We start from the raw sequence: 461,629 nt of genomic DNA, 5'->3' as shown, positions 1-461,629 counted from the left end.
GCTCTTCCTCGCCCACCACAGCTATTTGGACCAGGAGGGCTCTTGTGGCTTAGGAGCCAACGTTGAGTTTGGAAGGAAGGAGGACCATGCTACCTGTGTGCCTGGAGCTGGCTTCCCCAGGCCTGATTCACCTGGAAACAGCCTCTGGGGAAACTTGATCCCCTCCCACCCCCCATCCCTGTGCAGCACAAACTGATGGGTATCTCTGAAAGCAGACGGGATGAGACCCGCAAGTGGCCTTCCCAGGACCTCAGAAGATGAACGCCTTGCTCCTTGGGATTCGCTCCTTCTTCCCCTCCCCGGAGGGCCTGCCAAAAAGAAAGGTCTCAGAGGAGCAGGACAGGGCAGGGGTGGGGCCCCCAGGGAGCAGGGGGAAGTGGGGTCTGCTCTTGGTTGATCCACACCCCGAGCCCCTGGGACCCGACATCTGCCCACCCCCGGCTCCTCTCCCTCTGCAGTGTTTTAGTTGGAAAGTAAGACCCAACTCGTTAAATCAAAGTGGTTTCCCCAGCAACCCTGGGAGAAGCAGGTTTACTTACAACAGGTAAATAATGCATGAGCTCAGGCTGAGAAATACAGCAACCAAGTTCATGTTACTAACAGATTCACTGAACCTGGAGGCTCGGCTCCTGAGCCCAAGTCCCAGGGGATAAGGTTGCAATTCCCCCCACCTCACCCCTCCTCTCCTAAGGAATCCTTTCTGTATTCGGGTTGTGCATGTGTGTGTGTTCTCAGTTTTTTTTTTTTTTTTTTCCTGGCTATTTCTTACTCCCTAAATCAAACTGCCTCTGCCTTCAAGAGCAAAAGGAGTAGGTGTCCATCCTCCGTGTGGCTTCTCCAATCTCTAAAGGCAGGGCGCTGAGAAAGTCTCTTCTTTTGCAAAGTCGGACAAAGCAGACCAGACCTGCACCACGCTCCTTGGTCTGGCAGGAGACGGTTCATTTCCAAAGCCAGTTGGTGTACCTGACGGTCGGCCAGGTCCCCATGCTCCCTGGCACAGATGAACGCCGCCAAGAAGAAATGTACACTGAACCGAATTGTGAAAGAACAACTCTTGATAAAGACATTGCGTTCCTCCCTCCCCGCTGAGAATAACTGATACTGAACCTACATCTCTCTACCCTCCTGGAAAGATGCTGGGCTTTCCCTGCCTGGCATTCTGGAAGTCGTAAGTTTTGTTTTTAATTTTATAAATAGGAAATGAGAGCGCAATAGAGAAAACGCCTTTTCAAATTACACAGAGCCCTCCCAATTTGATATCCCCACACCTCCACTCCAAAAAGAATCCTTTATATATTTAGATGATTGAAAACTCAGTACAAGGAGAAATTTTAAAATGCCAGTCAGAATGAACTGGCAGGCTTAAGTTGGGGACAGGGTTGCTTTGCTGGTGGCTCAGATGGTAAAGAATCTGCCTGTGATATAGGAGACCCAGGTTCAATCCCTGGGTTCGGAAGATGCCCTAGAGAAGGAAATGGCTACCCACTCCAATATTCTTGCCTGGAGAATTGCATGGACAGAGGAGCCTGGCGGCATGCTACAGTCCACACAGTCCGTGGGGTCGCAAAGGGTCTGACAAAACTAAGCAACTATACACACATAGGTTTAATGGGGGGTGGGGGTGCATGAAAATTTAGTCCCTGCCCAAAAAGATTTGCAAGTTTCAGGGTTCTCCTAGGAGGGCAGTTGGCCCTCCAAATCCCAGAAGATGAAGCACTTGCAGATGTGTGTAGCACCTGACTTGTCCCCTGTGTCAGCAGATGTGAGAGAGCAGCCAGATCCCTGTTTGCCTTGGTTCACTGCCTTGTAAACAGTAGGTACCATCTAGATGAATAAGGGAAGACAGAGAAGCTGATGAAAACGTCTAGCTCCCCTGAAAGCAAAAAAATTTACAAACTTGCCTGAACACAAGTAAGGAGATTTAGGCAACTACAGCCACTTGTGTCTGCTCAAACGTAGTTGCAGTATTATAAAGTGGCCTGACTCAGAGATTGTGTGGAGCATCAAGGTGTTAATGAGTAACTCTCGGTGGAAATGCTCCTATTGGAAATCCCCCAGTTTCTCAGGTGGAAAGGAAGTAATTCACACTGACAATAGATACCGCTTCGTGACTGCAAAACGAGGCATGTCTTCAGTGAGTATCATAGCAACCTCGTTGGGTCTATGAAAATTATGTCAGCTTTGCATTCAAAGCTGAAAACCCAACAGCCAAATCTGTTAGAAAAACTACTCTCGAAAGAGGAAATTCTGACATGTGCTGCCACATGGATGAACTCGAGACATTACATGAAGTGAAATAAGTCAGCTACGAAAAGGTAAATACTATAGGATCACACTTATGGGGGTGCTTAGCATAGTCAGGTTCATAGAGACTGAAAGATGGTTACCAGGGGCCTGGGAACAGACAGGAAAGGGGAGTTGGTGTTTAATGGATTTAGAGTTTCAGTTTAACAAGACGAAATGAGTTCTGGAAATGGATGGTGGTGACGGTTGTACCACATTATGAATGTATTGGATATGATTGAACTGTAGGCTTAAAAATGGTTCAGATGGTAAATTTTATGTTATGTGTATTTTACTGCTATTTAAAAAAAATGGAAAAGGAAAAAAAAACCATCCCAGGCACAAATGTAAACAGGATGACGGAAAAACCTTCAGGTTGACTATTGAAGCGGCTTAGACAAAACCACCCAGATAAAGCAATGTCTGACTTGAGAGTGAAATCAAGTGAGGTGTTTGGTCTGGACTGAAAATTTGTTTAGTTGGTCCCAGGTCATGCATCCACCGCTAAACATTATGACAGGCACATAAGAAATGAAAATGTATTCGGGAACAACCAACTGAGGAAGTGGTGGAAGGTATAATTGGAGGGCAGGCACCCTGTCTGTCACAGATCTCGTGGCAGGGATAGAACAATTAGCGGGCAGCCAACAGCTCGCAAGGGCAGGCTGCCCCGGGGATGGTGCAACGTGATAGCACGCTCCAGAGAATGCTCTGGAAAATCACCACCACCGAAGGTATTGGACTGAGCCCTAACGGCACATCAACAAACCTTGTCCAACTGGGCAAACAGTCTGTCTGTGGGAGAAAATGAATAATTACTGTGGAAGTCGTTGACAGAAGTACAAAAGTCTCGGGAGCAACATCCCAAAACCTACTGAGAAAAATAAGACAGTGCGTGCCCCTGGCAGGCCAACCCTAGAGGAACAACAGAACCGCAGAAACTTGTGGAGTAAAACCTGCTACCCCTTTGGAAACCAGAGAGGGATCTGGACACTCGCTGACCGTCTCATGGGCATCAGGCTGTCAGCCGCTTTGGCGTCAATTCAAAAGGCAGTACATCAAAACGATTACGTATCAGTGTGACATTCCTGTCCCAAACACAGATCGTGTTCACCATTCTTGGCTAACAGAGCACGGACTGTGATAATAAGTTACGTAAACCCACTCAGGCTATACGTTAACACGTTGCAATATACATAGTACTTCCAAAGCACGATTGGATCTCTTATCAAAGGCGTGCTTTTACATCTATCCTTCCATCTTTACTACCCCAAGAAAACAGGGAGACCAATTGAAATAACAGTGTTAAAATAATTTATTTTTATTTTTGGTTGCGCTGGGCCTTTGCTGCTGTGTGTGGGCTTTCTCTAGTTGCAGTCAGCAGGGGCTACCCTCTAGTTGCAATATGTGGGTTTCTCATCGCTGTGGCTTCAGGCACCTGGGCTTCAATAGTTGCAACATGCGGGCTCAGGAGTTGCGGCTCACGGGATCCATTGGTCCAAGGCAAGTTGAATCCTCCCGGACCAGGGATCAAAGCCATGTCCCCTGCATTGGCAGGCGGGATTCCTATCCACGGTACCACCAGGGAAGCCTTGAAGGAGCATTTTACAAGAGAAAAAAACTCAAGCCGGGCTGGGCCTTTCCCAGGGCCTGTCTCTGTGGTCTGACCCATCCCTGTAGCTGCACTGGACATTCATTCCTTGTGGACACAAGACACTTTCCTACAGGTCAGGGTGGGTCATCCAAATGGTACCTTTCAACACTTTGAATGCTTCCCTGGGTTACCCCCATAACTGAGGGCCCCAAGTGGATGGGCGACTAGCACACCTCTGCCTCCCTTAGTGCTGGGTAAGCCAAGAGATCTCTCTGGCTCCGGGGGCCACGTCACCAGTGCACGAGCGTCCCTCCAGGACGACCTCGCCCTGGGCTCTGACTCACCTAATCACAGCCCCGTGCCTCTCTGTGAGCCGCAGGGAGTAATTTAGGAGTTTGGGCCCGTGGAGTGCCAACAACCCGGCCAGGGAGGGAAAGCCCCACAGAACTGCTGAGGCCTCCGGTCAGGGCGGCAGTGGCTACAGAGCAGAGGGCGAAAGGCCAGTGTCCCGCGGGCAGAGGGCTGACCGGGAATCGGGCTGTGCTCACAGAGGGCTCTGTCCCATGGCACAGAGACCCCCGCCCACAAGCACATGCCTGGTACAGTTAAGAACCAGGCAGAGACGTCCCTGCAGAGCCACAGATGCAGCCTAAACCTCTGATCGGTTTTAGAGGGGGGTCTGGGGAGTCCTCAGTTCCTATCAGAAGGAACTGCCCACAGCCACAGGGAGGCCAGGCCTCCCTCCACTGGACTAGACGTCACCCCACCCACCTCCAAGCCTGGCTTCTCTCCCAGTTTTTCCAGAATTCTCTTCCGCTCTTAAAATGTCAAAAGCTCCAGTTTAACTGCGCTGACCACCACCCTGCCCTTCAAGCTCCACCTCCACCCCTGAAAGGAAAACCAGACTCCCCACAACCTCAGATGAAACTCCCAGTTCTCAGACCCCCACGGCCACACACTTCCGCATCCAGCTCTCAGAGGAAGTCTGGGGGCTGCGGGAAAGGGGAGCGACCTGAAGACCCAGCGCTCTGGGCTCTACGTGCGCGCGTGCTTGTATGCTAAGTTGCTTCAGTTGGGTCCTCCTCTTTGCAACCCCGTGGACTGTTGCCTGCCAGGCTCCTCTGGCCATGGGATTCCCCCGGCAGGAGTACTGGAGTGGGTTGCCAGTCCCTTCTCCAGGGGATTTTCCCCACCCAGGGATCGAACCCGTGTCTCCTGTAGCTTCTGCACTGCAGGTAGGTTCTTGACTGCTGAGCCACCGGGGAAGACCCTCTGGGTACAACAGGCACTGGATTTCATCTTCCCCTCACCCTACCCACCCCTAACACAGCCTCATCTCCCACCCTCCCTGCACTGGGGGTCTGGAGAGCACCCCCAGGACTCAAGCATGCTTTCCCACACTCCCAGAAGCCCCGTGGGGCAGGTGGTATTATCTGGTCCCTAGAGAAGGATGCTGAGGCCAGTGGAGTTAACTGTACACGGTAGACAGGGCATTGGAGCAGTGAATGGCTGAGCTCCCAGATCCTCAGGATGGCGCTCACAGCAACCTCACAGCTCCCCTGCAACCAACATTCTCCTCTCCCCTGCCGCCCCTACAGCAACGCCCCCGCCCCCGACCCTTGAAGTAGGAACTCTGCCCCTATTCAAGCTTCCCTTACCTCTTGGGAAAGTGGGGCACACATTATTTCCCTCCACACCCTTGACCTACAAGGGGGATGGGGAATGGAAATTACAGCGGCACCAGGGAAGCCGGGCTCTCCTTTGATTCCGCTTGTGAAGGGCACGTCGGGGCACAGGACATCAGAAGAGCTGCCCAGAGCAAGGCCAGGGGCAGCACCCAGGGACAGCAGGCAGGAGAGCTCCTCCCACCAGCAGGTCCCACCGTGGGAGGTGGGGGTGGGGGAGGGGGTAGGAGAGGTTGTACCATGCCCATCGGTTCCACCCTCTGCAGGCATGGGCACCCTCTGCTCTGGGTTCCTTCTGAAGGAAGACTTGATCGGGACTGCTGAGCTTCTGAGACTTCAGCGGTCTAATGGGATGCAAATTGGAATTTGCTCCCATAAAGATGCATTATGCATGGACTTTCTATTAGATTTCACTTGGAAACTCATCATCCATCACCCGGCAGGGCCTGCTGTACCTCGGGCCTGTGTCAGCAGTTTCTCGTCATCTGGTGTCTGAGGCCAAAGTCATCTCCCTCGTGGGGGGAGCCTGGGGGACCCAAAGCTTTGGAAGGTGGCCCCGGGTGGATAGCAAAACAACTTCCTGGCTGGCATCTTCCAAGGGGATCCCAGCCCTCTTGTGAGGGAGCAGGGCCAAGATGAGAAGGCAGGGCCCGACCCGTGGAATATTCCTTGGAAGGACTAATGCTGGCCACCTGATGCGAAGAGCCGACTCACTGGAAAAGACCTGATGCTGGAAAAGATTGAAGGTGGGAGGAGAAGGGGACAACAGAGGATAAGATGGTTGGATGGCATCACTGACTCAATGGACATGAGTTTGGGTGGACTCCAGGAGTTGGTGATGCACAGGGAAGCCTGGTGTGCTAGTTCACGGGGTTGCAAAGAGTCGGACATGACTGAGCAACTGAACTGAACTGAACAGACCCGCAGAAGCAGAGGATGGAGCCACTTGTCTCAAGATGCCACAAAGCCCACTGCACAGCCGATAATTTGAGGGACAGGCCTGAGCTAGGGGGGAGGAAGGAAGGAAGGCTTTGTCTGAGGGCCCAGACTTCTGCCAAGGGGGTCAGGACCACAGTCTTCTACCCACAGGGGCAAATAAAGTCCTGAGTCTTCTAACAGGATTAGTCTGGAAGACTTTTCTTCCTAAGGGTTCACATACCCACACTCACACATACACACAACCCACATCCCTGTACCCTTACACACACTCACAACCTTGCATACACACATCCAACCCACCCACACCCCCACATTCACACATACAATAGACACACACACACACTTACAGTCACACATGCACAACATACATGCACACTCAAACACGGCATCCCTTTTCATACACGCCTGTGTTCTCACACACACACCCATCTGCTCTCCCACTCACACCCACTCAAACACATGCGACACTGCAACACACACACCCATATCATCACACACCCACACTCACACAGCACACACATGCTTATATACATGCACACGCACATGTACACACTCACAGTCACACCCATACAACACACATCCTCATATCCCACCCCCAAGATGCAACACATACACCCACACATGCACACATGCTCATTCACATCCAAGATTACCTCTGAGGCCACAGAAGTCAGAAGGGAGTTTTTCTTCATTCATGAAAGACTGCGGATGCAGCCTCCCAGAGTCACTAGGATACAGACTCTGTGGGTGTCATCAGAACAATGGTAGCCGATTCCAGGCTCTTGGGAACAGAGATTGGGCAAGGGGGAGCCATGTTCCCTCCACCAGTGGAAAGGCAGGTGGGCAATGAGGCACAGGAAACCCAACAGGAAGAATCAGCTGGACGTTGGAGGCATGATACAGTGCCAGGTAGGAAAGAGAGTGCTCAGTCCCTGAAGCGTGTGAAACAATCCACTCATCAACTGCTGTTGACCGAGCATCTACTGAGTTCCCCAGGCTGAGCTGGGGGTCGTGAGACCCAGAGTTTGCATGTTGCAAGGCATCAAGCCAGTTCACAAAAGATTGCCCACAGTTCGGGATGGGAACAAGGGCTTTGAAACCGGAAGTGCTCATCTGGACCATCAAAGAGGCAAAGCCACTGTGGGCTGGAGTGATTCCAGGAGGAGGAGAAGGCAGAAATGGGTGAGGGCTAAGACTTACAGGCAAGACCATGGGAGGCATGAGGAGAGGAGCTAGCCCTGAAGAATTGGGCGATGAGAATCTGGCCCCTGCAGTGCACTGAGGTTAGGAGCCTGTCTTTAAATTTACCTCTGCATACTCCAGGGAAGGCGGAAGGCCTTGGTGTGTCCCTTAACTGTGCTTCCAAGTTCATCTCCTCCAGGAATCCATCCAAGATCTCCCTCCTCAGAGCCCAGCACATTTAAGGCTTTAATTTCTTGTCATCTCAGATTTAGACCAATTCAGCACATAGTAAGTTTTCATGGTAAGCCTCTATTGTTAAGAGTAGAATTCCTGTCTACCAAGGAAAGTCATATAAACCAAGAGCTATACTAGCAGTGTATTAATGCTTAAAAGGATTGATGCTTTTGAACTGTGGTGTTAGAGAAGACTCTTGAGAGTCCCCTGGACAGCAAGGAGATCCAACCAGTCCACCCTAAAGGAAATCAGTCCTGAATATTCACTGGAAGAACTGAAGCTGAAGCTGAAGCTCCAATACTTTGGCCACCGATGAGAAGAACTGACCCATTGGGAAAGACTCTAATGCTGGGAAAGATTGAAGGCAGGAGGAGAAGGGGATGACAGAGGATGAGATGGTTGGATGGCACCACCGACTCGATGGACATGAGTTTGAGTAAGCTCCAGGAGTTGGTGATGGACAGGCAGGCCTGGCGTGCTGCAGTCCATGGGGTCTCAAAGAGTCGGACACGACTGAGCAACTGAACTGAACTGAACACTAGCAGTGCCATTCCCTTACACAGAGTGGTATAGGGCTCAGAAGTGGAGAAGCAAAAATCCAAGAGGACAATCAGAAAGGGTTGCATAGGGACTTCCCAGATGGTCCAGTGGTTAAGGCTTCACCTTCCAGTGCAAGGGGTGTGAGTTTGATCCCTGGTCGGGGAGCTAAGATCCCATATGCATTGTGGCCAAAAAAGCCAAAACATAAAACAGAAACAATACTGTAACAAATTCAATAAAGACTTTAAAAATGGTCCACATTAAAAAAAAAATCTGTAAGAGAAAAGGCTTCACAGAGGCAATGATGTTCAAGGCCAGGCAGAATGTGCCTTGTCACTGTTCATCAGCTTACCTCTGGCCCCCATAGTAAATTGTGTTTATTACATCATATACCTCTTCATCTATAATGCTTGCTTGTCTGCTAAGTGGCTTCAGTTGTGTCTGAGTCTTTGTGACCCCGTGGACTGTAGCCCGCCAGGCTCCTCTGTTCATAGGATCCTCCAGGCAAGAATACTGGAGTGGGTTACTATGCCTTTCCAACCCAGGGATTGAACCCGCGTCTCTTGTGTCTCCTGTACTGGCAAGCAAGTTCTTTACCTCTAGCACCACCTGGGCAGCCCACCATACCTCTTCATCTCCTATAATACCTAGCATAAAACTGGGCATCAGCAAGTTCTTAATAAATTTATTATCTTGGTCATTCATTCAACACCTACTGGCTTCCTTTCATGCTCATTGGTGGAGCTTCTAGGATGCTTCTTTACCCTCCAAAATGCTGACGTTTATACCCAGCCAGCACCCAGACTTGACAGGACAGCAAATCGAGGGAGGGTGGAGTGCTCCCTGGGCGGTCCTATGGTTGCCATCTTTTCTCTGTAGGTCAGAGTGTAGACAGGGAGTACAACTGAGAATCTTAGAACCAGACCTCAAAGATGTCCTGTATCTTCCTTCTACAGCCAGAGGCTAGAGATAGTAAGTGGGTGTGCAAAGTCCCAAAGGCGGTTAGATAAGATCAAAGGAAATCATATCTTAAAAACTGTGCTTTGATCTAACTTGACAGTGGAGAATCCTAACCTACCTCATCTGGTGGCTTCTGGAGGAGGTGAGCCTTATCTCCAGTGATAAGTCAGATAGTCTCTCCTGTCAGTGGGATGGACCGAAAACCCCACTTAACTTCTATGCTCTTCCTCCCCAAGCCCCTACCTCCAGTCTAATCATGAGAAAAACATCAGCCAAGTCTCAGTCAAAGGAGACACGATACCTGACCAATATTCCTCAGATATCCAAGGTCATTCAAGATGAGGAAAGTCTGAGAAAGTGTCACAACCAAGCACAGGCTATGGAGACACCAAACTGAATATAATGTGGAACCCTGGATTAGAACAGAGAAAGGACTTTAAGAAATCTGTATAAAATTTAGACTTTAATTATAGTGATGTATTAATGTTGGTTCCTTAATTTTAACAGATATGCCATACTAATGTGAGAGGGTAGTAGTAGTGGAAACCAAGTCCTGGTGTGTGTGAACCCTCTGTACTATCTTTGCTTTTTTTCTAGAAATCTAAAAATGTTCTAAAAGAAAATTTTAATTAAAAAAAAAAAGTTGGGAGGACTTCCCTGGTGGTCCAGTGGTTAAGATTCCACAACTTTCACTGCAGCGGGGTATGGGTTCAATCCCATGTGCTGCACAGCATGGCAAAACATACAAAAATAAAGCAACTTTTAATTAAAATAGGTTTTTAAAAAAATTTTGCTCTGCAGTTATAAAAACAGGCCACCCATCCTAGTTCTAATGAGCGTGAATCACAGACTCTCAGCCCAGGGCTCGCCCTGTCCCACCGCATGGTCGTTAGACACATTGATGTCTCTTTAAGCCCCTCTTGGTTGTGACAGTCTCTCAGACTTCCCTTGTTTCTGATGACCTTGGTGGTTTTGAGGAAGACTGGTTGGGTATGTTGTAGAACGTCTCTCAATCAGGATTTGTTTGATGTTTGGTTCCTCAGCGTGATTTCAAGTCCTTTAGAACCACAGTGGGTCATCTCTTTCCCCTAGCAGGTTAGGGAGGGAAGCAAGTGTGCTTTTCATCCACTATGAAGCCTGTGTATAGGGCGGGTGAGGAGCCAGCGCAGAAAGGTAAAGCCATACCTTTAGGGCCCAGAGACCACCTGGGCCGTTCTGAAATCAGCCTTGGCATCCTCACTCCAGAAGTGCTGGGCCTGATGTATCTCTCAGCTTCGTCTCCTGTGGGAGCTCCGGCCTCCAAGAGAGTCTTAACTGGGGGACTGGGGACTGCAGAGAACTAGCTCTGTTCGCGTCTCCCCAGAGCCAGTTCCAATAGAGAGGCTTCTTCTCCACAGCCAGTTCCTGTGGTCCATGGGGACCCATGAAACTGAGAATACTGGGGTCTACGAGATGTTGCCTTGACAACCCAGCCTTCCAGGTATGGGAGGGGAGAGGGTGATGCTTGTGTGAGTTCCGAAAAAGGCAGGATGCTAGAGCTGAGCTGACTCTAAGGGTGTTATCGTCTTTACCTCCCCCCAGCCCCACCCAGGTCCCTTCATTCTACAGTCTCTTAGCCTCAGTCCTCTGATCCAGCCACTCCTTCTAGGATGCCGCCCTGGTGAGGGGGGAGGCAGCCACCGGGCACTGAACTGTGTGGGTTTGACGGGAGCTGGCAGGCAGACTCGGCGAGCTAAATCCAGTGGACCATTCGAGATGTCTAGACAGGAAGCCAGGCTGGGAGAAAAGCAAGGCCACTCCCTGAGGCTGGAGGCCTGAGGCAGCCGGGCGGGCAGCTGCCACTGTTTCAGGAGCCCAGGGGATACATCCGCAAGGGCCGGGGTGGGGCGGGGTGGGGGGCAGCTCAGGGCACATCCTTATGGCCGTAAACGGCATGCCTTGCCCCCACACAAGTGCAGCAGGGGCGTGCCAGCTGGAGCAGACATCCCATTAAGGGGCAGTGCTCAGGTGACCATGTAGCCCACCTTGACACTGAGGTTGAGTTGGAGAGAAGGGGACCTGGCATCAGGCTTTCAGGCTCTCATCCCAGAGCCAGTACTGACATCCAAGTAGGGCAAGGAGAGGGGGATGAAGCACCATCCAGGGTCCAGCCCTGGGGCCTCGAGCCAGTTAGCCACCTGTCAGTTTCCCCATTTGTAAAATGGGCTAGTCGGACACCTGCCACCCCTGCTCCGTGGGTCATTAGGACGGGCAGATGAAACGCTATACGGGAGAAGACTTGTGTGAAGTGCCTGGTAGGCATGACGATCACGAACAATGTTTATACTGTAAGCTTCAAGGCTGTTGAGATATTCGGTTGCATTGAACTGGCAGGCTTGAGTTCTTTGGCTGACAGTCGCCGACTCACTTAGATTTTTCAGGCCATTTAGTTCCAACACACCCATCTAGTCCTTGATGAAAGCTGGACATGGTTCTGTGACCTTCTGAGGTCCTAGAACAAGTTGGTATCTGAGTCCAGGGGCCTGCAGTCCAGGGTTCCTGATTCCCACCAGGATCTGGAGCGCCGTGCATGCCACGTGGCCTCCGAGTCCTCTTGTTTTCTGCATTCCACTTCCATCTCCAAGAGCTGGTCCTCGTTCCCTGAATTTGCATTTTAGCGCACACCCACTCTCGACAGCTTATGCTAGAACCAAACACCCCTGCCAGGTTCTGAGATCTTTAAGGAAATACAAAAGGGTGAAAGACACAACAGAAAGAAGATAAGCAAGTGTGCCTTTGGAGCCCGGCCAGTGTGGATCGGCAGGACGCCCTGGAGCTCCCGCCCTCAATCTGTTCACCAACCTGTTTCTCTCCCCAGTCAAGCTGCTCCTGAAAGCTTCTCTGGGAAGACTTCCCAGATCAACCAGGCACTGGCAGCTTCTGTGGCCTGGCCCTGTCTGAACCTAGCACTGCCCTGGGTGTCACTCACCCACCTTCCACCTTGCTCACGGGGCACTTGGTCTTGCCCTCCGCACCCAGCTGCTGGGCCAAGCAGCTCCCACCTCCTTGCCCAGCTTCTGTGCGAGAATGCTTGCCCGCTCTCTGCCTTAATCCCAGCCAGGCGCTTGACATACATCTGACATCGATCCTGAACCATCTCTTGATGTATTCATCCCCTGCTTTTACTGGGTCACGAGCTCGCCCTCTCCTTCTCTCTGCACGCCTGTGTTGTTGGTCTGAGACAGTTATAACTCAGGGGGTCTCATTATCAAGAAGGGAGAGTTGCTCACCTCTGGTCTTGGGTTGATTCAATCAGGAGGCGATTGGACTCCATTGGGTCCCAACTCCATGTCTCTTCAGCCCTGGCTCCAAAGCTGAATTCCTGACATGCTGTCTCTTTTCTTTAGAGTGACAATTCTGTCTTTGATTTAGACTAGACAGATAGATAAGTCCATCTTCTCTTGCCAGACAGTCTCCTTACTCTGACCTTTTACTATCTGATCATAATGTTGTTTGAAAGGAGCCTGCGGACATGCTACCAGTGTCTAAAAGGGAGAGGGAAGGAAAACAGAATACAAACACACAAGTGTGCACACATGCATGTCCATGTATGTTTTGCTGTCAAATATAACTTATCTCTAAATAATGAAGTATCGATTTGTCTCTGTAAGCATACATGATCTCCAAATGATATACACAAATCTGAAAATAACAGCTGCCATTGGAGAAAGATTTCCATGATATATATTTTTCTGCCTTTTGAATTCATAAAGCATTTTATGATGAATTATTTCATATGTACAGAAATATATGAGATTAATGTATGTATTGAGATAGGATTAATAAATAATTCTTCCCTGTGGATCTACCACCCACTGTAAGAAATGGAGCATTACAATAGGGTTAAGACTTCTTGCAGCATGCCCCTGGTCCCACAAAGGTCACTGCTGTCTGCTTGCCCTCAGTATTGCCTGCTTTTATTTTTTTTTCTTTTTAATTCTTATTTATTTAGCTGCACCAGGTCTTAGTTGTGGAACGAGGGATATTTAATTGTAGTGTTCATACCCTTCGTTGAACCCTGTGGCATCTAGTTGCCTGACCAGGGGTTGAACCCAGGCCTGCTGTGTTGGGAGCATGGAATTTCAGCCACTGGACCACCAGGGAAGTTCCAAATTTGCCTGCCTTTAAAATTGTGTTGTGGTGTTGGAGAAGACATTTGAGAGTCCCTTGGACTGCAAGGAATCCAACCAGTCCATCCTAAAGGAAATCAATCCTGAATATTCGTTGGAAGGACTGATGCTGAAGCTGAAACTCCAATACTTTGGCCAACTGATGCAAAGAACTGCCTCATTGGAAAAGACCCTGATGCTGGGAAAGACTGAAGGCAGGAGGAGAAGGGGACGACAGAGGATGAGATGGTTGGATGGCATCATCAACAAAATGGACATGAATTTGAACAGACTCCAGGAGATAGTGAAGGACAGGGAAGCCTAGTATGCTGCAGTCCATGGGGTCGCCAAGAGTCAGACATGACTTAGGGACTAAACAACAACAGCAATATATCCCTAAGTAATATAGTTTTTCACTTCACTTGTTTGGAACTGTACAAAGATGGTGTCAAACTGTATGTATTTTTCTATGATGAATCAATGTCTGTCACCCTGGTAGTAAGATTCACTCATGCTGATGCTTGATTCATGTGTTTTCATTGTGTTAATGCTTCACTGTATGAATATGCCCACTTTATTTACCCATTTTCCTGGTGTAAGACATTGGACTGTTTCCCATTTTTGCTGCTATGAGCTTTCTCTGACTGCCTTTGGTGCCCACATATAAGAGGGACCTAGGGTGTGATCCTGGCAGTGGTGCTGCTGGGCCAGAGTAGCTATACCTTCAGCTCACCGACCATTTGCCAAAGGGTTTCCAAGATAGTTGTGCTAATTCATAATCCCACCTGCACATGAAGGGTATTTGTTTCTCTGCCTTTTCGTCAATGGGATATTAACAGACTCCACATTTATCGGGTGTAAAACGGTGTGATATTATGCTAAGTCACCTCAGTCGTGTCCAACTCTGTGTGACCCCATAGACGGCAGCCCACCAGGCTCCCCCGTCCGTGGGATTCTCCAGGCAAGAACACTGGAGTGGGTTGCCATTTCCTTCTCCAATGCGTGAAAGTGAAGTCGCTCAGTCGTGTCCGACTCTTAGCGACCCCATGGATTGCAGTCTAACAGGCTCCTCTGTCCATGGGATTTTCCAAGCAAGAGTACTGGAGTGGGGTGCCATTGCCTTCTCCTATAATATGAACTTAATTTACATTTCTCTGGTTACTGGTGACATTGAAAGCATCTTCTTATGTTGGTTATCCATTCACGGTTCCTCTTCCATGACTTTCTGAATTTTGAACCATGTGGACATCTTATCTATTCAAAAACATATATACTGAAATGTGCTTATCATATCCCATTTCTCATATGCAAAAAGGTGGGAAAAACATCTTCCTACAAAGCGGGAGACCCGGGTTCAACCCCTGGGTCAGGAAGATCCCCTGGAGAAGGAAATGGCAACCCACTCCAGTATTCTTGTCTGGAAAATCCCATGGATGGAGGAGCCTGGTAGGCTACAGTCCATGGGGTAGCAGAGTCAGACACGACTGAGCAACTTCTTTCTTTCTTTCTTTCTCATATGCAAAGGGCCACTGTCCCTGCAAAGCACACAAATACTCTCTCTGAAAAGTGTCACCATAAATAAAATTGCTGGGCTTCCCTGGTGGCTCAGTGGTAAAGAATCTGCCTGCCAACGCAGGAGATGTGGGTTCGATCCCTGGTCTGGGAAGCTCCCACACGTCACGATGCAACTAAACCTGTGGGCCTCAACTACTGAGCCTGTGCTCCAGAGCTCCGAACTTCAATTGCTGAAGCCCACACACCCTAGAGCCCGTCCTCTGTAACCAGGAAAGCTACCTCAATGAGAAAGCCACGTTTGGCAACTAGAGAGTAGCCTCCACTCTCCCCAACTAGAGAAAAAGCCCACACAGCAATGAAGAACCAGCACAATCAAAAATAAATAATAAATAAAAGGTTGTTTTTTTTAATTGAGGACAATAATACATTGGTGAGTGTTGTGAGCTAAATTTTTAAACTTTTTTTTAATTGTTCCTTTTAACTTCTTTTAAAATATTTGTTCATTTGTCTATTTGGCTGTGTCAGGTCTTTGCAGCCCATAGGATCCTTGTCACAAATGCAGGATCTTTCGTCGCAGCCTATGGACTCTCTATTTGCGAGATGCACGGATTCTCTAGCTGTAGTGAGAGCTCTGAGTTGCTCCGCTGCATGTGGGACCTTAGTTCTCCAGCCAGGAACTAAACCCACGTTCCCTGCACTGCAAGGTAGATTCTTAACCATGGACCACAAGGGAAGTCTATGGGCTAAATTGATGACCTATCAAATTCATATATTTAAGCACCAACTCCCAATACCTCCAAATGTATCCATAAAGTCTTTAAAGATGTATTAGGTTAAAAAGAAGTCTGTACAGTGGGCCTTACAACAAAAAGGAAAACAGGACACAAATAACACAGGGCAAGAACAGCCATGGGAGGACGCAGTGAAAAGGCAGCCATCTGCCAGCCAGGCAGAGATGTCTCAGAAAAACCCAGCAGCTTGCTCTTGAACTTTCAGCCTCCAAATGGTGAGAAAAGAGTACGATTCTGTTGTTTAAACCCCCCAGGCTGTGGTACCTTGTTCTGACAGCCTGAACAGACTAATGCAGCAAGCAGATTGCTGTTTGCACAGCGCTCTCACATACTCATTCATCTACTCATTTATTATCAAATATTAATAGAGCCCAGCCCGGGTGGAAGGTACATTTCATTGTTAAATCCTCCCTGAGTCAGGAATAACGATCCCTGCCTTTAAAACAAGAGGACTGAGTCTCATCGTGTTTGGGTGAGTGCAGAGAGGCAAAGCAAATGGCAAAGGAATGAAGGTGGCTTCTGGGGGCCAGAGAAAACTCAGGCAGACACGATCAGCTTTAAATGCATGACTGTCACGTGGGGGACAGAATCTATTTTTCTTTATGTCCTGAAGGGATAGAAGTATGGTAAATAGGAAGAAACATCAGGAAGACAAATTTCACTTTGAAAGAACAACTTTGCACAGAATTGTCTAAAGATTCCCAGCCCAGGGATCGAACCCGGGTCTCCTGCACTGCAGACAGATTCCTCACCATCCGAGCCACCAGGGAAGCCTAACAACAATTCAGCAAGATGTCTCAAATGTAGTGAGCTGTTCCTAAAGAAGCTGGACAACCACTTTATGAGAGATGGTGTATATGTGTGCATGTGTATGTGTGTGTGTAGAATAAGGGTCAAGCTTCAGGTTTGTGGTTGGAGGACATGACCTTGAAGGGCCCTCCCCATCCAGAGAATCACATATCTCTGAGACCAAGTGGTGGACCAGAAAGAGAAGCTGTCTTCTGGATTCTGATTCTCTAGTCTTCCCACCAAGCCAAGCTGCCTTTAAACAGATTAGCAGCTGGATAAATGTGTTCTGGGCTTCCCTGGTGGTTTGCTGCTACTGCTAAGTCACTTCAGTCATGTCCGACTCTGTGCGACCCCATAGACGGCAGCCCACCAGGCTCCCCCGTCCCTGGGATTCTCCAGGCAAGAACACTGGAGTGGGTTGCCATTTCCTTCTCCAATGCATGAAAGTGAAAAGTGAAAGTGAAGTCGCTCAGTCGTGTCGGACTCTTCGAGACCCCATGGACTGCAGCCTACCAGGCTCCTCCATCCATGGGATTTTCCAGGCAAGAGTACTGGAGTGGGGTGCCATTGCCTTCTCCTTCTCCCTGGTGGCTTAGACAATAAATAATCTGCCTGCAGTGCAAAAGACCCGAGTTCAATCCCTGGGTTGGGAAGATCCCCTGGAGAAGGAAATGGCTACCCACTCCAGTATTCTTGCCTGGAGAATCCCATAAACAAAGGAGCCTAGCGGGCTACAATCCATAGAGTCACAAAGAGTCGGACACGATTAAGGAACTAAGCACTCACAAATACATTCTAATGATGACAGCATTCACTGAGCAACCTGGGGACAGGACATAGCAACAGGGAGTGTCCAATTTTTAAAATGAGAGAATTACTTCTACTCACTTTCCCCTTCTCAGAAGTCTTGATTGCAGCCAGGTAGGTAGCAGAGAGCAGGAGGGAACATGCAATTTTGAGAACCTACTTAAGCACTGGGGTTCTCATACACCTTGATTGCTATTTCATCTTTATATTAGCTCCAGCTGTGATATCATTCTTTATCTCCACTTTACAGATGTGGAAGCTGAGACTCCAAAGAAGCCAGGCAACCGTCCAAGCTTCCAAAGCTAAATCACAGCAATGACCTTGAGCCAATTCCCTGCCTCGCTCTTGGAGCCAGAGCTTGCCTGATTCCAAAATCCATCACGTCTTGTTACCTAATGGGTATCGGAATGTTAAAAATGTGGGTTTTCTTTCTCTAAATCCAGACTACTGTCCTTGAGGACAAACCCAGGATAAACAAGTTGTCTTGAATTAGGACTTACAAGCTGGGGGGTGGGGGTAGGGGGTGGAAACATTTCGTTCCTATTCTCTGATTGGACAATTGACACCTTCTCAGCTTCAGGTAGGGCTTCACTGGTGGCTCAGTGGTAAAGAATCTGCCTGCAATGCAGGAGCTACAGAAGACATAGGTTTGATCCCTGGGTCAGAAAAATCCCCTGGAGAAGGGCATGGCAACCCACTCCAGTATTCTTGCCCAGAGCATCCCATGGACAGAGGAGCCTGGTGGGCTACAGTCCGTGGGGTCGCAAAGAGATGACTAAAGCGACTTAGCACGCACAGCCTCAGGTAAGGGGCCAGCTCCTCCCTCGGTCCCCAAGTTCTCTCCTAACATATTTACTATTTCCTGTGCAGTGAGTAAATATCTTCTCCTCCTCCTCTCTCTCTGAACACTTTTATTTCTGGAGGTAATGAGACCCACCTCTAGAAGAATCTCTCCGCAAAGAAGGGCAGTACCACTGGTCATGGCCCAAAGACCTATGTGGGTCCTGTGTCCAGCTGAATGATCTACTCAGTCTTCATTGATCTGTGATCTGGGCTGAGAGCCCTTTAAGCTGGCGGGAGAAGAGGACTCTGAATGGAGAGTGCTCTTCTTTTTTATTTTATTTTTTTTCTTTACCCAAGGCAAAATGCAGCTTCTGTTTTAATCTGAGCCCCACCTCCTTGGTTTGGACAGATAAACAGAAAGCTGGCCATGGTCCCCTTACCAGACAGTAACAAAGGAAGGGAGGTTGTTTTTGCCTGGGAGCTGGAGGGCTGGAGGAACCCACTCTCCAATTCAATTCAATAGGAAAGGAAGCCGGGAAGTTTCCAGAATAGGAAAGAGCCTTCCCTGCTCTCTACCAGCCTTGCTCTGACTTCTAGGGGCTTCACGTGGCTTCTTCCATGCCCAGAAGTGTCAGAGCTTATTTCCTTCCCAACATAGCCTAGTCCTGGAGCTGAACCTCCTTAAGCTCCAAGGTTTTCACTCTCACCCCAAGCTTTGCTTTAAGAATCCTCCCCTCCACCAGCCTCCCAGCTCCAGTCCGCCTCATTATTCAATCCATCTGATCTTTTTGGAGCTCAGAACAGAGGGCGTTGCTTTGTTAGAGATAATAGACCCAAAGAGGTGGAGAGTCTCCAGAACAAAGAGAATAAACGAATGTTTTGTTTTGTTTTGTTTTTTATCCCTCAGGAAGTTTAACTTCGGTCAGGTGAGCACAAAGGGAAGCCAGGTAAATGGAGTGTTTATGAGCCAGTGAGTGGCACCTCGCACCCCTCCTGGAGGTCAGACTAGGGAGCGCTGCAGAGTGGTGGCCTGGGTTCTACCTTTTAGGGACTCAGTGGAAGAGGCCAGCTCTCAGCTGTCGAAGGGGAGGGCTGGGTCGCTGTCTGCCTTCGAAGGGGAGAAGAGGTGCTCCATTCAAGGGAGCTAAGGTAGAGTCCCGTGCAGTTGGTTAGAGAAGACTGAGAATTTACCTGGTGGTTCAGTGGCTAGGACTTCGCACTCCCGGGGCAGGGGGCCCCGGGTTCCATCCCTGGACAGAGAACTAGATCCCACTGGCCACAATTAAGAGTTTGCCGGCTGCAACTAAAAGACCCCACCATCCCTCAGTTCAGTTCAGTTCAGTTCTTTGTGACCCCATGGTCCGCAGCACGCCAGGCTTCCCTGTCCATCACCAACTCCTGGAGTTTACTCAACCTTATGTCCATCAAGTTGGCGACGCCAACCAACCATCTCATCCTCTGTCGTCCCTTTCTCCTCCTGCCTTCAGTCTTTCCCAGCATCAGGGTCTTTTCCAATGAGTCAGTTCTTCACATCAGGTGGCCAAAGTATTGGAGCTTCAGCTTCAGCCTCAGTCCTTCCAATGAACATCCAGGACTGATCTCCTTTAGGATGGACTGGTTGGATCTCCTTGCAGTCCAAGGGACTCTCAAGGGTCTTCTCCAACACCATCCTTCATACCACAGCTAAGATCGAAGATCCCACATACCACAACCTGGGGTAAGTAAATAAATAAATATTAAAAAAAAAAGGGGGGGGAAGGAGACTTTTCACTTCAAAAAGAGAGAGAGAAACAGAGAGACTGATTCTCTAATACCAGAACCAGGGAGGCAGGAAGATCACTGCCCTTTCAGGGACCACGCAGTGTTTGTCACACATTCTAAGGCCCCATCACACAAAGGCCCCAGAATGGGGAACACGTTGAGAAGAGACAGAGGGCACCTACCTGCTATCTGACCTTGGATGGGTCCCTTGAGTTTGTTAGGCTTCAGTTTCCCCACCCCCGGGAGGAACGGGTTGGATTTGATCCGTGATTCCCAAATTTGGGTCCAGTGCAATTTACTGAAACTTTACTGAAAACTTGTCACCAGATAAGAATATTTTTAAAATATCGCTGGCTCCTCTGACTATCATTTAAAAAAGGAAGCACATTTCAGGACTAAAAAAAGGAGGAGAGACACAATCTTAGAACATAAAAAAAGGAGGGGACACACAATCTTAGAATATGAAGGAGAATCCTTTAAAAGAAATATGGGAAAACTCACTACGTGATTTTATTTTTCTCATTTCGGGGCAGACGGTTGTTAAGCTTCATCACAGAGGGAAATCAATTCAAGAAATGGGAAACTACCTAGCATCCTAGCTCCTAAGATTCCATGATTTGAAGCCCAGTGGGGCAAATCACCCAGCCTCCCTCTGATCCTCGCTTGGCATGTCCCAAAGCCTGAAGCATAGTGAGGCTGGTGGACGGTGGTTGCCGCTCGCTGTGCAGGTGACCCCTGATACCTGGAATGCAAGCTTTATTCTCCCTTCTTATGCCATTATGTTCCTCCTGTCTCCTGAGACGCAAAGGAGGTCCTGTCACCGGGACAGGGGCTGGTGGGTGCTTCGGGGAGAACGCTTGAGATATGCCCCCTTCCTGCATCCGCTGGAGGAAGTAAGTCAATGGGCAGGGGGTTGCCTCTCACTCACCTTGGACACCTTCACAGCACCTGTACATGAAACCTCTCCATTAATAGATATGTGAGTTCGTGTCTGTACACTGAGGCCCAGAGATACTAGAGTCCACAGAGGGAAGAGGGAAGCTGGCACATGTTCAACCCCTGGTCCAGGAACTAGATCCTACAAGCCATGCAGCACAGCCAAAAGATAGATAGATAAATAGTTTTTAAACTAAAATTAAATAAAAATAGTTATGACAGAAATTTTAAAAATAATTTCATTGTAAGCATCATCACTCCCCCTCCAACTTAGAGTTCTCCCAGTCGCTCAGTCATGTCTGACTCTTTTCGACCCTCATGGACTGTAGCCTGCCAGGCTCCTCTGTCCATGGGATTCTCCAGGCAAGAATACTGGAGTGGGTTGCCATGCCCTTCTCCAGGGGGTCGTCCTGACCCAAGGATTAAACCCAGGTTTCCTGCACTGCAGACAGATTCTCTACCATCTGAGCCACAAGGGAAGCCCTGAAAGATAAATAATTTTTAAAAGACTTTAAAATTAAAATTAACTAGAAATGGTTATGACAGTAAATTTTAAAAAATAATAATTTCATCGTAAGCATTGCCATTCCCTCTCCAAGTTAGAGTTCCCCCAAGCAGGAGCCAAACAGTTTCTTTTTCTTTGCCAGAAAGAAGCATCAGAAAGGTCTCATCCAGGAGGTGTCTGCCTGCTCTTATTTCCTTCATCTGCAATGCAAGGGGCCACGGGCAGCTGGGGCTGACCCCATCCTGGGCTCAAGGGCCCATTAGGGCATCCCCTGGGTGCCCTCTCTACAGCCTGGCTCAGGAGCTTGGGGCCAGTAAGAAACCCCACCACAGGGAAGGGTCAGCCTCTGTCACTGCCGGCTTCTCTTCACCATTCACCCCTCCCCCTGCACCCCTCACCTCCATGCACCCCTGTAGGAAGCAGAGCCGTGGAAAAATCAGCATTGATGAATGGGGATTCTGGGTTCTGTGTTTTTACAAGCCGTGGTCTGGAAGTGCCAAGAGGCTGCCTTAGTTTGCTAGCGGATTGATTCCCTAGAGAAGGATAATGCGATTGACAAGAGATTGAAAGGGACCTCTGAAAGAAGAAGGTCAGCAAGTTCTGCCCAGGAGGAGAGAGCAGTGAAGCAGAGGGCAGAAGCCAGAGCAGGAACATTGTGGACACTCCATAAATCTTCAGCGTTACATCATTCATTTGAAACCTGGCTGAGAGGCGCAGAGAGAATGAGAATCCGAGGCCAGAGAGGCATGGCCAAGGAGGCTATTGAGAAAAAGGATCTTGAGAATCAACAGTCTGTTTCACTCGCCTTGATTGCTCACCTTCTGTTTTTCTTAGCCTCAATCACTTCTTCTTTGATGTCAGTCCTTACGGAACCTGGGCACTGCAGGTACTTTTCAGGATGAAGTGTGGAGTGGGGATGTGGGCAGATGAAGCCCATTGATGGTGATGAGAAGAAAGGAGGGAAGGACTTCCTGGTGGTCCAGTTGGCTAAGACCTCTACACTGCCAATGCAAGTGGCAGGGGTTCAATCCCTGGTTGGGGAGAACCAAGATCCCGCATGCCGCGTGGTGTGGCCAAAAAGAAAAAAAGTGGTGAGTGGAGTGGGGCAAAGGACTCAGGAAGTCTCTTTAGACCCAAACTGGGATCAATCTGGGTGAAGCTTTAGCATCCCTGAGTTGGGGTGGCCAGCCTGATCCCCCTCCTACCACCAGGGAATGGTTTTGAAGCTAGAGATTCGCCCCTTGGTGTTCCCGGTAACTCCGGTAAAGCCAGGCTACATTTAATGAGCAACTACTGCAGTGTCCAGCACCACCTGCGGGGCTTTAGATGGATTGTTTTGGCTTTTTTTTTTTTTAACATCTTCACGACCCTATTTATCCATTTTACAATTGAGGCCCAGAAAAGCTACTAACCTTGTCAAGGTGACACATAAAAAAAATATTCGGATTCCAGACCCACCAGTGCTTACCTCGCCCCGGAGGAATACTGGAAACTCACTGAAGCAAAAGGCTAGGAGATCCCTCCCTGGTTATCCTGCATTTTTGATTAAGGCTAAAGAAAGTCTCATTTAGATCCTCCAATGCGCTTTAGAGTTTCAATAAAAGGCCACCTGAAGCAGAAACAGGAAAAGGAGGGCAGGAGGGGGGCCCGACCGCTCCCCAGTCCTAGGACAAAGCACCTTCTCCCCCGTCAGGGGCGACATGACCTACCCCGCCGTCTGGACCAAGTAGGGTGTGCATTCCCTATCCTAGTATGTTCCCAGCAATTCACTACCTGTCATCAATACTCTGCTTTTCTTTTTTTTTTGCTGCCACCAACACACGATAATCTGATCTGTAAGGGGAAAAAAGGGAGTGGAGGATCTGTAGAAACAAACATCATCAAATGTCCTGGCTCTGTTCCCGGTGCTTCAATAAAAATGCAGGAAGGAAGAAATTGCAGAGATGAGCCTTGGCGGCCAGGCTCCCTGAGTCTCCATTAAGTCATTAAGAGAGGACTTTGCAGCATCGGAGCCAATCGCCAAGATGCTGCCGCGGAGGGCAGCCCTCGCATTGGAGGGTCCAGCTTGGTGACACAGAGGGATGAGCCATCTGACTTGGGTACTTGTCTTCCTCTCGGTTCTCTTCCTTCACCCCCGACATTCGACTTTTTACCATAACAAACTTTCTCCCCTGACTGTTTTCATAAGGTTTACTGCACTGAAGACCTGGGCTTGGAATCGTACTACCCACGGCAGCTCTCATTTGGGTGATTAGTGACCCGAATCATACATACTCTTGGGAAGGTGGGCTGTGGGGCCAGGGGACCTGCTTCTGGGATCTTCTACAGAGGTGACAAAACACCAGAGCCAAACAAGAATTTGTGGGGATCATTCCTACGGGCAACCAAGCCAAACAAGCCATCCCTCTAATCAAAATACCACCCCTTGTTCTTCTTCTGAAAACTTTGAAAAGCAGGAAATGGAATTATAAGAGGGTAGGGGTATGGAAAAAGATTAAAATGAAAAATAAACTTGAAACATACCTAGCAGAAAGCACATTTGATTTGAAAGATTCTTTCCATTTCAATTCTCTGTGGGCCTATTCATAACAGAGATATGGTTACTTAAAATACAATTTCTGCGCTGGCTGGTTGAGTCTCTTGAAAAATGCCTTCCATGTTTTCCCAAGCCCTCACTTCAACTTCACCACAAAATTCCTGAACAACATCTCCAACAGCACCAGCTGAACTCAAGCAGAGTAATTCTGAAACCTAGTGACACCCCTAAGAGATGTTGACGCTTGGGCTCACAGATGCCAGATTTCAGTTCTTTCTTTTCCCTGCCACCCGACTTCCTACCCCCGACACATACACACTCCCAAGATCTCAGAAGGCGTAAATGTTTTAGGAAAAAAAAAAAATGACTCTGGTATTGATTGAGTCAAGCAGACTAGTAACAAGTTCTCTTTAAAATACATACTCAAACTGTGACAAATCTGTTTAGTGTGGTTTAAACTTTTTTTAAAAAAATAATTGAATCTTTAAAGCAAGAACAGTTTTAAATTCCCTTTTGTAGACATTGCTAAACCAAGAGCAGCTTCTTTTCCCGAGGTGAAAGGCTGGCAGTGAAGGCTCTGGAGTCAGACTGTCTGGATCTGCAGAATCACTTCCTTAGCTCACCACTTGTGGGTCAGGTTAGCCTTGCCAAGCCTCAGTTTTCTCATCCGTGAAATGGGAGCTAACAGTCATCCCTCTCTCATTGTTGTGAGATTTAAAAGTAATGACCTCACTTAGCAAATGTAAAAAGCATTTAGAAAGGTGTCTGCCTGGCAAGCATTCATTAACTATTAGCTCTTGGGGATGCCAAGCAAAACATTAAAAAAAAAAAAAAAAAGGCTTAGGCAGAGAGATCAACCCTAATGCAGTTATTTGCGTTTCCTATACACTTCTTAGAAAATAAGCTCACGTGCTTAGAAACCTATGACAGTCAAACAAGTAACTTTGGGAATAACAGTGAATTATTAGCCTTTGCCTAGCTTTGGCGAGAAACTCCCCGTAAGACTGAACACTCATCCGGATGGTTTCCTAGTAAGGTCTCAGAATTCCACCCCAGTTCACTCAGCTGACTCCCCCGCCTTGGACTGCTGACTGAAGCCACTCATGGGCTACAGGGCACAGCAGGAGAGGGCCCTGCTTCTGACTAGGGAAGAGCCTCCCCACCCTGCACCCCAGCACCCCGCCCTTGGGCCCTGCTGTTCAGAGGAGAGCTGGTTTCAGGAACCACTCATGATGGGAGGGGTCTGCAGCCCCCCCTGATTCCAGTGTGCTGTTTATAATCATCTGCCATTTCAGAAATCAGCTTTCTTGTTCTCTGTCTCTTCAGATCTGGGGCCATTTTGCAGAGTGGTTGGGGCTGTGGTCACTGTGAAAGAAAGAACGGGTGCATCTGCGAAGGCCTGAGAGTGGCCACTTAAACGCTGTCCCTGTGGACGTGCATTGGTGGGATGTGTCTCCATGATTACTGAAGATAAAGTCATAGCACTCAGTGTACCTTTGCTTTTTCCACACATGCCATCATCATATCATCATTACTTTATTATCTTGCTGATCATAAAAGTAGTACATGGTCAGGAACAAAAGAAGGTGCCACCTCCTCTGGACAGAGGTCAGGGGAGAAGTGCACAGAAATTTTAGCCCCTGAAACACACACCCAGCACTCAGCCTGATCGACTGTAGAGACTACCCTATAGACAAGCTCCGTTCCCAAAGTTCAAATGATAGAAAGGTATGTAAACAAACAACGTAAGCGTCCTATAACTGCATCACAAAGGAAACCGCTAATAATAGTTTAGTTCATAGAAGTTTGCTTTGTTTTAAATAATGACATTCAACTAAGAGGGAAAAAACATAGGCACAGGATGAAATTTTTATAGTAGTCCAAAAGGGTAGTCTGAAGGGCCCCTTCCCCGACTTACACCCTAGACATTCAATTCACCTATTGTGTGTGTGAGAGTTTCCTTCCAGGTAATCTACAATTAGATAAACACACACATATATAGGTATCTGCATATGGGCTTCCCCAGTGGCTCAGAGGTAAAGAATCTGCCTGCAATGCAGGAGACGGTAGTTTGATCCCTGGGTCAGGAAGATTCCCTGGAAGAGGGCATGGCAGCTGACTCCAGTTTTCTTGTCTGGAGAATCCCATGGACAGAGGACCCTGATGGGCTACAGTGCATGGGATTGCAAAGAGTCGGGCACGAATGAAGCAACTTAGCAGGAGCCAGGCAGGCAGGTATCTGCCTGTGTAATGGTGTGTGTGCCCCCGTTCTTTCCTTAAACAGAAAAGATCTGTTATATATACAGTCCAAAGCTTCTTGCTCTTTCCCTTCCATATAGATCTATCATATTCCTTTTAATAAATGCACAATTTTGCATTTATAGACCACGATTTATTTCACCAAGTGCCCTATGGCTGGTGTTTTGTTAGGGATGGATGCCCTATGTATGGTGTTTTGCAACCACAATGTTGTAATGATTATCATATACATTATATAAATGTATCTATATCCATGTGTTATATAGTCTTTTTATATAAACATATCTATGTATTAATATATATTATATACACAGTCTTTCTACACATACAAGGACATCTGTATCTTGAATTCCTAAAAGAAGAATTTTTGGGTCAAAGAGTATGTGAGGTATGTACCTTTTAAATATTGATAAATATTATGACATGGTCCCCAAGGAGGTTATACCCTCAGCACTCTCACCAACAAGCATTTGGGGTGTCCATTTTCCCACACCCTCACTGACACCTTCATCTCTCTGTCTTTTAAAATGCATGCCTATCTCTCCTAACCTAACACTGTCTATTTTTAAATTCTTTTCCTCTCTGACCCTGCTTGTCCGATATCACCAAAAGTTCTTAACAACCCAGGAGAAGTCATCTGCAACTCTGTTAGCATATCCTTGGATGGAATCCACTTCAAAGGTGTATCCCAGTCTAACCCTGCATCTTTGATCTTTGTCCCTGGGCAGGGCAGAAGCCTCAGGAACTGGGTTCTCTACTCCTGGGGAGTCCTCAGAAATGCAAATGTCCACTTTTCGGTCACTGCCACCTCTGTCACCTCTCAGCTCCCCAGCACGGTGGTTTGGACGGGCGGCTTTTACGGGGAGAGGGTTTGTACTTTGGGGTCAGAAAGAGGGGATAGTTCAGGGAGCTCTGAAGGAAAGCAGAGGACAAAAGGCCAGCTGGTTTGCCATGAGCATCCTGGAGGGGGTCTGAAACCTAGACCAGGGACCACGGCTGTTAGGATCGTGGAGGTTTTATAAGCCTTGTTAGCTTCTCCATATGTGTTCTTGTTATTTTCTTCTTGTTTCACGGTTAAATCTGTAACAAAAGGGGCTGCTTATCTTGATGGGGTCAGCAAGGAAAGAGGAGATTAGTGGGAAAAAATATATATCCTTTACTGCAGATCTTGGGCAGAGGATCTGAGGGTGGTGGTGATTGGGTAGTCTCACCACAAAGATACCTGAAAAAAGGCACCCAAAGAGGTGATTCTGGGTTAAAATGGAAGAGCAAGGTTAGCATTTATGGAGCACTTGTTCTGTGCCCAGCACTGAGTTCATCTCTCCGGAGCAAGCCAATTCAGAAGCTTCAGCATCCTGACATGCATGCACTCTCCCATCTTGCCTTCCTTCAGCATCCCCCATGGGCTTGTGAGTTTCACTTTCAAGACTCAGGCATTATTACTTCCCCTGAGCCACCTCCTCCCCAAATACTCAGCAGGTGCCCCTGACTCCCCAACAAGATTGTCAGCTCCTGGAGGCTCATCTCGGGGCATGAGCTCCCCCTCATCTCATTCAGTCTTCGGAACCATGTGCCCAGCACAGTGCCTGACACAAGAGATGTCCCCCTCCCCCACCACCCCACCCCAGTGCTCGGAGGATAAATGTTGCACTCAAGCCAGAGAATCTGAGACCTCCCTTTCCCACTCTCAGTTGGTCGGGAGAGAGTGAAATGTTATTTACAGAAACACCAAGCCAAACAAGACCCTCCCTTCCCCGATATGCTGAAGCTGTGCTGAGAACAGCCAGGGGTCACCAAATGGCAGCCAGATGGTAACTGACTGCCGCTCCCTAACTCCAGGAGCCTAGGGCAAAAGGCTGGCCGGCCCACCTGCTCCCGGGGACCTGTGAACCTCCACCGTGGAGGGAGAAATCCTGATGGTTCCCTCCTCTCGAGGCTGCTCCCCTGCAACCAGTTCAGCCTCTACCGGTACCCCTCCCAAGTCTGAGGAACCCCCAGAGCTGGCTAGAGCTGCTCTCCAGCCCTTCCTGCCCTGCTGGTGGTAGGCTTTGCTAGCCTCCCCCTCCACACTCTTCCATAACAGGGAGGTGTCAGCTCTGCAGGGCCACGCCAGCGGAGCAAGGGTCCTCATCGCTGGCGGGAACAGCTGAGCCCTAAAATAACTAGACTCAGATGGGGCAGGGGAGTCCTGGGGAGGGGAGGGCCTGCCTTCTCAAGGAAGAGGTCTGAGGACACTGCAGGAGGAGAGAAGGGCTTTTCTGCAGTGTTCCCAAACAAAGACACCCGATCCGGCTTTGGGGAGAGCTCCTTTTTGCTGGGTTTCATTCAGCACCGCTCACCTCCTCCCATAGACACAGGAGGCAACAGGTCCCCAGACGGTTATCAGGTCCTCGAGGCCGTGCGGGCCTTTGTCCCCCTCCCCACCCTCCTAGACATCTAGCTGGCAGGGCGAAGGACCTACAGATCCTCCCCAACCCTCCCAGCTCTTTGTTATCTCAGAGGGACGATTATATTTCTGTGCAGAGAGGCAAGGTGCCAGGAGTCCCCAGAGCAGGACAGAGAAGCAGAGTGGCGATCTGACCCCCTCTCTGCCCGGAGAGGCTGGGGCCGCCCTGGGGAGGCGCTCCCTTCACTGGCCTGGGACCCAATCCTCCAGTGGAGGGTCCCCCTTTCAGGAAGAGGAAGGGGAGCAGCAGCACCCAAGGGGAGCTGGGCTGGGAGGAAAGAAGCCCTGGCCTCGCAATGACTCAGGAGCCCCGTCCGAGGTCTGTGGATGGCCTGTTCATTCATTCCTTCCCTGGGTTTCCCACCTTTCCTGTGCTGTCTTTGGCTGTTTCCCTGAGAACTCAGGGAGTGAGAACTACCAAGTTGACCACTTGCTTTCATTTTGGTTTCTTGCTACACCTGCAGAGACATTTCCTCAACCCCAGGTTGATGCCACTCAACAACAAACAGACAAGCATCAGAACATCGAAACAACATTTGAACATTTTCTGTTGAAATCAAGGACACATTCTTTAGCGTCATCTGTGGGATTCAAGGTACCTGTAAAATGCTTCTAAATCAGAAGGCAAAAGGGCTGGATTTAAAAATAAATAAATCAATAAAACCCTGTTGGAACCTCCCCAGTGGTCCAGTGGTTAAGACTGCTTTCCAAAGCAGGGGGTGTGGGTTCAGTTCCTGGTCAGGGAGATAAGACACATGCCTCAGGGTCAAAAAATAAATAAGACTGGAAAACTCCCTGTTTTAGAAGAATCAGAAAGACGAAGTGTGATCTATTCTCTTGCAGTAACAAAGTGTGAAAACACTGGTTGGATGTTAAATGCTGGACTGTCTTGGCTTGTATTCCCTCTCCAACTATATTGTCTTGTCTGGTCACCCAGGTTGGTAATCAAGTTCACCAACAATATAATGAAACACCTCCTGAGAGGAATCCCGAGCTAGGTCAGATACAAGATGGGAACCAGGCCCTAAGACAGTTTGGGAGCTGGTTAGAAGAAAGAGTAAAAAAGACAACCAACAAAGAAATGTGTGCTTAGTCACTCAGTCGTGTCTGACTCTTGTGACCCCACAGATTGTAGCCTGCCAGGCTTCTCTGTCCATGGAATTCTCCAGGCAAGAATACTGGAGTGGGTTTCCTTGTCCTCCTCCAGAGGATCTTCCCCACCCAGGAATCGAACCCAGGTCTCCTGCATTGCAAGCAGACTCATTACCAAGTGAGCCACCAGTTTTGTTACATATCAAATCAGTGGGATATACCAGAAGGTCAGTAGGGATCCCAGGGACTCATAGAGCGGAGATTGGCTGGGAAGGCCCCACCTAGGGGGAGGAGTGTGAGTCTGGCCTTCTTACAGGGCTGGAATGAGCAGGATTTAAAATGAAGGTGGTGGAGGTCTCTGGTGGCACACTGGATAATAATCAGCCTGCCAGTGCAAGGGACATGGGTTTGATCCCTGCTCTGGGAAGGTTCCACATGCCAAGGAGCAGGAAAGCCCACATGCTACAACTGCGAAGCCGGCATGCCTAGAGCCTGTGCTCCGTAACAAGGAAACCACAGCAATGAGAAGACCCCACACTACAAGGAAGAGGAGCCCCCGCTCTCCACAACTAGAGAAAGCATGAGCAAAGCAATGAAGATCCGGGAAAGCCAAAAATAAATAAATAAAAATTGATAAAGAAAGAAAATGAAAGAGGCCTAATATATGGGCAACTTGTTTTGTTGTTGTTGAGTTGACAAGTCGTGTTCAACTCTTTGCTACCTCATGGACTGTAGCACTCCAGGCTTCCCTGTTCTTCGCCATCCCCCAGAGCTTGCTCAAACTCATGTCCATCAAGTCGGTGGTGCCATCCAACCATCTCATCCTCTGTTGCCCCCTTCTCCTCCTGCCCTCAATCTTTCCCAGCATCAGGGTCTTTTCCAATGAGTCAGTTCTTTGCATTAGGTGCCCAAAGTATGGGAGCTTCAGCTTCAGCATCAGTCCTTCCAATGAATAGAACTTAATCAGGAGCAGAAGGGTTGAAGGGTAGAGAGATAAGCTCACAGGGGGGATAACTCCATAAATGATAACTGGGACTTCCCTGTGGTCCAGTGGACTTCCCTGCCGGTTCCATTCTGGGCTGGAGAACTACGATCCCACAGTCTACGTGGTACAGAGCAACACGTGGTGCTGGAAAACTTGAATACCTCTATACAAAAAACACAGCAACAACTGACCATGCCTTGCACAATTTACAGAAACCAACTCAAAATGGTTCATGGACCTAAATGTAAAACCTAAAATGAATAAAAAAATTGATGACTGAAGTTCATTTATTCCACAAATATGTGAGTTCTTGCTTTGTATTTAATGTTTTTTTTTTCATTCATTTGTAAATATTTATTTACTTGTCAGTCAGTCCATAAACATGTACTGAGCTCCTACTATGTGAACAACACTATGATAGTCACTGTTCTTTTACCTGCTGGTCCAATACAAAAACTAACTTGAAGGGAATTTCCTGGCAGTCCAGTGGTAAGGACCTGATGCATTCACTTCTAGGACCTGGGTTCCATCCCTGGTGGGGGAACTCAGGTCCTACAAGCCACACAGCACAGCCATAAAAGAAAAGAAATAACTTGGAGATACTTTCCTTAACCGTTGGGGTGGGAGGGGGTTGTCTTGTTCAGTTTTTGAGCTTCCACAACCTTGTGGGTTTCAGTGAGGTGAGGATGAGGGAATAGGCCCTACCAGTAACTTACACAGCAACTTTATTTATATCAAAAGTAACACTTTGTGTGCACTGAATTCCATTATTTTATTTGATTTTGGTGACAACCTTGTGAGGGGGCCCCAGCCAACTGAGGGAAAACATGTAAACAGGTCTTGATTTCTTTCAAATGCATGACTTATCCAAAATCAAACAGTTCTTAAGTAGTGGGCCAGAAAGAAGGTATCTATCATATCTAGGGTGGCACACTTCTCACCTGCAGGTGGTCCCCTACCTGACACCATGGGAGCGGCAGAAAAATATAAACTCTTTGCTCCTTCCTGGGACAGCCTGATCTCTCAAGTCTGAGCAGGTCCAAGAATTTATATTTTTCAGAACTTTTTGGGAGGACTGATGTCCATTTGGATCAGGGAACCACTAGATTATACCAGCCTGCAGAAGGACCCAGGGAAAAGGCCATTTTAGCTACTTTCCCTTGAGTTCCATGGAGTACTGGAGTGTGTGCTGGGTGGGCTTTGATCAATTTCCAAATCAACACCTCTTAGCTCCTTTCACTCTTTGCTTCTGAAACATTCGCTGCAGACTGAAGACTCCGGAGGCGGAGAATGGTGCTGCAGAACTGACAAGACTCAGCAGCCCTGGACCACAAAACCTAGGCCATATGTTTGGGAAAGTGAGATGGAAGCAAAGTGTCTGAGGAGCCATCAAACTTCTCATGAATAAAAGCAATTTGACTTTGCTCAGTAACTCTGTGGCAGGTCTTTATTTAATCCTCAACTGTATATGGAAAGTGCTATTGTTCCCCTTTTTGTTGTTCAGTGGCTAAGTCGTCTCTGACTCCTTGCAACCCCAAGCACAAGGGGCTTCCTGCTCCTTCGCTATCTTCCAGAGTTTGCTCAAACTCATGTCCACTGAGTCAGTGATGCCATCCTCTGTCGCCACTTTCTCCTCCCGTCTTCAATCTTTCCCAGCATCAGGGTCTTTTCCAACGAGTCAGCTCTTTGCATCAGGTGGCCAAAGTATTGGAGCTTCAGCATCAGTCCTTCCAATGAATGTTTAGGGTTGGTCTCTTGGGCTCCAAAATTACTGCAGATGGTGACTGCAGCCATGAAATCAAAAGATGCTTGCTCCTTGGAAGGAAAGTTATGACCAACCTCAGTTCAGTTGAGTTCAGTTGCTCAGTCATGTCCGACTCTTTGCGACCCCATGAATTGCAGCACACCAGGCCTCCCTGTCCATCATCAACTCCCGGAGTTCACTCAGATTCACATCCATCGAGTCAGTGATGCCATTCAGCCATCTCATCCTTTGTCATCCCCTTCTCTTCCTGCCCCCAACCCCTCCCAGCATCAGAGTCTTTTCCAATGAATCAACTCTTTGCATGAGGTGGCCAAAGTACTGGAGTTCCAGCTTCAGCATCATTCCCTCCAAAGAAATCCCAGGGCTGATCTCCTTCAGAATGAACTGGTTGGATCTCCTTGCAGTCCAAGGGACTCTCAAGAGTCTTCTCCAACACCACAGTTCAAAAGCATCAATTCTTCAGCGCTCAGCTTTCCTCACAGTGCAACCCTCACATCCATACATGACCACTGGAAAAACCATAGCCTTGACTAGACGGACCTTTGTTGGCAAAGTAATGTCTCTGCTTTTCAATGTGCTATCTAGGTTACTTTTCTTCCAAGGAGTAAGCATCTTTTTATTTCATGGCTGCAGTCACCATCTGCGGTGATTTTGGAGCCCAAAAAAATAAAGTCTGACACTGTTTCCACTGTTTGCCAATCTATTTCCCATGAAGTGATGGGACCAGATGCCATGATCTTCGTTTTCTGAATATTGAGCTTTAAGCCAACTTTTTCACTCTCCACTTTCACTTTCATCAAGAGACAGCACATTAAAAAGCAGAGACATTACTTTGCCAACAAAGATCCATCTAGTCAAAGCTATGGTTTTTTCAGTAGTCAAAGCTATGGTTTTTCCAGTAGTCATGTATGGATGTGAGAGTTGGACCATGAAGAAAGCTGAGCACCAAAGAATTGATACTTTTGAACTGTGGTGTTGGAGAAGACTCTTGAGAGTCCCTTGGACTGCAAGGAGATCCAGCCAGTCTATCCTGAAGGAAATCAATCCTGAATACTCACTGGAAGGACTGATGCTGAAGCTGAAGCTCCCATACTTTGGGCACCTGATGTGAAGAACTGAGTCATTGGAAAAGAGCCTGATGCTGGGAAAGATTGAAGGCAGGAGAAGGGGACGACAGAGGATGAGATGGTCGGATGGCATCACTGACTCGATGGACATGAGTTTGAGCAAGCTCGGGGAGTTGATGATGGATAGGGAAGCCTGGCGTGCTACAGTCCATGGGGTCGCAAAGAGTCGGACACGGCTGAGCAACTGAACTGAACTGACCTTTAGGATTGACTGGTTTGATCTCTTTGCTATCCCCTTTCACAGATGTGAAAACTGAGATACAGAACAAGAACATCGTTTCCCCAGGGCACACGGTCAGAGTCCATGTGCAACCTGAGGGCTTCAGGGTCTCATCTCCATCCCTCCAACTGCTCATCCGTCCATGGCCCGAAATTCGTGCGCCCTCCTGGAGGGGTACAGTTGGAGGGGCGGGCACGCGCGTCAAAGGAGGCCAGACAGACTGAGGCAAAGGAGCAGCGGATCGCCGGGCGGCTCAATCCGCTCCCCCCTTCTCGGGGGCCCTCGGTTCAGAACTACAAGGCCCAGCAGGCAGTGGCAGGGGGAGGAGGAGGAGGTGGGACCAGCGCGGGGTGGGAGTGAGAGAGGGAGCCCTCGCGCCTTGCCGGCGCATAGCGCTCGGAGCGCTCCTGCGGGCACTGGCGCGGCGGCCTCGCCTGTGGCGGCGGCGCGGCGCGGGAGCCCGAAGTCTGGTCCAGCCGCAGCGCGCGGAGGAGCCCGGGCTGTGCCCAGAGCTGGGCGGCGACGTCCGGACAGCCCCGAGACTCCGCTTAGCGCATTGCGGCGACCTCGCCTTCCCCGGCCGAGAGCGCGCGCCGCAGCTGGAAGAGCGGCGGAGCCCGTGGACTTTTCTCCGGTCCGAGGGGCGCCCCACCGGGCGCAGGGGACCAGGGCGGCAGTCGGGCACGCCGCGGCGCCGGGGCCCCCGCCGGGCGATGGAGTCCGGGCTGCCAGAAGCCTGAGGGCCGCCGCCCGGTGCTGGAGAGGGGGGGGCCACAGGGTCTGGAGACCCCGGGCGGCGGACGGGAGCCCTCCCCCCGCCCCGCCTCCGGGGCACCAGCTTCTGCTCCATTGTTCCCGCCCGGGCTGGAGGCGCCGAGCCCCGAGCGCCACCGGGAGTCGAGCGCCAGCCGCGGGGGCTCTCGCGGCCCCGCCAGGACCCGAGCGGAGCCCGGGGGCGGCGGGCCGGAGCCAGGGACGCGGACTCCCGCCCGCCCGCACGAGCCACGGCGGACTCTCCAGAGGCGGAACCGCAGCGCCGGGTGAGGTAAGAGCCGCGGCGCCCCCGGATCCGGGGCGGGCTCGGCGTCCCGGGCGGCCCCCCGGCGCCGGAGCCTCCCGGCTGCGCGCTCTCCCCGCCGCAGAGCAGTCGGATCCGGCGCCTCCCTCCGCTCGTTACCCGCCCCTCTCCACCCCCGGCTCCCTGCCCAGCGCCCGGCGCCCCCCTTTTGTCTCCCCTCCCTTCCCTCCGCTCGCGTCGCCTTCTGCGCCCCCTCCCCGCGCCCGTCCCGCCGCCCAACTTTTCCGCCAACTCGCGCTGGGGAGCTGGCGAGGCGGCGGCGGCGGCTCCGCGGTGAGTCCGGGGAGGGACAGGGCCCGGGGCCGAGGCGGCGGCGGTCCTGGGTTTCCTGGGCCTGGGGAGGCAGGCGGGGGTGGGCAGCGAGGTGGGGTGTGTGTGTGTGTTGCATTCCACACCATCTCCTTTTAGTCCACCCAAGGGGAGTCTCCCCGATCCAGCAGGTAGCTTTGGGTGGAACGCAAAGAAAAAGAAAAAATCTGGGGTCTTCCTAAATCCTTTTCCATCTCCGGGAAAGTCTGGGGTCACTGCAGCAGGCGGGTGGGCGGCTGGGGGCCTGAAGGGGGAAGGAAGTGGAGGGGTCGGTTCGCTTCTCTTCCAGTCGGTTTTAAAGGGGGGTGTCGTCACCAAATGGCTGAAGCTGCTTCAGCGAAGAGCGAGAAAGGAATTCCCTTTTTCCAGAGGCGCTGATCTCCGACTTAGTCCCTCTCTGAAAGGGTCGGAAGTTTGGGGAAGGGGAGGGCGCCCAGCGGGTGAGGTTAAGCCCCATTACAGGGTCGGGGGGAGGGGATTGGTCAGTTCCTATCTGGTTCGAGGAGGTGGGGGAAGGGATGAGGGTTTTGTCCGGTGCGGTTCGCTCGGCACCGATGCTTGTTGCTTCGCGGGCCCAGAACCCTCTGCCCCCTTCCCGCTCCCCTTTCCCGCTATGTTTGGGGTGAGGAGAAGAGAGGGGCTGAAACCTTCGTTTGCAGAGGAATTTATTAACGTTGTAGATGGAATCATTTAACCCAGATCCTATGAAAGCAGTCAGATGCCTCTGGTTGGGGAGCCGGGGGCTTGGGGAGCGGTGAAACCTGCATCTCTTGTCTGGACCCAGAGGCTTTGGCCCTGTTCAAAGTTTCCGCCGTGTCTCCCCCCACCTCACCACCACCACTCCCCCCGCCGCGCCCCATTTTCCAGATGTAGCCGCCGCATCTGGTTCCGTTTCACCCCACCCGGGTACACCGCAGCCGCTTGAACGTCCCTGTTCCTCCCTGCCCCCTCCCCCGGATCGAAACGGAGATCCTATAACTTGTCCTCATCACCTCGCTCTTTACGAGTTTTTCTTAAGACCTGGGGACGAGGCGCTGGGACTGGGGGAGAAAAGAAGTTACCCTGGATGCCAGGGTACTTAGGCTGTACTGGCGCTTTCAGGCTCGTGCGAGAAAGAAGCATCGCCGGCGAGAGGGCCGAGGTTTAGGGGGTGACAATATCTCATCGGATAAGTTGGCCTCTTTGGCCATCGGTCTGACCCAGAGCTGGCCCTGACAGAAGTTTCTGGAACCGGAGCATTGCAGTCTCCTCCCTTTTCAGTTAGAGCCGGAGCGGCGGGAGTGTCTGACCCTGTCCGGAGCCCGCCGCCGGGTCTCGGGCCGCCCGGCGGTGGCGTCACGCGTCCCCTTTTCCACCCTCCCTGGAGTGAGCCCGGGGCGCAGCGGCTTGGGCGTGGGAGGGGGGCCCGGGCTGTGGCTCCCTCGGTGTTTTGAAGGAGTTCTTTCTTTGGGCGGCCGCTCCCGGAGGCTAACGTGGGGAGTTTTACCAAGTCCGCGCCGGCCGCAGGTTTGAAAGGGGTTGGCCTGTTGAGGGTTTTTTGGTTCTGCCCTTTGAGGCAGGAAAGCGCTTTCTGGTTCCAAAGTTGCGAGAGGGTGGGGAGAGTTGGTCTCTCACCCTCTCCTCTCCAGCCTCTTTCAAATTGAAAACACTTCTCTGGTTTCCTCCTTTGGGCGGTCGTTCGGAGGCTGTAATGAAATCGCACTTTCTCTAGACATGGTAATTAAGGTGACTGTTTCCTCCGCAGATGGCGCTCTATCCTTTGCACCTCCGGCCCTGCGCTTTTTTTGGAAAACCGTCTAAATTGTACAACCTTAGCCTTGAGACTGTGGGGCAGAAAGTGGCCATTCCCCCCACCCCCACCCCAACTATTGGCCCGGGCTCCCAGTTTCCTCCCTGAGGCTTGTTTAAAAGCTAAGTAGCAGGGCCCCTTGGGACGTGCCTCTGTCTGGTTAATTACCCCCCGCCCCAAGCCTGGGTCATCAGCCTTCCTTCCAGTGACCCAGGGGGAGCCCTTGGTGGTGCTGGAGGGGAGACCCAGAGACCTTAGGGAGGATGGCCTGCCTCCCTAATGACTTGTTTACGTATTCTCCCCACCTCCCCCGCCCCCGCCCCCAGTTAGCTGGGAAGACCTCCAGGGCTGCTGCCGTGGACCGCCCCCCCCCCACCCCCCGAGGAATACAAGGTGTTTGGGGACTGGGAAGCTGCCGGGGGTCTCGGCTCCAGCCGGCGATGGTTGCATACTGCATCGGGTGAGGAGCTCGTTGAAATATCTGTTGCATTTATTCTTAGTCATAGCGGAGTGTCAGCTTTTTAATGAGGGTCATCCGGGTGAAGAGCCACTTGGACAGTGTGCGTGCCGCGCGCTGTCTGCTCTGACGGTGCCCGTACAAATGCGCGTTGGGGAGGCATTTTCACGAATGGGATTTGGGCCAGAGTGGGCACTGTTTTCTTTGGCTCCCAAGTAGACAGCCTTGGGTACTTCTTTTCCTTGGCTCCTGGCCATGGAGGATGTGAGAAAGTTCCGTTAGGCACCCTTAGAATAGCAAGTGAAGCCAAAAGCAGGAGAAGACACAGAGAAGGAGCCTGGAAGGTGCTATGGCCCCACCCCTCCTGGGGCAGAGGATCAGAACATCTCCAGATGTTCTCTCAGGTCTGGTCCAGCTTTGTTCCTGTGGACTCCAGAGGCCAGGAGGATGGAGTTGAGAATAGAGGGGGTAGCCTCCAGCCACCGAGAGCAGGCTGGGCTGCTTTGGCTTTTAGTTGTCTGCTTTTGGTTTGTTTGGGGGTGTTTGGGGAGTGTTTTTTGTTTGTTTTGGCCTGGAAAAAAAAAAAAAGAATCCTAAAATAAGAGATTTGCTCCTGTGAGCTTGGGCCTTTAGCGGCCTCTGAACACTTTCTTCAGGTCTCCATTTTTTAATCTCTCTCATCAAAATGGCCGTGGTTAAGAGCTTCCTAGGAAGGTTTCAGCCTGTTGCTGCAGGAGGAAAAGGAGCTACAGAGTAAGTGATTCAAACATCTTACTCTGAAAAGGCCTCACCTCACTGGAGAGGAGTTTTAATTTCCTCTTGGGAAATAGGTATTGCATTTGGCTTCCCAAGAGCTTTGTAAAAGGTCTGAGTCAACCCCAGGACTTGTTGGGAGTCCAGATGCAGAGCTTCAGAGAAGATTCTGGGGTTTCCAGAGAGGATTAAAAAGCCGACCTGGACTAAGAGAATTGCTTTTCCCCCTAAGGTTACATCTTCCTGAGATAGAAATCCCCTGCTCATCACCATTCCACTTGCAATTACAAGGAGCCACATTTGGGCTCCAAGAAAACAGCCCTCACCTGGGTGAACACCTCCAAGCGTCTGGTGGTCCACAAGCCATCCTTCTTCAGTGGCAAGTCTTCCTAGATTACGGTGGGACAGTTAGAGTTTCTCTTCTTATTACTCATTTCTTACATACCTCACTCCCAGGGACATCTGGGCACTTTTTTTTTTAACAAGGACTCAAAACTTTTAAATGAGCGTTTCTGTTGGACCCACTCATGTTTCGCAAGCCGAGCTGCGTGTGTTCTGTTGGGTGTTTGTGGAGTATTTGCCCTGCCACTCTCCGCCGGGAGTAGGGAATGCTCACTTTGGGGAAAAGCAACCATTTCTGTTAAGAAGTGTTATTCCCAACTAAAGGGATTAAAGTTTTGGCATTACTTCCTCAAGTCTGAGGAATCAAGATGTTTAGAAAATGTCCGGGTTGGTATGCTTTGTAATCGAGTTTGGCTGGCTAACAGGGACGCCTGACGATTTTCTCTGACGTTGTCAACCTCTTCTCTGCAAGCGCAGCTCTGTCAGTTTCTTTCCAATCGGCCCTTCTTTGTTTTGTTCATTTATTCATCCAGTTACCAAATGCAGCAGCATCCGCTCTGTAGGTGTTAGGTGCTAAGGGTGTTAGCAAGGAGTAAACCAATGCAGACCCTCCTCTATAGGAGCTTGCCACCCTATGATGGACGTTTTTGGAAATTCAGAGGATCCTCGAAAGGCCCAAGAAAGACTTGTGGAAGACGTGGCAGTTTGAGGTGGGGCTCAGAGAATGAGAGAGGAATGAGAGAGCGTGGCCTGCCAAGGATAGAGGAAGGGCAAAGAAGAAGCGCTTGGCAGGCCGTGGAAGTTACCCAGAGCTGTCCTGTCCCCTATAGAGTAACACAGGCCGCGTGGAATCTCAGAGTTTTCTAGTGGCCACATTTGAAAAGGGAACAGGTGAAGTGCATTTTCATTAGTTCACCTGGATGTCAATAATATATCTGATTTAGCCCAGTATATGTGAAACATTATCATTTGAACATGTAATCAGTATTTTTAAAAAATCATTGAGAGACTGTACATTCTAGTACGTACTTTTCATTTCCAACACATTCCGACTTGCACTGGCCACATTTTAAGGGTTCCATAGCCATGGGGGCCACACGGAACGGGACCCCAAGGTCTAGAGTATGGGGTTTGGAAAGACTGGAGAGGGAGAAATGGTTTTGCAAAGGCAGGAAGTTCATGTCCTCCGGTTGCCAATTACCAAAGTCCCCTGAGAGTGCTATCAAGGAGTGACTCAAAGCACAATGTTTATAGATAATTCCTTACATTTGATTAGTGTTTTCAAGAGGAGAGAGCAAGTCCTTTCACCCACGCTGCGGGTTTAAGGCTTGTCACCCCCTGTGGTGTAGGCAAGGCAACTATAATATTTCAGCTCCCTCTGATGACAAGTGGGAAAACCGAGATGTCACGTGTCCTCTCCCTGCCCCTCTTCCTTCTTTTTCCCCCTCCTCGCCCCCCCAGTGAGGACCTCTGCACCCAGAGCCAGAGCTGGGCTGCCAGTCCCAGGAGACGAAACTGCTGGAGAGAGGCTGATGGGGCCAGCTGCTGTGTGCACCTGCGGGGCTACAGGTCACATCTGTCAAGCAGTGGAGGAAGGAGACTGTCCCTAAGGGACTTAAAGAATTCCTTAATTAGTAGAATGGGAAGAAGGTGAGGTGAAGGGGGAGGGGACAGTCCCTAGGGTTCCAGACAGCGTGTGGACTAGTGGTCTGTGTCGCTGTGTTTTCCGCAGCAGGATGTGTACCCAACTTACCTTCTGGTTCCAGAAGGGGTTGCCCAGGGAGCTGGGTTTTCTGAACATCTTTTGTTTTACAGACTGGGGACTCAGTGCCCAGAAGGGGAGGAACGGAAGAGACTTTGCAGGGAAGCTGCCAGATTAGTTTGAAATGTGTTGATTGCAGAGCCGAAAAAGAGAGCGGCCAGCAGCCAGACCCCACCTGCCAGGAGGTGGCCAGGCTCTTGGGGGTTGGCAGGGGGGGTAGGCAGAGTGATCAAGTAGTGGTGGGACCTGCCTCCCTGCTACCTTTGAAAACCAGCTTTTTCATCTCAAGATGATACCACCCTTTCTCCTTGGGTACTAAAAATTCGTTCCTGACTCTGGCCATTCTAGGGGACTTATTGAGGTTCTTAGTCAGGTGTACCTTTCTCGGTGACTGCCCTGCATGCATTTGGTGTATCTTTGGGATGTAACGAGATGTGGAAGGTGGTTTCAGCATATTCTCTGGCCAGCATCACTTCTGTCCCTGGCTGGGGATCCGGCCTGTCCTGTGTCCTAGATGGTACCCCCAGGAGCTGCTTCCAAGGGTCTTTCTCTTGAGCCAAGAAGTTGAGAATCAAAGCTTCGCTTGTCGAGGAGCAACTAAGCCCGTGGGCCACTACTGAGCCCGCGTGCTGCAGCTGCTGAAGCCTCTGCACCTAGAGCTGTGTTCTGCAACAAAAGTGGCCACTGTAATGGAAGCTCACATACCGCACCTAGGGAGTGGCCCCCACTTGCTGCAACTAGAGAAAGCCCGAGTGCAGCAACAGAGACCCAGCACAGCCAAATGTAAAGTAAATCAATTAATAAATTGTTGGGGAAAAAAAGAAAGAAAACCCTTTCCCATTGCCAGAATCACCTGGGATCTGTCCTTATCTACATGGTTTCTGTAAGACACGGGGAATTACCCTCTGGAGAAAATAAGCTTTCATCCGGTAGAGCCAGTTTTGATCATGCCATTTTTTTATATATATTTATTTGTATTTATTTATTTGGCTGTGCCAAATAAATAAATTAGTTGCAGCATGCAGTTCTTTTTTTTTTTCTATCTGTGTCGGATCTTAGCTGTGGCTCGTTGTAGCGCACAGGCTTCTTTGCTCTTCAGCATGTGGGATCTTAGTTCCCTGACCAGGGATCAAACCCAGGTCCCTTGCTTTGGAAGTCAGATTCTTAACCACTGCACCACCAGGGAAGTCCCCATGCAAATTCTTAATTGCAGCATATGAGATCTAGTTCCCAGACCTGGGATTGAACCCAGGTCCCCTGCATTGGGAGCATGGGTCTTAGCCACTGGACCACCAGGGAAGTCCCTGATCATCCCCACTGTATTCTGAAAGCCCAGGTGATGGAGACCTCATGCTCTTGCCTCCCCTCTTGCCCACCCTGGGCAAAGCACTTAACCTCTTTGAGTCTCAGTTTCCCCATTGCTTAAAGGGCAATAATAATTCCCACCCTCCCCGAAGTTCATAGTGAAGAAGAGCTGAAGTTTTATAGTTTAAAATCGTACATAGTCCACACTTGGCATGGGTTTTAGGTACAGTAAATACTTACTCGATTCTGTCTCGTCTAGTCCTTTTCCTAAATTCAGAAAAACAGAAATGTTTACTTCTCGTTTGATTTGAAATCATTAAAACATTTCAGGAAAGCCTTGGGAGGGACGCAGGCACCGCCTGCGTCTTCCGCGCTGGCAGGCACTTGAGAACGAGGCCAGGAATCCAGGGGTTTTTCTGCCAGCCGGGACTGACTCACTCACAAGGGGCCCTGTCTGGCTCCGGGGAGGCCAGGCTGAAGCACCACATGAGGACATGTTCCGGGGAAGTGGATTCTCTGAATAACTCGGATGGTTCCCTGGAGTATTTAGGACAAAAGCCACCTGGAGGACTGAGAGGGTCATCCCCTTGCAGCCCAAATGGTGCCCAGAAGGGTTATCACTTAGGAAAGGTTGAGCAGCAAAGACCATTATCCTGAAGACCCTGGAGGACTGTTTTACATGTTGCTGCTCTAGACATGAGAAGGACTTCCTAGGTGGCTCACACAGTAAAGAATCTGCCTGCAATGTGGAAGACCTGGGTTCGATCCCTGGGTTAGGGAGATTCCCCTGGAGGAGGAAATGGCAACCCACTCCACTGTTCTTGCCTGGAGAATCCCATGGACAGAGGAGCCTGGCGGGCTACAGTTCATGGGGTCGCAAAGAGTCGGACGTGACTGAGTGACTAACACTTTCAGACAGGAGAAGGATAAAGGGCCGAAGTCCCTGCCTTTCACTGGGGTTGGCATGAGCCATCTTTGAGTCAGGCCTTGCAAGAAACCTTCTTCTACACGACCTTTCCCCATGTCTGGATCCATTTCTGCTGGACGACTGCTGTCACCTCTCGGTCTCAGGGATAACTGGGCTCCCCATCTCACGGCTCCCCACTTGGAAGCCTTGTTTAAGTAGCTGGTGAGAGTTGTGTTGTCTCCATGAGGGAAAGCTGCTGGAATCCTAGAGGTCCCCATGATGGGTCCAGTTTTGGAGACAAAAAGAAAGCACCCTGGAGATGGCTTATTTCAGCTTCCTTGCCGTGTGGGTTCAGAGAGGGTCAGCATCTCACGTGGCTCTCAGTCTGGGGACTTATTCTATGATTCCTCATCTCTCTTCACCCCTCACAAGGGTTGGTGTGCCCTAGAGGGAATGAAGACTTATCCTGGAAGAGGTCACATTCATACCCCTGGGCCCCCTCTGGGAGACTTTCCTGAGGCTGTTCGCTTTCCCAGCACAATCGATCGTGGGGCTCATCATGCCTTGGGGAGCTTGATGACAATTTTCCCAATATGGGAAACAGTCCACACTCAGTAAATAGTTGTTGGAGTGAATTAAAGCCCTCCTTGGTCTAATTAAGGCTTCTAACCTCCAGTTCAGCGTTGGGGCAGGACAACAATTCCCTTCTTTGTGTCTGAAGGAGTAAGAGATTGCTTTGGGCACCTTCTGGGCAGGGTGGTCGTGTGACAGGTTTCCCTCTTTTTTTTCTCCTTGCAGTGTGGGAGACCCCCCACCCCACCATTCAGACCCTCCTAACTTGGGGTTTTGTTTTTTTTTTTTTCCTTTTCCCCAGAGTCAGCTTGCAAAGGAGGATCGAGCCCACGGCGGAGTCTCCATGGAGGTGTGGAGCCTGGTCACCAACCTCTAACCGCAGAACTGGGATGTGGAGCCGGAAGTGTCTCCTCTTCTGGGCCGTGCTGGTCACAGCCACGCTCTGCACTGCCAAGCCGGCCCCGACCTTGCCGGAGCAAGGTAAGGCGCAGGCAGAGGTCCAGCGCGGGCACACGGCCCTCAGCAGCAGGGTGGGCCAGGCCGGATGTGATGTGCTCAGCCAGGCAGATTCCATCCCAGGGGGCCTGCAGGAGAAACCCCTGAGCTGGCTGGGGCCTGCCAGTAAATGCAGCCAGCTTCATCAGAGGTTGGGTTGTAAAGGCCGACGACATCCATCTGCCAGAGGTGACATGCTCAGGGTGGGTCTGTGCTTTTCTTCTCTTGAAAAAAGAGCTGGTTGGAACCCAAGAGCCAGTTCCCTAAGCTGGATGGTGTCTAAAGTGGGGGCTGGGCGGTGCCGTTGGGTGTGGTGACCTGTGAATTTGGATTTAGAACTTGGATGGTCTACAGAGGATGTGGAGGGATGCGGGAGCTTCATACAGACCTCTGGCTTCTAGAAATCGTTCCCAAGACATGTCTTTTATGAGGGTTGGCCATCATGGCCACATGCCTGCTATTCTGTCTGTCTTGACCATGTCTCACAAGCCCTGTTGGGAGGCTTGGTAAGAGGTTTGCTTCGGATAAACTGCTGGAGGGATTTCAAAGAGATTTTGAAGAGCACTGCGGGACGAGGGTGCTGGTAGAGACCTGTAGTTTACTGGGAACTCAGGGGGATTTTTAGTAACAGGAAAGATTTGCCCCCACTGCTGATGGCATTTTTCCGGACTTGTGAAAATACCTCGTGGAGATTACAGGTACGGCACACCTGGCAGCTTTTGAAGGTCTTTGAGAACTAATATTTGGGCATTTCTGCTGCCAAGAGGTAGTGTGGCTTATGACTCAGCAGCTGATGACAGAAGCAGAGGAGGTTGGCAGGCACTGGGTGAAGGGCTCAGGCATGCGTGTGACATGGTGACTGCGTGTCAAGGGCCACCAGTCTCACTCGCAGGACCTGCGTGAGTGACAGATGAAGAGTGAGCGTGTTTATCCCCTTGTAGGGTGATGGAGAAGGAGGCAGAAGGGTGAAGGGGGCTTTCTAGAAGCTGGAGCAAGCAGGCTGGAGCAAGCAGGTACCTGTTGCATTCAATGACAGAACTGAAGGCAGGGCCTGACCTGGAACATATTGGAGACCCTAAGTGGGGCAGAGGGGGCCATCCTACCCACAGGGAGTTCACCATCAGGTAGAGGGTGACAGGTACAAAGACAGCTAAATTCAAGGTGGACCGTGTTTAGACCACACAGCAGAGTTATAACAAAGTGCAGTGGGAATGCCAGGGAAGCGGGGCAGCAGAGAGCTTCTGAAATGGTCCAGAGGGATGGGCAGGGGCTGGGAAGGAAATTCGGGGTGTTCCAGGTGGAACAGCATGAGGGGGTGCTGGGCAGGATGTATAAAGCGTTCTGAGAATGACTCACCTGATGCATAGGTAGTTGGAGGACATCATGCCTGGAAAAATTGGACTGAGTTAGCGAATGGAAGCCTTAATCCCCTGCAGAGGAAACTGTACTTAAATGGGTAAATACTGGGAGTCTTGAAAAATCTTGAGCAGAAAGTGACATGATCCAGCTTTCAGATTTTCAAGCATTTGGGTTTGGACGAATGGGAGGAAGAAGTCAGACAGACCTAGGTTCCAGTCGTGCTCCACCGCTTAATAGCAGCGTTACGTGCTTTGACAAATGACTCAAACACACTAAGCCTTAGCTTGCTTATCTTTAAAATGGGGAGAATGACACAGGATGCAGTGAGATAATCCACATAAAGCATTTGCTGGTAAAGCATGGATTAGTTATGACTGCTGCCGCCACTGTTGCCAGAGAGATGAGTTACTTTTATTTTTTGGCTGCAGCACGCGGGCGCCTTTCTAGTTGTGGCAGGCTTAGTTGCCGCATGGCTTGTGGGAACTTAGTTCCTCAACCCAGGATTGAACCCATGTCCCCTGCATTCATTGAAAGGCAAATTCTTAACCAGTGAAGCACCAGGGAAGTCCCCAGAGGCGAGTTACTTTAACAGTTGTTTTTGCATGTCTAGCTGGAAAAAGGGAGTGAACTAGGGTTGAGGGTTGTAAAGGAAGGAAAAACAGCAGAGATACTATAGAAATAAAACCTATAGGCTTCAGTAGGTTCAGAGACACAGATAGAGAAAGAGAAGTCATATTAGACTCTTTGCAACCCCATGGACTATAGCCCACCAGGCTCCTCCGTCCCTGGGATTTTCCAGGCAAGGGTAGGGCCACCCTGGAGTGGGTGGCCATTCCCTTCTCCAGGGGATCTTCCCAACCCAGGGATCGAACCCAGGTCTCCTGCGTTGCAGGCAGATGCTTTACGGTCTGAGCCACCAGGGAAGCCTCAGAGACAGACAAGGCGAGTGTAAAGGAGGTGAGTCAGGATGGGAGGTTTGTGAGGAGCAGGTAGAAATTGGGGTCAGCCACAGCAATGGGCAGCCATGAAGAGGGGTGGGTTAGGTTTGAGGATATGAGTTTACGCTCAACCCCAAAGTTGTTTTTTTTTTTTTTTTTCCACTTTCTCTAACAAACCCTTTTGCAGCCTGGGAATGAAGGGTAGAGAAACTGAATAGTAAGCATCTCGAGCCTGGGCTCCGGTAAACAGAAAAGGAATGTCCAAGGGTCCAAGGATAAGGAGTGGAGGGCAGGGGGAAAGAGTCCTTGAAGCTTCTGGCTGTGTCCAGACTGGGAGAGGAAGCTGGGGGCGGGTGGGGGCGGGGGGTTGTGCGCTGGAAGTCTTGGTCAGGACGAAGTCCCTGCTCCCCTGAACAGGAGGGAGGGGGTGGGAGAGGGGGCTGTTAGGAGGCGATGTGGCGGTGATGAAGGAAGGAATAGTGCCATGTTTTAAAAAAATTCAGCTTAACTGAGGTATCACTTACATTCTGTAAAATGCACTGATCGTAAGTGTAGAGCTCGGTGTGTTTGATAAATATAGTATTATCCCACGTAACTACACCCTCAGTTAAAAAGACATGAAACATTTTCATCATCCCCAAACCTTGCCTCGTGCCCCCTTTGCAGTCCACTGGGCTCGGGCAATGGCAGATCTACTTGGTGTCACTGCAGGTTAATTTTGCCTACTTTAGAATTTCTCATAATGAAATTACCTGGTGAATGTGTATCCCTTCACTTGGTGGTGGCCATTTGGGCTGTTCACACTTTGGGCTGTTATTACTAAAACTGCTGTGAGCATTCGTGTATGTTATGTTCATGTACTATGGGCATGAAGTTTCCCCTGGACTGCCCTGGTTTGGATTTTGGCTCCGTTTCTTACCGACTGTTGCCTGTTGACTGTCCCTCTCCGCCACTCTGCAATATTTATTGGTAATGAACATCTACTCCAGAGATCCTTGTGAATATCAGATGTGAATGTCTGCAAAGCTCTCAGAACCCTGGCTGGACATAGTCAATGAACCGTATGTGGGAGCTGTGGGTACCTTTTCCGGGGAAGCATCAGGTGATAAGGGGCTTGCTTCATGGCCACGCTTGGAACACCTTAGGATGCAGAAGTAGGAAATCCACTCGTCTTGATGGGCATCGGGTCCCTGCTTGGTTGAGTCAGCCCCTCCCCATGATTATCCATCCTGAGCTTAGTGATGGCAGACCACAGCCCCCACTGTCTGAAACCCTAAGGGGAAATCTCTCTCTGTGCTTTGTAAACTATAAGGTATCTCATAAATGTAAAGTATTACTGCTGGTTGTTGAATGACAATGCCGCTCTTGTCCTCAGAAAAGACTGGACTGTATAAAAAAGGTTTGCCCAAAAGTTTAAGACAAACTACCTCAAACCCTGCTCCCACTGACTGAGAGCTTTTCCCCTTCAGAGAGGCTTTGCTGTGAGTGAGAGTGGTGAGTGTGTGTGTGTCTTGAGAGCCCCTCCCCCAGTCTGCAAATGCTCCTCGGGGAGTGGGGAGGGCCTGGAGTTTCTGGCTGTCCTTGGAAAGTTGATTTAATAAGGGTTCCAGGAAAACCAGCCTCCCTCCTTCTCCCCCTCTCCTTTCCCTTCTCTTTAAGGTTTGGGATCTTAAAGAGGCTGAGCTGGTTTCAGACCAGGCTTTGTGGGGGAGTGGTAGGGGGAGACCGAAGCGGGCTCATGGGCCAAGGAGTAAGAATGCCCCTTTAAAAAGATAAGCACTGGCTTGAAAGACACTTTGAGCTTGAAGAGGCTTGTTTCTATGTATTTTTCTCTCTTTTAGAATAAGACTTGGAGAAAAGCAAGTGGACGAATCCAAAACCGCTTGCAAGACCACTTGTCACATAGCTGGGGTGGGGGTCCTGCCCTTTTTTCAAAGCAATAACCTGGGCTGAAACCCCCAGACCCCATGGTGGAGGGCACAACATGAGTCTCAAAATACTTGCCTACATGCTCAGAAACCTGCAACTAATAAATGGTTTAGTGGCTGGGGTTTTACAGCTCCTCCCACCTACCCAGATTTGAAGGAGTCTGGTGGCCGGTTGAAGGGGGAGAGGTTACCCTTAATGGAAAAGCCGCACGTTTCCATTTCTGGCTGCAAGCCCCCTGGAAGCCGGGCGCCACAAAGCGAGGCTTTGTCTTTGTGTGCTGCAGAAACCTGGGCCCGTGGGGGAGGCAGCGAGTGGTGCAGGAGACATCACCCCAGCTTCAAGTCCAGTCCCAGGCCCTGGCCGCCCCAGGCAACTCCCCAGGGGTTCCCCCAGCTCTGCTGGGCCCAAAGCGGTATGCATTTCAACCTGGCTACAGGCGGCAGCTCCAGATCAGTACCAGAAGGCATCTCACTGCTGTCCTCCTACAGGCCGTGGCCCCACTGGCTGCAGCTGATCAGCAGGGCCAGAGGACCGGTGTCCGCTGGGCCAGTGTATCCAGTGGCTATCCCATCCCATCCCCCATATCAGATCGTTTTGCAAAAAGAACCTGTTTGCTTCGGATTCACATGGGGTGGGGGGCGTTGAAGGGAAGCTTCTTCTCCCCGGTGCTGGAAGGCGGGTGGCATTCCGTGGAGCAGAGGGCGGCGATGCGGGGCGAGCCACTGGCAAACAAGGCTGGAGGATCTCAGGACCTGGGAATCTGCGGGGCGCCGGGCTACCCCCGCTTTCCCAGACGATCTCTGTCCCCCACCCAGGAGGGGCGGCTCCTGTACCCCGAGAAGGGTGCGTGAGCAAGTGTTCTGGAGCGGAGCTTTGTGGAGGGTGGGGGTCGGGAGAGGCTTTGAGGGAGGCGGGGAGGGCTCACATGTCCGCCTGACCACGCCGGGCAGAGCCACCCCAGGGCCGTGCTCTTGGCTCTGGCTCCTGCATTGCTGCACCATTAGCTTCACTGATTTTCCACTCTGGCTCTGCCGGCCAGCTCCCCCCTGAAGCCAGGGAGGAGGAATTTCTCAGGGAAGAACAAATGGCTGTCCAGAGCCCTGGCCCGGGGTAGGGGGAAGGGAGGGATCCCACACTGAGAAGCAGGCTGGGCTGCTGTCCCCCCTGGCTTCTGTGACCGCCGCCCACCTGGAGTTGAGGGGGGTGGGCAGGGACCAGAGGGAGAGAGAGGACCAGGGATGCCCCTGGGGAGGTGAGTGATGGCTCATGTCTGGGGCGGTGATAGACGGCCTTGGGAGAAGTGGGTTCTGGGGAGTCGTGCTCCGGGAGGGTGAGGTCCAGGGTCAGAGAGCCTGACCGGCAGCTGCGCCCTGTTTTCGCAGGGCCTCGGTCCTCGGGGGCCTCTGGGGGCTCCAGCTCACCCTGTGGACACCACCTTTGCCTCTTGCCTCCTGAAAGCCTGGCAGCGGGACAGCTGTTTCCCTGCTGACCGGGAAAGTCCAGCTGCTTCTGGCACTGCTGATCTCCCGGATTCAGCTGCCCGGGCCTCCCTATTTGTCCTGGAGAAAAGGCACTTCCACGCACTTCCCTTCCTTCTGCCCACCCTCTCCCCGACCTGCGCCCCCCAAGTGATTCAGCTGCAAGCCAACTGCTCAACATGGGCTCTTAAGGCCAGGAGGAAGTCCCACCCTGTTTCTTCTTAGGAGAAACTGCCTGGACTTGGGCTGCTCCTGAACTTGAAGGCTTGCTTTGACTCACAGCTGGTGATGGCCAAGTAAGCAGGGGACGATGGCTCAGTGCCCCCAGGGCAGGCTGGTTGTGGCTCCTTCCCTGAGCCCCCCTGTCCTGTTCTTGGTTCACACTGACCCTCGTTGCCCCCCTTGCCAAACGAGGTGCCCCCTGCCTTCATTTAAAGGCTTTCTCTTTACAAACGGGAAAGCTCAGGATGGGGCTGTATCCACTCAGTTCCACGCACTGAGAACCATCGCCCGGGTGGAGCTGGAAACGCAGTGCTCCTTCCCGAGCCCACGTGTTGTGGCATGGCCAAGCCTCCTGGGACAGGTTGTGTAAAAAAAGGAGGTGAGTGTTGGCGTGAATGTGGTTGTGTTTCCCGGGCCCTAATGTGTAGGCGTGTTGAGCCTCAAGTGGGTGAGAGGGTCAAGGAGTTCGGTGAAGACTGGACATTAGTGGTCATGAGTTTGGGCAGGGAAAGAGATGAAAAACCATCAGTGCTAAAGCTTCACATACTTGATCAACAACGAAAGTTGAACTGAAGCCTTTATCCCTTCCTCTGTGTTCTCCAGGGTTAAAAACTAGCCTCTGGCTAATGGTCTCTTTGCCATTTGTTTACTGATCACATTTTCTTCCTTTCTCCTTCCCTTCCCGCCATCCCTCCTTCCTTCCCACCCAATCACCTTCCTTCCTTCCCTCTCTACCATCCATTCATCCATCTGACCAAACAAGGCTTCCCTCTTTTTTGTTTAATACAGCACGCACATGCAATTATAACCATTGTTTATCCTGGTCCTTTAGCGGAAGTGTTCATCCCTAGCCTTTCCTGCTTTCACTCTGTCGTTTCTACTCCTAGCTTAAGGTGTAACTTAAGGGCCATCTCCCGATTGAAGCCCTCCTCTGTTTCCAAATAAATCACTTTTTTTTCTCTCTCCTTTTTGTGTAGCATTCAATCTAGCACTGACTTTCCCCTGCCTTACATTATTTAATATATGGCTGTTTCCTTCACCAGAGCAAAGTTCTGGGCAATTAGAAAGAATGTTTTTATTGCTCTTTTAAACCAGGGATATTTGGGGGACTTCCTTGGTGGTCCAGTGGTTAGGATTTTGCCTTCCAATGCAGGGGGTGGGTGTTTGATCCCTGGTCGTGGAGCTAAGATCCCGTATGCCACACAGCCAAAACACCAAAACATAAAACAGACTCAATTTTGTAACAGATTCAAAAAAGACTTTAAAAATGGTCCACATCAAAAAAAAAAGGAATATTTCATTATAGAAAATTTAGAAAATATAGGCTTGCACAGAGAAAAACTTATATACCCACCATCCGAAAAGAATCACTGTTAACAACGAATCTATTTCTTTAGTTTTTTTCTACATTTATACAACGTGACTTTTCAAACAGGTAATTTTTACATTATATACTAGTGTGTAACATAAGCAGGTACTTATTGCCTTGCAGAGATGTTTCCATCATGCTCAAGTAACTACACAGAAGTATAGATGTACAAGATTTATTTATTCATGCAGTCCTCACTATTGGGCACTTAAGCTATTTTCAACAGTTTGCACTTAAGTGAACATACTTTCACAAATAAAATTTGTCCATGTATCCAAAGATTTTAGATACATTCTAAAATCTTTTCAATACATTCTAAAAGTTGTGATTTAGTTCAGTTCAGTTCAGTCCCTCAGTCGTGTTCGACTCTTTGTGACCCCATGAATCGCAGCACGCCAGGCCTCCCTATCCATCACCAACTCCCGGAGTTCACTCAGACTTATGTCCATCGAGTCGGTGATGCCATCCAGCCATCTCATCCTCTGGCGTCCCCTTCTCCTCCTGCCCCCAATCCCTCCCAGCATCAGAGTCTTTTCCAATGAGTCAACTCTTCGCAAGAGGTGGCCAAAGTACTGGAGTTTCAGCTTCAGCATCATTCCTTCCAAAGAACACCCAGGACTGATCTTTAGGATGGACTGGTTGGATCTCCTTGCAGTCCAAGGGACTCTCAAGAGTCTTCTCCAACACCACAGTTCAAAAGCACCAATTCTTTGGGACTCAGCTTTCTTCACAGTCCAACTCTCACATCCATACATGACCACTGGAAAAACCATAGCCTTGACTAGATGGACCTTTGTTGGCAAAGTAATGTCTCTGCTTTTCAATATGCTATCTAGGTTGGTCATAACTTTCCTTCCAAGGAGTAAGCGTCTTTTCATTTCATGGCTGCAATTTTGGAGCCCCAAAAAATAAAGTGTGACACTGTTTCCATTGTTTCCCCATCTATTTGCCATGAAGTGATGGGACCGGATGCCATGATCTTCGTTTTCTGAATGTTGAGCTTTAAGCCAACTTTTTCACTCTCCTCTTTCTCTTTCCTCAAGAGGCTTTTTACTTCCTCTTAACTTTCTGCTATAACGGTGGTATCATCTGCATATCTGAGGTTATTGATATTTCTCCTGGCAGTCTTGATTCCAGCTTGTGTTTCTTCCAGTCCAGCGTTTCTCATGATGTACTCTGCATATAAGTTAAATAGGCAGGGTGACAATATACAGCCTTGACGTACTCCTTTTCCTGTTTGGAACCAGTCTGTTGTTCCATGTCCAGTTCTAACTGTTGCTTCCTGACCTGCATACAGGTTTCTCAAGAGGCAGGTCAGGTGGTCTGGTATTCCCATCTCTTTCAGAATTTTCCACAGTTTATTGTGATCCACACAGTCAAAGGCTTTGGCATAGTCAATAAAGCAGAAATAGATGTTTTTCTGGAACTCTCTTGCTTTTCTGATGATCCAGTGGATGTTGGCAATTTGATCTCTGGATTCCTCTGCCTTTTCTAAAACCAGCTTGGACATCTGGAAGTTCATGGTTCACGTATTGCTGAAGCCTGGCTTGGAGAATTTTGAGTATTACTTTACTAGCATATGACATGAGTGCAATTGTGCTGTAGTTTGAGCATTCTTTGGTATTGCCTTTCTTTGGGATTGGACTGAAAACTGACCTTTTCCAAAAAGTTGTGATTACATAGTACCAAACTGCCCCAGAAAGGTGATAACCAGTTAAGATCTTTAAAAATTGTAATTAATACTGTTTATTACATTTTCACATTCTGCATCCTTTACATATTTTTACCTCTACACCAGTCCCTTGCCCATAGGTTTTATTTCCATAATCAGATGAGGAAACTGAGGTTCAGGGAGTAACTTATCTAAAGTCATGGAGTTGATGGGCCTAGAAAAGGGACTAGCAGCCCACTCCAGTATTCTTGCATGGAGGACCCATGGACGGAAGAGCCTGGCGGGGCCACAGTCCACAGTCTCAAAGAGCCAGACACTACTGAGCTGCTAACACACACAGCTGATGAGAGGGGAAAGTGGAATTCAGGCTCAGGTAGGTCTGACTCCAGTAAATTTTTTTCCAGTGTACGACAACTCTATCAAATTGGGTTTCTCCCCAGAATTCAGGCAGACCAGCGTTACAATTTAAATGCTGCTAGGTTGGTCGCTTTTGTCTCACAGGAAGTAGGCGTCACCTCCCTTTCTGGGGTGGGACATACATGTGTGTGATTGGGGTAAGGCTGCTTACCTTGTGCCATTTCTTGTGGGACATTCTTCCGCTCTTGACTGTGAGGCTGTGCATTGCTCATAGGTCTGTGAGCCGCCCCAGTCAAAGTGGTTCCCTAGCCTAGAATAACCAATGGAACAAAAACAGCCTCTCCCAGTGTAGCTGAGACCTCCTACCTGGCGAAGGTCTGGGATTAGAGGTCTCTAAAAGCGTCAGAGTCCACACCTTGAGTTTTCCTTGTTGGTCGCACTTGTTTTGAATATAGTGTGTTGTCTGGACATGAAACCACCTGGAGTGCTTCTAAAACGGTCCAACAGTGTCTGATAGATGAGAATAAACATGGCTAGAAGGCTCAGCAGGCCTGAGCTCTAGTGTCCTTTTGAGGCTACCAGTATTTGTGTGCATGTGTGCTAAGTCGCTTCAGTTGTGTCTTTGCAATCCCATGAGCCCGCCAGGCTCCTCTGTCCATGGGGATTCTCCAGGCCAGAGTACTGGAGTGGGTTGCTATGCCTTCCTCCAGGGGATCTTCCTGACTCAGGGTTCGAACCCATGTCTCTTATGTCTCTTGCATTCGTATGCAGAGTTTTTTACCACCAGTACTATGTGGGAAGCCCCCACAAATATATATATATGTGTGTGTGTGTGTGTGTGTGTGTGTATGTATGTATATATATATTATAATATATTTTTTTTATATTTAAAACATGAAGAAATGCAAAGAAAAATCCACAAGGTGATAGGGTCTTGAAATTTTGTTTTTCTTAGTGTTTATATTTAGCAAAGTAATATTTTAAAAAATATATATATTATAATGCACTTGGACCAGTCACAAAATACTTAAATTGAAAGAATATTCAGCGTATATATTAATTTGTAGTACTCTGTCTGAAGTGTGTCCCAAGAATAGAACACACATTTATTGTAAGTTATTTGGTAAATATTTTCTTCCAGTTCTTTTTTTTTCTTAAGAGTTATATTTTTCATTAGTCCAAACATAGGAAATACACATCCGTGTTAAGTACTTCATTTTTTTTTAACTTTATTTATGTATTTATTTTTGGCTGCAGTGGGTCTTCCTGCTGCCCTTGGGCTTTCTCTAGTTGCAGTGAGCAGGGGCTGCTCTCTAGTTGGGATGCAAGGGCTTTTCATTGCGGTGGCTTGTCTAGACACGTGTCTAGACACGGGTTCTAGAGCTCAAGGGCTTCAATAGTTATGGCGCACGGGCTTAGTTGCTCCTTAGCATGCAGGACCTTCCTGGACCAGAGATCGAACCCATGTCCCCTGCATTGGCAGGCGGATTCTTAACCACTACACCGCCAGGGAAGCCCCTGTTTCAGTTCTGTCAGTAACTGTCTGTATGACGTTTGGGGGAAAAGCCTGCACGTCTTGGTGTCCCCTCTGGATTGGACGCCCAGGACAAAGGGCATCCCTGCCCCAGCCTCGCCGTGGGTCAGGCTCAGCCCCAGCCAGTGTCACTCTGACTCCACGTAGGAAAATACAGTAAGTGACTCATTGAAGAAGAGTCACCCAAAGACAACCTCAAATAAGGACATAAAACCTAGGTTATGAGGACATCTGAAGCCACAGGAGAAGGCTTCTTCCCTAAAGTGAAAGGACAAGCTGACCACTGTTAGGGGGCGGTGACATGTGTGCACATATATATCAGGAAGGCAGAGGTTTTGCTCTGTTTTTTGTTCACTCCAGCACCTTAGTGTCTGATATGTATTAGGCACTCAGTTAATACTTTTTGAATAAATGAATGCATGCATGAATGCACAGGGAAGTAACCATCCATTTTCTTTTTTTAAAAAAGATACTTGCAACTGATAAGAACCTTCTGTAAAGCACAGGGAACTCTACTCAATACTCTGTAATGACCTATATGGGAAAAGAATCTAAAGAAGAGTGTGTGTGTGTGCACGCGCGTTTCTGACCAGATGATAAAGAATCTACCTCCAATGTGGGAAACCCAGGTTCAATCCCTGGGTCAATCCCTCTAGAGAAGGGAATGCCGACCCACTCCAGTATTCTTGCCTGGAGAATTCCATGGACAGAGGAGCCTGGCCAGCTATAGTCCATGGGATCGCAAAGAGTCGGACACAACTGAGCAATTAACGCCGCTACCACTACATGTGTGTATATATATATATATATATCTGATTCACTTTTCTGTACAACAGAAACTAACACAACATTGTAAATCAACTATACTCCATTAGGACTTCCCTAATGGAAGTGGTCCAGTGGCTAAGACTCCAAGCTCCCCCCAATGCAGAGGGCCTAGGTTAGATCTTAGTCAAGGAACTAGATACCACATGCTGCAAGGAAGATCAAAGATCTTGAGTGCAGCAACTAAGACTCGGCACAGTCAGATAAATTAATTAATACTGAAAAGCAAAATCCAGGGGACTTCACTTTCACTTTTCACTTTCAGGCATTGGAGAAGGAAATGGCAACCCACTCCAGTATTCCTGTCTGGAGAATCCCAGGGACAGAGGAGCCTAGTGGGCTGCCATCTATGGGGTCGCACAGAGTCAGACACAACTGAAGGGACTTAGCAGCAGCAGCAGCAGCAGGGGACCCCCCATTTAAAAAAATCCATACTCCTACTTTTTTTAAAAAAGGAACTAGAGGGGAAAATACCAACAATTTCCAATTTTAAAAATAGGGAAGATAGGAATGAAATCCTTTTCAATGAAAAGGTACAGCAAATAGGTGAGAAATAATTACTGCTACCCCATATTGAGCCCTTTATGTCACCTAATGCAGTTTTCTGCGTTCTCATTTCTGCAGGTTCTCAGATTTTCGCTGCAGGGACATCACCCGGTAGACTTGTTAAAAACCCATGTCCACCCCTAGAGCTCTGGAGCCTGCAATGGGACCCCTACCAGGTGGTTCTAACAAGGTCCCCAAAGATGTGGATGCTGCTGGTCTGGGGATCACACTTTGAGAATCTCTGATATCTCTTAATTCTCACTCACTTCAAAAAGTCTACAAGGTAGATGTTTAGGAAACTGACTCAGAGGTCAAATGAACACTCCCCAAGGTTAAACAGCTAAAATAAATGGAGGATCTGGAGTTGACTTGGGTCTGTTTAATATAGGTGCCTATGACTCTAACCTCTGTACTGGGAGGTGAGGAGGGTAAAGAGGGCTGAGTCTGAATGCTGGGGGGTTTCGGAGGAAGGAAGACGAGGAGTAGAGAGTTGTCTGAAGGCCTGTCTGGAGGGAAGGAAACGCCCTCCTGCTTTGCTTAGGGCTTGAAGTCAGTTATCACTGCCGTTGGAATGTCATCAGCTCTCCCATCATCGGACCTTTTGCGTTCAGAAATGTCTGCCCCTTGTATATACAACTTCAGGGTTTACTTTGGGGATTAAGGTTTGTTTCCCTTCAGTTTTAGGAATTAGCTTTTAAAGAGTCAGGTTCCTTGACTAACCTACTGAACGAAATTCTCTCTTCGGCATCCAAAACTTTAGTCCATGTTATTTGCTCTCTCAAGCCTCTCTTAATGCCTGAAAGGTACACTTGGAAGAGGCATTTATTTTATAATGTTAGTCTTTCGCCACTACCCACTGACTACCAGTCCATTTTTTAAATTTATTTGCCTAGCTAGTGAGTATCAAAAAAAAAAAGATAAATTCTTCTAGAATACCTGGGTTCCTAGCTTATTCAGTCATAGTCTCTGGGCTACCCCACACCCTCAGTTCTGAGATTTCTTCTGGAACATCTTAGGCCAGAGGGAAAAGATGAAGAGAGACATGTATTGAAGGTGCTGGTGGCTATAACTCTGTGGCCAAAATGGAATCCCCTCTTCTTTTTCTTTCTTTCTTTTTTTAAATATTGACTCTATTTTCTGTGCTTTATATTACATGTTTATGGTGCTTAGTTACTCAGTGACCAACTCTTTGCCACCCCATGGCAAAGCTATAGCCCGCCCAGCTTCTCTGTCCATGGAGTTCTCCAGGCAAGAATACTGGAGTGGGTTGCCATTTCTTTCTCCAGGGGATCTTCCTGACCGAGGGATCGAACCTGTGCCTCCTGCACTGCAAGCGGATTCTTTACCTGCTGAGCCGTCGTGGGCTGGGGGTGGGGAGGGTGAAGCCCTGTAAGTTACATTCTTGCGTCTTACCTGTTTCATTTTGGTCACATGCTGCTGCTTTTTCTTTTCTTTAATGTTTACTATATTCTCTTTGCTGTTACATCCTTGTGTCTTACTTAGGCAGGTGGGATCTTAGTTCCTTAAGTGGAAGCACAGAGTCTTAACCACTGCACCACTAGGGAAGTCCCCTCCCTCTTTTAAGGAAAAGTAACTTGAACTCTCTTGTCTTCCTTCACTGAAGACGGAGTGCTGTGCTGGTAGGGGCCGAGGGGACACAGTGATTGGTATTCAATTCCCAAGGCTGGGTTGAAACTTAGAACGTTGGTTAGAGCTGCGGGCCAGGCGGGGGGTAATTAGGGCTTGTCCAGTCGGCCTTCCTATCTCAGAGTTGAGGACACGGAGGCCTAGAGAGGGATGACTTGGCCTAGGTCACGCAGTCCTCCCAGCGACTTCCATGCCAGTACTCTTTCTGCAACCATTTGGGGCTCAAGCAGAGTTTGGGACTAAGTGGTTTTGACAGTTTCAAAGGGGGCTCTCATTTCTTAGGACACCCGGAATGTGAACCCTGCCCACAGTAGGTGGTCTCTCCTGAGAGGCTTATTGTTCTAGATCCCCCAGTTCATCTGAGCACAGGAGTCTCCAGTGTGGACACTGACCCCCCAGGCAGCCTTTGGTCCTGGTTCTTCTACCTGCTCCATCTGAGAGCCATTTCATCTCAGGGAGAAAAATCCCTAAACCACGCTCTTTCAGTTTCTGAAAACAGTTTTGTTTGTTGTTGTTCAGTCATGTCCGACTCTTTGTGACCCCATGGACTGCAGCACACCAGGCTTCCCTGTCCATCACTGTCTCCCGGGGCTTGCTCAAACTCCTGTCCATCGAGTCGGTGATGCCGTCCAACTGCTCCCTCATCTCTGCACCCCCATCCCCTCCTGCCCTCAATCTTTCCCAGCATCAGGGTCTTTTCCAGTGAGTTAGCTTTTCGCATGAGGTGGCCAAAGTACTGGAGCTTCTGAAAACAGGATGAAATGCTCGACTTTCGTGGTGAATATGAAGGTGAGAGAGAATGAATATATGGTATGTCCATGGGCCCTCTGGCCCCTCGCTTACCTCCCAATCTGTGGAGAGGCCATTCAGTTCAGTTCAGTCGCTCAGTCATGTCGGACTCTGCGACCCCATGAATTGCAACACGCCAGGCCTCCCTGTCCATCACCAGCTCCCGTCAGATTTTAGATTTCACGAGCCAAATCCCCACCTCCCAATATTTTGGGTTGACAACTTATTTTGCCATGTAAGAACATCTTAAAAAAAAAACAAAACTTAACATTGTCCACGACCAATACTGTTTATTATGGTAAAATATACCTACTGTAAAATTCACCTTTTTTAAGTGTACAGTTCTGTGGCATTAAATACGTTCCCATTGTTGTACAACCATCACCACCGTCCAGCTCCAGAACTTTTCACCTTCCCAGCTGACACTCCACCTGGTAAACCAGTTTGTACACCATTGCCTTTTAAAACACTACTGCTGGTGGTCCAGTGGTTAAAACTCCCAGAATCCGAGTTCCCAATGTAGCAAGCCGTAAGTTGGATTCCTGGTTGGGGAACTAAGATCCCCACACAGTTCTGCCAATAAATAAATAAAAGATGTCTATTACCTTTATTCTCAAATAAGGGGCATTTCTTTAACATGGAAAAAAAAATGTGACTTTATGAAGAGTCCCTTTCCCCACTGCAGCTGCAGTGATCGTCATCCTTCACTGGATCCGATGACCCAGGCCCACCATCGCAGCCACAGGACTGGCCGGTGAAGGAAGGTGGCCAACCCCAAGGGCGCTGATAGCCCTGGCGCATGTGCTCCGAAGCCCCCATCGAGGTCTGGTGGGGAGGGCAAAAGGCAGATGCTGAAACAGCTGTGGCCTCGGCTAACTCATCAGCAAGTTTAGGAAGCCACAGTGTTTTCCTAGCCAGCTGCTGGGGTTTCCTTCCCCAAACCGGAGTCGGGGAGGGGGGGGTGCGGGGGAGGGGAGGCCCTGGGAGGGGGCAGGGCGGGGGAGGCGCCTACATTCTTTTCTTCGAGGAACCTGACCGGACTTCTAAGGTCAGAGCCGGGCCGGAGTGGGAGCTGCCTGGTTACCTCTTCGCCGTCGTCCCTCCCCCACTCTTAATGATCTTTCCATTACAGAACCCAGACCAGGAAGTGCCTGACAGGTCACAGCTGCAGACACATGGCTGGGGAGGCCTGGGCTCCGGGCCAGTGGTGGGAGGGTCTGAGCTCCCCTCGGAGCAGCGGGACCCCTGCACACTCACACACATACACACACACACATACATACACAGACACACACACACACCTCTTCAGCTAATCCAGCTTTCCCTGACCGCTTTGGGGGGAAGGTGTTCTGTGTTGTCACAGTTGGTACTTTGGCCCCGCCCCCTTGTATTTACTAAGGGCAGGAGAAGTTCCCCACTCCATCGTCCTGATCCCTACACAAGTCCCCTTCCTGGGCATGTGGTTCTTTAGGGGACGTTTTCCGTGAATGAGCAAGGCTCTCCAGCTTCTTTTCCTAAGATGGAACCCACCAAACATGGCTCTAGAAGCTTCCAGGGCTGTGGTGAGGCACGGTCTTAATGCTGCCCAAACAATCGATTTAGCAACCAATCTAGCATGTGTTGTGTTAATTGCTCGAGTCAGTGAGTGAGTGAAGTCACTCAGTCATGTCTGACTCTTTGCGACACTGTGGATTGTAGCCCACCAGGCTTCTCCGTCCATGGGATTTTCCAGGCAGGAGTACTGGAGTGGGTTGCCATTGCCTTCTCCAGGGAATCTTCCCGACCCAGGGATCGAACCCCAGGTCTCCCGCCTTGTAGGCAGACCCTTTTCCTGCCTGAGCCATCAGGGAAGATGTTAATTGCTCAGTTGTATCCAACTCTTTGCAACCCCGTGGACTGGAGCCCACTAGGCTCCTCTGTTCTTGGATTTCTCCATGCAGAAATACTTGGGTGGGTTGCCATTCCCTTCTCCAGGGGATTTTCCTGACCCAGGGATTGAACTTGGGTCTGCTGCACTGCCCCATCAAAATGCCAGATTCAAAAGATTTTGCAGGGGATGGTTTAGAGGCAAGAGCATGAACTCTGCAAACCCACAGGCCTGGCTGGGCCAGCCCCCTTCATTTTGTTATCTTCACGGAGGCCGGCTCCTTCCACATACAAGTTTGCTCAGGAAATGTTAATTTACCCTAAACTGTGTCCAAGGGGGGCAGTTGTCACACAGGAGTTTCTGTCTCCACCGCCAGCTGTGTTGTTGGCTTTCTTCCCTGAATCTGCCAAGGCTGATTCCTCTGGTGCCAAGTGTGAGCTAGTGACAAACTTCTAGGAACCGGGAACTGAGAGACCTTGCTTCCCAGTAGCTGCAGACCACAACTTAGGTGAACTTGCCCCAGCCCAGGGCAGCTCTTTCTTCCTGGTAAGGCAGGCGGGAAAGCAGCCAAGGGTACCGGGCATCCTTTGGAGGAAGCGTTTCTGCCCGGAGTGCTTCTGTAAACACTGGGGCAAGAGGAAAAGGGGAGATTTCTCTTAAAAACTACTCCTGGGCACATTCCTTTGTTAATCACGTAATTACAGCCCTCTCCCCAGCCTGGAAGTGTCCTCCTCCTCGTGGTGGGAGGTATGGGGGAAGGGGGGGAAGGTGGGGAACCCAGTCTCTAGGAGGGAAGAAAATGCATCAGCTAGAACGTCAGACTCAACTTTGATGCTGGGCTACCCATCGCTGCATCTTTGGGGAAGGTCTGCACAAAATACAGGGATTCACCTGCCTGCCCTGCAACTTAACCGGGGAGCCGGTTTTGGGGGGTCTTGGAGTGGGTGCCGGGTCCTGGCTGTGGCTTCGGCCAGCACAGGCGGCTCAGCGCTAAATTACAGTGACGAGATGGGACGACACAAAAGCCCCGGGATCTTTTTTTTTTTTTTTTAATAAAAACAAAACACAACTCCCGGCCCCAAGCCCCTGGGCTGCTGAATGGCGAAGGCTTCCTGTCAGGATTAGCCGGGCCGCCTGGGCATGTGTGCACTGCCTTTCTCCTCAGGAAATACCTTTGGTAAGCCCGGGTGGGGTCCCCATGGCAACGCGAGAGGGGACCCGCTGACTGAGACCATTCAGCTCCCATTGTGGCCGGGCCCCTTTGTCGGGAGCTGTATTGCTGCCCCTCTGGCCCACGCAGCAGTTTGCACCGTTTTGTCAGGCTGAATGTGGAGTTTTTACATTTTAATGGGCTCTTCTGGCAGCGGCCCATTTGCATGCAAAATGTTCCTTCTTACTTCTTTCCCTTTTTCTATTTGAAAAAAAAAACACCTACACTCCAAATCCCCCCGGGTTGGGGGCCCGGTGAATGCGGCTGGATCAGGGTGTCAGGCCCCACTAATTGACTGGTGTCCCCGTGTCCCCTCCCGCACACTTCTGTGTGCACCCCGTCTCAGGGACGCTGCATGTCCAGGGGATCACGCATCCAGAGGGCTTCCTCCCTGGACCCCCCACCCTTGCAGGATGACCGTTGTCCCCCAGGATTTTGATGAGAACCCCCTCTGGCCTGGCGTTGCCAGACTAAAGTAAGTTTTCAGTTCCATTTCAAAGCCAAAATAACGTAATAAAAACCTTGACAGAGGGCTCCCGGGGCCCCGCTGGGCTGTTCTGTCTTCCTTTTAAGTTGCTTTCAAAGCCACCCCGAGTTCCTCCCCCACCCACAATTGCCCCCTCATTTATCTCTGGGGAGTTTGTGTCAAGACTGTAAACATTCCTGGACCACCAGTTCCCCACGTTACCAAAGAGCATGGCCCCTCTTCTAATTTTCTCAACCCAGAAACACAGAATCCAAAGGATTTCCTAGGAATGAAGAAGCTCCAATCCTTTGGCTACCTAATGCAAAGAGCCAACTCATTGGAAAACACCCTGATGCTGGGAAAGATTGAGGGCAAGAGGAGAAGGGGGCAACAGAGGATGAGATGGTTGGATGGCATCACTGACTCAGTAGACATGTATTTGATTAAACTCCAGGAGATAGTGAAGGACTGGTGAGCTGCAGTCCATGGGGTCTCAAAGAGTCAGACAGGAATGAGCGACTGAACAACAAAAAGGGAAGACAACCGTGAAGAGCTGTCACACCTGGATTTGTTGGGGGGCTAGCTGTTCAAGCCTACACCCTTCCTCTCCAGAGTGGGCATAGAGATGATGCCACACTGACCTCACAGGATAGATGAGACGAACTGATGGATCGGCCCTCGGCTGAGCATTTTGAATGAGGGCACGATAAAGCTGTGAAAATCTGTAAGTCACATTACAAATGAGTTGAGCGACAGAGCTGCAGAGATTTCCAGAGAATGAGTTTTCATGTCTGGGGAAGTGATGGAGAGAAAGAAACAGTGTTATTTTAGGAGAAAGCAAAATAAAGGGTGGTGAGGGTATTGGCTTGGCAGGGTGAGGGGACAGGAGAGCTGGGGGGGCCAGGACTTGAGAGGCCCCAGGTCCTGGAGGAGGGCATGCAAACCAGGCAACCAGAGGCATGAGGGGATGGGACGCAGAATGCCTGGGCCAGGGCTGGGACAGTCAGGATGTGTGATGGGGGAGGAGGGGGGAGCTGGCCCAGGGGAGGGGTGGCCAGCCTCTTTGCCTGACATTCTTGATCTTTTCAGTGGTTCAGGCAGGGGTCATCTGAGGTCATCAGCTCAGCTATAAGCTGCACTCAAGAGGGACTTGGGGGGACTTCCCTGGTGGTTCAGTAGTTAAGACTCGTGACTGTTTTGTTTTGTGTTTTTTTCGTGACTGTTTTGTGACTTTGGGAGAAGTCTCTCGACCTCCACTGTCTCGTGTTTAACTGAAATGCATGCAAAGAGCACAGAGTGAATAAGCACACTCTGTAAAGCATCAGGTGCCGTGCCAAAGTGGGGCACTACTGTTAGCCCTGGGTCCGCCATGGTCACAGGGCTGCCCCACCCCCACCTCCCAGTTTCCTCGTCGGCCAAATGTGCGCAGTCTCACCTGCTCAACTCTAAAGGGTAGATGAGCATGACCAGGAAAGTGCACTGTAAGTAAAAAAAAAAAAAACACCAAGTTATCAAGTAGTGGTTGTGGAGGTGAAGGAATAAGAAGAGGAGGAGGCTAAAGCAGCCAGCTGCAGAGTCCCATGGGAGGAAGGTAGGAGACACAGGTGTCATTAGGCGGGACCCAGGGGCCGACCAGAAAGGGTTTCTTTCGCCTTCCGCAGGCAAGGATTGCAAAGACGGTACAAATAGAGACCCTTTGCACTGGTCTCTTTCAAAGGTTCTGGATGCATGTGGATTCCAGAGAGTCAGGCCACCTGGGGGCAAATCCCTGCTCAGCCACTTACTGACTAGGTAGGCTGTCTTGGACACATCCTGAACCTCCCATGCCTCCATGTCCCCTCTGTCGAATGAGGGTGACGGTCCTCACTTCAGGGGGTTGTTGTGTACTTGGCATACCATCAGCTTCTGCATTCCCAGGGTAGAGATAACAATGGTATCAACCTCCTCTGGGCTTCCCGGTGGCTCAGTTGGTAAAGAATCCGCCTGCAATGCAGGAGACCCAGCTTCGATCGCTGGGTTGGGAAGCCCTGGAGGAGGGCATGGCAACCCACTCCAGTATTCTCGCCTGGAGAATCCCCATGGACAGAGGAGCCTGGCGGGCTCCAGTCCGTGGGGTCACAGAGTTGGACACGACCAAGCAACTAACACTTCACTTTTCATGGTTGCTCTGAGGATTCAGGGATACTCTGTGGTAAAAGCATTCACAGGATATGGGATGTAGATAATAAGCCTGCTGCCAGTATTGGCCAATATTGGAGTTACTGTTTTCAGAGTTGTTTAAGGATCCCAAGATAATATATGGGGAGGCGTGTGGTCAGTCGTAAAGTGCTATGCAAATATGGTGCTGTTCCTTGCTGGGTTCATGCGAAGTTGTGGGGCTCCGGGATGGATAGCTTCCAGACCAAATTGGTTCTTATGGGACCAAGGCTGGTGAAGTGGTATTTTTAAAATACATTTTCAGGTATGTTTGTCCATGTGGCATGAAAGGCCTGCATTCACAGAGACTGCAGAGGAGTGTGTTCGCTGGGACTTCTTCAGTGGTTCTGTTCTATCCACCCACCTTTAAGTTGAAATCATTTGGAGGGGGCTGTTTTCTGCTGTGTCTTCTTTTATTCCAGGCAGGCCATATGGTCTAGCCTCATCTCCCGTCCCCTTCATCCCGAGGCACAGCCTTGCTCGTAAGCACCCCATCTATTTCTGCTCCCTACAAAGTTTCACTGCCTTCCCCTACCATCATGTTCCCCAGTGCTGCGAACATTGCCATCTGCCTTGACCACCAATACTTAAGTTCTGAAACCTTGGAGCCTGTGCTGGGTCACCTGCCCTGGGCTCTCATATTCTTCTCCCCTTACCTCGTGTTGTATGATAAAGTCCTCCATACCAACCAGGTATTGTGTAAATCTTATCACCCTGGCTAGCCCAAGGCTGGAAGAAGGAACTGGCAACCCACTCCAGTACTCTTGCCTGGAAAATCCCACTCCAGTGTTCTTGCCTGGAGAATCCCAGGGATAGGGGAGCCTGGTGGGCTGCCATCTGTGGGGTCACACAGAGTCGGACACAACTCAGCAGCAGCAGCAGCCCAAGGCTGACCAGCTCTTTTGCTCCTTATTTTAATCCATGACCTCTCTTTGCACAGAAACAAGGGCTCACAGAGACAACCCACTGATAGCCATTCTGGAGAAAGTCCCTGTCTTCTTCGATTTGGGGGAAACTGGGGTCTCATCTTCCAATGAACACGTTTGTATGGATTTGAGCCTCCTCGTGGTCGTTGCCCATCCTACATGGTACCCGGGGCTGGCAGAAGACTCGGAGTTTAGAATCAAGAACTTGGATCTGAACAGATGAACCCAGATCAGAGCTGCCTGCTAGATGACAGTGGCAGATTTCTGGCCAGTCCTGCCATGAGCCAACTGCTATATCCTGTTGGCTCATTGGCAATTACAGAGCCCTGGTGTTTTGGAGGAAAGTAGGGAGGGAGAGGGACTCCGTAGGGCCCCACTAACATTAATCACATTCCTAGACTTGAGAAATACCACCTCTCACCTCTCTGTTTTTCTAGCTGCTTCCTTGAGGATTACTAAAACGTTTGGGTCCCTGATCTGTTTCTAGTTCCCCTTGGAGGGTGGAGAGGTTCCATTAGAGAAGCAGATGAGACTGGTGATTGCTGTCTGAAGCCCCATCCCTCCCACTAAGAGTGTCCTGGGTCCAGCCAGCACGGCCTTCCATGGTCCACCTGCTGTCTGCACTGTCCTAGAAGCTGCCCCACAACCAGAGTCCTCCTCAGCCCCAGATTCAGGAGGCTAAGCAGGAGGCTTCGTTCCCTCCTGTCTTCCGGAGAGATGGCCAGGGCACCTTTGATCCTCTAAGGGTGTGCAAGTCAAGTCCAACCCTAACCCTAACCTTCTTGCTCCCAGTGACGATCATAGTGACTCTGATGTGGGCATGGAAGCAGGATGCACCGTTTTCCTCCGGGGCACCCCAAGCACCCTGCACCCAGAGCCTGTGGGGGTGAAACGCATGCCAAGTGCTTTCAGCCTCAGGCCAGGTCCCCACGGAATACAGATACCCAGTGTCCCCCAGCCTCTGTTGCCCACCTCATCTCTCAGGAAACAGGACACACAAAGCGAGTGTGTGGCTTTGCAGTCTCCCCCACAGCCTCCCCACTCCAATTCATCAAGCGTTGGAATGTCTTTTCAAGTCGCTGCCCAATAAACTGCTTTCTGTTCTTCATCAGTCATGGCCAGCCCAATAAAGGTGTCAGCTCCTTTCTTGCTTCCTGATGCCTAACGACACGAAGAGCCCTGGTGCATGGGTCCTGGTCAGAGAAAGGCCAGCTCAGTGGAGACGGAGCCACAGATGCAAAGGCCTTTCTAACGGGGACATAAATGGGGGACCCTGCAAGACCGCAGGAGAATGGAGAGTAATGACTTGGTTGTTGCAGGCAGCCAGTGAGCATGGATGCCCACATCAGTTGCCTTACAGACGACGCTCCAAGATCAGGGCTGCTAGTCCAGGTGGTGACACAGAGGGGCAGGGCCCAGTAAGCCAGCAGATGGTCAGTTACCTTTCCATTACCTCCTCGAAGAAAGTGGCATTTACCTGCTTTGTAAATGGAGGCTTTGACACACATCCAAGAGCACTATTAGCCACGAAAAAAATCCACCTGAAACCAATAGCCATAGGTTTTGGTTCAAATTGAGAAGAATGTTTTCAGTTCCCCTAAAATTTAGTCTTTGCCAGATGCTAACTTCAAGACCTACTGAGTATTTTTCTGTGTTTCTGACATTGTCAGGCACTGTGGGAAAACTATAATAGACCATTCTATTGGTCTGAGTTGCTTTCTGTTTCTTAGGCAAGACATGGACACTTTTGACAATTAGGAAAAGATACACCCAAATGTCCATCAGCCAACAAACAGATTAATAAAATGTGGTATACTCACACAATGGACTATTATTTGGCCACTAAAAGGAATAAAGTACATGAGACAACATGAAAAGAACCTTGAAAACATGATAAAAGAAAAGAGGACACACCAAAAAAACTATATTGCACAAGTCCATTGATATTAACTATCTAATATAGGCAAATCTATAGAGACAAAGCAGATCAATGGTTGCCTAGGCTGGTGGAGGGGGAGGGGATAGTCAGTGACTGCTAATGGGTATGGGGTTTCTTTTGGGGGTGATACAAGTGTTCTAAAGGTAGATTGCGGTGATAGTTGCATTCTGTGACTGTACTAAGAAGTATTGAATGATACGTTATAAATGGGTGAATTTTATGATACGTGAGTTATATCTCAATAAAGATGTTTGAAAAAGCAACAGTGCAAGATGGCATGGAATTAAATGAAAATTTGTGCTATTCAGATGGTAACTGTTTTTACAGAAAAGGAGGGTGGGCGTCTTGGATGGTGCACTTTGAGTAGGTGGGTAGGAGAGTTCTAGAGAGATGCCTGACAGCCTTGAGCAGAAGTCAGTTTTGTTGTGGCTGCAGAATACGGTTAGTGCAGAAAACAGCCAGACTTGGCGTGGAAGGCAGGGAGAAGACGGTTGCATGGGGAGGACGGAACAGACTGAGAGGAGCCTTGACGGCAAAGCATGGGGTTAGAGTTCACCGTCTACACAGTCTTCGATATTGATCAGGAGAATGAACGGGACGAGCACACCGTGGCATGGAGCATGGGGCTGAGCTTGACCTCCAGGGACTGGGACAAGAAAGCTGGCTCTTGAGGCTTTATCTAGATCGTGCAGAAGAGTTCTGTTTGCACGTCCTGGCCAGGAAGATCGGGGAGTTTCAGATCCAAGTGGAATCAGCCCGAGCTGGCCCCAGCAGAGCCAAGTGTCCCTTTGTTGCTTTCTCTTGGGGCAACGCCCGTGTTCTCCCTGCTACCTTTTTGTTTCTGAGACCTGTCAGAGGCTAAGAATTTGAGTTTACCGGAGTTTACTGTTTGACCAACGGCTGGTACAGATCATGAGCTGCAAAATATTTAATCAGTGAGGTCATTGCAGGAAAATGAGATTTGATCCATAGGAGCGTCTTCTGTTTCCCTAAGGGTCAAGTCTGAATGGCTTTTCTTCTGCCTCCTCTTGGCAAAACCACAAACCATTAAAAATGGAAAGAATAACTTTTATTTTCCAAGACCCACAAAAGCTTATTTTTAATCAGTGTGTGGTCTGCTCACCTTTGCGGTGTGCCTCTTGACCTGATTCACAAAAATAAATGAGTGCGGGCCCAGTGGTTTGTTTCCAAACCCTTTTAAACCAGCACCTCCTTTTTGATGACTCAGTATTTACCTAGGATTTAAGACAGAGCCCTTGGGTCAAGGGGCACCCGGCCTGCAGCCGTGGCCTCTGAGCCTCGTCCGAGGCCTCCCCCCACAAAAAGCTACTGTTAGTCCCTGGTGCCCAGGACACATTTCATCGGTGAAGTTTCTAGCAGAAACCTGTTGGGGACTTCAGAAAGAGTGGGTTAAAATGAGGTGGTGAAGGAGAAGCGGAGTTTGGAAGGGAAGACAATGGAGAGACAGTGCATCATCGTCAGATTATTCAGCAAGCCTTTCTTGGTAGCTCTTGTGGGCCAGGGCCCTCCTGGGTAATGGGGTTTGAAGGTAAATGTGACATGTTCCCACTCTGGCAACCTTATCGAGAAAGGGGCCTTTCCTCCAGGGTGACAAGTGCGAGGGGAGGGCCCCTGACCCAGACTAGGGTCAGAAAGGCCTTTGAGGCAGTTTCCAGCCAGGCTGAGAACCAGAGGGTGGGTGGAGAGCCAGGCAGAGACGCCAGCGCGGCGGGGCCAGGTGCCTTTCAGAGCCTCCCAAATCCGGGACCTGCAGGGGGGCTGCCAGCAAGCCTCTGATGGCGAAACGGGGGTAAGAAAGAAAGAAGGCTGCAGAAGGCAGTAGAAACCAGGCAGGTGGTGGGTGTGAGCTACTTCAGGTGTGTTGTTCTGGTGGAGGCCGGGCAGAGGGCGGAAGATGCCAGGAGCAGACGTGCAAGTGCCGAGAGGGATGGGGAGGTGCGTTTCTCTGTGTTAGTGTGGACGGGGTGTGCTTGGGAGAAGACGGATACGCCCGAGGCTGGCCTTGTCCTGTGTCCGGCCTCAGGCCTTCCTGTTGGCGCGAGTTCAGCGTTGCTGGTCGAGAGGGATGGGTGTGTGGACCCCCGGGCTTGGGGTGGGGTGGGGGAGCAGTGCCGGGGAGTGGGTGTGTGTGCCTGTGTGTCAGGGGAGGGCAGCGGAGAGGAGGTTGGGGGCTCGAGAGGGGGAGCCCTACAGTGGGACGAGGAGAAAGGAGCTTTGTGTGGAGCAGCTTTTGCTGCCAGGGCAAGTGTGGGTTTTGTGGCAGCTGCCGGCCTCCGTTCCTAATATAGTCAAAAGCTCCGAATCCTCTGGCCCAACACCTGTTAGCCTGAGGCTCCCCTGAGCTGACCTCTCCTCGGGCCGTCTCTCCCACATATACGCCCTGTGCATCGGACTCCTTGCGGGGCTCCAAGCACCCCCCAGTACTGATCACTTGAATCTAGAACCCCACCCATGACACGCTGCCCACCACATGGGGGGCTGCTGCATTTTAGTGGAGGCTTGTTCCTGGGGAGAGGGGTGAGGCTGCCCCACCCAAAAGTGAACAGTGTGTTCCCCTGGGAAGCGGCCGCTCTTGGTAAAGAGCTGTGTGTATGGGGAGGGGGTGCTCTTAGACACCCAGGGGTCCTGGGGAGGGCCAGAGCTGCCCCCCCCACCAAAAGATGGATGGAAACCCACTCTGAACCGCTTAATGCTGCTGCAGCTGCTTCCTAACTTCGCCTGTCTTCCTTTGCCCTCTGGAGGAGTAGGGTGGATGGGAAGCATTGGGAGTGCCCAGGGAGCCAGCCGTCCCCCCGACTGACCCGCCACCCCAGCTCCGTACCCCGCCCCCCGGGGATGCTGCAGCTCTGTGCGGCCGGCATAATGCCTTTGTCTTTCCCCATTCCTCCTGCCCCCTTGCTCCCTCTGCCCTCTTCCTGGTCCCTGCGGCGGCTGCAGCCCAGCCCTGGGGAGCCCCTGTGGAAGTGGAGTCCCTCCTGGTCCACCCCGGTGACCTGCTGCAGCTCCGCTGTCGGCTGCGGGACGATGTTCAGAGCATCAACTGGCTGCGGGACGGGGTGCAGCTGGCGGACAGCAACCGCACGCGCATCACCGGGGAGGAGGTGGAGGTTCGGGGCTCCGTGCCCGCCGACTCAGGCCTCTACGCCTGCGTGACCAGCAGCCCCTCCGGCAGTGACACCACCTACTTCTCCGTCAACGTCTCAGGTGGGTAGCCAAGTCCACCCTCCGCCTCTCCCCCGCAACTCCCCGCCTCCCTCTCTGCTGGTCTCAGGGGAAGACCGGCCTCTTCCTCTGCCGTCATCCGCGCCCTCCCCTCTGCTGCAGAAGCTGCCACCCACTAACATCGCTCCGGCCCGCTGCGCGGCTTAGCTCTCAGGGGGTGACTCGGGGTGCTGGCCTCGGGTTGGAGAGCGAAGGACTGCCTGAACCCACCTCGGCGGTGCTCGCTAACACCCCTCGGGGGGGCAGTGAGACACAGTGGTTTCTCCAGCACAGCCTGCCCAGGTCATCGGGGTGCCCCAGGGCTCAGGCAGCTTCCAAACTCTTGTTCCCTGGCCGTTTGGACTTGGTGCTGGGCTTAGTCATCAGCGCCCCCAGATTCGTGGTGAGGTCCCTTTGGGATAGTGGATGACCCAGTTGCACCACTGTAGTCACGGCTTGATGGGAGACACGTGTTCTCTAACTTCCAGACCTGTGTTATGGCAGCCAGGGAACCCTAGAGCTCTGTGACTCAGGGGACTTGCCACTTGTAGGATGTGACTTTTACAAAACCTTAGGATTGAACCGCGTAGAGCTGGAATTCTCTTTACACCACTTATGCATCTCAGGCTGTGAGCCTGGCCTCTCCCCCGCCCGCCAAACATCCTCTAGAACGCCCTCTCCCCAGCAGAGGGACATGCCTCCTTCACTTCCCTCCAGATGCCCCCAAAACACTAGAAAGGACTGGGGAAAGATCTGGCACGAACCCTGATGGGTGACCACACACTCAAAGGAGTGGATACTTGTTGGGGGCAGGTGTTGGCAGCTGCCCACTGTGTCGTGGGTTCCTGTCCACTGTGGTTGAGAAGCGCAGTTCCCCGACCTCAGCGGACACGTGCTAGAAACGTTGCAACTCCAGAGAGTTCAGCCCAGGGCTTCGGAAATGGCTTCTGGCCATAGTGCCTTGATCTGTCTGGGTTTCCAAAGGAGGGTTTGGGTGCCCTGGCTGCTGGTTCTGAGATGCGGCGTGAGCCTCTGAGTGCAGGGTGGACTTAGGTTAAAGAGAACCCCACCTATCCGTGATGGGGCAAAGGCTTCGGGGCAGGGAAGGGCAGTGTGTTGGGGTCGGTGGAGGAGGGGGACAGGCACAGGGCGTGCAGTTCTTACATAAACCGTGTCTGTCCCACGGAGGGACGGACACTGAGGGAGGCGTGGTCTCAGGAGGCTCGGTGGGGAGCGGTCGCTGCGGTCGCCTGTTACTGGACTGGCCCTCGTGTTCCCGGGGTGGCTGTGGACTGGATGCGAGCTGCAGCCTCTTTTCCTGGGGGAGGGACCTCAGCGCCCCCTCCTTCTTGCCCTAGATGCGCTCCCCTCGTCGGAGGACGATGATGACGACGATGACTCCTCTTCGGAGGAGAAGGAAACAGATAACACCAAACCAAACCGTATGCGTGAGACACTGTTTCCTTCCTTTCTGGCCTCCGGGCCCGGGGATTGGGTTGGAACAGAAAAGGGAAAGCTTAGGCAAACGACTCGAGAAGGGAAGGGTAGCAGGGCACATGGGAGTCACGACGGGCCACATGGGGGACCCTGGGGGACCACCCCTCTGGGGTCCGGACCGGTGTGGGCATTGTTCACAGGTGGCGAGCAGGTGGGTGGGGCCTCCCCCGAGCCTGACCAGGCCCTGTCTCTCTCTGCTCTCCCTGGGCAGCCGTGGCTCCGTACTGGACGTCACCAGAAAAGATGGAAAAGAAACTGCACGCAGTGCCAGCTGCCAAGACAGTGAAGTTCAAATGCCCTTCCAGTGGGACCCCGAACCCCACACTGCGCTGGCTGAAAAACGGCAAAGAATTCAAGCCCGACCACAGGATCGGAGGCTACAAGGTATCTGGGTTTTTATGAAAGCTGGAGTAAGGCGGGCAGGAGACGCTGCTTAGAAAATCCTTACTTATATGCCTTTAATTGTTTTAAATAACACTCTAGAAAATTTTCAAATACTAAAAAAGAAAATAAACTTAAATCTTTTTAGTCTTTTTTTCTACGTATTTGATTTTTGCATGGTCAGTCACATTGACTATCTAATTTCTTGCCAGTTGTTAAGGTTATGAGTCTTTTGCCATGTATTTGAAAGATAATTTTTCATGGCTTTATAATATCCCAGTATTAATTGCCCCATAATTTAATGAACTATTTTGTGATACTATTTTCCAGTTTTGCACTGCTGTAAATAATGTTATGGTGAATATCTTTGTAAAGTCTATGTCAGTATTTTAAAATACTCCTCTTTAGGGACAGATTGCTGGAAGTTACTAGAGCAAAGTATAAGCATTTTTAAGCTCTTGATGCATGTTACCCAATTCCTTTTTTTTTCCCCCCTAATAAAGTTAGGTAATTTTATTCATTTGTTCACTTATTCATTTTTTACACCAACATTTTGTGGATACATGTCTTTCCAGAAAATGTATTAGGCAGTAGAGTTCAAAGTCCAATGGGAAGACATAAAATTTTACTGTGACATTTGCTCTAATGGAAGATGATGTAATGAGTAGGGGTGTGATTTTTTTTTTCATTTTATTTTATTGTGGTAACAGTTACTTTCTTAAAGGGGACAATGAATTCGCCCTCCCATAGCAGAGTATGAGAATGATAAACTGGCTATACTTTTGCCAACAAATTTGACAGGTGAGAGTATCAGATTGTTCTCTGTGGGCTATTTTGCTTAGGAACAAACTTAGAATTTTCATGTGTTACTAAGTGGTTTCCATTTCTTGCTGTGGAAATTGTTCAAGTCCTTTGCCCGTTTATAATTCTAGGAAGAATGTATTCATCTAATCCTCCTTTAAACCCTGTGATCATTCTCACCATTCCTGTTTCTCTCCCATCTCACCTAGCTGCTCTTTTCTCATTAATCTTGCATAAGAAAAGTAGAGGAGGGGCTTCCCTGGCTGTCCAGTGCCTAAGACTCCTTGCTTCCAAAGCTGGGGGCCTGGCTGTGTCCCTGATCAGGGAACGCGATCCCACATGCCGCAACCAAGACCCAGAGTAGCCAAATGACATAGATGTTAAAAAAGGGAAGCAGAGGAAATCAGAAAAACAAACTGTTTATAAAGTAACTCAGCCAGCAGTTGCTGTGTGCAGCACCCTGTGCTCTGGGTCTTATGAGGCAGCGTCCTGCCCAACAGGGTCCATCTAACGGGAGTGCGGCACCTGTGAGGACTGTGAAACGAGACATCAAGGGTGGACACGGCTGGACTCTTAGCAGGACGCTGCTCTGGCACAAGAGCAGTGTGGACAGGGGTGCAGGGCTAGGAAAGTTCCCAGTGTATCTGGGAGGGCTCCGAAGGCACATTTGTCCAGATTGCAGATGGCCTTGGCCGTGGCAGGCAGACTTTCCGAGTCCTCACACCCCTCTGCCTGATGCCTTCCTGCAGAATGTGAGTGGGCTGGGATGATGGTCCCCAGCTCCCTGTGCAGCCGGGCTGCGTGCTCTGACTGGAGGGTGCGTGGCTTCTGCCCACCTTTCCCTCCAGACCCGCATTGGGGCCCTTTGGCATGTTTCCCCTCAGGTCCGTTATGCCACCTGGAGCATCATTATGGACTCCGTGGTGCCTTCGGATAAGGGCAACTACACCTGCATCGTGGAGAACGAATACGGCAGCATCAACCATACCTACCAGCTTGATGTTGTGGGTAAGAGGGTGGCGACAGAAGGAGGAGTTTGGTGGAAGGAGCAGGGATGCGGAGAACACAGCCTGGGAGCCAGGTTCACTTAGGGGTGGAGTCAGGATTCTGTGGCGTTTATTAGCTCCGTCACTTTCCTTTTTCAAACCTCCCTTTTCTTATCCATCAGTGGAGTTGGGAGGATCAGTGGTACCACAGGTTCATTGTAAAGGGAAAGGTGCTGTTGAGTCTCTCCTGCAGGAGGTGACTGGCATAGTGGTGGTTAATCTAGCTTAATAGTAGCTACCACTCCACAGATGCGAGTGGTCTGCCGGGTACAGTAAATACACCACAGGCAATTCTTCTAGCACCCTGCAAGGCAGGCGCTGTTGTTCCCGTTGTACAGAGGAACACACTGAGGCTCAGAGAGGTCAGTCCACGCAGACTCCAGGCACTGCACGAGACTCTAGGAAGAACGCCGTGCCTCTTGGTGCTGTGGTGCAGCCTCTGTCTTCCAGAGGCTCTGAATCTCATTCTCTGGCAACCTTAAGGTAAAGAGTTTCACAGCCAGTGTTCTGCCTTGGCTTTAAGAATATGGTATGCAAAGAAGCTTCTGGGGAATTCCCTGGAGGGTCAGTGGTTAGGACTCAGTACTTTCCCTGCCATGGCTCGGTTCAGTCCCTGGTTGGGGAACTAAGATCCTACGAGCCATGCAGTGCAGCGCCAAAAAAAAAAAAAATACAAGCTTGTGATCCAGGAGGTCTGGGGTAGGACCTGAGGGTCAGTGTTTCTAACAGGCTGGTGAAGCTGGCGCTGCAGTACCCAGACCACACTTTGAACAGCAAGAGTCTGAGTGACTGTGGGTTTAGTTGCGGGCAGGTAGGCTGGGCTGAGGTCCGGGAATGTGTCTCTGTGCTGGTCCTTGGGATGCTCTATCAGCATTCCAGCCAGGAGCAGCCATGGCAGGGCCTGACGACCCTCTCCCATCCCGTGCCCTCCCAGAGCGGTCCCCTCACCGGCCCATCCTGCAGGCGGGCTTGCCAGCCAACAAGACGGTGGCCCTGGGCAGCAACGTGGAGTTCATGTGCAAGGTGTACAGTGACCCGCAGCCCCACATCCAGTGGCTGAAGCACATTGAGGTGAACGGGAGTAAGATTGGGCCGGACAACCTGCCTTATGTCCAGATCTTGAAGGTAATCCTGGCTCCGGTCTCCGTGGGCTAGGTTCGGGGAAGGAGGCCTGTATCTCCTGGGGTCCAGGTGGCTGGGGTCCGGCTCAGTCCCCGCAATCGGGCCCCGGTCCTTCTGCTGAGTCCAGCCTCCATCTTATGTGGGGCCCTGGCCACTTTCTGAAGGACCAGTGGCAGGTCGTAGGTGAAGGCTCGTGGGGCGCTGAGGGCTGGGGGTGAGCACTGCTGGCTTCTGAAGAGCTTGGACGGTGACCGTGCCCAGGCTTTCAGGTCAGCTTCTCCGGGAAGGCATTGGCACTCAGCTCTCCCACCGCCCACTACCACAGCCTTCCCAGCAAGCGTCTCCCGGTCTCTGCCCTGCTTCCGGAGTCACGTCCTTTCTGGCACGTGGGCACGGTTTAGCTTAGGTAGGGCTGGAAAAGCCAAGGCCACGGGTCAGTCCTCAGTGGTTTCAGGAGTAATGGCACTTTCTTCTTTTTTTCCTCCCACTCCCAGACTTCGAATGTCCCTGAATGCTCCATTAATCCAGGGAAGCTAATTGCCTAATTCTCCAGTGGATCTTGCAACAGGAAGTAGCCAGAAGCTGGGAACCTGCTTTCCCTCCTGGTCCCAGCCTTAGACCTCCTCCTCCCTGGCTTGGCTGTTCCAAAGATTTCCCAGCCAGCCGCCACGCTCCTCACCTTGGGCCCTGCAACTGCCGTGTAGGAAGTGGGCCCTGGGCCTTGGACCTTGGCTGCTGTCTCCATTGGCAATCTCTGCCCTCTTCCTGGAGGAGGGGGTTTAACACAAATGAAACATTTGCTTGGGGCAATGATTTTTTCATTCAGTTTGTTTTTCAGTCACATGGATTTTTAAAGTCCACTTTTTTGTCCTGCTAACAAGGGAAAGAGGACAAGTGTTACCTCAGCCTCTTGCCTTAGCTCCTGGGCCCACCTTAACACCACACGGGAGCAAATACGGCCACATCTCCGTGTTGGCCCAACTGACGGCGTGTCGTTGGTCTGTTCCAGCATTCGGGGATAAATAGCTCGGATGCGGAGGTCCTGACCCTGTTCAATGTGACAGAGGCCCAGAGCGGGGAGTATGTGTGTAAGGTTTCCAATTATATTGGTGAAGCTAACCAGTCTGCGTGGCTCACAGTCACCAGACCTGTGGCAAAAGGTAACGGGGAGCTGGAGGGGCCCCTGTGCTGGGGTTTGATGGAGGCCCTGAGCTGCCAGGGCAGCTGTGGGGAGGCCAGCGACCCACTCTCCCTGTTAGCCTGCTGTTTCTAGTGCCCGGAGCCATGGAAAAATACCCGGCCTGGGGCTGGATTGGTTCGGCTCTGTGTTGGCGTCACCCCTCTGTGCCTTGTGTGTGTTCTTGGCTGCGTGTCGGGTGCGTCCTGGGTGATCCTGGAGACTGAGGGTCCGAGTGATGGCGAGGAGAGAGGACCAGCATCTGTAGTGATGTGAGTGTGCGTGTGGGGGATGTGGATGTGAGCGGGGTGTGGGGGGGGAAGGTGTGGGGGTGTGTGTGTGGGATGTGGGTGTAAGTGTGAAGGTGAGTGTGGGGAGGGCTGAGTGTGTGTGTGTGTGGGATGTGGGGGGGTATGTGTGTGAGAGGGTGTTTGTGTGGGTGTGAGTATGGGAGGGTGAGAGTATATGTGGGGTGAGTGTGTGTGTGTGGGGTGTGTGTTATGTGTGGGGTGGGGGGGTATTTGTGTGGGTGTGAGTGTGGGGGAGTGGGTGTGGGTGTGTGTGGGGGCTGTGTGAGTATGTGTGGTATGTGAGGGGGTATGTGTGTGAGTGTGTGTGTGTGAGGGCTGAGTGTATGTGTGTGTGGCTGTGGGGGGTGTGTGTGAGGGTGTAGGGGGGGCTGTGAGTGTGTGGGATGGGGGTATGTGTGTGGGTATTTGTGTGGGTGTGTGCGGGGGGGGGTGAGTGTGGGTGTGAGTGTGTGTGTGAGGCTTGCAGCCCCCTCCGTCCCTCCTGTGTGCCCCCTCCGGAAACCAAACAGCCCTCGCGCCGGCCCATTTCTCCATGCGCTCGCACCGCATGCTGGGCTGGGCCGGGGCTGCCGCGCCTGGTGACGGGTGTAACCAGCCATCCGCGTCGTGCCGTCAGGTCTGCCGAGTTCCTCCTCAGGCTCTCACCCTCTTCCTCTAACAGGTCTCTCGCTGCCTGGTGATTTTTGTCTGTCCATTGTTGCAAAGGAGATGCTGGGGAACCTTTCTTCCTCTGGTTATTTTTTTCTTCCCCCTTTCCTCCTCCCTCCCTCTCTGAGAGGTCTCCGGTCCCGGGCTTGTCCATGTGGCTTCCGTTGTCTCTTCTAGACGGCCGGAGTTAACACCACCGACAAAGAGATGGAGGTGCTGCACTTAAGGAATGTCTCCTTTGAGGACGCGGGGGAGTATACATGCTTGGCGGGTAACTCTATCGGACTCTCCCATCACTCTGCATGGCTGACCGTTCTGGAAGGTATACACTGTCCTCCTCCTCTCGATGTCCTGCCCTCACCAGGGGCACGGGGGGAGCATGCATCGCAGGGTTGGGGGAGACACAGAGCCGGGCTCCATACGCAGCAGGCGGCTCCGGCAAGTCATCCAACCTGTCATTTGGCCTCCTGGGTCGAACCTTCTTGGCTCACCCCCAGAGCCTTCCTCCTGGTGCAGGATCTCAGATTGCTCTCACTTGTGGGCCTGCCTCCGTCTCTCCCCCGGGCCAGAGCGATGCATGCGTGGGGTCTGGATCTAACCTGCAGCCGGGCTCTCCTCCAGGGCAGGCTCCTTCCCTCCTCGGGTCCAGTAGTCTTCCTTTATCGCCAGCCCCCCAAAGTCTCCGAGAGGCTCCCCCTGTAACTGAATATAGGTGCTCTGAAGTGAGGGGCTTGCCGCTCGGAAGCATCAGTGCCCTCCACCCTCCCCCTTGCTGATCTCGGTGGGCAAGGTTCCTCCAGACCCAGACAGTGGACTTGAGCTGCTTTGAGCGAGTCCTTTCCCAGGCAGCACAGGGGGCTCAATGGTGCCCATTTATCCTTTGGCTCCCAACACAGCTCCTCTCCAGAGGGGGCCGTGGAGGTCGGGCCAGGAAGGCAGGAGCCTGCAGCCTGGGCAGGGTGGTAGGCTGGTGGCGTTGGGGCTGGAGCCGGGCGTGGTACTACTCATCCTGCGGACTCTGGTCTCTTTCTTTGTCCCTCCCTCTCCTCCTCTGATAACGTGCACCCCCACTGGAGGCACAGAAGCGTTTTCTGTTTTTTTTCTCATCACTGTCTTTGTCCTGTGTTGTGCCTCCCGGTGGATGGTCTCTGTTTCTCCACGCTGGGGAAAGAGAAAAACAGAAACACTTCTCCCTGTTATCAGTTCTGCCGTCCCTTGTCGCACCTCGGAGAGTTTTCTTTGGGCTAGTTTGGGGTCATGCCTGGGGCCTCCTGGGGGAGGTCCTCGGGGTTGCTGGCCCCTGCGGCTGGCGGGGGTCTTTAATAGGGGAGGGGTGGGGGAAGGGATGTCCTGCTGGATGGGACCCTCCCCACCTCCGTGCGAGAGGGAGAGGCTTGAGTTGTCTGGGCTTCAGTGAGGGTGGGAGGCGGGAGAGTCTGAATGGAGAAACGAATAAAACCCTCTCCCTGACTTTGCTCAGTGTGAGGAGTTAGACCTGTGAGTGGAAGTCTTAAGAGATGTTTCCATATTTATCTTTAATAATCCAGACGACATTTGCAAGCGAAGTTCTGTCTCCAGTTTGGCTAGGTGTAGACATTTTCACATCTGACCTGATAGAGATGACATAGGCAAAGCTGAGCAATGAAGTCGGGACATACGCTGGTTTTCTTGTTTCCTCCCTGCATCATTTTCTTTGTGTTATGAGTGCCACCGGATGCCAGGCGCTGTGGCCTGCAGACATGGATGAGGTGCCACCTGGGCCCTCAGGGTACCCCTGGGCCATCAGTAATGAAAGGCCAATGGATGGTTTGCCGTCCCGTGATAGTGTTGACGCAGTGCTCGGGCACTGTGGAGAAGGGCCGTGTGTCCATGGGAACACTGAAAGAGGCATCTAGCCCAAGTGAGTGCTCAGCTGTCTCTTGCAGGGCACCAAGTACCCATCCAGTCCAGCAGTCCCTGAGCCAGGAGGGCTCCTGAGTTCGTGGGCATGGGCATCGGCTAGCAAGATACAGTCCATCCCTCTGGGGATTCAAATCAGGATCAGGGAACCTCACAGATCCCAGGATGTCTGCTGTGTGCTCAGTGTCAGGACCCCAATCCCAGCTAGGACCTAGCTCGGTTCGTCTCTGCCCCAAAGATTCCCAGAGTTTAGGAGATGGATGTTGAGTTTCTTAGGGAGCCGGGACCCTAGTGGACCAGCCCTGCCCTGAGCCCACTAATGTTCTGTTCACGCTGACCCAGCCCTGGAAGAGAGACCGGCGGTGATGACCTCGCCGCTGTACCTGGAGATCATCATCTATTGCACGGGGGCCTTCCTCATCTCCTGCATGGTGGGGTCTGTCATCATCTACAAGATGAAGAGCGGCACAAAGAAGAGTGACTTCCACAGCCAGATGGCCGTGCACAAGCTGGCCAAGAGCATCCCTCTGCGCAGACAGGTAACAGAAAGTAGACGGGGGGTTCGCACACTCTGCCTCGCCCTGTGCATCCTCCCTGCGCCCCAGGGGGGTCTGCGGTACCCGCTGCAGGGTCCCTGCTTCAGACTTTGGTGTCCGGCTTCCGGGTGGCAGCAGGGGAGTGTCCTAAGTGCTTGGGATCAGGCTCCAATTTCTTCTGGCCAATGAATCCTGTGAGCCCATCTTATCTCAACCACGGTGCCCTGCTCAGCCAGCCTGGGGACTGGGAGATGGTCCTCACTGGGCTGAATGCCTAGTTGATATTATGAATCTGAGCTTCCCCTGAGGGCCCATTAGGGGTGCAAACGTGCAGAGGAGAGGAGCTGAGCTGGGTCCCAAGATGCCCTCTCGCTCCTGTGCATCCACCTCCCCCCATCCCAGGAGATGAACAGAGGGTGAAGGTGCGTGAAAGGAGAAAAGGAGGCAGGCTTCGCTCCGAACCGTGCTAATTCTGGAAGGGGCTTCAGGAGTCAGGAACCCCTCATCCACAGCAGGGTTTTCACATAAGGGTGAGGACAGGAAGAGAGTTGCTCTTGCAGTGATAAGTTACAGAATGTCAGGCTGTCATGCTCATGTGAAAGGCGAGTAATCCAAAACCCAGAAAGGAGTTGGTGGCAAACATCAGTGTTAGAACCTCGGTCTTCCGACCTCCTGTGGCCTTTCTGCCTGTGCTGGGGAGGGAGCACCAGATGCCAGGTCCACACCTCTAACTTTAGCAATAAGTACTGAGCGGGGAGGGGAGGGACCTGCCGCTGCTCCCCTGTCCCTGCTGGAAGGGTGACCCCACGCCTCCCTGCAGGTGTCGGCTGACTCCAGCGCGTCCATGAACTCCGGGGTCCTGCTAGTTCGGCCCTCGCGTCTCTCCTCCAGCGGCACCCCTATGCTGGCCGGGGTCTCTGAATATGAGCTTCCCGAAGACCCTCGCTGGGAGCTGCCTCGGGACAGGTAACCCCCACCCCCCACCCAGGCTCATTATTCTAACGGGGGCAGTGGTGTGGGCTCAGACCTTCAGGGGAGCATCCAGAAGTGACTGCCACCATCTGCTCTTAAGTCAAGGGAACTGGAGGCGGAGGGGGAGTGGGGGTTCCTGTTAGGTTTGGACATTACCACCCCAGCTTATCCCACCCTTTGTTTCCCCGAAGACTGGTTTTAGGCAAGCCCCTGGGAGAGGGCTGCTTTGGGCAGGTGGTGTTGGCGGAGGCCATCGGGCTGGACAAGGACAAACCCAACCGTGTGACCAAAGTGGCCGTGAAGATGCTAAAGTGTATGTGGTGCCTGTGTCCCTGCAAAAACGACCCCTTCCCTTTCCAAGCAAACTCTGGGCCTCAGGCTATTACCTGCACCTGCTCCACAGCCTGCTGAGGTTGTCCTGGAGTTGGGAGGCTTTGCACACCCCGCCATCTCACCATGACCTCACTTTGTTCCTTGGCGTCCATCATCAGGTGGTGACCCCAGATCCTTTTTTTTGGCAACACCGGCAGCTCTCATAAGAGGGAAGGGGAGATAAATTTCGATGTGAAAAGGAGAGGGGAGGGACTTCCTGGCAGCCAAGCAGTTAAGTCTCTGCACTTGCTCTGCAGAGGAAATCCCACGTGCCCTGTGGTGCCGCCAAAAAAAAAAGCAAGGAGCGGGGGGCGGGCACGTAAAGAGAGAAGCAAGTCCCAGAGGAAAGGGACCCCTCGGTGTTCACCTCATCCCCCTTCCTTAGTTTTTGTCCTGTCGGCCTTCCTTCCAACGCAAATGCTTCTCCGTCCCCTCTGCTTTGTCCATGCAGCGGATGCAACAGAGAAAGACCTGTCGGACCTGATCTCCGAGATGGAGATGATGAAGATGATTGGAAAACACAAGAACATCATCAACCTGCTGGGGGCCTGTACACAGGATGGTGGGCGCCTTGCCTGCGGGCTTCCACCCATTACGGGGAGGGGCTCAGGCAGGCACTCAGGCTGCTGCCATCTGTCTGTCAGGGAGAAGATGTCTAGCTGGGGCGTCAGGGATCGGGCATTTCTCAGCCACGAGGGAAGTGGGTTGGGGGGAGAGGCCGGTTTCCATAGTCAGAATGTGTTTCTCGGGGTCCGTCCCAATGCCCACGGGGGTTCATCTGAGAGTCCAGGCACCTGGATCCACGCACACCATGTGGCCAGAAAAGGTGACTTGCTCCGGTTGAGGTCAGGGCTCTGGCCCCAGCTTTGCTTGGGAATGTCCTGGACTAGGCTGAGAAGAATGACTGCCCTTGCTTTCTGTGGGGAGTGAGATGAATTTCTGGAGCTCCCCTCAAAGGGGAGGTGAGGCCTGGGGAACAGGCTCGCGATGTGCCTTGGGGTTCCTCCGGGTGAGGCTCAGCACGTGCACCTGCCCAGCGGCCCTGACGGCCTCTCCGTGCCCGTGTCCCCAGGTCCCTTGTATGTCATCGTGGAGTACGCCTCCAAGGGCAATCTCCGAGAGTACCTGCAGGCCCGGAGGCCGCCAGGGCTGGAGTACTGCTACAACCCCAGCCACCACCCCGAGGAGCAGCTCTCCTCCAAGGACCTGGTGTCCTGCGCCTACCAGGTGGCCCGAGGCATGGAGTATCTTGCCTCCAAGAAGGTGTGGCTTCTGACGGCTCCCCTGGGTAGCGTGGGATCCCGGGGGGTGGCGGGGACATCAGAGCCAGGAGAGCTACATGGCCTTGAGGCCTTGGGATTGGGCTGGACCAGTGTGAAGTTAGAATGATGATGCCTCAGCTGTAACTGGTTACAGGGAGGAGATGAGGTCCTGTGTGACAGTTAGGTGCAGCTTTGGGTGCTGGGTAAATGCTGCTTTGTTTGAGCCCAGCCCTGTATGGATGTGCTTGGCCGGGGAAACAGGGCATCCCCATGAGAGCTCATATGCACACTGGACAGAGAGGGGTTCAGCTCACTGCCTGCATGTTGAAAGCCAAGCACCGGGAGGGAAACATATCTGGAGGGTTTGCTGAAGTGATTGGGCGGCCCAGAGCTGGGGGTGTTTGGATGTCTGGCTTTGACCTACAGGAGAGGGACCCTGTAGCAGGAAACTGGATGGTTCAGGGGGCCGATGGGTGGGGAAGGCAAGGGCTGGTGAGGGAAGTGGGCCCACAGGCGGCTGCTGACCCTCCCTTGCGCCCCACCTCCACCCCCACCCCCCCAATTCCTCTTGTCCTCCGGGCCCCACAGTGCATCCACCGGGACCTGGCCGCCAGGAACGTCCTAGTGACGGAGGACAACGTGATGAAGATCGCGGACTTCGGTCTTGCTCGAGACATCCACCACATCGACTACTATAAAAAGACAACCAACGTAAGTGCGGGCGCTGCCCGTCCTCTGCCCCAGGACTCCGAGCCGCTGGGCTACCCCCACCCCGACAGGCTGGGTGGACGGGTGAGCTGGGTCCAGCCCTACGTCCGCCCCTGCCTGCCCCGGGCCACCCCAGTGTCCCCGTGCTGCTTGCAGGGCCGACTGCCCGTCAAATGGATGGCACCGGAGGCCTTGTTTGACCGGATCTACACCCACCAGAGCGACGTGTGAGTCTGAGATAAGCAGTTGCTGGGGAGAGCTTCCAGGGTGGTACAGCTCCCCGTCCTGTCTCGGAAAATGAACTAAACGTTGCCCCTTCACTTTGTTCCCAGAGGTTGACCCTCCATGGTCCCCTGGGGCCGTGGACTTGGGGGGAGAGGTGGTGAGGTCAGTGGGGGGCCCTAGCTCTGCGCCCACAACGCTCATCCACAGGTGGTCTTTTGGGGTGCTCCTCTGGGAAATCTTCACTCTGGGCGGCTCCCCATACCCTGGGGTCCCCGTGGAGGAGCTTTTCAAGCTGCTGAAGGAGGGTCATCGTATGGACAAGCCCAGTAACTGCACCAACGAGCTGTAAGCCTGAGAAGAGATGCCTGGGGTCCTGGGCTGGGCTCTGGGGGCGAACTGGGCTCAGGGCATAGAGGGAGGAGTAGGAGGCGCGCAGCCAGCCGCCCGCGGCCCGTCCGCCCTGAGCCTGTCTGTCCTCTCCCCCCCACCCCGACCTCGCCATCCTGCCCCAGCTACATGATGATGAGAGATTGCTGGCACGCGGTCCCCTCTCAGAGACCCACCTTCAAGCAGCTGGTGGAAGACCTGGACCGCATCGTGGCCTTGACCTCCAACCAGGTGAGTCTGCCCTTCCCAGACCCTGTGTGCCCGCCGGCCCGAATTCTCGCGGGATTCATTCCAAGTTCTCCCGGGATTTATCCCTAGTTCTCGCGGGGTTCATTCCGAGTTCTCGCGGAATGAATCCTGCCGCCGCGGGAAGGAGAGTGCGGGTCCTCCATCTTTTTGTCTCCGCCCTCAGGAGTACCTGGACCTGTCAATGCCCCTGGACCAATACTCCCCCAGCTTCCCCGACACCCGCAGCTCCACCTGCTCCTCCGGGGAGGATTCCGTCTTTTCTCACGAGCCCTTGCCCGAGGAACCCTGCCTGCCCCGACACCCGGCCCAGCTGGCCAACGGCGGACTCAAACGGCGCTGACTGGCCCCCACACCCCGCACCCCTTCCCGGACTCCATCCTCAACGCCTTGCCCCTCCTCCCGCTGGACTCGCTGCCTCCCCTGCGCTCTGCTGGCCGGCCTCCCTGAGGCCCGCACCCCCGAGCTCCCCTCCTCTCCTCCTCCCAGCCTGACAGAGGAGCAGGGAAGCCGGTCCTTGCTGACGGCTACTACGTGGCCTGCCCAACGCTGGACCAAGACCCCCTCCCTGCCGCCTGGAGGGTTGGGCAGTGAGGGCTGAGCCGCCCTCGAGCGAGAGCCGACTGAGCTTTCCTGCATTGGTTTTGCCTACTCTGCGCAGCCCATGGCCCGTGTTCTGTGGCAGATCCTCGGGCCAGAGCGGGAGTTGGGTGTAGGGGTGGTCAGCGCCCGGGCCTCCGCAGGCGACCTCTGTTCCAGACGGATAGTGCCAGTGGTTTATTGATTCCGAAACTAATTTGCTTTGCTGACCAAATACCTGGTACCCGAGGGTGGGGACGCAGAGGCCGGGAGCCGGCGGCGTGGCCCTGGGGCCCAGCCCCGAAGCAGGGGCTCTGTACATAGCTACGAAGAAAACACAAAGTGTATAAATCTGAGTATATATTTACATGTCTTTTTAAAAGGGTCGTTACCAGAGATTTACCCATTGGGTAAGATGCTCCTGGTGGTTGGGAGGCATCAGTTGCTATATATTAAAAACAAAGAAAAAAGAAAAAAAAAGAAAATGTTTTTAAAAAGGTCATATATTTTTTGCTACTTTTGCTGTTTTATTTTTTTAAATTATGTTCTAAACCTATTTTCAGTTTAGGTCCCTCAATAAAAATTGCTGCTGCTTCATTTTTATACGGGCTGTGTGACACGGGAGAGGAGGTCGGCTGTGAAGGAGCGAGGCTGACGGGCTCTGGGGCTGTCTGTCCCAAGATCTCTTCCCCATGGGTCCTGCTCCGAGGCCACTGGACAGCCCTCCTTCCTCTGCCGGGCTTTGGGAAAGGCAGGGAAAGAAGGCAGGCAGCTGTGTGGTGGGCAGGTAGGGGGGCACTGGGCCCAGGGCCAGGCCCCACCGCCCCTCCACCACACGTTTCCTTGTGGGGAACGTGGAGCCTGTGGGGTCTGAGAGTCAGACAGGGAGCTGAGGGCCCAGCTGGGAAGAGCCAGGAGTGGGGCTGAAGTGATGGAGAGGCAGGCCACGGATAATTTGACCCTGGGCGGCAGGCACTTAGACCTAGATAGTGGCTCCTCCTCTGTGTGGGTATGGTTCTGCCTGTGCTGCTTTGTCAGGGAGGACCCGTCACCTAAGACCAGCTTTACACCCAGGGCTCTGGCTTCAGGTTTCTTGTCTCCCAGGCTATTCTGTGTCCATCATGCCTACCCACCCCCCAACACCATTCTGAATTCGAGTGATCAGACCGCATGTGCTGGGGCTAGCACTTGGCCTCCTCCAGTTCTTCCTGTAGGAACTCCACCCCAGCCCTCAGGAAAAGGAAGACATTCCGTGAAGGTGCATTTTGGCTGCTGGGGAGTTTTCTTCCTCTGCCCCCACCAAGTAGGTGCCGGCTCCTTGGAACCTTAGGGCTCAGGCTGTTAGTTCTTCCTCTGCCCCCAAAGCTTGCTCTTCGCTAAATCCCTTCTGAGTATAAAAGCAAGTCCAGTTTCGTTTGGGAAGAATCGGGTTGCTCCTGAAGTTTCCTTTCTGAGCTGTTTCTTGGCCCCTTTTAGTGTTGGCTCATTATAAAGTTCTGTCTTCTGCTGGGTAGCTCTGTGAATATGCAACTGTCAACATATTCTGATTTGTGTTCACGTTTGAGGAAGGCATACATTGGTGAAGAACAGAATCAGGAAATGAATTTTAGCTTTTAAAACCATTTGTGGGACACCTTGTAGTGGTGCCTTTCATTGTAAAATACTGATGATAGTTTGGGCCCACGGTCATGTGAATGCGTGGTCGCTCTTTCACAAAGGGCTTTACGTGCCTTCAGTAGAGGTGGTGGGACACAACTCACTGTTGCTGTAACTACTCTAATCACCCATGAATTTCCCGAGAGACTGAGCTGTCAAATTAAAGATAGTGAAATTGACCTAAGAGAAAATGAAATGGCCATTTTACTTAGATGACCGGATTGGGTCTCTTGAGGAAAGAGATCCAGTTTATCTAATGAAGATGTCATGCTGTCAAGGCACTGAGTCTGTCTGGTTTCCTGAGGGTTAAAAGATGAGGGCCGGAGCATCGATCGATACCACCTTCCCGCCTTTTCTAATTGCCACAGGCCAGGGGTCACCGGTCCCCCGGCACCGCTAATGTACTGTATTGATCTCAGGTAAGTAAGATTGAACCACGGCTGAAGGAAATTTATCTCTGACAGTGAAGTCGCTGTGTTTCTCACAGCCGCCACTGGGGGGAGCCAGCGGGCCAGAACCCTGGGCAAAAGGAAGGTGTTGATCAGCGTTAAAGTTCCGTTAGTCTGACCCTACCTACCGGTGTGCACTGGTGGTGACAAGGAGATCTTTAGGTTTTAACACTATAGAGCATTTATTCGATATCACCGTTGTGACCTGTAATGACTGAAACACAATTAGTCACGGCACAGGTGCAGGTCCGTACGTGCCAAGCCACCAACACCTTTCTGTTGCAGAATTCTAGGGTGTGAGATGGGCCAAGTCTGACATCACCACCGGGGTTGGGCTTTAGAAAATGCCTAAAATTATACTCGGTGAGATTATTAGCAGCTGGTGCAGCCACAGTAGATGCATTTGTGGGGAAGAGCAGAGAGCAGGGCAAGGAGACAGGCTTCCACTCAGCTGTTGGGAGGCAGGTGGGCAGGGACCCAAGCACTGGGGCAAGTTCTAAGTTGCCACTTAACAGTATTTAGGGCCATTTACGCTACACTGCCTCCTAGACGTCTGTCCTGGCACATGGAAATAATGTTTGCTGCTGCTGCTGCTAAGTCGCTTCAGTCGTGTCCAACTCTATGCGACCCCAGAGACGGCAGCCCACCAGGCTCCCCCATCCCTGGGATTCTCCAGGCAAGAACACTGGAGTGAGTTGCCATTGCCTTCTCCAATGTGTGAAAATGAAGTCGCTCAGTCATGTCCGACTCTTCCCGACCCCATGGACTGCAGCCTACGAGGCTCCTCGGCCTAAGGGGTTTTCCAGGCAAGAGCACTAGAGTGGGTTGCCATTGTCTTCTCCAATAACGTTTGCAGCCTGCACCAACTAGAAGTTTAAGTGTCTCTTGTTCCTCCCAGAGGTCGGGGGTCAGTTAAGTGGGGTGTTTCAAGCTGACCATATCCATCTCTCCCCAACTGTTGTTCAGTGACCTATTGATAGCTTGAAGATCAGCCGTGTGGGAGTATTTACATCACTGCTTTGCAATGCTTCAAGTCAGGGCTCCCTCCCAACCATGCCCCAGAGTTGGCTATTAATTTTTTTTTTGAAACCACGCCACACAGCATGTGGGATCTTAGATCCCAACCAGGGATCGAACCCAAGCTCCCTGGAGTGGAAGCACAGAGTTCTAACCGCCAGACCGGGTGTTAATCATTTACCAGAACACCACTAGCTCAGTCTCAGCAGTACTCACCAGTGAAGTGAGCTCTCTGAGGCACTATCAGAAGAAGGGAAAGAGAGGTGTATTGAGGGTCTCAGATGCCTATTTATGACGCAAACATGAGTGAAGTCCAGTTGAGGTCTGAGGTGGCCAAGGGCCCCTTTCCCACTCTGTTCACAGGGAAAGACAGAGTTGTAGAGCAACCCCACAGCACCCACGAGGCACCCAGCTGCAACAGGGTTGCATAAATGAAAAAGCTAATCCCTTTCTCACATGCAAACTCTTGAAATATGAACTAATTAAAATAAACACTCATCATTTTAAAAATGGGAAAATTTACTGTGAATCACCTTCCAAGGCCAATGGCAGAGAGTTCCTCAGCAGGACAGGACATGGTGAGGCTTGTCCCTTGGCGGAGGGGAGGTTTAGGGAAGGTTTTAAAGTGCATTTCCTTGCTGTCAAGTGCCGATAACATTCCTCTTTTAGATTACCCCAGACAGGTTGATTTGAGTTTTCCTTGGTTCCATGGATGCCCATCTAACTGCCTTCAATTCCACAGCAAGTACAGAAATCTAATTTCTGCAGCTGAAACACCTCTTCCTTTCTAAGTACTCCCCAAAGGAAGAAGGCTGGTGGTCAGCGGCATGGTGATCGATTTATTATTAAGGTTTTTCAGTGTGGACAACACTGAAGATAACCAACATAAATATCTGAACATAATATCTGTTCCTGGGTAGTATTGGGATTGTATCAGACTCTTAACAACCTGTGACTAACAGATAGTCTTGTTTGTGAAAGACAAACAGACCAGAAAAACACACACACCCAGCACAAACAAATGGTTCGGTCTTAAGCCCTTAATTATGTTTCCTAGCAAGATGGAGGCTAATGGAAGCCATATGTGCCGGAGGAGTGGCGGCCTCCCAGATCCTTGCAGCCTCTGCAGGCCCGAGGGGGGCTGCCAAGTCTCTGATTGCCAGTCTATTGAACTCCCCATCTTCTTCCCTAAGAAGCTTTTTCTTCTTTAGATCTGGGAAGACCTAACCAAGGACTTTACATCCATCCCATCTCCAAAGGTACTTTGTTTCCAGGGCACTATTCCTACTGGTGTGTGTGTGTGTGCTCAGTCTGAAAAAGTTGTACAGGCAGTGAGAGTGTGAGAGTGCCTGTGCAATGCTCGTGATGACTGGCTTTGAAATTTCCCTAGTTCCTACCCGGCTTACCGAGCTAGAGGAGACAAGAGGTATCTTAAGGCATCAGGCTGATTCCATTGCGCAAAAAAGTTTCCTCTCTTAAAAGGACGTGAAGTTGCTAAAAAACAATATGGCAGATGGGCCTTACACAAAGTCCAGTGGGATGATCTAATGCTACAGAGAACATGGACTTTGCAATTAAATAGTTTTCCAAATGATCCGAACTTGGTCTTGCCACTGACGTCATCTGAACGGTTACAAGGCCTCAAAAGACTGCCCTGAGGACTAAATGATTGATCTTCTATCTCAGGGACGTTCTTTACAGATGCCACTGCTGAGGGCAGCAAGCCAGAGAGAGTAAGCTCCATCCTCCATGAGTCCTTATGCTCCATTCGAACTAGCCTTGCTGTTCTGGGTTGTCTTTTCTGATTTTGCCTGGAGTATTGGGGTACAAAAACATAAGGACTTTAGGGATTGGTCACAATGAGAAAGAAGACATGCAGACAAGGCCTTGGGTTGAACAATCCTGGTGCTCAGTGGCTCCCTCTTTGGTCCTGGAGAGCCAGCAGAGCCACTCCACAGCTCAACTCTCCTGTGACCCCCTACTGTTCACTGCCTCCTGCTTTCTGCTCTCACCCCCAAACAGGAAAAGTGGATAGATAAGTAATTTCTCATTTACATGCACTTCTCCTAAGATTCTTAAATTGCTTTCCTGCTAGTATTTCCTGACATCTGAAGCCTGTGTGAAATACACAACATATGGGAACTATTTCCATCTGGCGCAACAGAAAATAAGAATCTGCCTATATTGTAATTAGCTTCTAGACTTAACATGTTTAGTTCTGAACCACGATTGCATTTGTTGATATATGTATTTGCTTTTAGATCACTGAATTTTTTTAAATATAGTGGTTATAAGGTGACTGAAGTTCAGCCTACAGCTTCCTGTTTGGAGGACACGGAGAGAGGGTGTGGTGTTTTGCAACTATTATAATTCTAGATTCTCACTGCCCCTAAAAGCAACTTGAGGAAAAGTTTCCTTTTATAGAAATTTACATCTTCTTTAGCAGAAGTGATGGATTCTTTAGGTAATGAAATAGACTTTGATGGTGTTGTGGGTGATGACATAACTGACGGCAGCTGTATCCATTCTTCATCCTTAAACATCAGAGCTGAGAGTCGGGTTACTGACGTAGGACACGAGGTGTACTGGAGCTACAGTCACACTGCCGTGACTACCAGATCCTGGAAACAACTTCTGAATGTCTGCCACGGGACTCAACAGGCAAAATCTGGAACCTAAATGCATACAGCCAGATGCCGAACTTTCTCAGATCAAGCAGTACCCCAAAATAAGTCCTTATTAAAGGACCAATGAAATTAACTTCTTGTTATTTTCATGTAATCAAAAGTGTCTCACCTTAGTTTCCTTCAGTTGAGGTGCTAAACCGGCCGTGTTCTCTTTAGATTCAGGGGGAGTGGGTGATCCCAGGGGAATATCTGTCTTTGGAGCCTAGGGAGAGAGAGATTTTATATAAATTAAGCTGTCTGCTCCTCCTGAAACTCAGAAGCACTTCTACTTTAGTACTTTTCTGCACAATTTGCTTTCCTGACTTCCTTTCTGGATGAAATAGGCAGTATATGTCCCTGAAATAGCAACTTAGTATTACCTTTTAACTTTTGAGCACTCTAGATACAAAAGTTGCAGTCTAATCAGATTCTGATATTTAAAATCCTTTGTTATTAACAAGCTACTTATTTGCCATTCTGATCCTGTCCTCACTCCCAAAACAAACAAACAAACACAAAAGTTGCCATTTCTCACTTAGGCATCAGTTTCTGCCAGCATTGATATAACTTAAGTTAAAACTGACATCTTTGGTGTCATTTTTGGTGGCTAGTAATAAATGATTTATTCAAATGAAAGGTGTTACTTAATAGAAGCTCCTGCAATACCTGAAGAGGGAGGGAGGGAGGGAGGGAGGGAGTGGTATTTTAAAAGAGCTAGCTAACCTGTCTTCAACAATTACATTAATTACATTTGAAAAGTAAATCTCTGCTCTTTGGAAGTAATTTCTTCATGTACTTTGGAGGGAAGAGGGCTACATATATCCAAAACTATAGTATATTCAGTTTCATGTCTCAGTTCTCTACTGAATCTACCATGCTGCTTGTTTTCATTTTGTACATATGAAGAACAGAAGTTTAAAAGCATGTATTAAAAACAACAACAACAACAATAAAATGCCTAGGAGCCTGTCTTTTTGTCCTTAATTCCCAGGTAGTTTTTCTTAATAGTACTTCTTTTTTACTTTTTTTTTTGGGGGGGGGGGGGCGGCGCTGTGAGGCATGTGGGATCTTCATTCCCTGACCAGAGATAGAACACAGGCCCCTGCATTGAAGGCTGGAGCCTTAACCACTGGACCACCAAGGAAGTCCAATTTCCAGGTATTTCTTAACTATTCCAGAAAGCAACATCTGGATCAAGAGTTTATAACCCTCTAGATGGAGGACCCTGGTAGGCTGCAGTCCATGGGATCACTAACCGTCAGACATGACTGAGCGACTTCACTTTCCTGCATTGGAGAAGGAAATGGCAACCCACTCCAGTGTTCTTGCCTGGAGAATCCCAGGGACGGGGGAGCCTGGTGGGCTGCCGTCTCTGGGGTCGCACAGAGTCGGACACAACTGACGCAACTTAGCAGTAGCAGAGTCATTCTGAAACTAAAATTTAGCTCTGAGACATTTCGCTACTCTAAGACTTCCTTGCTACTGAGAGCAGTCTAAGAATGACAAACAACTGGTCTCTCTCAAAGAAAGAGTAAGAACCCAGGAGCCTGGTAGAACATGCTCTACGCTCCAGACTTTATCTCCTAAGTCTCCCTAGAATGCTTCTGGACAAAGCCCAAATCCAGATCGGTTTCTGAAAATTTGGAAAAGGAAAGCAAGATGGTGTTTCCTGAAGTACATTTTTCATGTTGGACTTCATGTTTTCCTCAGCTTGCCCGAGGAGTCGATAGCATAACCAAGATTCCAAATGATTGGTCCTCATTCCAGAGTGCTTAGGTCCATCCACTCGGCCGCGAGTGCAGCCTCTTCTCTCGTGGGCCCTCCTTTCTCACACATGCAGCTTCCGAGTCAGATGTGAAGCCACAAAGCAGGGAAGTGAGAGGCCCCTTCTGATGGACCCAGAGCAAGATGCTCTGGTGATTGGGCCAGCTCTTCAGAACACCAGGAGAACAACAGCTACTAGTTAAAGGCGATCACAAATGATTAAGGAAATGGGCTGAAAGGAGACAAAGGAATTTATTTTCTAGATTGGCCATTCACCACTTAAAAATTAATAGGAATCTGGGCAAATGAGACAGACAGGAAAGAACAGGAGCCATTCAGTCTCAAAGGAGAAAGAATGGTGAGGAGGAGAAAAAAAAACCTCTAAGAAGACTAGATACTTAGAAAGAATAAAGCCAGACTCCTAATAAGAAATCAAATAAAACTCCTAAACACAGCAAACAGCTCTAAAGCTAGAGGTTGTTTGAGTGATTTTCATTTTTTAAAGGAATTTTTAAAAGATCTTAAAGCCAGTGGGGCCAAATTCCAAAAGATAAGCCAAAAAAAGAGGCCTACTCTGACTAGAAGAGGAAACGGGTTTGCGGAGCAACCCCAGTCGTGAGGTCTGGGTTCCCACAGAGCCAGGACTCACCTCCCCACTGAGTGGTATCTCAATCGGCTTCGGCTTCACGTCTATTAGGTAGAAGGTCCGGGACAGGAGCAAAAGAGAAGGTGGGACATTCTCCTTCAGGTGGAGGTCCTGCCACTGGAGAACAGAAGAGGGATGAAACATGACAATCACAGACCGTTAGAGTTGGACGTGACACCCCCCCCCCCGCTCCCTGCATCTCCTCCTCTCTGGTCTCACAGCCCCCCAGGCATATGCTGAGTACTAAGAGCAAGGACAGGGGCATGTCTCCTGGCTGCTGCATCCCTGCTTGGGCCCTACAGCCCCTCACAGTCAGAGCTGCTGCTGCTGCTAAGTCACATCAGTCGTGTCCAACTCTGTGCGACCCCAGAGACGGCAGCCCACCAGGCTCCCCCATCCCTGGGATTCTCCAGGCAAGAACACTGGAGTGGATTGCCATTTCCTTCTCCAATGCATGAAAGTGAAAAGTGAAAGTGAAGTCGCTCAGTTGTGTCCGACTCTTAGCGACCCTATGGACTGCAGCCTACCAGGCTCCTCCATCCATGGGATTTTCCAGGCCAGAATACTGGAGTGGGGTGCCATTGCTTTCTCCTCACAGTCAGAGAGGGAGGTTCAATTAACCTCTCACACCAACTGTGGATCAAAGGAGGTAAGTATCTTCAGTATAAAGTAGATAAATGTAAAAGATTACATCAACCTCATTCATAACTAAAGAAATTAACATTAGACATTAGAATGAGATGTAATTTTTCAAGCTCCAAATTGGCCAAATTTTGGATAGGGGTGTGTGTGTGTGTGTTAGTCACTCAGTCATGTGAGTCTTTCTGACCCCATGGACTATCGCCCACCAGCTCTTCTGTCCATGGAATTCTCCAGGCAAGAATAATGGAGTGGGTTGCCATTCTCTCCTCCAGGGGATCTTCCCCACCCAGGATCGAACCTGGGTCTCTTGCACTGGAGGCAGATTCTTTACCTACTGAACCACCAGGGAAGACCATAGATAGATAGATAGATGCACACAAGACAAAATTCAAAAGGTAAATTACCCTATTCTCTAGCTACCCTATTTCCCTCCCTGGAAGCAACCACTGGTACAGTGGTTTGTGTCAGTTCCTGATACAATCTTACAGCAATATCCTATGCGTATACAAATATACATTTAGGGACTTCCCAGCACTAGTGTTTCTACTACAGGGGGCGTGGGTTCGATCCCTGGTCGGGGGAACTGGGATCCCACATCCCTGCGGCATGGCCCAAACAAAACAAAACCTTAGTGGTGGCCACAACACTTGAGCCAATAAAATATTAACAACAAAACCAAATATATATTTATATGTTTATCTTTACACTAGGGTGACACATACACACTTTTGTCCCTTGCTTTCTTTCACTGAAGTATCTTGGAAATTGATTTGTACCAGTAGATGTAGAGCTGCCTTCTTTTTATTTCTTTATTTTTTGGCCACACCATCCAGTGTGCTGGATACAGAATCCTAGTTCCCCAACCAAGGATCAAACCCACGCCCCCTTCAATGGAAGCACAGAGTCTTAACCACTGGACTGCTAGGGAGGTCCCAGAGCTGCCTTCTTTTAAATGTCTGTAAAGGATTCCATTGATGGAAATGCCATAATTTATTTGATTATTGTACTAATTAACTTTAGGCTGTTTTCAGTCTTTTGCTATCATAAGTGGTGCTGCAATGGATAATCTTCTAGGTATGTCATTTTGCACATGTGCAAGAATATAGGATAAATTCCTAGAACTGAAATTTCTAGGTCCAAGTAAATGCATTTTTAAATCTGGAAAGCTGTTGCCAAATCTCCATGCAGGATTTTACCAGCACTCCATGAGTGCCCTTCTGTCCTTACACCCTCCCCAACAGCATGTCACCCACCTCTGACCTTTCCCAAGGTAACAAGTGCATGTGGAATCTGATAGTTTTAACTTTTTTTTTTTTTAAAGTTAAGACATTTTGTAAGTTTATCATTTTTAGCTTTTCCTTTCTATGACGTGTCAGCCATATCCTACCACAGGATTTTGGGAACAGTAATCCATAGCAATCCATGAAGATTGTATGGTTGGCTTAGTTTTCTTGCTCCCTTGAAGGGGGATTGTAAAATAACACATCCATCCAACAAAACAATTTGACAGGATGAAGTGACTAAATACCCTACATGCAGGAAATAAATGATGTTTAAGTACCCCCTGGAACATGCTCCCCTTCCAGTCAGAGCAGGTCCAACATGGAGGAGGAAATCACTCCCTGATGTGGTTCAAAGCCACAACAGTGGTTCCTAGCCCTACATAATTTGTGCACACTTTTTTTTCAGCTGTGCCAGACCTTAGTTGCAGTATGCCAGATCGATAGTTGCATAACTGAGGCATGGCGGCCTTATCTGCGGCCCGCGTGATCTTTAGCTGAGGCAGGCAGGCTCTCTAGTTGCGGCGTGTGGGATCTAGTTCCCTGACCAGGGATTGAACCTGGGCCCCCTGCACTGGGAGTGTGGAGCCGTAACCGCTGGACCACCAAGGAAGGCCTTCCACAGCACCTTTTACAGTAAGGGAATGAGGACTGTAATAGGAGTTATTACTTTGTTTTAAAGCAGTTAAAACAGTTTAAACGCTCCATTAAAATCCACTGTTTGGGAGAGAGTATGTTATCAGAGGGGAAGCTGCTACAAAGCTAACACTTGACCCTGGGTTGGGGTATGAATTGGGAAAGCAGCCCCAAAAGGTGTAGGCCTTCAGGGGGATTCACCCGGATGACAGGCCCTGTGTCAGAGCTTCAGCTCGGGGCCCTCATGATACCCGGAGGAGGAGGCACATTGGAGGGTGGTCCCAAGACTTCTGTTCCTTGTGTACCTATGCCTTCTCCCAGTTACTCAATTAAACGTTAAACTCCGTGCTGCCATGAAGGGATTCTGCAGATGTAATTCCAAGTCTAAAGTCAGCTGACCTTAAAATATGAAGATTACCCAGGTAGGTCTTGCCTAATCACATGAGGCCTTAAATACGGAGCTAGAGGTTGGGTGAGAAGTTCACTATAGATGGAGAGGCCGGAGGGGCTGAGAGTGGCCTGGGGCTGGGAGCCAGTGAGGAAACAGGGCCTGCACTCCCACAGCTGTGAGGAGTTGAATTCAGCCAACAAACTGCATGAGCTTGGACATGGAATCTCCCCCATGGCCTCCAGAAAGGAAAACAGCCTGTACTTCTGACCTGCAGGACCCAGAGCTGATCAGTGGGTGTTACTTTGAGTGGCTAAGTTTGTGGTGGTGTGTTAGCAGCCACAGACAACTATTCAACAGAGTACCATGTTGCAGTCAAAGCCAGCTTCTTCAGCGGCCCATGGCTCTGCCAAAGAAGGCCAATTAGGTAAGATGGTAAGGCAGAAATTTAAAAACAAGGCCTGAAAATGGCGGGGGGGGGGGGGGCTTCCCAGATGGCTCTAGTGATAACGAACCCTGCCTGCCAATGAAGGAGACATAAGAGACATGGGTTCAATCCCTGGGTCAGAAAGGTCCCCTGGAGGAGCGCACGGCAACCCATTCCAGTATGCTTGCCTGGAGAATTCCATGGACACAGGAGCCTGGAGGGCTACAGTCCATAGGGTTGCAAAAAGTCAGACATGACTGAAGCAACTGAGCAGACATGCAAACAGGACGGGAGAGAGTTCCAGGGAACAGGGCCCAGGAAAGCGACCACTTGCCTCTGTGAGCTGCTGTCTCAGCTGCCCCTCAGTGAGACCCAATGACAGCATCCCTCTGGCCCTGCAGGCAGCTTGGAGCTCTGACACACTCAGAGCATTCACCCCTTCCTTGGCAATTACCTGGGGGAAAAGAAAAAAAAAAAAACAAACAGAAGGAATGGCATCAGGTCCTTTGGTTCCAGTTTTGCCTAATCCTTCAATTCCTACAAGTCAGGGGAAAGGCAGAATCAGCTAGCTTTCCCACTCTGTCCCCTGCACTGACTGCCACAAAGGCCAGGCGCTCAGTAAAGCCAGGTGACCTCAGGAGGTGCAGTGGTGGAGGTGAAGGGAATCCTGCCAACAGGTGTGAATAATATCAGAAATTTATAGAACTCCACCGCCTGACCCCGAGGTGTTTCTCCCTCTTGATTGCCTTGCGCCTGGTTGTGACAGCTCCACTCCACTTCCCTTGAGTGGCGACTTTAAGACTCATTAGAAAAGCATTCCATTTGAAACGCTTTCAATGTACCATTTGTTGCACATCCCAGCAATATTCCTCCCCCACCCCCCAACCCCGTAAGAACAGCCCCAACTCCCTGGGCCTCAAAACTCCTTCAATAAATAACACAGTTTCTACTTGGTAAGACCCCAAACTATGGGACTTCTGGGACCAGTATTGTTTATTCCACAGTTTTGAAAGCAACCACTGAAATCTAAATGGGGCCAATGGGATCCTGCCTTCTCAGTTCTGGGAATCCTGCTCCCTCAGGCAGAATGCTTTTAAAGCAGCTAATTCAGATTCAAGAAACATTCTTTCCACTTTGTTAGGACACTAACCAGTAGTTACAGTCCAAATGGTGCCCTTACTCCTGAAGATGTTGGGGTCCTTCCTTCCCTCCTTGGTGGTCCTTGGCCACCCCTTCTTGCCAGGGCGGCTCACCAAGATCCAAGGGAAGGAAGCACAGGGCAAGTGTGGGGGGCGGCAGGGGAGGGGTGGGCGTTGAGCACTGTCCTTGGCAGTGAGATCTGCTGTTCCCCGGGATCTACTAAGCTGCTGTTCCTTCCCCATGGGTCCTAACTGGTTTTGATTAGCCCCAGCTAAGACATCCAAGCTACTCACTGCTTACAAGACCTTCTCAAGAGCCCAACAGGCAACTTCGAAAGTGAGTCATCAAGGTTCAGGTTATCAGCGGTTGCTCAGACCACTCATTCTGCCAGAACCAGCCTCCAGGCAGACCTAACAGAAGGCACTGCACTTTGTCACAGAGCCACCCTAAGACAGTTCCCAAGGCCAGGCTAATTCCCTCCAGCTGTAGTTCAGCTCTTACCTCATCATCTGCTTTTATAGACTTCAGCCTCATCAGTAGCTGGAAGCGAAGCAGATTGTTGGTTCCAAAGGACTGCAGTTCCAGCAGTTTGCAAAGGGCCACCAGCTGAGGTCGGTCGAGGTGCTCCAGGGTCAATTGATCCTCAAAGAGTTTGGAAAATTGAACTATCTCCTTGGTGCTGGGCTTGTGGCCTGTCTGGACCTAGGCAGTGGGACACAGGGACTAATAAAAACCTGCTTCCTGCTTAAAGAATCTTCCCTGTAGACCACGTGAAAGATGCCAACGCATTTATGGATTCTATCTTATGTCTGGAAGTGGGCCCTGAGTTACAAAGAGGAGTTAAAAAAAAATCTGTCAGAAGTCAGCCTAAATCAACTGAACATCAGGAGACGTTCAAAAGTTTGAGTTTCATTGTACTGTTTTTCTAAGTAGTTATTAACATCTTCAAAGCATTGATGGCTTTAAGATAGGTTTTCTACAAACTCCCATAAATTTTTGAAATACTGTATCTCTGTAACTGAGATACTTGCAAATTCAGAGATGAGGAACAATCTGGAAGCTCCGTGATGACACGGAGTTGTCTGGTTTTATATAAAAGACTGACACCTGTTTGACGTAGGAGGAGAACTGGGTTGAGGCGTCCCCCAGCTGGGCCCTGTTCCTCTTTGCCATTTCTGTAATCGTTTCTTGAAGGAATTTCGCTAGTTCCAACTTTGCAGCCATTTTCTTTCTCTGTTTTTCTTCCTTCATGATGGAAGAGGAAAAAGTTAGAATTAATCCTTCATGATTACAACTTGATAAAGATGAGAGAAACATAACTGTGGCGTTGTTGCTTGTCATCTCTACTTCATGAATGAATATTCTTGTTAAACCTAATTGAAGGAGTTTTGTGAAAACCAGAGAAAATTAAAAAGTAGCCTCGATTTACAACTTTTCTCCTTAATCTTACCTTTCTCACTAATGCAATCATCATAAATATTGGATGGGTTCAAAATAGTTCCCTCAGTGGAAGACTTTGTCACTCTTTAGAATAAAATACACACTATCTCTTAACCTGGTGCAAACCATCTAGGTCATTGGTCAAGCTGACCCCTGGTCTGAGTGACCCCAGATTTTCCTTGCCCACAAACCAAACTAGGAAATTAAGCTAATGAAGCTTACAGGTTAAGAAGAAAACAAACACAATTAATTACAAGATAATAAAGTGCTATAACAGATATAAACAAAGCACTACGTAGAAGGGAATTAAATGCATACTCTTAAGACATATGTTAACCACTAATTCTAAATTCTAGTTCACTATCAGAGATATAATGTGGTAGTATTTTCAAAATAACCATGATCAGGGTACATACAGAGGAACAGGAATAAATGTGTTTTATATACATCCATCAGATCAGACCAGATCAGTCGCTCAGTCATGTCCGACTCTTTGCGACCCCATGAATCGCAGCACGCCAGGCCTCCCTGTCCATCACCAACTCCTGGAGTTCACTGAGATGTCCATCGAGTCAGTGATGCTATCCAGCCATCTCATCCTCTGTCATCCCCTTCTCCTCCTTCCCCCAATCCCTCCCAGCATCAGAGTCTTTTGCAATGAGTCAACTCTTCGCATGAGGTGGCCAAAGTACTGGAGTTTCAGCTTTAGCATCATTCCTTCCAAAGAAATCCCCCCCATTAAGTTGCCCAAGAGATTCTAATGACAAGCAAATCATAGCAATCATTGTTTTTCTTTTTTTATTTTTTAGAAATACCTTAGAAGAATCAGCCCCCTAGAATCACACAATGGCAATACAATAATTAAAACTCACGCAACCATCGGTTTCATTCATCTATTTATTGAACATTCACCGTGCGCTAGGTGCTAGGGTAAAATGGGCAACAACAGGTAAGAATTCCTGCCCTCTGGAAACTTCTAGTCTAATGGGAGAGACAAACATTGTCAATAATAAACCAGCAATTCCACTGCTGCTGCTGCTAAGTTGCTTCAGTTGTGCCCAACTCTGTGCGACCCCATAAATGGCGGCCCACCAGGTCCCTCCATCCATGGGATTCCCCAGGCAATAATACTGGAGTGGGTTGCCATTTCCTTCTCCAGGTGGTTCCACAAATTAATGTAAAAGTATATCAGGCAATGAAAGAGAAGTGCATGGTGCTGGGACCTTGTGTAAGCAGAAAGCTAGGTACTCATCTTCATTCTCTTGCTCTCTCCCTCTGTTCATGGAACAAAGCAAAGGAGAAAGTATTTTCTAATACTGTGGCCATGATATGTATGTGCATATGTTTAGGAAACAAGCAATGTTGAGGAAAGAGGAATACTTAGACAAACCACTACCTCATCCCCCACCTCTTTCTGCATTCACTAACAAGTTCCTTGGGGACTTCCCCGGCAGGTCAGTGGTTAAGACACTGCACTTCCACTGCAGAGGGTAAAGGTTCAATCCCTGCTCAGGGAATTAAGATCTATCATGCCACATGGTGCAGCCAAAAACAAAACAAAACAAAAAACCCAATCCCATGGTATTAATCCTAGACCCTGACTACTTTAAATGTAAGTAAACTAATTTAAACCACTGCCAGGCAGTTAAATATTGCAATTTGATTCTACCCTTTAAATCTGTCTTAAACCTATCTTCAAAGTTTTACTCCTGATGAAACTTATAATTCAGGTTTTGTCCTCCCTCTCTCTCTCTCATGCTACTGTAATAACATTCCAGCTGATTCTCATTTGGCTCTGTCCTCTTTAATCCTTCCTGCCAGCAAATTGTTTTCCTAAAATATAGCTCTAATCATGATTGATTAGGTGATTTAGATTGATCTAATATATAGATCACTTTTTTTTTCCTCATCCTCTGCTTTGCATTCACCTTCTATCAATCAACATAGTCAAAGTCTAAATTCCTGAGGGTGGTGGATACTTTCCAACCTGACTCCAGCACAGTATGTGAGTCTCATCTTCTCCCATGGATCCCCTGGTGCTCCCTGCTCCAACTACAGAGGACCAGTTGGTGGTCTCTGATTATGTCATACACTTTTATATTGTTAAAGCATCTTAAACGCTAGTCCTTCTATCCAGAATGCCTTTCAAACAGTGTTGTAAAATTCTACTATTCTGTCATTTCCATGGTCACTGAGGCAGGGAGACATGTCTCAGTCTGATTTAAAAGTTGCCTTCTTTGTTCTCTCATGGGGCGGAGTCCATGCCTTCATCCGTCTGTCTGGCAGAGTGGCCAAGATGGAGAGAATGAAGGCGCTGCCTTGGTTGGCCAGCCCTTCACCTTCATAGTGGCCATCAAAGGAGGAGGAGGACACCCTCCACTCGGGAGCTACTCATAAGCACGCAAGGGTCTGTTTGAGTAAATCATGCCTGCTGGTCATCTAGTCACAGTTAATTTTTGTGTGGCCAAAAAATAAATTGAAAAAAATAATTTAAAAAAATTTATAGGGGAAATAGGAGCAGGGGTCAGGAGGTAGCTGGACATCCTCTCTACTTTCTGCTCAATTTTTCTGTAAACCTAAAAACTGCTCTTAAAAAGATAAAACTCTTAATTCTTTTAAAATCTTTCAAAATCCTCATACCTTTTTGGATTCACTTTCAAAAGTTGATGGCAACATCTCTGGGAAAAGTTTCAGAAACACTGGCAGTAAGAATTCCATGAAGGGGACGATGATGAACACCATGAACGGAACCAGGCGGAAGAAATCAGCACAGGTTCTCAGCAGCTAAAGAATTAAAGGCATATGCAAATATCCATTATTCCTGGCCATGCCAAAAACAAAAGTCTGCCTCAATTCTGAAAGCATTAAAAACCCAAGGCAGCTATTTATAAAATGGAAAGGCCGGATTTTCCTCTGTACCTTAGCTCAGAAGTAATGTTTATGGGATATCTTCAAGGAAATCTATGACAATCAAAACATATTATTGGCATCTCTGAGCTTTCATCTAAGTCAGTACTTTAATAACATGGTATCTGTTACAATTGGTTTTTCAAATGCATATACTTAATACATTAACAGCAGTTTCTACTCCAGATGCACAGATCAAACTTGAAGCCTCTCAACTCCTTGGAGAAATTAGAAAACACAATTATAACCATTCCATGGGCAACTATACACATATTTTAAGAGCCCATCTACAGGTATACAGCAAGTTGGTTGCAGATAAGTCAGAAACTCTGGTTCTCACCGTGAATTACTACTCCTACTCTGGGATTTTTTCAGAGGAATTTAAAAGTTGGTTCATCAACAGTTGGTTTCAATTTTACATTTTCTTTCTCAAATATGACTCTTGCCTACCCTTCTTCTCTCTCGTCTGGTCAGCACCTGTCCATGCAACAGCCTCCAAACCATCCTGGCAGCAACTTTGGTGTCAATCCAAAGCAAATAGAATCCATTGTAATAATATTTCAGTTCATCCATAATTATTTGTCTATAAGATCGCTTTCCTTCCTTAATCTTCATGCCCGCTTCTTTCGTGGGCTGAGGGCTTGGCACCTGAGGCTTCTTTGCTGTTTGCTCCTGCTGATGTTTATTGGGGACCTCCTGCAACCAGCAAGTTGAAGTGTGCAGCTCTTGGAAGATTCTGGCTCGTAAATGAAGTACTTTATTGCCTGACTGACTTGGATGGGAGTACTTTTTGCTTCCATAGTTCTTCATATAGGTTTTGTTTAAATGGGAATCTGGCAAGTGAAGAAATGCAAATGATGGGGAGTAAGAAGAGCTGGTAGGCTGGACAAAATGGCTAGGGAATCTGGAATAAAGACCAACAGCCTCTAAGTCAAGCACATACTATTACAGAATGAAAGAGTAAAGAAATAAATATTTTATCTGGTAAAAATAAAACAATCGTTTTTAATCCTGCATTTTTCAAAGCTGATCATGTTCCTGAATGAATGACATACAACTTTTTAGCCCAAACGAATAACAGTATGTTTTGTGGGTGAATGATACACTCTGTGAGATATATTAATAAGTTAATTCCTAAGGATAACTGTTGTGTTACAAGCTAGAAACTCTGTGACTATTAATTTAAAAAGCAAACACTTTTCCATCGGGGCTATGTGTGACAGTTTTGTCTCTATTGTCATTAAGCAGGTTGTACACTTGTTTTCAGCTACTCTACTGATGATAGAAATATTGTTTGAATGAAACACTTCATGGTCCCTGTGGGGATTAACCAATCACATAATACTGCTTTGTCTATGCAGTGCCCAGGGACTCCTTCAAATAAGAAGGACTTACAGCTGAAATGTTATTCATCTAAGACTCCTAAGGAATGTTGGGAATAAGAATTAGAATTAGGCTCCCCAGCCAGGGATCTCTACATTCCAGTTTTGCAACAATTCACAATCTTCAGCTAAACTGACACATCAGATTGTTTGAAAATAAAAATAAGACCCAGTTAGGTAAAAGAAAGTTTCTGGCAAAGAGATTTCTTTTCGCAAAGAGATGGCTTTTTCCATTCCTTCAGACTATTTTTGCCAAGATAAAGCACTTTTTGAATGGCCAAAAGGGAAAATGTACAACGTATTTGGCACACAGTAAGTTCTCAGTTAATATTCTTTGGAATAAGTAAGTGATAACAGACCGTACTGCGGCAAGTATAAGCCCTAGGATTGGCTTGCTTGCCAGCCATTTTACTCCTTTTTACATCTAAGGGCTGCATGTAACATTCATCAGTTACGGTGGTGTCACTGTAAAGCCATTACATTTTCTATCTTACCTGTTCCACACTTTTACAAATTATTCAGCTTGAGTTCTAAAGCATATAGAAAATCTAGGATAAGTTTAAATACATTAAAATGCCTGCTTCCTAAAAGCCAACACAATTAAAACCAAGAAAGCTTTAATTGTGTACTGAGTCTATCCTTTTACATGTATCTTTTCCATCTAGAAAAATAAGGTTCATATAAATAGTGGAGGGAGGAGGGAATCCCAAGGCTTACCTTGTCCGGGCAATAGCTAAGACTGTTTTATAACTGTAGAAGGCCATATTTATATTTCTTTCAATGAGTCAACATAGGGACCTGGGCAGAAGGAGTAAGTAAACAATTCAGTACCTTAAAAACATACCAGTTATTCAGATACTAGGATTTAAGTGTTATAAACTACTTCAAGGGTAGAAAATTTGCATATTCTATTCAAAGTGTAAAATCTCCCTCAAGTTCATTTCCAATTTCATTCTTCATTTCCACCAATCAGGAGTAATATTTTCTTAGCCCTGCATTTGAGAATGGTACTTTTAGATCCCCACACATAGAAATGATCTCTAATACAATGATGTTCATATTATGTTATGGTCTTCAAAGATATTTTGATTTCCGGTAAATAGTACTTAGTAATTTACTTGAATGGTTGCCAAGTGTCTAAGAAACTGATCGAGACACACTTATTTGTAGCCTAAAATTACAAGTAGACAGTAAATTTTCTTCTGCATTTGTTTTCAATTATCTTTACTCCTTACTTGGCCAAGCTGCTGCCAAACCTTTAAAGACTGAAAATACTCATCAGTGAAAATAGGCAAGATACCTACTAATAATTCAAAAGGGGAGGAAGCCTGGTTTCCTATGCTAACGATTCTCCAAAGAGCCCAAGTGAAAGTCGCTCAGTCGTGTCTCTTTGTCGTGTCTTTATACAGTCAATGGAATTCTCCAGGCCAGAATACTGGAGTGGGTAGCCTTTCCCTTTTCCAGGGGATATTCCCAACCCAGGGAATGAACCCAGGTCTCCCGCCTTGCCGGTGGATTCCTTACCAGCTGAGCCACAAGGGAAACCCAAACTCAGCTTTAAACCTTTAAATAAGCTTTGCCAAAAATTTTGACCATCCTACCAGCGCTTTTCAGCCAAAGGCAGCAAGGGAATTAGTTTCTCACACTGTCAACTGTTTTCCTGCAGCTGGGAAAGGAGTTCCAGTCCCTCCTGGTCAGAAATCTCAACCATAGAGCTGACGTCTTGAACAAGAATTCAAATGATACTCCAGAACATCTGAACCCAGACCAAGGGCATGTCGTCTCCCGTTGGAAGGGGACAGTTACTCTGCTCTGAGCAACCACTTCCCAGGAGGGCGGGGCCGAGGCCGAGGCGGGGCGGGACCGAGGCGGGGCAGGGCCGAGGCGGGGCGGGGCGGAGTCGGGCCCGGGGTGGGGCGGGGCCGAGGCGGGGAGGGGCGGGGCCGTCGGCAAGCCCCGCCTGCGCTTCCGCACAGCGCCTCCGGCTCACCCGGGCCCCAGGCTCCCTGGGTTACCTTTGCCTCTGATTCTCCGCGACACTGGGGCAAAAGGCGCCTTCGGCTTCCCCAGAAGATGGCTTTTGTGCGCCTTGTGCGTTGATGGGCTGTGTTTGCTGTGGTAGGGCCGGGGGGGGGGGTCTTTGTTTTTTTGGAAAGGGGATGATGCGGGCAGTGGGACCACGAGCTTTGGCGGTCCGAGTTTATGGAAGGAAGGCGAGGAGCATCGGGGCGCAGGGGGCGGGAAAGAAATGAGGAAATGAAGCGCAGGAGCGGGGGGTGGAGGCTGAGCTCAAAAGTTGGGGCGCGGGTAGGGGACCGAGGTCAGGGGCTGAGGAGAGAGCGGGGTGGGGCCTGGAAGATGTGGGGAAATCTGGGCACCGATGGGAGGAGCAGGATACGGAGAGGAGCGGGCTCCGGAGGAAAACAGGCGGGCGCGGTCCACCGAGTAACAGCCTGAGGACTTGGCCCGCCCGCCCCTACCTCCTCCGGCCGGCTCCCGGAACGGTTGCCTCAGTCCTCCAGTGCCTTCCCAATGCCCCTCCTCCCCAGGCTCCCCCAGCTAGAAGGGCCAGAAGCCAAGTCTCTATGGCTCCACCTCTTTCCTCTGCCATCACGTCACTGTGAGTGACGACACCACCCGCCAATCAGCTCGCAGATTCTGGGGCGCGAGGGCGTCCTTCGCGGTGGCAGCCCAGGAGGCAGAGAAGTCCGGTTCCCACCGGCGAAACGACTCGTCTACCAGGTTTAGTTTAAGGAGTTGTCTGTGATGGGAGGCTCAGCCCTGCCTGTCCCTCTTCTGTAGGCTGTGGATTCACATCCCTCCCCCACCCCCAAAACCCTTTCTTGAAGACTAGATGGAAGAAGCTCTTACTCTACCAGTAGCATAATATGCCTGATAGTCGCCATGGTAACCATCTGGGAGTCAGCAATTACATCACTTTGATGTATCCCCCTTCACCTTCCAACTCCGCAACTGCGGGCGGGGAAAATAGCAGGGAGAGGGCATGGCAGAAAGGGCCGGAATGGTGAGGAAAACATTCCTCTCCTATCTCTAGGGTCAAAAACTGGAATATTGTGAAATCTGCATATGGAAATATGAATTCCACTAAAGAAAACTGCTTTATTTATGTTATCTCGACAGACATTGTTTATGTTCAATAGTGTAGAAATCTCAGTATTTAAAATGTATATTATAGTAGTCGTGCGGTGACACTGCAGGTTTGGGGGCACTTCAGTTCCCAGGTTGGGGAACTGAGTCATTTTGGGAACGTGAAAGATGTAAAAATGTTTTCGCTCCCCAGTTACCTCTACCCATCCATTTTATCTTACTCTAGAAGGAAAACAATTTTGGTGGGTCACCTTTGACTAACACCAGACAGGAAGGAATCGCTTTCACACGAAGGCTTCTCTTAACATGTGAATGACCACAAACTTTACTCATCTGGGCTGCGCATTTGAAGAATAAAAGCTGACGGGTATAAAATTTCATTCTTTAAAAAAAATGAAGGCAGCTTTTAATCCACAAAGCTTTTTTTTTTTAAACTAATAACCAAATAGATGAACTGTGTTAAATGGGCAAAACTTCTCGGTGTGGCCACTAGAGGGCCCATTGTGCATGTCTGATAGCCAACTTTCCACATAAAGGCTTCCCTTCATGTTCTATGTTTTCTACAATTAAAATCTATAAAGCTTTGGTTTCTGTACCTTTCCTTCCCTGAAAATTCCCAATGGTAAATTCTGAACTCTAAAAGGCTAGGTAGGTATACTTTTCACATTAATTTCATAAATTAATCACTGCATTATCATGCACACGTACTTTTCTGGAAAAGATCATAAAAGATGCAAAAATATTCCTCTCAGTTCCCTGGGAGACATTTTATACCGGGAAATTATTCTTATTCATGCATTGTATTCATTTACAACCAGGCACAGTGAAAATCATTAAGTATTCATAAACCAGATGAGCGATTCCAAACCCAGTATTTGAAAGATGAGCTAGACTTTCTACCATGGCCATATGTCAGCAATCCCATTTTAAAAAGGGAAGGGTTAAAAAATAAAAATAAAAAGGGAAGGGTTAAGAATCTTCCTTATTGAAATCCATTGGTTCAAAGCAGTGTCTGCCTTCTGTTACCAGACCTGGTGGGTGGTTTTTTTTTTTTTTACACTCAGGATAAGTTATTTATCATGTAATGAGTTTCTTAATATAATCTTCAGAAGAGAAAAACAATTTTTTTCCTCCCTAACCTTGGCCCTGAGAATTGTAGGTTGCTTTCTTAATGAGCTATTTGCTCACTTTCTATGAAGAAGAGAAAGCATGTCTGAACCTAATGTTAGATGCTAAAAATAGAAATTATTATTTTTAAGTTATTTCCCTAAATATGGCTCCAGACCAAATATTATTGACAATGTATATCTTATGCAGGAAGAGACTGTGCATTTACTTTACATAAACTCTTGACAGCACAGCTTTAGAAGCAGATTAAAATAAAATCCCTGGGAATAATTTTCCACATTCTCCTCAAGGGGACAATCCAAGTGTCAGGCCAAGGAAACCGCTTATCAACAAAGCAAGAAAGATACAGGAAGCTGGAAAAGAAGATGGAGGTAGAAAGGATCTTAGGAAAGAAAAAAAAAGACCAATTTAACCTCTCTTTCCAGGAGATAGAATCAAACATTGGAAATAAGTTCACGAATCACCTTTGGAGACTTGTGTTCTGAAAAGACATTTAAAACAAAGAAAAATGTGCTTTTATTGATTCCTTTAACTTCTGGTATCACAAGCATAGCAACCACACAAGTAGAGGTGTATAAATAGTTAAGGATAGTAATGGAGATGCTTAATCCTGAATATCATAACTTAGCATTATTAACAGGGTGGTGCTTTTTAAAAACGAATCCATAATTAGTAACCATGAAAATCATTGATATGTAGGACTCTTTAAATTTCCTGTTTAAGTGGTATTTACAGATAAAGATAGCAGGAATTGCCCGTAACAGTACCAAATAGGTCCCGCACTGTAACGTCGGTGGAGAGTCTAACGTCTAGTGGGTGATATGACTTCATGATTCTCGGAACCGAGTATTGGTTTCCTCATCTCGCTGCCTGTGTTTCCTTTGTACATTCACGTCTGCGCTGCCGCGTCCTAAGTCATTATCCCCAGGCCCCAGGAAATATCACCAAACCGTCACACTCCTGCAAGACTCGTTTACCGTGTCACGCACTGAGACCTTTTATTGTTTCACATAAGTTTCCTAGGATGGGGTGGGGGTGTGTGGATATAGGGTAACAGAGAATCTCGACTCCCGCTTCCTCCCTCTCCTTCCTGCGTGCGTGAGCTTGGACGAGGACAAACGCCCCCATCCCTCGAAGCGGAGGTGTGGCCGGCGAGCAGGCGAGGGCCTGGCACGTGATGGGCGGGGAGCCCTCGGGATCGGGGTGCGGGTTGCGCCGCCTTTCCCCCCCGTTACCCACAAGCCTCCGGGCCCGCGGGGCGAGCAGGAAGCGGGTGTGCGGGGGCCTGAGGCCTGCCCGGGAGGCGTCTGAGAAGAACTGCGGTCCGGGCTTGGCCCCCAACGGGCTCCGGTCTGAGGCCGCCGGGTGGGACGCTGAGCTCCTCTTTGACAGCGGTCGGGCGGGAGCCAGTCTGGGAAGCACAGACATCTCTGTCCCCCTTCCCCCCCCCCCCCCCCCCCCCCGCTCATCTTTATCAACCGGGCGCCCGTCTGCAGGGGGATTTCTAAGGTCTGGGGACGGCCTCGCGGTGTCACCCCGAGGAGTCCCGCCGTCGGGTGACTGACAGACGCTGTTATTTCCTCAAGCATCAAAGAATACGCACGAGCACACTTTGGCCTCACCGGCCCAACCTCCACCCCGTCCTCTAGTTTTGTTTTGTTTTTCACTCGGCCTCCGCATCGCACCTTCCTGTCTCTCCGCCCGGATCGCCTGCGGTCTCACTTCTCGTCTAGACTCCGCCAGGCGGCTCGCGTTTCTGGCTCCCCCCACCCCCACCCCCGCTCCTCCTCTCCACAGGCTGACGAGCCTCTTCCTCCTTTCGGCCCTTGGCGCTCCCAGCCCCGGACTGCATTTCCCGGCAGGCGCCGCGGCCAGCGGCCAATCAGCGGCTGAAGATTTGGCGGCGGCGGCGGGGGCGCCCAGAGAGTCGGGGTGGGGGGGGGCTTTGTGCGCGGTGGCGGCGGCGGCGGGAGCGGGCGGCGGCAGCGGGCGGCCAGGACGGAGGCGGAGGCCGAGGGGGACTGTCCACACTGATCGCCCGCGGAGAGGCGCGCGAGGCCGCGTCGAGCCCCGAGGACCCTACTGCCCCGGCCCGGCCGCCAGCCACGGGCTCGTCTGTGGGAGCTGCAGCTGCGCGGCGACCCCCATCCCTCCGTCTCCGCCGCCCACCCTCCCGCCCGCAGCCTTCCTCCTTTCGCTGCGCGGCCGGCCCCGGCCCGGCCCGGCCGTGGCCCCCTCCTCGGTGCCGGCCGGCCATGGCAGAGGCGTCCGGCGCGGGGGAAATCTAGCCCGGGGATTTCATGAGGCCTAGCTTGGTTCCGCCTCCTCCCGCCGCGGACCCGGCGGCTGCCCGCGCCCCAGCCCCACTCCGGGCCTCCGTGTCTCTCCTGTGATCGTACTGACACGGCCGGGGGGTTAGAATGGAACAAACTGAAGGTAAAGTGAATGCGCGCTTGTATGTGTGTGAGAGAGAAAGTGTGAGGGGGGGTGTGTGTGTGTGTGTGTGTTGGAAGGGAGGGCTGAGGAGGGGGCGACCTAGGAATGGGACCCGGATCGGGAGAAAGACCTAAGCAGGGATGGGAGGACCACTGGGTGGCCCGGAAGGGCTCGAGGGGGGCTGGAAGGATGGGGCAGGGTCGGGGTGTGGAGGGGATTGGGAGGTGGAGCTGGGGAGGTAGGGACTGGGATGAGGGATGGAGTGGCGCTGAGCTGGGAATTGGGAGTAGAGGTGGGATGGGGGCGGGGATAAAGATGGAACGGGGGAGGGGGCAGGGAGCGAGGAGAAGAGTTGGGTTCGGAGATGGGAGACCTGGGCGGACTGAGCAATAGGCAGGTTTGGGGGTGGAGTGTGTGAACTAGAGGAGAGTCTGGGGGAAGGAGAAGGAATGTGATGGAGAGACGAGGCCCTAAGGGAGCTATGAGGGAATGAAAGTGGAGGAAAAGGTGGATTAGGAAAAAAGGATAAGAAGTGATTGAGACAGGATGTAATCGGAAGATAGGAAATAGACTCAGGAAACCGGGAGACCCAGGATTGGGCTCGGGAAGGAAATGAACTGAATGTTGACAAGGGGTGAGAACTACGAACCAAGCGTCACAGAGTGGGAGGAAAAGATGGAGCAGGGGGATTGCTGGAGTGTTAGGAAGGGAAAGCCTTTTGTTCCTATATTTGTGTATTCTGTGCGTTTTCTTTCAAGGCTCGAGAATGGAGAAGCTAGTGGTTATGGTGTTGTGAAATGGAGAGGTGTGGGTTTTACTGCTTTGAGGGAGGAGAAGGTGTGTTCCTGTAATGGTAGCAAGACAGGGATAGCCATGGCCATAATTTGATGGTTTTGGTGAGGGAGTGAAGACTATTCAGATTTAAAGGGGGCAGGGGCAGCCATGTTTGCTGCCAGGCACTGCAGTGTAAATAAATTCCTTCTTGTCTCCGACATCAGTAGGATTCTAGAAGGGGCCAGTCCAGATTTTTAACCCCCCTTCTTTCTATTCATGAACTCTTCCCATACATCTTGGGGTCATATAAAATTATTTATATCCACCAAAGGAGGTAGTAATGTTTTCCATCTTGTGTGTTTCGCTGCTTTCTCTCACCTCTCTTTTCCCTCTTCCTGCTGGTTGCGAACACGGCATGCTAATGAGCTTCAGTGTAAAATTTAACCCTTTTAATAAAGTTAAAAGTATTTAATACTGGGTGAAGGAATCATAACTAGTCTCTCTATTTCAAGCATGCTCATGAAAAGTCTTTTAAATATTGGAAATGCATTTGTTTCAGAAGCTTCCGAAGCAGTCAACGTGTTTTCTGCAATTCTTTGAGTAAACAAGGAAATTGCCTGGGTTGTTTTACTTGGGCTTGTGCTCTTGGCAAAACACTGTGGGGGAGAAGAGGGGATTGGAAGGTCTCCTGTGGTAGAATATCTACTTTCTATAGTTCGAGTGTTGGAAAATTAGAAATGTGTGTATTTTTAAAAGATTTTTCTGATAGCTCTTGCTTATAGAGGATGGGTGTGTTAAATGTTTTCTTTTTAAAAATAAACCCTCCTGCATCCCTTCCCCTTGCTTCCATACAGTTGCTCAATACAATCTCCAAATGTCAGTTCAGCACAGTGCAATGATCTGTGAAGCAGGCATGCAGATCTCAGAGCATCGTTTAGGTGCCAGGTTTTTTTGGTGGGAACTTCAGATCACACTCTCCAGGAAAGCAACAGTAACTCTAATGTATTCAAATGTATCTACTTGTGTGATTTGAAAATAGTTACTTACTATTCTAAAGGTTTAAATACTAACAAATTTAGATAAACTAAGTGGAGCCTGGTTTATTTTCATACTGAAAAGGATTAAATGTGTGAGTGACCTTTTGTTTTTGCTATATTATTGTAATTGGGGGAATCCAAACTTTAATCCGTCATATTGATATTGAAATTGTTCTCTAATACCAGTAAAGCCTGTTAAAATTTTAGTATGATTTTATGGACTCAAACCAGTTGTACTACATTTTGATTTAATCTTAGTGCATTATCCTTTTAAGTTGTTAAATAGAGTTTTAAGATATGTTCTTGGTCTTTTGGAAAAATTAAATAGAAAATTATTAGAGTGTTACTCTGGGAGAGCACTTTCAGAAGAGGGGTTAGATTTACAGCTTGGAGTGTTTTTGATTTGATAATATTCAGCCTGAATTTTTAAAGAATCTTATGAGGAAAAGCTACTCTCAAAAAAACTGTTCAATATGCTTTTTTTTTGGAATTTCTTTATATGGTGGTTTCATTTTTATATCTCCTGCTTGATTGACATGTGATTTGTAGTTAATTTGTAAATGAACTAACAGTGCCATACATTTTTAGGAAAATGAGAGACTGTTGTGTATTAAAATAAGAAAAGATTCTTGGAAGCTTGCATTACTTAAAAAAAAGTACTCCTATAAATTCAGCCTTTTGTGAAGATTCAGAATTTTGTAAAGAGAAAGGTGCCCTGCCCAGCTCCCCTGAGTATTCTGATTCCTTGGCTAGGGAGTCATATAATGAGGAAGGCTACTCTGAATAGATGATTCTTAATTAAAATCCAGACTTTGCTCTCATTACCATGTCCATCATTAGCTCACCTGTGGCCTGTGATAGCTTTTTTTTTTTTTACTTTAAGTTAATAGATATGTGATTTCTTAGACTGATCAGATTGAATGAGTTTTGGGTAAAGGAAATTGGTTGCCTTGAGGTTGGTCATGCTTGAATGAATTGTCAAAGTCCTCAGTCAGTTGTCGGATTCTAAGTATCCAGAAACTGGGTATTCAGTTTCTGGAGTTCATCATAACAACACTAGTAATAGCTGCTGATAGTTGTTGTCCTCTAAACATGTTCTGGGCTAAGTGACTTTTGTGAATGATTTCCTTCTATCCTTCCAACAGTTGTGTGGGGTTTCAAATATTAAGAGAGACTGAGAGATTTTTTTAAGGTTAGCACTCCATTCTCCACAATAACCATTTTGAGGTTTCTTGTGTGTCCTCCTAGAAAATTCCTGTACATATGTATATACGTTTGTCTTAAAATACATAAAATTGGATCACACTATTCGCATTTTGCTTTTTTTGTTTTAATAGGCTACCTGGGACATCTTTGCAAACCAGCACACATGGACCTACAGCTTTCTTGTTTTAATTTTTTAAGGGTTATATAGTATTCCATTATTTGGAATAGGACGTTGTTAACAAGTTTTTGCTGTTATAAGTAGTATAGCAGATCCTGAATTAAGTCCCTGACAGCCTCTTTATATAGAAGAGGTATAGTCCAACTACTTTATTTTACAAGAGAAATCACTGAGACCAAAAAGTTAAGTCCAAGGCTTCGGTAACAAACCTGTTTCCTGACTCTTTATCCCAGGGGTCCCCAACCTCAGATATCTAATGCCTGATGACTGAGGTGGAGCTGAAGTAATAATAGTAGAAATAAAGTGTGCAATAAATGTAATGCTCTTGAATCATCCTGAAACCAACCCCTCCACCCTGGTCTCTAGAAAAAATTATCTTTCACAAAACTGGTCCCTGGTGCCAAAAAAGTTGGAGACCGCTACTTTATACCACATCATGTTACTTAATTATTGTGAATGTACTTGTGCTTTCTGTCAAAGCTCAAGGTGAGGGGGAATACTCAAGGTTAGGCATGGTTAGTATAGTGAGCGCAAGGGGCTTAACTTGCAGTGAGGTCAAGGCTTTTCTTTTTTTCCATACTTTGTTCACCATGCCGTACATATATCATATGCACAGAATATTTTTACATGTATAAGTGAGTCTTGCCCAGGTATCTTGAATTTTGTTTTGAGTAATCAAGTAGCTTTGGCAGAATTTTTCCTGTTTTAATTAAATTGTCAATGAAATTTAAAAAAAGAAGAGGTCCAGCTTGGTCCTGGAAAAGAATTTGGAAAGAAGATTCAGACAGTAGTAAGTTTGTTAAATGAGCTAAAAGCACCTAATTGAGGACAAGTTTTTTTAAAAAAATCATAGGCACCATTGATTGTTTTAAATTATTTTTTACTATAAGAAGAAAATTCATAACCATGGATACTTATTCATCGAGTTCTTTTAAAACAAAAAATCTGTTTTAAACACTTAAAAAATTAAAATCATTAGAGCTTTAGAAAGGTTTAGAATTTGATATCCATAAAATCTGTTTTTGATGCAATGCTGTTTTTAGTTTTACTTAAAAAAAAAGTTTGTATTATATGTTGAAAGAGCAGCTGATTTATTCATTTGTTAATAAACAACATGTCCAGCATTTGAGTTTTTAAATGAATGGTGAGTTTTACTTCTGCAGGCTAATCTTTTAATAAATATAAATATAGATAAATTTAAGGAATTGATTATACTATGACTATCTAACACTTTTTTAAATAGAGGGTTTTTGTTTCATTTTTATTGTTGACCTTAATAAGGACTTAATGAGTATTTTTAAACACTTCTGTGTTACATTGTGCTCATACATGACAATAAGGGAAAAGGCATATTTAAAATTTTGTGATTTAGAAAATGTTCAATTTTTACTAAACGGATGTGTGTCGTTACTTCTAAGGCACATCTGCCTGTTGAAAGATTTTGGATTTGAAAAGCTCTTTGATAAATGGTTTTTGGCTTATTTTTAAATTTTATCAATAGATGTGCATCTGTGTTATCACTGAGTGATCTACAATGAAAGCTCTTTATACTAGGTTCCCTTTTTCATCTAGGTTTAGAATTATATTGAGAGGAAGGCGAGTACGAAAATGAAAAAAAATTTACTTTCATATAGTTTCCTTTTAACAATGTTTGAGTATGAATATTACGGTCTGATAATCCTTTGCTGTTACATGACACCTTCTGAGAGTGTCCCAGTCTTTTTCGACCCCAGCGACTGTAGCCTGCCAGACTTCTCTGCCCAAGGGATTCTCCAGGCAAGAATACTGGAGTGGGTTGCCATTTCCTCATCCAGGAGATCTTCTTGACCCAGGGGTCAAACCCACATCTCCACAGTCTCCTGCATTGCAGGTGGATTCTTTACCTCTGAGCCACTGGGGAAGCCTGTTTGATAGAATTCCAGCACAGTAACGTGTGTGCGTGTGTGTGTGTGTGTGTGTGTGTGTGTGTGAAGTTGGAAAGCCCAAGGATTATTTAACTCAATTTAAATAAGTAGGCATTTTAAATTAAAGAAATATGTGGCTTCCTTGGATTTTGTGGGTGAAACAAAATTTAGTTTATCAAATTGATTTGAGATAACGAAGATTAGGAAGTCTCATGTGGAGGCTTGCCTACTGGCATTTTGGCCTTAGGCAAGACGGTATTGTGTCTGGTGAGTCTTACTGTGGAGTCATAAGAAAGCAATACATAAAAAACAAAACCTTAAAAGCCCTCTTTAAAGACTTTAAGTTGTAAAATGTGACATATTTATAAAAAAAGCATAAAACCTAAATGTACAGTATAAACAAACAATTAGAAAGTGGACATCATGGAGTCATGTCCCAGGTAATAAGTCCTTTAAGAAAAGCTGCAAAGACAGCCTCATTGGTTTAAGTGATATTGCTGTAGTTGTAGTTGGTCTTGAGGGATAATGGTGTGCTGAAAACTAAGCGGAAAAATGAATAACCAAGAGGGAGGGGTCAACACTCAGTAAAAACTGAATTACCAGTTTTTGTTGTTATCAAAGTGTTACCTAGACAATTAAAAAAAAAAAGTTTCCCAACATTTGGTGTAGTCATTTAGTGATTTGAAATCTTGGTGCTTTACTAATGAACGTGGAAAAAAATAATGCTGAATCCTACAACAATCATGCTGTGTTACACAAAGTTGTTTCTTCAGAGTTCGTCTCCGTTACACTTTCTGGTCAGATTCAGTGACTACTGGTTTTAGATTTATGTGCAAACTCTTAACAATGGCTTTTGCTTCGAAAATGTCAGATTTGCCTATATCAATAATCTCCTAACTTAAGTATCTTATTTACAAAAACTAGTTTGACTCTCTTGCTTTCACATTAATGTAACCATGAGGAAAAGTACCAACCTGAGAAGCAGTCAGCAGTGGCAGCCTGTGTGACTCTTCATCTGTGGTGCATCCTGAGTTTTACCCTCACTGCATCTTGGCTAGGTGAACCAAATTTCTTTCTTAACTGGAGAAACCTATTTTAATATGCTCCCCTCGATTTCTAGACTATTTTCTTATAGATTGGGAAAGGTTAAATGTTGGCTTTAGGGTTTTTTTTTTTTTTTTTAGGGAATTAAAAAAAAAAAGACATTTATTTATTTGGCTGTGCCAGGTCTTAGTTGCATCATGCAGGATCTAGTTCCCTGACCAGGGATCGAACCTGGCCCCCTGCATTGGGAGTGCAGTCTTAGCCACTGGACCGCCAAGGAAGTCTCTGGAGGATTTTGATAGCAGAAAAAAGTTGAATTTTTTTCCTCTCTGACTACCTGATGAACACAGTCTATTTGAGTAAAATTCTCCAACGTGACTTTGTGAAGGACATTTTTATAAATGACAAAGGACATCTGCATACATAAAGCCTCTTCCTGGCTTTTGAAATTTTGTTATTTTAAGCCCTCTGTGTTTCTCATGATCTCTTCAGGATCCAAATACATCAGAATATGGTATTTCATGTTTGGTTGTGGTAAGAAGCTTCTTGTTATGCTTTACCTAGAATTCCAGTAGAATGTTGTTCTTTTTTATGTTGGGTGAACGTTAAATACATGCCTAGCTAATTTTTCCTCCTGCAAGAAAGAGAAATGTTTATTTTCAATCTTGAAATGAGCATATATGTTTTCCTAGATATGGAAACAAACATGATTTGATACAGTTTTTAAACCTAAATTAGGTAATTTGGTTTTGTGTATTAAGTAAGGTTAATATGCTTTTGGTCATCTCATGTTTTCTATGTTATCACCTGTACATGTAAGCCTTGATCATTAGAATTTATTTTATTGTGTAATGGAATTAAGGTATTGAGGTTAAGGCATTAATTAAAAAATTACACCTTTATGCCTATAGGTCTACACAGGTAGCACCCCAAAGAAATGCTGATAGCCCTATTAGTTTTTAATTTTTAATGGAAAATTGTCCTTTCCAAAGTGGCTGCTAGTTTAAAAACATTTATTATGTTTAAATTATGTAAGTCTTATTTATTATAGAGAAATTGAAAACTGCAGTAAGATATAAAGATTATAATCCCCTGAAATCTTACCAACTGCAAATAGCTGCAGTTAACATTTTGTTCTGTATCCTTCCGGTGTCTTTCCTATGCTTTTTTTTTTTTTTTTTTTGGACAAATTGTAATGGTGCACAATATCATTTTATAACCTGCTTTATTGTGAAATAAATTTTCTTGAGAATGTGATTTTTTTTAACTTGATATATATAATTGTATGTGTGTGGCATATCTGTTTATCATTATTCTGTCGATGGTATTTTAGGCAGTTTGCAGTTTTTAGATAGATATTGTAATTTGATGAATCTTAAATATTAAAAAATTATATGACTGATGATTTCATTACAATAAATGTAGAATTAAGAAAGGTTTTTTAATAACATTTTTGTTGAAAAATAATTCACATACTCTACAAATCAGCCATTTAAAATGTACAGTGTAATGGTTTATAGTATATTCACAAAATTGTTCAGCTGTCACCACAGTCAATTTTAGAACATTTCCAGCAAGGTTCAAACAAATTTAAACTCCCAGCAATATCATAGAGGCTTTGTTTTTTAAAAATTGCATTTATTTGTGGTTTTTAAAAGTGTAGTATAAGTATACAAGGACACAGCAGCTTGTGTGGTATAGTTTTTTCCTTTATAATTCCTAGCATTTATTTTTGAAAAATTTTATTTCCAGCTTTATTAAGATATAACTGATGCATACTTTGTATCTGTGTATGCATTGATTTAAAACTCACCTATGATAACAAGATGCTCATATTCCTATGTTAAGAAAACATGACAAAGTATGTGGTAGATTTTTTGAATTATAAAATCATCTTTCTGTTCAAGATGCCTTTAATGAGACAGTATTGTATATGGTTTTAAAATACCTTTCTTTTCATTCAAATTTTATTTAGAAACATCTTTTTTTAGAAATTGTCTATGGAAAGTATGCTATACCTATATAATCAACTGTAGCAAACTTGTCATCATATAAAAAGTACGGCTTTGTTTTTATTAAGAGACTTGCTTTGCTCTGACTGACCTTCACCCTGAAAGTTGTTCTGTTTGCTTTGAGCCATTTAACAAAACATCCTTTTTAAAAAAAAAAAAAAAAAAACGGGCAGTGGACTATAGGGCAAGAGTCAAGGAGAACTCAGTTCTTATCCCCACCATACCTCTTACCACTGGGGCTCAATGTTTTCTTACCTCTAAAGTAGAGATGAAAAAATGACTACTTTTGGAAATTATAGGGATCCAAACTAGAAGTGCTAGAGAGTACTTAGAACTAGACTGGGCACGTAGCTGATAATAAATGTTTTTTTAATATAAGAAAAATAACATGCAACATGAGTTATTCTTTAGTCAGATGTTTCTTGGGTGAAGATGTGAACTCAGTTGGCCTAAATGCACTTCCATAGATGTTAAAGGTTGAATGGTAATTAGTGCTTGAGCCGATCTTTGCATGGGTTATATGGGTGTTTCTCAGTTGGTAAAGAGAATTCATGCTGGTGCAAGTATAAACATGAAGTTAACTTTCCAGTCGAAATTTACTTCCACTGTTGTTATTACAACAGCTTGATGGCTATAGCTTCACCAGTGCTTCGTGTTCTGATGAAGCAAATAAGTGATAATGTAAAATTTGAATATATGGTATAAAGTCCCTTATGTTTTCTTCATTGTTTATTTTAAAGGTGAAATGTTGAATGCAATTGAACCTAAAATACTAAAGTGATGAACCAAATGAAAAAAACACTGGTCTTTATAGGAAAGATAAACTTAGTAAATTATCATTTTAGATGTTATGGTAAATTGCTTAGTACTTTAAAAACTACATATCATTTCTGTGATACATTGCCTTGCTATGGTAAAAGAAAGTAAAATTTTAACAATCTCAGACCAATTTACTATAATTAAACATTTTGCCAGGGAAAGAGGAAGGAAACTATGTGGATGAACTTGTTAGTTTACTAGACTTCATAGTAAGTAGAACAAGATGACGGATGTAAGTCACATGTCTGTCATAATTTTCACTGTGAGCTAGTCTCCTTGACGTAAGTAAGGGATTGGAAAATAATTTGATGTGAATTTTCTTTCAGTGGTTGCCATATCTGTTGTTACCCAATGTGGTCAAGAACAAAGTGAGGATGGCGAGGTTAAACCAAACAGATAAGGGAAATTGGGTGTTTTGTATTGGTGCAAGGAAGTTCAATAGTAATGTGGTTTAGTCAGGAAAAAATAAGAACTACAAAGCAACCTAAAATGTTGTGTAACTTAATGGAATAGTAACTTAATAGTCAAGTGAAAATTGTATGACAGTATTTAGTGAGAGGGCTCCTGGTTAAATGAAATTATAGAGTGGGGTTTTGGGTTTTTTTTGTTTTTATATTTCATTCACTAATTGTGTTTAATTTCACATACTTCACTCCTTTTTCCAGGATATTTTAATGTCCTTGACCATCATCTTTCTCTTAACGTATGTTTAGTGGAAAATTATTAAGTGAAAATTTTAGAATATATTTGAGGTGATGACACTGGAGTTAAAACAGATTATGGAGTAGTTATGTTTATAACAATTATGTTTTAAAAATAGTGTTGCTGCATGGAACTCTGCTCAGTGTTCTGTGGCAGCTTAGATGGAACGAGAGTTAGGGGGAGAATGGATATATGTATGTGTATGGCTGAGTCCCTTCACAGTTCACCTGAAACTGTCACAGCATTGTTTGTTTATCGGCTATACCTTACTACAAGAGCAAAAGTTTAAAAAAAATAGTGTTGCTCTATTACTAGTGGTATACACTCAGAAAAATTAAAAATGATAAGAAAAAGTGCCACTTCTCTAACACATTTTGATCCCTTATTTAGTGAATTTTGTAGAAAGAAATATGGTGATCATGCTTTACCCTTAAAATCTTATTTTTGTAAATAGGTATTGGTTGTGAATTCAATGTAATTGTTTGCTATTGCAAATAATTAACGCCTTTAAATAATATCAATAGGGTAGGTGAGACAATAAAGTTAATTTTTAAAATCACATGTTCTTGTCAGCATGCATATCCAAACCATACATTTATATGTTGGTGACTGGGAGGAATCATAGTTCGTTTTCCCCTTGTTTGGGGTCATTTCAGGTGACCTGGATCACCTCATTTAACCTTTATTATGGGCTGTAAACAGAAGTCCTAACATGTTGTATGTCTTCAGAATTCATGAAGCCAAGCCAGAGAGGTAGAATCACAACGAAAACCGAAGGCTCACGACTTCAAGGCCAAAGTCAGAGCACATTTTCCCTTGTCCCTGATTTATCTTACCTTATGTGGCATGCAGGTCTGATTGCTCAATTTCCTTGTATGTGATTTCTGTCGAGCTTTACAGTATTGTTCACCAGTTTCTTGAAAAAAATGTATTATCACCTTTATGTTTATAAGCTTTTTTTAGGATGTTTGTGTTTGGGTCAAATTGGAGAAATGATTTACATCCACACTGACCAATAGAGTTTTCTGCAGAGATGGAAATACCCTGTCTCTGGCTGGCCGGTATAGTGGCCACTCGTCACTGTGGATTTTGAGCACTTGAAATGTGGCTAGTGTACTTGAGAACTAAATTTTATTTAATTTTACGTTGTTTAAAATTAATCACATAGCCCAAATTTAGGTATTCTTTAAGGGAAGGAATTAAATAGAAGTGGACATTTTCACCCTTTTTGCCCTTGTGGTTATGGTATATTGTGTTTTTGTGGGGTTGGGATTTTAACATCTCATTTTTTCAAATGCTCATTATTTTAGATAGTAAATCATTTACAGGAAACAACTTAGTTATTTGATTATTTTATACCATACAAATTTTAAATATTTAAAAATTTTAAGTAAAACAATTTATAAAAGTCTTTTTAAAAACTTTTGATTGTTGCAGTTATAAACAGACTGTGTACAACTGATCAATAAAATGGTTTCATTTCAGTATTTTTTTGGCGTCATTATGGTTAAATAATGTTGAAATCTTAAACTTCTTATATTACGTGGAATAAGTGACTATAAACTGTTATTTAAATCTTTTTACTATAGCCTCGGAAGCCTTTGAGACAAAGAGAACTTGAAAGAAAATAAAAGATATGGCTGGTAATCACTTCTTCACATGTCTTCCTCCAGTTTTTCTATATGACTAATTCCTGGTTTGGATTCTACTAATCCTTTTGATAACAATCCAGGAGTTACTGTATCCTGCAGTCACTGTATCCTGTTTTATAGTATTGATAGCTTATCATCATCTGAAATTTTCATGCTTCTTTAAGCTCCATGAGACTAGGATCATATTTCCTTTGATTTCCTAGGACCTAGAACAGGGCCTGGTACATAGTTGATGTTCAGTAATAAACCATGTCACAAACAAAAGGAGAAAAAGACTTTGTGGGGAATTAGATATATTAGTATATCTGGAATAAGAAGCCACTTAGAGTCTGGGTATAGGCAGGGTGAGGGTCAGCTTTTGATTCTCTTGGTGATGTTGGCGTGAGCAATATATGGGATTAGTTTAGAATGATTTTGTATAGAAGCATTTCTCTGGGAACTCTTATTTTAAAAAGAGACTTTTGTCCAGGCATACACATATGTACTAAATAAATCGTCTCCACATAAAACATCATACAATTGACAAAATGGAAAAACAAGTGAGAAAATATTTCCATGGTCGGTTTTTGAGTATTCAGCCTTATTTCCTAACCTCTTAGAGATTAAGGGATTTACTTGAAATCACTTATTTGTTTGCCACTGGTCGGAACAGAGAGCGCTGCCAAACTCTGGTTTTCCAGTGTGGTGTTTTGACTTATCATCTTTGAATGGACATCACTGCGCAGCAGACATGGGCACTTTACCTGATAAAAGCACTGTTTGATAGTGGTTTGAGTTATCTGTGGGTAGTCAGAGATCAAATGTCTCTTCCAGTAAATTGGGTGATTTAAGTTCTGATCTTTAAATGCCAGCATGGTAAGTGTGAAAAGGGTGTTATTTTTACTAATCTGTTCCTGTACATAGGCTTAAATAGTTAATGTTTTGAAATGTGAATGAAAATCTTTTTATTTAGGCAACATATACATTATTCACCTTTACCAAATAAATTTCCAGTGAGAGGTTGTTCATTAGACAAAATGTTGGCTTGGTAGAGTTCTTTTGGATGGCTGCAAGGGGGCTTTATTAACTGTGGCTATTACATGTTTAACAGACATTTAAACAATAGCTCTTACCGTAGTGCTGTCTTTACTACTGCAAGTTTTCTCCATACCCATCACATAATTTTGTGAAAATCAACCACAAATTCCAGTGTGGCCTGAAGATTTTGATTGTCTGATTGAAAGATACAGTATTTTAGTAATGAAAGGATCCATAACATTATCATGTCGTGCATGATGATGGCTTTACTGCCTTTTCGTTTTTTGTGTCACGTCTCTGACTAGAAATCCAGAGCATGGACAGTGGCAGTGATTGTGGTAACAAAATGGGAAGAAATCCTTTCCTTCCCTTCTGCATTGTTAAAGGTGGCAGCAACACCTTCTTAGCAATTAAAATCTAAAGGCTTCTGGCTGTCTAGGGGCAGGTCGTAGGTCACATTAGCATCTTTGTATCCATAGATAGGACTATTCATGTTGTGGTGGGCTAAAACCTTTGCAAGTGACATTTCTGTTTCGTGCTCCCCAAATCTTAGGTTAAGGAATCTAAGGGAATTTTGCTCCTCCCTACCTATTTTGCAGTAGAACTAATAAAGACAAAGGGAGTGTTTAGAAATGCCGTCAGAGAAGACACGGCATTAGTTTCCTGTTGACTCACTAACAAATGTTGTCAAACTTAGCGGCTTAAACACAACAAAATTTAAAGCAGTACACATTTATTATCTTATCGTTCTGGGTGCTGGAAGGCCTCCGTGGGTCTCATGGGGCTAAGATCAAGGTATGAGCAGGACTGCGTTCCTCCTGGAGGTTCTTGAGGAGACTCTCCCGGCCTTTTCCACCTTCTAGAGGTGCCTGCGTTCCCTGGCCCATGTTCCCCTTCCTCATTTTCCGTGCCAGAGCAGAGCGTCTTCAAACCTCTCTCTGACTCTTCTCCATCCCCTTTTCACTTGTAAGGATCCTAGGCACTACCCTGGGCCTATTCACACGGATAATCTCTCCATTGTCAAATCCTTGACTTCATCACAACTGCAGAGTCCTTTTTTTTGCCACGTCAGGTAGCGTGTTCACAGGTTCTGGGGATTAGGATGTGGGCGTTTGGTTGGGGAGTCCTTATTCTCTCCATCACAGCTTCTATGCAAGTTGAAGATGCAGCCTTTGTTAATTGTAGGGATGTTTCCTGAATGGTTGTCTTTCTGAATCGATACAGATGTGACAGAAAAGTGATTCCATGGCTACTGACGGTATAGCGTGTGGTAAAGGGTACAGGTCATGAGGCAAGACTACCTGCTTTGACTCCTGTCTCTGCCCTTATTTCATGTGTGACCTTGGGGAGGCCACCTAACCTGTCTGTCCTTCAGTTTCCTCATCTATAAAATGGAGATACTGCAAAAAACTGCAGGAGTTTCCTGAAGATTAAATGAAAATACTTGTAAAACACTTGGAACATCACAGTGTAAGTGCTCAATAAATTATTTTACTTGAAGCATTTGAAAGTATTTTTGTTGACATTTCAGAGAGATTCTTAATATATTACAGATTAAAATCTGGGTCTATTTTGAGTTGTTGCAGGTTTCTTTGTTTAACCTTTGAATACTCATAAATATACCATATTCAGGAAAACATCTGTGTATTAGTCATTGAAAAATAGTATACAAGCTGAAGAAATAATGAGCATTTTCTTAATTAATAATTAATGAATTTATTTCCTAAAGAGACATGCTAACTTTTTTTTTAAGATTTTTAAATCTTTTATATCATTTATGAATTGTATTTCTTAAAGTGACATGCTAACTTTTTTTTTTTTTTTTTAAGATTTTTAAATCTTTTTTCTTGTTTGGTTGTGGTGGGTCTTCCTTGCTGCACGCGGGCTTTCTTTAGTTGCATCTGGCGGGGGCTACTCTTCTTGTGGTGTGCGGGCTTCTCGTTGCGGTGGGTTCTCTTATTACAGAGCATGGGCTCTAGATGTACGGGCTTCAGTAGTTGCGGAGTGTGGGCTCAGTTGCTCCTCAGCACATGAGATCTTCCCAGACCAGGGATCAAACAGGTATCCCCTGCGTTGCAAGGCAGACTCTTAACCACTGAACCACCAGGGAAGCCCTTTATTTGTTCTTTATAGACTCAACAGAGAAGCAAAAGACAAAACAAAAGAGAACAGACTCTAGTAAGGATGTACATTTTGGTCAACATCCTTTTAGGGCAGTGGTTCTCAACCCAAGGGTGATTTTGCCTTCCAAGGGACATTTGGCAATGTTTAGAGACTTTTTTTAAAAATTATTATTGGCAGGTGGACTACAGGCATCTAGTGGGTAGAGGCCAGAATGCTGATAAATATCTTGAATACACATGACAGCCTTCTCAAATGTCAGCAGTGCCGACGCTGAAAACCCTTGTTTCAGAGTGTGAACTTGATGAGTTGTGTTGCTTTCTCAGTCTGATTCTCAGTCATATGTTTGAATTTTGGACCACTTTTTAAAATACCTGGCTGCACCAGTTCTTAGTTGTGGCCTATGGAATTGTTAGTTGTGGCAGGTAGGATGGAATCTTAAACCACCAGACCACCAGGGAAGTCCCAGATCACTTCCTTCTTGATCAGTGGGTTACGTCAAGTCCAGATGCTAAAGACCAAATTTGATTTGGTAACTCATATTTGGCTCTTGGGAAATGTCAGTAATTTTAGAGATTAGTATAACGTGCACATTTGATGAGGTACACATTGGAATTATCTGCATAATTTCAGATTATGAAGTTGAAGTCCTACTATGGTAAATACTAATGCTGTGATTTGGGGTTGTACTTCTCCCCCCCTCTTTTTTTTTAGTTTGAGGCTGCACTGTGTGGCATGTGGGATGTTAGCTCCCCAACCAGGGATCGAACCCACACACCCTGCACTGGAAGGTAAAGTCTTAAACACCGGATTGCTGGGAAGTCCCTGAGGCTATACTTTTGACTGTAGTTTGATAGCCAAATCCTACTTAATTCTGTCTTCATTACCTGGTTGGAAATGAACATTCAATAAGATAGAGGTTCTAATTTCCTTTTGTCTCTTCTGCCTTTCCTGTGTTCATTTAGCAGTCTTGTTCATTCCCTAACTGTGTTGGGGGAGAGAGTTAACAGCAGTGAGCAAAACATAAAAGTACCCGTACCTCTGGTAGAAGTGAAGTATCAGTTTTGTCTTTCTGGTTGGTTGGTTTTTCCATGACCAAAGAAGGCATGGCTACCCTTTGCTTGGAAATTAAAGATAAATATGAACTTTAGAAATCAGAACACATTTGGCAATTCTCTGAATGCTGAAGTTACTCAAAGACGCCTCTAATACAGGTTGGCATTTTAATAGAAGGTGATTTTGTATTTAGTCCGGGTTTTGTATTAGCCTATAAATGATCAAAAAAAAAGGGTGTACCTGGTGGCTCAGTTAGTAAAGAATCTGCCTGCAATGCAGGAGACCCGGGTTTGATCCCTGGGTAGAGAAGATCCCCTGGAGAAGAAAATGGCAACCCACTCCCGTACTCCCTTGCCTGGAGAATTCCATGAACAGAGGAGTCGGGCAAGCTACAGTCCATGGGATCACAAATAAGGGACTGTGTGATTTAACTTTCATTTTTTCACTTTTATTAGTTTCAGATTCTTCTTATAATTTGTTATCCTCAACAGAGATAATGTTGTGATAGTTTCTCTTAATCCCATTAGTAGTGGTTGCAGTTTTTATACTCTGAACAAAAGACAAAGCTTCATTGCTTAATATAACTGCTCTTTTGGAAAATATGAATGCTAATATGTTAATAGTTTATATATGCCTATAGAATGATTAGATTCATGCTAGCAAGCTTCATATTAAATACAGTTATGTAAATATTCAGTTTCCTGGGAAAAAACATCTCTTGTCAACCAGTGACTCTTTTGTATGCTGTGTTTATACTCTGAATTTCCAGAACTTAATAAAGTATCTTCCACAATAAGTTAATTCTCATGAAAAGATTACTTGATGAAATATAGTAAAAGTACATACTAAATTTTTGAAAAAGCTTAAAAATAGTAGGGGGAAATTTTGTTTTGTTTTATTTCCTCTTAGTCCTGATTACCTACTTTTCTTTTCTTTTTTTTTTTTAATTCTTGCCGCCGCCCCCTCCCTCCCGCTTCGGGCTAGCGGCCGACCTCGCGCCTGCGCACACGCCCCGGTGCCGCGATTACCTACTTTTCATTTGGTTTTATGTTGGTCATATAAATCAAGGTGCAGATACTTGCCTGCTTTATTCATGATGCTTTTAGGAGGGACAAAGCAAAACTGTATAATCAGTTGTAAATTCATGCTGCTAAAAAGGAGCCTGTGGCATTTCAGTAACACTGGTTACCTAACGGCTCTTAGCGCATATTAACATACATTGTTCATCTAAGGCTGTAGCCCGTTGCTGTAGCATTCCCTTGTGTTTGATCTGTTTATTGACAACGTGCTCACCACTTGATGTCAGTTTCAGAGATGGAATAGTCCCGTTCCTCATTGTAAACTTCCAGTCTTGCCATATTCTCTGGCATTGAAGTTGTTTTATTTCCCTGAATTATGTAATGTCCTTTCATCAAATCCTTGTAATTTGGTTTTGCAGCATATCAAGAAGTATATGTATATAATCTAGATCATTTAGAAGGTGTGAAACTAAGATGCCAAGGAAGCTTTTAACTGTTTTAGGTGATGTAGGTTAATGTAACTCCCCTCCCTTCCACAGTTTAGGACTGTTTGTTTTCCTATGCCTGGAAATGTCTGAGGTCCCCTGAATCCTCTCTGTCCCACATCCCCCCACTTCTCACCCTCAGATGCTTTCCTTTGGCTTCCAGGACACTTGTCCCTTTGTGTCCACAGAGACTCTTGTCTTGCTCATCTTTTATCTCTAGTACTTAGGACCAAACGTAAGACAGGCCCTCAGTATGAAATGAATAAGTGCATTTAATGGAGCCTCATCTCCAGCACTTTCCCTTCATGCTTTTTTTTTTCTCTCTCCAGTAGTAATGCACCTGTGGGATTCCAGGAACCACGTCTGAATTTTCATCTCTACAGCTTTAGTGCTTAGTATGGTGACGGGTACATAGTAGGTGCTCAGTAAACAACGTGCTTTATTAGAGGAACCTGTATGGATTGGGGTGGGGACAACCTGGCTGCAACTTTTGGTCTCCCTCCTATTGTAGCAGCAGCAGAATGGGAAGGAAGGAAGAGCTGGAATGAACGTCGGCCCAACATTGTCTCGGCCTACGGAGGGCAATTAGCAGACAGCATCTGGTATCCAGACTGGATGTAATTAAGTATTTTACTCTTATTTCTTACTCCGATGTTTTGAGATTATGTTGACTTGCATACATACCCTTCCTATAGCTCAAGACGGCTCTCTCTGGTGTATTAGTGCTCTAGTGGGGTATAGGTAGGATGTGGGTGAGGGGTGGTCTGGAAAAGCTTCTTGGGGCATTTTAACACAGCCGAACAGAAGCTTAAAAGCTGAGTGATATGAGAGAGGAAATGAGAGCAAGGTGGAAGCCAAGGTCGGAATACAGAAGCAGGATGAGAGAAGGCTGGACAAGTAGGCAGGGGCCAAATCTAGAAAAGGCATTTTGCTTTCTGGAGTTTATTTTAAGGCGTGGAGAGCCATGGGAAGTTAGTGCATTTTTGTGTGTGTAGGGGGGTGTTTTTAAGTACTGTCAATACTAGACAGAGTAGATTGGAGGTGGACAGTTTTGGAAGCAGGAAGAACGGCTTGAAGTTACTACTCGAATTCATATGAGAAATGACAAGGCACAGCCAGTGAACATAGCCAGAACTGAGCAGATCTGGCAGAAGGTTGGAGGGTAGAACCCAGCTCTGCTCTGCACTTCGTTTATCTTCTCCTGGTCTGGAGTTGTCTTCTCACTCATTTGTGTTATCTTTTGACGTACAGTTAAAAAAATATTGTTGATTTTATTCATCAATGTTTTGTACTCTTTATGTATTGTTTAAGAAGTCCTTCCCCACCTTAAGGTCATAATGATCTACTTCCATTTTATGTTTTTGTTTTTCCTTAGAAGTTTTTAATTTTTGACTTTTTATATCTGGTCTTTATTTCACCTGGAAGTGGTATATTACATGGTGCTGCTGCTGCTGCTAAGTCACTTCAGTTGTGTCCGACTCTGTGCGACCCCATAGATGGCAGCCCACCAGGTTCCCCCATCCCTGGGATTCTTCAGGCAGGATCCTGGAGTAGGTTGCCATTGCCTTCTCCAGTGCATGAGAGTGAAAAGTGAAAGTGAAGTCGCTCAGTCGTGTCCGCCCCTCAGCGACCCCATGGACTGCAGCCTTCCAGGCTCCTCCATCCATGGGATTTTCCAGGCAAGAGTACTGGAGTGGGGTGCCATTACGAGGGTGTAATTTTTTTCGTATGTGGATAAACAGTTGTCTGGTACCATTCTTTGAATCTCCTATCCTTTCTTCACTCATCTGCCATGACTCTTCTGTTCCATGCCAAATTCCTGTGTAAGCTTAGGTCTGTGTCTCAGGTCATAGTCTGTTTCATTGTCTGTCTCTTTGCCAGTACCTCACCTTTTAATCACTGTAGGTTACTAAATGTAGAGCTTTATATTTCGAGTACATTGTATATGTGTGTACAAACCAGTAAATCTTTGTATGGATATTGTAGACTTTATTGTTGAGAAATATATGCAAATACTTTCTTTTTATTTATTTATTTATTTTTTGCAAATACTTTCTTGATTTCATTTTAGAGCATTCCTTTTGATATAGCCTCGGTTGTTTCCTCCTCTTACCTAACCCCACAACCACCACTCTGCTTTCTGTCTATGGATTTACCTATTCTGGACATTTTACATAAATGGAACAAGACACTATGTAGCCTTCTGTGACAGCATTCACTTATTTAAATTGAGTCAAATTGACAGATTAGCAGGGCATTCTGTAGGAATATTACTGTGTCTTTTAAGAAAGTAAGACTATAATACTGTATCTTAGTGGGGAGCAAGAAAAGAAAACCTTACCAGTATTTATTTCTGTTTCATTTTTATTGTTTAAGCATCAGATTCAGATTTTATTTCTTCATTTATTAAAGAGAGTGGCCAGTCTTATGCTTTTGCTTAATTGCTTGATGAATAAATGTCCTGTAACAAATCCTGTTCTAGAAGAGCATTTTTGATGCATCTTGAGTTTATGAGATAAGGATGGAGCAAGACTATTTTGATTTGGGTAGATGTTGGTAATTGTATAAAAACGATATGATTCCTTTTCTATCTTGGTGGATAGATGAGTAAAATCACGTGACAATATACAGGAAATATATTCTCTCCTGAATTGTTTATTTTTTAAAGCAAGCAGATTTTCCAGTTTAACCCAGAAATTAGTCACCAGCTTAGAGTTCTTTTTAGAAGGCTACCTCGGAAAGTACCTTTAAGTCGTGTACCCAGATAAGGTTTACTAATAAAGAACATTCATTTAACATACTAAAATACTGTGAGCCTTGGTATCATTTGGAGAATTGATGTTTTATTAGTATAATTGCTGAAATATAGTTCAGAAAAGAAAATATTTTCCCCTTAATCATAACATGAAATTTTAACTTTTTTTGGGGGGGTTGCACCACTTGGCTTGCAGGATCTTAGTTCCCTGACCAAGGACTGAACCCAAATCCCCCACAGTGAAAGCACAGAGTCCTAACCACTGAACCACCAGGGAATTCCCCACACTTTTTTTTTTTTTGCATTAAACTTTCAAAGAGTTAGCCTCAATCAGAATGGTAGTAAACCTCTTTAAATGATTCAGAAGTTTGACCAGCACTCTTTTCAAACCTCATGATTTTGACATCCTCAAATTTTCATTCCAAAGTCATAAGGAAATTAAAAGAACCTGTAGAGTTAATATATTTATGTAGCAGCCTCCAAATTCAAGCCTTTGTATTATCATGGGAATTTAACAAACTGAGAGAAAATGCCCAATTTGTCAGAAATAATTTGCTTTTATACCACTATAGTTACAGATATGGATAGACCGCTGTAACTACCAACTGTGTAACTCTTGGTTGCTTTTAGAAGTACTTTTGTTTGTTTGTGAATAAATGTTAAGTCTTGTAAACTGATACAGTTTTAGTTCCTTCAAAAGATAAGATAACTTAAAAACAAATGGAACACCACTTCAATTTATTAACTTTGTATTTCCTTGACAGTGGCATGCTCCAGTCCATAATGTCGCAAAGAGTTGGGCTTGACTTAGCGACTGAGCAAACAAAAAAATTTCCTTGATTAAAAATTTTCAAGCAGGACACACTTGGTTTGAAAGATTGACATTGAGTTGTATAGTCACTGTACCAAATTCAGTTAGTGCTTTTTGTCTATAGCATAGCCAGATAGCCAGATTAGATGCTATCAATTCTAGCTACTTTTAGTGATTAAAAGGTAAATATTATTACTCATTCCCTTTTTGGTACTAAAGAGGCATGATCAAGTTCTTAGAACCAAATGGCTGATTTTTTTCCCCATAACTTTCACCCCCAGTTTTCTGTATGTGCAGTGAAGTAAAAATGTCAAAAGGCTTGTGAAGGAAGAATATTAATTTTTAACATAATTTGCATCTTGTTCATACTTGGTAGCGGTTTTATGTTTCCTGATTTTTAAAGGTGTGTGTTTGGACTCTTTAAAAATATTTCTGTCTTATTTTCAAAAAGGATGAATGACTCACAGTTTTAAAACAGAAAATTATAACAAAATTATATACCTCTGTTCTTTTTTTAACAGTACACTTTTGTCATTACATTACTAACAAACAATTTTTAAATTATGAAAGCCAAAATGGGTAATACAGAATTTATAGCTTATAGTCAAAGGATCACTCTGATCATGGATGTGATTAAAATATGAAGAGAACATACAAGCAAAAAGAAAGGGAGTCTCCTAGCATTTAGGGGATTTTAGCATTCTTCCTATATAGATTCTGCATGTTTTTTCAAGTTTTTACTTTATAGAGGCCCTGGTTTTACCTTTGCAGACCTATGTACTAAAAATAATGGACCCTTTTTAAAAAAAATAAAATTAACTCCTGTTACCATTTTCTTCTTGGTGTAGATTTGGGGAAAAAATAGTAAAATGACTCCCTTGATGCTGTCATCAAGAAATCTTCATATTCTGTCATTAAATATGAGTCTCAGTTGATATTTTTGGAGGGGTAATGCTTGTATGTATTCAACTGATTTCAAATACAGGATCTGACTTTCAAATGTTAGTGATCATTCAGTTAGAAGTCAGTATATGAATATATTTGATAGCTTTCTCTTGTTACACCTCAATTTGTATATACTTAAATTTAATATCAATTTTTTTTTGCTTTAAAGCACAAATAACCTCTAAATTTTGAACATGATGTATTGTTTTTATAGTGGTTTGCCACAGAAATCATCAAACAGTAAAAATGCCAGGTTTTCAAGAAGCAGCATAGCTGGTTCACATCTGTAGACTGTCTGCGTGCACTGTTACTATAGAAACACATGCAAACTGTGGATTTATCATAAACCTTGAGAAATATTTCTTGTGCAGTTCACATAAAGAAACATCTGGATCCCTTGTTTATCCTGGAGTAAAGGGAGGCCACCCTCTTCTGTGTTGTGGGAATCACGTTATATTCTACTATTTTTCTTTAGCTGTAAAAATTGTAATGATATATCAAGTACACTGTGTATTTTAGTAAGATTGATTATAACAACTGGAATAGGTTTCAAAATAAGGATTCATTTTCATGCTAAGTCAGTTAACTGTGATTTTGACAGTTTGAGCTAGAGAGCTTCCACATTCTGAATTTCATATCTGCAGTATTAATAACACTAGGGTTTTATTTCTGTTTTTTGCATGGTTCCAAAGAGTTTATCAGATTACTTAAAATGTTGACATTTGTGTATTTGCATATATACATAAAACAATTACGTAGAATCTTCAGGTCACTGGGGTGCTAATGTGGTACACACGTAAGCCTGGCAGGAACTCAAGTGAGATCAGGCTTGGAGGCACAGGACTTTGAAAAACTGGATGTCTGAGAGGAGTCGGGTGAAGAGGAAAGGGTCACTTCAGGAGTTTGGCTTAACCCCACTGCTCAGATCTCCACCTCTAGCTCCTTTCCCGTCCTTGGGAGAAGGGGCCCCATTTTCAGACTGTATCCCCACGACATACTAGCCCACTCCCTAACATCTTGATGTGGTGAACGCTCTCCCGAATCCTCTGAAGCAGGTCCTTGTAAATATATTTGTATCAGAGAAAACAAGGCACTTTGGGAACATTACAGCTCATTCTCCTACACATACATCATTCTAGGCAGAAAGTAAAAATTGGTTGACACTGGGGTTTTAAATAGATCCCCTTATAAAGGAGTTTTTGATATCTTTCAGTCTTTCGTTGGGTTAGTAGACTCTCCTTGGAAATGCATTTGACTTCATGTCAGTCTCTCGGGGCTTTAAGCCTCGCAGGGAAGCATAGTCCAGAACTAAGGAGAATCTCAGTAATGGCTTAGAGAATGGTCAGATTTTGCCAAGGATATTCCTGAGGAGACCACAGTTGCCTTTATATTATCTTTATATTATCTTGCATTCTTCATAGAAAGATCCTCAACTACTCTTTGAAGCAGTTCATTTATACGTAATAGCTCCCTTAAGTTCATACAGTTTAGTTTCAGAGATTCACTGAAGCCCCGCCTCTAGCCTTCAGTTTGGGTTCTGGGAGCATATGGATGAATAAAATTACTTCCTGCTCTTAAGAAAATCACACAGACAGTTTCATGATGAATTCTAAGAGGTATTATTTATCTTAGGAAACAGAGAAAAGTTACTCAGACTAGCATGGAACTTAAGTGAATACTTCTAGGAAATGACTTTCTGAGTTCAGGATGGTTAAATAAGCCAAAAAAAAAAAAAAAAAAAGTAAAAGAATTGGGCTTCCTGGGTGGTGCTCATGGTAAAGAACCCACCTGCTGATGCAGGTTAGGTGTAAGAGATGCCTGTTTAATCCCTGGGTCAGGAAGATCCCCTGGAGAGGGGCATGGCAACCCACTCTAGTATTCTTGCCTGGAGAATCCCATTGACAGAGGAGCTGGGTGGGCTACAGTCCATGGGGTCACACACAGAGTGGGACATGACTGAAGTGACTCAGCATGGCAGGCATAGGAGACAATATTAGTAAAGGTACAGTGGTGTGAAATCCCAGCGTGTACAGTGATTCCGAGTAACCTGACGTTACCAGTGTACAGAAGTGACTTAAGTCTGGAGATGGGGATGGGGACCTTGCTTGGAGGGCCTGTGTGCTCTGTGGGCCAAACTACTTTGGCTTTTTCTAGAAATCATTGACAGCTTTTAAACAGAAAAGTGATGTGGTTAGATTTACAAATTAAGTAACCTAGGAATGTATTGAAGGGGTAATTGATCTGAAGACAAAAATGGGTTATTTATATGACACCTTTAGAGCTACTTCCGATTCCAAAAAGCCTGAATAATGATGTCAGTATGAGGAATTTTAACCTATAATGAAATATGAAGTGTTTTTTTCTTGTGGAGAAGAAACTGATGTTAAACATAGGAAAATAAGTACATACAGCACGGTGTGTAATTCTGTAAAGTAGAATCCAGCAGTATGTACAGTCTACAAAAGGAAATTGTTCACATTAGGATAAGAATTTGTTATGGTGACTTAGACTTTACATTTAACATGTCATGAATACTTGAGTAGCTCAGTTGTTCATCTGAAACATCATATGCTTTTTTTTTTTTTTTTTTTAGACTTTGTATCTGAGATTGACTTAAGTAAACTTTTCTGTTATCACTCCTCTCCTGAATAAGCTGGAGAATGAATGGCCTAAAGCTTTAGTTGATAATTTTCAACTGTTTTCCTTTAAAAAATGTCTATGGAGCTTCCCTGATGGCTCAGTGGTAAAGAATCCTCCTGCCACGGGTTTGATCCCTGGTCAGGGAAGATCCCACATGCCTCGGAGCGACTAAGCCTGTGTGCCACAGCTACCAAGCCTGGCTCTAGAGCCTTGGAGCCACAGTTATTCAGCCCACATACCACAACTACTGAAGCCCGTGCACCTAGAGCTTGCATAGCATGACTAGAGAAAAGACCATGCACCAACGAAGACCCAGAACAGCCATAAATAAATAAACAAAATTATAAAAAATGTTTGTGAACAGCTTCATCAAAAATAAGGGAAAAGTATTCATTCATTGATTTCTTTTCATCTTTTTTTTTTTTTTCATTCACTGATTTCTTTCATCTTAAAAACCAGTGTGAAAACATTGGTCAGAGGAAGAATTTGTCCTAAATTGTTGGCCTGTGGTGGTTTCATTTACTTGGAACTACATATTACAATGGACCGAATACTAGTCCATTACGTCTCCCACCAAATTGTTAGCTCTGGGCAGCGGAGCTAACGCTCAGGAAGTGTGCGTTATGATTTCAGTAAATAATTCAGTAAATAATTACTTCAGTAAGTAATTCAGTAAAGTGAATGTTTGTGTTGCTGTTTACTTGACATACTTAGGGACTGTGGGCAATGCGTTTACTTGTCAAGAGCCAGTTTGTGGGGCAGAGGGCCTCTGTGTGGATTCTCCATTTACAGGATGTCTGGCTGAGGAAGTCACTTAATCACACTGGCCTTCATTTTCACTTGTGAAATGGGGGTAGTAATAGTATTTCCTCAAAGACCTGTTTTGGGGAGTGAAATAATCACACAAATGTGAAGTATTTGAGATAGTATTGACGTGTAGTTAAGTCCTCAAATGCTAGTCATTATTACTATTACTTTAGTAATACAAAAAAGGTTAAAACATCTTTATCAGGGCTTTGTTAATGACCAAGGTGTGAGAGTTTTTGATGACTCTTGTGGAGTAGTTTTAAAATGTGTGGGTGAAAAACACCTAACCTCCAATCCTGCCTGTCTTTCGTGGTCTAGAGGCCTCCTTGCCTACATGAGCACTGTTCTCAATGTCTGTTGTAAGTGTGATGACACACAGTGTAACTCTTAGTCACCTTCTGTTTAATGTTGTTTACATTGTTTACTGTTTTATGAGTCCTGACCATAATATCCTATCTTGTCTTATATACTAAAGAAACTGTAAATGCCTTTGGGTCAGAGATCAGGTTTTTCCTAAGTTCTGTGTGCCCAGCATTGTGCTGAATGATAATATTATGGTAACAGCCAACAGATACTGAGCTCTAACTCTGGGCATTGTCCAAAGTACTGCTCATGGATTCTCTTAATTCCTACAGCAACACTTTTGCTGTTGTTTAGTCACTAAATTGTGTCCAACTGTGTGAACCCATGGACTGCAGCCCACCAGGTTCCTCTGTCCATGGAATTCTCTAGGCAAGAATACTGGAGTGGGTTGCTATGCCCTCCTTCGGGGAATCTTACCAACCCAGGGATTGAACTCGCATCTCTGGCTCCTAATTCTCTATATCAGTGTGTCTGCTGTTTGAATGCTGGCCACCAGACTCCAGTATGTATAAAAATCACTATGTAAAGAATTTTATAGTTTCAAAATATCTTTTTTTTTTTTAATTATCAAAATTGCTTTCTTGATTGCATTATTGTGTTATTTGGAGGTGCAATATGAGAAAGTGTGGCTCTATTCATGCTTAGACTTCCTAGAAAATATGATACAGTGAGCCATTTGGCTGAGTTGGTCAGAATACGCTGTCAAGATTTAATGCATGCTGTTCTGCCTTAAGAAGCAGTTGCTTTTTCTTTTTAATATTTCTTCCAGCCCCTTAGCTAAATTTTTTTTTTCCCCAACATTTCACTTTCAAATTTTTCAAATCTTTAGGAAAATTAAAAGACTATTATAGTCGACACCTGGATTAGTTGTTAACATTTTTTGCCTGCTTTGTTTTACTCTAGATATATGTACTGTTTAAATGTTAAACCATTTGAAAGTTGTGGATCCTAGGACACTTTAAATATTTAAGCATAGCTCTTCTAAGAATAAGGACATTCTCTTACATTAACAGATTAGTGTTATCATACCCTTGAAAATTAACAGCACCATTGTTTAATAGCTAGTTATTTTATTTATTTTTGAAATATTATTATATTTATTTCTTTGGCCGTGCTGGGTCCTAGTTGCTGCAGGCAGGACCTGCAGTTGCAGTGTGTGGGATCTAGAACCTGGGCCCCCTGCATGGGGAGAGTGGAGTCTTGGTCATGAGGGAAGCCCCTAGTTTGCGTTTTAAATTTTCATTTTCTCCTAAACACTGTTTTTTACCTCATTGTGTATGCTTGTGTTTACATCCAGGATTTAATCAAAGTTCACGAATTGCACTGGTCTTTTCAAATAAAGAGTTTTGTAACTTTCACTTTTTTAAGAGCCGGGGCCAGTTTTCTGAGAGAAGGTCCCACACTTTGGATTTGTCTGATTGCTTCCTCATTTTGAGGTTTGGTGTAAGCACTGGGAAGGGGACTTGGGGAATGATGATGTGTGCATGAATCACACCACGAGGCCCAGGAGGCCAGCTGGCCCGCCTCTGGTAAAACCGTGTCTACTCCCTCGTGTGAAGTGCTCTGTCCTGTGCGCAATCCTGTTTGCAATTGGTAAGCCACCTGTAGAGTGATGAATATTGAAACCGTCATTTAACTGGTCCCATTTTTGCTCAAAAACCCTTAGTGGGTCTCTCCCCATTTCCTAGAATGTAAGAGTATAAGGATATTTTTTATGAGATATATACTTTGCAGATACCTTTCTCTCTGCCTGTGATTCACTTTTTTTCCCTTTTAACTGTGTCTTTTGAAGAGCAAGAGTTTTTAATTTTGAAGTCCATTTTATCCATCTTTTTCTTTCGTAGGTCATGATATTTGCATCCTGTGGAAGAAATCTTTGCCTAACACAATCGGATATTTTCTCCCATGTTTTTAGTCTAGAAGTTTTATGGTTTGAGTACCAGGTTTATGAACTAACTTTAAGTATTTTTTTGTATAAAGTAAAGTAAGGGTGAGGTTTGCTCTTCCCAAACAGCTATCCAGTCATATTTTTTTTCCAGCCTTGTCTGTTGAAAATACCATCCTTTTTCCTTGAATTAGTTGTTGTTGTTCAGTCACTATGTTGTGCCCAACTCTCTTGCAACCCCATGGACTGTAACCCTCCAGGCCCCTCTGTCCTCGGGATTCTCCAGGCAAGAATACTGGAGTGGATTGCCATTTCCTTCTCCAGGGGATCTTCCTGACCCAGGGATCGAACCCGTGTCTTCTGCATTGGCAGGCGGATTCTTTACCACTGAGCCACCAGGGAAGTCCTTTTCCTCGAATTACTTGACACCTTTGTGGAAGATCAGTTGACCATGTAACTATGGGTGTCAGTGTTTCTGTTTGTTTTTTTGCAATAAGCATAACTCATTTTCTACCAAACCAGGGATTAGTGGGTGAGTAGAGTTACATTATAGGCGAATATCCCCAGAAATCCTGCAGGTCAGTGAAGGTATACTAGTTTTAAGCCCTTTGAAGTCAGGGATGCTTTCATTCATTTATTAACTGAACAGTATTGAATATCTAGCCTTGAATAAGATATCCATAGTCCCTGTGCTTGTAGAGCATGCAGTGGAATGAGGGAGAGAGACCATAAAAAGGCAAACGCATATTTGTATAAGGCATGTTACTGTAAGTGCTGTTATAAAGGACACAAAACAGACTCAGTGAGGAGAGGGTGCTAAGGACTGCAGAAGTCTTCTCTGAGAGATAATGAGTGTTCAGGTAGTTGGAGCAACAGAGGTGAAAATTCCAATGACAGAAATGAAGTGGGCACATTTGAGAAATTGATAAGAAGCCCCTGTGGCCGGAGTGCGATGCTTCTGTGGCGAGTGATGGTAGATGACTTTGGTAGTTTACAAACTGAGGCCTGAGCGCGCAGGCATGATACTGAGCCCGGATTTTACTTGAGTGCCACTGGGAGGGCATTGAAGATTTTGTTGCTTATTTTTGCCTATTTCAGTAAATCATGTCATTACTATCTAGATGAATAACTCAAACATAACCAACGGCTCAGAAACCTCCCTGTGGCCCCCTTCCAGTGTCTACAGCACCATTTTCAAGAAAGCAGCTACTATTCTGACAGCCGTCCCCATAGATTTAGGCCTAACTTCATCCTGTTTCTGACCCCTGTGTAAATGAAATCACACTGTGTACTGTGTAAGTGGAATCGCCGTGTCTGACCACTTTTGTTCAAAATGACGTTTGTGAGAGTCCTCCCTATTGTTCGTCTTTCCTGCTATATTTTGAGGGGCGGTTGCACGGTTGGATTCATTTTTTTAAAGGTGACGGGCCATTCTCTGGGGACGTGGGTTGTGTGGAGATCGGGGAGACGGTTGTGCAAGAGCCTCGGTGAGGAACCAGAGGTGGAATGAGATAGACCAGCGTGAGTCAGATGCCTGGGGAGTAAGGCTCGGGTACTTTATGGATCGGCTGGACAAGAGTAGAAGTGAGGGAAAGGGGTGTGTCATGATTCCCAGGCTTCTGGCTTCTGCAGCTGGTAGGTGGAGGTTTCATTTTCTTCTCAGGGGAAGGACTAGGGGAAGGACACATTTAAGTAAAATAGAAACTGAGAGTTCACTATTAGACATTTTAAGGTGCTTGTGGGATGTGAGTGAAGCTGCCTGACAGGCCCTTGGGTTGTGTGTCTGGAGCATATTGGGTTAAAGTGGGAAGTTTGGGTAGTTCAAAGATTATGAGGCAGCCGCCATGTAGAGCATCCCATGCTTGGTCGCTCAGTCCTGTCCAACTCTTTGCGACCCATGGGCTGTAGCCCCCAGACTCCTCTGTTCAGGAGATTTCCCAGTAAGGATACTGAAGCAGGTTGCCCTTTCCTCCTCCAGGGGATCTTCCCAACCCAGGGATGGAACCCGTGTCTCCTGCACTGCAGGCAGGTTCCCTACCACTGTACCACCTGACATTACTTGGTTCTGTACTGGAGTTAAAAGATACAAATTTCACCATTTTATTCAACTTCTGTTGGTCGTGTGACTAAGGGCAAATCACATGATCTTTCTGAGCCCCATCCCTTCTCATGTGTAAGATGGGGGTAATACTTTGCATCGTAGGATTAAATAAAGTATATTAGGCCACAGTTTATAGATATCTGGCTCAGTGGATGCTCAGAAAAGGTCATTCATGCCCTTGCAATTTGGGTTGGTAAAAAAAAATCAGATTGTGGAAAATCTCGAAAGGCACAGAAGAGACTTGGTGTGTGAAGTTCAGAACATCAACATAGGAACAGACTCGGTGCAGGTTGGCTTTAGAAGCATCCCCTGGCAGCTGTGCAGGAAGAGACTAGAGGTGAGAAATACCTAGAAAATCAGTTGTTGTAGTTCCAGGATCAGGTGCTGACGAGGGCCTGGCCTGACATGGATATAGAAATCAGAGAACAAATCAAGGACTTCCCTGGTGGCTCAGCAGTAGAGAATCTGCCTGCTAATACAGGAGCTATGGATTTGATCCCTGGGCTGGGACGATTGCACATGCCGCAGAGCAGCTAAGCCCATGCACCGCAGCTGCTGAGTCTGTGCTCTAGAGCCCAGGAGCGGTGACTGCTGAAGTCCATGCACCCTAGCGCCCGTGCTCTGCAACAGGAGCAGCCACTGCAATGAGAAGCACACACGTGGCTGCTAGAGAGTAGCCTACACCCTCTGCAGCTAGGAAAAAATGCCTGAGTAGCAGTGAAGACCCAGCACAGCCAAAAATAAATAAATAAAATTGTTTTTTTTAAAAAGGAGAACAAATCAGAGTTCAAAGGAATAGGTACTAGACTTGTCCAATGTTTAGTTTTATGGCTTCACTGAGAAGGAAGAATCAGTCACCCTCATATGAACCTGAGGCTCCTGGCCTGGGAGCTGGAAAAACAGTGGAAGCAGCGAGCAGTGCAGGGTAGTCTGGAAGCAAAGCTGAGTTAGGAAAGGACAGTCTGCTAAGCTTTGAACATACAACTCTCAAGACGATTTTGTGTTGTCTCTGGGTGGTTGGATAGTCTCTGGCATGGGGTCTCGTGAAAGGAACACAGGATTAGAAAGCTAAGAGATTGATTCTTTTTCAGGCTTACTCGCTAATTAGCTTTGTAGTCTTGGGAAATTTGGCAAATATTGAATGTAGTTATCTGAAAAATGAAGCTAACACCTGCCCTGTCAGCTTTACAGGATTGTTTGGCCGATCAAATAAGAAAGTGTGTGAAAACACTGTGTAATTGCAAACTCGTATGCGTGCATGTGTGCTAAGTCACTTTAGTGGTATCCAGCTCTTTGTGATCCTTTGGACTGTAGACCACTAGGCCCCTCTGTCCGTGGGATTCTCCAGGCAAGAATACTTGGGTGGGTTGCCATTTCCTTCTCCAGGGGATCTTCTCAACCCAAGGACTGAACCCATGTCTCTATGTCTCCTGCATTGGCAGGTGGGTTCTTTACCACTAGTGCCACCTGGGAAGCCCTCTAACTTTTATACTGTAATTGTAATATAGTAATGTTATTTCTTTTCTTAGTTCAAACTAAAATAAAATATTTGGTTATAGGGCTAGAGAAGAGAAGGGGGAAAATGCCAGACTTCTTAGAAGTTTGTGTTTGGAACTAAGTCAGAAGTATCAGAAATCTGAATTGTTGTTCAGTCGCTCAGTCATGTCGGACTCTCTCTGACCCCATGGACTGCAGCACACCAGGCTTCTCTATCCTCTGCCGTCTCCCAGAGCTTGCTCAAACTCACACCCATTGAGTTGGTGATGCCATCCAACCATGTCGTCCTCTGTTGTCCCCTTTTCCTCCTGCCTTCAATCCTTCCTAGCATCAGGGTCTTTTCTAATGAGTTGGCTTTTCATATCAGTTGGGCACAGTATTGGAACTTCAGCTTCAGTATCAGTCCTTCCAGTGAATATTCAGGATTGATTTCCTTTAGGATTGACTGGTTTGATCTCCTTGCAGTCCCTGAGTGCATGTGCCTGAAAACCTCTAAAGACTATGGGATGTTATCTGGAAGCTGATCTTGTGTATGACAGTTACAAGAACCAAAAACACAGATTGCATGATGTCAAATGCTGGTGTTTAATTTGCTTTCAAGTTGGAAGTTTGGAGAACTGTTGAATTCTACCTGTATACTTGCCCCATGTGTGTTTACAGAATTTAGAACATACTTTCTTGTGTCTGTGAAGTACATATTTTTGTCAAGGGTCAGATTAGGGTAAGGTTCAATTCTTAAGCTATATATGATTTCTAACCTTTATGAGCATTATCAGTATGATATGCTGGTTAGGAACACGGACTCTGAGACCAGACTGTCTGTTGGGAGTGTTAAATGGTGTCCTGTTTGTAGAGCTCTTAGAGTGGCTCCTGGCATGTACTAAACTCTCTTTTAAGTGTTAGTGGTGGTTATTATGAAATGGTTAGTTGCTGTTTTAGCAGTGACCAAGCAATAAAGAACAGAGTTGACCAAAAGGTTCATGTGGGTTTTTCCATACAATGTAATGGAAAACATCAAATGAACTTTTGGGCCAACCCAATACGTGAACAAAAGAAGCAAATCCTCTCAGAACTTAACATCTGAGGAAAGTGGCAGTGGCATGATGGCAAAAATCTTGGGCTTCAGAGTCAGAGATGCCTACATGCAAATCCTAATTCAGCCTCCTTGGCGTTGGGGTTTAAGCAAGCCCCCGAAGAACGCCTCTGCAGCTCGCTTTCTTTATCTGTGAGCCAGGAGTCACTCCACCTTGAAGAGTTGTTTTGAGGATTAAGTGAGATATGTAAAAAGTGCTTGGCCCAGAGTAGATGCTAAGGAAGTGGGAGTGCTCTCTCACATCCTGTGGCTGCCCCCCTCCCCCTCACCTCACTCCAGTATAGAGCAGTAAAGGCAGTTTGATTTTCTGTAAGCTCTCATATTCATTCGTTTGCAAGTTAAGAACTGGTAACATTCATTCCACTTGCAAACATCAGAATCAACAGCTGTTTTATTGGCTACACCTTGGAAAATATTGTCCGCTTTTATTTCCTTCTTCCCTTCACTGTTTTGGCTTACTTGCTTTATCGTTTTTCTACTAGAACCACGATGGTGAACATTACCAGTAAATCACGGAATTGAACTGGGCTCTAGTCTCCGAATCCACTTCCCTGCATTCTGCCCTCTACAGTTAGCTCATCAGACTTGACACAGTAGTGAAATCCTCTCAGCCTTAGAGCTTTTTAGAAGAGGTGTTTACAGGATTTTCAAAATTATATCTGGGCAGTCCATTAATCTCCTGTCTCAGGATGTGGACCTGTCAAACCTATGACAGAGCAGAGTGGTCTTAAAGCATTTCCTAACAGATGCTCATCCATACTGTAACATTGTCACACGGTGTGGGCAATTCCAGACACCTTCTAGAGAAGGCACAGTAACTGTAAGTAAAGCAGTGACCTGGCCAACAGTGTGCAGCAGGATTAGCTGCAATATGGCCTTAAAATACTCGTGCTCTATATATGGAATCTAGAAAGATGGTACTCATGAACCTACCTGCAGGGCAGCAGTGGAGATGCAGACAGAGAGCAGACTTGTGGGCATGGAGGGTAGGGGTCAAGGCGAGGGTGAGACGAATGGAGATAGTAGCATGGAAATATATCCAGTACCATATATAAAATACACGGCCAGTGGGAATTTGCTGTATGACTCAGGGAGCTCATGTGACACCCGAGAGGGGTGGGATGGGCTGGGAAGTGGGAGGGTGGTTAAATGGGGAGGGGACATATGCATACCTATGGCTGAATCAAGTTAGTGTATGACAGAAACTAACACAATATTGTAAAGCAGTTATCCTTCAACTAAAAATAAATAACAAATACATATAGAACTGGAAAAAAAAAATACTCATGCCCTAGGCCTCACCCCAGATTTACTGAATCAGGGTCATCAGTATATAGATCTTGACATGTGCCTTTTGTAAAAGTAAAGATGATTCTATTATCTGTATCACTGATTAAAAACAACTAGACCAGGTTCGATGCACGATACTGGATGCTTGGGGCTGGTGCACTGGGACGACCCAGAGGGAGGGTATGGGGAGGGAGGAGGGTTCAGGATGGGGAACACGTGTATACCTGTGGCGGATTCATTTCGATATTTGGCAAAACCAATACAATATTGTAAAGTTTAAAAATAAAATTAAAAAAATAAAATAGGAAAAAAAAATAAAAACAACTAGATACTGGCGAGAGCATGGGAACTAGCTGTCCCCTCACACTGTTGGTATGAGTATAAATTGATATGGTACAGCCTATAATAAACTGTTCTATAGAACAGTTGTACAGTATCATCGGAATTTCAGACCTGTCCTAGAGAAATATATATACGCATAAAGATACAGTTTCAAGAAAGTTTTCTGTAAGCCCATTTATAATATCCAAGAGTTGTGAGCAACTGAGTGGTTTTCATGGTTAAATATGGTAGATTCCACAGTTGTTTACAGTGTGACCACAGCCACTTAGAGAGTAAAGGATGTATGAGAATGATCTGTACATGGCTGATGTAGAAAGATAGCTAGGATTTATTTTAAGTTGAATAAGCAAGTCACAGATTAAACTATTTTAAACATTTTGTGTGTAAATATATAGAGAAAGATCTAGAAGAATACCCACTAAAGTATTTACAGTGGTTACACATGACTTATTCGGCCTTTTAAATTTTGTATTTAAAATATTTGCGATAAGATTTTATTATTTTTGTAATAACAGAACCACTGGACAAAACATGAATGATCCAAGGAAAACTCCCATGGAACTTAATTTGTATGCGTCAAGACACTGCTGATTTTGCAATTACCAGTTTTAACTGAGACTTATAATCTCTAACTTGGGAAACAAAGGAATGTCAAAACTATTTTGCATGTTTGCAAAGAGGACAAAATTTTTGTTACTCAAGTTATTATGACAGTCATTGAGTTTCAAACAGATAAGCATTACAATAAAAAGTGTTTGTTCTGTGTCAGAATCACATTGCTGCTTGTTTTAAAAACAGTGTTTGTGCAGATCTGGATATGAAAATGGGCTTCAGAATATTTTATTTTAATCCTTTGCTATTGATTAGCCATCTAGCCTTTGAGGTTATTAACTAACACTTTTTGATCTTTCTTTTAAAACTTTAGGCCCGATGAGAGAAAGGGAAAGTTAAGGATGCTGGAGCAGAACAATGGATTTCTCTTTCTCTTTCATGCAAGGGATCATGGGAAACACAATTCAGCAACCACCTCAACTCATTGACTCCGCCAACATCCGCCAGGAGGATGCCTTTGATAACAACAGTGACATTGTTGAAGATGGTGGCCAGACACCATATGAAGCTACCTTGCAGCAAGGCTTTCAGTACCCACCCACAACAGAAGATCTTCCTCCACTCACGAATGGCTACCCACCGTCCATCAGCATGTACGAAACTCAAACCAAATACCAGTCGTATAACCAGTATCCCAACGGGTCCGCCAACGGCTTTGGTGCAGTTAGAAACTTTAGCCCCAGTGACTATTACCATTCAGAAATTCCAAACACACGACCCCATGAAATTCTGGAAAAGCCTTCTCCTCCACAGCCACCACCACCTCCTCCTTCGGTACCACAGACTGTGATTCCAAAGAAGACTGGCTCACCTGAAATTAAACTAAAAATAACCAAAACTATCCAGAATGGCAGGGAATTGTTTGAGTCTTCCCTTTGTGGAGACCTTTTAAATGAAGTCCAGGCAAGTGAGCACACAAAGTCAAAGCATGAAAGCAGAAAAGAAAAGAGGAAAAAGAGCAACAAGCATGACTCATCTAGATCTGAAGAGCGCAAGTCACACAAAATCCCCAAATTAGAACCAGAAGAACAAAATGTAAGTTGAAACATCTTTTTGAAAATTTTTGTAATATTTTCACATTTACTGGAAGTCCAAGAGATCTTTTTCCAGTTTTATCTCTTCAAATGTAAATATTTCTGATAACTTATTTCTTCTGATCTCTGGCAAGGAGCTTGGGTTATGATGACAGGTGGTAAGTAAATATTTGTTGAGTAAATGAATGGACATCATCAGAGTAAAGAAATATTTTAAAAACATGTGACACTAAAAGTCTTGCCTCCGATGTCTTTGTTTAGCAGTCTCACTTAATCTTGCTTGTAATAAACTGGCTTCTGAAGATGAAGACGAAAGTCAGTGAGAATATGGTTAATGAAATTGGTTTCCCATTGTTCCAGAACTTCAGCTTTTTTTTTGGTCTGGTTGCACCAGGTTTTCCTGGCTGCTCGTGGACTTTCTCTAGTTGTGGCAAGCAGGGGCTAATCTTTGTTGCAGTGGGCAGGCTCCTCATTGCAGTGGCTTCTCTTGTTGCAGAGCACAGGGTCTAAGGCACTGGGGCTTCAGCTCCGTAGTTGCAGCTCCTGGCTCTAGAGTACGGGTTCAGTAGCTGTGGCTCATGGGCTCAGCTGTTCCACAGCATATGGGATCTTCCCCAACCAGGAATGGAACCCATGTCTCCTGCATTGGCAAGCAGATTCTTATCTACTGTGCCACCAAGGAACCTCCTGGACCAACGTTTGCCAGGAGAGCTTAGATTTACACTCATCACTAGTGTGTTTGCTGCAAAATAACCTGAGGTAAACAAAGGAACTCTTTATTAAAATCAGAGTTAGTATTCATCAGTTCAGTTCAGTTCAGTCACTCAGTCGTGTCCATACATACTCATTAAAACTTCAGGTAGCATTTTATAAAAGTCATCCTTTGGTAGTAACTTAAGATGCGTGCTACTAATTTTTTTTTTAACATCTCTGAGGCTTCAGTTTTAATTTCCTTAATAACGAGGTATGTAACAAATCAATTCTAGCTTGAATGAAGAGTTTTTCATTAATATTCTAATGTACAAGTATGACTTGAAGATGTCCCCAGACCTATTTGGGAAGAAATGAATGCTTTTCTATCTGGTATGCAAGTTAATTTGTTATCTTCTATTCAAAGAAATGTTTACATCTTACCAACTCATCTTTTCCTTAGTAGCTGAGTTCCACTTCTTTATGCAGATCAACATGATCTTTCACTGGAGTAAAAGGTCACACTTGTCCTAGGCTCTCACAAGTGTCAGTGTGATAAGTCAATATGTTTTTCTCATTTTCTATTGTTTATCTTATTCAGTTAACAAATATCCACTGAGTACCCAATGTGTGCTAGACACTTTTCTAAGAATTGAAAGTTGGCCAGCAAGTGAAAAGATGCCTACTTCCTAGTAAGAGGAGCCAGAAAATACACACACACACACACACACACACACACGCACACACGTGTGCGTGTGTGCATGTAAACGTGTCTAGGTTCAGATAGTGATAAGTGCTATGAAGAAAATAAAACTTAGTGATGAGATAAAGAGAAATTGTGGACACTAGCAGTTCTGCCATCTTAGTTCTGTAGCTGTAAAATGACACTGAAGCTAAGTGGTTTATGAAATGCCTTTAAATTTCTTAAGTCATTTATTAAATGCACTCCCCCTCCCCACACAGATCTTAGCTCGTGTAGTATCTTACACTGCTTATTAAGTGAATGAATCAGTGAAAGGAGAGGAGTTAACTTTTTCCCCTCCAAATACATGCACTGTAGTATTTCTTTCACGGACCTGCAGTGAAAAGACATGCGAAGCCCTGGTGACCGTTGAGATCACGAAAATGCATAAAACCTGAATTTGGTTCTAGCTGAGGTTCTAAGAACCATCTTGCTGGCCCGACTTTCTTTTGCTGTAAAGAATCCGGCAAATAGGAGAATATCCAATTTTACTTACTAGGCTAGACTTCTTGCCTCATTGATAAAAATATTAAAATGTACAGTTTAAAATATATCTCACAATAGAAATAGGGCTGGAAGCAGTTAGAGGCAAGAGAAGATAGCCTATTCATTTTTCATATCCACTCTGCTTTATTGGAATCCAGGAAATAGTTCAGTGCAATGATATGTCTAGTAGTCACTTTTCAGTGAGACTTTAAAGCCGATTCTGTCTTTGTTGGTTGTCTGCTATGTCTGACCGTTTATATCACTTAAACCTTCAGTTAATGGTTATATCCAGGAATTAGAATGGTTAGATGTGATTTAAGAGTTTTAGTTCATTTTCTTTTTTTTAATCATGTAGAAGAAGGAAATGGCAACCCACTCCAGTGTTCTTGCCTGGAGAATCCCAGGGACAGCAGAGCCTGGTGGGCTGCCGTCTATGGGGTTACACAGAGTCGGACATGACTGAAGTGACTTAGCAGCAGGGGCATAATTTAATATTTCATTATTTAGGATCTTACAGTCTCTTGGGGTAAAGGAATGTCAGTTTGTTTGAAGATATAGACGTGGTAAGTGGCATTGATTGCTTTAAATGTTACCAAGACCATTGCCTTAAAGTTGAGCTTTGGGGGAAAATCTAGGGTTGTTTTTTTTTCCCTTGTTTTTCTCCCCTCACCCACCACATTTTCTTTCAAAGAAATGTAGTGAAGAGCTAAGCTCTTGTTAGTTGAATTTGATTAATTAGACTTTTATGGCACACACGGGGCAGGTCTAAGCTTATGGGAAGGTGCCATAAAAGTGATGCTGCGCTCTGACAGTAGAACATTGAAGCTGGTGTCCCAGGACCCTGCTTGTTGTTAGGGCTATGCCTCTGCTAAGCCGTGCAGACAGGGATGTGCATGCATCAGCCTGTTTTTTTTGTAACCGTGTATGGTTTTGTAGGGGTTTCCTTGAACAACGTTCCTTTTGCTTCCTTGAGGATGGTTGATTTAAGTGTTTTAACTTTTGATACCCTTGTGACTCCTGGCTGTCGCTAGAGGTCCACACCCTTGGTGTCCAGAGGGCTCGGAAGGGAAAGAGAAGCCCACGGAAGTGTCTGCAGACACCACTGGACAGCTCCCCTTCCCCTTCGCCCGAGGGAAGCCCAGTGAGAGCTGGTGCCTGGAATGACTATCCTCAAGCTGGGTTCATTGATAACTACATCTAGGTGTACAGATGTATATTTCTTCCTTAAAAGCTCACTCATATGTTCTTTTTTGAGACAGATAAAGCAAACAAAGTCTCATCTAAAAACAAGATTCCACTCACTCCTATTTTCTTTCCTTTTTTCCTAGTATTCTCTCTCCGAGTATTTCCTCCCAATTCTGAGCTATCTTTCCTTCTAAAGAGCGGCTGTTCTGTGGAGCAACCTAAGTACATCTTTCCAACAATGAAGATGTGTGTCCAAACAGCTCAGCAGCAGGAGACCTGCTATCACTACTGAAATTGTGTATTTTGTAAAGCTGCTTTAGCTGCTTTCTCTCCCACCAAATTAGAAACATGTGGAAATGTTTCTGCACTTCTTCCTACTTGGCAGGTGTAATGCCTCAGGCATGTGAGCGTAGGCTCTGTTTAAACACTGGCTTCCACCAGCCCTCGGTGGGCTTATCCACTAAGGCCAGGCCCAGTAACTCTCAGCTTGCCGTTTTCACATATAAAAAGCCAGACAGCTTCTTTGGCCCCATTAACACTAAGTTAGAGGTTATATCTCGTTCTCCAGCCTCAAATTGTTAGATCTTAAAATCCTTAGAAACTGTTTATATGCATTACGAACTTACAGGTTATTCAGAAAGTAAAAGAAAAAAATGCATGAGCAGTTTACTGGCTGTACATTTTTCTTTCCACCTTCAATGATGACATAAGGTTTTGGTTCCTGTAGAGAATACGATTTTACTTAATGTTTGAAAACTCTTAAGGATTTGGAACTCTGCCGGATTTGATGTGTATTATTCATCCTGATAAATTTCTTTCTTGAATTTTAATAAAAATACTAGATGTGTGTGTGTGTGCGTGTGTGCGTGTGTGCGTGTGTGCGTGTGTGTGTGTGTGTGTGTGTGTGTGTGTGTGTGTGTGTGTGTGTGTGTGTGTGGTTAGAACTGCGTGGCTTGCAGGATCTTCGTTCCCTGACCGGGGATTGAACCCGGGTGTTGGCAGTGAAAGTCCCGAGCCCTAATCACTGCACCACCAGGGAATTCCCCCAGTTTTTTTGAAAGGAATATTTAGGGCAATAGAATTTTATTTTAGCTGCCATTAGCATATTTTTTTCTACCAGATTAAGAAATTTCCTATGATTCTTTACTGGAAAAAAAAGGTCTTTCCACGTGAAATCAGCTAAAAATGTAAAGAGATTGTATACCCATAAAAATCATTCACTTGAAATTAAGATGACTCTAAAGCTATGAAGAGTTCGCTCACTGTCATCTTTTTCTCTGATGCTTTCTCTTCCTAAAGCAGCACTGTTAGTACCAAAAAGGTATCTTCAGTCCCTGTTTGGTTTTAATCTCTTTTAAGCTTATCTATCTTTTGAACAGTCGAAGGAAAGTGGATTTTATACCCAGCAATATTTTATCTGTTGGCAATTTCTGACTCCTTATTTTTCTTGACTCCTAAGCATTTGACTGCCATTGACCATTTCATCTTAAAAACTCCCCTTCTTAATTGATGTTTGTGGTAATATGTTATCTCTCTTTACCTTTCTTTTGAGCTCAAGTCTCAGATCTCCAAACGCCTCCTAGATATTTCTGCTTTGTTCACATGTTAGCACGTTTTGCAATGTATATTCACGTTCTATTATTGCAGCACCTTTATTTGACTTTTTTTTTCTTCTATTTTTATAGTTTGAAAGTTTAGAATAAATCTTCTTAGGCTTCTTTTTCTCCCTTGTCATTTCTTTCCTTTTAAAATGACTGTGTTTATTAAAAAAAAAAAAAAAAACTTAGTTCTTTGAATGATTTTAACTTTGTTTCAAGCCAGCCTGAAGGCAAGGCAGGCTTCCCTGATGGCTCAGTTGATAAAGATTCCACCTGCAGTGCAAGAGACCCTGGGTTGGGAAGATCTCCTGGAGCAGGGAAAGGCTACCCACTCCGGTATTCTGGCCTGGAGAATTCCATGGACTGTATAGACCATGGGGTTGCAAAGAGTCGGACACGACTGAGCGACTTTCATTTAAAGGAAAGGCAAACAACCTGGAACCAACCAGGAAAATCAGGAAGAGATAAGACATTTGAATAATATAAAGATTTTGAAGGAAATCCTGTCTTTAATCCAGAAAGGGAGAAATGTTTATGAGCTTCAGATCAGCTCTTACAATAGTAGGATTCCATCATCTGGCAGAGATGAGTCACTCCTTATCTGTCTGGCCTCAGAGTTAAAGGTCCTTGCGAACGCTCCGACATCCCCAAGACTGAAGGCAGGGGAGGAGGAGGACTTGCTTTCCCAGCTACACACAGGCTTGCCCAGGTGGCCCTGTCCTCCTGCTGTAGCTTGAGAATTCAGAAGCTGAGGTCAAGGCTTGCTCTATATCTTTGGACTGAAATGAAGCTGCTTATGCAAATGTGGACAGTATTTTTAAACTGCCTCGTCACACCAGTGACCGGGGGTGGGAGGGGGGGAATTCTCACTTGAACATAGGTTTCTGTCTCCTGCTCAGTGAGTGAGTCCTATCGGATTAGCCAGTCATAGCACCGCCACGGACGATCAGACAGAGTTCACGTAGTGCCGCCACTGCCTTCTTCCACGCGGGCTACTTCCAGTATTTTCAGTAGCCTCCTCATTAAACATCCCGCCTCCCCTCTCGCTTCTTTCCAAGATATTCTCCACACAACAGCTAACACGATCGTTTTAAAACAGAAATTGGCACGTGTTACTTCTCCCCCTAATCCTCCTCTGAGGCTTTCATTGCACTTGAGATAAAACCCTTGAACATGGCTCACAAGGCCCTGGTGAGGTCGCCTCCTCCCCTCCTGTTTTGTAACCTCTCTCCTCTTTGGGGCAGTTGTGGCTGCCGTAAGGGCTCCTTTGAAGTTCCTACCTTTGTTTAACCTCGGAGACTTCACACATGCTGCTATTCTCTGGAATGTTCTTTCCCCCACTTTTTTTTACTGGACTACAACTCCTCTTCTTTTGGTTCAGATTATACTTTCTCAGAGAGGCTTTTCCTGATAGCTGCATGCCCATACACTGTTAACTTCTCTTCGTACATTGTATGAGTGTATGTTTGTGTTGAATTCCCAAATGGTTCAGCGGGTAAAGAATCTACCTGCAACGCAGAAGACACAGAAGACAAGGGTTCAATCCCTGGGTTGGGAAGATCCCCTGGAGAAGGGAATGGCAACCCACTCCAGTATTCTTGCCTGGAGAATCCCATGGACAGAGGAGCCTGGTGGGCTATAGTCCATGGGGTTGTAAAGAGTGAGACATGATTGAGTGACTAACCGTGCTTCATGTTTGTCTGTCTGTCTGTCCTACCCACCTGTGAGCTCTTTGAGGTCAGGCGTCACATCTGTATGTTTTGCCATTGCACACCAGCTTCTAGAACAGGCCAGGAACTCTGGGCGCTGTCCAGTGAACGACCGACACGTGGGGATTGGCATATGAGTCTCGCTTATCATTTCCTAACAATTTTCACAGTTTCTTTTACTTAATAAAACTTTGTTTTTATAGCAGTATCTTAAATGTCTTGAATGGAGAATAAGTAACTTCTAGAATTAGCCATAGTTTCTAAGTGAAATTAGACCTAAGTGAATGGTCTCTTAGACCTCTCTTTTTTTTAAGTCATCTACATTAAATTCTGTTCTTTGACAAGTAAGAAAAGTTTTTGAACATTTTAAATTACAAAAGCAATTGCTTTTTACAGAAAATGCAATATACAGGTATCTGTCTTTTCTCCTCATTTTCCTAATCTCCTTCCTCAAACATAACTACTCTATAATCAATTTATTGTACAATGTATCAAATATTTTTCAAGGCATGTCCAGGTTATTTTTTAAAATATTTTTTTAATTTTATTTTTTTGGCTGCACTGGGTCTTGGTTGCTCACGGGCTTTCCCCAGTTGCAGTGTGAGGGCTTCTCTTGTTGCAGAGCATGGGCTCTAGGCTCCTGGGCTTAGCTGTTCTGAATCACGTGGAGTGTTCCTGGACCAGGGATCAAGCCCGTGCCTCCTGCGCTTGGCAGGCAGATTCTTAACCACTGGACCACCAGGGAAGTCCTTACAGGCTGTTTTTAAATAACAGGACGATGTTGAGGGGTGTGGGTTACTGACTTGAGATCGTGTTGCAGTCACCATCCCTGTGCCTAGATTTTCTCACTTTGTTTATTTCTATAGGACAAGTTCCTAAAATACAATTGTTAAACTAAAGAGTTTGTTTTGAGTTTTGCTCCCAAATTGCCTCCTCAAAGGTGTGTAGAAATCAACGTTTAAATAACGTATTTGTAGGTTTTTATGAATAGGAAAGTAATGTGATGTTATTGTAGGCAATTTGACAAATATAGAAAAGCACATCCAGAAAATCATGTAGTCTGTCTTCTGGTGGTATCCTTCTACTCTTTTTTTTCCTGTACACATAAAAATTATTTTTCCAGGATTGGAATCACATTATACAAACTGCTTTGCAGTTTATTGTTTACAAATAACATTATATTGTTATTTTTCTGTGTCACTTAAAAATTCGTATTAAAATTCTACTAACTAGTTGTATTACAGTTTATTTAGTTAACTCTGTACTTTTGGACATCCAGACTAATTCTAGTATTTGCTCTTGTAAAATCACCAATGTGATTGTCTTTGTATGTATGTTTGTGTGTATATATGTATGTATCAGTGCTTTTTCAGTATACATTTTTAGAATGGATTTGCTGGGTCAGAGTCTGAAAATTTAAGGCTTTTCATACATATTACCAAATTGTTCTCTAGAAAAATTCCAAGTTACTTCTTACTAGCAATCTCAGAGTGCCCATTTTTCTGTCCTCTGATAGGTTAAAAAAAAATGAGACTCAACAGATTAAGAAATTAAGTTTTTAAATGGATAGCGTAAGAAGTAGGAGCATTGGCTGTGGTGTAGAGTGGACATGGGATGTTAAGACACAGTGTCATATGCTGTGGACGTTATACTCCTCACATTATTCAGTTAACGTATGTGCCTGATTTCCTGTTTCGCTTTCTGTTTATATGTGTGTCACTGTTCTTTGGTTTGCTGCCATTTTATTCTTTTCACCCAGAGACCAAATGAGAGGGTTGACCCTGTATCAGAAAAACCAAGAGAAGACCCAGTGCTGAAAGAGGAGACCCCGGTGAGTGGCTTAGTGAATACTGTCTAACCAAACGTGGTATGAGAAGGTGGGTGCAGAGTGATTAAATCAGGACACTTATAGCACCGATTATTACTTCAGGAATTTTACTGAAATACATCTTGGAGCTGGCTTAAGAGGCAGTTTTGTTTTTTTTTTAGGGAATTACTTTCTTTTAAAATCTATGACCATTTTTTCATACTTGTGAATTTTTGAGATCACTTATCAATAATTTGGCGATAGAAACCATCCATCCTAATTTTAATATTTGGGGTGGGGCTTATTAATTATTTTCCTCCTCTCTTCCCTTTTGCTAGATATGGATAGCAGGCATCAGACAAAAGTATGAGTGAAGATAAATTTTCCATGGTTAGCATGTTTGATGTATTTTGTACATTTTTCTTTTTAAAAGTTTCTTTTCTACTGACAGTTTTTTATGACCTTTTCCTACAGGTTCAGCCGATGCTACCTTCTGTTCCAACAGCAGAGGCGTCCGCTGGTGTGAAGTTCCAGGTCGGCGATCTTGTTTGGTCTAAGGTGGGAACCTATCCTTGGTGGCCTTGCATGGTGTCCAGTGACCCCCAACTTGAGGTGCACACCAAAATTAACACAAGAGGTAAGAAGAGGCATGAATGGGTATTGGGGCAAAAAAGTGACTCTTAAGGGTTATTATGAATATAAAAGTACATACATGATAATATAATCTGACACCACAAAAACACATATGTGTGTGTGCACTCGTGCTTAGTAGTGTCCAAGTCTGTGCGACCCCCGGACTGTAGCCCGCCAGGCTCCTCTGTCCGTGGGATTCTCCAGGCAAGAATACGGCAGTGGGTTGCCATTTCCTCCTCCAGGGGATCTTCCCGACCCAGGGATCAAAGCTATACCTCAATGCCAGTTTTTGATGAACTGTGTAATAACAACGGTTATCTTAACTGGCAGAGGCTCTACAGCTGACATAGTCCTTGTTTTCCCTTGAAACATCCTATGTTTGTTTTATAATTTCTCTCACATTTCTTTTTTAAAAACAAACAAACCTTAATCTGACTGTCCTCTGGTATGAATTCCAAAAGAAAGCAGACCTGTAAGTAATGAAACACCTTATGTGAGCTTAAAGACATTTGGGCCAAGCTTTCTTTGAACATTTTTGTTTCATCTTTGATGCCTGTGGGTACTAATTTTTTACTCAAAGAGGTGCTTTTAACCCTGATAAATTTTGTGAGATGCTTTTTTCCTCCTTAACTCCCATTTTATTTTTGTGGTTTTTTGAGGTTTTGTTTATTTTTAATTAAAAACTTTCTTTTTACTCCATTTTCAAATCTGTAAATTTACTGAAACATCCCTAAATATTCAATGTGATAAATAAGTATACTTTGAATGGCATAGAATCCTACCTTAGGAATGTTAATAAATGTTAAGAAGATGTTTGACCAAAATCTATAGGGTAGATTCCTAGGAATGGACTTGCTTATTAGTAGCCAAAGGAAGGTTGGAGTTTGGAATTTATTTCTGGATATTTGCTTTGTGGAATCACTTGTCAGTCCCTTATTGCCTGTGACAAGTTTGCACCTATTTCTTTTTTTCTCATTTTAAACTTCCTATATTGGTGCCTGTTCACTGTTATGAGGCGGAAAAAGGTCCGACAAGTCAGATTTGTGATGAGATCTGCCATATTTGCAACTGTTGTGCTGCCCAGCAAGGGATCCAGCCAGATGCAGAAGACAATCATCTTGTCATTATAGTGCACTGATTAACGGTTGGGGAGACTGGAAGCATCAGTGGGGCAGAAGTTTAAAAAAAAGGAACATTACCTACTGTCCAGCACAGGGAGCTCTGCTCAGTGTCACGTGGCAGCCTGGGTGGGAGGGGAGTCTGGGGAGGATGGAGGCGTGGGCATGTGCGGCTGCGTCCCTTGCTGTGCACCTGAAACTACCACACAGTGTTAACCCAGGACAAAATTATGAAGTTTTTTAAAAAGTACATTGTTGAATGTCCACTTTTGTGCAAGGCACACTGTTGAACAGTTCTTTTGTAGGACTTCCCTGGCTGTCCAGTGGTTGAGACTCTACACTTCCAGTGCAAGGAGTGCAGGTTTGATCCCTGGTCAGGGAACTAAGAGCCCACATGCTGTGTGGCATGGCCAAAAAAAAACCAACAACACAAAAACAGCTCCTTTGTATGTGTTCTTAAGCAGCCCTTGTGGCATCAACACTGTGAAGCAGGGCCTAATATCATCTTGCTTCAGATCTGTAAATAGAGTCTCAAAGGAATCTTCCTCCATCACCTTCACTCTTAACCGCTAGTGTATAATAAGGGGAGAAAATAACTGAACCCCCTGCTCATGAGTTATAGAGGCTGAGGAAGGCAGTCCTAGTTCCTTCATTTATGTAGTAAGAGTGTTAGACTATTAATCTCTGAAGTGCCTTGCACTTTTAATAATCTGTGAATATCTTGAATGAGAGAAGACAGGGACAAGGATTTCCCAAGAGGGACAAGCCTTCTTAGATAAAACAGTGCGTGTCTGGGCCTCCAGAGCATTCTGAGATCCTGCATTACGTGAGAGCTGTGGTTCCTCAGTTCTCTCCCCTTAGAAAACCAGCCTTTTGGGATTATATAAAGAAATTTTTTTTTTTTCTGGGATACAAAGGAAGGTACAATTTATGCCTCATCTTGTATTTCAAAGGAAGTATTTGCATTCATTTTATGAATTAATCTGGTCTGGTCCTCAGTACTTTAGTGCTGGAAAAACTGAGTTTTGTTTGTACTATTGAGGAAACCAAAATCTGAGAATTTAGGTTTCAAAAATGTACCTTCTGATAATATCTTCAATTTTCTCTTTTCTGCAGTAGTTTTTGAAGTAATAGCCTTCCCAAGATACGTTTTACGTGCCGTAAAGTTCACCCTTTTAGAGCGTGCAATCTGGTGGTGTTTAGCACATTTACAGTTATGCGGCCATCACCATGACCCGATGGGCTTCCCTTGTGGCTCGGCTGGTAAAGAATCTGCCCGCAATGCAGGAGACCCCAGTTCAACTCCTGGGTCGGGAAGATCCACTGGAGAAAGGGATAGGCTACCTACTCCAGTATTCTTGGGCTTCCCTGGTGGCTCAGACAGTAAAGCATCTGCCTGCAATGAGGGAGAAAGGGAGGATCCCCTGGAGGAAGGCATGGCAACCCACTCCAGTATTCTGGCCTGGAGAATTCCGTGGACTATTCCTTGGGGTCGCAAAGAATTGGAAGTGACTGAGTGACTTTCACTTTCACCACAATCTAATCTGAAAACTTTTTTTCATCAACCCAAAAAAGAAGTCCCGTATCTATTAGCAGTCACTCCTCATCCCCCACTTTCACCCCCCAGCCCTGAGCAGCCACTAACTACTTTTCATCTCTGTAGATTTGCCTTTTCTGGACATTTCATATAAATCAAGTCATACGATATGATGCCTTTTAGGTCTGGTTTCTTTCACTTAGCACCACGGTTAGAAGTTCATCTATGTTGTCTCTTTTTATTGCAAGATAATATTTCATTGCATGCCTGTGCAGTGCAGTTTTAAATGAAGTAGTTTTTTGACAGTTTTTCTGAAAACCAGAAACACAATATAAAACTTGATTTTGGTGATTACACTCTACACGTGATACCTGAGAAGCATTTTGTGTTGCTTATTATCTAAACTGCTTTGTAAAATTTACCTTGAATTTTATACAGTAATCTTTGGTTTCCATATTGTTTTTAGTCAGTATTGCTATTAGTCAGATTCTTAGCATTGGAAAACATAGTTAACGGTTTTCACACATAAAGAGATAATTCTTTGAAAAGCACATTGAAAGATGTTTGGATCGGATACCTATTTTAAGTTGTATTTTATCGTTTAGGTCTTTCTCATTTTAAGTTTAAAAGTTAAAACTGAAATGCTTTTTCTGCTTATAACAATACATTTGGTCAGAAGCCAGAGGTGCCCAGTCTCATCCTCCAGATATGGAACTTCATTCTATATGACAAACTCTAGGTTTATCCAATATGATAAAATTAACTATTAGAGAAATGAAAAGCCTCCCCTTTCAAAAAAAAAATATACAGTACAGGATCCCTGGGGACTTCCCAGGCGGCACTAGTCCTAAAGAACCCTGCCTGCCAGTGCAGGAGACATAGAGATGTGGATTTGATTCCTGGGTCGGGAAGATCCCTGGAGGAGGGCATGGCAACCCACTCCACTATTCTTGCCTGGAGAATCCCATGGACAGTGGAGCCTGGCGGGCTGCAGTCCGTAGGGTCACAGAGAGTCAGACATGCCTGAAGCCACTTAGCACACACACACACAGAATCCCTGATTGTGAGCCTAGATATCATGCAGTGTCAAATTATCATAGTTTCTAAAGGCTCACTCTTAGCGTCTCTGTTTTGTAGCATACTTATCCTGGGAACCAGTCTAAGAGTAGCACCACTGGAGAGCTATGGTTCTCAGATGTTTTGGTCCCAGAACCCCTTTTACTCTTGAAATGTGAGGACTCTAAACACTTTAGCTTTATATAGGTTATATCAATTACTGTTTATGTTAATTTAAAAGTTAGAGCTGAGAAAGTTTAAAATATTTACCAATTAGAAGAAAATATACTCTGTTATTTGCAGAAATTTTTCATGTTTTATGAAAAATATTTTCTCAAGCAAAAAAATTGAGAAGAATGGTATTTTTACATTTTTGCCAATTGCTTAACTGAAAACACTAGATTCTTGTATCTGCTTCTACATTCAGCCTATTATGGTTTGTTGCTCTGAAGAAAAGGAAGATAATCTGGCTTCACACAGATGTGTAGTCGGAAAAGGGAAGTGTTTGAATAGCCTTTTCAGATAATTGTGGACCTATTTCTTTGATATTACACCCCTACTCAGCAAGAAGTGGGTCAGTTGCAATATGGAATCTGAAATCCTGTCAATAAACTTTTTGTACTTCATGACATTAAAATCCATTGGTTCTGTCTTATACTTTGAGTGGATCTTTGCCTTTTATGACTTAGAACATCATATATTAGCCATTTAAAACATATTTTGTGCCTATCTTCCAAATGTTGACACATTCCTTTATAGATAGTTTTAAAAAATCACTTTCTTTAAGTCACCACTTATTTCATCAGAAAATTCTTTGATTACTGAGAAGTTGGAAAATTCCTAGGGACAGATACTAGTTTTCCAATATTCTAATTTTTCTTGAAAGATCAAATTTTATTATTGGCAACAAACACCATCAGTTGTTTTTCTTGAAGTGAAAAACTTGTTTGTTCATTTTTGAGAAAATATCTGCCAAACTCTGAAGTTCCAATAACCTAGTTTTCCTCGCAGTCATTCTTTCAAGTAAAAATGGTGTTCTGTGAAGAGGTGGCCGGGTCACCATGCAGTTCAATCACAAAAATTTTTCCCCTCTTGACAGCCATCATATCTGAAGTGCACAGAAGTGATTTACACCCTTCCTGTGTCATCACGCAGAATATGAGAAAGACGTATGTTCAAGGGTCGAGACGTTGTTGTTGTTCAGTTGCTCAGTCGTGTCTGACTGTTTGCGACCCCATGGACTGCAGCACACCAGGCTTCCCTGTCCTTCACTATCTCAAACTCAAAGGGTTGAGATGTAGTAAAATTAATCATTTTTACTGCTTCATCAAGGGCATTAAGTAAAACTGGCCTTTTTTTTTTTTTAAACTGCCAGCGTGTGACTGTGAAGGATACAACACCAGTGTAATTTGGAGTCACTCGCTGCCTTTATTTGTGCTGAGATACCAGCAGTCTGACCCAGCTTGCTCTTGCCGTATCGACTGCACATGTCAACATCTCAAAAAAGACATCTTCTTCATTACAGTGACAAAGGTTTTGACCTCATGGGAGCCTGGGGATCTCTGCAACCTCTCCTCTTCTCCTGGGTCTGTGTGCCACGCTTTTCAGTTCAGTTCAGTCGCTCAGTCGTGTCTGACTCTTTGCGACCCCATGGACTACAGCACGCCAGGCCTCCCTGTCCATCACCAACTCCCAGAGCTTGCTCAAACTCATATCCATCGAGTCAGTGATGCCATCCAACCATCTCATCCTCTGTCATCCCCTTTTCCTCCTGCCTTCAGTCTTTCCCAGCATCAGGGTCTTTTCCAAGGAGTCAGTTCTTCATATCAGGTAGTTAAGTACTGGAGTTTCAGCCACACTTTTATGTCAAGAGAAAAGCAGTTTGATCAGCTCTTAGCTTTTAAAAGTCCAAGAAAATATGCCTTTTTTGAGGGAAAAATTATTTATACCCAGATTTGTTTGTAAAAAGGTTTGAGGCCTGTGAAAATACATCGTGTAACCAAGGTAACAAATCTGATAATGAGCAGAATATTTGTAATATTTTTTTCTTCTTAAAACTCACTGTACTAATTTTAATCGTTTGAGGTGATTTTTATAGTAGCTATTAGTTGTGTCATTGGTAGATGTTGGATTGCATCTTTGGATGATCCAAAAATTACAAGTTTTAATCAGAGTAAACCGGGGAACCCAGCTTAGGTTCACATTTTTGGCAAAATATACGTGGCTGCTTATGCCGTGAAATGACTAACAAGAATTTCTGCTTGCAGGTGCCCGGGAGTATCACGTCCAGTTTTTTAGCAACCAGCCAGAGAGGGCGTGGGTTCATGAGAAGCGGGTCCGAGAGTATAAAGGCCACAAACAGTATGAGGAACTACTGGCTGAAGCGACCAGACAAGCCAGCAATCACTCTGAAAAGCAGAAGGTGACTGATGACATAGAAGCATGGTCAACTGAATACGGATTTTAAAGGACTTAATAATTTAGTAGAGCTTTTCATACTTGAATTCAGGCAATTACAATGATTTATTTTAGTCCTCTAAGTTCAATTTTAATAATTTATTATCACTGTGTCAAATTTTACATATAAACAACATCACAGTCCTCTCAAAAACTTTTTCTGCTTAATACAATTTTGGCTTCTATTTTGAATTCTAATGCATAAAGTCTAATAGATGCTAGTGAAATGTGAATATTGTCAGAGATTTCTATTCTTTTCATTTAATTTCAGCATCCTGCCCTAATTCCCCTTTATGCTTGTTTAGCAAAATTGTTCTATGAAAGTAAAGTTTTAAAAATATTTAGTATTTACACTGAGACAGGCACTTTTTTAAGCATTATATTTATGTGTTAATCCATTTAATCTTCATTACAATGTCAATGAGGTGTAGAGACTATTATTCCTATTTCTACGGATGAAGAGATTGAGGCACAAAAAGCTTGAGTAGTTGGTTCAGCCAAGGTCACATTAGTGATGGAACCAAAGATGACGTGGTGGTGGACACATTAGAATTTGGACCTGTATTCTTGATAATGTGTCTGGTTGAGTTTTTTAACTCAACTAATTTAGTGTGGGCCTCTGGTGATTCAGAAATGTGTTCTGTTTTCACAGTAAGCTAATATTATTTCAGAGGATTTTGATGACTTTTATTAAACATTCTGTAACATGTTACAAATTTAAATGTCATTGTTTGACACATACTATACTATCTGATGGTTCCATTAGCTAATTTCTGGCTCCCTCAGTCTAAGCTCCCTGGCTAATTCCTGCTTGTTTTGGTCATTCACATACCTTTATTCAAAATTTTCTTAACTGTCTTGCCAATCCAGTCGTCTGATCAGGACTGTGGAAACTGTGATTCAGGTTTATTTTTCCCCTCATACGTTCCTGTCTTCTCATGTCTTGTCGACTGTCACGCATTCCTCGGGGCTCTCCTTTCTCTGCACCCGGTTTGCATCCTGGCACAAGCCGGCCGCATAGCTCCAAACACTGGTTCTCTGCCCCTCCCTTAGCTCTGTTGTGGTCTGTGCAGCACCCCTGAGCTTGAGGGTGACGTTTTTAATGTTTGTGTTTCCTAGGCCACTGAAAGCAATCATTTCTGTCACCTTCCTTCTCTCCGCCATCATCATTACTAGCTTTTTATGACTGTGATGTGAAGAGGACAACTCCTTGGAGGGACTCGTCCAGCAGAGTGGGCGACAGGGAAGGGTTTACCATCAGAGAGAGTGGACCTGCGTGTCCTCGGTAGTAGCACGGATCCATCAGAATTACAGGCTCAGAACATTTCCTTTATTTGCCTGAAGACCCTGAAGGTGTGTATGCACACCTGGAAAGACTATAAGACCACATGGGAAATACGCATGGGTTTCAATGTCCCTGTTGGAATAAAGTGTTAGTCGCTCGGTCATGTCTGACTCTTTGCGACTCCATGGACTGTAGCCCACCAGGATCCTAGGTCCATGGGATTCTCCAGGCGAGAATACTGGAGTGGGTTGTCATGCCCGCCTCCAGGGGACCTTCCCGACCTAGGGATCAAACCTGGGTCCCCTGCATTACAGGCAGATTCTTTACCAACTCCGCCACCAGGGAAGCCCAGTTAGAATAAAGCGTGTTCCCTAATGCCTGCATCTTTCTTTCCAGATTCGGAAACCGCGGCCTCAGAGAGAACGTGCCCAGTGGGACATCGGCATTGCCCACGCCGAGAAAGCGCTGACCATGACCCGGGAGGAGAGGATAGAACAGTACACTTTCATCTATATTGATAAACAGCCCGAGGAGACTTTATCCCAAGCAAAAAAGAACGTTGTCTCCAAAGCCGAAGTGAAAAAGCCCCGAAGACCGAGGTCGGTGCTCAATGTGCAGCCAGAACAGACCAACGCCGGGGAGGCAGCCTCCTCGCCCTCAGGTACTGAAATGCGGAGACACAGCCAGCGGCGGCACACGGGCGTGGACGAGGACGAGCCCCCTCCCGTGAAGGTGGCCTGGAAAACCGCGGCAGCGAGGAAATCCCTACCAGCATCCATCACCATGCACAAAGGGAGCCTGGACTTGCAGAAGTGTAACATGTCTCCCGTGGTGAAAATTGAACAAGTGTTTGCTCTGCAGAATGCTACAGGAGATGGGAAGTTTATCGATCAGTTTGTTTATTCGACGAAGGTATCTCCTTTTCTCATGGGTTTTCTGGGGGAACCCAGGTGTCTAGTAAGTAGTCAGTGTTGGCATTTAAAAAAAAAACAACCCAGATAACACAAGGTCATCATCTAAATACCCTTTGTATTCACCACACTTGAAATGTACAGTCAGTTTACTATGTTTAAGATGGGGACAAAAAGGACATAGGCAAAAAGGCTTTGTTTTCCTTCTTTTTCCCCCCCTCTTTTGTAATATCCCCATCTGTACTAGATTAATCTTGAGCTGTGCAGCCAAAATTGAGCTCAGCTCCCTAAAATTATGGGAAAAAACTGGGCACTTTGCCCATTTCTAGTTTGTGTGGTTAGCTTTTTTTTTTTAGTTGCAAAGTATGTTTCTGATTAAATCATCTCTGTCATTTATCTGAATTAACCATTGTAAGCATTGTACCTGCTGATCCATTTGGTGGCACCAGCAATTTTGTTCGGCTCACGTTGGCTTGGGGTGCTCATGCATTTTAGGGAAATACCAGAGCTGTGTGTGTCCTGTCACAATGAACCATGGTGATAGCCTGGGTAGGGGCATGAATTCAGCCTGTTCAGACAGAATGCCTTCTTCAGCCCGCCCTGCGCCTCCAGTCAGGGCACTTACAGTTTAAGGCTTTAAAACTTTTATAACATTTGTCATTTTTAATATACCTCTTCACTACCCTCCCAGCCCGCCCCGTAACCGTGGGCTTGTGTATTCAATTTAGTGACTCCTCATGGTTGTGTGGGGTTCCCTTGTGGCTCAGTAATGAACCGCCTGCCAATGCAGGAGGTGCATGTTTGATCCCTGGGTCGAGAAGACCCCCTGGAGAAGGAAATGGCACCCCACTCCAGTATTCTTGCCTGGAAAATCCCATGGACAGAGGAGCCTGGTGGGCTGCAGTCCATGGGGTTGCAAAAGAGTCGAACATGACTTAGCAACTGAGCTCACATGCATGGATGTGTACAAGTTTTGAAGAATTCTGTGGTTATTTCTTAACAGTGTCACATGCTCATTAAAATAAATAAATATAGGGGCGCCTCATCAGTGATAAATTTTCCCCAGGTGTAAATGTCCTCTGTTAACCTGTTTCTGCCTACAGAGTCAACTAATTTCACTAAGGTGAAGCTCCATGGAAAAACTTAAGTTATAGTCCCCATTTGGTTCTGTGAACAGCTTTGACTAGCAAATAAATCCTTTGCGTGCTTTTTGAATGTGAATTGGCTTCATTCTTGGAGCTGGGTTTTATCTGCTTTGGGATGCACAAGTCAAACTTGGTCACCCCCCTCCAAAGAGTGCTATTTAAATGAAATTTGAGGTAAAACTGACATTTTAAAAATGAAGGCTTTAAAAATACATATACTATATTTATTAATCACTCTTTTATTTCACTGCATTAAAAAATACCTAAAATGAGACAGAACTGAAATTGGACTTCTGTCTGCTCCAAATTGTTTATTGGGTGCACAGTTTGGTCATACTGTGATCTAAGGAGAGTCTTGTCTTTCAAAGACACATTGGCATTTTTATCCATGTAGTAGAGTACTTTACCACATAAAAATGCCTACAGTTCTCTTACTGCGATGTGGGTAAAGGAAGAGACCATTCAGACCAGAAAATGTTTTGGTTTTGACAGAAGAATAGGTAGTACGGGTTTTTTTTTTTTAGTGATATTTGTCATCTGGGCTTAACAAATAGTTTTTTTTTTCCCCCAATAATCTCATCATACATTTTAGAATACAACCTGATGACTTAATAAAATTGTTCTGATAATGGCAAGGATAATAAAGTAACTGCAATCAAAAACCGTATAAAATCCAAGCACATTATGATGGTCTTAAGCCATCTTTATAAGCCAGCAGTGCCATTTGTCTGGTAATCACCTGTTTGTTTTTTTTTAATTTGCCTTATTTAAAGGGAATTGGTAACAAAACAGAAATAAGTGTCAGGGGACAAGACAGACTTATAATTTCTACACCAAACCAGAGGAATGAAAAGGCAACTCAGAATATGTCGTCTCCTGAAGCAACATCTGGTTCTGCAGGTGGGTATGAGTATAGAGTACACAGACCCATTTGAGGTCTTGGTTCTGCTGGATGATCACATGGCAACTGTGTTCCTAGGAAACCTTCATTATCAGAATCAAGTTGTATTTTTAAAAAATCAAATTATAAAGGCAATTATTTCAATAGAGAATGGTTTAGGGACCAAAGAGCTTTATTGATAGTAACAGTGATGGTTATTTTTCCTATAGGAATTTAAATAATAGGATTCTATGATGAAAAGAGCATAGTTATAAAATCTATACATATCTGACTTAGATGCATCATTTGATGATCTGTCTGTGTGAAAATAACAGCTTTAGTTTTTCCGGCAGTATTAATACACACTTCTGTTTCCTCCTTTATCCCCTGTGGAACTCAAATTGGTGGATGCCCACGCTTTTTCCATTTCCCTTAGGTGTGCTAGATATCGGTAGCTGAGGTCTCGGGCCTAACTCTCTTATTAGAATCTTCTCTGATTAACAAATAGCTTGAATTGAAAACCAAGATACATTAGTGTAACTCAAAGGAGAAATGCCTATATTCAGTAAGATTGTGCCTTTGGAGTAGGCAAAGACTGACTTGTAACTTAAATTGAGTGTCTGGTTGGTTTGGTTTATATAACAGTATTACTGCTGCATACAGCTGTCAAGAAAAGAAATAGATATCAACTAACTTGATCATTTGAAATCTTAGAAGAAAGGAGTATGTTTCACTTTGTTCTTTATTTTTTTTTTTTTTTAATTTTTTTGGAGTATAGTTGCTTTAAAACAGTGTTGTGTTATTTTCTACTGTATAGCAGAGTGAACCAGCTATACATATACATATATCCTCTCCCTTTCGGACTTCCTTCCCTGTTCTTTTGAAATTTTTTTGGACTCTAAGAAGTGACCAAATAATTGTCCAAAAGGATTAAAGTCTTGAGACCTGAGGTCGTAATCTTAGATCAATAATAATTCAGGGAAACCTGTAATTGAGGGACACTAAGAGATAAATGTTTTTGTAAGGGAAATTTTGAGTCAAAATTCTTCTTACAAAAGTTAAATAAAAACAAACATTATTCAGGAAAGAACTTGGGCTACTTTTCTTTTAAAAAAAAGTGACAGGCCTGCAGGATGGGACGAGATGGTGGCGTATTCGTAGTGGGGCGGAGTAAATAGGAAGCCTTCATCCGGCAATGAGTTGGGAGAGGAGGCTGCATTCAAGGGGAGAGTGGCCAAGTCCAGAACCGAACTTGCAACTTGTGTCGTTTCAGAGTCCTGTACAAAAAGTGAAATTACAATGTTGAAGCAATGAATAATGGACTTAGAAGATCCTGCATTAATTAGCCATAGTTGAACGCTTTTGTTACCTTCTTAGATGCCGCGAGACGGTTGGCCTCAGTGCTTTTTAGTTAGGTCCAGGTTTTGTCATCTTTCTTTACACTGAACGGGTGGTAATTTGTCTGAATGTCAGCATGATACTTAGACTAGGAGGATCAGTAAACATCCATTTTTCTCCAAACTAGGGAGAAAGTAAATTCTGCATAGAATACTAGATTGATCTTCAATATTAAACTTTGACTTTTAATGGAGCTTGGTGTTTTCTTCCCCTCAGCTACTGAACATTTTATCTTCATGTTGTCCTTTCCATTTAAGTTCTCCTGTGAATTTTCTTCTTTCCTTTTTTTATTTTTTTAAGCTGTGGAAGGTTGTAATTCTTTTTTAAAAAATGATTTTATTTGTTGGCTGTGCTGGGGCTTCATTGCTGCGCAGCTCTTCTCTAGTGGTAGAGAGCAGAGGCTGTTCTCTACTTGTGGTGCACAAGCTTCCTGTTGCGGTGGCTTCTCTTGTTGCAGGGCATGGGCTCGAGGGCACGTGGACTCTAGGGCACATAGACTCTAGGGCACGTAGTTGAGGCTCCCAGGCTCTAGAGCACAGGCTTAGTAGTTGTGGTGCAGGGACTTACTTGCCCTGAAGCATGTGGGATCTTCCCGGATCAGGGATCAAACCCGTGTCTCCTGCACTGGCAGGTGGATTCTTTACCACTGAGCCACCATGGAAAGTCCAGTTATTATTCTTTATATCGAGAAAAAGTTCAGTTTCTTCCCTAGGCAGACATATGTAAGTAGATTGTAAATGACTTTTGTGATCTTACTTTAGAGATGAGCAGTCTAAAGCTTTGACCTTGGTTTAAATTTGGTTGCCAGCTGTAGCTGATAAGCATATTTTGCCTCCTTAAATGACCATTTTGCTCCTTGTGAAAAAACTTCTGTGGTTGAAAAGTCAGAAAAGAGACCTGGTCTCCCTTCAGAAACTGATTGCATCATCATCATCTCAGTTGGTGTTAACTACTCATGGAGAATTCTCAGGCTTTTTCTCAGTAAATTTAGGCGCTACCTAGAATGTGTGGCACTGCTTCTTTTCTGTGGTTTGAGGAATCATATTTGCATTTGTACAAGATCTCTATGCTATTTTCCAAATCCAGAGATGCTCACTTCTTATCCCTTAGAACATAAACAGAATACTTTTTCATTGTTTAGGGTTTTTTTTTTTTTTTTTTTTTTCATTTTTGAGGTTTTGTTGGGTTTTTTTTTTTTGGCTGTGCCACATGTCATGCGTGATCTTAGCTCCCTGACCAGGGATCCAACCCGTGTCCCCTGCAGTGGAAGCACGGAGTCCTAACCATTGGACCACTAGGGAATTCCCATTTTTAGTATTTTTATTTTATCTAAATTTTATTTATTTTTATTTTTGGCTGAGCTGGGTCTTCTTTGCTGCACCTGGGCTTTCTCTGGTTGTCATGAGCGGGGGCTACTCTGCAGTTACAGTGCGTGGACTTCTCATTGCAGCGGCTTCTCTTTTGGCTGCAGGCTCCAGGCACGCAGGCTTCCGTAGTTTTGCAGCTTGCGGGGTCTAGAGCACAGGCTCCGTAGTTGGGGCACATGGGCTTAGTTGCTCAGCAGCATCTGGGATCTTCCCTGGACCAAAGGATCAAACCAGTGTCTGCCTGCATTGCAAGGCAGATCCTTAACCACTGGGCCACCAGGGAAGTCCAATGTTGTTTTTAAACATAGTAGAGTTTATATGTTCCTTGGGTAGCTTTCAGAATAATTTGAAGGAGTCACCACATTGCCTTATCTTTATAAGATAATAGATCAAATATCATTTGCCCTTGATGGAACAATTATATGTTGTCATCCTCAAAATAAGCAAAGATTTTTGTTTGTTTGTTTGTCTTATGCAGTTCTAGTTTCATTTTCCTCTTTCCTGGTAGGTACTTGAGTATTGATAACTAAACCGAAATATGGATCTCTGGAATACTCAGGTGTCTGTGAGGGTGGGATGCCTCTTGTTTTAGTTGATGTTTCCATCAGTGTAAAGAGAAGAGTGAGAGTAAAGGACACATTCATTTTGTGACTTCTGTGCTAGAAATTAATTAAGCACAGCTCAGAAACAATACGTTATTGTCAAACTGCCTGCTCCTGCCCCTGAAAAAGTAATGGGATCCTTCTTTGGGCTTTCGACAAAGGTGATGAGAGCTGTTTCCCCTTAGACAAGACTAATGAAGCCAAGAGGTATACAGGTGATGTGAACCCTGTATTGAGGTAGCTTCTGCAAGGTGGTTATCATCTAGTGAGGACTGTTCAGGTGGGCCAAGTGCTGAGAAGACAGAGAACAGCTGCGCGGAAAGCGTTCTTCCTGCTTTGGGTCACAGAATGAACCATTCTGGGATCCATTCCTGACTTAGTGTTTTCTCACACTGTGGCCTTAAATGTCAGTTTTATCCTTTCCAAAACGGGGTCGCAGAGTTGGATACGACTGAGGGACTGAACTGAAATAATGTGTTTTATTGCAAAGACTCTTACTGTTTAAAAACCTTCTTAGTTTCTTTTTTTCACTATTTAATATTAACAGGCTTGAAAATTTTTTCAGTGAGTTTTCCATGACTATTTTTAAAGGATTCTAGTCCCTTGATAGTCAAATTAATGATTCATTATTCGTCACATTTTTGTGTTTTTCCTCCTTTTTTCTCTTTGGTTGTTAGTAATATAACAATAGTACATCCAGCAGCCAGCCCTGTTAAGCATTTTAAAGGTAGAATTAATTTATTTGTTAATGCAAAATACATAGTACTGAATAAATTTTGAACCATTACTTCCTAGTGTCAACTGAGAATGCAGTCGTTTTCATACATTTCCCGCCATCCCTTCATTCCTTCACTTATTATTGCCTACGAGTGTTGATCGTCTATTTTAGTTTGACTGTATAATTTTTAGAAACTTAATTCCTCTTTATTTGTATAGTTTAGCGTCTTTCATGAATCCTAGTCTCAACTTATCAGCCTTTACAATTTAACCTACAGTTTTCTGTGTACTCCCAAGTGTTTTAATAGTTTTTAATGATTTGTAATTACAAGACCAAAGGTAATGGATGAGAAAAGCAGGGAATTTGGTCAGATCTTAATTATTTAAATGTCAAGGCATCCTCGAGTGAGTTTTTATTTGCTTGTTTAAATTATCTTTTAGGCTCAGTAGAAAAGAAGCAGCAGAGAAGATCAATTAGAACTCGTTCTGAATCGGAGAAATCCACTGAGGTTGTGCCAAAGAAGAAGATCAAAAAGGAGCAGGTTGGCTTTCTACCTGTAGAGAGTTAAAGCCTTGTATTTGTAAATGTTGTGGCTTATGTTGGTACCTTAAAAGAAGGCGAGACCTCCCCAACACTGGATTTCCCTTCTGGACTATCTCATGCTTCTGCCCTGATGAATTCCAGTACCCAGTTCTAAGACAGCATCCCTGTGATTCTGCTTCAAGCATTTTCACAGAAAACAGTCAGGCTTCAGGAGATGGGAAACCAGTGGTCCAAGACTTTTAAAAATTCCTCTCATTTATTTTGAATTTTCTGTTATGAGCAAAATGATTTCATGTTTTCATGATTTTTATTTGGAACCATCTCTCAGTCCCCCCCCCCCTTTTTTTTTTTAATTTTAATTTTTGACCTAAGCTGCTAGTATGTGTTAATTTTATTTTTTAAACAAATCAAATTAACCGTAAGAGTTTTATTTAAGAAACATAATCATAGATGATCTGGTTTTTCTGCTGATATCACAGATTTTTTTGGAATGTTGTTTTCCCAGTAGAATGACACTCACCTGTTATTGGGTTATCAGATACACACTATTTAAAAAGGGAGGGGCATGTTGACTGAAGGGTATTCAGCCAGTGTAATCATTGTAGTAATAGGCATACTAAGTTACATTTTCAAAGAAATTTTTAGAAACCATTACTCCTTTAACTTAAGCTCACAGTCAGAATTTCTCTTCATTGTTTAAAAAGATATTCATTTTTACAGACCAGACGGCTGCTATTAAACAAAAAGAATTGTGAATAGTATTAGTTCCAATAAGCTTTCTATTTTTAAAACCACTCAAATACATTTAGAAGAATGTGGAGTTTTCTATTTAAATGACTTCCTTCAGAATTTTAAACTTCCAAACTTGAGGTGATTTTGTGGGTGCGTCATGGTATCAGCAAGCATGTAAAACAATTTTTTCAGAAATAGTTTAATACAAATTTAAATAGTATACTAATCTGATGTTCTTTTATCATCATTAGCTTTCATACTTAGGAAATTATATTCCAATAAATCTTTCTAAGCTCTTGCAGGTCTACAGTATTCCTTACCAAAATGAAGTTGCGACTTTGCCAGCTGGTTCTCCAGTTCAGTCTGTGACCAGCCAGACTAAAATTAATAAGGAGAATGAGTACCAAAACCGGGACAGATTGTTAATGCACTGTGTTTAGTTAGTAGCAGAACAATACCAGTGATTATTCAGAAGATTTTATATTTGTATCGCCAATTGTATCTTGTAAAAGCTCTTCTGTTGTATGCTTTTTTCTACCTGTTGTAAAAAATAAAAAATAAAAAAATTTTTAAAAAAGCTTAAAATAATCCTTAAATATTTACAAACTGTGTTGCAACATGCATATTTCACCACATCTCAAAGAAAACTAAAATTCAGTTTGTAGCTTAAGCAGGAACTCCTCCAAAGAGCATCCTTCCTTCAATTCCAATGGTTCAGCCCTCCAGTTACCACGCATTTTACATATCCTTTGGCAGAGTAACTTCTGATCTTGCTGTCCTAATGTAGGATCAAGACATTGTTCATAAGACACTCAAGAAAGCGCTTTTGCAATGTCGCAAATTTAAGTTTGTACTAGCAGCAGAAGTATTGAGCTTCCAGCTGTATGGAGCCCATAGCACTCTCTACAGAGAGAGTCCTGGTTCCCAGCAACTGAGATGCCAGTGCAGGTGTGGAGGGTCTTTAAAGTGGTTGTGAGTTGCATTAACCTGAGTATCATAGTGGGACTTCCCTGGTGGCTCAGACGGTAAAGCCTCTGTCTACAATGCGGGAGACCCAGGTTTGAGTCCTGGGTTGGGAAGATCCCCTGGAGAAGGAAATGGCAATCCACTCCAGTACTATTGCCTGGAAAATCCCATGGACAGAGGAGCCTATCATAGTAAGTAAAAGAGGAGTATCATAGTAAGTAAAAAATTACCCTAAACCTCTTTGGGGTGGGTGGAGCTTACAGCAACCCTGGGGCTGCTTGTACAAACAACCCCTCTCCTGCCTCCCAGATGCAGAGGAAAGCATCTGGGTTGTCTTCAGGCACCGAGGAAGCAGTGGGAGAGGGCTGCCCGAGCGCATGTGGCTGAGTGTGGTCCCTTGGCGCCCAGCACAGGCAGCTCGGACTGAAACCCTCCCTGACCCTGAGACAGCTTTACCCAGAAAACGGGACCATGTCCAGATTTCAGATACATTCATTGCTCATCATGACTTAAATTGATGGCCATATTATTCCCCCCACCCCCACTCTGTTAATTTAGCAGAAGGAAAGAAAAATTCCCTACTCATGCTGTATTTTTCTGTCCAAAACAGGTTGAAACAGTTCCTCAGGCTACAGTGAAGACTGGATTACAAAAAGGTGAGTTATTTATAATGTTGCTCTGCATTTTCCTCAATTAAAACCAATTTTAAAGAATTCTTCGTACTTCATGTATTTTTGTGTGTCTCTGTAAATCATTGTTGTCGCTCTTGAGTCAATGATTTGTGTGAAACTGAAGCATTCCCCTGTGTTTGTGTGTGTGTGCGTGTGCGCGCGCCTGCCTGCGTGTGTGTCTCTTAGAGTTGATCTTACTCTGTGCCTCCATGTGAAAAGTCTTGTTCGTTTTGGTAAATTGGAGAACACCACGTAGGCTTAATACCTGTTTCCAGCTTTTCTCCTTAAGATTCTGGGGTTTCACTGGTTTATAAACTAGGGATGTGACGAATCCACTTTTTTGGTATCGACTGAATACCGAATAGTAGCTATGGCAATGGTTGGCAAACCTGGACAATGACAAATCAGACGAGACCACCCGATTGAAAAAAAAAAAACTTGCCACGTTTATTTTTTACAGTGCTGTAAAATCTTTTTTTTTGTAAATTAAAATGATTCATAGCCTACTTATGGCCATTATTTGCTGATCTTATGCAGAATCTATTTGAGATATGCACAAAGTTTAAGAAACCTTAAACTTAAGTCTGTACTTTCTGTGTGCAATTTGACTGCAGTACAAACTCCATAGCATTGATTCGTGCGTTTTTTGGTGAGATCAGACTGTATTTAATGCCTGTAGTTTACTCTGGGCAAATTGCATTATTAAAAAAAAAAAAAAAAACACCAGCCTCTCTGCATTCTCGGGGAGAAGTCTGCAGCGATGGTCTCCGTGGAGATCCTCAGCAGAACTGAACAGCCTCTCGGAGGGAACACTGCTTGGCGGAGCTCCAAGAAAAGACATCGCGATCGCTGCGAGATTAGGAGGCCTGATTGCGTTGTGTTTCCACCATTCCACAGGGTCGGCGGACCGGGGCGTGCAGGGCTCTGTCAGATTCAGTGACAGCTCCGTCTCCGCAGCGATTGAGGAAACTGTGGACTGAGATTCCTGTACAATTTCATCCCAGAAACTCCAGACTTGTAGTCTCCATGCAAGATTTCTTTGTCGGCGGCTCGATAAACAGTTTCTTTGTTTTCGATTTTGATTTTGCCAATCATCACTATTGGCGTTTTCCTGCCTGGTTTCTTCTTCAAGACTCTGAACAATTGCTTTAACATTCAAATGATTTTTTTTTTTTTTTTGGTCTGAGCTGGATGGGTACAGCTTAAATCATGGGTCCAGCCTAAAAAAACCATCGTTTAACTTACACTGATCAATTTCAACATGGACTGTTTTTGGGGTTTTTTTTTTGTTTTTTGTTTTTTTCGGTTTTACGTTTTTAAATAAAGCATCATTAATGCACATCGCAGGGTTTTGCCAAACAGCCCAAACTGTATACATTACAATCATTAAAAGCTCTTATTTTTTTTAACATTAGTGCCGTTATCATGGAGAACAGCGTGGTGGCTGCCTGTGGGCAGTCTGTCCTTTTTCTAGCATTTTCAGAAACTCATCGGAAATGGCGGTACCTGTGTTTCCCTCCGAAAGCCTCTCAGTACAGCACTCCTGTTCCTCTGTTAAAACTCCTTGTTAATCCAGTGATCTTTTAGGCCAAGGAAATATGTTGTGGTGGTGTTCTGGGTCCATACACCAACAATGAAGGAGATAGATGTGTGTACTTGTGGTTTTTTTTTAAATCAGCGTTAACACGGGCAGGCACCCTCACTTTATAGATGTAAGGAAACCCTCAGTTGAAAACCTTGTAGGATGGGATGTGATGACGAGGTTCCGGTTAACCTGAGCAGTCTCACGAGGTCCACATCCTCCACCACAGACCGTGGCCACACACCAAGTACTGCTCCCTGCCCAGCCTTTGCGGATCGTCACGGCCCTCAGGAGACCTGTTCCTCCTGGGTCTCTTCTGGACTGCACACCTCCACCATAGCTTGCTGGGCTGATCTAAGATGTCTGTCTGTTGTATGGAAATTTTGGGGGAAAAAAAAAAATGTCCCAAACACAAAACTGTGGGTTGAAATATTAAGCGTCTCCTTGATTCCTTTGGTATCCACCGTGGCTGATCCACACGTTCCACCGTGGCTGTTTCTGTATAGCCTATTCTGCATTAGCCTGAGAGATTGTTGCTTTGTAACTTTTTGCACTATTGTTTTGGCCGGATTTGTATTACACACAGTTTTAAAAAAAAAAAAATTCCACACTATTCTCTGCCTTTTTTTTTTTTTTTCATCCTTATTCCTTCCCGCACCAATTCCACACAGAGGCCTCTCATCCAGCTGTTCGTGATTTGGCTGCACTTGAACATTGATTGTCTGTTTACAGCCCTCAGCACTGTGTTGCCTAGATGGCATGACGTATGTCGCGGTGCTGCAGCACTTGTAATGGTCACAGTAACTGCCCTTCACCGAGGAAGTCTCAGATGAACAATTGTGAACATCCAGGATTTATCTGGGGTGGGGGGCAATAATCATCTGAAATGCAAAATTCGGGGGAAAATGGCACTATCCGTGTACGAATCGAATACAAATCAAAGATTTGTCACATCCCTAATAAAAAACAAGAAGGAGGTGTCTCTGCAACCGTATTTGTAAGCTGCACAGTGTGTTGGGTTTTATGTCTTCCCTCCCCCTGCCCCGCCAAATTGAACTGCTCTTTGCATTGCTCCAAATCGATCCGCTGTCCTGCAGTTCTCACCGAGATGGTGTTTAGGTCGGAACTTGGGCTCTGTGCCAGAAAATAGCTTTAGTGCAGGAGCTCGGAATTAAATGTTTTCAAAGAGCGGTTGTAAATTACATCACTCACCATCAGGAAGGTCAGAAGCTTATGAAGTTTTGACTCGTGACTTCAGTGTTACAAAGAGAGCTATGCTTTTTTTTTTTCTCACACTACAGATGAGTTTGGGGAAAGAAAATATTCTCCCACAAGAAAAAATTAAAACAACAAATGTTAAGCACTATTTTAGGATTAATTTCGGTGTGTTGTATTAAGGTGCCAGCGAGATTTCAGATTCCTGTAAACCTCTAAAGAAAAGGAGCCGCGCCTCAACCGACGTAGAAATGGCTGGTTCCACGTACAGAGACACGTCTGACTCCGATTCCAGAGGGCTGAGTGACCTGCAGGTAAGTTTATGTCCCAGAGCCTGGGCGCAGTGCCGTCTTGCTTTGCCAAACCAAGTAACCAAGTAATGCTTTGCCTGGCTCTTTTTTTTTGGCGAGAATGGGGAATTGGGGAAAAAAAAAATACGGGTAGTAAAGAAACCATTTTGGTTATTTCGTAACTTAGGCGTCTCTTAACTTTGCTGTTTACATCAGAGGTCTCCAACCTCCGGGATCTAAGACCTGATGACCCGAGGTGGAGCTGATGTAGTAATAAGAGAAATCAAACGCACAACAAATGTAATGCACTTGAATCATCCCGAAACCAACCCCCCTGCCCCACACCCCCAGTCCATGGAAAAGTTGTCTTCCATGAAACCTGTCCCTGGTGTCAAAAAGGTTGGGGACTGTGGTTTTACATAACAGAAGCGTAGTTTTTTGTTTTGTTTTTCATTTTAACAGTTTCTGTCAAAACAGCAGACATCTGGTATCCAGGGGTTTTAGAAAGAAAGAAGAGGTTGTGGGAAGGTTTATTTGACCAAGGCTTACTAGGATTTTCACAGCACCTAATTTTGAGGAGATTTTTGTTTTTCTTAAAAGCCTGTTCCGTTTTCCACGCAGGCAGGCTTTGGAAAGCAAGTCGATAGCCCTTCAGCTACTGCAGAGGCAGATGTTTCTGATGTGCAGTCCGTGGATTCCAGTTTGTCACGAAGAGGCACTGGAATGAGCAGGAAGGACACTGTGTGTCAGGTAGGCAAGGGACCTGTCCTGCAGCCTGAAACAGTTGCCGGGACATCCTGCCAGTAGAACGCTTCCATCCTGTCAGAGAGGGTAGTATATTTCTTTAAAAAAAAAAATTGTATTCCTTTATTTGGCTTCATTGGGTCTTCCTTACAGTATGTGGGATGTAGTTCCCTAGTTAGGGATCGAACCTAGGCCCCCTGCATGGGGAGCAAGGAGTCTTAGCCCCTGGACCACCAGGGAAGTCCCAGAGAGGATAGTATCTTTCTGACTTGGAATATTACTTTAAAGCTACAGACCTCAAAGCCACTTCTGGCTCTTTTCTTCCCTTTCGGAGTTGGAATACTTAACTATTCACATGAAACTGTGGGTCCTCACTGGGATGTTGTTGCTTAGTTGCTAAGTCATGTCTGACTCTTTTGCCACCTTGTAGACTATATAGCCCACCAGGCTCCCCTGTCCATGGGATTCTCCAGGCAAGAATACTGGAGTGGGCCCCTTTCTGAAAAATACTGCTTTGTGCAGTGAAGCAAAGTTGAAGTCTGTGGATTCCAAAGAAGGAATCATCAAAGATCGAGTATAACTTTTAAACTTTATACATATTGGGTGCAGGGAAGAGTTTGCTAGTTCAGTGGTTCTCAAAGTGAGGGCGAAGGGCTAGCTGCACAAGCACCATCAGGATACTTACTGGAAATTCTCAGGCCCAACCCAGACCCACTGAATCAGAAACCGTGGACCAGCAAGCTTGTCTTCACAGGCCCTCTAGTGGTCCCGACGCCTGGTACAGCTTGAGAACTGTTGGTTTTCTGCCTTGTTACAGATCTGTGAAAGCTCTGGTGACTCTCTGATTCCCTGTGAGGGAGAGTGCTGCAAACACTTCCACCTGGAGTGCCTGGGCTTGTCATCACCCCCTGATGGGAAGTTCGTCTGTGTCGAGTGTAAAACTGGTGAGCATCCCTATTCTGGTAGATACGGGCAGCGGGCGGGGTATGCAGGGCCTCTGTCTCCTCTGAGTGTACAGAGGTTACATCAACCTCTGACTGTGATGGTTACATCACAAACTGTAACCATGGGGAGCTGTATTTTTAGTGGAAAGATGGAGGGGCCAGAAATTGGTTTGGGGGTGGGTGTTACCATTTATTTCTTTTACTCCATATGTAGGCTTCCACCAATCAAAATAATTTATAGAGAAAGAAATAGATAAGTTTTTATTTCTTCTGTGTCATAGCCTCGCTTCTAGGTAAAGTCATGGAAAGCAGGATGTTACCAATAATGTAAGTGAAGAGTCACCTGGTTGTGAGATGGCCTGGTAGTGCTTCTAGGAACCTGTTTGTATGTTTTTGTGGGCTTTATCTCAGTTTTGCTGTGAGGAACTATGAGCCAGTTGGATGTCAAGTATTTATGATATGCTGACCTTACCATTGATACTTTATTATTTTCCTACTCTTTCTCCCCTTTATTTGGATTCTCATAGATACTTATTTTATACTTTTTTACTTGTGTGCCTCCAAAAATCTTTTGTATATTCCAAATTCCATTAGAACAGTAACTTTGTTTTTAACCAAACACTTCCTAAATGCCAGCTGCTGTTAATACTCGGCATTTTATCTTCTTATCTTGTTTGATCCTCATTACATTATGAGATCGCTACTATTATTATGTCCATTTTACAGAGTGTGAAACTGAGGTTCAGAGCGTTTGGTTCCCAGCCTTGCCCAGAGTCACAGACGTACAGGGTGAAGCTGGGGTTCCGGCCCAGGAGGCAGAGCTTGACCCCAGAGTCCTTGCTCTTTCCCACTGCCTTCTGCCACCTTGACCCAGTAGACGGGGATCATGTATCATATATCCTGACCACACCCACACACCCTTACTTATATATACAGGCAAAACCTAAGCTACAGAAGGTGTTTTAAAGAAATAACTTATATTTTTCCCTACGTAAGGTATCATTTTATTGATCACATTTAGACTCTGCAGAAGAACTTTTGGACAGTTTGCCAGCTGACAGCCTCAGAGTCAGATCATCTACACATTGTTTTATTTGGCCTTCAGAATGAGTTCTGGACGTGTAAACACACAACAAGCACGTACTCTTGGTTCCCCACCTTCCCTACCATGCCCCTTTTCTGAAACTCTGTCACTGAGTCGTTGATGTGCCTGTAGTTTAAATTAAGCTTTCAAATTTTCAGCCTGTAGTTTAAATTACTGATGGGAAGGACCATGTATCTCAGTATTAAAACACTCTTAGGGCTTCTTTTCTAACTCTAGAATCCAGCAGAAATCTGCCAACAAATGTTAGATGTAATCTAATTTGGTACACATCTGCTAGAAAATTTAAGAAGGAAATTTGCTTTAAAAACAATTTAAGTAAAACAAAGTTAGAGGACTCATACTTCCTGATTTCAGAATTTACTACAAAGCTACAGTAATTAAAACAGTGTAGTACTGGCATAAAGACATAAACCAATGAAATAGATTAGGGAGCCCAGAAATAAACTCACATATATGGTCAAATGATTTTTTAACAAGGGTGCAAACACTGGTCAATAGTGTTTTCAATAAATGGTGCTGGGAAAATTGGATCCACATTCATTGAACTTGAACCCTTACCCTATGCCATATATATATGTGTGTGTGTGTGTATATATATATATATACACATATAAATTCAAAGTGATCAAAGACCAGAACATAAGAGCTAAAAGTATAAAACTCATAGGTGAAAATACCAGAAATAAATAAATAATCCAATTCAAAATTGAGCAGACATTTCTCCAAAGTAATAACACAAATGGCCGGTAAGACATGAGAAAATGTTCATTTTCATTACAAACATCATTAGTAATTCAGGAAATGCAAAAGTAACTTTTTAAAATTGCTTTTGATACATTTTTTTATCACATGAAAATCAGTTGGATACCAATGTGGTACACTGCCAACATATTAGGAATATAAACTCAGATTCTTTAGGAAGTTTTTTAATTTGTTTGTTTATCAAAAGATAAACAAACACATTATATGTAAAAAGTATTACAGGATACATGCCTGATAAGTTCTTATACTTCCACTTTCTATTGTTTAAGACAAATGTGACTTCTGGATAGAAAACATTTTCATTGGCCCTTTTGAATAAAATGTGTAACAGGCAGTTTTACTTGTTACTTTCTTATTCTAAGAAGACCATAGTTTTAGGAAGACCATGTCCTACTGGGGCTTCCCTGGTAGCTTAGTTGGTAAAGAATCCACCTGCAATGCATGAGACCCAATTTGATTCCTGGGTCAAGAAAATCCCCTGGAGAAGGGATAGGCTACTCCAATATTCTTGGGCTTCCGTTGTAGCTCAGCTGGTAAAGAATCTGCCTGCAAAGTGGGAGACCTAGATTTGATTCCTGAGTTGGGAAGATCCCCTGGAGAAGGGAAAGGCTACCCCCTCCAGTATTCTGGCCCGGAGAATTCCATGGACTGTATAGTCCATGGGGTCGCAAAGAGTCGGACATGACTGAGTGACTTTCCCATGCCCTAGTGAGGAGGGAGAGCAGTGGAATCATCCCCATGCTAGAGCCCTAAGCCTGAGTCTTACAGGGATTTATAGCTCAGCTCTGTTAGTGTAATGGCACTGCTCGTTACAACAATTTTCATTTATATTAGACTTACTTTGATCATTATGAAAGCCTATTTCATTTTTACATGGAGCAGTTTATGCATTAGATACAGCCAAACCTTTTTAAACTTTAAAATAATTTTCTTTTAATTTTTTACATTTATAAAAGTTATTTTAAAAACAATAGTATTTCTTTCTTATCTATCCATATGTTAAAATATAATTTGAAATCATATATATGCAATGGGACAACAGCAACCAAAAAAAACCCTGCTGTTCTTTATTTCTGTAATAAAAACAATTTTTAAAAAAATTTGAACATCACTGTTCGTAAGTACTAATTTTGAAGAATTTTTGTAATTCACCCAATTTAACACTGCTGTATTTTATTTCTGCAACAAAGCCAGTTAAAAACGACAACAAATATTTGAACATCACAGTTATAAGTACTGATTTTAAAGGATCTTTATGACTTAGTCAAATTGTAATGGTTAGCTACTTCCAAAACCGCATCTAACTTTCTGTAAAAAATCAAAACAAAAAACTATTCCTTGTACATTTTTTTCCTTCAGAATTTTTATAGCATCATAAGAAAAATGAGCAAAAGACTTGAACACTTCCCAAAAGATGAATCCAAATAAATAGCCACTTAGAATTTCCATATGTCACAAGACACAAAATGAAAACGCCAGTCCTGATTTTCAAAGGCAGATAACGACAGCTTTCGGTTGTTTGCAGTTACAAACAGTACTTCAGCCAACACCCTTCTACATGTACAGGCCTTCTCTAACGCAGACAGCAAGTAGAATGTCTAGGCCACAGAAAGTGGATGTCTCCTTTCAGAATGGACACTGCTCTGCTGCCTTCTGAGCTAGTTCTTTCCAGCTTAACTCCCACCAGCAATGCATGAGTGCCGTTTCACCACACCCTGATCACAGCCAGCACTATCAAACTCTACATTTTTTTCCTATTTGATGAATTTTTCCAATGTTACTTGTGGTTTTAATTAGCATTTATCTGATTACTAGTAAAGTTGAGCATTTTGGCATATGTTTATTGGCTGTCTGTCTTTTTTGCTTTCTGTAAATTGCCTGTTCATACCCTTTGCCCACTTTTATATTAGGCCATTTCAACATTGATTTATAGTTCTTTATATCGGTTCAGTTGCTAAGTCACGTCAGACTCTCGTGACCCCATGGACCGTAGCCCACTAGGCTCCTCTGACCATGGGATTTCCCAGGCAAGAATACTGGAGTGGTGTGCCATTTCCTTCTTCAGGGGATCTTCCTGATGGAAGGGTCGAACCCCATGTCTCCTGCATTGCAGGTGAATTCTTTACTGCCGAGCCACCAGGGAAGCTCATAAGTCTTGTGATCTTTGCTTATATATGTTACATATATTTTCCCCATGATTCTTCTTTATTTTGTATTGATTGATGATTGGCTAATACATGGATGCTAAGTTGCTTCAGTTGTGTCGACTCTTTGTGACCCTATGGACTGAGCCCTCCAGGCTTCTCTGTCCATTAGATTCTCCAGGCAAGAATACTGGTGTGGGTTGCCATTTCCTCCTCCAGGGGATCTTCCTGACCCAGGGATCAAACCCGAGTCTCTTATGTCTCCTGCATTGGCAGGCAGGTTCCTTACCCCTAGTGCCATCTGGGAAGCCCGATTGATTGGTTACAGCATAGCTGATTTATATTAGTTTCAGGTGGAAACCATAATGATTCAATATTTTCATAGAATATACTTCTTTCAAAGTTATAAATTATTAGCTATATTTCCTGTGCTGTACAATATATCCTTGCATCTTACCTATTTTATTGTACATAGTAGTTTGTACCTTTTAATCACCTACGCTTATCTTGCCCCTTTTCACCACTCCTTCCCACGGTAACCATTAGTTTGTTCTGTTTCTGTGAGACTGTGTTGTTATATTCATTCATTTGATTTTTAGATTCTACATATAAGTGATAATATCACATATGAACTCTTTATATAACAAAACATAATCCTTTGTCATCCTTGTTGCATTTATTTTTCTACATCTGTTTGTTTTTCACTTGTTCCCATTTTTTGTGGTTTTTTTTCTTCCCCATTCTAATTGTTTCTATCTCAAAATGTTTGGCAGATTGACCAGTGGAGCCATCTGAGCTTCAAAGTTTCTGTATTGGTTTCTAATTGTAGTTTCAATTTCCTAAATAGTTTATAGAACTATCATATTTTCTATTTATTTTTGTGCCAGTGTTAATAAGTTCTGTTTTTCTAGGAATCTATTCATCCAAATTTTCAAATTTATGCAAAAAGGTAGTGACATCCTCCTATTTGTTTAAACATTTGTAGGATTTGTAGTGATGCATCATTTTGCATTTCTGATATTCTTAATATTGCTGCTTTTTCTGCATTTTTTTATTAGTTACTTGTTGCCAGGGATATCAGTTCTTTTTCAAAGAACCGAGTTTCAGTTTTGTTAGTTCTTCCCAGTACCTATTGACTTCACCCCCTTCTTGCAGAGTGCATTCACTGGTGCAGAATTCTGGCTTGGTAACAGTTTTCTTTCAGCCCTTAGTGATAGCATCCCCTGGCTTCCAGCTTTCTCTTTCCATCAGCTTTCAGTCTTGTATCTCTGAAGGGGATTTTAATATTTTCTCTTTGTCCTTGATTTTCTGCAGTTTTAATAAGACATCTAGCCATAACTTTCTGTTTTTATTAGGATCATGAGTTTTCATTTTATGTCTGATCTACAAATGGAAATTGTGATTATCTGATGACATCTGTCTTCACTGGTTATTTGTTTATTCTCAGTTGGGAAGACCTTGCCACTCTCAGGTGTTGAAAAATTCTGCTCTAGGTTTTCTATGGACTCTATTTTAGTGTAAAGTGAGAAATGGGGATCTGAATTGCTTTTAGTGCTGTATCTTCAAATGGATGATCAATTATTGTAGAAAGTCAATTATTCTAGCAAGTTTTATTGTCATATTTTAACTATTTGTATATTAAAATCTTTTTGTATATTAAAATCTTACACATAGTAGTAGAATCTGTGGAGGGAGGAGTTAGCTCTCTGATATCAGTAGCTGCTTCTGTTTAATCCAGATTTTCTTTAAACTGTGTTCCTCACCAATTTTGCAGGACAGCACCCGTGTTTTTCATGTAAAGTGTCTGGTGCGGATGTGAAGCGTTGCTCTGTCAGCGCTTGTGGGAAATTTTACCATGAAGCCTGTGTCCGCAAATTCCCCACTGCCGTCTTTGAGTCAAAAGGCTTCCGCTGTCCCCAGCACTGCTGTTCCGCCTGCTCTATGGAGAAAGATATCCACAAAGCAAGTAAAGGTAAAACAAAGCTAACGAAGGGGACAGCGTTTGGGGTTGTTTTAAGTGCAGTGGCAAACAGTAAGCACGTTATTATAAAGAACATTGGGCATCCTCCCTTTGTTTATCTGTAGCTATTGCAGCTGGGCCACAGTAGATAGTAAAGTAAGTGGTAAATAGATAGTAAAATAAGATAGTAAAAAACACAGTCGTATCTGACTCTCTGTGACCCCAGGGACTGTAGCCCACCAGGCTCCTCTGTCCATGGAGTTATCCTGGCAAGAATACTAGAGTGGGTTGCCATTTCCTTCTCCAGGGGATCTTCCCAACCCAGGGATCAAACCTGTGTCTCCTGCACTGGCAGAAGGATTCTTGACCACTGAACCACCAGGATAGCCCTAAGATAAGTGGATTCTAGGTTCTAATCCAGACCATGAGAAGAAAATTCCATATGTTCAAAATTACCCCTGGAAATTCCTTCAACAGGTGCCATACTGACAACCACCATTTCTCCAGCACTGGAGCAGACACAGATTTTTTGAGTGACCTCTAGATGGGCACTACATTTAGGGACCATACAGCATAGAAATGGCAGAGCCAAACTAGTGAGATTTTCATTCTACTATAACCAGCATCATCCTGGGTCCCCAAAGATCTCCCTTTGTGTCAGCAGATGCCTTGTGACCCAGGGTCCTCCCTGACCATCTTCCAATAGGTCGCATGGTGAGATGTCTGCGGTGCCCAGTCGCCTACCACTCCGTAGATGCTTGCATTGCCGCCGGCAGCACCCTCGTGTCTTCCTGCGTTCTCATCTGCAGTAATCATTCCACACGGAGCAGTGGCTCTTCGTCTGCTGTAAATGTAGGCTTTTGTTTCGTTTGCGCCAGAGGTGAGTCTCAGTCCTTTCTCTTCGGGTCTTTCTGGGTTCATTGGTATATTTCCCCGTTAAAAACAAGTTCCAGGAATACCCCTAAGAGAGATGAACACTTCAGCAACCGGTCCCTTTTGTTACATTAGATACTCAGACTGTTAGAATATTAATCCTTCCATAAATTAAGCTAAATTCTGCTTAATTTCTTAGTAACTTAGAATTAAAGATGAGTCCTCAGTGTTCCTATTTGGAGCGTCAAAAGATTGCAGTTGACCCTTGAACCACATGGGTTTGAACTACCCGCACCCACTTGTGTGCACTGTTTTCTCAGTGTGTACTCCAAGACTTCGATCCAGTGTTGGTGGAATCCGCAGATGCGGGAGAGAGACGACTGTAAAGTTACAAAAGATTCTGACTGCGATTCTGACTGTTTAAGGGTCAACTCTCTTCACTTTTCCAAACAATTCTTCTGTTTGAAATAGAATCTTCTCATGTCATATTATGTAATCCAGAGTTTTCAACTAATTTAGATTTCACTTGCAAGGCAAGAAGAGCACATTTATTTTTCAATTATTTATGTTGTATTTTATCATGTTTTGGTCTGGCATCGAGGGAGGCCTAATGGGATACAGCCAAGGCAACATATGGGGTGTATTACTTAAGAGCCTGCAGTGCAGGCTTTCTTACTTGCCAGCTGTTGATATTTAAGTCTGCCAAGAGATTGATCAATTAAAAACAATATTGTGTCCCTGAGGGTGTCAGTGAACTTGAGTTCATGATAAATCTACAGTAGAATTTCTTTAGTTGAATATGATACGGAGTATTCAGCTTTACAGAATGTCTCAGCTATATTATAATAAAAACAGTGTTTAGTGTAATATAAAGTGTAAGCATTTTAGAAATCAATTAATATCCCCAAACACAGTTTGTTGGGATTTTTTTGTCATAAATGCTGTTTTCTAAACTTCCCTTAGTGTGAAATTCTTGAAAGGATTCTATGGCATATCAGGCCTATTAGATTATACTTAGCCCATATTGCGGAGAAGGCAATGGCACCCCACTCCAGTACTCTTGCCTGGAAAATCCCATGGACAGAGGAGCCTGGTAGGCTGCAGTCCATGGGGTCGAGAAGAGTCAGACACGACTGAGCAACTTCACTTTCACTTTTCACTTTGATGCATTGGAGAAGGAAATGGCAACCAACTCCAGTGTTCTTGCCTGGAGAATCCCAGGGACAGGGGAGCCTGGTGGGCTGCCGTCTATGGGGTCGCACAGAGTCGGACATGACTGAAGCGACTTAGCAGCAGCAGTAGCCCATATTGAAAAAGAAGTTTGAGATCTTGTTTTCTTTTTTTAAAGAATTTTTTATTGGAGTATTGTTGCCTTACCACGTTGTGTCAGTTTCTGCTGTACAGCAAAGTGAATCAGCTCTATATTTACATATATCCTAACCCTTTGTTTGGATTTCCTTCCCATTTAGGTCACCACAGAGCATTGAGTAGAGTTCCCTGTGCTGTACGGGAGGTTCTCATTAGTTATCTACTTTATACATAGTGGTTGTGTTTTATTTTGTTTAGGAGACAGTTCTTTCAATTTGGTAAAAGTACTATAAAATATTTTTAATAGAATTTAGCTAGTGTGATAGATCTTGAGTTGTTTTACTTTTGTAACTCTCATTTAAAAAAAAAAAAAAGGACCAGAGGAGGTGGACAATAAAGGATTAAGTAACTGGTAGTCCTTGTAGCAGCCAGCTGAGTCAGTGTACACATTGCTTTGAGCTGGCCTGTTTGGCAAGCATGTGGGGTGGCCGCTGTCAGAGAGAAGTGCTGGGTAGAACAGTGAGGGCAGCTGTATTCTGCCCTGAAGGCTGGACGGCACAGGGAGGAGAAGATTGGACGTGTCTCATGCCACATTGCATTAGCCAAAGAAAATGTCAGCATGTGCCTTGTCCCTCTCCCCCTTCCTAAGAAAGGCATGACAGGGTGAAAAAGCTGAATGACTAGCTTTAGAGACTTTCAAATAGATGAGTATCAGTGATAACATAAAGTCTCTGTTGCTTTGTAAATAGTACTTTTACTCACTTTCACTTGGAGTGATGGGGGTGGTGTGTGTGTGTATGTGTAACTGAGCCAACATTTTATTAATAAATATCAAGTTTAAAACTATTGTGTTGGCTTACTCTAGAGTACATTCTGAATCAAGTACCATCAGTAAGTATATCAACCAATATTTGTTTTTGCTCTATTTCATTCAATGATTGGGTGACCTTTAAAGCAGGTGTTTTTTTTATTTAAGTAAGGTAGAAAATAACCCCTTGTCAAGGAACCTAGTTTTAGAGCAAATTCTAACCGTTTTAACTTTCATGCCTTGATTAAAAGCTTGACATAATGGAAACTCCATGTTTTAACAACAGGATCACATTTGGATTTTATCAATTTGGCAGTTATTCTGCAAGATTTGCTGTACTGAAATGCCTTTTTAAGAACAAGATTATTTAATTCCCAAATACTCTAACTGCAGCTTTGCACAGTAAACAGAAACGTTCATTTTCTTTTCCAGCATTTTACAGAAAATGATTCTAAATAGATCAGATGCTAGGATTTGAGAAGGGCTTAAAAGTTCTCCAGAAGTAAATGATATGTGTTCCTTTATCAGTTTTTATAGAGGGTCTCCTTTTTTAAGGGGATCTATTGTAATAAATCCACACTTATTAAAAGGGATACTTCAGTCCTTTATGTTTTGGCGTTAAGAAACTTAGCTTGTGTTGCAGTTGTTTCTCCCTCTGCACAGAGGATTTTTGTCTTAGTTCCTGGTTATTGGTTGTTTAAAATCATTAAGCTAATTCTTAAAGTCTGAAATATCTGGAAATATTTTTGGAAATGCTTCAGTGTTTAGAGGAACAACCCACCTCCCCTGCCCCTCATGGTGTTTGTCATAGGTGCCATTTCAGTGCAGTAGAGATTCTTCTGCATTCCCTTTCATCTGGAGGGTGCTGTAAAATAAAAGTTACTTAGCATTCTAAGTTGTTCTTCCCTATTTAAAAGCCACTGTACCACTTTTCTCTATTAAATGTATAAAATTCATTCAACATTATATAACCTTTATTCAAAGATTCTTCTGTATTACCAATTAGCAATTTCAAGTTCCATTCACATGAGAGATATTTCCTGAATCTGTCTCAGTGTCGAGCAGCACCAAATGAAGATAACATCCACCAAAAATAATAAATGGTCACCCCTTTAGAAACAAAACTCTTCCCTCTTCTCAAAAAGATCTCTGCGAAGCTGCTGTCATGATTTGTACTGTAAAGTCTTAGATTGTTATAAACTGACCGGTAACCACAAACAGAAAGTTTCCCTGGTCCTGCAGGTCCCTCAGCCACAGGATGGACTGAACTCGGGGCAGGAGGAGGAGGGAGTGGGGAGAGGTGTGTGCTTCAGGTGGGTTAGAGCAGATGGTGTTTCCTCCAATAGGACAGCTGTATTAGTGGATTGAAAGGACATTTTTATAAACCCTTAAGTTGGTTATTATCCTAGCAGGACAAAATTTTAAAGATTTGCAGTACCTCAGTGAAGTTCAGCAACTCACAGCATCTTTAAAATCATGTATCATACTGATAAGAGGAAAGCTTCATTGTCTGACTGAGAAAGCTGGAATTTGAGGGTATCTAAAGATCTTAGCAGAGAGGAAGAGAGGCCCAAGTCTGCTGTTCAATGCTGTTTGATGTATTGAAGGTGACCAGCGTCTCTACTGTGTCATGTAGACAGTTCTTATTTCCACTATTAAGTGATACGTCATTTTGTTCTTTGGGTTGTCATCATAGTCCTTCTAAACATTGAGGAACATAGCTCTGTTTTCCAGAGTGGGTTTTCAGAATGACATCAAACACAGTTTAATCCTCAAATTCGAGTCTTTTTTCTGGGTGTGTAGATTTCTGTGTAGAGGTAAGGCACTGAGTAGCCTAAACTCCCTTTACTAACTGTAGAAAGCTTTTTCTGTCAGATCTTTCTTTTTCTTCATATTCTTTTTCCCCCACCTTGAAGCACAGCTACATAGTAGGTGTTGGTTTATTTTTCCTCATGGAATCATGGGTAGTTTCATTGCAGCTCACATCTTTCTGTTTGTCTCGTATAGGGCTGATAGTGCAGGACCATTCAGACCCCATGTTCAGTTCCTATGCCTATAAGTCCCACTACCTACTGAACGAATCAAATCGTGCAGAGTTGATGAAATTACCTATGATTCCTTCTTCGTCAGCTTCCAAAAAGAAATGTGAGAAAGGTAATAATCAAAATAGTTTATCTCTTACTTTTATTTTTGCATTTCCTATTTTTTTTCTCTTTAAATGAAGGGGGAAAATGTATGCCTGTCAAGCACCATCTGTTGCTTTCAGTAAATTCTACCTTGGTGGCTGTGACTGTCTTCATATGGCTGCAAAATTATTAAAAAGGGCTTAAAATAATTCTGCTATTACAAATTTTTACTTACACTTCTTGAATAAATTTTCACACATTCCATGTATCTGTAGTTATTAAAATTGAAAGACTAGGACTCTGCTTAATATAGAAATGTATTCTGAGACCTCTTTCTCTTTTGCCTGAACTACCATTCATTGTAGAATAGAAGAGACAGGATGTAATTTGTTACTAACTTTCAACTAAATAACAAAATAGGTTATTAAACAGAAGGGAACAAAGATAGCTGACACTTAAAATTTTGACTCTGGAATACATTCTGTCATTTTGTTTCTTAAATGTTTGCTATGAAACCTAATTGCCCTTCTCTCAGGAGACATTGGTGGGCAGCTGGGAGAATGCACAAATACTAGAGCTTGAAAGGCAGCCCAGCAGAGCTGAAGAATAACTTATGGATAATTTATACACAGAGAACAAAGAGCTAAATGTATATCTTTATATTCTCCCAGTTAATTTAATCTATGGAAGAAAAATCTTGTGTTTTGCCTTACAGAGCCTACGTGTAATGCAGGGGGGGAAAAGTAGTTTAACAATAATGTATTATTGGGGGAGTTATTATTCTAGAGGGTAAGATAAATAACCTAGAAGGTGAAGGCCTTTTCCGGTATACATTTCCGTTATGATCTGGGGCCAGGCTCAGAATCTTTAAAGAAAATTTAATTCATTTTTTTTCTTTCTTTGTGTTGCCTGCTGCTGATGTATGTTTGCTGTTTGTCAGACATCTGAAGTAGCGACCCATGACTAAAGGAAAGTATAACTAAGCAAGTTGGTTAGAACCCATGGAGAAGGAGGCTGAGAGACTATTGACTTTTTTGTCTGTTTTCCATTGAAGTCACAGTATGGCATCTTACTGGTGATACCACCTGTTTCCAAAAAAAAGATGGACATGGGTCTGACTAATTCCATAGTGCAGTAAAATTAGACTACCCAAGGCATTTTAGGAAATGCCTGATTTCCCTCCTGGCGCCTTTATAAAATTAGACAAATTCAATTGTTGCTTACTTTGTGTTCAGTACTCGGTATTGGCCTTGACATGAATTGAAATTATTTTGAGCCCTCTGTTTGCTTAGCTTGAACCGTTATCTTTCTTCTCTCGCACCCTAAAGCAGTTTTCTTGCATAGCACCAAGGTGGAGTGTTCATATTTTTATTTTTCTATTTCCCTGTGTATTTTTGTCAAAAAATCGTGATGATTTTCACTGATGATTCAGGGTCTGTATTTCCTCTGAAATAAGACTTAAAATTCAGGACTATTCCATAATGTTAAAAATGGCCAGCCTGACTTTTCCACGTCAACCCAAAGAATCACATGTCCTCAAAGCTATTTGCAAAGACCGCTCTCCCTACTGGTCATTTCTTTCTGATGGAAAAATGAATTATTTCATTTTATTTTAAACTTACAGAAGAATTCCCTACCTAGGCTGAGACCACTCAGGCAGCTAATCTCTAGGTTGGAGAATTGAAACAATTAATCCACATTGAGATCTTCAGACAAGGGAAAATCCAAATGATGGAAGTAAAAGCTTTTAAGCAGAGGAAATATAGTAATTTAATTCATCACTGATTGTACATGGATTTTCTTTTTGTTTTTATGTTAATTAGTTAGAAGTTTGAAAGTCTACAGGAAGACAAGATTTTCTGGAAAATTGATAGCAAACACTCAAAAGGTTGGAGCATATAATTTGATAAAGTTGTATAGTGGGCTCTTAACCTTTTGCTTACAAGACTTTAAATCTCAGTACACTCATGGGTTATAGACTTGGTTTTCCAATGAAAAAATGATTTTTTTTTTTTTACAGTAAATGTCTTTATTGTATTTCATCTTCAGTGATTAACATTCTTCTCTGTCACTTGTTGAAATACCTAATCTCCCCTCAAATTTCTTTAATTTTTTGCATTTAAAAATAATATTGTTTCATTTGCTGCACCTGTTTTTGTCTTAATACAGAGATCATTTTGTTTTTAAAAGGAGAGGATTTTGCTAGGCTACTTAAAGAGATCTCCTTGTATGTTATTCTTGATTCTACCTGATGCTTCTTTCATGCTATAAAGCAGTGGTTCTCGATATGATGTCAGAAAATATTACAAACAAAATTTTGAACTATGTTTAATATTTCAGAAAGTCTAACAGAATCAGCCATTTGTGCAAAATACAGTTGCATGAGTTTCTCTGTATTTGGCTATGATTTTTAACAATTTAATATGATAAGACTAGTTTTGTTACTGGGATCTGAAGCTCCAATTGGCTATTAGATATTTCTGTAGTTAATTAAAACATAAAAATTATTGTGGCTTTTTAAATGTTTTTTTTGTTTTGGTGGGCTTTTTGGTTGATAAAATATTTGAAAACATGAGTCCATGGGAAAGAGAAAGGGGATCCTTGGTGATGAAAAAATTGTAAACCACTGCTATATAGCCTGTTTGACTTTCTTTGTCTTTCCTGAAAAGGTAATGATAATGTAATCACAAATTCAAGATCCTTTTGCTTTTTTGTATTCTTACAAGTGAAGAAAAAAGTAGTGGTCAGCCTATTGGCTATTTTCATTCTCGCTAATATTGTTATAAAGGGATTTAGTTAGCTGTGCCACTGGATTAAAATACAAAGCTGACCATTGTTTACTTTCTTAGCTCTCAAGGAGAAAAAAAGAGTACATATTTTTCTGAAAATCTGTTCTCACATCTACTCAAGGCTAAAGATTTTATGCACCTATTTGTCATATGTTAAGAGTCTTAACCCCCAGCTAAACCAGTGCCTTATTAGTCCTCATTTCAGAGGGGTGAAGAGTCATATTTTTCCTACTCACAGTTCCTCACATGCTCTGAGTTTCTGGCCACTGAAGCCCTCCCTAGGAAGGACTGAAGTAGCTAAGTCTGTTTATTGTCTTGTATTTTAATCCATCACTATATAACTCAATCCCTTTGTTAATTTCTCTCAATCTGAATCACATTTAACTGAAAAGATAACTTTCTTGTCTCTCTCTTTCCTCTCTTCTTAGTTATTAAGACTGTTTGTTTGTTTCAAGGTGGACGACTGCTCTGCTGCGAGTCGTGTCCAGCCTCCTTCCACCCGGAGTGCCTGAGCATAGAGACGCCTGAAGGCTGCTGGAACTGCAATGATTGCAAGGCTGGCAAGAAGCTGCATTACAAGCAGATTGTTTGGGCCAAATTGGGAAATTACAGGCAAGTTTTTCCAAGGACAAAGAGGAAGTATTCAATCACTGTTGAGTAGTTCACAGTCTGTACAAGCGTGGCCAGGAAACAGGTACAACACACAGCACAGCCACTTCCTCAGAAAAAGAAAGAAAAACATTTTTAGTCTGGGTTTTTAGAAGACTGGGAAGGTTAGTGGTGGTTAGATTCCCCCACACCGCCCCCCCCTTTTTTTTGGTTGATTGACTTTTGTTTTTAAGTTCTGAAAGTTATTTTATCCTAATGAACTATGGTACTAATAGGATTTGGAATAAAAGGTTTCATATGGATAGTGGGGAAGACTTTTTTCTTTTTGCATTCTAATTAGATTTATGTTCATTCCTGGTTTCTAGTGAAGTTAACAGTTTATATTCTGGCCAAAATAACTCTTTCTGACCCAAAATCTGTTTTATTATAGTTCTAGCTAGAAGCTCTAAACTGTGTGCAAAGAGGGAGCTTTTTAGACTTTAGGGAGAGAGGTATTTCATTAGGAGCCTTTAGTTCTTAAGGGAATGAAGCAAGAAGTATGCATGGGTGCCATTATTTTATTAAATCTTTCTCCTCTTAAGAAGCCTATTTTTGGACCGCCCTTGAGCCGGGGTCGCGGGGCCAGGAAGTCGGACCCCCGAACCTGAGTGGTCGCCATGGCCAAGTACCTGGCCCAGATCATTGTGATGGGCGCGCAGGTGGTGGGCAGGGCCTTTGCCCGGGCCCTGCGGCAGGAGTTTGCAGCCAGCTGAGCAGCAGCGGACGCCCGGGGACGCGCAGGACACCAGTCTGCGGCCGAAAATTTTTCTTTAAAAAAAAAAAAAAAAAAAGAAGCCTATTTTTAACAAATCTTCACGCAAAAGGATAGTGATATGTTTTTAAAATTTTACATTCTACATTTTGAGGTATATGCTTATTATTTTACTAAGAAAATGGATGCTATTCAAAAGAACACAGTGAAGTTCTGCTTTTCAGTTAGAATCCTAAATATGTTTCCATAGAATTTCAAACATGCTGTAATTTTTTTAAACAAGAGTTCTGTCATTTTCTCTGTTTTAAATAAACTGCTTGCTTACCTATTTAACCTTAAAAACTTCATTTTTAGCTGACATGAGGGGCATTGAGAAGCTCCCCTCCAACCAATTTTTTTAACAAATGACAGGAAACTTCCATGTTCTTTTTTTTTAAAATGGACACTTTGACTATATAAATAATTTTCCACTTTACAGCAAAAGATATAAATTTTAAAAGGCAAATATCAAACCAGGTGTACTCGTCTACTCTCAGTAAGAAAAGAAAAATACCTTCCTGAAGGAAAAAGGAGCAGAGAAAGAGCCAGTTTGCAGAAGAAGAGCAAGTGGAAAATAAACATGTGAAAAGTGCCCTGCCTCACTAAAAATGTACATGAAAAAAACAAAGTTTATTTTCAATTAACAGGCTGGCAGAGATTTAAGAATACTAATTCTGCAGCTCAGGTGGGCCTGGAGAGACAAGGGCTCCTGCACAAGAAAGGCATCATGTGACAGAGCTGAACTGTGCACCCCTGGACCCCGCACTTCCCCTTCAAGGAGTGAATCTAAGGAGAGACACTGGACACGCGGGCAAACTTGTCCTGTAGGGATGCTCATTGCAGTGGTGCTTCTAGGTGCAGAAGGAATCCAGATGGCCAGTCAGTAGGCGATGTGTCAATCCATATTGCAGGATGCCTAGAAGACAGAAGAAGGGTAATGCTCACGGTAACATGGGAAATGGCCTCAGTGTACAGTTAACCTCAGGAAGCACGTTAAATAGTACATAGGTTATCTCTCCGTATACGTATACAACTTGTAAAAATTGGAGCTTGCGATATAATACGTTTGTATTATTACCTGGAAAAAACATCTAACGTTAATAGTCTGAGGCATGAGATTATAAGGAGGAAGCGTATTCAGCTTTTCTGTTACACATTTCTGCGTTGTTTTAATTTTTAAAAGAAACTACATTTTTTTGTGTGTGTATAAAACTACATTTAATAATTTTAAAGGTATGTCCTTTTTTAATTGAAGTGTAGTTATAGTGTTGTGCTAATTTCTGCTGTTACAGCAGACTGACTCAGTTACATACATACATACATTCTTTTTTATATTCTTTTATGGTTTATCACAGGGGATTGGATATAGTTTCCTGTGCTCTACAGGAAGACCTTGTTGTTTATCCATTCTCTACGTAACAGTTTGCATCTGTTAACCCCAGGCTCCCAGTCCTCCCCTCTCCCTCCATCCCCTTGGCAACCACAGGTCTGCTTTCTCTCGGAGTCTGTCTGTGTTTTGTAGATAAGTTCCTTTGTGCCATGTTTCAGATTCCACATAGAAGTGATGCCATATGTACTGGTCTTTCTCTGACTTCCTTCACTTAGTATGATAGTCTCTAGATGCGTCCATGCTGCTGCGAGTGGCATTTTTTGTTCTTGTTTATGGCTGAGTCATGCTCCACTGTGAGACGCACCGCATCCTCTTTACTCGCTCATCTGTCGGTGGACAACTAGGTTGTTTTGTAAATGCTGCTGCTGTGAACATAGGGTGCGCACGTCTTCTTGAATCCTGGTTTTGTCCAGGTCTGTGTCCAGCAGTGGGGTCGCTGGCTCATGTTGTAGTTCTGTTTTTAGTTTTCTGAGCACCCTCTGTACTGTTCTCCCTAGTAACCATACCAACTACATTCCCAGCAACAGTGGAGGAGGGTTCCCTTTGCCTCACACCCCGACCAGCATTTGTTATTTGCAGACTTTTTAATGATGGTGATTCTGACTGGCACACAGAACTTTTATAATTAAAAATATATATATTTTCCAGGAGGGGATAGATACAGGTTTGACGAATAATAGATAAGATATTCCCGGATAGAAATATCAGAAATAGTAAAAAGGCTTTGTTGTTGTTTAGTCACTAAGTTGTCTCTGACTCTTGCAACACTATGCACTGTAGCCTGCCAGGCTTCTCTGTCCATGGGATTTCCCAGGCAAGAATACTGGAGTCAGTTGCCATTTTCCTCTCCAGGGGTTCTTCCCAACCCAGGATCGTCTCCTGCATCAAGCCCTCATCTCCTGCATTGACAGGTGGATTCTTTATCACTGAGCCACCAGGGAAGCCCCAAGGCCTTCAGATAAATTTCAGAATGTTTCCTTTTTAAAACTTTCTTTTGTCTTTAAAAAAAATATAATTGACATTATGTTAGTTTCAGGTATACAGTATGATGACTCGACATTTGTGTACATCACAAAACAATCACCACAATAAATCTAGTTAACATCCATCACCATATATAGTTAAAGTTAGGCCCAAAGCAGAGCTTGACAGGCCAGTGACATTTTATCTGCCTGATTTTATGTCCATGGACTAATTCGTAATGTATTTTTTTCAATCAGACCTCTCTGGGCCCCATGAAACTTTCTTTTCAATGACTAGTTATTCTGATGTGAGACTTCCTGGGGGAGACGTGGGCCTGGAACAAGGGTGGCAGAAATCATACCCCCGTCTGTCTGAGCCAGTGTGTGTGGTTACCACACGCACCCCACATGTGGCCTTAACACGAATCAGAAATACAACCACTGCCCAGCCTGCTTTGAGAGGAACCAAATACTGATTACACAGAATAGTGTTGTTTTTAGCAATTTGAACACAGGCTTCTACCCACGTTTTAATTAACCCACAGGTGAACATGGGGTGCTTTTAGGTGAAGCATGTTCATCACTTATCTTCCCAATAATGCCATTCATTGTTCATCAAGTAAATGGTTTTATGAGGCATGTGTAAAATGCGACTGAAAAACATTACGTCTGTGTGCACCTACTGTTGGTATCAACGATCGGATGTACTACGGGGACCCCCCTCAGTTCCCGACCTGCCCAGTTGCAGGAAATCTTCCAGCGCACCTCGCAGGTGGCTCCCCCAATGATCACTGTGGACCAGTCATCACGTGAAGCATGGTTTTTTTCAGGCCTGTCCCAAATCCCACATCTATTATGATCTAAGATGAATTAGATTCTGAAATACACACTGATAAAAGCCTAGTACATTTGGCCGGAAAATATTTTATCCTGGTTGACTAGAGAGTCAGAAAATGCCAGTTTGAATGGGAGCAGGCATTCTCCCAAGAGTTTATTCTGATTAGCATCAGTTTATTCTCAGAGGATTCCCTTGACTGCCAGGAATAAACTTCTGTAGTTTGAAAGACAATCTTGGAATTAAGAATGTCACATTTGGAGAAAAATGTGACTTTTCCAGGACTGAAATCTGGTTTGGAATATTTTACTGGCCAATTCTAATTCTTAAGTTGTATTGTAGGTTCACTGTTAACCTTATTAGTGTGCTTTATTCTTATGTATACTTTTATAAATATCAAATATTAATATTTAAGGAAGAAATCAGATCGGGTGTTTAGGGCCTAGTTTGTTTAGTCTGTGTTCACCATTTCACGCATTAATTCATTCATCAGTATGTTGTTAAATGACTTGTGCTTTGGGCAGGATTAAAGGTAAGCGAGGTGTTCTGTGTCCTTAGATTTGCAATGAAAATTACACAGTACGAAACCTGTGTCTTTCGGCTCCCGCCAGCCGTGTAAAGCATAGCGCAACTCTCCATCCTCCGCTTTCAGATGGTGGCCGGCCGAGATCTGCAACCCCCGGTCTGTGCCGCTGAACATCCAGGGCCTCAAGCATGACCTGGGCGACTTCCCCGTGTTCTTCTTCGGCTCTCACGACTACTACTGGGTCCACCAGGGCAGAGTGTTCCCTTACGTCGAAGGAGACAAAAGCTTTGCCGATGGACAGACCAGTATTAACAAGACCTTCAAAAAAGGTACGTTGGACGCCATTCACCGTGGCTCAGAACTGACGCTCCTGTTGATCTGTCCGCACGCCTCACTCATGGAGGACACGTGCCGGTAGGGAGTTTCACCAGGTGTTATGACCTGGCGTCCATAGTTTCCAGTCACGTTAGAACCACCTCACAATCCAATCACTCAGAAAAACCCGTTCAGTGGAGTAGACTGTGCTGTGTGTGTGAAAGAAGTTTTCTCAGTGATCTTACTACAGACGTGGAGATTTTTCTGGGAACGCAGAGTCTCCTTAATTAAGTGAAGCACCTTTGCCACAGAAGAGTAGTCAGCACTTCCCATGAAGAGCCTTACAGCTGTTTTCTGTAAAATTTTTTGCTGTCTAATTTTGTTAAACTTTTTTTTGCTGTGTATTGAGGTAAATCCCATCTACAAACAAGGTTGTGATGGTTTCAGGTGAATAGCAAAGGGACTCAGCCGTACATATCCACGTGTCCATTCTCCCCCAAATTCCCCTCCCATCCGGGCTGTCACATAACCTTGAGCAGAGTTCCCTGAGCTACACAGGAGGTCCTGGTTGGTTATCCATTTTAAATATAGCTGTGTGTTCGTCTCCATCCCACACTCCAGAACTGTTTCCCCACCCCCTGGCAGCCATAAATTTGTTCTCTAAGTCTTAACAGCTGTTTTTGCAACAAGTTGACGGGAAGTTTAGCTTTCTGGGGCAGAGTGAAGTGAATTTAAATCTGGTACAAGGTAAAAGCTGCTGTCAGGTTCCTGTGGAAACCCCTGACCATTGAAGGGGGGCCTCTTTTCCATGGTGGCAGCTTGCAAAGAGCAGTCAGTGTTCAGCTGCAGATGAATTATATCCCATTTCAGTGTTACTCTATCCTGGTGGTAAATGGTTACTTCCAGGACATAATTTTAAAAAGAAAACCTCAGGTCCCATTTCGTGCATGGGGAAGGCAGGGTAATAACAACTCTCCTAGTGGTTTTTGTTTATTTGGTGTGGGGTGTTTTTATGCTTTGTCCGGTCTTATTGGCAGCGTTGGAAGAAGCTGCAAAACGTTTCCAAGAATTGAAAGCACAAAGAGAAAGTAAAGAAGCACTGGAGATTGAAAAAAGCTCAAGAAAACCCCCTCCATACAAACACATCAAAGTGAGTCTTCACCCATGAAAATGCTGGTATTTGACAGACAAGGTGAAACTGCTCTCTTAGTAGTTAGAAGGCCCCGACTGGCTTGTAAAAACTTTATGCTGATTACAGCTCAGTCTGTGCAGAACAAGCTTCTGCTGGAGCATCCGCTGGGAGCCGAGGCTGCTGCGCCGGGAGGGCGAGGACTTTGACGAGTGAGCCCCTCATACTGAGGAACAACACGTTTGATGGGAATTTCTGTGCTTGCTCCTCAGCCTGTCCTGTAACCAGCAAGAATATAGGGATTTAGCCCCTTTCTTCCAGAGAGCCCAGAGCTGTTTTCAACTTTATGAAATGGTCATCAACTGATAGGAGGGGAAAGACACAGGATAAATGAGGACTCGCGTCAGGTTTTGGTATTTTTGTCAACTTAAGAGAGGCAGCTGTTAATCTCAGCTTACTCAACTGGGGAAATCCTTTCTCAGGGTCACCCCACAGGCAGTAGCGGGGCCAGGCGGGCCTGGGTGTCTCCGATGTCCTGTTCAGATTCCTCCCTCCCACTTGTGATTTTGTTGCCAGGCCAACAAAGTGATAGGAAAGGTACAGATCCAGGTGGCAGACCTGTCGGAGATTCCCCGCTGCAACTGCAAGCCGGCCGACGAGAACCCTTGTGGCTTGGAGTCCGAGTGCCTGAACCGGATGCTGCAGTATGAGTGTCACCCCCAGGTGTGCCCGGCGGGGGAGCGCTGCCAGAACCAGTGCTTCACCAAGAGGCTCTACCCGGACGCAGAGGTCATCAGGACCGAGCGGAGGGGCTGGGGCCTCCGGACCAAGAGGAGCATCAAGAAGGTAGCACGGGGCGGGGCGGCAGTGGGTCAGACCAGGACCCGTGCCTCTCAGAGTGTGTCAGTAAGGATTCAGTACACAGGGATTCATTCCACAATTCTGAAACTTCTCAGGTTGAGAGTTTGGTACTTCTGGAGCAAGTAAGAAATGGTTAGAAGAGCAGATGGTAAAGAATCTGCCTGCAGTGCGATCCACGTTTGACCGCTGGGTTGGGAAGATCCCCTGGAGACCGGAATGGCTACCCACTCCAGTATTCTTGCCTGGAGAATCCCATGGACAGAGGAGCCTGGCGCACTGCAGTCCATGGGGTCCCAAAGAGTCGGACACGACTGAGTGACTTTCACTTTTCCTGTGATCAGTCATAAGAAGGAGAAGGGATATTGGTCATTCTATCTGAAATATTTTTTACTTGTTAAGCAAACTAGATTTAACATAGGTAAAAGGAAAAATAGTGAAGTTAAGAACATACTGGACAGAAACTAGCAAACCCAGGACTTTGCTCCAACATTGTAATTAACCATGAAGCCCCAGTCAAGTCACTTAACCCAGGGGTCTCCAACCTCTGGGATCTAATGCCTGATCTGAGGTGGAACTGATGTAATAATACTAGAAATAAAGTGCACAATGAAATGTAATGCACTTAAATCATCCCGAAATCATCCCCCCTCCCCCATCCATGGAAAAATTGTCTTCCATGAAACCAGTCCCTGGTGCCAAAAAGGATGAGGACTGCTGACTTAACCTCTCTGAGCCTCAATTCCTCTATCTCTAAAATGGATATAATAAACCCTGCCCTACATGTGAAAGAGTTGTGGCTAGTCTCAAATTAGATCATATATACAGAGCAGCTAGAAAAAGTTGAGATCTTTAATACTTATAAATTATCTTCATTCTTATACTTTGAGGTAATTCTTCAAAGCAGTCTCTTTGTTTAACACAGGAAATGTGTGCCCATTGTGGAAAATATTTTAATCCAGATAACTCAATTGAAAATCACCAATAAATCCTACTATTCACACAGTGGCTTTTAACCTTTAGAGACCCTGAGAATCTTCCAGGGTCCTTGTTACAATGAGTGTCAACTGAAATATTGGTGACAGGCCTAAATAATCTGTTTTTTAAAAAGTTTGTCTTCTCCACCTAGTCCCCACCATCACCTTCTGATGTGTACAACTTACAGCCATGTTCTCTGAGAGAAGATGGGCCTAATAGGAATTTAAAATTACTCTTGGCATTTTTCTGCCTTAAAAAAAAAAAAATCACCTTTATAATGAAATGCTGTATAACATAGAACAGAAATTCAAACAATACAAAAAAGATAATAAAGAGTGAAATTCCCCAATTCCTGCCCTCCACACCAGAGAAGACCATTGTTCTTAAGTTGGTGTGTAGCCTGTTAGAACTTTTTCTGTGCAGTTACTACACACAAACGGAGAGAGGTTAATAAAAGGAGACCATGATCGTCCAGGCTGTGTGGCCTAACCGGGGCTGTAGTTGAGCAGGAAAGAAGTGGTTGGACTTCTGACATTTCGAAGGTAGCACCTGCAGGATTCGCCAGCTCAGTGGGTATGTGGATTGGGTTGCTTGGTCAAAGGCCATCTGCATTTAAAGTGTCATCATATAGGGACTTCCCTGGTGGTCCAGTGGTTAAGAATCCACCTTGCAGTACAGGGGACACGGGTTCGATCCCTGGTCTGGGAACTAGGATTCCGCATGCTATGGAGCAGCTAAGCCCCTGTCACCACTGCTGAGCCCACTGCCGCAGCTAGAGTCCATGTGCTGCAACAGAAGCTCCCACATGACGCAACGAGGACTGCCATGCCACGACTACGACCCGACGCAGTCAGATAAATATTTTTTTAAATGTCACCATATAATGCACACATTTTGATACTACTTTAATGCCCTGCATATCACTTGCAGGGTTTTACTTATGGTTTCAGGGGAGTTTGTGGAGCCATCCTGAAGTTTAATATGGTGTTGACACCTTTTAGTAGTAGTTATATTTATTCTAAACCATGTTCTAAGTTACTAAGTTAATGATATAATCAAAAGAGAAGAAAACAGTCAGGATTATTCTGCCCTTTAGCACCTACTAAAGGGAATTGCTAGTAGAAGACAATTGGTCATTTACAAAAGAGCTGAACATACACAGTCACTGAACAGCATAGTCAAAAAGACTGTAGCAATGTGGAGAAGGCTTGGGTACACTCAGAGACAGGAGCCCAATGGGAGACTGAAGTACACCATCAGTCCCCTTCTTTTCACACAAAACAGATTCCTAAAAACGTGTGCCAGACTTAAACAAAGGACCCTGTTATGAAGTGGTTTCTTTCTTAGAAATTAAAAACATGTGTGCGTGCTAAGTCGCTTCAGTCGTATCTGACTCTTTGTGACCCTATGGACTGTAGCCCGCTAGGCTCCTTTGTCCATGGGCTTCTCCAGGTACCAGTACTGGAGTAGGCTGCCATGCCCTCCTCCTCCAGGGGATTTCCCAACCCAGGGATCTAACCCACATCTCCCACGGCTCCTGCATTGCAGGCAGATTCTTTACCACTGAGTCACTGGGGAAGCCCTAAAAAAAATTATATTAAATACTAAATTAAACTGTCCTTTTGCTGTTGCCTTTAAGGATAGATTTCTAGCATTTTAAAATTTATTTATTTCTTTATTTTTGGCCATGCCTCACGGCATGGGAGATCTTAGTTTCCCGACCAGGGATCAAACCTGAGCCTCCTTCATTGGTAACATGGAGTTGTAACCACTGGACCGCCAGAGAAGTTCCAGATTTCTGCCTGCTTAAAAGTTCTTTATTTTGTTACTTTTAACCACAATTGAATTCACAGTTAATGGTTTTAAGTCCAGTAAGCAACTCCTTGAGGCTAAAGATTTGTCACTTTTTAGATGCCTAAAATATTTCTTTTACAAAATAACTAGACAGATGTATTCACAACCATATCGAGTTGACAAGACTTAACATACCTCGTTTGATATCAGCACTTTTTTTCAGTATTCACCAGTTTTCATAGAATAGTAAATAGAAACCATAACACATGGTTTCAGACCTTAAAAAGCCACAGAACCCTTTCTTCAAATGAAGCCTTGACTTGAATCTCAAGCGTGTCAGGCAGGTAAAGTGGAGCTGATTTGGTCTGAACCCCCTGCTCGGTCTTCAGTCCAGAAAACTCGCCATAAAGTAAGGTATCACCAGGTGGCAGTGCAGCCAAGATGCAATGAGACCCACCTGGGAGGGCGGCGAGACCGCGGCCGGGCCAGGTGTTCTCAGCGGCCAAGGCCCAAGTCCGGACCGCGTGGAGGGAAAGCCATTCAGGGCCGACTGCGCACAGTACGTGCCCGTGCAGAGCTGTCCTGTCTTGGCGTCTCAGGCGGAGGGGAAACGCGGCTCCCTGTCGGAACCTGTCCCATCGGTTACAACGGGGGAGAGAAGCCCCCAGAAGCGCGCTTGTGTGTTGACCAGGCCCAGCCGAGAGGAGCTGTAGCTGCTTGAAGCAGACGGGCCCTCGCCCATGTCCCCTGTGGCCAGCCAGCCGGCCGGACGCCCAGGCTGACCCACCATCTCCCTTCTCTCATGCCAAAGTCACAGTCTCGTCTTTTTATCGGTGGGAAAAGTCTTTTTATCGGTGGGAAAAACCTAAGTATCCATACGTAAGGACATTGGCTTATGCTTTTAATGACTCATCAGAATCAGAAAAGACTACAGTGCTTCTCTTTAGATGACTGATGCTCTCGGTTCTGTGATACTGAGCAATGAGCGGTGAGCACGGCTGGTGAGAACTTGGGTTGGGGGCTGGGGGAGGAACACAGGTCTAGTAAAAACAATAGCAAATACATATTAATTTACTCCCTGAAGACATTTCTCTGCCTCGGAAATGTATTTTTAACACCAAGAAATCCTATAGTTAATGTTGTTGCCCTAGATTGAATCAGCCAAGTCTTCGAGGTGAAAGGGTGATTCATGATTATGCATTTATAAACATGAGAGGTTGAATGTACGGTATTTACGCTTATTTTAAAAAGGAGCTTATTAGTACACACCTGTTAGAACAGCAGAATGAAAAACAGTGACTATCCCATGGGCTTCCCTAGTAGCTCACCTGGTAAAGAATCTACCTGCAATGCAGCAGACCCTGGTTCGATCCCTGGGTGGGGAAGATCCCCTGGAGAAGGGAATAGCAACCCACTCCAGTATTCTTTCCTGGAGAATCCCATGGACAGAGGAGCCTGGTGGGCTACAGTCCACGGGGTCACAAAGAGTCAGACACGACTGAGCGCACACATACCACATGCTGACGAGGACGTGGGGAGGCCGGCGCTCTCATACATGGGGAGTGTGTGGTGGGAACTCAAAATGATCCCGCCACTCTGGGAAATAGCTTGGCAGTTTTCTAAAAAATTAAACATATGCTCACCATATGACCCAGCATTTATCCCAGAGAAATGAAAACCTTTGTCTACATATAAACTTTATCAAAATGTTCACAGCATCTTTATTTGGTAATAAAAGCTTTATTTGTTACTCAGCAGTAATGAAACAATAAACTATTGATACCCACAACAGCTTGGCTAGATCTCAAGGAAATTAAGCTTAGTTTTTCTTTGAAAAGCCAATCTCTAAAGGTTACATATTGTGATTCCATTTATAGCACACCCTCAAAATGATAAAACTATAGGGTTGGGAAGGTCCTACTGTTTAGCCCTGGGAACTATATTCAATATCCCATGATAAACCATAATAGAGAAGGATATAAAAAAAGAGTCTGTGTGTATGTATAACTGAATCAGTCTGCAGCACGTCAGAAATTAACACAACTTTGTAAGTCAACTAAACTTCCATAAAATATAATTAAGGAAAAAACGATGGAGTTGGAGAACAAACGAGGGACGGAGGATGGGCAGGGTTGTGAAGGAGCGGTTCTGGGCCTCTGTGTTGACATGACTGTGGTGGTGGCTGCCTAACTGCCCACCTGGTAGAACTCCGGAAACGCACGTGTGTACACATAACAACACACATGCACACAAACAAGTGCTTGTGAAATCCTCAAAATCTTGTCCCAGTGTCAGTTTTCTGGTCTTCCTTTGTATCGTCATTCTGTTTCCAGGAAGGTTTTGGGTTAATTCTCTTGGGTTACACATGTGGTGTTTGGGAATGCTTTCTAACACAATACACTAATTGTTCCTCTGCATGTTGCATGCTCCTCTGCAGGGTGAATTTGTAAATGAATATGTCGGCGAATTAATTGATGAGGAAGAATGCAGATTGCGAATCAAGCGAGCCCACGAGAACAGTGTAACTAATTTTTATATGTTAACTGTTACCAAGGTAAAATTGCTTTTTTTTTTGGTAAGAACAAAGGATTTTTTTGGTTTAGTCTCATAGTCTTAGGTTGAATTCCGTTTCCTTCCTCTAATTTGGTTTCATTTCAAGCAAAACATAATGGTCTGTGGTAGCCAGTATGCGTCCCGCTGTAATATGCTCATTTTACCAGAATACAAATGTGAGGGATTGTCGCAGGTCACGTGACACAGCGCCATGCATGAGAAGGTGACCAGCAACAAGGTTAACATACCCGGGTTTGAGCCTCAGCTCTTAGTCCTGGAAGACCTGGTCCCCAGTTTGGTTATCACCAAGGGAGAGAGTCACCGCTGTGATTCTAAGTCACAAACCACCAGGAGAGTTCTGCTTTAGCAAAAAAATCCTAACTATAAATCATTCTGTATATTTAGACTTTTTTTTTTAATGAGTCAGGAAAAATGAATGCTGTCAAAAGAGACAGTAAAACTTCTGATTTAATACGTGCAACTGTGGGTGTTACTTGAAGCACATTCACTGCAAAACCTACTTTATTGAATTTCTCCAACAGTCCTCTGATTTATAGGTGACGAGAAACTGAGGCCCAGCCATGAGAAATGATGTGTTGAATATCTTGTTACAGCTTAACGAAGTACCTGTGTTTCCTATGTTCCGGGCTCTCTCTAAAACTGAATCAGAATAGCATTAAAAGAACTAGAAATCACTGAAGAGTATTAGTTTAACTGTTATGTCACTGAAAGTTTTACCACTTTCACAAACAGATAATGTATAAACATAAAATGCCATTTATTCATGGCTGCCGACTGTCCCCTTAGCTCCCAGCCCCACTGCCAGTGACCCCTGCAGCCATCCAGACAACACTAGGGGGCTGTGTCCTCCAGAGCCTTTCCGGATTATCAGAGTGTAAATTCAGGGAGCCAAAATGTTGGGCTTCTTATGATACCTTGAACTTTCATATAAGTAAATGTAAGTGACAAAGATTATATCCCAGACTCTAGCTTTTCCATCAGCCAAATCTCCCAAGTCTTTGTGCAGAGAAGTGTCTCGCTTCTGTTCCCTCTCTCTTTGTGGCCTAAGTTCTCGTCCACCTGCGCCCCTGGCCCCCAGCTCTGCTTCTCGCTCAGAGCAGGGGTGGCAGCAAACCACCATCATCCCCGTCTCAATTAACATCCTAACTGAGCACGCTCTGCTCAGAAAACACCTTTCCTTCAGCCCCACACCCAGCTGACATTCTAAGTGGCGTTATCTGCAGTCTGTTCCTAGAAGCAAACTTTAAAAGAACCCAGACTTCACATTGTCTTACTTGCTCTGACTTGGTCTCCATGTAGAGAAGAGGACTCGGTCAGTCGTCCAGGAGCACATCTGTGAAGCTGTAGGTGGTCAGGCCTCGGCTGACGGTGCTTGGCGCTACCCTGGGGCTCCTGCCTGCGCTGGGGGTTTCTCCGACACGCTGATGCTCAGTTTTATGTCAAAGGAGCTCTCTCTTCCTTTCTTTTCTTTCTGAAGGACCGTATCATTGATGCTGGCCCAAAGGGAAATTATTCTCGCTTTATGAACCACAGTTGTAATCCAAACTGTGAAACCCAAAAGTGGACCGTGAATGGAGACGTTCGTGTTGGGCTTTTTGCTCTTTGTGACATTCCTGCAGGTAAAAGGAACTTAACTTGCTTCCTCTCCCAGGACACTCTTCAAGTTTTGACCCTCACATATTTATTCAAATAAAATAAAGAGCTGTGTTTAGAATTATCTGTCATTAAGAAGTAAAACTCTATCCTGCAAAAGGGAGATTAGTAGAAGCAAATTCGTTCTCCAAATGATTGCTGTCTGTTTAATGTAAGCAGATGTTTAAACTTTTGTTTTCTTTTTTAATTTAAAGTAATGAGCCTGCGTTAACATCAGCTGGTTTCTTGGGCTGTTTGTGGGAGCTTTCTTATTTTGTTTTTTAGTTCGAAAGAGCATTCTGTTCCAAATTAGACATAAAAAGCTTTTTGAAGCAGTCACTGCTTTTATTTTTCCTTACCCATCCACCATCATAACAGCAGAACTTAATTTCTCCTTTGTTAGAAAAATGGGTGGGAAGGGAAGTGCCATAACTGAAAGGGATTTAAACTGTTTCTAGCACTCACTGTGGATTGCTGAGGAAGCTTGGACCTCCTAGTTTGAATCCCTGGGTCTTCGGTTTGTATAGTAAACCTGCATTTAGAACTCTTTTTCTGATCATAATGTAAGACATTAGCTACTGAACATGGTATGGTTGTGACAATTCCACGGTCATATTGTTCACTTGGACACTAGGTGTGAAATAGTTTTAGAAAAAGAGGCCTGAACTAGAGCCTGTTTTTCTTGAGCACAGGTTTCAGATTCTCAGTCTCTCTATCATAGTGTTTGACCACTTCAGTGAAAAGGCTATGATGGCCTTTGCAGAATATTTCTTTTGCTTTAATCATTGGTGGATGGGGACGTCTTCTTCTAGCTTTTGTTTGTTTGTTTGTTTTCCTTTTCCCCATCACTGTGTTCAGTGTGGAACAAGGAGGAGGGAAGGGTCTTCATATCAGAATCATGTCTCTCTTATCAGTGTGAGGCTGTGTCTTTGACGGCTTCTCTCTTCCCTGGGACTTGAGTATGAACAGTTCTCTCTCTTGTGGCCTAGGGATGGAGCTGACATTTAATTACAACCTGGACTGTCTGGGCAACGGCAGGACGGAGTGCCACTGCGGGGCAGACAACTGCAGCGGCTTCCTGGGCGTGCGCCCGAAGGTCAGTGGTAGGGAGGGCGCTGCTGGAGAACCGTCTCAGGAAGAGTGGGCCAGATGGTTTCATCTGTCAGGTTCCGAACATGTTTGTATTTCTGATTGAACTGGAAGTTAGTAGACTCCTTTTCAAAAACATTTTAAAAAAATTCACCTTACCCTAAAAGCCACCCAGTTACACACTTTAAACTGGTGGATTTTATGGTTTGTGAATGATATCTCAGTGTCTTTGCAATTTTGAAGAAAAAGCACCTATTCAAAAGTCAGTGAAAATGAAGCACAGTTTTTTAAAATAGAGCAGTGTCCTTCTTTTTTTTTTTAATTTGGCTGCACCAGCTCTTTGTTGCAGCACATGGGCTCTTCTAGTTAAAACATGTTGACTCTAGTCCCTGACCAGGGATCGAACCCAGGCCCCCTGCGGTAGGGGCACAGAGCCTTATCCACTGGACCACCAGGGAAGTCCCAATAAAGCCTTGTTTTTCTTTCATTTCTGTTACGGGACAAGCCCTTCTGGAGTTTTATCTAACCGGACAACAGATGGATTTAAGTGAACCTGAGGTTGTAGGATTTTCCTTTTCCGTAGCGCTTCATGCGCTGTGATCATTAAAACTATGGTCCCTCTTTCCCGCCAGTCGGCATGTGCCTCCACAGCTGAAGAAAAGGCCAAAAATGCTAAGCTAAAGCCGAAGCGACGAAAAATCAAAACGGAGCCCAAGCAGCTGCACGAGGATTTCTGTTTCCAGTGTGGGGATGGCGGGGAGCTGGTCATGTGCGACAGGAAGGACTGCTCCAAAGCCTACCACCTGCTCTGCCTTAACCTGCCGCAGCCGCCCTACGGTGAGCGCCTCCCCCCCGCCCGCCACGTCCAGCCCCCTGTGGGCCATGCGATGGGCAGCGGAGAGGACAAGTGGCTGGAGCAAGCAACTCTCAGTGCACGGGGGGACGCCTGTGGGCGGCAGGGCTGGGGTCTTGTGTTCCCTGAGGTGGGCAGCTGGCTCTTGTGGTGTGGAGCTGGGGGCAGAGCTCACACTCACGCCGCCAGGACCACACAGACCTCTCGTGGGCCAAGGCCTGGAGCTGTGGTCAGCCGGACGCAGCCTCCAGCTGGAGAGGCAGGTGGGAGGTGGGGTGTTTGGCGGGCAATGGACCCGGGCACTCACTGGGCTCTGTCCTTCTTCCCGCCTCTCCAGGAAAGTGGGAGTGCCCCTGGCACCAGTGCGACGAGTGCAGCGCTGCGGCCGTCGCCTTCTGCGAGTTCTGCCCCCGGTCCTTCTGTAAAGATCACGAGAAGGGGGCGCTGGTGCCCTCCGCCCTGGAAGGCCGGCTCTGCTGCTCAGAGCACGACCCTGCGTCCCCTGTGTCCCCCGAGTACTGGAGCAAGATCAAGTGTAAACTGGAATCACAGGATCACGGAGAAGAAGTCAAGGAGTAAATGGGCAGGGAAAATGTCCTTCTTTTTATTTAAAGGAAAAAAAAGGAAAAGAAAAAAGTAGAGGACGCGTCAGTGCAAGAAGAGACCGCTGCGACGTGGGCAGCCTTGGCCAGCGGTACTACCTTGCAAAAGCAGGAGCGGGGAGATGGTCCGCAGGCCGAAGCCGGTGGTGGGCTCTGGTGTTTTCAGTTCTGTCGGTTTGGGAATTCCTGTGTGGAGGGTTAGATTCACTTGGTCTTTTCTTGCCTTTTACTGTGCTTCAGAGCCTTTGCAGCTGGGAAAAAAGAGCTGTCTTCACTTTTTAAAATAAGAACAGACAGAAAAGAAAGTTTTTGTTAATGAGATAAATTTAAAGTCTAGGATGTGTTCCATGGGTGTACAAAACAAAAGTAGTCATCATTCCTTTATTTATTTTCATTTTTTAAGATTCTGAGATGCGTAGTTCAGATAGTCTGATCAGTGTATGTGTGTACATGTGTGTTTTAAGTAGGAATTGCAGAAAGCCCTCTAGAAAAGGGTCTGGCGGTGTCACAGGCCCCTCTCCCGGGCAGAAGGGCGGCTGGCTTCGCTTTCCCTTCCAGGTGTCTCTCATGGTCTTAGAGACGGCTCTGGGAGGACTGAACCTGGCCTCTTGAAAACAAAAGCCCTCAGTGGATATTACCTCTGTGGTCTTAAACTCGGCGGGCTTTCTGATATGACTTTACCTAGAAAGGTATGTAATGTGGTTGCTGGTTTTTCCTTCTGGAGGAAACTAGAAGCGGATGGCCTCACCGAGTCTGAAATGTTCTCCGATGATAATGGGTATTTTGGTGAAGTGCATTTATGTGGGATGTGAATGCAGTGTTTGAATGGACATTCCTATTATCCTGGGGCACTGGTAAAGGCAGCTAAAGGCAGATGAAGGGCACGGACCAAAAGTTGGATCAGAGGAGCTCCCTTGTCTGTCCAGCGTGCTGTGGACCCTGGTCTGGCTTGGAGAGAATGTGGGCGTTTTATTTTCCGTCTCCTGGTCAGACATCAGTTTCCTCAGGGAAACTACACAAATGAATTTGAATTTGTGTGATTTGAGTAGCTCTTTCTGTTTAACTCCACATTTGAGGGTGAAAGGGGTCAGGGCATTCCCCAAGTTACCTGTCAGTTATCCAGTCCTTAGACTCGCCCCACTGGGGAAGGGAAGCACTTGTGCAGGGTAGGTAAGGGCCCCGCAAACACACTTCACTGCAGGAAGCACTTAGGGAGAGCTCCCGAGAAAGCAGTATTGGCAAGAATAGACGCTCGTGAAGCGGACTGTCTGCCCCCACAACTCCCTTGCTTGTAATGCGTAGGAATATGTCTACTCCAGGATCCCCTGTATGGATCCATTAGTCCTGTCAGACCTTGTTGTAACACTGTACTAAGTAGAAGTCTAGGGTTAGCTTGAATGAACGTTAACTTTCTCTGTGAATTTTGACTGCTTACAATTGCCTGTACCTGGCAGCATTTATTTTCCCTCCCGAAGTACCCAGTGACCTTACAAAAAGGCTGGGAAGATGGATGCTCCACGACATTCCTTCAGTTGTGCTGTGTGTCCCCTTTTTTCTTATCAATTTAGAGCTCTTCTCTGGAAAAAAGAAAAAAAAAATCTGTTTTGTGCCTCTTTTTTTTTTTGTATGTATATGTGCAATTATACTGGATTTTTTTTTGTTTAAAAAAAACAAAAACAAAACAACAAAAAAACAAACACTACAATTCCTTTACTTAAGCTCCTAAACTGCCATTTGCGTGATTCCAGCAAATAATTTTGAGGTAACTTATTGAGCCTCCAGTAATTGTATTGATTAGATACGGTCTCAAAAGAAAGAGCAAGATAGAAGATGCTACACGTGTTACCAAATGCGACTGCCGCCAGTCACATGAATCACAGCTCACCAAAACACTACACTTTGCTCTTGAGCAACTATAGAGTTTGATGTCCTTTTAAAAAAATAACTTAAGAAAATCTATGTTTTATCATACTAAAACTTTATTTTATATATGTATATGATAAACGTTTGCTTTTCTAAACTTACTAACATGAAGGAGTTCCTTTAATATTTGAACTGTAACTCGCGTTGAATCAGTATCCAACATGAAATCTTCTTGCTTTGTTTTGGACTTAGTGCTATTTAATATCTGACTTTTATATGGTAAGCCAGGGTATATCCTGTATACTACAAATACCTTAGGTTTAAGTATTTTTATGCAACTTCTGCATTGTGTCACATTTGGTTTGTGTATCTGTAACAGAGCTCTGCTGAGAGTGTTCTGATTTGGGGTGGGGGACAGCGGGGTGGGTAGGTGGGGCGGGTGGGGGTGACTAACAGGATTGTTCTGCCATTTCAGAAATCAGGTTGGAAAGCAAAATCGCTGACCGCAGCTCTGGAGTCCCTGTCCGGGAATGTCCTCTAACAGTCTCAGAAGTGTTTTCAGTCCTGCCAGTGCCAAGGAGCTCTACTCACACCTTGTGGTGTCAGAAGTTTACGTATTTTAAAGGTGCAGGCTGTGGAAGCAGGCCAAAGAGTAAGTCGTGCTTTCTGTTTGCGAAGTATCCATCCATACAGTGTGCATAGTATCCGAGCAGCATGCTTGCCTGTGGCTCGCCATGAAATACTGCGACAGACACGTTGCTTACTCACAGCCGGAAGTTGTTATTTGATTTGCTAACTGTGAAATCGAGCTGTAGTCAGACTGAAAATGGCTGGTTTTTACTTCTTATCCAAAAATGAAATAACATCAAGCAGCATGGGATAACAACGGTCATATTTTTTTTTTGAACCTTATGTTGGTTCAGAGAAAAAGTGAATGTTAAGGTTTTTGAGAATCAGCAGAACGCTTCAGAAACTGGGTCTGTAACAACTAGAGGTGAGATTCCAGACCTTCCAGGCCCTGGTGGGAGTGGGGCGCTGCCTGTCGCTTGTCAGGGGGTGGGGGGGTGGGCTGCATTCCTGGAAGGCGGAAGCAGCTGGAGGAAGTGAATCATTTCTTGACTGTCTAATCAGGGCTACAGTTAGGAGTGACGTGGGTTTTATTTTCATTTCTCTTTTTAACACGTTCCCACCCTATCCTAATTCTCAAAAAAGCTCTTGCCTAAGCTATAAAATAGGCTGACTTTTAGAATCATTAAAACTTGGAGATTTCTGTGTGTTCAAGTCAGGAACACATCTAAAGACTAAAAAAATAAAATAGGGAAGGGGAAAGGCTGCTCCCTGCTGCCATTTCCACAAAGTATTTGGAAGCAGGTCTGGGAAGAATGCTGTGACACCCACAACCTCGAGATAATCACATAAAGGACTCTCAGACAGGGTGGCTATCAGATACCTTTCTTTCCTGATCGTGAAGCAGTTTCCTTACTTCACAGTAGCTTGTTGCATGGTGTGTTCCTGACAGGGTCCAGCCCAGACCTGCAGTTTGGAAGCAGACGGGCCAGCCATGTGGAGCGCAGGCTCTGGACTCCCGGGGATTTGTTGCTTGTCTCTCATTTCATTTTAAAACAGAAAGCTCTTCTTTAGCATTCACCTTAAAGTTAAGATGCTTCCGTATACCATGTCCCATTAGGATGAGAAAATTGGTCACCATGGCGTGCTGACAGTTTGGGAAGCTCACACCAGTTGTTCTTCTGCAGGAGGGACAGCACGAAGGGACAGGGGAAGTTGCTTAATTGGCGAGCAGTGCAAATTAGACTTGAATTACTTAAAAAGCTGGTGTGTCTAGATTCTTCGAGTTGGAGCTGCAGCAGACATGAAGTGATCATTTGGAACAACTTCCTTTAGCCTCAGGCCACCTAGACTTGGGCTTCCCTGGTGGCTCAGCTGGTAAAGAATCCACCTGAAATGCAGGAGACCCTTGTCCAATTCCTGGGTCGGGAAGATCCCCTGGAGAAGGGATAGGCTACCCACTCCAGTATTCTTGGGCTTCCCTGGTGGCTCAGCTGGTTAACAATCCGCCTGCAATCCGGGGGACCTGGGTTCAATCCCTGGGTTGGGAAGATCCCCTGGAGAAGGGATAGGCTACCCACTCCAGTATTCTTGGGCTTCCCTGGTGGCTCAGCTGGTTAACAATCCGCCTGCAATGCGGGGACCTGGGTTCAATCCCTGGGTTGGGAAGATCCCCTGGAGAAGGGAATGGCTACCCACTCCAGTATTCTGGCCTGAAGAATTCCATGGACTATACAGTCCATGGAGTCACAAAGAGTTGGACACAACTGAGTGACTTTCGCTTTCTTTCACCTAGACTTGGTCTCTGGTTATTTGTAAACAGAGAGTGGAACTCACTTCCATTTCCAGATAGGCTCGGAAATAGACTTAGACAGCTTTGCCATGTACTGACATATACGAAAGAGCTGGAAATTTGTATATACTGAAATCTACCAACGTTTATCTGGGGAGGGGGACTGGGAGAAATGGGGTCACAGTAGGGTGAGGGAGGGGAATTATAATGTTTACCACAGGTACGAAGTAGTCACTTTAACATTGAGACCTCTGCCTCATTGAATTCAGGTTTTTTAAGTACTTGAAACTCCTCAGATTCTCCTTGTTTTACAATTATTTTTAAATTTATGAAGTAGAAAGCATTGTTTTGTACACTGTTTTGTCTCTTACCCTCTTGAAGTTGGATTAGAGGCGAAGTTCTGCACACGGGAGCGTCCACACTAGGTCTCTCAGATTCAGTGCACGTAGTCGGGGAAGAGACTCCTGCATGAAATACCAGCAGCATTTACATGAGTATTTCTTACGTATGCTCTTTACTTTGTTACTTTGTCAACCCTATCCCCACACACCTCTTCTTTCCTTTTAATAGATGCCTGTGTAGGGAAAAAAAGAACTTTGCACTTATGTTACACTCCTGAAATGCCAGGTGTGACCTGTGTGTTTCAAACTCATTTCCGTTCTTTCTCCAGTCAGTCCATGGCTTAAGTGACAAGTTCAGGTTCGTGTGGCACATTTGTACGAAGGGGTAGGAGGTAGAGAAATACCTGTCCTTCAGGAGTATCTCAAAGTCATTAACGTGTAAGAGAAAGGGAAAAGAGTAGTTGCCAAAGTCCTTTATTCAGTCCTTCGTCTTCTCGTGTGACATCACTGCATCTGCTAATTGGCAAGAAAGCACCCTCGGGTTCCCCTTCCCCAGCCACCAGACCCCTGATGTGTGCACACCGCTGTCGTATCCATCAGATGACGTAGATGAGGGGTGTATATGGTGTAACTCTTGTCAGTTTAGAAGTGGACTGGATAAAATGTCCTTTTCCTTCATTGTCACTAATATTGCTCTTTATCTCATTCGTGCTGTCACATGCCCTCCATGTTAAACAAGAAAATCCTATCGCCACTGATAACTAAGATGCTAAATGATGATTGCAACTGGCTAATAATAAGGTTCTTTTTATATATAAGGGTGTGTGCATAATTGGAATTGACATGAGAAATCCATTTGTATCCACTTGTGATATTGCACAACAACCACAGATACCTACAGATTCTGTTTTCATTTCCTCGTGATCTTTATCTATGATAATGACCTTTGTAGATTGGTTATTTCTGTACTTTGTTTATCTGTAATAAACTTTGTAGATCCTGTGAAATGTTATTTTGCCTAAATCACTTGAGACTTGAGTCTTTAATAACAAAGCATCAATATTCACTAAAAGTCAATCTCTTTTATTAGAGTTTCTGTGACTTGGCTAGAAGCTCCTGATACTAAGGATTAGTGTTCATTTTCCCTGGGGGGCGTTCCACTAGGGCATTACTGAATAATGACTTGATGTTGCCACATAGACTTCAAGATATATGATATTTGGGGGATTTTGTTGATTGGCCCATGTTTTATTGCATAGTGTGAAATGTTTAAAGCTTGGTTAACCTGTATATAGATAGGTTATTGTTGACTAGTTACAGTGTATTAGGATTGCCTGTAATATTTAAGCTTCTTACTACTGTGTGTGCTGGTAGGAACATATAATTTTTGTACATTCTATTTACTGAGATGTTACCTATTTTATTTTACAAATACTTTGGGATTCAAATTTTTTTTTTTTTTTTGCTTCCGTGAGGATTAATTTGGAAGATTTTTAATGACATTCCACTGATTTCCGATTTTGCTTGAGATTGACTTCAATAAATTGTCCTGTATGTTCCAAAATTAAATATATGGACTTGTTCATTGCCTGTAACTTCTTGCTACAACTCAGTGGCCAACAGGCCACCCTGGGCGGGAGGGGGCCAGAGCGGGGTTGGAAGACCTCGTGCGTCTAACCTGCCGGTGGGCCCCGCAGCCCAAGGTCTAGCCGAGCCGCGGAAAACTTGGACCTGGCAACGCAGCAACACAAAACGCGCACTCTGCGCGCTTCCCGGGAGCGGAGGCTGAGTGAGTACGAAGCGTCGGGGCGGGCGTAGGAAGGCGGGTGGAGAGACACGTGGGGAGCGACCCCTCCCTCCGTCGGACCCGCCCCACCCGTCTTCCCCGTCCCCGCCCCCGACGTGATGCCCCGCCCCTCGGCTCCCCGCCCCCAGCGCCGCCACGTCAGCCTTGAGCGCGCACCGGGCGATGGGCAAGGGGAAGGCGGCGGCCCTCGCGGCCGAGCTGGGCGTGCGGCTCGCGCTGTTCGCGGTCTTCCTGTAAGGACTTGAGCTCTGGCCCCCTCCCCGACCCCGGTCCTGGTCCCTCAGCCCCCGACCCTCCTTTCCGAGACCCGGCCGGGTTCCGCGCGCGCTTGCCAGAAGCCGCCGACGCTCCGCTCCTTTGTGTCCCCTTCAGGGTGACGGAGTTGCTGCCGCCCTTCCAGAGGCTCATCCAGCCTGAGGAGATGTGGCTTTACCGGAATCCGTACGTGGAGGCAGAGTATCTCCCCACCAAGCCGATGTTTGTGCGTGGAGGACCAGCCTGCCTTCTGACCGCGCTTTTCAGGGCGTTGGGCGGTCATCCCGACTCCGCGGCGACATTTATGGGGAGTTCGCTGCTAGACGGGGCTTCGCGTCGCCGTGCTTCTCGGCGGGGTTGAGAGCGGATGTCCCTCCGCTTTGGCTCGGGGACACGTGCTGGGGGGCAGTGCTCAGGGCGGCCAGGGGAGCTCGGGGCCGTGGCCCCTGGACGCCACACCTGCAGGGGGCAGTTCAGGTCTGGTGTGTGACTTCTACTGTCACTCCGCTCCTCTTGTTGTCGGAGGTCTTGTTTTCAAGCCGATTCTGTTCTCTTTCGTGTGCTCACCTCCGCTGTGTCCCATGCAGGTCATCGCCTTCCTCGCCCCGCTGGCTCCAGTCCTACTGGCCAGGTGTCTCAAGGCGGCGGACGCAGCCGACAGCCGGCAGGCCTGCCTGGGTAAGAGTGACCCCCACGCTCGGCCATCGGGTCTTCCCCCGCCCCCCCGCCCCCCCCCCCCCATGGAGCTGGTGGCCTCAGTGTGTGGAGGCCATGTGCTGCGACTCCCTAAGGTGACTCTGCCTCCCCTCTACCCTACTTTTTACCTGTGACCTCTGGGTCACCTCCCAGGTACACCTGTACGCACAGGACTGTATGCACCTGTGGCACCGCAGTGGCCACCAAGGCCCGCGTTCCTTTTATGCTCCAGTCTGGCTGGAGGCTGACCTCTCTGCTGTCCCAGGAGACAGTGTCCCCTGTGGCTGTGCTGAACGAGACAGGGACCTCCGCAGACCCACTGACAGTGAGTTTCTTTGCTTTGCAGCGGCCAGCCTGGCGCTGGCCCTGAATGGCATCTTCACCAACACGATCAAACTGATAGTGGGGAGGTGAGTGCCCGAGCAGCCGCCTGCCGTCTCAGCCCTCTCCGGTCAGGAGAGCGGGTCACGCAGCCCCAGCCCTATCTTCCGGAGCCTCTTCTCTCTTAACGCTTCCTCCCTTCCCTCTGCCTTGGTGCCCGGCTGACTCTCGGGCTCTTTTCTGCCCAGAACAGCACATTTCCCAGTGCCAGAGTCAGTGTCCTCCAGAGCACCCTGAGGAAGCTGCAGCATGACTGGCTCTTTCCCCTAACAATTATGCGCTGCAGCCGCTTTTTTTTTTTTTTTTCTGATTTAAATACTAACCTTGGAAAAATAAGGCTTTTCTCTTAGTGGTGACTATCCAGTCCAGTTTCACTATTTTGCCTGGGATGCTATTTGACTGACAGTTAATAGGTTAATCGATGTCTAATACAACCGAAGAACAATTTCTGGAGTTGTAAACGATTCACGTTCAGACCTGGCCGTATTTCTTCCAGGCCACGCCCAGACTTCTTCTACCGCTGCTTCCCTGATGGGCAAGCCCATGGAGACTTGATGTGCACAGGAGACAAGGCCGTGGTGAATGAGGGCCGTAAGAGCTTCCCCAGTGGCCATGCTTCCTGTATGAATACCATGTGAACTCTACATCCCTGTTCTGGTTTTTTTAATCATTGAATTTAACCCAGGGGAACTAACTTGTGAGGATGGGAACATCTCACGCAGTCTTGTTCTTGTATCTAGAAGTCAGAGAGCCCCCGTTCTTTAATAACAAGCTTGAACCTCAAGTATTAAACATTTAAGGACAGAGGACGTAGTTTCCCTTCATGAAATTTGAACATTTTATTATTACTGTATTATCCTGCCTAAATCCTGCAATCTCGTGCTAGTCGTAAAAATACTAACCAGCCTTTATGGAAGAGTTCGGAGAAGGCAGTGGCACGCCACTCCAGTACTCCTGCCTGGAAAACCCCATGGACGGAGGAGCCTGGTGGGCTGCAGTCCATGGGGTCGCTAAGAGTCGGACCCGACTGAGTGACTTCACTTTCACTTTTCACTTTCATGCATTGGAGAAAGAAATGGCAACCCACTCCAGTGTCCTTGCCTGGAGAACCCCAGGGACGGGTGGGCTGCCGTCTCTGGGGTCGCAGAGTTGGACACAACTGAAGCGACTTAGCAGCATGGAAGAGTTACTACATAGTCAGGTGCTTCCAAAAGCATTTTAGATTCATGTCTCATTTGACAGCAATATTAGCCCAATGAGATGGCTTCTGTTATTTTTATGATTCCCATTTATATACGAGGAAATGGAGGCACTGGGAAATGAAGTCCCATCACTAGGAGTCCAAAAACTCTCTTCCGGGTACATGTCACTCACTTTGGGAGATAATCCTTCATTTTCCCTTGTTTTCTCCTCCCTCGTAACTGACAGTCTCGATCAGTGATCTACACCAGAAGCTACAAAAAGGGCTAAGAATATGTTCCTAACCCTGTCTTCTTCTTTTCCTTTAAAAGACGTTTTCCCCTCTTCTAGTTGCATTTGCCGGTCTGGCCTTCGCATCCTTCTACCTGGCGGGGAAGTTACACTGCTTCACACCAAGAGGCCGAGGGAAATCTTGGAGATTCTGTTCCTTTCTGTCACCCCTACTCTTTGCAGCTGTGATTGCACTGTCCCGCACCTGTGACTACAAGCATCACTGGCAGGGTAAGCATCACAGGCCTCCAGGCCGTGGACCCTCCATGGTTCTCCCGTCATTTGTCCCCCGCACGTGGCATGGGACACACCCCTGGGTGTCTGCTGAGTGAACAGACAAGTGTGCAGAGGATGGTCTGGATCTGAACTGAGTGTGGTTTATTGCTACATGGAAAATGAGAAAGCACACTGTTATCTTTTAAACAGATTACCAAAGAGGGACATCCTAATTTTCCCATTACTTTGAAGCATCGTAAGTTCAGGAAAAAATCAAGAAATTTTTTACAACCAACCTCAAAGTTCAGTTTACTTACTACCTTAAAAATCAACTTCACTGTCAAGGTTTTTGTTCAGTAATGGAAGTAAAATTTAAGAAAACATAAAATTGTAATTAAACCAAAGAAATTTAAGTTGAATGATATAGTAAATCATCCAAATTACAGAGTATCTGCAGAGAAAGCCCAAAATTCAAAAAAAACAAAACAAAAAAAAAACAAAAAAAGCTGACAGTATCAGCTAGAGGCCCTTAAGAGCTGTTCTGAAGAATAAACTAAATTTTTACAAAGAGAGGCAACTCCTAGAGAGTTTATTCCTTCCTCTAGAACCCTTTGAATGGTGATGAGTTTTTTATAGTATTCAATGAATCTGTTATTCTTCCAAACTAAAAAACTCAATGCAGTGAACTCAGAATATGCCTTGTTATACTTACCTAACTAAAGATGTGTTTTGATTTGGTGTTTAAGGGAACGGCTTGATAATGACCATACTGCAGCTATATGATAAAACTAAGAAAATCCCCCAAAACGATAACCCTGGAATGTAGGGGTTTTGCAGAGTAGCCTTGGAGGGTCAAGCTCCCTCCACCAGCAAGCATGACTTGTGAGTGAGGGAAAGCCATCTCCTCTGTCTTCGTCCAGACGTCCTGGCTGGATCCGCCATTGGCCTGACGTTCGCGTACAGCTGCTACAGGCAGTACTACCCTCCGCTGACAGACGCCGAGTGCCACAGGCCGCTGCCCCTCAGCCCCGCTCTTCCTGCCCCGCAGAAGCAGCCCCGCGACCTGCAGCCTTTCTGTGTTTAGACCCTGGAGCCGCCTCCCTGGAGAACAGGCCCATCGGACCTCCTCTCTCCCCACGCCCAGGACAAGAATGTCTGACCTTCACCTCCTGAGGACAGGTGAGGACAGACGCCCACAGGCTGATGCAGTTTTGCCCCGGCGCACGGCTCACAGGGATTTATCAAGAGGGGTCGAAGTCCTTTTTCACTACTGTTTGCCATGCATAGTTCCCCAACAGCTTACGAGTCTGGTCCACCAGATTGGTATCCCAAGATCCAGTGTTTTCACATGTAACTTCAGTACGGCTCTTAGAAGGATTATGTCACAAAGAAGCATTTACCTTAGCATCACTTTATCCTAGACACTAGCATTGATTACCAAAACTTAATTTCCACTTTCCATAGCTCAGAATCTTAAAATCCAGGGCATGAGCAATTAAATTATTTTACTTCTGTTTACTTTCTCTGGTGGGACAATTCCACCCCTGAAATGGGAGAATGTCCAATTCTGGCTAATTTACCACTGTTATGCTTATCCAAGTCCAGCTAAATAGTGCTGTCCCTTCTGAATTCTGTGAACATAAGTGATTTGATAATTTGCTGAATTACTGAGTAAACACAGTAAACAAGAAAATGGTCAGGAGCGTCGATTCAGTACCGACAGCAGATCCCGGTTCCTGCCGCACCTGTGCTGAGCCGAGCTCAGGAGCCGCTCTACCTCCAGTCACGGCTGCAGACCTGTGCGAACACACCCACCCTGCCACGTGGCTGAGGCAGGAGGGCGCTCAGAGACTTATCTGGAGGACAGATCAGCGTCTCCTGTCCTGTCCCCAGTGGGCCATGAGGAACAGTTATGGGACGTGGTCGGAACTGATGCACGGAACCTGAAACCACCCTTCTCTTTATGCTGACCGTACTTTAATATGACCTTGTTTTGTGTATTTCTTTCTATAACATTTTCAGTGCACCTTTTCCTTATGTAAATGCAATATGCAAATAAAATGGTGAATGTGGGCTTTGCACTTAAAGTTCCATTTGAGAACTGAAACATTTCAAAGTTAAACACTGGATTCCCCTTCTAACATAAGTGATTCAACTGTCTCCAGCAGTGGCTGATGTTAATAATACCAAAGAGCTCTCAATATTTACCTTATAATCACCGTACTTTAAAGTCAAGGGGAAAAGAACCCGAATGTCCGTTCTTTGTCCAGTACTTTTTTTAAACTTGTTTTAGTAACACAAAAGGGAGGAGAAAATGGTTATTGTACTGATTCTCTTTGGTCTTTGATGGATGAGCCAGGTAGAAGTAGGCAACTGGTCAAATTGGTTTTATTTCATTATTTACTAAAGTTTTAAATATAATCACATAAAAAACAAACATTTCAAAAAGTGCAAAATATTAGAAAGCTAATCAGTGCTATTAATCTTTCCATGCAAACAATCTCTCTTGCTGAGAATAAGCAATACCAATTCTGCAGCTGGGAATATGTATAAAATGATACTCTACCAGAGTTTAAAAATAGGCTTGGTCAAGAGATTGCACATGATACAACTGAAGTAGTGCAAAAAATATACAACTGAATAAGGAATTTAAGTCAAGCTTAGTACCCTGTGTAAGTGCATCCATGATACCAACACGGGGATACACAGGATATAAAGCTCTTTTCCAGTCACCTGCCCTTCACCACCAGGAAGGAAACACTTCTTAGTATAAACAGTGGTTTATCTAACAATCCGGGGTGATGCTGTTCATCTTTGGTTACAGGGACTCACTCTTGCTTGTCCTCTGGCTTACTCTTACAATTTACTTACTCTGTTAATAGGAAGAGTAAATTTAAATTTGAAGACAACAACTTGATGAAAGCTTCCCCTTTACATTGAATGCTACCTCATTCTCAGTAACCCTTATTTCGGTCTCAGAGTTTATGTAGTAAATAAAGCATCTCATAGAGCTGAAACGTCTTAGTGGCTTGGTCAGCATTAGTCTGTAAGCAGATGGACACAGAGGCCAGGCTCTCACCAGTACCCCAACCTTATGCTGTCACAGCGATGGCGTGTGTGAATGGTAAACGCCGGGGGTCTACATTCACCCATCTCTCTTGCACCTCTGACACTGACTGCGGCAGCTGTTCCTAGCCCCAGAGCCAGGTTTCTCTTTCGGAATGAGAAACATCTCCCCCTGGGCAGACCCACCCCTCCCCCAGCGCTGCCTGTGCTGGGGCCTGTCCAGTTGTTCCCTGCACTGCGGGGACTCAGAGGCAACAGTGTCTGTTTAAAGAGAACAGTCTTCAACACTCCCTTCACACAAGCAGATGTGGCAGATGGCTTTCACGAGTTGTTCCACCATGAACACACCACTAAAAGGTTTTATTCATCACTTCATAAGCAGTCAAAGCTGTGTAACTGCAGGTTTGTCAGCATTTATAACTTTACCCTAAACTTAAGAACTAACAAATAACTAGGTTGGACTTCATCTAGAGTCTCCCAGTTTGAAGTATGATATGATATAAAAAGGCAAGTCTAGGATATGTAATATCTTTATAAAGATGTACCTGATGGAAACTAAACTGTCCACTTTAGACTCTTAGAGCAGCTCAAACAGCTGTAAAAACAATGAACATCCTCTGTGAGTCCTAGCAATAAATCTTGTCAGTCAACTATAGAAAGTAAACAGTATTTATAATTTTAGTCTTTCTTCATATAGTACGTGTAGAAAACAAAAGTTGGCTGGAGGGAATCTGACTGCCCACCAGTCTCCCTCCTCCACTTAGATCTAGCCTTCCAACGCAGAGAACACCCATGACCATAAGCAGACCCAGAATGGCTTCTGAGTCTCAGGAGCCCACTACCAGATTAGAATATTCTCTAAAGATAAACAATAACCTAGAAAAATTTACACCCAACCCAAAACAAACTCAAGGCAGGCTTTATACCATCTCAAGTAATAAGCAATAGAGTGTGGTATGTAAATACCATCAGAGAATTAAAGATACAGACTACCCGCAGCCATGAAGAAAGAATGGCGAATGTTTCTGTGAAGCCAGTGGTAAAAAGTAACAGGGTCTTCCCTTTGCTTTTCCACTTGCTTCCAGAGAGGAAGATTATCTTCCAGAGACCCCAGTGGTGAGTAAGTGGCAGGCAACATGCAGGGAACGACATAGCTGAGAGGAAAACGCGGGAACAAAGAGGCAGGTTTTCTGGGGAAGGATCCCCCAGTGTCCATCTAGGGGAGAAAGTGGAAGAGAGGTCATCACGCTGAAGGTAACCAGAGAGAATGCCAGAATCTGACACACAAGCTTTCTAACTATTAATACATATATACAAGGCTGAGTAATGTAAATCCCAGGTTGGGCTGTCTATACTTAAAGCTGAAACTGTTGTAACTGCAAGGAGCTCAAACCAGTCCATCCTTAAGACCACCAGCCCTGAATATTCACTGGAAAGGCTGATGCTGAAGCTCCAATACTTCGATGCTGGGAAAGACTGAAAGCAAGAGGAGGAGAAGGCGGCAGGGGATGAGTTGGTTAGATGGCATCACTGACTCAATGGACATAGATTTGACCAAACTCCAGGAGACAGCAGAGGACAGAGGAGGCTGTTGTGCTGCAGAACATGGAGTCGCAAAGAGTTGGACACAACTTAGCGACTGAACAACAATAACAATGTAAATCCCAGAATGGACTGTATGTACTTAAAGCTGTAAATGTTGTCATGGTAACTTTTAGACGGTCAGAACCATGAAGATTCTGAGTTTAGATCCTAAAAATGACAAGTGTTATTGGACCAAGTTGCTAGCAAAACACACACTAACCTTTCTCTAAATGGCCTCCAGTGCTTTTTTCCCATGAATTTTAACCAGAGTCCCTCTAAAAATTAGTAATAACCTAGATCTTGGTGACAAGCAACAAAAAGTACATTTCCAAGCAGCTTTTGAGGCTCCACATGTTATATAGGAATAATGCTACATACATGACATTTAAAAACTTACATTAAGCAGCCTTAGGTGGTTCATTTTTACTGTAAAGGCTGATCAAGGAAGATACCCTGGGTTTGGTAGATTTCTTTGAGGACCAGCAGTACTGTATCTTCAGACTCCCTGGAGAAAGAAAAGATGATGTCGTAAAAGGAGACTACCATTTGTACTAGGTGTTTTACATACACAGCCACCTCACAGTTCATTTTTTTTACTGTTTTAAAAAACATCTGGCTCAGAAGTGGTGTATCTGACAGTGGCTTGGAAGGTAACCTAACAAAGAAGTTGTTTGTTAGGTTACCTTCTAACAAGTCTACGTTGCGTTCTGTAATATAAAAAAGCCAGTAGTAAATGACCAAGCCCTCCCTCCACAGAACTCCTTCTTGGGACAACATGGAAGAGTCATCCAATTCATCACCTTAATTTTTTAAATTTTGAGTCACCTTTTTAAAAGAAAAGCCAATACAATCATGTGGATAAAGATCAAAGATACAAAAGGATGTAATAATGAAATCTCCTTCCCACTATTTCTAAACCACGAGTTCCCAACTTCTGACAACTGATGTTATCAACTTATGTATCTTCCAGATATTATTCAGTGTGTGTACAAGCCATTACTTATATCTGGTTCATAAAGAAATATGACTATAAAAATAACATCCATGGATTGTCTTACAGGTATATGGCTCAAACACTTTTCTAGGTCTGGGGTTTGACATTTTTTGAGCCATGGACCTATTTGAGAATCTAATGAAACCTATGCATTTCTCCCCAGAAAAGACATCATACACATATACTATATACCCAAAATCGTAAGTAGAATTTCACTAGATTTGTAGACTTTTTCTGTCCCCTACAAGCTCTGCACGTGGACTGCAGGTTAAGAAATTCCTCCTATCCCAATGAGAGGAGATTAGCTAAACCAGATATTAAAATGGTGTGATCCTGGTGCATAAATAATGAGTGAATAGAAAAGAACAGAAAATTCAGAAGTAAGACTTAAAAACCCACAGAAATTTAATACAATGAAGTTAGAACCTCAAATCTATTAACAGCGTTTTCCAGATGGAGAGCCATTTGGAAAATGATTTGAATCAATTCACATCTTCTTACAAGGATAAATTTGAAGAGAATCAAAGATTTACATGTAAAAATGAAACCCTAAAATATCAGAATAAACTGTGGTAAGGAATTCTCAGGAGAACAAGGAAAATCTAAGCATGATACAAATTCCAGAAGCCAAAAAAGAAAAATCTGACTACATAAAAATTAAAGTTTATACTTAGCAAAAAAACCAATGTACACAATGTTAAAGACAAACTGGGGAAAAGTTATTTACAACTCATATCACAGATTTTATCAATTAAAAAAACAACAATTCAATATGAAAGAGAATAAAGAATATAGATAACTCCCCAAAAGAAAATTAAAATGGTCCTTGAGTATATGTCAAGATGATCAACCTTGTAACAGAGAGGGGAATAATTACAGCATGCATGATACATACACTAAAAGTCACAAAACATATCTGAGAGAAACTAAAGACCACAATACACTGAGAGATACGATGTTTGTGGGTCAGAAAACTCAGCATTATTAAGGTATCAGTTCTCCCCACACCCCCAAACTGATCCACAGATAAAATGCAATCACAATCAAAATCCCTAAAAAGCTTTTTGGTTGAAATTAACAAGTTCATTTTAAACTACATGTGGAAATACAGAGGACCTACAATACCTAAGGTAACTACTAATAGGCACAACAAAGATGAAGGGCTCACAGTACCTAATTTCAAGCCTTACTATGAAGCTACAGTAATCAAGACAGGGTTTTATTGATGTAAAGACTGACAAACAGATCAACAGAACAAAACAGAGCCAAGGCAATTCAACAGTTTCTCCATCTGAATAAACTTTTCAACAAATGTTGCCATAATAACAGTAAAGCCACAGGCAAAACAATGAACCTCAATCCTTTCCTCACACCATATTTAAAAATTAACCAAAATGGATCACAGACCTAAATGTAAAAGCTAAAATGACACAACTTCTAAAACTAAAGAGAAATAAGATTTGATGTTGGATTTGGGCTTCCCTGATAGCTCAGTTGGTAAAGAATCCGCCTTCAATGCAGGAGACCCTGGTTTGATTCCTGGGTTGGGAAGATCCCTTTGAGAAGGGATAGGCTACCCACTCCAGTATTCTTGGGCTTCCCTGGTGGCTCAGATGGTAAAGAATCCACCTGCAATGCCGGAGACCTGGGTTTGATCCCTGGGTTGGGACGATCCCCTGGAGAAGGGAAAGGCTACCCATTCCCATATTCTGGCCTGGAGAATTCCATGGACTGTATAGTCCATGGGGTCGCAAAAAGTCAGACACGACTGAGCGACTTTCACTTTCACTTGGCAAAGATTTCTTACCTGTGTCAGAAAAGCACAAACATCAGTAAATTGGACTTCATCAAAAGACATTTTTGCTTTTCAAAACATACTTGTTGGACAAATGAAAAAACCACATCCTGAGAGAAAAAAAGTATCTGAAAAGGACTTGTAAATAAAGTATAGGAAAATCTTGAAACTTAATAATGAAATAATCCAATTTTTTAAACGGGCAAAAGATTTTAACAGACAATTCACCAAAGATGATGCATGGATGGCAAGGGGGATCAATCAAGGTGGCAGAGGAAGAAGACATGGAACTCACTCCTTGCCAAAAACAGATCAAAAATGCATCTATATATGGAATAATTCTCATTGGAAACTGGCAGAAAAACTCCTGTACAACCAAGGCTGTGAGAGAGATCCACATGTAATTGGGCTGGACAGGAAGAAAAGTGATCAGGTCAGCACCTGTGCCCCTGAGAGGGGACTGGAAGGAAGAGGGAGAACACTGGGGCAGAGACCCATCCCGGGGAGTGAACAGTGAGCCTCAGGTGGGATGCTGCAGGCCTGGGGTCCTAGCTGGGGGAGATGAACCACCCCTGGCTGGCTGGCAGGCAGGCAGGAATAGCAGGAAGGCTGTGGGAAGGAGGGACAGGGCGTTAGGGTTAGTGTGTGTGTGTGTGTGTGTGTGCGTGCGTGCGTGCGTGCGTGCGTGCGTGCGTGCGTGCGTGTGTGTGTGTGTGTGTGTGCTCGCGCGCGCATGCTGGCTTGTGTACCCCCACAGGGAGAGCAGGGCAGAGGGGGCAGTTGGACGAGCGCTCTAGTGGCTGCCAGGTTCCCCGCCTGGGCATATACCTCCGCTCCGCATCCTCCACCAGGCACAGCGTCCAGGGGCAACCCGGGCCTGGGGCAGAGCCTGCTTGGGGGCAGCAGTCACGGTTGGCACTTACTCAAGTGGCGCATCAGAAGGAGCCTAGCACTCTGACAGCAGCCTCTACCCCACAGCTCCCGCAGGATATACCCGGAGACTACACACAGGCCCCAGGGACCCTGCAGGGTGGCCCTATGACGAGTGGTGGAGGCTGGGCACAGTGATGGGCTGTGAGGGGCCAGGGGGACATGCACGTGAGGCTGCGTGTGAGCAGAGCAAGGGAACAAGTGCAGCTCCGGCAGGCAGACAGCTCAGACCTCTGCCTGCAGAGGGTCCACGTGGGTGCCACTCTGGTCAGTACTTCCCGGCTCTGGGGCAAGGCTTCCAACGCAGGGAGAGGGGAAAACACACACCCGCAGGGAACAGAGCCAGCCTGGGCCCGACCCTTGCCTCCAGCAACTTGGATCAGATCCTGTCCCAGCAGGGTGCCAGCCACTGGGCAGGGGCAAAGGTCTGCCTCACACCCAGCTCCAGCCCCACCCCCTGCTGAGGGGATATCTGAGGGAATCCAGCTCTCCCAGTGGAGACACTGGGCACACGCAGTCTGTATAAGGATGCTCCCACATCAGAACACCCCTTTAAGACCACAAGAGGTAACTGTTTCACCTAAATTCACAGTGACAGAGAAAGTTAAGCAAAATAAAAACACAGAGGAACTGCTTTCAATTGGAACAAGAGAAAAAAACCCTAAAAAAACAAATAATGAAACAGAAATAAACAATTTACCAGGTAAAGAATTCAGAACATTGTTAATAAAAATGTTAATTGAATTTAGGGAAAAGAATAGATGAACATAGTGAGAATTTTTAAAAGGAACTAGAAAATATTTAAAAAGACCCAATCTGAAGAGAATTCAATAGCTGCCAAAAAAAAAAAAAAAACACCACACTAAAAAGAATGAATAGCAGACTAAGTGATACAAAAGAACACATATATGATCTGAAAGACAGAAAAATGGAAATCATCCAATCAGAACAGCAAAAAGAAAATCCGATTTTTAAAAATGAAATCAGTATAAGAAATCTCTGAAATAACATTAAATAACCAACATTCACATTACAGGAGAAGACAGAAGAGAGCAGGGCATCGAAAATGCAGCTGAGGTGATTATGGCTGAAAACTCTCCAAACCTGAAGGAAATAAGATATCCAGGAACAGGAAGTACAGAGGACCCCAAACAAGTTGAACTGAAGGAAACCCATACAAAGAGAAAACATAATTAAAATGGCAAAAGGTAGAGAGAGGCTTCTAAAGGCAGCAAGAAAAAAGAAAACAGAATCCCCACCCATAAGACTATCAGCTGATTTCTCTGCAGAAACCATGCAGGCCAGAAGGGAGTGGCATGATCTGCAACCTAGAGTACTCTGCCCAGCAAGATTACCATTTAGAACTGAAAGAGAGAACAAGAACTTCTCAGACAAGCAAACACTGAAAGATTGCATCAATATTAAGGGTTTTCTCTAAGTGGAAAAGAAGTAAGAACCTATAGAGAAGAAATAAATACAGAGTAAGGACTGAGGACCAACAACTGAACTGAGCAGTATGGAGATTAAAAGACAAAAAAATGTGAAAGCAACTGTAACTACAATGAACATGAAACAGGAAGATATAAAATACGACATCAAAATATGGAGGAGGGGAACAGAAATGTAGAATGTTCAGAATGTGTTTGAACCCATATGACAGCCAGTTTAAAACAAGGAAATATAGGTCAACATATATGAACCCCAAGGTAATCACAAATTAAAAAAAAAAAAACACAACAAATACACAAAAACTGAAAAGAAAGGAATACAAGCATACTGCTAAATAAAATCATTAAACCACAAAGGCTTAGTTGCTCAGTCATATTCGACTCTGCTACCCCATGGACTGTAGCCTGCCAGGCTCCTCTGTCCATGGGATTCTCCAGGCAAAAATACTGGAGTGGGTTGCCATTCCCTTCTCCAGGGGATCGTCTGGATCCAGGAATTGAACCCAGGTCTCTCGTACTGCAGGCAGATTCTTTACCATCTGAGTCACCAGAGAAGCTCCCTAAACCACAAAGGAAGAAACAAAAAGAACAGAGAAGAACTACAAAACAACTGGAAAACAAGTAATAAAATGCAATAAGTACATATCTATATCAATAATTACTATGTCAATGGGCTAAATATTCCTATCAGACAAAACAGACTTTACAACAATGGCTATAACAGAAGACAAAGAAGGGCATTCTATAATGATAAGGGATCAATACAAGAACAAGCCATAATGTTTAACATATATGCATCCAAGACAGAGCACCTCAACATGTAAAGCAAATACTAACACACCTAAAGGGAGAAGCTGACAATAACACAGTGACAGAAGGGGACTTTAACAGCCCACTTTTATCAATGGACAGATCATCCAGACAGGAAAGCTATAAGGCAACAATGGCCTTAAATGACACATTATAGACGATCTGAATATATTAGATATCTACAAGGACATTATGTCCGAAAAAAGCAGAATACAGACTTTTTTTTTCCAAGTGCACATGAAATGTTCTCCTGAACAGATCACATGTTAAGAGGATAGAAATTATACCAAGTATTTTTTCCAACCACAATAGTATGAAACTAGAAATCAATTACAGAAAGAAAAACAGGAAAAGAACTCACATGTGGAGATTAAATGATATGCTACTAAAAAAACAACAGATCAATAGAGAAATCAAAAAGGAAACCAGAAAATACCTTGAGACAAATAAAAATGGAAACACGACTCTCCAAAAATCTATGGGATGCAGAAAAAACAATCTAAGAGAGAAGCTTATAGTGATACAGGCCTTCCTGAGAGAGGCCTTCACTTCCTTGAGAAATAAGAAAAGTCTCAAGCAAACCTACCACCTAAAGGAATTAGAAAAAGAAAACAATGCAAAGTTAGCAGAAGCAAGGGAATAATAAAGATCAAAAAGAGAAGGAATAAAACAGATCTTAAAGAAAAAAAAACAACAGGGCTTCCCTGGTGGCTCAGTGGTGAAGAATCACCCGCCAATGCAGGAGACACAAATTCAATCCCTGGTCTACCACGCCCGTACTCTAAGAGCCCTGAAGCTGCAACAGATTCAATCCCTGGTCTACCACACTCGTGCTCTAAGAGCCCTGACACTGCAACGACTGCAGCCCCGTGCCCTGGAGCCCACGCTCTGCGACGAGCAGCCACCACAGTGAGAAGCCCACGCACTGCAACAGAGTAGCCCCCGCTTGCCACAACTAGAGAAGCCAGTGCAGTAATGAAGACCCAGCACAGCCATAAATAAATAAATACAAAATTTTAAAAAACAATAGAAAATATCAGTGAAAACAAGAGTTAGTTTCTTGAAAAGATAATGAGAAACTGATAACCTTTAGCCAGGCTCACCAAGAAGAGAGAACCCAAAATAATCAAAATAAGAAATAAAAGAGGAGAAATTACAACTGATACCACAGAGAGAGAAAAACATAAGAGGATACAATCAATAGTCATATTCCAGCAATCTGGACAACCCAGAAGAAACGGACAAATTTCTAAAAAAACATAAAAATTGGCAAGACTGAAATCAATAAGAAACAGACCATCTGAACAAACCAAACACTAGTAGTGAAATTGTATTTGTTATGTAAAAAACTCACAGAAGGCTTCCCTGGTGGCTCTGTGGTGAAGAATCTGCCTGCCAATGCAGGAGACACAGGTTCGATCCCTGGTCCAGGAGGATCCCACATGCCGCAGGGCAACTGAGCCTCTGCATCACAACTACTGAGCCTGTGCCCTAGAGCCCAGGGTCCTCAACTGCTGAAGCCCTCGCGGCCTAGAGTCCATGCTTCCCAACAAGAGAAGCCACCGCGATGAGAAGCCCACGTGCTGCAAGTAGAGAAAAGCCTGTGCAGCAAGAGACCCAGCACAGCCAAAAATAATAGAAAATAAGTAAAAATTAAAAATTAAAATACGTAAAAATAAGTAAAAGTTACATATTAAAAAAAAAAAAAAAACTCCCAGGAAACAAAAGTCCAGGACCAGCTTCCCAGGGGGATTCTAGCAAACTACAAAGATTTAACACTCAACCTTTTTAAATTATTCCAAAAAATTGAAGAGGAAGAAACTCTCCCAAATTCATTCTTTGAGGCTATCATTATCCTGATACCCAAATCACACCAATACACTACAAAAAAGGAAAACTACAGGCCAATGTCTTGGATGAATATAGATGCAAAACTCAACAAAATATTGCAACAATCCAAAAAAATAAATAAAAAGATCATATACAATGATCAAGTGGGATTTATCCCAGGGACACAGAGATGCTTCAATATTCACAGTTCAATCAGTGTGACACACCACATCAACAAAAGGAAGGACAAAAATCACATGATCATCTTAATAGATACAGAAATAGCATTTAATAAAATTAAATATACATTGACAAAAATTCTCCAAGTTGGTATAAAGAGAACATACCTTAACATAATAAAGACTGCTTATGACAAACCCACAGCTATCATCATACACAACAATGAAAAGCTGAAAGCCTTTCCTCCAAATTCAGGAACAAGACACAGATGTCCACTTTTGCTTCTTTGATGTAACATAAATAATACTGGAAGTCCAAGCCACAACATCAGAGGAAGGGAAGGGAGGAAGGAAGAAAAAGCACCCATGTTGGAAGGGAGGAAGTAAAACTGTCACTATTTACAGATACGTTATACTTTAATACAGAAAACCCTAAAGCCTCCACCAAAAAGCTATTAGAACAAATGAATTCAGTAAACTTGCAGGATACAAGATTAATATACAGAAATCTAATGCTTTTTATACAATATTAACGAACTATCAAAAAGTAAAAAAAAATCCCATTTAAAATTACATCAAAAAGAATAAAATGCCCTAGGAATAAACTTAACCAAGGAAATGAAAGCCTATACTCTGAGAATTATAAAACGCTGAGAAAGGAAACTAAAGATGATATAAAGAAGTGAAAAGATATTTTGTGCTCTTGGATCAGAAGAATTAATATTATTAAAATGGCCATACTACCCAAAGCAACCTACAGACTTAATGTTATCCCCAATGAAATACCCATGACATTTCGCACAGAACTAGCACAAATGAATCTAAAATTTATACAGAATCACAAAAAGCCCTATATTGTCAAAGCTATCCTCCCAGACTTCGGACTATACTACAAAGCTACAGTTATCGAAATATATTAGCACTGGCACAAAACCAGACACACAGAACAATGGAACAGAACAGAGCCCAGAAATAAACCCGCACAGCCACAGTCAACTCACCTACAACAGAGGAGGCAAGAATATACAATGGAGAAAAGACAATTTCTTCGATAAGTGGTGCTGGGAAAACTGGACAGCAACATGTAAAAGAATGACATAAAATCTCTGCACACCATATACAAAAATAAACTCATAATGGATTAAACATCTAAATACAAGTGTGGAAACCACAACCTCCTAAAAGAGAACATGGGCAGAACACTCTTTGATATAAATCATAGCAAAATATTTTGGGTCTATCTTTCAAAACAAAAATAAGCAAATGGAACCTAATTAATCCATAAAAGCTTTTTGCCAGCAAAGGAAACCACAGACAAGATGAAACCAAAAGCTACTGAAAAGGAGAAAATATCTGCAAATAATATGAGCAATAAGGGGTTAATATTCAAAATATATAAACAGCTCATAAAGCTCAATATCAAAAAAGTCCCCAAATAACCCAATCAAAAAATACGCAGAAGACCGAAGAGGCATTTTTCCAAGGAAGACATACAAATGGATAATGGGCACATGAAAAGGTGGTCAATATCACTATTCCTCAGGGAAATTCAAAACCAAAATGAAACATTACCTCACACCTGTCAGAATGGCTGTCATCAAAAAGAACACAAATAATAAATGTTGGCAAGGATGTGGAAAAAATGGAACTCTTATCTGCTGCTGGTGGGAATGTAAACTGGTGCAGTCACTGTAGAACATGGTATAGAGGCTCCTCAAAAAAATAAAAACAGAACTACCATACGATCCAGCAGCTCTACTCCTTGGCATTATATCCAGAAAAAATGGAAACACTAACCTGAAAAGATATATGCACCCCAGTGTTCATAGCCACACTATTCACAATAACTAGGGTATGGAAGCAACCTCAGCATCCATCAACAGACAAATAAAGAAGATGTGGTACATATTTACAATGGAATAATACATAGCCATAAAAAATAACAGAATTCTGCCACTTGCAGCAACATGGATGGACCTAAAGAATATTATGCTTAGTGAAGTAAGTCCTCATTGTATCACAGGTATTTGATAGATATAGAAAAAGCAGGATAGGGCAGTGCTCATTTGAGATTAGAATGATGGCTTATTCATAATTATTAATACAAAATAGCACAATCATGTCATTTGAGGGATAATGGGCACGTGAAAGGGTGCTCAACATCGCTAATCCTCATGGAAATTCAACACCACAGTGAAATATCCCCTCACCCCTTTCAGAATGGTTGTCATTAAAAAAATAATAAATGTTGTTTAAAATAAATACAAATAATAAATATTTGGTCTTAATAAATAATTAAGGCTGAGCATTGAAGGCTTAATAAACAAAGAAGGCTGAATGCCAAAGAATTGATGCTTTCGAACTGTGATGTTGGAAAAGACTCTTGAGTCCCTTGGACTGCAAGGAGATCCAACCAGTCCATCCTAAAGAAATCAATCCCGAATATTCATTGGAAGGACTGATGTTGAAGCTGAAACTCCAATACTTTGGCCACCTGATGGGAAGAACTGACTCATTGGAAAAGACCCTGATGCTGGGAAAGATTGAAGGCAGGAGGGGAAGGAGATGACAGAGGATGAGATGGTTGGATGGCATCACTGACACGATGGACTTGAGTTTGAGTAAGCTCCAACAGTTGGTGATGGACAGGAAGGCCTGGCGTGCTGCAGTCCATGGGGTCGCAAAGAGTCAGACACGAAGGAGTGACTAAAGACAAAAAAAAAAACCCCAAAACAAAAACAAACACTTACCAGTAGCACAGATGGCTTTGTAAAGCAAATAAATATTCATTAAAACTTTCAATGGGCTTCTCCTGTAGCACATAGTCAATGCGCTGGCCTCCATTCAGCATTCCCACATGGATAGGGGGGGCTTCCTCTTTCACTGGTACAGGGTTCTCTTCTGTGTTAACATCTGGATGTGAAGGAACCATGGTCAGAATATAGAAGCTTCCAGCCCTCCAAGGCTGTCCTTATCTCCCTTTACACTCCAGCCTCAGCAGAGGAGGAGCTACTCTGCTCAGAAAGCTCTCTCTCTCTCCTCTCAATGCCCTTAAAGCTTGTTTTCAAGCCACACTGATTTTATCCAATCCCCTTTCTTTCCCATACCTTTGACAGCTAATTCCATTTACCTTTGGTTTATAAACTAAATGCAAGCAGGGTTGGAGAAGGAAATGGCAACCCACTCCAGTATTCTTGCCTGGAGAATCCCATGGACAAAGGAGCTTGGTGGGCTACCGTCCACTGGTCCCACTGGTCGCAAAGAGTCAGACACGACTGAGCGACTTCACTTTCACTTTCTTTGGTTTACAAACTAAATGCAGTTAGATCGCCTTAGGCAGTTGAAAAGAAACTCCTTTTGCAGTTAAAAAGCAAAAGAATGCTGAACTAACTGTGCAATCAAAAGAAGTGTCCCAGCTAGTCCCCAGCCAGGAAAATAAAACTGACCCATGAATACACAAACATTCCCTGGTAAAAGCAAGGTTCTTCACAGTGTAGGCTCTTAGCATCACCACCACAGTGCCCGAGTGGGGAATGGTTTAAAGCCTAGTTACTAGATGCTCAGCTTCTCTTAACACTTTCCCTCACAAATAATGTGTTTCCACAATTTGTGGCTATTTGATGACAGACAGAAACCAGCAGAGCTGAAGGCCCAGTAGGACTCATAGTCTAGTGCTGGTTCTCAACAACAAGGGGAAAGTTAAGAAGACCCTGGGAGAATAAGAACCAGACTTCAGGGAGTCCCTCTTCTCTGGCCCGGTGCAGGTAATCACTGTGTACAGAGTCACTGACCACTATGCTTCTCCGAATTTGACTCAGGTTCTGCTTCTGTTTCTTCCGCAGTTTCCGAAGCTTGTAAGGCAGGGTATGGAGCTCTGGTGAAAGACTTCCAGGCCATCCGCAGCGAACCTAGCAAGTTATTCTTAAGGTCCATGCTCATCCTGGTCAAGCCTTCTCTCAGTTCTGAAACACATGTGAAAAAGAACGCTACATGGTTTACGGAGATAAAAGGGCTCAACATAGCTAAACAAAGTGAACAAGGTCCAGTCAGCCTGCACTGACCAGAAGGTCTACAATTATCAGGTTCTGGACTCAAGACATACCTAAGTGCATCCGCTTCCTGCCTTTATGATGTGGGATCAGCATTGGCTCAAATTCCACTCCTGGGACCACCATTGGTTCAATCCTATAGGCCACAGGATCAAACTACATGCAGAAAACAATAGTTACATATACCTCTGCTGATCATAATGATGGTCTCAGGAATAAGAATAATTATAAGCTCATTTATTTTTAAATGTACTTGTTCTGTCCCCTTTACTTCCAGGTTCATATTATAAATTTTCTCATTAGTACAAAATAGTATAGAAAAAAGTAAATCAACACAATAGACTATCATATGCTCTTCACCAATAAGCCCTAACATTCAGGCAAAATCACAAGAGCTGTCCAATGCTTACAGGGTGATAAATATTGAAGAAACCTTTGCATGTTGGAAATCTGTAGTTGGGGTCAATTCTTTTCAGTCCCCGGACAGTAAGGAACATTCCAATGGGAGATCCAAAAGCAAAGAATATTTCTGGTTTATAGATAAGCCGGGGGTATTTTACAGGCACCTGGATGAAGGAAATAAAAGCATCTCTTACTGATAATAAAAGTTACATCTGTTTCTACAGTACAAATGGCAAACAATAAAATGACCAAAGAAAATGAGTACTGTTTACCTGCCCAATGCCGACGTCCAGACCATCAGTACTACTGTAGAACTCCGACTCTTTGGGGATATTAGACATATTTGCCCCAGCAGGTGATTGAGGGGTTGGTCTATTAACACCCTAAAGAATAAACAATAGTTCTGTGGAGCTGCTAAGTAGTAAAAAATATCCAAAGGATTATACAGTTTTCTACCGGTTTAAAAGGATGCTTGGGAAGGTTTTGAAACGACAGTCAACAATTTTAAGAATCTCTCAGAAAACAAAATACAGCTAATGAAAACCAAAGCTGCCTTAAATTATGAATTGATATCCCTACATGCTCTGAAATGATGAAAGCTGTACAAAGCCATCTGGATAGTAACTGAAATTTTGGGCAACCATCATGAGAGAAAACAGCAGCAGAGCACTGTGGGGCGCTGGGGGCTGCTGAGTTCAGTGCAGTCCTATGCCTTTCTAATCAAAGCAGACACTATGTCTCTATCAGCCTTAAACCAGAACCAAGCAACCTACTGAACAGTTGAAAGATAATCATCTAGGCTATGGAAAGGAATTCAGTGGCCAAAAATACTCAGTGCACAAGTACTGTTACAACGTGGTTATACTTTGAATACATTATGCTAAGTGAAAGAAGCCAGTCACAAAAAGCCACATATCGTGTAACTTCATTTATAAGAAATATCCGGAATAAGAAAATTCAGAGACAGAAAATACATTAGTGGTTCACAGGAGGGACGAATGGGGAGTGACTGCTGTTGAATATGATGTTTCTTTTTACAGTGATGGAAATGTTCTGGAATTCGATAGTGGTGATGGGTATTCAACTCTGAATATACCAAGACCCACTGAATTGTATATTTTAAAAGGGTGAATTTTATGGTATGTGATGTGCAATATATTTCAATAAACTAGTTATAAAGCTACCCAAAAAAGGAAAACAATTGAATGGTAGAAGTCCAGGGGAGATAAGACTTCTGACACTGATAATATTTTTAAAGATATTAATAAAATGTATTTAGTTTCTAAAAAACAGAGCCAAAGGTAAATTTTTACAACTGCTTAGCTCCCTATACATCTCAAAATGCACAAGGGTACAAGGGAGTCAGAACACTGTTTAATCCCGTAAGCTATATTAAGCACATACCATTGAATTTTTTCTGGTCCTAAAGTAGTTTAGTATCTTCTTTCTTGGTCCTAAAGGAATTCCCATTTCCTGAAGGTCTTTGTCTGTACATAAAGTCTAAGCATAAAAAATCAAACACTGTTTTTATTTCTAGGCAAAATAAAATCAATTAAATGTCCTATTCTCTGAGAGGAATAGGCCTAAGCACTCTGTTGTTCTTGGCTTTACATGACTAAGAGTCCCCAGTGGTAAAGCATCATTAATAACTTTATCTCTTAATAAAGGAGTTTAAAAAAGGAATATAAAATATCAATTCTGGAGTTATCAATGCTGTAGTAATACAGATACTATTGTAAAAAAAAAAAAAAAAGCCTACAGAAAGGAGTATCTAACTTCATGACAGAAAAATCCTCCACGGTTTCCACGCTCCTCAGATGTTCCATTCCTGAGAAAGGTTATGTTCCTGTTCATGCACGTGAGCAGTGACACACAGAGCAGAAAACACACCAACAATCCAGATGTCGGCTAAAGGGCTGCTCCCTGATGAAGTCTTCCTTCGCTCCCCCAGATTAGATCAGCTCATCCTGTTGGTATACTCCTAAACCACTGTGTACTTTCCCTACTTAGAACTTAGCACAGCTGTAATTAATTATGTGTTTGGCCATCTGTGTCTCTTCCACTAAGCTATAAGTACCATGAGGTTTGAACGATATCTGCCTTATCAGCACTCTACCTCATACTTGGTACAGCTGCCTGATCATAGTAGGTATTTAGTAAATACCTGTTAAATGAACAAATGTGTCACAAACCTTAAAAAAAAAAAAAAAGGCACACCTGAGGTGGCAAAAAAATAAGCAAATACCCATAAGTAGAGCTCTGGAAAGTGTAACAAAATAAGAGCTGGAAAAGTCAGGGGCCTTTACACCTGCTCTCATGTTTTCAGAGCTGTGCTGGATTTTAGTCTTTGCTCTATTCCTATTATCAACGTGGCTCCTCTGAACTTTGAACTCCCACAAAAAAAAGATCACTTTATATGATGGAAAAAAAAAAAACAACAAATAATGCTAAAGAGCATTACTAATGATAAAGTATGTATGACTAAAATGCTTCTAAAGGGCAGACTCTTAGCCAGCAGTATGATGAAAATAAGCAATAAAAATACTGAAAATGGAAGAGTGTACAGTTTTAAAAGATTATTTTTACCAGAGCTTCCTTATCTATTTTCTCCTTCTCAAAGATACTAAAGAATTCAGACAGTTGAAGTTTCTTCAACTCTTCCTCCAGTGTTGGTGTATCTCCTTGATCCATGAAAATACTTGGCAAATCCTAAAAATTAAATTGTAAAACTTATATTGTCTAAATTCATTTAGATTTTTTTATTACTACTACTTTGCAATAAAGAAAAGCACTATGTAAGATAGCCACACAGTATCTTAACTTTGACTAAATCGAAATGTATACAAAATATAAACTAAAATGTGATTGATCTTTAAGTTTTTGCAGTCGATTAAAACTTTATATGTTTTTAAATAAATGACTCGGTGAATGAATGACTATTAAAGTATTCTTCATCATCATTAACAAAACTTTCCCTGAGCTCTTAGTAGTGTTTAAGGACAGCTTTCAAGCAGAATTTCTATAAACTATATCAATTTGCATTCAATTCATTCTTCATTTCCTCATACGCAAATTCCATTTCAATTCAATGATTCTGTAACTCTAATAACAGATCAGTAGAGAAGGCAATGGCAACCCACTCCAGTACTCTCGCCTGGAAAATCCCATGGATGGAGGAGCCAGGTAGGCTGCAGTCCATGGGGTCGCTAAGAGTCAGACATGACTGAGCGACTTCACTTTCACTTTTCCTTTCATGCACTGGAGAAGGAAATGGCAACCCACTCCAGTGTTCTTGCCTGGAGAATCCCAGGGACGGTGGAGCCTGGTGGGCTGCCGTCTATGGGGTCGCACAGAGTTGGACACGACTGAAGTGACTTAGCAGCAGTGCGTATTTATAATGAAATAAGATAACCATAATTATTTTCTGTTCAGTTCAGTCACTCAGTCGTGTCCGACTCTTTGCGACCCCATGAATCGCAGCACGCCAGGCCTCCCTGTCCATCACCAACTCCTGGAGTTCACTCAGACTCATGGCCATCGAGTCAGTGATGCCATCCAGCCATCTCATCCTCTGTCATCCCCTTCTCCTCCTGCCCCCAATCCCTCTCAGCATCAGAGTTTTTTCCAGTGAGTCAACTCTTCGCATGAGGTGGCCAAAGTACTGGAGTTTCAGCTTTAGCATCATTCCTTCCAAAGAAATCCCGGGGCTGATCTCCTTTAGAATGGACTGGTTGGATCTCTTTGCAGTCCAAGGGACTCTCAAGAGTCTTCTCCAACACCACAGTTCAAAAGCATCAATTCTTCGGCACTCAGCTTTCTTCACAGTCCAACTCTCACATCCATACGTGACCACTGGGAAAACCATAGCCTTGACTAGACAGACCTTTGTTGGCAAAGTAATGTCTCTGCTTTTCAATATGCTATCTAGGTTGGTGATAACTTTTCTTCCAAGGAGTAAGCGTCTTTTAATTTCATGGCTGCAGTCACCATCTGCAGTGATTTTGGAGCCCAAAAAAATAAAGTCTGACACTGTATCCACTGTTTCCCCATCTATTTGCCATGAAGTGATGGGACCAGATGCCATGATCTTCGTTTCCTGAATGTTGAGTTTTAAGCCAACTTTTTCACTCTCCTCTTTCACTTTCATCAAGAGGCTTTTTAGTTCCTCTTCACTTTCTGCCCTAAGGGTGGTGTCATCTGCATATCTGAGGTTATTGATATTTTTCCCCATAATTTTGATTCCAGGTTGTGCTTCTTCCAGCCCAGCGTTTCTCATGATGTACTCTGCATAGAAGTTAAATAAGCAGGGTGACAATATACAGACTTGACATACTCCTTTTCCTATCTGGAACCAGTCTGTTGTTCCATGTCCAGTTCTAACTGTTGCTTCCTGACCTGCATATAGGTTTCTCAAGAGGCAGGTCAGGTGGTCTGGTATTCCCATCTCTTTCAGAATTTTCCACAGTTTATTGTGATCCACACAGTCAAAGGTTTTGGCGTAGTCAATAAAGCAGAAATAGATGTTTTTCTGAAACTCTCTTGTTTTTTCCATGATCCAGCGGATGTTGGCAATTTGATCTCTGGTTCCTCTGCCTTTTCTAAAACCAGCTTGAACATCTGGAAGTTCACGGTTCACATATTGCTGATGCCTGGCTTGGAGAATTTTGAGCATTACTTTACTAGCATGTGAGATGAGTGCAATTGTGCGGTAGTTTGAGCATTCTTTGGCATTGCCTTTCTTTGGGATTGGAATGAAAACTGACCTTTTCCAGTCCTGTGGCCACTGCTGAGTTTTCCAAATTTGCTGGCATATTGAGCGCAGCACTTTCACAGTATCATCTTTCAGGATTTGAAATAGCTCAACTGGAATTCCATCACCTCCACTAGCTTTGTTCGTAGTGATGCTTTCTAAGGCCCACTTGACTTCACATTCCAGGATGTCTGGCTCTAGGTGAGTGATCACACCATAGTGATTATCTGGGTCGTGACGATCTTTTTTGTACAGTTCTTCTGTGTATTCTTGCCATCTCTTCTTAATATCTTCTGCTTCTGTTAGGTCCATACCATTTCTGTCCTTTATCGAGCCCCTCTTTGCATGAAATGTTCCCTTGGTATCTCTAATTTTCTTGAAGAGATCTCTAGTCTTTCCCATTCTGTTGTTTTCCTCTATTTCTTTGCACTGGTCGCTGAGGAAGGCTTTCTTATCTCTTCTTGCTATTCTTTGGAACTCTGCATTCAGATGCTTATATCTTTCCTTTTCTCCTTTGCTTTTCGCTTCTCTTCTTTTCACAGCTATTTGTAAGGCCTCCCCAGACAGCCATTTTGCTTTTTTGCATTTCTTTTCCATGGGGATGGTCTTGATCCCTGTCTCCTGTACAATGTCACGAACCTCAGTCCATAGTTCATCAGGCACTCCATAATTATTTTAGAATGTGGCAAATATTTATAGAAGCATATTACTATTTTGCTTCTATCATCCAAGAATAACAGAGATAATTACAAATCTGTTAAAATTAAAATAAATGTAAATTTAATATTATGGTATGAGACTAAGTGGGAAAAAAAATCTAAAATCTAAAAATCCCTAAGAAATAATACGAGAAAACCTATCTGAACATCTAAATTACCTTTTTACTGTCAGTATCTCCCAAAGAATCTTTCTGATTTGTTAGGATATCAAACAATATAAGCGAACCTGTAAGTAAAACAGAAGAATAGGGGACAATTTTGAAGCATTAGCACTGAACAGCTGCCTTTTACACAAAAAAGGAATAAGCCAATTACCCATGTAGCAAAATCTACTAAGTAGGGAGTCTTTCTTTCCAATCCACCATCACCCTTCCAACCCCTTCCTAATATTTCATCACACACCAGTTCTAGACCTCTGAATCTGACACTGATAAAAGACACTGTACTTCAAAAATACTTAAAAGGTATCCATAAAATATGATAGTCCTCTCCAGTCATAGAGAATTCATTACCTAAACTATGACCAGCAATGGATACACTCCCTTTGAAATCAGGGTTCCTCTGCAGGAAAAGTATATAAATTCGGTTCATTTCAGAAGCGACTGTGTCCACGATAGTCTGACAGTAGGTGGGGCTGTTGTAGAAGAAGACATCCAGAATCGTGTCGTTTGTAAAGTGCCTGAGGCGGTTAATGCTAGGAAGGGTTATTCGCTGCAGATCTCTGAAAAAAGGAAAGATGTTTTAAGCAGAAAACTTAAATTCCATAACCTCCTTTATGCTAAAGAAATAGTAAAGCTGCAATAATAAACACTAATGAGCCATTAAAACATACTCGAAGAAGATACACACCATTCCCTACTCCTGACCCAAGCTGGTTAAACAAAGGGATTGTTCAGCACTTAATAATGTAACTCTAAGAAAATGACACAGAAGTACAAAAAGTTTTTTGTTGAACAGAATTTTATATACACTCTGAGCTAACAGCAGAGATGTTCCTAAGCATATTAATGATCAGAAAACATTACAATCACAGGTAACAACTCAAAGGTGTAAAGTACTACTCACACATCTACACCAGTGGAATGCAAGGGACTGTGCCAGTTGACTGGGAGAAATTCTACCCTCCCAATCTGCTGATTTTCTTGGGCTTTCTTAAAATGAGTCTGTAGCAGGTTCAAAGAAACACTGCGAAAATCATTAACTAGAAAAGAAAATTAACTAATGCATTAACAGTGAAGCAATCAATTCACAGAATTAGGATGCAACAGATCATACGATTATACCACACTCATCTACATTTGCTTAGAGCACCTACTGACCAGAGTCAAAACTAGAGCGATATTTAAGAAAAATTAATACTGCGTATAGGAAAAGACACTCCTTTCATATAGAACTGCTTATACTATACAAAACATTTTCATTAAACACACACACGCTAACTTCAAAACTTCTGTGTCAGATGAACTGTTTTATTTTTTTAAAAGAATCACTTGACGATGTCAGTTGGCCTTGCACTCAAACAATCATTCATTATCCAATATTTTAGGAAAACCACTGATGTTTAGAATTCACATTACATTGATCTTAACCTTCTAGAAAGTTTATGCTTAGAAGCATTAGTCATTAGGATAAGACTCCCAAATTGGGACAATTAGACTATGAATACTACCTTTCAAAATCAAGTTCAGAGATCAGATCAGATCAGCCGCTCAGTCGTGTCCGACTCTTTGCGACCCCATGAAATCAAGTTAATGACCTAAATATTCCAGAGTATCATGAGGTTTATCACAGTCTAAGTTAAAAAAATGTAGGTTTCAGTTGTTCATTTAAACTAGATTATCTTTATGGTCACATATTTATGGTTCCCTTTAAATTTGGAATAGTTACAAACAGGACAATCACATCATAAAACAATTTTATCAGACTTGAAGGCTTATTCACTCAAGAACTTAGTTAAGAGTATAAACCTATTAGCCTAAGGAAGTTACTAGCACTTTAGGTCTAAGCTGGGAGGCTTTACTACCTTGCCACCTGTCTTCAGCTCTCCAAATCTTATTATGCAGCTAAGAGGACAGCCTAAGACAACACTATCTCAGCTCAGAGGAGCACTAACAGTCCCTTTACATGATCTAACCTGACACGCTTTGCGAACCTACCACACTGTACAATGCTTCGAAAGCGGAGATCACAAGCAGGTCCGATTCCATGGACTACAAAAACCAAGTGATCTATTTGTAAAGGTTCCCCTACAAGTGAAATTATAAAGAAAAGTTATTCAGTATAACCAGTCATGTATTCCAAAATCAAACATTCACAACAAGTAGGTAATAGAAATGGGCAGGTTAAAATATGAGCAGATTTTTTTTTAAAGACACATATTTTCCTATATTTCACTACTTAGTAAAAATATTGCAATTTTACTTTGTTTCTAATTTATCTCAAAAGTGTTTCTAATTTATCTTAAAAATATTTGGTTGGTGCAAGAGTAATTGCGGTTTTTGCATTGTTGAACTTTGCCATTTGATATTGGAAAACATTTTAAATAAATGTGATTATGTTATAGATCTAACATCTAAATGTGTTTTAATACACATTTCTCACCTTCTTTCTTTGCTAAGTACTATTACTTGCTGTTTATTTTATTCTTATTTTAGACTATGAAAATGATGTTAGACAAAAAGCAAATTCGAGTGATTTTCTTAAATAAGGTCAAAATGGGTTGTAAAGCAGCGGAGATAACGTGCAACATCAACAGTACATTTAGCCTAGGAACTGCTAATGAATGTACAGTGCAGCAGTGGTTGAAGAAGTTTTGCAAAGGAGATGACAGCCTTGAAGATGAAGAGCATACTGGCCAGCCACTGGAAGTTGATAATGACCAACTGAGAGCCATCATCAAAGCTGACCCTCTTAAAACTAACAAGAAGTTGCAGAAGAACTCAGCATCGACCTTCTACAGCTGTTCAGCATTTGATGCAAATTAGAAAGGTGAAAAGGTTCGCTTAGTGGGTGCCTCATGAGCTGACCGAAAATTGAAAAAATTGTCGTTGAAGTGTCATCTTCTCTTATTCTGTGCAACAATAATGAATTATTTCTTGATCAGATTGTGACATGGGACAAAAAGTAGATTTTATACAACGACCGGCGACAGCCAGCTCAGTGGCTGAACCAAGAAGTTCCAAAGCGTTTCCCAAAGCTAAAGGTGTACCAAAAAAAAGTCAAGGTCACTGTTTGGTGGTTTGCTGCCAGTTTGATCCACTACAGCTTTCTGAATCCCAGCGAAACCATTACATCTGAGAAGTATGCTCAGCAAATCAATGAGATGTACTGAGAACTGCAACGCCTGAAGCCGGCATTGGTCAACAGAAAGGGCCCGATTCTTCTGCACAACAGCACCCAACCCCACGTTGCACAAACAACACTTCAAAAGTTGAACAAATTGGGCTACATAGTTTTACTTCATCTGCCGTATTCACCCGACCTCTTGCCAACTGACTACTACTTCTTCAAGCATCTTGACAACTTTTTGCAGGGAAAACTTTCACAACCAGAATGAGGCAAAAAATGCTTTCCAAAGAGTCTGTCAAATCTGGAAGCATGGATTTTTATGCTACAGGAATAAAACTTATTTATTGTTGGCAAAAATGTGTTGATTGAAATGGTTCCTATTTTGATTAATAAAAACATGTTTGAGCCTAGCTATAATGATTTAAAATTCATGGTCCAAAACTACAATTAGGTTTGCACTAACCCAGTAAGTCAGTGAAAGAATTTTTCAGGATTTTTAAACTTTTTATTTTGAAACAACTGCAATCTTACAGAAAACTTGAAAGAATAGTACAAAAAATCTCTTTTTCACACAGATTCCATACTTTACCATTGTTCACACACATTTATTTTTAGAACCATTTGGGAGTAGGCTGCATACATTATCAAACTACAGACATCACATCTCTTTAAACCGTTAATATTTTGTGTGTTTCCTAAGAATAGTCTCTTGTGTAACAGAGGGCAGTTACCAAATTCAGATAATTTGGCATTGACAGAATACTTAAAAGGAATTTTATAATCCAGTTAAATATATTACAAAACCAACCATAAATGCCCCTAGCTAGAGACCAGTGGATAACCATCAGGGTCCTAATAAAAAATAGTTTCCCCTGGTTGAAAAACTTCAAGGACACAAGTTACCAGGAATAAATAAGCAAGCAGGAAGAATCACATTTCTTAGAATTAGGACTAAAGCAGTTCATTTGTACTTAGTGACTTCCTGATTAGTAGTGCCCAAATTTTATCCATCCCACCATATATACTTAGCAACTTCAAAAGAGATTTTTATACCTATTAAGATTCTCACTAGATCAAGTAATACTAATCTTAACTTAGAATAAGCCCATTGGATTAAAGACCATTTTTTAAGCCTCAAGGTAATCAATATCATAGAAAAAGTCCACAGTTTAAGTCATAAACAAGTACATCAGAAGATAAGAAAAAAATGAATGATTAACATTACCACAGTGAATGTCAACAGAGATGTTCTCAACCCCCCTCTTCACTGTTCGAGGTCGACCTTGCTCAGCAGGTGCTGAACCCCATTCATCGGACCCTGCAACTGGCTGGTAATGCACCATAAGCTTAAATAAAAAAGATCAGAGCAATAAAGATATTTATTCTACATTAAAGACATCTTAATACCTTCTGAGGGGTGGGGACAAGTCTTTCAAAACATAAAGTGTGAAAGAGAAAGTCACTCAGTTGTGTCCAACTCTGTAATCCCATGAGCTGTAGCCCACCAGGCTCCTCTGTCCATAGAAGTCACCAGGCAAGAATAATGGAATGGATTGTCATTTCCTTCTCCAGGGGAATTTTCCCAACCCAAGGATCAAACCTGGGGCTCCTGCATTGCAGGCAGATTCTTATGAATGCAATATAAAAATTTCCAAAGGTTATCCTATGTAGAATCGCTAGAAAAAAGAAACCACTAAGAATTAATTGCATTCTCTTTAGTAACTCAATTAATCTTAATCCTATCATTAAAGTCAAAGTGAAGTCCCTCAGTCTCTTCGAGACCCTGTGGACTGTAGCCCACCAGGCTCCTCCACCCATGGGATTCTCCAGGCAAAAATACTAGAGTGGGTTGCCATTTCCTTCTCCAGGGGATCTTCCTGACCCAGGGATTGAATCCAGGTCTCCCGCATTGTGGGCAGAGGCTTTAACCTCTGAGCCACCAGGGAAGCCCAATCCTATCATTAAAGAAGGGCCTTAAAAAAAAAAAAAAGAAGAAGAAGAAGAAGGGCCTTAATTTGCTTTACCTTTGGATTGTGTAATATAATAATTTCTCTGTTGGGAGACTCCAATTTCTTTTTCCATTCATCCAGAGTTACAGCAAGCATGTAAGTTTCCTTAAAACAAGACACATTTCATTAGATTTCTCTAATGGCTTTTCTATTAAAATTGAACCTCTCTACAAGAATACTGCTAGATAAACAATTACAGTAAGAATATCTTACTCCAATTTATCAAATTGATTTTAATTCTCTTTAAATGACAACAGACACTAGTATAGAATAAAACAAAAAACAATCAACAAAAAATAATCATTCTGCTACTATCATCTAGACTGGAAAAAACAGCTATACACTGTCAGTAATGCCTAAAGTGGCTTCCGACATCAATACACATCTTGATATATTTCTTTCAATGATATTAATGCATGTATATTATCCACAAAATTAGGATATTACATATACAGTTCCTTCTCTTGATTTATCAAATTTTAAAATTCTTTTAAAATTACAATAAGTATCAGAACAAAGACAAAAAATCAGTCCTAATTCCATCATCTAGACTAGAAATAATCATTGTTCACATTTTGATATATTTCTTTCAACAATATTAATGTCCTACTCCAATTTAAAGCAAATTTCAGAATAGTTTCAGAGCAAGAAAAATAAAAGCAAAAATGAACAACTTCATGGTCATAGTTTAAATACTAACAATGATCACCATTAGAGAAAAAAATTTTTAAAGACATAAACAGTTTCTGTAATATTTTAAAATCTGAAAACTACTTTATCCTGAAACGGACTTGCAAAAAGAAATGCCATAAACTGTGATGCAGATAGAACCAAGCTCTCTTTATAAATTCACAAAATAAGTCACAAAGAGGAAGAAAAGATTATTAAATAAGAGAAGAAAAGGAAGAAAATGAGTAAAAGAGGTCAAAGGAATACCTCTAGAACTTCGCTGAAGCTCTCCGAGTATGGAACATACTTATTATCTTTGTCTCCTTTGTAAAACCAGGTACATCGTCTCACTTCTGAAGCCAGCTCATCCCAGTAAACAGCATACCGCATCCTCTCCCCCAAATGAACATCATATCTACCCCCATCAGTGGGAACAATTCTATCACAATCTTTTCCTATTGAGGATTGGAAAGGGGAAAAGCAGCACATAGTATAGCAAAATAAAATACAACTGCCACTCCCAAAATACAACTCTGAGTTATATGCTAAATAATGTTATAAAGCACATGAATGATTCCTTTCTTCTTGGCTAAACCATCAAAATCATTCTTGGCTTTAATGAAACATGAAAAAAATAATACCCAAATACTATTTTGCTCTTTTTCTGAGGAGATTATAGTATCCCTTAAAAAAAAAAAACAACTGTAAATAAGAAAGCTTTCCTGAATTTTTTGCTTAAGGGGTCAAAAGGTAAATTAATGACCTCATGATGATAAAGTACTAACCAGCATAGAAAAAACAAGTGAAAAATTAAAGAATTCATTCTTTTGCAATATGATACTACCACCCACCATTCTTTTTAAACAAAAACTGAAACATAAGAAACATTATTGGATAACTATGCAGAAATTACAATAGGCACTGTTTTCAAAATACAGACCAAATTTTGAATATTATAAACTCACTGGACAGTAATGCAGAACTTCAGTATTAAAATGCTATAGGAGATAACTAGAAACAGCACTCACTATAATGACTATCATATTACAGTTTTAAAGGAATGACAGTAAGTCCTCGCCTGTTACAAGTCATCACTTTCACCCTACCAGAGCTGTATGCCTCTTCCAGCTGCTGTGAATCCTGCGAGTTGAAAGGAATCCATGTCTCCTTAGAATCTATTATCTTACAATAAAACCAATGAGGAGAAACTGGTTCATACAAACTGCCAGCATCCATGTCTAGGAGCTCAAAGGAACTACATGAATTTGGTGATGGAGATGGGTCTGACTGGGACGACTGTTCCTGCTGTGACTCCACTGATGACATTTTGTTCTCTAAAAGACAAAAGAAAACTCTCAGAAAAAAAATTTCCTTCTATTAACAGTGTAATTGTTCATACACACAGACACACACACACAAAACAGGGTTATTTTTAAGAGGAATTTCTGGGAAAAAAAAAAAAAGACAACACCTAAGGCAGCCACACAATTTAAAATATAAATAACAAATTAACAGCTTTTTGTTTGGTTGGTTTTTGTTTTTTTTAGGGAGGGAAGGAGGCTTTAAACAAAATGCTTCTTATAGTTAGATCAACGGGCTTTGCACTGATCTCCCAATCCTCCCAGAAAACTACGATTTTAATTAAACAAAACTGGAATCATGAGAAACGCATGGTCAAAATCTTGATTGCAAAAACACCCCAAACCACTTTACCCCAATTTCCAATATAAATCTAGTGCCAAAGCCAAAAACATTTACTCCAACTGTTTTTAATAACACCTGCTTTTAGGCTCCAGATTACGGGAATTACAACACTGAAAATAAAACTATTCATTTAAGGTAACAGTCACTTCTTATCAATCCTTGAAGGGTGCTGAAGCACGGACGAAGGTACAAATTTCTGAAAACGCGAACCCTCGCTTGGGCCACTGCGCGCAGGCGCGCGCCCACTCGCACGGTCCAGGTTTCAAGAGGAAAAAAGTAGCAAGTGACCTTCTTGCCCCAAGGAAGACTGACCATTGTGTTTCCCCTTCACCGCTCGGCAGAGACTAACCAACGCTGCAGACAGACCACAAAAGGGAAACCCAGGCTCCGGCGAGGGGAGCGGGCGAGACCACCTCGGCACTCAGTGCAGCTGGACCGAGAACACCCGGCCTTCCTCTGAGCCGCCGCTCCCCGGCTTCCGCCACTTTTTATCTTTTTTTCTCTCCAGCACGAATTTACCTCCACCACCTCGCATGTCCCCTCTCCCCAGGACCCCGGGCCTCCTGCGACCCAGGTTTGAGACCTCAGGACTCGCGGACGCCTCTCCCCGTCCCGCCTCCAGCCCCGCAGCGAGCAGCGGGACGCGGGTGGAAACCGGATGACTTCCCGGCGCCTCCAGGAGCCGTCGATACCAAGAGGGCCCAGGCCGCGTCCCTGAGACCGAGGCCACCCCCCGCCCCGCCGGGGCTGGTCCTCCCGGGCCCCCGCTTCCCTGCCTCCGGGCATCGCGCCCTCCTCCGCTCCTGGCATCTCCATCCCGCAGGGCCTCCCAGCCGCCCCTCGGGTCGGGGGCCCGGGGCCCGGCCGCCGCGGACTCACCTGGCTACCTCACAGCCTTTCGCGCTCTGCTGCCCTCGCTCAGAGGGGCACGACATGTCCCCGCGGAAGCCTGCCCCGCGAGCCGGGGCGGGGCGGGGCGGAGCTTGCGGGCCCGCGGGATTCGCGCCAACACCGTTCTCCACCGCGCTCCCAGTAGGCGAGCTGCCAGCCGGCCGGGCCGCCGAGAGCAGAGAGCTGAGGTGACGGGGAGCGCGCAGTGGAGCGACGGCCGGGGCTTGGAGACCCGCAGGGGCGCTGGCAGGAAGTGTCGCGAGAGGTGGAGGGACTCGCGCGAGATGTTATCCTCGGAACCGGCTGGAGGTCGGCGCGTGGGACTAGTGGGTGTTGCGTGCGGCGTGCCCTCCGCTCCGAAGCCTCCCGCGGGTTCTCGGCACAAGGCTCAGGAGGTCTTTGGAAGGGAGGGACGCGGCCTGAGGCGTTACGAGTGGAAAGCCTGTCAAGTCTCGGTGAAAGCCAAGGTTCTTCGAGCAAGGATAAACGTGCCCAGCCTCTTCACTTTATAGAGAGGAAGACAGACGTCCTGGCCCCCGTGGTACCCCGGCTGACCTGCTAATGGCCAGAATGGTGCGAGGACGCTGGCATGCTACCCCCTGCTGAAAAGTTGGGCAGGGCGCTGGCAGCAGCTGCGGCTGTCCAGACCTTCGCTTCTGGGTGCTGAGAACACACATGTTGGCATTTGCAAGGGGAAAAAGATCTTTGGGGCTTTGCCCTTCTTCCTGGCGTTTATTAGGATTTCGAGGCTGCCGAAAAGGTGTATTTAAAAGATGTTGAGGTGAGCTTGGCAGGATTCAGAAGCCGCAAGGGAGGTCGGAGGTGATATTTTTGTCTTAACAAGATGACATGACTGAGGTCAAGAGTTTAAATGAATTTCTTAAGTAGTAGAGCTGCCCAGATCTCCTGAGGATTTAGTTTTCTGCAAGACCTCAATTCCTTTGGGCCTACAATACTTTTCTGTTTCCTAACTAAATTATAGGGCAAGGGTTCAGGGGATGTTTGTCAATCTAATTTCTTCAAAAGCTGAGAATAGGAAAACTAAAAGTTTTTGTAACATACTCTCTTACTGTTTAAGCCACACACAATTATCCACAAGTTTACTTATACCTTCTCAAATTTATAACACCTGAATAGCTTCAGTTCTCTGCAGAGGATAAAGCAAGCCAGTTACTAGGATGCTGTTAGATGACTAATGTAACTAATAACAGTAGCTGGCTTTTACTGAGCTCTTACCATGTTCTAGGTACAGTTGTAAGCATTTTACAAGTATAATCCCATTTAATTCTCACAGCAACAGGGTTTTGTAGGTTATCTCTATTTGCAGAGGTAGTTAACATGCTACCAGCAAGTGATGGAGCTGTAAACCCATGCTCTGTCTTCTGAGCCTGCACCTAAGTAACTTAACCTAAAATCAGTTAAGTGATAGAATTGGAACTTGAATTCCAAGCTCCTCTTTCTCCAAATCCCTGATGCAGCCTCCATACCAGGTGTTCAGTTTTGGGGGGAGGCTCTCAGTACCCTCTATACTAACTGCTGAGAACCCTGTAGACAGGGTCTATCATGATTTAGTGTACTACATGTTACCACTGAGAAATTTAAACAATTTATTTGAAAATAAGAATCCATTTCATGTAAATATTTTTGTGGGAAAATATTTTCCAAACATTTTTTTTAATCAAAGAATATTGCTTTCATTTTTGTAAATTTCTTTAATGTCTGGCTTAATAGAAAGCCATTGGATTCGTGTATTTGCCTCTGCATTCAACCTGTTATTAATACAATTTTAGTTTTGGTTGAAGTACAATATATGAAGAAAATCCAGCCTCACTGAACTGTGTAGATGGAGAAGTCTTTTAATAGCCTTTTGAGATAAATTGTAGGATATTCTAATACTGCACTAAAATTCAACAAATGGTAGCTCCTTAAAAGTTAACTGCAATGTGGGATCTGAAAACTATTAGTGAATTTTTGTTCTCTGATACATTAAAACCCATTGGTTTATTCTGTACTTTAACTGGATCTTTTACTCATGCATGATTGATGGCATCATGCATTGATTTGGAAAATAGTTCACTGAGCTATGCAGTCTTTCAAATGTTAACATACTTCATTATCTTTTTAATTACCACCAATCTAATTAGAAAAGCATTTTTAAGTATTAGGAAGCTGTCAAGCTCAAACAAGGTAAGTTTTCCAAAATTCCTTTTTCTTTAAAGGTCTAATTTCATCATTAGCAACAAATACTGTCAGTTGTGCTCCTTGAAGCGACAAGCTCACTTGGTTTTCAAGAAAAGTTCTGCCAAATACCTAAATCTGCATAGCCACAGTTTTTGTGTTATTTGTACTTTCAAATAAAAATGATGTTCCAGGAAAAAGAGCAGCTAGTTTTCAAGTCCAGTATGTTAGTTGCATGTGCTTTTTCCTCACAAGACCAGCTGTGGTATTGTGACTTACAGGAAAAACATCTATTCGGTCATTCAGATGTATGAAAGTGAAAAGTCACTCCGCTGTATCCGACTCTTTGTGACCCGACCCCATGGACTATACAGTCCATGGAATTCTCCAGGCCAGAATACTGGAGTGGGCAGCCTTTCCCTTCTCCAGGGTATCTTCCCAACCCAAGGATCAAACCCAGGTCTCCCATTGCAGGTGGATTCTTTACCAGCTGAGCCACAAGGGAAGCCCAATACTGGAGTGGGTAGCCTATCCCTTCTTCAGGGGATCTTCCCAACCCAGCAATTGAACCGGGGTCTCCTGCATCACAGGCAGATTCTTTACCAACTGACCTATCAGGGAAGTCCCATTCAGATGAATATGTATATTCAATTCACAAATCCTAGCTCACAGCTCTCCAAACCCTTGGACTTGCCTGAGCTATAAAAGCAGTGGGATAATATTTGAACTCTCATCCTCAGGTCCTAAAATACCTCAGGGAAAGTGACTCTGGGACAGAAAGAGGGGGAGCTGCTTCTCTGGAGAATCAACGATGTGATTAGAGGGTGGTAACTTTCAGTCCCAACGCCCAGCCTCCGGGGGAGGGCAGAGGGGTTAAAGGTTGAATTAGTTGCCAATGGCCAATGACTTAGTCATGCCTTTGCAATGAAGCCTCACTAAAAATCCAGAGGCCAGGGTTCAAAGAGTTTCCAGGTTGGAGAACACCTGTGAAGATCAGGGGGACCCATGTACCTGGAGAGGGCATGGAAGCCCTGCCCCCTTCCACCAGGCCATGCCCTATATCTCATACCCTATGTATAAACTGGAAATCTAGTAAATAGATGGGTTTTCCCGGGATTTGTGAGCTGTCCTGGCAAATTCACTGAAGCTGAGGAGCAAGTCATGGGAACCTCTGATTTGCAGCCAGTTGGTCAGAAGCACAGGTAACGACCTAGATGTGTGACTGGCACCTAGAGTGGAGGACGGTCCTGTGGGGCTGAACCCTTTACGTGTGGAATCTGATTCTGTACCCGGTAGACAGGGTCAAAAATGACTTGAATTCTTGGACACCCTGCTGGGGGTTCAAGAATTGCTTGTTGGTGTGGGGAGGCCTCCACCTCCACATACACAGTTGAAACTGGGTCTGGAAACCCTTTTTCAGCAGTGTAGTTTTAGCCTGCAGAACTGTTTCATGCATCCTAACCATTTTGTCACATAGAATGTCAAAAAGGTGTGAAGTCAAGGGTTAAGAGTTAATAAAATTAATAATTTACTCTTCATGAAGTATGGAGAAGGCGATGGCACCCCACTCCACTACTCTTGCCTGGAAAATCCCATGGACGGAGGAGCCTGGTGGGCTGCAGTCCATGGGGTCGAGAAGAGTCGGACTCGACTGAGCAACTTCACTTTCACTTTTCACCTTCATGCGTTGGAGAAGGAAATGGCAACCCACTCCAGTGTTCTTGCCTGGAGAATCCCAGGGACGGGGGAGCCACCAGGCTGCCGTCTTTGGGGTCGCATAGTCGGGCACAACTGAAGCGACTTAGCAGCAGCAGCAGCATGAAGTATATTTTTAAGTGAAACTGGCATTTTTTTTTTTTTACAAATGCATGACAGTGGACAATACAATGACGAATAGCACAATGTGTTTCCACTGCCTTAATTCCTGGAAAGGCACCAGCAATTTTACCCACCACTGATTTTCCATCAACAGTGCAAATGGCAGCAACGAAGCAAAAAAGGCACATCGAGTCCTAGTACTACTGGGAAAACAGTTTGCATCTCGTGACCCTTAAAGGGATCTCTAAGACTCCCAGCCTCCACGGACCACCCTTTGAGAACTATACAACAATTAAGTGTGCCTAATCTGGGGCTTGGAATAACAATACCTACCCTGAAGGAGTTCACAGTCTCAATAGGCGAGACAAGCAGGTAAACAAATACATCTTATCCAGTGCTGTAACAGAGACCAGATACACCAGTAGTTACAAAAGAGGGAGTAATCAAATGTCCAGGCATACCTCTAAAAGTTATCATTCAGTAGGTCTTCAGTGGGATTCAGGAATCTGCATTTTAAACAAGCCCTCTAGGTGATTTGGAAGCATAGGAGAAGGCAATGGCACCCCACTCCAGTACTCTTGCCTGGAAAATCCCATGGACGGAGGAGCCTGGTAGGCTTCAGTCCATGGGGTCGCTAAGAGTTGGACACGACTGAGCGACTTCACTTTCACTTTTCACTTTCATGCATTGGAGAAGGAAATGGCAACCCACTCCAGTGTTCTTGCCTGGAGAATCCCAGGGACGGGGGAGCCTGGTGGGCTGCAGTCCATGGGGTCGCTAAGAGTTGGACACGACTGAAGCGACTTAGCAGCAGCATGAGATCCACACTTTGAGAAACACTGCCTTAAGAAGTATAAATTGCAAGTTTCCCACTTCTTTCGAGAATAAGTCGTATTTCAATATTAAAAAGGTATTGCGTGGAGTGCCTATCAAGGCATTAAGTGTTCTGAGGACAGGCTGTGTTTGGAGAGGTTCTCAATCCCTGGTGGACACCTAGGCATCAAAAGTTGAGACGACTCCACAGATGTCTCTGATGCACTGACTCTAAGATAACAAGGCTGGGGCCTTGGGCTGTGACAGTGATTCTCAAACTCTGATGATCAGAAGAGTGTGCTAAGTAGATTCTTTACATTTCAGATCCATGCCCGAGATAGTTAATCAGAGGGGTCATGACTCTACATTGTAATCAAGAACATACAGACTGCTACTGTGAGGCAAGTACCATGAACTGACTTTGTTTTATAAAAGAAGTTAGAACAAGAGGAACCACAAAGACATCAGAGTGATGTTCTTTTCCAGCCCAAAGTTGGCGATTTTTATAAGTTCATAAACCATTCCTAAGAATGCATTTTATTACTTTATAGCCACAACTGAATACTTTTGCCCCCAACTTAAGTAATCTTAGCTTTTAGTTTTTTCGCTTTGAGGAAAGTGACTTGTACTTTTCCTTGTGTTGTCTCTTATTTCAGTGAAGGTTGTTTTGAGCTGATAACTTCGATTGAAACTGTACAGCAAGGCATCTCTCCTCAGGCCCCTGGAGGCTTCCATCAGACCAAGGTTTCCTCTTAGCTAGGGTTGTCAGAGTGAGCATATGCAAATGTAGCAAGTGCAAAAGTAAAATAAAACACTTCAAGAAACAATCAGAGAAAATCTTCAGGAAGAATAATGAGTTCTCAGAGACTTGATACCAAAAGTCCTTAAAAGGAAAAACTGATAAATAGGATTTCATCAAAATTAAAAACTTTTGCTCTGTGAAAAACTGTTAGCAGGATGAAAAGACAAGCCACAGACTAGGATAAAATATTTGCAACCCACCAATCTGACAAAAGACCAGTATCTAGAAAACACAAACAAGTCTCAAAAGTCAACAGTGAAAAGACAATCAATGGAACCCAAATTTGGTTTCAATGCCATTCTTCAGGAACAAGGAGCAGGAAGAATAATTGCTTCTAGGACTAAACAGGAATATACAAGATGAGCCTGGAGACCCATGTAGTGCTGGGCTCCCAGAAAAAAGCCCCACACAACCATGGGGGTATATATGTCAAAAGGACACAACTGAAAGAGCTCCCAATGGCCAAAAGTAAATAAGGTAGCACTAGATCATAACATGGAGAAGGCAATGGCACTCCCTCCAGTACTCTTGCCTAGAAAATCCCATGTACGGAAGAGCCTGGTAGGCTGCAGTCCATGGGTCGCTCAGAGTCGGACACGACTAAGCGACTTCACTTTCACTTTTCACTTTCATGCATTGGAGAAGGAAATGGCAATCCACTCCAGTGTTCTTGCCTGGAGAATCCCAGGGACGGGGGAGCCTGGTAGGCTGCCATCTATGGGGTCTCACAGAGTCGGACACGACTGAAGTGACTTAGCAGCAGCAGCAGCAGATCATAACATAAAGTATAAAATAAATAAATATGGGTCCCCTCAGATATAAAGAAATACATAAATGGGAGACAATCAACAAATATACCTTGCAGGGAGAGTCTTAAGAGTTAACCAATAAATACTCTGAATGAGTTGGAGGACAGGGACTTTCTTCCAAAGAATAGTTTGGAAGTGGGGGTGGGGGGTGGGGGAGTGGCGCAAAAAAGACTGTAGTGGAGAAACCTGACAGGCTCCACCTGAGCCAGGTGATGACAGGTTAGCATCGACAGGATAAGCTGCGTCGACAGTATAGCCATTCAATGTCTGATGAGAAAGGGCATTCACCTCTGTGGTCTTCCTCCCCAAAACACAAGCCCCAGTGTGATCAGGAGAAAAACATCAGACGAAATAAATCCCAGTTGAGGGGCATTCTATGAAACATCTGAACTGCACTCCTCAAAACCATACAGGTTATCAAAAACAAGGAAAGTCATGGGGGTTCTCCGGTGGGCTGGTGGTCAGGACTCTATGCTATCCACCCAAACCCAGATTCAATCCCTGGTCAAGGAATTGAGATTCCACAAGCCTCACAGTGAGGCCAAAACAAAACAAGGAAATTCTGAGAAACTGTCATGGCCAAGAGGCTCCTAAGGAGATATGATGACTCAATGTAATACAGTATCCTAGGTGGGATCCAGGAAAAGGAAAACGGTGTTAGGTAAAAACAAAGGAAATCTGGATAAAGTATAGACTTTAGTCAATAAGAATGTATCAGTACTGATCCGTTAGTTGTGACAAATACACACCACTAATTTAACATGTTGATGGTGTAGTATATGTTGGATCTCTGTATATCATAATCCCTCTATAAATCTAAACTATTCTAAAATAAGAAATTTATTAAAATAAATAGTTAGAAAATGAGCAAAAGACACACAGGGACATTTTTACAGAAGAGCATATACAACTGGCAAATAAGCATGAGAAGAGGTTCAACATTGTTAACCATTAAGGAAATGAAAGTTAAAAGCACAATGAGATATCATTACACACTGATCAGAATGGTCAAAATAAAAAACTGACACCACCAAATGCTGGCAAGCATACAGAGAAACTCCCACACTGCTGGTGGGAATGCAAATGGTACAACCTCACTTTTAGGAAAGTCTGGTAGTCCCCTAAAAAATTAAACATGCACATATCGTATGACCCAGAATGGCACTCCTGGGCATTTATCCCAAAGAAATGAAAACCATGTCCACACAAAAACCTGTGCATGAATGTACATAGCAGCTTTATTCATAATAGCCCTAAACTGAAACCACCCAGATATCCTTCCACAGGTGAAGGTTGAACAAAGGTACATCCATATCACAAACTACTAATTAGCAATAAAAAAGAACTACAGATACAGGAAACAACTTGGATGAATGTCAAGAGAATTTTGCTGAGTGGGCAAAAAACCCAACCTCTAATGATCACATACCATACAATTCTATTTCTGTAACGTTCTCAAAATGACAAAATTCAGAAATGGAGAACAGATTTGTGATTGCCACGGATTTAGTGTGGAGGGAAAGGAGAAGCAGGGGTGGCTGTGAAAGGTCAACAGGAGGAACGGCGGTGGCGACGGGACTGTTCTGCATCTTGTTCCGTATCAATGTCCACATCCTGGTGGTGACGTGGCGGTGAAGTTCTGTGAGATGTTGCCATTGGAAGAAACTGTGTAAGGGGCACAGGAAAGCTCTGCATTATTGCAGAGTTAGTTCGTCTGTGAACTAACAAATTACCTCAGAACAAAAACTTTAATTAAAAAGATACCATACAGGGCATCCCCTGGCAGTCCAGTGGTTAGGACTCCACTCTTGCATTGCTGAGGGCTGGGCTTCAATCCCTGGTGGGAACTAAGATTCCCACAAGCTGCTCAGCACGGCCAAAAAATAAAGAAAGAAAGAATACAATACAACTGGCACTCCTATCCATGAGTTCCACATTCACGGATTCAGCCAACCATGGGTTGACAATATTTGGAAAGAAGAAAAAAAGTTCAGTCAAGTTCCAAAAAGCAAACACTTGAATTTGCTACACATTCAGCAACTATTTACATAGCATTTACATTGTATTTACAACTATTTACATAGCATTTACATTGTATTAAGTATTATAACTAATCTAGAGGTGATTTGAAGTATATGGGAGGATAAACCTAGGTTTTATGCAATTACTACACCATTTTTATATAAGAGACTTGAGCATCCATGGTTTTTGTACTGGAACCAATCCCCCACCCATACTGAGGGATGAGACTATATCCCTAGTTAATCTGGATTTCAGAAAAACAATTATTTTTAGTATCATTATGTCCCATGCAATATGAGGAACACACTGATACTAGAAGATGAGTTGTTGTTTATCTGAAATTCAAATGTAACTGAGAGTCCTATATTTTATCTGGCAACACTACTCTTGGCATTCTACCAGGGTAAGGTGTATATTGTGAAATAAAAGAGTTGGCTAGAGCAAATGTGCTCTGATCTCAGAAACCCCTAAATCCTCCCTTCTCAGTAGCTGGCGTCTCCTCTGCTCACATTTTGTACTGTGTGCTAACCGTCCACCACTTGTGATGAGAAGAGCCACACAGAGAAGTAAAAATTATCCAGATAGTCTTCCCTTCTCAATTTCCATTTAAAACAGATATTCTTTCCAAGAAAGAGTATGAAAAAATAATTAAACAGAATAGTCATGAAGCATTTTCTAGAGGCAATTTTGAGTCTCCAGTAGTGAACAACAATGGTGTCCAGTATAAAAACACAACTAAGAACTAACAGACATCTCAAAAAAAAACTCTAACATGAAAAAGATGGCAATCTAAAAAGAAAGGGAACAACAATTTGTAGGAAATTCATTATTCAAGATGAAACAAATATCAAGAAATTACCATTAATGTTCTTAGAGTTATAAGATCCCCACAAATAAGAGCGGAATCACATAGAGAACAAAAAATTCTAGAAACTAAAAATATGGTAGGTGGAAATGTAAAATTCAGTGGTGAGTTGGAAGATAAAGGGGAGTAAATCTCCCACAAAGACAGCAAAAAGGCAGAAAACTGAAGTGAAAAGTCAAAGAACCAGGCTAAGAAATCCGTAACAGAAACAGCAAGAATTCTAAAAAGAGGTAATAGAAATGAGGGTAGCGGAGGGGGAAGAGAAACAAAAAACCCGAGAAAATATTATAGGACTTAAGGGCAGGTGTCTCCAGAATGAATTATGCCCAGGAAAATGGACAAAAACAGACCCACACCAATGTTATACTGTTAGGAAATACTCAGAACAGAGGGGACAAAAATAGCCTACAAGCTACCAAGAAGAAAAACCAAGTTTTAAACAAAGGATCATGAAAACACCTTTTCAAATATGCAAGATATTTAAAAAATTATTTCCTATACACCTTTTTTTTCAGAAAACTACTCGAGAACAGGCTCGACCAAAATGAGGGAAAACACTAAGAAAGAGAAAGACACAGACTGCAGGAAAAAAAGAATCCAACAGAAGAGGCGGAGAGAATCCCCAGGATGAACAGAAGACACCAGAATAAGTATGCACCAGGAACACAGCCGTTCTCCCGTCAGAGGGCCCCAGAGCACAGCTTGTCCAGGAGCCTGAAACTGACCACGTATATCTGAGCATCTTAAGAGAAGATGAGACAAATGATGGAGGGTTTGAGGTCAAATTAGTCATAAGTCATCGACAAACCAAGTAAGACAAAGGATTCATTCCAGGGAAATTCATTCATTCACAATTCCAGGAGTTGTTCAGGCAAAGTAACCAGTTTACTACACGAATAAACTCTGGTCAGCATTACATAGTATAGTAACGAACAACAGAACTACCAGGTAAGTGGATGGAGAAACTGGAGGGAGGAGGGCTGCAATGTGTATATGGCAGAAGCAGAGAGACCAGACCATCATCTTCTACAATAGAAAACAAGTAGAAACAGCCTAAAATTGACAAATGAAGAGGGAGAAATACAACTGTGTTATTAAAAATACTGGGATTTCCCTGGTGGTCCAGTGGTTAGGACCACGCTTTCCACCGCTGGGGGCCACAGAATCATCATTCCCTGGTCAGGTAACTAACATCCCACAAGCTGCACAGTGCAGCCAAATTTTTTTAAAAGGTTAAAAAAAATCAAGAGAATTTTCTTAAAAAAACTCAGTTGAAAGTGGTTACTTTTGTAGAAGGAAAAATGAGAGCATGACAGAGAGCTCCTTTTCATAAACTTTAAATTGCTAGCTTCTATAGAATTATTTGAGTCTTTAAACTCATAACTTTTTTAAAAAGAAAAAAAAGATGAAAAACTCCAGTCATCAAGTATCCGTCCCCCAAAAAACTTTAATGCCAATTTAATCTATATTCTTCAACTTAAAAATCTTCCTACCTCTAACGGTAGGAAGATTTTTAACCAGCTAAAAATCAGTTTTAAAAGCCCTATTTTTCAAAGCATTTGGAAGAATTCCCCACCAAGAATGTAGAGACTAGCCCATGCCACTGATACTTCATCGGGACTTACTTGTGTAAATGTTTATACTGGCGTTTGTATTTGGAACAATAGTGGTTATTATAAAAAAGAGATAGTTGTGTTTAACATGCCAGATCTGGGTAACTTTATTCAAGATTTTCACAAAAATTATCCCCAAAGTAATATTAGACACTTTTTAAAAGTCCAGATTTGAAATATCAAAAACATTTTGAATTCAGTCTGGAGTGAATACTAAGTCAAGAACTGAATCAAATCCACACACAAATAAATGAACACCAATTTTCCTTACGTTCACTATATTTTCTGGAAGAGGCTGCCAATTTAGTTTTCCTTTCCTTGACACTGGCATTTAGAATCATTTTAACATGGTTTACATCTTTAAGTTCTAAGTCTGTACTTATCCTGAATGCTGCTGCCAAGTCGCTTCAGTCGTGTCCGACTCTGTGCGACCCCATGGACTGCAGCCTACCAGGCTTCTCCGTCCCTGGGATTCTCCAGGCATGAACACTGGAGTGGGTTGCCATTTCCTTCTCCACTTATCCTGAATATCTTATTATAATTAAAACTATAAATCCAGAAGCAATAGCCCTCCCTTAAGAAGGAATCCAATTAATAAATACAGAAGGACTTCGAGAAACAAAGTCACACTGGAACCTCACAGTAGTAACTGACACAAGAAAGATCTGCCAATGGATTAAAAAATGAGTGGGCTGAAGTTTAAGCAGAAACGGGACATTTGCATAGCTCACGTTATCTCCAGCAAACATTCAGTCACTACAAAGGAAAACACAGGAAGTTTACAGTAGCGATTTCTAGACACCACCTTAGGTAGTGGCTAAGGTTAGTAACACCAGAAATACATTACCGCGTCAGGGGTCATGGATACACTGTCAGAGATCAGAGGACACTATGATGACATGACAACTAAATTCGAGGCAGGATCCTGGATTGGATCCTGAAACAGAGAAACGGCATTAGTGAAAAGACCAAGACAATCTCTACTTTCCAAAATTCTACTTTAGTTAATAGTATTGTATCAAGGCTAATTTCTTAACTTGACAAATGTTGTACAGTTATGTAAGATGTTAATGTAAAGGGATCATTAGTGAAGAGTATACAGAAACTGCTGTTTTTACAACTCTTCAGGAGGTCTAAAATTATCTAAAAAATTTTTTTAAATAACTGTTAAAAACACACACACATATGTATGTGTATATAAATAAATCAAGACTTCAGGGAAACTGGTATCATGGGCATTCAGTTAAAAAATAGTGTTCTTGCCTGTATCAGTCATTGTCTCACTGGTTTATGAGCTTTAAAGTTCTCCCTCTTCTAACATTTGTTTCAACTTTTAAATTTTCATAAAAAAGCCTTTTTTTAACATTCCTATATTAGGCCAAAAATAAAAATCCTTGAATAAAATTGGCACCATATTATCTCATAAAATCACTCATATCAACCTAAGACCAATCACTATTTTTACTCTAATTGTTCTCATCATACGTTTGTATTTTTTTTTTTTTAATAAGGAGAGAAAATGGCTGAAAGATTTGTTTTCTTATTAATAGGCCTGGCAGTCAAGAGGGGAAAAAAACACATTATCACTTAGGTATCTTATTAAGAAACAGTAGTTTTTCCAATAACATATTATATACTGGAACTCACTTCAGATATAAAAAGTAAGTTATCTACCTAAGTCTCTTCTACACAATAGCTTAGAGCTAGCTACCCAAGCAAAGGGCTTTCCTGGTGGCTCAGGAGTAAAGAATCCTTCTGCCAATGCAGGAGACATGGATTTGATCCCTGGGTCGAGAAGATTCCCTGGAGAAGGAAACGGCAACCACTCCAGTATTTTTGCCTGGAGAATCCCATGGACAGAGAAGCCTGGCAGGCTACAGTGCGTGGGGTTGCAAAGGAGTCGGACATGACTGAGGGACTAAACCACCAGCACCCAAGCAAATCCAGCTAAGACCTTTTCAGTATCCCTTTCTTAACCCTGGCTCCAAAGTGGCTGTTATTAGTGGTGGTAAACATCTTTTTTATAAAACAGGCAATATGTCTACACAATTTATTCTAGGGAAACAAAGCAAACCATCACATCTGCCTTTAAAAGAATATAATTTCCCACTCTGGCTGTGGCTGATTCAGTCCCAGAGCGTGAATCCTCTTTTACCCTCTGCATATCCTACTGTACACTGAGCAGATAAGCTGAGCTGAAGTCTGCTCATAGCGACCCTGACGGTGAAGCTACTATTTTAGATGGAGAATAGCATTCCCAAATGGTTGTGCTTATTACTTTTGCAGTGAGTGTTTCTACTCAGCATGGCATTTTTCATTTGTGTTCATTTGTGTTCATGACAGATGTGCCCTGTATGGAAGCAGCTGTAGTAAAAAGATAATGAAGGAGGGGGAAGGAAATTTTAAAGGGAGCTTCATCCAAATACAATGAAGAAAGCAAAAAAGAATATGCCCACATTTTCATTCCTATAGGCATGCCATTTCCAAATTAACCTTCTGATAGTAATAAGAAAAATACAAGTGGTAAAATTCTAACCTGATAACCTATACAAAAAAGGAGACAATCTACCTCAGAAACTCATTACACTGTGCAATATATTCAAGTGGTGAAAGGTTACAAATTTATCCAGAACTGCCATACTATCTGGCTGTCAGTACAGTCTGTTGAGTAATTATATTAAACATATTACTACAAAATATACCAAGAAGTAGAGAATCATACTGTATTTGTGACCTGCAAATAACAAAACAAAACAGAGGTCCAAGGGGGCTCAAGTCCAAGCTGTAATTTACACACAAAGTGTACGGTGAAAGCAGTTACGACGTACAAAAATGTGACAAGTTATCCAGATGTTTTAAAAAACAGAGCCTGTCCAAAGAACATCCAGTCTATCCTGTAGGTTTCTGAGGAGCCTGTTACGTAAGGTGAATTCCCCTCCTGCTGATAAGCAGCAGCTTGCCGACGACACCCATATATTTCTCACTGGGCGAGTCTACTTGGCAATAACGATAACCCGAGAGCTCTCTATTACATTCACTGGTCTGAAAACAACTCATAACCCAACTGTTTTTCCAAGTCCTTTACCAGTTTTTCAAGCTTTCTATCAAAGGAAAGTTGGAATGTATTGCTTCTTGTCGTCAACAGGCATTTCAAAAAGAGGGTAATTAACCAAAATCAAGAGTTCTTTGGTCGAGTTAGTAACAGGCTTCCCCTTTGTTCTAAATCCCTTCATAATCCCTTTTTTTCCAATTTTTCCAGTATGGCCTGGATTTTACAAACCGCCTCTTTCCTGGCCTGCCGGACGGAGTCCTGGCCCCCAGTTTCAACTGAATCCAGTTCCAGAAGTTCCTTGGTTAGCATCTCTTCCAGAAGCCAGTAGGCTTTGTCTGTCTTTTTTCCTACGAACTCTTCTACTTCTTGCTCAAGATACTGGACCTTCTCCAGCACATGTATGATTTTTTTAATGCTTGGGGGAGTCCCTTCATCTGAAGATAAACACTCTTCAGCAAGATGATTACCCTGGTCTTGAGTGCTGGGATGTTCGTGGGAGGCGTTACCATACAGATGAGGCTCAGCACTATACTGGACCTGGGGATCCAAAAGCTCCGAACTGTCATCGTTCACTGATCCCGAGGACTCATACTGATGGACATTGCAAGGAAAGTTGTGCTGGCTCATGCCTTGATCTGGTTGGCTGTAGGTGTAGGAGGAGTCCTTGGAGTGGGAGAGCAGAGAGGGGAGAAAAGCTGTTTTAATGGGAATCCATCAGCATCAGATTTGTTAGCCCCCATCTTCCACCTGACCAGGAAGGTACATGAAAAGATTCCCCACCAATAAAACTGGACAGCCCTCTTAAATCATTTGAGGAAAATACAGCTCTGAAAAGATAAAAGGCAGAGAATTCCTGAGTATACAGGCTGGAATCTACCCTGAGGTAGGTCATCATCATGAACACCTCATAATCTATCTTTATCACCTCACAATCTGACCAGTGACTTAATAAATGGGAATTAGATAGTCTTTTTCCCCTTAAGAGAGAAAACCTGAAGACAAATCTTAAAAAGGAACCTGGCCACAAGCAAATGATGTTCAAGTGTACAGTTTAATAAAACCATGCTATTTCTCATTGGTTTTGTCTTCTGTCTGGAGATGGAGGTAACAAAATCTAACCTCTGGTTTTAACTTTCAGATAGTATTACAACTAATAAGAAAATGAGCACTTTCCTGTCTTTTAAAAAAAAGGAAATGAACCTAAAACTGCTCTAAAATATAGTCTATTTTAAAACAGAAAAAAAAGGAGGCGGGGGAACTGGGCCACATAAAGTTGTAGGTGATGGCCACCAGCTTTTTGAAACTAGTCCCCCCATTTAACACAGGCCAATGCAGAGAAATCCCATATCGTGCTCTCTTGATTACCCAAACATTAAAAGAACAAAGTTCAGCAGGTCTCCTACCTTAGGCTGCGGGGGTGGCGGTGAAGGAGGTGACTGAGGAGAGCCACTGCTAGGCCACGATGAAGTGCTCTCGTTCATGTAGAGACTCCCCGGTGGTCCTGAGGGCGCAGCTGAAGGCCAGGGGTACCGGGTTCCCATTCCATAAGCACCTGGAGGCGCCCATGAGTCCTCCTGGGGTCGTACAGGGGGTCCTGGTTGTGGAACACTACGATTACCATCCCCATAAGGGTAATGCGGTACGCTCATTCCAGGGTTCTGGGTTGAGAGGAAGGAAATATGCTGGTCATTGCTAAAAAAAACTTAAAGAAGTAATGAAAATATTCTAGCGTAAACAGATCCTGAGCTGCCTCCTCTCTGCTTAACAGTGTATACTTTAGCTGCTACAGGATTAAACTGGGGTATTTCTAAACAGTTGCATACCTTCTCCAAACCTACAAAAGCTTGGTTCCAAAGATATCAGGGGCAGGTTTGGTGACCGTCAAGCTCAGAAGGAATAGAGCCTAAATTTTAACAGCTGAAGCACAGCACAGAATTCCCTGGGAAGTGAACAGAGATTCCTAAAATATTTAAAAATATAAACCTAACCTCTTGAAGTGAACAGAGAAATAAACTTGGTACCATTCATTAACAGTTAAAAACTAAAAAGACAACAGAAGGGCGCTTACCTGTGAAGCAGGATATCCCGGAACCTGCCCCCTAAGAGGGGGTGCTTCAGTCTGGCAGTCCTGCTGGGGGTACATCCAACGGGAGACTGGGGTTGGGCTGTTGCCAGGTGAACGGTAAGTGCTTGGAACCTCTGTGGAGTAATTGGTCTGAGCATACCCAGGTGTGTAATAGGCCCCAGGGTACGAGGCAGTATTTGTCCCCGGGCCAGTGGGGTATGGTGGGCCATATCCCCCATTTGTGTAAGAATTCAAACTCTGGAAAAAGCAAAGTTGGAAGAAAAGAGATGAATGAGTACAAGAGCTGAAATGCCCTCACCCTGAGAACTTTGGGAAGAAAGGAGATGAGTAACTAATGAAAATATCAACTACCTAAGCAACCCTTGAGAGGTGGTCTTATATTATTATTGTATACATATATTAAACTGATTATCACTTTACAGTCCCTGTTATAACAGTGGGAAGGTATATTGTGATGAAAGATGAAGTAATGGCCTTAGAACGGTGCTTTTCAACCATTTTCATAAGAACACCTGACAGTTACACCTAACGGGAGGGAGCTTGTCCCCACACACTGGAAAAGGGGCTCTGGGAAACCTGGGAGAATGGCTAAAGAAAGAAGAAAAGGACCCTGATACAACAGAAAGAAAAAAAGACCACAGAGATAGACTGAGCCCTGCCACAGGCTTTGTGTTTACTCTCTCTACTTTTTCAAGCAGGAAAATGGAAATCATTAACTTATTCTGCAGGGTTATTGTAAAAATTAAATGAGATGACATATATAAAGTGCTCAGTACAGTGTCTGGTACATGGTATGCTCAATAACTGATAATTTTTATAATACCATTGTTGTTAGTATAATTATGGCAAGGCCAGGAAATGAACCTGATCTGATTCCAAGCCTTGTTTTTTGTACTGTCTCACACTGCTTCCCAAATTACAGCGGACAGAGACAAATTCCTCACATACTGCTTCCTGCAGTTTTATATCAGCTATCCAGACTATTATTGATACCTAGAATCCTCAGTTTAGTAATCCAAATAAGACTAAAGCTAAACTTTAAATGATTACCTTCAGGTTTTCCGTTAATTTCTACTCTACCTTGTAAGATGGTAAAAATGAAATCAACTTTTCCTGGACTCATCCTTCTAAAACTAGACAGTCTTTCCCATTTTAGGTAGAAGAAGAAGCTTGTGATAATAAAATAGACTTATTGTGGTGATCATTTGATAATGTACACAAATATCAAATCATTATGTTCTACATCTGAAATGAATACTAAATGTCAACTATACCTCAATTAAAAGAGTAGAATCCTGATACCTTCTACAGTTGTTAATGATTAAAGAAAATGAAATTTAAATCTGATTCCAAGTCTACCACATCAAAAAGAGGGACAGGGACTTCCCTGGCAGTCCTGTGGTTAAGCCTCGCATTCCCATCTCAGGGGGCATGGACTCAATCCCTGGCGGGGGAACTAAGACCCCCCATGCTGCAGGGCACACTCCCCTCACCAAAAAAAATAAAATCCCTTATACAACATACACAGCTGAAGACGATTAAAAAAAAAAGAATGTGACTTTGTACCGTTATTCAACTTCTAGAAGTCCTTCCTAAGGGACTTTCCCTAAGGGAATCATTTCCTAAGGAAATGATTCAATTAGAGAAAAAGTTATAAGCATGGATTTGTTCATCAGAGTATGATTCACCATCACGCAGTATTGAAAGCAACCTACACGTCCTGCACTGATGGAATGATTAGGTCAGTTATAGGCTATTCATTGAAGGAATTTTATTCCGTCTTAAAATTCATTGTAGAATTGACCAGACATCTATTGACATTAAAGAATTATTTTTAGTGTTTATTTCTTTAAGCTTTAATAATGGCATTGTGGTAATGTTTTAAAAACGACCCTGTATATTAAAGATATATACTTAAGTATTTACAAGAGAAATAATGTGATATTCGGAATTTTCTTCAAAGCACATTAAGGACATGGGTGAAACATGAGGGCCATGTATTGATGATACTTGCTGAAGCTGAGTAAGGGGTACATGGGAGATCACTGTGCTATCCCATTACTTTGGATTATGTTTGAAAATTTCCGTTATTAAAAAAAAAAAAAAGAGAGTTCTTGTTATTTCACCCTGTAACAAGTACATAAGATAACCAAAAAGTAATATTAAAAAGTATATGTAAAATAAGTTTAAAACTGGATAAATATAACTGGGAGAAGGCTGAAAACAAATTTACCAGAATATGGACATATTATGATGACAGAGTGGCTTGTCTCTCTTTTATTTCCCAAGTATTTAGTAATAAAGTTGTATTATTTTTATAGAAAAAAAATTATGCTATTAAAAATGTCACAAAATCCCAAGTATGTCTAGAAACTGGTGGGCTGCACAGACCATAGCTACTTCCATCTAGTCCAATTTTTTCATAAAGGGAAACTTGTATCTAAAGACAGCAAGCTGGGATTTGAAACCTGTCAGCTGATATGGCAACAGATAAAATCTGAAACTGATCCACTATAAGGAGAATTAAACAAAATCTCTGACAGTCATTGAATTTCTGTAAGACGTCTCATTCTGGATTCCAGAAAAATCAAGAGACTGGAGCTCTTAAAACTCAAAACATATTCCAAGTGCTGCTTTTGTTCTAGAGGTAAATGTAAATATGACTCAGCATTTGAAAGTCAAAATACTGTCACACCATATGGTGTCTCACTGCAAGCTGAAGATTATCCGGGAGGAAATACTTCTTCCAAAAGTTGGTTTTACAATTGATGGACTGCTTATAGATGTAGAATCCAAAGGGGAGAAAAGTAGCCAGGTCTCTCACCCAGAAAGTGATACACTGTTAATGGATTCCCTTTCCATTTGGTAATATATGACTATCAACAGCAAACAGACCCAATCCAAGTGGGAAAAATTACTTTTCCATTAGCAACACCACGATTCCTCCTGTTTTGGTTATCTCGAAAAACATGGAAAGCTTCACCACAAAAGGACTCCAAGCCTTCATAATTATCAGCAGTCAACATCACCTTGAGTTTCTCCTGACACTTGCTTTTGGAACTGCCCAGTTTATCATCATCCACTGGTCATTTCCTCAAGCATCATCTCTACTTATAGAACTGGTCCAATTCTTGTCTCACAAGAGCTCCAAACCACGGTACTTAATAAGCTATATTTGACAATCCAGTTCTCCTTTAAATTAAATGAACAGGTTATTACAGGTTCTGACCAAAGTCCTTTTGCATCATGATTTCTCAACTTAGAACATTTAGAATGAAGAAGACTTCAGTTGTCTTTCTCTGAGCATTTCTATTCCCAGGCACTCAGCGTTCTGTGGTGAAATCTTCCAGAAGTCAGGAGAATTATCTTCTTTATTAGAAAATCAATGTGAAACATCTGTCTTTCCTCCTTTAGATATGTGGGGAAAGCAGCTTTAGAAAAACAAGTTGCATTTGTGACCAATGAGAGGGTTTTAAACAAACAACAACAGAAAAAAACTACCACAGGGACTTCCTCGCTGGCCCAGTGGTTAAGACTCTGAGCCTCAGCACAGAGTTTGATCCCCAGTCAGGCAAACGAACCAAAAACCCCCACCACAATCATTACTAGAAAACCTGTGTGTTTACCATACTTTTCCTAAGTACCCTCTGGGTCAATAGATCAGAGCTACAACATGCATGATTACAACAATCAGAGTCAGAAGAACATGTATTAGCCTTGCAATCCTTACAGACCATGACTAAGCATAATCAAATGATCACAGTTCAGAGATGTTTCAGAGTTTTTAAATCTTCTGAAGAGCAGGTTGGCAGCAAAGAAAATAAAGAAGTTCTTGGCTCTCTAATCACTGTGAAAAGTAATCTGGTTGTATTAAATAAAGATGTACATACCCAAACCCACCAATTCCACACAGTAGGGATATGCTTGTCTCGTATGTCATACAATAGAAAAGGGAAAAACAATGCTGAGTTAAAAAAAGCAAGCTGCAAGAGAATGCTAGGATGAAACCACTTACATCAAGTTTAAAAACTTGATAATATTTTAAAATAAAATGTTTTAAAAATGTTAAATTGTACTATAAAAATGCATATACAAGTAGTAAAAGCATAAAAACACATATGATACATAAATATAACTTCAGCTTCAATCCCTGATTGGGGAACCAAGATCCTGCAAGCCATGGGCCATCATACACAAAAACTTTTTTTAAATGGGCAGAGGATCTGAATAGACATTTTCCCAAAGAAGACATACAAGATGGCCAGCAGGTACATGAAAAGGTGCTCAATATCCCTAATCACCAGGAAAATGCAAATCAAAGCCACAGTGACACGCCACCTCACCCATTCTAGAATGGCTATGCTCAAAAAGACAATAAGTACTGGGTGAGGATGCTGAGAAAAGGAACTCTTGTGTACTGCTGATGGGAAGGTAAACTGGGACAGCCACTATGGAAAACAGTATGGAGATGCGTCAAAAACTAAAATCAGAACTACCGTATGATCCAGCAATTCCATTTCTGGGAATACGTTCAAAGGGAACAAAAACACCAACTTAAAAAGTTATCAGTACCCCCATGTTCACTGCAGCATTATTTAAATAGCCAAGACACAGAAACAGCCTAAATGTCCAGCAGTGGATGAATGAATGAAAAAAAGGGAGACAGATATATACACACACAATGGAGTATTATTTAAGCAAAAAACCAAGGAAATCTTGCCACTGGGACAACACGGATGGACCTCGAAGGCGTTAAGTTAAATGTGATGCACAGACAAATACTATGTGATCTCATTTATGTGTAAAATCTAAAAAACAAACGAACAAACAAAAAAAGCCAACTCACAGATACAGACAACAGACTGGTGGTTCCAGAGGTAGAGCAGTGGGTTGGTGGTCAAAGGGTACAAACTTCCAGTTATAAAATAAATAAACCACAGAACGCAACATGTACTCTAGCAACTATAGTTAGATACTGCATTTTACATTTAAAAACTGACTGAGAGAGTTTTTCTCAAAAGTTTTCATCACAGAGGCTTTCCTGGTGGCTCAGTGGTAAAGAATCTGCCTGCCCCTGCAGGGGACATGGGTTCGATCCCTGATCCGGGAAGATCCCACATGCCACAGAGCAACTAAGCCCCTGCACCACAACTACTGAGCCCAGAAACTACAACTACTGAAGCCCTGGCAGCCTAGAGCTTGTTCATTGCAACAGAAACCACTGCAATGAGAAGCCCACGTGCCACACACAACTAGAGAGCAGACCCTGCTCTCCACAATTAGGGAAAGCCTGCGTAGCAAGGAAGACCCGGCTGCAGCCAAAAACAATACATTAAAAACTTCTTTGATCACAGAAAACAAAACTTTGTAACTATGTATGGTAACAGATGTTAACTAGACTTATGTGGTGATCATTTTAGAAAGTAAACAAATACTGAATCTTTACATTATACACCTAAAAGTAATAATAACATTATATGTCAATTATAGCTCCATAAAGTAACAAATTTTTAGAAATAGGTACATTTTGCATTTGTTGTTTCCAGGTCCTGAGAAATAATCTATCATGAGTCAAGCCACTTCTGCCTTACATAGTATCTGCCTAGATATTTCCCTACCTCTGCGTTAAAAATGTTAAAATGATTAAGATAGACTCCATTACATAACAAAACCCCACACATCTTTACTATAAAATCTCCACAGGTTCTGAAAATAAATCAGATCATCAAGAGAAAATTCAGAAAGTTTATCAATTTCAGATCATACCTGGCTTTGCATTTCCGGTCTTACAGGGTATGTACTTGGGTAAGGAGCCCGAGGTCGGGCAGCAGAATTCCAATAGTTAGAATTGTAACTAGGATATGGTGGCTGCTCCTAAGGGAAAAAAGGAAAGTAAATTCACTTTTACTAACATCCTTACGTCATTCTGAAAAGCTGATATAGAGGCAGGTGTAAGCATGGAAAAAGTCAAGAGACAAAAAGCAATGGGACCCCACTCTAAAATCACTCGTTATTAAAACTGATGCAGATACACGGTAAACTGTGCGTCCGAGAACAAAGCAGTTATTAACTATTCTTGTGTATTATGCCAAGTATATTCAATAACAAATGATAATATCTACTATGTCCAGACAATTAGCAAAACCGGCGACATTCAATTCCTTTACCCCTCTCCAATCCCTAACCCATCACTACTAATTTAATGAGTGCAGCGCAATTAGTTCTTTGCCATTGTTAAGAGTAGTATTTACTTATCTCAACAGCTTTGCAACTTGTAGTTGATATTTTACTATTAAGTGAAAAGTGAAGTTGCTCAGTCGTGTTCAACTCTTTGAGACCCCATGGACCAGGCTCTGCTGTCCATGGGATTCTCTGGGCAAGAGTATTGGAGTGAGTTGCCATTTCCTTCTCCAGGGAGTCTTCCCAACCCAGGGATGAACCTGGGTCTCGCGCATTGCAGGCAGATGCTTTTACCTTCTGAGCCACCAGGGAAGTCTTTTACTATTAAACTTGACTTCAAATGCAAACGTCTTCAATACTCAACTTCTTTGCCTGCCACACCCCTAGGTTTTTTTACATTCTACTTTCTGCTATGGCTAAGCTTTCTTCTGGCAGCCCAATGCGAGAGACCCGGGTTCGATCCCTGGGTTGGGAAGACCCCCTGGAGAAGGAAATGGCAACCCACTCCAATACTCTTACCTGGAGAATCCCATGGATGGCAGGGCCCGTCCATAGGGTCTCAAGCAGTATCAGAAAATTAGGTAAAATAATTACCACTCAAAGAAGAAAATCTAGCTATGACATTAATTTCTACAGCTTTCACTCTAATCATTTGCATAAGCCAATATAGTCTGATAAGAAACAAGATCAACTCAAAACTTCTCAGGCTATTTTAATATATGTACTTTTATCCCATAAATTGAGCTATTTTACTTTGAGCTTTATAGTTTAATTTTAAGCTTAAATAGGATCTTCAAATCTTCAAATATGGTTTCACAAAGAAATTCACTGGCAGTTGTAGTCACTGAGAATTTAATTATCACCATCTGAGCTTAACTGCACTGCTTACCAGTTTCATAACACTTTGTTTTCAAAGCATGCAGTTATTCCACATGACATTATACAAGCTGGGCAAGTAGCATCTCCTTTACATAATATAGCAACTAGAGCAATACAGAAACGAGCAAACTTCACACCCTAACAACCAGATTTCTCAATCAAGCAAATTCCTCTGATTATTAACTACCTTCCTTCCCCCAATTAAGTGGCATTTGACTCAGTTGTTTCTCTCTAACAAAGAATTTGAATCTTAATTAAAAAGAAGTGAAAAGACAAGAGTTGAAGCTGACTCACCCCAGCAATGCTGAACCGACACCTAAATCCCCAGAACGTCCTTGGTTTCTGTCCTTTCCTACTGATTCTCCAAAGCCCCCTCACATTTTTACTGCCTCTCTACCCTCCCTCTCCTCTCTCCTTCCTTACTCAGCTTTCCAACACCTTCATCCCTTACCACTCTCCCTCAGATGTACTCACCCTGCAAAAACCAACTACCCACTGACTTCCCATCTGCACTTCACCTAAGTATCAGTGGAGAGAAACACAAGCTCTCTGGTTTCACACAAGCAGATACTCAGCACTGCCTAACAACCATACCACCCTTCCTCAGTATGTTCATCCCACTCTGCACAGCAACTACTAATACTTCACCTTCTTGTCCCCTCAGACCTCCAGCATCCTCTTATGATGACACCCCTCACTCATCAACTGGTAACTTTATCTCATCCTTCACGCACACACACAAAGCAGCATTCAGACAGAAACTGTCTTCCTACTTTCTGAAGTTAGCAATCTGTCCCTGTCTTCTCAGAATGTGTGAATGAACTGTCTTTGGCCCTATTAAAAGGCCAAATCCTTCCTGATAGCTCTGGACCACATAACTTCTTACCATCTACAGAACTTTCACGAATTATCTTTCTCCTAGTAGAGCAGATTGCCTCTCTTAAAATACCAACTTGCCCTCAAGACTATCCTAAACAAATATTAAAACCTATTTTTAAACTACTATAATTAACAGTGTGACAAGTGATTGGGTGTCTAATGAACAATAACTTGACTAACAATAACCTGATAGTTGCTGAAGATGAGTGATGGTATCTGAGGATTTTATTACACTAGTTTCTCTACTTTTACAAAATGAATGTGTCACAAGTTTCATAACAAAAAGTTAAAAATCAAAGCTATGGGGCACAAGGTAGACTTCCCCTAAATACATCCTGTTTTGTACACTTGACTTTAGAATAATTATGAACATTTTACATAATTATGAAAGATAATGACGTATTTTTAAATCCCTGAAAAGAAGCAAAATAAAATAAACACTAAATATTGAATTGATAAGACAACTTCACAGAAGGAAATTCTTACGAGTGAGTATAAAGCACAGTAATCTGACCAACATTACAACTGAGGTAAATAGTCTGTAGACTCCCCCAAATGAATTTTTCAGTAACCATATTAATAATTATCAACATTGTTGGTACTGCTAATGAATGATTACACTGGTGTGATTGGAAATTAGTATTTTCATAATGGGAGATGAGGGATACAAGAATAATGGAATAAGAGGTTTCCCAGGCGGCTCCGTGATAAAACATCCGCTTGCAATGCATGAGACGCAGGAGATGTGGGTTCAATCCCTCGGTTTGGAAAGATCTCCTGGAGGACGGCGTGGCAACCCACTCCAGTATTCTTTTCTGAAAACTCCTATGGACAGAGAAGCCTGGTGGGCTACAGTCCATGGGGTCGCAAAGAACTGGACACGATTGAGCGTCAGCGCACACACACGTTTCACTCATTTATTTCAACAAATGTGTTCAAGGACCCACGATTAACCAAGCACTGCAGTGTGTGGACAAACAGGGGAGGCCCCACGGAGTTTACATGCCACAGAGGAGGTAGATAAACCGTAAGCAAATAATCAACAACAGCAGAAAGAATAATGACTTAAAACCCCCACAGCCCGGGAATTCCTCACTTCCACTGCAGGGTGCACGAGTTCCATCCCTGGCTGGGGAACAAAGATCCTGCAAGCCGCCCAGCAGGGCTAAACAAAAGACCGTATAGTCCTTAAACTTATGTGAAAATTTTAGTTTGAATTCAAACTGTATCTTAAAAAAAAAAAAAAAAAAACTCTGACAAATTGATAACCACACATATACAAAAAAATTAATTCAAGTAACTCTTCAACAATCTTCTGAAGGATATCCTTAACGGTATACCTTCTAAAGGTAAAGAAATGCAAAGAAATATTAAATTAATAACATGCTATCAGTAATATTAGTGTTTTAAGTTTTCAACTATTTTGTGTGTATTATAGAATAAAGGAAATCAATAAATAAAACAGTATTACTGAGAACCAGTATTTTCACATGGAAAAGGATAATATATTGACTAGAAAAAGATGAAGATGAATTGTGCATGGTGGATGTAAACTGGAGGAACAGGTATAAATTCACATATTTTAAAAATGTAATTTAACCTTGTATGCAAAACAGAGAAATACGGGTAAGTGACAGCATGCAGGTGTTAAATAAAGGACTTAGAAGTCAACACAAATTCTAATAACTCTTTTGCACCCCTGCCCTCCACCTTGAGACCAGCATATTCCACATAGGAGCTGTCATTTGAACCCAGCCCAGGACCTGAAGATGAGCCCCTGCAGCGACCACACAGAACGTGAGCAGGAAACATTCACTGCTGTTAAGCTACAACTCGGAGTTGTTTTTTACTACAGGAAAAATCAACTGATGAGATAACTAAACATCCAGTTGGAAACATAACCATACATAAAAAAGAATTATTCCTAATGACTTTTAAATCGTATTACTTTGTACATTCTCAGTGGAATATATTCCAAGGACCAGGTAAACTGTAAAGAAACCTAAACTCCACCCATGAGTTAACTCTTGGTCAAAATACAGGTATTATTACTTGCTTCATTGAGACATCATTTACTACCATACAATCTGCTCATTTAAACTGTGCAAGTCAATGGTTTTTAGTATATCCAATATACGAAAGCAATATATGTGATCATCACCACAATCAATTGCAGAACATTTCAAACCTCAAAAGGAAACTGTTTCCATCAGCTACACCCTCCTGTCTGCCATTCCACAGCCCTGCACCACCACTACTCTATCCCTATAGATAGGCTACTCTGGGCACTTCATAGAAGTGGTAGCATATATCATACAATATGTGATTTGTGGTATAAATTGTGACTGGCTTCTTCCACTTATGACTTAGGAAATTACAAGGGTTTCCAAGAGACCTATGCCAAAAACCTGGGGTAGAGATCAATACATATATATTTTTTTCTATTCTCTCACAGAGCACAGAGTTGAATCTTTTTTTTTTAATCCAGTCTGACAATCCCTGTCTTTGACTGGACTGTTTAACCTATTCACAGTTGATGCTATTATTGATATAGTTGGATTTACATCTGCCATTTTACTTTTTGTTTTCTATATCTCATATTTGGTTTTGTGCCTCTATTCTTCCTTTACTGCTTTTGCAGCCAGTGAGTATTTTCTAATGCAGCTTTTTAATTTCTTTACTGAGTATATATAAATATTTGTGGAGCTGTTAAACTCCACAAATTTCCAGCTAATTTCTCTACTATTTCAACAAGACCCTGGGATGTGAATTGTTCCACAAACCAATCCAATCACATTTGGGGTCCTTGGAAGGGACACCTCCCAAAGTCTGTGTCTGAAATGTGTTCTGACTCCAATCGGCTCCTCCCAGCTATCTTTTCCCCCAGTTCTCTCCAGCTAACTAGCTAGCCTACAGTTTTAGTCTTTATTTGCAATGAATCTACCAATCTCCTCCCAACTGCCTTTCACAACTACCTCTAAATTTCTGAGAACATCCCCAGGCTTCAGGTTAGCCATATTCTGATGCAAATAAAGTCAGTTCCTTTGGGAAAACATCAGGACCTACTGGTTTTACAGCTTCCGCCTCCAGAGAAAAATGTCTGAGCCACATTCTGCAGTTGGGTTGGGGACAAGGGTGTGCTTCTGTGAGTCACCCATGCTTTAAGAGCTGAGCACCTGGAAGAGGGAAGACAGGAACCTCAGGCCTTCCCAGCTCGCCTCCAAGCCAGGGAAAGGGTGATCAGAGCCCCGGTGTCCTGCTCAAGGTAAAGCCCCCATTCCACAGGGAGGGTCAGGGTTGGGGTAGAAACACAGCTACTAACCGCGCTAGCCCGGTCTGTGGCCTCTGCAACAGTAGCTGGGGGCGAGATGAGCAATGCTGACGTGCTGTTCTCCCAGGATGGCTGGGACCTGGGGAGCCAGCAGCTTTGTTTTATTTGCCATCCAGTCTGGAATGGAGTTTCTGTATCACTGAGCCGGGGTGGGAGAGGTGGAGGATCCCACAGAATCTCACTACTCTTACTGAGTTTGAGTACATCTTCTATCATAAATGTTTCTTCGTTTGCTAAATTAAATTCCCTGAGACGATTTCCAGAGACTTTAATATGGTTGTTTTAAAAATATTTTTCACCAGTTTCATGGAGGACTGGGCCCACAAGAGCTCCTCACGCTGTCATGCCCGAGTTGGAACCTGGCATTATTTTAAAGTTATTTTATATGTTATTGCAAGACTGAATTAATATGAGTATTTGTAATTACCTTAATATTGTTAAGAAACCAAGATTTCATATAAAAGTAATAAATACAGTGCTCACTTCAGCAGCACATATACTAAAATTGGAATGATAACAGAGATTATTATGCCCCCTGCACAAGGATGACACGCAAATTTGTGAAACTTTCCATATTTTTTGATAACACTGTATCGTAAGTGATTAAAACTAGCTAATTAGCTAAGAGAATAGAACTTAAGTATTCTCATTAAAAAAAAAAAGATAAATATGTGAGGTGCAATGAATGTGTTAATTCTTGATGGTGAGAATCCTTTCACAACATACACATATAGCAAATTATCATGTTGTATGCTTTCAATATATTACAATTTCATTTGTTAACTGTACCTCAATAAAGCTGCAAAAAATTTTAAAAGTAATAAATACAATCTAAGAAGAAAAATAATGACATTAAATTTAAATTAACACAAATATGAACTCATTTATTTTTGTTTTAAAATACTTAGTCACAACATTGAAAATCAACTATACGTCAATAAAAAAATCTTAAATGCTCATTTTGTATAACTCTGTTCATTTAAAAGGTCTAGAAGCAATGACAACACAATAGCAATCAGTACACCTCACACCAAATGTAACTTCTGTACTAGTGATCTTAAAAACTATTAGCCTTCAGCAAGGAGATCAAACCAGTCAATCTTAAAGGAAATCAACCCTGAATTTTCATTGGAAGGATTGATATTGAAGCTGAAGCTCCAATACTTTGGCCACTGAACACAAGGAGCCGACTCATTGGAAGAGACCCTGATGCTGGGAAAGACCGAAACAAAAGGAGAAGGGGGCGGCAGAGGATTAGATGGTTGGACAGCATCACCAACTCAATGAACATGAATCTGAGCAAACTCCGGAAGACACTGAAGGACAGGGAAGCCTGGCGTGCAACAGTCAGTGGGGTCACAATGAGGTGGATACGACTGACTGAACATCTGGCCCTCAACTCCAAACCCAGCATTCTGTAGCTGGCTCTGAGATGCAGGATCAGGTCTGTAAACACTCCTCTTTATCACTTGTTTACTGTTTGATTCTGCCAATAGGGGGCACCAGCTTAGAGGAGGGGAGAATGGACTTGATCCTTCCTGTGTGCTTGCTTGCCTCCAGTTTCTGCGACTGCCAGGCCAGCAAAGCCCGGCAACCTGCAGGCAGTGTCGGCCAGCAGCCGTCTCCAGACTCCTCTGGTTTCCTAAGAACTCCCACGGAAGTACCAATGCCAGTGCCTCCTTGGTTCCAGTGACACAGGTCATTCTTCCAAGTTTCCAGGTTCTATTAATTCCACAATCTCTCCCTCTTTATTCCCCAGCCCCAGGAACTGAGGTTGTTCCCTGCCATATCTTCTGAGTTACTTCCATATTCTCTTTTTACCTCTTCAGATCTCCAACACCCATTTAACTACTTTCCTAAATCAAATTCTAACGAACTAGTATAGGTTCTATTTTCCTACCTGGATCCTGACACATATAGCTTCTAAATAAAATTCTCTAATTAAAACAAAACAAAACAAAATCAAGATGTCTTAATGGAATGGCTGAGTATAACATCTGGGACAGGCTATATAACAAGCCTGGCAAATCTTGTACCAGAAATCAAAGAAACAGTCAAATATCAATGGGTCATGTCAAAAGAACTCTGAACCCAAGAAGAGGGGTAGGGTCTCCCATTGGCTTAATATAAGATCATTTAAGCAATAAAAAGAATGACTGCAACTGACTGAAACACACTTGAAATATTGAATGTATACGTATAGACATAAGTATATGTTATACAAATGAGCTCATAAAAATATTTTTTAAAATAACACAGTTCAAAAAAAAATAAAATAAAATAACACAGTTCTTTTTCTGTAATTTTAATGCGGTTTAGAGATGAAAAAATACTTTTCCATTTTATCCTCAGAGTCCTTTTTTTTTAAAAGGTGGATTAAATTTTTATACCTTGATTGTGATAGTGCTTACATAATCATATGCATTTGTCAAAATTCACAGAGCTATCCCTTAAAAATGGTGACAAAGAGTGAACTCAGTGAAGCAGTAAAAATTATTATTTGTATTAAGTCTTAATTTAAAAGATTGCCTTTGCTTTTTTTCCCCCTTTTGGACAAAATGGAACAAATCTAAAAATATTCCCAATAACAATGAAAGTCTGCAGCTCAACGCCTTCCTAACATGACACTAATTCTGTGAAATAGCATTTGGTTTCACAGGAAGCTGGCTGAAGCTGTTCTAAAACCAAGTTGCCAATTTTATCATGTGCCCAAGTCTTTCCAAACCTTTTATGTGCTGTCTGAAACTAGCCAAAGGTGATGCTAAAAGATGATATAGACAAATATGATAAAAGGTTTTTACAAGTGAGACTATTATGAATTAAAATTCTTGTGACAAAGGAAATTTTATTAAAATAATGCAAGTTTACTTTCTTCTCTTTTGAAAAGAAATACCTAAATCTCAGGTGAAGGCTGAAGTCAACTCCCTTCATATTTATCATAGAACTATCTAGTCCCATAAGAAGTGGATATATGGTTAACTTTACAAAGTGATTTGCCACCACGCCTCCAAAAATATCTCCAGCCCAGACAAATCAAACAGCAGAGGAATCTGAGTAGTCCTGGTTCTATCTAAGATCCCTTTACAAATTTTTTTTTTCCCCCCACAAGAATTAGACAAAAATTATTAGAAAACTCCCAGGTGGCTTCCCAGGCGGCTCAGTGGTAAAGAATCCACTTGACAATGCAGGAGCTACAGAAATCATGGGTTCAATCCTTGGGTTGGGAAGATCCCCTGGAGAAGGAAATGGCAACTCACTCCAGTATTCCTGCTGGGATAATCCCATGGACAGAGAAGCCTGATGGGCTGCAGTCCATGGGATTGCAAAGAGTTGGATATGACTGAGCACACACACACATGTTAGAAAAATACATTATAAATTATTTTTATAGCAATCTATTCCAAATATCACTAAAAAGCACTTTCTGCTCCTGTATTGGCCCATCATCACAAATCTCAGCTTTATTCTCACATGGGTCTCTGCTGTGCTTCCTACACAGCCTCCTTTTCCCTCGCACCTGCTTCAAACATTCACCATATTGAGTTCCCAGCTATCCCATCCCACTTCTTTTACCCTCAGAAAGCCTCCTGCTTCATCAACCAAGAGCTGGAACTCCTGCAATACCCTCCCCTCCCAACAGCTTCATTTCCCCTTCTCTAGCTCTTAAGGGGGTTTCTCAGGTCTTCCTCAGTTCTTACTCCACCTCTTCCCAAGCCACATTCCATCCTTCTGTTAGTATCTTTTTTCACAATCTACTAGCTTTCTCTCTCCTCTGCTGACAAACATTCTCAAGCCACTGAGTCCTAAAAAGGCTTCCTTCAACCCTGGTTCCCAGTCAAGTGGCCACTTCCTCATTCACTAACAGTTTACACTAGTTGTCTTCCCAAATCCCCCAGTGATTACTTTTACACTATTTTAAAGTCTCACCATTAAAATCAACAATACGTTAACTGCCAATCCAAATGCTTCTCTTCAGTTCTCATATCACTAACCTGCAAAGTAGCAGTGGTCTATATCACATGACATCCTGCTCTTCCTCCTATCCAAGTATTCTCACTCATTGTCTTCTGGGTTCTCTCTGTCACCCTCCTAGATCTCAAAGCTCTCCCCTGGCAGCATAACCCAATCAGGTCATTCACCCACGTTTCCATGTGGTGACTCTCCAATCACTGTCTCCATCCCCTGACTCCCTGCTAAGCCCTACATCTATTGCATTGTTCCCACAGACAACAACTCCTCAATGCCACAGACTGTAAAACTGGACATGGGGAAACAAAAACAGAAAATCTCAGACATCTCATTAATCAGTCGCATACACTGCATCCAGAGCTTGGTAACCACCATCACAAACTGGCTTCCAGCAGAAATGAAATAAAGGTGGGACTTCCCTGGTGGTCCAGTGGTTAAGAATCCACCTTGTAATGCAGGGGAAGGGGGTTCCATCCCCAGCTGTGGAATTAAGATCTCACATCTACACCGCAACGAATGATGCCACACAACGCAACAAAGATCTCACATGCCCCAACTAAGACCTGATGCAGCCAAACAAATCAACATTGTTTTTTAAAAAGAAATGATCCCTAGTTTTTGGTACAAAACTAAACCACATCTTCCCATAAAAACCTGTTCCTTTTCCTTGTTAATCCTGCTGCTGCTAAGTCACTTCAGTCGTGTCCAGCTCTGTGCGACCCCATAGACGGCAGCCCACCAGGTTCCCCCGTCCCTGGGATTCTCCAGGCAAGAACACTGGAGTGGGTTGCCATTTCCTTCTCCAATGCATGAAAGTGAAAAGTGAAAGTGGAGTCACTCAGTCATGTCCGGCTCTTAGCGACCCCATGGACTATAGCCTATCAGGCTCCTCCGTCCATGGGATTTTCCAGGCGAGAGTACTGGAGTGGGGTGCCATTGCCTTCTCCTTGTTAATCCTAGGAAATACTAAAAATTCAGAATCCTTCTGTTTCTCCTGCAATCCTCACTTCCAGTTGATATACCACCTTTGAAAATGCCTTTCGAATCTATGTAACTCATTCTGAAACACGTCCAAAAAATAAGTAGACATGGTAAATATAATAAAAGCTAATAAAATCTAGGTAGTGGGTATGTGGGTCTTCACATACAATTTCAACTTTTCTATGTTTGAAATGTTTATAATAAAATGTTGAGGAAAAAAACCTATCTACATTCATTCAGACATTGTTCAAACACATGCCGTTTTCTTTTCTGACCTAATTTGGGAGCCTAACCTGAGCTGTCTCCCCAAACCCTCCCGTTGTAACCATCCTGCAAGATGACCCCCAGTGACCCTGCCTTCTGTATGCACATCTGAGTGAAGATGCCTCCCACACCGTACCGGGGTCAGTCTCTATGACTAGTAATATACAGCATGTGTGAAGGTGTAGCACTTCCAGGATGAGGCTGTAAGAGGCTGCGGCTTCCCGCTCCCGTCCATCTCAGCACTCTCTCAGATGACTTGTTCTTGGGGAGCATGTGAATCACCCCGTTGTTGTTGTTCAGTCACTCAGCCATGTCCAACTCTTCACAACCCCACGACTGCAGCACACCAGGCTTCTCTGTCCTTCACTATCTCCTGGAGCTTGCTCAAACTCATGTCCATTGTGTTGATGATACCATCCAACCATCTCATCCTCTGTCACCCCCTTCTCTCTTGCCCTCAAATTTTCCCAGCATCAGGGTCTTTTCCAATGAGTTGGCTCTTCACATCAGGTGGCCAAAGCACTGGAGTATCACCTTCAGCATCAGTCCTTCCAATGAATATTCAGGGTTGATTTCCTTTAGGATTGATTGACTGGTTTGATCTCCTTGCTGTCCAAGGGACTCTCAAGAGTCTTTTCCAGCACCTCAGTTTGAAAGCATCAATTCTTCGGTGCTCAGCCTTCTTTATGGTTCAGCCCTCACTTCTGTACGTGACTACCTGAAAAACCACAGCTTTGTCTAGACAAACCTCTTTTGGCAAAGTGATATTTTGTTAAAAGCTTTGGGCAGGGCCTGAGATACAGCATTTCCAACAAGCTCCTAGGTGATGTATGTGCTGCAAGCTTAGGAAGCAAACGACAGCACTGCAAGTGTAGCTAACAAGGTAAAAAAGAAAGGAAACAGTAAGAGGTTCTCCATTTTCCCTGCCGTATTCAAACACATTAATATAGAGTCAAGCCTTTGTAGTGGTTCAGAGCAACCTCATCTCGATATGTTCAATTCCATTGCGCAACGCTTCTCAAGCATGATATGCATATGAATCACGTGAGGATCTTATTAATCTGCAGCAGCAGTAAGTATGGAGGAGGAAAGAGTCTGCACTTCTAACAGCCCCCTATCGAAGCTGAAGCTTCTGGTCCATGGCCCACAGCTTTAGAGTAAGGTTTTAAAGGGTTCCTATACCCTTATGATTATACAGTGGAAGTGAGAAATAGATTTAAGGGACTAGATCTGACAGATACAGTGCCTGATGAACTATGGACTGAGGTTCATGACATTGTACAGGAGACAGGGATCAAGACCATCCCCATGGAAAAGAAATGCAAAAAAGCAAAATGGCTGTCTCAAATAGCTGTGAAAAGAAGAGAAGCGAAAAGCAAAGGAGAAAAGGAAAGATATAAGCATCTGAATGCAGAGTTCCAAAGAATAGCAAGAAGAGATAAGAAAGCCTTCCTCAGTGACCAGTGCAAAGAAATAGAGGAAAACAACAGAATGGGAAAGACTAGAGATCTCTTCAAGAAAATTAGAGATACCAAGGGAACATTTCATGCAAAGAGGGGCTCGATAAAGGACAGAAATGGTATGGACCTAACAGAAGCAGAAGATATTAAGAAGAGGTGGCAAGAATACACAGAAGAACTGTACAAAAAAGATCTTCACGACCCAGATAATCACGATGGTGTAATCACTCACCTAGAGCCAGACATCCTGGAATGTGAAGTCAAGTGGGCCTTAGAAAGCATCACTACGAACAAAGCTAGTGGAGGTGATGGAATTCCAGTTGAGCTATTTCAAAACCTCAAAGATGATGCTGTCAAAGTGCTGCACTCAATATGCCAGCAAATTTGGAAAACTCAGCAGTGGCCACAGGACTGGAAAAGGTCAGTTTTCATTCCAATTCCAAAGAAAGGCAATGCCAAAGAATGCTCAAACTACCGCACAATTGCAGTCATCTCACACGCTAGTAAAGTAATGCTCAAAATTTTCCAAGCCAGGCTTCAGCAATATGTGAACTGTGAACTTCCTGATGTTCAAGCTGGTTTTAGAAAAGGCACAGGAACCAGAAATCAAATTGCCAACATCTGGTGGATCGTGGAAAAAGCAAGAGAGTTCCAGAAAAACATCTATTTCTGCTTTATTGATTATGCCAAAGCCTTTGACTGTGTGGATCACAATAAACTGGAAAATTCTGAAAGAGATGGGAATACCAGACCACCTGATCTGCCTCTTGAGAAATGTGTATGCAGGTCAGGAAGCAACAGTTAAAACTGGACATGGAACAACAGACTGGTTCCAAATAGGAAAAGGAGTACGTCAAGGCTGTATATTGTCACTCTGCTTATTTAACTTATATGCAGAGTACATCATGAGAAACGCTGGGCTGGAAGAAGCACAAGCTGGAATCAAGATTGCCGGGAGAAATATCAATATTTCTGCATCTCAGATATGCAGATGACACCACCCTTATGGCAGAAAGTGAAGAGGAACTCAAAAGCCTCTTGATGAAAGTGAAAGAGGAGAGTGAAAATGTTGGCTTAAAGCTCAACATTCAGAAAACGAAGATCATGGCATCTGGTCCCATCACTTCATGGGAAATAAATGGGGAAACAGTGGAAACAGTGTCAGACTTTATTTTTTGGGTCTCCAAAATCACTGCAGATAGTGATTGCAGCCATGAAGTTAAAAGACGCTTACTCCTTGGAAGTAAAGTTATGACCAACCTAGATAGCATATTCAAAAGCAGAGACATTACTTTGCCAACAAAGGTTCGTCTAGTCAAGACTATGGTTTTTCCTGTGGTCATGTATTGATGTGAGAGTTGGACTGTGAAGAAGGCTGAGCGCCGAAGAATTGATGCTTTTGAACTATAGTGTTGGAGAAGACTCTTGCGAGTCCCTTGGACTGCAAGGAGATCCAACCAGTCCATTCTGAAGGAGATCAGCCCTGGGATTTCTTTGGAAGGAATGATGCTAAAGCTGAAACTCCAGTACTTTGGCCACCTCACGCGAAGAGTTGACTCACTGGAAAAGACTCTGATGCTGGGAGGGATTGGGGGCAGGAGGAGAAGGGGACGACAGAGGATGAGAGGGCTGGATGGCCTCACTGACTCGATGGACGTTGAGTCTGAGTGAACTCCAGGAGGTGGTGATGGACAGGGAGGCCTGGCGTGCTGTGATTCATGGGGTTGCAAAGAGTCAGACACGTCTGAACGACTGAACTGAACTGATACCTTTTTTAAGTCTGACATGTTTGACTATGTAAAACTGCAAAAAATATGTCAAAAACCACAAAAAAGTCAAAAGACAAGCCACAAATTTAGAAAAGACATTTGTAGTATGTAGGGCATCACCTTTATCTTTTTTATTAGTTTCCTACTGCTGCCTAAGAAATTATCATCCGATACTTTTTGAGTTTCAAAAATATCTGCCTGAAAAACTCTTGAAATGATTTACAAATGCCCATTACACATTCCAGCTTTATCCTCCACCCCTCCAGCACCATCACCCACCTGTGTGCACACCTGTACTCCACCATACCTAACAACTTCCTGCATGACACTGAGATCTTGACTTCTCTAACCTTAAAAAAAAAAAAAAAAGTCACAAAGTCATGTCCAACTCTTTTGTGACCCGGACTGTAGCCAGCTAGGCTCTTCTGTCCATGGGATTTCATAAGCAAGAACACTGGAATGGGTTGCCATTTCCTTCTCCAGGGGATTTTCCCGACCCAGGGATCGAAACTGGCCGATTCTTTACTGCTGAGCCACCTAGGAAGTCCTCTCTAACCCTAACCAAAAACAAAACATACTTTTGTTTTGATATCACAGCAAGTCCAGGCAGAGTCTTCAGCTCAGCGGGCCTCCCCTCTATCCCTTCAAGTGAGCCTCAGTCTAGTTTGCCTACTTACAGGCCAAGTATTTCATCACGCTACTCCGTCATGGGACCAAAATCCCACAGCTCCTTATTCCAGATTTAGACAGAAAAATTATGGACCTTTCTTAACAATTAACCTCTCACTACATGTTTTTTCTCATACCATTTTTTCAAGATATACCATAAACCTCACCCTTTTAAAGTGTACAATTCATGGTTTTAATATACTCAGACTTGTGCAGTTATCATCATTAAATTCAGAGTATTTTCATCATCCCCAAAGGAAACCCCATACCCTTTATCTATCTTTCTCAGTGTCCCCAGGTCCACAGCTCCTGGAAACAACAAATTTTTCTACAGATTTCTATATCCTGGAATTTTCCAAAAAATGGAATCATACAATATTTGGTCTTTTTGTCTTCATCCATGTAGCACATTTTCAACATTCATCCATTTGAAGAATGTTTCAGTACCTCATGACTTTCTATGGCTAAATAATTTCATTGTATAAATACACTGTGCTGCGCTGTGCTTAGTCCTTCAGTCCTGTCTGACTCTGCGATCCTATGGGCTGTAGCCCACCAGGCTCCTCTGTCCATAGGGATTCTCCAAGAAAGAATACTGGAGTGAGTTGCCATTCCCTCCAGGGGTATGAGTATACTATATTTTATCAATTCTTCAGTTGATGAGCATTTGGGGTATTTCCCTTTTTTGGTTATCATAAATAAAGTTGCTATGAACATGTGTGTACAGGTTCTTATGTGGACATGTTTTCAGTTCTCTTGGGTATATATCTAGCAGCAGGCTTGCTAACAGTACACTTAACGTTTTTAGGAACTGCCAAACCGTTTTCCAAAACACTGAACCATTTTACATTTCCACCGGCAATGTCTGGGAATTTCATTATTACATTTCAACCAATGAGAATGTTATAATTCCTGAAGACAAGGAGAGGTGTGCCCTCACCATAGAACCGTAATCCTCTACGAAGAATATTGCATTAACAAAACAGAAGTATATTTCCGGCACGACGACACAGAATAAAATGTCAGAGGTCTTAATATATTGAGCAACTGAGTTAACCTTTCACGGTCAGCAGTTCTTCCATCGTAAAACAGGGACGCTGTAATGACATCTACGTTGCAGTCACCGTTACGATTACACACAACCCACGGATAGGTGCTTTCCAACACTGATGATGATCGATGATTCAATACCCGGCTATGCTTTAGGGGCAAAGGGCTAAATGCCCAGATCCCTCCCTTTCCTTCGCGTTCCTTCCCAGCGGGAGGGGGCTGCAGCCACATCCGTCCTTGGAGAGAGGCGGCCCCCACGAACCACGCAGGATAAATTGTGAGGATTGGAAAAGCAAAGCCAGGTCACTCCAGCCCAACCTCATCCCCCAGACGAGAGATTCGCAGCCTGCTACTCAGCTTAGCAGGTTCAGCGCAGGATCTTTTTGTTTTTTTCCTGGTAAGAAGACATTTATTACGGCTGAAGCGCAAGAGAAGGGGCAGAGAAAACACAAGCATATACCCCCACCCACGATCCTAGTCTCTTGTCTCTCCAAAGCCGTATTAGGAAAACGCACGAAACCCAATTCATTACGAACTCTTGGCAGCTGTATCAATCCCAATAGCCCTCACCCCCAAAGACTCCCTTATCGGACTCCCCCACCCCACCCTGGGGACCGGTGGCGCAAAGCTCACCTGGTGGCCTCCGCCAGCACGACCTGGCTCTGACCAGGCGCCTCCAGACGCGTAGTAGCCATCGCCTCCTCCGCCTTCCCCCGGCCAGGTGGTCTCCGCCGGGCCGCCCCCGCGCCCCCGCCAGGAAATGGGAGGCTGGGGAGGCTCGGGGCGTGGGGGATAGATGGGCGGAGGCGGGTGCACCGGAACATCCCCACCCCCAGGCCCGTAGTAGCGGCCATAAGACGGGCCGTCACTGGGGCCGTAGCCCGAGCGCCTCAAGGCCGACATGGGCTCTGCCGCCCCCAGGCACTTCCCGCCCCCCTGCCCCTCACTGCCGGCCCACCGCGCAGGCGCCGGCGGGGAAGCGCGAATGGACCGCAGGGAAAGGGGGTCGGCCTGCAACAGCCAATCCTGGCTGGATCCCGCCCCCCGACCCCCCCCTCCGCTTCCGCGTCCTGAGAGGCCGAGGGCGGCTGTCTGTGTCTCTGGGGTCTAGGAAGCAGGAGAACGAGCGTTCCTTAAAAGGGAGAACACACCTCCGCACTGTCCGTGCAGTCTAGACTCCTCTTCCCCTTCTCGTCAGGGCTATGGAAAGGGTATCCCGGGGCGGGGGTAACCACATGAACGGTCCCGCCTCTTCCTGAGGGCGGGCACGTGGCCCCGGAAGTGGGTGGTGTACATGGCGGCGTTTCCGGCAGGCCCCGGCTGCTGAAAGCCGCGGCGGCGGCGTTGGTCCGGGTCCGGGTTCCTGTCCCGGTCCCGCAGAGGCGGCGACCGCGGTGGGAGGAAGGAGGTGTGGGACGCGCTGGCCCACCGCCGCCATACGCTGCAGCTCCATCTCGACTCAAAATGAACTATATGCCTGGCACCGCCAGCCTCATCGAGGACATCGACAGTGAGTAGTTCATCTCCTCAGAGTGAAGTCTAGGGTGAAACCCTTCCTCCCAGGAGGGTGCCTCTTAAGGAGGAAGCTGATAGAATGAGTCCGGGCCGGGGGCGGTGTGTATTTAGTCCAGTTCTGGACGTCCGGCGTTGGCATCCTAGCAGGATGCCGGAGTCACGGGACACGCCGTTTGCCACTTTGTCGACTTCTGCCTGTATCCCGCCTCTCGCAGCTTCCACCGGATCTCCCGGGCAAGCTGTTGAATTCATTTCTGCTTTTCACGGATGCGGCTGCTGAAGCTCACATGTGAAAGTTACCGTTTCCCCGGTCCATCGTCTCCCACCTGTGGTATTTCGAAGTACCAGGTGGTTACTGGGTGGATGAATGAGAATTCTCAGAGAAAGGGTTCTTGCAGAAACGAAAATAGTAATACAACAGCAGTTGGACTTAATTAGCACTAAACGTAGGGTTTATACTGTGTGGCCGTTTGCAGTCTTTTACCGTTTGAGAGTATTTAGCTTTTCAGACTGGAGAAGGAAATGGCAACCCACTCCAGTGTTCTTGCCTGGAGAGTCCCAGGGACGGGGGAGCCTGGTGGGCTGCCGTCTATGGGGTCGCACAGAGTCGGACACGACTGAAGCGACTTAGCAGCAGCAGCAGCAGCAGCAGTATGGAGAAGGCAGTGGCACCCCACTCCAGTACTTTTGCCTGGAAAATCCCATGGACCGAGGAGCCTGGCTGCAGTCCATGGGGTCGCTGGAGTCGGACACGACTGAGCGACTTCACTTTCACTTTTCACTTTCATGCATTGGAGAAGGAAATGGCAACCCACTCCAGTGTTCTTGTCTGGAGAATCCCAGGGACGGGGGAGCCTGGTGGGCTGCCGTCTAGGGGGTCGCACAGAGTCGGACACGACTGAAGTGACTTAGCAGCAGCAGCAGCAGCAGCTTTTCAGACTAGGTAGTGACTTTTCCAGAAAGACTGAGTCACTTCAAATTTACTTTTTTTCTCTGTTAGTTTTCTCTTACTGTTAAGACCTCCCTTATTCCTAGTCACTATCCTGAAGAAGAGCTCGGTTGTATCAGTTGTCTTTTGTTCTTCCAAACTCTGATCTGTGAGTTACTCCTAAAACAACACTTTTTAAAGTTGTGCACAATTGTGTGATCTGTCTCATTAACTTGTAATTGCTGCGAAACAGTTACCACGCAGTTCCAAACAAGTTCAGCAATCTTCTGCAGTTACTGTGCATGTAAAGAATGAATTTGTGATGAAATCCTCTCCCTATCCTCTGAAATCACTTTTTAGATCCAAATTAGTGATTTTGCTACTGAAGGGAATGTAGTGTAGCTTGGATCAAATTCATGTGTGAGTAACCACTGTACACGCCTGTCTGTAACGTGTAATGAAATCTTTAATTCTAATTGTCTGAGGATGGTGCCCTCACCTCTCTTGTTATGTATCTGAGTTATTTGAGATCCCTAGCACATCCTGCCGTTCTAACAAAAGTAATTGTTTTTCTCAAGTCTCTAACCCCTTTTGCAGATTCCAAGCTCCTCCTCTACTCAGTGGTTTCAAATCACTTCATATGCAGCCTTCACTGCAACACACACACACTTTCCTCCTCTCTCCTCAGTCTTTCTGTATTTTCACACATCTTCTCATCTCATTTGGAAGTATTCCTCCCTTTCAGTCTGTGTCTTATTTATTTTTCCTGCCAGCTGCTTCTGGAATCCATTAATACCCTTTTTTGCTCATATCTTTTGCTCCCCCTCATGTATGTTCTTGTCTGTCATATTTTTTTTTCAGTTATATTTCACCATCAAATTCCCATTCCTTTTTTCACATCTGTACCCCTAAACCTCTTAAATATCTCCCATTTTAGCTGTTTCCTGGCTACCTGGTGTAGACCACCTCTGTCACCCTGCAGTCAGATTTTTTGGTCAACACGCTTCTGAAACTGCAGTCTTAAAAGACATCTGTCTAATGCATTCCTTCCCCTTTTTGGCACTGTGATGCCATTATCATAGGATTCTTCATTTTCTTGATTTTTCCAACACTGGTACTTGATTTTCTTATCTCTGCAACAGTTATTGTTCCCTAAAATAAATGGACTCCTACGTTCCATCTTTGGCTGCCGCTTTCTTTAAATCTCTAGGAGAGTTCCTGGACTTTAATAATGGTATCACCTCTTTGTGGGCATATCGGAAATTGCTCTGATCCAGACTTCTTTGGCCTTCCAGTCTTAAATCTCCAGTTGCCAGCTGACGTTTCTGCACAGGTGTCTTGATACTACTGGAGAATCACAACAGCAAAACACCTTCCACGGGATCTTGCTTCTTTCACTCCTGACTTTTGGTACATGGTCCTTCCTGACAAGATGACTCAAAATTCCTGCATCATCTTTAACCCATCTCTTAGCTTCCCACTCTCACACACATATCTACATATACAAACACTCTTGGTTGACCAATTCCATCCCTTATAACTGCAGTGTCTTGATCCTCTCATCCTCTCCCTTCCCATCTCTGCCCTGCTTCAGGTCTCTTCTTCATGTCTCAGACTCTGGTAATATCCTCAAAACCATTCTTTTTCTACCAGTTGAATCTTCAGAGTTGTCTTACTCCCCATGAAGTCACATCCAAACTCAGCCTGCTCCCAGTACTTTTCTGACTTCATCTCCTATTCCCTTCACACCCTCAACTTTTAGCCACACGTCTGGATACACAGCTCCCTTTTCTTCTGCCTAAATTACAGATTTCCCTCCTCTTCCCAGTCCCTGTCACTCTTCCCATGGCCAAAAATTATCTACCTTTTAAGGTCCATTGGAGGAGGCAATGGCAACCCACTCCAGTACGCTTGCCTGGAAAATCCCATGGACAGAGGAGCCTGGTAGGCTACAGTCCATGGGGTTGCCAAGAGTCGGACACGACTGAGCAACTTCACTTTGACTTTCAAGTCCAACTCAGATACCTCCAGCTAGATACAGTTTCTCTCAGTCTCATGTAATTAAGATTTGCCCTCTTGTGGTACTTAATTATAGCAACAAAAAAGCCTATAAATTCCTTCAGGAAAGAATCACTGTCTTGTTGCACTGTTCTGCATCTTTATTATAGCATCTGCATCTGCATCTTTATTATAGCATCTGCATCTTAATTATAGCAACAAAAAAGCCTATAAATTCCTTCAGGAAAGAATCACTGTCTTGTTGCACTGTTCTGCATTGTTCGGTCGCTCAGTGGTGTCCGACTCTTTACAACCCCCTGGACTATAACACACCAGGCTTCCCTGTCTTTCACTGTCTCCCAGAGTTTGCTCAGACTCATGTCCATTGTGTTGATGATGCCATCCAACCATCTCATCCTCTCTTGCCCCCTTCTCCTCTTGCCCTCAGTCTTTCCCAGTATCAGGGTCTTTTCCATTGAGTCGGCTCTTTGCATCAAGTGGCCAAAGTATCAGAGCTTCAGCTTCAGCATCAGTCCTTCCAATATTCAGGGTTGATTTCCTTCAGGATTGACTGGGTTGATCTCCTTGCTGCCTAAGGGACTGTTAAGAGTCTTGCATCAGTTCTTTGGTGCTCAGCCTTCTTTATGGTCCACGTTCTGCATGTAGAAAGTGAAGTGAAGTTGCTCAGTCGTGTCCGACTCTTTGTGACCCCATGGACTGTAGCCCACCAGGCTCCTCCCTCCATGGGATTCTGGAGTGGGTTACTGGAGTGGGTTGCCATTTCCTTCTCCAGGGGATCTTCCCGACCCAGGGATCGAACCTGGGTCTCCCACATTCCAGGCAGACGCTTAAACCTCTGAGCCACCAGGGAAGACTTAGAAAGTACTTTATGCATGGCATTAAAGACAAATAAGTGATTTTTGCTAGCTATTCTGGGCTTCCCTTGTAGCTCAGTCTGCTAGCTATTCTAGTGACTGGCTTACTGTCATTCTTCAGTGTCTCGAAGAGTCACCTCTTCAGAGGGGTTTTCCCTAGCCACCTTCTCTCCCCGCCCCCCCCCCATGTTTGTTTATTTACTTGGCTACACCGGGTCTTAGTTGCAGCACATGGTATCTTTAGTCGCAGCATGCACACTCTTAGTTGTAGCATATGAGATCTTGTTCCTGGGCCCCCTACATTGGGAGTGTGGAGTCTTAGCCCCTGGACTACCCTGGAAGTCCTCACCACCCTCTCTTCTATAGCTTCTTTCCCTCCCTTTCTCATATTATCCTGCTGTCTTGTTTTTATTCTGCTAGACTAATCACCATAGGTCATTTTTTTAAATATGTTTGTTTTTCTCCACCAGGCTTATAAGTTCATGAGGTTGGTGACTCTGAGTCTTATTCTCTACTATATATCTAGGCCCCAGAACAGCACATAGCCCTCAATATATTCTGTTGAATTTTTGCTCTGGTTTTATTATCAGCATCCTCATTTTACACGTCTTTGGTACTGTTTTTATTTAAAACCGTCTCTGATTCCACAGTGTGAAATAGAAACTCTCTAAGATGAGGGGAAAATAATTTTGGAAAATTAAGATCATAAAGACCATCTAGATCAAATGTCCAAATTGGCAGGTATAGAAACTGACATGATGCTGACAGGGTTTAACTGTCAAGCACTGGCATCTGGAGCCAGTCCGTTGGGCCCCCTGACTGCGTGCCCAGTCCTTCCCCACTCTGCTGCCCCTCTTAGATTCTTTTCACCACGCATCTTCTCATCTAAACTAATCCCCAGCTGCCTTGGTCATCCCTCTAGTTTCTCAATGAACTCTGCGTTAAATGCTCTGTAATAGGAAATGGTAAAGCTTAATCTGCTACTAACTCTGTTTTTGTTTCCCTGTAAACTCGCTGAAGCTAACAGTTCATTTTTTAAAGATCTCTTTTCCTCTCCCCAGAAAAGCACTTGGTCCTGCTTCGAGATGGAAGGACACTTATAGGCTTTTTGAGAAGCATTGATCAATTTGGTATGTATTACATGAGTCCATGATGATAAGAGCCATGGTGGCTTTTATCATCCCATCCTCTGGATGATAAGAGCTGCCCACTGTATTTTTATGTTGTTTCGTATTGAAGTTTATCTGCAACTTTTTTCATGTACCTGGCATGATGAAATAGTGTTTTAAGTCACTACATCATTGTTTTCTAAATTACAATTAGGTGGTTTGAAAGCTTGTGTTTACAAGCTTATATTTTATTTCTAAAACTGGTTTTCACTACTAGAACATGTGGTTACAGTGTTTTGGACTATTTTTTATTTTCCCCATTAGAGGGAGCCAGATGATAGAAATACACTCAGTCTACTGAAAAGGCTGCTCATTTGTACATTGGCTTGGGTGCGACTACTCTTCAAAGCAGTTCCTGCCCTGAAGGTAATCCCTCCCTGTCCAATGAAAAGTGGGTCAGAGGCCTTTCCTGAAGCTTTTTAGGGACCCCCAACATTAAGCTCAGGATTTTATACTTTGGGATACATCAGACTCAAGGTCTTAATCTTGATTCTGTCTCTTGCGTTTTTCTAAAGAGACCTTATATTTGCTCCTGTCTTGAGAAACTTCAGTTCATGTCAACATTTGTTGGACATCAGCTAGGTCAGTGGCTTTGGGCCTAAGGAAGAACAACATAATTGAAATACTTATAAGAATCACAGATGATAGTACTGTTGTTTCTTCAAAGATGACAGCAGTACCAACTGAAGGAAGAAAAGTAATTTTTCTGCACAGACTGTGGTCCTAAACCTTAAGTCAAATTCATCAGACTACATGAGGGGAAAGTAGTGAATACTAATGTTACTCTCAGATTACCAAATTACAGTCATCTAACACAAGGGGAAAAAAACAGATTACTGTTGTATCATAATCCATTAATACCTACATTGGATTAAATGAATCATCTGTACTGAAACAAAGTTAAATCTTTGATAAATCATCACACACACATACCTGCACAAAGTAGAAAAAATGTTTCCTTCTAAAAGAAAAAAAAGATAACTTCTGCAGTTGTTTGGACTTCAGAGTTTTCCAAGTACCTTATCATATTTTCTTATAGTCATGTTGCTATCAGCAATTAACTCATAAGGAATTTAATTTTCTTCATTTATTTCCACCATCCTTCTTGTATTAGTGCAACATAATCCCAAGTACTCTATTTGCAGTTGTTTAAAAATCTCCAAGTGGTGTGTCTGAATGAAACAGGATGAGATTGTTTGAAATTTTAGCATTTTCCAGAATTAGAAAGTTTGAAAATCATGTTCAGCTAATCGTTTCTACTCAAGATAACTGATTGAGTTATGGACCTTTACCTGTAAAGTAATTTGAACTAAATGTCTTTGTTTCTTCCCTGTACACTTATAGCTAACTTAGTGCTACATCAGACTGTGGAGCGTATTCATGTGGGCAAAAAATACGGTGATATTCCTCGAGGGATTTTTGTGGTCAGAGGAGAAAATGTGGTCCTGCTAGGAGAAATAGTAAGTGAAAACTGTTAAGCTGCTATGGCTCTTGACAATCACACCGGTTAGGTTTCTTTTTGTCTTCTCAAGAAGGAAAAAATGTTTCCACCTTCACCCAGCTTCTCACGGGAAACCACCAAATTAGCTTAAGAAAGGGATATTGTAAAAGGAGAGCTTCAGAGAACAGTCAGCTTTGTTTCAGTGCCTACTGGCATATTAAAGATTTTGATCCCATTAGCAGTAAAATATCATGGATTTTTACCTGATATCAAAAAATACTGTCCTACATGGGAGTTTTTTAGCAGTCCAATGGTTAGGACTCCACACTCTCACCGCAGAGGCCAGGGTTCAGTCCCTGGAACTAAGTCCGAGGAGCTGAGTGGTGCAGCCATTATATATATAAAACACTGTCCCACACAAATGTGTTCATTAGAAGATTACTCTTGTATCTTTAGTAGCAGAAAATTGAAGTCCGATACCTAGCGAGAGAAGAATAGTCCAATGAAATATGGCTTCCCAACACTGGAATATTTTGTAGTCATTTAAACAGCTGTTTGCAAACGGTCTTCCAAGGCGTACAGACAGTTGGGTTGGGGGAAAGGCACATGGCATGTACAGTGTGGTATCTGTGTCTTAAAGGGAGCAGGGGGCAAGAGTGCCTGCAGCAGAAGCCTTTCTTCATTTTCTGAGAATGGACTCGACCTCACTTGGCTTCTTAGCTCCCAGTCAAGGAGGAGGTTCATATTATCTGTCAGGAAAGCCAGCTGGCAAGTAAAAAGTTAAATCCTCTCAAGTGGTGTTTCTGTAGGTGTGAGTGTGTATGTATGTGAACCATTAGAAAACTACTTCTCCAAAATATATATTAGAACTACTCTGACATTTTTAAAGAAGATAAAATGATTTCACAGTTTACATTAAACAGTTACTTTAAAAGTGCTTTATTTAATATCTTTGACTTGATCCTGGTGCTTCTGATTATTGCGTTTTCCAGGAAAATCAAACCTTGATTTTATCTTTAAAGTTTTCAGTAGCATTTCACAATCCCTAGCCACATGTTAAGTCAGGTTTACAGAAGTCTTTGGAGAGAAGTGGCTTGGTCTGTAGCTGTTTTTTGTTTGTTTGTTTGTTTATTTGTTTTCATAGCAGTTTTTAACTATACACCATTCGCGAAAGTAAGGAGGTAATTCTGCCAGGGTCGTGTTTGTTCATGTTGGAAACAGAAAGAACTAATCAATGCTGTCCAAGAATTGCTATGAAATATATGAAGTAACTTTCAAGTTTTAAAAATATTTTTGTGGTTGATGTAAAGCACCATGGTATCCTGGGATGTAGGGGTCGGGATTGTCGTCTGACTGAATATTCAGAGGAACTGGCCAATCTCTGGATGGTAGGATGGTGGGTGATTATTTTTTCCTCCTTTTTTACTTTTCTGAATTTAACTTTTAGAGAGGAAATGTATTACTTTGCTATCAGGGGAAAGATTTAAGTCACAAGACCACACACACACACTGCTTTAATTGAAGAATAGAAAACAGCACAGATACACTTTCTGTGCCAGTTACATTGGCACAGACACGGCCCTGTGTAGATGTATGTGAAGAGAAAAATTTGTGTTTATTCTTGAAGTGTCATTGTTTCCTGGGAGCCCTTTCGTGGAGAAGAGTACTCTTTTTTTGGTATGTTAATGGTTCAGATTCTGCAGAATTTTTTATAGTGGTATTACTAAAGAAATACGGTTCGGGCCTGCTTCCACAGTTCTATGAATCGATGGTCTGTTTGAAGACGTGTACCAATTCTAGGAAAACGCAAAACTAGAAGCCACTTGCATTCTGTAGACACGCAGTTGTTTGTGAAGTCCCTGGCTTCTACCTCAAGGATAATGAGACACACGGCCTTAAGTAATAAGCTGATTGTTGGGAAACAGCATTGTCATAACCACACAAATAGCTCAGCGCATAACATTGGGAAGTCCAGGAGGTAGGACACTGAGCCAAGAACATTGTCTTCCCTTCTGCCGCCCATGGGCTGTGAGGGAAGATCACACTTGATAATGTATATTTTGCTGGATGCAGCTAACTTTTGGGGGCAGGGCTTGCTTATGGAATTTATGTGGCTTTCGCTCTAACCTCTCTGGGAGAGTCCTCCATCCGTGGTGTCACCGCTGTGGCTTCTGAGGCCTTGGCCGCCTCTGCAAATTAGCATCTAGCAGTAGGCTGGAACGTTTGGAGAGGTGGCGTTTGCGTTGATGCCTTCCCAGATTTTTAAGTAAAAGTCGGAGGATGAGAAATGTGAGTACCCTGTCCGTGGAGGCTTTCCATGTTACAGAAACACCAAGTGATACCTAGATAAACTTCTTAAGGAGAAGAAACAGTCAGTAGATGGATAATTTTATAGCAAAGTTCTGCATTATCAAGTTGGTTATCAGATGTTTAGGATGTTCAAAAATAAAAATATTAGCATATTTTACCATATTAAATGGGAAATGTAGCCAATATTTGTGAAGAATGTTGGGGCCAAAATGGTTTACTAACCCAGCTGGTTTGCTGGGGTTTTCTCCAGAAGACTAGTTGCCATGGGGGAGAAAGTAGTCCTGTGTTAACAGAGGGCCAGTTGATTGCCTTTGGCTTGGGGGCTGGGGGTCAGGGGTTCTACTTTGAATCAGTGTTTTATACTTTTTAGCGAAAAAAAAAAAGCTCCAGAAATTACGCTGACTTTGACTATGTATAAATACAAAATTTATTTTAAGCTACCTTGACCTCGGTGACTTCTCTCTTGGATTTCCTGGGGTTGGGCAAATAGCTGTAAGAAAAGTAGTTCTTAACTCATGTAGGACTTTGCACAGACTAAAGCTTTGTTATGCACACTGATACTGATTCCTGTTAAACCACACCCGTGTGTTCTATAGGAGTGTTGCCAGCCATTCCTTTGTAAAGTGTTATCTGTCCATAGGGTGTTTGTGCCCTGGCACAAGTAAAATAACTCAAGCCTGATATAGGAATCCATTTGCCTTTGTATCTGTGATGTTTTCTATTCTTGGTCACAAGGTAAAGTTTTCCAAACCTGCTTGTTTTGTAGGACTTAGAAAAGGAGAGTGACACACCTCTCCAGCAAGTGTCTATTGAAGAAATCTTAGAAGAACAGAGGGTGGAACAGCAGACCAAGCTGGAAGCCGAGAAGCTGAAAGTCCAGGCCCTGAAGGATCGAGGCCTGTCCATCCCTCGGGCAGATACTCTCGAGGAGTATTAAGTCTTCTGCGCAGAGACTGTCGCTCTTGGGGAGCAGGGCTGTCACTAAACGAAGTGACAGCCTGGTCACCTCACACATGTGATGAGAGACTCTATAATAGAGTTTTGAAAAGTCATTTTTATTTTTAATTCTTTCACAGATGCAACATGAAGAAATCATGTGTTCTGTTTTTGTTTTTGTTTTTGTTTTTCATTTTAATTACAAAATCATCGTCTAAAGAAATAGTGGCATGGACTCCTCTCACTCATCACTGTGGAGCCAACAGCTACTTCTTTACATTGCTCTTCTCACCCCAAATGAGCGGCTACAGGGGACAGTCTTCATTTACTTGTAAATAAAACTCGAATCTCAAAATTGCAGTGTTATTTCCCAAGTTTGTGTTGCCTTCAGTGACTGGGCATCATTTAATTTCTCCTCTCAGAGGTATAAGCAGTCCACACACACACACGTGGAATTTCCCTTCTGTCACAATTCCAACCTACTATAGTTTTAGTTCGTTTATTTGGCTGTGCCAGGTCTTTGTTGCTGCCCGTGGGACCTCTAGCTGTGGCATGTGAACTCTTAGTTGTGGCACGTGTGGAACTGGGGCCCCTGCATTGTGAGTGGAGTCTCAGCCACTGGACCATGAGGGAAGTCACTTACGAAGGAGTATTTTCATACTGAATATCCTACAGGTCCTCCCTTGTCCCCTCATCTTTTTTTTTTCCCCTAATAAAAAATGTTCAGGCTTGAGGAGGGCTCTTTCAGTGAGGTTTTGCAGCTCTTGGTTACAACAGAAGCTGGTGTTTGAGAAGCAGGAGTGGTGGCAGCTGCATCACCAGCTGTGTTCCCATGAGATCCACATGACAACTTCTCTAAATGCTCTGTTAATTTCATGAGGTTTTTCTGGTCATTTGGCTGAGTCTTGAGCGTCTTATGCTGTCATCAAAAAGAAGCACAGATAAAATGGTGTTTCAGTGACATAGATCTAGGTTCTTCTCTGCCCACATGTCTTGGCTGCCAGCCCCCGGTGATGCCACCTTTCTGGTGTGATGTGATCTCGTAAGAGGCTGTACTTCCCAGGAGTTCAGTGTTGGGTATTGGACAATGTGAACTTGGAATTGGGAGACAAAACGGGTTAAAACCCAGACTGTTCTCTCTGGCACTTGGGTTCAAGCAAGTCAGTCTTCCTCCTTGACTCTGTTTTAACTGTAAAATTATTCCAGATACTTAGAGTCTGTTGAGCAGAGACATCTTTTGCAGAGAAGATACTTAAATCCAATTCCTATCTTTGAGTTACTTTATAGTATTCAATTGGAGAAGGCAATGGCACCCCACTCCAGTACTCTTGCCTGGAAAATCCCGTGGATGGAGGAGCCTAGTAGGCTGCAGTCCATGGGGTCGCTAAGAGTCAGACACGACTGAGCGACTTCACTTTCACTTTTCACTTTCATGCATTGGAGAAGGAAATGGCAACCCATTCCAGTGTTCTTGCGTGGAGAATCCCAGGGACAGGGGAGCCTGGTGGGCTGCCGTCTATGGGATCGCACACGACTGAAGTGACTTAGCAGCAGCATAGTATTCAATATACTTCACATTTTATGAGCTCAGGGGTTTGCAATGGTTTGAATTCAGTGTTTTGCAGATAAACCATTTGACCTCAGCTATTCATCACTGGCTTGGTTTCAAAGGAGGTAATATGAGAAAAGTTGCACTTTATGATTTATCTTGTGTGTTTCACCTCTAACCTTACCGCTGAATAGCCTTAATTTCTTGTTCCCACATGAAGGGGAAAAGCCCATCACCAACTGTGGAAGATGTGGTTAACTTTCACTACAAGAAAATTTTGAGAGCAGAATGTGTTGTTTTTGAGCACCACTGTTTCAGAATATCCAACACCTTCAAGAGATTCAAGTTCACTGTAATCTTTTGATTATAATTGTATAATTATACAAAAGATTATAATATTGTAATCTTTTTGACCTCACTCAGACAATTCCACATGCAATCATAAGATTTATGATTTATTCTTCTGTTCAGAAGAAGACAATTCCCATAGTAGGTCAGGAATTTTCAAGCCATGGCTGGGTTTCAGTCATCAGGTACGATAAGGTACTGCCCTTTAGACCATTGTCGCACAGGCTAGAGCTGAAGGATGGAACAAGATGAGGCTCCCTGCTCCCTCCCCTTCATCTCCCTGCCCCTCAGTGCAGGGATCGCCCTCAGTTCTGCCCAGTCCAGGCTTTTCGCAGATACTGAAATTATCCATCTTCATTCTGACGTAACTGGGTGCAGCAGCCTCTCTCACTCTCCCCGCTGTTCTTTTCCCCTTTCCTTGGCTCTTGACCTTTCATTGCATTGTCAGCTAAATTTAAACCTCAATTATCTGTTCTCGCCTACTCAGCTAAAGTCCCAGAAGGCCCTGGGTACTCAGCAGAGCCAGATACCCTCATACCATCCGGCATGGACGCCACGTCAGCATGAACCGCAGAGGTACCCAGGTGTGATGGCTGCAGAGTGGCCTCAGTTCTGCTCACAGGAGTGCGAGTGACAGGCTGAGTGAGAGACAGTAGAGCAGGTGGAGCAAGCCTGGGTGGGGCCAGAATCTCCTGTTGTCTTGTTTATGACATACTTGCCTCAGACAGCTACAAGAAAATCCTTCCCAGAAGACCCATTTTAAATAGCAACACCATCCCCAACTATATCCTTTGCAGCTTCGTCTTTCACCAGAGCAATTACTGCAATCCAACATAAATTTCACTCCCCCAACAGTGTAAATCCTTAAAGCAGGATTTTTGTCAAATTCACTCCTGTGATCGCACATGGAGAATGGTGTCAGGCACATATCAAGTCTCAGTACGTATCTGTGGAGTTGAAGGAAGGATGGATAAATGATGGTTGGATGGGGGATGCGGTGGATTCAGGCTAGTTACTAAGATACTTTAGAGACCAGTTAGAGAACTCAAAGGACGAAGACAGCAGGACTCACCCAGCAACCAGGAGTGGATTAATTAGCAGAGATCCTTACTCTGAATATGGAGATGATTTCTTACTGCCTCCACTGGAGACTGCAGCCCTCCAGGAGTGAAGAGTTGGGAGATGACTGATGTGAAAATGCCTGGTAGAGCATCCCAGGGAAATGGGGCCGGGGTGGAGGAGGACTTGTCAGGGTTGCTGGAAGTAACAGATGCTCTTTCTTCTGTTTCCCTCCCACCTGCAGTGCTGCACCCCCACCTCACATACTACCCCTTTATGAAGTGAAAGTCGCTCAGTCGTGTCTGACTGTGACCCCATGGACTATACAGTCCGTGGAATTCTTCAGGCCAGAATACTGGAGTGGGTAGCCTTTCCCTTCTCTAGGGGATCTTCCCAACCCAGGGATACAACCCAGGTCTCCCACATTGCAGGCGGATTCTTATGCAGCTGAGCCACAAGGGAAGCCCATATTACCCCTTTGGGGTCCCCCAAATAAGGAAAGCAGGAGACAACTTTAAGTGTGCTTGCTGTTCCCAACCAAGCAAGTTTTGTATCTGAGTGACCCAAGATCTTCTAACCTGAAAGAATTAGGAAACCAACCAAAGAAAGTGGCACATTTCTGTCTGTACCAAAGGCCTGGATCAGTCCACCCTGCTTAGCGCTCCTCTCCCTGTCAACTCTGGCTCTGCCAGGCCTATGTGGGAGCAGAGAATAAAATCAAGCCCTTTTCTTCTCACTTCACTGCTTTGCCTCTCTTTTCCCCACTTCTCAGCTTCCTAGATTTTATCTATTCTCCTTGTTTAAAAAAAAAAAAAAAAAGAGTAGAAAAAGATTTCTGTAACTCCACTCTAGCCACTTAGCTAGACCCTGGGCTACAAAAAGCCCTCAAGTGCTCTGGAAATACGAGGAATTGAGTAATGTCGGGGCACCAGCCCACCAGCAGTTAGGACAGCAAAAAGAGAGGGCCCAGTGCTCCCCATATCCCAGGTCAGAAACCCCAACTGCCTGGGAATTCATCTCGAAGACCCAGTTTTACCGACGAATAAGTTTGCATACAGTAAACTTCACTCTTTAGCGTACAGTTCCGTGAGTTTCAACTACTGCATGTAGTTACGCAACCACCACCCCTATCCCTTTGAATTTACCTTTTCCCGGCCTTCCCCAGACCCTGGCAAACCACTGGTCTCTTTTCTGTCCCTGTAGTTTGTGTTGGCAACTAATTCAAAATTTTCTAAAAATGGTGCGTAGGTCAAATATCTGGAAGGTTAAACTCAGCCCACCTGCCTTCAGTTGGCGCTTCTGGTTTAGGCTATTGCCAAAGACAGCTTTAACTGCGGCCCCTGCCAAGCATCCCCGGCTTGCTGGGGGACAGAAAGACGAAAACAAGAGAACCAGTGTGAGGGGATAACCGAGTGCACCGCTGATCACCCTGAGATCTGTCAGGTGTAAGCGGCAAATATGGGCCCCGCTTTTCAGAGACGAATTTGCAAGTTTTGTAAAGAGCACACAGCCGTAAGAATTAGTGCAGTTCATGACTACACAGATGGACCCAGCGATCATCAGAGTGAAATGAGTCACAAAGACAAATATCACATAATGTCACTCATTCGTGGAATCTAAAATACGGCACAAATGAACTTATCTACAAAAGAAACAACAGACTCACAGAACAGCGGATCCCGAGCCAGAGGGGGAGGGAGGGGAGGGATGATGGAGATGGACAGACGCAAACTATTAGATAAAGAATGGATAGACAGCAAGGTCCTGCTGTACAGTCCAGGGAACCATGTCCACTACCCTGCAATAAACCATAATGGAAAAGAATGTGGTCGCAGAGTCTGGCACGACTGGGCAACTGAGCAACAGCAACATATGTATAAGTGATTCACTTTGCTGGACAGCAGAAACTAACATTGTAAATCTTCACTTCTGAAAAAAAGGTGGAGAGCAGATTGTGCGTCCCGGTATCTTTACTTCGGAACACTCTTGAACTTTCCAGCGGCACCTCTCAGGACCTCCCGTTTCCTGTCTATTAAACAGGGATCCCAGGCATCCCTGGTAGTCCAGCAGTGAGAACTTGGTGCTTTCACTGCCAAGGGTTTGACCCCTGGTCAGGGAACTAACATCCCGTAAGCCGTGCACGCACATGGTTAAATAAATCAAACAAGGATCTCAATAGTGCCAACTAGTTTGGCTGGTCGTAAGGACTGAGTGACTATATGTGAAGAGCTTAGGACAGAGGTCCCCAACCCCGGGGTCATGGTCAAGGACCCATCCTCGGCCTGTGAGGAACCAGACCACACAGCAGGAGGTGAGTGGTGGCCAAGCCAGCGAAACTTCATCTGTATTTAAGGCCACTGCCATTCCCCATCGCTTGCATTACCACCTGAGCTCAGCCGCCTATCAGATCAGCAGCAGCATGATAAATGTAATATGCTTGGATCATCCCGAAACCACACCCCCAGGCCTGGTTTGTGGGAAAACTGTCTTCCATGAAATGGGTCCCTGGTGTCAGAAATGCTGGGGACCACTGGCTTAGAACAAACCCTGGCCCAGGACTTCCACATCAACCATTATAATCTACTGAGTCCCCAGCACTGAGCCAGACTCATGGGAGGGACTCCACATCCTCGGCGAATTTAGGCTTAGTCTCCTTTGTACAAGTAAGAATTACACAATGGCAAGCAACTCAGACTGAGGAAGGAAGTGCTGAATTACATCAAGTGTTCTCTGTAGGGAGGTGAACCAAAATGACCTCAACCCCACGAGTTAAACTTGCCTTAACTTTCTGCTGCCCTCTCACAATTGGCCCCATTGGAGGAAAACATGCCCTTCTTTCAACTGTAAATAAGCTTGTATCCTATAAACAGTATGGAAGAGCTGGAAGAAAGTCAGTGCTTATTGAGAATCTCCAGAGTGGCAGGCTCCGAACTTTTAATTATCTATCACTTTCCTAGTGGATCAGACAGTAGAGAATCTGTCTGCAATGCAGGAGACACGGGTTCGATCCCTGGATCAGGAAGATCCCCTGGTGAAGGGAATGGCAACCCACTCCTGTATTCTTGCCTGGAGAATTCCATGGACAGAGAGCCTGACAGGCTACAGTCCACTGAGTCGAAGCCACAACACAATTACCTAGCACTGTGCTAAGTGCTGGGGAGTCCAAAACTTGAAAAGGATCCAAGCCCTTATGAAATTTCCAGGTCCTAATGGAGTTTACAGACATGGATAGAAGGGAGGACCCACAGGTGTGGGGTAGAGGAACACTGGGAAGTCTGTCTCTCCCTCTCAGTTTCTCTGTTTTTCTTTCGCTTAAGAAAGTCTTTAAAAAAACATGGGTGGGGAGAATGGGTAATAGCCTTATTGACACTGTGATAAATGTTTGTCAAGGGGGCCCAAAGGTATTGGATTCTAATTAAAGAGTAGAGTGAGGGGATGTCCAGAGCTGGGAGCTGGCCCGAACGTGGGGGCACCTCAGGAGGGCGCTGGCCCGGGGCTGGAAGAGAAGCTGGGGGCGGGGGTGGGAGTCCAGAGTGCCTAGACACTGGCTAAGATGTATCGTTACCTGATTTAAGCCTCATTACTGCCACGAGAGGATTATACAAAGAAAAAGAAAATATACCCTGATTATACAGATAAGGAAATTCAGATTGAAGAAGCAAGGGCTCCCAGGCATAAAATAAGTAGTGGGAGGGGGTTGGGAAGTCTGTCTGTCTGTCCTCCAGCACATAGCTTTCCCACATACCCAAGGTGATGCTCAGCACTCACCTCCTCAGGGCTGGGCCCAGACTAGCCCAAGGTCCCCCTCTTCAATGCTTGGCTTCTGTCTCCTGGGAACCTGCAGAGGAATCATCCCAGGCCCACCAGCTTGCTCTGAACCCCGCCTGTGTCTCAGCTTTCATTTCCCGCCGTGCTCTACAAACACGGCCCAGCTGAGCACCCTCAGATTTCCTGCCCCCTGACCCTGATGCTCTACCTGGAATACCTGCCCCCCACCCCAGCCCCTCTCACACCTGGCTGACTCCTTCCTGACCTGACTCTCCACACTCAGTTCAAATGGGACTCCCCCCAGGAGCACCCCTCCTCCTCTGCCCTACCGCTCCCCATATGGGGCCACACCGTTCACTTTCCCCTAAAACTGTAGAACTTCATGGTGGACACTCAGTGAAAGAAAGAAATAAAGTGACGTCACTTAGTCGTCTCCGACTCTTTGCGATCCCATGGACTGTGGCCTACCACCGGGTTCCTCCATCCATGGGGTTTCCCAGGCAAGAGTACTGGAGTGGGCTGCCATTTCATTCTCCAGGAGATCTTCCCGACCCGGGAATTGAACCTGGTCTCCCACATTGTAGGCAGATGCTTTATCATTTGAGCCACCAGGGAAGTCCACTGGACACTCAGTAGAGGACTCTTGAGGGAGTGAGCGAGCCCACGGGGCCCACCCTCCCCACTCGGGGCCTCCCCATCCAGCCTGGGCCTTGTCTCTTCCTTCCTGGCCTGTGGCACCCCCCGACCCCCACCGGTCTCCTCCAGTGGGGTGGCGGGGTGGGGGGCTCTGCCCTCATCCGCAAGCAAAGCCAGAAATGGCTTCCAGAACCACAGAGAATTCCCAGACCTCTCTCCCCATTCTACCACTTGGAGGGACCGTGAGAGTTAACCAGGCAAGGCTGAGGAAGAGAGCCTTGGCCCTGGGGGAGGTCACCAGCACACCGCCCCCACCCCCCACCGCACCCCAGAGTCAACGGCAGCCTCTGACATCAGCAGCAGCTAGGGCCCCCACCCTACAGTCTCCCCCCACCACTGCCTCCCCGTCACAGCGGCCATAATTCTCCCCGAGACAGCCACGAGGAGACCTTGGGCATTAACTGCCCCATCTGTCCTATAATAACCCCTCCCCACCCCCCTCCCAGAGGCACATGTGCTCGAGGGTGCACGTGAGCGAGGAAACAGAGGCCGCCTGGAGCGGCTGGCCCGCTCCCTTTCCCCGTGACCTCTCTCCGACCCAGCTCAGGCTGGAGACAAACAAGAGGCTCCCTCAGGTGCCTGTGACTCCGTGTGGGCGGGAAACAAGGCCCTCAGGTGGGTTTCCTAAGTCAAGGCGTCCCTGGGGCCAGCAGCTTCTCGTCCACAGACAAGGGGAAGCAGCCTCTGCGCTGGGAGGGCGGGGGGCCAGGCCCACCAGAGAGAGAGCAGACATGTACTTGCAGTCACACACATCAGGACCCACACGGCCCCTCTAAGTGGGACGGACAGTAGGGAACAAGCCAGTTCCAGGAGGTTGGGTGGTCTCACAGACTGGCTCCGGGGGCCCCTGGAGGGTGGGCCAGGGGCTCTGGGCAGCCACTGCTCAGAGCGGAGCCCACAAAAGGGGCTTCTCAGGGATGCCCCACTGCATCAGCAGGACTTGAAGGAGGGTGTGAGACTTGCCTGCGCTGCATGGGCAGCAGGCACCTGGCCGGGCTCTGGGCAGGCCCTGTTGCTTTCATCCTTTCTGGAGCGAGCGGACACAAGAGCTGTTAGCAGCCTCCCACTGCTTCCCTGTTTTTCAAGCCTTCCCTCCACCTCCAGGCAGTGGTGACACAGAACCCTCTCACCAAGAGGGCAGGCCCATGTTGTTCCGTGTTGTTCCGTCGCTCAGTCCTATCTGACTCTTTGTAACCCCATGGACTGCAGCATGCCTGGCTCCCCTGTCCTCCACTACCTCCCAGTTTGCTCAAACTCAAGTCCATTGAGTCAGCGATGCCATCCAACCATCTCATCCTCTGTCATCTCCTTCTCCTCCCTCCTTCAATCTTTCCCAGCATCAGGGTCTTTTCTAATGAGTCCGCTCTTCGCATCAGGTGGCCAAAATACTGGAGTTTCAGCTTCAGCATCAGTCCTTCCAATGAATATATATTCAGGACTGATTTCCGTTAGCACTGACTGGTTTGATCTCCTTGCAGTCCAAGGGACTCTCAAGAGTCTTCTCCAACACCACAGTTCAAAAGCATCAATTCTTCGGTGCTTAACTTTTTTTATGGTCCAACTCCCACCACCATACATGACTACTGGAAAAACCATAGCTTTGACTATATGGATCTTTGTCTGCAAAGTGATATCTCTGCTTTTTAATAAGCTGTCTAGGTTTCTCATAGATTTCTTTCCAAGGAGTAAGCATCTTTTAATTTCATGGCTGTAGTTATCATCCACAGTAATTTTGAAGGCCAATGCTAATGTGATTCTCTCAACCCCCAACATTCTTGCCAAATGAATTTGGCTGAAAAGCAACCTCAAGGTCAACCTTAAAGGGAAAAGATATCCTGAGAGGCCAGCAAGCAGGCTGAGATGAGATCTCCCTCACTGGGCCTGGGTCATAGGGACTACAGAGGAGAAGCTGGGCTGTCTCATGAGTCCCTGGTTCAGAGCTCAGGGCCCCCAAACTGCAAAGACTGGGGCTGAGCACCCCAATACCCTGTCACTCTGTCTTTTTAAACTTTCAGCTCATGTCAGGCCCTATGGAAAAACCTGGTTAGCCTAGGTTATTCAGGAAAGTGTGAGAAAGGAAGGGGGCCCAGCCCAGGCCCCCTCTCTTAGTGTCTCTGGCCGGCTCTCCCCACTGTGAGCTTCAGGACTCAGTCCTGCTTCAGAACTAACCCCTGAGAAGGGAACTGACTCTGCACAGGGCTTTGGTAAAGGTTGTTGGTGTAAATGGATGAATCAATAATTGAACAGCTAAGGGCTTCCCTGGTGGTCCAGGGGTTAAGAATTGGCCTGCCAATATAGAGGACACAGGTTTGATCCCTGGTCCAGGAAAGTTCCACATGCCATGGAGCAACTAAGCCCTTGAGCCCAACTACTGAAGCCCACGTACCTAGAGCCTGTGTTCTGCAACAAGGGAAACCACCGGAATGAGAAGCCTGCACACTGCAGCTAGAGAGCAGCCCTCACTCACCGAAACTAGATAAAGACTGAAGACCCAGAACAGCCAAAAATTAAATAAATTAAAAAAAAAATACCCTGGAGAAGGAAATGGCAACCCACTCCAGTATTCTTGCCTAGGAAATCTCATGGACAGAGGAGCCTGGTGGGCTATAGTCCAAGAGGTCGAAAAGAGTCAGACACGACTTAGCGACTGAACAACAGCTAATGAGAGGTGTAAGAATAGCTTCCCTGGTGGCTCAGATGGTACAGAGTCTGCCTGCAGTGTGAGAGACCCGGGTTCGATTCCTGGGTCGGGAAGATCCTCTGGAGAAGGAAATGGCAACCCACTCCAGTATTCTTGCCTGGAAAATCCCATGGATGGACGGCTACAGCCCATCGGGTCCCAAAGAGTCAGACACGACTGAGCGACTTCACTTTAACTTTCAAGAATGAATGACAGAAACGAACAAAGACCATTAAAAAAAAAAAAAAAAAATTGAACAGCTGAACACACAGAGTGTCAGGGGGCTGCATGAGGAACCCTGTAAGGATGGACTAAACGTCAGCGGGCTAGAGTTGTCCCAGACCTGCTGCCAACCAGCTGTGGGACCTTGAGTGGGTCATTTCCACTGCCAGTTAGAACAGGCAACATGATAGCTGTGACTTTCAGCTTTATCTGGAGATTTTCCAAGGACTATACACCAGGAACCTGGCCCCTCCACCCTGAGGAGCTGCTCTGAAGACTCATCAGTGGGTCTGTAGGTGAATGAGGTGAATGGGTACATGCAAACAACCACACATCTTGATAGAAGGTTGCTGCCGGTCACAAGGAGCCCATATCTCCTTTAACAATTATAGTGCTTTCCAAATAAGGAAAGATGCAAGAGTCCAGGCTCATCAGAAATTTCTCCTGAAAATATCTCAGTATCTGAGGGCCTGTGCTGCCTCACTGTCAACTCCACCCTGGAGCCCTCTTAGGGGTTACTGTAGGACAGTGACTGTAGGAGTTATGACTTCATCCTTGTATCAGTAGAACCGGGAAACCTCAAAGTTGGACAGAGGTCAAAGAATTTCACTTAGAATTTGGGGAAGTCCATCAAAAATATCAAAAAAGGTTTAAAAGCACTTGGTCAAATAGGATCACAGGTCACTGTAAAACTGCACTTATTTAACCAAAGTGACAATAAAAAATTTCAAAGGCAAATACAGATCTTTACAACAGATTGCTTAAAAGGTAAAGAAACATTACAGTCTATTATGGAAAGCAGATCAATATTCTAAGAAAACTTTGTCCTCTTAAAGGGATAGAAAACCAAATTCTGGCTTTACATCACCTTGCTGCTGCTAAGTCGCTTCAGTCGTGTCCAACTCTATGCGACCCCATAGACGGCAACCCACCAGACTCCCCCGTCCCTGGGATTCTCCACGCAAGAACACTGGAGTGGGTTGCCATTTCCTTCTCTATACATCACCTTACCTTTGCTTTTTTTTCATTGCATTAATGTTCATTGAGAGCCTACTCTATGTAGGTGCTCTTCTGGGTCTAGGCACAGAGTAGTAAACGGAGTCCCTGCTGCTTGAGCAGCCCACATGCCAGGATGAAACTTGTGTTTGAACCTGCCCGAATTAAGTATGATCACGGTCACATGGAGAAAATCAACCTCTTTGAGCCTCAGTCTTCTTTTCTATACAACTGAGTCATACTGATTCCCTTGTGGTTTGGTTAGGAGTAAGCCAAGGCAATGGCACCCCACTCCACTATTCGTGTCTGGAAAATCCCATGGACGGAGGAGCCTGGTGGGCTGCAGTCCATGGGGTCGCAGAGAGTCGGACACAACTGAGCAACTTACTTTCACTTTTCACTTTCATGCATTGGAGAAGGAAATGGCAACCCACTCCAGTGTTCTTGCTTGGAGAATCCCAGGGACCAGGGAGCCTGGTAGGCTGCCCTCTATGGGGTCGCACAGAGTTGGACACGACTGAAGTGACTGAGCAGCAGCAGCAAGCCAGATAATGCAACAGAATCACTTAATGAGGTATAAAATTTAATGCCAATGTTAGTTACTCCTCTAACTAGTAAATGACAGGATGTATGATTTTTTAAATCTTTGTTTTGAATCTTGGATTTTTAAATATAAATTCTTTCTTTTTAATTGAACACATATATTTTTTCAACTCTCTATATATGCTCTTCTTCAGATTCTTTTCCATTATAGGTTATTAAAAGATACTTAGTTCCCTGTGCTATATAGTTCAGTTCAGTTCAGTCGCTCTGTCGTGTCTGACTCTTTGCGACCCCATGAATCACAGCACACCAGGCCTCCCTGTCCATCACCAACTCCCGGAGTTCACTCAGACTCACGTCCATCGAGTCAGTGATGCCATCCAGCCATCTCATCCTCTGTCATCCCCTTCTCCTCCTGCCCCCAATCCCTCCCAGCATCAGAGTCTTTTCCAATGAGTCAACTCCTCACATGAGGTGGCCAAAGTACTGGAGTTTCAGCTTTAGCATCATTCCTTCCAAAGAAATCCCAGGGCTGATCTCCTTCAGAATGGACTGGTTGGATCTCCTTGCAGTCCAAGGAACTCCTTAACTACACGCATTTCCAGTCCTTAGGCTTTTTTTCCCTTGCATACAAAAATGTTTTCCTATTTAACTTCTAGTGGTTTTAATTATATATTTTAATTAGCATTTTCAACTCTTAAAAAATCCTTACTTTCTAGTGAAAATAAGAAGTAAGCAATTATAAATTGTCTTTTATATTAGTATTCTGTAGATTGGCAAACTAATATATACTATTTATAATATCTAAAAACATGTGCTTTCTTATAGAAAATGTCTCAATTTGACACCAAGCATAGTTACTAATAGTCCTAAATATCTTTAGTTCATCTGTAAAAGGAAGCCTATGTTCAGTAATTAACGTTTTAGTAACTTAAACACAGATCTTCAATAAACCTCCATCATTTAATTTAATTTAGCAAAACTGGACAATGTGAAGTTACCAAATATCTGGGGAAACTATTTTTAAGTGGCCATTCCTAAAGTATAATTATTTCTAAAGATTTTAAACTAAAAACTCTTATTTACATTTAACTCACTTATAAAAATTTATCATACCAAGTTATTTTTCTTTCTGATAAATTTTTGTAACAGAAATAATAAGATCTTATTTGACTTCTGGTAAACCTAAGTACAATAAAAGCATTATATTTAATGTTGCTGACTCTAAAGACATATCTGTATTCATTAAGCCAACAAACTCAAGCTAACTTTAATAACAAATATTAATTTAATACTGAATAATTCCCAGAATATGTGAACCTGAAATTAATTTGGGTTAGTTTCTAAGAATTTATATAAGCATTAATTTCCTGTGTAAGCCAATTAAATAGAGCTCATTTCCAAATTAATTTCTGTGATACCACCCAAAGGTAGAGACATATCATATTTAAAATGATATCTATATATAACAAATAGTGAAAGTGAAGTCGCTCAGTCGTGTCCGACTCTTTGCGACCCCATGGACTGTAGCCTACCAGGCACCTCTGTTCATGGGATTTCCATTCCAAGCAAGAATACTGGAGTGGATTGCCATTTCCTTCTCCAGGAGATCTTCCCAACCCAAGGATTGAACCCGGGTCTCCTGCATTGTCAGCAGATGCTTTACCGTCTGAGCCACCAGGGAAGTCCATATATAACAAGTAGAGACATATCTATATCATAGCTATAAAGGACAAACATATAGAAAGGCACAATCAGATCTCATAGCTTCACTGTAAAATTTAGTCATAAATCAGATTTTACAACATGAAACTCAATAGCTTGCAAATGACAGTTTGAATAAGTTAAGTTTCCCAGCTTGAGTTTTTAAAAGAGACTTCTTTTCTGTCTCTCTCTCACTTTTTTCCTCTCAGTCTCAGGAATTAGGTCTGGTAGAATATTTACAGCTCAAAGGCACAGAGAAGGTAAAGCAAATTCTTCCTAGAACTTGTTCCTTTAAGGTCAGCATTCTGAAGATGGTTTATGAAGCCAACTTTCTATAATTGTATGCACAAAAGAGTTTTGGAATGTCAAAAAGAGCCCCCATCTTGCTAAAGCAATCTTAAGAATGAAGAATAAAGTTAGAGGGGTGGGAGGGGAGTCTGGGGGAGGATGGATATGTGTATATGTATGGCTGAATTCCTTTGCTGTTCATCTAAAACTATTACAACATTGTTAATCGGCTATACCCCAGTACAAAGTAAAACGTTTTTTAAAAAAAAGCTGGAGGTATGGTCATCCCTGACTTTAAACTGTACTACAAAGCTGCAGTAACCAATATGGCACTGGCACGAGAACAGACACACAGATCAAGGGAACAGCCTAGAGAGCCCAGCAATAAACCCACATAGTTATGGTCGGTTAATCTACGGCAAAGATTTTTAAGAATATACAGTGGAGAAGAGAGTCTCCTCAGTAAGTGGTACTGAGACAACTGGGCAGCTACATGGAAAAGAATGAAATTAGAACATTTTCTTACACCAAATACAAAAATAAACTCCAAATGGACTAAAGACCGAAGTGTAAGACTGGAAACAATAAAACTCATACAAGAAAAGCTAAGTAGAATGCTTTGTGACATAAAATTGAAGTGGTATTTATTTTTGGATCTGTCTCCTAAAGCAAAGGAAACAAAAGCAAAGATTCATGACATCTAGTTAGATTCAAAAGTTTTTGCATATAGCAAGGGGACATATGTATACTTACGGCTGATTCATGTTGATGTTTGGCAGAAACCGACACAATTCTGTAAAGCAATTATTCTTCAATTAAAAAATCAATTAATTAAAGAAGGTTTTACACAACAAAGGAAACCATCAACAAAACTAAAATACAACTTACTGAATGGGAGAAAATAGATATGATATGACTCATGAAGGGTTAACATCCTATATATATATATATATATATATATATATATATATTCATCCAATATATATGCTCATCCAACTCAGTATCAAAAAAAAGGACTCAATTTAAAAATGGATAGAAGACCTAAATAAACACTTTTTCCAAAGAAGACATACAGATGGCCAACAGACACAGAAACAGATGCTCAACATTACTAATTTTCAGAGAAAAGCAAGTCAAAACCACAAGATACCACCTGACACCTAGATGGGTATCATCAAAAAAAACTGTAAATAACAAATATGAGTGAGGATGTGGAGAAAAGGGAACCCTTGCACACTGACAATGGGAATGTAACTTGGTGCAGAAACTGTATGGAATTTCATCAAAAAACTGAAAATAGAACTTCTTACCATACAACCCAGCAATTCCATGGGCTTCCCTGGTGGTTCAAATGGTAAAGAATCTGCTTGCAATGCGGGAGATCAGGGTTCAGTCCCTAGGTTGGGAAGATCCCCTGGAGGAGGGAAAGGGCAACCCACTCCAGTATTCTTCCCTGGAGAATCCTATGGACAGAGGAGCCTTGGAGGGCTACAGTTCATGGGTCTGATATGACTGAGTGACTAACACATCACTTCCAGCAATTCCACTCCTGGGTGTTTTTCCAAACAAAACAAAAACACTCTTATGGATACCAGAGGGGAAGGTTAGGGGAAGGGATAGTTGGGAAGTTTGAGATAGACATACACATACTACTTTATTTAAAATGGATAACCAGTCTGGTCCCAGCGAAGCCAGCAAATTCGGGCCTTTGGCCGTAGCCTTTCTTTGGAGTGTGCAGAGACAGTGAGAGGCAGACCAGCAGGTTGAAGCTTAAAAGTCATGAGTGGAGACCTGAAACGAATAAAAGATGTCGTCTAAGAAGTCACACGAAAGCCATCATCTAAAGATGCTGAGAGTAAGGATCTTTGTGATGAAGCGTCTATACCTGGTACAGTCTCAGCCTCGGTTTGAGGCTGAAAAGGATGCTCCAGAAGACACTAACCTGGGACACTAGCAACCGTGCTGAGCCGGCTGCCCTGGACCCAGGGCAAAATTTCTTCTGTGTGTAACTGGAACAGGCTTGGGTGGAGTGCTCTTGTTGCTTCCCCTGGCCTCCTCTTTGGGTTGTGCTAAGTGGTACTTAGCAGCTAAACAACAAGAGCAACAGCAAGCAGCAGGGAAGGGGCTGTCACGGTGGCTCAGTGGCAAAGAACCCGCCTGCAATGCAGGAGGCATGGGTTCGATCCCTGGGTCAGGAAGATCCCCTGGAGGAGAAAATGACAACCCACTGCAGTATGCTTGCCTGGGAAATCCTATGGACAGAGGAGGCTGGCAGTCTACTGTCTATGGGGTCACAAAAGAGTCGGACATGAGCGAGCAACTAAACAAGTGGCAAGGAGACTTGGAGATGTTTGTTTTCTTTGCTAGGTGCCTGCAGTGTGAAACAGAGCTGAACAGCTTTGCCTGAAGCAAGTGAAATGATTCCTCTCCTAAAATAAATTATTATTTGTGATAAATAAATAAAAAGGATAACCAACAAGGACCCACTGTATAACACAGGGAGCTCTGTTCAATATTACAGGACAGCCTGGATGGGAAGGGAGTTTGGGGGAGAATGGATACATGTATATGTATGACTGAGTCCCTTTGCTGTCTACCTGAAATTATCACAACATTGTTAATTGGCTATACTTCAATATAAAATAAAACATTTAACAAACAAAAAACAAAAACACTAACTCAAAAAACAACATGTGCCTGCATGTTCCTAAGCAGCATTATGTACAACAGTTAAGATATGGACGCAACTTAAATGTCCGTCAACAAATGAATGAATAAAGACGTGGACTACTACTCAAACGTAAAAAGGAATAAACTTTCACAACCACATGGATGGACCTGGAAGTATTGAGCTAAGTGAAATAATTCAGACAGAGAAAGACAAAGGCTTATATGTAGAATCTAAATAATAAAACGAATGAATAATAAAAAAAAAAGGAAGAGTTCCGTTTTGACGATTTTCAGGGTGACATTTCCTTCAGTTCCCAATTAAATAAGGACTTAAAAGAGTAAGTTCCTTATGTATTTTACATGAATCTGGCTGGGGTGTTAGAGGTTGGCTTTCTGGCACCCTTTCTTTAACCTAACTGAGAAAAGACACTAGGCCAACCTCACTCACTCCAGACCATTCTTTCAACTGCTGGATATAGTGTCTTTCAACTAAGCAGATCCCAGGGTCTTTCTGGGAGGCAGAGCTTGGGCAGAGGAACTCTCCCAGTATCTCTCAACTGGGGACCAGATACCCGTTACACACCACCAGATAAAACTCACCAGTATCAACCAAAACCCAGAAGATTTAAGAACCAGGAGAAACTTACCCCAATTTGTCTGGACTGGCTGAGGACGGGCATGTACTTTCAAGGCTCCAGATCCTCACCGAGTTCAGGCCAAGGAGAGAAGCCATCTCTGTGCTCCTTCACGGTCACCAAGGCTGCTGACTGAAAAACAAAAGAAGCACAACCAGAGAGCTGTGAGTTTCCGCTTTATCTGGGGGCTTCCTGAAGACCTGACCCTGGGAGACGGCCTCTCAGAAATCGCTGAGGAACTGCTCTGAAGTGGCCGAGGGCCTGGGGAGGTCGGTGTATGTGGGATTTAGGTGAGGGGGGTACCGACACTCAAGCGCACATTTTGGTAGAAGTTTGCTCCTGGTCACCAGCAATGGGTTTCTCTGTTCATGATTTTAGTATGAGAAGATGTAAGAACCCAAACTCATAAAAAATTTCTCTTGATAATGTTATAATATTGAGGCTTCCCTGGTGGTCTGGGGGTTAAGACGCTGTGCTCCCAATGAAGAGGGCAGGGGTTCGATCCCTGGATGGGGAACTAAGATTCCACACGACTCATGGTGCAGCCAAAAAAAATGATAATATTGTTAACTCTCTAAGGACTCATTTCGCCTGTTTTTTGCACAGTGCAGCCAAAAAAACAAAACATGATAATATTGATAACTATCGAAGGACTAGTTTTCCCTAGAGCACAAATTGCCTCATCCTTATCTTATTCCTAATTTCTTTTCATGATTACTATAGGTCAGTGACCACAGGGGCAATGACTTGATTCGTGTAGAACTGGGGTGGGGTGGCCTCTGCCAGCTCCCAGCAGATGCCCTGAGCACTCTACCTGGGCAGAGTTTCTCAAAGCCTAGAGTACAGTTCATAGAATACCTTCATGGCAATCACTTTGGAATTGTTTTTTAAAATGCAGCTTTCACAGTCTCAATTCTGGACCTACTGAACCTGGAGTTTCTGAGTGGTGGGCGGTGGGGGGGGGCAGGGGTGGGGCGCGGTGCAGCTGCAGAGCCACACTCTAAACAGCAGGCTGCTGGCCAACCGATGTCACATGTGCGCACTTTTTTTCTAAATTGCCTTGACCACTGCTTCTCCCTTTTCTCTCCCCTCCATCCATCCCGGTCAGGATCAACCTCCCTTCCCCTTTCTGCACCCTCCCTCTCCACCCCAGCTCCCCGCAAATGGCCAAAGACTCCTGGTGAGGCAATCTCTCTATCCTTGGTGCCTTCTTTTCCACGCTGAGTGATGGCTTTTTTATCTCCCGATGATGAAACACAGCCTTCAGCTGGAGGTATTTAAGGCTCAGAAACACATCATCTGGCCGCAGCTGCAGGGCCCGAGGCCACAACCCTGTCAGGCTGAGGAAGCACAGGAGCAGCCATCCTCCGGGACCAGAGGCCACAGCAGGAGCCCTCAGCATCCCCGCCAGACTCCACACCTGCCCCTACTGCCAGGAAAGATGCTTCTCGCGACGTTTAAGCTGTGTGCCGGAAGCTCCTACAGACATGTGCGCAGCATGAAGGGTGAGCTCCCGGGACCCTGTCTGGGCGGCCAGGGGCTCTGCAGTGTCTAGTGGGGAAAGGGCACACCTCGGGGGCAGGCCTCTCAGGGTCTGGCCCCAGCTGTGCCTCTCATTGAGGCAGCCTGGGCAAGCCTCTCACCTTCTGCACCTCAACGGCCCCCAACTACCCCCTCACTGAAGAATTGAGCTGGACACGAAGGTGCCTTCCAGGCTCGGTCATCCCTGGCATCCTCTGCAGGGCTCCAAGCCGTCTTGGCTTCTACCTGACTTTGCCTTCCTCTAGGATGGGTACCAAGGGTGCCAGGGAAATCCTGGCTACAGTGGCAGTGGGGGGAGCCCCGACTCCAAGCCCCCATGTTGGCAAGCCTGAGAGCTGATGGGTGGGGGAGAGGGAGAGAAGAAAGGGGAGTAGGACAAGAGCACGTGGGGGGCGTGGGGGGGCCTCTTTATCAGCATCATACAGTTGGGAGTATGCGCCTTAAATACCTCCAGCTGGAGGTGGAAATCAGTGCCTGCAGGACCCAGGGTCATTTGAGTCAATCCCCTCAAGGGGCCACAGAGCAATCTAAATGAGTCCTTTCCAATTACATTGGGCTCGGCTGGCTACTGTTTAGATAGAAGCTGCACTGGGAGAACTGCACCAGCATGGGACTGTTCTCTCAGCAAGACCCCCCCAGGCACACGGAGCAGTTATTCTCACAGACCTCAGGGGACAGGGTGTCTGCAACACTGGGATGTTTTGGTTGGGCAACTTCAGCCAGCCTGGGTGTGGCCCCCACCTTCAGGTGGGGCCAGTGAGACAGAAAGCAGGTTTCTGGGCCCTGGAGTCATCCCTCTGGGAATCCTTCCCGATCAAGTCACTTTCCCTCCAGGCCGGCTTCCTCCTCTGTGATGAGAGGAAGGGTGGAAGGGTCCATCTCTAAGAGGAGCTTTCCTGCTCCTAAGCAATGATTTCCCTCCGTTTTTGGCAGGGCTGCAGCAGCAGGCTGTGCTGGCCATCGGCCAGGAGCTGAACCGGAGGGCCCTAGGGGGCCCGGCCCCAGCTGCGTGGATTAACCAGGTTCGGCGTCGCGGCTCTCTCCTAGGTAAGAGCTGAGGTTTCTGGGCTTCTGCCAGTAGCAGGGGGCTCCCGGGTGCAAGCGCTGTGTGTGTGGCTGTGATCCCCCAGACCCCGTCCCCCCACCCCTCCACCTTCCTCACTCCCTCTATGGGAATGGCGTTGTTCACAGCCAGACCTCTGTGTCTAACTCAACCTGCCGGCTGGGACCCTGTGACTTTGGTCTGGGCTCTTCCGGGATCCAAAGGGTGAAACTGGTGGGAGGCTAGAAGCTCAGTGTCTCCTTGGCTTTGCATCCAGGTTCTCAGCTGGAAGACCCTCTCTACAGCGACCAAGAGCTGGCCTATATCCAGCAGGGAGAGGAGGCCATGCAGAGGGCCCTGGGCATCCTCAAAGACCAGGAGGGCTGGAAGAAGGAGAGCCGGCAGGTAAGGGGGCCACGGAGGAACCCACAGCTCCTCGATGTTACGGTACCATTCTCAAGGCCAGCTGCAGACTCTGCTCCTCTCAGAAGTCCAGCCTTGAGCAGTAGTCACTGGACAGCAAGCAGTTTTTTGTTTTTGTTTTTGTTTTTAATTTGGCTGCCCTCAGTCTTCATTGCTGGGAGCATCTCCTCGCTTTCTCTAGTTAAAGCGAGCAGGGGTTGCTCTCTAGTTGCGGTACAAGGGCTTCTCATTGCCATGGTGTCTCTCATTGCAGAGCACAGGCTCTAGGGTGAGCGAGCTTCAGTAGTTGGAGCTACTGCGCTGTAAAGCCACAGGCTCAATAGTTGTGGTGCATGGGCTTGGTTGCCCCGGCATGTGGGATCTTCCCAAACCAGGGATTGAACCCATGTCTCCTGCACTGGCAGGTAGATTCTTTACCGCTGAGTCACCAGGGAAGCCCCAGTAAGCAGTGTGAATTCTTCTTTCCCAAGAATATACCCCCAGATACTCTTGTCCCCCATCAAAGATGTTCTGGAGACTTGAGTTTGAAAAAAGCTATCCCCGTGTCTTTAGCTCCCCTCCAGGATGTGCTGTACACCCATTCAGATCATGCAGTGGGGATTCTAGGGTCAGGAGAGGCCTCATCCTCTGGTCAGAAGTGCCAGGGCTGAAGCACCCTTAGCCCACCTCCTGGCTGACCTTGCAGGAGTGACCTGGGTTCACCTGTGACAGGGCTGGTCTGGAATACAGGGGGCCAAGGCCCTCTGGGAAGAAGGCAATGGCACCCCACTCCAGTACTCTTGCCTGGAAAATCCCATGGACGGAGGAGCCTGGTAGGCCGCAGTCCATGGGGTCGCTAAGAGTCAGACATGACTGAGCGACTTCACTTTCACTTTTCACTTTCATGCATTGGAGAAGGAAATGGCAACCCACTCCAGTGTTCTTGGCTGGAGAATTCCAGGGACGGGGGAGCCTGGTGGGCTGCGGTCTGTGGGGTCACACAGAGTCGGACACAACTGAAGTGACTTAGCAGCAGCAAGGCCCTCTGGTGTGCCCCGCTCCTGAGCACTGCCCTTTCACTGGACACTGGGAACAAGGACTTCTGAGTCCTTGGAGGGCTCTGCTGAGAATTGGCTCTATTTCCGTGGCCAGTTCACAAGCCGCCCACTGGCCAAAGTTCAGGCGAGGTCTTTCCTTCTCCGGGTTCTCTGAGTTAACAGACTACGAGTTTGGGAGTCAGGAAATCTGGGACCTGGGCCCAGCACTGCTCTTGCTAAGGGTCCTGGGGCATCTCGCAGACCTTCTCTGGCCATACATCCTTCTGGTGTAAAATGAGGGATTGGACTGCAAAAAAAAAAACCTGTGTGAAATTAGCTGGTTGCAGACCACTTTCTTCACTCCCAAATGAATCTCTCTCTCTGGATCTTTGAGCTTCTGAAGTCAAGTAAGGGCCTTCTCAGGTGGACCTACCCACCCCTGCCAACATTTACCCCCAGGATGTGGGAAGACTCTGTAATGAAACATGTTCATTTTCTCCAAGTTAATCTCAATCAAAAACCCAATGCAGGTTTGTTGAAAATTTTACAAAATAATTCTGATTTTTATCTGGACGAATAAATACATGTCAATGTTTAAGAAAATACATTGATCCTCAAGAAAAAAGGGCCCAGGGGACAGGCAGGTTACCTCTCCAGTCCTCAGCACATGTACAAGGCTGGTGGCAGGAAACAGGACCTCCTCTGCCTTTATCAAAGACAGTTCCAGGCTTCCTCGGGTTCAGCCTAGAGTTCCCCTGGCTGTTCCCTTCCTGCCTTGCCAGGCACTGTCTGTGTCCTACACTGGGAATATTTTTCCTCTTAGCATTTCCCCGGGGCTCCTCTCTCCTCACCAACAGGCCAATGGGGACGAGGTGCTGAGTAAAGTGATCCCTGACGTGGGCAAGGTGTTCCGGTTGGAGGTGGTGGTGGACCAGCCCATGGAGAGGCTTTATGAAGAGCTTGTGGAGCGCATGGAGGCCATGGGCGAGTGGAATCCCAATGTCAAGGAGATCAAGGTGGGGAGAGCTGGTAGGAAGGGTGGCTGCAGCAGTCACAAGGGGGCGGCGGCGAGCTGGAGGTGGTGCCTCTCCCCCTACCTGGCTGAGTGTCTCTGGTTCCCTGTGGCCTGGCAGGTCCTGCAGAAGATTGGAAAAGACACGGTCATCACTCACGAGTTGGCTGCAGAGGCGGCAGGAAACCTCGTGGGGCCCCGAGACTTTGTGAGCGTACGCTGTACCAAGCGCCGGGGCTCCATGTGTGTGCTGGCTGGCATGGCCACACTCTATGAGGAGATGCCCCAGCAGAAGGGTGTCATCAGGTAATACTGGCAGCAGCCTCCAAAGCTCCCATTCATTTATTTGGCTGGGCTGGGTCTTAGTTGCAGCACGAGGGATCTAATTCCCTGACCAGGGATGAACCCAGGCCGCCTGCACTGGGAACATGGAGTCTTAGCCACTGGACCATCAGGGAAGCCCCAAATCTCTCTTTTCTAACACAGCCTGGGGACACATGCTTGCCAAGTGTGTGATGAATCTCCAGCTTCAAGGATCCAACCCTTGGTTCCTACCCTCCGTCTTATTTTCCATAGCAGGGGAGGAAGACAAGATGGGCCACACTTCTAGGGCCAGGTTGCGCTGACCCTCCCAGCAAGTTTAAGAAACTTAGTAATTTTCTAAAACTAGAGGTAGGGCTAGGTTTAGCGGGTATGCTCAAGTCCAACTGTAATGTTGATGAAAACAGAGTCCATACCACTTAGAACACAGTTGCTATCGGAGTTCCCCAGGGCCCCCAACACCACCCTGGACCCTTTTCCAGCCTCCCCGTTATCCCAACTGAGAGGCTCTGCAGGCCTCCAGGCTCCAACTGGCATTTGTTCTGACGAGCTGGTGACCCTGCCAACTGTTAAATCTCACCCTTGGCAAATAGCAATTCTCCGATGAGACTTAAAAAAAGATGAGGTCCGGGAGGAATGTGGGTAATGTAACTAGCCAGCATTCAAGAACTCGGGCTTGTCCTCTTGACCTGATGTGTCTTTACCCGGCAGAGCGGAGCACGGCCCCACCTGCATGGTGCTCCGCCCCTTGGCTGGAAGTCCCTCAAGGACCAAACTCACCTGGCTGCTCAGCATTGACCTCAAGGTAAGGCGGATGGGAGGGGCCCACGGGGGTGGTGAAAAAAGTAGGCTCTTACCCCTCCCACCGGCTTCCCTGGTGGCTCAGATGTTACAGAATCCGCCTGCAATGTGGGAGACCGGGATTCAGTGCCTGGGTGGGGAAGATCCCCTGGAGAAGGGAATGTCAACCCACTCCAGTATTCTTTCCTGGAGAATCCCATGGACAGAGTCTGGTGGGCTCCAGTCCATGAGTTTGCGAAGAGTAGGACACCACTGTGCAACTAACACAGCCCTCCCATATCAGCCCACAATAACATGAAGGACCCTCCTCCATTTTGAGAGAAGTGGACCGCTGCAGTGGGAACAAACTTGAGTGATGGCCTGCTATCCCATCATCTCAGAAGCCTGCAATGGCTCCCTCTTACATTTCATATCCAATTTCAACTCGGTAGTTATTTTAGAAAGAAGGAAACTTAGGCCCCCAAAGGTATGGTAGCTAGCTCAGGGTCACACCGTAGGGAAGACAGGGCTGAAACCTGTCTGGACAAATCCCTTGCTTCTGACATGGTCCTGACAGCAGGGCAGTAATGCAGTCTTCCAGCCCCTGACCCTGAACAACTGGGAGGGTGCACCTCCCAACAGGGCTGCAAGACCGAGCCCAGGCAACCCACCAGGTGTGTGACAGGGATCGGCGGTGTCTAGGAAGGGACGCCAGCCACAAGACGGCCAAATTCTTCTTTGACTCTAGGGATGGCTGCCGAAGACCATCATCAACCAGGTCCTCTCGCAGACCCAGGTGGATTTTGCCAATCACCTGCGCAAGCGCCTGGAGTCCTGCCCTGCTCTTGAAGCTAGGTGTTGAAGGCCAACTTGCGGCTCCACCAGCTCCCGGCTGAATGGGTTTGAGGGCTCACGAGGAGGCCCCTGCTAGAAGACTCCAAGTCTGTTAAAGATCTCATCTGAGGACAGTGGGACAAGGTGGTGGCACGTTTTCAATAAGATACTACAGCTCAGCTACTACAGCAGCATTTTAGTACCAAGAGAATGCGGACAAGGCTCTTCTAACTTCATTCACTGATGAGCTGTAAAATGAAGCATAAGGGTCTCAAAACATTTGTGAAACTTTTTTTTCCTGGGTCCTGACAGCGTCTACCTAAAAATATCTTGAAAATGCTACCAGTTAAGGAATGCAGGGTGCAGAGGGTGCAGAACCCAAGGATCAGGTTGTCAAGCTTGAGGAGGTCAAGAGGTCTGTGGGCAATATGTGCAGACCGAGGTCTTGCACAGGGCCTCCCACAACCCTCTGCTCCTCTACCAAGTGGGTGGACAGCTGCACCAAAGAGTAAGCAACTCCCACAGCAGACGGCTTCTAGAACTCTAGTTCAAGTGACCTTACGGAAAAAATACAGAACTGTTATACTGATTCCCGTACTTCTTCCATGACAGGAGTCAGAATAAAGAATTGTAACTAACATAAAAACTTTCAGTTAAGTCTGTACCCGATTTAAAATTCTACTTTTTAAAAATCCATGCTAATAAATGGCAAGCTCATACTAAAGGAGCCGTGGATAAAGATTTTAATTAAACTAAATTTCTTACTTCATTCAAAGGAAAAACTCCAGGGGACTTAAGAATTTCAATTATGTAGGATGTTACTGGAATCTTTCATAAAAATTTAATTTGGAAAATACGCACAAGACTAAATCAGTTCTTACAAGAACTCTATAGCTGGTAGCTGATTAATGGGCATTGGAAGATGAAGATTTTGACTGAAGATTTTTATTTACCTAAAAGGATAGAATCAAAAGCGAGGGACTGAATGGTATTACGGAGAAAATCAAAAAGCAAATTTTACTACTTTCCCATTAGTTGCTTTAGATCTGAAATAGGAACTGAATCTTTAGTCTGGAGTCTATTCTGTCCTCTTAGCTTGACTCGGGGCTGCAATTTCTCTGCTTTAACAGGTCAACGTCTTACTATCTTGGAGGAGATGGCTGGAAGAAGGTGTGATAGCATGAGAGCAAAATCCCTTTCCAAGGTCTGAGAATTGGTGCTCTAAACATCTAAGTTGAGATGGGGTTATCTGGCTAAAATACATATGCAGGATGAAAACCCAACCATTATCACTTGAAGTGTTTCCATTCCAGTGCTAACAGCATTGATGATTTACACCATGTGGAATGTCAGGCTAGCTAATTAAACAAATTAGCAGTAGCAGAAATGCTGGTATTTATTGAGGCATTGAGACTGTACAACTGACACAGGTATATATTAATATTTATTGTTTCTTATTAGTCTATTTTTGGCATAGATGAAATTATGTTTTTCCAGCCTGGAAGCTTCAGAGTGAGAAGGAGTAACTGTGGAAGTATTTCAAGAACAGAATTCTCCACTCCCAGCTAAGAGAAAGGGTTGCTTGTTGAAAGGTGTGTAGAGCAACACATGCTCTGGTTTTGAGAACAGGCTGACAGTGAGAAATGGGCTTTCAACACACACCATGTTTGCCTTTTCCAAACTATGCTACTGTGTCTTTGAGGGGCCTGGGGAGATCTTTTCTCACTTGTTTTTCATTGGAATAAAATGAGTTGTCAGTGATGACCTGCTTACAGAGACCATTTTATACAGAACTGTATGAAAAGTGGGTATTCCTAGAGCCCTTCAAATGAACCCTGTCCCACATGCACACAATATGATGCATAAACAGGTAAAACCATTATTTCCATAACCTCTGATTTATGAAAGCGAAATGTACAAAACCCTGATTTCATCATTTAAACAGGAGTAGGTGCACAACTTCTTTTTATATGTCATTTAAGTGGTCACTTATATTACAAAAAATTTACCCCCAGCTTCCTCTTAAATACCACCACCCTCATTTACTCAGAGTTCTTCACACTCTGTTGCTCCAGAAGCTTTAAAACCACTTCTGCTCTGTAAGACCCACCACCGATGAATAGACTTCAGCCTGATTCTGTTGGGTTTCCTGTTAGGAGGTAGAATGACCAAAACAAAGAACCTCAGTGATTCATTAAGAGACAAATAATCAAAGCTTCTGCGTTGATACAAAGTCACTTGAAATTTGGGAAATTTCTTAAACAGCCATAATATATGGTGATCCTTGGCAACGTATTACTGGCCTTTTGGTGAACCACCCTACCTACTAACCTAGGTAGGAAGTTACAAGCAGGGAGTCTGCAGCAATCCTGGGAGGACTGCTCTGCCACTGATTAAAAGAGGGAGGGGGATGTCCCTGGTGCTCCAGTGGTTAGGACTCCAGGCTGCCACTGCAGGGGGCACGGGTCCAATCCTTGGTCAGGGAAGTTCTGCAAGCTGTGGTGTGGCTCCCAGCAAAAACGTTGTGGGGCGGGTGCAGTGAAGATAGGGAAACACACACAGCCCCAGGGGAAAGGTTCATTCTTACATTTCAATTTTTAGTCTTCTGAAAACTGCGCCCCCTTCTCTTTTAAATATTTACTTGGCTGTGCCAGGTCTTCAGTGTAGCACATAGGATCTTAAGTTATGGCAGAGAATCTTATAGTTGGGGTAGGTGAGCTCTAGTTCCCTAACCAAGGACCGAACCTGGGCCCCCTCCCTTGGGAGCTTGGAGTCTTAGCCACCAGTGGAGTCCTTGAAACCTGCCCTTTAATCATCAGCTAATACAAAGGAAGGGAAGCAAGGCAAGAAGACAATCCACACAGATCAACAGCCAAGTTCAAAGGGAAGAGATGGAGGGAGACCATGAGCCCTGTGAAGTTCCATCTGCCTTCAAGAGTCTGGTTTCACAGGGCAGACTGGGTGGCTGAGCTGGCGGGTGGAGACAGAAACCTGCTTCTCTTCACCAATACTGGCTCCTTAGGGCGCCCACTTTTCCAACAGTCAGCACGTGGACCCCAACCTGAAAGGGAAGCAAAGTGCCACATACACTCGAAGACAAGTTTTATTTGGGAAGAGCTTCTCACTGTTAAAGCTGCAAGCAAGTGCCTTTCACAATGACAGTCCTACGAACCTAGTAGTTTCAGAGATCCCAGTGTTCAAAAGTTCATCTCAAAATTAAAAGCACACCCACACCAAAAGGAAAACATTTTTAGACTGCTTTGGAATGTAGTCGTGGATTCCAGCTCTTCTCAGAAACGGGCCCACTACTTCCTGGGAACCAGGTGGGAGGCAGGCAGTGCCCACAGAAGGAAATGTCTCTAAATAAGTTAGCTACTGGACGAGACGACCCCGTCCTCCGAAAACACAGGAAGCAGCATGTCTCAGCTGGTGGGCTATGTGGTACAGCCCTTTGCACGGGGCGCTTATGGGATCCCAGGGCGGCAGCTGTTGCGGTGTGGTGTGCACAGGGAAAGCCGTCCCGGAAGGGCGAGTAACGAAGGGCAGGGATCTCTCCCAGTCCCACTCGGCCTTCAACTTACTACAGCAGAGGCCCTGTTCTGTGGGGTCTTCGGGAAAACTTGCAACAGTTAAAAAACAAAAACAACCCCCCCCGCCCCCCAATACAATTTCCCAGAAAGTCTGTATCTGCAAAGAGAAAGGGACTTGGTCAGGGCTCCCACGGGGGGCTCCGCCTTCCATCCACTTCCGTCTCCACGTGATACAAGACATCGGCCAGAGTGTGCTCCACCACGGCGCCCCAGCCCATGTCACTCATCTGTGGGGGAATAAGGGACAGAGAGTGAGGTGAGACGAGAGCAGCGGCGGCAGGAAGTAACAGAGACGATGATGCCCGCAGGCGGGTTCAGTGGTACTCACAGGGCGGTACGTGAGATCCTTTGGAGGGTACTTGAAGCATGGTCCAAAGTTTATGGAGACCTGGGACAAATTCAATCCAGGCAGACGTGAAGAAAGGGAAGAAAGTAGTGAAAACCTGAGCATGACAAGGGAGGCTTTTAAATGTAGCTGTGATATTCAGGGTACAACTGGAACAGAGAGTATACATTAATAATTGCTCAAAGTGGTCAAGGCATCATGAATTAGGTAAACAGACTTTGCTGACTTCTGTTTATAACCTAAAGATTTCCTTGTATGACTTCAGCAGTGGTTACTGACAAGTAAAAGGACATGGAAACTTCCAGGCACTGCCTTTACAAAATTTTTTTAAACTGGCTCTAATGACAGTCTCCTTCATGCTGATCATATTAAAAAAAAAAATCAATATAAGCAATAGTCACTAATGATGGTAGGTTATCATGACACGTAACAGCAAATTAATTTATGCATATACACACCTTATATCCTTTACACTGAACAGCACAGGCCACGCAGCAACATCCAGAGGAAAGGTGTGGAGCACAGTAACCAAGCGATCTTTATCTACCCAAGCAGACACTTCCTGAAGTGCCCAACTATTTCTGGAACCAACAGGAGGGCTACGCTGCCTGCTCACTCCTAGGCCTTTCACACGTCCTTCTAGAACCCAGCTCATGGCTCTCTGACCACAACGGCTCACCGATCTCTCTCGAGCCATGTTCGCAGGATGAACAGAGGGTACGTACCGTGCAGCTCTTATACAGGGAGATGGCTGGAAAGTAAACTCCTTCAAAAATGTCTTTGTAAGCCACACCTTGATTGACACCATTTTTATAAAAAATTATCTGAAACAAAAACCATGGTTTCACTTCAGAATTTCAAAAAAGAACACACTAAAATGAACTCTGCTGGAGGACACTTTACTAGCGGTTTGTGGGCAGCACGACTACAGAATTCAAAGAATAGCATAGCTCATTTAACAGCAATAGCTGACACTTATTATGCAGTATCTTAGGTTTTCTCACTGCATATCTACATGCACTGTTGTAGCAAGTGCTTACATTTATCTGTTTCTGAATTCCTATGCTACTTACACCAAATAGTTCCACTGTTATTCATTATATTTATAAAAAGTAGCTGGTCTTCCACTGGCCCCTTGGAGCAACACCCTTTTAAGCTTATTTATTTGTCCCCTTCCCTTGCCTCACTCAGGTCCTCCCTTCTGCACTTCTACTTTGAAAATCTCGCAGGTCTTCTGTCAAGGTCCTAGAATTCTCCTTTATCCTTTCTTTCTTGAAACTATCCTGAATTTTCTCTCTTAACCACCTGAGATGGACTTCAGGAAAAGCTGCTTTTTCTGAAGTACCGTTCTCTATCTCTTCTTCCCAGGAACAGCTATGTTGCACCTGGCTGTATTTTCTGGCTCAATTAACTGCTTGCCTTCACTACTTTTCCCTAAAACAAGCGGAATCCTAAGTGTATTCTCCCACATTTGCTTCTTTTTTTTTTTCCCCACATTTGCTTCTATTACTGTCAATCACAGGTGGCTTCACAGCATTTTTATGGAGGAGTGTCCCCAGCTCAGGACTTTTCTCCCACCTTCTATTTTTGGCCCTTGTGGTTGGTCCAGATGCACCAGCCCTTCTTTGATTGTGCTGTAACCTTGGACAAACATATTCCCAGCAACCCTGGAGAAGGGAGGTGGGGAAAGTTCTAGAAGACAATGAATAAGGCATCAGAGCTCCTATTGCCCCGGGTCACATAGCAAGGCCAGCATGTCCTACTCCAGGGTTCACCCCTCTGCACTTGCTCCCTGCTTTGATAAAGGACCGCTATCTCTGACTTGCTTCCTCGACTGCCTGCAGACGTTGCTTATTCAGCTGCTGTTTTATATCCTTTTCTCCAAGAACCCAGGTCGGCCTTCTCACGGCAGCAGGCACCCCAGGAAGAACCAAGCGCAGCAGGCAGGAGAGCGTGTTGGCCCTGCTGTTGTTGTATCAGCAGAAATCCCTCCACTGCGCCGTGGGCCTCAGTCCCCTCACTTTCATAACAAGGGGCTTGGGCCCAGAGAACAAATTCTTCTACTTCTGACATTTAATGACCATGACTCACCTCACTGTGAGGAGTCTGCTTTAGGCTCTTCTCTGCTTTATCCACAAAGTCTTTTTCTTCAAAATACAAATAACTCTTGAACTTTATTAAAGCCTTGAAAACCGAGAGAGAGAAAAGGAACAGTGAAACAGCAGCTACATCATCATGAAAAAAAAACGGCCAGATTCACATAAATAGCATGAGTCTTTGTGTTTTGAACAAAATTAGTATCTCTGCAGAGTCAGGTTTGTTATACTTTGAACCACGTGCATCTTAAGAATTACCAGATGGTACACACTTATTAAACATCTTCATAAAAGGCCCTTACTAAGACTCCTCTGTCCAAGGGATTCTCCAGGCAAGAATACTGGAGTGGGTAGCCTTTCCCTTCTCCAGGGGATCTTCCCAACCCACGAATCAAACCTAGGTCTCCCACATTGCAGGTGGATTCTTTACTAGCTGAAACACAAGGGAAGCCCTCTGAAGTACTTGGCAGAGGTTACTTGGTGGGGGTTAAAAAAACATGGATTAACGGGTGACCAGGTCGGTAGAGGAATGAATGGATAACATGGTTTTTGCATATTGATTTGGCTGCATCAGTTCTTAGTTGTGGCACACAGGATCTTCGTTGTGGAGCACGGGCTTGGTTGCTCTGTGGCATGTGGGATCCCAGCTCCCCAACCAGGGATCAAACCCTGTTCCCTGTACTTCAAAGTGGATTCTTACCCATGGGACCACCAGGGAAGTCCTTGGATAATATATGATAATGGCAGAATCTAGGTATTGGGCATTTGGACACCTACTTTTAAATTCTTTGAACTGTGTTATGTCTTAAAATTTCCAAAATGAAATATTGGGAAAGATAAGCATCAAGAGAACATGCAGCTGCAGGTATCGGCTGCCACTGGTCTTCAAACCCAGGGATCTCTCAGGAGGACAGACTCACCTTATCTTTGTAGGTATCGGGCAGTGACTTGGCTGTCTCTGTATCTTCGGGAAGGTTGATATAAAATCCCAGGACGTCTCCCTGTCCGTAGCCAGAAGAGTAGTGTTTGCCAATGGACTGGTGGAATTTGGTTCCCTTTTTGCTCCGCCAAGAATAACTAAATTTATCGTAACCTAAGGGAGCCTGAAGGTTACCTGTTCCAGTAAGAACATACACAGCAAGTCAGGACTGCAAGTCTACTCTGGCCTGCTGAAAGAAAAGATTCTACTCCTTTTTAATTTTTTACGAATTTTGTCAAACTGCTAACAAACTATTTCTCACAAGCAATGAATTATAAAAATATTCCTAGGAACTTCAACCTACCTAAACCTTTAGGAATTGAACATTATGCCCACAAAATCCAATAAGCCCCAAAGTCATGACGGTCAACCAGATGGTGGACACCTCTCCACCTGTCGCCATGTCTGTATCACAGCCCTGGCTTACCTAACGGCTGGGACCAGCCCAGTCTGGCGGCAGTGTCTGGCGGCATCTCATCCACTGTGATTTCAAAGTACCAGGCACCTTTCCGAACCCCATGGGAAGCCCGAACCATAGAGTAGCCCTTCTCGCCGACCACAGTCAGCCGGTCATCGGAGATCTTTAACTGGGGAGCTACAGTGATAGAGATGAAAAGAAAAGCCTGCAACTTATTTGAAATACTTTGGAGACAATAGCCACAAAAACACAAAGTCTCTTACCCTCCAGTTAAGCAAAATTAAAAACCAGAAATATCAAGCCAGGAATTTGAAATATTAGTTTAGGAATTAAAAACTTCAAGATACAGATGAAGGCAGAGAAAGAAAGAAAAAGGAAAAAAGCTGTCAAGCAGCCACTTGTTATTATATATGATTATTTAAGATGGCAGGTTAAATTATACTATTCCCTAAAATACAACTGTGTTTGGAACCTGATGTGTGACTAAATCATCAGGATTTAGAAGACATTTTATTTGAAACAATTTCAAACTTTCAAAAATAGTAGAATCGTCCTATGTCCTGCACTCAGCTCCCCAAGTGTGAACACCATCTATGACCACATATGAGGACCATACTGACAGGACGCAGTACGTGCGACCATTTCTGTGATTCTCCTGTCGAGAATGCAGAACCTGGATCACGAGGAACCAGATGAAACTAAACTGAGGGATACTCTGTAAAATAACTGGTCTCTTCATTTTCAGAAGTGTCAAGGTCAAAGTCTAGGAAAGGTGAAGAAACTGTTCCAGGCTGAAGCAGAATTCAGAATCACAACTAAATGCAGCAAATTACTTTCAACTGGATGCTTCTGCTATAATGGACACACCAGATCATCTGGAGAAACCTGCACTGCATCTGAGGATGGGATGGAAGTAATCAGACGCTGACTTTCTGCCTTCGGCGGTTGTGTACTGGTTCCACAGGAATGTAAGTGTAAAAATAACTACTAGTTATTTGATATTCTTCCTGTCAAGGGATGCAGTCTAATTTCTCTCCACTTGAGTGTGAAATGAATTTAGTGACAATTTCCAAACAAAACGAAGTTAGAGTTGACTGTCCGACTTTCAGATGGGTCAAACGCATTATGGCTCCCTGATCACCTGCTCTGGGAGAAGTTAGCTTCCAGTGAAAGTGAAAGTCGCTCAGTTGTGTCCAACTCTTTGTGACCCCACGGACTATACAGCTTCCAGGGATGAGGACAAATTAGCAGTCTATGGACCACAAGTGAGGATCTGAGGGCGTCTTGTCAAAGCTGCGTGACTGAGCCGTCTTGGAAAGAGACCTGTCGGCCCCAGCTAGGCGCTTGATGACAACCTCCTGAGTTTTCCTGAGCCAGGCCACACAGCTAAGCTGCCCCCAGATTCCTGACCCTCAGAAACCGTGGGCTGATGAACACTGGTCGCTTTAGACTGCTAACTGTTACAGTGATCACTGTGCAGCACTAGATGACACAGAGAGAACGTCCTGTCTGTAAGAAACACAAAATAAACCTCTCAGTGGTTGAAAGGGCATCATGGCAACTTACTCTCTAGCGGTTCAGGGAAAAAAAACCAACAAGTTTCCTACAGTTCTTACAACTTTCTTAAGAAATAAATCTGAGGGGACTTGCCTGGTGGTCCAGGGGTTGGGGATCTGCCTGGCAATGCAGGGGATGCAGGTGCCATCCCTGGTCAGGGAACTAAGATCCCACTCGCCATGAAGCAACTAAGCCCACAGGCACTGCAGTGAAGACCCAGCACGCAACAACTAAGACCTGACACAGCCAAATAAATACAGAAATATTTTTTTTAAATAGTAATAATTTGGCTCTCTTGGTGGAGCAGATCGTAAAGAATCTGCCTGCAATGCAAAAGATCCAGGTTTGACCCCTGGGTTGGGAAGATCCCCTGGAGAAGGGAGCGGCAACCGACTCCAGCATTCTTGCCTGGAGAATTCCATGGACAGAGGAGCCTGGTGGGCTACAGTCCATGGGGTCGCAAAGAGGTGGACATGACTGAGCAACTAACACTTTCACTTTCTTTAAAAAATAATAAACAAATCTGAGATAACTTCAAAATAAAGTTTAGAAGATACTATATAGACGGTTAAGTTTTAAAAGGCTCAGCACAGGCAGCAGGAGCCACTACTGTCCCTGCACTAAGTTCTAACAAGTCACTGCTAAGGGCCCATGGTCTCTCTTTTTCTCCCCTCCAGAATTACAGCCAATAGTGAAACAAGACAAGGATCACTGCTTAAACCTGGACGTCGCTTATCTGGCCCTTCCCTACTCTCAAAGCATGCTTGTCACTAGCAGGAGTCAATCCTAAACGGTTCATCACCCCAAGGGGTTACGTCCCAGTGACTTCACTGTCTCCTTCACTTTTGATTGACAAGCATCAGTACAAGAGTTACAGCTTTTAGCATCAATTCAAGAAATAATGAAGGGGACTTCCCTTGTGGTCCAGGGGTTAAGAATCTGCCTGCAAATGACGGGGACAGGGATTCGATCCCTGGTCCAGGTGGATCTCACATGCTCGGAGCAGCTAAGCCCGAGCACCACAACGGCCGAAGCCCGCGTGCTCTGCAGCCCAGGCTTCAGGACGAGAGGCCACTGCAATGAGGAGCCTTCGCACGACAACAAAGACCCAGCACGGCCAACAAATAAATAAATTTTGAAAAAATTAGAAAGTTAAAAAAAACAGAAAGAAAGAATGAAGGGCTTCCTAATGAAATAACTATATGGATGTGTTCAGATTTAATTAAAAGAAACAAGTGAAAGAGGCATATTTTAAACAACCATGGAAATGTGAACTGAGTATGGAATAATTAAGAAACTATTATTCACCTTCATTAGGTAACACAATGGCATAGTGGTTATGTTTTTAAAAATCCTTGTTGGAGATAAATACTGAGATATTTATGGGTGAAATAATATGCTATCTGGAATTTGCATTAATACTCCAGAAAAACAGCAAAAAAAATTCATGAAGTACACCTATCTAACAGTAGTTTCTTTAAATTCACTTTCCCATTCTACAGGATAATGAATGCTATTCTAGTAACTGAATAAATTATGCCATTAAAAGAACTATTATACATTAAAAAAATAGTTTCACATTTCAAAAAAGTCATATACAAAGTCAAAAGACAACTGACAAACTGGGAGAAAATACACCACAGACAAAGGGCTAACTAACATCCCTAACATATGAAGAGACAAAATATCAAACTCCCAACAGAAACAGGGGAAATAAAAAAACACAAACCTAATGCACAAGGTAACAACTCAAACAAGAAAATAACATTCAAAGAAACACAAAATCCTGAGACTCCACTTCTCACCTCTCAGATGGGACAAAATTAATACCTAGGAAATCTTCTGTTTGTGAGGTTATACGGAAACAAACATTCTCTACATTGCTGGTGGAAATGCAAACCAGCACAACCTTTTGAAGGGAAACTTGGCAATATTGAACAAAACTACATATATACTTATTTTGGTTCAGCAATTCCACTTCTAGAATTCTACCTTGGAAAATACACCACCAATAATACACACACACACACACCAAAGCTATCCACTGCTTCTCTGTCAATCCAAAATCCTAGCAACAACCTAAATGCCTATATTCAGAGCGGCTGAATACACCATGTACGTCCACATAATGGCATATCATAAAGCTAAAAAAAAAAAAGTGGACGAGCTCTTTGAAATAGTTTGGAGTAACTGCATGAAGCAAAATGCAAGACTCCCTACAGTATGCTGCCTTTCTGTACAAAAAAACAAGGAGCAAAGGAAATACATGTGTGTGCTCGTCTGTGCAGAAAAAACACAGCCAGGATGAACTAGAAACTAAAGAGCCTGGCTAAGTGCAGAGGTGGGTGGGAAAGCAGCAGGGGAAAAGGAAGAAATGAGGGCGGGCAGCAGGGCTGAGGAGGCAGTGACACTGAGCAAACCTCAGTGAACAGCAGTAATTCTCAGAACCCCGGTAATGTCACATGTACCCTTCACACACACACACACGCCCCCAGTGTGCAGGAGAACCCCAATGGCATACCAACACTAACAAGTAAGCCTACCTGTATCACAAATGAAAGTTGTGACCACGCTGAAGGAGGTGGGAGGAAAAGAACTAAGCCAACAGTATCCACACGGGACAGTGCAAGGCCAAGACCGAAAGAGCTGTACACACATGCTGTAATCTCGTTAGTGAATGCTTCCTACAGTGGTCTGCAATTCTCAAACCACCCTGTGTGCACATTCGACATGAATAAGTAAGAAAATGTGCTGTAGATAATTAGAGTCAGGTTTCTCACTGCTCCAGAAAGAAGTTACAAACAGAAAGGTGGGAGGTTGGATGACTCTATGGTGGTTTTCCAATCTCTCAGTCATGTCTGACTCTCTGTGACCCCAGAGACTGCAGCACACCAGGCTTCCCTGTCCTTCACTATCTCCAGGAGTTTGCTCACTCATTTCCACTGAGTCAATGATGCCATCCAACCATCTGGTCTTCTCTCGTCCCCTTCTCCTCAATCTTTCCCAGCATCAGATCTTTTCCAATGAGTTAGCTCTTCACATCACGTGGGTAAAGTATTGGAGCTTCAGCTTTAGCATATGTGTTTCCAATGAATACTCAGGACTGATTTCCTTTAGGATTGACTGGTTTTGATCTCCTTGCAGTCCAAGGAACTCACAAAGTCTCTGCCAGTACCACAGTTCAAAACCATCAATTCTTCAGTGCTCAGCTTTCTTTATAGTCTAATGCTCAGATCCATACATGACTACTAGAAAAACCATAGTTCTGACTATACGGACCTTTGTTGGCAAAGGGATGCCTCTGATTTTTAATACACTGTTTAGGTTTGTCACAGCTTTCCTTCCAAGGAGCAAGCGTCTTTTAATTTTATGGCTGCAGACCCTACAGTGTTTGATTAAAATCCAAGGTGGCAGAGTAAACTCGGTACAGGCCATGTACGTGTGTCCGTTACGACGCAGACACGTATTTTCCACCTGGATCCACCGAGGGAGCCCGGAGTACCACCCCGCAACGGCGAGCATACAGAACGCTCACATCTTCACTTCTGAGGCTGCTTCCCCAATCAAAGGAATCTGGGTTCCCTGGAGAAGAAGCTGATACTTGGCCTGCAGCATAGAAAACGTGAGATGAACCAGAAACAAACAACTTGTGACGCAAGTAAGGGAAAATAAACGATGGGGGCTTATCAACAGGACACAAGAGATTCCACTGGCAACAATGTTAAATGGACCCGGAGGGTATTATGCTCAGTGAAATAAGTCAGAGAAAGACAAGTATTCTGTTATCATTTTTACGTGGAATCTAAAACACCTAATGAATGTGTGAAACAAGAAAGAGATTCACAGATAGAGAGAACATACTAGTGCTTACCAGAGGTGCATGCAGGAAGCGGGGACGGGCAAGATACAGGCAGAGGACCAAGGGGCACAAACCCACCATGTGTAACCCAACGGGCTATGAGAATACACCGTACGGCATCAGACAACACAGCCATTGCTTTGTAATAACTTTGAGTATCATCTCTAAGAATACCCAACCACTATGTTATAAACCTGAAACTAATATCCTAAGTCAATTATACTTCCAAAAAACAAAACCCCACAGGAACCAACCTGAAGAAGCTCCTAATGACCAAAGCTGGAGTAATTTGAATGACAAAATAAAATATAGCCTACAAAATACATAAATATGTGTTAAGTCCACAGTGATACAAATAATCAATTAAATAATTAAATAGAGAAAAGAAGAAATAGCAAACGATTAGGCAAACACCACATTAACAACAAGATCCACGAATGGATGCTAAAATTAGTGGGCAAAACTTTAGAGAAACAGGATATTTGTATAACCTTGAAGGATCTTTCCCTAAGATATGTATTAACTACAAAGGGAAAGAGAGTAGAGAGAGCCAGCAGAAACCACCTTAGCCAAATGACTGTGCCCACACGATCGATAACAAGACACACGGACATCACAAGCCTATAGAGATGATGCAGTAGGAAGGATCCATGTGCGCACTGCTCTTACAGGAGTGTACAACCACAGTCTAAATGTGAAAAAAAAGTCAGACCCTCACTGAGGAACACTCAAAAAGTAGTTGATTAACACTGCAAGGGACTATGAAGAAATAATTGAACGCAATGTGAAATCCTAGAAAAGAGGCATTAGTGGAACACTGGTGAAATTTATAAAGTCTTTAGCTTCATTCATGGTATTTACTAATGTTAATCTCCTGGGTTTGTTGTTTTTCTGGCTACGCTGAGCAGCCAAGGATTGAAGCTTCGCCCCCTGCAGTGGAAACTCAGATTCGTAACCACTGGACCTCCAAGGAAGTCCCATCTCCTGGTTTTGATAACTGTACTGTGGCTGTTTAAGGAGAAACTCCTTAGGAGAAGTTTGATGACAGATATATGGAAGTTCTAGTATTTTGTGTTTTGCAGCCTGGTGGCTCAGACGGTAAAGAATCTGCCTGCTATGCGGGAGAAGCAGGTTCGATCCCTGGGTCAGGAAGACCCCCTGGAGAAGGAAAAGGCAACCTACTCCAGTATTCCTGACTGGAAAATTTCATTGACAGAGGAGCCTGGCAGGCTATATGGTCCATGGGGTCACAAAGTGTTGGACATGACTGAGCGACTAACACTTTCACTTTCAATATGGAAATTCTATTATTTTTGCAACTTTACTGTAAGTTAAAATTAGTTCAAATTAGAAAATTAAAAACAAAAAAGTATCTGTATATAAATGGCTAGAGCTTATAAGGACAGACAAAGAAGGAAATGACTTCCTGCATTCCGGCTGAGCCTAGTTAGAGACGGGGTGAGGATTAGATTGGCAAGTCCATCTAATTCTAGACAGGACAGAGCTGACGATAGTAGTTCTGAGCAACACAGGGCCCAGCACAAACATTAACAGCTTACCCACCTCGATCATGGAGGGCTAACAAAACCCGTTCATATAAGCAGGCTCTGTAGAGATCTCCCGGAATCGGTTTTCCTGCCCAGCAGTCGAGTTCGAGCTTCTCAGGGTCAGGGGCGTGGGGATCGGGCTCAGCTAGAATATAGCGATAGCCATCTTTGTTAAACGGGTGTTCCAAGGGGTAGCCATGAGGGGGAAGACGCTGAGCAGAAAACAAAGGGTCACTGCAGAAAGGAAAAAATAAAATCAAGAAACTACAACCCCCTCCTCTAGCTCACGTGCCTTCAATTCTGTCAGACAGGCCTCTGCTGTATTCGGTTTCAACGGGAACACCGGCAACTTCAAATGTTTTTCATTATTCAAATAGATCATTCTGCCCTCTGCAGGCAAGATGGGGAAATGAGAACTACTTTATCTGAATATGCATCTAAGCCAGGGGAGACAGGGCGCAGAGGAACAAGGGCGGTTTCCTGCAGCATGTTTATTACTACGACTAAAGAACAGAAACTCAGTGATATGAACACCCACAACCTGTTTCCAGTCTGAATAAGAAATGACCTGGATTTCCTCACCCCAGTACTGAACAAAGTGAAGGGAAGAGCTATCAGGGGGACAGGCAGGAAGTTTACTGTGTAAGAGCTGACATTCAATACTGGTTTCTTTCACTGCCTGTGGTCCATCTATCCTTTCTCAAGATGCCTTAGCGGAACTTCACTCCCAGGTCAATCACCACAGGGTGCTTCCCTGGGGCTGTTTCATTTAGAGACAAGTTCCCCGAACAGGGCACCTAGTCTGGGGCTACTTGACCCCTCAATCTGTTTAGATTTGAGAACAAGGGGCAGGCTTGTGCCCGCAGACGCTGATCTCTTGCCTCACTGAGGGGCTCTGCAGCCCTCTGACGTGGTGGGGGGGGTGTTCACCTCCGGGCCTTCTTGGTGGTCCCCGCGGTGCTGCCGTCCTGCTGTTTGCGCTTGGCTCCTCTGCCTTTCCCGCTGCTTCCTGCTGCAATTCCTCCTTTGAAGAGAAGGCAGATCCCTTTCAGTGAGCTGTGACAGGCACCCCGTGGGACTCTCCCCTGGGACGAACACTCCCAGCGTGCATTTGTGTGACACCACAGGATTTCCTTCCCTGAAGCATACTGGACTTCACCCTGGTTCGCCTGAGTCTGCTGGGTGGCTCCCAGCACAGAATACTGGGTTCTGGCAGCGACTCCAGTGAACCCAGCACTAATGAACCTGGGTTACAGCTGTGCCCTTCGCTTCTTAAATGAATTGCAACTCCTGGAACACTTTCCAAGGATGTGACACAAATGCATTTTCACTCATTCAGACTGCAGACACCCACAGCTGGAAGTAACTGCGTGGATAGTTTTTTCCCACTCAAATCAATACAAACATCCATAAGGAGAACATCCTCACTGAAGGGATGCTCGCTTGCATGAACTACACACGGCATAGTCCATAAACATGAGAGAGGCACAGGATCTGCTAAAGCGCTGAACTTGAACTTCCAGCAAAACAGAAGTACACCAAACGTGGAAACAAAAAACAGAAATACTAAAAAGGTGTTTCTCTTCAGTGCTGCTAGGCATCTGGTGTGGTTGTACATGACACAAGCAGGAAAGGCGGCTTTAAATTTAGTCAGCAATCTTTACAATTATTAAAATTGTGCCAACACATCAAATTTAGGTTAGACGAATCTGGCTTGTGGAAAATAAAGAATTTATAAATTAAAAAAAAAACGAGCTACATACTAAAAGCCACAAGGAAGACTACCTTGTGCATTTAAATAGGTACTTTGAAATTTCTGTCCAGTTGTCATTCCTCTCAATTAGTTTGTTTTTCCAACTTCCAGGAAACATCCCTGAACTGCAGGAAAACACCTTTATGTAACAACTGCATGGAGTACTGTATCTTAATTTGGGGCAAGCTGGGAAATTATCAGCAGTTCTGCTGCAATAAAGAGAGGATCAAGACGTTGAAGGCAGGTCATATTCTGCACAGACAGGACCAGATTTATGCTGAACTTCCTTTTATGAACATATCAGGTGTCATCCTGTCCTCATAAAAGGCTTAATGTTGAACTGTTAAAACATCAACATCTCTATAGTTTGTTACCGTAATCAAAAAACTATTAAGGTTTTATTGGCGTTGCATTTCAATAATTTTGAGACAAGTTTTAGATCCACGTTGAAAAAAACAAGCAACACTAAGGGGGCTGCTGGCCGTGTCAGGCAGAATATGACAACGTACAAGCTTCCAATTACTAACATTAAACCGGAACTACTGTTTCATATCCAGTGCTACTGCCACCAACTCCACAAGGCTTTAGTCTTAACTCAGTTTCAGCTTCTATCACAACTCAGCAAAAAGCATTTTCCAAACCACAAAATACTTAAGTCTGAGAGGCTGAAAGAAGACAGAGGAGGAATTCACCTCCAAAAGAGGCTCCACCTGTAAGAACAGAAGTGGCACCGTGTATTCATTTGTCAACTTGTAACAAAAAGGGGAAAAATAACATAAAGAGATGAACAGCACACTTAGTTATATTAGTAACAGTGGAAATGGTTACATATTTAAGACCCTATGGCTCCAGAAGAGAAGGTAAGGACACCATATGTCAGATGAAGAGCTGGCTGCCTCCCCATTGTGTCTGCTTTCAATGTGTTGCCATTAGTAGCAAAGGGCTGTCCTGCTTTTAGATGGGTCAGACAGAAAAACATGCTACAGTGGGTGGTCAACACAGAAATGGTGTCATGTGCATAAGCTGAAGATTTAGGGCAAGAAAAATTAGAAGATGGGTAGGAAGTTAAATAACAGTAGAATTAAGGAAAATTTGAGTGCAAAGTATGTGAACCTAAATTGTTAGTTATAAAGATACAGATGGGGAGTCGAATATAAACTTAGTAAATCTGACCTTAAAATTGTACTTTGCTTTATGTTAAATGTTTCACTTAAGACCAAACTGTGGTGTAAAGTAACAAAAATTTCTCCTCTACTACCATAGCTCAAATCCATGGCTAGCCCCTAAAAACTGAGATTTGGACTTTAAAGCATCTTAGTAAATACCTAGTCAAGAGTCAGCCCAAAGACTGCCCAATTCTAGGCACATGTGGATTCAATAGCTTACAAACATTTCATCCATGAGATATTTAAACACTTACCATTTAGATTCCCACTGGTAGACACGGCACTACTCTGTTTTTGGTTGTCATAAGCAGGACCGATGTTACTAAGATCCTAGAGGGAAAATATTCAATTGTAGAGGGTGGCTACCTAATCAAACCAGCCTGGCAATGCTAAAAAAAAAAAACAAAAAAAACCCAGGAGAAATTCTAATAGAATGGCAACCTAGACTCTGAAGCCTGCAGAGGTCCCAAACTTAGATGCTTCAGGGATCAGCAAGTCACATGTGTGAGGCAGCCAAGGGTGAGGATGGAAGTGCTTTCAGAATCAGGCTGAGCCAGGCTGGGGGTGGTGGAGGGGGAATGGGGAGGGGTGGTAGAGGACCAAGGGCAGACCTCCCTGTGGGAATCCAGGCCCAGTGTGGCTAGAGCTTCACATTTTACAAGAAAAGACAGAAATCTGAATCTCTATGAAATCTGAGGTGGAAAGAAAATCAGAAATAACTTGCAATGGCCTATTTGTGTTACAAGTGAGGACATGGAAGTTTAAAAAGATACAAATGGTATGTGTCAAGTCACAACATTTTAAGGAAGAGCTGCAACTAACACACCGGTCTCCCAGTTTAAGGTGAGTGCTCTTTCCTTCACATGGAATAAGAACCATTTATTTGGAGCCCACTGGGTCATAGGCATTTTTAAGTGGCAAATACACAAATGTAAGCACAGCCTGATTCTGTCCCCGTGGCTTAAAAATCAAATGGGGGCCTGTGAAGCCTATTAACGTACCTGATCCAGAAGGCCAAATTTGGGGTAATCTTCTTCTGGGTCCTTACTCCCTGGATCAGGGTGTTCCTTTACTAAGAACACGTCTCTTTCTTTACTCTAAAAGGAAACAGTATTTTAGTGTTATTGGAAATTTTATATTTACACTGAATGGATGATTAACCCCTAACTCCCAATTCCTAGGTGTAATCTCCAAATCTCAACACCAACACCCTGCCCCCTGAAAAACAAAACAAAACAAAAAAAACCCAACACACACCAGTACTGTTTTTCTTTGATTAGAAAACTAATGCATGACCGTCAAAAAATACAAACAGTAGAGAAACTTGAAAAAATGAGAGCCACCATCCTTCATAACTCACTCATCCCCACACCTCACAGAGATACACAGTGGTAACAGCTTGCGCTGATGTCTCCCCAGGTGCTCTAAGTCTAACAACAATAATGTTCAGAATAAAGTTTGTTTTTTTAAATCAAACAATTGTCTCCAATTTAGGCATAAAACTATACTTGCCAAAGTGCAATGGACAAAGGATTCAGCAGTGTACATAAAACTACCATATCTTCACTTAAGACTACATGCGACTTACTGATTTAGTGTGAAAACCATTAAAATTTACAATTACTAAGATTTAATACTATTGTTCTCCTTTTCTTAGTCATCACATTATTTCAGTGAGAACACCATCAAAAAAAAAAACCCAACAAAATCCATTTATTTATATACATATATATAATTTCTAGTATAAATTCTTACAAGGAACACTGGTTTTCTAAATGTTGAGTCTAGTCAATTTTAACTGACTTACCATAGTTTTCACAATGTTATTTGGCCAGGTCATTTTCCCAGGTCTTTGTCTGGTCGTCATGCATTCCCAGTATTTATCAATAAACGGTATGATATCCTGATTTTTAAAACAAAATATATTAAAGCTTTTATAGCTGCTTTCAAAATTATGCTCACACACACACACACACAAAACTGCTGCATTTTCAAAGATCTCATCAGAATCAAAAGACAGATACATGGTTCTCATCTTTTAATAACTGAATGAATATATAACTGCATGTGAACAACATGTAAGTTGTGGGGAATTTCAAACAAGCACATACAACTCTTAGCCACACAGGGCTTATGATCCGGTTAAAGGGAAAAGATGTGCCCTCGTCTCCTGGTGTCCTCTCTCCTGAGCTCCTGCTCCTCCGCGCTGGGGACATCTCTACCTGGACATCCTGCACGCACCTCAGACTCCATGTGACTAGGACTGACCTTGAACCTCACCTCACAAATCTGCTCTGCAGATTTCTATTCTTGCTCTTAGCACTCAGGATCACCCAGAATCACAGGTTTGACACACGGAGTCACCCTCATCCTTCTCATGCAACCTGCACATCTCAGCAGTCACCAAGTGAACTTTAAAATTCCAGAAAATGTTCACCAATCAGGCCTCCTTCCTGCTCCAACTGTGGTCCTCGCCAGCCTCTGTTTACACGACTAACACAGTGTCTGAACTTCATCCTCTGTCACCAACATCCTCCCACCCTAGGCCACCTGCCCCAACCTACCACTAACGTCTTTCACCAGATTAAGTTTCGTGAACATGGAAGCTTTACTCAAAGGAGCCAGGCTGAATTAGGGGAAGTATAAGGGAAAAGGGAAGACTGGAACGTCTTCTTGTTCGAGAAGGTAAGAAGAGTTCAGACTGATAGGGACATATCAAAAAGTGTCTGAAGTCAGCCAGGATGGGGCTACACTGGTCAGATCTGAGCATCAGAAATCCAGAAATCCCATGATGGACTATAAAAATCAGCGAGTCTTAAAACTAAAGACAAACAACAGCAACAACAATGACCGGGGAGGACGGGGGAGGGGGCGGCGCGGGGCTCTTCTTTACAAAAGAACTGTAACCAATAAATATATTCTGTTGTACAAGGACCACTCCATTAACTGATTGAGGTTAGGATAATCAGTGGTTACAATTACCACTGCTTGAAAGGGTAGCGAGAACAAGATATTCACACGAACTCCATGTATTAACCATAAATTACTTAATGATTACAAAGAAAAAGAGTCTCTTTACAGTGGAGAAATCAAGTGGTCACATTTGGGATCACTAATAATAAAACAGAGCAATGTCTTATGTCTCCTAATGGAATACAGAGAAAAACACATACTACCTACATAATATTCTTGCCAAAAATGTTTAAGCTAAACCTAGGCATAAGGAAACAAGTTGATAAATCCGAATTGAGGAACATCATGGCAAACAACTGTCTAGGCTCTTCAAAATTTCAAATGTCATAGCAAACCAAAAAGAAAAAAGGAACTGCTCTAGAGATAAAAGGGACATTACAACTAAATTCAATGTGTGATCCTTGATCAGGTCCTGGCTGGAAGAAAAAGCTATGACGGACATTATTTAGACAATAATGTTGAGAAAATGTACACTGTATACACAAAATACACAAACTATAAGAAAACTGCACTGACATTAATTCTTTTGAGTGTGGTCATTGTATTGTGGTTATGAGAGAACACTGGATAAAGTATAATATCTACAATTTTATAGATATTATACTTGTAAGCCTTAAGTCTCATATAAGCTTATCGGGAAAATATACATATTGGTAGATAAAGCAAACACAGCAAAATATTAACAGCAGGCACATCTAGATAAGGAATAAACAGGCATTTATTGTTGTATCTGAATTTTTCTGTATATTTGAAAAATTCAAAATAACAATTTGGAAGGAAAAAAACCAAGCAACAAATCTAATCATAGCACACCTCTGTTTAAACGCATTCTTTTTAATGTAGGAAAAAAGCTGGGCAGGGGCAAGGTGGACCCTCTGATGACTCCCTCAGCTTTCAGGATTAAGCCCTAACTTGTTTGTTTAGCAGAAAAGGCCTTACTCAGTCTGATCCCGAATATACTGGTCTCACTAAACAATGGAACAACTGACTGGTTCCAAATAGGAAAAGGAGTACGTCAAGGGTGTATATTGTCACCCTGCTTATTTAACTTATATGCAGAGTACATCATGAGAAACGCTGGGCTGGAGGAAGCACAAGCTGGAATCAAGATTGCTGGGAGAAATATCAATAATCTCAGACATGCAGATGACACCACCCTTATGGCAGAAAGTGAAGAAGAACTAAAGAGCCTCTTGATGAAAGTGAAAGAGGAGAGTGACAAAGTTAGCGTAAAGCTCAAAATTCAGAAAACTAAGATCATGGCATCTGGTCCCATCACTTCATGGCAAATAGATGTGGAAACAGTGGGAACAGTGGCTGACTATATTTTTGGGGCTCCAAAATCATTGCAGATGGTTATTGCAGCCATGAAATTAAAAGACGTTTACTCTTTGCAAGTAAAGTTATGACCAACCTATATAGCATATTGAAAAGCAGAGACATCACTTTGCCAACAAAGGTCCATCTAGTCAAGGCTATGGTTCTTCCAGTGGTCATGTATGGATGTGAGAGTTGGACTATAAAGAAAGCTGAGTACCGAAGAATTGATGCTTTTGAACTGTGGTGTTGGAGAAGACTCTTGAGAGTCCCTTGGACTGGAAAGAGATCCAACCAGTCCATCTGAAAGGAGATCAATTCTGGGTGTTCTTCGAAAGGACTGATGTTGAAGGTGAAACTCCAATACTTTGGCCACCTGATGCGAACAGCTGACTCACTGGAAAAGACCCTGATTCTGGGAAAGATTGAGGGCAGGAGGAGAAGGGGACAACAGAAGACGAGATGGTTGGATGGCATCACTGACTCAATGGACATGGGTTTGGGTAGGCTCCGGGAGTTGGTGATGGACAGGGAGGCCTGGCGAGCTGCAGTTCAGGGGGCTGCAAAGAGTCAGACATGACTGAGCGACTGAACTGAACTGAACTGAACACCCTATACCAACCAGTGCTGTTCTTTTTCTTTTGGTCAAGTCATGCGGCTTGTGGGATTTTAGTTCCTCGATCAGGGACTGAACCCATGCCCCGGGCAGTGGAAGCTGAGTCCTAACCATTAGACCACCAGGGAAGGGGGAGTCCCCAGCCAGTGTCTTTCAAACTGTAGGTTGCAGTCAATTAGTGGGGTATACAATCAATCTTGTAGATCAAAGCTAGCATTGACTAGAATAGAAAATATCAGCATGTGGAGAGAGAAGGTGAGAGGGTGCTTCAGTCTTGAAAGACTCACGGATGGGCTGACCATCTAATTTTAAATACTGACTTTAGTCATGTGGTTTAACAATAAAGGATATATATATATTTTTAATAAGTCAACCTTTTCCCTAACAAAATCTATGATAGGCATCCATGAAAACAGCTCAAACTAAGCTGAGAAGGTTCACCTCAAAATCTGATTATTAATCGTGGAACAGACAATTGTTTGCTTCTGTAAAGCCAATCAAAACTATTTAAAGATTCATCCTTCTAAGAGCTAAGCCAATGACATAATGAACACACACCAGGAAGTTAGTAAATCACACGAAATGAGAAAAATGGAATCACTGAATCTACAGTCATATATTCATAGACACTGGGGGAAAAGAACTTGTCAGGCTGTACAGTTGACCCTTGAAAAATCATGGGGTTAGGGGGACTGGACTGTCCACAGTCAAACATCCTCCTAGAGTTTTACAGTTGGCTCTCTGTATTCATGGTTCTACACCCAAGGATTCAACCAGCCTTGAGTTGTGTAGAACTGTGGTATGTATATACTGAAAAAATCCACATGTAAGTGAACCAGTGAAGTTCACACCTGTGCTGTTCAAGGGTCCACTGTATTCAGAAGTTCCTCCTGCTTCTCTGGCATGATTGCAATGACAGTAATTCTATCTCTACCTTATCTTTGGAGAACATGGTTTTTGGATGCTCATCTTGTGTTCGGGACTGCCACGTTAGGTTGGCCAAAGCACTAAGGCACATTTCTTTTAAGTCTATAAAAGCAAAAAGGAAGAAAGAGTTACTGTAGTAATATATTCCTGCCACCAGAGGAATATTCAACCAGATGGTCCACAGATTAACAACTACAGCATCATGTGATCTAAAATGGACAGGAGCAGGCATCCAGAGCTAAGCCCCAAGGTAAATTCTACCAGCCTTGTGGCAGAGGTTCCCCAACTTGGCTGAGCCCAGATCCCTTTTCTCTGCCGGCTACCAGAGGAGGTCACCATGCAGCCCTCCAGGGCTCGTCCTTACTTGCTTGCTTCCGGAGGAAGTAGGTGTTCCCGCTATGATGGCACACGTTGCAGTGGAAACTGTAGTTGGTCATGAAAGGGAGGCAGGATCTGGAGAACGCCAAATTCCGCACATTAGTGAACCTCTGAACACACGCTTCAAAGAAGTACATCAACAGGGATCCTTTCCCTCAGTGAAAGTTAGATAATGATGCTAACATAGTAGCACACTCTTAAAACTTGAAAAGGGTACCAAAACAGGGCCCTTTGTAGTTTTACAAATAGCTGAACTTTTCTGTCACAAAAATTTAGCAGGACATTATCCACCACAGTTGATTCAACATCTGGCAGGCTCTGACTGGAGCCCCTATCCAGGCTAGTTTATTACAGTTTTTAAACACCTAAAAACACTTGTGGAAGAAGACAAAGCAGTCTCTTTGAATATCTTTGCACTGAAATATCTATATTTAAGTCTCTTTGTAAAGTGTCAATAAAATTGTTGGAAAGGGCAGACAGAGGTATAAAAAGATTAACTTCAAAATGTAAATAAGTATTCAAGAACAACACAGAAGTCAAAAAACATTACCTGCCTCATTACCAAATGAATCCTACAGATGACCGTCTTTAAGAATTTATTTTTTATTTACTTATTTTTTAACATTCACTCTCTTTTCTGAAACACATTATTATTATCTTAAATATTTATTCATTTGGCTGCTCTGGGTCTTGGTTGTGGCACACGGGATCTTTGTTGAGGCATGTGGGATCTAGTTCCCTGACCAGGGATTGAACCTGGGCCCCCTGCATTGGGAATGTGGAGTCTTAGCCACTGGGCCATCAGGAAAGTCCTGTTTTTAAGAATTTAAAGGACTGAAGTAGTAACTTCAGATTTAAGAGTTAGGGAAGATTTTTTGAGGACACAAATTATGAACTGGATTTGGAAAGACAAGTTGCTTTTCTTTTCTGTAGGTGAACTATTTCATGTATAGATGAGAAACTGCAAATTTGGAGGCAAAGGGGCAATCTGGTGCACACCAGTTTGACCAGGGGAGGGGAGTTGTCAGAGATATGCTGAAAGGCTTGAAAGGTAGGAAGTAGCAGAGGCCTCACATGCCTGGGGAAGTGAATTTTCTCTGTGGGTAACAGGAACACCTTGAAGGGGAAGCCATGTGGTGAAAGCGGAAAGTTTGGTGATAGAACAGGTCTGAAGGGAGGAAGAGATTAGAAAAGGGAATATGTGAGAAGCTTCTTCAGCAGTTACAGAAGGTTAAAAAAAAAGGCCTCACATAGAGTGAAATAACAAAATTGGACAAGCAAGTATACAAGAAGAAAAGAAACTGCTTAAGCTTAGGGGCTGATTTTATGTGAGGGGGCAGGAAGTGAAAGGAGTCCTAACCACTGAGACTCCTGGTAGGTGTCAGCTCACTTCCTAAGAGATGAGCTGGGGGCAAAAGCAGGCCTGACTGTTTGAAGGCAGAGAAGCCGGTGGAAGGAACTGGGGGCTAACAGGACCCGTGCCTTAGTGCAGCATGGTGGCTGTGCTGGTGACTGGAAAAGCATAGGAAAAGCTTGGTCCTGCAAAGGAGAAAGCAACAGAGAAACCAAAGACTGGTTTAAGTTGGAAAAGAAGAAATCAAAATAAAGACAGGTTTATCGTGGACTCTGCTGAAACTCAGTTGGTAAAGAATCTGCCTGCAGTGCAGGAGACCCAGGTTCAATCCCTGGGTCAGGAAGATCCCCTAGAGAAGGAAATGGCAACCCTCTCCAGTACTCTTGCCTGGAGAATTCCATGGACAGAGGAGCCTGGAGGGCTACAGTCCAAGGGATCACAAAGAGTCGGACATGACTGTGCGACTATCTTCAGCTCAGTTCTGCCGAAACTAATGTAACGTATCCTTAAAGAGATGTTTCCAGGTGTGTGTCTACCACCACCATTCAAGGAAGTAAGAAACATCCTTATGAATGTTAAGATCAAGTTCCCTCACCTGTACCTCTCTCTACAGCCCCTTCTGCAAACAGCCTGTTGTGGTAAGCTCATTTACAGGAGAGAGAGGCAGGTGTACAATTATTAACAAACACGATCAGGTGGTTAGAGCAGTTTTTTTCATACCCTGCTAGCTCACTCACTCACTCCCTCCATCTGCCATAAAAGATAATCTGTCCAACCCACTGGGTTTTAGGTGTAACTTCTCAAGTTCAGGTACACACTGGTCACCAGCAAACCTCTGAACTATGGTTTGATTCGTCTCTGCATCCCTCCGAGTTATCTCTCTGGTAAATTTCCTTTCCTAGGCCCTGTTTATCCAAATAAATTCTCCTTGTGAAAGTGGCCCAATTTGAGGTCTTTCCTAACTGACCAGCTTGTATATTTTCTCTTAGGTCTTTCTACCAAGATCAATTCTTCTGACCACTCAGTATTTTTCTTTCTGTTTAAAACATTCAATCCTTCAATATCAACAGTCACATGTTAATTAGTATATTAACACTACTTTTAACTTTTTAACTAGAAGGCATTCAACAGATTATAAAGGAAGGTATTTCTTCACAAACCAACCCAAGGGACGTTAGTTTCAGAACAAACAATGCAGCCCTCTTTTGAGATAGTCTTATATAAATTTATTTGAATATGGAAAGAACACCCAAGGGAGCCAGCAGTATAGTCATTTCGGTAGACAGTGAGTCAGTAATGCTCTCTTGCTAGCTGTTGACTGAATCTCCTGAATAAGGAGCCTTTCATTCTCAAATTCTTAATATGATTTTAATTCACTAGGAGAGAGGCAAAGACTGGAAATTGATTTTGCTGAGCAGAGAATTCAGGACACCTAAAGGGAGTGAGTTAGAAACCAAAAGGAAAAAGGATGTCAGGCATGAAGAGGCACCTGCCATCTCAAATTTTTGACATCAGGCTTTATCCACCATGTACGCCAATCCTTTCCCCCAAATCCACAATATCCAATACAAGGTTTAAATGGTACTGTCTCAGATTTGTTTATGTAATGCTTTGTAATTGCAGTTTTGTCTCCTAAGCACAAAGACAAAGATAATACCTACCATTCTACCTATTAAGGGCAATGCCCTTAGTAGACTAAAAACATGCTCAGACTATTAAAACAATTTCTGATTCAAATCCTACTACTCACTGAACCAGAATCAGGAGTCATGGGAAATCCTATGCATTTACATTTGCCCACACACCTAACTGGGCTTCCCTGGTGGCTCAGATGGTATCTTTACCTGCAGTGAGGGAGACCTGGGTTCGATCCTTGGAGTGGGACCATCTGTTGGACATGTTGAGATCTACTATTTAACACAGCAATTCTCACAAAGGACTTTGAAAAATACTCACGAGGTATCTATACCAAAGGTGTCTGCTGTGAACCATTTGGTACATATTCCACACTGCAGCTCTACCTCTCCCAACTGACGGCCATTTTCTTCATCCACGGAGCCTGCCTGAGTATCCATCACCTCTGAAGTATCCCCAGCACCTTCCTGTGTCCACAGAACCATCAGAGAATCATGTCAGTTGATCTGATTGTATTTTTGATTTGCTTAAAAACTTAAAAAAAAAACACAAACAACCCTTTTGCCTGGAATTGCTATTTTCCAGTACTTTGCCAAAATGACCAGTGCAAAGGGAGAGAAGAAGGGTACCCCCACATGTTCTCTAGGCCTTTTAGAAAACATAAGAGCTGCTCCTTTGGCCACATACATGCAAATCTACAAGAAAGGTAATCTTATAGATATCAAAGAAATGCTGCTGCTGCTAACTTGCTTCAGTCATGTCCGACTCTGTGCGACCCCACAGACAACAGCCCACCAGGCTCCCCTGTCCCTGGGATTCTCCAGGCAAGAACACTGGAGTAGGTTGCCATTTCCTTCTCCAATGCATGAAAGTGAAAGTGAAGTAGCTCAGTCGTGTCTGACTCTTAGCGACCCCATGGACTGCACCCTACCAGGCTCCTCCGTCCATGGGATTTTCCAGGCAAGAGTACTGGAGGCCATTGCCTTCTCCTCAAAGAAATGGGCACTGTTCAAAAATGAATACCCTGCAGAACAAAACTGGAAGAGTCTACAATGTTACCCACCACGTTGGCATCATTGTAAACAATCAAGTTAAGGGCAAGATTCTTGCCAAGAGAATTTATGTGTGTATTGAGCATATTAAGAACACTAACAGCTGAGACACCTTCCTGAAACGTATGACGGAAAAGGATCAGAAAAAGAAGGACGTCAAAGAGAAAAGTACTTGAAATGTACTTGGGCTCAACTGAAGCGCCAGCCTGCTTCACCCAGAGCAGCACACTGTGTGAGAACCAAAGGAAAGGAGTCTGAACTGTTGGAGCCCATTCCCTACAAATTCACAGCATCACGGATGTAAAGAAAACAAAAGACCTGAATGGAGGGGCGGCTAGGGCAGGGGTGGACACACAAACTCTTTAAAAAACCAATCCTATTGACTGTGCAGTAGAAACACTCAAATACTTACAAGTGTATCTTTTCCATTAGAGGATTCTGTCTCCAAGCCACCACTTACATCAACCGAGTTTGCATCACTGTAAAATAAGGAGAGCATTCATGGAAGAAATTTCAGAAGAAAACCTGAAAACGCCTATTCCCAAAGATGATGATCCAAGTACAGCTGAACTTCACATCCCTACTCTTTTTCAGCCAAGCCGATGCTCAGACAGGATGCTCAGCATTAGGAAGAAGGCGGCCAAGATGAACTCAAGCCCGTGGGGCACAAGGAAACCTTAACCGCCCTTGCAGACAAGTCTACAGCGGACAGAACTAGTCCCTGGGGAGGTTCGCAGAGATGCACCTCTCCATCTCTGTTTTCAGAGGGACCGATACTCCTTCCAGCCTGGCAGTACAAAGTGATTTCCCTCTCTGGGAATTCTGAAGGGTTCCTGCTAAAAAAAAGCGGGCGGGGGAGCTACCAACCCCCTGCGGGGGGAGCTAGGGGTGGGAGGGAGGCCGAGAAACCGGGAAAGGTGTGCAAAGGGGCGTAGCCTGAGATACGATTCAGAGAGGACGGGTATAGCGGCGGGCGGGACGAAGGCCCCGGTAAAGGCAGGGCGAGCCTTTGGCCGCCAGGCCTAGGTTCGGAGGAGGGATGGTGGGAGTGCTCACGGGAGCGGCGGGATTCAGAAGGGACCGGCCTCCCGCCCCCTACCCCCGTCTTCCTCGGGCCGCAGGGTGCCTTACCCGCTTTCGGCCTCTCCGGAGCCGGGCTCCGCGGAGGCTGGAGCAGCAGACGTCCCCTCTCCGGCTGGAGCGGCCGCTACGGCTGCTGCCTGCTTCGTCTCCCCTTCTTCTGCCGGTGTTGCATTAGCAGCTGCTGCCGGGCCTGGTCCTGCGCTCACTCCCAGTGCTGGTCCGCTTCCCGCCGCCGCCATCACTGCCGCCTTCTAGACTTCTCGCGAGAATACTACCTCTTTCTCGCGCGAGATGCTCGCCGGCCTGCTCACCTTCAAACAGTAAAGGACTCACGGTGGGTCCGCCGTCTGCCTGGGGAAGGCTCTCTCCAAGTCCGCTTTAAGGTCGGGCGGGCGGGACCTGGAGACTGCAGAGCTACAAATGCAGCCCGCGGAAGGTGGTCGGGGCTTGCTGGGTTTTTTCTAGGACGTAGTTCGTATGAAAGTGGACGCAGCGCATTTTCGTGGCCGAGACTGCAAGTCACCGTGCAGATGAGGCACCCTGAGAGCGCTGGCGGCCTAGAGGCCCTGGACGCTGTGTTGTGTTCTGCAAACGCCTCTCACCGTTAGAGGTGGAACATGCCTTCCCACCCCAGGAGTTTGTTATCGTAAGTTGTCCTCCTGATCTGCCACTTTGAGCAGGTTAGTGACATCTGCAGATGGGCGCCTGGACTGAATCCCAGAGCCCCATCTACGCCGGAGAGGGGACGTGGATGGAGTCTCCAGGCGGAAAAAGTCGGAAGCACTGTGTTCCTGAAGCTGCAAGCAGCGTAATACCGTTAAGAGGAGGAAAATGAAGCCTGAGTGTTAAGGTGCTGGAGGACTTATGAATATAGAGAAATTTGGTCCTTAGAGAAAGGGACAGGTAATAGGCCAAAGGTAAGAACTTGAGGAATCAACGACAGTGCAGGGAGGTGATGTTGGAATGAGCGGAGTCATTCGGAGTCGTGGTATCCAAACTCCTGGAAGTATTAGAGCCAGGACATCTTTCAGGAAATCAGTGTTTACATCGTAATTTCTAGAAAGCTGCCTAAAGATACACCTTTCCCCCTATTTTTTACACTTTCACTTCCACTCTTCTACCACTTTACAAAAGAAAGTCATACGGGGAATCCAGTCTGACTCCGTGATGTATTGTCCCAGGCTGTGAAACCTCTGGGACACCACACACAAGAACGATTGGGAATACATAGATATTTGATTTCTGATTTCTTCCCAATTTCTTGCTTTTAACAAAATTGAAGGAGTAGCTTGTAGATACTACCGGCTGATACAGATTATTTTTCAAATTGTTGGTGATACATGCTTCAAATAGGTGAAACTTTTAAGAAGAAACAATAACTGCACAAAGTATCTCCCCCTAATATTTATTATAGTGGCAATTTTAACATATAGCCACAAAAATCTTTGATACCTCCTTGCTCCAGCAAGTAGAATTTGAATTATCCAGTCCCTCAAGTGTGTGCGAGGGAATTAGTGCCTTACTTCTAAAACAGAATGTGGAAAAGGAGAATAGTAGTTTTTACAGTGGGGAAACTGGCAAACACCTCTTTAACCAAGTGGTCAAGGTTAATACCAGTGGGTGAAGTCATGTTGTTATCAGTTATCCCCTGATGTGAGGCAGTGGAGAACTCTACTTCATCTATGGAAGTCTTTGCAAAAATTCACGACCCCAGACTAATCAAGAGAAAACATTAGCCCAATACAAATTGAGACCTTCTTGAAAATACGTAACCAGTACACCTCAAAACTGTGAACACCATGAAAGACAAGGAAAAACTGAGAAACTCACAGATTGGAGAAGACCAAGGAAACATGACGATTATATTGAAGTGGGGTCCTGGATTGTATTCTGGAACTGAAAAGGGACACGAGTGGAAAAATTGGTGAAATCTGAATAATAAAGTCTGTAGTTAAATGATAAATATTATAACAAATTTATTTTGTTCCCTGTACTGTGCTTTAAGATACTGACTGTAGGGGAAGCTGGATTATATGGGGGACCTCTTTGAACTATCTTTGCAACTCTAAAATTAATTGAAAAATGAAAAGGTAATTGGTGGGGGCAGAATCCACATTGCAATGGATTGAGAAATGAATAGAGGACTAGAAGTAGACATAGGTGTGCAGACGCACATTTCCTCTTTTTTCCTGATGCATTTTATTTTTGTAAAGAAGAGACCTCAGTTAATACAGCAAAGTGTCAACATCTGTCAAATTCGTTTGAGTGTTACACGATTCCCTGCTCTGTCTCAGTGGCTTTGAAATAGTCTCTAAATACATGTTTGGCTCTGAAGGTGAGAGAACAATTGGATGGAGAGAACAATTTCTGAAGGAAATGCAGAGTTGGAGCAGAGAGTAGACTGATGAAACAGCTTTACGCATCAATAGGAAGGGAGAGGTTGAAAATATAGGAGGCGTGGTGGTTGATGGAGCAGCTTTGTGAAGAAAGTGGGTGCGGAGTTAAGTGAACTGGCAGAGATGGAGAGGTTATTCTTGATGGCAAGGAGGGGCTCCATCTCGTGAGACTGGAGGAAAGAAGGGGCAGTGGAACAAAGATGCCGTTACTGATAGGGGAACAGGAGACCAAGGGGAAATATTGTTGGCTGAGCTCTGAGCCTATACATCTGTGGCTTCCATTTCTGTCTTCCATGCTGTCTTCCAACATACATATAACAGCAAAGATGAATGGAAACCTTGGAGTTTTCACTGTTGCCTTGTAGGTAAAACAGAGCCAGTTTGGGGAACAATCAAAGACGATAAAAAGCTGTTCAGATGATTTAACCATGGCACCTGAGAAAGCAGAGGAACTGGAAAAATGAAGAATTCCGTGTCGAAGTTTGGAGAAGGCAGGAACTGGAATGGTGAGAAGTTAAGAGAGTACTTGAAGATCACTTGAGCATCAAGACTTCAGGAGAATTCCATGACCAGCTCACCTGTGAGTAAAGGTAGACGAGGCAAGGAGGAACCAGACCTAACTTCTGGGCTTTGAAAGCAAGACATCCACCAAACTGGGCACCTCCTCAAGGTTAATTAAAATTAAAATCACTAACAGAGCACCGGGTTGGAGGTTTAGGATGCACACACAGAAACACGGTTTTGGAAACTCTCAACTGAATCTCCCCAATTTCAGGCTTTCCTACTCCAGTATATCTTGGCCAGTCCTTCCATACACCACTGAATCACTTCTTGCCTGAGGAAGGTACTTACTGCCTTTCAGAGAGAAGTCAGACTCAGCTCCGTGCTCAAGAGCGCCCAGCAAGTGGTCTCCCTGTCCTGTGGGAGCCCACCACACTCAGCAGGACCTGCCCCATCTGCAGCTTCCTGGGTTTGGTCCTGCTTCCCTGCATTTGCTCTGCTTTCCTGCATCCTGTTTGCCCTTTGCTCCATCTCACATCCACTAGCATTACATCAAGACCCACATCAAAGTTGTCTCCTCTGCAAACCTTGCTTCCTGCAGTTTTTATGTGGGTGCATATGATTCAGTAGTCCTGGTTAAAAAGAAGCATATTTTCTGGTGGGCCCACAGTCTAGAATCCCATTTGGCTCGTCGGTATGAGGTCTAATGCAGGGAATTCTTTCCCTCTTAAACCATGATATCTTATTCATAATATACTTTTCTAAAATGTTCAAAAGGATCAGCTCCCCAACCCACATTCAGTTCGTTCTTGCCTCCTCTTCTTTGCTTGGGGTGTTGTCTCTGACTTGAATGGCAAATGTTAAATAACACATTTTAAAATAGTATTGTGACCATTGTTTCACCAAGCACATGCACACGCGTGTGTGTGTGTATGTGAGAGAGAGAGTTGCTCAGTTGTGTCCAACTCTTTGTGACCCATGGACTATAGCCCACCAGGCTACTCTGTCCATGGAATTCTCCAGGCAAGAATACAGGAGTGGGTAGCCATTCCCTTCTCTAGGGGATCTTCCTGACTCAAGTATCAAACCCAGGTCTCCCACGTTGCAGGCAGACTGTTTACTGTTTCAGCCACCAGGGAAGCCCATTGTTTCACAATATAAGATTTAATTATTTTAGATGACATTAATAAGTTTAAGAAGCAACTATTTTGACTGATGTCATTTCTGGACTTGTTTTTGTTTTTGGCAGTGCTGCATGCCTTACAGGATCTTAGTTCCCCAACCAGGTGTGAACCTTCGACCACTGGAGAATTCCCCAAATTTCTGGACTTGAGAATGAAAAAGGAGATAAAAATTAAAAAGCAGTATTATACTGTGATCCTACTTTTGTACGTATTTGTTGGTATGCATGTGCGTGCTCCGTGGTGTTCAACCCTGCTGCCATCACTCCAAATGATGCCTTTAAAAACTTCTTCCTGAAAACCATCTGGGAGTTTGGGTCTTTTGAGCCCAAACCACCTTTTCCCTTGCTGGGCCCTGCGATAGACCTTTTCTGCTCCGATGTTTGGGCTTGTGTGGTCTCACTATGTGTCGGGCACATGAACTTGGGTTCGATGACAGTACTTCTATCATCTTTTGAGCAGGAAAAGAAGATGTTTCAGACCCTTAAGGAACCAAAGTTTTCTCATGTAAAAAGAAAACAGGGAATTCCCTGGTGGTCCGGTGATTAGGACTCCATGCTTCCACTAAAGGGCACACAGGTTTGATCCCTGGTCGGGGAACTGAGATCCTGCAAACTGCATGGTCCAGAAAAGAAGATACATGGATTCCAATTCTGCAGAAATGGACCCAAATCTGTGTCCATTTTACGTCTCTATCAGCACCCATGGGCTTGTAATAATGAACCCGCCTACCAATGCAGGAGACGTAAGAGACATGGGTTTGATCCCTGGGTAGGGACAATCCCCTGCAGGAAGGCATGGCAACCCACTGCAGTGTTCTTGCCTGGAGAATCCCATGGACAGAGGAGCCTGGTGGGCTCTAGTCATGGGGTCGCAAAGAGTCAGATACAACTGAAGCAGCTTTAGTGTGAGCATACACGTATACACACACACACATCAGTACCCATACTCAGCCCTTGCATGAATATTGTCTTGCTGGGCCTTCAAAGATGAATGAAGGTTTTCAGAAAGTCCTACAACTTAACAACCCACTTTTTGACCTTCTTCTTCCTCCCAGGAGCCTGCCCTTAGCAAAATAGAGTCATCCTTTAGAATCTGAGGCGGGGATGGTTCCAGGACCCCTGAGAAAACCAAAGTCTTCAGATGCTCAAGTTCCCTTAAATAAAATAGTGTAATATTTGCTTATAACTACACAGATCCTCCCATACACTTTAAGTCATCTCTAGGTTACTCATACCTAATACAACATCAATGCTATGTTAATAGTTGCTGGTGCACGACAAATTCAAATTTTGCTCTTTGGAAGTGATGAGTTTCAGGAAAACGTTTTTAAAGGCAAGGTGAGGGACGGGAAGTCCCAGGATATATGGTCAGTGCGTGCACAATTCTCTAATTGGTTGGTGAGGTGATAGGGTGATGTCAGGGCTTAACAATTCTTAGGCTCCAGTAGGTCTGGGTGCAGTGTGTTCCTGGTCACCAGTTCATTTCTTCCCCTGGGTGGTGGATTTAGCATCTGCAAAAGAACTCAGGAAATGTGCATCAGATACTGTGATCTAGGTGCTTCAGAGAGGAGCTAAAGCAGAGGATATGGGGAAGGCCTGTTCACCCTCACACCGCCCCCCAAATCCCCAGAAGGCCCCATGGGCTTCTGCTCGGCTACCACGGAGCTTTGTATAAAGCTCACAATACAGCAGGTGTAGCGGAAGAGTTTCTGAAATAGTAAATTTCCCTTCTTCTCCCTGTTTAGTCTTCTACCACTTTCCCTCCCTCTCTCCCTCCCCACAAAGTGCTTAACCCTGGCTTTGCATTAAAATCATCTTGGGAGCTTAAAAAAAGACACTGCCCTTTGGACAGTATGATTGAACTCTGTAAAAGAGGGGTCCCGGAACTGATAGAGTTAAAAAAGCTTCCCACATGGTTCTACTGTGCCTCACTGCCTCCAGGAGACAGGGCAGAGGGAAAAAGAAATGGCCTATTATATCTGTTCCTTAGAAGCCCAGAAAGGGCTCAGACATAAGTAGAATATTTGGGATAAATGCTTTTCCTTCCTCATGAAGAGACTACCCAGGAGATGAGAAGGGGTGGGCCATGATTGTGTAAAGTCTAGGTGGAGGTAGCCTGGGACTCGGCCTTGCAGGCACCTTTTTGCCCTGGTGTGGCCCAGACGAGGCGGGAAGACTCCTGTGTCCTCTAACCTGGTCTGTATGTAGCAGAGGGAGCAGCAGGAGCTCAAGGGTCAAGGCTCCGAGGATGCACAAGGGCCCATAACTGGACACCAGGTGGCGCGAGGGAAGGCTCGGTGGATGCCCAAGTGGGTAGGTAGCATCAAACACCAGCTGCCCCCACCCTGAACACCGGAATCCCTGTCCCTAGAGACTTAAACACAAACTCCTAGAAAGAGACAGGTATATAGCCCACAACAGAACACAGTTCAAAAGAAATCCTGTGTGGGATTATATGAAGAAATGTAAAGAGAAGGTTAAGAAGAAACTATGTTCAATCATGTAGAAGAAAAGATGTCACCTGCCATATCAGTAAACAAAGGACATTGCAGCTACCACCAGCCATCGCTACAAGAGTCACCATGAAGGTGCACCCTGAGGGGACTCAGGATGAGAAAGCAGGATGCTAACCTAGATAGTTAAGATGCCTATGGAAGGGATGAATTCAATGAGCCCGTGCTAAATTGCTTCAATCTTATCCAATTCTTTGCAAGCCTAAGGGCTGTGACCTGTCAGGCTCCTCTGTCCATGGGATTCTCCAGGCAAGAATACTAGAGTGGAGGCCATTTCCTCCTCCAGGGGATCTTCCCCACCCAGGGATCGAACCTTGGTCTCTTTATGTCTCCTGCATTGGCAAGCAGGATCTTTACCATTAGTGCCACCTGGGAAGCCCTTTCCATGAGCCCAGAGTCTTGCACCTTCCATGCACAGAAAAGTGCGCTAAATTCCTTAACTTGAGGTGTCTGTTTTCCTTTCATTAATAGTAATCTTTTCATGCTCCAACTACCTGGTTTTCATTGCAAAAACTCCTATATCCTGGCTCTTCCCTTACTTTTTTCAGAGCAGCCTTTCAGAGCTAAGAGACCATCTTTTGAGCTTAAGTTTTGTCCACGAAATAGAACATAATTCTCAGCTTTTAGGTTGTGCTCTTTTTTTTTTTTTTTTTTAGTTGAGAATTATAAAAAGAAAGATAAATTCCTTGCCAACTTGAGCTGTGGCCCAAGAATCTCATCTGTGACACTGGCCAAGATGAAAGTGTTAGCCTCCAGAAGAACTGTATTTGTACTTTATAGAGAGGATCCTGGGCTCCCAGAAGGCTTCAGCATCTGAGAGAGAGAGAGAGATTGTATGGACTCAAGCATGTCCCATCCCTGTACCAGCCTTGGCCAAGAGTCTCTGGACCCTTTCCTAAAAAAGAACATCTGGTTAGATGCCCAGAACTCTACAGATTCCTAGGGTTTCCCACTGCTCACCCACTCCCCACACCACCCCATGCCCCAATGTTTTTATCATCTATAAAGCAAAACAAAGCATTTTGTGTTCATTATAATTGTCACAAAGATGGAGATAATTATTGTGGTGCTTCGTCTCACTGGGGATTCCTTCAGTCTCTGCTGGAGCTCTTGGTCCTTAATCTCCAGTGTGTATAAACTGCGTGGACTAAAGACTCATGATTACTTCCAGTAACCAGGTACCTGGGTCCTACTCAACTATCTAAAAAGAGTTCTACTCTTCCTTTTATTAGAAAGAGGTAAATCTCCATGTGGGCATGGATTTTATATAAATATAATATACAATATTAATAAATTATTTATATATGTGACTATATAGTGAATAATATATTAAATATACAATATATATTATATAATTATATATTATTTAATATAATTATATACAAATAAAATATTTAATATATAATATATTCTATATAGAGATAATTATATAATTCTATGTAATTAATATGTATTAATTATATATTATAATATATATTATTTAAGTAAAATATAATTATCCTATAGAATTATATAATTCTATAGAATTAATATATATCAAATGATATGTTATTTATATATAAATATATAATATATTAATATGTTTTAATGAATTATCTAAATTTATATATAATATATAAATTATATAAATAAATAAATAAACATAGGCCATATCGGATCTTAGTTGCAGCACGCAGGATCTTCGCTGCATTATATGGGCTCTTTCATTTCGGCACACAGACTCTCTAGTTGTGTTGCAGATTCAGTTGTTCCAAGACATGTGGGATCTTAGTTCCCTGACCAGGGATGGAACCTGCGTTCCCTGCATTGCAAGGCAGATTCTCAACCACTAGACCACCAGCAAATTCCAGGGATTATCTGCTTTGTTCATTGATGTATCCCAGACACCTAGCCCCGGGGCTGGCACATAGAAAACATTCTAAGAAACACTTGTTGATGAACAGTACGGCCTTTCTTTCCTAGGAATGAGGCTTGTCCCACTGTGAGGTCAAAGTTGTCACCAGTCCCCACGGAAAGCAGCCCAGAGGGCTTGGTAAGGGGCTCTTGTGCATCTGACGACTTTGGAAGCAAGTTGGTGCTTGTCAGTCCTGGGACTCAGGGGCGCTGACTGGCCAGGTCTCCACTCTGGCCCTTGTAGTGGATGTAGGCTTGCTGTGGTAAGCTTGGATGAATAAAGCTGCTGTCAAATTATGTGGCTCAGCAGTTCTCAGAGTGTGGTCCCAGGACTGGCAGCAGCAGGCTCACCTTGGGACTTGTTAGAAATGAAGTCTCAGGCTCCCTACCAGACCTAGAATCAGAGACTCAGGGAGTCCCACCCAGAAATCTGTGCCCTAACGAGTCCTCCAGGTCATTCCAATGTCCAGTAAAGTTGAGAACTGCTGATGTAGCCAGGTGAGGAGCTAGAGGAGCGGTCCACAACCTTTTTGGCACCAGAGACAGGTTTCCTGGAAGACGATTTTGCCATGGACCCGGGGAAGGGAGTGGGGAATGGTTTCAGGATGATTTGGGCACAGTACCTTTATTGTGCGCTTCATTATTATTACATCAGCTCCACTCAGAGCATCAGGCATTAGATCCTGGAGGCTGGGAACCCCTGAGCTAGAGGATGAACAGTGTCGGAGGCTCAGGGCCCATCCTGAGTGCTAAGAGGGCATGGGTTAATGATGAGTGTGTGCTCAGTCATGTCTGACTCTGCGACCCCATGGGCTATAGCCCGCCAGCCTCCTCTGTCCGTGGAATTTCCCAGGCAAAAATACTGGAGTGGGTTGCCATTTCCTCCTCCAGGGAAGGTTCCATTGATTTGCAAGAGAAGCTCATAGAATCAGAGAAACACTTCTGGATGGAACGGATGCACGGGGCAGGGTGTGGGGGAAAGGACACAGCTTCCATGCTCTCTCAAAGCACCCCACTATCCCCAGATCTCCACGTGCTCGCTGACATGGAAACTCTCTGAACCCTCTCATTTGGGTTTTTCATTGACTATTGATGATGGATGGGCTTCCCTAGCAGCTCAGCTGGTAAAGTATCCACCTGTAATGCAGGAGACCCGGGTTCGATTCCTGGGTTGGAAGATCTACTGGAGAAGGGATAGGCTACCCACTCCAGTATTCTTGGTCTTCCATTGTGTCTCAGCCTGCAATACAGGAGACCTGGGTTTGATCCCCAGGTTGGGAAGATCCCCCGGAGAAGGGAGGAAACGGCTACCCACTCCAGGATTCTGGCCTGGAGAATTCCATGGACTCTATAGTCCATGGGGTCGCAAAGAGTCGGACACGACTGAGTGACTTTCACTTTTGCTGATGATGGAGTTCCAGCTCTTCTCCCCTCCCAGCTTGGGGGTGGGGGGTGGGGGGTGAGACTGAAAGTTCTCACCTTCTAATGTGATTGGCTCCCCTGATGACCTGGGCCTTGCATCTTTAGGTTTCCCAAAGTCTCCTCATTAACTTCCCAGAAGACACCTTTATTACTCTCATCACAGGAAATTCCAAGGTTATTCTGCGTCAAGATTGGGGCAAAGACCAAATATTTGTTCATTTATGCCATATCGCACAGCTTGCAGGATCTTAGTCCCCCAACCAGGAACGGAACATGGGCCATGACAGTGAAATCCCTGAGGGAGACCTAACCACTGGACCGCCAGGGAATCCCCTATATTTATCGAAATCACAGCATCTAAGCAAGATGCATCCTTCCTCCTACAGCATCCTTGGGAGTCGTGATAAGAGCCTGTTGAGAATGCTTGGGTCAGGCCCTGGGGAGTCCTCATGGAGAGCTTTCTGTGGGAGACCAGGAAGGTGGGCTGGGGGAGTGAGGGTACACTACCTTCCCTCACTCTAGCCCTACCAAGTTCTGCCAGGACGTGGCAGATGCTCCTTCTGTTGGAACTGAGGGGGATGCAGTGAGGAGCTGAATGTGAAGGAAGCTGCCCAGTGCAGGTCCCCTGTCTACCTGGGGAAGGACAGCAGTTGTCAGAGGAGACTCCAGTAGGGGATACCTGACAGCAAGCTGGCCTCATTCTGCGGTAAGAAGAGACCTAAGTTTGTTTTTGTCTTTTTTTTAGCCATGCTGTGCGGTTTGTGGGATTTTAGTTCCCAGACCACGGATCGAATCCAGGCCACAGCACTGAAAGCTCAGAGTCCTAACCACTGGACTACCAAGGAATTCCCTTTTTTTTTTTTTAAGTCTTTTTTTTTTTTTTTTTGACCTGGCTTTTGGAATCTCAGTTCCTCAACCAGGGATGGAACCAGTGCTCCCTGCAGTAGAAACTTAGAGTCCTAACCACTGGACTGCCAGGGATTACTTTTTTAAAACATTGTTTGGCCGTGTTGCATGGCATGTGGAATTTTAGTTTGCCAACCAGGCATTGATCCCACGCCTTCTGCATTGGAAGCATAGTCTTAACCACTGGACGGCCAGGGAAGTCCCAAGAGATGAAATCTTGACCTCCTTCCTTTCCCCTCCTTGACAAAAGGAAGTTTCTGAATGAACCATTAACTTGCATGCAGTTACTCCAGGATTTAAATGTTCATGATGCAGGCCCAAGGGCCAGGGTCCTCTGCTACCCACCCCACACCAGACCCAAATACCCCTGTGGTCACGTACAGTGTGTAGCATCCGTGTGTATTTCCACACATCCAGGTCAGCTGTCTCACGGGTCAGGATCAACATTTTCCCTCCTGTTCTCAATGACCCATGCTCAACCCTGCAGGAAGGCAGTTGTAAGTCCGGGGATGGAGTTAAAGTCTCCAGAAAGCATTGGCTGAAGGTTCTGGTTGGAGGTGCTAAACAGGACATCTTGTCAAGGGAGGGACTATCCAGTCACTATTGAGTAGTAATTCCAATTACATTCTTTTTTTATTTTTTTAAGTTGCACTGGGCAGCATGCAGGATCTCAGTTCCCTGGCCAAGGACGAACCCATGCCCCTTGCAGTGGAAGCACGGAGTCTTAACCACAACACCACCAGGGAAGTTCTCAATTAAATCTTGCAGAAAGCGAAGAACTAAAGAGCCTCTTGATGAAAGTAAAAGAGGAGAGTGAAAAAGTTGGCTTAAAACTCAACATTCAGAAAACTTAGATGAAACATCATCTTAGATGGCATTTGGTCCCATCACTTCATGGCAAATAGATGAGGAAACAGTGGAAACAGTGACAGGCTTCATTTTCTTGGGCTCCAAAATCACTGCAGATGGTGACTGCAGCCATGAAATTAAAAGATGCTTGCTCCTTGGAAGAAAAGTTATGACAAAACTAGACAGCATATTAAAAAGCAGAAACATTACTTTGCCAACAAAGGTCCATCTAGTCAAAGCTATGGTTTTTCCAATAGTCATGTATGGATGTGAGAGCTGGACTATAAAGAAAGCTGAGTGCCAAAGAATTGATGCTTTTGAACTGTGGTGTTGCAAAAGACTCTTGAGAGTCCCTTGGACAGCAAGGAGATCCAACCAGTCCATCCTAAAGGAAATCAGTCCTGAATATTCATTGGAAGGACTGATGCTGAAGCTGAAACTCTAATACTTTGGCCACTTGATTTCAAGAACAGACTCATTTGAAAAGACCTTGATGCTGGGAAAGATTGAAGGCGGGAGGAGAAGGGGACGATAGAGGATGAGATGGTTGGATGACATCACCGGCTCAATGGACATGAATTTGAGTAAGCACCAGGAGTTGGTGATGGACAGGGAGGCCTGGCATGCTGCAGTCCACGGGGTCGCAAAGAGTCGGACACGACTGAGCAACTGAACTGAACTGAACTGATAGCGGAGTGGTGGTGCCGTCTTGTTCCTGTAGGGGGCGCACTTCCATACACAGGGCTGAACAGCGGGAGGGGTGAACCCCAGGACACTCACTCTACAAAGCGCCCACCCACGAAGATCTTTTTTCTCTGTGCAGTGGGATGGCTCCTTGCCGGGAGAAGGCTGATCTGCCATCTATGGAGCTAACCGAGAGAGGAAGTCATACTACTCTCTCTCCAAATCAGATCAGCTCCACACTGGCACAATCGGTCAGTGAACTGAGTAAAGAAAGGTGTGGCAAGTTCATCGGGGTGCAGAATATTTGGGTGTCAGTGTACCTCTGTTGGACACGGAGCTTTCTAACACGCTGTCAAGGTTCCTCATCTGAGTTAGAGGCTCAGCTCGGGAGCTGGGGAGGGGCAGGGGGGGGGGAGGGGGCGGTGGTGGGCTCCCGGGTGGTTCTCAGAGGGCTCAGAAGCAGAAACTATCCCAGGAGCTGGGATAACCTGAATGACAATCACACTTGTACCCACGGTTCCAATGCAAAACAGAACCGCTGTTGTAGAGGCTAAGAAGTTTCAACAGTTCCAAGTCCTGACTGTCCTTGCTTCTCTGGTGGTTCATATGGTAAAGAATCTGGCTGCAATGTAGGAGACCTGGGTTTGATCCCTGGGTCAGGAAAGATCCCCTGGAGGAGGGCATGGCAACCCACTCCAGTATTCTTGCCTGGAGAATCCCATGGACAGAGGACCCTGGCGGGCTACCGTCCATGGGGTCACAACTGAGCAACTAAGACTTGCTTCTCCCAGGTTAGGGCGGAGGGACCAGGAGCTTGAACACAGGTACCACTTTTGATATCGACTCAACAGACATGAGTTTGAGTAAGTTCTGGGAGTTGGTGATGGACAGGGAGGCCTGGCGTGCTGCGGTCCACGGAGTCGCAAAGAGTCGGAGACGACTGAGCGACTGGACTGAACTGAACCACTCTTGGCTTTTCATCTAAGGGAATGGAATGGAGTCACTTGGAGAGGAATGGTCCCTTGTTTTAACAAAGCTTTCCAGCAGGAGGCAGCACTGAGTCAAACACAGCAACTGGAAACTAAAACATTCCTCTTCAGAACCTTACTGAGTGAGTGAGTGAAGTCGCTCAGTCCTATCCAACTCTTTTCGATCCCGTGGACTGTAGCTTACCAGGCTCCTCCATCCATGGGATTCTCCAGGCAAGAATACTGGAGTGGGTTGCCATTTCCTTCTCCAGGGGATCTCCAGGGATCAAACCCGGATCTCCCGCATTGGAGGCAGACGCTTTAACCTCTGAGACACCAGGGAAGCCCCTTAGAGAAACAAAAATAGCAGCTCCAAGTCTTCCTTTTAGAATGGTCTCCCTGCACATAATAACTTTTAACTCACAATTACCAGTCAAGAAATTTAACACGCATATTTCTGGAGGATTTGGATTTTGTATTTTGTCCTGCTTTTCAGTTTCCTGGTCTTTCCCAGATTTTTTTTTTTTTTTTTTTTTTTTTGAGAAATGAACTCTATTATGTAAAATACGAAAACTTTCAAGATAAAGATATTTTTATTTTATATTTGTTATTAAAAGCATACTTTAATAAATTACTTAGATTTACCTCATCCAAAAAAAAAAAAAAAAAATCTGTCTCCCTGTCCTCTGACTTCTGAACAGTTGGGGGGAAGATGGCTGCACCTCCACTTTGGCCAGGGGGCTTCGTCTCTGCAGGACACATTCAAGTCCTACTCTTTGGAATGTGTGCATCAAGAGAACCTAATCTGTAAGGGCTGTACTTCTCCCCAGTTAATCTGCAGTTTACTTACCTTTTCATATGCGTTTAATCGGCTGCAGAGAGAAGGGAGGCTTTATTCTAGTTCATTCCAGAAACTGAGGTGTCTATGGCCCGTCATTGGGGTGCTGTCTCTTCCACTCGAGATAAATTGCCCTGAGGCAAGGAGCACAGTCCTCTGCTTAGAGGAGTCAGGGAGGGCTGTACATGCTAAATTCTGAAACTCAAAGCACTGATTTTGTCGTTATTTACAGGATTGGCCGATGCGTGGAAGCTGTGTCAATGCCATGAGTTAGGAACTAAACTTCAGGGAGAAGGGACTTGATTGGACAGGTAGGGTTTTGATGTAGGGAGGGTCTTCCTGGACGGTGGATGACCTGAGGTACAGGGGGCGCCAAGAGAGCATGTAAGACGGAGGAATGTCGAAACAGTTGGATTTTCTAGATGAATGAAGAGGTTGCCCCAGGGCAGTGGACATGGGAAGAGGTGCTGTCTTTGATCACTTGGTGAGATGCAGGAAGTCATGGAGGTTTCTGGTCTGACCACACAGGAATGCCAGGGCATTGACACAGCTTCCACGCAACGGCCAATCCTGTAAAGAACGCTTTAAGACATTTCCAGGTGTCCTTCTCTAGAGTACTGCTTGTCTCCACATCAAGTCAAAAGATCCTTGGGACACACACACGGTAGCTTAAAACAGTTCCTTGTCCTTTTCTGGCTCATAGCGTGTGGTCTCTGCCCCACAGCTGTCACTGGGTTTTCCCTGACTACAAAATCAGAGCTTTGGGTGATGCCCGAGGCGGGCAGACCCAACTGTGAGGGTTTCTTAGAATATTCCCATGGATGCTAAATTGGACCATGGGAGCTTTATCTCCCGCACAAGATTTTAAGTTCCCTGAGGAACAGGACTGTGTCACAGACCTTTGACACTCCACAGCAACCCAGCCAGGGTGATGCTCAAGAAATACCTGGGTTTTCCCAAGGAGATACTTCTGTTCAGTGGGAAAGGCTCACAACACGTGAACAAATTTCTTATTGTCAGAGAGGCCAACTTTTTACCCTTGGACACTGAGATGTGGGACCAAGAAGGGGACTGGACTTGTGATCATGGCCTTGGGTTGGACATCAGAAAGGGAGAGAGCAAGAGGTTTTTAGGGGAAAGTTGTGCCAATCTCTAGTTTGATCCTGGTTGGGGCTTTATTTGTTGTTGGGTTGGTTTTATTTTTTTAATGTTTTTTTTTTTATTTTGGCCATGCCATGCAGCACGTGGGATCTTAGTTCCCTGACCAGGGCTTGAACTCCTGCCCCCTGAATTGGCACTGCAGAGTCTTAACCACTGGACCATCAGGGAAGTCCCCTAGCTGGGGCTTTAGTTGTTGTCTTTGCTCTGGTGGTGGCCCCTCCACAGTCTCACTTCCTATCCATAGGAAAAGTACATGCTGCATGCCTGAGTCAATCTGCCCTGGATCCTCCCACACTCTGTCACCAGGCACAAGGAATCCAGCTGCCATTGCAGTCCAGGGAGGGAAGGAGATTCCAACTCAACTGTAGGGAAAAAGAAAAAAGGAAAAAACAGGCAAGGGACTCAGCCATTAAGGCCTTCTGCTCCCCAAACAGCAAGCTGATAAGTGCTCCGAGTCCAGAACTGGTGAGCTCCAGGTTGGCCGTGGCCTCTTGGACAAGGGCCATCCGCCCTTCAGCACATCCTGTGTATGAGATGAGAAACACTTGCTGCTTCTCAGTGGGCCCCTCTGCCTGGTATTTGAAGCCCTTAGAAATCTGAACCCCTTTGTCATTTATGAAAGGCACCCCCAACCTCACAAACTGCCTGCTCTGGCCAAAGCAGGCAACTTGATGCCCTGTCCTGGTACAGCCTGTTTCTCCAGGACCACCTGCCCTTGGCCACCCAGGCCCCGGCCTCCTCCCAGCCAGGTATTCTCAGGACCCAGCTGTAGCATCAGCTCCATGAAGCCTCCCCTATGTGGACCACTCGCTGGAAACCAATTCCTATGCAGTCTCTTTCATGCTACCTTTTCTATGGGCAAATCTTACATTTCAATGAAATCCCCAAGGCAGGGAGCTTCTTCAGGGGTCTGTGGCCCGCTAGCAGTCACACAAGGGACACTTGATGACAAACACCAGGGGTCAGGCCTTTGATGCTTGCAGGGTGGGGGCTGCAGAGCAAAGGGGACTGTGCCACTGGACACGTTTCGGGGGGACCCAGCCCAGAAAAGAGGCAGCCCCCAGCACCAAAAAACAGGAGATGAGAGTAGCACAGCTCAGCTCTTGCCAGGATGACACCTGTGATGGAGTGTGTGTGGTTCACTTCCTGAGCCGAACGGCAAGGGTAACCCATGTTCACCACCCCCCCGCCCCACCAAGGGTCAGTCGACCATCAATTTGAGAGGCCAACAGGCAGTGCTTGAGAAGCATTAGCCACCCATACAGAGTTGAAAAGAGCTCAGACAGGGGCCAACTCTTGGCCCTAGGGCGAAGGTGGCTTTTATTTCCTTTCTCAGGAAGGGAGGGGGTGGGGAGCTTTCCCCACACACCAATCTAAGTGAGGGGGGGGCGCGTGGGTGCTCCCCCAGAGGAGGGGCCGGGAGAGCCGGAGGACCGTTCAGAAGGCCTCTTCTGTGTCCACTTGCCGGCCCTGGGCTGCGGGATGCGCCTGAGGTCACTGCCCTCCGGGTACTAGTTCCTGCAGAGTTGGAGGCACACGGAGGTATGTGCTGGTGTCCACGAAGAAGAAGGGGGAGCAGGGGCCCTGAGTGAGGGAGCAGAGGGCTGGGGCGGCTGGCCCCATGCCCACTGCCTGCCCAAGATGGTCGCTTGCATAAGGCCTGGCTGGTGTGCTTCTCCCAAGAGGGGCCGCTGGGGCCTGGAGGCATGGCTCGCTCCGATGGCTGGCCCTTTAAATGTCCATCTCAAACTGTGACTCTTCACCTGGGGAGAGAAGGGGCAGAGGACCAGGTGAGCCATGGGCAAATGGCACGGTTGAACCTTCGAGAGGCCGGGAGGGGGTGCTGTTTCCCATTCTGTTGTTCCAACAGGGAGAGCAGGGGCCAGGGGGTATGCTGCTGAGGACAGCGGACAGAGGGCAGGCCCAGGAATTCCTGAGACACACGTCCAGCTGTGCTCACTCCCCTGATCCCAGAGCAGAGACCACGTCTCCCCACCGGACAGCTGACAGCCCTGTGTTCTGGATCACTTGTATTTTCTTTAAGAAGAGTGAATGGCTCCTTATGATTTGAAATGAATACAATTTCACAGACACATACTCCTTAAAACATAAAACCTTTCTGAGCATGTGTCCCAACTTCTGGGTTAGGACATGGGACCGTAACCTCCTCTGCCTACACCCGATTCCCCAGAGAAGAGCCTGACCCTGCGATACGGCAGCTATTTGGGGAATTCAGCTGCTCGTTGCCCTCGCCCAACTCTCACCATTAAAATTTCCAAGTAATTCACGCAGCGACACATTGTTTTCCTTTTTAATGGAACTGCCTTGTGCCTGACCTCCTGGCCAAGGCTGCTCCAAGGTTCTGGAGGGCAGAAGGCCTGCTCTGACCCCCACGGGGGAACAACCACCCTTGACTTCTGGTTATGTTGACACAAATATGTGTGTCCAAGGGCAGGAGCCTTGGCTTCTTATATCCAGTGAAGCAACATGAAAAACCAGTGCCTCCTCCTTCAGCCCACCCCATCCCAACAACCGTGCGGACTATGAGGCTGCCATGGTGGGGTCAGAGCCTTTGTTGTGGGCCAGCGCAGCTCGAGAGGCCGGGAGGGGCGAGGGTATGCAAGTGCAGGCGGTGGACAGCCTTCAGGTTGCAGTGACCGAGCCGCTGTTGTGTTGACAGCCTCCATCCGCAACGGCCAGTCTTTGGTTGAAGGCGAAAGAGGAGTGGAGGACCAACCACACGACTCTGTCCATCTTTCTATCCTTTTAAAAAATAATAATTTCTTTATTTTTGGCTGTGCTGGGTCTGTGTTGCTGCTAGTTGCAGCCAGCGGGAGCTCCTCTCTGGTTGCAGGGCTCAGGCTTTTCACTGCAGTGGCTTCTCTTGTTGCGGCTCTGCGCACACGGGCTTCAGGAGCTGAAGCACGTTGGGGCATTAGTTGTGGTTCCTGGGCTCTAGAGCACAGGCTCCCTAGTTGGGGGTGCACAGGCTTACTTGTTCTGAGGCATGTGGGATCCTCCCAGGCCACGGATCAACACAGGTGTCCTGCGTTGGCAGGCAGGTTCTCTACCACTGAGCCACCAGGGAAGCCCTGTCCATCACTTATCACAGGGCAGGGAACCTCGCTGCCTGGGCCGTCCTTGCTGCTGGGCTCTGTGGGTCTGTGTCCACCTCTCTTTTGCCCATGGCTCTCCAAGTGCGGCCTGCTCTGGGAGGTGGGGCTCCTGACTTCCTGATGAACCACAGCCTGCAGGCCCCAGGGAGCTGGGTTCCATGCTGTCAGCAAGGCCACCCAAGCTTGAGGGCCCAGCTGCTTCCTGTCTGGGCTCGGTTGCTGCCTTCGGGTGAAGGGTCAGTGGCTTCCAGGCTCTGCCAGTCTCCTCCCGTAGTAAGAGCTCAGATGCTCTGGCCAGCCGGTCCCTGGGAGATGGTATTCAAGCACCTCTGCGGGGGTGGCTGCTCTGATTGATGGGAGGGAGTTGGGGGTGGGAGGAAGAACCCAGCCTCCCCTTGTCCACTGCAGAAACAGCTGGTTGCACTGTTTCCACGGCCTGATCAACTAGGACACCAGATGTCCCTGTCGCCTTTCTAATCCCACAGATGTGTAATTTCCTAGAGGGCGAGGACGCTGTGCTTTTGATAAGTAGCTTCCTGCACAAAAACATCCTGGGTGTGTTCCAAATTGCTGCAGACACACAGAAATGCCTCAGGGACAATTGTATAAAGGTTATCCAAGGGCTTATCAAAGCAGCCGCCTGGATGCCATCTCCTTTCAAACAAGCTCCCCGCTAATGAGACTATCTGATGAGGCTGAATGGCCTTGCCTGAGCTTCCTGGGCCCCTTTCCTGGGGAAAGTGGGTTCCGATGAAAGTGCTGCACCCCAGACCCTTCCCTCGCCCTGTGTACTGCTCCACCCGGCAGGAGCATCCCCGTGCTCCCGGAACACCCACTCCCACGCCCGCTCTTCCGCTTCCTGGAGTGAGAGCCCAGCCGTTCCCGGCCACTCACCGCCTGCCGGCTTGTCCTCGGGGCTGCTGCGCAGGTGATTCTGCCTGGCTTCCGTGGGGGGCTCATCGCCTGTAGGGCTAGTGACCCCGGGAATGGTGGGCAGGTCCCGCGGGGGCGTCTTGGTCACAGGTGAGTTCCGACACTCCATCAGGAACTTCCGGTCATAGATGATCCTGGTACCTGCAAGGGGGCGGGGGCACGGTTAAAGCCACGGAGAAGGCCCTGGCCTGCTTTTTCCCCCTGAGGCCTCGCTCCAGCAGAGGCGGCAGGCTTTCCTGCAAAAGCCCGGGCGGAGGTGTGAGGCTCACTCACTGCCTCCTGCAGCCCAGGACTCTGCTGTCGCCGAACCGCCCCATCTCCCCGGGGTCAGTGGGTGCTCAACGGAGAATTTTTTTTTTAATTTTTGGCCGCACCCTACCAGTGGCATGTGGTTAATTCCCTGACCCTGATCAAGGATGGAACTCACTCCTGCCCTCTGCATTGGAAGGCATAGTCTTAACCACAGGATCCCCAGATAAGTCCCCAAAGTGGGTTTTTTATGCGTTTTTCAATTCTGTCCTTACACACCCTTGGGGAATATCCAGCATCTTTTAACTCCATTTGACAAAGGAGCAAAGAGAAAAGTAAGTGATTTCTGCACTCTACCGATCCAATAACCACTCCCCACCAGTTAAATATGAGAACTCCTCCTGTCTGGACTTTGTGGAAAAGAGTAACAGGGAGCACCCCAGCCTCACCGCGGCTCTCTTAACTCAGTCCACCTCCCCGGAGACGCCCCCACTCCGCCCAGCGTCCGGTTACCCATCCTCTGTTCACGTGTCACCCGACTTCAGGGTTTCTCCTCAGTCTGCCCTCCATTCCTTTAATTTTCACTCTGCTTTCTCAAGTGTCACCCCAGGGTGAGGGACCACGTCTTATAGAATCATTCACTGACCTTAAGCCTCCCAAGAGCCCTCCTATGAGGGCAGCTGCCTGAGAGATTCCTTAAAAAAAAAGGAGCATGTTCTCAAGCACAGGAGCCAGGGAGGAGGCCTGCTGATTCACAAATAACAGTGAAGAGTGAGAAGGTGACTCCCATTGGGACCCTGTCTAAATCCTGATCATCTCTGCAGACCCACTGTGGTCTTAGTAACATAACACCTCCAGAACATTCGCTAGTGGCTCCCTTCTCCACAAGGAGCAGGCTCCAGGCTCAGCCTTCAACAGGCAGAGGCATCTAGCTAGAATTTAAAACTGTCTTGTTGTCATTATGTTCTTTTTATAGCTACTTCTCTTTATGGCAAATGACTCTGGTTTTCCATATATAGCTGTGATAGCAAACTCCCTTTTAATATATACAACAGGATGTAATTGAATATGGTAATGGTACATGTTATATATCACATAAGCTATAATCTACATAATAAAAGCTAGGGAATTCCCCGGCAGTCCAGTGGTTAGGTCTCTGACCTTTCACTGCCCAGGGGGTGTGGGTTCAATCCCCAATAGGGGAACGAAAGATCCCACAAGCTATGGGGCTCGGCCAAAAAAATAAAAAACAATAAATTTTAAAGGAGAGGTGATACAAAGATAAATATTAAATATACATACAAGTAGAATGCAAAGTATGATAAAGACTGCAGAAGAGGGGGAGGGATAATGAGGAGTTTGGGATTAACACATACACACTACTATATAGAAAACAGATAGATAACCAACCAGGACGTACTGTACAGGAAGAGCTACACTCAATGTCTTATAATCACCTACTGTTGTTTAGTCGCTAAGTCCTTTCCGACTCTTATGACCCCATAAGAATGATTTTCCAGGCAAGAATACTGGAGTGGGTTGCCATTTCCTCCTCCAGAAGATCGAGAATCTGAAAAACAATAGATTCATACATATGTATAATTGAATTACTCTGCAGTATACCTGAAACTTATATTCAGTCCTGAATATTCATTGGAAGGACTGATGCTGAAGCTGAAATTCCAATATTTGGGCTACCTGATGCGAAAAACTGACTCATTGGAAAAGACCCTGATGCAGGGAAAGATTGAAGGTGGGAGGAGAAGGGGATGACAGAGGATGAGATGGTTAGATGGCATCACCAACTCAATGGACATGAGTTTGAGTAAACTCTGGGAGTTGGTGATGGACAGGGAGGCCTGGCGTGCTGCAGTCCAGTCGCAAAGTCGGACACGACTGAGTGACTGAACTGAACTGAACTATCTGAAACTAACACAATCAACTATACATCAATTAAAAAATGAAGACTATAGGCGGATGGTGAACGGCCTCAGTTTAGAAACCAGGATGCAGGGACTCCAGGAATGCCCATCCTCATCAACAGCTCTGAAATATGTCCCTCACTTAAGGGCTGTGCTGAGCAACATTCCAACAGCTGACGTGCGTTTCTCGATGTTGAGCGCTGCCTGTCTACTAACCCCGGAGACAGGAGAGGGATGGGCTTGCACCTCTGAGCTCTGATGTGAGTTAAGATTGGGCTCCCGGTGCAGAGGAGGACCTGGGATGAGGAAGAGCAGGGGGTGGTGAGGAAGACCCAGGATGAACTTCGCCTCCTTGCTAGTGTTGGCCTGGTCTGACCTCGGCCTGGGCCAGGCAGCCACCCGGCCTTGCTCTCCTGGTCTGGGGCAAATAATGCTGAGGTTGGGGGCCCTGCCCCTCATCATCAGGAGGACTACAGTTCAGAGCTCACGTTTCTAAAGGGGAGGGGTGAACAGCAAAGGACACAGACCTGGGGCTGTATTTTAGGTCCTGCTACCACCCAGCCCTCTCTGGTGGCTCAGATGGTAAAGAATCCGCCTGCAGTGCAGGAGACCTGAGTTCGATCCCTGGGTCAGGAACGTCCCCTGGAGAAGGAAATGGCAACCCACTCCAGCATTCTTGCCTGGAGAATCCCATGGACAGTGGAGCCTGGTGGGTTACAGTCCATGGGGTGGCAGAGTCTGACACGACTGAGACGATCACTTTTACCCACCAGCCGGGTGGCCCTGTGCCCCTTCCACCTTTGAGCCTCACCTGTAAGGGCAGTTTCCTCACCTGTAACATGAAGGGCTGTGTGCCGACACGCCCAGCGGGCTCCAAATGGAGAGCATCTGTGCCCTCTCTGGAGGGAGGGCATCCTGGCTTCAGAGATGGGCCCATTTTTCTCTGTTTCTTAGTCATCATGGCCTGGGCACCCTACCCCCTTATCTCCTTCCCACCCGCCACCTTGACATTTTTAAAAATTTTATTTATTTTTATTGAAGTATAGTTGACTTACCATACTGTGTTACTTTCTGGTGTCCAGCAGAGTGATTCAGTAATATATGTATTTCTGAATATATATCATATGCCTCATATTTTTTCCCATTATGGTTTATTACAGGTTATTGAAAATAGCTCCTGGTGCTATACAGTAGGACTTTTGTCTGTTTTGTGTTGGCTGCACCGCACAGCTCGTGGGATCTAAGTTCCCTAATCAGGGATGGAACACGGGCCCTCGGCAGTGAAAGCAGAGTCCTAACCACTGGACCTGCAGGGAATACCCTATTTATCTATTTTATGTATACAAATTTGTATCGACTGATCCCAAACTCCTAATACCACCTTGGGTTTTTTTGTTTCTTTGTTCACCGTGGGGTAGAGCAACTGACCCTATCAGAGCTGAACCTGAGAGCTAGAGATTCAGTCATCTCAAAAAAAGAACTTGGAGGTCAGCAGCTTCTGAGGTTCTTTAAAGGTCACGAGCCCCCAGTGGTTTTGTTGTTTTTTAACAAGTGTGGTATGGAGAAGGCAATGGCACCCCACTCCAGTACTCTTGCCTGGAAAATCCCAGGACAGAGGAGCCTGATAGGCTGCAGTCCATGGGGTCGCTAAGAGTCAGACATGACTAAGCGACTTCACTTTCACTTTTCACTTTCATGCATTGGAGAAGGAAATGGCAACCCACTCCAGTGTTCTTGCCTGGAGAATCCCAGGGACGGGGGAGCCTGGTGGGCTGCCGTCTGTGGAGTTGCACAGAGTCAGACACGACTGAAGCGACTTAGCAACAGCAACAGCAACACTGTCATATTTGGAAGGTTTGTCTTAAAAGAGTATAAAGCATAACTAATGTCATTTGTTATTACATTTCTCTAGTTTTTTTTCATTTCTGTAGTTTTTTGTATGATCTGTTTAATTCTTGTGATATTAAAAACACATGCTTTTTAAAAAAAAAAAAAAAAAAACAAGTGTGGTAAAACAAATAACATGAAACTTAGCATCTGAAGTAATCTTAAATGTACAGCTGAGTTGTTTAAGTACACCCACATTGTCATACAACTCATCTCCGGGCCTGTTTTCATCCCGCCGAACTAAAACTCCATCCAGGAAACAATCCCTCCTACCCCAGCCAGGGGCAACCACCACTCGGCTTCTGTCCGAGCTGGGGTGCTCTGTTGTATGTTAGTAGCTCAGTTGTGTCCGACTCTTTGCGACCCATGGACCGTAGCTCACCAGGCTCTTCCATCCATGGAATTCTCCAGGCAAGAATACTGTAGTGGGTTGCCATTTCCTTCTCTAGGGGATCCTCCCGACCTAGGGATGGAACCTGGGTCTCCTGCATTGCAGGCAGACTGTTTACCATCTGAGCCACCAGGGAAGCCTGGACTGCTCCAGGTGCCTCCTGTAAGTGGAATCTTATAGTATCTGTCTTCTTTCAATTGGCTTGTTTCACTTAGCATAATGTCCTCAAGGTTCATCTACATGGTTGAACTCCATGTGGGAATTTCCTTCCATTTAAAGCTAAATAATATTCCATCATGGGCTTCCCTGGTGGCTCAGTGGTAAAGAATCTGCCTGCCAATGCAGGAGACTTGAGTTCAGTCCCTGGGTAGAGAAGATCCCCTAGAGAAGGAAATGGAAACCCACTCCAGTATTCTTGCCTGGGAAATCCCATGGACAGAGGAGCCTGGCGGGCTACAGTCCATGGGGTCGCAACAGTCGGACATGACTTAGTGGCTAAACAACAATACTCCAGTGTATGGATATACCAATTTTGTTTATCCACAGACATTCAGGTTACATCCACCTTTTGGTTATTGTGAATCATGCTGCTAGGAACATAGTGTGCAAATATCTTGATACTCTCCTTTCAATTCTTTGGGGTACATACACTGAAGTGGCCCCCAGCATTTTAAAAGTCAGTAATTACACTTAAAAGAGAAAAAGAAATAGCCTCTGCACCCTCTATCCTATGGCTAGGGCACTTATTTAAAAATAAAAATCCTCATTTGAGCTAATAAAATCCATAATCTAAATGCCAATAGGGGTGGCACCATAAACACCCACCCCTGGACTTCTCTGGCGGTCCATTGACTAAGTAAAACTGCACTCTGAGCACAGGGGGCCGGGGTTCGATCCCTGCTCAGGGAACTAGATCCCATATGCTGCATCTGAAAGGTTCTGCATGCCACAATTAAGACCCAGCACAGCCCAATAAATATATATTAAAAAAAAAAAAACACCAATACCCACCATCAGAGTAATTCAGCCAGAGAGGGAGGGTGTGTGTGTGTGGGATAGACAAAGGGGTAAGCAGTGGTGTCCAGAAAGTCAGCTGACAAGGTAGTGAGCCTGGGATAAGACCACAAAGTCACCACTGACTGGCTCATTTGGGGCCTGTGAGGAATAGGAGCTGGAGATGGAACCGCTTTGGCTTTTTAACTCTTTCTTCTTCTAAGCCTTCATGGGATCCACCTCCATGGCCAGTGATCTGAAAACTCCCAAAGCCTCCCACAGATGAGGCAAACCTAACAAAACACACACAGTCCCGTATTGTCGAAAATAGGAACCCCTGGCCGCTGAGGCTGCAGTGCAGCCCTGGAGTTGGGACCTGGTCTGCCACAGGGACAGGAAGTGGGGACCGGCGGGGATGCTGAGGACCCTGTGAGGCTGAACAGCGGCAGCTGGGGGTGCTGGTCTGCTGTGGTCCTCTGGGGTGCGTGGGTGTCACACCAGGCGGCACCCCATAACACTCTTTAGCTGAGGACCCACTTCCTCTCCGTGCAAGGGAAAACAAGCCCCCTCCACAAGGGTCTATAATTGAGAGCTTTTGAGGATCTTGCCTGGAGAATCCCAGAGACGGGGGAACCTGGTGGGCTTCCGTCTATGGGGTTGCACTGAGTCGGACACGACTGAAGCGACTTAGCAGCAGCAGGTAGCTTCCAGGAGGCAGAAACAAGACGGTTCTTCCTCCTGCTTCTCTCGCAAGTCATACAAAACACCGAGAACTAGAAACAGAAGCGCCTGTGCCCACCTGGATGCCAACGGGGCTCCGACTGTTCTCCACATCACGATATATGAAGACAGAAAGTGAAGGGAGGAATGGCTCTTTTTTCCCCTTTCCTTTTTCTTTTTTTTTTTGAGGGGAGCCTCCCTCTGTGGCATGTGGGATCTTAGTTCCCCAACCAGGGGATGGAACCCAGGTCCCCTGCAGTGGAAGCACAGAGTCTTAATCACTGGACCACCAGGCAAGTCCCAGGAATGGTTCTAACAGGGAGGAAAAGGGGGACAGCTAAAGGTAGGAAGGTGGCGGTTGAGGTTGTAACAGCAAGCAAGCGGGGTCGAACCCAGGAAGTTTTGGGAAATTAGAGGCATTGAGGAAAACGGGGCTGGGGGCTGAGAACAGGGACAGGTGCCACCCATCTGTCACCCAGGAGGAGGCCAGGCAGGCAAAATAAGCTGACCTTCTGAATAGTGGCTTCAAACCCTTTGCGCTCCTCGGCTTCAGAATAAAGAGCAAAGATAAAGACCTACAGAGACAGATTTTGGGAGGGGGTTATCTCACATGAAAAAAAAAACCCAACTAGCCACTAGATTGAGCACTTCAGTCTCTGGAACAGACAAGGCCAGCTCTTGAGCAACTCCTCACTCTTAAATAATAAAGGGAACAGAAGACAAAAAGATAACCAATTACATGGAGAAGGCAATGGCACCCCACTCCAGTAAGACAGTACCCAAATCCTGGATAAAAGGAAATCAAGAAAAAGAGACAAGAGAACTTGATCAAAAGAATTACTTAAAAGATCAAAAGAATTAATTAAATACAAAAAAAAGAAAAGATACTTTTGCTGAGTTGAGAGAGATGAGTCTTGAAAGACTACTTGACTATCCACTGCAATGAATTAAAAAACCACCAGCTTAAGATTCATTGTAAATCATGAAATCTTCCAGAAAGAGTTGAAAGACAACAGGTGCCCACTGAGGATTGGGAGTAAGAATGTATCAAACTTTTCAGTGGTTACACAGGCAGCCTGAAGACAGTGGGTCAAATGCCTTCACTATCCTGGGGCAAAAGTCATCCTGACCTAGTTTTATACGCAGCCAAACGATGAGCAGGGATTGAACCCCGGCCCCTGTGCTCAGAGTCCAGTCTTAGTCACTGGACCACCAGGGAAGTCCATGGGTGGGTGTTTAAGGTGCCACCCCTACCGGCATTTAGATTATGGATTTTATTAGCTCAAATGAGGATTTTTATTTTTAAATAAGTGCCCTAGCCATAGGATAGAGGGTGCAGAGCCTGGCAGGCTGCAGTCCATGGGGTCGCTAACCAAATAGAAGGAGAACAGAGCCATCTGCAGAAAGTGCCAGGAAGATGGAGTCTATAAAATCAGAGAAAGACCAGAGGCTCCTGGGAATCCCATGCCCGCAGCTGTGTGGCAGGTCCAGAGTCTCCAAACTGCTCAGAAAAGAGGGAAAATGTATGGAGAAATGCAGAGGTCTGCATGTGAAACCATACAGAGAGGCACTTCAGAGGGGCTGGCGGGTATGGGAAGACTTACCTGAATGAAAACTAAGCACGTTTTATTTTTTTATAGTTACACTTTTCTTTTCAAAATTGTTCTTTTAGATTTAATTAACACGTTGTATTAGCTTCAGGTGTACAGCAAAGTGATTCACGTGTATCTCTTCTTTTTCAAATTCTTTCCCCATTTAGGTTATTGCAGAATACTGAGACTATTACAGACTGTTGAAGAAAGAGGGCAGCACAGGATGAAATGGTTGGACAGCATCACTGATTCAATGGATATGGACTTGGGCAAACTCCATGAAATAATGAGGGACGGGGAGGCCTAGCAAACTGCAGTCTATGGGGTCGAAAAGAGTCAGACTTAGCGACTGAACAAGACTGTTGAGCAGAGTTCCATGATTTCAGGATTTGGGTACTGAGCACATTTTAAACTAAAGAAATTAGTAATTCTACTTTTAAAAAAAAGGTTGTAAAAAATGGAAATGCTATCACTAAAATCTACACGGCTCATCAAGAATCATAGTATTAAAAACAATAAATATGTAATATAGAAGCAACCTGTGTCCACCAACAGATGAATGGATAAAGAAAATGTGAAATACATATACACAATGAAATACTACTCAGTCATAAAAAAGAATGAAAAATGTGCCATTTGCAACAATGTGGATAGATCTGGAAGGTATTATGCTTAGTGAAACAAATCAGAGAGAAAGACAAATATTCTGTAATAGCTTATGTGTGGAATCTAAAAATAAAACAAATAAATGAATATAACAGCACAGAAACAGACTCACAGAAAACAGAGAACAAACCTGTGGTTACCAATGGGGAGAGGGAAGGGGGCAAGGCGGTAGAGGATTTAATAGGTATGAATTACTATGTATAAAATAAGCTACAAGGATATATTGCACAACTTTGGGAATCATAGCTATTATTTTGTAATAACTTTAAATGTAGTATGATCTATAAAAATATTGGGTCAGTATGTTTTACACTGTATAATGTTACAAATCTCCATTCATATTTCTTCAGGAACCCTGTCTGATCCCTTGAATCTATTTGTCACCTCCACTGTATAATCATAAGTGATTTGATTTAGGTTATACCTGAATGGCCTAATGGTTTTCCCTGCTTCAATTTAAGCCTGAATTTTGCAATAAGGAGTTCATGATCTGAGCCACAGTCAGTTCCAAATCTTGTTTTTGTGGACTGTATAGAGATTCTCCATCTGGAGAAGACTCTTAAGAGTCCCTTGGACTGCAAGGAGATCAAACCAGTCCATCCTAAAGGAAATCAATCCTAAATATTCATTGGAAGGACTGATGCTGAAGCTGCAATACTTTGACCATCTGACGCAAAGAACTGACTCATTGGAAAAGACCCTGATGTTGGGAAAGATTGAAGGCAGGTGGAGAAGGGAATGAAAGAGGATGAGATGGTTGGATGACATCATTGACTCAATGGACCTGAGTTTGAGCAAGCTCCGGGAGATGGTGAAGGATAGGGAGGCCTGGCAGGCTGCAGTCCATGGGGTCACAAAGAGTCAGACATGACTGAGCACACGTGTGCGCACATGTGCATGCACACACACACACATATACACACACTTTGACTTAAAAAAGAAAAAAGAACTAAGGGACAGGTTAAATGAACTATGCATCAGACATACAGTGCAATGCTGTGCAGGTACTACTTGGAATAAAGTGTACACTGTCTGGGCTTCCTTTGTGGCTCAGTTGGCAAAGAACCCGCCTGCAATGCAGGAACCTGGGTTTGATCCCTGGGTTGGGAAGATCTCCTGGAGAAGGAAATAGCAACCCACTCCAGCATTCTTGCCTGGAAAATTCCACGGACAAGGAACCTGGCAGGCTGCAGTCCACGGGGTCACAATGAGTTGGACACGAATGAACGACTAAACCACCACCACACTGGCCACAAAAAAAAAAAAAAAATCACAGAACTGTATTTTTTGTTTACTTATCTCTGGGGGTGAGATAAGGATTAAAGCAAGGAATACACCTTTTATACTGAATCCTTTCAAAATAAAAAAATACAGCGATCTGTGTGTTAGTTGCTCAGTTGTGTCTGACTCTTTGACATGTAATAAAGATACAGGGATAGTAAACAAACAAATAAATAAGGATATAGGGTCAGACTCTCCTTTCCTAGTAAGTCAAGTTAAAACTGCCGTGGTTGGAACAAGACAGATTCCCCATGTCCTGAACAATCTCTGCTGGGCTGGGGAAAGAGTGGTAAGCTCACCCCTCTAGCATCCCCAGGAACTGTATTCAAGGATCGGGACAAGCATTAACACCCACCCACACAACTGCCAACCTTTGCTCAATCACATGCCCCAAGAGTAGGGGTTCTGGGTCATATATTCCCTATCACTGAACCCCTCTGGACCACAGCAAGCCAGGTGTGACGGATGCAAGGGGCCATTAGATATAGGAACAGCCCCCTGATCTCAGACACACACTTAGTCGGAGAAAGACCTGGAAACAAGTGTGTGGAGTCTAGAGACATAGATGGGGACCACAGAGGGGCAGGGAGAGGTCTACCCCGTGTACCACTGGCAACAGGAAATCCAAGCCCCCTGACTCTCAACCCGAGCCATGGAAGCATCCTTGTTACCCAAATTCTACACTGACCCGGAGTTGGGGGAGGTCCTTGGATGATCTAGACGGGAGGGACTACCGGTGCAGAGCCAGGGAATCCAGAACCTGCCTCCCACAGGGTGGGGGCAGAACAGAGGTGAACCTTGCCCCCAACCCTTCCAACCATTTGTGTAGCTGAGATCCTACTGGGTTCTGAGTTCAAGGGTGCATCTCGAACTACATGCAGAGAATAGCTGAGGCTGTCTTCTAACTGGAAGCCCATGTAAATGCATCACCCTGAGTCCATCTGGCTGCCAGAGTTCCCAGCTACGGAGAGAGAGCGGTGGGGACAACATGACGGGGGGCGGGATGTGAATGCCTGCTGTTCTTATTACAGCCTAGTGGTTAGAAACCCAGCTCTCCGGCTTGTTGGTTCTATCCACTCTGGGCATTATTGCTCCATATTGCTGTGCCCTGATTTCTTTTCTTTCTCTTTTATTTATTTATTGGCTGCGTCAGGTCTTAGGTGAGGCACGAGGGCTCAGTAGTTGTGCCTGTGAGCTTAGCTGCCCCTTGAAGTGTGGGATCTTAGTTTCCCAACCAGGGTTTGAATCCGCATCCCCTTCACTGGAAATTCTTGACCACTGGCCCACCAGAGAAGTCCTCGTGCTGCGATCTCTTCCCCTGAAGAATGGGGGTGATGGTGATGATGGCAGCTCAAGCCTCCCGGGGTCACCATGTGGGTTAGCACCGTGGCTCACAAAGTCAGCCCTAAACAAGCAAGTCCTCGGTATTGCCACGACCAGTGTGACTTCAGTTATATGGAGGTTAAAAAAAAAAAAGCTGGGATAAACCAGAGGGGAGGTAAGAACCCTGAAAAGAGACTTGGAGAGAAGGGGGAGGGGTTGGGGGGGAGGGTAAGGGCATTCTCCCTCCTGTTTTCATCCACAAAGAAACGGGCTTCAAGCAGCACCATGAGCTGTGGCTTGTTCGGTAACCAGTGTCATCTGGGACTTTACACTCCAGGTATGCACCGAATACAAGAATTGTATATTTTCTTCAGGCAGGCTTTGGTGGTGAGGACAGCTTGCTTGAACGTATAAAGCAAGGCACACATGCCCCAGGGTCTGGTTTCCTCGCCTGTAAACAAGGGCTTGTTCTGGGCTCATTCAAACTATTTTTAAAGCCCCAACCCTAGGCCAGGCTTTAGAGATAATCTCTCGGATGTGTTCCAGTTCTGATACCAACCATTTATTTTTAGGATCCCCTTGTGGGCAGGTGCTTTTAAATTGAAAGTGGTGCAACTAGCTTGGGGACGGGAGGCAGCAGTTCTGGGCTCAAAATTGGATGCGACATTGCACCAGCCCTCACCTCCAAGTCCCAGTTCTTCACTCGGTGAGCACAGAACCCGAGCCTCACAGGACTGTCAGGTTGTGAAAATCATAGCACCATGTGAGCCCTGCCTGCCACAGCCTGACCTGCTAGGTCTCTGTGGACCCCCACGAGGGAGACACCTTATTCTGAATTCATAGGCAGGAAACAGGTTCAGAAAGGCCAGCCCCTTGCAGCCATCCCAAGATAGACCCAGCTTGTCTCGCCTCCCACCCTAAAGACCAGCCTCTGTTTACAATGAGCCAGGCAGCCCGGGCCCCTGCGCCAGCCGGCACCGGCCAAGGGGAAGCCACCAGGGTCTTCAGGCTTCTGCCTCCTCTTCTGCCTGTTTGAGGACAGGATGTTCCCTGGGAGGGAGGCCTCCTACATTCCTCCTCCATCTCCCTGCGGTCCAGCTCCGGGGGCCCAGAGGCGGCTGGATGCGGCTCCTGTAAGTTGAGAAGCTGGACCCTCTTTCTTCCCAGGCCTCCACTGGCAGGAATGTGCCTCCCAGGGGCCGAGGACGTGAGGCCCAGCAAGAGTACAAGCACGGAATTCCTAGAACTGCTGTTCCCCTTCCAGGGGCGGGAGAGCATTTCATAACAGGGTCAGGCAGAGGGCTGAACGCCTGTGCTGGGACGTGGGCCAGCCGCCCGGGAGAAACCCATTGGAACGAGCGTATGCTCAGCTCAGCAGCAGGGCCTGGCTCTTTCTTGCAGGACAGTCTGCTTGGCAAGCACAGCTGACTGGCCGAGGGGGTGGGGTTGTAGTTTGGTAAAGAAGCAAAGCTCGCTCACTCCAAGTCTGCCCTTCCCCTCCCACCCTGCCAGCTCTCCGGGGAGAACCAAGACCCCTACAATCTCTGGACTTCCCTGATGGTCTAGTGGCTAAGACTCCAGGCTCCCAATGCAGAGGACCCGGGTTCCATCCCTGGTCAGAGAACTAGATCTTACAACCAAGACCTGCCACAACCAGATAAATAAATATTAAAAAATAAAATAAAATAACCGCCCCCCGCCCCGCCCCGAAAAAGACCCTTTAGGGGTCTTATGAAGGCCCTGGAGTAACAAAGGGACCATCAGCCAATGGCAAATGGCCCTTCCTTCAGGTCCCACGAGGGAACAGGTAGGCTGATTTGAAAATTAAGCAGAAGGGACAAAGTTTCTCCGGAGACAGAACAAAACAGCTGACCAACTTCTAAGGCTGGCCAAGCTCCTCCCCTTTCCCTCTGCACCTGGCATAGCCAAGTAAGGCTGCCCCCTGAAATGCACTACGAACAGTGAGTGCCCTTCCGAAATCCACCACCCCCCTTGCTGCTGGAAAGTGAAGGAGTCCTGTTTTTTGGTGTGAATGGCACACCCCCAAATTCACATGCTGAAGCCCCAGCTCCTAGTACCTCAGTGTAGCTGTATTTGGAGATAAGGTCTCTTAACCAGGCTATTATGTGAAAAGGAGACCGTTAGGGTGGAGCCCTAAAACAATGTGCCGGTGTCCTTGTGAGAGAGAGCCGTTCCACAGGACCACGACCACCACCTTGAACAGGGGCAGCAGGAGGTGGCCTCTGCAAGCCACGGAGGGGGCCTCAGCAGAAACCACACTTGGATCTTGGGCTTCCAGACCAAGAAGAATATAAATTTCTGTTGTTTAAACTACCTGGTCTGTGGATTTGGTTACAGGAGACCTAGCACATCTGCACAGGCTCACTGTCCCCTTTTGTTCGGAAGAGAGAAGAGGGAAACCTGTTCACACTCCTTAAGGCAAGAGACCCAGTGCATGTGCTGAGTGTGATCCTGGCCACACCAGCAGTAGTCTCCCTCCCACTCACCTGTGGACTCCTGGGCTCAGACACCTGCCTCTTGCCGGTACTCCAGAAAATCAAGGATATTCAAATGCAGGTGCTGGGCAGAGGGGGCCAGTACCTGAAGCCTGGCCATTTGAAGGGGAAACAGGAGGTAGGCTGGCTGGCAGTTAGTACGTGTGACACCAAGTGAATATATGGCCCAGAGCCCTGGCACCATGTCCACCTGTGTGTTTTGCCTTGTGGAGCTGAGTAGAAGGGCTTGAAAGCAGGACATGGGGTCCATGACTCAATGTTTTCAGGAAGGCGTCCTCTGTTCTTAAACCAATAGTCAATAAACACACAGGCTCGTGATTCCTGTCTCCTACACCTGGCTGGATAAAGCACAAGCTGGCATCAAGATTGCTGGGAGAAATATCAATAACCTCAGATGCAGATGACATCACCCTTAATGGCAGAAAGTGAAGAGGAACCAAAGTGCCTCTTGATAAAGGTGAAAGTGGAGAGTGAAAAAGTTGGCTTAAAACTCAACATTCAAAAAATGAAGATCATGGCATCCAGTCCCATCACTTCACAGCAAATAAATGGGGAAACAATGGAAACAGTGACAGACTTTATTTTCTTGGGCTCCAAAATCACTGCAGATGGTGACTGCAACCATGAAATTAAAAGACACTTGCTCCTTATAAGAAAAGTTATGACCAACCTAGACAGCATATTAAAAAGCAGAGACATTACTTTGCCGACAAAGGTCCATCTAGTCAAAGCTATGGTTTTTCCAGTAGTCATGTATGGATGTGAGAGTTGGACTATAAAGAAAGCCGAGCGCCAAAGAATTGATGCTTTTGAACTGTGGTGTTGGACAAGACTCTTGAAAGTCCCTTGGACAAACCAGTCAATCCGAAAGGAAATCAATCCTGAATGTTCATTGGAAGGAATGATGCTGAAGCTGAAGCTCCAATACTTTGGCCACCTGATGTGAAGCCCTGACTCATTGGAAAAGACCCTGATGCCGGGAAGGACTGTGGCAGGAGGGGAAGGGGATGACAGAGGGCACGATGGTTGGATGGCATCACTGACTCAATGGACATGAGTTTGAGCAAGCACCAGGAGATGGTGAAGGACATGGAAGTCCTGACATACTGCAGTTGCAGAGTCGGACATGACTGAGTGACTGGATATCAACATCTGGCCCTGGCTCTGTTGGCCACTCAGCAGGAGAGGCAGTTAAATCCCCTCAAAGGACTGTTCCTTGAGGCTTGACCCTTGTTGAACATCGTCTCAAAGCATGGCCCACATAAATCCTCCTATCCCTGTTTATACCCAGCTTCTCTCATTCAAAGGAGTCATTTCCCTTCTAGAATCTGGGCTAGCCTTGAGGCTTACTCTGACAGACAGAACACTGTGCAAGTGCCATACTGTGACTTCTGAATAAAGGCCTTAAGAGGCCTTGGAAGCTGCCATGTAAGTAACTCATATTCTGAATGGTGTGAGGCCATGAGGACAGAGAGAGAGCCCAGCCTTCCAGCTGTCCCCAGCAATACCCAGACAGGTGGCTAGGGCCACCTTGAAACTTCTAGCCCAGGGCAATCCAATGGTCAACTGTATGCAGCCAGATGAGTGGGCTCAGACAAGATGATCCAAAAATGTCCAATTTACCCAAAGAATGAAGAGAAATAACAGATTGCTGTGGTGGTGGTTGAAGTTACTAAGTTTGGGGGTTGCCTGTGACACAGCAGTAGCTGTGTACAACAGTAGCTGATACAATCCTTCTCATCAAGACGAGATCTCTGGGCCTAGGATCTGAGCTCTCCCCGTGAACCCTCATGGGCATAGGCAGTGGATTATAAGGCCCATATCCTAAGCATCCAAATGCCACGGGCAGATGTCACATATTTCTGCTGAGTCAGCAATACTGGCCACAAACAAGTAAATGAAGACTATGAATCCCAGTGTCTGAGACCTGGGCCCCAACACTGACTAGTTCAGTATAAAAAGTCACCTCCTTCCACAGTCTGCTTCATAATAACTTGGAATAATACTGGGATAAGTGGGAAAGTTCAGAGAAAGTTAGCTTCTGCTTCTGGGACATTCCAAGATAAATAGTTATACTTGTAACTAAGAGGACAGAAAAGAAACTTTAAACATTCTTATTAAGCCAGCCCAGACCCAGGTCTAGTCTTAGAGACACTAGGTCACCCTGAGAACACTCTCATCACAGGAGTCTTTCACCCTTCACCTTTTAGACATCTGATGTGGCTGGCCGCACTACAAACATGAGTAAGCCATCTCTGAAAGAACTTCCTGTCTAATCTAGGGAACAAATACATAAACAAAGACATGTGAATCATTGTCGTGAATCACAAAAGAGGAAGAACACTGGCATGGATCTCAGTAAAACGAGAAAGTAACATGTTTTTCGTTCATACGTTTGAACACTCAAGAATCAAGAATCTATGTGTACAAATGAACACTTTTCATTCATTTCACCCTGGGAAGCAATCCTTGTTTCAATAATGCTGCCTTTTCCTAACTCGACATCAAATAAAAACCCTGACAAGCAAATGCCTCGCTGCTTTATACCAATAGTCAATATGGCACCATCCTGCTGGCCCTTTCTCCAAATTTGGTAATGAAGTACTTTTTTTTGCTCTTTCAGGAAAAGAACAAACAAACCCCTTTATCAATAATGAGGCCCTGCCACCCTTGAGGATATTGGGAAAAAAAAGTAAGGTCTGAAGGCAACTCATATCCAACAGCTGTGTATACATTGTTAGACTGTAAGGCCAACCACACTGGCTACTTGGAGTGGGCAAGTCTCATTTAATATCATGTAAGTTTTCAGGGGTGGGGTGAGTGTCTGTCTAATTACTTCAGATACAACTCTGATGCTTATAATTCTATTTCGGGTGTGTTCATCTTTCTAGCTTGCAATGGAAGCCCTCGAGGTCACACTTTGTCTTCCAATGCCATGGCCGTAAGATCAGGAAGGCTATGGGTGCTCTACACCAGGGTCCCTGCCAGTCTTTAATGAAGCACATAGTATGGAATGTTCTAAATGCTTTAAAAGGAAGGTCGGGTCAGTATAAAAAGAGACCCATTATAATTCCCTCTTTGCCTTAATGTCAATGTCAAGTTCTCTTGACCTGTAATAAAGAGGCAGTGTAACTGAGGCCTCGGGACACTGGCCGCGCTCCGGCTTCAGTACCCAGCCTACCCTATCCTCTTCCTGGCACTCTCTGTTCCAGGGCCAGACCCGGGAGCTGCCCCAAGGTAAGCTTCCTGGGCGCAGGCTTTGTTTGTCTAACCAAATAGGGTGCCAGTAACACCTGCAGTCCTAGCTGCTTACCTCTGATTAACCTTATCCAGACCCAGGGCTTAGGTACGACTACCACCCAAGCCACAACTCCTGTAGCTTTGGGTCAAACATCCAGTAAGGAACTGGGAATGTAGAGGTTGGTGGGGGAAGGGTGGATGAAGGGTTCTGACCCACTCAAAGGTTCTGGTGGTTTATGGTGTTACTTAAGACTTTTAAGACTCACAGATACAGAGAACAGACTTGTTGCCAAAGGAAAGGGGTTGGGGTGGGGAAGGTAAGGGTTGGGAGTTTGGGATTAGCAGATTCAAACTATTATATACAGAATGGATAGAGAACAAGGTTCTCCTGTATAGCACAGGGAACTATATTCAATGTGATAAACCCCAACAGAGGGACTTCCCTGGTGGTCCAGTGGATAGGACTCCACGCTTCCAAGGAAAGGGGGACAGGCTCAATCACTCATCAGGAAACTAAGATCCTGCAAGAAGCATGGCACGACCAAAAAAGGAAAAAAAAAAAAAAAAAAACTTAATGGAAAAGAATATGAAAAAGAATATATAACTGAATCATTTTGCTGTACAGCAGAAATGAACACACTGTCAATGCACTATATTTCAATAAAATTGGAAAAAACAAAACCATAAGATTCTACAAACTTGAGTGTTCATCAGTGACACTCTCTTAAGTAATTTTCTTAAGTAAATTTCTCTTCAGTTCTCCAGCTTCTTCAGATCAGTGGTTCAGCCTGTGTAGGGTTAATGAGCATGGAAAGCAAACTGGAGTCAGAGGACTGGAGATGGCTCAAGTCATCTGCTCTTATCCTCCCCTGAGACACACACTGCAGAGCCATTCCCAGCAAGAGTGACCAGCAGATAGTTTACTCCAGTAGCTTCTGACACGATCCAACCACGCAGACTCTGCCAAGAGCCTGGCTCTTCAGAGTCTAGTTTAAAGACAGATGCCAAACCCAACCTCACGAGAAGTTTACCTGGATGGATGCATCACTTTTTTTGTCAGACCACTGAGGAGAGCCTGGTGAGGGCTGTCACATTCCACCAATTCCTGAGAGCTCAGAGAACAGTCCTTATACCAGTCACTGGGAGCTAGTTAGAAATGTGGAATCTTAGGCCCTACCCCTAACCTACTGAATCAGATGTGGTCCCCAGGTAATTCATGTGCCCCCTAGAAGACTGAGAAACAGCACTCTTGACCGAAGCAGAAGGGGGCCAGGAATGACCTTTACTCATTAGGTCAAGCTCCTCCGCCCAGGCAAAGGGTTGTGCTAAAGTGGGCCTTGGAGGAAGACTCTACGCCTTGGTTGTACAGAGGCAAGCCTGGATTCTCTGGGTTATGGACTGTAAGCTGCGTCTCCCTCGCTGGTCACTAGGCTAGTCACTCTCTAGGCTCCTGGCACTGCTAGCTTCCTTCCAGTTGGCCTCAGAAACTGTCACACTGATGCAGAAGCCCCTTGTCCCTCTCCCAAATGAACACCTTCAAAAGGAGGGAGACTGGCTGAGGTCTGCCCCAAACCGCAATTTACCAGTGCAAAGGGAGAAGTGGAAGAGAGTTTCCCATAAACAGCACCGCCGGCTGTTGCTTCCAAGCTGATCCACCCCATCTAGCAACAAGGGTGCAAAATAGGGCCACTTAAGCCTTCAGGCCTGAGTCAGTGCCCACCCTGAACAGATGAAGCAGTGGCTTACACCTTCACTAGAAGGGACCCCAAAATTGTCCCGAAAGGTCCCAGTAGACACATTGTAGCACAGAAAAAGCTGAGTAGCATGGACTACATAAGGTCCAGCGTGGAAAGAGAGACAGCAAGAGTCACTGGGAACTTTCCCTTGGATCATTTTTAATAGACGCGGCAGCACTTCTTCCCTTCTGCGCTTGGCGGCTGTTTTCTTGTTCAGTTTGGGAAATCGGGTGTTAGATTGGACCATGGGCATGTGTTTGGGGGCCTCGGTGCCGCGTCCCATAAAAAAAGGCGGCCCCCGCTGTCCAGGAACCACTTAGCTGGCTAACAGCTCGCAGGCTGTATGTTTTGAGTCAAACAAAACCAGGGCCTCGGATCTGGCTGTGCTCGCCGGGGGTGGGACAGCTGCCTGAGAAAAGAAGCAAGTGGCCCCCGACGCTGCCAGGCGACAAGGCGGGCAGCCCCGCCCGAGTGCGTGCGTCTCAGGCCGGACGCCAAAATGTGCGGCGCTCTTCTCGAGTAGTTTGGGAAGCGGGAGAGGGCGTAAAGGGAAGGGGAGAAGGGCAGGAGCGGGTGAGGACAGCGCGAGGGAGGGAGCAAAGCGACAAGCTCGGGGATTTCATCACTCAAACGCGCTGGCAGGTTTCATCAGCACCCGGGCTCCGGAGCTGGGAGCGAATGCCAGGCTCCCGAGGGCAGCGCGAAGCGGGCCCCCACCCGCGCCAGCTCAGCTTCCTCTTCCTCATCCACGCTCCCGGAGGTCACACGGTTCCCTCCCTCCCCTCCCCCGCGGACAGAAGAACGTGTTTTTCTGCATAGCGCGCCTCGCGGCCCCAGGTCCCTGCGCGGAGAACCGCCGCGCGCCTGAAAGAACCATCTGCTCCCCGTGCCGCCGAGGCGCCGCAGGAGCAGGCGAGCACCCTCCACCCAAAACCGGGGTTGGGGGTCGGGTGGGGTCGGGGGCCTCGGGAAGGAAGAAGGGTTCTGCGAGGGTCATTGATCCCAACATCCCATCCCACAAAACCCTTGGCCCGGCCTCTCCGTGGTGCGTGGCCCACCCTGACCCCACCCTATTCAGCCTCAGAACTGCCCCCAATACCCACAAGGGGCAGCACACCTCAGCATGTGGTGGTCTTGGAAGAGTGTGTTTGTGCGTTTGTCAACGATCGGGGGAGTCAGGTGTCTCTCTCAGAAAGAAGAAAACTCCTGGCATTGGCAGACGCTGCACTGGAGTTCGCGCCCGAGGGCTGGCGATCGCAGGCGACCCCCATGCTCGCTCCCTGCGGCCACCTCCCGGACTCTTACTGCCTTCCTGATACCCCGTTCCGTTCTTCCCAGTCATCGCGCCCCGGAACTCGGTCGCCCCGTCCAGCTGGCGGCTCCCGAGCACTCCCCGCTCCTGTTGAGTCCGGACTCCCCACCGCCCGCACCCAGAGCCGGGGCGCAGGGGGCCACCTCCCCGGAGCCCGCGCCTACCTCCAGGGGTGGTGCTGAAGAGCGTGCCGCCGGGGGTGGTGCTGTAGTCCCCAGGGGGCAGCTGCACGCCGTCGGCGAGGACCACCCTCCGAGTGGTGGGGATGGCCCGGCTCGGGGTCTGGCTGCAGCTGCTACCTCCGGACATGGTCGCCCCGCAAGCTGAGCCCGCAGCCGGGGCGTGGCCCTAGAGCCCCTCGGGCCTCGCTCCGCCCCGCCCGAGACCGCCCCTTCCGCCTCTCAGGCAGACGACCCTTGGGATTTGTAGTTCCCGCCGCGCCGCCTACCTTTCCCCAGGGCTGCTGGCGCGGGCGCTCCTCGCCCCCAGCGCTGGCTCCTCGCCCCCAGCGCAGGCTCCTGCTCCCGGGCGGCCGGAGCCTGCGCCCGGCCCCAGTGCCTTCCAGATCCCTCGCAGCCATGTCCCTAGTCCTTTCGGGTCCCCGTTGACACGCCGGCAGGGACTGGTCGAACGGGGGTGGTGGTCGCGAGCTTGCCCTGGTTAATGCCTTGCTGCTGGGTCGGGGGCGCATCTCAGGCTGTGCGGGGATCCTAGCCCACCCTGGCTAGTTTCAACACTGGGACCTCAGCGGAAGGCCTCCTTCAGCCCGCCCCTGTTCCGTGTTCTAGTTCCTCAGACCAGAAGGTGGGCGTTGGTCGGTAGGTCATTCATCAACTGGTTGAACATAGGTCGTGTGGCAGGGGTGGAAGAAATGGCGAAAAATGCACATTCCTTTGCCCGAGGGTGGGGAGAAGGACCCGGAAACCAACCACCCAGTTGGTTGACCGGAGCGAGGTGGGGCGAGATGGGGTTGGACCTCGGTGAGGTGGGTGTTGCGGGGAGGCTTAAGAGTTGGTCAGAGAAGATTCTTGACACCCTTTGGGTTGGGTCCGTAGCCCGCCGCGCTGCCTGAAGTTTGGTAGGCGCTCCTTGAATGAATGAACCAACGAATGAATCTTCAAGGAGGTCCCCAAGTGAAGGACAGAAAAGCCTGCAGTGATCACTTCTTGGAGGGGAGAGAAAAGAAGTTTATTTATTTGTTTATTTATTTATTTTGCCCTTTTTTATTGAGGTAAAATTAATATATAACATTATAAAAGTTTCAGATGTACACCGTTATAATTAGTCCTCTGTACATTACAAAGTGATTATTACTTTTTAATAATTACCATCCATCATCATACAGTTGACCCCTTCCTCCGTTGCAGCCATTCTCCCCACCATTAACTACTACTACTACTGCTGAGTCACTTCAGTCGTGTCCGACTCTGTGCGACCCCATAGACGGCAGCCCACCAGGCTCCCCTGTCCCTGGGATTCTCCAGGCAAGAACACTGGAGCAGGTTGCCATTTCCTTCTCCAAGAAAAGAAGTTTAAAAGGCAAATCTGGGCGGATTGTGAAGGGTCTTTCACATCATGACGGTGTGTTGCAGACCTTGTCCTCCAAGAGCAGCTGGAGATCTTTATTATTATTAATTAATTTATTTATCGGCCACTCTGCATGCCATGTGGGATCTTAGCTCTCTGGGGATCAAACTCATGCCCACTGCATTGGTAGGGTGGACACTTAACCACTGGACCACCAGGGAAGTCGCTCAGAGATCTTTTAAGCTGGGGAGTGACACAAGATCTTCTTAGAATGGACTACAGGAGAGTGAGGCCTGAGGTAGGAAGACTGGTTGGATTTGGTCACTCTTGAGCTAAACCCTAGGCCTACGCTGTCCAGCATGCTAGCCACTGGCCACAAGTGCAAAATATCTCAATAATTTTTTTACACTAATTGAATAATGAAATAATATTTTGAATATATTGGGCTAAGTAAAATCTATTACTAAAATTAATTTCACCTGTTTGTGTTTTTTTTTGATAGGACTAGAAGAAATATATATATATATGGATCATAATGTATTGCTATTAGACAACCTTGCTCTAGAATGAGGTGTTATGAAAGCAATACTTAAGTTCTCAAAACTTCTTCCCGGAAAACTATGGACTCATCAAATGTTAGCTCTGGCCAGGTACATTATAGCTCATCCAGGACGATACTTACCTCGATCATATTGAAAAACAGAACAAACATAAAACAGAGGCCCAGAGTGTTACAGGAAAGAAAGTGGGGCCCAAGAGGACGGTCACATCCCCAGGTCACATCCGAGTCCCTGGGATGGTCTCCAAGTGTGGGTTCTTGGCTTCTCACAGGAAAGAATTAAAGAGCGAGTCAGAGTAAAGTGAAAGAAGAGCTCCTCAGGGACTTCCCTGGGGGCGAAGTGGATAGGAATCACCCGCCAGTGCAGAGGACGTGTGTTCCATCCCTGGTCCAGGAAGATTCCACATGTCTCGAAGACACTAAACCCGTGGGCCACAGCTACAAGCCTGCAAGCCTAGAGGCCACACCCAGCCACAGAGTAACCCCCACTCACTGCCACTAGAGAAAGCCCGCGCCAAAAAGGAATGAAGACCCAGTGCAACCACAATTTCTTTATTTTTTTTCAAAAAGGGCTATTTAGGAAGGAAACACACTCCTTAGAGAGAATGTGGGCAAGTGAGGCCCCAGGGCATGGGGTTGTCAGTTTTTATTTTTGCTGTTTTTCAGTCACTAAGTCGTGCCCAACTCTTTGCAACCCCATGGACTGCAGCACACAAAGCTTCCCTGTCCTTCACTATCTTCCAGAGTTTGCTCAGATTCATGTCCATTGGGTCAGTGATGCTATCTAACTATCTCATCCTCTGCCACCCTCTTCTTTGCCTTCAATCTTTCCCAGCATCAGGGTCTTTTCCAGTGAGTCAGCTCTTCGTATCTGGTGGCCAAAGTATTGGAGCTTTAGCATCTGTCTTTCCAATGAATATTCTGGGTTGATTTCCTTTAAGATTTGACTAGTTTGATCTCTTTGCAGTTCAAGGGACTCTCAAGAGTCTTCTCCAGCATCACAATTTGAAAGCATCAGTTCTTCGGCGCTCAGCCTTTTTTATGGTGGAACTCTCACATCCATACATGACTACTGGAAAAAACATAGCTTTGACTAGACGGACCTTTGTAGGCAAAGTAATGTCTCTGCCTTTTAATATGCTGTCTAGGTTTGTCATAGCTTTTCTTCCAAAGAGCAAGCGTCTTTTAGTTTCATGGCTGCCATCACTGTCTGCAGTGATTTTGGAGCCCAGAAAAATAAAGTCTGACACTGTTTTCACTTTTTCTTCCATCTATTTGCCTTGAAGTGATGGGACTGGATGCCATGATCTTAGTTTTTTGAATGTTGAGTTTTAAGCCAGCTTTTTCACTCTCCTCTTTCCCCTTCATCAAGAGGCTCTTTAGTTCCTCTTCACTTTCTGCCATTAGAGTGATATCATCTGCACATTTGAGTCTGTGGGTATTTCTCATAGCAATATTGATTCTAGCTTGTGATTCATCCAGCCCAGCATTTCACATGATGTCCTCTGCATATAAGTTAAATAGGGAAACAAAATACAGCCTTGCTGTACTCCTTTCCTAATTTGGAACCAGTCAGTTGTTCCATGTAAGGTTCCTACTGTTGCTTCTTGACCTGCATAGTTTTCTCAGGGGATAGGTAAGGTGGTCTGATATTCCCATCTCTTTAAGAATTTTCCACAGTCAAAAGCTTTAGCAGAGTTAGTGAAACAGAGGTAGATGTTTTTCTGGGATTCCCTTGCTTTCTCTATGATCCAACGAATGTTAACAATTTGATCTCTGGTTCCTCTGCCTTTTCTAAACCCAGCTTGTAATCTGGAAGTTCTTCATTCAGGTACTGCTAAGCCTAGCTTGAAGGATTTTGAGCATAACCTTGCTTGGCACTGCCCTTCTTTGGAATTGGAATGTAAACTGACTTTTTCCAGTCCTGTTGCCACTGCTGAGTTTTCCAAGTTTGATGACATATTGAGTGCAACACTTTAACAGCATCATCTTTTAAGATTTGAAATAGCTCAGCTGGAATTCCATCACCTCCACTGGCCTTGTTTGTAGTGATGCTTCCAAAGACCCACTTGACTTCACACTCCAAGATTTCATGTTGAGTAACCACACCATGGTGGTTATCTGGGTCATTAAGACCTTTTCTGAATAGGTCTTTCTGTGTATTCTTGTCACCTCTTTTTAATCTCTTCTACTTCAGTTAGGTCCTTATCATTTCTGTCCTTTATAGTGTCCATCCTTACATGAAATATTCCCTTGTTATCTCCAATTTTCTTGAATAAATCTCTAGTCTTTCCCATTCTATTGTTTCTTTTACTTATTTGCACTGTTTATTTAAGAAGGCCTTCTTATCTGTCCTTGCCATTCTCTGGAACTCTGCATTCAGTTGGGTGTATCTTTCCCTTTCTCCCTTGCTTTTTGCTTCTCTTCTTTCCTTCAGTTCAGTTCAGTTCAGTTGCTCAGTCGTGTCCAACTCTTTGCAACCCCATGAATTGCAGCACGCCAGGCCTCCCTGTCCATCACCAACTCCCGGAGTTCACTCAAACTCACATCCATCGAGTAGGTGATGCCATCCAGCCATCTTATCCTCTGTCATCCCCTTCTCCTCCTGCCCCCAATCCCTCCCAGCATCAGAGTCTTCTCCAATGAGTCAACTCTTCACATGAGGTGGCCAAAGTACTGGAGTTTCAGCTTTAGCATCATTCCTTCCAAAGAACACCCAGGACTGATGTCCTTTAGAATGGACTGATTGGATCTCCTTGCAGTCCAAGGGACTCTCAAGAGTCTTCTCCAACACCACAGTTCAAAAGCATCAATTCTTCAGCGCTCAGCTTTCTTCACTGTCCAACTCTCACATCCATACATGACTACTGGAAAAACCATAGCCTTGACTAGACAGACCTTTTTTGACAAAGTAATGTCTGCTCTTCTTTCCTTAGCTATGTGTAAAGCCTCTTCAAACAAACACTTCACCTTCTTGCATTTATTTTTCTTTGGAATGATTTGGTCACTGACTCCTGTACTATGTTATGAACCTTTGTACACAGTGGTTTTGGTCATTGATTCCTGTATGTTGTTACAAACTTCAGTCCATAGTTCTTCAGTCACTCTGTCTACCAGATCTAATCTCGTGAATCTATTCATCACCACAACTGTATAATCATAAGAGATTTGATTTAGGTCAAACCTGAATGGCCTAGTGGTTTTCCCTCCTTTTCCAATTAAAGCTTGAATTTTGCAGTAAGAAGCAAAGGGGTGGGTATTGCTCAAAATTTTCCAAGTGAGACTTCAACAGTGTGTGAATCGACAACTTCCAGATGTTCAAGCTGGGTTTAACAAAAGCAAAGGAACCAGACATCAAATTGCCAACATCCGTTGAATCATAGAAAAAGCAAGTGAATTCCAGAAAAACATCTACTTCTGCTTTATTGACTATGCCAAAGCCTTTGACTGTGTGGATCACAACAAACTGAAAATTTCTTCAAGAAGTGGGAATACCAGACCACCTTACCTGCCTCCTGAGAAATCTGTATGCAGATTCTCAAGAATCTGCAAGAAGCAACAGTTAGAACCAGACATGGAACAATGGACTGGTTCCAAGTTGGGAAAGGAGTACGTCAAGGCTGTATATTATCACCCTGCTTATTTAACTTATATGCAGGGTACATCATGAGAAATGCCGGGCTGGATGAATCACAAGCTAGAATCAAGAATGCCAGGAGAAATATCAATAACCTTGGATATGCAGATGACACCACCCTTGTGGCAGAAAGAGAAGAGGAATTAAAGAGTCTCTTGATGAGGGTGAAAGAGGAGAGTGAAAAAACTGGCTTAAAACTCAACATTCAGAAAACGAAGATCATGACATCTGGTCCCATCACTTCATGGCAAATAGATGCGGAAACAGTGGAAACAGTGACAGACGTCCTTTTCTTGGGTTCCAAAATCACTGCAGATGGTGACTGCAGCCATAAAATTAGAAGATGCCTGCTCCTTGGAAGAAAAGCTATGACAAACCTAGACAGCATATTAAAAGGCAGAGACATTACTTTGCCTACAAAGGTCCGTCTAGTCAAAGCTATGGTTTTTCAGTAGTTGTGTATGGATGTGAAAGTTGGACCATAAAAAAAGCTGAGCACCGAAGAACTGATGCTGTTGAACTCTGGTGTTGGAGAAGATTCTTGAGAGTCCCTTGGACTGCAAGGAGATCCAACCAGTCCATCTAAAGGAAATCAGTCATGAATATTCATTGGAAGGACTGATGCTGAAGCTGAAGCTCCGATACCTTGGCTACCTGATATGAAGAACTGACTCATTGGAAAAGACCCCGATGCTGGGAAGATTGAGGGCAGGAGGAGAAGGGGATGACAGAGGATGAGATGTTTGGATGGCATCAGCCACTGATGGACATGAGTTTTAGTAGGCTCTGGGAGTTGGTGATGGACAGGGAAGCCCGGCGTGCTGTAGTCCATGGGGTTGCAAAGAGTCGGACATGACTGAGCAACTGAACTGAATGAGTGGAAGCAATATTCCAGCTATTTGCGGGAAGGGATGGGAATTTCCCGGGATTGGGCCACTGCCCACTTTTTGACTCTTTGTGGTTATCCTGGGGATGTCATGGCAGCTGTAGGTGTGTCTTTCAGTTTGCTGATGTGTTACAATGAGCGTGTGCTGAGGCTCAAGGTCTAGAGGAAGTCAACTCGTATGCCATCTTGGACCTACTTTGCTCTTATTGGCTTATGTCTCCTCCTCATGTGTCTGTGTGTGTGTGTGTGCTCAGTCGTGTCCGACTTTGTGACCCCATGAACAATAGCCCGCCAGGCTCCTCTATCTCTGGAATTTTCCAAGCAAGAATACTGGAGTGAGTTACCATTTCCTCCTCCAGGGGATCTTCTCAACGTGGGGATCAAACTTGCATCTCCTGCATTGGCAGGTGGATTCCTTACCACTGAGCCAACTGGGAATCTTGTTCCCAGGCTGTGTCATTCTTTTAGGGGTTGTGCCCTGCTTCCTTCCTGTCTCAAGAGAGGAATGGGGGTTTGCTCAAGATCACACAGCTGTGAAATGCTTGAGGTGGAGCAGGACTCTCCTCCCTTCCTGGCCAGCCCCCTTCTCAGCCCACAAGAAAACACAGGGGCTCACCCCCTCCCTTGGGGAGGACTGTTTTGTAAAGATCTGTTTGGTTGCCTCATCAGACAGGCAGGTTTGGCTACAGTGGAAGCTTTAGGGAAGGGGCCTGCTTAGAGAACTCCATACTCACTATGACCTCTCTGCCCGAGGGCTGTCGGAGCTGCAGAGGAGAGTCGGAGGACTGCAGCGGAGTCAGAGGGCTGGGGCTGGCTAGACCTGGGCCCCTCAAAGATCTAGGAAGAACACTAGCATGGGCCTGGTGGGTGTGTGCTGTGTGCAAAGTCGCTTCAGTTGTGTCCGACTCTTTGCGACCCCATGGACTGTAGCCCACCAGGCTTCTCTGTCCATGGGGATTCTCCAGGCAGGAATACTGGAGAGGGTTGCCATTTTCCCTTCCAGGAGATCTTCCCGACCCAGGGATCGAACCCACGTCGCCTGCATGGGCAGGTGGGTTCTTACCTGGGAAGCCACAACCTGGGCCTGGTGCCAACAGCAAATAACTCTTTAGTCCTGGACCAGACTGAAGAGCTATTTCCCTCTCTAGGCCTTTCTTCCCCTAGCATCTCCTGTCAGATGGCAGGAGAGGCGGCCAGTGTTTGAACATCTCTGAGGACCCTCAGTGTTTTATGATATTTTATGTCTTTGATAAACTCACTGCTGAATTCTGTTTCCTGCCCAGACAGTTCACCTCTGGTGATTTCTGCTTCTTCATGGAGCAGGGGCTTGATTAGAGGAAGTTTTGTCATCAGGTATAAGCTCCCACAGGCAGGGACCAAGGGTTTACCCCCACTCGTTTTTGTTTTTAATATTTATTCATTTGACTGCACATGGTCAAATAAATAAGATCCCAGCATGTGGAATCTTCGCTGTGGCAAGTGAATTCTTAGTTGAGGCGTGTTGGAGCTTGTTTCCTGACCAGGGATTGAACCTGGGCCTCCTGCATTGGGAACACCGAGTCTTAGCCACTGGACCATGAGGGAGGTTCCTGCTGTTGATGTTGACAGAGGCCATTGGAATCCTTTTGGGTGCTGCTACCAAAAGCCAGACTTATCTATTTCTATCTTCCCTTCGAGCAAGGGAAGGTCAAAAGAAAGAAAACAGAGTGAGCCAAGGATTGTTTTCTAGAAGAAAGATAAGGAGGGGAATGGGGGAGGGAGGAAACAGTTTCCATCCCAGTTTGCTCTTCTTGACCTATAGGCAGGAAAGGCCAAGGGTCCCATCTTATCAGCTGAAGGAAGTGGAATTTCTCTGAATAGCAACCAGGCACACAGGCCCAGCCCTTCCAGGATGAAATGCTTTGTGAGGTTACCAAATAACATCTGGGGTAATCAAGAATGGCCCTAAGAGGGCACTGGCCCTCCCTAGCATCCATCTCAACACCGGTTGAGTGGAGCTGGACCAGAGTGGGGAAGGAGTGCTGGGAGAGGGTCGTGGGACTGGTTGTCTGGGGAGGACAGAGCAGGGTCCACAAGAGGAAGTAAGGCTTCCAGAATCTGGGGGGAGTCACAGTGGAAGCCAGGGGGTCCTGAGGGGTGGGGGAGTAGTGGGAGAGAAGGGAGCTGGTATGTTTGTCTGTTTGAATCCACTCCTCATGTTATTTGATGCTGAAAATGGTCCCCCTTTGTTAGGGGAAACACGACTGAAACCACACCAGCCTGGCTAGGACCAGTGTAACCATTTGCCTGAGCTGTTTTAAGACCAGAGGTCCTGGCAGGGAATACGCGGGACTCCCAAGTCACCACCAACTGGAAGAATTCGGGAGAGGTCAAAAGGAGATGCCAGTGGTCTCACCAACCTCCCAGGATCCTTGTCGCTGGGATCCATATTGGCTGGACAATGTGTGGACCCTGACTCATCGGGGTCAGCATGACTTGGCCAGAGACCACCCAGAAACTAATCCCATCCCCGTAAAACCCAAGACTGTGAGCCACGTGGCAGAGCTGTTCTCCTGGGTTCCCTTACAACTCCGCCCAGAGCCCCCCTCCCTGCCCAAGTCTCTTGCTTTATCAGCACATGTGTCTCCTGAGACCAATCATCTCCAAGAGTTAGACAAGCGCCCGTTCTATTAGCGAGCATGTTCTGTTGCTAAGCCCCCAGTGGCCTGGGGAGGCTCCTATCCTTTCTTGTCCAGTTCGGGATTCTCGGCCCCTGTTCTGTACGTCCTGCCCCAGGCGTAGACGCAGCCTTTCTTCCCAGAGCTCTGGTTTCCATTCCAGACACATCTGTGCGTGCCTGGCTGGTGGGGCTTCTGTGGGAGGCTCCTTGTCCTGGTGGCTGCTGGTCCTGATCCTGCCTGGCCTCTGTCTGTCTCTCGTCCTCCCCGTCTCCTGCTTCATTTTTGGATGGCCCCGCCGCCAAACCTGAGCTGGTGGCGGATGTACGCCTCCACGCCATGCCTCTGGTCACCCCAGGATTTAGCCCCTTTTTGGTACTCGTGGTTCTCAGCAATGCTTGGCCTCCGATAAACTCAATGGCACGACTATTTCTTACACCAAGCGCTCTTTTCAACGGCCCTCTGTTATCCTCTTGTCAGTGGAGAATCTGCCTGTTTTCCTTTGTATACTATTTTTTTTTTTGGCCACACCATGGGCATGCAGGCTCTTAGTTCCCCAACCAGGGACTGAACGCCCACCTTCTGCAGAGGAGGTCTGGCTGGTGGGGTTCCGTGAGCAGCTCCTTGTCCTGGCGGGTGGGAGGAAGCGTGGAGTCTTAACCATTGGGCCACCAGGCATGTCCTGCCTGTTTTCTTCAACATGTCTTTTTTTTTTTTGTACCTTTGGACCTCCTTCACCCATTTCTCCCACCCCCACTCCCTTCCTCTGACAACCACCCATTTGTTCTCTGTGTCTCAGAGCTTGTTTGTTTTTAAACATCTCTTTTGTCAATGGTTGTATCTCCATCTGAGGCAGGAAGTATATAGCAAAGGAGCCTCTAAAGGACACAGGGCCGGGGGGACAGGACACAGGAGTTGACATGACGGGTTCCCAATGATGAATTTAATGTTTTAATATGACTTCAGGGCTAAAGAGTTTACAAAAAACATTTTATTTTTTTAAAGTCACTCTGCCATCTGCCATCAGAACTTGCTCTGCCATCTTTACCTGGACTTTGAGAGCATCCCTGGGGATCTCTTCTTCTGGGTATGGGAACAATGCAAGGCGCTGGAGAGGGTTGGGGGTGGCCTCTGTGAATGACCCTCTGTGTGTTTACCTGAGCTGTGGCCATGCAGGCTTAGAAGGTTTTATGTGTTAGCCAGGAGAGCGGGACAGCTGAGAGTCTTTGGTGGCAGCTGAAGGAGCATGGCCTGGAGGCCACGAGGGACCAATGTCAGATCCGTGGTCCTAACCAGCCCTCAGAGATGTATCCATCAGGGTCACTCACATGGGGTAATTGAGTTTAATAGCGGGATGATCTGCAAAGGTATGGCTGGGAGGTTGGCAAACCAAAAGGGAAGTCGTGGGAACTGGGAGCTGGGCCTGAAGGAGTAAGACAGGCGTGTTTACTGGAATCTAGAGAGAGACACATGGACAGAGGTGGAGAGGAGAGGCTCACAGGAGCTGTCACCTGCTGTCCAGGCTGGAAAGAGCTGGAAGGTAGACCTGCCCTCCTGCCCTTGCTGGCAACCCACCTGCCCCATCCAGCCGGAAGACAGAGGACAAGGGAGCCCACTGATGCTGCCCTATGGGCTAGCCTCCTGGAGCACCGAGCAGGGCAGAAGAAGGTGGAGAGTGGATGGAAGGGGCAGCACAAGGCTTTAGGAAGGGTGCAGGAGGGGCAGCCCAAAGCGAGTGCAGGTCCTGAGCAAGTGAGTGTGTGTGTGTGTGAGTGTGTGTGTGTGTGTAGCCCCACAATGCACTCTTCTTGCTTTGGGGTGAGAGTGGGGACCACAGAACCCTTACGCTCAAGGTTCTCAGTCCTTAAATATTCTCTGCTCCCAGCTTGATACCTGAAATCCCCTCATTAAAAAAAAAAAAAACACAAAACTTTTTGCAGGGAACTGGGAATTCCCTGATGATCCAGTGGTTAAGACTCCCAGCTTTCACTGATGAGGGCCCCGGGTTCAATCCCTGGGTCGAGGAACTAAGATCCGCAAATGAAAAATATATAAAATAATAAAACGAAAAGCTCTCTGCTCCAAGCTAAAGGTTCTGCTAACTGTGAAGTGACCTCCAAGACAGCAGCAGCAAGGGAGAAGAGCAGCGGACGCTTCCTGTGTCCTTACTCTGGGCCTGCACTGAGTGAGAGAGATCTGACACTGATGAGACAGGTACGTGGTCCCATGGCCTTGCAGGACAAGTGTTACTAATTCACACATGAGGCGTGTGGGGCTGGGGGGCCTAGCCAGCCCCACACCACGGCCCACATCTAGATGTTTTTATAACCCACTTAGTCCAAAGCCCATACAGGTCACCACCACCCCTGTGATCCCCAAACTCCATAGGAGCTGAGGAGCTGGTCTTGACGTGAGGAGGGGGGAACCATCCCAGAGGACAGGAAAGGCTGCAGTGGAGGCAAGGGTGGTGTTTAAGCAGCAGATATTGACTTTTCATTTCTGGGGGCTGGGAGTCCAAGATCAGGGTGCCGGCAGACAGAGCTCCGGGTGAGACCTGGCTTCCTAGTTTGCAGACAGCTGCTGTCTCAGAGTGTTCCTTCAACCAGGAAGCGCTAATTTTGAATTTGCACTGGATCTGCTTCCAGGACTTTAACTCTTTTTGTTATTATAAGCATACATAATGGCCTGCCTCAGGGAGATAACCTGACCCCGCCCACCGGTGATGGACTGTGACATTCTTGAATCCTGTGTGTGGCAAATGGCTCTGGGCCCGGTGCCCACTGCTTGAGACTCAGAAATTCACATTTGGGGAGGCCAGAATCACAGATAGATGTGACATCTTTGTTTGTGGATGTGACAGGGAATATTCCATTTCACACCACCCATGAAATGACTGGTAGGAAATGAAACTAACATATCCCCCCTATCTGAGGCTTCATTTCTTCACCTCCTGCCATCTCTAATCCATAAAAGAATCTGACATCCAGGCTCCCACTAGTTGGCTAATTGGTTATTTTGAGGCGCTAGCCTGCTGTCTTCTCGGTCAATTGGCTCCCAAATAAAGTCCCTTCCTGATCCCAACATCTCATCTCCGATTCATTGACTTAACTTGAGGCAAGCAAAGCGAGCTTGGACTGAATAACATTATCACATGGTGCGGGGAAAGAGAACTCTGTCTCTCCTTTCTCCTTATAAGGACACCATTCCCATCACAGTGGGGGTGGGACACCCTTCTGCTGCTGCTGCTAAGTCACTTCAGTTGTGTCCGACTCTGTGCGACCCCATAGACAGCAGCCCACCAGGCTCCCCCATCCCTGGGATTCTCCAGGCAAGAACACTGGAGTGGGTTGCCATTTCCTTCTCTAATGCATGAAAGTGAAAAGTCAAAGTGAAGTCGCTCAGTCGTGTCCGACTTGTAGCGACCCCATGGACTGCAGCCTACCAGGCTCCTCCGTCCATGGGATTTTCCAGACAAGAGTACTGGAGTGGGGTACCATTGCCTTCTCCAGGACACCCTATGACCCCAACTAAGCCTAACTATAACCTCCCAAAGGTCTAATCACTAAATACCACTAAATACCTCCCATCACTCCACGGGGGGAGTTACCATCACACATGAATTTGGGACCAGACACATTCAATCCATATCAGAAAGGAACCTTAAAGACTTTTGCCCAGGGTGGGTTCACCCTGCTTTTCTGGGTGGTGACTGTGCCTCCCTCCAGCCCCCACGGGAAGGGATCCAACATAACTGCCTCTCTTTCCCCTCCCTGGACTCGACATTCATGCTTCCTAACTCAGTAGACCCCACAGAAAGCAGTGCTTTCAGTAGCAACATCTTCGAACTCAAAGTTGATGGCATAGTGTTAATTCCACAAGTTTTGTAAAGAAAATATCATGGGCTCACAATCCACTTATGATCTATGCGACCTGTGTCAGTCACTCTGAAATGCAATTTTCTGTAGCATCTTTTTATAAATTTTAATTTTATTTATTTTATTTTTGGGTGCACTAGGCCTCCATTGCTTTTGCTTGGGCTTTCTCTAGTTGCGGTGAGCAGGGGCCACTCTGTAGTTGCGGTTGGAGGACTTCTCATTGTGGTGGCTTCTCTTGTTGCGGAGGACCAGCTCTAGGGCATGCCGGCTCAGTAGTAGAGGTGCAAGGACTTAGTTTCTCTGCAGCCTGTGGGAACTTCCTGGACCAGGGATCGAACCGGGGTCCTCTGGGTAGGCTAGGTGGATTCCTATCCACTGTTCCATCCGGGAAGTCTGGAAGTACAACTTTCTTATATGTAGAATGGCTGTCCTGGTAGCTCAGATGGCAAAGAATCTGCCACAATGCAGGAGATCCCATTTGATCCCTGAATGGGGAAGATCCCTTGGAAAAGGGAATGGCAACCCACTCCAGTATTCTTGCCTGGAGAATTCCACTGACAGAGGAGCCTGGAAGGCTATACAGCCCATGGGGTCACAAAGAGTCAGACTTAGTGACCAAACCACAGCAACAAAATGGAAGCAACACTAGCCACCTGGGTTAAAACGGGCAGCACAATTTTTGGGACTTGGTGGACTTCCAGTGAGTGTAAAGAGCTGTCTAGAAGCTAACCTCTTGGTTTCCAGGCCTGGGCTATGCCTTGACTTTCCATTTCCTTTATTCGAGGGGCAAAATGTGGCATTTATTAAGCATTCCAGGGACTGGGGGCCTTTCACTGTCCATCAGTAGCTGGCCATCCTGATCTTGGAGTCAGTGGGCTGGTTGCACATACGAGAAAACGTGGGGATGAATAAAAAGGAAAGGAAGACCTATCGTGTGATGGAAGCGAGGTGGCTGAATTGACCCTTTTGAAGCAACTCCGGGGCGTGGAAAGCGCTGAGAACCCGGAGACTCCCACACGGTGAGCAATTTACTCGCTGCTGATCCGCAGCTTCGCGGCTGCTGGGCTGGCGCGCCCTCTAGTGGTCCTCCTGATGTCTTTTTTAATTAGACCAGTTTCTTTGGCAGTCTGTCCTACTTAGCTGCTGCTGCTGCTAAGTCGCTTCAGTCGTGTCCGACTCTGTGCGACACCATAGACGGCAGCCCACCAGGCTCCCCCGTCCCTGGGATTCTCCAGGCAAGAACACTGGAGTGGGTTGCCATTTCCTTCTCCAATGCATGAAAGTGAAAAGTCAAAGTGAAGTCGCTCAGTCGCTGCTGCTGCTAAGTCACTTCAGTCGTGTCCGACTCTGTGCGACCTACTTTAAGTTCACTCAATTTTTTAAAAGCATATGACTTTTTACTTATTTATTTATTATGGCTGCACTGGGTCTTCGTTACTGCAGGCAGGCTTTCTCTAGTTGAAGTGATCGGGGCTACTCTTTACTTGCAGTTCATGGGCTTCTCATTGTGGAGGCTTCTCTAGTTGCAGAGAGAGCACTCTAGAAAGTGTGGGTTCAGTAGCTGAGACTCCCTGGGCTCTAAAGCACAGGTTCAGTACTTGTGGCCCATGGGCTGACTTGCTCCGTGGCACGTGGCATCTTCCTGGACCAGGGATCGAACCCACATCCCCTGCCTTGGCAGGTGGATTTTTAACCAGTGGACCACCAGGGAGGTCCCCACTCAAGTTTTTACTGAGAGAGTTCTTTGCCAGGGGGGAGATAGTCTAGGCACTGGAGATTTAGCAGAGAACAAAACAAACTCCTACACTAATTCTTCACTTGCTTAGCAACTTCCATCTGGGTCCCTGAAGGCTGATATCTGCTCCTCCTTTTGTATTGCCAAAGGTGAAATTTTAAGAAACTAGCATGCATAGACCTCCAAATAAGATGAAACCAGAGCATTGGGTAATACGGGGGCAAATCTGAGGGGAGAGGTATTTTGCTCAATTTTAAGTGACTTGCTGTCTCTTAGCACTTCTTTCCTTTATTATAGATTAAGATTTTGCTTTCCCCCTGCTTTTTAAGTTTGTTCATGAGAGCACTTGCAGAGGTTCTACTAGATCTATGCTATCCAATACGGTAGCCACTAGTCACCCATGACTATTTAAATTAAATTAATTTAAAAATTTAATAAGACTAAAAATGTAGTTTCTTATTTGCACCACTCACATTTCCAGTGTTTATTCCCCACGTGTGACTGGCAGCTATCTCATTGAATAGCACTGATATGTAATATTTCCAATGCAGAAGGTTCAACTGGATGACCCTGTAGCCGTGATGGGGATTTGGCTCGAGGAATGTTGAGTTAGTGTGAAGGTATGATCTACCCATTCCTTCCTTCTGGCTTCTTTTCTTTTAAGGATTGCTCTTATTTATTTGTTTGCTTTTCCCCATGCTGGGTCTTTGTTGCAGTGCACAGGCTTTCTCTAGTTGTGGTGAGCAGGCTTCTCACTGCAGTGGCTTCTCTTGTTGCAGAGTGTGGGCTCTAGGGTGTGTGGGCTTCAGTAGTTATGGTGCACAGGATTAGTTATCCCACAGCACGTGGGGTCTTAGTTCCTGGACCAGGGATTGAACCTGTGTCCCCTGCATATTGGCAGGCAGATTCTTAACCAGTGGCCCACCAGGGAAGTCCCCTCCTTCTACCTTCTTATCTGCAGTTTGGACAGTGGCCTCTGGCTGGTAGCAGAGGGGTGTGAGCCAGAAGACCTAACTTTGTACTGTTTGCTGAGCCAGTTGGGAGATATGCCCCCCTTCTTTCTTCTTCTTCTTCTTTTTTTAAAATTTAATTTTACTTATCGATTTATTACAAACATTTCTTTCTGCCTCACTGCACGGCTTGCAGGATCTTAGTTCTCTGACCAGGGATCGAACCCCAGTGCACAGCAGACCAACAGAGAGAGCTGGGTCCCAGGCTGATCAACCCTGTGGTTGCTTTTCTCTTGGGAGAGTTCAGTTGCCAAAGGTTTGTCTCTCTGTGCCCTTGGTCCTGGGTTGCCAGCTCTGCTCTTGACCTCTGCCCTTTCTGGTTCTAACTGTGGGCTGGAAGGGGCTTGGGGAACCTTCTTACCAAGCTCTTGTATACTGGGAAGTCTCTGATCGCCAACGAGAGAGCGAGTGGGCAATGGATGCTGGAGTGTCTGAAAGTTAAAAGTCTCCACTTCTTGAGCCACTACCATTAACTTAGGAGCAGAGGAAGCTGGACAGAGCATCCTGGTACACAGGCTCTTCTCATTTCTGCGGCTAACTTGTTCTGTGACTATGGGCAAGTCCTTTCTCTTACCCCCAAGTCTCAGTTTCTTCCTACGTAATGAGGGATGGGGGACTTGATGATTTCCAAGGTCTTCTGCAATTCTAGAGTCTGTAACTTGGCCACTGCCTTTGTGATTCTAGTGCACAACAAGTTATTATCAAGATAGAACAGATTCTCCCCTCCCCAAAGAGGAATCTCCTGGCTCAAATGGTTTCACTCCAAAACCTGAAGAAGACTAAACACCAATTTTACACAAATTCTTCCAGAAAATGAACGAGGAGGGAACACTTCCCAACTTACTTTTAGGCCAGTATTATTTTGATATCAAAACCAGATAAAGATAGTACTAAAGAAAGCAACTAGGAACCAATATCTTTCATGAACTTAGACCAATAACTCTCAAAATCCTCAATAAAATATTAGCAAATTTAATTAATTGTTCTAAAATAATTATAAATATGAGAAGGATTATATAAAGGGACCACATAGGATTTATTCCAGATATGTAGTCTGATTCATTATTCGAAATTCCATGGATATCAAGTGGTTAATAAAGTTGAGTTTAAAAAAGTCCATCATAGAAATAAGCTAAATATAATCAAGCTATAGAGCTGTGTTGGACTCTTTGCGACCCCATGGACTGCAGCATGCCAGGCCTCCCTGTCCATCACCAACTCCTGGAGCTTGTTAAAACTCATGTCCATTGAGTCAGTGATGCCATCCAACCATCTCATCCTCTGTCATCCCCTTCTCCTCCTGCCTTCAATCTTTCCCAGCATCAGGGTCTTTTCTAATGAGTCAGTTCTTCACATCAGGTGGCCAAAGTATTGGAGTTTCAGCTTCAGTATCAGTCCTTCCAATGAATATTCAGGACTGATTTCTTTTAGGATGGACTGGTTGGATCTCCTTGCAGTCCAAGGGACTCTCAAGAGTCTTCTCCAACACCACAGTTCAAAAGCATCAATTCTTTGGCACTCGGCTTTCTTTATAGTCCAACTCTCACATCCATACATGACCACTGGAAAAAATGTAGCTTTGACTAGATGGACCTTTGTCGGCAAAGTAATGTCTCTGCTTTTTAATATGCTGTCTAGGTTGGTCATAACTTTTCTTATAAGGAGCAAGTGTCTTTTAATTTCATGGTTGCAGTCACCATCTGCAGTGATTTTGGAGCCCAAGAAAATAAAGTCTGTCACTGTTTCCATTGTTTCCCCATCTATTTGCCATGAAGTGATGGGACCGGATGCCATGATCTTCGTTTTCTGAATGTTGAGTTTTAAGCCAGCTTTTTCGCTCTCCTCTTTCACTTTCATCAAGAGGCTCTTTAGTTCCTCTTCGCTTTCTGCCATAAGGGTGGTGTCATCTGCATATCTGAGGTTATTGATATTTCTCCTGGCAATCTTGATTCCAGCTTCTGCTTCATCCAGCCCAGCATTTCGCATGATGTACTCTGCATATAAATTAAATAAGCAGGGTGACAATATACAGCATTGATGTACTTACTCCTTTCCCAATTTGGAACCAGTCTATTGTTCCATGTCCAGTTCTAACTGTTGCTCCTTGACCTGCATACAGATTTCTCAGGAGGTAGATAAGGTGGTCTGGTGGTCTGATAAGACCACCAGTCTCTTTAAGACTTTTCCACAGTTTGTTGTGATCCACACAGTCAAAGGCTTTAGTGTGGTCAATAAAGCAGAAGCAGATGTTTTTCTCGAACTCTATTGCTTTTTCTATGATCCAACAGATGTTGGCAATTTGATCTCTGATTCCTCTGCCTTTTCTAAATCCAACTTGAACATCTGGAAGTTCTTGGTTCACTGTACTGTTGAAGCCTCACTTGGAGAATTTTGAGCATTGCTTTGCTAGCATGTGAGATGAGTGCAATTGTGTGGTAGTTTGAGCTTTCTTTGGCATTGCCTTTCTTTGGGATTGGAATGAAAACTGACATTTTCCATTCCTGGGGCCACTGCTGAGTTTTCTAAATATGCTGACATATTGAGTGCAGCGCTTTCACAGCATCATCTTTTAGGATTTGAAATAGCTCAACTGGAATTCCATTGCCTCCTCTAGCTTTGTTCGTAGAGATGCTTCCTAAGGCCCACTTGACTTCACATTCCAGGATGTCTGGCTCTAGGTGAGTAATCACACCATCATGGTTATCTGGGTCATGAAGATCTTTTTTGTATAGTTCTTCTGCATATTCTTGCCACCTCTTCTTAATATCTTCTGGTTCTGATAGGTCCATACCATTTCTATCCTTATTGTGCCCATCTGTGCATGTTCCCTTGGTATCTCTAATTTTCTTGAAGAGATCTCTAGTCTTTCCCATTCTATTGTTTTCCTCTATTTCTTTGCATTGATCACTGAGGAAGACTTTCTTATCTCTCCTTGCTGTTCTTTGGAGCTCTGCCTTCAGATGGGTATATCTTTCTTTTTCTCCTTTGTCTTTCACTTCTCTTCTTTTCTCAGCTATTTGTAAGGCCTCCTCAGACAACCATTGCCTTTTTGCATTTCTTTTTCTTGGGGATGGTCATGATCAACGCCTCCTGTACCATGTCATAAACCTCTATCCATAGTTCTTCAGGCACTCTGTCTATGAGATCTAATCCCTTGAATCTATTTCTCACTTCCACTGTATAATCATAAGGGATTTGATTTAGGTCATACCTGAACGGAATTCTCCAGGCCAGAGTACTGGAGTGGGTAGCCTTCCCCTTCTCCAGGGGATCGTCCCAACCCTGAGACTGAACCCAAGTCTCCCGCATTGCAGGTGGATTCTTTACCAGCTGAGCCACAAGGGAAGTCCTTCATGAAGATAATCATAATCATATCAACTAGTACAGAAAAAACATTTGACAAAATCCAACATCTGTTCATGATTTAAGACTCTCAGCAAGCTAGGAAGAAAGGGGAACTAACCTCAGTTTGATAAAGAACATCTGCAAAAAGTCTATTGCTAACTTCATAATTGATGGTGAAAGACAGAATGCTTTCTCCCTAAGTTTGGGAACAAGGCAGGAATATCTGCTCTCACTGTATGCGTGCTTGCTCAGTCGAGTCCAGCTCTTTTTGACCCTTTGGGCTGTAAGCTGCCAGGCTTCTCTGTGCATGGAATTTTTTTTTTTTCAGTCAAGAATACTGGAGTGGGTTGCCGTTTCCTCTTCCAGGGATTGAATTCGAGTCTCCTGGGTCTCCTGCATTGCAGGCAGACTCTTTTCACACTGAGTCATTGAGGAAGACTTGCTTTCACTTGCTTTCACTACTCCTATTTATACAGTGCTGGAAGTTCTAGTCGCTGTAAAGCAAGAACAAGAAGTAAAAAGGCATACAGAGTGGAAAGGAAGAAGTAAAACTGTCCTTATTTGCAAATGTTACAATTGTTTATAAAAAAAATCCCAAAGACTCTACAGAAGAGCTCCTGTAACTGCTATGTAAGTTCTGCAAGGTCACAGGATACAAGATCGATGCATAAACAACTGCATTTCTATATAGCAACAGCAAATAGGCAGAAACTAATTGTTTCAAAGAAAATGAGATACCTAGTTACATATTTAACAAAACATGCACAGGATCTGTATGCTGAAAATTACTGACACTGATAAAGTCAATCAAAGAAGATGTAAATAAATGGAGACATACACTGCGGTCACGGACTAGAAGACACAGCATAGTAAACATGTCAATTCTTCCCCAATTTATAGGTTTAATGTAATTCCTATCAAAATCCCAACAAGATATTCTGTAGACATAGATAAGCATATTCTAATATTTACATGAAGAAGCACAAGCCCTAAAATGACTAAAGGAATTTTAAAAAACAAAAGAATAAACTGTGAGGAACTACCCCATATAAGATATTGTATGAGACCAGGATGAAATAAAGGAAGGATCAAACACTGACCAGCCCTTCCCTGAAAGTAGAAATAGCATCTCCTCCAAACAGTCTTCCTGGATTAGCTCCTATACTTCACTGGCCCCTGGGTATATACCCTACTTGAACTGTATCAAATTATTTTCCCTTTATTAATATGGGAATTGGTGAGCATTCCTATTTCTCAGCTATGTATTCAATAATCTGCCATACACAGAGCTTGGTGAGGGCATTATAATGGCTTCTGCCTTTTTGCTTTTCTCACCAGGCCCAGGAAGGCGTTCTGAACCTAGTGGGCATTCAGTTGTTTTGCAGCCAGAACAGACTGAGATGATTATTCTCATCTTACTCTTCTCAGGGCCTCCTGGCTCCCACCTGGCACCTTGTCTCCAGGGTGCATCAGGAATCCAAAATCGCAGCTTAGATCTCAGAGGCTTCCTCACCTCCCAGCACCAGCTGCTGATCCCATTACCCAAAGCAGGGCAGGAAGCGCCCAAGGTCTCCTGAAAACTGATGATGTCAGGAGAGTCTTCCTCTGGCCTCCGCCAGGCTCTGCTTTGGAACCCTTGGGGCCACCAGGCTGTCCATTCTGTGGCAGTTCCTCTTCCGGTACTCAATGGCTCATGACGGGGTAGAGGGCTTGGGTTGGGGCCAGGGAAATGGGAACAGTGCAATGAAAAGCAGGAGCCTGTGACTCTTTGGTTTCCAGGCCGGAAGCACTTGGAAGAGGCAGAATCTCTACTTTTTTTTTCCTGGCCGTGCTGGATCTTCATTGCTCGTCATTGCAGTGCTTGGGGTTCTCACTGCGGTGGCTTCTCTTATTGCGGCTCGTGGGCCCTGGAGCACAGGGTCAGTAGTTGTGGTGCCTGGGCTTCGTTGCTCCAAGGCATGTGCGATCTTCCTAGATCAGGGATGGAACCCACGTCCCCTGCATTGGCAGACAAATCCTTAATCACTGAATCACCAGGGGAGTCCAGCATTTCATTTTTATATTGAGGAGGTGGTGGAGGGCCTGGCAGGATGACTTTGGAGGGACTGCCCTTCCTGCAGCCTGAAAAGAGGATTCCAGATGCTAGAGGGCTTCCCTGGGGACTCAGACGGTAAAGAACCTGCCCTGCAATGCAGGAGACCAGGGTTCGATCCCTGTGTTGGGAAGATCCCCTGGAGAAGAGAATGGCAACCCATTCCAGTATCCTTGCCTGGAGAATTCCATGGACAGAGAAGCCTGGAGGGCTATAATCCATGGGGTCACAAAGAGTCGGACACAGACTGAGTGACATTAAGAGAGAGACAGATGCTGCTGCTGCTGCTAAATTGCTTCAGTCGTGTCCGACTCTGTGTGACCCCATAGACAGCAGGCCACCAGGCTCCTCCGTCCCTGGGATTCTCCAGGCAAGAACACTGGAGTGGGTTGCCATTTCCTTCTCCAATGCATGAAAGTGAAAAGTGAAAGTGAAAAGTGAAAGTGAAGTCGCTCAGTCGTGTCCGGCTCTATGCGACCCCATGGACTGCAGCCTACCAGGCTCCTCTGTCCATGGGATTTTCCAGGCAAGAGTACTGGAGTGGGGTGCCATTGCCTTCTCCGGAGAGAGATGCTAGAAGTGGCTAAAATGACACCCCTGCTCCGGCCCTGTCCTGTTTCCCTGGTGACCACAGATGGTGTCTGTGTGCACTTCCTGTTGCCTGCAAGCCCAGAATTCCTCACTCCTATCAGAGCATCCTGGAACGCCTTGCTGGCTCTTGGGGCTCCTGCCTTTGGTCTTAAATGGTATCATGGCAGTGAAATAATTTTCTCATCTGTGGGGGGGCGGGGGGAGGGTGCGGGCAGGGAGATGTGAGTCCAGGCATGTGAGCGGAGAGTAAGCCAAACCAAGCAAAGAAGCTCAAGTAAGAAATGAGTCCTAAGTGATGCATAATGGGTCAAGCAAGACCTGGGTGGACGTGCTTGTAGCCAGAGCCCAGCACACCGTGGGGCTGAGTGGCTGCCTTTGTCAGAATTCTTCTCTCTGCGTGTGTTTTTCATAGCTCTTGCCGCTCGTGGCCCTCCTAGATCCTTGGGCTGGGCTTCTGGTCCCTTCCGCACTCCCTACAAGTTGGGCATCTTAGCCAGAGGCCCCCAGAAAAGGCTCCCCACCCAAGTCTGGGCAGTTGCTGGCATTGCAGGTGGCTCCCTTCCGCCTTCCCACTCACCAGCTTTCTCACAGCACTCACACGGGCCTCCAGAGGAGGACCGGCCAGATCACACCTAGATCTCGTGCTCCCTTTCGGCTCTCAGGCCTCCTCCTTCACCCGTGGGAACCAACAAGGAACCGAGAGGGGGCGGTCCCTGGGGATGACCTCCCCAGCAGGACAGAGCTTGGACACCATCGTCTGCTGGCGTGAAATTGGGGAAGTGGTGGGGACAGGCTGCGGGGTTGTCAGGGGGGATCTTTCTGTTTCTCGCTCTATTTTTACAAAATGTACTTACGACACTGGGGACATGGCGGGGAAGGGAGCAGACAGGAAAGAGGGGATTTGGAAGCAAGCAAGAAAACAGAACGGTCCATTGGACTTGCATTCCTGAGGCTGGACTCACGCTAGTCTGCTGTGACAGACTTGGGGCAAGGCTGCCTGCCTCGAAGACTCCAGATAGATTGTTCAAACGTGGGCCTCTCAGAGTCCTGGTTCCAAGAGAGAGGATTCATACATAACAATTTTTTTTTTTAACTTAGGGATATGTTTTTTGATGTCCTGGACTGTAAGCCCCTTGAAGGGTAGAAAGCACATTTTTTTTTCCTTTTTTCCACAAAGCACATCTTAACTATCTTTTTGTTTCCTAAGCACATAGCAAGGTGCCTGGCATACAGAAAATATTAAAAACCCAATGAACTGGAAATCGCCCTGAGCTTTCCATGGTGTGTAAGCGTCCCCGCTTAGTTTACAAGGAAGGTGAGTGTAGGGTGCAGTAAACAGAGGTTATCTTTAGAAGTGAGAGAGAGTGAAACAAACTCTTGCAGCCAGTCCCCAGAGGTAGGGGGAGAGGAGCTGGGTGGGTGTGCCTTCTGTCAAAGGCGTAAAGCTGGCAGGAAGTCGGTATTTCACCTGCAGTGTAGGGTCCTGGCCCTTTCCTTGTTTCCTCTGGGATCCCACCTTCTGTCTGCCCAGCCCAGAGGGGCCAGGCAGCTCTCCTGTACCACCAACATCATGGCCATTCCCACATAAAGCTGCTGGGCTGGAATTAACAAACACCTTTTCCTTTTAAGCTCAATTGTAACAACACAATGACTGGGGTCTTTTTACTTTTTGTCTTGTTTCAAACACATACAAAAGTGAAGAGAATAGTGTTTCCCCTCCCGTGTTCCCATCACCCAGCTTCCGGAATGGTCAATGCCCTGCCTTTTTTCACCCACTGGATGATTTTAAAGCTCTCTCCTAGCCATCCTACCGTTTCCTCTGTAATTATATAGTCTCTGTTACCAAAGGAGAAGGGCTTCTTATCTTAAAAACACAACAATAACATCGTCATTCTTTAAAAAGTCAACAATAACTCAGTATTATCAAACATGCTGTCAGTGTTCAAATTTCTTGGATTGTCTCGTATTTCTTACTGAATTTTTAAAGATATCTTTATGGTTGGAAAACATCTATAAATAAAATTTGCCACATTAATCACTTTTGGATGTGCAATTATGTGATTACATTCTCAATGTTATGCAATTATCACCACTATTTCTAAAATTTTTTTCATCATCCCAAACAGAAATTCTGTACCCATAAGCAATAACTCTTCCTTTCCCTTACCCTGGTAATTTCTAATCTAACTTCTGTTTCTGTGAATCTACCTATTTTTGATATTTCACGTAAGTGAAATCCTACCATATTTATCTTTTTGTTTCTGGCTTATTTTGCTTGGACGACGTTTTTAAGTTTCATCCAGGTTTCAGCCTGTATCAGAACGTCATTCCTTTTTAAGGCTGAATAGTATTGCATTGAATGGATATACCAAGTTTTGTTTATCCACTGATGTCCATCTGTTGATGGACACTGAGTTGTTTACACCTTTGGCTATTGTGACTAATGCTGCGATGAACATTGGTGTGCACGTATCTGTTTGAGTCCCTGTTTTCAATTCTTTTGGATGCATATCTAAGAGAGGAATTGCTGGGTCATATGGCAGCTCTATGTTTCACTTTCTGAGGACTGCTGCTGCACCATTTTACATCCCCACCAGAAACGCAGAGAATCCCAGGGACGGGGGAGCCTGGTGGGCTGCCATCTATGGGGTCGCACAGAGTCAGACACGACTGAAGCGACTTAGCAGCAGCAGCAGAAACGAAGAAAGATTTCAATTTCTCCATATCCTGTCCGACACTTGTTATTTTCCACTTTAAAAAGTACAGCCATTCTAGTAGGTGTGAAGTCATATCTCATTGCATGTTACTGATGACTTATGATGTTGTCTTTTGCTGTGCTTATTGGCTATTTGTATATCTTCTTCAGACAAACATCTTTTCAGGTCCTTTGCCCATTTTAAAACTGGGCTGTTTATCTTTTGTTGTTGAGATGCAGGAGTTTTAAAAAATATATTCAGGTTATTAAACTCTTACTAGATATGATTTACAAATATTTCTCCCATCCTGAGGATCGTCACTTCATTTTCTCAATAGAGTTTTTTGATACACAAAGTTTTTAATGTTAATGAGGTTCAACTTATCTACTTTTCCACTTGAGGCCTGTGTTTTTGGTGTCATATTTAGGAAATTGTTGCCAAATCTAGGTCACAAAGAGTTTCCCCTATGTTTTCTTGTAAGTTTTGTAGTTTTATGTCTTAAATTTAGGTCTTCGATCCATTGTTAGTTAATTTTTCTTTGTAGTGTGTCCAAAGTTCAGAAATAGCAGAAGTGAATCACAAAGGCAGTAATTAATAAAAGTTCATTGTGCACACACCAGAAAAAGAGAGTTTTTGAACTGGGAGCATTCAAATGTAGCATGGAATGAGGGGCAGAGATACGTCATTGTATGGCAGTTTATACAGTAGGGAGGCAGTGACTGTTTATTCTTCACAGTGCTTGGTTATAGAGTTTTCTTAAATGATCGGGAATGGTTACTTCATATCAGTTCGGGGAAGACTTTAAGTTTCACTTATGATTTTCAGAGGCATAAGCAAGAGATGATCCAGGGCAAGTTAGTCTTGCTTGTCTTGCACAATAAGCTAAATTAAACTTTGTTTTTCTGACAAAACTGGTTTTGTCTGCTTAGGGAATGAATTTTCAAGTCTGGTCTCTGTTTGATTTTAAGGGTGTAAGGTAAGGGTCCAGCTTCATGCTTTTGCACGTGGATATCTAGTTTTCCCAGCACCATTCGTTAAAGAGAATTTTTTCCTATTGAATGACTGTGTTACCTTTTTGACAATCAGTTGACTATGTCAGGGTTTATTTCTGAGTTCTCAGTTTGATAAATCCTTGATCTATACATTTATCCTTATACCAGGCACAGTGCTGTTTTCATTAGTGTGGCTTCGTAGTAAGTTTTGAAATTGAGAATGAGTCCCCTAACTTTGTTCGTCTTTCTCAAGATTGTTTTTTTTTTTTTTTTTTTGCTATTTGCAGCCCCTTGAGACTGCAAAAAAATTCATACAAAGGATTTTATTTTAATTTTAAGATGAGTTTTTCTATCTCTGCAAAAAACACCACTGGAATTTTGATACGGATTGCACTGAATTTGCATATTGTTTGGGGTTGTATCATCAGCTTTTTCAAGTTTCTCTTATTGTTATTTTTTAATTGGAGTATAGTTGATTTCCAATATTGTGTTAGTTTCTCGTGTGCAGCAAAGCGAATCAGTTACATGTGTACATATATACACTCTTTTTAGACTCTTTTCCCATATAGTTCATTACACACTATTGAGTAGAGTTCTCTGTGCTATACAGTTGTATCATCATCTTAATAATATTGTCTTCCAATTCAGGAGCGTGGGACATTTTCCCATGTATTTAGGGTTTTCTTTCAGTCTTTTGTCTCTTTGGTTAAATTTATTCCTAAATATTTTATTATTTTTGATGCTCTTAGAGATGGAATTATTTTTTCAATTTTTGGGAAGGATTGATCAATGGTAATGTATAGGAATACAACAGATTTTTGTGTATTGATTTTTTTCTTTTTTTTTTACCTTGCATTGGCTTGTGGGATCTTAGTTCCCTGACCAAAGGTTGAACTCAGGCCCTTTGCAGTGAAAGAGTAGAGTCCTAACCACTGGACCGCCAAGGAATTCCCCCAACCACACTTAAATTCACTAAAAAACTCATCTTTATTTGTCTCTGTACTTTCAGACTATACCTCTATCACCCACCCTCTGCTCACCCACAAATCCTTCCCTCCTAGCAATAAATAATAAATTTAAAGTGAACAGACTATAAATATGTTACAAAGTAAAACTTACAGGGTTTGTTGATGCCTCCTGTGTAGAGTATAAGAAAGACAGAGGTCCAGGATGGGACCAAGAGTTTTGGCTGGAAAACCCGGCAGAAGCAATTTGCCACTTACTATAATGGGGGGGAAATGATTTCACTCGGGGATGTGGATGTTTTAAAGAACACAGGTGACCCATCAAAGCACCTCACGGTTGCACTCTGCAGAGGTCTATTATTTTAATTTAACATGTAATCACTGTTATGACCGGTCAGTAGATTTCAGGTCACCTATCCCTTATATTACCAAAAATGACCCTTGTCTCAAACTTTTATGAAATAATCCTGATCCAGTCCATAGTATCTTACTGGTTATGCTTAGCGCACGAGACATCATCCACCCAAGTTGCTCAGAGGGACCATACCTCTGCCTTATCAAAGGGCTCAGTCCCTCAAACACTGCCCACACTTGGGACTGGGCTGTACAGAGAGAAATTCCTGCCATTTCCCCCAAGAGCATGTAGGTTTCCTAACGTGCTCTACCAGTTGGGCAAACTTCTCGAGGTTGGGGGAGCTTGTAAAATCAATCGCCCTAAGGTATAATCGACCAAGAGACTTTCTCTTTTGGGGTCCTTTCATTTTAATAAAGAGGTAAGACCATCAGTCAAAAGCATGTATTTATAGTGATGGGATTTTCAGGGTTTTTTTTCCCTTGGAGGAGGGCATCTTTCTATCTCTCCCGAATCCACATGCTGTACTATCCTTAAAGCAGCAGTTCACTGCAATGGTTCTAAGAATGTTTCTTTCTTTCTTTTTTTCCCTCTTTTTAGTTTTGCCTGCGCTGAGTCTTTACCGTCGCGTGCAGCTTTTCTCTAGTCGTGGAGAGTGGGGGCTACTCTCTAGCTGCAGTTTGCAGGCTCCTCATGGCGGTGGCTTCTCCTTTTGCAGGGCTCTAGGGTGCTCGGGCTTCAGTAGTTGTGGTTCTGGGGCTCAGTAGTTACGGTTCGTGGGCTCTAGAGTGTGGGCTTAGTAGCTGTGACCCACAGGCTTAGTCACTGCATGCCAGGGCATGTGGGATCTTAGATTCCTCACCAGGTATCGAACCCCAGTTGCCTGCATTAGCAGGCAGATTCTTAATCACTGGACCACCAGGGAACGCCCTCTAACAACATTTCTTGATGCTTTGTTCTTCCCGGGGTGCTACAATCTCTCAGGAGTTGTGCTGGGGGAAGGGGGGGCTTCCCACCCTCTTCCTAGGCTGGTGAATCAGGTGAGAGAGTTACCCTGGGAGGAGATGATGGTGGACCAGGTTGCTAAGAGCAAGTCAGTTGGGGAAAGAGTGTTCAAGGAACACCTTGGTGGGATTTCTGGCCTTGGGAAAGAGAAACCTTTTCAGTAGGAAGATATTAGCTTTTGTCACATTTAAAACAAGAGCCCAAATGTAATGAACATCAATTCTGTGAGTGTAACTAGGAGTGAATGAATGAAGGCACCTGGGAGTGAGGCTGAGAACGATGAATAAATGCCCGTGGGGCCCTTTTCCAGGGTGCCCGCCGTGTTAAACGAGGTGCGCACGGCCGCTCCGAGAAGCCGCCAGTCTGAACCTCTCCTGTCTTGCTTATGGCCGTCCTACATCTGGGACACCATGTCCCTCTTCTATGCCTTTCCAAGTCCTAATCACTTGTTCACACTCAATCCAATCCCTGTCTTCACGAAGTTCCTTTCTAATCACCCTCATCTGGAAGTAATTTCTTCTTTCTCAGAATCCAGCACACCCCAGCGCTCACTGCCCTTCCTCTGTCCTTGTCAAGCCGCACTTCTTTTCTGGTGTTTAAGCCCTGCCTTCTAGAATGGACTCTGTGTGAAGGCGGCCACGGTGTCTGATACCTCTTGGGGTCTCCCAGCATCTCTCCTGGGGGCCCAGTCCAGGGCTGTATATAGTAGGTGTTGATTGATGAATGAGTAATGGATGCCATTGCACAGGCATTCTTTCTCAGCCATCATCTGCCAAAAAAAGGACAGGCCTGAGCTGTTTCCCTGGGATGAATGACAAGGCAAAGCAGACAGTTGGTCAGCCAGGGACTTGTCCCCTCTGAACAAGCTGGGCTGGTGCTGGGTTTAATTTAGCCTGCTCTGCCCTTCATGCTTTGAAAGGACTTTCCCACGACAGACTGGGAACCTGGCCTTCTGTGCCATTCGCACCACTACGGAGAGATGAGTAGGGATGATGCTGTCGGGGGTGCCGGCCTCTGACCTGGTTCTGCTTCTGCATGGGGCTGAAGCTTTTTGCAGCCTTGATGTTTGCTGTTTCATTCCCAGCTCATCAGCTGGAGCCTGCCCACGTGGAGCACAGGCTCTGGGCTTCGGTTCGGGGGTGGAGGCATGCATCCATGGGCGGGTGGACCTAGGCTGGATGCACGTGACCAAAAATATGGATGCAGTGACTCACTGCAGGCCGGGAGGGTGCACGTCTGATTGACTTTCTGTGGATTGTGTGTTCACATCTCCAGCGCTGCAGGACTCACGATGGGGCGTGCCTATTTGCAGGTGTGTGTATGTGTGTGTTACACTTGTGCCCGTCTGTGTGGGCCTGTGTGTGCGTGCTCTCCCATCTGAGCTTATGCTTTGCTGACTGTGTACATCAGCGCCGCCTGCCTTCACGTGTGGATGGCTATGCAAAGAATGTGAGCCTTTCTCCAACTGGTTCCCAAGAACTGATGGATCCCTCCTGTCCCCAGACCCCAACCTCGGCACAATGTGAAATAGATCCTGATCCATTCGCTAGCTCTTCCTTCTTCTGGGGTTGGGGATGAAGAAATGGAGGAAGACCATAGTGCCTTTAGCTAGGACTCTTTTCCTTGATCATGTCATTTCTTTGGTATTTTGTGGTTCTGATTCGGCTTTGAGAGCCATGGAAGCCCTGAACCTTGAGTGTCTGTGGCACCATTTGGAATAGGAAATAAAAAGGTTCTTCCCCACTACTGGAAGGAGGAAGGAATATAACTCTCCTCCCAATCCTGGCCACACCTCCTGCCTCCCCATGCCTGAGTCTGCCCAGTTCCTGGGCTCCTGTGAAAATGCTGCTTCGTGGGAGGCTGGAGTACCTAAGGACGCTGGGGTGATCCTCTCTCCTTGAGGAGCTCTGAACCTTGACAGGGGGAGAGGAAGATGCTTTTTAGCCAAAAAGGAAAGATGGATGCTCTTTAGAAATCCGGGGCTGTCTTCCACAGCCCCCGCCCCAGGAGAGAGCTGACATTCCCAGCACAGTTTACATTCTTTTCTTTTTCTTGCTGCCCCGTCCCACATCCCTTCTAGGTCCTCCTTATTTTGGGCTGGCAGACAGACTGTGCCCCTAGAGACAAGACTACCTTCCTGCTTGGGGAGGAAGGGAGGATGCCCAGCCTTACCCCAGTTTGTCGGGATGCCACCAGCTCCGATTTCCACCCTTTCTTCACCCCTTCTTCTTCTACACCCTCCAGCACCCCTGGATTAACCCTTTCATCTCCTTCCACGAACCAGGGAGCAACCCAGATTCCAGGAAGCGAAGGTCAGTGCTAACGGCTGGCCCCAGTCTCCAGCCTGCCCTGCACCTCCACCTCCCTGCCCTCAGCTCCCAAACCCTGTCCAGCTGAGAAGGTGGAACAAGCTGCCAGCCACGCCCAGAGGAGATAGCCAGGCTGGTCATTTCCTTTGTGACCCTGGACAGTCTCCTACTAAATCCCAATAGTGCGGTTTGTAAAGGAGACAGGATCACCCCAGCCTCCTTCTGCTTCCTGCCTCCCGCAGAACATCCACGAAGCAGCATTTTCACAGGAGCCCAGGAAACCTGGGCGTGGGGCGGTGAGGGGGTGAGGGGACTCAGGCACTGAGAGGCAGGAGGTGTGGCCAGAATTGGAAGGAAAGAGTTAAATGCCTTTGTCTTTCCAGTAGTGTGGGAAGAACCTGTCTGTTGTGGGGGAGGGGGATCTGAGGTACAGCAGGCTGTCCTCAATGGTATCACCTTGGTTTCCCCAAGGGATGCTCTTCCTTGCTTTCTTTCCCTTCTCCACCACGGGACAAAGCTGCCCTGCCTGATGTCTGTGTCCAAAACTGCCGGTCAAACACTGGTAGTGCTGCTTCCGTGGAACGAAGTGAACCCCGACTTTCTCTATGGGATGGGAGTTCCTGCCAGGAGCTTGGACTGGTCCTGATCACCTTTGTATCAGTTCAGTTGCTCAGTCATGTCTGACTCTTTGTGACCCAATGCACTATACATGCCAGGCTTCCCTGTCCATCATCAACTCCTGGAGACTACTCAAACTCATGTCCCTCACGTCGGCAATGCCATCCAACCATCTCATCCTCTGTCGTCCCCTTCTCCTCCCGCCTTCAATCTTTCCCAGCATCAGGGTCTTTCCCAATGAGTCGGTTCTTTGCATCAGATGGCCATGTGGGTACTGGCAGAGAGGAAAGTGCCCAGTGAGCCCCAGGCTGTCGCACCCCCACCAGCAGGGTCCACATGGCAGCCCAGAGGCAGTCTCCTCTTCCTCCTCTTTCTCCTCCTGTTGCAGCAAAATGCCTTCTCTCCCCTTGGGATTGGGGAAAAAAAAAAAGTGGCATTTCCCTATTAAAAACAAGAAACATTTTTCCCTTGTCATAGCCTCTCCACTGACACCTGGACCTTGACCACTCCCAGACGGGGGTCTTTTCTGATGGGCTTTGGCTACCCCAGAACCCCTGTGAGGCTCAGCTTCCTTCCTCTTTCCAGATGGGAAAGAAAACTCCAGGCTCTGTCTTAATTGGAGGGTCTCATACTTGAGGCGTGGGTTTCCTGTTTAGGGAAGAAGCCATCCTCTTGTTTTGCTCCCTGTCCTTCCAAGCACCGGCCACCTTTGACTCAGCACCTGTTCCCGGAGGCAAAGTATGGGCTGATGAGAGAGAAAGGCCAGAGAATGTGTGGCCCGAGTACCAGACAGGCTCTTGCCTTGTTCAAGCTTTCCCTCTCGGGGAGAGGGATGGAAGAAACCACGGATCCAAGCAGCACAGCAGATCTGCCCTCTTCCTGGTTGCCTCCTTGGCCAGTCAGAGACGTGGGCTGCACTGAAGTCAGCCAGTCTCCAGGATGACTGCAGGATCTGGGGATTGGTGGGCACCCTCACCTGCTCTCTCCCTCCCTCACTCTCCTGACCCTGGGATGCCCCGAGTGAACCTTTCCTGTGTGATCTCAGTCCAGCCTCAGTTTCCCCTCTGGACCTCAGCTTTTTCTTTTTTTTTTAGTTTTTGGCCATGCCCTGTGACATGTGGGATCTTAGTTCCCCAACCAGGGAGCAAACCCTCACCCCCTTCAGTGGAAGTGCAGACTCTTAACTGCTGAACCACCCGGGAAGTCCCCCAGACCGCAACTTTTTCATTCTTCCCAATGCTGGTGTTGGACTGGATCTTTCAGATCCTAACTTTTAGCTCTTCTTTGATGCCACCATCATCCTAACCTCCCAGACTGATTATGACGGAAGGAGAAGCAAAGATTAGAAGGTCAGCTGTTCAGAAGTCACACCTACACATGATGTTTGAAGAAAGACAGGACAGAGGGGGAAAGCTTGAACACAGGTAGTCTTGGACAAAGCACAAGGCTCAGCCTCCTGAGCTAGGATCCTTACAAACACACGCACAGACACACACGTATGTGGACCCAGCTGGGGTGCTCAGGGGATTGACCATGAGCTACAATCAACAAGGGCAGAGAGCACGTCCTGCTATTAGAACTTCTGCCGACAGAGCAAGGCAGTGGCTGCCTCTTCTGCTTCTGCTGACAGCGTTCTCCAAATCACAGACCATCACACAACTGGCCCCTGACACGATAGGATGACCTGTTGCATCCTCAGAGCCCCCAGTACAGAAACAGCAGCAGCCTGAACTCAGTAGCTTCAGAGGCCCACATTCCCAGTCTGCCTCCAAGGGCACAGGACAAAGGTCATCTGGGGGCCCAGGGCCAGGGTAAACTCTCACTGGGCAATGCACACTTCTGTCCACAGTTGGATGACCCCTATAGACTGGGCAGCCTAACTCCCTTGCGGCCAGCAATTAGGATGACTTCCCAGCAGTGGGTCACTCGCCTCCCACCCTTGGCAGGCTGTCAGAAACACTGGCACGAGGGTAAATGGGTACATCGCCTGGAGAGGGAAATTTGGCCGTATCTTTTAAATTTGCAAACGTGTATACTGCATGATACAGTGATTCTACAGGAATTTATTCTACAAATATACTTACACAGGTGTGAAATGACATGATTACAAGCGATGCGCTGCAACATCATCTGTTAGGAACGATTGGAAGTCAGTGAGATGTCTATCGGTAGCTGTCTGGTTTCATAGATTCTGGTATATCCCCACAATGGAATACTGAAAATGGGAGGCTTCTGCACATTGGTATGGAAGAATCACGGATATATATTATTAAGATAAGCAAGGTTCAGGACAGTGGGTATATTTTACTACTATTTGGGTCGAAAAGAAAGGAAAATAAAGAACAAAGGCATATATATTTTTTATTGACCTTACGTAAAATATTAGCAGAAAGATAAACAGGAGACTAATGGTGGCCACTATTAGGGAGATGGCAATTTTCTAGTAAATGAGTTCGTGTATTTTGATGGCTGAATAACGTGAATGCGTTACAGATTCAAAACATAAAATGAAGAAACACAAAAGCACAAGAAGAAGAGACCCAAGTGATGAAAGATGGACTCCTTCCTGCCGGGGAGCCCCAAGGCCAGGGGTGGACGGTGGGTGGGGTGGGGGATGGGCCGGCCAGACTGAGAACGTTGAGGGGATGGGCCAGAGCAGAGGAAAAGCTCTCCAGGTGCTGGGCACTGCTGTCTGCTGGCGCGTAAAAGCCTTCAAAACAGGGGCCAGAATTCCTCTCCCCACAATCTCCGTTGGTTATAGGCCTAATCATTCCCTAAAGGCAGGCACACGCATGTGGTTTGGGAAATCTTGTCTTTCTTGAACGTAAATATTGGAACACACTTCCTCAGATTAACAAGGTCACCCCTAAAGCCATGGCAGCCTTTGAAGCGACTTGACTTCCTGGCACCCCTCTCCTTTCCCCCCAACCAACTCAGATGTCCTGAAAACAAAAACACCCCAAACCTTGCTGAATGGCTGGGATTTGTTTTAGAGGTTACTCTTTGAGAATCTTCTGACACCCCTTGGAGATAACTGGCAACACTCTGGGGTATTGCAAAACCTGACTTGGGGGGGACTGCCCTGACGGTGGGCAAGAGGCCTCCGTCAAGAGGTTAAGACTCCGGCCAAGTGCAACCTGCGCTGCTCGGCAGGATGGTACGAGGGGTGAGGAGGAGAGGCTGGGCCTGCCGGGGGTACAGCCTGGGCACGGAAGGCATTTGCTTGGGAGCCACTGACCAGCCCTGCTCGCGGGTGAGCACGGGGTCCCTGGGAGATGACACGGGTTCTTTTTCCTTGGGGATAATTTTAGGTCTTCACTTCGCCTCCAGTCTCTCCAACTCCCAGCCCCTGGCTCGGCCTCCCAGAGGGATTGCTGAGACCAGTGACTCGACAGGGTACTGTTGAAATATAGAGCTCTTCAAAAGAGACTTGCTAAGGCATGGCCCTGGAGGCTTTTTCCATCATATTTTCCCCCTTTTCTCCCATTGTTTCTGGAGAGGAAGCAAGATGGCTCGAGGATCAGGTTCTGGTAGGATTTAATAAGGGTATCAGATCTTCCTGCCCTTCAACTTTAACCTAGGGGCGTGTTTTTCAGCTTCATCTCCCCACACCCAGTTTGAGAGGAACTGGCTTAGAGACAGAGCTTGGCTGAGAACCAGTCTTTGGTCTGGGGGAGGGGAGGTGGGGGAGGAGGCCCTGGGCTTCTTAGGTTCGGGGAACCTCTGATGTCATTGTAGGAGAGACTCCAGCAGGCATTCAAGTGCCAGGCCTGCGGTGCCACACACTCCGAGATGCCATGTGTGAAGTCCTCACTTCAGTGTCTTCTAATTTTTAAAAGTTCATGAATAAAATCTTCAGGGAAGTAGAGAAAACTTTGCCACGGTGATGGAAGATTTGTGGAGAGCTGGGAGTGATGGTGGATAAGACTCAACTTGGAAGCCATTGGTTCTTTTTATGTCTTCCCTGGGTCTCAGTCGGGGCAGGTGGGATCTAGTTCCCTGATCAGGGATCGAACCTGGGCTCCCTTCCATTGGGAGTGTGGAGTCTTAGCCACTGGACCACCGAGGAAGTCGGCTTCATTCTTTACTTTTGGCTGTGCTGAGTCTTCATTGCTGCTGGGCTTTCTCTAGTTGTGGTGAGCATGAGCTACTGTTCCTTGCCGTGCACAGGCTCCTCATTATGGTGGCTTGGTGCAGTACTTGGGCTCAGTCGTTGTACCGCAGGGGCTCATTAGCTGTCTCTCATGGACTCCAGAGCATGGGCTCAAAAGTTGCAGCCCAGGGGCTTAGTTGCCTGCATGCGGAAATCTGCCCGGACCAGGGATCGAACTTGCATACCTTGCATTGGTAGGCAGACTCTTATCCACTGTGTGTGTTAGTCCCTCAGTCGTGTCCAACTCTTTGTGACCCGATGGACTGTAGCCTGCCAGGCTCCTCTGTCCATGGGATTTTCCAGGCAACAATACTGGAGTGGGTTGCCATTTCCTTCTCCAGGGGATCTTCCCGACCCAGAGATCGAACTCGGGACTCCCGCATTGCAGGCAGATTCTTTACCATCTGAGCTACCAGGGTATCGACTGTACCACCAGAGAAATCCCCATTCATTCATTTTCAGCAGTCGTTATAAGAGAAGCGTTTTAAGAGAAGGGGTCCATCTAGAAGTTTTCTCCGTGGAAAGTGTGGGGAAGGGGCAACATGGAGTGGGGAAAACAGAGAAATGGAAACTCCTAGCATCCTGGGCTCAGTTCAGAGGTCAAATCCAAACTCAAATGAGCAGGCAATCATAAAGACTCCTGGAAAATGGAAGATTTTTTTTTTCTTCCAGTAGCTGAAAAGGGAAAAAAGAAAGAGAAAGAAAAGTAAGACTAGAATGACAGGGGAGGTAAGTGAATAGAAGGGTAGAGGCCAGATCTCATGGAAGGAGGTCTTGGGAGAAGACGGAAGAAGCCGGTGTCCTCTATGACTTACAGAGTCTCAGGGGAGGATGCCTGCGTGGAGGAGGGGCTGCTGTGGGTCCTTTCCTTTGCCTCCAGGGGGTTACCTTTCCCTCCTAAGCGGTAAGGGGGCGGGGGCTCTTCCTTCCCCGAGCAATGCTCCCGGACCTTCCCGGGAAATTGGTACAGAGTTCCAGAAAGCCAGTGCCGCCAGAGAGCGGGGAGCTGTCACGGCAGGAGAGGGGCACGTCGTAGCAGAAAACACACGGCGTGACTTTACTCTTACGAATCTTACTGGGGGTTTGACTAATAGGAAAGGCGGGCGTCCATCTGGCTTCAGTCCCCACGGCTCGATTCCCGCTCCGGAGGCCCAGCGTGGAGCCTATTGGCCGCGGCCCCTTTAAGAGCCGCCACTCCCCCACCCCCATCCCCTCCCCAGCGGTGGCACCCAAGGGGTGGGGGTGGCGGGGAGACTGTGCGTTCTCGGCCGGTCAAACTGGGGAAGATGGCCCAGGCCAGGGAAATCGCTCCCACGCCCCGATGCCCTCGCCGCTGAGCAGGGTGAGCTGGGAGACCCTTTCCCTCATTCCTTCCCGCCCCACGCGCGACGCGGGGATGGCTCCGTGGCCTCCCGGGAACAGCTCTCTGACCCCGTGGCCAGATATCCCCACCCTGGCACCCAATACTGCCAACGCGAGTGGGCTGCCAGGGGTGCCCTGGGCGGTGGCGCTGGCGGGGGCGCTGTTGGCGCTAGCGGTGCTGGCCACCGTGGGAGGCAACCTGCTGGTAATCGTGGCCATCGCCCGGACGCCGAGACTCCAGACCATGACCAACGTGTTCGTGACTTCGCTGGCCACAGCCGACCTGGTGGTGGGGCTCCTGGTCGTGCCCCCGGGGGCCACGTTGGCGCTGACCGGCCACTGGCCCCTGGGCGTCACCGGTTGCGAGCTGTGGACCTCGGTGGACGTGCTGTGTGTGACCGCCAGCATCGAAACCCTGTGCGCCCTGGCGGTGGACCGCTACCTGGCCGTGACCAACCCGCTGCGCTACGGCGCGCTGGTCACCAAACGCCGCGCCCTAGCAGCCGTGGTCCTGGTGTGGGTGGTGTCCGCCGCGGTGTCGTTTGCGCCCATCATGAGCAAATGGTGGCGCATCGGGGCCGATGCCGAGGCGCAGCGTTGCCACTCCAACCCGCGCTGCTGCACCTTCGCCTCCAACATGCCCTACGCGCTGCTCTCCTCCTCGGTCTCGTTCTATCTTCCGCTCCTGGTGATGCTCTTCGTCTACGCACGAGTTTTCGTGGTGGCCACGCGCCAGCTGCGCTTGCTGCGCCGGGAGCTGGGTCGCTTCCCGCCAGAGGAGTCTCCGCCGGCTCCTTCTCGCTCCGGATCCCCTGGCCTGGCGGGGCCGTGCGCCTCGCCCGCGGGGGTGCCCTCCTACGGCCGGCGGCCGGCGCGCCTTCTGCCTCTGCGGGAACACCGCGCCCTGCGCACCTTGGGGCTCATCATGGGAACCTTCACTCTCTGCTGGTTGCCTTTCTTTGTGGTCAACGTGGTGCGCGCCCTCGGGGGCCCCTCTCTGGTGTCCGGCCCCACTTTCCTCGCCCTTAACTGGCTGGGCTATGCCAACTCTGCCTTCAACCCGCTCATCTACTGCCGCAGCCCGGACTTTCGGAGCGCCTTCCGCCGCCTGCTGTGTCGCTGCCGGCCGGAGGAGCACCTCGCCGCTGCCTCCCCGCCCCGAGCCCCCTCCGGCGCCCCCACGGCCCTGACCAGCCCCGCTGGCCCCATGCAGCCCCCACAGCTCGACGGGTAGGTAATCGAGGCGAAGGGATCAGGAAGCTTTCTGTATCTCCGCTGGTCAATTTTTTTTTGAGTTCGGGGTTCGGGAGGAGAAGATGGGGCTGAGGAGGGTCTTTGCAATCAAGAGAAGGGGGGCACAGAGTAAGGAATCAAAGTGGAACCCAGAGCCCTTTCCTTTCCCGTTTCCTACCCACCCTGCCAGGGCGGGGCGAGGGGGGCGGTGGAAGCAAAGGAGGCGGCCGGGTGGTTCTCCAGCCCAGGAACAACAGTGCGCCCGAAGGTGCCGCGGTGCGGAGGGCCCCCGGCTCGACCGGTCAGCTCTAGTTTTGGTTTGCTAGCTTAGTTCTTTCTCTGCCCAAATTTCTTACCATCTCGCGGGCTGGCTTTGACTTGCCGAGAAGACTAGAGGGCAACCCCCCATCCCCCACCCCACCCCACCCCACCCCCGCGCCCGTCCCCAAGCCTTCGGGCTTAGTTCTGGTTTCTTTGAAAAGTCTGATAGCCCTGAAGGTGAGGATTCGCTTCCGGAATGAAGGCTAGGCGGGCTGAGGAAGCTGTGAGTGCAAATTCTTCCCCAGTAGAAGCGGGTCGGGTTGGAGTTGGGGGTGGGCTTTATGGCTCGGTGGATCCCAGAGGGGCTTCCCAAGGTCCCTGACCAACGGGCCCCCCCCCACCCCCAACCCTCGTTCCCACCCTTTGCCCCCTCACCCCAAGGTACTGTTATCTCCGTTTTTTCAGGGCTTCCTGCGGACTTTCTTAGGCCTTGAAGAAACAACTCCATTGATCCGGAACCTTTGGAAAGCCTCTGGCCGGCCTCGGTTCAGAATGAGCCCCGTGGAGTTTCCCAGCTGGAAAACTCTGCCCTCCCCAGCCTGACGACTGGGTCCTGGGAGGAGGCGCGGGGGCTGACTGGGGAGGGGAAATCCTTACCAAGTGGGTTTTCGCTCTCTTTCTGAGAGAAGTTTTCTACACCCCAGCCCTGAACTTCACCGCTACCTCAGCAGCTCCCGCGTCCGGCTTCCCATGCCCAGGTGCCCGGGCAGGAGCTGGGCTGCGTTTAGCCCCGGGACCCGCACCTGTCCCACTCGGGTGCTGTGTGCGCAGGGGCAAGGCGGGCACCTTCATTCTGTTCCTTCTGCCGCCCAGACCCTGAGGAACCCACCGGGGTGCTGGAGGCCCAGGCTGAGAAGAGGAAGGTGGGGAAGGTCACGGTTTGGGCTTCTGTCCCTGGCTTCCTCACTGTAGACACACCTACCTCACAGCAGTTTCAGGACTTTACTTTAGCCTTTGGGGTGGGGGTAGGGGGGCGCTCCTGGTTTCCTGGGAAGGTGAACCATTAGAATGGGTCCCTTTTCCTTTTGAAATCAAATTAATAAATGTTACTGAATGCAGTTTATCCATCGCCCTCTTTCTCTCCCTTTGTTTTCTCTGTGTAATCCACTTAATCCTTTCATAGAGCTGCCTCTGTGACAGAGGCAAGAAATTAGGCCTAATCCTTGTCCCTTTCTTCTTGATCCTCTTGAAACAAAGAATGAAAAGTCTTTTGGGGTGAAGGAGGCAGAGTTTGAGCCTTTGACACTCCCATCTCCCGACCCTGGAGGCCGTTCTGCCCTTGGGATTCACTGAAGTGCCCGCAGGAGGGTGGGGTTTGCTGTGCCAGGGATCAGGGCACATGGAGCTCTTGCGCTACAAGCCAGAGGTGGATTCATAACATCCCGCTGCCACCAGGAACCAGTTTTGTCCTGTGCTGTACGTGTGTGTGGCGGCACAGACCATTGTTTGTGTTGGGCAGATGTTCTTGGGTTATAAATATATTCTGACATTTCTTATCCTTTCCATAACCTCTATTAACCTCTACCTTCCCACTCCCTTTCCTGGGCAGCAGAAATCTGTATTATCTTCTTGAACTAAAACTGGAGTTCCAAGTTTGAGCTCCTTGATAATATTTTTCCCCTCTTATTCCAATTTTATGAATCTTATCAGGCAGTTTCCAGGGAAAGAAAATTTCTATGGAAACCCCCCGGGTCATTTGTGAGTTCTTATTTAGACTCCGTGAGCAGAGACCATTGTCCAGGCTGATTTACGGGAGAGCCAGTAAATCAGTAAAAGTTGAACGAGCTGGGTGACGGCAGCATACAATGCATTGGCTACCTTCAGGGGCTCCAGGGTTATAAAACTTTGATCGGCCCTGAGGATAAGCTCAGTGGATTTCCACATATGGGTGTTCCCTGTGAACTGGTCCTGGCCTTAGCTGCTTTCTTCTGTCTAGGAGTCCAGGTTTTATTTCTTAGGATGTTTGCATACCAAAGATGACTTTCTCCTTCACTCAGCAGTACGAGGTCTCTGGTGTCTGAGGTGTGGAAGGTTTCTTGGCAAAGACTCAACTGTTGAACCTTTAGTGGAGAAGGAAGTCTCGCTTTAGCCTGAGCATAAGTAAGAGGGCCTCTTCTCTCTCCCCATCTCTGGATATTTTCCCAACATCGCTGAGGGAAGTTGTCCAGTCGGTGCCAGGGTGCTAGGCGGGGGAGAAGAATGATTTGGGGGCAGGAGGGTGCTCTGGTTTGTAGAATGGTCCTTGAACACCATCCAGGAGCTCACAGGGCTTGAGTCTTACTCGATACGCACCCGTGTGCCAGCTGTCAGGTTCCTCTGGAGTGTTTAGACTTGCGCTGGAGCTGTGGACTCTGTCTGCCAATTGTCACCACTGTGTCTGACAGGTGGAGAGGCAGCCAGCCACTCCGGTCATTTCTCTAGCAACTTGCTGTCAGGTGTCAGGCCAAGGGAGATTTATACCCTTGGATGTTGAGTGGGTTGCTCTCTGTAGCACAGGCCCGGAGCACTTGAACTGGGGAAGACAAACAACCATCGTCTGAACCTAGAGATGTGAAGACTTGCACATGGTGCTAGTGGTGGTGTGTGCTCAGTGGTGCCTGACTCTTTGCGACCCCATGAACTGTATAGCCCTCCAGGTTCCTCTGGAATTTTCTAGGCAGGAATACTGGAGTGGTTTGCTCTTTCCTCCTCCAGGTGATCTTTCTGACTCAGGGATCAAACCTGCATCTCTTGCAATGGCAGGTGGATGCTTTACCACGGCACCACCTGGGACCAGTGAGGGAAAAAGGGTCCATGGAACTGCTGGCTCTGCCTGAGCAGAAGTGACAAGGTGGGAGGAAACGGGATGAGGAGTGACTGGCTTTTTCAGAGGGAACCTGCCTTCTGCAACCTCTGAGACCGCTGAGGAGCAGGCAGAGTTAGGGGGAGGGTGTTGTTGATAACACGCTTTCCTAGGACTCTCCCGTGGTAGGTTCTTCTGTGATGTGCACGTGTGCTAAGTTGCTTCAATCGTGTCCGACTCTTTGCGACCCCATGGACTGTAGCCCACCACGTTCCTCTGTCCATGGGATTCTCCAGGCAAGAATACTGGAGTGGGTTGCCATGCTTTCCTCCGGCAGATCTTCCCAACCCAAGGATCGAACCCACGTCTCTTATGTCCCTGCATTGGCAGGTGGGTTCCTTACCACTAGCGGCAGAGTCCCTAACCTTTTTGGCACCAGGGACTGGTTTCATGGAAGACCACTTTTTCACAAAGTGGTGGTTGGTCGGGGGGGAGGTGTGTGTGGTTATTTCGGGATGACTCAGGTGCATTACATGTATTGTACATTTTATTTCCATTATTATTACATCGGCTCCACCTCAGATAGTCAGACCTTAGATACCAGAGGCTGGGGACCCCTGTTCTGGGGAACAGTGGTAAATGCAGTCTGTGGTCCTCGTGGGCAGTCACGGGATGAACATTCCACACCAGCTTCATTCCTCAGCCTTTACGGCATCTAGCAGTTTCTTTCTCTCGGCCTGCGGGCACAGGTAAAGGCCATGGAAATGGTGCCCTTTATGGTTCCATCCTAAAAGCCAGAGATGTAGGCTCCCTTCTCAGATCCCTGGGCAGGGGCAGTATGTCTGTGTTTGTGTGTCTGTCCAGCGGAGAAGCGGGAGTTGGCAGAGGCTGTACAGACCTGCCAATGGCCTCCCTAGCCCCCTGCCAAACCCCCTGGGGATAGTCTGCCTTAGGCCAGCTAGTGAGTAGTTGAGGTGTGATGTGAAACTGTTTGATTAGCAGCAACTCCAGAAAGCCATCAGCTTTTTCATAGTTCATCCTATTATGGGATGAAAGAAAATCAAAACACATTCCTCAGTTTCCCCATCTATAAAGTAAGTGAAAGAAAGTGAAAGTGAAGTCGCTCGGTCGTGTCCAACTCTTTGCGACCCCGTGCACTGTAGCCCACCAGGCTCCTCTGTCCATGGGATTCTCCAGGCAAGAATACTGGAGTGGGTTGCCGTTTCCTTCTCCAGGGGATCTTCCCGACCCAGGGATTGAACCTGGGTCTCCTGCATTGCAGGCAGACGCTTTACCCTCTGAGCCACTAGGGAAGCCTCTATAAAGTAAACGGAGGATAAATTTTTCTCTTCATTCTTGCCTTTAGAAGGGGAATGAAGGTGACTGGGATGGCTGACTCTCACCAACCTCTGGGAAGCCCTAGGCAGAGCTTTGCCTCTTCAGCGTTTCTGCAAGCGGCTGTGCTCCGTTCAAGGCATAAGCGGTGCGAAGCGCCCCCTGATGGCTGTTTGAAGTACAACAGGTGTAGACCGAGTTTACAAGCTGGCCTGAGCTGGAAAAACTTGAAGCGACCCTAGAAGCGGCTTGGTCAGGGGAATTCCCTGGCGGTCTGGTGGTTAAGACTGCGCACTTCCACTGCAGGGGGCCCTGATTGGATCCCTGGTCAGGGAAGTAAGATCTCGCATGCCCGTGGTGTGGCCCCAAATAAGTAAGTTTCAATAAATGGATATGGTTTCAGTTCACTTGAATTGCTCAGTCGTGTCTGACTCTTTACAACCCTATGAACTTCAGCATACCAGGCTTCCCTGTGCATCACCAACTCCCGGAGCTTGTTCAAACTCATGTCCGTCGAGTTGGTGATGCCATCCAACCATCTCATCCTCATCCCCTTCTCCTCCCACCTTCAATCTTTCCCAGCATCAGGGTCTTATTCCAATGAGTCTGTTCTTTGCATCAGGTGGCCAAAGTATTGGAGTTTCAGCTTCAGCATCAGTCCTTCCAATGAATATTGAGGACTGCTTTCCTTTAGGATTGACTGGTTTGATCTCCTTACAGTCCAAGGGACTCTCAAGAGTCTTCTCCAACACCACTGTTCAAAAGCATCAATTCTTCTGTGCTCAGCTTTCTTTATAGTCCAATTCCCACATCTGTACATGATTACTGGAAAAACCATAGCTTCAACTACAGGGACCTTTGTCGGCAAAGTTAATGTCTCTGCTTTTTAATATGCTGTCTAGGTTGGTCATAGCTTTTCTTCCAAGGAGCAAGTGCCTTTTAATTTCATGGCTGCAGTCACCATCTGCAGTGATTTTGGAGCCCAAGAAAATAAAGTCTCTCACTGTTTCCATTGTTTCCCCATCTATTTGCCATGAAGTGATGGATCTTTGTTTTTTGAATTTTGAGTTTTAAGCCAGCCTTTTCACTCTCCTCTTTCACTTTCATCAAGAAGCTCTTCAAAAAAAAAAAAGAAGAAGCTCTTCAGTTCCTCTTTGCTTTCTGCCATAAGGGTGGTGTCTCTGCGTATCTGAGGTTATTGATATCTCTCCTGGCAATCTTGATTCCAGCTTGTGTTTCATCCAGCCCAGCAATTTGCATGGTGTACTCTGCATATAAGTTAAATAAGCAAGGTGACAATATACAGCCTTGATGTACTCCTTTCCCAATTTGGAACCAGTCTGTTGTTCCATGTCCATTTCTAATTGTTGCTTCCTGACCTGCATACAGATTTCTCAGGAGGCAGGTAAGGTGGTCTGGTATTCCCATCTCTTTAAGAATTTTCCACAGTTTGTTTTGATCCATACAGTCAAAGGCTTTGGTAGAAGTAGATGTTTTTCTGGAACTCTCTTGCTTTTCTGTGATCCAACAGATGTTGGCAATTTGATCTCTGGTTCCTCTGCCTTTTCTAAATCCAACTTGAACATCTGAAAGTTCTTGGTTCATGTACTATTGAAGCCTCAGTTGGAGAATTTTGAGCATAACTTTGCTAGCAAGTGAGATGAGTGCAATTGTGCGGTAGTTTGAGCATTCTATGGCATTGCCTTTCTTTGGGATTGAAATGAAAAATGCCCTTTCCAGTCCTGTGACCACTGCTGAGTTTTCCAAATTTGATGGCATATTGAGTGCAGCATTTTAACAGCATCATCTTTTAGGATTTGAAATAGCTCAACTGGAAATGGTTTAGCCCAGTCCTTTGATAAAATGAGACTTCCATGGTGGCTCAGACAGTCAAGCGTCTGCCTATAATGCAGGAGACCTGGGTTTGATCCCTGGGTGGAGAAGATCCCTTGGAGAAGGAAATGGCAACCCACTCCAGTATTCTTGCCTGGAAAATCCCATGGATGGAAGAGCGTGGTAGGCTACAGTCCATGGGGTCACAAAGAGCTGGACATGACCGAGCAACTTCACTTTCTTGATAAAATGAAGAAACTGATCTCTAGCAAGATGAATTGTAAGTAGCCAAGATTACTTGGCAATACTGTGTTTTCAGTATAAATTGCATGGCATTTGGAGCTGGAAAAAACAAATAAGGATGGAAGTGACCTTTTTTAGGAGTACCAATAAATATACCAACCTTGCAAGAGGTGCTCTCCAAATGTTACCTTGCAGTGACAAAAAAGGAAAAAATACAGCTGTGTAGAAATCAAAGAGCTTGCTGTGCTGCTTTTAACCCAATCTACCAGACTCCCAAGTTCACTTTCTTTGCACTGACTGTTCACCATCAGTCACACAGAACAAGGGACTTAGCCTCTCTCTTGGCCTGTGAATCAAATGGAGATGATATAATTGCTCTACTCAATTCTTGCAGACTGGTTTTGAAGCTCAGATGAGAGACTGTATGTGAAAAGATTTGGAAACTGAAAGGGTCCTTCCAGTTGTAAGGGGTGTCATTTGAGTGTGGGGCTCCGACTAGTCCCAGGGCTCCTGGCTTCAGTCCCAGGGCTCCTGGCTGCAGCCCTTGTTTGGTCCTGCTTCCATCGACAGCCCAGATCCTGGACTCACTGACCTTTGGTCACTGTGGGTGTGTCCTGCCTGGTCTTCCTTCTGCAGGTTCACCCCCACCTCAGGTGTCAGCGATCCCGCTGGTGTCACACCCATTTCACTGTATACCTCCCCCTCTGGCCCTCTTTTCACGTTCGGACCCTGGTCTAGCCTGTGCCTGACCGTTTGGTCATGGTTTGGTTCACCCTATCTTTGGGTTGCAGCATTTATAATGATCTAATTTTTTTTTTCAAAAACAGTTTTATTTACTTATTTGGCTGCACTGAGTCTTAGCTGTGGCATATGGGATCTAGTTCCCTGACCAGGGATCAAGCCTGGGAATCCTGCATTGGGAGTGCAGAGTCTTAGCCACTGGACTACCAGGGAAGTCTCTATAATGAGCTAATTTTAAGGACAGAGAGGGACTTCCCTGGCTGTCCAGTGGTTAGGACTCTGAGCTTCCACTGCAGGGGGCCTAGGTTTGATCCCTGGTTTAGGAATGACAGAGGATGAGATGGTTGGAATCGCCGACTCGATGGACATGAGTTTGAGCAAGCTCCAGGAGTTGGTGATAGACAGGGAAGCCTAGTGTGCTGCAGTCCATGGGGTCGCAAAGAGTCAGACACGACTGAGCGACTGAACTGAACTGAACGAGGAACTGAGATCTCACATGCTGTGTGGCGTGGCCAAAAAGAAAAAAAAATGATGGATGGAAGGTTTAAGAGCGAGGACACTTCCAGGTGTCAGTGCCTTATGGTATCTTCATGAGGACGGGGCCCTAAAGAGCCAGAAGAGGGAGATGGTATTTTAGTTTGTTAAACCTTCCATAATGAATTATCCCAAACAGAAAGGTATCGTCACAGTTCTAGAGGCTAGAGGTCCAAGACTAAGGTAAGGCGCTGGGGGAAGGCCCTTTTTGTCTCCAGCTTCCTGGGTGTTGTTTGCTTGTAGCTGCCGCAGGGCGACATCTGCCTCCATCTTCACCTGGCCTTCTCCCACTGTGAGTGTCTGTGACCAAAGTTCCCTCCTCTTGTAAGGACACCAGCCACTGGATCGGGGTCCAGCTTGATTCTGTGTGACTTCATTTTAACTTGACTACATGTACAAAGACCCTACCTCCAAATAAGGTCACATGCCCAAGTTCTGGGGGTTAGGACTTCAGCATATCTTTTCGGGGGGCACAATTCAACCCACAGCTGAGGGTGTAATGGGGAAGGAGGAACACTCTCACTCCAGCCTCTGCATGCTCATCTTATTCCTGCTGTTTCGAACCCACATTTCGCAGGCTATTTCATCTATAATGAAGGGCGGTGGGGTTCTTCTAAGCCTTTTCTCTGGGTCCCAGATTTGAGAGGTGATTCATCGAGTCAGGAGATTCCCAGGTGGCTAAAAGGTAAAGAATCTCCCTGCCAGTGCAGGAGATGCAAGAGACAGGGATTCAATCCCTGGGTGGGGAAGATCCCCTGGAGGAGGAAATGGCAACCCACTCCAGTATTCTTGCCTGGAGAATCCCATGGACAGAGGAGCCTGGTGGGCTACAGGCCACAGGGCTGCAAAGAGTCGGACACGACTGATCACAGGCCTCATCAAGTCAGACCTTGTGTTTGTTTTCTCCTGTTGGCAGAATTTGCTGTCCATTCTCCTTTCCTTCCTTGAGTAACAGAACACCTAAGTTTTACCAGGCACATGGCCTACCTAAAAACACATTGGAGCTTCCCCTGCAGCCTGCTGTGACTAAGTGACTAAATTCTAGTTGAATGAAGTGTGAAGCTTCTGGGTCTTAAAGGGAAAAGGTATATCCTCCACATTTGATTGCCCCTTTCCAACTGGCTGGAATGCAGGTGTGATGGTAAGGACTGAAGTAGCCGTGTTGGGTCATGAGATGGAAACCATATATTGCTGATGACAGAAGAACCAGTCAGGGGGAGCCTGTGGGTCCCACAGTGTGAAGTTACCATTTTAGTCCTAAATTGCTTATGTTTCAGTTCAGTTCAGTTCAGTCACTCAGTCATGTCCGACTCTTTGTGACCCCATGAATCGCAGCACACCAGGCCTCCCTGTCCATCATCAACTCCCGGAGTTCACTGAGACTCATGTCCATCAAGTCAGTGATGCCATCCAGCCATCTCATCCTCTGTCATCCCCTTCTCCTCCTGCCCCCAATCCCTCCCAGCATCAGAGTCTTTTCCAGTGAGTCAACTCTTCACAAGAGGTGGCCAAAGTACTGGAGTTTCAGCTTTAGCATCATTCCTTCCAAAGAAATCCCAGGGCTGATCTCCTTCAGAATGGACTGGTTGGATCTCCTTGCAGTCCAAGGGACTCTCAAGAGTCTTCTCCAACACCACAGTTCAAAAGCATCAATTCTTCGGCACTCAGCTTTCTTCACAGTCCAACTCTCACATCCATACATGACCACAGGAAAAACCATAGCTTATGTTTAGGACTCTTCAGTTCAGTTCAGTCACTCAGTCGTGTCTGACTCTTTGCAACCCCAAGGACTGTAGCACGCAAGGCTTCCCTGTCCATCACCAACTCTTAAAGAGAAATAAACTTCTATCTTGTTTAAGCTGCAGCTGTTTTAGCCTTTTTTTTTTTAAAACATCATCTGAATCAAACACATTCATCAGTGAAGGGAGACTACAAGATAGAACAATGAATGGGCATCTCCTACCTTCTGTAATGAATGTGGCTTGTCTTACAATGCTCTCTTGCTTTGGCACCCCTAGGGCACTTCTGATCTCTGGGAACTGGCATCTCCATAAAGTCTGAGTTTGTATTACGCCTGTGGCCCCCAAGTCCATCTCCTTGACATTGATTCATACGGGGACAATGATCCATGAGTGTGTTCGTTTCCCGAGACGACCACAACATATGACCACAACCATGGTCACTTAAGACAACAGAGATTTATTTTCTTACAGTTCTGGAGGCCGGACATCTGAAATCAAGTAGACAGGGCTAGTTCCTTCTAGAGAACCCCCTAGGAGACTCTGTTCCAGGCCCCGGGCTACAGCAATTCTTGGCTTTTGTTGATTTACAGATACATCATTTTGATGTCTACCTCTTATATCACTTTCCCTGTGTCCTTGTGTGGCCTCTCCTTCTCTCTTTTAAAGACACAGATCTGACTTTGTAAGAGACAGATCAGACTTGGATTTGGGGCCTGTTCTAAACCAGGATGATCTCATCTCAAGATCTTTGCCTTAATTATGTCAGCAAAGACCCTTCTTCCAAATAAGGTCGCATTCTGAGGTTCTGGGTGGCGTATCTTTTGTTGGGGGAGGGGGGTTACTGTTCATCCCATTAAAGTGAGAGATCCTTGTAAACTCTACAGAGTTCTGATCTTGCGAAATTATCATCCAACCCAATCACCTCTCATGGAAGGACTGTTCTCTCCAGAAGCTTCTGATGACCTCCAAACACCCATGTCCTTGCATAATCCCTCCCCCGTGAATGTGGGTGGGGGCATAACTTGCTTCTAACAAACAGAAAATGGCAAAGGTGATGGGATGTGATTGTTGTGATTATGTTATATTATATGGCAGATGGGAAGGGATTTTGAAGATGTAATTAAGGTCCCTAATCATTTGACTTCGCAGAAAGGGAGATGATCTTGGGTGGGCCCGACTTAATCAGGTGAGCCCTTTAAGATAAGGTCAAAGATAGAAGAGAGACACTCCTGCTGGCCTCGAGGAAGCCCACCACCATGAGTTCTACAGCTACAAGGAAATGGGTTCCCTGTGAGCCTGGAAGAGGACCCTGTGTCTTAGATAAGACTGCATCCCTGGCCAACACCATCACTGTAGCCTGCTGAGACCCTGAGCAGGAGACCCAGATCCCTGACCCATGGAAACTGAGATAATAAATGTGTGCTGGGACTTCCGTAGCAGTCCAGTTGTTAAGACTTCATGCTTCCACTGCAAGGGGCACGGTTTTGATCCATAGTCGGGGGGAACTAAGATCCTGCATGTGGTAAGTTGTGGCTCCCCTCAAAAAAAAGAAAGAAAAAAGAAAAAGAAGTGTGTTGCTCTGAGCTGCTTTGTGGTAATTTGTTACACAACAAAAAACGAATCCAGTTCTGGTCCTGTATTTAAAGATTTCCTATCAGAGACCAGAATACAATGGGACTCTGAGCTCTGGAAGGTCCTAAGATCTGCTGTGGTCTGCTCTTCTCCAAAGGACTCTGGGAGCCTCTTGTCTGCTTGGTCCAGGAAGAGCATCCCAGCCTCCATCCTTCACGCCTAAGAGAATGACCAGTCATTCTGTGACTCCTCCCCCATCTTTTAAGAAAATTAGGAACTAAAGAACCCATTTCACTACAGTTTTCATTTCTGAGTTGCTAGGGAGGAGCCGAACAGTGACTAGGCTTCCCTGGTGGTTCAGATGGTAAAGCATCTGCCTACAATGTGGAAGACCTGGGTTTGATCCCTGGGTTGGGAAGATCCCCTGGAGAAGGAAATGGCAACCCACTCCAGTATTCTTGCCTGGAAAATCCCATGGACAGAGGAGCCAGGTGGGCTACAGTCCATGGGGTCGCAAAGAGTTGGACACGACTAAGTGACTTCACTAGGGAGGAGACACACTTTGTAACGCAGGGAACATAGCTCTCAAAGCCTCTTCAGGAAGAAACTAGATGCAGTCTTCCAGCTTATGCTGTTGGTATTCCCAGGAGGGAGAGCGGATGGGCCACTTCTTCCCAGAGAAGAGATTGCTGGGAATGGGAGAGCTTTGCATCAGCTGGGTGCCACCTGCGGTGTCTCTGTTTTCTCTCCCGGTCAGTGGATCACGTGCTCGAGCCCTTCCCCTGAGGGCTCCCCTTGGGCCCAGGTCTGAATCTAATTGACGTTGGAATGCTGTCCCAGAACCACAGGCAACTGCTTTCCCAATGGAGACATTCTGACCATCTTGGGGGAAAGAGAAACATACGGGGCTGATGGCAAACATCACTGCAGTTGTCAAGATGTTGCTGGCCAAAACCTTGGCCTACTCTGCCCACCGAAGCCAAAAGAAAAATACAGAGACAGAGACTGGAGGAAATAGAAAGGTGGCTTTTATCCTCAGCGGGTGGAGAGGGCAACACAGTGCGGTCAAGCCTCAAGAACTATGTCCCCACCTCCTTGAGAAGGAGCTCTAGGGGCTTTTATAAGGCAAGGGCTGGCTGTCAGGAGTCAGTGATGAGGACCGAAGCCGATAGGATCTTGATTCCTTCCTCTTGCATTGTTTCAAAGACAGTCATAAACTGGCGTCAGTAACCCAGTAATTGAGTCTGGCAGTTGGGTGGCTCTGCGTGTAACTCCAAGGGGAAGGGTGTTGTTGGGGTAAACATCAGATAGGGGATGTATTTAGCACAGAGTCAAAGGAAAATAGGTGTGAAGTGTAGCTCCTGCAGAGTTAGGGGGCAGAAATGCAAACTTAGTCACAGACATTCACAGTTAGGATCAGTTAAAGGAAAAAAAAAAACTAGGAATGTTCAGGCCTGCTCACTGTCCTGTTTATACTCTTTGTCCTCAGGAAAGGGAAAGAGAAAAACTCAGTCCTCCTTTTTCCTTTTCACTGCAACAAACACCTGGAGGGAAGAACTCTTCTTAAGAGCAAACTAGTTCTTCCTTCCCAACCCACCCTCATGCCCATCCCTTCAGTAGGCTTGCTGCCTAGTTGGTTTCACCTGCTCTGGCATTGCCCATCTGACCTCAGAGAGTGAAATGTTTTTAAAAATCTTTGCCTTTGCGTTCCTTTACCATTTCTTGCAAGTCGTTGTAATGAAAAAGATCTGTTTCTTAATAATAAAAGAAGGTAGAAAACTTGGACACAAGTAAGCAGACATTAGCACTGATACATAAGATATTGTTTACATTAAGCAGATATTTTGCAGAACTGACATCTCCCTCCAGGGTTGGTGTGGTGCCTGGTATTTTTATGGAGGACATCTGGCAAGTTTACCCGGTACCCACAGCCATATCTCAGGCCTTCATCACTTCTTAACTGAATTAACTAAAATAGTCTTCACGTGGCCTTCTTGCCTAGTTCTGGCTCCTCTCCAGTTCATCCTCCACAGCCCTCAGAGAGACTTTTCTAAAACATAAATCTGACAGTGTCATTCCCTTTCTTAAAATCATTCAATGATCTTCAAGTGCTTGGGGCAGAATTCAGACCCCTTAATGCAAGGGCTTAGCATCAGATGGACAAGTGCCTACCTTCCCAATCTGATTTCGTACCACTCCCCTCTCCTATACACTTTTATTCCAAACAGATTTAATTTTTTTTGAACTTAAAAAAAATTTTTTTTGGGGGGTGCAGCTTCTGGGATCTTAGTTCCCCAATCAGAGATTGAACCAGGCTCTTGGCAGTGGAAGTGTAGAGTCAGAACCACTGACTGCCATGGAAGTCCCACAACCACACTTAAATTGACTAAAGAACTCAACTTTGTCACTGTACCTTCACACAGACTGTATCCTCTGCTCATGCACACATCCATCCCTCCCGGCAATAAATTAAATAATAAACTTAAAGTGAACAGGCTCTAAATATGTTACAAAGTAAAACTTGCAGGGTTTGCAGATGACTTGGGTGTAGAGTGAAACAGAAAAAGAGAGAAGTCTGGGATGGATGTTTTGGCCTGAGAACCTGGGAGAAGGGACTTGCCACTTACTAAAACGGGGGGAAATAATGGAGGATGTGAAACTACCAGTTAGCTTTTGAACACCGTACGTTTGAAAAGTCTGTTCAAGATTTATTGGAATATTAAGTAGGTATTTGGATTCCCGAGTCTAAAGTTTAGGAAAGAAGCCGAGTTGGATGTATAGGTGTATTGTCAGGCCACCCAAGATGGCTGTTCTCCTGCTTTCTGTACTTCCCCTCCTTGACCAGTACCTGCTTCACCTGTAGACTTCACCCTTGACTGACCTTCCCTCTTAATCATGGAGCCTCATCAGTAAATGCCTATGTGTCTGCCTCAGCCCCAGATAGCGATAGTTCTAATCTCTAGATCAGAACTATTTCAGCTATGATAGTGCATCAAAGGGGCCAGTGGGGGGCGGGGCACGCTCTTCTGCTGGTTTCTGCAATAACTGATAAGCCAACCTGATGTCAGCTCCCCCTGGAACCGCAATCTATTACCCCGGGAGCAAAGACTGCTACCTTGTCTTACCCGCTGTCTGCCCCACACCGTGGGGTGTCGCTCCAGGACCTCACTTCAGACATGTAAGGTCCCTCATCCGTTACGCTGCTGATGTCTCTTTTGCCAACTCTGGGCTCTTTCTTTGGTTTTGAGGCTGGGCAAGTACAGGGTTTTCAGGCCTTCGGGTGCAGCCCAACAGTAAGTTTGATAGATGGATTTTGGCAGTGAAAGGCTGGAAGAAAAAAAAAATGTCGATTCTTGTCTTCTTTGAAGAAAGAGTTCAGAAAAGAGACCAAAACTGTGAAAAAGATAAAAGCATTTATTAGAGGCAGCGTACGTGTGGAAGAACATACGGGCAGACTCAGAGTGAGTTACCTGCCACAGGAGTGGCTTAGGTTGCTTGTATGGGGGCAATTTTCTGGGTTGTCTCTGGCCAATCGTCTCCAGATTTGGTCCTGGTGTGGGTGAGCATCTCTCAGTCAAGACGGATTCCAACTGGCATCTCTCTCTCCTTTAGTCCTTCCCCCACATGGAGGGCCTTCTCTGTGCATGTGCTGAGAACGTGCTCTTAGATTAGACAGTACAGAGATCTGTCATTTGTGACCTTGACAATAGCGGCTTTTTAAAAATAATTTTGATTGATTGATTGATTTTCTGCTGTGCTGGGTCTTGGGTGCTGGGCGGGCTTTCCTCTGGCTGTGATGAGTCTGGCTCATCCATATTGCTTCTCTTTTTGGTGGCTTCTCTTGTGGAGCAAGGGCTGTAGGGCGGAAGGGCTTCAGTAGTTGCGGTTCCTGGGCTCTAGAGCACAGGCTCAGCAGTTATAGCATACAGGCTTAGTTGCTCCGAGGCAGGTGGGATCTTCCCAGATCAGGGATGGAACCTGTGTCCTCTGCATTGGCAGGCGGATTCTTTACCACTGAGCCACCAGAGAAGCCCCCAAAGTCAGCTTTGACGGAGGTGATGAAGTGCTGATCAGAGTGGGTTCAGCAGACCTTGGAAAGTGAAAAGGAGACAGAGTACACATGCTGCTTCAACAGCTGTGGCACTGAAGATCAGAGAACATGGTGTGGTCAATGACCCTGTTGTCACCTTGGTTAAATCTGGGACCCCTGTTTCCCAGAATCCTTGTTAGATTCCGGGTGAGCGTTGGCCAAAAGAGGAACCTGCCTCAGATCTGAGAGCTGGAAATGAAGCAGCGTTCACTAATACCTGAAGGATTTCAGGGTGAGATATGGAAGCAGAGGCGCCGGGTGGGATCCGACTTGTCTTCAGACTCCTCCGCTCATGTCCAGCTCTGCTCACAGACCGATGCCCTGCTGAGTGACGGAGCACTCAACCCCACGACAAGACACTTGGCTGCCGCCCCACACGGGGTTAAGCATCTTCTCATAGACCCCTCCATGCACCCTCTCTTCTAGCCCCCCACACAGCTGGATGTGTCTGGTTTCTCGAATTTCCCTGTACATTCTAAGATGTTCACATACAGGGGCTTCAGGCAGCCTGATGCGTAATTCTTCTCATTCTCCAGCTCCCTCTGGACCTTCACTCCCCCAGATTCTCTTCCACTCCTGCAAGCTCTAGTTCCTGTAACACCCACATCACTCCCAGAAGTCCTGTTTCCTTGGCTGAACCCTACAGGACACATGGGGTAAGAGCTGGAGAGGGGATGTGAGGTCATGGGAGTATTTGTGTTCAAGATTCAAGTTTCGCGCCTGTTTGTATGCTCCAGAGGATGTTCTAATAGAGAGGGGAGATGGAGGAAAGGGCAGAGAAAGCCCAACAGCACGGGCCATGGAGCCCGGGATCCAGGGCAGGAAGGAAAGGCTTGGAGGCAACAGGGGCTCAGGAGAGGTGAGCTCAAGCACGGTGCTAAGTTGTGGGTGGGTACCCATGGAAGGAGATTGGTAGCTATGATGGGAACATGTGAGAGCCTCTTGCAATTACTTTTATTGTCCTTGTGAACAGAAGTAAGAGCGGTAGTTGAGACTACCAGGGGGGAAGGTGGGATATTTAAAGAGAAAGGAGAAAGTGTGATATAATTGTGACACTCTGTCTTTTTTGGCCACCGTTGTCTCTTCTTGGGGCTGCTCTTGTGGCTCAGCTGGTAAAGAATCAGCCTGCAATGCAGGAGACTTGGGTTCCATCCCTGGGTTGGGAAGATCCCCTGGAGAAGGGAAAGGCTACCCACTCCAGTAATCTGGCCTCGAGAATTCTATGGTCTGTACAGTCCATGAGGTCGCAGAGAGTCACACACGACTTTTCGAGTTCACTTCACTTCAATTCTAAGGTTTAGAGAAGTCTCCACTTTCACAGTCTGGCAGGAGGCAGAGCCCACCTCTCAGGAATGAAGCTGAAACCAACAGACTTTCGCTTCTCTCACAGAGCATGAGATGGTTGGATGGCATCATCAACTCGACGGACATGAGTTTGAGCAAGCTCTGGGAGTTGGTGATGGACAGGGAAGCCTGGCGTGCTGCAGTCCACGGGGTGGCAGACTCTGACACGACTCAGCAACTGAACTGAACTGAACCCCTTGGCTGGAAAATAGGGTGGGGCCAGTGGGTCACGTGAGTGGGCTCAGCCAATCAGAACAGGCTCCTTGGTCTGTGCTTCCGGAACTCTGTGAAGTTAGGATGTAAGGATGGCGGCGGCCAAGACCTGGTCCTGGGACCTGCAGGGGCAGCGGGGCCAACAGAGGGACGTGAGGGTGGAATTGTCAGAGCACTGTCTGTTGTTCGTCTGTTTGGCCCCAGATCTCCAGCCTCCCCATCCAGCATGTGAGTTACCAGATATCATTTCAATAAACCCGCCTTTTATGCTTCGGTCAAGAGTCAGTTTCTGTCGCTTGCAACCGGAAATCCAGATTGATACTGAGAGGAAGGAAAGGCTGGAGGCCAGTAACATGCTTCTCTTTTCATTCGATTGGCAGCATTTGTCAGGGTTTCCTACATGTCAGGGGCCAGTAGGTTCAAACTTTGAGGTCATTTTCTGAGAACTCCGTGACTAGAGGGGTAACAAAAGGCTCTTCTCTGCCAGTTCTAATGGGACTCCAATAGGCCAGGCTCAGTCACATGCCTCTTCTCAGAGCAGCCCCCAGGATTTGGGAACCAAGGCTAGGGAGCTGAGTGGGGTTCCTTACTGGAAGGAGTAGGAAGAGGGTTTCTGGGCGAACTTTGTGAAAAACCACTACCTTCCTTTTGGCAGCTCATCAGCCAGTGTTCTTTTCCTCCAACATGTAATTCCAGGAATGGTCTCACCTCACATGATGCAGTTTTCCTACATCAAAGAAACTCATGGTCTTCTCCCTAAAGGGAACAACTCAGGTCACATCCAACATCCAATGTGGAGTTTAGGATCTCCGGGTGAGGTGCCTTTTCTTCATCTGAAAGTAGCTACGTATGACGCTGTAGCTTACATACCCAAAATGAATTTACCCACTCCTCAGTACACCCAGTGTTCCGTGCCTGGAGGAAAACTGCTATAAGGCCCCCATTTAGAAAAGCAGGAAAGGGAAGTGACGTACAGCAGTCCCTGGTCCCAGAGCAGCACACCCCACAACTGTGTGGACATGGACATAAAGTGTCCTGGCACTAGAGTGAGTGTTTGAGGTCAGTTAATGAGGGTGTCCTTTTCCCCCAGCCTCCTATCAGGAATTTCCTTTATCCTTTGGTCTCCCTGGCTGAGCCTGAGAGTGGCTAAGTAAAGATTGCTTAGGGAGTGGGTTGGTAAAGGGGGCTGTTCTGCTTTAGCAGCTAGCTTCTGTGAGTGTGGTTACCGGAATCTGCAATTTTCTGGGGGGAAATGTCAAAGCCCTAGTTTGTTCAAATGTCCATTTTATTTCAAGAGACCTCCCAAGAATTCTATAGTATAAACTCTATAATCAGAAATTCTTGCATTTAGGTCTTATGTTTATAGTTCTTCTCTCCTTGTGATGGCCCAGGGGACAAATCCCTTTCCATAATAACTGTCACGCAATTCTATAATGTTTGTTTTCCTGATTTAAAAATAAATATACTGGGACTTCCCTAGTGATCCAGTGGCTGAGACTTCCAGTGCAAGGGGCCTAGATTTGATCCCTGGTCGGGGAACTGGATCCCATGTGCCACAACGAAAAGATCTGGCATGCCCCAACAAAGATCGAAGATCCCACGGTCTGCAACTAAGATTCAGTGGAGCCAAATTAAAAAAAAAAAAATGCATATACTGAGATGGAGAGATTTTAAATTACTTACCGAAGGCCCTGTAGGTACTAAGGGGAAGAAGTAAGATGGAAAGCCAGGCTGCCTAGGACCAAAGACCCTCCTCCGTTCAAACACCACGAAGCTCTAGTTAGGGTCTCGGTTCTGTGGCCAAAAAGGGGAGGCAGGTAAAAACAGAATGAAGGATTTTCAGTGGACGCTGAGGGTGACAGGTGTGTGCTGGCTGCTTTGGTAGGTGGGTGTTGTGGCTTGAGAGGCTTCAGAAGAATGAACCCTTGGCGTCCACACTGATACCGCATGATTGTCAGCGTGGTTGCCAGTCCCTGTGCAATGTGGAAGTGCTGGAGCCAATGGCAGGCTAAGAAACAAGTGTCAATGAGGGGGTAAGACTGGATGAATGTGAGGGTGAGCCCCGAGTCACTTGAGAACACCCCAGGAATGGCCAGAAACAGCTGGTAAAGACTAAGACAGGCCTGTGGTCCTGTGGTCTGTGGAAAAGATAGGATATTCTAGTTTATGTAACCACATCTGTACCTGGGCTGGTGAGGGATGGAACTTGGGCCACGAGCACTCTGTCCCCAGTTATTGGCTGATCACCTTCAGGGTAGAGCCTCAAGGCACAAGCCAACCACCACCTCCGTTACTCCCTGCTGGCTGTCACTCTCTGTAGCCTGCAAGAGTCCAGAGAGGAGACTTCCCCACTGTCTCTGCTGGGATACGGATGTTGGACAGATTTGGAAGCACAAGGCCAACGAACATAAAAATAGCCGTTAAAGATGACAGCTCTTCTTGGGATTTCCCTTGTGGTCCAGTGGTTAAGACTCCAAGCTCCCAACCCAGGAGTCTAGGGTTCAGTCCCCAGGATCCCACATGCTGCAATTAAGACTCAATGCAGCCAAAAAATAAATAAATAGTCTTTAAAAAAAAAACATTAAAAATGGTATTTCTTCTTGGGACTTCTGTGTAGTCCAGCTGGCTAAGACCCTATGCTCCCACTGCTGGGGGCCCAGGTTCCATCCCTGGTCAGGGAACTAGATCCCACATGTAGCAACTAAAGATCCTGTGTGCTGCAACCAAAACTTGATGTGGCCAAATAAATAAATAATTAAAAAAAAAATTAAAAGAGAGTGGCTCTTTTTTTTTTTTTTGCCATGCCTCATGGCTTATGGGATCTTAGTTCCCTGATCAGTGATTGAACTCAGGCCCTAAAGCTTGGAGCCCTAACCACTGGACTGCCAGGGAATTTCCAAGATGGTGATTCTTAAGACTTGGATAATTCTGTGAACACTCTCTGACTTCCTTCCCAGCACCCCTTCTCCCCTCTCTCATTTCTGACAATTTGTGGAAACTCTTTTAGGGAACTCTTCTAGGCATAGGTTTGATTTCTGAGTCAGGAAGATCCCCTGGAAAAAGAAATGGCAATCCATTCTAGTATTCTTGCCTGGAGAATCCCGTGGACAGAGGAATCTGGTGGGCTACAGTTCATGGGGTTGCAAAGGGTTGGACACGACTGAGCATGCTCGCCTAGTTCTGTCCATTCTTAGCTGTGCAGTTTGGGAGGGAGGAACACACCCCTCAGCTCTAGGTGGTTGGGTTACACTCACCAGAGTGTCCCATCCTCGGCCATGATAAGGTCAGGGATGGGCCAGTGACTGACTTGGTGCAGTCGAGAGAAAGGAGGTGGGGGGTTCTGGGAGGGAAACTTACTGGTTCTTGCAAGGAGCCAAGAGGAGAGATGCTCTCTCTTCCTCTGGATAGTGCCGCAGCTATTGTTTGAAAACACTTTCTAAATAAACAGTCATCTGCATGTGGTCTAACATTTCCAAGGGATGAAGTAGGATGCCGTGGAAAGCAAGTCAGCGTTAGTTCCTGTTCTCGTCCACCGGCCAGCCTGTTCCACTTTCCAGAGGTGATCACAGTTACCTGCTTCTTCTGGCACCCCTCCAGAGCTTCTCTGTGCATATACATGCAAATGATCTTTTATTTCTCCCGAAGTGGTCTCTACTTTGCTCTCCACGTGTACCTCCTTGTTCCTAATGATGTATCTTGGATATTATTACACATTTGTATCTGTAGGGCTGCCTTTAACTGCTGCACAGAATTCTATTATATGGATATTCCAGTGTAAACATTCCTTCAGTAATCAGCATTTAGCTTATTTGCAAATAGAGCTGCAATGGAAATTGTTCAAATGTGTATCCTTTGCGTCAGTGCTACGTTCGCTTTTGCTCCCACGGCCAGAGTCACCCCAAGAACAAAGTGGAAGCCTCCAGAAAAGGAGAGCCAAGGGAACTACAGGGAATGAAGCTGGAACCCTGACGAGTCGTTACACTGTGGTCTGAACGATGCTTGAAGTCAGATGTACCTGAGCCTGCCCACTTACAGAGGCAATGAATTCCTTCTCCTGTTCATGCTAGTTTGGGATGGTTTTGTTGTTGTTGTTGTTTCTTGTCGCATAAAAAATTCTCATTGGCACAGATATTAAATCCTCACAACCAAGATGTGAAATGAAAAAAGTATGATGAAAAATGACATGGTGCTTTTGATATCCATCATCTTAAAATATAAACATCTTAGAGAAGAAACCAGAAAGGGTACACCAAAAGGTTAACTGTGGTTGTAGGTTGCTTGTAGACATCTGTGTTCTATATATATTTAAGTTTTAAAGGTTTCTACAGGACTTCCTGGGTGGTCCAGTGGTTAAGAATCTGTCTGCCAATGCAGGGGACACGGGTTCAATCCCTGGTCCAGGAAGATTCCACATGCCAAGAGGCCACTCAGCCCGTGTGCCACAATTACTGAGCCCGTGCTCTAGCGCCCTGGAGCCACAACTGCTAGGCCCCCGTGATGCAAATAATGAAGCCCGCATGCCCTAGAGCCTGTGGTCTGCAACAGGAGAAGCCACCGCAATGAGAAGCTCACGCACCACGACTCGAGAGTAGCCCAGCTCGCCACACGAGAAAGCCCAAGCACAGCAATGAAGACCCAGCATAGCCAAAAATAAATGCTTCCAAAGGTTTCTGCAGTAATAGGGATAACTTGCACAATCATTTGTCTCAAGGCAGGTTCCCTGGAAACACAGGCTGAGACAAGGATTTGGGGCATGTGGTTTGCAGAGGGAGTGCTCTGTAGGAGGAACCCACAAGGAAGTGAAGGAAGCAGGATTGTAAAGAGGAGGGGGCCACACAAGGGGCCCTGGGGCAAGTCTAGCCATGGCCTGATTGGGGGATGGGCCCTGAAGTGCAAAATGAGCCACGTGCAGCCCCCAAGTCAAGAGGAATGACTTTTTAAATTAAATTATTGTTATCTTTAAATCTTTTTGGCCACACCAAGGCATATGGGAATCTTAATTCCCCCACCAGGGATCTAACCTGTGCTCTCTGAAGTGGAAACTTGAGATCTTAACCACTGGACGGCCAGGGAAGTCCCACGGCTGGCTTTTTGTATGCAAGATCAGGTAGTAATTGGCTGCTGCTGCCTGTGGGAGTGTAACCTGCCAGGTGGTGTCCTGTTGCCAAGAACAATCTGGACGGTAGATGAGAAAGAAAATCCTTATCCACCAGCAGGGCTGGTAAAGGTATCTGGGTGAGACACCAACTACATCTGTAACAATCACAGAGTCATTTGAAAGAAAAGAATATATATAGGACATCCTACAGAGGCCAACGCTTTCTGCCCTTGATCTCTGCCTTCTACACTTGCTGCTGGGACACCACTGAAAGAGTTAGTAAATGTAGAAGACTTCACTGTAAATAACAGAGAAATAGGATTGTCTTAATGGGCATCCCTGGTGACTCAGTGGTAAAGAATCCACCTGCAATGCAGCCTCAGATTCAATCCTTGGGTCGGGAAGATCCCTGGAGGAGAAAATGGCAACCTACTCCAGTATTCTTCCCTGGAGAATCCCATGGACAGAGGAGCCTGGTGTGGTACAGTCTATTGGGTCGCAAAGAGTCGGACATGACTGACTAAGACAACAGCAGGAATGGCAAATTACACTCTTTCTAGAAATAGGACTCTTGAAAATAATTGTGGAAGAAAGCAGTGTTGTTTTTCTTTTCTTTTAAACACCTGGACTCCTGAGTAAAATGAAAGTAGAAGCTTTTTAAATGTATCCCTAGACTCACATTACTGCTGGGTCTGAGGTTTCACGTCTGCAGAAGAAGTCCTGTCCGGGCTCATGGCTGCTTGTGTTTCCACGTCTTCTAAGGGGCTGATCTGTTATTTTAGATGAGCAGTTCAGTGGTTAAGATTCTGTGCTTCCACTTCAAGGGTCACTGGTTCGATCCCTGGTCAGGAAACTAAGATCCCACATGCTGTGCAGCCCCCCTCCCCCAAAAAAATGTATTGGTGGATTAGGTGACTAGAGGAGGCAGTGAGTTAGGGAGATGCGCCTGGGAATTCTAGGTCCTCACTGTGACTTCCTCCAGCCCAGTCTCTCAGAGGGTCCTTCCCAAGCGTCTTGGAATACTCCCATAGCCCTTGGGGAGGGCCACCATGGACACAGTGAGTGATGGGGTTCTGTTGCTCTGGTGACCGGTTGCCGCCAAGATTCTGGAAAGAGGCAGATCTGGGTGGCCCAGACTTGGAGGCCGGCTGCAGGCAGGAGCCTTCAGGAGAAAAACTCAGGAGCAGAAGCACAGTCCTGGTTCTATTTTCCCTCAGCGATGCCCACTCTGTCTGTGTTCACAGATGTGCCTATGGCCCAGAAGCTAGAGGGCAGCTTGCTCAAGACCTACAAGCAAGATGACAACCCTAACAAGATGTTCCTGGCCTATAAAGGTAGAAGCCTCGTCGTTTGAGACGCAGGGTGCCATGACCGCCTCTAGGAGGGCAGTGTTCCCACTGCCACAGAGGGGTAGAGAGAGCACAAACCTCCCTAGACAGAGAGGTCTGTTGCTGTGAACAGAATTGCCTAGAGGGGAAAGGAGCAGAAAACCTCGTGGGTGGGTCTGGGCCCTCTGCCCTTCTCTGCGGGTTCCTGGCATTTGATAAGGGCTGTATCCTCTCCCGGGCTTCCCAGGTGGCGCTCAAGAACCCACCTGCCAATGCAGGAGACGTAAGTGACCAGGGTTCATTCAGTGCTTGCGTTGGGAAGATCTCCTGGAGAAGGGCATGGCAACCCACTCCAGTATTCTTGCTTGGAGCATCCCGTGGACAAAGGAGCCTGGCGGGCTACTGTCCATAGGGTCTCAAAAAGTTGGACACGACTGAATCAATGTAGCACACATGTATCCTTTCCCCCAGCTCTGTGCTCGAGCCTATGAGGACACTGCCTTTCCTACAGCCTCTTCATTCTCCCCTTCTCCCTCCTCTGCTCCTGAACCAGGAATGGCCCCTAAACTGTTCGGGGATGCAGCCAGCCCTTGCCACGGTGAAAGTCAGTGTCACCTTTGTTCAGTCCCACATGCAAAGTGAAAGTGTTAGTCACTCAGTCATGTCTGACTCTTTGCAACCCCATGGACTATAGCCCACCAGGCCCCTCTGCCCGTGGGATTCTCCAGGCAAGAATACTGAAGTGAGTTGCCATTTCTTTCTCCAGGGGATCTTCCCGACCCAGGGATCGAACCTGGGTCTCCTGCATTGCAGGCAGATTCTTTACCGTCTGAACCACCAGGGAAGCCCAACCTATAACTCTCCCATTGTCTATCATCTTTGCCCTTTAAAATGGCATAGGTTTCTGTTGTCTTTTCCAAAAAGATGAAAATTAGACATACCCACTAACAACACATTGTTTTTTATAAAGGGGTTGAGGGAAGAAAAGGAAAGTTGTCTTTTCCTAGGCAACTTCCCAAAGCCCCAGGAGAACCAGGACAGTATTCGCGGGCTGTCTGCAGAGCCCACAAGCTTGCAGGCACCGCGGTGGGCCTCCAGAGACCCCTCTGCCCTTCCCGTCACAGTCTGCATGACCAGCAAAGGCAGACCCTGGGTGTCCTCCGTGGTGCGCAAGACTCGAATGCAGATTGCCCAAGATCCCTCCCTGAACTATGAGTACACGCCGGTGATGGGCATGAAATCATTCGTCCAGGCTTCCCTGAACCTCCTCTTTGGAAAGAACAGCCAAGTCATTGTGGAGAACAGGGTGAGAAGCAGGGCCCTTCTCTCGCTCACTGAGACACGAGGAGTAGAGACTGGGGGTCTGGGATTGTACAATCGCAAACATGAAAAGAGTTTAGAGGGGCCCCGCAAAGTTCAGAGTGACCCAAGTCCTTGCATTGGAGGACAGAGCCGGGATCAAGACCCAAAGCCGGGGTCTCCACACCAGCCCCCACTGCTGCGGTGCCAGCTCTTTCAAGAAGGGAATGATCCGAACCTGAAGTGGTGCTGATATACCATCACTCTTTTTTTTTTTTTTTTAATGGTTTTATGATTTTTAATGGTTGAAAAATCAAAGAGGGGTGATATTTGGGGACCCATGAAAATGACATGAAATTCAAATTTTGGTGTCCAGAAAAATGTTATTGGAACATGGTCACAATCATTTACTTGTCAAGAGTGGCACTCTGTGCTAAGGGCAGCGTTGAGTAGTTATACGACCTGAGTGAGCGAGTGATCAAGTGATCGTAGCTCAGTTGTGTCCAACTCTTTGGGACCCCATGGACTGTACCCCACCAGGCTCCTTTGTCCTGGAATTCTCCAGGCAAGAATACTGGAGTGTGGGTTGCCATTTCAGCATGAAATATTGACTGTTTGGTCCTTTGCAGACAAAGGCTGCCCATGCCTGGTATGAACGTGAGCACCACAAGGGGTGGAGGGGGTTCATTCCATTCCCTTACGTATCCCAAGTGCCCACCACAGTGTCTGGCACCCAGTAGGGGCTCAGTAAACCCGGATGGATGAGTCAGTGGAGGTGCACGTGTGGGAGCACGTGGCCTTGACCTCCTAGAGCAAGGTCCTCCTTCCCCAGTGTTGGGAGACACTGGCACCGTTTTTTTTGCTGGCAGGCAGGGGGTGTGCAAACCGTCGGGGACAGCGGCGCTTTCCAACTCGGGGCTCAGTTCCTCAAATCTTGGTGTCAGAGTTCTCAGATAGTTTACATCGTTTCTTCTCAAAAAGGTGAGTGGCAGCCCCTGGCCCCGCCCCGTTCTTGATTCCCACCCCACCACCTGCAGTCTTCACCGCTCTCCCTCCTCACTCTGTCCTGGGAAAAATGGTCGCCGGGCTGCGGTATCCTTGTCCTTTTCCTGTTCCTGTCCTCCCTTTGGCGACTCATCCCCCTCCCCTGCCCCCGGACCCCGTTCTCTGGTGTGTCTGCCTCCCATCTCTCCACTTCTCGCGTGCCAGCTGGTGGCAGGGGGTGCTGTGTTCCCACAGAACCTCATGGACTCATCTTCCAGGACATGGGCTTTACAGTTTATGAACACACCTTCTGGGACTCTGCGCATCTGTGCTTGGACCCTAACATGCTCCTCGATGTGGTGAAGGTAGAGGTGCCCCCGCTCTCAGCAGTGTCTCCCCAGACCTGGTTTACAGTTTCCCTTTTCTCCTAATCACCCCCTCTACCCCGACTCTGGTCATCCAAGACCCTTTATAGGCTCAGATTCACAGTCCTTTAGTAGGAACCCACGTGGAGGATGGCTTCTCCCACCGTCCCCCTGTCACGACCTGTGTGGTCCGGGAGGCACCGACAGGACAGTCTTTCCCTGCAGCATGCCCCGCATGGCTGCGTCTTTGTGATCGGGAGTATGGGCAACTGTCAGCTGACCCCTAGTCAGTGGACACAGTTGATGACCCTGATGAAGGTGAGTGCACCTCCCGCCCGGCTCTCCTCTGTCTCAGCACCTCCCATGCCTCCAGGAGTCCCTCCCACTTCTCATTCTCTTTTTATCCGACAGAGCAAGGAGATATTTCCATTTTTTGACATTCCCTATCAAGGTTTATCCACTGGTGACCTGGAGGAGGATGCTAGATTCTTACACTACTTTGTGTCTCAAGGCTTTGAGTTTTTCTGCAGCCAGTCTCTATCCAAGAATTTTGGCATTTATGGTACGTCGTGGGCAGGGGGAGCAGGGAGGGCCTGATGGCGCCACAGCTGGGGCACAGGACACGTTTGACGTCTCCTGCCCTCTGGAGAGAGCCCGGAGCCCCGGAGCACCCCAGGGCACCTTGGAGGCAGAGGGAAGGGTACTGAGCTACACATCAGGGTCTGTGGTACGGTCTCAGCTCAGCTGCTAAAGCTGACTCTGGGTAAATCATCTCATACCCCTTAGGCTTCTGTTTCTTCAACTGGAAGATGAGGGGCTGGGACTTAGCGATGTTTCAAGTCCCTTTCACCTTAAAAAAAAAAGACTTTTTGCAATCTGTTTATTTTTGGCTGTGCTGGGTCTCTGTTGCTGTGCTTGGGCTTTCTCTAGTTGCAGTACACGGGCTTCTCACTGCGGTGGTTTCCCTTGTTGCAGAGCATTGACTCTAGGGCACAGGGGCTCAGGAGTCGTGGTTCCCGGGCTTTAGAGTCCAAGCTCAGTAGTTGTGGTGCAGGGGCTTAGTTGCTCCGTGGCATGTGGAATCTTCCTGGACCAGGAATTGAACCCGTGTCCCCTGCATTGGCAGGCGGATTCTTAACCACTGGACCACAGGGAGGGGCTGCCTTCCACCTTTAAGACTCTTACTTGCAGCTACTTTTCTTGGCAAGAAGAGCCTGCACCTACTTCTCGGGGCCTGGATGGGGCCTTCTTGGTGTGGCTGGGCAGAGGGCCCTGTCGTCCAGCCCTCCCCTCTGCAAGGCTGGAGGCAGAGACTGAGGGCACCGCCCAGGAGCGGTGGGGGTGCTGAAACAGGCCGTCTGTCCCATCCCTCTGCAAGGCTGGAGGCAGAGACTGAGGGCACCGCCCAGGAGCGGTGGGGGTGCTGAAACAGGCCGTCTGTCCCATCCCTCTGCAAGGCTGGAGGCAGAGACTGAGGGCACCGCCCAGGAGCGGTGGGGGTGCTGAAACAGGCCGTCTGTCCCATCGCTGCAGATGAAGGAGTGGGCACTCTCGTGGTGGTGACCCTCGACAACCAGCTCCTGCTGCGCGTCCTCTCCCAGCTGATGAACTTTGCGCGGGCCCTGTGGCTAAACCCTCCCACCACGGGCGCTCGCATCATCACCTCTGTCCTCTGTAACCCTGCTATGCAGGGAGAATGGTAAGGCAGGGAGAGGAGCAGGACGGGTGGGCAGAGGCTCCGCATTCCCGCAGACCCGCTGACTCACAGGATGCCCCGGCTACTTCCCTTCCTGCCCACGTTGCCTCTTTCACTGAGGAGCCCCAGTGGCAATGCTGAAGGTTGGGGGAGTGGGTAACGGGATGCTCTTTGGGGGCACAGGTCAGCTTATTATTGAATTGTTTGAATGCTCTCAGGTGGCAAGAGGAGATGAGGAAGCACCAAGGACCTGCTTCTCTGGCAAAGTTGGCCGGAGAGTCTGCTTCCCTTGCTTACATTAATATGGGCTGAAACCCCCTCCTGTTTATAACCATCCCAGATGGGTGCTTACTCTTGAAGGGAGAAGAGGGGAAAGGCAATGAAGAGGTCGAGAGCCTGGGGAGACCTTATGCTCTCCATTTCTTGCTGTCCTTCCCTTGGCAGGAGACAGAGTCTGGAAGGGGTTGTAGAGAACGTCATGATGACCAAGGAAAAGGTGAAGGAGAAGCTCCGGCTTCTGGGAACCCCTGGCTCCTGGGATCACATCACTGAGCAGAAAGGGTCCCACAGCTATCTTGGACTCAACTGTAAGTACCTAGGAAGGGACAGCTCTCTCGTTTCTGACCTTGGATTTGGGCTTGTATTTGAGCATAAACTTCATGGACCAGGTAACCCGTCCCTAGCTTCACCTCAGACTTTGATTCTTTCCTGAGGAAAGTGGAGCTGCTTTGGGACCCTTGTGGCTCCCCAGAAATACTGACACTTCCTACTGTCCATAATTCACCCTGGGCTAGAGGGGAGCGGGATGGGACCACCCTAGGATCTGAGACCCTATGGTCGTCACCAGCCCAACAGGTGGAATACCTGATCAGTGAAAAGCATATCTATATCCCTAAGAATGGTCGGATCAACTTCACCTGTATCAATTCCTACAACATAGATTACATCACTTCGAGCATCAATGAGGCTGTCTGCTTCACAAAGGACTCAGAGAGATAGCTTCTGAAAGTAAATGACCCCTGATTGGAATAAAGCTTTAGTCTTTACAAAAGTCCTGTGCTGATTATTCATTGCTATAGTTCATTTCTCTGCAGAGCACTCTCTCTCTCCCCATCTATCTATAAAGCATTGGCCTGGCCTCAGCAAAGAGGGGTAAAAAAGACCCAGAGAAGAAGGGAATGTTTGCATTCATTGACTATCTCATATTGAGCATTGAGAATTGAGCACTGTCTGTGCAATTGGAACACGACAGCTGGACAGGAAACTGGAAGCTTCTGCCTGGTATCTCCTTGTTGAGCACCTGGCATACCATATATTGGGCTTTCCTTGTAGCTCAGTTGGTAAAGAATCTGCAATGCTGGAGACCTGGGTTCAATCCCTGGATTGGGAAGCTCCTCTGGAGAAGGGAAATACCCACTCCAGTACTCTGGTCTGGAGAATTCCAAGGACATGTATAGTCCATGGGGTTGCAAAGAGTTGGACATGACTGAGTGACTTTCACATACCATACTGAGGCCTGATCTGGTGTCTTAGTCCATTTGGGCTGCTGTAACAAAATATCATAGACTGGGTGTCTTATTAACAACAGAAATTCATTAAGATTCTTAGATTTCTGGAAGCTGAGAAGTCCGGGATCAAGTTATACCAACAGATTTGGTGCCTACTGAAAGCCTATCTCCTGGTTCATAAGCAGCTCTGGCTGCAGCCTCACATGGTGGGAGGAGTGAGGGATCCCAGGGGCCTCTTTTATGAGGGCACTAACCCTGTTCACGAGGGCCCCACCTTCATGACCTAATGACATCCCAATGCCATCACGTCTGAGATTAGGTTCCAACATTTTTATTTATGCTTTTTATTTATTTGTTTATTTTGGCTGCACATGGGCTTTCTCTAGTTGCAGTGAGCAGGGGCTGCTCTCTAGTTGTGGTCCCCAGGCTTCTCATTGCAATGGCTTCTCTTGTGGAGCACGGACTCTAGAGCACATCTCAGTAGCTGTGGCATATGGGCTTAATTGCTCTGAGGCATGTGGAATCTTCCTGGACCAGGAATCAAACCTTTGTCCCGTGCATTGGCCTGCAGACTCTTAACCACTGGCCCACCAGAGAAGTCCCAGCATATACATTTTGAGGGGATACAAATACGCAGACTGTAGCATACAGGCATCACAAGCTATGTAAAAAGCAGACAGTCCAGTTCATTTCCTCTGGAAGTTTACAATCTAGTTGGAGAATCAGCCTTGCATGTAGGCATGCGAAGTCGCTTCTGTCGTGTCCGACTCTTTGCCACCCTATGGACTATGGCCACTAATGTGACTATTGGGAGTCTGTTAATACATAGAACTCTGCAAACCTCCAGCAGGTATGACACCCTCCACCCCAGCTGGGGAAAAACAACTCACTCGGTAAAAATGGAGCTAATCGTAAAAGGTGGCATGTAAACAAGTAAGTCTCAGGGAAAGGTTAACCCAGCAGGACTTAAGTGCCCAAACTTCATATATTCTAAGGGACTTCAGAAATGGCCCTTGACCAGTGGCTGAGAAATGAAGTCTGAGCTCTTAGAGTTTCCTGCCTGACAAGAGTAGCTTTGTGTGATGAAGCCCTTGGGTCATTCTGTGCCAGTTGGGTGTCTGGGGCTGGAGACTAAGGAGTTCAGTTATACAGACCCTGCATGCCCACGTGATTGAGCCCCCCATAAAAACTTGGGATACTAAAATCTTGGTGTGCCTCACTGGCAACACCTCACACATACTGTCACATGTTGGTGCTGGGAGAATTGAGCACTGTCTGTGCAACGGGAACAGGACAGCTGGACAGGAAACTGGAAGCTTCTGCCTGGTATCTCCCAGATTCCATCCTTTCTACCCTTTTCCTTTGCTAATTTCAGCCTGTATCCTTTCACTATAATAAACTGTAACTATGAGTGTAACAGCACAAGGATTTCAGCAAGTCCATTTTTAGCTTCTTTGAATTCCCTGAAGATTGTTCTCACAGGGAGTGCAGACAAAGTGAACAGCCTCATGGGGTTGGGCTTAAGATCCCCAAAGCTATCTGTAAAGGCTGGGGGGCTCCTGCCTGGAAAATAAATAGTTCCTTTCCCCTAAATTGTAAGTCTTGTGAGAGGAAGCAGAGATTCTGTCTAGATATCTCATAAGTGAGCAGGATTGCAAGCAAGTTCATAGAGCAAGTGGGGTCATCTCCTTTGGTTTCCTGGTGCTTAAAGATGAATTTTTCTTGAGTCGGTGTTTATCCACAGATGAAGATTATTCTCTCAGGTCTTTTGAAGATTCCTATGTCCCAGGTTCTAAGGGCTTCTAACCTGAATGCCAGAAGATCTCTAGAAAAACCCTTAGTGCCTGTGGATCGCGTTTTTAACCATCCTCAAAGCATAAAGATAGAATTTATTCAGCCAGGCTCTCCCCAACCCCCTGAGCCTAATAAAATAATCCTAGTGACTTTCAGGTTATATATCGATATATATTTATATTCAAAAAAGTTTGGAAGGATATGCTTCTAAGGCATCTCTGACTGATGGGATTACAAATAATGTTCATATTTGTGTATTTTAACTTTTATATGAAAAACTACTTATATATATATATATATATGTATATATATATGAGGTGAGTCTTGGTGATTGGATTTGCATGGCTTTTGGAGAAATAAACTTTAAAATATTAAAATAATAATAATTATTACTTTTGGCTGCTCCACCTGGTTTTCAGGACCTCAATTTCCCCTACCAGGGATTGAACCTGGGCCATGTCAGTGAAAGCCTGGAATCCTAACCACTAGCCCACCGGTGTGTAGAGTGTGGGCATGCATGCTTGGTCATGTCTGACTCTTTGCAACCCCATGGACTTTAGCCCGTCAGGCTCCTCTGTCCATGGGATTTCCCAGACAAGAATACTGGAGTGGGTTGCTATTTCCTACTCCAGGGGATCTTCCCAACCCAGGTATCGAAGCTGTGTCTCCTGCATCTCCTGCATTGGTAGTCAGATTTTTTTTATCACTGAGCCAGCCACCTGGGAAGCCCTACTAGCCTACCAGGGAACTCCCTAAAATAAGTTAAACTTTTACTTTAAAAGTTTTATTAACAAAGATTACATAGCAGCATTACTAATGAAAGTTTGTGAACATCTTAAGAGATGAACAATAAGGATATAGGGTAGCAATCATATCAACTTAGTGGAATATTATGCAGTCATTAAAATGATCGTTATTAATACCAGGCAGTACACTTACATGCAACCAGGGAAATACTTATATAATAAGTAACAAGAATACAAAATTCCATGCATATAAGCCAGGAGTAATATGAAAGACTGAAAATAATGATTTGTTAGGAACAGTAGGAGGTGGGTGATTTTTCCATTTGGATTTCTTCATACTAGGGTGGTGATAACATGGGAAGAAATATTTTTTCGCTTTTTATTCTTGGGAGCCAGTCTTTCTTTGAAACACAGCGTAGGACACTGGAGACATGGGAGCTTGGGTTGAGTAAACTGTCAGTGAAATGCATCTGATTCTTCCAAGGAGTCCAGACTGTAACAATGACCTTTACTATCATAGCTGATGGTTGTGGAATGCTACCTGGAGCTGCATTATTTAAGCACTTTAGGTCCATCTTCTCAATTTTCATTACATTTCAAGCAGGTTAATATTATTATTATCATCCTTGTTTGCAGTGTTAGTGAGCACCAGTAACCTGTCCAGATTGGGTCACACAGCTGACAAGAGCTGCAGACCAGCCTTGGTGCCTTGACCCCCCTGCTTCGGGGTGCTGCCTTCCCCCAGGCAGGCTGCTTCCATCACCCTTTCATTCTTGACCCCCAACCCCCAGGAGGTAATAAGCACCCAGAGTAGAGCCTGGAGGGAGACCGCTAGGCCCTAGAGGAGCCTCCAGGGTCCACGAGCCCAGAGCCAGGTGTACCGCCTGCCTTGCAGAGAATTAAGAGCTGCAGAACTACTTGCCCCCCAAGCCCCCACCCTCCCCTCCCCTGCCTTCCCTGCCCAGCAGATACAGCCCTCTAAGCAGAGGGCTGATCAGGACAAGGAGATGAAGGAACCGTAAGAGGGAGGGATGGGGTCCACAGGCTTTCTTAGGACCGGAAAACCCTGCTGGAGAAGGTGGCCACCACCAACCGCTCTAGGGTAGCGGGTTGGAACTTCTCTGACTGCCCAGTGGTTAGGGCTCCAGGTTCCCAACGCAGGAGGCACGGGTTTGATCCTCGGTGGGAGAACTAAGATCCCACATGCTGCACTGCACATAAAATAAAATGAACAGTCTGTGGCTGGCAAGACTGCAGGGAGGCCAAGTTTCAGGCTCTGGGTCTGGCGATTCTGCACCGACACTGCGGTTCCGCTTTTCCTGGTGCCAGGCAGGTTCCTCCCGGGGACACCACTGGCCCAGGCATCTTCAATTGTCTGATGTGTGAGTGTTGGGGAGCAGGGCGCCAGGGAGGAAGTATTCCATGGTGGGCTCATCTTTTCCCCCTACATCTCCCGTCGGGAGGGTCTTGGTCTTCAAGTGAATCCACCTCTGTCAGTGCCCTGAGACTCCAAGGTTATCCCCGCCAGGGTGTGCCAGGATTCCAGAAGATTCCAAAGGATCCAGGGACGAGTGTCCCCCAGGCTCTACTCACGCTTGCAGGCGCCGAGTCCAGCAGTTTGTGATTGCGTGCCCTAAGCTTTCCCAGCATTTCTGGGGCTGCCTTCTCCCTTTTTCCATCGGCTGTAGGTCCCAGCAAGACCTTCCACCGAAAGAAAACCTGAGGTTGTTCCCGATTTTCATTGGTCGGCGAGTGGCTGCAAATGTACCAGGAGAAGCCTGAACAGGGCGCTGCTTCTAGGAAACCCAGTTCTCTGTAGGTAGAGATGGCCCCAGGCTCGCCTCCAAATCCCGGATGTCTGTGTGTGTGTTGGAGGGAGGCAGGGTTGGGAGGATGCCCAACTTGGGCTGAGGAAAGTGGAGGATGGGGTTCTGTGATGGGGCAAGCAAGGAGGCCCCAGGACAGAGAGGACCCTGGAAGAACTGGAAGGTACCCCGGGGCAGAGCATCCGACTGCAGGTGGCAGGGTTACCGGGCCAACCACCCGCTGGCGAGTAGAAGGGAGCCAAGGGCTGGGAGAAAGGCGTTTTCTACTTAGGAATAGGTCTGGGACCCTGTTCGAAGGCTGGGGCTCGTGTCCCCAGACGAGGCTGAAGGGCTGATCAGCGGTGCTGTGGGGGTAGGTGCCCTGGTGGAGGACGGGCTCAGGACTGCTCGTGAGTGCCCCCAGCAGGCTTCGCCTTCACTTGCGGTTCTCCTCCTGCCTGGGCACTAGGGTCTTCCCGGGCAGCCTACTCCTCTCTCGTGGACGTGGACATGTTAACAACGACCCTCATCCAATCCCGTGATTTGAGATCTAACCGCCATTCTCTAGCTTTCTCACCACTGACCAGCCACACCAGTCTTTTTCCATTTCCTCCAGTACAAACAAGCCTTCCTTTCTCAGGGCCTTGGCACAGTCTCTCCTGCTTTCTCTTTTTGAAAGGTCTGTTCTTTCTCATCATATGGGCTCCAGCTCTCAGCTTAAATGTTGCCCCCCCCCCCCACTCCTCTCCCTCAACACACTCAAGGGTTTTTATGTAACCAGCCTATAAAGTATGGGTTTCCTTAGTGTCTCAGATGGTAAAGATCAGCCTGCAATGCTGGGGACCAGGGTTCCATCCCTGGTTCAAGAAGATCCCCTGGAGACGGAAATGTCAACCCACTCCAGTATTCTTGCCTGGAGAAGCCCACGGACAGAGGAGCCTGACGGGCTACAATCTATGGGGTAGCAAAAAGTCGGACAGGGCGGAGCGACTAATACTCACAACCTACAGAGCAAGGTCTCCCCTCCTCTGCAGACACCTCATTTCCTTTCCTTCTTGCTGCCTTTATACTTCTTGCTGCAGTTTGTATTTATTTTGCTTTATTCTCTGACTTTGCCAATTTAATGTATCATAACACAAGGAACATATTTGTGCTGTCAAGCCTGTGACTGGCACATAAGATTGTCTTTCCAGTACTTGTGATAGCATTTTTATTAACTAATGGCCTCCTTGCTCCTTAGAACATTAGGACTAGAAGATGCCTCCTGGGATAGGGCTGCTGCTGCTACTAATAAGTCACTTCAGTCGTGTCCGACTCTGTGTGACCCCATAGACGGAAGCCCACCAGCCTTTCCCGTCCCTGGGATTCTCCAGGCAAGAACACTGGAGTGGGTTGCCATTTCCTTCTCCAATGCAGGAAAGTGAAAAGTGAAAATGAAGTCGTTCAGTCGTGTCTGACTCTTTGCGACCCCATGGAATGCAGCCCACCAGGCTCCTCCATCCATGGGATTTTCCAGGCAAGAGTACTGGAGTGGGGTGCCATTGCCTTCTCCTTGAGATAGGGCAGTTCTGCAGAAACCTGTGCTGTCTGCAGCAGCTCCAATCTACTGGGGTATTGGGTTGGTACCTAAGTGTGGTCTTCATTTCCTGAATCCTCCCTTAGAGACAAAGTCAGCTACCTCTGAGGGGCAGGATTCCTGGGCCCTTGCATGGGGATTCATAGCATCAATTTAAAAAAAAAATGTGGGGACTTCCCTGGGGGTCCAGTGGCTAGTACACTGCCAAAGCAGGGGGCCTGGTTCAATCTCTAATCACGGAACTAGATCCCACGTGCAGCAGCAAAGACCCGGGGCAGCCAAATAAATGAATAAACAATATTTTAAAAATCTGAAGATCATATATTTTTTTTCAGAATCAAGAGGAACTTGAGCTATGAGACAGGGAATAGAGGTTAGACCTAGGAGAATGATATTAAAAATGATACCAGGGTAGAGATGTAAAAGAGTTCTGGATTCTGGTTGCACAAGAATGTGAATGTCCTTAACACTACTGGACTTGCTTGCTGGTACTCAGTTGTGCCCGCTTCTTTGTGATCTCATGGACTGTAGCTCCCCAGGCTCCTCTGTCCATGGAATTTTCCAGGGAAGAATACTGGAATGGGCTGCCATTTCCTCCTCCAGGGAATCTTCCTGATTCAGGGATTGAACTGGAGTCTCCTGCATTGGCAGAAGGATTCTTTACCACTACTCCACTTGGGAAGTACAACTTAAAACATGTGAATTTTATACTGTATATAGCACAGGGAACTCTTCTCCATACTCTGTAATGGCCTATATGGGAAAAGAATCTAAAAACTAGTGGATATATATAGATGTATAGCTGATTCATCTTTCTGTACAGCAGAAACTAACACAGCATTGTAAATCAACTATACTCCAATAAAAATTTTTTTAAAAAATGTAAATTTAGTATTATGAGTGTTTTACGACTACCGAAAAAAAAAAAAGTTACTGGGCAACAACACATCTTCCATGAGAACTTTTAGGCGGTCTACCCTATGAGTCCCTTCGCTGCTAACCACCCCTTCCGACCAGGAAGTGCAGAAGTTCAATGACAGAATTTGGGTTTAGGACCTGTCTTATCAACAGTATATCGGGTATCGCTGATGTGGTTGGTGTGGGGATGGGGTGAGCATTCAGTTCAGTTCAGTCACTCAGTTGTGTCCAACCCTTTGTGACCCCACACACTGCAGCATGCCAGGCTTCCCTGTTCATTGCCAACTCCCAGAGTTTACTCAAACTCATGTCCATTGAGTCGATGATGCCATCCAACCATCTCATCCTCTGTCATCCCCTTCTCCTCCTGCCTTCAATCTTTCCCAGCATCAGGGTCTTTTCAGATGAGTCAGCTCTTCACATCAGGTGGCCAAAACTTGGAGTTTCAGCTTCAGCATCAGTCCTTCCAATGAATATTCAGGACTGATCTCCTTTAGGATGGACTGATCGGATCTCCTGGCAGTCCAAGGGATTCTCAAGAGTCTTCTCCAACAGTACAGTTGAAGTGAGCATCAAGCCTTGAGA

The 461,629-nt window shown here is 45.5% G+C and overlaps 12 protein-coding genes and 1 non-coding gene across 54 annotated transcripts; 8 read left to right on the top strand and 5 right to left on the bottom strand.

Annotated features, from left to right (window-relative positions):
• Nucleotides 1-34,719: 34,719 nt before the first annotated feature.
• On the top strand, nucleotides 34,720-84,915 carry FGFR1 (fibroblast growth factor receptor 1). Of its 13 annotated transcripts, none has more exons than XM_070781409.1 (18): nucleotides 34,720-34,927; nucleotides 43,459-43,637; nucleotides 69,880-70,146; nucleotides 71,502-71,585; nucleotides 71,852-72,024; nucleotides 73,707-73,830; nucleotides 74,803-74,993; nucleotides 77,304-77,448; nucleotides 79,368-79,564; nucleotides 80,382-80,527; nucleotides 80,725-80,846; nucleotides 81,357-81,467; nucleotides 81,978-82,168; nucleotides 82,756-82,878; nucleotides 83,032-83,102; nucleotides 83,308-83,445; nucleotides 83,613-83,718; nucleotides 83,900-84,915. In XM_070781409.1, exons 2-18 carry the CDS (start codon nucleotides 43,547-43,549, stop codon nucleotides 84,074-84,076), a joined length of 2,457 nt encoding a protein of 818 aa, XP_070637510.1. In that variant the 5' UTR covers nucleotides 34,720-34,927; nucleotides 43,459-43,546; the 3' UTR covers nucleotides 84,077-84,915. The 13 variants fall into 13 exon arrangements, with proteins under 13 accessions (XP_070637510.1, XP_070637509.1, XP_070637507.1 ...); XM_070781408.1 differs by having other exon boundaries at nucleotides 79,368-79,571; nucleotides 80,383-80,527; XM_070781406.1 differs by lacking the exon at nucleotides 77,304-77,448 and adding an exon at nucleotides 76,000-76,150 and having other exon boundaries at nucleotides 79,368-79,571; nucleotides 80,383-80,527.
• Nucleotides 84,658-105,318, bottom strand: LETM2 (leucine zipper and EF-hand containing transmembrane protein 2). Of its 11 annotated transcripts, none has more exons than XM_070781417.1 (10): nucleotides 104,768-105,318; nucleotides 103,470-103,550; nucleotides 101,821-102,274; nucleotides 101,104-101,247; nucleotides 98,131-98,268; nucleotides 97,525-97,725; nucleotides 96,218-96,337; nucleotides 92,514-92,627; nucleotides 90,231-90,323; nucleotides 84,658-89,245 (listed from the first exon to the last, which is right to left on the bottom strand). In XM_070781417.1, the coding sequence occupies exons 2-10, from the start codon at nucleotides 103,514-103,516 to the stop codon at nucleotides 89,192-89,194; spliced, it is 1,365 nt and encodes a 454-aa protein (XP_070637518.1). In that variant the 5' UTR covers nucleotides 103,517-103,550; nucleotides 104,768-105,318; the 3' UTR covers nucleotides 84,658-89,191. The 11 variants fall into 11 exon arrangements, 10 of the variants coding, with proteins under 10 accessions (XP_070637518.1, XP_070637520.1, XP_070637524.1 ...); XM_070781419.1 differs by having other exon boundaries at nucleotides 105,233-105,302; XM_070781423.1 differs by having other exon boundaries at nucleotides 101,821-102,203; nucleotides 105,233-105,256.
• Nucleotides 105,319-108,928: 3,610 nt separating this feature from the next.
• NSD3 (nuclear receptor binding SET domain protein 3) lies at nucleotides 108,929-208,471 on the top strand. 6 transcript variants are annotated; one of them, XM_019953262.2, is made up of 24 exons: nucleotides 108,929-109,424; nucleotides 143,905-144,626; nucleotides 152,795-152,866; nucleotides 153,317-153,479; nucleotides 159,454-159,608; nucleotides 161,325-161,840; nucleotides 163,758-163,884; nucleotides 168,390-168,490; nucleotides 170,801-170,846; nucleotides 173,842-173,972; nucleotides 174,570-174,698; nucleotides 175,510-175,636; nucleotides 181,422-181,619; nucleotides 182,314-182,487; nucleotides 186,604-186,750; nucleotides 189,967-190,123; nucleotides 194,750-194,952; nucleotides 195,976-196,088; nucleotides 196,644-196,913; nucleotides 202,135-202,251; nucleotides 203,749-203,890; nucleotides 204,893-204,999; nucleotides 205,625-205,829; nucleotides 206,183-208,471. In XM_019953262.2, exons 2-24 carry the CDS (start codon nucleotides 143,949-143,951, stop codon nucleotides 206,422-206,424), a joined length of 4,320 nt encoding a protein of 1,439 aa, XP_019808821.1. In that variant the 5' UTR covers nucleotides 108,929-109,424; nucleotides 143,905-143,948; the 3' UTR covers nucleotides 206,425-208,471. The 6 variants fall into 6 exon arrangements, with proteins under 6 accessions (XP_019808821.1, XP_070637501.1, XP_019808822.1 ...); XM_019953263.2 differs by having other exon boundaries at nucleotides 108,930-109,424; nucleotides 202,135-202,218; XM_070781401.1 differs by lacking the exon at nucleotides 108,929-109,424 and adding an exon at nucleotides 153,181-153,232 and having other exon boundaries at nucleotides 144,611-144,626.
• Nucleotides 208,472-208,743: 272 nt separating this feature from the next.
• Nucleotides 208,744-217,916, top strand: PLPP5 (phospholipid phosphatase 5). Of its 6 annotated transcripts, none has more exons than XM_070781430.1 (8): nucleotides 208,744-208,962; nucleotides 212,708-212,799; nucleotides 213,190-213,268; nucleotides 213,660-213,750; nucleotides 214,115-214,178; nucleotides 214,646-214,770; nucleotides 215,680-215,850; nucleotides 216,756-217,916. In XM_070781430.1, exons 3-8 carry the CDS (start codon nucleotides 213,239-213,241, stop codon nucleotides 216,917-216,919), a joined length of 645 nt encoding a protein of 214 aa, XP_070637531.1. In that variant the 5' UTR covers nucleotides 208,744-208,962; nucleotides 212,708-212,799; nucleotides 213,190-213,238; the 3' UTR covers nucleotides 216,920-217,916. The 6 variants fall into 6 exon arrangements, with proteins under 6 accessions (XP_070637531.1, XP_019808829.1, XP_070637528.1 ...); XM_019953270.2 differs by having other exon boundaries at nucleotides 213,190-213,298; XM_070781427.1 differs by lacking the exons at nucleotides 208,744-208,962; nucleotides 212,708-212,799 and adding an exon at nucleotides 212,913-213,050.
• Nucleotides 209,176-247,100, bottom strand: DDHD2 (DDHD domain containing 2). 3 transcript variants are annotated; one of them, XM_070781414.1, is made up of 18 exons: nucleotides 246,941-247,100; nucleotides 245,464-245,691; nucleotides 244,625-244,812; nucleotides 243,704-243,793; nucleotides 242,905-243,025; nucleotides 240,548-240,637; nucleotides 239,457-239,592; nucleotides 238,904-239,112; nucleotides 238,550-238,617; nucleotides 235,509-235,631; nucleotides 234,327-234,422; nucleotides 233,195-233,305; nucleotides 232,931-233,086; nucleotides 232,574-232,676; nucleotides 232,263-232,433; nucleotides 231,222-231,384; nucleotides 220,883-220,990; nucleotides 209,176-211,133 (listed from the first exon to the last, which is right to left on the bottom strand). In XM_070781414.1, exons 2-17 carry the CDS (start codon nucleotides 245,681-245,683, stop codon nucleotides 220,909-220,911), a joined length of 2,127 nt encoding a protein of 708 aa, XP_070637515.1. In that variant the 5' UTR covers nucleotides 245,684-245,691; nucleotides 246,941-247,100; the 3' UTR covers nucleotides 209,176-211,133; nucleotides 220,883-220,908. The 3 variants fall into 3 exon arrangements, with proteins under 3 accessions (XP_070637515.1, XP_019808827.1, XP_070637516.1); XM_019953268.2 differs by lacking the exon at nucleotides 209,176-211,133 and adding an exon at nucleotides 218,202-220,117; XM_070781415.1 differs by lacking the exons at nucleotides 209,176-211,133; nucleotides 246,941-247,100 and adding an exon at nucleotides 218,202-220,117 and having other exon boundaries at nucleotides 245,577-245,691.
• Nucleotides 247,101-254,586: 7,486 nt separating this feature from the next.
• BAG4 (BAG cochaperone 4) lies at nucleotides 254,587-285,371 on the bottom strand. Its single transcript, XM_019953479.2, has 5 exons — nucleotides 285,075-285,371; nucleotides 268,777-268,884; nucleotides 262,993-263,247; nucleotides 262,328-262,582; nucleotides 254,587-261,587 (listed from the first exon to the last, which is right to left on the bottom strand). The coding sequence occupies exons 1-5, from the start codon at nucleotides 285,342-285,344 to the stop codon at nucleotides 261,102-261,104; spliced, it is 1,374 nt and encodes a 457-aa protein (XP_019809038.2). The 5' UTR covers nucleotides 285,345-285,371; the 3' UTR covers nucleotides 254,587-261,101.
• LOC139180248 (U6 spliceosomal RNA) lies at nucleotides 274,755-274,859 on the top strand. The gene has a single exon (XR_011564583.1). It is a non-coding gene; the product is annotated as a U6 spliceosomal RNA (small nuclear RNA).
• A 213-nt stretch (nucleotides 285,372-285,584) lies between the features above and the next one.
• On the top strand, nucleotides 285,585-295,968 carry LSM1 (LSM1 homolog, mRNA degradation associated). Its single transcript, XM_019953480.2, has 4 exons — nucleotides 285,585-285,951; nucleotides 290,819-290,887; nucleotides 292,271-292,386; nucleotides 295,444-295,968. The coding sequence occupies exons 1-4, from the start codon at nucleotides 285,906-285,908 to the stop codon at nucleotides 295,612-295,614; spliced, it is 402 nt and encodes a 133-aa protein (XP_019809039.1). The 5' UTR covers nucleotides 285,585-285,905; the 3' UTR covers nucleotides 295,615-295,968.
• An 18,085-nt stretch (nucleotides 295,969-314,053) lies between these two features.
• STAR (steroidogenic acute regulatory protein) lies at nucleotides 314,054-320,465 on the top strand. Its single transcript, XM_019953515.2, has 7 exons — nucleotides 314,054-314,276; nucleotides 315,247-315,360; nucleotides 315,633-315,760; nucleotides 317,652-317,810; nucleotides 317,928-318,112; nucleotides 318,839-318,932; nucleotides 319,656-320,465. Exons 1-7 carry the CDS (start codon nucleotides 314,213-314,215, stop codon nucleotides 319,767-319,769), a joined length of 858 nt encoding a protein of 285 aa, XP_019809074.2. The 5' UTR covers nucleotides 314,054-314,212; the 3' UTR covers nucleotides 319,770-320,465.
• Nucleotides 320,466-321,167: 702 nt separating this feature from the next.
• Nucleotides 321,168-348,662, bottom strand: ASH2L (ASH2 like, histone lysine methyltransferase complex subunit). 4 transcript variants are annotated; one of them, XM_070781398.1, is made up of 17 exons: nucleotides 348,436-348,662; nucleotides 347,717-347,783; nucleotides 346,574-346,719; nucleotides 343,250-343,338; nucleotides 342,893-342,987; nucleotides 338,860-338,955; nucleotides 338,054-338,149; nucleotides 337,307-337,382; nucleotides 336,579-336,596; nucleotides 335,064-335,157; nucleotides 334,150-334,367; nucleotides 327,180-327,347; nucleotides 326,694-326,887; nucleotides 325,769-325,861; nucleotides 324,403-324,501; nucleotides 323,660-323,774; nucleotides 321,168-323,558 (listed from the first exon to the last, which is right to left on the bottom strand). In XM_070781398.1, the coding sequence occupies exons 1-17, from the start codon at nucleotides 348,624-348,626 to the stop codon at nucleotides 323,551-323,553; spliced, it is 1,863 nt and encodes a 620-aa protein (XP_070637499.1). In that variant the 5' UTR covers nucleotides 348,627-348,662; the 3' UTR covers nucleotides 321,168-323,550. The 4 variants fall into 4 exon arrangements, with proteins under 4 accessions (XP_070637499.1, XP_070637497.1, XP_019809072.2 ...); XM_070781396.1 differs by having other exon boundaries at nucleotides 323,660-323,719; nucleotides 348,436-348,661; XM_019953513.2 differs by lacking the exon at nucleotides 336,579-336,596 and having other exon boundaries at nucleotides 323,660-323,719; nucleotides 348,436-348,660.
• Nucleotides 348,663-364,979: 16,317 nt separating this feature from the next.
• EIF4EBP1 (eukaryotic translation initiation factor 4E binding protein 1) lies at nucleotides 364,980-387,936 on the bottom strand. Its single transcript, XM_019953587.2, has 3 exons — nucleotides 387,743-387,936; nucleotides 367,712-367,891; nucleotides 364,980-365,464 (listed from the first exon to the last, which is right to left on the bottom strand). Exons 1-3 carry the CDS (start codon nucleotides 387,885-387,887, stop codon nucleotides 365,433-365,435), a joined length of 357 nt encoding a protein of 118 aa, XP_019809146.2. The 5' UTR covers nucleotides 387,888-387,936; the 3' UTR covers nucleotides 364,980-365,432.
• Nucleotides 387,937-423,811: 35,875 nt separating this feature from the next.
• Nucleotides 423,812-426,802, top strand: ADRB3 (adrenoceptor beta 3). Of its 2 annotated transcripts, XM_019953287.2 has the most exons (3): nucleotides 423,812-425,174; nucleotides 425,660-425,721; nucleotides 425,904-426,802. In XM_019953287.2, the coding sequence occupies exons 1-2, from the start codon at nucleotides 423,904-423,906 to the stop codon at nucleotides 425,703-425,705; spliced, it is 1,317 nt and encodes a 438-aa protein (XP_019808846.2). In that variant the 5' UTR covers nucleotides 423,812-423,903; the 3' UTR covers nucleotides 425,706-425,721; nucleotides 425,904-426,802. The 2 variants fall into 2 exon arrangements, with proteins under 2 accessions (XP_019808846.2, XP_019808847.2); XM_019953288.2 differs by lacking the exon at nucleotides 425,660-425,721 and having other exon boundaries at nucleotides 425,904-426,801.
• A 14,831-nt stretch (nucleotides 426,803-441,633) lies between these two features.
• On the top strand, nucleotides 441,634-453,765 carry GOT1L1 (glutamic-oxaloacetic transaminase 1 like 1). 4 transcript variants are annotated; one of them, XM_070781394.1, is made up of 10 exons: nucleotides 441,634-442,155; nucleotides 448,270-448,359; nucleotides 449,478-449,659; nucleotides 450,522-450,633; nucleotides 450,892-451,001; nucleotides 451,227-451,319; nucleotides 451,413-451,563; nucleotides 452,535-452,700; nucleotides 453,142-453,284; nucleotides 453,638-453,765. In XM_070781394.1, the coding sequence occupies exons 1-10, from the start codon at nucleotides 442,020-442,022 to the stop codon at nucleotides 453,694-453,696; spliced, it is 1,242 nt and encodes a 413-aa protein (XP_070637495.1). In that variant the 5' UTR covers nucleotides 441,634-442,019; the 3' UTR covers nucleotides 453,697-453,765. The 4 variants fall into 4 exon arrangements, with proteins under 4 accessions (XP_070637495.1, XP_070637496.1, XP_070637494.1 ...); XM_070781395.1 differs by having other exon boundaries at nucleotides 441,635-442,155; nucleotides 453,553-453,710; XM_070781393.1 differs by having other exon boundaries at nucleotides 441,642-442,155; nucleotides 453,545-453,755.
• Nucleotides 453,766-461,629: the final 7,864 nt, after the last annotated feature.

The sequence above is a fragment of the Bos indicus genome, chromosome 27 (genome assembly GCF_029378745.1).
Source record: "Bos indicus isolate NIAB-ARS_2022 breed Sahiwal x Tharparkar chromosome 27, NIAB-ARS_B.indTharparkar_mat_pri_1.0, whole genome shotgun sequence".
Taxonomy (NCBI): domain Eukaryota; kingdom Metazoa; phylum Chordata; class Mammalia; order Artiodactyla; family Bovidae; genus Bos; species Bos indicus.
This window is presented reverse-complemented; position numbering and strand designations above follow the sequence as displayed.

What these genes read in the sequence shown, in the direction of transcription:
- STAR (XM_019953515.2), top strand. Translation starts at nt 314,213, where the DNA reads ATGCTTCTCGCGACGTTTAAGCTGTGTGCCGGAAGCTCCTACAGACAT. An exon ending in GCGTCGCGGCTCTCTCCTAG is followed by an intron (nt 315,361 to 315,632) that starts GTAAGAGCTGAG and finishes CTTTGCATCCAG; the next exon opens with GTTCTCAGCTGGAAGACCCT. An exon ending in CAGCAGAAGGGTGTCATCAG is followed by an intron (nt 318,113 to 318,838) that starts GTAATACTGGCA and finishes TTTACCCGGCAG; the next exon opens with AGCGGAGCACGGCCCCACCT.
- LSM1 (XM_019953480.2), top strand. Translation starts at nt 285,906, where the DNA reads ATGAACTATATGCCTGGCACCGCCAGCCTCATCGAGGACATCGACA. An exon ending in CCTCATCGAGGACATCGACA is followed by an intron (nt 285,952 to 290,818) that starts GTGAGTAGTTCA and finishes TCCTCTCCCCAG; the next exon opens with AAAAGCACTTGGTCCTGCTT. An exon ending in TGGTCCTGCTAGGAGAAATA is followed by an intron (nt 292,387 to 295,443) that starts GTAAGTGAAAAC and finishes CTTGTTTTGTAG; the next exon opens with GACTTAGAAAAGGAGAGTGA.
- NSD3 (XM_019953262.2), top strand. Translation starts at nt 143,949, where the DNA reads ATGGATTTCTCTTTCTCTTTCATGCAAGGGATCATGGGAAACACAATT. An exon ending in AGCAACATCTGGTTCTGCAG is followed by an intron (nt 163,885 to 168,389) that starts GTGGGTATGAGT and finishes ATTATCTTTTAG; the next exon opens with GCTCAGTAGAAAAGAAGCAG. An exon ending in GAAGACTGGATTACAAAAAG is followed by an intron (nt 170,847 to 173,841) that starts GTGAGTTATTTA and finishes TGTTGTATTAAG; the next exon opens with GTGCCAGCGAGATTTCAGAT.
- GOT1L1 (XM_070781393.1), top strand. Translation starts at nt 442,020, where the DNA reads ATGGCGGCGGCCAAGACCTGGTCCTGGGACCTGCAGGGGCAGCGGGGC. An exon ending in CCAGCCTCCCCATCCAGCAT is followed by an intron (nt 442,156 to 448,269) that starts GTGAGTTACCAG and finishes CTGTGTTCACAG; the next exon opens with ATGTGCCTATGGCCCAGAAG. An exon ending in GATGTTCCTGGCCTATAAAG is followed by an intron (nt 448,360 to 449,477) that starts GTAGAAGCCTCG and finishes TTCCCGTCACAG; the next exon opens with TCTGCATGACCAGCAAAGGC.
- FGFR1 (XM_070781402.1), top strand. Translation starts at nt 43,547, where the DNA reads ATGTGGAGCCGGAAGTGTCTCCTCTTCTGGGCCGTGCTGGTCACAGCC. An exon ending in CCCGACCTTGCCGGAGCAAG is followed by an intron (nt 43,638 to 69,879) that starts GTAAGGCGCAGG and finishes CGGCGGCTGCAG; the next exon opens with CCCAGCCCTGGGGAGCCCCT. An exon ending in AGTAACTGCACCAACGAGCT is followed by an intron (nt 83,446 to 83,612) that starts GTAAGCCTGAGA and finishes ATCCTGCCCCAG; the next exon opens with CTACATGATGATGAGAGATT.
- DDHD2 (XM_070781414.1), bottom strand. Translation starts at nt 245,683, where the DNA reads ATGTCATCAGTGGAGTCACAGCAGGAACAGTCGTCCCAGTCAGACCCA. An exon ending in GAGATACTGACAGTAAAAAG is followed by an intron (nt 235,632 to 238,549) that starts GTAATTTAGATG and finishes TTTAATTTTTAG; the next exon opens with GATTTGCCAAGTATTTTCAT. An exon ending in AAATAGATAAGGAAGCTCTG is followed by an intron (nt 234,423 to 235,508) that starts GTAAAAATAATC and finishes TTTTATGCTTAG; the next exon opens with ACTTTATGTACAGACAAAGA.
- BAG4 (XM_019953479.2), bottom strand. Translation starts at nt 285,344, where the DNA reads ATGTCGGCCTTGAGGCGCTCGGGCTACGGCCCCAGTGACGGCCCGTCT. An exon ending in GACCGGAAATGCAAAGCCAG is followed by an intron (nt 263,248 to 268,776) that starts GTATGATCTGAA and finishes TGCTTTTTCCAG; the next exon opens with AGTTTGAATTCTTACACAAA. An exon ending in CGCCACCCCCGCAGCCTAAG is followed by an intron (nt 261,588 to 262,327) that starts GTAGGAGACCTG and finishes TCCCACTCCAAG; the next exon opens with GACTCCTCCTACACCTACAG.
- PLPP5 (XM_019953269.2), top strand. Translation starts at nt 212,980, where the DNA reads ATGGGCAAGGGGAAGGCGGCGGCCCTCGCGGCCGAGCTGGGCGTGCGG. An exon ending in CAGCCGGCAGGCCTGCCTGG is followed by an intron (nt 213,751 to 214,114) that starts GTAAGAGTGACC and finishes TTTGCTTTGCAG; the next exon opens with CGGCCAGCCTGGCGCTGGCC. An exon ending in CCCCAGTGGCCATGCTTCCT is followed by an intron (nt 214,771 to 215,679) that starts GTATGAATACCA and finishes CCCCTCTTCTAG; the next exon opens with TTGCATTTGCCGGTCTGGCC.
- EIF4EBP1 (XM_019953587.2), bottom strand. Translation starts at nt 387,887, where the DNA reads ATGTCCGGAGGTAGCAGCTGCAGCCAGACCCCGAGCCGGGCCATCCCC. An exon ending in CTTCAGCACCACCCCTGGAG is followed by an intron (nt 367,892 to 387,742) that starts GTAGGCGCGGGC and finishes GCCCCCTTGCAG; the next exon opens with GTACCAGGATCATCTATGAC. An exon ending in CGAGGACAAGCCGGCAGGCG is followed by an intron (nt 365,465 to 367,711) that starts GTGAGTGGCCGG and finishes TTCTCTCCCCAG; the next exon opens with GTGAAGAGTCACAGTTTGAG.
- ASH2L (XM_070781396.1), bottom strand. Translation starts at nt 348,626, where the DNA reads ATGGCGGCGGCGGGAAGCGGACCAGCACTGGGAGTGAGCGCAGGACCA. An exon ending in CTAATGGAAAAGATACACTT is followed by an intron (nt 346,720 to 347,716) that starts GTAAGTATTTGA and finishes CTGTGGACACAG; the next exon opens with GAAGGTGCTGGGGATACTTC. An exon ending in AGCAGACTCCTCACAGTGAG is followed by an intron (nt 324,502 to 325,768) that starts GTGAGTCATGGT and finishes TTTTTGTTTCAG; the next exon opens with ATAATTTTTTATAAAAATGG.
- LETM2 (XM_070781425.1), bottom strand. Translation starts at nt 103,516, where the DNA reads ATGGCCTTCTACAGTTATAAAACAGTCTTAGCTATTGCCCGGACAAG. An exon ending in TGAGACAGCAGCTCACAGAG is followed by an intron (nt 92,628 to 96,217) that starts GCAAGTGGTCGC and finishes TCTGTTCTCCAG; the next exon opens with TGGCAGGACCTCCACCTGAA. An exon ending in AGATACCACTCAGTGGGGAG is followed by an intron (nt 90,324 to 92,513) that starts GTGAGTCCTGGC and finishes CTCTCTCCCTAG; the next exon opens with GCTCCAAAGACAGATATTCC.
- ADRB3 (XM_019953287.2), top strand. Translation starts at nt 423,904, where the DNA reads ATGCCCTCGCCGCTGAGCAGGGTGAGCTGGGAGACCCTTTCCCTCATT. An exon ending in CAGCCCCCACAGCTCGACGG is followed by an intron (nt 425,175 to 425,659) that starts GTAGGTAATCGA and finishes TTCTTTGAAAAG; the next exon opens with TCTGATAGCCCTGAAGGTGA.